General features: G+C 43.8%; 5 protein-coding genes across 6 annotated transcripts in view; 2 read left to right on the top strand and 3 right to left on the bottom strand.

The window, feature by feature from the left end:
* Window positions 1-8,720: 8,720 nt before the first annotated feature.
* LOC124552413 (acidic leucine-rich nuclear phosphoprotein 32 family member A) lies at window positions 8,721-26,910 on the bottom strand. 2 transcript variants are annotated; one of them, XM_047126680.1, is made up of 8 exons: window positions 26,234-26,728; window positions 15,986-16,129; window positions 14,853-14,972; window positions 14,141-14,253; window positions 13,366-13,436; window positions 13,178-13,269; window positions 12,326-12,452; window positions 8,721-9,837 (listed from the first exon to the last, which is right to left on the bottom strand). In XM_047126680.1, the coding sequence occupies exons 1-8, from the start codon at window positions 26,279-26,281 to the stop codon at window positions 9,764-9,766; spliced, it is 789 nt and encodes a 262-aa protein (XP_046982636.1). In that variant the 5' UTR covers window positions 26,282-26,728; the 3' UTR covers window positions 8,721-9,763. The 2 variants fall into 2 exon arrangements, with proteins under 2 accessions (XP_046982636.1, XP_046982637.1); XM_047126681.1 differs by lacking the exon at window positions 15,986-16,129 and having other exon boundaries at window positions 26,234-26,910.
* A 44,241-nt stretch (window positions 26,911-71,151) lies between these two features.
* LOC124552393 (plectin-like) lies at window positions 71,152-301,652 on the bottom strand. The gene is made up of 21 exons (XM_047126654.1): window positions 301,530-301,652; window positions 301,267-301,417; window positions 293,146-293,298; window positions 224,072-224,160; window positions 213,925-213,978; window positions 195,043-195,135; window positions 194,923-194,979; window positions 188,890-189,061; window positions 179,823-179,965; window positions 175,972-176,160; window positions 169,673-169,773; window positions 158,831-159,039; window positions 142,561-142,670; window positions 139,495-139,654; window positions 136,412-136,590; window positions 133,353-133,637; window positions 124,064-124,198; window positions 110,432-110,563; window positions 99,743-99,859; window positions 88,427-88,555; window positions 71,152-71,699 (listed from the first exon to the last, which is right to left on the bottom strand). Exons 1-21 carry the CDS (start codon window positions 301,650-301,652, stop codon window positions 71,679-71,681), a joined length of 2,802 nt encoding a protein of 933 aa, XP_046982610.1. The 3' UTR covers window positions 71,152-71,678.
* Window positions 301,653-314,525: 12,873 nt separating this feature from the next.
* Window positions 314,526-315,277, top strand: LOC124552593 (huntingtin-interacting protein K). Its single transcript, XM_047126918.1, has 3 exons — window positions 314,526-314,710; window positions 314,806-314,913; window positions 314,984-315,277. The coding sequence occupies exons 1-3, from the start codon at window positions 314,546-314,548 to the stop codon at window positions 315,077-315,079; spliced, it is 369 nt and encodes a 122-aa protein (XP_046982874.1). The 5' UTR covers window positions 314,526-314,545; the 3' UTR covers window positions 315,080-315,277.
* Window positions 315,278-347,337: 32,060 nt separating this feature from the next.
* LOC124552395 lies at window positions 347,338-420,528 on the top strand. Its single transcript, XM_047126655.1, has 7 exons — window positions 347,338-347,523; window positions 383,557-383,637; window positions 397,225-397,279; window positions 404,176-404,283; window positions 411,099-411,279; window positions 417,851-417,967; window positions 420,346-420,528. Exons 1-7 carry the CDS (start codon window positions 347,391-347,393, stop codon window positions 420,526-420,528), a joined length of 858 nt encoding a protein of 285 aa, XP_046982611.1. The 5' UTR covers window positions 347,338-347,390.
* Window positions 420,529-449,924: 29,396 nt separating this feature from the next.
* The window catches only part of LOC124552416 (protein roadkill), a 154,863-nt gene continuing 149,169 nt past the window's right edge, over window positions 449,925-455,618 (bottom strand). Inside the window, exons 8-9 of the mRNA XM_047126683.1 lie at window positions 455,544-455,618; window positions 449,925-453,182 (exon numbers count right to left, since the gene is read on the bottom strand). The exon at window positions 455,544-455,618 is cut by the window's right edge and continues 68 nt beyond it. Of these exons, the coding sequence (XP_046982639.1) occupies window positions 453,038-453,182; window positions 455,544-455,618 (220 nt within the window). The 3' untranslated portion in view covers window positions 449,925-453,037. The remainder of the gene's footprint in view (window positions 453,183-455,543) is intronic.

Consider the following 455,618-nt stretch of genomic DNA (forward strand, 5'->3'; position numbering starts at 1 on the left):
AAACTTGTGGCAACCCTGTATATTTACCTGACCATGATGTACTAGTATCAATTAATAAGATATTACCATTGGCAGAATTTTGTGCCTAGGCTAAAGCTTTTGACTGTGTGAAACACGATATCTTGAGCAAAAGTTCCACACTATGGAACAGCTAACACAGCAGGCACTCAATTCTTAATCTTATCTGAACAACAGAGAGCAGTGTGTGTCAGTTCGGTGTTGATCATGCAGCAAAAACCAGACAGAATTTGAGTGCACCAAAACTATTGTGTCCTCTGTCATTTCTGAAGTACATATATGATCTACTTGTAGCAGATTTTGTTGTCTTTCCAGGCAAAACAAGAATAGAAACAAAAATCATAAGTCACCTTTCTGAAAAGGCACCTATCAATGTATCCAGAAACAACTGACGGTTCACGGCAGGTGCATTACCACTGAATTTTGACAATACTTACGTAACTCCCCGAGCTATAAAGGTACAAAGTTTTAAGACTACAGATTGAGCACATCCTTAATTGGAAAACTCACCACCTAGAATTAATGAAGCATATTAGTGCAGCTATATTATCAGTGCAGTTAGCTACTGTTACAGGCAATTTGAAAATTAATGAACTAAGCATATAACTATTCACTAAAAAATTAATCATTTTCTGCAGAAACGCAACTTACAAGTATATTACAGGGCGGTTGATCATTAAACTCTCACTGCTCAAGTGTGGTGGTAGACAATCAAACTTTGTGGAAACATTTGTAAGAACATGTGGAACAGAAAAACTGAACAAACCATTGAAAGAAACGTTTTAGTTTCCACAAGAAAAAGTAACACTTTTCAATTGCGTACCATGTTTACAAACATTGCTCAGTGACAAACATCTGCATCCATGACAGTCTGGAACTGCTTTAGAAATTACTCTTCTGCTGCCCAAAACATCTCAGTTGCTTCTCTCAGCTTCCGATGTGTGTTAGTCACCTAGTGATAAACTCTGTCCTTAGGTAACTTCGCAGACAGAAATTACACTGGTTCAAATCTGGTGATCTCACAGTCTTGTAATGACCAGCTGACTCTTCTCCTAATGTGTTATGGAGTAACCTTGTCAGGATTATTATTTACACTGGTTCAAATTTGATTATAAGCACCCTGTACTTTTAGAAAACAAAAGCATGTTTTAACCACCACCACCACCACCACCACCACCACCACCACCACTACTACTACTACTACTACACATTTATTCATTAATACCCTTGGTCACTACCAGTATTTCTCCTTTTCTGAGAAACAGTGAAATGCACAAATGGAAGACTAGGACTGTGAGTGTAGATTAAGACTTAAGGGGGCGAACATTACCACAGAAACAAGTCGGGCACATGTATTTGACAACCTGACAGGGCCTAACCGCAGAAAATTACAGTTTTGTTAGTGTTGGACATGAAAAGACATCCTGTGTAACACCACTATATGTCCTCTCTGAAAACTACTTACAACTGATGGTTAGGAACCACACTAATGATGGAAATATACTGGATCTCACGGCAACAAATAGACCCGAAGTCTTCGAGGACGTCCACATCGAAACTGGTATAGTTAACATGAAATGGCTGTGGCAACAATGATTACCCAAGTACAACTAAAACAAGCAGAATGATATATAGGTTCAATAAAATAGATTTAAAAAATTCGGCAGTGTTATATCTCAATGAGGAACTTGAAACTTTCAGCATAGGTCAAGAGCACATAGAGGAACTATGGCTCCAAGTTTAAAAGGATAGCTGACCACACACTGGATAGGTATGTATCCAGTAGAGCAGCTCGCAACGGGAGGCAACCTCCGTGGCATACAGTCACTGTAAGGGGCTGACCGAAGACTTATTTGTTCTAATATAATTCTGACACGGTCACTGAACCTTAGCAGCTATGTTCAAAGTTTTTAAAACTTCTAAAGAAACAGACTACTGCATAACAGATGTAAAACAAAGAACAAGGATGTAGATGGAGAGATGCTGAATGAAATACATTGCTATCAGGAGAGCAATGTGTGATGCCTTCAATGACTACTGTAACAGACTTACCAGTTAACATTCCACAAAATCCAAAGAAATTCTGGTCATATGTAAAGGCTGTTAGTGGCACCGAAGTTAGTTAACCTAGTGAATGAGACAGGAACTGGAATTGAAGATAAAGCCAAAGCTGAAATGCTTAAATCCATTTTCAAATGTTCATTTACAAGGGAAAACCCAGGAGAATTGCCTCAGTTTAATCCTTGCACCACAAAAAGATGAATGAAAAAAGTATTACTGAGAAACAATTGCAATCATTAGAATGGAATGAAGTTCCAGTGCCTGACTGAATCCTGTCAGATTCTGTACTGAATGTGTGGCCAAGTTACCCCTCTTCTAACTACAGTCTATCGTAGATCCCTCAAACTAAAAACCGTGCCCAGTTTTTAGAAAAGAAAGGTCACACCCATCTACAAGCAGTGATCCATAAAGTACCGTCCAATAACCTTGACATCAATTTGTTGTAGAATCGATGAATATATTCTGAGCTCAAACAAATGAGGTATCTTGAACAGAATGACCTCAATGCACACGAACACGGATTCCGAAAACATCAATCGTGTGAAACCCAACTCGCACTTTTCTCACATGACATACTGAAAGCTTTGGATCAAGACAGGGAGGTAGGTGCAGCTTTTCTTCACTTCCTGAAAGCATTTGACTCAATACCACAAGTACACTTTCTGTCAAAAGTACAATCATACGCGATATCAAGTGAGATTCGTGACTGGAGTGAGGACCTTCTGATAGGGAGGACACAGCTTGTTACCTGGGATGGAGAGTCATTGTCAGATGTTGAAGTAACTTTAGGTGTGCCGCAGGGAAGTGAGTTGGGACCCTTGCTGATCAATATTCATATTAATGCTGCTGCATATAATATTAATACTAACCTCAGACTTTTGCAGATGGTGCAGTATCTATAAATACCATGTAAAAGTAACAGCATAAATGTTCAGGCAGATCTTGATAAGGTTTCAAACTTGTGCAGAGATTGGCAACTTGCTTTTAATGCTAAGAAATGTAAAACTGTGCACTTCACAACATGAAAAAAACATGGTATCCTATGACTATAATATCAATGAGTCATCTGAATCTGCTGACTCAAATACCTGTGTAAAACTGTCTGGGATACAAAGTGGAATGATCATAAAGGCTCAGTCGCGGTTATAGCAGATGGCACATTTCAGTTCATTGGTAGACTGCTTAGGAAGTGCAATAAGTCTAAAACCACTCGTGTGATTGGTTCTAGAATATTGCACATGTACGTGGGACCCATTCTAGATAGGACTAACATGATATTGAATGTATACAGAGAATGGCAGCACAAACTGTCACAAGCTTGTTTAACCCATAGGATAGTGTTACCTTGATGCTGGGGAAACTGAACAGGTAGATTCTTTAATACAGACGTGAACTTTCCTGAGAAGTCTACTAACATAGTTTCAAGAACCGGCTTTAAGTGATGACTAGGAATATACAACAATCACCTACGAATCGCTCACATAGGGATTGTGAGCACAAAATCAGAGTAATTACTGCACCCACAGAGGCATACAAACAATATTTTCCTCATGCTCCATACTTGAATGGAAAGAGAAGACGCCCTAGTAACTGGTATAGTGCCATGCACTATGGTGGACTTAAAAAGACTGATTTTAGCAAGTTCCTGCGAACAGGTGTGCTTTGTACACAATAGCTGTTTTTATGTTACGAAGGTAAACATGCAAGAGTAAAATCAGGTTAATTAAACAATGATAAAATTAACTTACATAATACATGCTAAAGCACTGTTTAGTTAAACAATAATGAAATAAACTATCATTATATAGCTAGTTGCCATGGACAAGTGTTAGCTCACAGTAATGATCTACTCTAACAAGGGAACCTCCCCATCGCACCCCCCTCAGATTTAATTACAAGTTGGCACAGTGGATAGGCCTTGAGAAACTGAACACAGATCAGTCGAGAAAACAGGAAGAAGTTGTGTGGAACTATGAAAAAAATAAGCAAAATATACAGACTGAGTAGTCCATGTGCAACATCGAGGATAGCGTTAGCCCAGTAGCGCTGTGGTCTCGTGGTTAGCGTGAGCAGCTGCGGAATGAGAGGTCCTTGGTTCAAGTCTTCCCTCGAGTGAAAAATATATTTTTTTCAATTTTCAGACAACTACCAAATTTCAGGCACTCACACATAATAAACTTCTCTCTCCAAAATTCCAGGACATGTTCAGATTTGTTTGGACATACGCAGGATTTGACGGTCTACACACGGAAAAATTTGAAAACGTTAAAGACATATGTTTTGACAGAGCACAGGGAAAACTGTGCGACTGTGAAACTGTTGCATTCATTTGTTGCAGTTTAAGTGACAAACACATAGGTTTTCATCACTTTTTGGGAATGTATCACATCCACAAGAAAACCTAAATCCGGCAAGGTAGAAGAATCCTTTTTCCCGTTCGCCAAGTGTACAAGTTAGGTGGGTCGACAACATTCCTGTCATGAGACGCACATGCCATCACCAGTGTTGTATAGAATATATCAGACGTGTTTTCCTCTGGAGGAATCAGTTGACCTATGACCTTGCCATCAAATGTTTTCAGTTCCCATTGGAGAGGCACGTCCTTTCATGTACTAATCGCACAGTTTTGCGGTGCGGTCGCAAAGCACAGACACTAAACTTATTACAGTGAACAGAGACGTCAATGAACAAACGGACAGATCATAACTTTGCGAAAATAAAGAAAGTAAAATTTTCACTCGAGGGAAGACTTTAACCAAGGACCTCTTGTTCTGGAGCTGCTCACGCTAACCACGGCGCTCCTGAGCTTACACTCTCATCGATGTTGCATATCTTGCGCATAGACTACTCAGTTTGTATATTTTTTCATAGTTCCACACAACTTCTTCCTGTTTTCTCGATTCATCTGTGTTCAGTTTTTCACGGCCTATCCACTGTGCCAACTTATAACTAAATCTGAGGGGGGTGCGATGGGGAGGTTCCATTGTAAGCATTACAACAGCTATCTCAGATCCCACCCAACTGCTTATACAATTACTCATTACCTCGTAGATAACTGCATCACTGTGGGATTGGTATTGTGCTACCACCTTGTAATTTGGGCAATTTTCTTGCAAGAAACGTAATATTTTCTCACCTAGCTCGCTGTCCCTTTTACGAGGGCAGTTCAATAAGTAATGCAACACATTTTTTTTCTGAAACAGGGGTTGTTTTATTCAGCATTGAAATATACCAGGTTATTCCCCAATCTTTTAGCTACATAACACTATTTTTCAACGTAATCTCCATTCAATGCTACAGCCTTACGCCACCTTGAAATGAGGGCCTGTATGCCTGCACGGTACCATTCCACTGGTCGATGTCGGAGCCAACGTCGTACTGCATCAATAACTTCATCATCCGCGTAGTGCCTCCCACGGATTGCGTCCTTCATTGGGCCAAACATATGGAAATCCGACGGTGCGAGATCGGGGCTGTAGGGTGCATGAGGAAGAACAGTCCACTGAAGTTTTGTGAGCTCCTCTCGGGAGCGAAGACTTGTGTGAGGTCTTGCGTTGTCATGAAGAAGGAGAAGTTCGTTCAGATTTTTGTGCCTACGAACACGCTGAAGTCGTTTCTTCAATTTCTGAAGAGTAGCACAATACACTTCAGAGTTGATCGTTTGACCATGGGGGAAGGACATCGAACAGAATAACCCCTTCAGCATCCCAGAAGACTTTAACCATGACTTTACCGGCTGAGGGTATGGCTTTAAACTTTTTCTTGGTAGGGGAGTGGGTGTGGCGCCACTCCACTGATTGCCATTTTGTTTCAGGTTCGAAGTGATGAACCCATGTTTCATCGCCTGTAACAATCTTTGACAAGAAATTGTCACCCTTAGCCACATGACGAGCAAGCAATTCCACACAGATGGTTCTCCTTTGCTCTTTATGGTGTTCGGTTAGACAACGAGGGACCCAGCGGGAACAAACCTTTGAATATCCCAACTGGTGAACAATTGTGACAGCACTACCAACAGAGATGTCAAGTTGAGCACTGAGTTGTTTGATGGCGATCCGTCGATCATCTCGAACGAGTGTGTTCGCACGCTCCGCCATTGTAGGAGTCACAGCTGTGCACGGCCGGCCCGCACGTGGGAGATCAGACAGTCTTGCTTGACCTTGCGGCGATGATGACACACGCTTTGCCCAATGACTCACCGTGCTTTTGTCCACTGCCAGATCACCGTAGACATCCTGCAAGCGCCTATGAATATCTGAGATGCCCTGGTTTTCCGCCAAAAGAAACTCGATCACTGCCCGTTGTTTGCAACGCACATCCGTTACAGACGCCATTTTAACAGCTCCGTACAGCGCTGCCACCTGTCGGAAGTCAATGAAATTATACGAGACGAAGCGGGAATGTTTGAAAATATTCCACAAGAAATTTCCGGTTTTTTCAACCAAAATTGGCCGAGAAAAAAAATGTGTTGCACTACTTATTGAACTGCCCTCGTATATTGCTGCTGCTTCCTTGGGCACATGACGGGACAGTTTTTCCACTATGCTAGGTGAAGCAATAATGAAAAATTAGTTATGGGGTTGTAACTGTGAAACAATGGAACAGTGCAAAACCATTTTATTTGTGACTGGCGCACTTTATATGTAAAAGCGCATCCGCCGAAGTTTAAGAATTTCTTCACCGAAACATTTAAATGTTATTTTATAATAAGAATTAGCACCACAAGTCATTTACAATAAGCCATTCATTATCCTGTATTGAAATTTAGTTTAACTTATTTCGCAGATTTATTTTCACATTCCCGGAGGCCACTCTCCACAGGGTTCACGGACTACAACTTGTGCCGAACATCAGTTTTTTTTTAATTTTTTTTATAGCTATGACCAATTAGTTACTAAAGGCAAGTCCACAGTTGCCAAGTGAGGTCCCTAACGGGAATTGAGGAATCGTTCAGTGGAAACCTCAATGTGAATTTTTACGTTCTTTCAAAGCAGTTTCTTTAAACGCCTCCTATAAACAAATTACTCAGCCATCATTATTTCAACATGAACAAGGTTTAAAAATGGCCATGTAGTATCGTAATGACGTCACCTAGAGGTAATTTGTGTATCTAACTTCATTGTACACAGTGGGCACAACATATGAAAAACTGCTCCACATACTACATTAACTTACAGTGCAGTCCAACCTATTATTTGTCTTTTGTCTGCAGCATTCAGTACACTAAGCACTGACTCATTCCGTAATCCAGTAACTGTTGCTCACATCGAACTTGATATAAATAATGTCTTCAGAAAAAAAAAACTTTTGAGAAAACTGCCATGAATACTAAGATTTTTTCTACTTGTTAAGTGGAAAATTACATTGTGTGTGTGTGTGTGTGTGTGTAAAACGAGCAAATGCTATAATTGTGAGAGTGCGCCTATTTACGACTCAGCACTCTGCTATATGGTAAGGATTTGTGAATACTCATTTATAGAGATGGTAATCTCAAATGTGGTACTTGTATTGCAAGGAACATTAATTTAATACAGGCTGTTGTAACATGACAATTAGAAGAAAAACAACAACCAAAACATTTAGTAAACATGTGTGATCGTGTTTCGAGATCTAAACTTAAGACAATGGGAGAAAAAGGGTTAGCGCACCCAGCAGCTATCTGAGCATTCTTAGGCATTTTCCGTCTATGGGAAGATGCCACCTGAGGAGCTACTCAAGTACTCCAGACCCCTCATGCCGCACCTAACACCACCAGGGTCATCCAGCAGTCGGTCCGAACTGGCCCGTCAGGGACAGAATGAAGAGTTTTATCCATTTCAATGTAAGTACAAGTACTCTTATTACTGAATTAATCATCTTTTTAATTAACACAAAATATGACCAGACAATTAGTGTCAGCCTTGGGCTCACTGAAGGTGGCAGTAACCCAAAACTGAACAGTAACAATAAGTGTTCCAAAATGGTGCGAAGTATCTGAGGTTATCGCCAACAAATTGTGCCCCTACTACAACTAGTCTATTGGAGGCTCTAAACTTATCTATGTACGTTTTCAACTAGTAATAAGATCAGTACATACACGGTCCGAGGTGCCACCTCGCAGTAGTACCTCCTTTTGGGGGGGGGAATTTGAAGAAAACTGATGAATCCAGAAGCAAGATTTTTGCTATTAATTTCTCTCCAGTATAAGACAAGCTCGCAAAATAAAGACTGCTGTGTCATTCATTACACTGTAACGAGTTCACAAGAACTGCTGATGTGAGAGGACATTACTGTAGAAGTAAAGTTTTTCCACATATATTTCCGTAAATGCTACCAAGGAATTCGCCTGATCAGATACAATAATTACAACCTGACGGGATACGAAATTACCATTTGTATTTTATACATAGATTTAAAAAACAAATGTATGACAATGCACTAATCTTTTTAGTTCCTTTGGTAATATTCTCCACAAATTTTACATCTCTTGGTACAGCATTTTTTAGCCTGAGCAGGAAAAAGTTAAAACATTACAGCCGAGATCATACTGTGTCCTATGAAGATAAAATTCCATTTTTCTGAATTATTCAAAGTCGTAAACACCCTGTCGACAGAAAATGTATAAGGAAAATAGGGTAACACGGTGAATTAAATAATACATATACATCTGATAAAAATTCATTTTAACAACAAAACTTACATATTGCTTAATTCAAATAAATTGTGGTGGAAACTCATGTTAACTGTGTCCGATTATCGTACAATCTTTGTTCCTTAAATTCTCATCTCAGCAAAAAATTTAGAATGTTCTGACTCTTAATTACTTTATACAGAGGTCACTAATAAACTAGGCCTTTCACCTCACCACAAATATGGCAATTATATCCTTTATTATAGTTACAAAATAATCATGACAATTTGTACTTTTATTCTTTAGTATCTTTTTACGAGAAACACTGTTGCCGCCATTTGTAGTGAGTTGCAAGGTTAACTATTAAATACAAACAGCAGAAATGGTGCTTCCAGTCTGGTGTCTTGTGAATGTACAGAAGATAAACAGAAAGCTGTTCTTATTACTGTCTATTACACGTAATGAAATAAAAAAAGCGGCAGTTATGATTCAATATACATCAGTGTAACAGAAAAATTACATGACAGTTAAAAATCTTCTATGTTACAGATTAATGGCATACTCCTCATCCTCAGTTCTGCCATGTGTGTGTGTGTGTGTGTGTGTGTGTGTGTGTGTGTGTGTGTGTGTGTGTGTTCCTGTGAGAAGACGAATGTACATATGTACAAACGTACACACGTTACAAGTGCCAGAAGTAGTAATAAGAATAGTAGTAATCTATATATTTTAAAGGGATCATATTTAATTTTGTTTAGCAATCTGTACAAAAAACGAGCTGTCTAGTTCACGCTTGTCAGCGCATACAACTTCCATCTTGTCAGATTCTCTGCTTTCCTCACTTCACCGTTCTCGTTCCCTCTGTTCCGTCGCACGCATTCAGTCCATCAAACAAGCACAGTATTAACACGACACCACACATCCGTATACTCACGCACACCGGACGAGACGACACGGCACGGCACGACACTCTGCAGCACGAGACCTCGCCCAGCACAGATTACCCCCTCCCCAGCAGTGGTAGTTCAGCCCCTGGAGTCCACAAGCTCCTGACCACACTATTTTAGTGTCCCACACCTAGTTTGTGGCTTCGCCATCTGCTGCTGCGTCGTCGTCGTGCTTTCTCTTCTTACCTCTCGGTGTTGCTTCCTCTGTAACATAAACCGGGAAATTCTCAGGTACTGGTACGTTTCTGTAACAGGTGGTATATCACAAAATTCTACATGACGAAGTCCCTGATGTCACCTCTTTGGCAACCTTCTGTACCACTCAGTTAAGGAAGAAAGAAAAGATAAAATTACAACCTCAAGAAATAAAAATGCATTGAATTTTAACATTAAGACAATATTTTTACAATAACATAATTACAACCTTTGAGCTGCTTCACAGAGTTTAAAGAAAAATACTTTGCTGCAGGTAGCCTAGAAGTAACAAATCTCTATAGAGAACTGGAAGGAAGGAAGGAAGGAAGGAAGGAAGGAAGGAAGGAAGGAAGGGGGTGGGGGAGATGATGCAATAATGTCAGTAATTTAAGCTTATACCCCCCCCCCCCGGTTGCCCTACGGAACAGTGACACCACTAAATACAGAGGCGTGCTTCAAGTAAGATCAACATTTTGCATGAACATTGCACAATTAGGATCAGTGCAAGAGAACAAATTTGTATTGTTTCAGTCTTAAATGAATCATGGAAAATCCAGCATGGAATAATGATGACAATATTATGAAGAGGATAGCTTGCTACCTACCATACAGCAGAGACGTAGAGTTGAATACAGACACAGCAAAATGACTGCTGAACAATCTTTCAGTCAGAAGGTCTTCTTATGGACACACACACACACACACACACACACACACACAGCCAGACATAGTGGTGTGTGTGTGTGTGTGTGTGTGTGTGTGTGTGTGAGAGAGCGCGCGCGTGCATGTTTCGCGGTCTTTTTGTTGTGCCTGCCCGCAACTGAACATTTCTGCTATACGTTGAGTAACAATCTATCCTTTTCTTAATACTGTTGACAATGAATTCATGGTTAGATGTAGTAATTCATCCTTTTAGCAGCAGGCCTCAGTCTTATCCAATTAACTTAGACCTCAACCTAACAAAGTGAATGAATTTTATCATGAGGTAAGTCTTTCCAGCACCACTCATTTAATGTTTAAAATAGTTTCTCTTAATCACTTGTTGCTGCATAACCTATGTACCTGGAGTTTGGTAAGGCTCAAGAAAATAATGCTAACGAAAACATACAAGGTGCCTGCAAATAAAATATGAAATTTTTGTATGGACAGTCTGCAGGGAACAGAAACAAGGTCTCCTGCATTGTTCTTGTCTGGTAAGCAGTTTTATTATGAATAAAAAAAGTGAGCCACCCTATTTGAAAATATGGGGCAATTAGTACATTCTGTAGTGAATATGAAATATCTGTGTGAATGTTTCATTTCCTTTCAACACTGTTCAATGCCATAGAACAGACGTTGTCTCTGCATTCCTTTTTCACAGCTGCACAGCTTGCCAAATGCTGGTGTATTCTGACTGATCTGAAATATGAATCTAATTTTTTTTAAACTATTAGGAGAAATTTTTTTTACAAATGTTACAGTCTGCTATCTTCAGTCAATTAAGAACTTAATTTCTTTTCGTTATCCATCATTCTTACTGTGCTGCATCAAATTAAGTACAACATCGAATGAAATTTTAAAGATTTTGCAGAGGTTAAAATACGCTGAGTAAGCTTCGTGTACAATTGATTTAGCCTTGTACACTGCAGATAATGAAGTGAAGATATGATATTTAAATTTTACTTAAATTGGAGCAGAACTATATCTCATTTTGTTCTTTGAGTTATTGGGTTTTCAACCCAAAGAATGCTTGCATGCACCCATTCACATCTTTGTGCATAGCGAATTGTGTGTTCGTAACATTTCTCATAAATGATTCAAGACATTGTTTTGATAGCACACAACGAGGCACGTGTGATGTATAATAATACCCTTAAACTCTTTTATTCACCGAGACTTGGAAGTAATCCGTGCACAGGAGTAAGAAGTTGGCGACTCAAGACACATACAGATATCCATAACACTGTAGGAAAACCTGAGTGCTGCGCGTACACACGTCCACAGTAGCAAATGGGTTAATACCAGCTTTCAACGAAACTGTTTAAGAATCGCACATTTTACACTACTGGAAATATAGAGTTGGTGCACACAAATTCTGTAACGCATCCTCAAATGCTGTGTATATGAAGCTGGGTTCAGCAGTGCTGAAGCAGAAGTTAGATGTATGAATTAATGTTGAAGCGACAATGAGGACCGGAACTGAACTATAATAAAGACACAAACAAATACCAAATGAACATTTAGGAAATGCAATTTGTGTTGATTTAATACCTTGTTGCACCTTAGATAAATGTAGCAAAAAATCAGCATTTTTAAGAACTCTGTTCAATCACTTTGTCATTATGTTCAATTTCTAGTTGTCAAAATTTCACAAATTTTTCAACAAGTAAACAACAGACTTGGCAGCAAGTACGTGATAAACTTCCAGCTGCTGTCCGATGAAGGAATGCACAGTGTATCCTTTAAAAACACTGAAAGTGGAACAACAATAGCTTTTGGAAGTACATGACCACCTTACCTTCTTCTCCGTCTTCTTCATCCTGCCCTTCACCTTCAGCTTCTTCTTCTTCCTCCCCCAATTCATCATCGTCATCTTCATCTTCTTCGTCTTCGACACCATCATAATCATCTCCCTCACTCTCCTCCTATAATCACACATTAATGCCAAATATTTGTTCAGCGGACTATTGAAGACATCTTGCACTGCTGGATACCAAAATTTCACAAAAGTTTTCATAGAACCCTTTAGAGCTGTATCTTCAATGAATCAAATTTAATTTAAACACAAGAAATATTAATCTACATTACACAAGCACTGAATGGTCATTTTGATACTTTTACGTTATTTAAGATAATATGTACATCTATAGGCTGTTCGGAAAGAAAGACGGGGCAACAGTGAAGAATACTGCAAATGCCAGCAACAATTAAAGCTGATTTCAGTTTGTAGGAAGTGAATCACCCCTGTTGTAAACATTTGCCAGAACAATGGAGAAAAAATTTGGAAAAGTGTGCCATGTCCGAGAACAAATTCAATGCAAAACCTTACAAAAAAGTTGAGGGTTCTGATGTTTAGTTCTGGCACATTAAAACCGTGTACCCCTCACAGGCACGTACTCCACCAGCCGAGCGATCTATGCTCGACTCACAAGCCCCTCCTCCCCCCACTCTACTTCTGTGAGCACAGGCCACGACGCACACTCAGATCGCTCAGTCGGCAGAGCACTTGCCTGTGAAAGGTGAAGGTTCTAGTCTGGTACACTGTTTTAACCCACAAGGAAGTTTGTCCACGCCCGACAAAGTACCTATCCTCTCTGTGGAAGGCCAGCACTTACTAGAAACAACTGTTTCAATACATGCACAAACTTACATCCAAATGTTGTTTATACACAGCATTAAGTCCAATCTCTTCTTCCTCCTCCAACTCATCTTCATCAATGCCTTCAATACCCTCTTCATCATCTGTAAACATACGAATAATAGCAAATAGTGAGCATTAGGAAACGGCTAAAGACCGATACTTTAAGAGGGAGTCTTCCCCGTTTGTCTCACACTCACCACTATCATTTCCATTCACTTCATCATCCTCGACATCACTGTCCTCCGCTTCTTTCTCATCCTGATCAAACCTGTAAATTGAAAATATGAAATTACAACTAAATTCACAAAGAGATCTTACAAAATTAACTGCAATTTACAAGATTTCATATGGGAATTCCAAAATAAAATTTATGGGCTTAGGACCTATAGAATTACCTTGTTTTACTGATCTCAGTTTAACGTTTCGAGAGGGGGGGGGGGGGGGCGACGACTCAACCAGTGACCTTTCAAGACAAGGTGAGATGCCTACCATAGAAAACTTAAAAGCATAATCTTTTGAAAACAACATATACTTATTTGAAATGATACTACTCAGTAAGCACAGCTGCAGTTAACTTTTTATCAGCTAATAAACAACCTAAAATCAGTTTTGGATACTTGCTAGCAATACTGAGTGGACTGGTTTTGTTTATAAAGTCTTCTCCCAATTTGTAATGATTGTGTAGTATTTGTCGAATTTAAAACAAATTATGTTTGAATTACTGTTTTGAGGAAGTTTTCGTGACTGACTGGCACGCACTGCACAAAAATATTAACTTCTCGAGTCACCAAATCTGTCGACATATTTACATGCCTGCATACAATGAATATAATCTACAGGATCCTTCATTAAACAATTAGAACTAAATCCGGAGAAGAGGTCTCTTCATTTCCTAACAACTAGGAATCGTGTAAACTATAGCACAACAAAAAGCCTTATTCAATAAAATAAATTTTTTATTTGTAAACTCACCCATCGAGGTACTTTAAGCTTGGAAGTAATTTGAAAACCTTTTCTCTGTAATTTTCAACTGATGTGACCTCATTGTTGAACAAATCCAAGTTCTTCAGGTGTTTGAACTGCTTCTGTGGATAGAAATTTAAGCAGTTTTCAATATTTTTCCTAAAATTAACAATAGCAGGTTTGTCATAATTTGGACAAGCAGGTAAATCACAAAAACCAATGTCGTACAATAAACTCTCACAACATAATTATTACTTGAAAAATTACTTCTGTAGTCAGCTCAATGCTATAATACCTAATGGCAGTACCAACTAAAACCCAAACTGAAAATAAAACAACACAATAGAGAATGCGATGCCAACAAATTTAAGTATGTATGCCAATCCCATTATCACTCAACTATTTCCTCGAGACTTGGAAACTTTTTCTACAACTACTCGAATAGCACACGATCCTATACCCATTGCCGGTAACTTCTAACTGCACCACCATTCTGACAGAACGTACGTCATTTTCGAAGAACTGTCCCCGAATTGATGGCAATGATGTGCGAACATCAATAAAAACCACATTTAAGTTCATATGCGATCACACGCAGGATGAAGTTAAAATGGACAAGAGATACCCACAAGGAACCTGGTCGGCGCAAAGAAAGCGATAATGCAATTACTGATTCACACATTTTGTGAAGGACACTTTCATAACATTGACAAATACTCACCAATGGTTCAAGTGTTTCAATGTCACGTATTTTGTTGCCACTGAGATTCAAGTGAGTGAGCTTTGGACTGTCTTTCAACACATTGAGTCCACCAGAAATTCTGTTGTCGCTGAGTTCAAGCTGGAAATTTTTTCAATACAATTAGTACGCCATTTAAATAATTTCATATACGTATTTCACAACAAATAATTATATTTTATGCCCTGCAAAAATGATGAGTAAATTGCATATTTGGGGAAAAATATAATTTATGCTATTACTACTGTCTGGGATATTCTAGGGACGGTTTCAGCAACGAAAGGTTAATATAGTATAAGTGGGATCAGATCACAGGAAATAGCCTTTTGTACTTTCAAAAAGGAAACAAATAAGTAAAAGGCAGAGATTGTATAAGAAAAATTTTATGTTTTCAATAAAAAGGTCACCGTTAGTAATGCCACTTACCAAAGTGAAATAATGCCATTAGTTTATGGGCAGGCAGTTTCATCATCAAGCAGTTGCTCACATTTCGTATTTCAGGCAAAAACAAAATATGGTGACAGATAAATCACACGTTCTTGATGCCATCACCACTCGAGAAACTTTTGCTATCTACTATTCAGCGTAATTTAAATGAAATTATAAATGTGAACAGCCACAAGATGTTTTTTCGATTTGAAACTAATAACGACAGTATAAGGGCAAATATATAATTTTTTGTTGTACACATCAAAGGCCAAATGATGCAAAATAAAAGAGAAAAACTGCTTCTGACATTTCACTTCGCAATAACTCCAGATGCTCTCGCAACACGAAAGGGGGGAATCAATATTAATACTACTTACAATAGCCTTAATAATAGTTACTTTATTGCAAGGACAAGATGTGAAATTAGAGAAAACCGTAAAAGTCACAGATAGTTATTCTCAACAGTGGGCAGGAAGAGAGAAGCTATACAACAAATATTCATTATTGCTACGTTTCTCTCTCCTTTTTACCTGAAAGCTAAGAGATTCAACCTTGTTGATACACTGTGTGTCTGCCACATTGGTTACTGTTAACTTAGGATTCAGAGAACACCTCAGAAGCACAACAGAGGAGAGGAGGGCCAACGCTGGACCCTAGCACTGCCTCCCTTCAGACCCCAGGCTTACCTTTTTCAAGTTGGGTAATGATGGGAATCCCTTTAAGCTTGTGAGGCCCACATTAATCAGACTCAATGATTCCAAGTTTTTGAAGTCATCTGTGAGGCCAACAATACTTGTACTTCTGCAGTTGTCAAGATTAAGCTCCTTTATCTGTGAACAGCACCAAACATCAAATGAGTTATATTTCTGAAACGCAACATTAACAGCCTACATCAACTGCTTTCAATCCCAGACAGCAAAAATTCTCTGTGGAGCCTCAGTGTATTGTGGTCTCAAAGGTGCTCCTTTGTAATCAAAGGAAAGTGACTTGCATTACAAAAGAAAACCAACTTTTATTGCTTTAAGATACATTGTTGGTTCAAAATGGTTACTGGAAGAGCAAGAGTGAAGATTGAACACAAAAAGCCTGCAAATTGATGCATTTAATATGGCACACTATTCTGAAGCATTACAATAATAGCATTAATTTCATTAAAAAAGCATAATCTTTCAAACCATACGTTCACTTTCCTAAATTAAATTATAATCAGATTAATTTTGGAATAGTTTGAAGTCATCACTGTAAATTGGTAAATTTTAATTATGTCAATTCACGAGAGAAAATGCTCTTCTGTTAGTAACAGGAAATACTCTACTGAAAACCAGTGTGTGTGAATCTAAAATAGAAAAGATAGAGGTAATATAAAAGAGGTCATTTCAAAAACAAAGCAACAACGAGAGGAGTAAAGCTGACAGACACACAGACAAAAACAGACATTGAATCTTTAGCTTTTGCACTTCCAGTTTTAAGAACAGGACAGGCAGATAGTGAGAATTAAAAGTTGTTGTTACTTTCAATCCTTCCCTAAATTGCACTTAGATCAACTGGCGTAATCTTCGTTTCTCCCAAATGCCTTCCAACCTCATCACGTCCCACACTCTCCCTCTTAAAACAAGTAAATTGCTTCAGGAGTTCTGAAAGCCAGAAATCAGAAGCCTGTCTGTGTGTCCATCCAAAACTGCACTACTTCTCATTACTGCTCCACCCGGCTTTCATGTTTAGGATAGAACTCTGGTCACGCATAATATTGCCCTGAAAGCATCTGTCCAAGATTTGGGATTCTGTTCAATGGCTACCTCACATAGTCAAATCAAATTGGGAGGAGTGAAAGCTATACACAAAATAAAAATTACAGCACATTCTCCAACAGTACATTTTTTCAAGGAATTTTGTGATGAAATTTTACCAGCGCCAAAATTAACACTACAATGAGAGAATTAAAGGACACATGTCACTCCTCATCATTCCACCTGTAATTTCCCTCCATATCTGAACGTGATTATTTACCCAAATTTCCCTCCCCCTCTGAATATGATTATTTACCCATATCCCACTCCAATTTTACTGGGCTCAATACGTAAGTATGGAAGCGTTGCCCCCCTCCCCCTAAGTTTTAATGCCATTCACCCCTTTCTTGTTAAGAGAATACACGCCAAATGGTAGTATGAATGGCACACGTGTGTTGTGTACGAGTTATTCTTTGAACCTTTTCCCCAAGATGCTAACCAATTAAACACACACATACAAGGCAGGTACATTTTTATGTCCTGGCCCCCAATCACAAACTCTGCGCAAACACTTAAATAATTGGGTCATTCCACACCAAGTGGTCTAAAACTGAAAAAAGTTCCCACCATCATGGTCTCCAATTTTCGTCAAATTTTAACTGTAGCTTTAGTCAAGTGTTGAAGTAAGTTTCCCAAGATTTCAGGCCTCTAGCTGCAATAGCTGCTGATCTAGACCCCCTTGTCTGAAGTGTACTTAGTCCGTGTGCATGCAACATAAAAAAAATGTCATATTTGGAGTCTAATAAAATCGAAACTAATTCATAAGAATGGTTAGTAAGATGCGACCCTGTACAGTTTTTTTTGCTGATTCCAACGAAATTATGTATAACATTACTCATGCAAACCCCGGTCAAATAACTCGACTCAAAGTATACTTCAAAATTTGTCGTGACACAACGCGACAAATTTTGACCAATATTAAGACTGCAATGATTTCCTTGCAGTTGAAGATATGGACTTGAACTTTTGGCCAAGCTTCATGCTTGTGCTAGACATAATGCAGCCGGATTTGCAATGATCCAGGCCATATGGTCGCCCTGCAGTATCTCTTCAAATTAGGCAGTGTCAGCACAAACGGTAAAATTTACCAAAGTTTCAAGCCAATTACTAAAAAATAGTTGGCCTGAATCTGCTTGTGAATAGTATCACCTAAAAGAGAAACTCTTGCTCTACAAGACTGACATTTGTTTTTTTTGCAACGCGACCATTAAGTACTCATTAACTCACATCAAAGTTGTTATATTTTGTATGCGCGATGCACTAATTTTTCTTCATTTCTAGGAATTTGAATCTTAATAGTCGCTTAGAATTACTGATATAATTGGATATTTCATTCGTGTTTTATTCAGTGATTGGCCAGTGAGAGATGTCAGAAGTTAATGAAGAAGAAGAATCATTGGCCCCCTGTTCAATTGGAAAAGATGCTGCTGCATCGAAGTGCCATGTTATCTTCTATGCTAAGAAGACTGGATTCAAAGCGTTTAGTGATTTCACAGAATGTGACCAGAAATTGCTTGTTTCGCGTTCAGAAGCCAAACTTGACGAAAATTCCATCATTTGCTTCCACCATGAAGCCCTCTTCCTACATGAATATCAAGCGATGCAAAAGAAATGTTGCAATCCATTCAAGAAGAGGAATCACAATGTAAAAGCTGGACTTAGACTGCTTGATAATGAAACAGCTGCCAAACTTTGCCTGTTAAAGAAAAAAGAAGTGATTGATATAAAACCTGGTCAGAAGCTTTGCCCTCGCTGCATGTCGGCACTGAACCAAAAGCTAGAAGATTCATCATCACTATCAACCCAATCTGAACAAGATTTCACAACGGATGAAACTGAACCAGCCATCAACAAAAGTTTATCATTTATTGGTGCTTCACCATTGAAAAGAAGACAACTAAGTAAAAGAGATAAGCAAAGCTATGCAAAAAGAAAGATCTTGGATGCACAAAGTTTAATTGGGAATCAAATTGCTGCTGCTGTAGGAATCAATTACGATGAACAGCCAAGTTCAAGTAAAAGTCGCCCATGCAATAATTGTGCAGATCTTGATAATCTTATAGAAGAGTTGAAAGAAAAATGTAAAGTGTCAAATCGTAGGACAAAAGTTCAAATATTGACCTTGGTTCCAAGAAGCTGGACAATTAAAGATACGACAACAGCATTTAATGTATCAGAAAGAATGGTAAAGCAAGCGAGAAAACTGAAGAATGAGCAAGGTGTTCTAGCTTTTCCAGCAAATCGGCAAGGAAGGAAGCTTTCAGATGAAGTTGTTCAGAAAGTACATGACTTTTTTCAAGATGACGAATTCAGCAGACTTTGTCCAGGGAAGAAAGACTGTGTGCCTGTGAGAATTTCAGGAACAAAGGTGTACAAGCAAAAGCGGTTGTTGCTTTGCAATTTGAAGGAAATGTACGTGTCTTATCAGAAGCAAAATGGACCAGAAATTGGCTTCTCAAAGTTTTGCGAGCTTAGACCAAAATGGTGTGTTACAGTTGGCTCTGCTGGAATGCACTCAGTTTGTGTCTGTACAATACACCAAAATGTCAAGCTTATGCTCACTGGTGCATCAATCAATGAAGACTACAAGGAAATTCTTAGCAAAGCTGTTTGCAGCTTGGAAAACAAGGATTGTATGCTTCATCGTTGTGAAAACTGCCCTGGTCCAGAAGGTGTAGAAGCAGTTATTGCAACATATTTTGAAGATAATGACCCTGAAGAACTGATTGAGTACAAACAATGGATTCATACCGACAGGGATACTTTAGAAACAAAGCAGCTTTCAACAGAAGAGTATGTTGAAGATATTGCAGCAAAAATTTGGAACCTGTCTTGTCATCACTACATTGCCAAGCATCAAAGCCAGCACCTGAAAGCTCTCAAAACTGATTTGAAAGAAGGCGAATTCATAATACTAATGGATTTTGCTGAAAACTATTCATTTATTGTTCAAGATGCAGTGCAAGGCTTTCACTGGGAAAACAGTCAAGCAACAGTTCATCCATTTGTAGTCTACTACTGTGAAAACGAAGAGGTGCAATGTGTGAATCTTTGTGTTATTAGTGACTGCCTTCGACACGATACGATTACTGTCCATGTTTACATTGGAAAAGTAATCAATTACCTGAAGATGCAATTTTCCAAAATAAGCCACATCCACTACTTCAGTGATGGTTCAGCTGCACAATATAAGAATTTCAAGAATTTTCTCAACTTATGCTATCACAAAGAAGATTTTGAAATAACAGCAGAATGGAATTTCTTTGGAACAAGCCATGGAAAGTCGCCTTGTGATGGCATTGGAGGCACAACAAAACGGTTGGCAGCAAGAGCAAGTTTGCAACGTCCATATGAAAACCAGATTCTAACACCCAAAGATCTTTTCAACTTCTGCAATGATAATATCAATGGAATCAAATTCTTTTTCATCAGCAAAGAGGAAGTTGAAGAAGAAAAAGCTTCTCAAGAAGAAAGATTCCTGCAAGGGCACACTCTAGCTGGCACAAGAGAAAACCACCATTTTTTGCCCATTGATATGACGACAATTAAGGTCAGTAGAGTTTCTAATGATGCGACATCTTTTTTGGCCAAAATTAGTGCTGCTGAAGTAGTAGTTCAAGTCATGGATCTTCAGCCTGGGCAGTATGTTGCTTGCATTTATGAAAAGAAATGGTGGATTGGAAACATCGTTGAAATCTCAGTCGAACAGAAAGATGCTTTCATAAGCTTTATGCATCCTCATGGTCCTGCAAGTTCATTTTATTGGCCCTTAAGACGTGATACTTGCTGGATTCCAGAACAACTTATCATTGGTGTTATTCCAGCTCCATCAGTGACATCATCTGGTCGGCAATACAGTTTTCCTGAAAGCATTCTCTTGCAAATCAACGATGCTTCCAGAATGATGAAGTAACTGAGGAAGACAGGCTTGGGAACCTGCATAAAGAAACCCACAATCAGGCTTGGGATCCTGTGGTAAAGACACCCTGTAATCAGGCTTGGGAACCTGCAGTAAAGATACCCACCCGTGGCTGTTACTGCATGGCTATCGGGCGTGGCCCCTATGGCGATGGGGATGCTGGTTTTATTGTGATAACCAGTAATGGCTCAGCCATCATGGACCAACGCAGGGCACTGCGCACACAAAATATAAGATACTTTGACCTGAGTAAATAAGCACTTAATGGAAGCGTTGCAAAAGAAAAATATATCCATCTCGTAGAGCAAGAGTTTCTCTTTCAGATGATACTATTCACAATTAAATCCAGGCTGACTATTTTGTAGTAATGGGCTTTGAACTTTGGTAAATAAAGCCATTTGCGCTGACACTGCCAAATTTGAAGAGATTTTGCAAGGCGACTATAAAGCCTGGGTAGTTGGAAATCCAGCTGTATTATGTCCAGCACAAAGATAAGACTTGGTAAAAAGTTCAAGTCCATATCTTTATCTGCAAGGAAATTATTGCAGTCTGAATATTGGTCAAAATTTGTCGCATTAAGTCACGACAGAATTAGGGGTACACTTTGAGTCGACTTGTTTGACCGGATTTTGCATCAGTAATCTTATAATTAATTTCGTTTGAATCAGCACAAAAAACTGTACAGGGTCTCATCTTACTAACCATTCTTATGAATTGGTTTCAATTTTATGAGACCCCAAAAATGGCATTTTGTCTGATGTCGCGCGCATGCGAACTTACTACCCTTCAGACAAGGGGGTGTAGATCAGCAAGTATTGCAGCTAGAGGCTTGAAATCTTGAGAAACTTAATTTAGCACTTGACTAGTGCTACAGATAAAATTTGAAGAAAATTGGAGACATGATGGTGGGAAGGTTTAGACCACTTGGCATGGAATGACCCAATTCTAATCAGGGTTCTACTTCATTACTACTTTATTATTAACTGTTCATTTATGACCCAGCAGCAGGATGCCAACCCAAGACAAACTAAGTAAATGTGGCAGGTTCAAGAAAGAAGCAATCTCTCACAAGAATGACAAACATGAAAGTATAAAGAATACAGTTTCTGAACCAGCAGAACTCTTTAGGCATGCTGGCAAGCCTATTTCATTGACATTACCCTGTTAGCAACACCAGGAGTTTAGAAATAAAATGTTTAAGCCTAAGCTAAAATGACTTCTTTTAGTGCAAAGGATTAATGTTAAACAATGCTCTGAAAGTATGGTTCTAACATCAAGTATGCATATTCACACATTTCAAAGTCTGATGCAAAGGTAGGTACCTACATGCAACTCAATCGCCACACCAGTCTAAAGTAGGGTTTAGTGTGCACTATTCTTTACAGAACGGTGGGGTAACTCTCCCACCCTCTTACAACCACAAAGGAAGATTCAATTGCTTTCTCTTGACAATGCTGACGTGTGTTCCACACATGGATACCATCCCCCACTCATGTTCCATCACAAATTGTATACAAAAACAAACATAAGCAATGGTGCATCTAGTACCAACAAGGCAAGTTTCATTGCTGCCAATATACAATTAATGGGAGAATACAGTAATCAAGAAAGTGCGATGAAATGAAATTCATAAACATGCGTCCAGTGTTCGACCTACACTGTAAGAACCAGCAGTTTGACACCCTGCTTATCACAATTCTCAATTTTCTGTGCTCTAGTGTCTCACAACTCACAGCAAACTTTCACATGTGCCCATGGCTCCAACAGTTATCACTGTGTGTACTGCAGAATACTCCCAAGGATACCAAACTCAAAAAACTTCATACCATGCATTTCCTTTAATATGGTTTAACTAGGTATGATGTGACTTCTGGGGATTCCACTAATGACTTACATATTTGTATTTGTGTTTTTACTTAGTTCCTTAAAACATTAACTGCCTTTCCAATTTTACTCAGTGCTTCTAAGTGTGCCTATGAATTGCCTTCGACTGAGGATGCTTACAATGGGGCTGGAGGGGGGGAGGGGGGGGGGGGAACATTAGCTGTGAAGATATTCCTTTCAAGAAAATTACACGAGGGCTCCAGTTTTATATACATCAGGTTAGGCATGGCACTGTCAGGTAAACAGGTGGTGTGAAGATTCAATCTGCAACTGCCTTCTTACAGCACGCAAAGTAACATCGTTCCACACCATATGTTTTGGAATATGGTTTCTAAACAAGCTCACATTTTTGAGGAACAACGTGAGTTGTTATCAAAGGAAGCACTGAGTGAAACAGCAGCACCCCAGGCATGTCACAAAACAGGAAACTGATTAAAAATATATTCACATCCCCGGGAAAAAAACAGCAATTCCTGTACAACTAACATGACAATAACAATTCTAAATCTACATTATTACTATTTAATTTACATGTCACTGCTTGGCAGTGTGTTGTTGAAACCACCTTACACCATTTCAGGCTTTCTCAACAACTTCCCTCTCTAATAGTGCATGGGAAATACAAACCCATAAATCTTTCTGCATGAGCTTTGACCTTTATTTTATTACAGTGGTTATTTCTCACCCATTAAGTACAAGTTAACACATTATTCTGGAATTTGAAAGAAAACTGAAAACCCGAAAAAAAAAAAAAAAAAAAAAAAAAAAAAAAAAAAAAAAAAAAAAAAACCACACAACCTGGTCACATTGAAAACTAGGCTACCTTGTTTATAATTACGGTCACCCCAACTCCTATCTCCAGCACCCTCTCCCTTGGATTTAATAATGAAGAACTATAAAAAATCAAGAATATGTTGATAAAACGACCAAAAAACACTTGAATTTTTATATGCATTGCTGCAGAACACACACTAGCCAAGTGTGTCTTATCAGAATTTGAGCAAAGACATTTGAGTTACATTTTTGCTTGAACCTTGCAAGCACCAACAGCATTTCCAAGTCACTACGCAACAATTAACAGCTAGCTCTTTCAACATTAGCCTACTTCCCCAAAGAAAGATAAAAAAGGCAGTAACAAATGCTAGTCTTCAGAAAGTACAAATACTGGGTGAAGTTTACAACACAAGCGACAGTAGGAAGCACACCCTTATCCTAGTCTCTCACAAGCAGCAAAACTAAAGAGCCATTCTGAACATACCATGTCAACAACTCCCAATTTAAACCTGCCACATGAAGAGAGAACAGTGGAATCAGGGCAAGACTAAATGAATGTTTCGAGTGCTCAACTGCAAGAACACCTCAAATAATAGTCCCCAGGTAATGAATTAAGTTTATTAAGAGTTCTGTATACATTAGCTTTCCACTTCCTTTTCTAGCTTAAAGTTTCTTCCAGTGATGTTTCTATTGCTTTGTACTGTATTTTAATTTTCTTCTCAATACTAGTTTGTTTTTGCATATGGATTTAGTATGAACTTTTCGAATAAATATATATCGGGCCACGATACTTTGTGGGCAGCCTGGAAAAGAGGGTTCCATTTTTTCCGATCCGACCATATATGCTATTTTTTTAAGCTGTTAGATTTGTGGCTTCACTAAATTCGGATACAGGGATGTGATCAACAAATACAACAGCGAATTTTTTCGTTCTTGGATTTTGCAATGCACTGTTCCTTCTCACCATACCATTTTTATTTATTACGACAATAATTTACTTTCAACTTTACGTATTTTATATAACTGGTACTATACACATAATCATAAAAATGATAATCCCAATCATAAAAATGATAATCCCGCATTTTTTGTTGCGCGCAGGACAAGGCATGAAATGGATCAGAGGTGACTTCTCTATAAACTGCGCCACAACAAGCACTTATTTACTGTAATGCTTTTATGGCCTTTCATCGAAGCTGAAATTCTTTTGTTTCCACATTCTTAATCATAACGGTGTGGGTACTATTTTATTGATCGTAGCTGCCGGGTCACGAGACTGTGCTCGAAAGCTGCCATATAGAACAGAAGCGGAGTGATGTTTGGTCGTTTGTGAAAGAGGCAGCATTTTCATGTTCGGCCTCCAGGTGTTCGAAGCCCCCTCCTTGGTATGTATAGTTCCTAAGGGAGATGTAAAACCGAATTTCTATTTGCAATGGAATTAAAAGGCGTTACACTACTTCTACACATCGTCTACGAGCAGTGTTCCCATATACTACGCACATTGTATCAGGGTCACCATCATGGCCGCTTAACAACCTGCTACGAATATTGCATTAATTACCAAAAAATTGTATCCATGCCTCAGGCAATTAAATTAGGCATTCCGTCATGGCACAAACGCTATACCTTTCTGATTTATGTTACTACGTTTAGGAACGTCCCCCTTTACAAAACTGATAACCCGTGCCCTCTTAAAAGTACCCTGCGTATGTGGCCGCGTATGACGCCGCCTCCATATTTTGTGTACATAACTCCAAACTGACAGAAACATAACAACGGATCAAGCACAAACATGTTGTATGTAAAACGACTCCCTGGGCTAATAGCACTTTCAAAATACTACTTTTATACTAAAACATCTGCAATTATACCAAAATATTCCAATAATTATTTTCCAATATGGCGTCTAAAAGCATCATAAACTTTACAGGATATAATCAAAACAAACAGCAGTAACAAAAAGTAAATAAAGATAAAACTGAGAATACAAAGCACTTTACTTTATTTCCGAGTATCAGAAACGCGGCAAAAATAATTCAACAACGTTCTGTACCCTAGATTGTTTGGGCGCCCAGCACCATGCTTTAATGCGGTAATCAAGAAATTAAACCCGGCTTTCTTATCCTAAACTTTAATAAACTTTCATGCTCAACTTACACTAAAATTAAAGAGTTTTCCGAACAAATGTGCACATAACATCTGTGACAATTTTCATCACGCGTGGGAGGCCTCAGTACTCATTTAAATAGCTCACACGAAAATTTAATCACAACCTGCGTCTTCGTAAAATTTAGAGCAAATATACGCTTCGTATCTTCATCCATAAAGCAACGAACACAAGTAATGCTTTGCTGGCACTTCGACACGCTAATAATCCAGCACTTACTTGGCTATGGGGCCCGATTATAATTTCGATTAGACTAATGCACGCTGTTTCCGTTTTTCTACTTCACAACAAAATAGGAAGCATGTTAAAAATAAATTTAGAACTCGTTAATTTTAATAACAGCAATTGTTGATGCTAAAATATATCGTCATAATTGTTAGCAACGCATATGTTAAGTACTTACTTTATCGGGAGTTCTCCCCATCTTCTCAAGTTGTATTCTCTTCTCCATGTCGCACTTTATTTTAATACTAACGATTCACAACACACAAAATGCTCTGCGGCACTCGCTCCGTCAGCCTTTACCTTCAAAGCAGGAATGACGGCCGTACCGAGTCGCCACAACGTATTCGCTCGCGATGAGCCAATGGTGGCCTAGAGGGGTCTACACAATAACACAGCGCGCGAGGCGGGAACAGGAATTCGTGCAAGGGACTACTTTCAAAGCAGCCAATCACGTTGCCCGTATCTCGATGTGGGGCAATCCTCCTGCCATCTGTCGGGTAGAACATGAATTTATTGATCTCTCGTTTATTCTTCAGAGGTGCAAAGCAGGTACGAGTCGAAGTTAATTACGCAAATAAACACCATTTGTTAAGCAGCAGCGACGTTGCATACTTAATTGATCTGGAAATGAGATAAGAACCGATACTTAGGTATGTCAGGTCGATATACGGCGCACTTACGACACACGTCCAGTGCGTTGCTAGCCGCTAGTCAATATTACGATATGTACTTAAAAAAATGTTTTCGACAACAGTAAAACGTAATGAGTTACTGTGTTACATGTGGATACATGGCACTATATGTAAGTCAGTCGTACAGTAATGTCCCTACCACGCCTTGAACAAATCGTTATTAAGGTCGACAACGACGTAACTGTGAGTTGAAGGATTCGGGAGGAGGGGAAGACTGGCTCGCTAGCGTCCTGCTGCGCTGGCTAGGGTGCGTGGCGCTTGAAAAACGATGGAGGCTTTGCGGAAGACGCCAGAGAGCGGGGCACGTCGCGAAGGGGGAGCTGCATCTCACCCCACCCCTCAAGTGTACCCATCCTGTCATACGCTCAGGCGGAGGTGGGGTCGATAAAAGGGAAGTATTGATTACGATGCAACGAAGACAGCTTGCGTCTGGTGGTTTTTAAAAATGGTAGACGGAAAAGGTGGGAGGGGCTGTTCAAGTCAATTCAGAAGTGAGCGAAAATCAGTTAAGATAGAATACTCGTATGCACGCTTGTTTAGTGCGTACTAGTATTTGGACAGACAGACAAACAAACAAAAAATTAGAGCGGTGCTGTTCTATTTATTGCTATTGAAATTTCTCTAATCAAACCGTGTGGAAAGTTAAAAAGAAAGATCGCGAAGCCAAATTTACCAGTCTTGTGCCATTATTGCGTCTTCTCCATAGGCTGCATTCGAACTGTTTATTTTGTTGTCTGACTGCTGTCGAATGCTGGATTTACATGCGAAAGAAGGAGATAAGACAACGATAAGAAAACTAATATTGACCGTAATTGATTAAGCTCATGTCAGCAAGAAGTCGTGGCATGACCCAAGAATAAACTGCAGTAGTAGGATACACGGGTACTTAAAGTGTTCCGTCGATAGGGCGCAATTTAGATCGAATGAAGTTCATACACAATTATTGAAATTAGCTTCCCAAAGTCAGCCTTTGGGAAAACAGTGCACTTACAGTACAGGACAAAAATCTGCGCTGGCAAGCATGTATAGATCATTTAGTCAATAAATTAAACAGCCTTGCTTTTGCCTTAACATGCTATCTGGTGTAACAGACATAAACAGCAGGAAAATTGGTGTACCACAGTTACTCTGAATCTATAATTAGATGTATAATCTTTTGGAGGAGCTCAAGCCACTTATCACGAATCCAGCTACTTCAAAAAAGAATTGTTAGAAAAATGCGTGCAGCCCCTCCAAGAACATCATGCTGTCCACCAATCAAGAACTTAAAAATATTTACTATCCCTTCATTGTACATAATTGAGATTATCATGTTTTTACATAGTAATCCTGGGGCTAACTGAATAAAACCACTTCATGCACATCATCACACACACAGAAATTTTCATGCTTCCAGCACAGTGCTTAAAATTACCAATAAACTCGAGGGTATAGATGTACTGAGCACGGAGATAGGTTCACTGCAGCAAAAAGTATATGATCTCCTGGTGGAAAATGCTCCTAATCAATTGAGGAATTTATTAATGATGATATGCACATTTGGACAGAATAACTATTTAATATCGTAGTATTATGATAAAATAATGTCTGGAAAATCTAGACACAAAGACTGCTACATTGTGAGAAAAACAGCTTATTAATATTATTGTGTTCAGCATAAACCTGTGCTGCTAAAATCAGTGTTAGAAAATTATGTAAGTAGGTATATCATAAGCAAAAACTGGCATGTCTTCTGTGCTATAAGTATCAAATGACTTGTAAAACATGTTTTGAGACAAATAAAATACAGTTATATAAAAATATGATGTATAGATGTTGTCACTTATGTTGCGGATGCAGTACATCTGGAACTTTTCTCTCATAATTGAATTGATGAATAATTTCTAACAATTTTTGGTTTTAGATAATTACATATTTAGTACAGCCAAGACCTCTTCCTGCAACACAATTCACATAGGTTTTTGGGAATGTAACCAATCTGAAGTACCTGCCAAAAAGAACACATGAACGAAAACTAATTTGTGAAACCTGTTACGTTTGAAGGCATACCATATTAAATATGCGGTTTTAGTATTACTTTGGCATTATCAGTGAGAATATTATCCATTTACTTTCGAATATTTTTGCTTCTGGTAATGGAAAGATCGTAAGTTGATAGAGAGAGGCACCTTCCAAATGTTTTCAGCTGTATCTCCGGCCTTTCATCACTGGTTGTGATGGCCTTGGAGAAGTACCACCCAGGTTGAATGTTATCACTTCATTGTCCCTCTTCAGCTCTTTTCTTCCCGAGATGTCATTTTTCATTTGGTTCACCTATCATCGGAACACATTACCACATGCCTCATCCACAACCATTTCAGGGACTTATCCTAAGGAAAAATATTTTGTAACTCTGTTACATTGCAACTTCATATTTATGTAACTGAGTAGGCTTCTGGGGCCAGAGTCAGTTGGCATAAAATCTTTTCGAGTATATCCCACGTTGTCAGAGAGCGAGAGAGAGAAAGAGAGAGAGAGAGAGAGAGAGAGAGAGAGAGTGGGAGGGGGGGGGGGTAGGTGGTGTTCTTTGTACAATTCCTAATGACAGCCATTTCTGATAAACAGATATGCTACTTGTACTAATGAGGATAGGACAAAGTCAGTTCTTGGTAGTAACACCGTCATTTATTCCTTAATTTAGGATTGTGAACAGAGAGACTTTGATAATTGTAAAATTATTTAAAGCTCCACTCACATTTGGACTTAACTTCTATCATGATTTCCAGAAATTATTCTATATATTCCAAGATTTTCAGATACCTTAGCTTTTATCCAGAACATCAGCTGATTTCATATATGCACGTTATTTCTTGTGGATATCTTCTTCACCTGCTTTGCCACTGGATTACTAAATTCTGTCGGCATTCTACATTGCTAGGGTTATGCAACGGTTTGTAGTTTTGCTAGATGAGCCGACCAAATAAATTTGTCGAGGGCACCCGACGTAACGTCGGACGTATGCACCTTCTGCTTTTAATGTGGTTGCTGTAGCAGGTTCTCTTTACGTAGAGGTCCTACTAATCGGTGCCTCTGAAATCCCGTGTTTTGCCCGAGAAAAGGCGTGGCTTCTTCACATTCTGCAGCTGTTATTGGAGCAAAAGAAGATAACTTCTACTCGTATAATGAAAAAGCACGTTTACTACTTTATTTTACAAACATTTATATATACCCTGGTATTCGTGTATAGATCATTAGTGTGACTTGTGAATTTGAGTTGATCACAACTTTACATCAAAGGCTCACGTGACATTCCAGGTTACAATGTATTCCATTTGTCACAAAACTGTCTCGTCTCGGACAGTGTGGGTGCTCTCGGACAGTCGTGCCATCACCAAGCCTCGATGCCCGCCCACAGCAGGTGAAAGCATTTATTTGTCACCACTTCTTGCAATTTTCTCATATACCACATTTCCCATTTAATGTCTGCACAAATGAAAACAAAATCTCATTAACATGCAACTGTAAACAACCTGATTACTTAAAAATGCTCGATATTACTTCCTTCTTTAAAAAGGAATAAAACTTCATTTTTAATAACAAGTCTTTTCAGTTTTGTTGTTTCATTTCAGGTAAGTTGTGCTAAACAGTGTTAGTCTAATTTGTGTATCTGTATCTTATTTACTTCACATCCTGTGTGATGCAGGAAATTGTCCTGAAATGAGCAGTGTTTCTATATAGTAAGATATCAGAGAGAGAGATAGAGTGTGTGTGTGTGTGTGTGTGTGTGTGTGTGTGTGTGTGAGAGAGAGAGAGAGAGAGAGAGAGAGAGAGAGAGAGAGAGAGAGAGAGATCACCTTGTACTGTTTCCCACATTATTATTACCCGAGGAGTTGCTTGTTAAGTACATGCCTATTATTCGGTCTCTTGAGTACAATCTCAGTACGGGTGTAGTCAACAAGCGTGGAACATTCCTGCTACAACCATTTGTTCTCTACTATCAGGTAAGTTATTCAATTACAGAACTAATTTGGAGGAAACTTTTGTATCGTGACCACCAGTTATTATACAATGTCATACTTCTGTATTCACTGCACTTACACTCCTTGTAAGGGCAGTCACTGTGTCAAATCTCTATTCCCTAAACGGATTCACCTGACCGAGGAACAGACAATCCCTTCTTTGGGTCTGCCTAACCTTACATCCCTCCTACCTACATTAAATGGCACAGGTCATTCCTCCATTGGATTCACATGACCAAGATATAGGCCACTCCTCCTATGGATCTGCTTGTCCTTTACCTGTTCTACACATCATCTGCTATTTGGGTATGCCCCATCTTAACTTTATTAGTAAACCCAATTACTGTCCCCCTTTTACTACATTTTTTGTTCTAAATGATCTGTTTCCCCCATAACTGCTCTCTTCCGACTTTTCTTTTCTCGTTTATAACACGTATAACATCGCTACATACACGTACTTCTCACACTTGTGTATCTTCCTTCTACTTACTGATACGTGTAGCTTATCCTTCACTTTCTTATAATTACTAGATTTAGCCAATAAAAAAGATTACTAGTTATCAAACCATCTCATTCTCTTGCCAACTGTTAAGGTCGTTCTCGTTATTTGGCTGTGCACGTGAGCACGCCATCAGTTTGTCTTGCCGTTCTTCTCCTGCCTGGACTCTTTCCGCCTACAACGTGAGGCACGACTAACAGGAGTCATTTCTGTGAAGTGTTAATTTATAGCTAAATTTATTAACTAAGCTGATGGCTATCTTCATAAACATACCGATGCAAGTATTATTGATTTACCGTGCATTCAGGTGTTGAAGTCCTATCTATATTAATTCTATTTCTGAAAGAAGGCATAATGTTAATAATAGAATAGTCAAAGAAGATAGAAATTGTCGCAGAGAAAAATAAGATAGAAATATGAAAACAAGTTAACTCGGGTGGCCGGTGGTGACGAATACACCAAATTCACAAACGGTGTGAACTCTTCTGTGGCCTTAAATCTTGTAATCGTATCTATATTGTGTAATCCTTTATTTTGCCCTGTATCAGGGTCTATTAGATATACTGCTTTTGGACGTGGTATATTCTGAATTTTAAAAGGTTTACTTTATGCTGAAAAAAATTTGCTCATTTCCTTCTTTTTCGCGCTATGATGAAAATTGTGTACTGACGGCAATTCATTTTTTTTTTATAGTTTGGTACAATGGCCTGTTCATTAAAACTTTTGTCTTTTTTTTTGTGCCAGTGTAATCAAATTCTCTTGTATCTTCTCTTGCAACTTTTGCAAGTCAGTCACTGGTGAATTATGCTATGTAAACAATTTTAACAAGAATTCTCCTATAAAGGTTTTATTCATCCTGTTGACATATGCAGTAATTCAAAAGGATTACTTGAAGTTCTGGTACTAGTTGTGCCCAGGTAGTGTGCCTTGTAGAACAGCACACTTTACACAATCGTGGTAATTCCTTTATAACATATTCACAAGAATTAGTTTGTGGACTATACTTGGATGTAGTTGTGTGTCTTACTACTTCCCAAGCCAAGAATTCCTTAAAATTATGGCTAATGAATTGGGGCCCATTATCAGTTATATACGTCGTGGTCTACCCACGTCTTGAAAATACTGTTCCTGAAAGAAGGTGTAATGTTAATAAAAGATACTAGAAATGTCAAAGAAGATAAAGCTGCATGACCTCGGGAAAAATTACGGCTGTAGTTTCCCCTCGCTTTCAGCCGTTCACTGTACTGGCACAGTGAGGCCATTTTGGTTAATGTTGCAAGGCCAGATCAGTCAATCATCCAGACTGTTGCCCCTGCAACTACTGAAAAGACTGCTGCCCCTCTTCAGGAACCACACGTTTGTCTGGCCTCTCAACAGATACCCCTCCGTTGTGGTTGCACCTACGGTACGGCTATCTGTATCACTGAGGCACGCGAGCCTCCCCACCGACGGCAAGGTCCGTGGTTTGAGATAGAAATATGAAAACAATTTACCTCGGATGGCCGGTGGTCACGAATACACTGAATTCCCAAAGGGTGCGAACCCTTATGGGGCTTTAAATCTTTTAATCATATCTCATTAGTGTATTGGTGTTTGCTCGTTTAATGGTATAAAGTTTACATACTTTGACCGAGATCAGCATCTTCCTTAGAAAGACTGTTAGTATCGAGCAGTTCTACTTTCTCCTGTACGGTAGAATTTACGAATTCGTGTAATTGTTCTTCCAAATTTGATACCGTTTCAGATGTGTTAACCATTTCTCTAAAATTTTTGCATTTTTCTAAAGCAGTTACACGCTCGTTCGACTCTGAGATTTGCTATTTAACCTGGTTGAACTCTGTAACAGCAAGTTGACCTGTTTTGTTAATTTTACGATCTAATTCTTTGAACTGCTCTTTTACTTGCTGGCGAACTAAATGGCATTCTTTCACAAGCTTTGACACAGTCTCAAATTGGACAGTAACCCGAATATCGAATAAATGTCCTTTACTTCACGTCTACGGTCACAAATTATATGCATTATATATATTTGATGGTGCCGGTGCTGATTTTGTGTTTAGCATTTGACAATGCCACTATGGTTCCAGTATATTAGGACATGTTTTTATTAAACAGGTACGCCTCTTCATATTTGAAGTGCACAAATGCACATATATATCATTAATACTTTTCATCACGGTCTGCTTTATTGTTTTAATCTGTAGACAATCTGCTAGTGTGTGTGTATTTTTCCCATATTTTGCTGCATATCTGAAGAGGTCATTATAGATTGACACCGGTAGCCTGAAGACAGCAGTATCTGCACGTGGCACAACATTATGAAAAACATCTGAGATGTGCATAGGTGCTCTCGAAAGGAGCAAGATCTGGAAAAAAAAACCTCAATTAATAACAAACGGCAGGTTGCACAAAGTTCATGCAAAAAAGTTCTGTGCAGTAATGGAGGAGGAAAATCCAAATGTGGTTAAAGTATGTTTTGATATACAAGAGAACCCGCTAATACCAAAGCTCTCCCTAGGTGAAGTATTCTATTTGAGACAGGTTCGGATATAAAATTTGTGCATTATGATTCACTCCCAAGCACAGACAAAGGAAATGATTGCTTTTTATAGTCGGCTTCAGACAGGACGGAAAGGATGCAACCGAGTAGCTCCTTCTCTTTTGGATTTTCTCAGAAACCTTGAGGTGACACTGCCAGAAAATGAACCAAAACAAATTTTCTTGTTTTCTGATTCCTGTACCACACAGTCATTATTTGGACACTAATGGTCTTCACAGAAGAAAGCAGAAAATTTTATAAGCTGGTACGTTACTTCTATATTTGTGGCCACAGTGATAATCCTGACAGAGCCCACACGAGTGGATAGATAAATATTATTGGAGGAACGTAAATATTCTTTCACCGACTTAATACTAGAAAGTGTCGGATCGACAACGCATTGTAAATATTTTGAATAAGAGTGGAAAGCAAAGGACCTCAAGCCCTGTGTATTAAAAGCCCCACGATCTAAAGTGCTTTCGAAAACAACTGCTCGGAGAGTGACAGCTGACGAAAAGTCTGTCAGTGTCGGACACTTACAATGGAAGTCCTGGAGAGGCTGAAGTACGGAAATCCAGAAACTGCAACTAGAAGGTGAGGAAATCAGCCACTGTGAAACAGAAGAATGTGGTCAGCAAGGAAAAGAAGAAATATGTCTTAAAACTTATGAGGCATTTTAACATACCGTAAGGAGCAGAAGCATTTTATGACATTGTTGAAAGTGATCAGTACATTTCCAGTTCAGTGTTGTTGTAGCCAGTATTTTGTGTTGTATTTCAATAGCATTTGTGGAAATCTCGACATCTGCTTATAGAACATTTACGGAAAAGTGCGATACTGAAGTCTCGTATTGCAGTACATTAATGTATTTCAATGTAAATGAACAAAAAAGCAGCTTTCTTTGTAATTAATGTTAAAGATAAAAAAGAAATGGAAAAAATGAATTTAATGTGTATATTAACAAAACTTTTAACTTCCATCTTTGTACTTATTGACTTCTAAAATACCTGGAAACTTTGTTGCTCTATTCTGAAGTAAAGAATGAAAAGTTTAGAAATGTCAGACACACAGTCAGAACTGTTCCTACAAAAGCTCTGTAAATGTTAAATTTTCTTATTTATGTAATTAGTATTTAATATGATATTTAAAAAATGCATTTTCAAAAAACTTTACTTTTTGGTGTTTTTGTTTTGAAAAAATGCTCCTCGTTTGGGATACAGCACAATAAGAAATATTTTTCGAAAGAACTGCTTGCCTCTCTAAAGTAAGGTACCTGTACATATTGGTTTTGTGTATTAAATTATTCAGCACCAGTGGTAAATTTAATGCCTGTCCTAGAGCTAATAAGGAAGACATAACATTTCATTTGAAACCTTCAGCGATAATCTGAATGTTAAAAGTCCCATTCTCGAACTTCTGAAATGGTCTATTGCAGCCACTTCCGCATTTTGTGTCACTGTAAATCTTCTGCTAACTACTGTTCAGCTGTGTCCTGTGGAGCAGTGTTCCAAAGACAACTTACTCTTAAAATATCACTACCAGGGTGGTGATGTTTGTAACTGATCTCTTAGTCTCAAAGTGAGGCATCCATTTAAGGGATTGAGAAAAGAAAAAAAAAATCAAAATAGTCGTGGATGTAATAAGAGAGGGTCTATTTCATTGGGTATAGAGGCAAAGATCCCAGTTAAGGGAGCTCTTGCCGTGAGGCGCATATTAAGAGAATTTATAGCATGTGGCAGCAACTTGTATCTGACAACATTTCGACACCAAATTTATTGACCGATGCCCAGTGTCGAGGATCTATTCTAATGCAGTTGTTGCTGAGGTTCCGACAGCATGTTCAGATGTTTTTCAGCTCACGAGTGAGTTGATAACAGTTTGAACACCAGAGAAAAGAATGTAGGTAAGGGCACCTGTACGAATAAGACATTTGGCATCTACACACGCCGCTTCATTATACTCAGAAGGCACATAAAATAAATAGTGGCGTCGCGTACAACAAATTAATTTGGCCCACAAGTTACTCGGTAGTTGTACTTCCCGAAGCTAGTCTTTTACACTGTTTATCGTGATGAAGAATAATAATGTTGCCAGTATTAATTACCTGGTGATATTGTATAACTCATCCTTCAGTATGTCAGGTCATATTGCCCAGAGACATTGTGGTACAATTGTGAAACACTTGGACAAGAGAAAGGGTCTACAGTGTACAGGAACTTTTTTTAAATATATTTCTGCTACACCCCTCCCCTGAAAATATTGAGGTAATATGGATTATACACAGATTTTGTCTCTGAGGCAGTCAGTGAAACTTATTTTAAAACACGCTCGATTTTCTAACAAGTATTAACAGTTTTATTTTCAAAAATGCAGACTGACTGGACATTGCAAAGACCTGCTATGAGAATTATGTACAGTGCTCGTAGACAGAAAAAAATTGTGTATTTTTCTGTCCTTGTGGCATTAGAAAGTCTACTGATTAACAATACAAATTAAATCCACTGAAATAACGTATTCATTCACTATATATCCTTTCTGTGGCTCTAACTCGAGAACAGTGACTTCTTCAGAATTTCTCATTGATTGACTGCAGACAAGAGCTGATAATGACACTGGGGGGGGGGGGGGGGGGGGGGGCGGACCACTGTGGTTGCAGGCTTCTGTAAGGGACAGATAGTTTCGTTTGATGATTTCTCCAGCACAGATCAGACAATAGCTACATGCAAAAGAGTAAAAATGTATGATGGTGGGAAATTACAGACAATTATTTTGCTGGTGAATGTGTAGCAGTAATAAAGAAACTGTGAACTCAAAGAAAAGTTTAGAGTTTTAAACATAAATGACAAGATAAAGTATGGCAGATTGATGGTTTAAGCAGGATGGGAAATTGTAGAAAAGCAAAAACAAGACAGTGGGATGAAGGAGTGTTAAAAAACTTAGAAAGAGATGGGCAATACAGGGGGCCAGAACAGGACATACGGTCTAAAATTTCTAGACAGGGAAGAGGAATGAGTTTTTTTGGAGTGTACGGAAAATAAAACTGCGTACGAATACCGAAAGGAATCAAAAAGTTGTATACCATTTTTCGTTCAAACCAATACTTACGTAGCTGTCACCTCTGTTCTGTAGCTAACAAATGACATACATAAAATTATTGGATTATAAGGATTTCACAGAGCTGCTTTGTCCACACAAAGTTCGTCAGTTAAAAAAAACACACAAAGAGTACCTCGAGTAGACTGAGTGAAAGAGGGTCATAACTTTGGAAGCTGCAGACTTCCTCGAGGCTCGGCAAATATCAGCACACTGTTACCCGCAGGTGTCTACCACGTGTTGTCCACTGGGAGCTGGGAGTCTCTGACTCGGGCCTAGCTCCCAGAGTTGGCAGTCACGTGTGCTCGCTTGTGTGAATAAATGGTGGGTATTTCTCTTTTGCTGATAAAGGCTGTAGCCAAAAGCTATGCAAGTGTCTTAATTGTGCCCATCTACAATTTAATGTGTCTTCTTTACGGTAAGTAGCAATCTACCTTTTCCCTCTTCTTTCTTCTTTAAGTGCTCAACCCTGAGGTCGGTTTGCAGCAGAGCACCATTCCTCTCTTCTGTCAGCCTCTCTCTTCATTTCCACGTACGTGTTACATCCGACGCCATTCACGATCTGTCGCACGTACGATATCCTCGGTCGCCCCCGCCATTTCCTTCCCTCAGTAGCTACTTCTGCTATTGTTCCGATGATGACGTCGTGTCGTAGGATGTGCCCTACAAGTTTGTCTCGTCTTGTTTTGATGTGCCTCCACAGAGATCTGGTTTCCTGTACTCTTCTAAGCACCTCTTCATTTGTGACTTGTCTCTCCAGCTGATCATCATCCTTCTATAGCACCACATCTCCAGTGCCTCTAGCTGTCTTCTCTCTTCTCTTCCAATTGTCCGAGTTCCACACCTGTAAAGAGACCCACTCCAAATGAAACCTTTCACGATAGGTTTCCTTATTTTCAGACTGATGTTGCTGGTGAGTAAGTTCCTCCTCCAATTAAACGCAATTTTGGCCTTTTGCATTCTGCTCGCAATTTCTTTCCGGCTTCTACCATCCCTTGTGATTTTGCTTGCCAGGTAAGTAAATTCCTGTATCACTTCCAGCTCCTCTCTTCCAATTCTCATTCTCAGAGGTTCATATTCTACTCCCGTACTGATTGCCTAGAATTTTTTCCATTGTTCTGAGGACTTCCTCTAGATCATCTTTTGTCTCCACGACTATAGCAATATCATCTGCATAACGTAGCATTTCTATCTTCTGCCCATTAATTTTGATCCCCACCTCAGTAGTTTCTCGAACTTGGTCTATAGCTTCCTGGATGCACGTAGAATATAAGAGGAGAGAGAGCACATCCTCGGTCTAATCACTGCCACCTCATTCTTATAGAAACTGAGTATCACACGGATGTCTTTTCCCCCAAGCTTCCCTCCAGTACCAAATTGGTAATCCCTCGATGCCTCAGAATGTCTCCTACCAGCTGACTTCTACTAGTCACGTTGTGCCACAAATTTCTCTTCTCCCCAATTCTATTCAGTACCATCTCATTAGGTGCATGATCTACCAATCTAATCTTGAGCATTCTTCTATAGCACCACTTTTCAAAAGCTTCTTTTCTCTTTTTGTCTAAACTGTTTATCACCCACATTTCACTTCTGTATATGGCTACGCTCCACACAAATACTTTCGTAAAGGACTTCCTGACACTTAAATCTATACTCGATGTTAACAAACTTCTCTTCTTTAGAAATGCTTTTCTTGCCATTGCCGGTCTACATTTTCTATCCTCCCTACTATTTCATTTCTTAATCTAACTCCCTCAACATCACCCGATTTAATTCGACTACATTCCATTATCCTCGTTTGCTTTTGTTGATGTTCATCTTATATCCCCTTTGCAAGGCATTGTCCATTTCGTTCAACTGCTCTTCCAATCCTTTGCTGTGTCTGACAGAATTACAATGTCATCAGCAAACCTCACAGTTTTTATTTCTTCTCATTGGACTTTAATTCCTCCTCCAAATTTTTCTTCTGCTTCCTTTACTGCTTGCTCAATGTACAGACTGAATAACATCAGGGATAGGCTACAACCTTGTCTACTCCCTTCTCAACCACTGCTTCCCTTCCGTGCCCTCTGACTCTTATAACTGCATTTGGTTTCTGTACAAATCGTAAATAGCCTTTTGCTCCCTGTATTTTACCCCGGCCAACTTTAGAATTTGAAAGAGTATTCCAGTCAACATTGTCAAAAGCTTTCTCTCAGTCTATAAATGCTATAAACGTAGTTTTGCCTTTTTTAACTTTTAACTTATCTGCTATGAGAATTCGTAGGGTCAGTATTGCCTTGCATGCTCCTACATTTCCCCTTCTACGAGGTTGGCTTCCACCAGTTTTTCCATTCTTCTGTAAAGGATTCATGTTAGTATTTTGCAGCTGCTACTTATGAAACTGGTAGTTTGGTAATTTTCACATCTGTCAGCACTTGCTTTCTTTGGGATTGCAATTATTATATTCTTCTTGAAGTCTGAGGGTATTTTGCCTGCCTCATACATCTTGTTCACCTCATGGCTGGTTCTCCCAAGGCTATCAGTAGCTCTAACGGAATGTTGTCTACTCCCAGGGCCTTGTTTCGACTTAAGTTTTTTCATTGCTTTGTCAAATTCTTCATGCAGTATCATATCTCCCTGTTCATGTTCCTCTACGTCCTCTTCCATTTGAATAATATTGTCCTCAAGTACACCTCCCTTGTATACACCCTTTAGATACTCATTCCACCTTTCTGCTTTCCCTTCTTTGCGTAGGACTGGTTTTCCATCTGAGCTCTGGATATTCATGCAGGTGGTTCTGTTTTCTCCAAAGGTCTCATTAATTTTCCTGTAGGTGGAATCTATCTTAGCCCTAGTGATATATGCTTCAACAACCTTACATTTCTCATCTGGCCATTCCTGCTTCGCTTGCCACTTTGTACTTTCTGTTGATCTCATTTTTAGACTTCTGTATTCCCTTTTGCTTGCTTAATGTATTGATTTTTTATTATTTTCCTTCCATCAATTAAATTCAATTACCTGAGGATTTCTACTGGCTGTCATCTTTTTACCTAGTTGATTCTCTGCTGCATTCACTATTTCATCTCTCAAAGCTACCCATTCTTCTTCTACTGTATTTCTTTCCCTTGTTCTTGTCAATCACTCCCTAATGCTCTCTCTGAAACTCTCTAAAACCTCTGTTTCTTTCAGTTTATCAAGGTCCTATCACGTTAAGATCCTACCTTTCTTCAGTTTTAATCTGCCATTCTAACAAATAAATTGTGGTCAGAGTCCACATCTGCTCCTGGAACTGTCTTACAATTTAAAACCTGGTTCCGAAATCTGTGTCTTACCATTATATAAACAATCTGAAAACTTCCAGTGTCTCCAGACCTCTTCCACATATACAATCTTCTTTCATGATTCTTAAACCAAGTGGTAGCGATGATTAAATTATGCTTTGTGCAAAATTATGCCAGACATTTTCTCTTTCATTCCTTTCCCCCAGTCCATATTCACCTATGACTTTTTCGTCTCTTCCTACTATCAGATTCTAGTCCCCCATGACTATTAAATTTTCGTCTCCTGTAGCTATCTGAATAATTTCTTTTATCTCATCATACAGTTACTGAATCTCCTCCTCATCTGCGGAGATAGTTGGCATATAAACTTGTCTTATTGTGGTAGGTGCGGGCTACAATAATGCGTTTACTATGCTGTTCATAGTAGCTTATCCTCGTTACCTTTTTTTTTTTTTTTTTTTTTTGTTTTTGTTCATTATTAAAACTACTCCTGTATTATCATTATTTGATTTTCTATTTATAACCCTGTATACACTTTACCACAAGTCCTGTTCCTATCACCACCGAACTACACTAAAGTTCACTAATCTAATTTGAGCCTATCCATTTCGCTTTTTAAATTTTATAACCTACCTGCCCGATTAAGGGATCTGACATTCCATGCTCTGATTCGCAGAACGTCAGTTTTGCTTCTCCTGATAATGACATCCCCCAGACTAGTCCCTGCCTGGAGATCTAAATGGGAGACTACTTTACCTCCAGAATATATTTTACCCAAGAGGATGCCATCATCTTTTAACCATACAGTGGAAAAGCATGCACTTGGGAAAAATTACGGTTGTATTTCCCCTCGCTTTCAGCCGTTCGCAATACCAGCACAAGGCCGTTTTGGTTGATGTTACAAGGTGTGATCAGTCAATTATCCAGACTGTTGCACCTGCAAATGCTGAAAAGGCTGCTGTCCCTCTTCAGGAGCCATACATGGCACAGAAAAATACATGGTACAGACAGAATGATTGGTATAGAAAAAAAGCACCGGTGGGGGAAAAAATAGAGGGACTGAGATTACAAGTCAAAGAAAACATCAGTGATGGCCCCGACCATTCCGACGACGGCAGCTGCTGCAGCCCGTTGCGGGCAAGCGAGCAGAGGGAGCAGGTTGTCGCGCTGTCCCCCCTCTCGTGAGAGGCCACAGGGCAGGGATGGCATCTCCTCAGTGACATCCCAGTCGAGGTCGGCACCACAGGTGTCGGCGGGGGCGTCGGAGACGACGACTGCACGGGACCCGGCGACGGAGACGCATTCGAGGAGTGGAGGTGGAAGCGGGAATCCCAGACGGCGATTTGCCAGGCAGCGACCCCACTTCCACGTAAACCGGACCGTTCACGACACAGGAATAGGCATCGGTGGGAGCGGAGGAGGTAGTGGACTCTCCGGAACGAGCCTGACCGCTCACAGCTGCAGCTGGTCGAAGTGACGGCAGGAGTGCAGGTGCGGCAAAGGCGACCCGCTCGGTGATGTTTAGTGTTGGCAGCAATCTAGTTGGGCCAGTTCTGAAACCGTGAGCCCAGACAGGTGCAACAGGCCAGAACTGTAGAAGAAACAGCAGATGCGCGGTCGGATGCAACGGACGAAGGAGCATCTCTGGATGACATCCACATAGCAGCTCCACCGGGCTCTCGTCCACCACCGGTGCAAAACGGTACGAACTCGAAAAACACTCTCGAGCAGCTTCGAGGGACCTTCCAGATACGTATTTCCACAACTGAGTTTTAAATGTCCGAATCGCACGTTCGTCTCCACCGTTAGATTGAGGATAAATGAGCGAGCTGTGAGATGCCGAACACCACTAGCCTGACAAAAAGATGCAAATTCTCCAGAAACAAACTGGGTGTCGTTATCGGTAACCACGGTATATGTAAGTCCCTCGACTGAAAAAATCTTAGACCCGCTCAAAATAGTGGCCGCCACAGATCTGGACGGACAACACTACAATAAGCCAAGACTGATTTGGTAAGGGCCAATCAAAATCTACATGTAGACATTCCCACAGATGCCACGGCATTGGCCAAAGGGAAGGAAGGCACCCACAGCGCCACGTCTCGCCGAACACAGTGAGTGCAAGCTACGTAATGTCCCCATCTGTACCCCACAGCCAATATACGTGCCGGCAGGCCACAACTTCGGTGCGAGAGCTCCCCCAGTCACCGACACGCAGAAGTCGCAGTACTTTACAGTGTAAGGAAGGGGAATCACAACTCGGGGAGCAGCGTCCTCTTTAGCTAACGAAAGAGCCCTGTCGAATACAGACAGGCGGTGCCAGAAGGAGAAGTTATTATGCGAGGGATCTGAGGCACCGCCCGGGGGAATTTTCAGGGGCAACTGTGCAACACAGAAGAGAGGACCCGAGTAAGTACAGGATCCGCAGCGACGGCCGATGCTTTCTCGGCACTAGTGACGAGAAAACCGTCAACCGTGTTCTCGTTCTCAGTATCTAAATAGAAATGAAGCAACTCGTCCCGGTTGAATGCCGGGTCCAGCCCGATCGGAAGGCGACACGAACCTTCGCCATCGGCATGCCGCACCGTCGGCCGGTAACGGTTCCGATAACAATAATGGGAGACGTAGAGTGTTCGCCACTGCAAACCGTGCGCCGCCTCGTCTGGCACGGAAGCCGAACGGTTAAAAAGAGCAACCGACAGTTCGTGATCTGTGATTAAACGGAACTCGGAACTGTACAAGAAGACGTGAAATTTCTCGAGGGCGAACACAATCACTAAAGCCACCTTTTCAATCCGAGAATACCACTGCCGAGTCGGAGTCGAAGTCTCAGAAGAATAAGCGACGGGTCGTTCAGCATATTTGTGCACCGGCACCGTGCCGAGAGGCATCTGTAGCCAACAAGAGATGCTGACCGGGCTGAAAAGTGGCCAGACTGAAGATTAGATTTAAGGAAAGTGAGCGCCAGGTCACAAGTGGGGGATCAGAAAAAAGGCACATTTTTACACAAAAGCACGTGCAGGGGATGAGCAACAGTGGATGCGTCCAGCAAAAACTGAAGGACGTGCGCAACTTTACCTAGAAACGCCAGCAGTTCCTCAACGGAGGTCAGCCGCGGCAGAGCCGCAATTGCGGCAACGTGTCTACGCGACAGCGTGACCCCCGTGTGAGGAACCTCAAAACGTAGGTATCTGTCGATGGCTAAAAAAATTGAGATTTGGCAAGATTGCACTCGAGACCTGCAGACTGCAAAACAGAAAACGCCGGACGGAGATTGCCGAGGTGGTCTTCGGTGGAAGAATTCGAAACGACAGTACCCTCGAGGTTTGACGCAACCGGCCACAGAGGCTGTCAGCTGCTCTAAAAAATGTAGAAAAATTGCAGGTGCGCCAGTAACGCCAAAAGTCGAGTGCCGAGTTTGGTATAGGCCGAGAGGTCTACTGACGAGAAGGAGCACAGTGGCCCGATCTAAAAGGAGCTGGAGGTACGCCTCCGACAAATCGGTTGCGGAAAAGTAGCGGCCACGCGATAATTTTACGAGCAGCTTGTCAGGGCGGGGCAAAGGGTACGTATCTATCACAGATCGCGCAGTAATCGTGCAGAGGCAAAGCTCACCCTTTAGCTTCTTAACGGTGGTCAGTGGTGTAGCCCACCGACTGGAAGAAATAGGCCGAACGGGAATGAAAACTCGGAGCAGAGGGACTCCAGTTGCCGGTACAGAACTCGATCTGACAATAAATTTGTTTATCGACTATAGGAGCAGAGAACTGACTTAAGATCGGATTGTGCTGTTTGTTACGTCAGTGAAACCTGTGTGAGGGGAGGGGAACTCAATTCCACGTACATTTGTGCGTGTAACTAAAGTCACTGCAGCTCCTGTGTCCACTTGTATTTATAGTGGTTTATTAAACATAAACAAATCAATAAACAGTTTGTTCTCTGAGAGAATCATTGTAGAGATACAGTTTATATCCGTCAGTGCTACTGTGCCCGCCACGTTCGAAGCGGTGTTACACACTGATACAACGTGGCCTTTCTTTTGACACTCGTTTTGATCACCCCGAGGCTTCGGGCACACGGCACGCAGGTGCCAGACCGAGCAGTACGGGCGAGACGGAAGGGAGGCGCGCGGCCGCCGTCGCGATGTGCCACGTCGCCACTGTGGCCGTAACCGGTGCTGCCCCGTGTGACGCCGATCCGAGGTTGTACTGCTGCAGTGGCTTCCCCCTCGTCCCGAACACTCGCTGCGTGCCTAACGGGCGCCGACTCGGCAGCTTCCGATACCTCCCCCTACCCAGAAATCTGATTCGCCTGCGGCCCATGACACTTCAGAGGACTGTGCTACAGCACGTGTGTAAGTGTCAGGTTCTCACATTGAAATGCTTTTCTGCAGACTTTCCTATCAGAGGCCAGACGAGTAACAACATCACACACCCTGTGATCGGTGTAGGAGTTGTGACTGGTGATAGTGACAAATTTACAATGATTGTTCAACCCGTCTAATTCTGCAGACTGGGCTTTGTAAGATTGGTTTGGGCATTTCTAACAACAGTAAAGTTCTGCACGCTTCGCAATGACGTGCATTCTGCCACAGTAATAGGTTGCCAGAATCTTGCACATTTCATCAAATAAGCTGGCCAGTTCTCGCAAAGGCCCAAATTGGCACGACGACCTATAAATGTGTGCGAAAACCGGGAAAGAAAGAAAGCCCTACATCGGTTTGCACTGCCCACACGGAAAACGTGAAAATGTTGCCTTAACTGTGTCTCGTACGAGCCCGAATCTTCAGCAGATTCGTCGTATGCCAGAAAGGGCAAATATTGCACTGACGGGAGAGTAACGTGCAGCGAACGTGCCGATGCCAATCTATCGAGAGTGGCGGTCAGAGTCCTCACTCGCCACCGAGTTTTGTTACGGCGAGAACAAACACAATTTATCGAATGTAGTACTTTACAGAGCAACACGTAAGATACGGGAAAGTATAGGTAGCGTGTAGCACTGAACACGGTGGCCGGACGACAGTAATACAAGTTACAGAACAGGCCGAGCACCCGTTTGCGATGGCTCGAGTGATACCGTTTCTTTGGCGACGCCTAGAGCACACCGGGGGACCGACCCGGGTGGCCTCCGTACGTAGGCCCGTTCACTGTACGGATGCACGCTCTCCGGAATCACACGTGTCACGAGTGGAGGTACGTCAGTAGTGTTGTGCTCGTGAATCACGAGTTCAGTTTAAATTCTCTCTCATATCAAACGCACGTGTAAGTGTGAGAATCTCAGGTTCCTGAAAATGTTTTGGAAAGACGTTCTGTTATCAATTTTACACAATATTATCATTATGTAGAGTAAATAATTTTTTTGAGCGTAGCTGAATTGTACAGGAAGATTGTGTTGTAAAACAGAACTGGGTCAAAGTATGCTACCAGTCCCCTCTGCACGTCGACACGAAGTGAGATTTCCGAGTGTGAAGCAGGCAGGCCCGAACTTGTTCTTTAACTTAAGCACGTGCCACTTGCACCTCCGTCCGGACGCACACGAACTTCTCGTGCCAAGCCTCGTCCAGTGTGTGCTTCCGGTACCTGCAAGTCGTTTTATTTGTTTGGAATTGTGCAATATCGAGTTTTTGGAAGATTATGGGTAAAGGTGTCGACTGTACTCCAGCCCTGTTCCAGCTACCTTTAACAGTACCAGTCTCCCTCTACACAAATCACCTCTTTGCCTTATTCCACAGTTGTATACAGTCCGACTGCAAACACAATTGTACGAAACATCCGGAATTATTTAAATACCCCTAATTTGTACAGTTTATACTACTGTAATATTAGTCATTAGCATAGTGTTATCGAAACAGATTTATTTACACCTTTCAGTAACTTCTGTGCCTCTTTAATTATTAACTAACAAGGACCTACTCTCTTAGAGCTGAAGTGAAGTACCTATATTATATTTTTGTATAAAATATGAAATCTTGGAATTGAAGAGTTTGTACTTTTAAGTCACCACATGTTAACGTCCGACTAAAAGTTTCTTTCCAACCTTCACGTCTTTCTGCCTGCTGCTCCGTTTCTGTCAGGAGTCACAGCCGACGTCCACTATAATGAGCCCTGTGCACATCTGTTGTGGCCACTTTCTAGTTCCAGCACACAACACCGACTGTCGCTTCTAGCAGCCCCTCGTGCCTCAACTGATAAATATGAACTCTCCTTTTTACAGTAAAACTCTTCTCGTATGACTCTAAAAAGGACTTCATCATTTGTGGTGTTAATAGGAATTTGAAAAGTCTCAACTTTAATAATTTTGATACCTCCTGGGCAATGGAAGTCCAAAAGCAAATAGCAAGACTGAGAAGAGGTAATGCCAGAGCAAGTGGAGGAGTTGCAGTTTCCTGTATCTCCATCTCATTGCCCCGGCAGCAATTAGAATCCATTGATGATGAGTCTCAAATCAGTTCTGTGTAATTTATTTAGAATACTTCATGTCTTGGAGATTGTGTGCCTTAATCTGGACATTTCTGTGCACCCCTAACTATATCAAATGAGTTTCTAACCATTGTGCATAATCCATAAAATTTTACTGCACTTATGTTTCACTCAGTTATTAAAATTGTGTCACATTTTTTTACCAATTTTTGATTATTTTTTTTTTCTCTTTTTTCCCCAGATAGCACAGACCACCTGAGCCATTTTTACCGACGTTCCGTGGGATCGTCTGAGCCAAAGCTACTTGGTTGTGGAATGACGTGGGTCACAGGATGGGAAGAAATAAGAGAAAAGAAACAAAACTAACGCGCGCGGCCACACACACACACACACACACACACACACACACACACACACACACACACAGAGAGAGAGAGAGAGAGAGAGAGAGAGAGAGAGAGAGAGAGAGAGTACATATGTATATAGATATCACAGGAAATTGAATAAAAGAAATATGACATTATGAAGATCTGCTGCCATGCCTCAGGGGAGGGCACTGTTCAGGGCTCTCTCAAGTTCTCCTCTAACTTTTGTGTCCAGAGCAGTGCTACTCCTCTAGACAAAACTATTTCTCAATCATCATCTTCAGTGGACGTGCACTTCCTCAATTTCAGATGGAAATCTCTTCTAAGAGGGGAGACATACGGGTGACACGACAGCTGTCATTTCGCTGTGGAGGATGTGATGTAATTTAAATAATCGTCCTAGCATTCGTTAACTGGGATTTGTGGGAAACTTCTTACTACTGTGGCATTTCACTCTGTGACATTCTTGTGGATCTGAACTGTCAATTGTGAACATCGTAACTGTTGTAACCGGAAAGACAGAAGGGCTCACTCTTGAAGCAGTTGCTCGTCTTAAAAGTGCTCCATTCCTGTGTCTTCATAATTAATTTGTAACTTGACTTTTGTAAACTTTTTGTTCCTTTTAATGTCTATCTGTTTTCTCTATTTATGTATATTTATTGACAGCCAAATAAAGATGTACAAAAAGTTGTCTAATCTCAGAAAAGCTGCAAAGGTTTTCAAGAGTTCTAGAAGAAATCTCATACGGTCGAGACAAGAAGAAGAAGAAGAAGAAGCAGCCAACGCCGGCCATTGCTGTGGTTGGGTCTCTCTTGGCCTCAGTTTTCATATATACACATCATATGAGGCCTCTTCAATAAAGAATAATCATAATTTTTTTTGACAACATACTTTTCCTTATCCTCATAATTTTGATGGTCCTTCTCAAAGTAGTCTCCCGTGGATGCTACGCACTTGTCCCATTGTATCTGCCAGTCTTCAAATATATGCCGGAAAATATTTTTCGATAGGTCCTCCAAAATTACCTCCGCAGCCTTCACCACTGCTCGTGATGATTGATAATGCATCTCACGAAGGCGTTTCTTCGTGTTAGGGAATAGAGAAAAAATCACATGGGGCTAAATCCGGACTATAGGGAGGGTGAGGGAAGCACTTCACGTCGATTTTTGCAAAATATTCAGCAACGACACTGGCAATATACGGTCACGCATTACCGCGGTGCAGCATCTGGCCCGCTTCACGGAAATGTGGTCTTTTGCGCCTGATACGGACTTGCAATGTTTTCGGGACATTCCTGTAGTATTATCCAGTTGCTGATGTGTGTGCGGCTACAACATGCTGATAAACCATTCCACGAATATCAAAGAATGAAGTGATCGTAACACTCCCAGCAGAAGCAACCACTTTTGCTCTTTTGGAGGTTGGTAATGAAGGAGATTTCCACACTGAGCTTTGCTGTTTGCAGTTATTTACATTTGAAAGAAACCCCGGATCTTCTTCTAACATCAACTTTAACTGCGTCCAGACCTGCACACAAATGTCCTTTCGTTCGGGAATCGACGGTCTCGGAAGCCGTCGCGCTCAGACACGTGTCGTTAGTAATTTTTCTGTCACCGACATGTGTGTGGCACCCAGTGAAATGTTCAGTATTTCAAAAAGTGATCTCGTGTGATCTGGAGCACTGGTCCACCTTCCTTTGAAATCGATTGTCTCCCCTCTTTCAACATTTTAAACCACCTTCGAGCTGTGCTGTAGGAAAGAACAGACTCTCTATAGGTCTCCTGTAACAAAGTACAGGCCTCAGCTGACGATTTGTCGAGACGAAAGCAGAACTTCAAAGCCGCATATTGTTCCTCGCACGTTACCTCCGTTGTAGCGGTAGGAAATACTGAACGCGTCTGACCTCGCCTGCCTCTCACAGGCGGGAACCAGGTGTCCCTGTGAAACTACTACAGTGTGTTTGTTTCACATTAAACTAACAGAATATCATTAGGTTAAATTTTAGTGCGAGAAATTATGACCGTGATCATTCTCGATTGAACAGCCTCATAGATGTTTGGAAAAGTAGCTGGAACCGTGCAGTTCCATTTGATTACTTTTGTTGAAGTATTTTGAGTGACTTGTGGTACGGTCACATACTTCTTCCACTACTGACTTTGCCTGTGTTTATTTAGTGCAAACACAGCGATGTATTACAGTATTTACAAGTATAATTAATGACATACACATGTAAGCAGAGTAGGGTGACAGAGCTAGATTGGAAAAAGGTAAACAACACGGCTACTGGAGACAGACTTTGAGGTCCACGACAGAGAACACTTTGAAGCTCATGTAACATGGACTTAACCTCTGTAACGGCAGGTGCAGGAAAGGTGGGGGTGAGGGAGGACTCGGGCAAGTCATCATTAATAGTAACACCAGCTTCCTGGTCTTTACAGATATGAAGTATGTGGTTCAGAAAAGGTATTTTAACAATTAACCCCACCACCCCAACTGCGCACGCACTCACACACACACACACACACACACACACACACACACACACACACACACAGCCGAGTAGGAAAGGCTAGTTTTCACAGCCCTAAGTAGGTAAATGGTGCTCCGGTGTGTGTGATCTCACTTGTAGTAGTTCAAAGACGTCTTTCACCAAAAGTATTTTTCCATTAGATTGCAGAGGTGTGACTTTAATCTTTCTTTGCCTTTGCATGACATGTATCTAAACTCTTACAAATATCATCTCGGGAAATATTTTCAGATGTTGGTAAAATGAGATATTTGTAAAAAGAGGAATATACAACTCGTTCAGTGGTTTTCTGTCTACGATTCATTTGTGTTCTGCACAGCCCATCGAGAAGGAAAATATCTGGGGATGTGGAATAATACATTAACACGAGCAAAGGCACTGTACAAATTTAATCACTATGCTGTATTGACAGGAAACCTTCACTATACTGCTTAATGTTATTTGCACTTACGTCATCTAAAGTTAATAAGAATGCTGATGCCTTCCCTGTTTTATTATATAGCTGTTGTCTATCTCCTATTAGCAGCTTAACATACTTTATTGCAATGGGATTATTAGAGTATTACTCGTCACACAGCTTAAAAACAAAAACTGCTATACTTATTATGTAACTAACAATAATTTTCCATCCCAGAATGAGTCATTCCATGTCTAATCGACACGGAAAAGTACAATTTTCAACCTGACCCACTTTGATTTTCGTAAAATTTGGTGTGGTTATTGCACATGTCAAGAGATTGAAAAATACCAAATTACAGAATTTTAGTGCAAGTAAGACAAGAGTAATGGCCACTCCAAGTTCTAAAAGTGAGTGGAAAAATTGACAAACTTTGCTGACAAAAATGACTGTTTGTAAATTCTAAAAAAGATAGAAAAGCGAACCGGGTAATTTTGGAAAGGTCTCAAAACCAGCTATTCAGTGATACCAAATTATGTCACATATGGAGAATGTACACAATTTAGGTCAGTGACCTCAACTTTTGACCTGTAATATCTCTAAACATGTTACGATCAAAACTTAGGAAAAAAATATATTTCCTTCTTCGTGTTAGATTATATGACACAGTAAAAAATCAAGTTGGAAGGACAATGGGATTAGGAGATATAAAATGATATGTGTACCAATGTGTTGCATTAGTGCAAAATAAACTGTATTCAGACTCCAACAGTATGAGACAAAGCAGTGAAAAACATGTTTATTGTTAAGAAGGTGGTGTAATAGCAATGCATAGAAAGGTAACAGCATAGATAGACCAATGTCAAGCTATCAAATATTGGAAGGCAGTGTGGCTGCTACATGTAAACAGATAGTTGCTGCAAAAGTTGTGTGTCGAAATTATACAAATCCACATCGAAGATTAAGTTTGAGGTCATGTATTCCCGTAATTCATTCAGGGAAGAAGGAAACGACAGATACAACAAAAATCTACGTTAAGTGCATATATGGACAGTTGATACAATTGCTGCCACAAAGCAGAAAAAAAATAACTCGTGGAAAAGGGCCTGTGGGTGACCCAACTACAGGGTGTTTATAATTAAAGTTAAACTTCCAAACTGCTGCAGAAATAACACCACTGTTCAGAAGGATGGCAAATTGCAACGGAATATTATCAAAGGAGGAGGAGAACGAACATCTGGCAGAAGAAAAATAAGTAGTTACAAAGTGAAGCAATAGATGGCACTGTAAGCATCACAGTTTAATAGCGGTACTCTACAAATGACAAATGAATCATACAACAATGCCTTAGGTGTATGTTTGACATTAAACAAACTGTATTACTCAGTGTGCACGAGGATACAGGTGTAATACTGCTAGTTATGTAAGCCCATCCACTACTGCAAGTTCATATCACATTGAATGGGAAGATCGGTTTTTAATTGCCCTGAAGCCAAAAATCGCATAAAAAGCATCAATCACATCGGTTGTTAATTGTATGAGGCCAAAAACCGCGTAGAAAGCATCAATCAAAATCAAATCGGATTATTAATTTCTGTGTGACTGGTGCAAAACAGCACGTTCCACCACTGGTCGAAGTTTCTCGGGGGTCACGTTCAGACCGTGTTGCGCAATGTGTGCCTCCAGTCCAGCTAAGTTTGCAATTGGAACACTGAACACAACACCTTTCAGATAGCCCTACAGACAGAAATCACACGGATTAAGATCAGTCGATCGGGACGGCCAGGCTGTAGGGAAATGGCGGCTGGTAATTTTAGCATTTCCAAAATGGTGCTTCAGCAGCTGCTTAACTGGATTTGCAGTGTGCAGAGGTGTGCCATCTCGCATAAAAGTGATCGCATCCACGCTGTCGGAGAGCTGGAATGACGCGGTCGTGCAAGAGACATCTTAGCGCTAACCAGTGGCGGTATAGGTAACAGTACCGGAAGCACCTGTCTCTTCGAAAACATTTGCCCCTGTGATAAATGACACTGTAAACCCGCAGCACACACTCATCTTTTCAGGACGAAGTGGTGCTGGTCGATTTGCACGTGCATTTTCTGTTGCCCATTTTCAACAATTCTGTGCCACGGCCAATCATTGTCCACTTTCATGTGAGCAAGAAATTCTAAATCAAAGGTCTCTCTCGGTGGCAGGTCAACAGGAAGCAACTCGTGCACGAGGGTAATTTTGAATGGGTAGCAAAGAAGGACATTTCGTAGGATTTTATGCACCGTGCTCACAGATGTGTCCAATGTTCGGGCAATTCTCTGTGCACTACATATTTGGACACCACCACTTGTCACGTCCTGCATTGCTGTGACCACTGCTTCCACTGACATCAAATCAATTCGTTTCTTCCCTCTACCAGGTTGCGTACCAAAAGAACCCATCTTTTCGAATTTCTGAATCACTTTCTCCAGACCCACGGCACTCGTCGGACCGATGCCTTTTTTCAAACCCTTCAGTGTCCGGAACTTCAGCAGGGCGACATATGCACAGTCACATTCTTGTTATACAGCTTTACAAGGAGAGCGCGATCCCGCATCGAGGCAGTCACGGCGATCGTCGCAGACGCGAAAGGAGGAAAAGCTGTTTACCCGGCGTTTTTATACCAGCTTCGACGGGTCGTGCACGTGACAGGTGTTTTCATTTATGTCTTCTGACACATACAGCGGCATCTATTGATCAATTTTTACAATTTTTTTATCTTCTGCCATACATTTTCCCCCTTCTCTGATAATATTCCGTTGCAATTTGACATCATTCTGACCGGTGGTGTTATTTCTACATTGTTTTGAAAGTTTAATTATAGACACCCTGTACATTGAAATAAGTGGACATCACAAACCTGGATTGCTCCTCAGAGAAAGAAGAGACTCGGAGAGAAAACATATGCACTGTGTCTGAGGCACTACGAAATAAATGACAACGTAGTGTGGAAGAAAATGCAGATTATGAAACAAATGTCGAATCTGAAATAATAATATTACTGAAAGAAATATCAGTAACAGCACCGCAAGCAGTGAGAAGATCCAAATTCTGACACTTCTTCCGAAAAGTCACAGCATTTGAAGGATTGAAAATGAAATTGTTAAAGTCTTTCGTGGCCACTTGTCGACAAACTGCCTTCGGCTCGTCTCGAGTTCTTCAGTCGACATTCGTCTGACGATTTTGCCGACGTTTCGACAGCACAAGTGGCTGGCATTGTCGAAGCACCACCCTCTATTGCCGGTGGTGAACTGGAGCCGAGCTCACGGCTGCAGACTATACGTACCTGGCGCGCCAACGTCCGAGGGCTTCTCTGCAGTCATTTCCGGTGCGGTTCTCTTCTCGCTACCTGTGACAGTTGTGCTGCAGCATCACAGCACTAATATAGTGTTTGAGCATTACGGGACTGATTTCCAATCAAGCTGCACTAATTTACATTTGGAGCACCCCACCATTCATTATATCAGTTAGAAATTTTTTTCCGAGTCATTTTGTATTCTGCTGCTGCCACACTACAGCTCAGCCCCAGACTGCAATCGTCGAAACCCTGACGGAGAATTTAATTCAGTGTCTCTAGTCCGGGGCGGTACTGAGTTACGAGGGGACTGCTCCTCTGTCGTCGGACTGTGGGACTTTGGGAGTGCCTTATATTTCCAGTCTCCCACCACCTCCCAAAGTCCCACAGTCCGGCCACAGAGGAGTATTCCACTCGTAACTCAATACCGTCCTGGACCGGAGAAACTGAATTTATTAAATTCTCTGTCAGGGTTTCGATTACCTCTCGTCGTGCCCCGAAATGAGAAATGTCCTGCCCACTATCCTTCCTACCCCTCCTACCGTGGTATTCCGCCATCCACCGAACCTACACAATATACTCGTCCGTCCTTACACGACCCCTGCTCCCAATCCCTTTCATCGTGGCTCGTACCCCTGTAATAGACCTGGATGCAAGACCTGTCTCGTGCGCCCTCCCATCACCACCTACTACAGTCCGATCACTAACGTCACCTATCCCATCAGAGGCAGGGCTACCTGTGAAACCAGTCACGTGATTTACAAGCTAAGCTGCAACCACCGTGCCGCATTCTCTGCAGGCACGACAACCGACAAGCTGTCTGTCCGCACGAACGGCCTCTGCCAAACTGCGGCCAAAAACCAACTGGACCACCCTGTTGCTGAGCACGCTGCCAAACGAGATATCCTTCATTTCAGTGACTGCTTCACAGCCTGTGCTATTCAGATCCTTTCCACCGACACCAGCTTCTCTGAATTGTGCAGGTGGGGACTTTCTCTGCATACATCTTATGTTCTCGTAACCCTCCCGGCCTCAACCTTCGTCAGTCACTGTCCTCACCCGTCCGGCCCCCTCCCCGTTCCCATTCCAGCAGTACGCAGCAGTCATTTCACCGCCAAACCCAGTCTTTTAATTTATTTTTATTTCTCTCCTTTCTGCTACTTACCACCTACCCCCTCCACACCTTCTGTCCTGTCCTCCGTCTAAACTGTAACACTTCACTGTCCGCCACTCCCCCCGTACTATCCCTCCCCCTCCCTGCCCCAGCCTCCTCCTTACCCCCACCCAGTCACCACTACTACCGTGGACTGGTGCCGCTGCTCGCAGTGTGGTTTCAGTTCTCTGAGACTGCAGACGTGTGTGTGTGCGTGTGTGTATCTGCATCTACTGCTGACAAAGGCTTTAATGGCCGAAAGCTATAATTGTGTGAATCTTTTTGTTGTGCCTATTGCGACTCAGCATCTACGATTTATAAAAGTCAAAAAAACTTCATTCCACTGCTACTTTAAAAACACAAAATTCCCTGAGATTTTATGAAATTCCTGAGATTTCGCTGCTGAAATTCCCTTTTCTAGGTAAAGGGAAATTCCCTAAGAATTCCAGGTGTCTCAGAAGAATCACCATCCTGGGAGATGTTTTTCCCAGCAAAGTGGGTATGCAGCTACTTCTAGAAGTTGTTGTTACTGGTAACTCTACTACAAGCTGCAAAGATTTATAAACTGTTTCATCTCCGGTCAAGTAGTCTGAGTAATTGGAACGATCTGAATACAAATCAACAACGTAATGAATTGCTTTAAAAACAAACTGGAATCATTTCTACTTGCGAACTCATTTTTCACCACAGGTAAATTTCTGAGTACACAGTAAGGTATGTGGTTGGGATACGTTTGTAGAGTAAGATTAAACCATAAATTTTAGTTATATAAATGGGCACAACCTAGCTACAATTTCAGTGAGGAAATATGTCTTATTTGTAGACTTACTGACACGCCTCACACTAAGCACACAACTGAGATTCTCAGGTCCAGCATTTCTGTATTGCTACGAGCAATACTATATACTGTTATTCTTCTTCCCTGCCAACGTACGAGTGGAATCGATTGCCATTTTGAAGAGAGACTGAGCACAGTTTGTCAGTGCTCCTCTGAGTAAGACTCAGGTGTTTAACTGGGCCCAGAAGTTTCAAAACAATCACGGTACACTGGAATACCAAAGTCATAAATGACGTCTGACATCAATAAAGCCAATATTCTAATCGTGCAAGACCTCGTGGAAACTGATTGCCACTTTACTGTTGCCGAGATTGGATCACAGGTGGGGTTTTGTTTGAAGTACCGTAGGACACATTCGGTTGTGAATCACTTTGAAGAGGGTAAAGCTTTTCTGGACCACATTATGGCTTGTGACAAAATGTGGGTCCGTCATTGTAGTAAAGGGACAACCAAAGTTGGAAGTTTGCGTAAATCGAGTTGTGATAAAAAAACTGACAAAACATTTAAAGTCGTTCTCTCTTCCGTATCTGCGCAGATTACGATTCGGTTCACAAAATATGGCTAAAGTAAACATTCTTAATGTATTGACAAATTAATGTATACTTAGTATATATTAGGAACAGGCTATAAACAATACATTATATGTTACATTCCATAATGATGAGTAGGTACTCACAAGTACATTAACCCAGAATTAAGTTAACAAAAAATGCTAACTTTAAGAGTAAGAACTCTATTGGGCCCTAGTTGACTTCTTCGATCATTACACAAAATACCTTCTCTTCAGAACAGTCTTTTGGACGACATCACAGTCGCCAGTACTTGGATACTGTTGCAGAAGAAGCTGAGTAGCACCGTCACAGTGGTGTAGCGGTTATGATACTAGACTGCTGCTTGGAGGGTCGGGAGTTCAAAATTTTAATTTCTATATTCGGTTTGAGGACATTCTAGAAGTATCCACCAATACCGAGAATCAATGCACTGGAACGTTCTGTAACTGTATATACACCGTACGTGTTCTGGCCGGAGGCAGATCGCTCTGCATGCAAGTGCTGAATAAACCTTAGTTAAGTGGAGTTAGCGTTCGTCATTCATCTAATTACACCTTCTTCTACGTGACATTATTCTGGTGGAGGCGCCAGGTATCGGAACTTGTGACAGCGCGCATTATCGACGACACAGTGGCTCCCATCAGGCCATGACAGAGCCTCTGTTTACGTGTCGAGAAACCCGAGTTCGAGCCATATTCGACAGATCGCAATCTGCCGGAGACAGAAGAAGAAGAGGACATTACGATGACAGTAACTGTGTGCCACCACACGAGACATCCTTCCGGGTTCTCTGGTGACGATGGCCGAGATCCAAACAAGTGGCCGAAGGTATATGAGCGTATAGCCAAATTTAACAAATGGGGTGACACCGCGTGTCTGGCTAACGCATTTTTCTACTTGGACAGCACTGCCAAGGAATGGTACGAGAACAACGAAGTGAAGTTCACAAGCTGGGAAATATTCCAGGCAGAACTGCGCAAGTATTTTGGCAACACACAACGACAATAGTGCAAGGCTGAAGATAGATAAAGTGCAGGGCACAGCATTCAGGAGAAACGTCTTCAGCCTACATTCGAGACGTCTCGGAGCTGTGTAACATAGTGGATCCTAGAATGGAGGAGGAAGATAAGGTTGGACATCTCACAAAGGGTGTTGCTGAGGACATGTATCGAGCCCTACTCCTGAAGGAGGTTTCGACAGCAGACGACTTCATAAAATGGTGCCAGTATATCGAGACAATGCATCAAAAAAGAATTAAACACAAGAAGTTTGAACGGCCTCCAAACCTCATATCAATGTCTGTGATGCAGGAAGGAACTGATTTCACAAGTGTTCGTCAGACAGTGAGAGAGGAAGTTCAGAAGGCACTCGGATTGCACGGTGAGCAAAAAAACAGAGACGCTTCAAGAGGTCATAAGGGAGGAAATGGAGAACAGACATTGAACCCAATGTCTCGTCCTTCATTTCCCTTTAAAATGGTGAAAAAGTCGAGACCCTGGCGAAGCTACATTCCTAAAATGCCACGTGGGGAACCTGTTTGGGCACCAAGGAAGAGTGACGTCTGGAGGAACCATGATAACCAACCAGTATGTTTCCACTACGGATGACCGGGGTGCTACTGCCGAGAAAGGCGGCGAATATTTGATGACGCCTGCGCCAGAAGACAGCAGATCGACCTTAGCTGACACCAACTCCGGAAAGACGAAGATGAACAAGAAAACGTGGGTGAAGGACGACGTAGGTCACCATCGCCGCAAGCTCGCCGCTGGACAGGACGCTCCCCAACACACCGATCAAGGTCTCCGTCATCGTTCAGAAGCTGCGGCCGATCGCCTAGTCACTGCAACCTGGAAAACTAAATGGTGCGACCTTCCTCGGAGGTGAGGCCGCCAAAGAGAAAAATCCTCCACCGTCCATCACTACAAAAATGATAGGAAACTACGTCGATATCCTCCTGGATGGCAGACCAGCCCAAGCTCTTGTGGACTCTGGAGCATCATATTCAGTCATTTCGGAGAAGTACGGTCGCCAGTTGCAGAAAACTGTATTTGTCAACAGCAAAACATCTCTCCTGAAGGTAGCTAATGGGAAATATATAAAACCTGCAGGAAGATGTGTCGTTCGTACGGGTATAAGTGGCCACACACAACCCTTAGAATTCATCGTCTTACAAGAGTGTAGTCATGACGTCATTCTCAGATGGGACTTTTTGAAAGCTTCTCAGGCAATTATAGATTGTGGTCGCTCAAAGAGTATGCTAGACGAGATGAGATACTGTGGACAGGAAGATGCTCATCCTAGTGTGTGGAGACTGTGTGTTCTGCAGTCAGCACTAGAAATGTAACTGTCATGTCTCGTGCCATGCAACGACCCACGGATCTTGTAGTGGAATGTAAGAGAAGCATACCACAGAAAAATCACTTGGTCGTCCCAGCCTCTGTCGTCTCGTTTAAGAATGGATTCGGTGAATTGTGGATAGTTAACTGTTGCCGAAAACCGCAGATCCTTCCGAGACGCATGTGCGTAGCAAATGCTGAGCCATTAATTGCTGAACAGCTGAGCGTCATAGAAACCTCCCGTGCCGAGTCTGTGGGCGAAATTGACGCTACCTGTACGAGACGAGATCTTCTAGCTCAGCTATCGCCAGATCTCACTAAGCAACAACAGAAGAAGCTACTTGCCATTTTTCAAGAGCTCTCTGCATGCTTCAGTCTACAGGTGAAGAGCAAATTAGACAAATCAATGGTGAAGCACCGGATTAGCACTGGAGACCTTGGACATGTTCTCGGGATACTAGCAAACCGAAGTAGATGAGGCTGATCGTGAGAAAACTGCATTCATCACCCCTGAGGGCCTGTATGAGTTTAAGGTAAAAGAAATCAAAATGCTTGGACACCTTGTGTCAAATGAAGGTGTGTGGCCAGACCCAGAAAAGGTGAGATCTATAACGGAACTTCCTATTCCTAAAAGTATTATACATGTGAGAAGCTTCCTTGGATTATGTTCTCATTGCTGTCGTTTTATCAAAGACTTTTGTATCAAAGACAGGCCACTCCAAGAGTTGCTAAATGCTAATGCTAAATTTATCTGGGGTGGTGCTCAACATTCTTTCAACGTGCTGCGAAAATCTCTGACGACTGACCCTGTACTTGGTCTGTACGATAAGAGAGCACCCACAGAACTACACACAGATGCCAGTGGGTATGGGATCGGTGCTGTTCTGGTGCAAATTTCGGATGGAAAAGAGAAGGATATAGCCTATGCTTCTAGGACACTTACAAAAGCTGAGAGAAACTACTCAACTACAGAAAGAGAATGTCTTGCTGTGATCTGGGCCACGTGCAAATTTCGACAGTATCTCTATGGAAGGCGATTCACAGTTGTTACAGACCATCATTCACTTTGTTTGTTGACGGGTCTTAAGTATCCAAGAGGACGACTCACCAGGTGTGTACTACGTCTTCAAGAGTATGACATTACCACAGTGTACAAAAGTGAAAGAAAACGCCAAGATGCTGACTGTCTCTCAAGAAACCCTGTGCAAGACCATCAAGACTTTGATAAAGATAGTGACTAGATTAGATTAGATTAATGCTAGTTCCATGGATCATGAATACGATATTTCGTAATGATGTGGAACGAGTCAAATTTTCCAGTACATGACATAATGAAGTTAATTTAACAACATAAGTTAATATAACAACTTTATTTTTTTGTGTTTTTTTATTTTTTAATATTTTTTTGTTTTTTTTTCTTTTTTTTCCTAATTTATATCTAAAAATTCCTCTATGGAGTAGGAGGAGTTGTCATTCAGAAATTCTTTTAATTTCTTCTTAAATACTTGTTGGTTATCTGTCAGACTTTTGATACTATTTGGTAAGTGACCAAAGACTTTTGTGGCAGTATAATTCACCCCTTTCTGTGCCAAAGTTAGATTTAATCTTGAATAGTGAAGATCATCCTTTCTCCTAGGATTGTAGTTATGCACACTGCTATTACTTTCGAATTGGGTTTGGTTGTTAATAACAAATTTCATAAGAGAGTATATATACTGAGAAGCTACTGTGAATATCCCTAGATCGTTAAATAAACGTCTGCAGGATGATCTTGGGTGGACTCCAGCTATTATTCTGATTACACGCTTTTGTGCAATAAATACTTTATCCCTCAGTGATGAATTACCCCAAAATATGATGCCATATGAAAGCAATGAGTGAAAATAGGCGTAGTAAGCTAATTTACTAAGATGTTTATCACCAAAATTTGCAATTACCCTTATTGCATAAGTAGCTGAACTCAAACATTTCAGCAGATCATCAATGTGTTTCTTCCAATTTAATCTCTCATCAATGGACATACCTAAAAATTTGGATTATTCTACCTTAGCTATATGCTTCTGATTAAGGTCTATATTTATTAATGGCGTCATACCATTCACTGTACGGAACTATATGTACTGTGTCTTATCAAAATTCAGTGAGAGTCCGTTTACAAGGAACCACTTAGTAATTTTCTGAAAGACAGTATTGACAATTTCTTCTGTTAATTCTTGTTTGTCAGGTGTGATTACTATACTTGTATCATCAGCAAAGGGAACTAACTTTGCTTCTTCATGAATATAGAATGGCAAGTCATTAATATATATTAAGAACAACAAAGGACCCAAGACTGACCCTTGTGTAACCCCATTCTTGATAGTTCCCCAGTTTGAGGAATGTGCTGATCTTTGCATTTTATGAGAACTGCTTATTTCAACTTTCTGCACTCTTCCAGTTAGGTACGAATTAAACCATTTGTGCACTGTCCCACTCATGCCACAATACGTGAGCTTGTCTAGCAGAATTTCATGATTTACACAATCAAAAGCCTTTGAGAGATCTCAAAAAATCCCAATGGGTGGTGTTCGGTTATTCAGATCATTCAAAATTTGATTGGCGACAGCATATATGGCATTTTCTGTTGGAAAACCTTTCTGGAAACCAAACTGACATTTTGTTAGTACTTCATTTTTACAGATACGTGAAGCTACTCTTGAATACATTACTTTCTCAAAGATTTTGGATAAAGCTGTTAGAAGGGAGATTGGACGGTAATCGTTGACATCAGATCTATCCCCCTTTTTATGCAAACGTACAACAATAGCATATTTCAGTCTATCAGGGAAAATGCCCTGTTCCAGAGAGCTATTACACAGGTGGCTGAGAATCTTACTTATCTGTTGAGAACAAGCTTTTAGTATTTTGCTGGAAATGCCATCAATTCCATGTGAGTTTTTGCTTTTAAGCAAGTTTATTATTTTCCGAATTTCAGAGGGAGAAGTGGGTGAGATTTCAATTGTATCAAATTGCATAGGTATGGCCTCTTCCATTAACAGCCTAGCATCTTCTAATGAACACCTGGATCCTACTATATCCACAACATTTAGAAAATGATTATTAAGAATATTTTCAACTTCTGACTTTTTTTTCGTAAAGTTTTCATTCAATTTGATGGTAATACTGTCTTCCTGTGCTCTTGGTTGACCTGTTTCTCTTTTAATAATATTCCAAATTGTTTTAATTTTATTATCAGAGTTGCTGATTTCAGACATGATACACATACTTCTGGATTTTTTAATAACTTTTCTTAATATAACACAGTAGTTTTTATAATGTTTGATAGTTTCTGGGTCACTACTCTTTCTTGCTGTCAGATACATTTCCCTTTTCCGGTTACAAGATATTTTTATACCCTTAGTAAGCCATGGTTTGTTACAAGGTTTCTTACGAGTATATTTAACTATTTTCTTGGGGAAGCAGTTTTCAAATGCATTTACAAAAATGTTATGAAATAAATTATATTTTAAATTGGCATCAGGTTCACGGTACACCTCATCCCAGTCTATCTGCTGTAGGCTTTCCCTGAAATTTGCAGTTGTTAAATCGTTGACTGAACGTACTACTTTGGAGGACTGTTTAGTATTGCTGAATGGAGCTATGTCATATATTGTAACTAGCTGTGCACCATGATCAGAAAGACCATTCTCAACATGCTGAGCATTTATCTGGTTAAACTTATCTTGGTCTACAAAGAAGTTATCTATCAGTGAGCTGCTATCCTTTACCACCCGAGTAGGAAAATCAATAACGGGTGTCAAATTGAAAGAACCGAGTAATACTTCAAGGTCATTTTTCCTATTATCCTCTTTCAGAGAATCTACATTGAAGTCCCCACAGATTATAATTTGCTTCCCCCTGTCTGACTGATAGCACAACAAGGAGTCCAAATTTTTCAGAAATAGATGAAAATTTCCTGATGGGGACCTATACACAGTTACAATTATAAATGTGCCTTTATTTAATTTAAGCTCACAGGCACATGCTTTTATATGTTTCTCTACACAAAACTTTTTTGTTTCTATACTTTTTGCACAATGATAACTTTTGACATATATGGCAACTCCTCCTTTCTCCATATTTTCTCTCATTACATGTGCAGAGAGCTTATATCCGCTTACATTTACCTTATCCGTATCAGTAACAATGTGATGCTCAGACAGGCATAGTATACCTATTTCATCCTCAGCTTCAAAATCTTCTAAACAAACCAGAGGCTCATCTATTTTATTCTTTAAACTCCCAATATTTTGATGAAATATACTTACATTATTTTTAATTATACTTTTATGAGAACCTTTACTTATTATAACATTTGCAGTACTCTCCTGTCTGAGTTTCTCATTGTGCTTACCTAGGCCTAGTTCCTATACCAGTGGTCATATTGTGTTCAGAGAGGCAGATGGTGTCAACTGGGTTGGGTGACTAATTCATCAATGCAATTACCTAGGACTGAGATACAACTTGGTGGAGATAAAATTTCTGGTGATTGGTGAAAATTTATAATTGACAGCTGTGATTGGTGATCCAATGTGCTAGAATTGTGCTGTTTAATTTCTTTCCTAAACTGAAGATTTGATTCAATCCTGACCTCTCGTAGAACTTGACATCTTTCTGTCTTACCTATCCTAAAAAAAGTGCTGCTCCAACACCTGTAACCACTGGTATTTTACCATTCATGGCAGTGCCTCCCCCCTTTAAATTTCCTGCTATTACCCCAGCCAATTTCCCCTTCCCTTGCCTGTTGAGATGTAGGCCGTGCCTGTCTCGCTGCACTCCAGGATCTCTCTGCCGAGCAGAAGAAGGACGCCAAGATATCTCAAATTATGCTTGTCTTAAATCTGCCAGAGGATGTGAAAGGACAATTTAAGGTACTTATTGGATTACTCTGCAAGAAAAACTTTGATCCCTTTGGAAAGAGGTGGTTACCAGTGATTCCTAAACACATGCACTTAGATGTTCTACAGAAATTCCATGACACACCTGACGCGGGACATTTAGGATTTATTAAGACATACGACAGGATCCACAAGAGATTTTTTTGGCCAAGTTTATTTAGGAGTGTCTGTCACTACGTGTCCCACTGCCTTTAGAGCATGTTGGGATTGACCTCCTTGGACGATTTCCAACATGTGCTAGTGGCAATAGATGGATTATTGTTTGCACTGTTTATCTGACATGCTATGCCATTACAAAAGCCATGAAAACAGCCGAAGCATTCGAGGTAGCCAAATTCACCGTGGAAGACACTGTACTAAATCACGGTGCCCGAAGGTCGTTAATTATGGATTGAGGGAAAGTTTTTCAATCAAATCTTGTGACAGATAAACCGCCAGTGCAACATTACTCATCACACGGTGGCTGCCTACGATCTGCAAACTACGGGCTTACTGAATGCCTTAATAAGACCTCGGCTGATGTGCTATCAGTGTACGTCAATGTTGAGCAGAGCAACTGGGACGAGGTGCTACCATTCGTGACGTTTGCCTACAACAACGCCAAACAAGACACCACAGGATTTACGCCCTTTTTCCTGGTGCACAGGTGTGAAGTGACTACCACATTGATCACTGTGTTTCCGGTACATCCTGGTGACACGGACGACGACTACATCGGGCAGGTGTTAACCAGAGCTGAGGAAGCTCGGCAGTTAGCTCGACTCCGCACGCTGCAGGCTCAAGAAAACGATTGCCGAAGGTATGACGCGAGCCACTGCCCTGTTGTCTACCAGCCTGGTGACCTCGTCTGGATCTTCACTCCTGTTCGGAAGGTCGGTCTCTCTGAGAAGCTCCTCAGGTGCTACTTTGGACTTTATAAGGTTGTAAGACAGTTGAAGATTTCGACCCCGACGCAAGACGACGAAAGATCAGAGATATGGTCCACGTCCTTCGAATGAAGCCCTAGAAGGATCCTGCAACCCAGGGTAAATTCGAAGCTCCAGCAACAAGCGGAAAGGAGACAAAGAGTGTAGCGGCAAAGGAAGTTCTAAGAAGATCACTGCCAGGGCGAACATCAGTCGTCGGGAGTCGGAGTATGCAGGACCGACGACTCGTTCCCAGACTAGGAGGATGTTGGTGAAGCAATTACAATACTAGACTGTTGCATGGAGGGTTGCGAGTTCAAAACTCACCTGAACTGTAAAATTTTATTTTCTATATTCGGTTCGAGGACATTCTAGAAGTATTCACAAATATCGAGAATCATTGTAGTGGAATGTTCTGTAACTGCATATATACCGTGTGTGTTCTGGACGGAGGCAGTTCGCTCCACTGTCTTGTGTGTGCAAGTGCTGAATAAACCTTCGTTAAGTGAAGTTAGTGTTCATCATTCGTCTAATTACACCTTCTCCAAATGACAATATATTTCTGTACTGTTTTAAATAGTACCAAGAACATGACAATATATTTATGTGCCGTTTTAAATAGTGTCGGAAAGTTTTTCCCCCCCATTTGAGAACTGGAGGGGACGTCGTTTCCTGTCTATATATGGTAATTCAGCATATAGTTTTATAATCACAGTTGCTGTAGGAAATTGGTTGAACTGGACTGTCCAGTGGTCCTTTATATTTTTCTGTCTACAACACTCCGTATTTCGTCTTCAATAGTAGAAGTAAAAGCAATGCCGAAAGCAATAGATGTCGAAGGTCGGTGAAACCGACCTCTCCAATGACAAATAGTCCTTTAGTTCATTTATTACCTACATTTATGCATAGTTACTACTTTTAAAACTGAAAGCTTCTTATATATAAAAAAAGAAGAAAGCACTGATCAAGAAAAGTAGTTTTTGCTGCTGTTCTAGTACACTTGTAACCTTTCTATTACGCTGACAAGATTTCTTAAGAAGTATCTGCCTGTCTCTGTCATTGGAATTATGCTATTTATGGCATTTTGTTGGCCAAATACAAGTGGTACACGGGATGATAAGGACTGATATTTTTCCCCGAATAAAACTGCAGTTACATTGTCAAAAAGACTTACGGAAGTCACAATGTCTTCAGCCAATTAAAGTAGCAGAAAGTGGGATCTTAAGCTTTTGTAGGCAATTTAGTCTCTAAAATGTGCTGATCGAGCAAGTGAGTAGATTTTGCTTTAATTTGATTACATCCAAACTCGTCTGCTTCTACACGGCGACCGAGGCGATGAAGGTTTTATTCTATTTTTAAAATAGGAAACAATGACACAGATTTTACTTAGTTGCAATAAATGATTGTTATTAGCTGTGCCGACTTCTACATCTGGCCTGTCCATTTCTGTACAGCCTTCGAGTGCAAGACAGAGTGTCGATGGCAAATTTTTGTTTGTTTAAAATTTCACTAACAGCTTTTTTCATTGAAACTGCACGGTTTGTACCTATAGTCACTGTTTTTGAGATTACATGGCAATCTTCCAATATTTGTGGAATAACATTTGCTATGTTTCCAGTTGTATGACTATCTCGCATTCCCAAAATTAAAATCACTATCGACTGCAATTTTGTTTCTTGTCACACTAATAAAACGTTTGTTACTTTCTGAAGCCCAAGTATCAGACATTAAAACAATATATTCAACCTTCCACATTTTTTCTGCTTATAAGCTGCTGACTTAATATTATACTTTTTCTCTAACAACTGAGTCAATATTAATTCTTGAAGGCAGTTCACAATCAGGATTTTAATACACCAGTGTGTTCGTGGAGACTTTTATTCTCAACAATTTGCTATCACTGGTAATCCTTAACCATCATCATCATCATCATCATCATCATCATCATCATCATCATCATCATCATCATCTCCAGATTTCACGAAATGTTCGGGGGCACAGACAAACGAGGTTGCCCGGATTGTTTTGCAGCAGGTTCAACATTAACAGATGAAGAAGATGGCAGTGATAGTGATGTCATGTTCAAGGAATGATTAGTGGTACTGGGAGATACTGAAGTATTGTTGTCTAACTCCAAGAGCCCGCAATGTTCACTAGTATGCTTTTTTAAAATATGATTCATAAATGTGCATGTATTTCCAGAATGTCTAAGTGTCCAAACACTTTTTGCATTTCACTTTTCCATCAATAGGCAAATCAAAAATATCCCAAACTAGAGGAGTTTTTTTCAGCCGTTGCATCGTTCAGTCACGCACAATAAAAGTATACAATAAATAAGACTTATCAAGCACTTCACAAACTTGTAACTATGAAAACAATCAATTTTTAACAAAATAATTTAATTGGCCCCCCCCATGAACCATGAACCTTGCCGTTGGTGGGGAGGCTTGCGTGCCTCAGCGATACAGATGACCGTACCGTAGGTGCAACCACAACGGAGGGGTATCTGTTGAGAGGCCAGACAAACGTGTGGTTCCTAAGAGGGGCAGCAGCCTTTTCAGTAGTTGCAGGGGCAACAGTCTGGATGATTGACTGATCTGGCCTTGTAACATTAGCCAAAACGGCCTTGCTGTGCTGGTACTGCGAACGGCTGAAAGCAAGGGGAAACTACAGCCGTAATTTTTCCCAAGGACATGCAGCTTTACTGTATGATTAAATGACGATGGCGTCCTCTTGGGTAAAATATTCCGGAGGTAAAATAGTCCCCCATTCGGATCTCCGGGCGGGGACTACTCAAGAGGATGTCGTTATCAGGAGAAAGAAAACTGGCGTTCTACGGATCGGAGTGTAGAATGTCAGATCCCTTAATCGGGCAGGTAGGTTAGAAAATTTAAAAAGGGAAATGGATAGGATAAAGTTAGATATAGTGGGAATTAGTGAAGTTCGGTGGCAGGAGGAACAACACTTTTGGTCAGGTGATTACAGGGTTATAAATACAAAATCAAATAGGGGTAATGCAGGAGTAGGTTTAATAATGAATAAAAAAAATAGGAGTGCGGGTTAGCTACTACAAACAGCATAGTGAACGCATTATTGTGGCCAAGATAGATACGAAGCCCACACCTACCACAGTATTACAAGTTTATATGCCAACTAGATCTGCAGATGACGAAGAAATTGATGAAATGTATGATGAGATAAAAGAAATTATTCAGGTAGTGAAGGGAGACGAAAATTTAATAGTCATGGGTGACTGGAATTCGTCAGTTGGAAAAGGGAGAGAAGGAAACATAGTAGGTGAATATGGATTGGGGGGAAGAAATGAAAGAGGAAGCCGCCTTGTAGAATTTTGCACAGAGCATAACTTAATCGTGGCTAACACTTGGTTCAAGAATCATAAAAGAAGGTTGTATACCTGGAAGAATCCTGGAGATACTAAAAGGTATCAGATAGATTATATAATGGTAAGACAGAGATTTAGGAACCAGGTTTTAAATTGTAAGACATTTCCAGGGGCAGATGTGGATTCTGACCACAATCTATTGGTTATGAACTGCAGATTGAAACTGAAGAAACTGCAAAAAAGTGGGAATTTAAGGAGATGGGACCTGGATAAACTGAAAGAACCAGAAGTTGTAGAGAGTTTCAGGGAGAGCATAAGGGAACAATTGACAGGAATGGGGGAAAGAAATACAGTAGAAGAAGAATGGGTAGCTCTGAGGGATGAAGTAGTGAAGGCAGCAGACGATCAAGTAGGTAAAAAGACGAGGGCTAATAGAAATCCTTGGGTAACAGAAGAAATATTGAATTTAATTGATGAAAGGAGAAAACATAAAAATGCAGTAAATGAAGCAGGCAAAAAGGAATACAAACGTCTCAAAAATGAGATCGACAGGAAGTGCAAAATGGCTAAGCAGGGATGGCTGGAGGACAAATGTAAGGATGTAGAGGCCTGTCTCACTAGGGGTAAGATAGATACTGCCTACAGGAAAATTAAAGAGACCTTTGGAGAGAAGAGAAGAACTTGTATGAATATCAAGAGTTCAGATGGCAACCCAGTTCTAAGCAAAGAAGGGAAGGCAGAAAGGTGGAAGGAGTATATAGAGGGTTTATACAAGGGCGATGTACTTGAGGACAATATTATGGAAATGGAAGAGGATGTAGATGAAAACGAAATGGGAGATAAGATACTGCATGAAGAGTTTGACAGAGCACTGAAAGACCTGAGTCGAAACAAGGCCCCGGGAGTAGTGCCTACAGGAAAATTAAAGAGACCTTAGGAGAGAAGAGAACAACTTGTATGAATATCAAGAGTTCAGATGGCAACCCAGTTCTAAGCAAAGAAGGGAAGGCAGAAAGGTGGAAGGAGTATATAGAGGGTTTATACAAGGGCGATGTACTTGAGGACAATATTATGGAAATGGAAGAGGATGTAGATGAAGACGAAATGGGAGATAAGATACTGCATGAAGAGTTTGACAGAGCACTGAAAGACCTGAGTCGAAACAAGGCCCCGGGAGTAGACAACATTCCATTAGAACTACTGACGCCCTTGGGAGAGCCAGTCATGACAAAACTCTACCATCTGGTGAGCAAGATGTATGAGACAGGCGAAATACCCTCAGACTTCAAGAAGAATATAATAATTCCAATCCCAAAGAAAGCAGGTGTTGGCAGATGTGAAAATTACCAAACTATCACTTTAATAAGTCACAGCTGCAAAATACTAACGTGAATTCTTTACAGACGAATGGAAAAACTGGTAGAAGCCGATCTCGGGGAAGATCAGTTTGGATTCCGTAGAAATGTTGGCACATGAGGCAATACTAACCTTACGACTTATCTTAGAAGAAAGATTAAGAAAAGGCAAACCTATGTTTCTAGCATTTGTAGACTTAGAGAAAGCTTTTAACAATGTTGACTGGAATACTCTCTTTCAAATTCTGAAGGTGGAAGGGGTAAAATACAGGGAGCGAAAGGCTATTTACAATTTGTACAGAGACCAGATGGCAGTTATAAGAGTCGAGGGGCATGAAAGGGAAGCAGTGGTTGGGAAAGAAGTGAGACAGGGTTGTAGCCTCTCCCCGATGTTATTCAATCTGTATATTGAGCAAGCAGTAAAGGAAACAAAAGAAAAATTCGGAGTAGGTATTAAAATTCATGGAGAGGAAGTAAAAACTTTGAGGTTCGCCGATGACATTGTAATTCTGTCAGAGACAACAAAGGACTAGGGAGAGCAGTTGAACGGAATGGACAGTGTCTTGAAAGGAGGATATAAGATGAACATCAACAAAAGCAAAACGAGGATAATGGAATGCAGTCAAATTAAATCGGGTGATGCTGAGGGAATTAGATTAGGAAATGAGACACTTAAAGTAGTAAAGGAGTTTTGCTATTTAGGGAGTAAAATAACTGATGATGGTCGAAGTAGAGAGGATATAAAATGTAGACTGGCAATGGCAAGGAAATCGTTTCTGAAGAAGAGAAATTTGTTAACATCGAGTATAGATTTAAGTGTCAGGAAGTCGTTTCTGAAAGTATTTGTATGGAGTGTAGCAATGTATGGAAGTGAAACATGGACGATAACTAGTTTGGACAAGAAGAGAATAGAAGCTTTCGAAATGTGGTGCTACAGAAGAATGCTGAAGATAAGGCGGGTAGATCATGTAACTAATGAGGTGGTACTGAATAGGATTGGGGAGAAGAGAAGTTTGTGGCACAACTTGACTAGAAGAAGGAATCAGTTGGTAGGACATGTGTTGAGGCATCAAGGGATCACAAATTTAGCATTGGAGGGCAGTGTGGAGGGTAAAAATCGTAGAGGGAGACCAAGAGATGAATACACTAAGCAGATTCAGAAGGATGTAGGTTGCAGTAGGTACTGGGAGATGAAGAAGCTTGCACAGGATAGAGTAGCATGGAGAGCTGCATCAAACCAGTCTCAGGACTGAAGACCACAACAACAACAACAAATTTAATTGGATAGATAAAAAATCTACTCACTAAGCAGCGCCAGAACACACACACAAAAGAGCAAGTTTTAGGAGCCAGTGCTCCTTCTTCAGGCAGAAGGGTTGCAGGGGAAGGAAGAGGGGTGTAGGAAAAGGACTGGGGAGGTCTGGAAAAAGGGGTAGATTTCACTTTCCTCCTCAACCCATGCGGTAAGTCTCCCCTGACCCGTGGTTCTGGATGACTTTCCCAAAATCTACCCCTTTTTAGATCACTCCAGTCTTTTCCTTCACCCCCCTTCCTTCCCCTTAAATCCTTCTGTCTGAAGAAGGAGCCACTGGATCCGACAGTTCGCCTCATTACAACCCTCTTTTTCGTGTGTGTTCTGCCGCTGCTTGGTGAGTCAGATTTTTTATCTATCCAATTAAATTACTTCACAAGCTTAGATATAATAAAACATCTCATCAAAAGTTACTGCACTTTGAAAACTTACAGTCAGGGACATTCAGTTCACACACATTACTGTACGGTTCAACTTTGGCAGCCACTGCGCACAGGATCCACAACTCGATTTAGTAACAATCTAACTCGGGTCGGCTAGAAATCCTCTCAGCAATCTAACCTAGTCTGGTAACTCGAGGTGACCAACCTCTACCTCACTGTGTCTCCCAGAGAATGAGAGGAAGGGTACAGAGTGGAGAAAATGAAAGTGGGGTCGGGGCAGGGAGGGGGGGGGGGGGAGGGGGAGGGAGAGAGTGAGAGAGAGAGAAATGACTGTGGCCGAGACTTGGCCAGAAAGTTTTGGGAACTGTGTTTTCAAACTCAAAAAGGTGTACTGCCGACCGACTTTCTGCATGAGCGAAGGACGGTGATTGCGAGCTACTGGAAGGGGAGGGTAACCGGGACTACTTACCTTGATGAGTAATGCCGGCAACCGATTCATCTATTGTCCTGCATAACTGTATACAGCAGCTCTCAGTTGTGAAAAATGCACTGAAATAAAATGGCACTTACAGCCCAAACTAATCCCCGTATGAGTAGCATTTATTTGGACTACTGAAGAAGGTATTAGGAGGGGAACATTTTCAAACACGAGTCCATAGTCGAACAGGACGTACGCCACTGGCCACGGGACAGCCAACTTCCTCCTTCTGCGAAGTGATCAGAGAGCTCCTTGTATATTGCAGTAAACATATCCATTGCTGTAATCTGTGTACAAAAATAGGGCGCCCCATTTGTATTACTATGTAACACCAATAAAGCTGCATTCTGATATTCCAGTTTGTATTTGAACGACTCTCATAAATATAACAACCTGTACCAGAATTTTGATTTCAGTATTCTCACAAAATGCAAAAAATTCAATTTCCAAGTGTGGTAGCTAAATTATGGTCCTATTTTGATCACATTTTGCATGTGATCAAAACAGCACTATATTTCAAATAGCGATATATATTTATATATAAAAGATACGTATCAAATCGAGACCAGCTCAAATTCACTGTCAACAGTCTGAAGATCAGCCCCTGTACGGAGTGATTTATAAAACGTCGTCTTATATACAAATATCTGTTTTACAATACTCTCGTGTGTGTACATGTCATTAAAACAGCAGTCAGGCACATATGTCGACGGTCAGTAGGAATGTAAGGCACACGTAGTCGAATTCCTAGGAACTCTAAATTGTGGAGGTCAAATAACAGTAGGGGACAGACTTCTGCAACTTTTTGTCGTGGTCCATCCCCGATGTGGGATGTTTTCCAATGGACAGCAGAGGAGGCACTTCCCTCTGTGCGGAACATCCTTCCCAGTTGAAACGGGGAGAGCATCTGCGGCATTAACTGTTATCCCGAGGTGCCTGAAACAGGAAATGACAAGAATTATCTTAAAAGACTTTATTTCTAGGCTCGGGAAGGTTTCGCTAATTTATAGAACACAGCTTATGGGCTTCAGTAAAGAAAAGTTCCATTTTGAAGAAAATTTGTCATGCAATGTTGGCAAACTTGTACAAATTTGAAGATGTTAGCATAGGTCTTTTCCTATCTGAGACAGTCTTTCATTTGAAATAAGCAATTATTTCATTTGAAATTAGCTACTTTCATCCCCTCGGGCATTATTGAGTCACATATCTGCTAGTGTGCATACCAGCTGAAACTCCAGACTCGCCTGACACGAGCAGGAGGTGATGCAATTACAGCAACTGTTGTGATGTAACAGTATCCCTAATAAGAATGCATCAGAAGTCAGTTGGGCAGTTTGGGGAGTAGAGGGACTAAAGTGCTCAGTTATCAGTCCCTTTTTCTGAGGTCACACAGGTCTCGGACAAAAACCGTACCCCAAAAGTATCCTATCACCTAAAATCTCAAGAAGGAACAAAATGCGTAAAACAAACTGTGTAACCGTACAGAAGGAGAAAACAAAAGAAGCGTGCCACAAGTGAAAATATTAACTAAAAGGAAAATGGTGGCAGAAGGTGTGAAAACAAAGTAGCAGATGGCTTGGGCTGGCTATCACAAGAATAAAAAAGGATGAGCCAGCCATTCTGCAACACACTAAAATCTCCAGCCGAAAAATACGAGGCGAGAGAAACACAGACGGTCAAAAGAGGAACGGGCAGTCGAACAGACGGCACCGGAGGGAGTGAGGAAGAACAAAAGTGGAGGTATGGTGAAAGTCTGGGAGAGAAGGCCAGATGTTCAGGATAACACCCCACTCCTGAACACTGTAGGCTGTGCATCAAGAAGGTTAAAAGACTGCCTCGGAGCAGCTAGATTGGGACGGTCCGACAGAATGTGGACTTTTGCCAATCGAGAGTGCAGTGATACTGTGGTAGGTCCTAGTGACCGTGAATCAGCCGAATACGACCCGTGTGGAGCCGGTGTAGGACAACAGAGCCCCCGCGAGTGGCTAACGTGGACGACTTCCACGCATTCGGTGTCTCCATTATAGCACGAAATTTATTTGGCGTACTCAGGTCGTGCCATTCGGTATTCCAGATCCTGAAAACTTTAAGGCACAAGACCGATCGAAGATCAGTCTCCAGTGAGCCGATCTCCCGAGTCAGCTTACCGGTAGCACGTTCGGTCAGCCTGTCGGCAAGTCGATTTCCGAGGATTCTGATACGTCCCGGGGTCCAGACGAAGGCCACCGAACATCCACGGTTTTCGAGGGCACAAACAGATTCCCACACAATCATTACCGAAGGACGGCGAGGAAACACCGGTCGAGAGCTCGTAGACTGCCGAAGGAGTTACTACAGACGAGCGAGGACTCACCTGCGCAGGAGCAGATACGCTCGAGTGCGTGAGAGATGGCTACTGACTCGCAGGGAAAACACTGCAGCACTATCCGGCAAGGAGTGCCGTCCGGTACGTACGGCACGAGCGTAAGAGAAGCCGAGGCGACTGTCGAGCCATCCTCGTGGACTATTTCTGAGCCACGGAACTCGCCGAGAATAGAGAAAAATTGGCTGCGGAGGGCCTCGGGAGAAAATGAGTCTTTTGAGCCTCGCGAAAGATCCAGACGAAACTGTGGCCAAAGTGTAGACAGTGGAGGTGCACGTGAGTAGACCCGGAGCAAAGGTGGTAGAGGGAACGAGTCGAGTTCACCGAGAAGGGACCGGACACGGACTGCAATTGTAATCCCCAACGTGGGCCGCAGTTGCGGGAGACGGAACGCCGTGTTAGGGAAAGTGAGACGGTAACTCGAATGTCGGGGCGAGCTGCGAACGTGCGGGGTACAATTTGCTAGCAGTTGTCGTCACCCGATCCGCAATGGAAGAATACGAGCTTTCACGAGCAGGCTGTTCACTAAGCTCGTCCGGAAAGCTCCCGTCACGCGTAGAAGTCCGCAGTGACGTACAGCACTCGCACTGCCGAGGGTGCCGCCGAGCCGTACGTCGGGCTCACGTAGTCGAGACAGGACTGTACGAGGTGTTTGTGCGGCTGCAACAGTGTAGGGCAATCTGCACCCCAGGCGGTGTGACTCGGGCATCGGAGAATGGTGAGTTGCCGCCAGCACTTTTGCTTAACTGACGAGACGGGGAAGCCGAGTTAAACGTGTGTCAAAATTCGGTCCCAAAAGGCGATAAGTCTCCACTGCGTCAAGTAGTCGGTCGTCAAGGTAAAGTTTCGGATGCAGGTGGACAGCATGACGACGACAGAAGTGTGTGAGGCGAGTCTTGCCAGCTGAAAACTGAAAGCTGTGAGTGGGGGCCCACAACTGTGACTTTCAGCCACACCAATAGTAGATGAGCAAAAGGAAAGAAAACAAAACTTCAGCATACAAGAAGGGTAATACAGAGCTCCCGACTACCACTGCGAGACCACTAATGGCCACGAGAAAGAGTGGGACACTCGGTACAGAGCACTGCGGGACTCCTTTCCTCGGATGTGGCGGGAGGGGGTGGGGGGAGGGGACGGTGTGAAGCACCGACTCGAACTCCGAAGGTTTGGAGCGACAAAAAGTTCCGTGTAAAAACGAGAAGCGGGCCCGGGAGACCCCACTCGTGCAAAGCAGTGAGAATGCGGTGTTGCCAGGTGTCGTAGGCTTTTGTCAAATAAAACGAGACAGCAATAAGGTGACGACAGCAGGAAAAGGCCGTTCGGACAGCTGAGTCCAGTAATACCGAGTCGAAAGTGGCGGAGCAACCTCGGCGAAAACTGCCCCGGGACAGAGTCGGAAAGCACCGAGACTCGAGGAGCCGACACGAGTGCCAACTCGCCGTACGTTTGAGTAGCTCCCACGACAATTGGCGAGGCTAATTAAAAGACAGTTTTGGAAAGTAAGATTTGGTCGACAGATGCATAAGGAAAATCATCATTATTACACAGATGAATGCAAACTAAATACTTCTGCTGAATTATACTACAAAACTAGAACATTAAATTCTCCACTACTTTGGAAATATTACAGAGATGCAAAGAGGAAGACCAGTTTCTGTTAAGATGACAGACAGGTTTGTGGAATTCAAAGTGAACTCAAGTACGGTTGCCGTCACAATAACATAGATTAAGTACAATTTAATGCACAACAGAAAAAACTTCTTAAGAGGATAAAATTTTATGAAAAGGATAGTTGCTACTCACTATATAGCGGAGATGCTGTTGCAGATAGGCACGACAAAAAGCCTGTCAGAAAGTCAGCTTTCGGCCAACAAGGCGTTTGTCAAAAATAGACAACACACACAGCGCGCGTGCGCGACCGCATGCACGTGCAGCTGCGAGCGCGCGCCCACACACACACACACACACACACACACACACACACACACACACACTATGTGGTGCTGGAGTGGGAACAGGGAAAGGTATCAATGGGTAAGAACAATGACTAACGAAGGTTAAGGCCAAGAGGGTTATGGTATATTGAAGGAAAGAGTTACCAACTGCGCCATTCAGAAAAACTGGTGTTGGTGGGAAGGATCCAGATGACACAGGATGTGAAGCAGTCATTGAAATGAAGAACATTGTGTTGGGTAGCTTACTCAGAGTGGTCAAGTTGTTCCTTGACCACAGTTTGTCAGCAGCCATTCAAACGGACAGGCAGCTTGTTGGCCGTCATGGCCACTGTAACATTACACGAGTGTGTCCTATATAGTCAGATCTACATTGCGTCACTTGAGTGCAGTGGAGTTGAAACCAGTAATGACTTGTGATGTCATGTCAACTTGAGATTTGTTTATACATGTAATTCATTTCTAAATTCTATTCATAATTTACAGAGTAAAGAATTTAATTATTTACAACATTTAGTAGGTAAAGAGTTTTAATGAGAGAGATATAAATATGTTTTGACATGACAAATTACCTCCTTGCATTATGCACGATATGTTTTCTCTTTGTTAGAACAAAAACTTCTGTGTTGCTCGAGTGCGAGATCGAGTAATTGTCGAGTGCGGATCTGCTGTAACTTTCACGAATGGGCATAGAATTGTTAATTTACAACCCACAAGTGATTTAAAAATTACTCTAGGGAAGCACGGCCCAACTTTGGTGCAAACAAATTGCACGCGAATTCTCAAATATCGGCACTGTGTTTAAGGTACGCAGCTGGATATCGGGTGTTATCGTCGCGTGTGTGATTCAGTGACATTAACCGCAATTTACAGATTTTAGCTTGATAATAACTATCGAAGACTTACACGAGCGGCACAGTAATCGTCTCGATGCTTAAAGCAAGCGAGAAGCAATTTACTGTCGGGATACGACAAATATTAATCATTGCACAGTCAGCTTGTTGATACGTTGCTTAGCAACTCATAAATGAACAGTGATAGAATTATTGAAACAATCTTTTAAGTATTAATGACCACTACACACACATCAGAAACTAATTACTCTAACTGTGAGTGACCACCAGGTAAGATGAGCCTTTTTTTATTTCAGCTAATTGGAATTAATAAACTTCTTTCAAGGTTGAAACTCCACCAATGGTGTCGCGCTCATTCAGTTTAGTAGAGCGATAGATAGTACTAGCTACACTACTATTTATAGTCTTAAAAGAAAAGAGAGCACATACCTGTTTTTCTTCTGAGAAATGTTCGAACTTCAGTCGTCAGTACTCTCGAACCAGAGGCACGAGTGACGCTCCCTCACAGCACTACGATATCGTGAACCACCTCACACACACGTTCCCCTTCTCACTACATTTCTGCATTAAAAACCCCGAGATATAGCCGCGGTACGAAGGAGCAAGAAAGAAGAGGAAAGATCAGTGGAAGAAATGGAGCAAAGAGAGAAGGGAAGGTCACATTTGGCGCGCAACGTGGGGCGTGAGTACATTACAGGGCAGGTGACATCTGGCTGCAACGTCTCACTTCACACGGACCGACTGAATCAGTACTTTCCATTGAAATGCGAGACTTGCAGGTATTAGCCGACTAGTGAACCAGAACTCGCTATAGTATTCTTTTGTGTGTGTCGTAACAACGTCAGTAGCAGCAGTGTGTTGGGAGATTTAATTTGTGAAAATGCATACTCGAAGAAAAAGAGAGTTTTATAAGAGTGTGAAAAATATGGACGCAGGGAGTAGTGATGAGGAAACAGAAGCTGGGCCTCAGGGAGAGACATTCCAGGAATTAAGTGTGGGACAGACATTGCATGTGCTAAGGGTGGAGAGCCATGAAATATCACATGCGAAAGAGATACAATCTCAAACACCAGGTTGGGGTGAAAGTGATGTGCACGATACTGAAACAGATACGGAGATAGGTGCCACAGCCGTGGCCCGAGTGAGGTAGAGATTTCCACTAGTGTGATAACGGACAGGGACGCCGAGACATTGGATTTGTTTGTGGTATTAAACACAAACGTGGATTCACTGAACACATATATGAGTTGATTGGAAAAAGAAAAAAAAAAAAAAAAAAAAATGCGTTCACTGAACACAGATATGAGTTCATTGAAAACAGACGTGTGTTCACTGAACACAGATTTAGGTTCATTGAAAACAGAAATGTGTTCTCTGAACTCAGACATAGGTTCATTGAAAAGGGAAATAAGTTCCGTAAATGAGAAATTTGAGAAATTACAACTCAACTGGGAAGAACAATTAAATGTTAAGTTTGAAGATTTGAAACAAAAGTATCTAAGGTTGTAAATGATTTAAATTCTGAACTTAAAGGAAAAATAAATGAAGTAGACAGTAAATGTAATATTATTTCACAAGGGCATACCGATTCATCAAACAGTCAGTAGTTGCAAAAGAAGTTGTCTGAAAACCAGGGTGCAGATTGAAGATCTGTCCGCAAAATGACAGATTTCGAAAAGGATACTTGTAAGGGTATCGATAAGTATTTAAAAGGAACAAACTCCAAAATTGGAGGAAGATCTTAACGAATGGATTGAGGTTAAGAACAAGGAGGGTGAGAGAAATTTAATAATGCTCTCGAAGTGAAATGATCTGAACTTATCGAAAGGAAACAGTCAGAACACGACGAACTTGCCAATTTGTCAACTGATGAATTTCAGGCAATTAAAGAAAGGATAATTGATAAATTCACAAACCCAATCATCCCGGCCGCCCCATTGTAGCTGGTTACCAAGCCCCCACAGAACGTATCTCTGCCTACGTAGATCAACACCTTCAACCCATTACATGCAGTCTCCCATCCTTCATCAAAGACACCAACCACTTTCTCGAAAGCCTGAAATCCTTACCCAATCTATTACGCCCGGAAACCATCCTTGTAACCATTTGATGCCACTTCCTTATACACAAATATTCGGCACGTCCAGGGCCTCGCTGCGATGGAGCACTTCCTTTCACGCCGATCACCTGCCACCCTACCTAAAACCTCTTTCCTCATTACCTTAGCCAGCTTCATCCTGACCCACAACTTCTTCACTTTTGAAGGCCAGACATACCAACAATTAAAGGGAACAGCCATGGGTACCAGGATGCCCCCTCGTACGCCAACCTATTCATGGGTGGCTTAGAGGAAGCCTTCTTGGTTACTGAGGCCTGTCAACCCAAAGTTTGGTACAGATTTATTGATGACATCTTCATGATCTGGACTCACAGTGAAGAAGAACTCCAGAATTTCCTCTCCAACCTCTTTGGTTCCATCAGATTCACCTGGTCCTACTCCAAATCCCATGCCACTTTCCTTGATGTTGACCTCCACCTGTCCAATGGCCAGCTTCACACGTCCGTCCACATCAAACCCACCAACAAGCAACAGTACCTCCATTACGGCAGCTGCCACCCATTCCACATCAAACGGTCCCTTCCCTACAGCCTAGGTCTTCGTGGCAAATGAATCTGCTCCAGTCCGGAATCCCTGAAGCATTACACTGACAACCTGAAAACAGCTTTCGCATCCCGCAACTACCCTCCTGACCTGGTACAGAAGCAAATAACCAGAGCCACTTCCTCATCCTCTCAAACCCAGAACCTCCCACAGAAAAACCACAAAAGTGCCCCACTTGTGACAGGATACTTTCCGGGACTGGATCAGATTCTGAATGTGGCTCTCCAGCAGGGATACGACTTCCTCAAATCCTGCCCTGAAATGAGATCCATCCTTCATGAAATCCTCCCCACTCCACCAAGAGTGGCTTTCCGCCGTCCACCTAACCTTCGTAACCTCTTAGTTCATCCCTACGAAATCCCCAAACCACCTTCCCTACCCTCTGGCTCCTACCCTTGTAACCGCCCCCGGTGTAAAACCTGTCCCATGCACCCTCCCACCACCACCTACTCCAGTCCTGTAACCTGGAAGGTGTACACGATCAAAGGCAGAGCCACGTGTGAAAGCACCCACGTGATTTACCAACTGACCTGCCTACACTGTGACGCATTCTATGTGGGAATGACCAGCAACAAACTGTCCATTCGCATGAATGGACACAGGCAGACAGTGTTTGTTGGTAATGAGGATCACCCTGTGGCTAAACATGCCTTGGTGCACGGCCAGCACATCTTGGCACAGTGTTACACCGTCCGGGTTATCTGGATACTTCCCACTAACACCAGCCTATCCGAACTCCGGAGATGGGAACTTGCTCTTCAATACATCCTCTCTTCCCGTTATCCACCAGGCCTCAATCTCCGCTAATTTCAAGTTCCCGCCACTCGTACCTCACCTGTCATTCAACAACATCTTTGCCTCTGCACTTCTGCCTCGACTGACATCTCTGCCCAAACTGTTTGTCTTTAAATATGTCTGCTTGTGTCTGTATATGTGTGGATGGATATGTGTGTGTGTGGGAGTGTATACGCGTCCTTTTTTCCCCCTAAGGTAAGTCTTTCCGCTCCCGGGATTGGAATGACTCCTTACCCTCTCCCTTAAAACCCACATCCTTTCCTCTTTCCCTCTCCTTCCCTCTTTCCTGACGACGCAACCGGTGGTTGCGAAAGCTTGAATTTTGTGTGTATGTATGTGTGTCTATCGACCTGCCAGCGCTTTCTTTTGGTAGTGTGTGTGTGTGTGTGTGTGTGTGTGTGTGTGTGTGTGTGTTGGTACAATCTAACTTCTGTACCTTTTCAGTGCAGTAATGTGTTCATTGTAAATAAGTATTATAGTAGTTGTATTACATGTTTATTACCTTATAAATAAATAAATAAACTTTTTAATTTTAAATTCAGTGCATTGGTATTTGTGAAATGACTCTTTCATATAGTGTTCATTAAAAAATGACGATCATTCCACTTGGGACCTGTGGAATGGTACATTAGCTTATTTGTTTTAGTTGTAAATATTTGTCATTTATTGTTGTTTTTCTGACATGTTCCACATCCTGGAGGACCTCCTCACTACAGAACAATTGGAATGAAAGTAAATCTAATCTAATCTAATCTGTGGGCTGAAGAAGCTAGGGAGAACTGTAGTACTTTGAGCAGCTTTTACTGTCAAAATACTGGTCTAAGAGCAAACAGGAAGTGTACCATCCTGAATATTATAACAGTAGGCGAAGTTCACTGCTACAGTATTTTGAAAAATACATCAACAAAATGAAATACTGGAGTGAGCCCATCTCATAGCGGGAAGTAATACGCATTCTAAAGGGAAGATTGCCAATTCATATTCACAAAAAACTGATAAATGTACCTGATTAGTATGTGGAACAGTTTTTGTCTGCAGTTGATTCTGTTGTTCTGATTATGGAAGATACCAGAATTTGGAATAATAATCAATGGTCTAATACACAGCGTCATGATGCAGGTATTAATAATCATGGTGGTGGTTGTAATGACAACAGAGATAGGAATGCTAAACCTACACTAACAGAAGGAAAGCAAACGTTGCACTATGACTATCATAAAACTAACAAAGAAAGAGATCAATATAAACGCATTGCTTATTATACATCGGAGAATTCATTGTCAATTAGAGTAAATCTGAACACAAGGTATATTAAAATAACTTTATGACTATTGTCGCAAAAAAATCACGAATAAGGTACGAAATGGGAGGACGAACATCGTGTGAACACGAAAAAGATGGAATCACTGGAATGATTCACCGAAGTAATTTAGAAACAACAGCAGATAGGAAAGGATTTTAATATAAAATGGAAGAGAATTATGGCACAATGTAAAAGTGACTTGCAAGCAAAACCACAATAAATATACTCACTGATACATCAAGGATAAACCAATTCAACATTGAAGAGAACTCACAACAGATTCATAGAATGTATCACACGTTAGTGATGTCTGTATTCAACAATGAACAAATGGATTATAGTAAACAAAATATCTGAACCTCTCGAGTGCTCAAATGACAGCTAAAATCTCTAATTTAGTGGTACAATATGCTCTCTCGCTTTTAGACAATGTTCTGCTTGCAAATCCTGTAATTTTGCGGATCATCTACTTGAAACAATGTGGCACCTAAGCCTGTTTCTGACACATCCTTTGCAATACAAAAGTCTTGTTCCAGATTCAGATGGTGCAGAAGTTGTGCATTAATCAGAGCACGCTGCATTTTACCAAATGCTTGGCTGCATTCCTGGGTCCATTTCCGAGTAACGTTCTTTAGCAATAGTTGTAGTAAACAGTCTTGGCTAATAATTTGGACAGGTAGAAATTGACGGAAGAATGATACGAGCCCCAAAAAGACTTTAATTCTTTTTTCCTCTGAGGAGACAGGCACTTTTTGATAACATTCATCTTCTTGGGGTCGGGCATAATTCCGTTCGGCATAATTATGTATCCGAAAAACTTTGTTTGATACTTAGCGAATTTTGACTTTGTCAGATTCACTGTCACTCCGTACTCTGAGAATTTCATCAATACTTTCTCTAACAAGTCGAGATGCTTCTCCCACGTCACAGTCTCGATCAAAAGGTCGTCTACTTACAAAGTAACTTTGTCGAGGAGATCTCGTCCTAGTATGGTATCTAATGTGGAAATAAGCACTCCTCTGCTGATGTTTAAGCTGAATGGCATAACCGTGAATTGATAGCTTCTCCCAAGAAAGATAGAAGCAGTGTACTTCCGTGATTCAGGTGATATTCTTGCCTGCCAATGGGAACTCCTCATATCCAGGTATGTCAAGAAGTGGGCATCATTAAACTTCTGAATAAGTTCTTCTAAATTCTCAGTTCTCGTTTGTACTGGAATAATAATTTTGTTAATTTTCCTAGTGTCAAGAACTAGTCTTACATCACCATTCGATTTTATGACAGCCGAGAGAGGGCTTGAATATTCAGAATTAGAGGGTTCTATTATTCCCCACTCTATATGAAGTGCAACAAAAGGCTTCATGAGGATAGGTTTGAATATTAAACTCTAACTGTTTGATGATTCCTGGATGTTTACTAAATACTGGTGCATAATTAGTTAACAAACATAGTAAGTCTTCCCTCTGATCTTGTCTCGTATTGTGCCTCGATCTATCTCTTCTACAGAAGATTCGATAAAATACATTTCATTTGCTGTATCCCACTTAACACCGACATAGCTAACCATTAGCTTTATACAACTTTGCTCTGAGACTAGTTGCCACTTCATCACAGGAACTGTCATAATCTCACTTCCAGTGTTCAAAGTACATGTCCTTTCTTTCAAATTAATTACTGCTCTGGCTCTACTCAAAAAACCAAGACACCAAACACAGGGTACGGCCATTTTCGAAACAATCAGGAAGGTACTATCTATAGTAGCCCCCCCGCATTATAATGTCGACTCGTACCTGTTTTGAGATTCTCTGTGCTTTCGCACCAAATGAGCCGGATACAGTGCATCCAGTAACAGAAAACGTTAATACTCTCCCTCCTCTGCTGATCTGCGTCATTACGCTAATGTTTGTGCCTGTGTCGATAAAGATATCAATATCGATACCATTTACTATGGCTCGCATGACAGCTTTTAAGATTCGTCCACATTTATTGGAACTATTCGGCACTTCTTCATTCAACTCTTCCCTTAAGTCCAAATCATTATTATATCTCAATACATCTACTGAAAAATGATGCCTGCCTTCCTTTCCACCCCCGGTCATCCTAGGAAGGCTTTTGGAGACCGTTTTTGGTTTAACCTTTTGGTGGATGTCTTCATCAGTGGTTCATGAACCTCCACTATATGAATATTGTGTTCAGAGTTCGGTATTGGTTTGTCACTCAGTGGTATCAGTCACGACAGTTGTGATGCTGGGGCAGTACCTCGCAGATATTCTACCCACGGTTGTATCCTATCAGGGTCTTCTTCCGGATATCTACCATGTCTGCGTTTTCGATTAGAATGTCCCATCTTGACATAATTTATGCGATTACCATTATTCCCATAAGTTTTATTAGTATAATAAGCTTTGCATTTATATTGATCTCTTTCATTGTTAGTTTTATGATAGTCATAGTGTGTCATTTGCTTTCCTTCTGTTAGTGTAGGTTTAGCATTCCTATCTCTGTTATCGTCATTACAACCACCACCAAGACTGTTAATACCTGCATCAGTACGCTGTGTAATAGACCGTTGATTATTATTCCAAATTCTGGTATCTTCCATAATCAGATCAATAGAATCAGCTGCAGACAAAAACTGTTCCACATCACAGTAAGGTACATTTATCAGTTTTTCTCGAATATGAATTGGCAATGTTCCCTTTAGAATGCGTATTACTTCACGCTGTGAAATGGGCTCGCTCCAGTATTTCGTTTTTTTTAATGTATTTTTCGAAATACTGCCGCAGTGAACTTTGCTTACTGTTATAATATTCAGGTTGGTACACTTCCTTACGCAACAGTTCCTGTTTGTTCTTAGACCAGTATTTTGACAGAAAAAGCTGCTCAAAGTACTACAGTTCTCGCTTGCTTCTTCAGCCCACAGTGCTGCTTCATCAGTAGTTTTGTATACGATGAACTGAAGCTTATCTTGTTCCGACCAACTATGTGGAAAAAAATGCTTTAAGTTATTTATGAAAATGGATGATGTCCTCCTCTGACGAAAATGTCAGAAATTGCCCGCTTTTAAATATGCTAGTTTCAACTTTTAGAGATGATAAATACCCCCTCTGTACAAACGGATCACATTCATTCTCGTAACGTTTGTAAGATTTATCAGCTACTGTGGTACCGTAGTTACATTTACTCTCACTACAGTGTCGACTGTTTTTCAATTTGTCCATTGAAGGATTATTGTCAGACAAAACATTTCGTGATGACATCCAACCTAAATCAGACATTTTAAAATTCGTCTTCCTTTGCCCCTTCAGCAGTTTATCAGTTATCCTTTCTTTAATTGCCTGAAATTCATCAATAATCAATTTGACAAGTTCGTCATGTTCCGACTGTTTCTTTTTGATAAGTTCGGATCGTTTCACTTCGAGAGTGTTATTAAATTTCTTCTCACCCTCCTTGTTCTTAACCTCAATCCATTTGTTAAGATCTTCCTCCAATTTTGGAGTTTGTCCCTTTAAATACTTATCGATGCCCTTACAAGTATCCAAATCTGCCATTTTGCGGACAGATCTTCAATCTGCACCCTGGTTTTCAGACAACTTCTTTCGCAACTACTGACTGTTTGATGGATCGGTATGCCTTTGTGAATTAATATTACATTTACTGTCTACTTCATTTATTTTTCCTTTAATTTCAGAATTTAAATCATTTATATCCTTAGATAATTTTGTTTCAAATTCTTCAAACTTAACATTTAATTGTTCTTCCCAGTTGAGTTGTAATTTCTCAAATTTCTCATTTAGGGAACCCATTTCCATTTTCAATGAACCTATGTCTGTGTTCAGTGAACACATTTCTGTTTTCAATGAACCTACGTCTGTGTTCAGTGAACACATGTCTGTTTTCAATGAACTCATATCTGTGTTCAGTGAACGCTTTTTTTTTTTTTTTTTCTTTTTCCAATCAACTCATATCTGTGTTCAGTGAATCCACGTTTGTGTTTAATACCACAAACAAATCCAATGTCTCGGTGTCCCTGTCCGTTATCACACTAGTGGAAATCTCTACCTCACTCGGGCCACGGCTGTGGCACCTGTCTCCGAATCTGTTTCAGTATCGTGCACATCACTTTCACCCCAACCTGGTGTTTGAGATTCTATCTCTTTCGCATGTGACATTTCATGGCTCTCCACCCTTAGCACATGCAATGTCTGTGTCTGTCCCACACTTAATTCCTGGAATGTCTCTCCCTGAGGCCCAGCTTCTGTTTCCTCATCACTACTCCCTGCGTCCATATTTTTCACACTCTTATAAAACTCTCTTTTTCTTCGAGTATGCATTTTCACAAATTAAATCTCCCAACACACTGCTGCTACTGACGTTGTTACGACACACACAAAAGAATACTATAGCGAGTTCTGGTTCACTAGTCGGCTAATACCTGCAAGTCTCGCATTTCAATGAAAAGTACTGATTCAGTCGGTCCGTGGGAAGTGAGACGTTGCAGCCAGATGTCACCTGTCTCTCATGAGTGCTAGTTCTGCATGGTCCGCAGGAGAGCTTCTGTAAAGTTTGGAAGGTAGGAGGCGAGGTACTGGCAGAAGTAAGGCTGTGAGGACAGGTCGTGAGTCACGCTTGGGTAGCTCAGTTGGCAGAGCACTTGCCCGCGAAAGGCAAAGGTCCCGAGTTCTAGTCTCCGTCCGGTACACAGTTTTAATCTGCCAGGAAGTTTTATGCAATGATTAATATTTGTCGTATCCCGACAGTAAATCGCTTCTCGCTTGCTTTAATCATTGAGACGATTACTACGCCACTCCTGTAAGGCTTTGATAGTAATTATCAAGCTAACGTCCGTAAACTGCGGCTAATGTTACCGAATCACTCACACGACGATAACACCCGATATTCAGCCGCGTATCTTAAACTTTGCGCCGATATTTGAGAATTCGTGTGCAATCTGTTTGCACCAAAGTCGGGCCGTGGTTCCCTAGAATAATTTTTAAATCAACTGCGGGTTGTAAATTAACAATTCTGTGCCCATTCGTGAAAGTTACAGCAGATCCGCACTCGACGGCTACTCGATCGCACACTCGAGCAACACGGAAGTTTTTGTTCTTACAAAGAGAAAACATATCGTGCATAATGCAACGAGGTGATTTGTCATGTCAAAACATATTTATATCTGTCTCACTGAAACTCATTACCTATTAAATATTGTACATAATTAAATTCTTTACTTTGTAAATAATCAATGAAATTTAGAAATAAATGGCACGTATAAAAAAAAATCTCAAGTCGATATGACGTCACGGGTCACTACCGGTTTCAACCCCGCTACACTCGTGTGACGCAAAGTAGACCTGACTATATAGGACATACTCTTGTAATGTTACACCGACCACCCAGGATGCCCCACTGTGGCTGGTTATTGTGTGTCCCCACCGAAAATCTCTGCTCTCGTAGACCGACTCCTTCAGCCTATTGCCCACAACCTACCCTCCTATATACAAGATGCCGACCATTTCCTCCGCAGACTCTCCAGAGTTCCAGTTACTTTACCACACAGTACCCTGCTCGCCAGTATTGATGCCACCTTCCTTTACACAAATATCCACAATGCCAATCGCCTTACTGCTACTGAACATTACTTTTCCCAACGCCCGACGGATTCCAAACCGACTACTTCCTTCGTAGTCACCGTGAGCAACTATATCCTTACCCACAATTACTTTTCCTTTTGAAGGCAATACTTACAAACAAATCCAGGTTACGGCTATGGGCACCTGCACGGCACCATCCTATGCCAACTTATTCACGGGCCATCTAGAGGAATCCCAGACTCCTCACCCGGTTGAGATTCACTGACGACATCTCTGGGATCTGCAATGAGACCGAGGACCACCTATCTACATTCCTCCACATCTCATCTTCTCCCCCACTCACTTCACCTCGCCATTCGCTTCCTACTCCACTCAATAAGCCACCTTCCTCGTGTGGACCTCCACCTCAAAGATGGCGACATCGATGCCTCTGTCTGTACCGAACCTATCGACCGCCAGCAATACCTCCACTTCGACAGCTGCCACCCATTTCGTACAGAGAAGTCCCTTCCACACAGCCTAGTCACCTGTGGTCATCTGACCGAGGCCTGTACGGACCGTAATTACTCCCACAACCTTACAAAAACATACACCCCGTGCCTTATCTTCCCAGTCACCCACCAACTCCCAAAGTCCCACTGTCTGGCCACAGAGGAGCATTCCCCTCAGGACTCGGTACCTCGGAGCAACTGAACTACGTTCTCCGCCGTGTTTCTGACTACCTCTTGTCGTGCCCTGACACGAGAAATGTCCTGCCGACTATCCTTCCCACACCTCTCGCAGTGGTATTCCACCGCTGCCCACCGCAGCTACACAATATCCTCACCCGTCCCTACACGACCCCTGCTTCCGATCTGTTGCCTCGTGGCTCGTGTCCCTGTAAAAGAATGAGATGCAAGACCTATCCCTAACATCCTTCCACATTGCAGTCCGGTCACAAACATCACCTATCCCACGAAAGGCAGGGCTACCTGCGAAACTAGTCACATCGTCTACCAGCTAAGCTGCAACCACTGTAAAGCATTCTACGTAGACACGACAATCGACAAGCTGTCTGTCGGCAGGAACGGCCACCGACAAACTGCGGCCAGTAAACGAGTGGACCGCCCTGTTGCCGAGTGCACTGCTAACGTGGCGTCCTTCATTTCAATGTCTGCTTCACAGCCTGTGCCATACGGATCCTTCCCACCGACATCAGCTTTCCGAATTGCGCAGGTGGAAACTCTGCCTGCAATATATCCTACGTTCCCCTTAACCCCCTCGGCCTTTCCCCTGCCCCCACCCCCCCACCTTCCCCCGCCCACCACCTAGCCTCTCGACTGCAGCTAGCTGATGTATCCTCTCTCCACCTCATGCCTGCACACCCCCACTAGCAATACTTTTTCTGTCCCCCACCCGTACTGTGCTCTCTCCCCCCCTCCCTGTTATGCACAACCAGTTGCCTCTTGTGTGTGTGTGTGTGTGTGTGTGTGTGTGTGTGTGTGTGTGTGTGTGTGTGTGTGTGTGTGGTCTATTTTCGACAAAGGCCTCGTTGACCGAAAGCTTACTTTCTGACAGGCTTTTTGTTGTGCCTGTCTACGACTCAGCATCTCCAGTATATATGAGTAACAACTATCCTTTTGATAATATTGTCTCTCTGTGTATAGTAATGTAATAAAAAATAGAGCGAGCCACCGGGGCAGATTAATTCTGTCACTAAATACATTTTCATACCTCCATCTTTCTAACTTGTGGGGAGTGGCGTATCTCTGAAATTCATTTCGCGTATTTAGACTCCGAGTCTCACTCGAGACACAGAGTCACTGTTGCTGTACGTCGTATAGAATGAAGAGTACTTTTCATTTTTGTGAATGCGAACTAAATACAGTTCGGCTACAGTGCACAGACGAGTCCGGCGTCAGTCGACAGCACCTTTTCCGAGTCACTTAGAAAAAGAACACCGAGCTACGAAGACAGTTTCATCCACAGACACGGAGGCGGGGAACAGACACAGACCGAGTTATAAAACAAGTGAACTTCAAGAGCTGTGATCGACTGCAACAACAAGTCTGTCACATTACCCGATTTGTGGCACTCTATATCGGAGAGGGACGCGGACTCGATACAGACCTCGTGTAGGTGTGTCTCCACTACCGGCTCACCTGCCGCTTCCCCTGGTGGTCGAGCACCCGGTCCATGCGCTGCTGCAGCTCCAGCAGGGAGGCGCGGTAGCCCTCCTCGAGGCGGCGCCACTCCTGCCGACACTGCTCCTCCCGCTTCTGCGCCCACACCTGCGGGCAACCCACACCGCACCGTACACTCGAGGTCTGCCCGAACGCAGTGCGCGTCGAGACACAGAAGCACTCTCTCAGTCGCGAGATGAGAGTGTGTTGGCGTATTTTGCATACTTTTCACTTCCTGTTGTCTTATGGAATTAAATTCTGGGTCAGTGTACTCAAAGCAAAGTAAATAAAATAATAGTAGTAGTCGTAGTAATAGCAGCAGCAGCAGCAGCAGCAGCAGCAGCAGAAGAAGAAGAAGAAGAAGAAGAAGAAGAAGAAGTGAACAGAAAGAATACTGTGTCCAAAATACATCTATCTACAATACTGGCCATTAAACTTGCTACACCAAGAAGAAATGCAGATGATACACGGGTATTCATTGGACAAATATATTATACTAGAACTGACATGTGATTACATTTTCACACAATTTGGGTGCACAGATCCTGAGAAATCAGTGCCCAGAACAACCACCTCCGGCCATAATAACTGCCTCGATACGCCTGGGCATCGAGTCAAACAGAGCTCGGATGGCGTGTACAGGTACAGCTGCCTGTGCAGCTTCTACAGGACACCACAGTTCGTCGAGAGTAGTGACTGGCGTATTGTGATGAGCCAGTTGCTCTGCCACCATTGACCGGACGTTTTCAATCTGTAAGAGATCTCGAGAATGTGCTGGCCAGGGCAGCAGTCGAACATTTTCTCTATCCAGAAAGGCTCATACAGGAGCTGCAACATGAAATGAAGGGTTTCGCAGGGATCGAATGAAGAGTAGAGCCACGGGTCGTAACACATCTGAAATGTAACATTCACTGTTCAAGGTGCCATCAGTGTGAACACGAGGTGATCGAGATGTGTAACCGATGGCACCCCATACCGTCACGCCGGGTGATACGCCAGTATGGCAATGACAAATATATGCTTCCAATGTGCGTTCACTGCAATGTCGCCAAACACGGGTGCGACCATCACGATGCTGTAAACAGAACCTGGATTCGTCCGAAAAAATGACGTCTTGCCATTCGTGCACCCAGGTTCGTCGTTGAGTACACCATCGCAGGCGCTGCTGTATGTTATTCAGCGTCAAGGGTAACCGCAGCTACGGTCTCCGAGCTGATAGTCCACGCTGCTGCAAATGTCATCGAACTGTCCTTGCAGACGGTTGTCGTCTTGCAAACGTCCCCATCTGTCGACTCGGGGATCGAGACGTGGCTACACGATCCGTTACAGCCATGTGGATAAGATGCCTGTCATCTCGACTGCTAGTGATACGAGCCCGTCGGGATCCAGCACGGTGTTCCGTATTACCCTCCTGAAACCACCGATTCCATATTCCGCTGACAGTCATCGGATCTCGACCGACGCCAGCAGCAGTGTCGCGATACGATAAACCGCAATCGTGATAGGCTCCAATCCAACCTTTATCAAAGTCGGAAATGTGACGGTACGCATTTCTCCTCCTTACACGAGGCATCACAACAACGTTTCACCAGGCAGCGCCGGTCAACTGCTGTTTGTGCATGAGAAAGCGGTTGGAAACTTTCCTCATGTCAGCACATTGTAGGTGTCACCACTGGCATCAACCTTATGTGAATGCTCTGAAAAGTTAATCATTTGCATATCACAGCATCTTCTTCCTGTCGGTTAAATTTCGCATCTGTAGCACGTCATCTTCGTGGTGTAGCAACTTTAATGGCCAGTAGTGTATATAAATTACAAATTATTTATTAATAAAGGAGACGACTCACTGGAAGGCAGAAGCCCAGTGTCATCAATAGGTAAAAAAAAAAAGATTCAATACTTGTCTAGCTTTTGGAATGCACTTCCCTTTTTCTAGATGTAGTAAATACACACACACACACACACACACACACACACACACACACACACACACACACTACTGGAGGGGGAGAGGGGAGGAGTCAGAGAGTTAGCCTAGGTCTAGGCCAGAATGCTCACAGGAGCAAATGATGCGCTGTAAGGATAGCTCCCATCTGTGCAGGTGGTGGTGGTGGTGGTGGAGACGATGCAGATGGCACAGACATTGAAATCTCGTCTGCCGCGCCACTAGGTAGTCCACCTCGCTTTCGGGAACAGTTTGCTGGTGGCCATTTATTCTAGTTGACGGCTCGTCGGTTGTCATACTGATGTAAAATGCTTTGCGGTGGTTGCAGCAGAGGTGCTGTATAAAATGGCTGCTTTCACAGGTGGCCTGAACTCTACGGGGTAGGAGAAGCCCGTGAAGGGAATGGAGTGGGGGATGCCGGACCGACAGATCGGTCAGGTCTCGCATCTGTGTCTCCCTCGGTGCTACGATCCCTGCAGCGAGGGATCGGGTCGGGAGTGGCACAGGTACAGACTGGGATATTGTGGAGGTCGGGTGGGTGTGGAATTATCTCGGGTAGGATAAACCACACGTCAGGGCACGACGATAGATAACCGGAGCTCTCACGAAGGTTGTGGTTCGGTCGTTCCAGTTCGAGTCGGTACTGGGCGAAAAGGGGAGCACTTCTCTGTGGTTAATTCTCGGGACGGATGTGAGAATCGTGTCTGTGCGAGAATACGGCACGGGAAATACGTTTGTGAATTAGGTCCGGTGGGTATTGCCTTTTTCGTGAAGGCCTCTGCGAGGCCTCCGGCACGCCGTACGAGGGAGTTCTCTTCACTGCAGACGCACCTACCATGGGTGGCCGGGCTGTACCCGAGGGACTTTCAGTGTGGAAGGGGTGGAAGCTGTCGAACTGTCAGTGGTGACGGGCGAGTCTGATGTGGACCGAGCCGTCCAAGGAGAGGCACAAAGGGTAGGAGAGGCCCAGTTGAAGGATGAGAGAGGTGCTGAGGAATGAAGATAAGGTGTTCTGGCCTCGGGTCCAGATCGTAAAGATGTCATCGATAAGCCTGATGCAGACCAGGAGTTTGGGCTTTTGGAAAGCTACGAATGTTCTCTCTAGGTGGCCCGCGTAAAGGTTGGCACAGGAGGTTACCACAAAGGGGTGCCCACGACTGTCAGATACGTGTATTTCGGGGAGCACATAGAAGGTGAATCTGCGGACTGTTGCCAGCGTGAGTAGGGAGACGGCTCCGAGGGAGAGGTTCTGGGAAGGGGCTGAGGATTTCAGCAGGGACTGGAGGTTACGTCAGACTTCTGGGACGGAGTCACTCCGGTAGAACTCGTAGACGGAGGTGTCGGACAACTGGCCCTCTCCCAGGTAGTCATTCCGGTTCGTCGAAACAGTGGTGGAACTCCTGTCTGCCGAGAGGACGATAGGATCGGGATCCCTTTTTAAGGACGTGTAGGGTAGTCCTTTCTTCCGCGGAACAGTTGTCGTTATTACGGAGGGACTCGGGGAAGGACTGTGAGCACGTGGCAAGTTAGGAATTTCTGGAAAGTGACCAGGGGACGGTCGGTCGGGAGTGTGTGAGGGTCACAACTGGATGGCGGTACAAACTGTGACAGCTCGGTTTGATGTTGGGATTGGATTGGCTTTGGTTAGTGGCAAAGAAGTGTCACCACTGTAGGGAATAAGAGAAGGAGAGTAGGTCTATTACAAGTCCAACACGGTTGAACATGGGAGTAAAGCTGGATGTGAGGCCTTTGGATAGGGCTGAAACTTATGTAGGGCTACGGGTTTTGGTGGAGAGGTTAACAACAGTGCTCTGGCATTGTTTGCGCTCTGGATTTTGTACAGTGTTGTTGAGGAGTTTTGGAGGATGTGGTAGGTTAAAAAGGTCAGCTAGGCAGGGTGTGGGTGCTACTCACCCCAGTACACTCATCGTGGGCCAGTAAATAGCTGGCAGACGACTGAGCTGAGCACAATGTAGGGTCACAGGTTTTTTTTGTGTGTGTGTGTGTGTGTGTGTGTGTGTGTGTGTGTGTGTGTGTGTGTGTGTGGCTAGCAAAGCTTCACACCTTTCATCTGTGTGACTGTCGGTGATGCAGCGCTTCTGCCTTTCAACAAATGGCAAACTTCAAAAGTATTAGAACTGTGGGGTTTCTTACCTCTTCGCTCCAACAGGAGTACGAATACAAGCAAAAATGTATTTTTTCAGCTCCTGTGGTATAGGTTGTCCTGCAAAACAGGCACGTTGTGTCAAAAGACTATCAGCTTACCTCACTGGCCCACTTTGCAAGGCAGCCTATACATCGGGGGCAAAAATGGTTTTCCAGCCGCTAACATGTAGGCTGCCCTGTACGACAGGCGTGTGGTGTCGGAGCAGTACGGCCTGCTTTGTCAACCTTTTTTGCGGGGATACACGTGCAGATGAGCATGGCTGGGGGTAGGTTGAGGTGGACAGAGGAGGGCATGGGCAGAGAGGGGGGAAGACGTGGACACACAGAGGGGGGGAGGGCATGGACACAGAGAGGGGGGGAGGCCATGGACACAGAGAGGGGGGGGGAGGCCATGGACACAGAGAGGGGGGCAGGGTATGGATACAGGGAGGGGGCAGGGTATGGACAGAGAGAGGGGGGAGGGTATGGACACAGAGAGGGGGCAGAGAGGGGGGTATGGACAGAGAGGGTGGTATGGACAGAGACGGAGGGATGGATAGAGGGGGGAGGAATGGATAGAGGGGGGGGATGGATAGAGAGGGGGGGAATGGATAGAGGGGGGGGGGATGGATAGAGAGGGGGGGAATGGATAGAGGGGGGGAATGGATAGAGGGGGGGAATGGATAGAGGGGGGGGATGGATAGAGAGGGGGGGAATGGATAGAGGGGGGGAATGGATAGAGAGGGGGGGATGGATAGAGAGGGGGGATGGATAGAGAGGGGGGGATTGATAGAGAGGGGGGGATGGATAGAGAGGGGGGGATGGATAGAGAGGGGGGGATGGATAGAGAGGGGGGGATGGATAGAGAGGGGGGGATGGATAGAGAGGGGGGATGGATAGAGAGGGGGGGATTGATAGAGAGGGGGGATGGATAGAGAGGGGGGATTGATAGAGAGGGGGGGATTGATAGAGAGGGGGGGAATGGATAGAGAGGGGGAATGGATAGAGGGGGGGGGGATGGATAGAGAGGGGGGATGGATAGAGGGGGGGGGAATGGATAGAGGGGGGGGGAATGGATAGAGAGGGGGGATGGATAGAGAGGGGGGATGGATAGAGAGGGGGGATGGATAGAGAGGGGGGATGGATAGAGAGGGGGGATGGATAGAGAGGGGGGATGGATAGAGAGGGGGGATGGATAGAGAGGGGGGATGGATAGAGAGGGGGGATGGATAGAGAGGGGGGATGGATAGAGAGGGGGGATGGATAGAGAGGGGGGATGGATAGAGAGGGGGGATGGATAGAGAGGGGGGATGGATAGAGAGGGGGGATGGATAGAGGGGGGGAATGGATAAAGAGGGGGGGAATGGATAAAGAGGGGGGGAATGGATAAAGAGGGGGGGTGGATAGAGAGGGGGGTGGATAGAGAGGGGGGTGGATAGAGAGGGGGGTGGATAGAGAGGGGGTGGATAGAGAGGGGGTGGATAGAGAGGGGGTGGATAGAGAGGGGTGGGTGGGTAGAGAGGGGGGGTGGATAGAGAGGGGGTGGATAGAGAGGTGGGGTGGATAGAGAGGGGGCATGGACAGAGAGGGGGAGGGCATGGACAGAGAGGGGTGAGGGCATGGACAGAGAGGGGGGAGGGCATGGACAGAGAGGGGGGAGGGCATGGACAGAGAGGGGGGAGGGCATGGACAGAGAGGGGGGAGGGCATGGACAGAGAGGGGGGACAGAAGGACATGGACAGAGGGAGTGGACAGAGAGAGGAGGGAGTAGGGAGTAGGGGGCAGAAGGAAGATCTGGACAGGGAGAGGTGGCAGGAAGAAATAGTAGGAAAAGGGGAGCAAGAGCAGGTGGATAATGGGGGCTGGAGGAGATGAATAATGAGAAATTGAGAGGAGGAGACGAATAGTGATAAGTGAGAAGGGGGAGATGAACAGAGAGACTGGGCAGGGAGAGATATACAGAAATGGACAGAGGGGGGAGGGAGGAGATGGATAGAGAGAGCTGGGAGGAGGAGGTCAGAGAGGTAGCAGATGCGATGGACAGAGAGCAGTGGGGAGAGTAAAAGAGGGACAGAGAGAGGTGGGGGGATGAGGAGATGGGCTGATAACTGGGGGAGAAGAAAGAGATGGGCCGAGGCAGGAGGGAGAAGGGGTTGTCAGAGATGAGGGAAATGGGCATAGGGAAAGGGGAAGTAGAACATAGTTGGTGGAGGGGCAGACGGACAGGAAGACGGGGGTGGAAGAGAGGGCACAAATGCGATAAGGACAGGGAGACGGAGCAGGAGATGGACAGAGAGGGAGACTGGGGAGGAGACAGACACAGAGGAAGGGAGGGACGAGGAGATGGACAGAGGGAGAGGAGAAGAGAGAATGATGATATGAACAGGGAGATGGGAGGAGGAGATGGAGGCAGTGGTGGGGGATTAATGAGATGGAAAGAGAGAGTGGGGAGAGTCAGATGGAGGGGGGGGGGGGGGGAGGAGGAGGAGGAGGAGGAGGAGGGGGAGGAGGAGGAGGAGGAGGAGGAGGACAAGACAGACACTCTCGTGGTACAATACTTGGCAGGCTCCCATCTGACATAAAGCACTAAATTGGGGATTCCCACTAAATCAAAAGAAAATTAAAAAACACACCCGATCGACCACTATTTCTACAAATTATCGGGCTATCTCGATTCAGAGATTAAAAGGCTATGTGGCAAAGTAACAGTGTGTTATTAAGATGTAAGATCAGTGGTCATGCACTGTAAACAGGGCTCAGTACTTGTAAATGTAAAAATCTGAGGAAATGGTAGCTTTTCTTCAAATAAAAAGCTTTCTTAGTAACTTAAGTTTAGACGGCATACATTTGAATAGCATCAAGCACTACAGAGACCGTATATTATTAATATCTTACACCGATTAAGGTCCTACAGTGGCTTTACGTCAGGTTAACGTATTCTCTGACTCGTTTGGCATCCCCGAAGGCTTCTCGACAGCCTGTACGCAATGTGTGAATGAATGAAGGGTGAATGAATGAGTTCCATTTCCAGCTATAAACACAATCTAAATTCAGGCCTTTCTTTCAAATCGGTACCTGAGTAGAGACCGAACTGCTAGCAGCGTACATACATACTTACATTACCGTGCCTAATACGGTGTCAGAAATCTTCTGACATTCAAAACAATTCCAGTCATTTCGGAACAGATACCTACAGATGGTGCACAGTTTTCGAGGGAATCCTAAACTTCTCTTCCTGCAAAACAGTGGCATATTCAGGTAAAGGTGACGGAGGTGGAAAGCGATCACGTACCCCTCCTTTCCGAGGCTCGACAGTATCGACACGTGGCGAGTCTGGTGACTAGGGGAGATGCGGCAATTCTTCTTCGTGCTCACAAAACCGGTCCCAGACGGTGTGAGCTCTGTGAGCAGCACGCCCGTTATCTCAGAACATGGCATCACGTGGGGGAACAAACACTGTACCACAGTACTGACCCGATCAGCCAAAACGGTCACACAATCCTCGACCGTGATACGACCTCGCAGAGTAACTGCGGGGCCCACGGAATATCGAGACACGGTTCCACAAATCGTCACTGGGGCACAAATTCGGCCAGAAGTCGAAGACGGTGTTAAGCGAGACCGAGTGACTTCCGTCGGTCCGTAGTCCAGGTTTTATAGCTTCTGCAGCACAGTTTTCCGTCAAGGGCACACGCATTACTTACGAGCGGTTTTCGAATTCCAGCTCGCACGGCAGTTCCCCGCTTACGGAGCCCCTCCGTGTCGTTTTGACGCCGACAGGGATCACGAGTTTGACATTCGGTTCTGAAGTCCTTTTGCAGCTGTGGTCCTCTTATTTTTCATCACATTCCTCTTCAATGACCACCTGTCACAATCACTCGACATCAACTCTCGTCCACATTGTCACGTAGTTGATGACGTTTCTCCGCTTCCCCTGTAAGCAGTATAAATGTTCGATACAGTGCCTCTTCGGACACAAAACACTTCAGCTACCTCGGTTACAGAAGCACCACCGTACAAGCACCGAGAATAAGCCCACATCTGACATAATACACTCACGGGTACGCGGAACAGCGTTCCGAGTACGAATGACACTTGCGACAAATTACTGAAATACGACAGTGTAAACCTGCAGCCTCGGCTAGCACCTGCATTTATCTTCGAGCGTGCATTTCTCGCACTTTTTGTCCGACCACTATATAAGTGTGTGTGTCTTCAAAAATTTCCACCTACACGGTTTCATTTTATTACTTTATGATTTCCTTGCTAATTGTGGGTATTAGACATTGATCCACCTATAAAAGAGTCATATGAGGTGTGCTGAAAAACTAACTGGCATTTTTTAACTTTCTGTTTTGTACTAGCCCAACTCGTGCAATTTTTTCAATGTCATTCTTAAATGTGCCTGAAAAGTACACATTCGATGCTGGCCGTATCCAATTTTTATTCAGCTGTCAGTTGCCGAAAAGGGTACACGTGTTTCAGCAATATGTGCTTTGTTTTAAATTTCACTATAATAAAGGAGTAAGTTTTCTAAAAGTTAAATACCAGTTTTGGTGAGTCCGATATGAGGAAAATAAGGATTTACAAGTGGCGTAAGCGTTTCAAAGATGACCGCGAAGGTGTCGACGGTGAAGTGTGTCCCGGAAGCCCTAGATCACTGTCGAATGACAAAATTGTAGCCGAAGTGAAAGGAACGGTTACGAACGATCTCAGAATGACATTCGGATAAGTCACGGATTATGTCGGAATAGCAATTGTCTCGTGTCTTAAAACTGTCTAAATTATTTTGGTACAAAACATATTACAGTGTAATTTGTTCTCAGAATGCTAAATTCGAACAAAAACAGCAGCAACAAAAAGCTGCTCAGGAGTCACTAGAAGTCATTAGCAGTGCAGAACTACTGAAATGTTTCATGACAGGTGACAAAATGTGTGTTATCTGTTATGATATGGAAACTGAGATTCAATCATCCCAGTGTTAGCACTCTGGACTGTCTAGACTGAACGAAGCTCAACGAGTGAAGTCAAGTGTGAAGGTTACACTTACCACGTTCTTCGATTTTAATGGCACAGTGCGTGCCGAGTTCTAGCCACGAGATCAAGGAAGTACTATTTACAGAGTCCAATGCCGCTCATGTCTGCATTTTGGGGAGTAGTACGGGGTGAGGTGGAGGAATACGAATTTTTTGTTTAAATTAATTCCGTAACGACTCCCCAGCCTCTATATTCACCAGACGTGACCCATATGTTGTTTTTTCTGCTTCCCAAAACAAAGGAATTAAAAGGGGCTATTCTCATGTGGAGAACGTTTACACGGGACCTCTGTTACCTGTCTGTTCTCACCTCTCTCTCTTGCCAATTTAAGGCTCAATATGTGTAAATTTGGTGTGGCGACAAGGACACAGAACTCCCATCCCAGTGACCACATCTGGGATTACACTGCATGTATGCTGATGCCAGAGTCAGTCCTACTCGGATGCTAAAAAAAGGCCATACATTTAACGTTGCGTTCATCAAATGCATTTGTCGTCCAAGAGAGCCCCCTTCCACAAAAGTAGATTATGTTACTTCACAGCAGCCAAACAATCACAGGGCCAACTAGACTTGGGGATGCAACACACAAACCAGCAAAACTTGTGAACAATTTGCAAAAGAAATGGTATACTACTTAACTTTAGTATGGTGACACTGTGTGACAGTTTGTTGAAAGTTCATTTGTACGGACGTAACTAAGAAAACTGGTCTAGTTATACATCTACACCTGTACTCTGTGAACCACTGTGTAGCGCACAGCAGAGGGTACGTGAGGTCGTGCCACCGGTCGTCGGAGCTTTTCCCCACTCCGTCGACGTACGGAGTGCGGGGAGAGTGACTGCCCAAATGCCTCCGTGTGCTCTGTAATCACTTTAATCTTCTCTTCGCAGTCTCTACGGCAGTGATACGTCCGGTGTCGTAATATATTCCTAGATTCAGGACTCAATGTCAGTTTCAGGACTCGATGTCAGTTTCAGAAGTTACCTTCGTCAGATCCACTGGAAACTAAATAGTAGCTACACCGATCGACTGTTCGGCGATTAAGGCTCCTCTGACAATTACAGTACGATTGGGTAACTTACGTACGTGCAAATTGAAGTTTCCTTTGAATCTTTTGTTTACATCTGGAGGTGAGTCCAGCGGTCGACAGAAGGATCTAATTATAATTGTATGTCCACCCCTGATTCTGGGCCTTGCCCAGTCTCACAGCCACGTTCAATTTCTATTTTGACAGATACACCACCTCCATTTCTCATTAGCCTAAGATTCCAATATCCACTACATTTTTCCCCGGACATCTCACCACTGTCAATTTCGGGTTTTAAACAACTTTCTATACCTGTTATTACGTAAGTTTACTGCTTTTTAAAATTGCTTCAAACCCTGGAATTTTGTTCTGAATGTTTCAGTAATTAACCTCTAGGACTTTAATGCTTTCACCTGTGGGGAGGCATTTCTTTGGATACTTCTGTGTCTTCTACAGCTGTCATTATCTGTAATGTGTGGAGAATTGCCTATCTAAAAAACCCCGGGTAACAGCCTCCGACGTGTAGTGCACACTCTACTCGTTTACGATGACGCTACAGTTCCGTATCGCGAGAAGAAAGGCTAAATCGACTAGTAAACCGCCCACTACCGGCAATGACGGTAGGTGAGCACCGACGCCATCTCGAGACATTTCCGATAAGCGTACAGTGTGACAGACCGGGTAGATACTACGACACCGACCGAGCGGTGGACGCACATTCACCCGCAAATTATTTGCGTACCATCTGGCAGAACTGTAACGTAGTCCGCACCTCGTACGTCCTCCTCGGTGTCCGACCGTAACTAAATTGTGTCATACTCGAGGCCGGCCTCGCCGTGCGGTGCCCTATGCGAATACACTGTGCCCCACGAGTAGCGGTCAATATTCAGTGATACGACAGGAAAAATCGATCGAAGGAAGAAAGTGCGGTAAATGTGACCCTCCCTACTCCCTTACCTATTGCAACAATACTCACTCGGTCTCCTGATAGGCACACCACTCTACTATTTCCACTCTGATGACACCAGAACGTATATTCTGGAGGAACCTGAAAACCTTACCATACACTAATACGAAGCTACGACAGCAGAGCACAAGCACAAGCAGCTCCCAGCCACCACAGCCACGAGCAACGGCTCACCTTGTAGTCGTGCACTACCTTCTTGGCAGTGCGGTACTTGTTCCTGACGTGCGCGAGGTCGGCCTTCACCTCGCTCAGGGTCTTCTGCACGTGCACCAGGTGTTTCTCTGTCTCCTCCTGCACAGACGAGAGGCAAAACTATTATCTGAGGGCGACGAGAGTCCGCAGTACGTTTCTGCGACACACGGCCCTTTAAAGATGTGCTCGTATTATTACTGCGAGAGCACAGGTAAAACCGAGGGAAAGAAGTTCACAAAATTACCGACGACAAAAGAAAACTTTGTACAAAATGACACAGCCTTACAGTGCGTCACGACACGGTTCTCAAAATTTTTATTCGACGACCTCCGTCGACCCGAATCGAGTGTCACTCCTCGTAACTGTTGCGAGGTTAACTTCCTACCGGACTGTAACAGAGGGCACATTCCGTCGTCACATTCTCGCATCTCGCAACGGAGTGCCCGTACTGTCCGAGGCACGTACCTACGGTACGTCGGCGATCGCAGTCCCGCCGACCCGTGCCGTCGCACGTTCCCTCTCGGTACGGCCCGGTCTCCCGACACACTGCGGACTGCACGACCGTCTCTATTCGCTTCCGTCATCTGCACACCCCCATTCACATTTCACCGACACTGCCACATACTTCGAGACGTGCAGAGCTGACGTGCGAATGGCAATTCTACGTACTTCGTCCTCGAATAGGCCAGGTACTTCCTTGTCGTATTGCTCTCCCGTAACTGGACACTACTTAAACGTCACGGACATGGCATTAACTCGTGCTCTACATAAGCTCCGGGTGTTATCGCAAAATAATAATTTTAGACACCACTCCCATTTCAGAGATCTCGGCAAGTTCACTCTACGAGAAACACTTTGTCGGGACGTAACACGGTCTGCAAACGGAGTGCCCGGTAAAGTTCTGCAAATACAGCACCCGGCCCGTCCGGTGCCACTCGAGCCTACCGTACTCGGCCACGGCTCGCCCGAGTGCGGACGCTCGGAGCGGACGGGCCGTCGCGGGGATGGCGGAGGCCGGAGGCCCGGTGCACTCGCCGCTCTGCGCACCTGCGAGCCGGAGGCACTCCTGACGTACTCCCGGCAGCTGACGGAACTACACGTATTCCCGGGCAGTAGAGCCTAACTGCAGCATCACTGTGACGCAGACAAGAAAATAGTTCGCTTTACTCGACGGTGAAAATTAGGGAACAGTTTAGAATTTCAGAGGAAAACTACACAACTGCAAGCTTCTGTTGGTCTCGTAATGGAAGGGAAAAAAAAACATTTCAATTTTTTTTTCACTTGTATTAATTATTTATTCAAAATACGTGTAGTTCTGGTATTTTAATATGTCATCTTCAGGTGTAAGAAATTACTGTATTTGGTAACACGTAACGTGCAGTCGGACCAGTCAGTGCAAATGCTCCAGTCGATCGACATTGGCAGAAACTGTCCGGACTGGCCAGCTGCACGGCAGGAATGCCAACTACTAAACTCTAAATTATTTACCGCTCCTCTCAGTTGCGATCGTCCCGTGTTCCAAATCTCGAACCGTCCACTTTATCGATTCGAGTGCACGTGTACGAACAGTTGACAGTCTAAGAAATTAGAAGTCTTACAGGACCAAAATTGTCTCCAACTTATTCCCTGTCGGCAAAATTGCAACGAATCATCTCGTTTCGGATAAAGTTTCTTTTTTTCTGTTCGAGATGACATTCTGTATTGCACTGAAATGTTTCTCACGAGTCACATTTGACGCCGGAACACACGACACACTTCTCGCTAAATTAGAGAGTGAGGGAAAGAGATTACGGTTATGCTTTCACCTCTCGAGACAGTCTTATTCATCACCAGTACCCATTCGGGCTAAATAAAAGTCAATCTCATTGGTAGACTGAAAAAAATCTACTCACCAAGCGGCAGCAGGAGAAAACACACACACACACACACACACACACACACACACACACACACACACACACACACACACAAAGGTTTTACTTATGCAAGTGTTCAGAACGGATGGCTGCTCCTTCTAGCAGAAGAGTTGAAGGGGAAGGAAGAGGGGTGAAGGAAGAAGACTGGAGAGGTTTAGGAAAAGAAGTACAGTTAGTACAGTTCAGAGAAATTGGACAGAGCCCCAGGCCAAGGGAGACTTACCAGACAGGATAAGAAGGAAGGAGTGGGTGTTGAGGGCTGCACTGGACAAGATTTGAAAACCTGAGAGCTTAAAGATGGAAAACAGGGTAATTTGCAAGACGAAGATTACCGCCAAAACATTGTGCACGAGTTAAAAGTGAAAATTAAGTGTGTTATACGTAACAGATGTGGAAAGGTGGATGGTGAAAATGAAAGATGTAGAAATCTAAAATGGAGTGAAGAAAAGAGTAGTTACTGTGAAGAAACGCTGAGACGGAAGGAATTATTTAAATTACGGCCAGTCGGCTGGCAAGGACCGAGGACACGTTGTAGCACTAGTTCCCACCTGCGGATTTCTGAGGAATGTTCGACTGTCGTGTTGTAGACCACGTCGTGTGTCGCCAGTATACACCCTCTGCCCGTGCCCATTTGTACCGACCGATAACTGGCCGGTAGTCGTGGCCGACCGGCACTTACTTAATAGCTGGTATACGAGGTGGGCCTCACCACAGGTGGCTCTCTCTCTGATAGTACAGGGCTGCTGTAGGTGGCGGTAACAGGGTGGACAGTGGGGACAGGAGGAGCAGAGGGTCTGACGAGGATATTGCACAGACTGGGAATGCGACAAAAAGCTATTCTACGTGTGGTGGGCAAAATGTCGGACGGAAGGACCTAATTTTAAGGCACGATTTTAGGAAGTAGCCGAGTAATACATTCGAGACCGGGATCGTACCGAGTGACAAATGGTGTACTCTGTAGTTATTTTTTGGTGGGGTCGGCAGTACCGGGATTGGATGTGATGCCCCAGGTAAGCTGTTTCTGAACTAGGCTGGTAGGGTAATTATGTCCGGTGAAGGCTGAGGTGAGAATGGTGGTGTATTGCTGTAAAGAGTCTGCATCCGAACAAAGAGCTTTGCCTCAAATGCCGAGGATGTAAGGAAGGGAATCTTTAACACGGAAAGGATTGCAACTGCCAAAAGGTAAGTACTGTTTGTCAGTAGGTTTAATGTAGACAGAATTGTGTAGCTAGCCTTCTTCGCAGACGAGATCGACATCGAGAAAAGTGGCACGTGATTCGGAATAGGACTGTGTGAATTGGGAGAAGGTATTTAGAGATTCCGGGAATTTTAACAGGTCGACCGCACCACGAGTTTATACGGCAGAGGAGTCGTCGGTGCATCTAAACTGAACTGACAGTCGGAGGCTTACGCATCCCGAGAAACCCTCCTCCGAGTGGCCCACGAAAAGGTCAGGTCGTGTACGAGCCGTCCCGGTCCCCGTAGCCGTAACCCCGATCTCTTTGTATGTCTGCCCCTCGAAGGTGAAGAAATTGTTGGTAAGTATAAGGTTGATTAAGGTGAGCAGGAGGCATGTCACGGGTTTGGAATCAGGTGGGTGCTGACTGAGGAAATGGGGGAGATGTCGGTACAGATGGAAATGGCATCGGTGGTGACGAGCGAGGTGTGTGGTGGGAATGGGACGGGTACAGATTTCGGACGATCTAGGAAATGGTTGTTATCTTCAGTATAAGAGGGAATTCTTGTTCTAGAGGTGCAGGTGTTAATCAACCGAGGCAGACATACATTCAGTGGGTGCTCTGTAGCCAGCAACTATAGCACGGCCAGGGTGATTGGATTTGTGGATCTCAGGAAGAAAGTAAAAGGTGGAGGTTCACGGTAGGGGAAGAAGTTCTCTGGATTGAGGTGTAAGTCCTTGTGAGGAGTCTGATGTTTCTAGGAGGGACTGCAGGTCAGTTTGAATTACAGGGACGGGACCTCGATTGCAGGTGTCTGGCAGCTGGCGTAGATCGTCACTGACGTACTCCTGTCGGTCAATTACCACAGTGGTAGATCCTTTGTCTGCTAGGAGGATAATAATGGAGCCGTCAACTTTAAGGGCACGTAGAGCTCGGATTTAGGTCACATTAGGGTCACATTGTAGCGACCTGTGGAAAGGTTACGAAGCAATGCCGGATGTGAGACAATTTTGAAGGCCTGCGAGTGACAGGTTCTGAGGTAGTGACGGTGCATCAAACTGGGATCGTGGTCAGAACTGTTCGAGGTAGAGTTCAATTTCAGGTTTCCTGTTGGGATTGGGAAGCAAAGTGATATTCCGGTTGACATTATGTGTAAAAGAAAGTAGGTCCTTCACCAAGGCAGCAACATTAAATGCAAGTTTATGGCTGAAAGTGACGCCAGTGGATAATACAGATGATTCAGGAGGAGACAGTGCTTTAGATCAGACGTTCAAAACACTGTACTGTAGTGACCGGTTCTCAGAACTCCACAGGGGAGGACGAGCGCTCCATGTCCTCGGTTCTCACCACCCACCTAGCCTTAATTTATGTTAATTACTTCCATCTCAACATTTCTTCACAGTAACTACTCTATTCTTCACTCCATTTTAGTTTTCTACACGTTTCATTTTCTGACCAGTCCATTTTTTGTTGTTCTCCCTTCCACCTTTGTTACGTACAATGCACTTAGCTTTTCACTCTTATTAACTTGTGCACGATGTTTTAGCAGTAATCTCTGCCTCGCTTATTGCCCTGTCTGCCACCTTTTAATTTCTCACATTTTCAAATCTCATCCGGTGCAGTCCCCAATGATCAGTCTTTCCTTCCGATTCCGTCCAGTAAATCTCCCCTGACCCGGGGTTCTGTCTGACTTTTCTGAACTGTCTCCCTTTTCCTAAACCTGTCCAGTCCTTTTCCTTCATCCCTCTTCCTTCCCCTCCAACTAATCCGCCACAAGAAGGAGTCACTGGCTCCAACAGCTCACATAAGCTAAACCTTGTGTGTGTGTGTGTGTGTGTGTGTGTGTGTGTGTGTGTGTGTGTGTGTGTGTGTGTATTGGGTGAGGCTTACTTTTTCTTGCAGATATCAAAAAGGCAGAGTAAGATATTCCTGCCACATTGTAATTTTGTTTTAGGTTATCAGGAAATGATATTTAAACACAAATTTGATTCCCAGTATTTAATGTCTCATCTCTCTCAGAAACAGACATCGTTTACAGTAATCGGAAAGGTGACTACGGAAATATCACTATTCTGTGCTATGTCCAAATTTTGACTTTCGCATCTGTGAGATGGAACACTTGTGGTATCTACAGTCGATAGATGACAATGCCCTGTACTGCCAAAATACTGGTGCATCGAAACTGGCATTTTGCAACTAAGTGCCATTTTCATTTGCTGGACACACAGTGCTTACTAAACAACAAAACTGGGACTTCAGTAATTTAAATGTACCTCTAAATCTTTGGGTTCTCGTATTACAATGTCTTCTCCATTTGTGCACCCATAACAAAACAAAACAAACTGTTGGAAACTCCCTGCCTTCCAGCATTCCTATTGAATCTTTGAATGGCTCTAAAAATATCACGAGATCTTTTGCATTGTTGTTGTTGTTTGCATAACCAGGAATTTTTTCAGAGGTGTTTCTCTCTGGGAGCATTCCACGATTTTATCGCACTGCCTAACTACAGACTGTAACATTCTAAACAAGCTGTTCCACCGGCCCTCTGACTCTCGCTTCGGGGGCTAGTCTGTATCGAATCCAATTCACCAGTTTTGTTCAGAAAATGGACAGTATGTTGGGGCATAAGACGGGAACAGTCACCCAAACAAGTGTTTCGTGACTGCATTCAAAACGCGCGTATTGCATGCATAATGCTGCAAGAATTGGAGTGCCTCACATATATTAGCACCCTGGCCAGTGACAAAGGAAATTTTATTAAAATGTTGGGCATATTCTCCTAACAATATGAATTTTTCCTCAATGTAGTTATTAATAAATTCCCCAGAGTTGTCACCGACATCATATTTCGACGTGCCTAATCTCAATAAATAAAGTGTGCAGTAATAGAAAGGTGACACATTTTCTGATACGCATCGGTCTGTACGACCGCTGCACGTCCACAGGCTTTCACGACTACGGTCTGCATAATGCGGGGCACAGTTTTCACTCACATTTCGGCAGCTTATCTTTCACTGTTTCCTGCTACTATCACAGCACAATGCAAAATGTTGGAGAGAGATTCTGAACCAACATTCACAAGCTCCTGACATAAATTGTGAAATCCTATGCCTAATGTTAATCTACACAGACAAAGGTCTCCGGCATATATTTCTACGCACCTTTTAATTACAGCACCTTCCACCGAAACTGGTAACGCTTCAGATCTCGCACTTTGTTGCTTTCTAGACAGATGTGCGGTGGCAGACCAGAGAAATCGCCACAGGACACGAAGCCGACGTCCTTATCGGTCGACATTGAAAATCCCTCCCAAACGTCACTACCACCACTGTATTTCGCACTCGGGAGATATTCTTTCGGATCGAGTTTCGCTTTTGCACTCTCGTTTATCTGACCTTCACGTGCCACAATCAGACACCGGGCAGCCGAGCGGCACTCGCGTAACTACTGTAGACGGCCGGGCACTTCGAACATACGACACTCGAACTGATGTCGAGGAAGCTGAGTGCAGCTGCCTCCCCCCCCTCCCCCCTCGTGCCCACAGCAGTTGCACCGACACGTGTCAGACTTAACGCAGCCACGCACACCGAGCAATTCGAGCGAGCCTAAAACTCGAGGCAGACCTCTACTGCCAGATACCTGATGTCACCGCTCTGCTCACAGGGCGAGTGGCACGGGTCAGGGAACATACCCTCGCTGCACCTGACACCGATCGTAGCACGAGCTGAAATTCGTGCTGGGCAGCTGCAATACTCTCGGCACTGCACGAGAGGTGTGCTTTCGTTACACGGGAATGGCATCCGGTTACTGGAAAAACTTCCACTGATACCTATTGTGACTGTATTGTCAAAAAATAAGCACATCTTAACATAGTCCTTCAGGATGTTTTGGCTTGCCCTGTATGATGTAACTGCACAAATATACTTTGTACAATGAAAAAACCAATTTATTTTCAATAGTGTAATGAGTTTAAGTGCTGGAAAGCACACGTCTATAGGCGAGGAGTGTGTTAGACGTACTACCCTTTTAATATAATATTGTTTCACACCGAGATATTTAAATGGTGAATATTGATGAGAAACATTACTAATTTCGCTGTTTCTAACTCAGTCACATACTTCTGGTATAATTTATACTATAAATTTTTAAACTGTGATTTATAGATCATTTTGCATAAAATTCACAAAATATATGGGCATATGCTCCCATACCGTACGACTGATAAAAACGACTGTATATAAAAATAAGTAGACCTGGTATAAAATCATAATTTCAAAACTGAGTATAATTGGAAGTGTAACTGTAGAACATAACTATAGAAAACCAGCAAAATTTGTGAAGTTTAAAATTTTATATTGCTATCAGATCAGTTTTTGTACTGCAATGACATTGTCAGGGCATACAGTACAGGGTGTTTCAAAAAGGACTTTACAACTTTAAAATTCATATAAATTTTTTGAATGAAGGTATAGAGCTGGGTTTAGTTTTATTTTATAGGGAAACACATCAAGTTTTTTTACCTTCGACTAAAAATGTCGTACGTGGCTTCCGTCAGTTATCCTGCACGTATCCCATCAGAAGTCAGTTTCCTCCCAAGCTCGCTGTAGCATTGCAGGTGTAACTCGCTCAGTGGTGGCGTGAATTCTCGCTCTTAAGGTTAGGTAGAGAAGCCGCGCAGGAGGTACGAACATGGTATCCTTGACGAATCCTCATTCAAAAATATCGAGTGGTGTCAGGTCCAGGGGACGTAAGGGCCACGCAATTGGTGCATCACGGCCCATCCACTGACCTGGAAAGCGGTCACTGAGGAAATTCCAGACATCGGCCAGGTAATGGGGTGGTGCACCATCTTGCACAAACGAAAGATTTCATTCTCGGTCATCCTCATCGATCTGTGGCATCAAAAATTGTTTAACATATCCCGGTACACTATCCCAGTGATGGCTGACTAGTGGAAAAAAAAGGGGCTGTACACTTTGTTCTTGCTCAATGCACAATAAACGTTCAGTTTAGGGCTATCACAAACACGTCGAAATGTTTGACGTGGATTTTCACTGCCCCAAATCCTACAGTTATGTGTGTTAACCTTGCCACTTAAGTGAGAAGTCGACTCGTCAAAAAGGATGATTTCGTCCGAGAAATGTTTATTCTCGTGTAATCGATTTAACATACCCGCACAAAAGTTCTTGTGAGCAATTTTATCAGTGTCTTTTATGGCTCGTACAATTGTCAATCTGTACTGTTTCAAATGCAAACATTTTCTCAACACACACCAGTCGTATGTGGGCTTTGCATTTTGCAAGGTGCTCGCCGGTCGATTTCGTAGGGCTACTGACAAAACAATGTCTTACTCGCTCGACGACACCGTCAGATGTGCTCGGGCGACCAGATGATTTCCCACATCTTACCGAGCACACCGTTCGTACAGAACATTTGTGCCACTCACTCATAAATTGTAGGCCTACTAGGAGGATCTCTAGCATACTCAGTACAGAAATTACACCGAACTGTTGTCGCCGACTCTGATTCTCCGAACCGAACCACACAGCCAGCACGCTCGGGTCCAGTGAAGGCAGCCATCTTTAACCCAACTGCCGCTAGCCCTCCTTACAGTGCGATTCGGCACTAGCCAACTACACGAGACAAGACTTGATGCATTTCCCTACAAATTGACACTACAATCACCTCTGTAGGTACTACGAATTAATTTACTCGAATTTTCAAAGTTGTAAAGTCCTTTTTGAAGCACCTCGTACAGTTAGTTAGAGGTAGCCAGCGTTCGACGTCAGAAAAGTTTTGCAAGATGGTGACAGGTGGTCACTCGTATTGAGTAACGAGAACGTAACAGTTACAAAGAAAATAAAAGACATCACACTGAAAACTGTTATAAAGAATTTGTTTATTGTGAAGGTTAAGATCAAAATAAACTTACAACTAAAGAATCTGGATGAAAGAAGGAAAAGTGAGAACACAAAAGACTGATCGCTGTATATAATAAAGATAATTTAATTACAAAGTGGTCCCAACTGTGCTTAGAATTCTCATGTTTTCTTATACCACGTGCCTCAAAACATGGGACATTTGGAACAGGGCACAATTTGACTCCGATACTAGTGACAGCACGGAGAGCGTCGGCCTTACTTGGGGAGGCCGGGGCTTTACGACTGCACTTCCCCCACTGCCACTTTACCCCCCACCCTGCTACTGAGCTCAGCTGCCAATGACAACTCGTCCAGGAAACGACAGGAAAATCTTGTGAACCTGTACTGTACCCCACCTTATATTTCCTCCTCTCTCAGTGACAGCAATGACGGTACGGCACTCCGACAAAAGTTACACAAATACAGTAGTTGGACAAGTATGGAAACACCAAGAACACAACACATTAGCACGCTTAATATGGTGCAGAACAGCTTCCCATCACATCAGAATGAATAAATACGTGCTCAGTGTGGTTTTCACAGAAATCTTAAACGATTCTTCCTCAAAATAGTGGCAAGTTCGGATAACAATGACAGAGGTGGACAGTGACTGTGCACCCTTCTCCCAAACCGGACCACGGAGACTCGGTAATATTTAGAGCCGGTTACTGTGGCGGCCGAGGGAGATGCGACAGTCTATCCTCGCGCTCACAAAACCGGTCGCGGACGCCGCGAGTCGTCCGAACGGGGGCACGTCGTCTCGCAACACGGTGTCACCACTGGCAAACAGTCATTGCCGTACTCCAGTTTTACGACTTCGGCGCCACATTTTCCCGTTACGGGCATTTCCACCACCGACGAGTAGTTTCGGACTTCCAGCTCACCTCCGAATACCCTACGTACGGAGCTCCCGCCGTGTCGTTTCAGTGCCGACACGGTTCGTGAGTGCGACATTCAGTTCCTCAGTAATTTTTGCAGCTCGTCCTCAAACTCAAGTTTAGTCACGACCGTCTCAGACGACCGTCCGTCACGAGCCCTTAACGCCCACTTTCACCCGTGTCGTGACTCGGCGGGTGACGTTATCCCACTTTCCCCGTACGCAGTACAAATCTTCCGTACGGTGCCTCTCGAACAATCTGCCGACTCGTGAACTCAATCGGCTCCGACATAACGCCCTCACCAGACGGAACACTGTTCCGACCACGACTGACACTCGCACCGCACCGAGGAGATCCCACAGGAGCCGCCTGCCGTCAAATACGGTGGCCCGTATTTTTGTCAAATCCCCGTACTCGTCCGACCACTCCTTACTACAGGTTCGGAAACGATACATTACGTGCTTCACGCTCACATAATACGGGTGGGTAGCACCGGCGCGTCTGACGACTCCAGTGAGTGCGGCGGATGACGCGTACGTTCCGTCCGGATAGGGGCCGGAGGGCTAAGAGTAGGCCCGGCCAGAGCTCCGTGTCCGACAGGTATCGGACCGCGTAATCGATTCGGAACCGGCTACCGGTTTACACGCAGCCGGACTCGGGAACGACAGACGTGCAACGTGAAGTGTGGCCTACTGGTAGGTGCAGGCGTCGTGCCCGCGGGGACCCGCACACGCGCTCACCACCCACACGGTACCGGCGCTACTGCCCAACCACCCACCTTGCCGAGCCGCGCCGCGGCGGCCTCCTCGCGCGCCTCCACTGCCGCCAGCCGCGCCGCCTGCAGGCTCTCCGCGTACAGCTGCTCCGCCTTGGCCAGGCTCGCGCAGTGCTGCTCCTGCAGCTGCAGCACCTGCGGGCAAAACACGACAGGTTTAGGGACACACTGCTTTGTTTCACTCGGTCCAAATTAGCCGATTAGTGGCACAGCTCGCTTACTTTGTATTGCAGTCTTATGCTACAAAGAGAAAGGGATCAAATCTATCACTAGTGGAAAACAAATGTTCTTTACTCAAATGTTTTTAAGAACATAAGGAGAGTATACAGACGAGATGCGAGCGCACGCGCTCGGACGTCCACGCGCACCAATTTAACGATACAGTAACAGTTAAAAATGTTCGTACGGAATTGCCACCGTCGGTAACATTATTATTTTATATGTTCTTCGTAGTGGTTAGGTTATACTATTTAATCCTTGATAATTTCAGTGCATAAAAAGGCTACGAAATGTTGTACGTGACGTAACCACGAGAAACTGAGCCTGTGACAACTGCAGACGTCCTTTCATTTATATTTCTGTTCGGCTTTGCAATTAAAGTGTTACCCACGTTCTGCCTCAGCTACTACGTAGTCAGATTAAGAGTGTGAGCTGAAAGAGTACACAAACTGTAATACGGTCACTCGCAATCCCCCTCCACTTCGCCGTGCTTACGTACTGCGCTTATTCTAGTCACCGACTTCATCACTGCGGACCGAAACCTCGACGCTACAATGGAAGTCCGAACTCTCTCTCGAATCCACAAGATAAGAATACAGCTTCTTCACAAAACATTATCTATTACACGAATATTACAGCAGGGAACACTTCTTTTAATACATTTCTGTCATGAAGAATAACATTCGTTACACTAACTGAGCAGTCTTTCCCCTTAACGGGATAGAGACAGGACTAATCTTCCGCCGTCCTCGTGACATTACCGTTTTACTGTCACGAGCACTCTACGGAGCAGTGCACTTCTCAGAGAAAGGGCGCATCTCCGCAAATGACTGAAAGCCCGGAAAGTGTCGTAAGGCGGTAACTGGCAGTCGCAGTTCCACGTCTCGCAAGAACACCGTGCCCCCCCCCTCCCCCCCCCCCCGATTTCTTGCACGCATAAACCAATTCTCACACAATGTGCCTATTCCTATTTATTATCCACTTAAGAAAACTTCTACACGCAGATGACAATTATCGTTTGTCGGTAACAGACACACGTAATAACTTATCACTTTTACGAAGAGATACGTTACGCTTTGAGACGAAAGAGTAACTCTGCTCGTTGCGAGATCCGGTAGAACTGAACGGACTGAGCATATACGGCATCACCTACGTATGTGGCCACCGGTACGTCAGGCAAATGCAGCACCACATTTTGGAACGGGGTGAGGAGCACTTCGGACACACACACTGGGACACACGGAGAAATTGGCAATAGCAGTGCACGGGATGGTGTGAGACTGCACAGTTTTCGACTTTCAGAACACCGAGGCACTGTGTCGAGCAACCGTGTATCGGGAAACTGTTATAAAGAAATCCGTCAAAATAAGGATTCACGACAATCCGGTCGCTGAGAATGACTCGTACCAACCGAGGCACAGAATCCCACACCGGCAGGAATACGAATCGACACCGTAACCGACCGGCACTCGAGATACGTCCGGAACGGCCACACGGCGACAGAAACGGCAGAGTTGCTGCCCTCACCACTGCATCCTCACCTCTGTACCCACCTGCTGCAGGACGGTACCTGGATGCCTGTAGCCGTGTCGAGGGGGGTACACCACAGATATAAATATTACGACTCCCACAACATCTAGATACTTTCCCAAAATACACCGAGTACGACACTATTACAAACATTGCGATATTTTAAAACTGTGATACGGCTGGAAACCCCAGAGCTTTTCACCGACAGCAAGTGCCGGGAGGGCAAACACTCGTATCTGCTGCTACTGTCCGCCTCAACTGCTGACTACTCTGCCCCCACGCACGACTCGACACGCTGCCGCATTTGAGAAAAGCTGAACCACTTCTCTGTGTGAACCTCGTAACTCCTCCTCTCTAAACTAACACACGTGGCCAGCTCCAGCCTCCCCCCCCCCCCCCCCCCCGCCCCCCCCCAATCACAGAGGAAAGCGAATGCTGCCACCTTCTACTAGTTACACTTAACTGTCTCCGTCTGGAATTGTAACCGTGTCGGATTACCGAATATAGGAGACGGCACTATGTAATTTGCACCAAAACTGAGGTCAAAGGAAGGAATACCGAAGTTTGGGGTAAGACAGGTACTGCCTACAGGAAAATTAAACAGACCTATGGAGAAAAGAGAACTACCTATATAAATATCAAGATCTCAGATGGAAAACCAGTCCTAAGCAAAGAAGGGAAAGAGGAAAGGCGGAGGGAGTATATAGAGGGTCTATACAAGGGTGATGTACTTGAGGGCAATATTGTGGAAATGGAGGTGGACAAGGATGAAGATGAAATGGGGGATATGATACTGCGTAAAGTTTGACAGAGCACTGAAAGACCTGAGTCAAAACAAGGCCCCGGGAGTAGACAACATTCCACTAGAACTACTGACAGCCTTGGGAGATACAGCCATGACAAAACTCTACCATCTGGTGAGAGAGATGTATGAGACAGGAGAAATTCCCTCAGACTTCAAAAAGAATATAATAATTCCAGTCCCAAAGAAAACAGGTGTTGGCAGATGTGAAAATTACCCAACTATCAGTTTAATAAGCCACAGCTGCAAAATACTAACATGAATTCTTTACAGACGAATGGAAAAACTGGTAGAAGCCGACCTCGGAGAAGATCGGTTTGGATTCCGTAGTAATGTTGGAACACGTGAAGCAATACTGAGCCTACGACTTATCTTAGATAATAGATTAAGGAAAGGCAAACCTATGATTCTAGCATTTGTAGACTTAGAGAAAGCTTTAGACACTGATGACTGGAACACTCTCTTCCAAATTATGAAGGAGGCAGGGCTAAGATACAGGGAGCGAAAGGGTATTTACAATTTGTACAGAAACCAAATGGCAGTTACAAGAGTCGAGGGGCATGAAAGGGAAGCAGTGGTTGGGAAGGGAGTGAGACAGGGTTGTAGCCTCTCCCTGATGTTATTCAATCTATACATTGAGCAAGCAGTAAAGGAAAGAAAAGAAAAAAATGGAGGAGGAATTACAATCCATGGAGAAGAAATAAAAACTTTGAAGTTTTCTGACAACATTGTAATTCTGTCAGAGATAGCAAGGACCTGGAAGAGCAGCTGAACAGGATGGACAGTGCCTTGAAAGGAGGATATAAGATTAACATCAACAACAGCAGAATGAGGATAATGGAATATAGTCGAATTAAATCAGGTGATTCTGAGGGCATCAGATAAGGAAATGAGACACTTAAAGTATTAAATGAGTTTTGCTAATTGGGGAGCAAACTAACAGATGATGGTCGAAGTAGAGAGGATGTAAAATGTAGACTGGCAGGGTGTATATGCAGACAAGGAAAAAAAATTCCTGGATTTTTCCCGGATTTCTCTGGGTGAAAATACACTTTTTCCACGATAAGTGACAGTGTACTTTCCCTCAAAACTGTAAAAGTTATCAGTTCTTTGAATGGCATCAACTTTATACACTGATGTAGAATTTCTCAGCACTCTATAAAACGAAACTCAGGGGGAAAAAAACATGTTTAGGAAAGATCTTTGATGTGCAGCAGCATGTACACCGTATATTTTCATGTAACTAAAGTGTAACTGTGAATTCCATTATACACCACACGTGACTTTCCGAAGCATCGAACTCTCGATTGCAATGCGCTTTTGTAAGCCAGGCACAGCTCACGTCATGTAATCTCGCCAGCCGATGACAGCGGATATTCACAGCATAGGACACGTGATGTAGTCAGCCAAGAGCAACATTACCTGTTAGACATAGGTTCATTTCAGCAGTTGCCAGAGATCTACGTGTTAAGTAGTGCGAACACACAGATAGAAAAAGTTAATGGTCTAAATTAACATACATAATGTTCCTAGAAGAAAAGCAAAGCTTTCACATATAATATTGATCTCTAAGGTTTGTGGGGACGTAGAACACTGGCTCATCCACCAATAATATCCCTACCCTACCGCAGCGAGGACAATTGTATTTTTGCCAGATCAGTTCTCAGTAGTACGCACTCTCTGCTACACGCATTGTGTATACGCTGTGAGAATAAAAGTATTCAGAGTACGTGAGGGAGTGTGAGTGATCATTTATTGTCCTAATAACGATGCCTGCTCTCCACCACCTATAGATTAATAAGCTGCAAGAGAAGCTCAGCTTTCACATATGATGTTGATCTTTTTTGAGTGTGTTACACTTCAAGATACATTACACAAATGTGCCAGTAAAATGTTTAATAACGACATAAATATCTGATCTTCTGGGCTCGAAATTCTTCTTAACGTCTCGTTCTCAAAGAGTTGATTTTTAAATGAGAGTCATACACACTGTGATTCACAAAATTCATCGTACAGTCTCGCACGTAGTTCATCTTGCATAAAAGGAAATTTACTTTGAAAGTAAAGCCTAGTTTACACGACAACACTAGGATGCAGGCAACTGCACTACCGGCCACCGTGCATTTGCAAACTGTAAATCTTTCAACGTGTTCCAATTTTGGCGACACTAGTTGCACGAGTTTTGAGGCTACGTGTGTTCGCATTGTGTAGACAAACTGAAATATAAAGTGGGGAACAGAGAATAATGTTCGCTTTTTGGATATCTACGCTCTGCGTAGGTGTTTGTGGAATTTCAGTGTTGCCGATTACAAAAACGAGCAACATATTGCTGCTCCTGAGACTGTCATGCACGATCAGAGCACAGATGGTTTGACAGTATCTGAGCTGGAGGGCAAAATTTATTGAATTAGGAGTGTGTATACAACTGAATTAAGAAAAATACAACCGAGTACAATTCTGGCTCTGGAAATGCTCTCATCTATAAGACTAAAATCCCACCGTTTGAGCTGGCCGACTCTTTTCTAAGGAATATTGTTGACAGAAGGGAAGGGTACACAAATCGAGAAACTACATTCTTTATTCAACATTCACCTGTTTAAAACGTCGCATCTGTGCTCCCCGTTCACATGTTTGAATTTTGAAATATTGCCATTGTAGGGATCTATCTTCAAGACAGGAGTTTGCAAACCATTCTCTTCTTAATGTGGCCTGCTTTGAATAATTATTGCAGTTAATGTTAATAATTATTACTGTTAATGTTAATAATTATTGGCACTAATGAAAAACCATTATCACCAACTACTAAAACTGCATCTTCTAGCACGCCACATGTTCTCGATTGTAATGCACGCACTGTGGTATGTAATTTCAGTTCTGGCGACAGTGCTTCGTGCATTACAGTACCTTTATTCCTTATTGCATAACTAACTCTATTTAGAAGAAACGTAAACAGTTCTCGTGACATTCTAAGATAATTAAAAGAACTTCTTGGATCTTCCATCATAAATTATTTCAGCAAGGTTGCTGAGCAACCGAGCTGATGTCTTTTCTTCATCCAGTCAAGAATTGAGACACGTTTCTTTTTTTTTTTTTTTCTTATGCAGCAATTCGACGCAAGACACTTTAACTGCATCAGGCTCGTGCGATGTGCAGCTGTCAAAACTTTTATTTCACACACAACTCGGGAATCCACAAAACAACAAAACTGAAATGTATGCTGGTTTCGCTGTGTATAGAGCTACATACAAAATCATTTGCGTGCAACTCATTCCACGCAACGAGTGGCGCAACCCGATGTCATCCTGTAAACTGGGCTTAACACAATTCGAAACACCGATCGCAATTTTTTCCCCCGACCTGTTAGAAATAGGTTCATTTCAGCAGTTGCCAGAGATCTGTGTGTGAAACATTAAAATATCTTACATTATGTCATAAAGAAACAAGGCATCAGAGGACACTCCGAGAGCATCGGGATATCGTGAACCGTACTAAAATGCATAATTCGGCTTATAGCGCACATCTGCATGTCCAGATTCGCAATGAAGTAGGCCTCGACCTGTGTGGTTTTCCAGATGTAAATTTTCTTGGAGTAACAGTACTGTATTATCTCATGTTTAGTTCTTTATTAGGGCAAAATGCCATACATGATAGAAGATGAAAATGTGCATTCTAAATGCAACAAACAGCTGAAAGTAGCCAACAGCGTGGAATTAAACACTTCATTTCAAATAAATTGACAGCCTCAGTGGAAAAGATCAACAAAAGCCAAATTTCTTTAGCAAACTGACCAAAATAATTTCATTGTTCTGCAAGGTGATTAATGCTTGACTGTCACAAAGGTGGAAATAAAATAATATCTTAAATTAATAACATTTTAGCCCTCCATAATTATGTGAATGTATTTTAATTTACTTGATAGCTCCTGACCACAGAAATCCGTTTTGTTTCCATTTGACGTGAGAGCATTAAACGAAGAGGAAACAGCAAAATCCCTAAACGTAAACACGGATAATATCAACTTTCTAAAAATTTTCATTTTGTAGTGCACATGTTTCTGAACAGTCTAATACATAAAACATACATGTTCAAAGAAATGTAAGACATGTTATTTGGTCTTAGGTGTGCAAAAGTGCAGTGCCACACCTCTTCACACAACATTCTTCTATCGCATGACACTGTATTTCACTCTGTGGAATTCAAACATGTATATTTTGTAATGGATGCCATCAAACTATATTCATGACAGTGGAAATTAAAATGTCCTGTACTGCATCTTCTGATCCCAATCAGCCAGTTTGACATGCTGCCACATTTAATACTGGATGGGATTATTTGTAACTGGGGGAACAACAGTTCTTCAGAAAATTTGCATTCATTATTGCCTATTATTTAATAACTCGCTGTTGTGTGTGACACGAAATTAAATTTAGGATACTTTAAGAAAAGAGACAAGCAGGACCGTACACATTTCTTCATTCCTTAGGTCCTGGCATTTTTTTATCTAACACTAAAAAAGCTGTTAATACAAATCGTACCCATGACTGGTGTGATTTCTCAATCTGATTACATCTAATCTGTCACTGTCTGCTACATGAAATGAAATAGGCCTGACTAATATTGAAGCAATTGTAACACACACCAAATAAACGAGACTGTTTTGGCACAAATGGTCATTTTTATACCATGACCGAATATAATTCTCTAAGTACCAATATTAAATGCCTATTACGCCTACCAAAAGCAAAAAGCTTTATGTTAGCAGATAGTTTCACATTTCATTCATACGCTCCAGCTTCTCAAGCGTGAGATCGTAAAGTAGTAGTACAAAATTTTTATACAAATTTGGAATCGTCATATTCCTCCATAATTTGTGTGATGTTCCCGTTTCTCCTTGTTCCTCATTCTAACAAACAATCATGTCATCACCAATTCTGTTACTATTCCTGCCAGTGTCAAAACTTAGAGGTTAACTTCACTAACCCTGCCACGATCACCGGTTTAGTTATCCCGCTTTTCGTCTATGGTTAGGCATTATTACATGTAAGTACAACGCATTTTGTACACTACTCCCAGAATAGAGCTCTAGCTGCTGCTACCCGGGGACTGTACAACCAACCCTTACTATAACAGCAATACAGCCAAACCTTTTCTGACAAAATTTAGTAATCTTTCTTATCTGTATTCCTGTTTGTCATTTACTTCCACTCTGGTAGTCTGAATCTATAGATTTCACTAGTAATTATAAAAAAATTGATCATTTGCAAACCCAGTCAACCACCTAACAAACAGTGATTGGCATTCAACTGTTCGGCTTCATTCTGCTCAGCTCGTATAGCCCTGTCCCCTTTTGTCTGCAAGAAAGTTTATTTTCTAGATGCGACCAGGATTCCTCTGGCAGAGAGATCACGTACACTATGCACACATTCAAAAGTTAACTTATGTTTCAGTCAGAAATAAACTCAGAATATGTTCAAAAATGTTTAAAAAAATCAAATGCATTTCAAAATCGTATGAATAATCGCCCTCCCCCCCCAAATGAACCATGGAACTTGCCATTGGTGGGGAGGCTTGCGTGCCTCAGTGACACAGATAGCCGTACCGTAGGTGCAACCACAACGGAGGGGTATCTGTTGAGAGGCCAGACAAACGTGTGGTTCCTGAAGAGGGGCAGCAGCTTTTCAGTAGTTGCAGGGGCAACAGTCTAGATGATTGACTGATCTGGCCTTGTAACACTAACCAAAACGGCCTCGCTGTGCTGGTACTGCGAACGGCTGAAAGCAAGGGGAAACCACAGTCGTAATTTTTCCTGAGAGTATGCAGCTTTGCTGTATGGTTAAATGATGATGGAGTCCTCTTGGGTAAAATATTCCGGAGATAAAATATTCCCTCATTCAGATCTCCGGGCGGCGACTACTCAAGAGGACGCCGTTATCAGGAGAAAGAAAACTGGCGTTCTATGGATCGGAGCGTGGAATGTCAGATCCCTTAATCGGGCAGGTAGGTTAGAAAATTTAAAAGGGGAAATGATAGGTTAAAGTTAGATATAGTGAGTTCGGTGGCAGGAGGAACAAGACTTCTGGTCAAGGGAATACAGGGTTACAAAACAAATAGGGGTAAAGCAAGAGTAGATTTAATAATGAATAAAAAAATAGGAGTCCAGGTAAGCTACTACAAACAGCATAGTGAACACATTATTGTGGCCAAGATAGACACGAAGCCCGTGCCTACTACAGTAGTACAAGTTTATATGCCAACTAGCTCCGCAGATGATGAAGAGATTGATGAAATGTATGATGCGATAAAAGAAATTATTCAGATACTGAAGGGAAACGAAAATTTAATAGTCATGGGTGACTGGAACTCGATAGTAGGAAAAGGAAGAGAAGGAAACGTAGTAGGTGAATATGGAATGGGGGTAAGAAATTACAGAAGTAGCCACCTGGTAGAATTTTGCACAGAGCGTAAGTTAACCATAGCTAACACTTGGTTCAAGAATCATGAAAGAAGATTGTATACATGGAAGAAGTCTGGAAACATTGTAAGGTTTCAAAAAGATTATACACTCCTGGAAATGGAAAAAAGAACACATTGACACCGGTGTGTCAGACCCACCATACTTGCTCCGGACACTGCGAGAGGGCTGTACAAGCAATGATCACACGCACGGCACAGCAGACACACCAGGAACCGCGGTGTTGGCCGTCGAATGGCGCTAGCTGCGCAGCATTTGTGCACCGCCGCTGTCAGTGTCAGCCAGTTTGCCGTGGCATACGGAGCTCCATCGCAGTCTTTAACACTGGTAGCATGCCGCGACAGCATGGACGTGAACCGTATGTGCAGTTGATGGACTTTGAGCGAGGCGTATAGTGGGCATGCGGGAGGCCGGGTGGAAGTACCGCCGAATTGCTCAACACGTGGGGCGTGAGGTCTCCACAGTACATTGATGTTGTCGCCAGTGGTCGGCGGAAGGTGCACGTGCCCGTCGACCTGGGACCGGACCGCAGCGACGCACGGATGCACGCCAAGACCGTAGGATCCTACGCAGTGCCGTAGGGGACCGCACCGCCACTTCCCAGCAAATTAGGGACACTGTTGCTCCTGGGGTATCGGCGAGGACCATTCGCAACCGTCTCCATGAAGCTGGGCTACGGTCCCGCACACCGTTAGGCCGTCTTCCGCTCACACCCGAACATCGTGCAGCCCGCCTCCAGTGGTGTCGCGACAGGCGTGAATGGAGGGACTAATGGAGACGTGTCGTCTTCAGCGATGAGAGTCGCTTCTGCCTTGGTGCCAATGATGGTCGTATGCGTGTTTGGCGCCGTGCAGGTGAGCGCCACAATCAGGACTGCATACGACCGAGGCACACAGGGCCAACACCCGGCATCATGGTGTGGGGAGCGATCTCCTACACTGGCCGTACACCACTGGTGATCGTCGAGGGGACACTGAATAGTGCACGGTACATCCAAACCGTCATCGAACCCATCGTTCTACCATTCCTAGAACGGCAAGGGAACTTGCTGTTCCAACAGGACAATGCACGTCCGCATGTATCCCGTGCCACCCAACGTGCTCTAGAATGTGTAAGTCAACTACCCTGGCCAGCAAGATCTCCGGATCTGTCCCCCATTGAGCATGTTTGGGACTGGATGAAGCGTCGTCTCACGCGGTCTGCACGTCCAGCACGAACGCTGGTCCAACTGAGGCGCCAGGTGGAAATGGCATGGCAAGTCGTTCCACAGGACTACATCCAGCATCTCTACGATCGTCTCATGGGAGAATAGCAGCCCGCATTGCTGCGAAAGGTGGATATACACTGTACTAGTGCCGACATTGTGCATGCTCTGTTGCCTGTGTCTATGTGCCTGTGGTTCTGTCAGTGTGATCATGTGATGTATCTGACCCCAGGAATGTGTCAATAAAGTTTCCCCTTCCTGGGACAATGAATTCACGGTGTTCTTATTTCAATTTCCAGGAGTGTATAATGGTAAGACAGAGATTTAGGAACCAGTTTTTAAATTTTAAGACATTTCCAGTGGTGGCAGATATGGACTCTGACCACAATTTATTGGTTATAAACTGTAGATTCACCTGAAGAAACTGCAAAAAAGATGGAAATTTAAAAGAGATGAAACCCTGATACACTGAAAAAAATCAGATTTTTTAGAGAGTTTCAGAAAGAGTACTAGGCAATGACTGGCAAGAACAGGAGGAAGAAATACAGTAGAAGAAGAATGGGAAGCTTTGAGGGATGAAATAGTGAAGGCAGCAGAGGAACAAGTAGGTAAAAAGACGAGGGCTAGTAGAAATCCTTGGGTAACAGAAGAGATACTGCATTTAATTGACAAAAGGAGAAAATACAAAAAACACACTAAACGAAGCAAGCAAAAAGGAATACAAAGACTCAAAAATGATATCGACAGGAAGTGCAAAATGGCTAAGCAGGTATGGATGGAGGACATATATAAGGATGTAGAGGCATATCTCAGTATGGGTAAGATAGATACTGCCTATAGGAAAATTAAAGACACCTTTGGAGAAAAGAGAACCGCTTGTATCTTTAGCACAAGCGGCCAAAGACACTAGTAACTACGGCATAGCCAACTATGGCAAGGTAACATACACCAACATGTGCCAAACGTCGGCAAGCCCCTGCATATCAGCAACGTTGACTGGAAATTACCAGCTGCTATCAGAGCCGACCAACAGCCCACAGCAGGGAAACCAACACGCTTGCTCACTGATGCACAAACAATTCGCCAACAACACCCTACACTGTGCATCCAATTTATGACCTATCGGACACAAAAACGATGATAAACCTAACTGTTGCAGGTTGCTGACGATGATCGAGAGTTTGACACCGGCACGCAGCGGCAGACGTCGAGCAATAGCACCGCACGATGTCAAAGATATTGACATGCACGATACCCACTACTGACAAAGCCTAAACTTGCACGACCTATCGCAGGCAGCAAGACATCCGCTACTGCTCTTACCACACGACCTAACTATTGCAGAGGCTTTTCCCCCTTGTCTCTTGCCTTGGCACCCTTTTTCCTCTTCCCTTCAAACTGCTACCCTTAGTTCCTGCTATGCAATCTATCTCCAGATGAGCACATATTAATGGTTAACCTTAACCCAGACGTACGCAAACATCGCAGTACCCACATCCTGCAACACCTCACTTTAATAAAAACTAACTCTTATCCAGAGATGGCAGTAGACCTGTTGAGTTGGCCATCATGTTGGTGTGGGCATGGAAGAGCTCCACCTCCGTCTAAAAAAACATTGTATGAATATAAAGAGCTAAGATGGAAAACCAGTCCTAAGCAAAGACGGGATAGCAGATAGGTGGAAGGAGTATATAGAGGGTGTATACAAGGGCGATGTACTTGAGGGCAATATTGTGGAAATGGAAGAGGACGTGGGTGAAGAAGAAATGGGAGATATGATACTGCGTGAAGAGTTTGACAGAGCACTGAAACAGCTAAGTTGAAACAAGGCCCTGGGAGTAGACAACATTCCATAGAACTACTGACAGCCTTGGGAGAGCCAGTCCTGAAACTCTACCATCTGGTGAGCAAGATGTATGAGACAGGAGAAATACCCTCAGACATCAAGAAGAATATAATTCCAATCCCAAAGAAAGCAGGTGTTGACAGATGTGAAAATTACCGAACTATCAGTTTCATAAGTCACGGCTGCAAAATACTAACGTGAATTCTTTACAGACAAATGGAAAAACTGGTAGAAGCCGACCTCGGGGAAGATCAGTTTGGATTCCGTAGGAATGTTGGAACACGTGAGGCAATACTGAGCCTACGACTTATCTTAGAAGATAGATTAAGGAAAAGCAAAGCTGCATTTCTAGCATTTGTAGACTTAGAGAAAGCTTTAGATAATGTTGACTGGAATACTCTCTTTCAAATTCTGAAGGTGGCAAGGGTAAAATACAGGGAGCGAAAGGCTATTTACAATTTGTACAGAAACCAGAAGGCAGTTGTAAGAGTCGAGGGGCATGAAAGGGAAGCAATGGTTGGAAAGGGAGTGAGACAGGGTTGTAGCCTCTCCCCGATGTTATTCAATCTGTATATTGAGCAAGCAGTAAAGGAAGCAAATGAAAAATTTGGAGTAGGAATTAAAATCCATGGAGAAGAAATGAAACTTTGAGGTTTGCCGATGATATTGTAATTCTGTCAGAGACGGCAAAGGACCTGGAAGAGCAGCTGAACGGAATTGACAGTGTCTTGAAAGTAGGATATAAGATGAACGTCAACAAAAGCAAAACGAGGATAATGGAATGTAGTCGAATTAACTTGGGTGATGCTGAGGGAATTAGATTAGAAAATGAGACGCTTAAAGTAGTAAATGAGTTTTGCTATTTGGGGAGCAAAATAACTGATGATGGTCGAAGTAGAGAGGATATAAAATGTAGACTGGCAATGGCAAGGAAAGCGTTTCCGAAGAAGAGAAATTTGTTTACATCGAGTATAGATTTAAGTGTCAGGAAGTCTTTTCTTAAAGTATTTCTATGGAGTGTGGCCGTATATGGAAGTGAAACATGGACAATAAACAGTGTAGACAAGAAGAGAATAAAGCTTTCGAAATGTGGTACTACAGATGAATGCCGAGGATTACATGGGTAGATCACGTAATGAATGAGGAGGTACTGAATAGAATTGGGGAGAAGAGGAATTTGTGGCACAACTTGACTAGAAGAAGGGATTGGTTGGTAGGACACGTTCTGAAGCACCAAAGGATCACCAATTTAGTATTGGAGGGAAATATGGAGAGCAAAAAATTGTAGAGGGAGACCAAGAGATGAATACACTAAGCAGAATCAGAAGGATGTAGGTTGCAGTAGTTATTCATAGATGAAGAGGCTTGTACAGGACAGAGTAGCATGGAGAGCTGCATCAAACCAATCTCTGGACTGAACACCACCACCACCACCACCACCACCACCACAACAACAACAACAACAACAACAACCACACACATGATATGAGAGTCCAGATCGGCCCCGTAACTGTTGCCACAAAGGTCACAGCTCGAGCGGGAAATGGTTGATGGAAGAGTACCTGGTTGGCGAAGTAGTCGACAGTCTGGTCCTTTATCCTCTCGATCTCCTCGCGGTGCCTCGCCACCAGCTGTTCCAGGTCAGGATATTCCCATTCTGTGCAAGTCTCCGAGTCTTTCTTATCGACTCTACCTTCCTGCAAATGACATAATGTTTTGCAGACTGTTATTTACAACAACAAAAATTTTGAAGGAAACAGTACTACAGACATCAATAAAAATGTAATTATTATCTGTGAGGTTCGTCGACCTAAAAGCACCTCCTTTAGGAATTAATAATGACAGAGCAACAGATTCTGTGCGACACAAATTTTTAAGTTTCAAATCCAGACTACTTTCATTTACAGCACTTTCCTGAAATATAATGACAAGAAAAACCACTCAATCAGTTCCATTTTTGTCAAGCAAATTACTTATTTGAACTAACTAACTTTGAGCTATATTTTGTCAAGTAAATGGGACAAAGTCTATTCTTATTATTTATTTATTCTTAACAATTATAGCGAATTCATTAGGCAACTTAATTAGGACACACACACACACACACACACACACACACACACACACACAAACACAAACAAACAAACAAACAAACAATCCCTCAAAATAATGCAACTGCTTTTATTTGTGCACTCAGTTGCATACTATTACCAGGAAAGTAGTACAACCAATTGCCACAGTTACCGGTTTTTCCTGTATTTACCCAAATGACAAACTTAGTTTTTAGTCATACAATAACAGGTTACAATTTTTAGCTACAATCACTTGGCCCGCCCGCCCCTCCGTCCATCTGCCTGTCCACACACCCGCCCACCCGTCCGGCTGACTGTCAGCTGGCTCATCCATGCGGCTGTCCGTCCATCCGGATGTCCGTCCGTCGACCCGTCCATCTGTCCGACCGGCCACGCACCCGTCGGGCCGGCCGACCGTCCGTCCAGCTGCCCAACTGTCTGTCTGTCTGTCCGACTGTTGAAAACCCTTTTTCTCGTCATTAGATACATGTATGCACTTGAAATTTATGTCAGACACTGAGGTTTGTGGTGCTTCGGTGGTGTAAAAAGTGAAGCTTTTACGTCACTACAATCCAAAGATATTGCCATTTACGTCACATATTTTGATACTGGAAAACTCACTAATTAAAACCTATAGGATACTTTATGATGACATACAATCATGAAAATTGGCAAGAAGCAAGGTTTCACAGTACAAGTAATAGAAATATCAGGAAAGTTTTACTTTGTAATTATATCACACAAAAAATATTTCTTTTTTCACCTATTATTCAATGTCAAACTTGAAAATAAAACATTCTTGAAAGTCTCAGAATCCCCGAGACCGATATCTTGCCAGTGTTAGTACCAATTCACTGAGACTATCAATTCCCGGAGTGGATGAACTTTCTATATACACAGTAGTTTTGCACGGAACCCTCTGTGTGCAAGTCCTACTTGTACCTGCCCCATTTCTCCCTTCAGTGTTGCAGGTACAGATATCACTGTTCTCAAGCTGTGACGGATTGTTTATGAGGAATTTCAGTAGCAGATATATGGATGGTGACAGTGCAGCTAAAATTCCTGGCTCTTTGAAGAGCTACACTCCTGCTCATCTGTTGCATCAGTTGTTAGTATGACTATCTGTTGCACAAAACTGAAAGTAGAGTGTTTTTTCAAAATTTAGGGAGAGTCCATTTTCAGAGAATCACTTAAGAATTCTTTACAAAATATCATTCATCAACTCTTATGTTATTTATTCTCTAATGGGATTTATTATAACACTATTACCATCTGCAAAAAAAAAAAAGAATACCATTTTGCTTGTTGAATGTTAAATGGAAGGTCATTCGTGTAATTACGGAACAGACGTGAACCTAAAACTAGACCCTATGGGACTCCTTTGTGACTATTTTTCCCCGGCCACTACAATTTTCTAATTTTCCGACATTGTCTGAATTATTCAGTACGTTTTGCATTCTGTTTGCTAAATACAATTTATACCAGCTGGGCATAAAGCCATCAATTCCATAAAATTAGAGTTGTTCTAAGAGAGTAACGTGAGCTACACAATGAAACACCTCGGAAAGACCACAAAAAACACCAGCTGGTGATATATTATTATTTAAGGCTCGTAGTGTTTCACGAGTGAATGTAGGCACGGCACTCTCAGTCGAGCTACCTTTCTAGAATCCAAACTGTGACATCCTAAGTAAATTGTTTCCACTTAAGTGTGCAACTACACTCGAGTACATTACTTTTTCGAGTATTTTGGAAATGAGCGAGTATGATAATTGGTTAAATCTGTCTTGTCACCTTTCTTATGAAGTAGTTTCACAACTACTTATTTTAATGTGTCTGCAAAAATTCCCTGTGGCAGTGAAGCATTGCACATATCACTAAGGACATTACTTATTAAGTTGGATGTAGTGGTTAGTAAAAAAAAGAAAAGAGAAAAGAAAAGAAAAAGAAAAGGGTTGAAAATGTGGGAAGAAATCGTAAGTGAAAGAAAAGAAAAGGTGGTTTTAAAATCGTAAATGACCGTGAAAAAAAGGGAAAGAATGAAAAGCAAATCGGACTTCGTATTACAGAAAAGCTATTGTTGGGGTGGTCCTTGTGGCGTTTTTGAGTAAAAGTTAAACCAATTTCCACTACAAAAATTATTGAAAAGAAACAGAGAATAACAAACTGTAACTGAAAGGGGGAAGTGGCGTAGATAACAGTTCATCCTTTAACAGGTTAAATTGTCTTCTTTCGTGTGGCGTCCAGGTCTTCAAAAATCTCCTCCATTTCTGCGTGAAAAGTCTGCTCTGAAATCTTGCAATCGTCCAGGAATCACTAATTTATGCCAATTAAAATCATCTTGATACTGTATGCAATTTAATTTACTTTGCTACTTCCATCCTCCAAAATTCTTAACAACTTCCACAATATGTCTACACATTAAAATCAGATCAAGACTAGCTAACAAGTTTTATTTTTAACATCTCCATCAGATCACGCCTGCCTTAAGCTTCGGCTATCAAGAGACAATTAAGAAACGAATAGAAAACAAAAAAAGAGTTACAATTTTAGTATATTCTCTGCCGTCGAGCGCTTATACCGCTGCGACGGGATATTTTTTATCTGAGGGAACGAGTGTAGCGTGGTGAAATTCAAAGTCCCGCTACATGGAACAACTTTTAAGAATTCTGTTTGAAATTCCATCAACCTCACATGAGCTTTCATTTTTTAGAATTTTTATAACTGTATTAATTTCAGTGAAGGATGCTGGTGCTACTTTCAGCTGCTTATAGTTTTGTGGATTGACATTTTCAATATATTCTCTCGCTTCTTCAATTGAACCGTTTAATCCTGTATTTGCTTTTACGATCAGAAAGTGATTGTTAAAAGTAGTTGCAACTTGCGAATTATCAGCCTCACCACTGTCATTTAGTTTAATTGTTACGGAATCTTGTACACTGACTGGCTGTCCTGTCTCTCGTTTGACAACGTCCCGTACAGTTTTAACACTAGAAGTACCGGACTTCGCCGTACCCCTAATAGTACCGTGTGGGTCATTTCTGACCCACAGTTGGAAACCACCGTTTTATTCATATTAGGGTGGTATTTTGAGTGCCACCATGCCGACAGTATGTTCAGGAAGATCCTAAAGTGTAAGCAAATGATAATTTGGCCTCTAAAATGAACACTACACTGTCAAATATATATATTCAGATTTTTTTTTTTAATTTTGAATTTTACAGAAGAAATTCCACAGTCTTGCATCAATCATCATTAAACAAGTAAGTAAAACAATTTTACAATGTTTCTCTTTATAAAAAAATTTTGCAACACAATCAAAACACATTGTTTGTGTGAGTACTAATAGTATTTTAACTTTTACATACAAGTTAAGTATCGAGTATATGTGAAAGACTCTAAAACACAGCAGGTGACTAAAATGCTTTGTGGGTTTTCTCACTTATTGTGACTGAGGAATTAAAACGTAAGAAGAAAAAACTTCAGTCTGTAATTATAAATACTTCGAAATATATAGGAACACAGACTTGACAGAGCTGCTCACAGTTCAGACATTCAACAAGAGTTTTTGCTTGGCAGCTTTTGCACACACACTTGTTGCACTTGAAGCTTATGTTTGATGTTTTATTCCCTCTGTTGTTTTGTTGTTTGCAGGAAACCAAATCTGATAACTCCTTCTATTTCCATATTAGCCAGTGCCAGTAACGAGTAGCTGCAAGGGGGAATTGGCTCCTCTTTGCAGTTTGTAGAGGGCAGCAAGCTCATCTGCTATTCTGGGATAAAGTCTCGGTGAGAAACCTTAGAGGTAAGTAATTTAAAAATTGTGCATGTGTTGATCGTGACGAGCTCAAAAATTTAAAAGACATGCCAACCTGGACACTGTAGTGTCTAGCCATTTGGTCAACTACATAGACTCCACTCTTTGTTTCATTACAAAACATCATCGTTTCTGTAGTTTCTTCTCAGTATTCTCAGTCATCTGACATCCAGCACGCACATTGCTCAGACTAAGGTCCCCCCCCCCCCCCCCCCCCCTCGGTATGCCATGAGAAGATTGTCACCCGATTTGTACGTTCGTTGTATTAAATGCATCATTTCCACTTGGTGTTGCAGGAGGGACCTCTCCGAGTGATCTTCAGAGTGTGCCAGCTAAACTTGTTGCTTTTTGTTTCACTTCATCTACCAATTTCACAGAGGTGAAGAAGTTGTCAGTCGTAATGTTCCGTAGGGGCGACATGCCCGATATCTGTTGCCGTGTAAGAGAACTATTAGCAGTGCCCCAGACAGCAATGTAGGAGTGGTGGGGAGGCAGCTTTCCCACTATATAATATGTTACTTTACAGCTTCTCTGTGTCACTCTGTAAGTCTGCATGAAGCCAGTCCGTATAATACGGAAAGCCACACTGATATAAAGTGTAGCCTGACCTCTGAATTCTCTGTATTTTGCATTCTTTTTGGCACAAAGTGTTCTAATACACTCCAACATCTAGTGAGTAATGTCAAGGCACACTCAGAAACTATTTAGTTTCTGAAAATTGGTGTTACTGATATCAAATTGCATTAAACTGTGTACGGGTAAAAAATGACCCACTTGGCACATCTTGTATAACAGATAAATTTTTCATACTTCTAAGAGGGCTAGAGGGATGAAATTTTGGCGAATTGTACAATCCCATATATGATGAAAAGTCACGGGAGAATTTGGTCCTGGAACGATTATGGACGGGGGTAGAACCCTTGGAAAACCTTCGTGCGTCAAAAAAAAATCACACGGTACTTCTAGTGTTCATCTTATTATCCGCATTATTTATTGCTCTCGGGACACGCATACGTCTGGATATTTTAATGGCTTTCCTTAAAATATTAAATATTTTTTGTAGTGTGCAAGTAATATCGGATATTGACTTATTCTGGCCTTTACATAAATTTTCCTCTTCCTCTTACATGAGCTCTGAATTCCCTTAGTTGTCCACAGCTTATTTGTTTTCACTTATGGATGGTTTTTTAGAAAAGAAACTTTCAAATATTGATAGAAATTAACTGTGAATAAACTGAATTTGATGTTAGCATCACTTTCTGCTTATACATCACCCCCTACCACCCCTTGAAGCTTACTGTTGAAACACTGTATCCTGTGCTCATTAATAAGTCTCACTGCTTTGTACGCCTCATGGTTGTGACATGCCATACTGTTTATTTCTCTTAATTGTGCATCATGATCAAATAGTTCATTAGCAATTGAGTACACATTAACTGTTACAGCCTGTGTGCTATACATAAAAATGTTATCAATCGGTGTCCTACTATTTTCTGGACAAAAGCTAGAAAATTTACTACTGAAATTTCATTGAAACACTCAAATAATAATTCTAGTTAATTTTCTTTTGTTTGTATCTTTTAAGAAAGCTCAATAATGCATCTAGATTTCTCTTAAATAACTGGAAGTTTCCTGGAGGGCACATGTAGACAGATACAATTATTAGAGAAGTATTCTGCCGTAACAACTCTCACGCACAAACTTATACGTTTTGATCGACACAAAAACTATTAGTTACAATATTTTTGACTTTGTGTCCAACTTTTACACGTGTTGCAACTCTTCCTTTTTCCGTGTTAACTCTACACAAAAACGATGCAAGTTCTATATTCCCCGATATGTAACTTCTCCGTGCCTGTGGCTACACAGTGTTCAAAGAGGCACGGAACATCTGAAGTGACAGAATTTTTCACATCTTCTGGGCATAGAGAGAGCTGTAGCGGGGCTTTGAATTTCGCCGCGCTACACTCGTTCCCTCAGATAAAAATATCTCGTCGCAGCGGTATGAGCGCTCGACGGCAGAGAAACTACCAAAATTGTTAACTTTTTTGTTTTTTTATTCCGTTTCAATTGTCTCTTGATAGCGGTAGCTTAAGGCAGGCGTGATCGGATGCTGACGTAGATGATTTTAATTGGTATAAATTAGTGATCCCTGGACTATTACAAGATTTCGGAGCAGATTTTTTCACACTGAAATGAAGGAGATTTTTGAAGACGTGGACTCCGCCCGAAAGAAGGTAAGTTAATCTGGTAAAGGATGATCTCTCGTCTACGCCACTTCCCCCTGTCAGTTACATTCTGATATTCTCTGTTTCTTTTCAATAACTTTTGTAGTGAAAATTGGTTTGACTTTTGCTCAAAAACGCCACAAGGACCACCCCAACAATAGCTTTTCCAAATAACGAAGTCCAATAGCTTTTCTGTAATACAAAGTCCGATTTGCTTTTCATTCTTTCCCTTTTTCACGGTCTCTCTTCTCCCATTTTTTTTATTAACCACTAAAGAGCTCACGTATCTTGTTTTCCAACCGTCTAACGTTCTGATGAAACAAATTAATGTTATTTTTCTGCAAACTGTTACACATACTACAGTCTTTTATTGCTCTAATTTCTCGGTACGATGCTATATTATCCCCGCCCTCCTCTGTCGAGCAGAAACTTGGTCAATTAAAGCAGTTTCTGTAAAAAGGCTGGAAGTAACAGAAACGTGGTTCTTGCATCGACCACTAAAAATACCACGGATTGAGAAATTGAGCAATGCTGAAGTGCTACGTAGATCCGGGGTGGATAGAGAACTGACAGGGACAATTAAAATGAGAAAGACATCGTACCTGGGGCACATTATGCCATTAATTCTAGAAGGCAGAATAGAAGGAAAGTGCCCACTAGGTAGAAAGAAGCAATCTTGGTCACAGAATATCGAGACACGAAGTGGCATCAACCACTTTGAAGAACTGGTTCAAGAAGTGAGGGAACGCCACCTGTGAGCAGCCGATGCACTACGACTGTACGTCACCGAGAAGAAAAGAAGAATTTCCTTCAATACTCTCGGTCTTTAACCCGACTCTAACCTACTCACTGTGTCCCTTTGATTCCAGTAATCACACAGACTTTGTCCAGTGTGCTTGTGAACACCTCCCCAAACTATCTGCAACGTGCTCAGCTAACCTTTGCTTCCCCCTCCTTTTTAGATGCAGGCCACGATTAGTGTATCCCCATTTCACAATTGCAGCAACAGGCATGGCTCAGATATGACAGTCAACAGCAATTCTCTCAGCTCTCTGTCCACACGTCTAACAGCTGCATTAGACCACGACTGGCTCAGTCACTGGAAAAACCTTGACAAACTCAACATAAGTGTGTGCTGTTGCGGATTCTATTTCCTCCGGATCACCTCTGATGCTACAGTCTAAGTTGTTAGCCACACTGTTTCCTGCTCCTATTATAAGTGCCTTATCCTCACCGTAAAATTTTCTGCACGTGTCCCCTATCTTCTTTGTCACCCGGCTCAGCTCAGTTCTAGGTTTCACGACACTTGTGGCACGGTATTCTACGCCCAGCTTTTCCCGTAGCAATTGGCCTACACCTCTCCTGTGATTGCTTCCCAGTAACGAGACCCTTTTCTTTCTATGTGAATTTTCTACCATTCCAGCATTAAAGTCGTTCCTACGAGTCTGTTGCACTGTATTAAGCTCAAAAACTGGCTGAGGCTCTTCCCTTATTTTAGACGAGAGGTCAAACTGATTGCTAACTGGAATTTGGAATGTGATTCTGCAGTTTTCTCCTTTTGCCTATTACTTGTCACTTTTTCTCAGCTTCCATTCTCTTCTTCCCCCTTCAACCCACCTAACTCAAAATATGCCATTTATAATTCTATCTGGGTAGCACAAATCTTTCTTTTCAGTTCCACAACTTTCTCGTCTCGACTACGTAACCTACACCGTCCCGGAGAGTCTCGTTTGACACATTTCAGCTTCCCCGCTGCATTCTCCCGAGTGACATATCGAGCCACGGTTCTGATACTTCTCCCGTGCCTCAATCTACAGCAACATCCACATTTGTCGTGCATCACACTACACTTACAGTACACTAAAAAACAGAATGACACACTTAAAGTCTGATAATGTAACCATCAGTAAAAATTTATCTATCGGTGAACCGTGCAGCTAACTTCCACACGGCAGGCAGATGTACAGTAACACAATCACAGTTTGTCAAATGTAGCCAGTACGAGAAACAAAGCGAATGAAAACTATAGAAGCACGATATTTTCTAACACCACTCTTAAACTGACATTACGTACAGTACCGTAATGGATCCAAAACAACACAATTAGATGGCAAGCGTAAGTTAACGTTAGTTTATAAAAACCCCACTGTTATTCACTGAACGTCAGTTTTACACCAAAAAAACAAATAAAGACTCTAAGAAGCACGATATTTATTACATCAGTACTGAAAAGACGCAATCCAGAATTTACAGACAGCACTGCACTGTATTCAAAACAACTCTTAATGCTCTGCCGTTACTGTTGTTTAATAACAAGTGAGAGGGGAGAATAAAAAGAGAGGGACATGGGAGAAAAGAAGGACAGGAAAAGGAAAAGAACACGGACATGATAAGTGAGAAAGGGAGATGAGAGAATGAGAGAAATGGGATGGGTTCAATGGTGTGTTTGTGTGTGTGTGTGTGTGTGTGTGTGTGTGTGTGTGTGTGTGTGTGTGTGTGAGAGAGAGAGAGAGAGAGAGAGAGAGAGAGAGAGAGAGAGAGAGAGAGAAAAGAACCATGTAGTACAGCCCCTTAACAGCAAGGCCCATCCCCATCACTTCTCAGCTGAAAGGAAAGGAATTCTAGTTCTACTGCTGTAAGCAGCCGATGATTTTCGGCTTTTAGATATCCTAGAAAAGTCACATTTTGCATCACAAGCGGTTCAGTAGTGCGTGCAGAAAGCAGCCGCACCCACCTGCAGCCTGTCGGCGAGCTGCTCGCAGAGGCCGCGCGCGGCGGTCAGCTCCGCCGTCAGCTTGACGGAGACCTCTGCGGCGCGCCTCTCGGACTCTGCCGCGTGCCGCTCCGCCTCCTCCAGCCTCTCCCTGAGCCGGGCCGCCTCCTCGGCATCGCGGCCGCTCGCCCCCGCCCCCGCCTCCGCCCGGCACGCCGACAGCTCCCGTTGCAGGGACTCCGCCCGCTGCCGTGCGGCACCGCACTCCGCTACAGCTCGCGCCAACTCTCCCCTCAGCCTCTCCACCTGCACCGTTAAATTTCGAGTTTGTAAATTAATCACATTTACAGTACAAATGGTATCGAAGCTATTTTTCACTGCCAAAAGTTGACAAAAGTAATGCACACTAGTCACAAAGGTGCCATTTCAGGTGCACCGAAATCTTCCAGAATTAATTTTCACTCTACAAACGGGTGCACGGTATTTTAAAATTTCCCGTCAAATTAACTGTGTGTCAAATCGGAACCCGGACCCGAGGCATACGTGTTACAGTATTTTTCCCTGAGAAAATGTACTACAATTGTAAAACTGATCAGTTCCGTATCGCAGTGAGACGACACACTCACGGTTCGTGAAATGTGCCACTACTAGTTAGTAGTCAGCCTAACATTATAACCTACCAGACAGACATACTCGAGTTAAAAGTTTAAACATTCGTGTAATCGTACACTATTAAAATACAGTCGGTGGTGGACCAGACTTTATAATTAAAAAAGAGACACCGAGAATTCGTGTACGGCAAAGTAAAGTTGTACCGGATATCTGGCAGACCTGCTACATTTTAACAGTGTACAGCCAAACAAAAGTTTTAACTGTAGCCCAAATATACTTACGTGATAAGAGATACCATAGAACTGCTGCAGACGTGAAAGTGTGCAGAAAAAAAATAAAATCATATTTTAATTTGAACAATGACAGTCAGGTCAACAGTTTTTTATGGTTCAGAAAATTTGTGTCAGGTGCTAAAGCCACTGCATCTACAAAATTGGAATTTTAGTTTTGAAAATCATATTCATCTTACGTAATGCACGAGGAGGTACTAGGTCAGTGCAGAAGACCTGCATCAGACTGGTTTCGGGGACTTCAAATTGTCGGAAAACCGTAAAATTTACCTTCAATTTTTCCTTTCGTTCATTTCATTTGTTGTGTATATTTTTTTGTTTTTAGCTGTCAGTATAGCACGACTCTGCAGTTTTTTGGAGTACCCCAATACCACGAAATTCAAAAACCGATAAATAAACTCGTTTAATAACTGGAAGGTATACTAGATTCCATCGAGCAATCATTTTAGCACCTTAGAAAATTAACGAGACAACGAAGAGTCGTCAGTTTGCTAATAGAGTAATGCGCGGATGGTAAAAATTGTAGAAAAGCAGCAGAGTTTGACTGAAGGCAGGAGGTGAGAGTGGTGCAGGTTCCAACAGTTACGCAGACGTGAAGAGGCGAGGCTCGCACCGGGTGGTCTGGCACAGAGAGCTGCACCAGACCGGACAACAACGCGACAGACGTCAAAGGGTTAGATATTTGACAACGATAACGGCAAAAAGAAAGATAGGCAGGCAAAATAAACGAAAACCTCATCTCGAACGAGGCAGTGAATAATGTGAACAGAAACAGAGACAGTAAATACTGAATGCAGCAACACTCCAGGAGCGACGAGAAGATCGAACCTCGAACCCTGAACCTCCGGACTCGCGCGGCTTCCCTCGGGGTACTTCTCTGCCGCAGCCTCGCTGCCGGCAAACTGCACCTCACGCTCGCTCTGTGTCTGTTCTCGTAGCCGGCACAGTCGAACACCAGAGTGCCGGAGTGACTTCAGTGAGGCTAGTTTGGGTCCGAGTTTTGGGATGCGTGGCGACAGTCGGGGCGCGAAATGCGAACCGGCTCGGTACCGTGGACCGGCGGGGTTCTTAGCGGGCGGTGACGGTACAGCTCAGATGCACCCATTTCACTGTCTCCGGGCCGTGTCGGTGAGCGGTGAGGTGGCGGCGTAAAAGTGCCTGCAGTCCACTTCTGCACTGGTCACGAGTTCAGACGGCCGAAATGCTCGTTCAAATCGACGTATATACGATCAAATTGTGTATCCGAATCCCCCTGGCGATAAATGCTCACTCGTGTAACCTAGTCGTGCAGCCGATTCTGGAGGGAACTGCACGGAAACATCTGCCGTAGGCCCGAGAGCCGGAGGCCCCAGCTAACTGGCGACCGTCCAGACGACACGCGCCCCTCCTGCAGAGCACAAGTTGTAACGGTACTTTGACTACTGCACCTCCACCAGAGCAAAGATGTGACTTACGATCGCGCACGCAGAAGAGCGCTGCGCCAGCGACAGATTTTCATAAGTAATTTTGATCTTTTTTTTTTTTTTTTTTTTACTTTTGTGTAGGTGCTCGCTTTAACAACTAGTTCATTACTCTCTCGTTATCTTGTCTTCATACGTTTAAGACGTGTATTTTTTTGGCGCCGATATTAAAGAATGATTTTAAGTCGAAATTAAAACTGTATTACGAAACGAACACACAGCGTCTTCAAGTTATTTCAGTAGTGATTCGCAACGGTTATCACCAAATTTGTAAATTAATCCAGACAGTGACAACTTCAAGAAATTTTCATCAGACGGAGAAGAAGAGGGCCAACGAACAATGAAAAAAGGACATCCTACAAGAAAATCGAGAAGTATTCCAGATGCAGCCACAAAGACTATATATAATAGATACTACATTTCTGACAGAATTATAACGTAAATTTCAACTTATGTCTGATGCTATTTCCTTACAGTCGCTTTTTGTAGTGTTGCCGCCCCAGTCTGCCGTGCACGGTCAAATTACAGCACTGTCTCAATCGGTAATACGAAGACCGCCTTATCCGTAACTTATTCCATCAAAATTCAAAACCCAATCAGATTTTCTATTTTGTATTTTCACGGCAGAACCCCGAGGAGAAGAAACACTACAAAGTGTGAGGTAACAGTAAGTGTCCGGCCAGCGGCAGGTGGCCGCAGCCTGCCCGCCCGCCCTCACCTCCGCCTCCAGAGCAGCCGCGCGCCTCCCCGCCTCCTGCCGCTCCTCCGAGCGCACCGACTGCCGCGCCTCGGACGCCGGCTGCCCCTCCTCGAGCTTCGCTTCTTCCTGCGACTGCAACGCGTCCTTCAGTCTCTGCTTGTACTGAACTATTTCCGCTTCCAGGGACTCTCTCTTCTCTGGTAGGGACAAAAATGAATAGAAACAATAATAAAGTAAAGATATTTTGAAAGCAGAAGAAACACAAGTAGTGAGGTGTATTTATCTATACTAATAATATAACTGTAAAAAATCTGTGTGTGTGTGTGTGTGTGTGTGTGTGTGTGTGTGTGTGTGTGTGTCCCGATGACAGAGACAGACACACACACACACACACACACACACACACACACACAGAGAGAGAGAGAGAGAGAGAGAGAGAGAGAGAGAGAGAGAGAGAGAGAGAGAGACTGAACAAACTACTCTAAAAATTACTAAGATGGGTTTCTGTGGGGTTTCCACATGTAACTTGAGAGCAGCTTGAGGCAATGTACAGGCTTCATTTCATCAAAATCTCATCACAGAAAAAATAGATACTGTAAAAAGTGCTACGAATCTGCTCAGCTTAGCACATTAGATGTTTACCAGGTGTACAAGTATGAAACCGTAATTTGGTTGCAATAATCATACATCTGTTGAAACTGATAAACAATATTATATTCAAAATAATCTCCATTGTGATTTATACATTTCTCCCATCTCTCCAGCAGGCTACGAATGCCACACCAAAAACACAGTTCTCCTTTTGAAGCGAACCAGTCAGTGAGCCATTTTGGCACATTTTCGTATGATCTGAAGTGTCGTTCAGTGGGAGCGCGTCCCAGTGGTGCAAACAGACGACAATCTGGTGGAGCCGAGTCTGGAGAACAAGCTGTGTGCCGTAGTATATCCCAACTGACCACCTCGATCCTTCCCCTGGCCCGTTTTGCCGTGTGCGGTGGCGCGTTATCGTGGAGCAATACGACTGTGTGTCACCTTTTTCCATATTCCGGTCATTTTTCACATAATGCAGTATTCAAATCGATCGTCTGCTGTCGGTAGCGATCGGTGTTACCGGTTTCATCGGATTCTGGCAGCTCCTCTATCTCCTTCCCGAAGCGATTCGGTCTCCCAGTGGATGTTGACGGTTTGCCCGGATTCACCCACAATTTACGACACTTAGGAATTTTTAAAAAAATCCATTTTTCGTCACCTGTCACTATTCGACGGAGAAACGACTTTCTGTCCACAAATTTTAGTTTGTACGCACAAAATTCGCCACGTTTACGGGTTCGAAACAGATGCCGAGGTACGGAAGTCGGGTTACCGCGTGTCGACATTTATCGTCTGCCGTTACGGGAAGCAGATGGCACTGCAGATGCGGTCTCACGGGCCTTACACTGATGGCTAGCACAATGTATAGGGAAATTCCAGTTTTACACTTGTACACCTCGTACCTCATTGACGACGTAGTACACTAGAGAACCATTAGACGGCGCTGTCGGGTTTTTTTCCTCGACAGAGATCTTTTTTCGGGAATCTCCACCAGTGACAGAATTGCACACCACAATCTTATCTTTACGAATGCAAACGATCAATGAACTTACTCGGGTAGAATAATACAGATTTATTGATTTTGCATTGTGTATTTAAAACTTTATAAAATTGCTTTCCTTCTTTCAATAGATTTTATTTATAGTTAAGAAAATCATATTTATTGACAAAGTGACCCTACAAGGTTTCCATTTGTTTGTAACGATTCCAGTACAGAACCATAAAATGTGACAGTACGCAAAGGCGCTTCTTTAACTTTCGGTGTAAAGTACCGGTGTACAGCTAGTGCATAACGAACACTATCTGATGTAAACTATCTGGAAACCAGTACATAATGCAGACTCGACTGTTAGATGTAATGAGAGATGGACCTGGCAGTATAAAAGGAGGCAGGGAAGTACTGTATTGACAGAGAAGAAGTAACAGCAGAATGAGTCACTCAGGGAAGGTCAGTGAATTTGAACGTGAACCGGTCATCGGATGTCACCAGAGTAACGAGGGCACCACGGACATTTTGTCGTTCAAAAGCTGCCCCTGTCACTTGTCAGCGATGTGACCGTCTAGTACAAATGTAGAGGTAGGACGCGAGACAGACATCGTCTACTGACATAGAGAACGTGCTGCATTGTGAACAGCAATTGTAAAAAATTGTACAAAATCAGTGGAAAGCACTATTAGTGATTTGCTACGACCTACCGGCAATCCAGCTAGCACAACAACGTCGCGAGTTAAAAAGAATGGGGTCCAGAGCGGCTCCGCACGAGTCGCACACTCCTGCAGTCTGAGGTCAGTGGCACACGGAGCGACACTGCCGCACTGCGGGAAACTGGAAACGAACGGTTCGGGCACCGATGACGGTACGATCTGAAGCAGTTTTGTGGAAGTGTTTGAGTTTGGAAAATCCCTGGAGTTATTTACCTGTCACTGCGTCTAGAGTCAGCAGTGAAGTGGTTAGGGTGGGGTCCCCTTTCTGTACATAAGAGAATGCTACACGTGGAAGGATACGAATAGTGAGAGGAGACGGGAAGACATTTGAAGTAAGATAGGATCGGGAGGAGACGGACGGGAGATGGGGGGAGGGGTGTACACGGACAAAGAGACTGTGAAGCTAAGGTAGTAGCGTACGGATATTCTCCAGCACCGTGTACCATTTACAGTAGAGGAACAGTTCGGAGACGGCAACCGACATACCGGCGTGACGGTACACTCTGTCGTAGAGTAGCATCTACGACAGGTTAGCGGATAGTACCGTTCCCGAAACGGACCGGCAGGTGGGGAGTCCCCACCCGAACTGGATGGAGCACGTTCGAGAAGAGTCGGAATGTCGACTTTGCTCCGGAATCCGGCTTTCGACATCATCACCTTTTCCCGATTCAGCTCTCGAGAAAGATGGCGCCGCCGTTCCTCCGTGGACGTTCGTACACCTCACCAAAAGGCCCGGGCGGAGTTCGAAGTGTGGCAGAGGCGAACGGTCGACGCGGCCAGCGGCCTGCGGCTGCCCGCGCACTCACCTGCCAGCTGCGCGAGCTCCCTCTGCAGCGAGGCGGCGCGCCCGCGGCTCTCCCGCAGCTCCGCCTGCCGCCGGCACAGCTCCTCCGTCAGGCCCTCCGTGCGGCCCTCCAGGAACGACGCCCGCTGCCGCAGGGCCTCGCACGAGGCGCAGCCGTCGCCCTGCGGGACAAAACGTGTACCGCACTCGTCTCATTCCTCCTAATCGAATACGGGTGAGAACACTTCTGAGGTAACGTAATAGAGGTTACGGTGATTTAATTTCTATTCGAGTACTCTCAATTGCTCGGTCTGGGATTACGTAAAAACTGTGCTCGACAGACAGCTTTTTTCCGTTCACGTCTAGGAGATGTGCAAGGTGACATTCTCGAGGGAAAGAGGAGAGGAAAAAAATAAATTTTAGCGATTTAGGATGCGTTACAGCCTGCAGAAAGAATGAAACACAATTTCTGTACGGTAAGCGTATCGGCTGACAGCAAAAAATATTTTTTTTAATGAAGTAGATTGAGAAGAGGCTGAGGAAAATGTTCATCACGTCGATGAGTGTATGTAAAATTTAAGCTCGAACTTTCTGGCCGATTAAAATTGTGTGCCGTACACGGGCAAAAATCCGGAGCCACTTCCCGACCTAGCTACACGGACGGGAGTGACGAGGCCTGCCCTCACGGCTCTGTGTCTGCTACAACTTCTCTCCTACCTCCCGAACCTCAAACGAGTTCTCCTACACACACTTCCAGAATCGCACTCCCAGAAGGAAGGATCCGGGGGAGAAATGACTCGGATGTGAGTACCGGGCACAGATCTCGAGTCACACCCGCACAGCTACGTCGGCAGGACTCGTGGGCTCGAGTTCCCTCATTCTGCTAAGTTTCCACCTGCCGGGAAGTTTACAAACGGCATGTATATTTCGGCACGGTCGACAATTGTCACAGAAAATTGAACTTCTTCCCAGGGTACACCAGCCAATAGGGACTGTCGGACTAGAGAACGCAGTCCGCGCCGGGAGAGGTGTGACTGAGGTGCGAGCGGCATGACCTGAGGACCCGGCCCGAGTGGGCGATTCCGGAACAGCTGATGAGGTTCCGATCATGTGGGGGGGGGGGGGGGGGGGGGGAGGGGGGGGGGGTGGTTGAGCCCTCCATAGGTTGGCCACGGGTCGCACCCACATGCCACAAGAACTGCGAGCGTAGAGGATGGGCGACACCCCCAGGTGTTGTGGTGAAAACTGTTCTGCACCAATATACCACCAAAACTGCATTCACACACACTTCCACCCACATAAGTAATTCTTTTTGTAACATATGTTACTGCAGTGCTTGTGGACTGTTACAAAAATGTTAGCAAATATCATTCATTTTTTACATTGCTGTTAATAATATCTGCAAAATAAAGTGCTCTCCCCCCCCCCCCCCTTTTTTTTGTGAACACTATAAATCTGAATCAGTATTGAAACAGTTTACCGTCGGCCGCTCCACCCGGTGGACAGCTCCCCCTGCACCCCCTCCTCTGCCAATTTCTGTGGCCCCTTTCCTTTTTTTGCATCTGCTGATTATAATTGTAATAATGTACTGTTTTTCTGAGACGTTAATTACACTCACTAAACACATCTATACTACTAAACAACCAATCTTGCGTGCTGTTGCAGCTGCTGGTTTCCTACGTAACGGATCCCGAGGGCAACATCAATGAGATATTTTAATATTTTATATAATTATGGACCTCATACAAAAAATTAATCTGGAGGTAGCATAACTCACAGTACTGACTACAATCGTTCAGCATTTGAGAATCGGAGCACTTAGCAAATACCGACAAACATTGCACAGTAATTTCCAACCTTTTAAAAACTTCTCTCCCGCAACTACAAAAAGATTATCAATTACTAGTTTCGTTGCTCGTGCAGTGAAACTTCACATCGGGAATGACATTTTAATTTATTATTTCTTTACTATTGCCTCTTTTCCAGGAAATTTTGCAGACAGTATCAGTAGGTACTACAGAATGTATCTTAAAAATTATATTACTGTGCGACACACAATTCTTTAAAGAATCGGGGCTTGTGGGTTTACGTGCCAGTGCTACACAGCATCTCCATATCTTTCAAAGGGGCGTGCATCCACACGATGTGCGATAGGCGGCATCTGGCTTATTTTCACAGGAGTCTGGCACCACAATTATGAGGAGTGCTCAGAAAATTTTGACCTCAGTCACCTCAGAAAAACCAGTTACACGACAAATGTTTTGCCCATTTGCTCAGACACCTCTGCAGACCGAGTGCACGACGAAATTCCCGTGCCGCAGTACGCCATTAGAGGATACGGCACAGTGACAAGGTAGAGTACCGTGTGGTGACCAGTTCTCGGCCACGACGGAATTGTGTCACTTGCGCGAGATTACTTGCCAGTTCCCCTAGCGACGTCGTGAAGTACTTCAATGTTTGGCAGAACTGCGAACATGTACCTGTGACTGTGCAAAAAACTGACTGATTAACTAAGTTGCTTTTCAAAGGTGACATTTAAGACTTTACAAATAACCTTCACATATTGGGAAATGCCCGATAAAATTTGTCGCTCGACAAACAGTCGACAGTATCGGTTGTGCGGACTCTTTTGACAGTGATAGAGCTGACAGCAACAGGTCCACTAGAGCAGTTACTCGACACCAGCTAACGTATCCATCTGTCACACAGACACACAGAAGCACACAATACTGACCTCTGCTCTATTTCAAACAGAGACACTCTCGGCAATGGCAATGGAGAACAGAGCACTCAGTTTTCAGTGATAGGGTCCATTTTCAAGGAGAAAACACCAAGAGGTCACGCTAATAGTGTTTGAGGCTACAGATCAAAGAAAAAGCTCCTCAAACAGAGAAAGAATCCCACGCAAAAGAGATACGGAACACTTACGGAGTGGAAGTGGGCCGACACTCGATATGAGACAGACGGTGAGCGGGAACGGCATTCGAAGGTTTTTTTGCCGAGTAATGGGGCCCCTACGTGCTCGGGGTGACGACCGTTTTAGAATATGACAGAAGAATGGGAAGGCCGCAGCTCATATGTTACCCACCCCGGGAACTGGAGACGGCAACGGGCTCGCCGTGGCCTGCACCGACACGGAGCAGGTCTCCGGCTGCTTCCCGTCCTCGGCCGCCACCGCCGCTATTGCAGCTTCCTTGGCTGTAAAAAAGAGAAAAAACACTGTGTTAAGCTAAAAAGTGCCAACCTTCTCTCTCCTCCTCCACTCCCAAACACACACAAAGAAGGAGGGTTAGGGTTGTTTTGCGGGAGGAGACCAAACAGTGAGGTCATCAATCTCATAAAATTAGGGAGGGATGGGGAAGGAAGTTGGCTGTGTCCTTTCCACAGCAACCATCCCGGCAATTGCCTGGAGTGATTTAGGGAAATCAGGGAAAACCTAAATCATGATGGCAGGACACGGGATTGAACCGTTCTCCTCCCGAATGCGAGTCCTGTGTGTTAACCACTGCGCCACATCAGTCGGTCGAAGAGGAAGGCGGAGGCAGAGGGGAAGGCATAGAGGGTGAGGGTGAGGGTGAGGGTGAGGGTGAGGTGAGAGAGTGGGGGATGGGTAGGCGTAGGGGTACGGGGAGAAAAGATGGACGCTGGAGGGGATGGAAAGGGGAGGGGTAATGGGAGGGTGAGAGGTAAGTGAGTGAGTGGCAGTGGGTGAATGGGAGGGGGAGGGGGAGAGGGGGAGCGTGTGAGGCAGGGGGCTGGGGGACAGGAGACCAAGAGCTGGGGTGGGGGTGAGGGAAAAGTGAGGGTGCAGTGGGAAGGAATGGGCATGTGGGGAATGGGGAGGGGATGGGTTGTGAAAGGGCGGGCACCTGAAGGTCGTGGGGTTGTGTGGGGGGCTGAGGGGCCAAGGGCCGGGTGTGTGATGGGTGGTGAAGGCATGGGGACACCAGGCAGCAGGTAGCCAGGCAGGGGACGTGACAGCTGGCAGGTGCGTGAGGCGGTGGGGATGCCAACAGGGGCGCGGCAAGAGAGGGGCGCCAACAGAGGCGCGGCAAGAGAGGCGCGGCAAGAGAGGCGCGGCAAGAGAGGCGCGGCAAGAGAGGCGCGGCAAGAGAGGCGCGGCAAGAGAGGCGCGGCAAGAGAGGCGCGGCAAGAGAGGCGCGGCAAGAGAGGCGCGGCAAGAGAGGCGCGGCAAGAGAGGCGCGGCAAGAGAGGCGCGGCAAGAGAGGCGCGGCAAGAGAGGCGCGGCAAGAGAGGCGCGGCAAGAGAGGCGCGGCAAGAGAGGCGCGGCAAGAGAGGCGCGGAAACAGGGGCGCGCCAAAAGAGGAAGAGAGGAGGCGCGGGAAGAGAGGAGGCGCGGGAAGAGAGGAGGCGCGGGAAGAGAGGAGGCGCGGGAAGAGAGGAGGCGCCGGAAGAGAGGAGGCGCCGGAAGAGAGGAGGCGCCGGAAGAGAGGAGGCGCAGGAAGAGAGGAGGCGCAGGAAGAGAGGAGGCGCAGGAAGAGAGGAGGCGCAGGAAGAGAGGAGGCGCAGGAAGAGAGGAGGCGCAGGAAGAGAGGAGGCGCAGGAAGAGAGGAGGCGCAGGAAGAGAGGAGGCGCAGGAAGAGAGGAGGCGCAGGAAGAGAGGAGGCGCAGGAAGAGAGGAGGCGCAGGAAGAGAGGAGGCGCAGGAAGAGAGGAGGCGCAGGAAGAGAGGAGGCGCAGGAAGAGAGGAGGCGTAGGAAGAGAGGAGGCGCAGGAAGAGAGGAGGCGCAAGTAGAGAGGCGGCGCAGGAAGAGAGGAGGCGCAAGTAGAGAGGCGCAAGTAGAGAGGCGCAAGTAGAGAGGCAGAGTCAGAGGGGGAGGGGGTGGGTGAGGCAGAGTCAGAGGGGGAGGGGGTGGGTGAGGCAGAGTCAGAGGGGGAGGGGGTGGGTGAGGCAGAGGCAGAGGCAGAGTCAGAGGGGGAGGGGGTGGGTGAGGCAGAGGCAGAGGCAGAGGCAGAGTCAGAGGGGGAGGGGGTGGGTGAGGCAGAGGCAGAGTCAGAGGGGGAGGGGGTGGGTGAGGCAGAGGCAGAGTCAGACGGGGAGGGGGTGGGTGAGGCAGAGGGGAGGCAGAGGGGGAGGCAGAGGCCGTGGCAGAGGGGGAGGCAGAGGGGGAGGCAGGGGGGGAGGCAGAAGGGGAGGCAGAAGCTTGAAGCAGATGTTAGGTAGAGGCCGAAGGGGGAGATAGAGGCCGAAGGGGGAGATAGAGGCCGAAGGGGGAGCTAGAGGCCGAAGGGGGAGCTAGAGGCCGAAGGGGGAGCTAGAGGCCGAAGGGGGAGCTAGAGGCCGAAGGGGGAGCTAGAGGCCGAAGGGGGAGCTAGAGGCCGAAGGGGGAGCTAGAGGCCGAAGGGGGAGCTAGAGGCCGAAGGGGGAGCTAGAGGCCGAAGGGGGAGCTAGAGGCCGAAGGGGGAGCTAGAGGCCGAAGGGGGAGCTAGAGGCCGAAGGGGGAGCTAGAGGCCGAAGGGGGAGCTAGAGGCCGAAGGGGGAGCTAGAGGCCGAAGGGGGAGCTAGAGGCCGAAGGGGGAGGTAGAGGCGGAAGGGGGAGGTAGAGGCGGAAGGGGGAGGTAGAGGCCGAAGGGGGAGGTAGAGGCGGAAATGGGAGGTAGAGGCGGAAATGGGAGGTAGAGGCGGAAGGGGGAACTAAGGGCGGAAGGGGGAGGTAGAGGCGGAAGGGGGAACTAAGGGCGGAAGGGGGAGGTAGAGGCGGAAGGGGGAGCTAGAGGCGGAAGGGGGAGCTAGAGGCGGAAGGGGGAGCTAGAGGCGGAAGGGGGAGCTAGAGGCGGAAGGGGGAGCTAGAGGCGGAAGGGGGAGGTAGAGGGGCCGGTGGAGGTAGAGGGGGAATGGGGTGTTAGAGGGGGGGAGGGTTGGGAGGTGGTGAGGAAGCGGTGTGGGGTGGGGAGGAGAAGGGGAGGGAGGGAGGTTGTGGATAGGGGGAGGGGGTGGGGAGGAGTGGGAGAGGGGGATGGAGGGATAAAGAGGGAAGGGAAGGGATGGGAAGGGGGTGGGGAGGGGGGTGGGAGGGAGGGAGGGATTGAGGGAGGGAGAGAGAGAGGGGGGGATGGAGGGGGAGGTGGCGGGCATGGGAGAGGGGGCGTGTGCAGTAGGGACAAGAGGGTAGCGGTGGGAGTTGGGGTGGGGGACGGGGTGGGGGATGGGGTGGGTGCGAATCAAGGGGGAAGGGGAAGCAGGAGGGGAAGGGGGTGGGTGAGCGAGGGGGAGGGGGCGGGGGAGTGGGAGCAAGGGGTGGGGGTGGATGATGGGGAGCAGGAGGCGGTTGGGGAGATGGAGGGCGAGTGGGACGGGGATGGGGATGGGAAAAGTGCCAGGGCATTGGAGTAGAAGCGGGAGGGAGAGGGGGAGGGATAGTGGGCGGGGGGTTCAGGAAGGTGGAATGGGGAGGGATTGGTGGAGGGGACCCCAGGAGGGTGGATTGGGGGTGAGAGGGTGTGGTAGAATGGGGAGGGAGAAGGGGGGGAGGGTGGATTGGGGGTGAGAGGGTGTGGTGGAATGGGGAGGGAGAAGGGGGGGAGGGGGCGTCGTGTTTACACCAAGTGAAACACTACCGAGATGAATATTACAATTTTCTTCATTGCTCTCTGTTCTACGTACGATACATATGGGTAGGAAGGGGTTCGGATAGCAGTGTACGTGTGGGGGTTAGCAGTGCTGTCTGGTGGAGTGTGCAGGGACTAGAATGCCAACAGGTGTGGTGCCAGGAGGCCTCAGGGCAGGGAGGTGGGGAGGCAAAGAAACGGAGCGAAAAGGAGAGGAGCGATGACAGATGGGCAGGTACGATCGGAGACAGGGTGGGAGATGAGAATAAGCAGGCGGTGCAACCATTGCGCAGGTTTTTATATCGGTACGACTACCAACCTGTTGTACACCAGGTCGAACAGCCGATGCTAAACTGTGGCGAAGAGCAAATGATACCTCCCTGTGGCAAAACGTGCATCCAAACACAATTCTGATGGCTGCTCGACCAACCAAGCTGCCCAGATCCTCCACTCTGCCACCAGGTTTTCTGAACTGTGCAGATGCGAGTTATCCTTACAACAGATTCTCCGTTCCTGTAATTATTCCAGCCTCGGACTAAGTTAATCTACTGCCCCACATCCTCCAGACAACAGTTTCCACCCTTTCTGACCTACACCTCCTCCCTGTTCTCATATCCCACCCTCTTGACGTGTGCTGCCCTCTGCCGACGCATTCCGCCAACTTTTCCCCACTGCTCTCCTTTTTTGCTCAGTTTCTCCTCCTGCAGCCTCCTGACACTGCATCTGTTGGCAGTCCAGCCCCTATGCATTCTGCCAGACAGCATTCCTCTATCCCCTGTCCCCTCCAGATCACTGTTTCTATTCCATGTGACAGTTGTATTCTTATCCACACTGCTGGAGATGGCGGTCCCGTGTGTGTGTGTGTGTGTGTGTGTGTGTGTGTGTGTGATTTTCTCTTTCTCTATCTTTTTCTGACGAAGACTGGAACAAAACTAATGTGTAAGTGTGTTTAAATTATGCTTGTCTGCAACTTAACATGTCATCTTTATGTAAAGTAGCAATCTATCTTTCCCTTAATCAGTTTCAGTGTGATTTAGACATCCATGTTTCAGGAATGGGTTGTTCACCCTACAATACACAAAAACCATTTCTGAAAACTATCTTGTTTAGCCAAAAATACAAGTGAATAAATAAAGTTTAATGTTTCAGTAAACTGGTAACACTTTTAAGTAATTTTCAGATAAATATAAACAGTAGGCCAAGGCCAGAGGCAATAAAGGAACAGAGGATACGTCGCAGCAAGGTTTCCCATCTGTGCATCGCAGAAAAATCTGGTGTCAGCAGGAAAGATTGACAGGTGCTTCACTTGGACAACCGGTCTGCTGCCTGTGCCACCCGAAGCCTTCCCACCGACACCGGCTTTACTCGATTACACAGGTGGACAGGTGGGAACACACTAGTCTCTCTCCCCCACCCTGTCTGCACCGTATCCCGGTTCCCAGCACCCAGCCTAGATCGCCACTCACGACACACACGGTCGCAGGATGAGGATTTGCTTGTCAAAAAGCTTAAATGTCGAGTAGTCTTTTCACAGTGCCCGTTTTCGACTCGGAGCTGCTTCTTATTTGGCGAGTAGCAATCGGTCCTCCTCGTATCGTCGTTGCAATTTTACTAGTTTAATGTGCTAGTTTGTGAACTACTGGAGTTTCTAGCAAATCTCGGCACAGTTTCTAATCCCAGGAATATTAGTGTACATCCAAAGTTCTACAACACGAAATAGCACTTATCGTGTATATCAGTATAAAAGATATGTAATCATTTGTTATTTTAATAAACTTTTGTGTGCAATACATACAAATATTCACTACTTTTTCTATATTTTATGTCACTACAGTAAATGTAATGACTGTACAATTTAATGTTTTACGGTGCCACAGACATTTGCCACTCACGATTCGTGTTAGCCAGTCTCGGAGTTACTTTCATTAAGCACGCTCACTTTGCTACTCGATCCACATTCGGCATTCCGAAGATTACAGTTGCTACATTAACCGGTGAATAATTAAGGCTGCTACGTCAATCGGTTGACGTGTGAAGTCCGTACGGACCTACTGTAATATGTATTCGTTTGGTATTTAACAGTATTGGGTATGAATAATGCATTACAGCCATTTGTTTTATTATGTGAGATTCATTGAAGTTTATGTGGTTTACTAGCACACTGTGTTACCAGTACGAAGTTTACTACATACAAGCTGATCACCATCAATTTGAACAGTGAAAAACAGTAAGTATAAAATGGAGAACTATTTCAATGGTGGTGTGCAAAACTTATTAAAAAATAACTCAAACTACCGGTGATCAACAATTGGACTTTGCAAAAGCACCAGTTCGGTAAGGTGAGTAGCCTTACAACAGCCACTGAAATAACAGCTCAGTCAAATGTAGTGGCCACAGGTGACGAATCTGTTCCATTATAAACTGATGTAAAGCAGCCAGCCTCCAGCTGCACTATTAACCATTTTTGAGGACGTTAAATAATTTCTCATTTAGTTCTTTTGGAGCAAATGAAAATTCTTACAGACATATATTACTCTCCGTCATTCGGTTGTCACAGTAGGGTGCACCCGTGTATTCTAGCACTAGGCGATATATTATTACTGTGAAGAGAAGCAGTTATCCTCCTACATATAAATGACACAGTTTTATATAAAGTTTTATTAATTACTTAAAAACATGACAGATCACAACCTAAATGACATTCTTTAGTCCCGAAGTTTCGGTGCCGACAGAGAGCGTAGCCTGCAATGACAGTCAGACCGGAGGTACAGGTTAAATTATTTTCGACTAAAGTCTGACTGTCTACGTGGAGAATCAGAATTCAGAGAGCCCGACAGTGAGGAGAGCGAGACAAACCTCGGGTGGCTTGTAAAATACAACAGAAATACTATAGTAAAAAATGAAGAAAAACATTTTGTGGAACAAAGGAGGTGGATAAACCAAATAACATAATTCCATTCACGTAAGGCTGTCTTAGAATGCTGATGGGCTACGAGGCAAATTAAAACAATTATCATTGTGTAGAGCATTATTTCATATCATACGAGACAGGGTTTCAACAGTTTGCACGCTTCCGTAGATACAGGTGAGGACGAGGGTTGTCAAATGTCGAATTAACAGAAAGAAAAGTGACTCTTGCAGATAATTGTTTTAATTTATCTTGTAGTTCGTGTACGGCTCTCCACAGTCACCACAGAAAACGGAGCACACGAGGTACAAATTAAATTTACCGAGCTGTTAAGTACACACCGAGCACAGTTTGTGTGACGCTCTGTTGCAATGTTAGTGGAACGTATCCAAAGCGTTTTATCTGGTCTTATTTTTATGTACCTCCCTTTTCTGTTTGCTAATGCTTTGCACTTTTAACACGGATCTAATGACGGAGATAAGTAGATGTAGATATCCGAATGTTTTATAAGGTGGAAGTACAATAACATTTGTCAGTAACCGAGGCAAGCTGCAGCCGATCTACAAGTATCTGTCTCGTCAAAATCTATCGAGAATCCTCTTCGACACCAATATTTTGAATGAAACTGGGAGTAAAATTATCTTTTAAATATGAAGGTCACTAAGAAAGAAATGCACTACATTAAAAAAAATAACTAATCGTTTTTCCTTATTTTTGAGATATTTATAGTACGTCGATACATTCTCGATAGGCGAAATGTCATTTTTCTTTTGACAACCTTACAGGACTGCGGAACTGAGGCTCGCATACGTACACAATAGAAAACGAGATCGGCTCGTTCGATCCACCGTTTAGAGGTCTTCACGAGGGAGCCAGTCTCGTTCCACAAAGGGTTCGCTCCAATCGATCGGGCCCGTAGGGTGGGCATTTCGGCGGCGTCCACCGAAGCTTCGAGATCTCGGTGGCGGTTTCGTCACCGACACGTGATCGGACGGTATCGTGCGATGGCACGAGTGACAGTCCATCCGAGTGAAAAAACACCACAGCCGATACTTCCCGTGAGATGTGAAGTTTTCAATTTCTTCTCCTTCGGCAAGTTTCAACAACAGTGCGGTTCCGTCAACTGACTTTTTGTCTCTAGTTCGATGTGAAGCAGTCGTGTTTCATTTCACGCCACAATTCTCGGTAGGAAGTCGTCTGCCAAATCCTCGTACCGATCCAAAAGTTCACTGCACTTGTCTTCCCCATTTCTCTGTGGGCACCAGTTAACTTTCTTGGAACTCACAGGGCACACACCACGTATTATTCTCCGTGTACTCACTTTCCTACTCCCATTAAGACCGACAGTTCATTCATGGTTACGTGTCTGTCGGCCAAAATCAAACTGCAAACACGACACACACTGTAGGGAGTCTGTGCAGTGCTCAGCCTGCTGCCACACGGGAGCTCCCGAGTATCGCTGTGTCTCCTCTTTCACCAGACCGTCTGCTCGCCCGACGGCCGGCTGTACTGAGGTCGATATACCACATCGTATCTACGACACTTAACCGTCGTCAGTGAAAACTCGACGGCCTGACGGAAGTACTAAAGTATGCGAGCAGTGAAAAGATCTGCGGCTCGAGCCCAGTTACTCGGAAGCACTACTCGTTCGAATGTCCCAAATCGGGGCACCCCAGTTCCCGATCGACAGTTGTCGTTCGACTTGGGCACACTAACATTTCACGTCTGCCCACTGCCGACATTAGTGAACCGATAATAAGGAACTTCACGTATACTGCTGTGGTGAACAAATTGTGCCGTGTTACAAATTAACAGGTCTCTCGGTGAGTAGTGAAGCAGTTACTAAACGATTCCAGGCAGCACCAGCTACTCTTTTCAATTTTCACAGAAGGTGAAACAGTACTTCGTGGAGGGGAGATAGAAAAGTAATTAACACAGTGGTAAAAATTGAGAGTGGGAGAGAAAAGGTAAAGAACAGCTCCACCCTCTCTCTCAGCTGAGACAAACAATGACATACACAGGGCAAGTGTCAGCTCTGTCTCAACAAGACATAAATTTCAGTTCAAATTTTTCAGTTAGACACTGCCTCCCACTCTGGCTGAATTACTTTAAAATGACCAATACAAGGAAAAAGACAGATTGGTGTGCACTGTAAAGATGACACATTAGAGTTGTACACAGGCACAACAAAAAGACAGTTACACATTTAGTTTTTGGCCAAAGCATTCTTCAGAAAAGGAAAAACAGATATATAGTCATTCGAACGAACAAGCACACGTCACGCACACGTGACCGCCATCTCTGGCAGCTTGGACCAGAACGTACATTCTGCTTCCACATGTAAAAATACTGTTATTTATTGTAGGAACTCCTGGTGTAGTTTACCTCAGTTGCAAATATAGATTCTGTGTATAACAGCAACCCACTTTCTGATCACATTAACACCTTCAGTTCCTCTTCTTTCTTTGTTGTTGTTTCCTATTTTTCCAGTATTCCCTCATTTTCTCTCCACGAAGTCTCTTCCTTTCTTCTGTCCATGTTGTTTCCAATTTTTTATTTCTTCTGCTTTGAAAACCTTCCAAATTTAGTATTTTATTTTTAAAATGGTTTCTTTCTGCTATTTCTGATTCTTTGGTGTTGTTTCTTTCTAGATCTTCCCCTACTTCTGTAATAAGTGGTATTGTCAATTACTTCTTCCAGAAATATAGGAGTATTTGTTTTGTTAGTCTATTTCCATCCATTCGGTAGAGGTGTCCGAAAAAGGTTAATCTTTGTTTGGCCATTACTTCACATTTCTTTTCTATATTTTTGTAGATCTCCTCATTACTTCTTATTTTCCAATCATCTGCAGTTTTTATTGCACCCATTATTTTTCTAATAATCCTTCTTTCCACTACCCCTAGTCTGTCCATCTTATAGTTCATCGTTAGACATTCAGATCCGTATAAACATTCTGATCGTACCACTGTGGTGTAGTGTTTTAGTTTTGTTTTTCTAGATATACGTTTCTTGTTGTAAATATTTTTGGTCAAACCATATGCTCTTTCCATTTTGTTAATTCTTAAATTTATTGCCGATTTTTCTAGTCTATTCTGTTGTATAGTCTCCCCAAGATATTTAACTTTATTTACTTGCTCTATTTTACCTATTTGTGTTTCTACGAATTTTGGTGCGTTTTTTATATTTGTCATGAATTTTGTTTTTTCAGCTGAAAATCTGAGACCAGTTCTGTTTGCAATTTTTTCCAGAAGGTTCATCTGAATAATTGCTTCTGTCAGATTTTCTGAAAGTATTGCAAAATCTTCCTTAACAGCCAAGTAGTTTACCTCGATTCCATTTGTTTTCCTTCCCAGAGTTATTCGTTCAATTTTGTGATTTTTTTTAGCTCTGAATTCCAGATCCTTACAATTTTTGTAGAATACAATTAAACAGTAAAGGCGATAAGCCTTCACCTTGACATCTTGGGTTATCGGGTGTTCTGCCGGATATCATCGTCGTACTTGTACGATATTTCGGTCACGTAGCTCGTAACCTTCATCAGGTGCGACCTCAGTCTCAGGTCGCGCCTGATGAAGGTTACGAGCTACGTGACCGAAATATCGTGCAAGTACGACGATGATATCCAGCAGAACACCCGACAACCCAAGATGTCATTAGATCGCCGGGAAAGCCTGAAGAGTTACAGCCTTCACCTTGTCTAACACCAGTTTTTATTTCAAATGGCTGAGATACTTCTCCCATAAATTTTCTAATTTCGATTTAACACCAAATTCTCTAATGACCTTATCTATTATTTCTCTGTCTATACAATCAAATGCTTTCTCGAAATCAATAAATGACACTATTATTGGTTTGCCAGTTAACATTCTATGGTGAATTATTGACTTTAAGTTAAAAATTTGTTCTGCACAGTATCTTCCCTTTCGAAAACCTCCCTGATATTCTCCCAGTTGTTTATCTAAAGTGTCTACAACTCTGTTCAGGAGAATTTCTGATAATATTTTGTATGCCACTGGCAGAAGTGACACTCCTCTCTAATTACTGACATTTTGTTTGTCTCTCTTTTAATGTAGCAGGTGAATTAATGCCGTTTTTCATTCAACTGGAATCTTTTCAGTTTTCCTATTATTATTATTATTATTATTATTATTATTATTATTATTATTTTCTTTTCTCAGACGTTATGTCTGGTCAAAAATGGAAAGTGACACAGACCTTGATCAAGCGTGACTTCCTTTTAACTGTACGGTATATGTTATATTGTATTTAAGAACTTTCGGGTAATTGAACATGTATCAATAATTACGGATTTCTGTAGTTGTATATATAAGTTTGGATGTAGCTGTATTGCATTCATGTACTGGTGGATATTGTGTGGTATGACTCCTGTAGTTGATAGTATAATTGGTATAATGTCAACTTTATCCTGATGCCACATGTCCTTGACTTCCTCAGCCAGTTGGATGTATTTTTCAATTTTTTCTCCTGTTTTCTTTTGTATATTTGTTGTATTGGGTATGGATATTTCGATTAGTTGTGTTAATTTCTTCTTTTTATTGGTGAGTATGATGTCAGGTTTGTTATGTGGTGTTGTTTTATCTGTTATAATGGTTCTCTTCAAGTACAATTTGTATTCATCGTTCTACAGTACATTTTGTGGTGCATACTTGTATGTCGGAATGTGTTGTTTTATAAGTGTATGTTGTAAGGCAAGCTGTTGATGTATTATTTTTGCTACATTGTCATGTCTTCTGGGGTATTCTGTATTTGCTAGTATTGTACACCCGCTTGGGATGTGATCTACTGTTTCTATTTGTTGTTTGCAAAGTCTGCATTTATCTGTTGTGGTATTGGGATCTTTAATAATATGCTTGCTGTAATATCTGGTGTTTATTGTTTGATCCTGTATTGCAATCATGAATCCTTCCGTCTCACTGTATATATTGCCTTTTCTTAGTCATGTGTTGGATGCGTCTTGATCGATGTGTGGCTGCGTTAGATGATACGGGTGCTTGCCATGTAGTGTTTTCTTTTTCCAACTTACTTTCTTCGTATCTGTTGAAGTTATGTGATCTAAAGAGTTGTAGAAGTGGTTATGAAATTGCAGTGGTGTAGCCGATGTATTTATATGAGTGATTGCTTTGTGTATTTTGCTAGTTTCTGCTCGTTCTAGAAAGAATTTTCTTAAATTGTCTACGTGTCCATAATGTAGGTTTTTTATGTCGATAAATCCCCTTCCTCCTTCCTTTCTGCTTAATGTGAATCTTTCAGTTGCTGAATGTATGTGATGTATTCTATATTTGTGGCATTGTGATCGTGTAAGTGTATTGAGTGCTTCTAGGTCTGTGTTACTCCATTTCACTACTCCAAATGAGTAGGTCAATATTGGTATCCAAATGAGTAGGTAAATATTGGTATTATTATGATTATGATTATTATTATCATTATTATTATTATTATTATTATTATTATTATTATTTTCTTTCACTTAACCCAAAATATAATTGGAAAATCCAGTCACATGAGTGGGAGAAAAATACTGCAACAATGTTCAACAAGTGAAAGAAGATTACTGGAGATGTTTCAGTGTTGTTGAACTCACAACAGGTAAAATTATAATTAATGACAAAGGACGGTTCAGCGTTGGTATTTGAAGTAGAAATCTTTATTTCTGTTGCAAATCAATTTCAATCACTGCTTGACCACCATCAGTGCTGAAGATAAAACAAGAATAAATTGATCAGACTGCACTACAACATACTACATCTGCCCAACTGTATAAGGAATAGCATACAGATGAGATCATTTGCATCAACGTATCTAGTATGGACTCATAAATACAAGCTGTAAAACTGTAATATCTGCACATGTCACTGTAGAGTATGTGTCAGACCAAAGCCAGCTGCTTACCTGTGCAGCTATGCTCATTGCCAACACCACACACAACTGCGCCCTCTTTAATGATCGTTATTAAAAAACCTGTTATTAATTGAGATGGAAGATTTAATAAATAAAGTATTTAATCCATGCACACGTCATGAACATAAATGCAAAAATCTGTAGAATTAATAGTGAAATCATAAAACTGACAACGCTCACACCTTCTGGCGTATGTTGCAAGAACCACGTCCCAACATATGTTGTATAGCATGAACCCTACTACAAGATAGCATTGCAGCCATTATGTGCATGTAATGCTGAAATAAATCCAGCAAAACCAAAAGAACTAGGTCACACTGTCGTGCCCTTTGACATTAAATTTTTTATACTCGCCCAATTCCAAATGCCTACAGTGTAAAAAATTTTAAGAAACCAAATTACACATGCATCATCATTCATATTTAGGTAGTGTGACTGTACCATACCATCTGGCATTAATTTTGAAACTCATACGTTTTTGAGTGACGTATAAAAACCATGTCGATATAAACATGTGTACAATGCCATCTGCAACTTTTTTTAACCAGCATAGAAAAGTTTCATAATCATATTTAGATAAAGTGACATTAACATCGTATATTGCCATCATGTGCTCCTGGCATCTGAATCTGGAGAATGATTCCTCCTTTTACTGAAATTCAGACTTAGTTTACAATATCACATTACAGTTTGGTGTTATGAAATGTCTCATAAGTAAACATAAAGGGAGCAGAGAGTAACAGTGCACAGCCCTTGCAAACAAATTTTGTTCTCATACGGTCTTCTGCTGTAGTGGTACGATATAAGGGGAACTACGTAAATCTTATTGCCCGTCCACTGCACAGACGGGTCTCATTTTTTGTAGTCGGTACTAGAAGTGATAGAAAGCAATCCCAAAAGTGAGTGATAGTGCTTTTCACTGACATCTGCGCATCGAGCAGCATACACCTGGCCGACTTTCTACTACACTACGTATCTCCACCTCCTCGAGGAGATCGCGACATCTTCCTTTTCATCCCTTGCAACAATTTTAATTATGATGTCACGGGCAGTATTTACTATGTCACGGGCAGTATCAATCAAGTGTGCCACAAAACTATATTCGCCTCCTATGTCACACCTATCCGATGTCGCGCGCTCGTGGAACCTCACTCGGAGCCCCCTTCCAGTCTGCCCGACACTAAAGGCGTGCTGGGCAAGATTTGAAGTAAGGTTCCATAAGCCATTCACCTCCTGATTTGACGTAACAATTGAAATCGTTAAACATGTGTGACAAAGGATAGATAGTGCAGCAACAAGTCAGTCAGACGTACACTGCTCAATACGCAGATGTCACTTTCGGGGGAGAGCTTCGCATCACTTCTGATGCCGACTATAAAAAATGAGACCCGTCTGTACAGTGGATGGGCAATAAGGTTTACTCAATTCCCTTTATATCGTACCACTACAGCAGAAGACCGTATCAGAACAAAATCTGTTTGCAAGGGCTGTGCACTGTTACTCTATGTTTCCTTTATGTTTACTTATGAGACATTTCATAACACCAAACTGTAATGTGATATTGAAGACTAAGTCTGAATTTCAGTAAAAGGAGGAATCATTCTCCAGATTCAGATGCCAGGAGCACATGATGGCAATATATGATGTTAATGTCACTTTATCTAAATATGATTACGAAAATTTTCTATGCTGGTTAAAAAAAGTTGCAGATGGCATTGTATACATGTTTATATCGACACGGTTTTTATACGTCACTCAAAAATGTATGAGTGTCAAAATTAATGCCAGATGGTATGGTACATTCACTCCACCTAAATGTGAATAATGACGAATTTGTAATTTGGTTTTTAAAAAATTTTTACACGGTGTTGCGTATTTTTATACCTAAATTGTATTTTAAACATTGTCTGTCATAAACGCATTTTATGTCAAAGGGCACAACAGTGTAACCTAGTTCTTTTGGTTTTGCTGGAATTATTTCAGCATTACATGCATATAATGGCTGCAATGCTATCTTGTAGTAGGGTTCATGCTATACAACATATGTTGGGACGTGGTTCCTGCAACATACGCCAGTAGGTGTGAGCGTTGTCAGTTTTATGATTTCACTATTAATTCTACAGATTTTTACATTTATGTTCATGACGTGTGCATTAATTAAATACTATATTTCTTATATCTTCCATCTTCATTAATAACAGGTTTTTTAATAACGATCACTAGAGAGGAGCAGCTGGCACAGTTGATTTTGTATCTTTGGTGTGACACGTACTCTTCACTTATATGTGCAGATAGTGCAGCTTTACAGCTTGTATTTATGAGTCCACGGGGCTTTAATACTAGATTTGTTGATGCAAACGATCTATTTTCTTTCTTGTACAGTTGGGTAGATGTAGTATGTTACAGTGCAGTCTGATCAATTTATTCTTGTTTTATCTTCAGCACTGACAATGGTCAAGCAGTGATTCGAACTGATTTGCGACAGAAATAAAGATTTCTACTCCGACGACTAATGCTGAAGCTCTCACTGTTATTAATATCGGTGTGGCGGTCGTGGTGCACGCGGCTCCTGACGGAGTCACCTTTTGAAACAAAATTATAATTAATAATACCGACAGACAGTAGTGACAACGATAAGGAAGTTGCACACGTGGAGAATATAATAAGAGTGATCAGTATACACTTACAATTCAGCATAATATATGTTAATAAATGTTTAAAATTTGAACGATTCTTTCTATTGACACACTGTGTCATTGGCACTGCCTCTTTTTAACCCCTCAACATAAAGTCCCAAGTCTTTATTAATTTAACAGAAACTGAAAATCCCGAGACAACTTATGAACAGACAGTGAAAAAAAAATAAAAATAAAATAAAAGATCACTTATACCCATTCCGGCACCAACAGCTACGCGTTCGGCCGCTAGCGAGTGTTCCGTCCGAAGTTTCTATTTCAACTGCCGTGTTTCAGTCGAGGTAGGTGCCGTGAAATATTGCGTTTACTGTTGCAGCTTCAAAAACTCGATAGCAATACGTGCGTTTTCAGCCACTGTCCCGTATTGTCGGTTAGGCAGTGCTCCGGAAAATGGACGACCGTAGTGATCCTTAGCTGACATCGAACGTAGCAGCCCAGAAACTGGAGAGAAGGACGCAATGACATGTCGTCAGAGACCGAAAGTGATAACCGTTCATCAGACAACTGACGAGTACTCGCCAACAGTAAGAGATAAATACGTCTACTGTGCTCCGGTAGGCTCTTCCGAGATTTCCGTTTGAGGGAAACGAACGCGAAATACGTCGTCTGACTTCGTATCTGTACAAAACTAAAAAAGGCTAAGTGTCAGAATACACGGATCAAAGTCCAGTGCACAAGTATATTCAGGAAATTTGTAATTCATTATTTTGAGCTTTCAAAGTTATCTTTATACGGCTATATGTAGTAATGTCAATCTTTACAGGATGCTTCTTGTTAATAAAAAACAGTATTTTCTGGAACACAAATTGTAAAATCAATACATTACAGGGTTAACACTGAATACTGAATTGTTTAGAGAATCTGGAATGGAATTAGTAGCTACAAACACCTTCATTCGATACAAACCTACCAATTTCGATTTAACAAATCCCGTTAGATTCGTTACACCTCTAAGTCAGTTTTTACTTTCAAAGAGAAGATACAAAGCACAGAGCTCGTGTGTCGTGCCGGCACCTCGCATTCCATTCTCTCCGTACCACCTCTCACCCCCGAGCTGCCGACGTGCCGCGAGTCTGCGGACAGAGCTCGTTTCCTCCGCTCCGCAAATATCTGTTAGAATTAGTCCAGAGTGTCACCTACAAACTGCGGGAAGCAGAGAGCGGCTCCGTCCCACCGTAGATGTGGCACCGAACCGCTTCCGTCTTTTGAGGGACGTAGTGTCCGCCCGGCAGGTACCGGAGTGCGGCAGGCAGTGCCCCGACTCACCCCTGTCGATCTCCCGGGAGACCCTCCCCGCGTAGAGGTCGAGACGCGCCCGCAGCTGGGCGGCCTCCCGCCGCAGCTCCGCCCTCTCCGCCTCCCAGCCGGCGCGCTCCTCCTGCACCCCCTGCAGCAGCAGCTCCTTGGAGCCGCACACCTCCACGTACATCCGCTTCACTCGGTCACACTCCTCGGCAGCCTTCTCCAGCTGACACCTGCAAAACGTACAGACGTCACATGCCGGCCTCCGTGTCTCGTGAACTCACTACGTGTCGTCCGTCTGAGAAATTGTCACCCGACTCTTTAATATTTATTTACTCGACCTGACGAGATCAGAGGCTTCGACATACTGAGGACGTCGAGGTAATACGAATATAAATTCTTGTTTACAGTTTATTTAGATAACAGGAATGGTGAAAATAGTACAGGAAACAGCAGGCAGGACAAGAGGAGAGACGGGAACCGAGTGGGTTGTCAAACTGCGGAAAGACTGACGAGAATTAGGGATCGAGGTGGAAAGATAGAAAAATTGGAAAAGCAAATACGCACCAACCCGTATGCCGTGTGTCGGTGACAGAGATGGGTACAGAAAGAGGATAGAGGATACTGAAGATCTCAGGAAAAGAGCAGGAGAGAAGAAATTTAAGGATGAAGAGGTTCTGGGAGGAGAAGAGGAAATGCAATCCAGTAAGGCACAGCACACGGTCCTACAGACACCGTAACACGTGAAGAAGAAGAAAAAGAAGAAGAAGTTATCCTTTCTTCTATTATTAACATTAAAAACAGCAATAATGATTATGCAGGCTTTTGTGTCTGTCACTGTTGAAAGTAAAATGTTCCCAGTTCTCGTTCCTGTCCAAACTTCTCCGAAACTCGACATTTCGAAACCTCTGTTGTCAACTCTTTCTGGGTTCTTCTGGAGTCAGCAGCTGGATCAACATTTACCACACGCAAGAACATCCCAGGGAAGAAGTTAGAACGTCGAGCCTTGCAAAAGTTTGAGGAGAAATATGTGGCCCCACAACTCTGAATAATTTACATTTGATAATAATAACACTAGTAATGTACATGAATAGATCATTTCCATATACAAACACCATTTGAAATAACAATAGTGATAAAGAACAAAAAGCAGTATTATTATTGTTGTTGCTGTTGTTGTTGTTATTAATACTACTATTACTGATAATAATAATAAAAAGTAGTAACAGCAGAGGACACAAATGTAATCACGGATGCAACAACAGTGCAATATCATGACGGGGGGTTCCAAGACACAGAAATTCAGGTCGACCACACCATCTACAGAGTTTGAGAAAAGAGAAAGGCCAGGTGCGAAAGGATGTTTCTTAGTTTTATTGGGATTATGTGTGTACTGAAAAAGAAGGGACAAAATTATTGTAAGTTTAAGAAATAGGTCATTATCCGTCTTTTAAATCTGCAGGTGCAATTTAGTTGTGCAATGTAGTGGAGGCAATTATGCCAAAGACTCTTTACTCCTACAAGAAAGGACTCGGAGAACCCAGCTACGTAACAGAGTCAGAGAGAAAGGATTTTGCTCCGGTAACGATCGCTTCTGCCACATCTTTCGGAGAAGTGTGACGGTGTCGGAGACGGACGGGTGGATCTTTATAAGCCGAACGGACACTAAAGTCACAGAGTGTGTCACCGTCTCTCTGCCTGTCTCAACATAGCCAAAATAACTGTCCGCACGAGGGTGAAATATAATAAATGTCATACATACATTATACAAACTGGAGTCCAACTTTGGAAACACGCAAGAACATCCCAGGGAAGAAGTTAGAACGTCGAGCCTTGCAAAAGTTTGAAGAGAAATATGTGGCCCCACAACTCTGAATAATTTACATTTGATAATAATAACACTAGTAATGTACATGAATAGATCATTTCCATATACAAACACCATTTGAAATAACAATAGTGATAAAGAACAAAAAGCAGTATTATTATTGTTGTTGCTGTTGTTGTTGTTATTAATACTACTATTACTGATAATAATAATAAAAAGTAGTAACAGCAGAGGACACAAATGTAATCACGGATGCAACAACAGTGCAATATCATGACGGGGGGGTTCCAAGACACAGAAATTCAGGTCGACCACACCATCTACAGAGTTTGAGAAAAGAGAAAGGCCAGGTGCGAAAGGATGTTTCTTAGTTTTATTGGGATTATGTGTGTACTGAAAAAGAAGGGACAAAATTATTGTAAGTTTAAGAAATAGGTCATTATCCGTCTTTTAAATCTGCAGGTGCAATTTAGTTGTGCAATGTAGTGGAGGCAATTATGCCAAAGACTCTTTACTCCTACAAGAAAGGACTCGGAGAACCCAGCTACGTAACAGAGTCAGAGAGAAAGGATTTTGCTCCGGTAACGATCGCTTCTGCCACATCTTTCGGAGAAGTGTGACGGTGTCGGAGACGGACGGGTGGATCTTTATAAGCCGAACGGACACTAAAGTCACAGAGTGTGTCACCGTCTCTCTGCCTGTCTCAACATAGCCAAAATAACTGTCCGCACGAGGGTGAAATATAATAAATGTCATACATACATTATACAAACTGGAGTCCAACTTTGGAAACATAAAAATGTAGCAGGAAACAAGGCCGGAGGTGTAGGTGGACCGGGCAAGGAGAGCCAACCGACGGAGCTGGGCGAGTTTTCTTACACAGTCTGTTCAGATATATGCACAGTTATCACACCATTTAACACAGAGGCAAAAATTTGGAATGCTCGATTCCACTGACATTAAGGGAAAACAACTAAGTACCACTTTGACACACTCCTACAACATTAAAAAAAAAAAAGGGAGGTCACATACGTATTTACCAACGTCTTGTACAAAACAGTTATTGTTACTGTCTCACGATTCATGCCACAGAAAATATGATTCTACACTAAGGATTGAGAATCTATACACAGTTTAAAAATATATTTACATAACAGACACAGAAAGATAATGCATAATTTAGTAGACTAACATCATCACATTTTCCACAAACAAGTAATATTCAGTCAATTAAAGCTTTCCTTCAACTCACTGCACACTGTACATTCTAGAGAATCCTCACGGCACAAACCGACGGATATCCCAAAGCCATTTGCACGCACAGGAACACCAGTTTTCCAAACACGGTTATCACCAGCCGACGTCGAAGGCTTTTCCAGTCGTGGGCTGCCATCGACCCGCTGACAGTGTGTTTCGAATCTGGAGAACCGTTCGGAACACTGCGCCCGATGTAAATTTTTAGAACGTTTCGTTGCCCCGTCGGAATAGAGTTTCGGTCCTTTCCGAACGGACTCGACAAGTAGGAGAGAAGTCGACAGTCAGACGTAAAACTAACATGCAATTCACGGGAAGTTAAGTGGTGGAAATTCTCTACAACCCACAGAACTCAAACTGGCAAAGAGGTCCAGCACTCTCTCAGCTCGAAGATGACAGAAAAGGCAGCCAGCTGTGACTCACTCTGATAACCTGTGCTGGTATTTACCTTAAGTTACTCGGAGAAATTTTCTCAATTACAGTCTCGTTTCACTTTCTCCGACATTCGGTCTACACAGTGTGTGAGCAGTAAAAGAACCTGAGGAGAGTTTTGGAATAGGGAAGTACAGTCTGGCGGGGAGAAAACAAAAACTCAGTTTGCCGAGAACACTTTAATTCCGTCGGGCAGAAAAAGGCTCGCAAAGTTGGTCGAATTTTTTCAAAATGAGGTTGTCACGTACACAGTAGACACAAACTGAAGGAAACTAGTTTATCAAATGGGACACTAAAAGCAGTAGAAAAGTATTACTACTTCGGCAACAAAATAATTTACAATTACAGAAACACAGAGAACATAAACTGACGACTGGAAATAGCGAGAAAAGCTTCCTTAAAAAGAGAGAAATATTTTAAAAAGCATTACACATTTTTTATGGAACATGTTAGAAACTCGAATACATAGTATTTATGTCCCACAATAATATTTACTTAATAGCTCGTTCCGAACTAGCTTTCAACTGACTGTGGGCCCTGAAGCCGAAAGCCAGTTTGTAACGAGCTATTAAATAAATACTATTGTGTGACATAAATACTATGCACTCGAGTTTCTAAAATATAAATTCTGCTTATTTGTTTCAAACGTAACCTTATAAGGAAGAGGAAAGTGGACGACAGATGGTACACACTGGAAGATGACAGAGGCTTTTTTAAATGTGCTGCTACAGAAGAATCTTGGAGATTAGATACGTAGATCAGATAAATGATGTAGTGACACTGAATCACACTGGAGACGAGGGTTCCGTGCCACAACTTGAGTGAAGGAAGGGGTAAGTTGTAACGACACATACCGAGGCATTAAAGGTGACGCAGGGAACTGCGAGGAGCAACGATTAAAGACGATGCAGGGAACTGTGAGGAACAACGAATGTACAGCGAGACGCAGGTAAGGGGCGTCACACAGTCGGGGAGTGCAGGGGTCCTGCAGAGGTCGAAAGGCTCGCACGGCGCAGGCCGGCGAGGAGAGCCTATTCCGGCCGGGCTTCGGGAGGAAGGTAGAGTGACGACGATTACAATGATCCCCAGTTTCACGATTTCTCCAAATGGAGCTACCCTTCTTCAAAGGCACGAATAGATATTCTTTTGCAGGTTCCGAAAACAATGTTATACTATAAGTCTCCTTCAGATACGTGAAAAACCTACTCACCAAGTTGCGGCACAAGAAAACGTGTAAAGGTATCGAAATGTGTGAGCCTTTGGAGCCGTGGCGCCTCCTCCACACAGAAGGGTCGAAGAGAGAGGAAGAATGGCGAAGGTAAAGGATCGGTCAGTTTTAGGAAATGGTGAGAGCTCAGAAAAGTTGCCCAGAAACCCAGGTCGGAACCACAGGTGGGGAGACTTAAGGGACTTCTCTGAACGAGATTTGAAAACCTGAGACCTTAAAGGTAGAAGACAGGGTAATATGCAAGACAGAAATTACTGACAAAATATCATACACAAGTCAATAAGAGAGGATTGTATGTGGTAGAGGTACAAGGTGGGCAAAAACAGACAGGTCAGGAAATAAAAGATAAAGAAAACTAAAGGGAGTGAAGAAAGGAATACTTACTGAGAAGAAATATTCACACCAGAAAAATTCGACAAGACCGACGACCTCGCAGTTCGGTCTCCGCCCCAAAATTGACCCGACCCATTTATCCTAACCGATAATTCGGCAGTAGAGACCACGTTTACGTGACAGCTGCTACACGACGTGTCGTTTCACAGTTCGCTCTCCATAATTATATCTTTTGCCAGCTGCAGGACTAGTACAGGTGGTGGCAGGAGGGTGCACAGGGCAAGCCTCGCAGCTGGGACGGTCACAGGAGTAGGAACCGCAGGGTAGGGAAACCGGCGCAGAAAGGGCAAAGAGTCCGACGAGGATATCGCACAGATCGGGAGGTCGACGAAAAGCTATTCTACGTGCGGCGGGCAATACGTCGAACAGAGTGGACCCCATTTTACGGTACAATTTAAGGAAGTCGTAGCCTTGTCGAAGTAGCCAAATAATAAATTCGAGACCGGAATAGTAGCGAGTGACGAGCGGTTCAGTCCTGAGTCGTCTTTCGGAGGAATCGGCACTACCGGGGTCGGATGTGACGGTCTACTAAGTCTGCTCTCAAACTAGGCTCCACATCCAGTGAAGGCCGAGACGAGAACGGCGGAGTGCCGCCGTAAAGAGTCCGCGTCCGAACAAATACGTACGCCTCGAATGCCGAGGCAGTACGAGAGGCGACATCGACTCAAAAAGTACGGCCAGTGTCGAAACGTAAGTACTGTCATTTGTTAGTACGTTTAATTTAAACTGATGTAGGCAGACGAGCATCTACGAGGACAAGATTGACATCGAGGAAAGTGGCACACGATTTGGAATAGGACCTTGTGAAATTTACTCACGAGTAGTATTTGTAGGTTCCACGAATTTTACGATGTCAGCCTGACCGTGTGTCCGTACGGCAAAGGTATCGTCAGTGTATCTAATCCAAACCGGAGGCTGAAGGCTCACGAATCCCAGGACAGCCGCTACGAGTGACCAATGAAAAGGCTGGCACAGGAAGAGCCATCCCGGTCCCAAAGGCTGTGCCCCTGACCTGTTTCTACATCCGCACCTCAAAGGTAAAGTAGTTGCCGGTAAGTGTAAAGTCGATTAAGGTGAACGGGAAGGGCGCCGTCGGTTTAATCGGGTGGGCACCGACTGAGGAAATGTCCAGGAGCAGGCGGACCACATACGTGGGGAATGTCGGCATAGGAGGAGATCGCACCAGTGGTGACAAGCGAGTTATGTGCTGGGAACGGGAAGGGCACAGGCTTCGGACGATCTAGGAAACTGTCAGCATCTTTAATACAGGAAGCAAGTCTTTGTGCTGTGGGTTGCAAGTGTCGATCAACTAAAGAAAATATACATTCGGTGGGTGCTTCGAAGCCAGCAACAGTGTGATAGCCACGGTGATTGGGTTTGTGGCTGTCAGGAAGAGGGTTAAAACGTGGGGATGCACGGTTCAGGTGGATCGAGGTGTCAGACCCTCGGGAGAGGGTGGGGCGGCCGATGTTTTAACGAGGGACTGCATGACAATGACGGGGACGGAATCTCGGTGGCAGATGCTGTAAATAGAGGTGGCAGACAGCTGGCGTAGACCTTCGCGAACAACTCCTTCGGTCAAGTACCACAGTGGTACATCTGTTGTCTGCAGGGAGGATAATGACGGTGTCATCAGTTTTTCAGTTTTTAGGGAATGTAGAGCCTGGGGTTCTGTTGAGGACAAGCTAGGGTCATATTGTGAGGACCCGAGGAAGGGTTGAGAAGCAATGCCGGATGTGAGGAATACTCTGAAATCCTGTGAGTGTGGCGATTTTGAGGTAGTGACGACGAATCGTGTGCCAACTGTCGGAGGCTGCGTTCGGTGTCACGTCTGCTATCACAAGGGTTTTGCGATAGAGTTCCAAAGTGATATTTCCGATTCACATTAACTGCGAAGGGAAGTACGTCCTTCACCAAAGTTGCTCGACGAAATACAGGTTTGAGGCCGAAAGTGAGATCCTCGGAAAATACGGATACTTCGGACAGAGAGAGAGAGTGCCCAACTCGAGAGGTCGAGAAGGTGACCAGTTCTCATGACAGCGAGTTATCGTCGATCGGGAGGCAGCGGTGGGGGCCGCAGGATGTCCAGGAGGTCGGCCGCGATCGGTTTGCAGAACGGGAATCGTGGCTGTTTAGGGAGCTGGAGCCGGACAGAAAAGGAAACACCACTGTCGAGGTATTTTTGGAGGAGCCGGGACAGATTTCGAGGTGAAGTCCGGCCCGTCATCACAGTTCGCAGTCGGCCCGGCAGACGGTACCGTCCGAGGAAACGTGAGGGGCAGATTACTGCAGGACTTTGTAGAAGGTGAGAAATCTGGTGTAATGGAAATTGACAGGTGAGGCATATAGCTTACAGATTAGGCAGGTAAGTGTAAGGAGCCTCAGTTCCAATACTGCAAAAGCAAGTTTTTGGATGGACCGAACAAAATACGTGACGGGATACATCACGGCAAGAGAGGGGGGTCTAGAAAGTTGCAGATTGTGGGAGTGGCAAAAAAGGAGTAGATGGGGCAAAAAGAGAGGAAAAAGGAAGAAAAGCAAGAAAAAAGATCAGAAAAATGGTAAAAAAATCATATATCTGCATCAGTTAATCAATGCCTGCAACCTGTAGTACAAAGACTTACTTTCTATATTTAAGATACCGTCCATTCCCTAGGTCGGCTCAAATCTGTGCCCATCCCAATCCCACCACCCAACTTGCTTTTCACCACTGATGCCACCTGCCTCTAAACTGACCTTCCCCGTGTTCACTGTCTGCCTGCTGCTGGACATTTCCTCAGTCAGTGCCCACCTGGTTCTAAACCAATTATGTCTGTCCTGCTCACCTTACACTTACCAGCAGCTACTTTACCTTCGAGGGGCATACATAGAAAAAGATCAGGGGCACAGCCGAGCGGACCGAGGCTCCTTCCTACGCCGACCGTTCCCCGGGTGCCTCGGAGGGGGCTCTCCCGATATAATAAACATTCGGCTCCCGGTTCGGTTTAGATACACTGAAACACCTTCACCGTGTTCTAGATCTAGTATCTAGAGGGTCTATACAAGGGCGGTGTACTTGAGGACAATATTATGGAAATGGAAGAGGATGTAGATGAAGATGAAATGGGAGATATGATACTGCGTGAAGAGTTTGACAGAGCACTGAAAGACCTGAGTCGAAACAAGGCCCCCGGAGTAGACAATATTCCATTGGAACTACTGACGGCCATGGGAGAGCCTGTCCTGACAAAACTCTATCATCTGGTGAGCAAGATGTATGAAACAGGCGAAATACCCTCAGATTTCAAGAAGAATATAATAATTCCAATCCCAAAGAAAGCAGGTGTTGACAGATGTGAAAATTACCGAACTATCAGCTTAATAAGTCACAGCTGCAAAATACTAACACGAATTCTTTACAGACGAATGGAAAAACTAGTAGAAGCCAACCTCGGGGAAGATCAGTTTGGATTCCGTAGAAACACTGGAACACGTGAGGCAATACTGACCTTACGACTTATCTTAGAAGAAAGATTAAGGAAAGGCAAACCTACGTTTCTAGCATTTGTAGACTTAGAGAAAGCTTTTGACAATGTTGACTGGAATACTCTCTTTCAAATTCTAAAGGTGGCAGGGGTAAAATACAGGGAGCGAAAGGCTATTTACAATTTGTACAGAAACCAGATGGCAGTTATAAGAGTCGAGGGACATGAAAGGGAAGCAGTGGTTGGGAAGGGAGTAAGACAGGGTTGTAGCCTCTCCCCGATGTTGTTCAATCTGTATATTGAGCAAGCAGTAAAGGAAACAAAAGAAAAATTCGGAGTAGGTATTAAAATTCATGGACAAGAAGTAAAAACTTTGAGGTTCGCCGATGACATTGTAATTCTGTCGGAGACAGCAAAGGACTTGGAAGAGCAGTTGAATGGAATGGACAGTGTCTTGAAAGGAGGATATAAGATGAACATCAATAAAAGCAAAACAAGGATAATGGAATGTAGTCGAATTAAGTCGGGTGATGCTGAGGGAATTAGATTAGGAAATGAGGCACTTAAAGTAGTAAAGGAGTTTTGCTATTTGGGGAGCAAAATAACTGATGATGGTCGAAGTAGAGAGGATATAAAATGTAGGCTGGCAATGGCAAGGAAAGCGTTTCTGAAGAAGAGAAATTTGTTAACATCGAGTATAGATTTAAGTGTCAGGAAGTCATTTCTGAAAGTATTCGTATGGAGTGTAGCCATGTATGGAAGTGAAACATGGACGATAAATAGTTTGGACAAGAAGAGAATAGAAGCTTTCGAAATATGGTGCTACAGAAGAATGCTGAAGATTAGATGGGTAGATCACATAACTAATGAGGAAGTATTGAATAGGATTGGGGAGAAGAGAAGTTTGTGGCACAACTTGACCAGAAGAAGGGATCGGTTGGTAGGACATGTTCTGAGGCATCAAGGGATCACCAATTTAGTATTGGAGGGCAGCGTGGAGGGTAAAAATCGTAGAGGGAGACCAAGAGATGAATACACTAAGCAGATTCAGAAGGATGTAGGTTGCAGTAGGTACTGGGAGATGAAAAAGCTTGCACAGGATAGAGTAGCATGGAGAGCTGCATCAAACCAGTCTCAGGACTGAAGACCACAACAACAACAACCTTCACCGTACCGACTCCCGGTGAGGCCGATCTGTTAAAATTCCCGAAATCTCTTAATACACTCACCCAATTAGATTCCACACGGTCCTATTTCAGATCCCGTGCCACTTTCCTCTACGTCGATCACATCCTCGCCGCAGGCCGGCTACACGATTCTGTCCACGTTAAACCTACTGACATTCCGACAGTTGCCGTACTTCACACGTCAGATGTGCCCTCCCGACAGCCTCGGTAATTGAGGAAAATGTATCTGTTCGGATGCCCTCTCTTTACGGCAGTACGTCACCATTCTCACCTCAGCCTGCACCGGATGTGAAGACCAGTTTAAAGGCAGATTTCCCAGCCCGTCACACTGCAGATATCTTCAAAAAAACAACTACAGAGTACTCCATTTGTCACTCAGTACTATCCCAGTCTCGAATGTATTACTCCAATACTTCTTAAGATCGTGCCCTAAAATGAGGTCTTCCCGTCCGACATTTTGCCCACCACAAGTAGAATAGCTTTTTATCGCATTCCCAGTCTGGACAATATCCTCGTCAGACCCTCTGCTCCTCCTGTCCCCACTGTGCACCCTCCTACCACCACCTACAGCAGCCCCGTACTATCAGAGAGAGAGAGCCACCTGTGGTGAGGCCCACCTCGTATACCAGCTATCAAGTAAATGCCGTTCGGCCACGACTACCGGCCAGTTATCGGTCGGGACAAACGGGCACAGGCAGAGGGCCAGAAGGTGTATGCTAGCGACACGCAATATCTGGTCGCACAGCACGGTCCGTGACACATCGGTCGAGCTCCGCAGGTGAGAACGCGTCCTCGGTTCTCGCCACCCCCCGGGCTTTAACTTACGTCAATTTATTTGATTTCGGCATTTCTTCTCAGTAACTATTCCTTTCTTCATTTACTTTTAGTTTCCAATATTTTTTGTTTTCTGACCCGTCTCTCTGTCCACCCACCCCTCTTCACCACACAGAGTGCACTCAGCTTTCCACTCTCAGTAACTGGTGCACGGCAGGGGTCCTGCCGGTAACAGCAGTTCCTCCCGCGAGGTGTTACGGTCTAAAAGCGAACGCCGACAGGACGGGCGGAGTCGGCGACACATACTGCAGTGCGGCGACCCGCTCGTCGTGCTCCCTCTTCGTCTTCGCGGCTGCCTGCTCGTGGAACCTCAGGAACTCCTCTCTGCCGTTTGCCTCGGCGTGCCCCTGTAACACGGGAGAGGAGGGAAGAAAAATATATGACAGTTTGCGAGACTAGATCTCGGTTACTTATCTAAAAATTTCTCATTGCCCAAGTACAAAAACGGTTGTTCTCAATGGTCAGTTATGCGTAAAAAAAATATGCTTCTACAGCAAGTACTGACAGCTTGTGTGAGTTTTAAGATGACATTTACAATACAGATGAAGAAAGTAATGTAATCTATGGAAAGTCATTGAAATTTACAAATTATTTAAGAACAAAGGAGATGACAGACTGGAAGTCAGAAGCACTGTGTCGTCGATAGGCGCAAGAACGAAAGCTACGGAGCCTTTTGGGATGCACTCCCGTTTTCTAGCTGTAGGAAACACACACACACACACACACACACACACACACACACACAACTGTCCCTTTCTTTACACTGTGACCAGTCGACTGCCAGCTCTTTGTTCTAAGGATAACTTCCATTTGAAGAGCTCAGAAAAGCTTGTGGGTGGTGAGGAGGATCCAGATAGCACAGGTTGTGAAGCATCCATTGGAATCTTGCCTGTTGTGCTCTGCTGAATGTTGTGCCACTGGTCGGTCCACCTCATGTTTGGCAAGTTTGGTGGTGGCCACTCATTCTAGTTGTCGTCTGGTCCGTTGTCGTAGCAAATCAAAATGCTGAGCAGGGATTGTAGCAGTGCCACTATGTAACACGGCTGCCTTCTCAGATAGCCTGCCCTCCGATGGAGTAGGTTTAAGTCTGTGATGGGACAAGAGTAGTTGGTGCTGGGTGGGTAGATGGCAGGCACCACTTTGGTAGGGGCCGGAAGTATTTTGGATAGGATGTCCCGCATTTCAGGGCACAACGACAGATAATCGGAGCCCTGACGAAGGACGTAGTTCAGTTGGAACTGTGAAAGACCCGCTGTCCCCCACCCGTTCCCTACAGTGGAAACACTTCTTTGCCACCGACCCCTCCGACCGAAGCCAATCTGATCCTACTGTCGAACTCTGCCCGTCCCGGTCTGTACCGCCGTCCGACTGTCAACGTCCCACACTCCCGACTAACTGTCCCCCGGTCACCTTCCGAAACTCCTAAGTTCCGACCTGGCCTTAGCATCCTTCCTCACATTCCTCCCTAAGAACAACTACATTTCAACAAGAGAAAGGACTGCCCTACACAACCTGAAAACGGGTACTGACCTCACAATCCTCCCAGCAGACAGAGATTTCGCCACTGTTTTGACGAACTGGAGTGACTACCTAGCAGAGGGCCTCCACCAGTTGTCCGACACCTGCTCCTACGAGCTCTGCCACAGTGATCCCATCCCAGAAGTCCGACGTAACCTCCAATCCCTGCTGTAATCCTTAACCCCTTCCCAGAACCTTTTCTCTGAATCCATCTCCCTACTCACCCCAACACCACTCCACACACACACCCCTTCTATATGCTCCCCAAAATCCACAAACCTAACAATCCCGGGCTCCCCAATGTGGCCGGTTACAGAGCCCCCGTCGAAAGAGTCCGAGCTCCCGTCGATCGACATCTCCGACTAACTGTCCAAAACCTAGTCTCCCGTACTGAAAGTACCAACCACTTCCTGCGCCGGCTCTCCACCAGGTCCACACTCTTACCTCCCAGATCCCTACTTGTCACCGTTTACGCGACCACCGTATACACCGACATCCCCCGTACCCACAAATCGCCGCGATTGGACACTACCTCTCCCGGCGCCCTGCAGGTTCTGAACCCACCTAACCTGTAACAATTTTGCATTTGAAGGGCATGCATAAAGACAAATCCGTGGCACAGCCTTGGGTACCCACACGGCACCCTCCTCTGCCAACCACTTCGTGGGCTCCCTAAAGAAAACATTCTTGTTGTTGTTGTTGTTGTATTCTGGTCTTCAGTTTTGAGACTGGTTTGATGCAGCTCGCCATGCTAATCTATCCTGTGCAAGCTGCTTCATCTCCCAGTACCTACTGCAACCTACATCGTTCTGAATCTGCTTAGTGTATTCATCTCTTGGCCTCCCTCTACGATTTTTACCCTCCACGCTGCCCTCCAATGCTAAATTTGTGATCCCTTGATGCCTCAGGACATGTCCAACCAACCGATCCCTTCTTCTAGTCAAGTTGTGCCACAAACTTCTCTTCTCCCCAATCCTATTCAATACCTCCTCATTAGTTATGTGATCTACCCATCTAATCTTCAACATTCTTCTGTAGCACCACATTTCGAAAGCTTCTATTCTCTTCTTGTCTAAACTATTTATCGTCCATGTTTCACTTCCATACACGGCTACACTCCATACAAATACTTTCAGAAACGACATTCCTAGTTTCCCAAATTACTGACGAGATCTTTATAATTTGGACCCGAGGCAAGGATATCTCATCCTCATTTCTCCAGAACCTCAGCACCTTGTCTCCCATCCATTTCACCTGGTCCTCTTCCGCCCACCGTACCACCTTCACAGATGTCAGCCTCCTCCTGTCAGATGACTCCATCCACATCTCAGTCCACATCAAACCCACCAATCACTAACAGTACTCGCAGTTCAACAGCTGCCACCACTTTCACACCAAAAAATCCCTCCCGTACAGTCTGGCCACCCGTGGTACACACATCTGCAGTAAAGAGAACTCCCTCCCCTAGAAGGCTGAAGGCCTTCACAGACAGGCAATACCCTCGAGGCCTAATTCGCAAACAGATTTCCCGCACAATATCCTCACACGTGCCTGATCGTCACATCCGTAATAAGAACCAACCAAAAAGAAGCACCTCCCGTGTCACGCAATATCACCCCGGCCTTGAACAACTGAACCACGTCCTTCAGAGGCTTTAATTATCTATAATCGTACCACGAAATGACGGTCACGCTATCCGAGATACTTCCGGCCCCTACCAAAGTGGTGTTCTGCCGCCCACCCGAGCTCGACAAAAACCTAATCCGTCTCTGTGCCACTCCCACCCCTAATCCCCTGCCAAAGGGACCGTACTCTCGTGTAAGACTCAGATGCAAGACCCACCCACCCAGCAGTCCCATCACAGGCTTATCCTACCCCACCTGTGAAAGCAGCCACGTTACATAGCAGCCCTGCTGCACAGACAGCATTTTACATTCGTATGGCAACCAACCAGCTGTCAACGAGAATGAGTGGCCACTGCCAAACTGTTGCCAAAAACAGGGCAGATAACCCAGTAGCACAACAGTTAGCAGAGCAGAACTTGCAAGATTTCAATGGCCACTTCACTTCACATCGCGTGCCATTTGCATCCTCCTCCTCACCACCACCACCAGCTTTTCTGAGCTGCGCAGATGGGAATTATCCTTACAGCAAATCCTTTGTTCCCATAGCCTTTCTGGATTAAACTTGCTGCCTCTCCATGCTCCCCACCCACCCAATAGTGTGTGTGTGTGTGTGTGTGTGTGTGTGTGTGTGTGTGTGTGTGTGTGTGCGCGCGCGCACGCGTGCATGCGTGCCCACATGAACACGTGCGCACGCATGCGCAAGTGTGTGTCCACAATCCCCTGCCCCACTACCACCGCCCGATTTTTGTCGTCACATCTGCTAGCTGTGTGCTGTTGCCTCACACCCTACTTTACTGTCTGCCAACTGCCCACTCAACCTGCAGCCCTAGCAAACCCACAGACGGCTCCCCACTCTCCCACGAGCCACCCCAACCCCGTCCTCGCCTCCTGCCTCAGCCGACCCCGACACACACCCCCACCTCGCCCTAGTACACTCACTGTGGGTCAGTTGACTGAGCACAGTGTAGGGAGACAGATGTGCGCACACGAGTGAGTGCGTGTGTGCGTGCACACGTTTTTCCTGCACCTAGAAAGTTAGCCAAGTTTTGTACCTCCTGTCCGTGTGCCCACTGACGACGCAGCGCCTCTGCCATCCCGTGAGTCGTCTACTTTATTCCCGAAGAAAGTAATGTGTCATTTAATACAAAAAACCACTATCACATTTTTGACAAACCATTAATTCTGAGTCAATTAAACAAGGAAGATATTTTGCCCGAACTTAAATTCTTCACAAATGGACTAGATTGTAACCCATTATGCGACTGTCTCTGTTACGAGATGATATATAATGTCAGTTTCCCTTTCACTCCAGTTACTGAGCTGACGAATCTAGTAAATACGACAGCTGAAAAAGTGACGACTAATTTTTTATATTGGGTTTGATAAGACCTTTACCACAATTTAACAAACGGTAGCAGCATCAAATGGGAACGAGGGTCATTTGCGAGAAACTTTGCGAGCTACCTAGAGTAGTTCCCGTAATAGTTTCTTAAAATATTGACCTCGCGAGGAATGGTGGGTGTCTCCCGCACTAGCTTTCGAACCGCATATACAATAGTACTCCGATTATTTAGTTTCCGGTCAAGTTAACGTAAGTTAACATAATATTTTTGTAGCAAAGGAACCCACTGAAACGGTGTGTGAAATCTGGCTGACAACTCAAAAATAAGGCGAGTGCAAGCTCGAAATGCGATACGTCGACAGCGTACGGCAGAGAGAATTTTCACTCGGTAGAGTGTGTGGTAATCTGAAACTAACTGACAGATTAAAACTGCGTGTCAGACCGGACCTCGAGCCCAGGGCTCTCGTCGAGGGCTATACCGCTGGCCCACGGAAGGCAAAGCTCCCGGGTCCGAGTCCCACTCCGCCACACACTTATAACGTGCCGAGACGTTTCAGTCCTCGACACATTCGTAATAGAAAACTTAATTTCCCATATTTTTCTACGATTACAATTTTTTTTTATTTTCAAACTTAAGCCAATTTTGAACAACAAAGGAGTCAGCTAAGAATCATCTGAAATTTGCAGAGACGTCACACTAAAAGACACTCTTAATAGTGTGACTTTGCTGACCAGACAAGATAAAGAGCCCAAACATATCTGTACCAGACACGGGCAGTAGAGTAATGGGACAGGTTTAGAACGTGTTCACTTTTAACAGATAAAACTTCAATATTACAAGGCTCATACCGATAGTACCGAAAGGTAGACTCACACAAAAAACTATAAAATTACAGAGACACAAAATGAACGACAGCCGCTTATTTTCCAGAAGCTACAATGTGGTCCTGCCGATACATGTATTTAAAAATGAAAAAAATATTCTTCACTTTCAAAACTATTAGTTCGTTCTTCAGGGAGAAAAGAGGCACAGGTTGTAGGGTGGGAAGGGGGAGTGGTAGCTCACTCGGACCCCGCCTGTAGTGAAGGTGACGTGACTGTGATGGAGGAGGCATCAGGGAGAGCAGGAAATACCAGACGGCACACCAGCAAGCGGGTGACAACCTCGGTACACAAACAGTGTGAGGACAGAGTGAGAACAGTACGGAGACGGACAGAAGATAAGCCGAGCGAGCAGTACAACCTACACCTACACCCACGCCCTACGAGCCACCCCGCAGCATTCGGCGGAGAGTACCTCGTATCGTTCCAAGTCGTTACCTTTCCCGTTTCCCTCACAAATGGAGTGACGGAGAAACAATGACACAAATGCCTCTGTACGGGCCCCGGCAGCGGTTCCCCGGCTCGGTTCGGATCTGTCCGCCGTGTGTCCGCAGTCTGGACTCGTGGGAAAGAACAGCTCCTCCACTTCCCGCGACAGCTCCTTTTCTAAATCGAAAGCCACATATTTCAGTATCCACATAAACATCACCAAAGCCTAAACTCGAACCACGGTCCTCGTAAAACTGACGTGACGGGTGACGACATATATACTTCGACAGTTGCCACTCCTTCGACACGGCACACTCCCCTCCTAGAGCTTACGTATCTGCGGCAAACGTACCGGCTCGGTCGTCGAATCCCTAGAGACCTACACCGGCGACCCGTCCTACGACCGCGTCCAGATCTATGAGATTACTCTGCATTGCACACTTAGTACTCGACAGAGGATTCGTTGCGCCACCTTTGCACTATTTCTCTAGTGTTCCCTAACACAGAAACACGAGAAAAGTACGGTGTCTCTGCTATAGGATATTTGTTAATTCGTTGCATCTGTAAAGTTCGACAGAGTGTACGACACACTCTCGCAATATTACGCATAGATGAGGCTCTCTCAGTCCTCCCCTCTCCCTCCCCCGGGCTTCAAGTGTTTGTGAAAACGACGCAGTGGCAAACGACACCCAAATTCAAATGTGCCACCTCGCAATCGAATGGCACTACCCTCCCGCAGAGGTACGCACCTGCGCCTCCCGGAGCTCCGCCTCGGCGGCCGCGAGCCGCCCGGCCAGGTCGCGCGCCTCCGCCTTCGCCGCCTCCAGATCCGCTCGCCGAGTCTCCGCGTCCCGGCGCGCCGCCTCGGCGTCGGGGTCCGCGCAGCCGTCGGCGCTGTCGCGGTGGGCAAGCTGGGCGTACAGCTTGTCGACTTCGTCCTGCAGATTAGACGGAGAGTTTGTAATGCCGACAGACTGCGGCACACGTCCACTATTATCTTATACGTAGAATATTTTTTGATTTTTTTTTTTAAATTTTTACGAACAAGAAACATGTAAATCATAATAATGTGAAACTTATGCAAATAAGGTAGACTGCTATTCACCACACAGAACAGCAGTTGTGCAGTAGGTGGGCACAGTTAGAAGAAGTCTAAACTATCGGACAAAGCACTTCATCGTGGAGGGGGGGGGGGGGGGGAACACACACACACACACACACACACACACACACACACACACACACACACACACAAATGCACATCTCACATGCATGTAGCCCCTGGTGTCTCCCAGTCTTGAGGCCACACTCTGTTTGTGTGTGTGTGTGTGTGTGTGTGTGTGTGTGTGTGTGTGTGTACATCTGATGAAGGACTCTGTCTGATAGATCGGCACTCCTCTAAATGGTGAGTAGCAGTCTATCCTAACACGTATTATTGTTATTCCATCCCATCAAAACCATTTGACACAAAATTTCTATGTTGCAAATGGAAAATCACTGACCCACATACAATTCATAGTAAAGGTGTTTTAATGACAGGTACAGAAAAGTAGGTGGCAGGAGAGGGGGCAGGTGGGAGGGAGAGGAGGGGGGGGGGGGGGGGGGGAGGAGGGGGGGGCACCTCTGTGGCAGTTGCAATCTCTCACTACAATACAGAACGACTCAGTTATATGCCTATAGGCCACTCGCTAAGTGGAAAACACTGCAGCACTGATGATTTACATGACTGGCTAAAGCCTCTTTGTTCTCAGACAGCGATTTGTAATCTACTTTGTTCAGTCCCTCTCCTTTAATGTAGTAAGAAGGAACTGTCAAATGGATATAATTTTATGTTAATTTTATAGGCTATCAGATTCTTTGCATAACTGGATAAGTGAACAAAGATTCTTCGACGTTTTTTTCAATCGGACTATTGTCCGCAACAAAATTCGTGTGGTGTTAAACGAACTGTGGGGCAGTTGTCAGAATGTGCAACTGTTTCAACAGCTGTCTACGAGAGGTTCTGCAGTGGACCCGGCAGGCAATATACTTATCACTCACGCCTGTGAAACACGCACTTCTTTCTTCGGTAGGAAAGTGCCCCACAGTACGATGCTGTTAGAGAATTTTCTTTGTTTCCTCGTGCTTTCATCCCACATCTACAAAGGGTCGACATCTTTACAGTGGAATTCGGCACAGTTAATTTAGGGAATGGCCCGATGACCTTTCTGTTGTCACCCCGTAACCCCCAGGACGGAATACACGTACCTCAGTTGTCTGCGTATAGTGTCAGTCACGTGAAAAGTGATGCCAATTTTTAAATGTTTGCAAATCGTGTAACTGAGCGGGGACTCGGGTACCGAACTGGTAACCACCGACCCAGCTGCGAAGAAACCCCTGAGAACCACAACCGGGCCAGCAGCTAGCAGCTAGAGCCCGCACACCGCGGCCCCCACCGTGAATCCGCCACGTCAGTTCGGCAAGGGGCCGGCACGCTGCCCCGAATCCCAGGAGGAGTGCGCTGACACGTGCACAGTAGTGAACGAATACGAGAAAAGTAACTCCATCTTCTGATGTCTTCTTCTCCAAAATTTGCTATTACTCACGATGGCAGAGTTGCAGAGCTCAGATATTTAAAATCTGTCTCCAAACGTGACTGAGGAGGCAGCAAGACGCCGAAGGGAAAGGTGAAGGCGAGGGGTGGGAGGGCAGACGTGTCACACAGAGGCCGCACGGCAGTAAACGTGCCGTCCCGGGGCACGCGTGCGTGCAAATCTGTAACACGGCCGTGTGCTCCGGCACGCCACCCACCTGCGACAAACTATTTGTGGATCATCTGGAGCAAACCTTCCCAGCCTCCAGAAACTCAAACACTTTGTCTTTTAACATTCACCGACGAGATCTTCACGATCTGCATTTTACAATTTCCACTCCTCGTCTCCCACCCGTTTCACCCATTCACCCGGATGTCGACTTCCGGATCTCCGACTGCTCCGACCGCACCTCCGCTCACCCCCTCGTCACCCAGTGTCACGCTGGACTGCAGCAACTGAAACAATTTGTACCACTGAAAAAGACCGACGTGCGAGGTGTGACCTACTCACCCACCGGCGCATCCCACTCCGATCGTGTCGTAGGCTTATCCCGTGCCTTCAGAGGCAGAGCCACTTCCGAAAGTGGGAAAGTCACACAGCGACTCTGTCGCAATTGCCGGACAAGTTTTTATGTCGGCACGACAATGACTGGCTGTCCACCGGAACGAACCACTGCAGGCAAACTGCGGACGAGAACAGAGCGGACCACCCGGCGGCACGACAGGCTGCCGAGCACGACGTGCTCGAGTTCGGAGACCTCTTTACGACCGGTGCCGGCACGAGTGCCGACTCTTCCGAACTACAGGGACGGGAGTCGTCCTCGCGACACGTCCTTCGCTCCCGTAATCCTCCCGGGATCAATTTCTACTGCCCTCTTCCTACAGTTTTCCCCTTCCTCTGTCCTCGTACCGGACCTCCCCGTGCCTACGCCTCCACGTCACCTTTACCGTTCGCCACGCCCCACCACCTCCGACACACTCGTACGACGTGCCTAGCCCGCACAGCTGCCATCCCTCCCCCCTGCATTCCCAGCCGGCACACCTGCCGCTTCCCTTCGAGATACTAGCGTTTCCCTTCCCCGCTTCCTCCCTCGACCTGACGCATACGACGCAGCCCAGCACCCCCCCACCCCAGCCCAGATCCCACGGTACGGAGGCAGCCCGTGTCGAGGACGGGCGAGGAGCACCCGGGAAGGAGGTGGTTTGCAATAAAAGAGAGAACTAAAGTAAAGTTTTGACTACATTCTGACAGTACAGCGTAAACGGCGGCTCGTGTACGCCGGATTGTGGGGAAGACTGCCAGCCCGAGTGTCTGTGAAATACAGGAATATCGAGGGGAGGAAAAGGCGGTTAATATTCGAACTAGATAGCGGACGAACAGAGACGGCAGCGACAGCGGCAGACGGCAGGAGAGACTGCCCGCTCCGTTTCGCAGCAACGGTGCCGTCCTCCGCTCCCCGGGACACGGCCCGTAGCGAACGTGCGAATCTCCCCTCACGCCTCTCCGTCACCGGTACTCCACAGCGCATTCGGCAGACGGCCGAAAGCTTACCCCGTCTTTTACCGGAAAGCACAGTCTACACTCGGGCACTGCGAGAACTCGTGCTGGGAACCTACACCCGCACCTCGGTTGCACGAGAGAAAATTTTAAGTTTCAAGGAATTACTCGTAATAACCCAAACTGGCTGTATGCTCTGTACAGTCATTACAATAAATCACTATCACACAGTATGTAGCGTGTAAATTTTGAGCGTATGAGGATACATCCGATATTAAAGAAAACAATTGATATTAAAAAGCATACTTGTAACAAAAGTACTTTTTACCACTGCGGTGTATACAAATTTATGTACCAATACAATAGGCAACGTATAACCTAACAACTGGCAATTTTGCCGAAACAAATACGAGCACGAGCAGTCGCGATTGTACGAGTGTGTAGGCCTATTAGCTAAAAATAAGTTGGCAGCTTACGGAGACAGAAAATTCAGTGGAGAGAAATACAAAACAGAGGCGGAGAGCACTGACCTTGAACTTGTCGGCCTCCTGTAGGTAGAGCTCCTGCTGGCGCTGGAGTGCCGCCACCTGCCGGTCGCGCTCGCACAGCTGCCGGTCGCGCTCCCTCAGCTGCTCCTGCAGCCGCCGGATCTCCTCCCGCTTCACCTTCTGGCCTGCCCGACACACGGACCGTCTCTACTGCCTGCAATCTCAAGCACTCACGACACTGTCTGACGTACAGCTCGACTACACAGATACGGGGAAGTGTCAAACTGTGATCGGTAACAAAAAAAATTTCAACTGACTGCTACAGCCACCGTCAGTCACAGTTCTCGTCACACGTGTCGGAACGTCACTCTCATAGCCGCACCGGCAGCGGACGAGCCGAACGGTCGCGCTGCTCGAACGGGCGCGATTCGTACCGAAGGGGGGCGCTCCGAGAGCGACCGGTACGACCGTCGTACTGCGCCGACGTGACGGATCGACTTCTGTTCGACCGCTTCCCGTTACCCTAGTGAGAATCTTTCACAAAAAAAGGAACGAAATCGAGTCCCGAGTTCGAGTCTCGGTCGGGCACACAGTTTTAATCTGCCAGGAAGTTTCATATCAGCGCACACTCCGCTGCAGAGTGAAAATCTCATTCTGGAAACATCCCCAAGGCTGTGGCTAAGCCATGTCTCCGCAATATCCTTTCTTTCAGGAGTGCTAGTTCTGCAAGGTTCGCAGGAGAGCTTCTGTAAAGTTTGGAAGGTAGGAGACGAGGTACTGGCAGAAGTAAAGCTGTGAGTACCGGGCGTGAGTCGTGCTTCGGTAGCTCAGTTGGTAGAGCACTTGCCCGCGAAAGGCAAAGGTCCCGAGTTCGAGTCTCGGTCGGGCACACAGTTTTAATCTGCCAGGAAGTTTCAATCAGAAAACGTGTTTGACGTTTGTCACAAAAGAAATGAAACTGTTGTAGCAAGTTAGAGTACTTCACAAACGCATACATTCTGTTGTGGTTCCTAGAACTCATTTGGGTCCATAAACAAATCTCAACTCCATCCCTGCCCCCTCCCCCACTGCACCTCCCCCCCCCCCCCCCCTCTCTCTCTCTCTCTCTCTCTCTCTCTCTCTCTCTCTCTCTCTCTCTCTCTCTCTGCTCACACAGCTCTGAAGCTGGTCTTCTGTGAGGCTGCTCAGAAATTCCGCAATGTTTGCCTTCCAGCAGAATGTGAGGCCACGTCTGTGCTGAACCATTCATTCGCATCTACCAAGTTCATTGATCAAAACCCCTAAATACCATTAGCACACAGAAAAATTTCCAACAGAAAGTCCCTAAAAATTGATCCATATTCACAAGCATCGTATGGAGAAAAAAATGCTAAGCAAACTGAAAGACATCTGCTGAAGACAGAACAGTTGCAGAACTAGCAAAGTCAATTGGTCCAAAAACCTCAAAAATTTACACTGAAATTGCAAAACATTGAGGTAACTGAGAAAGTTCTGGAAAACTGCTGTGATAGACCATTTACAAATGAAGAATGAGGAACTGATATTAACAATTTTTCCTCCTTCTGTCATATAGAAAATTCTATCTCTCAGTCTCCTGGTCTGAGCACAAAAACAAGCTGAACACAAAACTGGCCAATACTGAGTAGATTTGAGTCAAAAATTTATAATAAGAAACTATTTTGCAAATTTGTAGATTTTCAAAAATTTAAGCAACACAGTGGGCTGTAATTGTATTATGAAAAGGAAAGTTGCCACTAATCAGATAGCAGAGATGCTGAGTCGCAGAGAGGCACAACAAAAAGACTCTCACAATTAATGCTTTCGGCCATTGAGGCCTGCATCGACAATACACGCATACGCACTCGCATACGCACACGCACACGCACACAGATTGAACTCACACACACGACTACAGTCTCAGCCAACTGAAACGACACTGCGAGCAGCAGCACCAGTGCAAGATGGGAGTGGCAACTGGGTGGTGGAAAGGAGGAGGCTGGGGCAGAGAGGGGGTGGGGTGGACAGTAAGTGCTGCACGTTAGACGGAGTGCGGAGTGCGCGTCAGAGGTGGGGAGCGGGGCAGGTGAAGTAGTGGAAAATGAGATAAATAAAAAGACTGGGTGTGGCGGTGGAACGACGGCTGCGTACTGCTGCAATGGGAACGGGGAGGGGGCCGGATGGGCAAAGACAGTGACTAACAAAGGTTGAGACCAGGAGGGTTACGGGAACGTAGGATGTATGCAGGGAAAGTCCCCACCTGCACAATAAAGAAAAGCTTGTGTCGGTGTGAAGGATCTGTGTAGCACAGGCTGTGAAGCAGTCACTGAAATGAAGGACATCGTGTTTGGCAGTGTGCTCAGCAACAGGGCGGTCCACTCGTTTCTCGGCCACGGTTTGGCAGTGGCCATTCGTGCGGACAGACGGCACTTCGGTCGTCGTGCCCAAATAGAATACAGCTCAGTGGTTGCAGCTTAGCTTGTCGATCATGTGACCGGTTTCACAGGTAGCCCTGCCTCTGACGGGATGGGCGATGTTTGTGACCGGAGTAGAGTAGTTGGGGGTGGGAAGATGTACGGGGCAGGTCTTGCATCCAGGTCTATTACAGGGGTACGAGCCACGAGGCAAGGGACTGGGAGCAGGGGTCGTGTAAGGACGGACGAGTATACTGTGTAGGTTCAGTGGACGGCGGAATACCACGGTAGGAGGGGTGGGAACGATAGTGGGCAGGACATTTCTCATTTCAGGGCACGACGAGAGGTAATCGAAACAATGGTGGAGAATGTAATTCCGTCGTTCCAGTCCTCGTTCAGTCTTCTTCCTCCAATTCACTTCGACAGCTTCCACCCGTTCCGTACCGAGAAGTCACTTCTGTACAGCATAGCCACCAGTGGTCGTCACATCTGCAGTGAAGAGCAGTCCCACTCGAAATATTCCGAAGGTCTCACTGAAGCCTTCACTGATCGTACTCATCCTCTCGTCCTTGTGCAGAAACAAATCTCCCGTGCCTTATCCTTCCAGTCTCCCAACACCTTCCAAAGTTCCACTGTTCGGTCACAGAGCAACATTGGCTTCATAGCTCGGTACCGTCCAGGCTGCACTGACCGAATTAAATTTTCCGCCAGGGTTTCGATTATCTCTCGTCGTGCGCCGAAATGAGAAATGTCCTGCCCACTATCCTTCCCACCCCTCCTACCGTGGTATTCCGCCGTCCACCGAACCTGCACAATATACTCGTCCGTCCTTACACGACCCCTGCTCCCAATCCCTTACCTCGTGGTTCTTACCCCTGTAATAGACCTGGATGCAAGACCTGTCTCGTGCGCCCTCCCATCACCACCTACTACAGTCCGATCACTAACGTCACCTATCCCATCAGAGGCAGGGCTACCTGTGAAACCAGTCACGTGATTTACAAGCTAAGCTGCAACCACCGTGCCGCATTCTCTGCGGGCACGACAACCGACAAGCTGTCTGTCCGCACGAACGGCCACTGCCAAACTGCGGCCAAAAACCAACTGGACCACCCTGTTGCTGAGAACGCTGCCAAACGAGATATCCTTCATTTCAGTGACTGCTTCACAGCCTGTGCTATTCAGATCCTTTCCACCGACACCAGCTTCTCTGAATTGCGCAGGTGGGAACTTTCCCTGCAATACACCCTACGTTCCCGGTAACCCTCCCGGCCTCAGACTTTGTTAGTCACTGTCCTCACCCATCCAGCTCCTTCCCCGTTCCCATTCCAGCACTACACAGCAGTCGTTCCACCGCCACACCCAGTCTTTTTGTTTCTCTCCTTTTCCACTACTTCCCCCGCCCCCTTCCCCACCTCTGACTTGCCCTCCGTCTAACGTGCAGCCCTTCACTGTCTGCCAACCCCACCATACTATCCCTCCCCCCCTCCCCCCTCCAGCCTCGTCCTTACCCTCACCCACTCCCATGATGCACTGGTGCTGCTGCTCATACCTGGAACTGCACTCATGTGTGTGCGTTTCATTTTTCATTTGTGCGCGAGAGAGAGAGAGAGAGAGAGAGAGAGAGAGAGAGAGAGAGAGAGAGAGAGAGAGTGTGTGTGTGTGTGTGTGTGTGTGTGTGTGTGTGTGCGTGCACGCATGTGCACGTACATGTGTCTATTGTTGACAAAGGCCTTAATGGCTTTAATTGAGAGATTCTTTTGTTGCGTCTATCTGCGACTCAGCATCTCCACTACATTTAGTTGTAACTTTGCTTCTCATAATATTGTTATCTTCCATTCTGGAATTTCTATTGTTTGAATTCTGGACTGTAATTCTATTTCCCCGATTTTAAGAACAAGGTCTTTACCTCAAATCTACTGCAGTTGTTAGTGAAACAGTACACAGTACAAAAACTAATCTAAAGTTTGGGTAGAAACTTTGGAACATTTTGAAACTGAAAAACAGGAGTGAGACAAGGTTACAGTCCACCCCAGTACATTTCAACTGCACCTTAGACAAGGTAAAACAAGAACGGTAAAAATGAAAATCAAAGCTTAAAATTGATGATCCAATCAAATTAAGAAGAACTGACTGCTCAGCCTTGCAGATGACCTGCCGAGCATATGTCACGACATGCAAACAGCACAAAAACAAATAAATTTTTTAAAAGAAAAAGCAGAAAATAATAGGTCTGTAAAAATCACTTGATAAAACAAAATGTGTGCCTAGCAAAAAGTGGCAGCAAAATTCTAAAAATTAATTACGGGAACATCTACAGGACTTCTAAGTTCAAGTATTTAGGCAAAACGACTTGGGGGGACTGAGGGGGAAAAGACTAGTTACAAAATATGTTGCCACAAAATGTAAACTGACATCAGCCTTACGAAAGATACGTAGCGAGACAAAAAATGCATCTCGAAGTACACAAAATTGTGACAAAGCAACAGGTCAGTTCAGAATGTCATTACGGGGCTGAAATTTTCGTTATAAACAGAGACACACTGAAGAAATCCAGACAGATATAAGACAGAGTGGACCCTCCGACACGGACTCCCGTCACGACGACGACCGACAGTGTGGAACACTAGAGGTGCACTGCAAACAGTTCACCACCGACTAACAGTCACGGGGCCACAACAGCAGTGAAATAATGCCGTTCTTCGCAACAAACGGATACTGCACTGGTCAGTCTGTCTCTTCTATACACTATCACCATTCTAGCCCCTTTCAGTCACTGCAGGCAACCGGACACACTTCCGACACGGAACCGGACGGCCTCGCAGCAATACGACTCACGATCCTGGCTGTGACGAGGCACTATAATTCCGTCTGCTTTCGGCACCGTTCCTCGACCGATAGCCGACTGTCATTTCGCTGCCGACTCCGTCCGTATGCGGTCTGCGACACCTGCTCTGACGGCGACGGTTCTCAGTCCGTCGACATTCGAGACGGCATTTCTGCCTCGCATCTGCAGAGTCCAATTTAACCTCCTGACGGCCAGGTTCCACACTGTTTAGCTGCTAACATGTGTCACTACTGAGGATATTATCACATATTTTGTTCTCTATTGCTTCTTTAATTACGCTATCCCAGGAACTGTTAGCTCTCTCGACAAGGCGTCGTCGAATGCAATTTTGTGTCACGTTCCGACGGATATTCCACTACCCTACACGTCTTCGGACGGCACAGTCGCAGACACCTCTAGCGATCAATTCGGTATTATTCTTCTGCGCGTGTCACGTGCTCGACGTAATAACGTCTCCGTTCGTCCGGTAACTGCCGGCAGTTCCGAGGACTGCATCACCTCTCACATTCCTCACTAGCCGGTGGTCTGCGGTACCCGCCGCCACGACGTTACGGTGACTTCGAACGACGGCAGTGTCGTACTGTCGAGAGCCTTACTACACTTTATATGTAAACTGGAGGGGGATCACCGCTGTCGGCTGCAGCGGGACACCGAGAGGAATCGGTGGAGACGAGTGAAAATGTGTACTGGCCCGGGATTCGAACCCGGGATCTCCCGCTTACCGGGCAGGTATCCACCGCGCTACTCGAGACGCAGAGTTATCGCAACTGCACGGACTGTCTCGACACACCTCACGGCCGTTGACACTCCCGCCGACTGCCACCGGTCCGCAGTCTCCGTCCGTTAGGCTCCGGTTCACTACTCGGAGATTCCGACAGGTGGTCGGACATATTTGGGCATTCGCACTGAAGAAGGTGGATCCGTATAAATTATACGAATGCACGGTGTCTGTTTTTATGTGTAAGTCGAAGGGGGATCACCGCTGTCAAATAAAGCAGGACACGTCCGAAAGAACAGATACCACCCATTCGTATAATCGACAAGCCTCGCAGAGCGACGGATCCACCTTCTTCGGTGTGAATGCACAAATACACACGACCTCCTGTGGGAATCTCTGAATAGCAAACGGGAGTATAACGGACGGGGAGTGCAGACAGGCGGTGCTCGGTGGGAGTGTGAATCGTCCGTGCGATGTGCCGACTGCGTTCGAGGAGTCGCAACGGCGCTCTGTCTCCGACTGTGCACCTGCCCATTATGCCGGAGCTCCCGGGTACAAATCCCAGCCCGGTACAGATTTTCACTCGTCGCCGCGGACTCTGCTCCGTGTGCCACTGCAAATGACAGCAGTGGTCACCCTTTGATTCACATATAGCATTTCACAGCTGCAGATTTTGCAAGGTGTCCGTTCTTTCGAACGTGTCCGTAAGAACGGACCCCACGCAATTGTATAATTATTCCTCTTTACTGTGATAATTAAACATAATTGAAATCGAAGGCTTTGTAATTGAGCCTGCAATAGAAGTAACAAATGTGTCTGATGTCAACTGAGAGTCAGTCACCAACAGACTCGATCTGTTCAAACTGTAACGTACAGAATGAAATTTTTCACTCTGCAGTGGAGTGTGCACCGATACGAAACTTCCCAGCACATTGAAACTGCCTGCCGGATCGGAACACGAACTCGGGACTTCTGCCTTTCGTGGGCGAATGCTCTACCGACCGATTACGGGAATGTCCCACGAGCTGTAATATCCTTCCTTCCTCGAGTGCTAGTCCTGCGAGGTCCGCACGAGAGCTCCTGCGAAGTTCGGACGGTAGGAGAGACGAGGTACTGGTAGAACTGAAGCTGTGGGGACGTGTCACAAGTCGTACTCACGTAGCTGTCAGTACGGCACTTGCCAATGAAAGGCCGGGGCCCTGAGTTCGAGCCTCAGTCTGGTACCCAGTTTTAATCTGCCAGGAAATTTAATACTGTGTATTTTTTATACAGCCAAAGAGAAATTTATTAATGGAACAAACATCAAATAAACATCAATGTGACAATATTTAATGAAAAAAATAAGGAAATTCAGTGTTTCTTTACTTCAAAAATCTTAAATGGTCGACACGTTTCAACCTGAAATAATGGGAACTACAGGACGTGAAAATACTAAATACAGGGCATATATGCGGACAAGAATAAAAAAAGTCTTAGAGTTTTCCCAGATTTCCCAGTTGGTTGGTTGGTTGGTTTGGGGAAGACCAGACAGCGTGGTCATCGGTCTCATCGGATTACGGAAGGATGGGGAAGGAAGTCGGCCGTGCCCTTTCAGAGGAACCATCCCGGCATTTGCCTGGAGTAGATTTCCCAGTTAAAAACACACTTTTTCTTTGGTGAAAACACACTTTTTCCCAGTGCAAATACGAATACACTATGCCCCTAGTGAAAACACATTTTTTCTGTATTAAATGACAATATACTATACAATACTCAGAATGTAAAACTTGCCAGCCAATGACAGCAGATATTCAGGACATAGGACATGTGATGTAGTCAGTTAGTAGCAACATCATTCTTAAGTGGCACAAACACACAAATAGAAAAAGTTAATTGTGTAAATTAATATACATGCAGTATAGCAACATGAAAAGCTAATCTTTCACACATAATATTGGTTACCAAAATTTTCTTGTTTTCCTCCCCTCCCCGCTCGTCCTTGAGTGTGTGGTTAGGCACGACCCTAAGTGCACAGCTGCAGCTGTATATTTCTGACAAACACGATTATGAGTTTCACTGCTGTGTAACGAACATTTCGTGGACTACCTGGCCGAATAAATGTTCCGTCGAGCACTCGACTTTTCAGTAGAAAAGTCAATTACGTGTAAAACTGCTCGAGAACTAACTTCACACTTTGTTTTTGAAGCGTAATTATTCTTTTTGCTATCATTATTGCATAATTTGTAATCTATGAAAGAACTAAAATAAATATGAAAAACTAACCTCGAAACTTGTCGGTCTTTCTTAGTGGATGTTACCCAGTAAAGTGTATCGAACACATATCTGCCAGTAAAATTTAAAATAATGGGACAAATGGGTGGTCTCCTGAACCCTCAGCATTAAATTTTGAATGAGAGTCTAATGCCCTGTGATTTAAGAAATTGATCACACATTCTCACACATAACGTAATTTTTCTTGCTTAAAAGAAAATTTAGTTTGAAAGCAATGCTTCTCAAATCACCATTCACAAATTTTCATGTGACCTGTTAGAAATGCAAACATTTGCAATGTCACGTTCATCAAAACGAGGTTCGGGAGAAAGGCACACAGTATGCAGATTATTGTTACGAAGTATCGGACAGTCTTTTTGTCGGCAGATGTTTTTGTGTGCACTGTGTTTTGTTGTTGTAAATGGAAATTTTATTTTGGTATTATTCACTCATTTATATTTTATTGCTGCAGTATTATTTCACAGTAAGTGGGGGTAAAGAAAAGTTCTTTATTAGTGTATCAGTTCTTACCAGTCAAAATTACAAAACTTTAACTGAAAAGCAAAACAATGAAAAATTCCCGGGTTTTTTCCATATTCCTTTTTTTCCCCAGATTTCCCCGTTGTCCCTGGACACACACATCCTGCAAACACATTGACTGCAAATATTATTCACCGATTGCACTGAACACTGAATATATTGGCAACAAATGATAGTCATCTCTGACATAATAATTATGAAGTTTTGTTCAACAAGTGAAAAGCTTTACACTTGAATACAATACCCTGTTCTTTACTTAGAATTGTCAAACTTTCAGCCAAATATACACAGTTACGAGAAAAGTATTTCAAAGTTATAGTAAAAGAGAGAGCCGACACGGACCTGCGAGGCTGCGCTGCAACTCGCGCCGCAGCTCGGCGTGGAAGCCGCCGCCGCCGCCTCTGCTGTCGCGCACCCCCCTGTCGACCGTGGAGTCGCCTCCGGCCGACAGCAGGCCCAGCGAGTCCAGCACCTCGTACTGCTTCAACTCCGACTTCAGCTGCTCCAGCTCTCGCTGCAACCGGCACACGACCGTCTCAATATTCTACGAGTCGGCACGCGGCAGCCGGGCTAAACGGTACCGCAGTTTAACACGCACGAGCGCAGTGCCTCACTGCTGTGAAAGTCACTACCGTACGGCAGCCGGAGTGAGACTAGCGACACGAGCGGTGACGGAGTGGGCCGCCTCCTGCCACTGTGCACACCTCGGGACGTTTAGGAAGTGCCGGGAGGCGAATCGGGCAGGTCTCGCACGTGGGTCTTCCGCGGAGATCCCCGTGGCGAGGCGTCGGGAAGGAAGTGGCGTAGGGACGGACTAGGATGTCGGGTGGGCCGGGTGACTGACCCAACACTGCTTTACGAGGGGGGAGGGGAGGATCTTACGCACAATGTCCATTATTTCAGGGCACGGTGACAAGTAATCGAAGCCGTGACGGAGGATACCATTCAGTTGTAGGCAGTTGTTTGTAAGTGACTGATGGGAGTAGTGGGGGGGGGGGGATTAGGGGTGTGCGAGGACACGGCACGGGAAATCTCTTTACTGAGGAAGTTCGGGGCGTCGTCTGTGAAGGCCTCGAAGAGAGCTGCGGTGTACCGGGTAAGAGCCTGCTCGTCACTGCGGATACACCGTCCCGTCGGCCAGGCTGTACGTGAGGGACGTGTCGGTGTGGAAGGGACGACTGCTTTCGGTGGTCGGTGGGTTTAACGTGGACAGAAGTGTGGGTGCAGCCTTCAGAAAGGGAAGATTACGTGCTGGGTCGAAGAGAACCAGGTAAAGTGAATGGAAGAGATTTTCAGGTTGCGAAGGAATGAAGATCGGGTTTCCTGACCCAGAGTCCACATCGTGAAGATAGAAAGTGAACTATATGGATTAGGAGTTTTAGGAGGCTAGGAAAGTTTCCTCTAGGTGGCTCACAAACAGGTCAGTGTAGTGGGGGTCTGTGGCCGTGTTACGGATTTGTTTATATAACTTCCCATCAAAGGAGATGTAGTTGTGTGTCAGGATATAGTGAGGAATGAGGTATCGAGTTTGGAGCCCGAAGGACTCGGGGGGGAAGTAGGGTTCGATAGCAGCAATACTGTGGGCACGAGCGATGTCAGCGTATAGAGATGTGGCGTCAACAGTGACAAGTAGCGATCCGGGAGGTAAAGGGGTGGGAACGGTGGAGAGTCGGTGAAGGAAACGGTCGGTATCTTTAATGCGAAAGGTTAGGTTTCGGACAGTCGGTCGGAGATGTCGGTCGACAAGGGCAGAAAAACTTTCAGTAGAAGCACAATAACCAGCTACAATGGGGCATCCGTGACTGTTGGGTTTCTGGATATCGTGTTGAAGGTGGGTGTGCCTGTTTTCACTGGGGTGAAGAGGGAGGTAGACTCTGAGGGAGACGTTCAGGAATGGGGCTAAAGATTTCAGTAGGGACTGAGCTTATGTTGGACTTCTGGGACGGTATCAGTATGGCAGACTCTGTAGGTGGAGAGCCTTCTGTAACGTAATCACAGCGGTCCATCACGACAGTAGTGGAGACGTTGCTGGGCTGACGATCGGGTCAGTATCTGTTTTGAGGTTTTCTACTGGAAGTTTAGTGTTCTTAGCAAGGGACTTGGGGAAGGACGGTGAGGCCAAGTAGGAGAAAAGGAATTCCTGGACAGTGACCAGAGGGAAGTGTCACAGCTAGATGGAGGCACAAACTGGCAGAGGCGAGCTTCAATGTAGGGATTAGGTTGTCTTTGAATAGAGGGTTTGGTGGGAAACAAGTGTTTCTACTGTAGGGAAAAGTAGAGTAGGTCTCTGACAATCAAACACGATTAAACTTTGCGTGTGTGGTAACACTGAGGTCTTTGAATACGACTGAAACTTCTGTGCGACTGAGCTTTTTGGTGAAAAAGTTAGCAACTGCATTTTGGGATTGATCAGGCTCTGTATTTTGTGGAGCTTTAAGAGGGAGTTTTGGAGTCACAAATTGGAAAGGTCAGCCAGAAAGGGCCTAGGTGCGACGAGCAGGTTCACCGTGGATACGTGTCGACGGACAGTGGTGACCGAAGGGGGGAGTACGACGTCCGGTGGTTTCGTCAGGTTGTACAGTTCCTGGTTCTTTCTAAGCCCACGTGTTCTCTCCGTGGACTGGTCCAAATGTCTTTCTCGTGATTTTCCGTTTGGAGGTCAACAGGTTCTCTTCATCTTTTTTTGTGTACTGGTTAATGTTTGTGTCCCATATAACAGTACTTACAATACACTGCACTATAACTTTAAGTTTGGTCAAAATGGACAGATTTTTTGAAAACATTATCTGCTCCAGACTGGAAAAAGTTTTAGACCCATTGACAACACATTGATCAATTTCTCATTTAGGTTATTATGCCCGTTGGACCGAGTGCCGAGATATTTAAATTTCTCCACTTTGGTTTTGTTACATCATCCTATCTGTAATGGGCCATTCTTGGGAACTTCTCTGGATACTTCTATCGTTTGAATCTTCTCCGCATTAATCCTCAGTCTAATCTGACTGGGTTTATTTGCTAAATCCCCCATAACTTCTGCCATCTCCTACTATATTACAGCTGCAATGCTGTCTGCATACCCATATAAATGTATTCTTCCATTTAGCTTCATCACTTTGCCTTCTCTTTCCATTTCCCACATTACTTCCTCCGTGACACTGTCTCACACACGTCCTGACGCCCAGTTCTTTGGGCAATCCCCACTCCTCGTTACTTCACGTCGGCTTTTGCCTCCACTGTACACACCTTCACCAAGATTATGACAGCACTTTAAATCTTTATATTTCGTCAATAAACGTGTGAAATATTGAAAACCGATTTTTGTTACCCCTGAAATCTATTAGAAAGGCAACCCGCAACTGCGTCCCGGATTAGTCATTTAGGAGTACAGCCGGTTGTACATCAGCAGTTTTACACTTTTCGTCCCTCGAAAGTAAGTACTAGTAGGCATTCCCGTCTCATAATTTATTAGTTATCTCGGCTGAATACTTATTTGATATAAAAAAACAATCTTCAAATTATAGCAGCGGCAAGCTTATCAGAACCAAAAACCATGAAAGGAGTTAGCTAACAAAGACAATCAAATGAAGTAGGCTACAATACTTTTTTGAAGAAAAACATGTAAATTAGAACATAATCAAAAGTCATCCCGTTGAAATCAACACTAATAATAATAATAATAATAATAATAATAATAATAATAATAATAATAATTATTATTATTATTATTATTATTATTATTATTATTATTATGACAAATTTGCAAATAACAATAAAAAAAGTATGATACTGTACTTTAGTATGCTTCTTACATCAGTCCTCACTTAAATTCACACATTATGTTAATGATTCCATTACTGTTGCCAACTCCTGGAAACACAAGTCAACATCAGAAAATGTTGTACCAGTAGTGAATTCAGCAGTGTGTCAGGCGCACGAACTGAGTGGCTGAGTGAGTGCGCATGCTACCTGACCAGAGGTATCAGTGGGCGGCTCCAGCTCTGCAGGCGAGCGTCCGAACGTCTGTCGAGGAACGGCACCTCGTCCTCCCTCGAGAGCCGGAACCGGAGGAGGAAGTGAAGCCGGGTGCCACATTCTCGAGCCGTGACGACACTCTGCCCCGTCTCCGAGGCGTTCCGTTCGGTTCGGGTCGAGAGTCTGGGCAGGCCACCCCGCATTTCACGAAGTGCAGTACGAGGAAACACGATCGTGACAGAATCATATTAAATAGGTAGTGACCCACAAAATATATATTGCACGCAGGTGTCTCTTTTTGTAGGTACAGACATTAAACGGGAGATGTGGAATACGAGAATGTGGCAAAGTGGCAAGAGAGTGCAACAAATAAACGCTTCAACTGCTGCGGGTGGCTCCTTTCACGTTTCGGTGTCGCGGCTCGGCGGTGGCTCGACCGTCACGGAGCGACTGCACTCTCCGAGAGTCGAAACGAAAGACGATACGATTTTGTGACAGAGGCAATAAACTGTAATCTGCTCAGTGACGTCGATCCTCTGAGGTACGTGTCGTATAAAAGTTGTGTTCTACTCTAATTTGTGAGTTATACTAATTGTCTTTACACCCATTCGAGAAAATACGTGTTTGTAAAGGAAAGTAGTGGGCGTGCTTTCTCGTGATACACACGGATCTTCTTTGGCTCCGACAACAACTGCAGAACGTGAAGAAGTCGAGCCTTTCCACGGATTCAGACAGAATTTCAGAGGCACCATTTGGCGGTACTTCTACTTCGAGAGAATCGATTACGCCAACCGGATTAAGAAAAAGGTAAATACATCAGACGTTACATCGGGTGACAGATTTTGTGAAGTGTTCCGACTCAGTTTTGACGACAAGAAGTGAGCCGGCAACTACACAAAATCCTACACCGACGAGAAGAAAAACATTTCAGAATGTTACTGTCCACAATCCGACCCCTTACAGGTGGTTCTTTACGGTAGCAAGCATTCTAGTGCCAGCACAAACAATCGTCATCTCCGAACTCTACCCGTACCGTGCACAGTACACCGTACCGACATCCGTATCCTCCCCCAGTTGGTACTTTCCCGAGTGCGGTAAGGGGACCATACCCTAACCGCAAAAAGTACCTCCTTATCGTAACACCACCTCCTACGTACTTCGGCATCGCAACTTCTCGTGAGGGCAGGTTACGTCCTCCGGGCTTTCGCGAAACCCGAACCGTCCCGAGAGATTGTCACAGGATACGAGCACCGACTACAGAAGTACGTGGCTCACGAGAAGCTGTTCGACCGTCAAATCTGACCTTTTCCCTCCCTCCGCAGTCACTGTGCTCGCCGGAATGCCGGCAGCTCTTCGGAACTCGGGAGTGATTCCGTCTGACATTTTTGTGCACTTTTTTTACAAATGTCCTCTGCAATGCTCAACCGTCCCTGTCTCTCAGTATACGAGGTCCGCCCGGTCCCGACTTTAGAAGAGTCGAAATATCCCTGACGGAGCTGCGACACAGGTGATATTCGATGACTAGTCCACGATCAGAGTCACCGTGCCCTGCCGGCCGACCCCTCCTGCCGTCACTGCTCCTCTCCAGACCACACGGTACTCCCTGCCTCCTTTTACTCCGTCAGTCCGCCTCTCGTGTCATCTGGTAGTCGATCCCACATTTCTTACAGGTGCTCAGTGCGTAGGGAAACTCGATCCCGTATAACTGACGAGTGTCAGGGTGAGAGGACAGACAGGTACGGAGAAACTGAAGAAAGTAAAACACGTGCAGAGATGCGATCACAGTTACGGATGAAAATATGTGTCGATTCGTTTCGTTCCCAGGGGGTCAGTGACTGGAAAAAGTTGGCACAATCAAAGTGAGATCATATTTGTAATAGAAAAACGTCGAATAAGTAATACAAAATTAATGTCATTAAAGCAAAGTCACTATTACAATCATTGCTCTCGTTGTAACACTGTTAAAAGGCAGCTGTATACAATGGCCAGGATAACACGATTCGCATCACAAGTTCGGCATCTTACCTTTCTTGCTGCAACACTGGATAACATTGCAGACGAGCTAACCACACTTCGAAAATGCCAGAGGGCACCTAGAGGTCTAGTTAGAAAAGTCATTTAAAGGCACACAAATACAGTACATCAGCTAAAATGCAGTGCAGCACTAATACAGTCACGTACAGGTGGAAGATGTGTCCGTAAGACACCCGAGAAAATTACAAATCCACAAATCGCCCAGAAATTATAATTCTAGACAGGAACAATACACACCTCGTTCACACAGTAGTGACAATCTGCACATCTTCAGCACGTGCGAAGGCAAAATGCCAAAAACAATTGAGCTCTGTCCACCTACTTGCCTGCGTAATCGTGTTCCGTGAGTGCGCAGGCGCGGCGACCCACCTGCGCGGCCTCCAGCTGCTGCGAGGCCCTCTGCGCGTCGCGCCGCGCCGCCTCCACCTCTGCGCGCAGCGGCCCGGCCCGCCCCAGCCCGCGCTGCGCCTCCTCCAGCTGCCGCGCCACCGCCGCCACCGCCTCGCCCTTCTCCACCAGCAGGCGCTCCTGCTCGCGGTTCTGCTCCCGCAACCGGCCCTCGCGCTCCGCCGCCTCTTTTTCCTGCGTCACACGTCACCCGTCCTTGCAAATATCTGGCTCTGAACAGACTGTAAAGACTGAATTTTATGAATATGTGGGCAAATCACACAGTCCCGTTACTGACTGTGTTCACAGTTTGTACAGATACACTGAATACAAAATGCTGGTGTTAGTATTAAAGTTTAAATTATACACTCAAAATAAATCAAATTTTATAGTTACTACTTGTTTGTTTCTGCCAATGTGTCTGCTATCCTGCTACACACTGAAACCCAATCAGTCAATTTGTTCACCATTTTGTTTCAGATCCCGTAGCGGCACGCTGCAGTACAGTGAAAGGAATTTCGACTTGTGGTAGGACAGTATCTAGCGTATCGTCCTTCGTCGTCGGCGTTGTCGTCATTGCCGTGAGGCACCGTTATACCGAGTGGAACCGCGCGTCGATCTTAGGGCATCAGATATGGTAACCTTACGTCATTGACAACACACGACGGTCACGGTAGCACCTGATTCCAGAACAGCTGCAGTAGTTAGGATCTAGGAACTACCCCCTCTTGACCAGGTCCCCAAAACTTAACTCGCAACGAGATCCCTTCGAAGCAAATTGTCATAAAGATCGTCTATAAAGGCTTCACACAATGATAAGAAATGTAACAGTTTATGGAATGACAACAGATACGACCAAACTGTCTTGCATCTTCTGTTTTATTTAACGTCACTTTGTTCACAGTTTTATTTCGCATTCACCACTCATTCACACACTGATGTGGAGTATATGCGAGTGCCTGAACCCTAACTCCCAAGTTCCATCGAAACCCTTTGATGAACAGTTTTGGTTGCTCTACACCAACAGTCAATGACAATGATACAGTATTCTGTTATTGACTCTTCTAGTTTAGCCACCGCGCTCCACTAATGTTTGTTAGGCGTAAGACAATTACACACTTTTTTCTCCGATCTGCTATTATTAAGAGTTCGCGCAAAAGTTAACGTTTTTCTCCTTTTCATAAATTGGAGCCCGCTGTCCCCGATATAATAAAAAAAAAATAAAATAAAAAAAATAAAATAAAAATTAAAAAAGAAAAAAAAAGAAAAAAGAAAGGACGGTCTCAATACCGAGTCCCTCGTGACATGTGTGTAGATTTATGCTGGAATTGACCACCCTCTAGGTGTGCTCAATTTAATGACCACACTTCGCTATCTGCGATTTCGTGTAACTAATTGTCCTTTTGTTACTCTGATCGTATACCGTAGTTATTTAAAACTCGCCCCTATATTTTTTCACAACGCACAATTAGCAGTTCTTTACTTGTTTATTTCTAAGAGTAAACGAAAAAATGACGCCGTATCATCGCCTTTGTCGATATAAAGCAAAACATCTCAATACGCCCAATTTTACCTCTTCTTATAGGATCAGCTACCTTACTCATTAATTTACTACACATTATTTCCAATAACACTAAACAGGTATCGCCATTATATTTAAATTGTATTCAAAAGCTTGTCATTATTACTATGACCGACCAAATCGTAACAAATCGCGCGGCGTGTGTTTTTTAATGATAGCTTTACACTCGCCCAGCTTATATTCTTGCAATATTATACATAAATATACAGACAGGACCAAAAGATCGATCTCTCTACCATAACCAATAGAGGCAAATACGCTATTCAAGTTCCATTACATCTATCTTGTCTCGTATTGTTACAAGCAGACATCTTTCTGCAAACAATCAAAAAATTAACTACATAGCTCCTATTGTGTTTTTTCGAGGGAGATGATAAAAACTTTGTGACTTGTTGCTGCTGTTGTCTTCAGCCCAGAGACCACTCACACGGAGCTATCCACGACAGTCTAACTTGTGCAAGCATCTCCACCTCTGTCGCAACCTACACTGACTCGAACCTGAGTACTGTGCTCGACCCTCGCCACCCCTCGGGGGGTAATGTATCGCTCGGAAAAAAGTGTTATTCCCTCCGTCCCGTCTCCGACCGAGGACAGTCGTCATCTCGAGTGAGCATTTATGTTATTTTAGTAAACAAGTGTCTGTTTTCAGCCACATACTGCCCGAGAAATTTTATTTCTTTCGTGGACATCACGAGTGAAAGTGGACACAGCGTACCTACGAGGTGGGGGCGACGTGCACCGTACTCTCGCACACAGAGACACCCTCTCATGGGAACGGTTATTCCACGAAAACGCCGTCCCATCTCCGAGGTTTCCTACAGACCGCGGAATCTAGCCGTGCGAGTCGGTTGTCACGGCACCGACTGTCGAGGGAAACTCGTACGAGACACGTGGAGTCAAATGACTGAGGCTAATGTGTATAGTGAACTCTGTTGAAGTTACACAATATAGAAAAACCTAACGTGAAATATATACAACAGAGGTGAAATAAGTGCGCGATAAAGGACCGACACGTGAATTGGAGTCCGAGGTCTCGGAATCTTCGAGAATGGAGTCCACTGCCCCCTGGATAGAGTAACACGGTTCAGGCAAACAAGTTATAGATATAAGTAACAGCGACTACAAAAACTTGTAGCCTACGTAGTCCACCTCAATACGATGCTCGAAAAGTAGTAAGTGCGTCACATTCCAAAGAATGAAGAAAGGAAGAGCGGGTTTGACGTCCTGTCCACATCGAGGTTATTGGAGATGGAGTACGAGCTCAGACAGTGTCAGGGACGGGGAAGGAAATCAGCCGAACTCTTTCAAATGAACTCTCCCGGCATTTGCCTCGAGTGATTTAGGGAAATTGTGGAAACCTATATCTGGACGGCCGGATGCGGGTTCGAGCTGTCGTCTTCCCGAATATGAGTCCATTTGATTTCACCCTCTATAATTTTTACGCTCCATATTTCCCTCCCTTAGCAAACTGATTATTCCTCCGAGACTCCGGATGTGTCCTATATCAATTGATCACGTCTTTTAGTCAAGTTGTGTAATAAATTTCATTTCTCCCCAGTTCAATGTAATACCTCCTCAGCACTCATTCAATCTAGCAATCTATTCTTCAGCACTCTTCAATGGCACCATATTAAGTTCCTATTCTCTTCTCATGAGAACTGGTTTTCATCCACATCTCTCTTCAATTTGAGGCTACACACCAGATAAATACCTTCAGACTTAGACTTGCTCATTTTAACACATTCCTCTGCTTCAGATACACTTTTCTAGCTGCCTCCGGTTTATTTTGCTGTTCAAACAGCAAAACCCATCTTTCGCTTTTATATTCTCATTTCCTAATTTAATTCCCTCACCACTGCACGATTTAATTTGACAGCACTCAGTTGCCTTCGTTTTACTTTTGTCACTGTTCACCTCATAACCTCTTTTTGAGACACTACTCGTCCTGTTCAACTGCTCCATTGAGTCCTTTGGCATCTGTGGTAGAATTACAATGTCAATAGCAAACCTTGAAGTTTTTATTTCTTCTCCACGAAGTTGAACACCCTTTCCAAAATTCTGCTCGGTTTCCTTGCTCAGGTGATGGAACAATACCTGGGATATATTTTTTTTATTTAATTTCTCAATCACATTGTTTTTTAACAAGATTTTCAGTTTCGCCTACGCAGTAGTTGTCTTTAGAGTCTGTCATACTACTGCACTGCAATACGTCATTATCATGTAAAAATAACACTAATCAGCTTACACGGTTACATGTTCACAATTTGTTGCAGCGCAGCAGAAAGATTCCAAAAATGGCTATTGTGTAGCCAAAATGGTAACCTCATTCAAAAAAGATTTCAATTGAGACAATTAAATTAAAAATTCTGTAAAGCATATGATCAGTACGAAGGAGTAATGTAGGAATAGGTTTAATAATGAATAAAACAATAGAAACACGGGTAAGCTACTACAAAGAGCACAGCGAACGCATTGTTGTGGCAAAGATAGACACGAAGCCCATGCCTACTGTAGCGGGGCTTTGAATTTCGCCGCGCTACACTCGTTCCCTCACATAAAAAATATCTCGTCGCAGCGGTATGAGCGCTCGACGGCAGAGAAACTACCAAAATTGTTAACTTTTTTGTTTTTTTATTCCGTTTCAGTTGTCTCTTGATAGCGGTAGCTTAAGGCAGGCGTGATCGGATGCTGACGTAAAAACTTAATGGCTAATCTTGATCTGATTGTAACGTGTAGATATTGTGGAAGTTATTAAGAAATTCGTTGGATGGAAGTAGCAAAGTGAATTAAATTGCATACAGTATCAAGATGATTTTAATTGGTATAAATTAGTGATCCCTGGACTATTGCAAGATTTCGGAGCAGATTTTTTCACGCTGAAATGAATGAGATTTTTTGAAGACGTGGACGCCGCCCGAAAGAAGACATGTTAACCTGGTAAAGAATGAACTCTAAGCTACGCCATTTCCCCTGTCAGTTACATTCTGTTATTCTCTGTTTCTTTTCAATAACTTTTGTAGTGAAAATTGGTTTAACTTTTGCTCAAAAACGCCACAAGGACCACCCCAACAATAGCTTTTTCGAATAACGAAGTCCGATACCTTTTCCGTAATACAAAGTCCGATCTGCATTACTTTCATTCTCTTCCTTTTTCACGGTCTCTCTTCTCCCATTTTTTTTATTAACCACTACAACTGGCTCCCGCGACTGGACGCAATTTTCGGATGTGTCGTTTTTGAGCAAATTTGAAACTTTAATTTGTATTTTTTCCCAACAGAGAATATCAAAAAATCCTGAACTTTAAATGGTAACTAAAACACCAATTTTATTGTACCTAAGCAAATGATAGCACAATATTGTAAAGAATTTTTGTAACTAATTCAATCTGTTTTTCTTTTCATGGCATATATTGATGCAAAACTGTTATTTTGAGACCTTTTGGTGATTATCCGATGGAGATGTATTAAGAAAATCCATATTTTGACGAATACGATTTACGCAGAAGTGACTGACCAGCCGTTGCAGGACAGAAAATTTAATGGTGAGTCACACAATTATGTTTCATTCAAACATTCAATAGCCAACTGCAGAATCCATTTTTCCTTTTCCACACATCCTGTAGTTTTCTTCTAGATTTTTACAAAATTATCTATCTCTATTGTAGTTTGTCTTAATTATAGTATTGTTGTAGCATATGAAGATCGTGAATTTGACCGCCAAACAGTCATTTGTTACGAAAAATTTTGTCCGCCCTGCTGCATCTTTCTCAACCATTGTTTGCAATAGAGCAATCATTTACATTGACGAGAAAATATTTCAACCTAAATTTGAGTCAAATCTTTATTAATCAGACTTATATTATTCCCTTTTTGACTTACTATTATACATCCTATTACAATGGAACGTGGTAAGGTAGAGATAGTTTCGGCAGATAAGTTAAGTGAAGTAGATTCATCTTTCAACCAACAAGAAAGTCCGCGTTTCCCTCCATGGACGAGTTCACAGATCAATGCAATGATTTTGCCTCAAACTCGCAACATTTGTGATAATACACAGATGGCGACTTTAAATGACGAAATGTGGAATGGACGCGAGGCTAGACCGTCAGCACCATTGTTAACATCAATGTCAGAACCGAATATGAGACAAATTCAGCAATGTGACACAAATCGGACACAGGAAACTGACAAACTGGACCGACTATTAGAGTTATTTGCAGACATGAAACGAGACGTTAGTCAGAAAATTGACATATTAAACCATACTATGACCGAAAATTTTGAACGGACGACAAAACAGATGACAGAATTAAATAACACCACTCAACAGCTCAGCCAGCGATTTGAGACATTGTCCGACCGAGTCACTAAACAGGAAGAAACTTTGGTTACATTCACACACGAAACAAAAAGCAATATCACCCGATGTGAGAATCAGTTAACTCAAATAGTTAATGTGCAGCAGGAAGTGAACACCCGTGTGGAAGAGTTAGCTCAGGCCCACACTTCAGCTAGCTCCACCCAAGAAAAGCTGACTGAAGAAGTGGGAAATATTACCCAACAACTTACAATGGTAGTTCTTGAACAGACCCACCTCAAAGAAAAGATAGAAAAGTTAGAAGATCGAGCGGACCTCGCGTCACTAAACAACGACACCAACATGGCCGAAAGAATTGTGCATGAGTGTAAATTGTGTGACGACTATCTGGACAAAAAACTTGAAACAATTACACAGGACATACTTTCAAAAACAAAGACACACGTTAAAGACGAGACAAAACACATAGAAGACGAAGTGACAAAATTACGAGACAATGTTGTGCCGTGTTTGGCGATAGGTGCAAACGCATCGTCAGGAAACGACAAAACAGCTAAAACCATGGCTAATGACACAGACAGAACACCACCTATTGTGGAATCACCTATTTCAAATCAAAATTACAATGTGCCGCTTTCTTTTCCACCGAACGAGCAATATTACGTTACCGGCATGGTCGATGACACGTTTGTAAGACATGGGTATTTCCAGACATTTTCCAGTGAGGACAAGCACAAAGTCCACCCTATTGTGTTTATTAGATCATTTGACGGTGTTTTTCCACGTAGTTGGTCAGAAGTCGATAAAATCAGATACGTCACCAATCTTATGAGAGGACGAGCAGCTAAGTGGGGTGCCGCTATGAAGCGGCGGTGCCTTACGTTTGAACAGTTCGAACAAGCCTTCTTGGACGAATTCTGGTCCGAGAATGAGCAACAGAGTCTAAGGAGAGAAGTGTGTAACCCCGAGACCTATGACCCTAAAAAAGAGACATTAAGACAATACTTTGAGAGGTACTTAGACAAGACACTGTACTGGTCCAAACCAGCCGACTTGTCAGCGATAATTGACACTTTAAAGAGCCACTTACCCTTTCCATACCGAGACAGATTAATAGGAGTACCGGAGAATGACGTTAAGACTTTCTTAAACTTCTTAGATCAAATGGACGTAGTTTACAGAGGCGATTCACGCCATTCAAATTTTACTCATATTAGTAACCAAAATCAGCACCCACCCCAAAGGAACCGTAGTGACGGTGGTTGGTGGAACCATCCGTCCGCGCCGCGACACAATACGACGCCTGCGCGCGAAACATATTCAAATGGAAACGTGTATGACAGTAGGAACAACCGCAGAAATTCGTGGAATAATAACAATAATTATCACCCATATCAAAATGGTAACTACAAGCAAAATGAAAATTACAGACAGTACAACAACAACAATAGGAGACGTGAGAATAACCGGTACAACCCGGGCTACTTTGACAGGAACATGACATATAACAGACATAATTACCACCAAAACAATACCAATCCCAACAATCACCGACAGAATATGTGGAACACACAAAATTCACGCATGACAAATCATAACCCTCCACGGAAACCGCCGCCGTTCCCCGGTACAGTTATGCACTCCCCGCCACGAAGTAGCAATAACAATTGCGGCGCGCCATCAGCTGACGCGTGGGCGCCAACCGGCCGGAATGTAAACATAGTGGAGCTGGTCAATGAACCCGGCCAAACACAGCAGACGACGGAAAACAGTCGACGACCGAGCTAAGCGCTCGTGCTACGGTCGTGGGGTGTTGTAAGAGCGCAACGGCTGAGACGGTTTGTTTCCTCAGGTACGACGACAAAATGACAGCAGAACAGGAATTAATAAACCTATCAGGTTGATGACCTTGTTCTTTTGCGTTCACGTCCCAAGTCTACAACATTAAAACAACTGAACAGAAAATGACAGCTATTATATTCAGGTCCTTTCAGAATAGCAAGCATACCTCACCCAGGTTGTTACTCCCTAGAATACCCGTTATCTTACAAGCCGAGGGGGCTGCATCCCCACAGACATTTGAAACCCTTTGTGCACTAAAACAACATAATATAATGATAACTAAGTTGAACATGAGCAAGTTGCTGTGAAAACGAGATCATAAATATTTGTATTTAATACACGAACATTAAGTTATACAGCCTAAGAACACAAACATTCATTTATGGAAATTATATACTGCAGTTACACTTGCACACATAATTATGAAGAGAAGGTAAACCCAGGCGAGTACACTTACTAAATGAGAAAAGATATTCATATAGGAATGAGGTCTATGCAGGTTACATTGGTTGTTAATTGTAAATTATAAGGTGAATCAACAACTAGTTAGTTATTTCAAGGCACTATAATGAGAGGAAATAATAGCTATTGACATCAGTAATGACATAGGTATGTAGCAGAATGAATGAGGATGTAAGAATGAATGATCAGTATGAATGAGTTAATATTTAAGTTAATATAAGAAGGTAAGTTACTGTGAAGTGGTTGGAGACAAGAGATTATTTGAGGAAAATATTATTGGAGTTTTATGAGAATGGAAGTGCCAAATGGCCCCACGTATGTGATATATTAATGTTTGATGAGGAATCTGTTTAATGTATATATATATATATAATGATGAATATGTGAGTAAGGAATGAGTGAGAATGTTTTGGTAATATTGTGCTACATGGAGAAGTGAGTAAACAGTTTACATCTTTAAGATTACATAAGAATTTCAGTTTGAAAGAAAACATTTGTGATGAGTTAGAACACGTGAGTACAAGACGTTAAATGTGAATCTATTTTCAGTGCCCTTGAAAAGGAATGAACGCAAGAAAAGCAGAGTGAACATAACGATGATTACAGCTGTGGAAAGAAGTGTAATAAGAATGTAACTTGGAAACACATTAGCTTTAATTTATTTCATAAGTGTAACTTAGTAACCTTTCGTTAAGTTTTGTTACGCCATTGTGTGGAAGAAAACATTTATAGTTCGTGTTCAGACAGGAGAATGATATTTTAAGGAACTTAAGTTGAAATATAGTTTTTACACAGCCCTCATGTGAATGCATTTGTTAAAAAAAAAAAAAAAATACGAAAGTGAAATTTAGTGCCATATTAGCCTTTATTATAATTACATATGACAGAAAACCCTGAGGAAGCAAAAGATAGGAGAGTTATTAAGGCCGTTTTGCGACTCGTACAACACCTCCACTTAAGCGAACAGATGACAAAATTACATCTACGTTGAAGACATTTGACTTTTTAGGCTATGCAAGGTAAGTGCAAAGGAGCAGTGACCATCCGTGCAGCCGACGTCGAGCAACGGACAGTGAGAAAGAGACATTTTGCTGTCAATTATAATAATATGTTCTTTGTTTATAATTTATAGATAGAAATGATATATATATATACTACATACATGATATTTAACCTTCACTAAAGTCGAAGAAAGTTCATGGTTGAACTCTTGAGAGGAAATTTGATATGTTACCATATAATACACATTATGAGAGAGACAATCTCTGAGATACATTTTCCATTTGTATAGACGGTATCCACAAGAAGTGGAGATATTGAGGAAGCACTGAGGGGACATGCGATTCACTCATGCAAGGATTTGTTAAGGTATAATACACTAAGTCATATGAACAGTCAGAACACAAACAGAGAATCTGTCATGATGTTACACTACACAGACTTGACGTAAGGACACTTACACTTACCCATGATTTGGTAAATTGTAAGCACCTCCTTTCACACACCCCTTGAAGGTGATGCAAACGTTACAATGTATTATATTCTTTTTTTTTATGTATTAGCTGTAGGATTTGGTAGTTTATAGGTAGTGAATAGTTCTTCCAGTCTATCTTTCTTTCTTTCTCCATTATCCTACCACATACTGCAGCTGGGTATTGTTTGTTTATGGAATGTAAGAATATATTGTGTGACAGTAAACTTTCAGGTATGAATAAAAAGACATGAAGAAAACTGAATATTGATGGCATTACAAGCCTGGTCAACCACTAGCCAGCCAAGATATGGAATCAAAGAAAAGAAATAAATAATAAATAAAGGAAAGCCCGTGCTTTTAAACATTAAGTCTTATATCCCTTGGCACGTCAAAACCTTAATAAAGAAAATCAAAATGACCATAAACCCCAATAAAAGAAAGCCAATGGGACTTAGTATAATTTTTTTTAGCGTAAATATTTCACGTGTATATTCTTGTAAATTTATATGTATTTGTATATGTGTTAAGACTTTTCATATTGTCAACATTTTGAAACGTGACCACGAAATGTAAGCTTTCATAATTAACGATGTAAACATGCTTGGACAAAGTGAACTGTTAAAATGTAAATGTGGCAAAAAGTGATGCAAACTGTGTTAAACAGTGAACGTTATAAACGACGAATTTTGTGTTGTTTGTGAAACTTATGGCGCATAAACCAAATAACTGTTTATAAATCGATATAAACTGCAGTTTACTTTGACGATAATGAGGATTTTCATACTGCAAATGAACGTTTGTTGGCAAGTGTAAACAATGTGGTGAAACACCTACCTTTGCGAACATCGACGCCGTTGTTCCTGGCCGGCCTTCAGATGCTTGGAGACAATAAACTCTGCACCTGTCGTAGGCGATGTGGAGGCTAAAAACTACATCGACCATATATGCCCCGGGAACAATAGTCATGAAAACGCACAAGGACCTGGAGTGTTGTGTCGTAACAGAAGTCATGGACGTTGCTTCAGATCACGCACACGCTCAATCTTATGGTGTCACCGAACTTAACACGCCATTTATGCTGGAATAACAACTTGTAATGAACACTATGTGAGAGTGAATACTGTTGAAGACTGTCATAACACAGCGATTTTGAAACTGCCGCACGCGAAATTCAGTGATGCTACTGCGCATGCGCAAAGACTACGTGCTGCCAGATGTGCATTGGGAAACCAACGCTGGGAGCACACAACATTAACTGCTCTGGTGAACAGCTTGTTCAAACAAACTGTAATAATTGTATTTAGTATATAGGTTTAGAAAGTAAGTGTTGGTTAAGATTATCCCCTATGGATGCACGTGGCCTTCCCAATGAAAATTACATGTATTGACTTTTAGGTTTGCTAGCCTGCCACGCTAAATGTTTTAGCGTGACAGTCGAGGGGGCGATGTAGCGGGGCTTTGAATTTCGCCGCGCTACACTCGTTCCCTCAGATAAAAAATATCTCGTCGCAGCGGTATGAGCGCTCGACGGCAGAGAAACTACCAAAATTGTTAACTTTTTTGTTTTTTTTATTCCGTTTCAATTGTCTCTTGATAGCGGTAGCTTAAGGCAGGCGTGATCGGATGCTGACGTAAAAACTTAATGGCTAATCTTGATCTGATTGTAATGTGTAGATATTGTGGAAGTTATTAAGAAATTCGTTGGATGGAAGTAGCAAAGTGAATTAAATTGCATACAGTATCAAGATGATTTTAATTGGTATAAATTAGTGGTCCCTGGACTATTGCAAGATTTCGGAGCAGATTTTTTCACGCTGAAATGAATGAGATTTTTTGAAGACGTGGACGCCGCCCGAAAGAAGACATGTTAACCTGGTAAAGAATGAACTCTAAGCTACGCCATTTCCCCTGTCAGTTACATTCTGTTATTCTCTGTTTCTTTTCAATAACTTTTGTAGTGAAAATTGGTTTAACTTTTGCTCAAAAACGCCACAAGGACCACCCCAACAATAGCTTTTTCGAATAACGAAGTCCGATAGCTTTTCCGTAATACAAAGTCCGATCTGCATTACTTTCATTCTCTTCCTTTTTCACGGTCTCTCTTCTCCCATTTTTTTTATTAACCACTACACTACGACAGTACTACAAGTCTATATGCCAACTAGATCTGCAGATGACGAAGAAATGGAAGAAATGTATGATGAAATAAAAGAAATTATTTAGATAGTGAAGGGAGACGAAAATTTAATAGTCATGGGTGACTGCAATTCGGTAGTAGGAAAAGGGAGAGAAGGAAACATAGAAGGTGAATATGGATTGGGGTAAGAAATGAAAGAGGAAGCCACATGGTGGAATTTTGCACAGAGCACAACTTAATCATAGCTAACACTTGGTTCAAGAATCATAAAAAAAGGTTGTATGCATGGAAGAAGCCTGGAGATACTGACAGGTTTCAGATAGATTATATAATGGTAAGACAAAGATTTAGGAACCAGGTTTTAAATTGTAAGACATTTCCAGGGGCAGATGCGGACTCTGACCACAATCTATTGGTTATGAACTGCAGATTAAAATTGAAGAAACTGCAAAAAGGTGGGAATTTAAGGAGGTGGGACCTGGATAAACTGACTAAACCAGAGGTTGTACAGAGTTTCAGGGAGACCATAAGGGGACAATTGACAGGAATGGGGGAAAGAAATACAGTAGAAGAAGAATGGTTAGCTTTGAGGGATGAAATAGTGAAGGCAGCAGAGGGTCAAACTGGTAAAAAGACGAGGGCGAGTAGAAACCCTTGGGTAACAGAAGAAATATTGAATTTAATTGATGAAAGGAGAAAATATAAATATGCAGTAAATGAAGCAGGCAAAAATGAATACAAACGTCTCAAAAATGATATCGACAGGAAGTGCAAAATGGCTAAGCAGGGATGGCTAGAGGACAAATGTAAGGATGTAGAGGCTTATCTCACTAGGGGTAAGATAGATACTACCTACAGGAAAATTAAAGAGACCTTTGGAGAAAAGAGAACCACTTGTATGAATATCAAGAGCTCAGATGCAAACCCAGTTCTAAGCAAAGAAGGGAAAGCAGAAAGGTGGAAGGAGTATATAGAGGGTCTATACAAGGGCAATGTACTTGAGGACAATATTATGGAAATGGAAGAGGGTGTAGTAGAAGATGAAATGGGAGATATGATACTGCGTGAAGAGTTTGATGGAGCACTGAAAGACCTGAGCCGAAACAAGGCCCCGGGAGTAGACAACATTCCATTAGAACTGCTGACAGCCTTGGGAGAGCCAGGCCTGACAAAACTCTACCATCTGGTGAGCAAAATTTATCAGACAGGCAAAATACCCTCAGACTTCAAGAAGAATATAATAATTCCAATCCCAAAGAAAGCAGGCGTTGACACATGTGAAAATTACCGAACTATCAGTTTAATAAGTCACAGCTGCAAAATACTAACAAGAATTCTTTACAGACAAATGGAAAAACTTGTAGAAGCTGACATCGGGAAAGATCGGTTTGGATTCAGTAGAAATATGGGAACACGTGAGGCAATACTGACCCTACGACTTATTTTAGAAGCTAGATTAAGAAAAGGCAAACCTACGTTTCTAGCATTTGAAGACTTAGAGAAAGCTTTTGACAATGTTGACTGGAATACTCTCTTTCAAATTCTGAAGGTGGCAGGGGTAAAATACAGGGAGCGAAAGGCTATTTACAATTTGCCCAAAAACCAGATAGCAGTTACAAGAGTCGAGGGACATGAAAGGGAAGCAGCGGTTGGGAAGGGGGTGAGACAGGGTTGTAGCCTCTCCTCAATGTTGTTCGATCAGTATATTGAGCAAGCAGTAAAGGACACAAAAGAAAAATTTGGAGTAGGAATTAAAATTCGTGGAGAAGAAATAAAAACTTTGAGGTTCGCCGATGACATTATAATACTGACAGAGACAGCAAAGGACCTGGTGGGGCAGCTGAACGGAATGGACAGTGTCTTGAAAGGAGGATATAAGATGAACATCAACAAAAGCAAAACGAGGATAATGGAATGTAGTCGAATTAAGTCGGGTGATGCTGAGGGAATTAGATTAGGAAATGAGACACTTAAGCTAGTAGATGAGTTTTGCTATGTGGGAAGCAAAATAACTGATGATGGTCGAAGTAGAGAGGATATAAAATGTAGACTGGCAATGGCAAGGAAAGCGTTTCTGAAGAAGAGAAATTTGTTAACATCGAGTATTGATTTAAGTGTCAGGAAGTCGTTTCTGAAAGTATTTGTATGGAGTGTAGCCATGTATGGAACCGAAACATGGACGATAAATAGTTTGGACAAGAAGAGAACAGAAGCTTTCAAAATGTGGTGCTACAGAAGAATGCTGAAGATTAGATGGGTAGATCACATAACTAATGAGGAGGTATTGAAAAGAATTGGGGAGAAGAGGAGTTTGTGGCACAACTTGACTAGAAGAAGGGATCGGTTGGTATGACATGTTCTGAGGCATCAAGGGATCACCAATTTAGTATTGGAAAGCAGCTTGGAGGGTAAAAATCGTAGAGGGAGACCAAGAGATGAATACACTAAGCAGATTCAGAGCGATGTAGGTTGCAGTAGGTACTGGGAGATGAAGAAGCTTGCACAGGATAGAGTAGCATGGAGAGCTGCATCAAACCAGTCTCAGGACTGACGACCACAACAACAAAAACAACAACAACAACGATCAATCTACAGAGGGTCAAATTATACTCAGTATAAGCTACAATCTCAATTCACTCCTTTCTGAGTGGTGACTCCGGGCACGTACTGACTCCTACGGACCCTCGGCACGAGCTTCGTAAACGAGACGGGCCAGTTATCGCTTCGAGTCATGTAAGTTGTAAACTTGAGGAGTGGACACTCATCTGCTGGTAGTTTTGAGAGGCTATCCAGACGTGCCACATGACAGAGTGCCGCACGCAGCTGACAGCCGAGTACGGCGTGCGACACGTCCCCGGGCTATCCTCCGCGGTCCAGGCCGCTGTCGCGTACCGTGTAGTACCTCGAGTGACCTCGAGATACGTTGTCAACTGCAGTCAGTGCCAAATCTCGACAGAGGTCCGAACGCGCACTTCTGTACGGCACAAGCGTCGTGTGTGAATAAATATCTTAAACGAAGTCCTAAGTATTTGCGAACATTATCTAAAACCAGAAAATTACCCATATAGAAATGCTGACATTAAGTACCAGTTACGGAAGAGAGATAATCAATTACAAGTCTGGTGCTCGACAAACATTTGTCCTACCGTTCGCAGTTGTACGGGCACAGGTAGCCCACTAGTTACACTTCAGCATTAGATATTCTCGTGGAAAAATTATGGAGAGTACATTAAATAAATATGATGTAATCAGAGCCCTAATGTTGTTGTTGTTGTTGTTGTTGTTGTGGTCTTCAGTCCTGAGACTGGTTTGATGCAGCTCTCCATGCCACTCTATCCTGTGCAAGCTCCTTCATCTCCCAGTACCTACTGCAACCTACATCCTTCTGAATCTGCTTAGTGTAGTCATCTCTTGGTCTCCCTCTACGATTTTTACCCTCCACGCTGCCCTCCAGTGCTAAATTTGTGATCCCTTGATGCCTCAGAACGTGTCCTACCAACTGATCCCTTCTTCTAGTCAAGTTGTGCCACAAACTTCCCTTCTCCCCAATCCTATTCAATACCTCCTCATTAGTTACGTGATCAACCCATCTAATCTTCAGCATTCTTCTGTAGCACCACATTTCAAAAGCTTCTATTCTCTTCTTGTCTAAGCTATTTATTGTCCACGTTCCACTTCCATACATGGCTACGCTCCATACAAATACTTTCAGAAACGACTTCCTGACACTTAAATCTATACTCGATGTTAACAAATTTCTCTTCTTCAGAAACGATTTCCTTGCCATTGCCAGTCTACATTTTATATCCTCTCTACTTCGACCATCATCAGTTATTTTGCTCCCCAAATAGCAAAACTCCTTTACTACTTTAAGTGTCTCATTTCCTAATCTAATTCCCTCAGCATCACCCGACTTAATTCGACTATATTCAATTATCCTCGTTTTGCTTTTGTTGATGTTCATCTTACATCCTCCTTTCAAGACACTGTCCATTCCGTTCAACTGCTCTTCCAAGTCCTTTGCTGTCTCTGACAGAATTAAAATGTCATCGGCAAACCTCAATGTTTTTATTTCTTCTCCACAGATTTTAATTCCTACACCGAATTTATCTTTTGTTTCCTTTACTGCTTGCTCAATACTCAGATTAAATAACATCGGGGAGAGGCTACAACCCTGTCTCACTCTCTTCCCAACCACTGCTTCCCTTTCGTGCCCCTCGACTCTTATAACTGCCATCTGGTTTCTGTACAAATTGTGAATAGTCTTTCGCTCCCTGTATTTTACCCCTGCCACCTTCAGAATTTGAAAGAGAGTATTCCAGTCAACATTGTCAAAAGCTTTCTCTAAGTCTACAAATGCTAGAAACATAGGTTTGCCTATCCTTAATCTATTTTCTAAGATAAGTCGTAGGGTCATTATTGCCTCATGTGTTCCAACATTTCTATGGAATCCCAACTGATCTTCCCCCCGAGGTTGACTTCTACCAGTTTTTCCATTTGTCTGTAAAGAATTCTTGTTAGTATTTTGCAGCCGTGACTTATTAAACTGATAGTTCGGTAATTTTCACATCTGTCAACACCTGCTTTCTTTGGGATTGGAATTATTATATTCTTCTTGAAGTCTGAGGGTATTTTGCCTGTCTCATACATCTTGCTCACCAAATGGTAGAGTTTTGTCAGGACTGGCTCTCCCAAGGCCGTCAGTAGTTCTAATGGAATGTTGTCTACTCCCAGGGCCTTGTTTCGACTCAGGTCTTTCAGTGCTCTGTCAAACTCTTCACGCAGTATCGTATCTCCCATTTCATCTTCATCTACATCGTCTTCCAATTCCCTAATATTGTCCTCAAGTACACTGCCCTTGTATAGACTCTCTATATACTCCTTCCACCTTTCTTCTTTCCCTTCTTTGCTTAGAACTGGGTTTCCCTAATAACGGGCCAAAAAACATTGCAATATTTTGAAAGAATCAAATCATCATTTATTGCCGTATTTAAGTGTAAATCATCTACCATTCACTAATGTCAACTCATTCGTTTATTGTGTTCTGTAGCAGAACTTTCGAGGACATAAAATGAGTCGAGGTAAACATTAAAAACTTAATAAGTCTACTGCATTAACAATAAGCAGCTACTTTACTTCCTGATGCAATTCCTGCCTACGGCAGCTAAATTTAATTAATTAAATTAGGAAGAAATTTGCTGCTACTTCAGTCATAATTGTCCCTTTTCACCTATCAAAACTTAATATTTCTATGATCACACTGATATTTTTAAAATAATATTTATCTACTCCTTTGACATTTCAAAGGTGCGAGGAGCGCAGAAGCTGAAAATACCCCAAAGAGTCTCCGCATTGCTAAGGAGTATGTGCAGCTAAAAGAGTGGCAACAACTTGACTGCAAATAAAGAACCATTAGTTGCCAATTAGAGCAGTGTTGGATAATCATTCCTAACAAAATTTTGGAATGTACACTACTTTTCAATATAGCGAGACATTACTTATCCCAGGAAATAAATGGCAGATCAACTCCTGCAATGAGCTGTCACAGTTTCATTTGCAGTACATTCAGTTACTAATATCTGATCTCAAAATAAACTTCAAATCTTATGACAGCTTTCTACAAGTTGAGAACAAAATCATTGGTGAAATCAGTGATATGCAATTACAAAGTCTACTGATTTACAGTTTACTGCGTAGTATTCCAATAACTGCTTTTTGTTTGAAACATCAACATCTGCAGTTGCTAACTGTAAACCTTACAGAGAAGCACAGACCGAACTCTTTTGAAGTGCAGTGTAGTGCAAATAGGTCGACGGAACACTCTGTGGCAGAATCTATAAAGAGGAAAAACGTCAGGCAAAGTGTTGCAGCTTAAAAGAGTATTGTGTCAAAAACTAGAGGCACTTTATCATTCGCACCAGGCAAACAACCAGTACACGCCACTGACGTTTATTGTTATTTTGGCCATCCCGGTATCAAGCTTATACTATAACATACCACTCCAGTGAAGTGACGTGTCACACGAGCATTTTTTGAACTGACAAATGACAATTGTCACTACGAAAAGTTTATATTCGTACCAACACACACAATTTACTATTTTATTCACAGACACGTATCACGAGACAGACGGATGCAGGACACCTGCGAACCGGGACGACAAAAAATGCCGTACCGTGTTCGCAGTACCTGCCGGTCGAGAAGTTTATTCTGGCAGTGTGTACTGCAGAGGCAGAGCAGCTCCGACAGTGCCCGAGACGTGACGCGGACGAGTGAAAACTCGTTATACGGGTACTTTCAAACAGTAGGACACGGCAGGCTACGTACCAATCTTCAGCGGCTGTGTAATTTATTATTTCGCTTTATTGCTGTAGATTGTTTTGTAGACGTGTGTGAGATACTCCACCAGTTTAGAAATTTCAGTAATTTTCTACGAACATTTCCGACCTATTTCAAAAAGTTGACGTATCTCGATAACAGTCAGCTGGTGCAGTCACAAAACAGTTGACACAGTCACTAACACTTGTACGGCTTACAATGTGACGGGTGATATGAAATTTTATTGAGTTTTGTAATTCAGTATAATATTACGAAGCTCATACCCTTTGTGTTCCGGTGCACTACAATTTTGATACACTCGAATTTATTATCATAAGGTCTGTAGTGTTATTTTCTTTTCCTTGCTTTTAGTTTTGTTTACTTTCAAGTGAATCGGGGAAGTACCACAGCCCTTCGAAATTTGACCTTTACAGCTCGTAAACTGGTCACTACTGTGTCAGCCGTGCCAGGCGAGTACCGTAAGGAGACGAACTTCCGGCTCTCGGGCAGCCACCGCTCTCCGATTCCTACCGATTATCTATTTTCCCACAGAGAAATGTTCGAAGGAAACGAAAATGCGTTTCGTGAAAACAAACGTGCACCGACCGAAATCGAAATGTCGACAGTAGCGTGGCAGTTATTTAAAACTGTTCCGGACAGCAGTACCACAAACCGACCTGACGAGAGAGAGGGAGACGGCTCACGAGACGGCCTACAGACCTGTTCCCGCAGTCGCGCGTCGCACTCGTGGAGCTGGCGCCGCAGGGCGTCGACGTCGGCGCGGTGCCGCGCCTCCAGCTCGCGCAGCGCCTCGCGGCCGTCGCCCAGCCGGCTGCGCTCCAGGAGCAGCACCTTGTGCTGCAGCTCCACCACCGACGCCTGCGCTGCCGCCAGCTGCGTCTCCAGCTGCGGGCACACGTGTCGCTCAGAAGTAGACAGAGCAATGTGTGTGTGTGTGTGTGTGTGTGTGTGTGTGTGTGTGTGTGTGGGTGGGTGTGTGTGTGTTTAAACATATAATTTTGGGAGAGTTGACACCTCTTGCAGACTGTGGAACCAACAAACACCAGGACCTGCAAGAGAAGGTTGAGGTTTTGAAATGTACGACAATGGGAAGGTTCCAATTCCTCCGACACCATTCCTGATATAAATTCTACACTGCCTGAAAAGAAACCTGAAGCAACCAGAAAGGGAAATGAAACTTGACAGGTTCAGAGCATATGTGATGCTACATAAGTGTTTACACAGTTAAATCATACTTACACACAACTCTGGCAGTACGAGCCCATTTACCTGTACGACACTGTGCCCCCTCTGGCACAGAGGCGTGCTCTCGTACGGTCGTAGGAGGTCTCGTAAACCCACCATACCCCCCCACGAGGCGCCCCGACGTACGACTGACCTAGACAGTTAGCGAAGCCCCGGATACTGGCACCGAGACGGAGTTCACGGACGTACCGGACCCACGTGCACTTTCGGGGGCACGTCTCGCGATCTCCGAGGCCGCGGGGCTACCTCGACGTCGTGCGGACAGTTCGCACGGAAATGTGACGCGTGCAGACGAGCACCGACCTGTCGAAAAAACCTCACCGCAGTACTGTCGTATAAGGTATAACACGTGAGAACACGGAACGTCCGTGACGTACCGTTATCCCGGCAGAGTCCCCTCGACCACTACCGTCGCGGTCTGAGCTCTCCACACTGTGACACTACGAGTAACACCGCTGTGCATTTCAAAACGTGAGAAGAATACGGATTTTCCTCCTGCAGCTACCTTACTCGGTGGTGGAGGTCATCCGGGGTAGTGCAGAACGGTGGTCCAAATGCGGTGCGACACCGTTTAGCAGTGGCCCGTGCTTCTCCGTCACAGAACCTATCCGCGATCAGTCGTCCACGTTCTGGCGTTAACAGCAGTCTACAAGGGGGGAAGGCGATTCCCCAGCCCGATTCCGACCGATGTGGCAGGTCGACACGGAACGTCGAGGGAGGCGTCACTCGTACTCTGACGGCACGTGCAGACGGGATCCGATTACGACATGCGCGGAACACCGTACCGTGATTCTCCGTAACGGAGGTCGCCGACCGACAGCTCGACGGCGAGTACGTCCTTCCTCTCGTTCCCCCACAGTCTGACATCGGGCCACTGTTACATCTAAACCCTCCACAAATCTGTATATAGTACAATTCGGCCGTCTCGCCAAACAGACAAAACACAGTACAAACCCCTTTTACAGTGTGTGATACATCAATAGTGCCGCCTCGCACGAGTACACGGCATCCCCACTTCCTTTGTGGCAATCGTTTGACGTCCGACCTCGGTCGTGCCCGTTTAAATGCCCTACAGAGTCCTCTGGCGATAAAAGTCGACACAAACGACATTAATCCACTCCGGTGGCCAGTCCACTTGGCACAGAAAACTTCAAGTAAGGTCAGTTACAAGCTTGTCACAGGGTGCACGTGTACAAAAATTCAGTGGCATTGAACTGTGTCTTCTCGCTGCATCATTTTTTTTTTTTTTTTCAGGCTTATTTTTATTTTTATTCCTTCTGTTGCACAGCTAATACAAAGAAAAAAAATGCACAAAATATCTAAATTATTTTTCAAGCAGTATTTTCTACAAGTTTATTATTCAGAGTATAATTTATGTCTAGCGGATGACACCTGTACAGTTTATTAATAAAATACTCAAAATTTAAGATAAAAAAAACCACTTGCACTTGAAACTCCAACTCTACATATAACTGTTTAAGGACATACTTATCTCATCTGAAACCGTCAATACTCTTCTAAATAGAGAACTGGTTTTCTTTCTAAATTCTGTCATTCAGGAAATATTACAAATCAAAAAATGTTAACGAGTCGTCGTTCAAATTTCAAAACACAAATCTTTACAAAATCCTATATTATTACAATAATCTTGTACTCTTAATATTTCTACATTCTAAAATGTATGTTTTTACTAGAAAAGCACGATTTTTAATAAAAATTTCAAACACAAAAATTGAAATTTGTAGAAAAGTTATGGTTGGCTTTCTTTTTTTAAAAAGGAGGAGAAAATTAGACGTCTAGAACCCCACGCATAGAAACAGAAGGTTTCATTAATCAAACAATAGAAAATTCAGGATGGAATGTAACAATATAACGAAAAGTAAAGTTGCCGCTCACCGCGTAGCAGAGATGCCGAGTTGCAGATAGCCACAACAAAAAGACTGCCAGACACAAAACTTTCGGCCAGAAAGGCCTTCGTCAAAAATAGATACCACACACGCGCGTGCGTACACACTCGTGCAAATGCAGCTGACGCACATGACTGCAGTCTCAGGAACCACACTGCGAGGAGCACCAGTGCACGGCGGGAGTGACGACTGGGCAGGGCTAAGGAGGAGCCTGGGGCGGTGAGGGGGAGGGGGAGGGATAGAGTGGTGGGGGTGGCAGACAGAGAGCTTAGATGGAGGGCAGGGGGTGGGGGTGGAGTAGCAGAAAAGGAGAGAAATAAAAAGACTGAGTGTGACGATTGTGCTTATCTGCGACTCAGCATCTGCGCTATATGGTGAGTGGCAACTTTCCTTCTCAATATTATTAGATTCCATCCTGGCTTTTCCACTGTTTGAGTGGATGGTGGAATGACGGCTGTGTAGTGCTGGAATGAGAACAGGGACAGTAACTAACAAAGGTCGATGCCACGAGGGTTACAGGACGCACTGCACGGAAAGTTCCCACCTGCGCAATTCAGAAAAGCTGGTGTCGGTGGAAGGGATCCGTACGGCACAGGCTGTGAAGCGGTCACTGAAATGAAGGATACCACGATTGGCAGCACGCTCAGTAAGAGGGCGGTCCACTCGTTGCTCGGCCACAGTTTGTCGGTGGCCACTTGCTCGGACAGACGGCACGTCGGTTGTCGTGCGCACGTAGAATGCGGCACAGTGGTTGCAGCTTAGCTTGTAGATCACGTGACCGGTTTCATAGGTAGCTCTGTCTTTGGTGGGATAGGTGATGTTAGTGACCGAACTGGATTAGGTGGTGGTGGGAGGACGTACGGGACAGGTCTCGCATCTCGGTCTATTACTGGGGTACGAGCAACGAGGTAAGGGACTGGCAGCAGAGGTTGTGTAAGGATAGACGAGTATACTGTGTAGGTTCAGTGGGCGGCAGAATACCACTTTGGGAGGGGTAAAAAGGATTGTGGGCAGGACATTTCTCATCTCAGGGCACGACAAGAGGTAGTTGAAACCCTGGTGGAGAATGTGATTAAGTTTCAGTTGCTCGAGTCCCGGGTGGTAACGAGTTGCGAGGGGAATGCCGCTCTGTGGCCGGGCGGTGGGACTTTGGGAAGTTGTGGTAGACTGGAAGGATAAGGCACGAGAGAATTGTTTTTGTACAAGTATAGAAGGATAATAACGGTCAGTGAAGGCTCCAGTGAGACCGTCAGTATATTTCGAGAGGGACCACTCCTCACTGCAGGTGCGACGACCACAGGTGGCTAAGCTGTACGGAAGGGACTTATGGTACGAAACGAGTGGCAGCTATTGAAGTGGAGGTATTGCTGGTGGTTAATAGGTCTGATATGGACAGAGGTACTGCTGTAGCCATCTTTAAGGTGGAGGTCAACACCTAGGAAGGTGGCTTGTTGACTTGTGTAGGGGCACATGAAGCAAATGGGGGAGTAGTAGTTGTGAGGTTCTGGAGGAATACGGATAAGGTGTCCTCACCCTCGATCGTGATTGCAAAGATGTCACAGTGAATCTGAACCAGGTGAGGGGTTTAGGATTCTGGGTGTTTAGGAGGGATTCTTCTAAATCACCCACGAATTGGTTGGCACAGAGTGGAACCGTGTGTGTCCCCACAGCTGTACCCCAGATTTGTTTGCAGGTAATGGCTTCAAACTAGGAGTAATTGCGGGTGAGGATATACGGGGTGTCCGAAAAGTCTTTCCCTGATTACATAAATTGATAACTAGAAGTAAGATAAAAATATGAAACTGGTGTCTAATTGTTTACAAACTATCAAAGTTTTTTTCACACATCAGTAAACTTCCACTTCCACTGTTGCCCAATGACAGTACACGTCGATACGACTTTGCGGTCGAAATGCTATCACGTATTGAGGACGATGATGGTTATCTCAGACGAATTGCCTTTTCCGATGAAGCGACCTTTTTTGTCAGTGGAGTAGTGAATCGCCATAATGTGCACATTTGGGGTTCACAACCCCTGGCGAGGTCACAGAGTGCACCAGAGGCAGTCCAAGGGTGCTATTGCACGATCGAATTGTCGGGCCATTCTTCTTCGCTGAGGCTACCGTCACATCTGAAGTGTATCTCGACATGTTGCAACTGTATGCTGTTGCTCAACTGCTTCAGTATCACCCCGATGTCTCGTTTCAGCAAGATGGTGCACCGCCTCATTGGGGTTTGGACGTCCGTGCCTATCTCGATACGACCTTTCCTGGGCGACGGATTGGTCGTGATGGGCCAACAGTTTGGCCCCCACACTCTCCTGACATAACCTCATTAGACTTATGGAGTTATGTCAAGGACGAGGTCTGCCGAACACGTGTACCAGATCTCGAAACCCTGCGGCAGCGGATAACCACAGTCGTCGAATCTATCCCTCTAGTGATGTCGGCTAATGTGTGGATGGAAATTGAGTATCGCCTAGATGTGCTACGTGCTACTGACGGTGCTCGTGTGGAAGTTTACTGATGTGTGAAAAAAACTTTGATAGTTTGTAAACAATTAGACACCAATTTCATATTTGTATCTTACTTCAGGGAAAGACTTTACGGACACCCTGTAGTTAGTCACGGTGACTAGGAAAGAAGTTTTCGGTTTGGAAACCATCGGACATTGGGAAAGATAGTGTTCAATAGTGGTAAGGCAATGGGAACTAGGAATGTTAGTGTACAAGGAGGTGGCATCAATAGTGACGAGCAGGACACCGTGTGGTAAAGGAACGGGAACTGTGCAGAGTCAGTGGAGGAAATGGTTGGCATCTTTTATATAGGAGTGTAGATTCCGGGTAAAGGTCGAAGGTGTCGGTCTAAGAGACCAGGGGTTCTCTCGGTGGGGGCACAGTAACCGGCCACAGTGAGGCATCGTGTGTGGTTAGGTTTACGGACCTCAGGAAGCACACAAAAGGTAGGAGTGCGAGGCGTGGTGGAGGTGAGTAGCGAGATGGAGTCCGGGGAGAGGTTCTGGGGTGGGCCTAAGGATTTGAGGAATGGCTGGAGCTCCTGATGGATATCTGGAATGGAGTCACTGTGGCAACGTTTGTAGGTGGAAGTATCTGACAGCTGGTAGAGTCCTTCTGCCAGGGAATCCTTGAGGTTCAAAACAACAGTGGTGGAGCCTTTGTCTGCAGGTAGGATTATAAGGTCAGGATCAGTTTTTAGATGGTGGACTGCGGTTCTTTCTGCAGATGTAAGGTTAGTTTGCATGTTGAGGGATTGAGGCCTTTGGAAAAGACTGATATTTCTGTGTGGCTAAGGCTTCTGGAGGAAAGGTTCATGACTGTATAATGGGTCTGTTTAGGTTATGGATTGTGTGTGGTGGTGGGAGGGAGTATTGGAGGGTGGGATAAATGTGGCAGGTCTGCAAGACAGGGTCTGTCAGCTATGAGGGGACACGGGGGACGTCGTCGTACAGGTGGTGGACAGAGGTACTCCGAGGTACGAGTAGGAAGTGAGCAGGATGGAGAGCTTTTTGAGGTGGTAGTGCGCACGTTGCTCAAGTTCCTGCAGCGCGAGAGTTCCAACGTGTTAAGGGTTCCAGGAATTTGGGATTGCATAGCAGAATTTTGCGGATGGAGAGAAGGTACTGCAAGGAGGTTGGGGCTCAGTTGATACGGTTTTGCGGGACTACATCGGTGAGGGCTAAGGATTGGCAGAATCTGAAAAGGTGAAGATCATTGTAGAAGGAGGGGTGGCAGCCAAAGACTGGTAATTTGATGGTACGACCAACTGGGAGGATAGGGCTAGGTTCTGGCTAGAGGTAAGGAAACTTTTCTGTATTGACACAGATGGAAGGAACAAGGATCCACAGTGGTGGAAAAAATGCAAAAAATTACGTAAATAACGTAGAATTACACCCGAAAAATTTCACGAAAGGATGAAATGGATGCAAAAGGGGAAAGAAGATGAAATCTAAGGGAATGGATGATAGTGAATAGTGAAAACTTGCTAAAATTGGTGTGAAGTCACTAGGATCAAAGTAAGAACACAAATAATAAAAAAATAAAAAAATATATATTACTGTGAGTAGCAGGTCCGAGGATGGATAAGTGTAAAGAAAGGGGATGGCAAATGTGATCAGATGAGATGGGGTATAATGGGTACAAATTGGGATAAAACAGAGGGGGGGGGGGGGGGGGGGGGGAGTGGGGTGGAGAGGGGTTCGTACGACGAGATACAAGATCGAGTGGCACCGGAAAGGTGCGGGAAATAACATGCAAAACTACGGCAGAGGGATGCTGTGAGAGTGATCAATTTGAAGGTATAGGATTAATGATATCGGCAGGACTAATGTGGGACATAAGATGCCACACCAACAATCACCGTGGTCTCGTAGCCGTCTGTCGTGTGTGGCCGAGAGAGCTGATGCAGTGTGACTCGTAAGTAGAGTACGCATTGCAGTTTGTAAGGCAACGAGAGAAACACAGGAAAGAAGAGAAACAAGGGCAGACATAGAGAATAGTGATGCATTAGAAAATAGTAATAAAGGAAAACACCACTGGGTTGATCCAAGAAAAACCACCAGGCAAAAATCAAACAATGGAAAATCTAGGATGGAATGTAAGAATATTATGAAAAGGAAAGTTGCTACTCACCATATAGTGGAGATGCCAAACTGCACCGTTCGCTAAAGCTGTTTAAAGAATCTACTGCCACTGGTCAATCAAATTTGCTTTAAGACCTGATGGCTAGCATTCCTGTCTTTTGTGTCATTACTGAATATGTAATTGCTCTCTATTTTAAAATGTCGTGCCGATATCTTTACGTACGTATAGTGAACGATGCCTACCAGTTGGTCAAAAGTACAGTACAATCAAATGCAGTGAAGATGTGTCAGTTGCCTGAATTCAGGTTGTTAGAAATTGTGACTGAGTTGCGCAAGTTACACTTTCTCACGCTTTCGTCTAGCACGTCACAAAATTGCTTTGTAAAAATAATTCTGCAGCAACTCAAATTTAGCTTTAACAGTATTATCTTCTTTATTAAGATAAAAAAAGGTTCCAATACACCTATTACCTCATCCACTGGACTACAAAATAAAAATGCGTGTTCTGTGGCTGTTGCAGTACAGCAGCTCGTTTGTTACACACAGAACGTACGTACCAAACGTGATCGAGGAAATACAAATTACTTACTGAAGCAATTTACTGATAGAAAGTAACTCAAATAAAAAGAACTAGTCATTTATAACACTTTTAATAACGATCTCCACATTCCCTTCACAAGCCTCACAAAGCATTTCATTGCTCTTAAAAATACTACTTGCATTTCAGAGCATACCTCGGTGTATTCAACTGCAAATCTAGAAAAAGGCCCACACTACAAACTGCACAAACCTTATGAAAGCATCAGTAAACACCCTCACTGTCAGGAAATCAATCACAGTATTAAATAGATTCACTTTTGTTTATCAGCAGTAATTACACCGTCTATTAACAATTCCTACCACCGGTTTGGACAATTACTTTCATCACATACAGCCTTTTCTCACTCACTGTTACCCCACAAGCACACCAAAAAACTCACCGTACAAGGAAATAAACAACTCCTATTTGTGGTCAGATCGTACTTTTCACTCGTTCACGTGCCGCAGGGTATAAAAGTAACATTTTATAACACATCAGAGGAATGCAACAGCTAACAGTTCACACTAGGACTTCACATAAGGCAGAAATACAGGATTCTCAGATCGCCGTATGCCGCCGACTGACCGTGACGCGATAGAGCGTCGGAAGGTAGCAAAGAATACGGACAGACGAGCTCGAGAGAAGGAGAAAGAAGTTTCAAAAGTTTTATAAAAGACATATTTACCTCGAAAGCTGTGATACAAACAAACTTTATTTTTAAAAAATATAAAAGTTTAGTATCGAGATGATCACTTCACTGTCTAATGTAAACGTGCAGTACGTAAAACAACAGCATCTACTATAGTTTTCTACAAACGATTTCCATTTTTATTCACTGTACGTATCACTAAATATTGCACATTTTGTATGTGATTAACATCACAGTTGTAATGTCATATCTATTTGAGTATTCAGTTCAATAATGCTTCAGGATTTCTATATATCAACACACTTTAAAGCCTGTCTGAAAGAACCTAGAAGAATGTAAATCCTTTCTGTGCCCCACGACACAGGGATGCTTCTCGGTTCACAACTTTTAGCAATACGCCACAGAAGTGACGTAGCACTACTATCAGAGCTAGTGGACACCGTGCACTGTCATCTGAAGTTTTCCACCCTAGTTGTGGAGGCTGCAGAAATCCAGCACCGAAGAGCTGGCCGATCGGCCGCTCGTCACAGTCACGGCAGGTGACAATGTTGCAGGGGGCAGTTATCACAGATGAGGAGAAAAGTTTTGCCGGTAGCAGAATTACGAGGAAGGTGTCAAAGTGCACGGCAGTAGCGGACACTCGAGTTACGTCAGAGAGCGACGAAGCAGTGCAGCGAGTGCAGTCGTCGTAGACACATTTAACGACACGGCAGCAGGTTGACAGACCATCACGTGACAACAGTATCGGCCCCACCGTCAGATCCTGCCGCGCAATCGAGTTCCGTCATTACGCGCGACTGTGACACGTGTTCGGAATTTTTGAAGATAGTACACTGGCTCCGAAGAAAATCCCTCGTAAGGTCTGTACGTCAGAAAAATTGTGTGGGCTCGAAGAATACTCTGTCAGCTTCAATCTCACCTCTAGAAATTTCACAATGTGCAACAACTGAATACTGACAACCAGCAACAGCACATTTCTAAACGACAGTTTGCTAACGACAGTTAGTACGTGTCAAACTTCGTTCGAGACCGTCGGACGGCCGACGGAGCCACCCTGCTCAGCTTCACCGCTATCCGTTACGCAGTGCCAACGTTACAGTACTGTACGGTGTGCGGTGTCGTGCCGAGGGGATACGGACCTTCACTTTGACGACAAATGCCGTAACATTACGTCGACACCTCGGAGACATTTCCGACTTCGAGTCCCCGCAAGTCTCCACGTCCTCACGTTCGGCATACCCAGTTCGACACGACAGAGCCTCGTCGTACACTGTCCGACAGACTACTGCAGAAGTACGACTGTCAGTCTGGGGACCGCGTAACTTTGCGAATGCTTACGTCGTTTGGCCACTCGCGTCGACAGACCTTTCAATTTTTGACTCCCTTTTGTCGAATACCGGAAAGGGTGTCACCTACTGTACTAAACAGAACACAGTAGCTCGGCCGGAGATGGAGATATAAGAGGAAATCACCAACATTCCGGGAGACGTATTGGGCCGTCGTATACCAAACCTACAGCAACGAGATACCGAATGCGTGGCGAAACGTGCAAATCTGAAGGATGTAATCTATAAAAACTGATGTGTGCCAATCCTAGCCAACGTGTTTTGAATGCCTAATTTTTCCAACAGAAATTAATCTCTCTATATCAGCAGCTATTAAAACAACCGACAAAACAATAGTAGGCGATGAGCGAGAAAAAGAATGATTGTTTAAAAACGTTGCTAAAATGTCTAACACAAACACCAGTCTGTTGCATAAAATAGGATATAATTTCATTACGAAAAGCATTTATAAAATGTGAATGCTTATCATTTTCCATTGCTGAAGGAAAACACGAGGAAGTACAGACACCTGTATAAGAAGCATTCAGTTCTCTCTGCAAACAGAACAAGAATAAGTAACACAACACCGAGAAGTGGAAAGAACTACAGATACTGTATCTAATTTAATTTTAAACTGCTAAAAACTATTTCTTCAAATTTTGTTTTATTTTTACCTGTTTCTTAGAGTTTTCCAAGTTAAAAATATTCCTCTTCATCGTTTCTACCTCATCCTCCAATTCTTGTGTCCTCCCTTTGTGTTCAGCTATTAAAAAAAAAAAAAAAGAAAAAAATTAAAAATCTACAATGATTATAAAGACCGCATAGGTTTCACTGTGGTGTGATTAGGATGTAGGCAAAGGTCACAAACTGTGTCACAGCTTTGATTTTCCAGGTGGAACAAAAGAAGTGACAGCAACGGCAGTTCGATTTGTCTGTGCACACCAGTGCTGCTGGCAGTGCTCCAGACTGGTCTACAAAAAAAGGACAATTATTTATATAAAAAAGTTTAACTTCTTTATTTTTAACATTGCTCCCTCTTCAATTCGTACCAGCAGCCACCATTCTGAACAACAATTCTGATGACATCAATGCTAATCTCTCTTTCTCTAATCTAAATAAATAATTTTAACTTCATAATTATAAATCAAATTTTGTACTTGTCGAGTTTACCATATTTTTATCCACGTGAGCTCCCACGTAATTGTTTAATCTCTCCTCCTTTCGTCACGTTTCACTCCTTCGAATTTTTCGTCTGCTTTCATCGACGTGTAAAAAGTTACTCTGCTGGGAAAGCATGTGTAACTCAGACCATTTATTTTTATAACATTCCACTGGGATCATATTAGGAAACACGAAAATGGAACCTTAAATTTCAATTATGTTCAGAGAATTAATGTAAAACACTTGTAAATAATAGCAATCTATCTTTTTCATAATATTGTCATTATTCAGTCCCGGATTTTCCACAGTAAATAACAAAACGTATAGGTGGCAACATTAGGTACAGCCAGCAACAAAACATACAGTTTTTAGCACTTTATTGGCTACAGAGAATATTTACACCTGCAAATAAGTACACCGTTTCAAGTATTTATTAAAATCCAATCTGAGTGAAGTGATGCTAATTACAAATGCAAAATACAGGGTGAGTTGGAATAAACAGTCATCAGCATTTGGCTGCAATGAAGCAGATGCCACCTCCTCGGCATCAGACGTACACTGCGAAAGCACTTGTTGCGAAATGGTAGTCCTCACGGGGAGACACATTAAGGTTACTTTGTCAAGTGGCAGATGGCATCTACATCTCAGGCTTCCTCCTATTTTTGTCATCACTCTTGTGACTAGTTTGATGCAGTCTGTCACAACCTCATCTCATCACCTCACAGTCACACTTATACCCAATATCCTCCCCATTATTTTCACTTATTTCAATTTCTTCCCTTCCATAGAATCTTTTCCCCTCTACGGCCTTTCCGATACGGTCTCAGCGCGTGTCCTAGCATCCTTTACATTCTCTTGATTAGTGTTTTCTGCATATTCCTCCACTTTCCGATTCTTCCTTCATTTTGGGCATTTTTATTGGGGATCACAGACTCTACGACTCAAAAGTTGCTCTCAGATAGGACAGACAGACGGATCGACGGCGTTAAAGGGAAGAAACTACGGGGTCGTCGGCCCCTCGACCCTACGCTTTTCGAGCCGGGAAAGGCCCCCCGACGGGAAGGTCACAGAACACGAATCCCGACAGACTCGACCGTATCTGAGAATCGAGAAAGTAGAGAGACAAAAACCAATAGAAGTGAGAGAGGGTTAAAAGGGTGAAAGTGTGACAGTTGCCCCACCCTGAAAGCAGCCGGAGACCTCCGGGACAGTCTACACGACCGGGCACACGTCCTCCGCATCTGACCGGCGCTTTACCACGAGAGAACTAGTTACGACGACGAGGTAAAATCTCGGGAAAGGGAACAATAGTGACGAGTCTGTCACCCGACGACACGTGTAAAATGATAAGAAGAATTAAAATGTGGGAAGGGCAGGAGCCAGAGCGGACCGCCGGCGAGGGCAGCCGCAGGCCCCTCGGGTCGGAGCGGGCAACGGGGCACTTCTCCGATCTCGTGAGCGGCCGACGAGGCCGGTGTGCCCTACGTCACAGAGAGGAGTAAAAACCAGTTTCGCAAGTAAAACGAATCGGGTGCTTCGGTGTCGTTCACTAGCACCGGAGACGGCGTGTCCGTAACTCTGAGGTTTCACTGTAAGCTGGTCAAGTTAGGGCATTCCGTTAGGATGTGAGCCACCGCGACACGGGGGACGTGGCCACGAGTCGGCGGAGAGTGGCCGCCAGAGGACAGTAGATTCCCTGTGAGAAGCACGACGGGAAAACTGCCACAATGTTGTGGTCTCGTTTACAGTTCACAATTTATTCGGAAAACCGCATTCCGAGTCTCCGACAACTGTCGGCGAAGAGTCGACCGGAGGTCCAGAAATTCTGGTACCTCCATTTCTTAAGTCGGCATCCCAGTAGCAGACGGGGCTAACACGTGGCTGACAGTTCGAGAAATCGCCACGAATTCTACAGTGAATACACTGCACCCGTTCGGCAGGGAGCACAGTTCACTGCGTCTTACTCGTGTGTAAGCAAAACCTGTACATCTGCCAACTGCAAAGCAGACGGCATACACCATGTCCGAGCCCGAAAATACGTCGAGGACGTCCTGAAATGGACGGTGAAAAACTGTAGGTTCTACAGAGTCTTTCACTCCGAAGGAAAGGTCGACGCAGATTCGAGGACGGGGTACGTACCGTCGGGCCGCACGCTATTTCTCCCCGACAGATTCGACGGTGGCTTACGGCGGAGTTCAGGGCAGAGACTCTGCACGCGGACTGTGATTGTGACTCCAGACCTCGGCCTCCACCGTGCGAGGTAGATCTCTCTACCGGAAGTGCAGACGATGTAGTTCTGGTGCTCAGGGGAGCAGGGAATGCGTGTCGCACAGTCGAGCGGCAGTTGTCGGCATCCGATCTGTAGCGGGAGGACGCCGGCCTCCACAATTGTGCTGTTCGTAGGACCGGTTCGTAAGGCACCAGTCCTAAGTCGAACTGCACAGTGGCGTATCGTATCCACACCCGCAATGCCGTAGGTGACTGTGAGCCGTACGGCGGGCTCCCAACATAGAGACGCGACTCGATCACAGCTCTGTAGAGAAGTAGACGAGCAGAATAGTCTGCATCCAGCTGGTGTAACTGAGACACGAGGTATCAGGTGCAAACAGTTCGTTCGCTACTGTCAGTGAAGACGGGGCAGCTACATCGACCGGGTATCGAAGACCGATCCCAAAAAACCCCACAACCTGAAACATTTGCTCCTCGAGATAGAGCTCCGGTCGAGAACGGACAGTACAGAGGTGAGTCCTCTGTGCGGCAGCCTGTTGTCGGCATTTGGCAGCACCCACGGTCGAAGAGCGACAGTAGACGCACGAGTCGTCGCGATAAATGGAGAGCGAAACTGTAGACCCGTAGCTGCTGCTACACTGTCGACAGCCACTCGATAAAGAACCGTGTGGGACCCCATTCTCTCGTATACGGGGTGTACTGCGGCAAGCACCGATTCGAACCCGTAAAATACACCGAGACGAGAAGTTCCGGATCAAAATTGGGGGTTGGCCCCATATATCCCGCTCAGAGAAAACGAGGACGTGTTGATGCAGTGTGGTGCCTTAAGCCCTGTGCAAGTTAAAGGAGAGAGTGATAAAATGTCTGTGCCAGGCAAAAGCCGAGCGAATAGCACACTCTGAGAAGACCAAATTGTCAGCAGTAGGACAGAGCTGGCAAAAACAGCCCCGGGTCAGACAAAAGACCCCGAGACTCGAGGTACCGACACGACCGTCGGGCCACCGTAACGTTCAAGAAACTTGCAGAGAACATTACTGGCACTAATTGGGTGATTGCCATCCGCCTTCAGGGGCCATTTACTCGGTTACACTACTTGGGACGATCACGCTTTGTCGCCATCGGGACGGGAGCTCACCTTCCCTACAGATACAGTTGAAAATAAGTCTTTGAGCATTTGGCTGCAGATGTGAATGTGGTCTGGCCCTGGAACCGTGTCATGACAAAAGGCCAGAGCACCCAGAAATTTATCTCACATAATGAAGCATTATGAGGTCCCACGTGACCTGTAGTAGCTGGTAAAGGAAGCTGCTCTACCTACTGTCTGAGGGCACAAAATACAGGCTGACAATTCCCAGACACATATGCTCCAGCATAATAGAAAGCAGAATGTTCAGCAACAGCTTCTGGATCAGAGTACACATCACCGTCTGTCTATGAAATCTTCAGGTGTTCTCTTAAGCTGTACACTGTACGGCCCTGTGCAGCAGATATAATTTACCTAACTGTAAAATGGACGTGTGAAAATAAATGTGTGTGTGAGCAGAAGTTTTACTGTGTCCTCAATTTCGATAGTGTGTAGCAACACTGTGGTGCCGAAACCCGGGAATACGTGAAAAGGTGCTACTACACATTAAAGAGGACTCGATGCCAGCAGTGAAGGTTTCGAGTGACTTTGATCTCAAAATCCGGTCACATCACACCACGTTCAGCATTCAGGTAAGTTACGGCATTGCTCTGAACCTGTAACAAAGGACACTACGGGTCGATTACTTGTACATGGTGTTACCCAGTGCACGTCTGTCGGCGGTAGAGCAATCGAGGGCAGTTGGCGTATTATTTGCAAAACACAAAGAGGGCTGCTAAAGTATTAGAGACTGCAGCGCCATCTGTTAGTAACAGCGACCGATTCTAAGGTTTGCCGAAAGTTGAAAACTGCACAGCCGCACCGTCCGTCGAGAACTGCAAACGTCACTAGGTGGCTGCTACCGACTCACACCCCCGGTCAGTGCCGTCCCTCGGTGACAGCATCCGACTGACGGTGGTGTCTCGACCCCGAACGCACTCTCGGACAGAAAGCAATACCACCAACTCGCTACGACAGGAGCGGTAGCTACAAACTCGGGGAGGCTGCGGCGGAAGCAGACGACTCAGCGATCGAACGCGACGCGTTTCGTCAGCCAAATAAATGCCTTTGATGATTCTACAGCAGCAGAAGAAGTCTCACACTTCCAGGATCACCTACAGCATACACTGGAAGAGTTGGCCCGACTCGACGACACAATACAGGACTTGCCGGATGACTCTGAATACGAAGCTGGCACGGAAGCTTCTGACGAATATACCGATAAACGCAAACGCGCCCTCGAAAGGCGAAAGGTCTTCTACAAGCAGTGCACTCAGGGGACAGAAATGCAACATCGGCAGCTCGACAACACGCCTGTTCAAATGGTTCAAACGGCTCTGAGCACTATGGGACTTAACTTCTGAGGTCATCAGTCCCCTAGAACTTAGAACTACTTAAACCTAACTAACCTAAGGACATCACACACATCCACGCCCGAGGCAGGATTCGAACCTGCGACTGTAGCGGTCGCGCGGTTCCAGACTGTAGCTCCCAAAACCGCTCGGACACCCCGGCCGGCAACACGCCTGTACGGAAATAAAATTGCCTACTGTCAAACTGCACCTATTCTCAAGAGACACAGAAGTTTGGCCTCAATTTTTGGAGCAGTTCACAGCTTCCACAGATGAGAATCCGATGCTGTCAGGTACGAACAAGCACGTATTCCTCCGCAGTTATCTCGACGGAGAACCTAAGGACTCTGTTCACGGCATTGCTGTTACAGCAGACTGAGCAAATATTGAAATCCAAATATGGTGATAAGAACAAAATTATCCACAGTGAGCTGGATTTCTCTGAGGATCTTAACACTTCGACCTCAGGCAGTCCAGAGGCTCTCAATTCCACCTACATCGAGTGCCCTAAGCACATCCGAGCACTCCCAGCACTAGGAGAAAAGGTGGACTCTTACGGGAGAGTGCTCGTACCTAAACTTGAAATAAAATTGAAACTATGACTTCTAACTTCACATGCCTCCAGACTGCTTGTGTGAGTATCACGGGACCAACTGGTAAGAGCAAACAGACACGAGCCATCCCGGACACAGGGAGTCAATCGAGTTTCAGTCACCGTTCCTCGATCGAATCTCTCCGACTAAGTGTCATCGGAAGCACTACTCTGGAGATAACAACTTTCGAATCCACTTACAGTTCGTCCCTCTTGAGGAGGAAGGTAAAGTTTAAGACGATGGGGTGTTCCACTAATTCCTGTGTATCAGTGACAGCCTTTGAAAGCACAAATAATTTTTCACAGCAACCAACAGCGCCACAAGATGTAGGAGATACGGCCTCGACGGGTGGCACACCGCTCACAAATCCTGAAGGAGACACTGAAGATCTACCAACTGGGATCCTGATTGCAGCCGATTATTACCGGAGAAGTGTGACTTTGGAACAATCGATCGAGGTATCACTATCGCTGGTTCTTCTCCCGACAATCTTCGGATATGTTCTCGGTGTAAACGGATCTAGTACCACCGTCGGCAGAGCAACCGTCAACTTTATTCAGGGCAGTTGCAGTGATACGTCTGACGAGTCAGAGGAGCCGGAGACAATCGGGATAACGGAACACCGAGAGCGAGCATCGACACCCACGGACCACCCTACTTATCGAGAATTCCGAGAGTCGTACCATGTGGAATATGGCCGCCGAGTCGTACCCCCGTCTCCAAAGAAGGATACGCTTTTCTCCTGCGCACCTTCGCTCCTTACAAAACGAGCTGCGAGGGAACGTAGAGCTGATAGTCACTTACCACGAGACCGTGTCGAAGTATATTAAGAAGGATTGCGTAGAAGTAGCACCTGAGGACTCCACTGCTGGAAGCACATTCTACCTGCCACACCACACCGTGAAGAAAAACAGCAGTGGAAGTGTGAAGTACAGAACAGTCTTCGATGCATCGTCACGTGAGCCCGAGTCTCTATTGCCGAATGATGCTCTCGAAAAGGGACCAAATTTACTTCCGGATATGGTTCAAATGGCTCTGAGCACTATGGGACTTAACTACTGAGGTCATCAGTCTCCTAGAACTTAGAACTACTTAAACCTAACTAACCTAAGGACATCACACACATCCATGCCCGAGGCAGGATTCGAACCTGTGACCGTAGCGGTCACGCGGTTCCAAACTGACGCGCTTAGAACCGCACGGCCACACCGGCCGGCTACTTCCGGATATCCTGGCAGCCTTATTACGGTTCCGCACACTTCGGGTGGGATTAGTGTGTGATGTGGACAGAGCTTTCCTGCAGTTAATGTCGAATGAAGGGAACAGAGAGGTCACAAAGTTCCTCCGGTATCGTGTCGAACGAGCTAAAAATGGTGCCTACGTGACCACAAATGACGCGATTACATATCGCTTCAGACCTTTGCCATTCGGACTTGCACTGAGACCGTTCCATTTGTCAGCTGCGTAAGGGAGCTAGCAGCACTAAATAGTGAAAAATATCCACAAGCTTCAGGACTCGTAAACAACTCAGTATCCACAGACGATTTCGTAGCGAGTGTTAGAGACGGTGACACCGCTGCAACTATTTACCGTAAAGTGATAGAACTCTTGCGGCAAATAAGCCTTCCGTTGTCCAAATGGGCAACTAATGCAAATGATCTGAAGACAGTACGGGATTTCAAAGGACACGAAACAAAGTCCACAACCCAAGTTTTAGGAATTAATTGGAACTCTACTACAAGAAGATAGCTGAAGATCTAATGGACAAACTGGTCACCGAGAGAAATGTTCTTCGAGCAGCTGCTCAGTTTTATGACCCCCTCGGCGTGTTCACTCCTGTCGGGATCGTTTCAAAGCTAATGTTCCGAGACACACGGCTGAGGGGTCTCGCACGGGAGGAAGATTTTCCCACAGGTCTCGCATGTTGTCAGCACTCGTGGGTTTCGAAGCCTCGTCACTCATCATCACTGCATATTCCTAGATGGAGAGGGATGCCAGTCACAAGTGGCTCTGCAGATACACGTGTATTCTGTGATGCCTCTGAAAGTGCCTACGGTGCCGTTTTGTATATAAGGACAGCTACCGAAACTGGATACACTGCGTGCAATGTCTGTAGCGAGAACACACTGGCTCCTATCGAGAAGGTAACTCTACTCGGGCTGGAGTTGCTTGCTGCATAGGTCGGATCACAACTCCTTCATTACTTTTGCCAGGAAACAGGGTTTGATACTGGCAGAGCTACCTCGTGGGGCGAATCCACAGTCACTTTCAAATGGGTACGGAGTGATCCAAACAAATGGAAAACTTTTATTTGTAATTGAGTGACAGAGATATTGACATACACCACATCCAGCCAACGGAAGCACTGTCCGGGAAGCCACAATCCTGCAGATCGTCTCACTCGGGGACTAGAAGCAAATCCGATAGTCACTCTTGATATCTGGCGATGTGGTCCACCGTGGCTTTCAGAAGACGAGCAGTTCTGGCCACTGGACGTCCCAGCCCTGCCTCCGTCAATGCCAGAAGCCGAAACGAGAGCAAATGTCGCTCTGATCACCATCACTGAACCACTACTGGACATACCAAGGTTCAGTTCATACTGGCGAGTACTGCATATAACTGCCTCCGTATTTCGATTTATCAGCACAACAAGAAATAAAAATAGAATCTCTGGCACTTTGAGCACTTTGGAATGACAAAATGGCCGCACCTACTGGATTAGAAGAGGAACTATTCACTGCCAAACTGTCTGCACTTTTTAAGGGAGAACAATTGCCCGAGGAATCGAAGATCGCTCGATACAATCTGACGGCGTCCTTCGACTCGGCCGTACTGTCGCACTCAGAGAAGCGTCCAATTATATAGGATGCACGTCACCATTTCACTGAGCTTCTCGTCAGACACACACACGTAAGACTGCACCGTCTCGGTGTGCAGATCGCGTTAGGGGAACTGCGAGAAGAATTTTGGATTCTAACGCTGACGAGCTGTTCGGAAAATTCTTCTCTCGCCTACCGTGCGTGATAATACACAGTCGTCGGTACGAAGAGACGGAGGCTCCCCTACCACTGGACAGAGTTCAGCCTCCGAGACCATTTGCAGTAACGGGCATCGATTTTTCTGGAGCTTTGTATGTCAAATCTGGACATCAAACAAAGAAGTCCTTACATGGTCCTATTCACGTGTGCAACAACACGGGCCATTCGTACTGAAAATGCCACCAATATGTCCGACGGCAGATTTTTGACGGCCGTGCAATGCTTTGCAGGACGTAGGAGCCTACGAGTCACCGTATACCCAAATAGTGCTACAACATTCCACGTAGCCAACTCAGAACTGTCAGAGCTTTTCAAAACTGTGCGGCATACTCAGAGACAGCTCTACTGCGCCCACCACGGAATCACTCGGAAATTCGTACCGCCACGTGCAGCTCGGTGGGGACGCCAGCGATAACGCACGGTAGGCTCTGTCGAGAACTGCCCGAAGAAAGTTCTCGGTCGCTCCCAGGTGGACGGTGAGAGTCTGAACATCACCTCGATCGGTACAGAAGCCACAATAAACTCACGACCTGTCACTCGAGGAGAGAGTGATACTGCAATGACACCAGCCCACTTTTTAAATGGTGGGAAATTAGTATCAATTCCACGTGGGCCAGAGCCAGCAACTAGAAGGGACCTCGCCGGAGGAGTTCTGACTCAGAGAAAAGGTCAACGAGGACATTTAGCATAGGTGGCAGACCGAATAGCTCCTGCTGCTAAGACAATACTGTGAGGTGAAGGGATACCCTTTGCAAAGGAAACCGAGGATTCGAGAGCTCGTTCTGCTCCTAGAAGACGGCAAACCACAGCACTTGTGGAAGAGGTTTGTGGTCGAAGAAGTGCAGCACGGCAGAGACAGTAAAATACAGTGCACGGGGACGTCTTCACTCAGCCTCCGAAGCTGTGTCGGGTGGCACACGTCTGCCGTACAGAGAGTCCCGAACGTGCGTGCAAACACCGCACGATTTTCTTTCGTAGTCAGTGCCGTTCTTAAAATAGCCGCCACAACCTCGGAAGGTAGGGGTCGACACTGCTCGGAAATGAGTTTTCTGGAGAGTGACGCAAAAAACAGGCGAAGCCCACAAAATATGTCGTAGCTCAGCCGACCGGTGGAAAAAATGCTACAGTCGCACCGGAGGATCGCCGTACCGGTATCCCGCGAGGGCACGTAAGGACCGAAGAGACGGGTCTCGTCTCGACGCAACCTGCTGTCACAGCTGCAAAAATACACTGCCTACACACGTTCCTCCCGAATCGGGCCGCGCGAGGAGGTCCACGGCCACAGGGGCCACCACGGACGCTCGGATACAGAGGCAGATCTCGCGGAATCTGGCGGCACGGGGACCGCCAGAATCTCTCTCTTTTCGGAGGACTCCTTCTCGTCCTTTGACAATTTAGACTTCAGTGAGGGCTTATCTGCTCCAGATTCTGGGACACGGAAGGAACACGAAGTAATACAACCTGCAACCTGTCGCTTCTTCGGCCAGTGGCTGGCACCCGCTCGCAGGTCACAGTGAGGGTCCCGGGAAGGGACCCCTGCCCGGTACGGGGTGCCGGAGGAGGGCACCACTCCTCCAGCTGGGGGTCGGGAACGCTTCCGAAGGCGTGTGGGGGAACGGGTAGGAGAAGGACACCCGACCACCAGGGGAGTGGCTGCAATCGGGAAGCGACGAGGGCCCGGTGCGGAAGACACGCAGGGTGGCGGCACAGTCGCTAAAGTTGGCAGTGTCACCGTAGCGGTAGCATACGTCACTGTCGTACGTGGAAGTGTAACCGATCGTATTCCTTCTCGGCCTCTCAATGTGTGAGGCAGTCGGAGGTCTCGTATTCCCGGTTTTTTTTTTTCGCATCGAAAACTTTGCAGTCTGGTGAACAGGGCAAATGGTATTCCTCACAGTCGACACAGACGGGAGGAGGAGCACGAGGATCGTCCGTGTGCAACTGACGACAACAAGTCCTACGCACCGGACTACCGTCAGTAGGCGAAGACGTGTCCTGTAGTGCACACATTTGTAGCAACACGTCAGAGGAGGAATACGGGGCTCGACATCGTAGCGGTACGTGACCTCGTCTGCTGACTGATAGTAGAGACCGCCGACAGTTGAAGAGTGTCGTAATGTGTAAGGCTGCGTTCACACCGGCGGCCGGGCCGGGCCGGGCTGACGCGTGCTGGCTCGCCTCGTGCCTAGCCAGCTCAGGCCGACGAGTAGTGCATTCACACTGCGCGCCGCGCCGAGCCGGGACGGCGAAATGGGGGAAAATCCACTTCGATTATCATGTTTTAAGAATTCTTAGCGGTATATAAGACTTAGCCACCTCGTTTTATGAACTTATTTTTTCCTTAAAAGCGTTACTTACGTCGTGAAAAAAGAAAAAGTCTACTTTTCGTTTCGCGTGATTTCTTAGTTTCGTAATGCTTCCCAACCGAATTTGAAGAAAGTATGAGGCTAAAGAATCTGATTTTTGTACACGTAGTAGTGAAACATCTTAGTTTCGTATTGAATCATTTATCTTTCCATATTTCTTAACAGTCATTGTGAAATGATGCTATTTGTCAACGTTGTGCACTTGATTCACAAATCTTGTAGTGAAAAAGTTAGGTAGCGGGTAGCTTACTGTTAGATCCGTTTTAGACCATACATTGTTGGGAATGAAATGTAGCTAAAAGTACCAAAAAGTTTTTGAAATGATAATGATACTGATATCTGTCTCTGGTCACAAGTAATGCGAGCTATTCTGTGGCGTCAGTGCCGTGTCCGCAAGCCACGGAGTTCGCGCGGTTACAGCTTGGTTTAGTGTAGTCATATAATGCAGGGCAGAAAAGAACTAATTACTAGTGATCAGCGCAGACCTATTGTCGGTCCCTCGTATTATTTTAATGGTCTTATTGTCTAGATAAAGTGTCTAGATAGAAGTGTCAATGACATAGGTCTGATAAAATTTGATGTAAAAGTAATCACAAAAACAAACCGGAGATTTATGATACGTTGACTGCAGAAACTGAAGCGCAATTCTGTAGTCTCGTTGTCTCCTTTGACAGAAAAAAATAATGGAGAATTAATGAAACTACTGTAGATCGACATAGATGCGCGTTTCATTGTTTTGTTTCCTTCTTGGCGGGCTGCGCTGCACTGTCAAGGTAATCCCCACTCTTTGGCTAAATGGCTGTTAGCTGCGGGAGGCCAAATAAATAAACTTTAAAAAAATCCCCACCCTTCGACAGCTGACAAGCAAGTCAGTAGAAAACGCAGCTGCAGTCAACAGTTGGTCACCTTTAGCTAGTCTGTGCTGACGTGCAGAACAAGGTCTTCACTCTTTTATTGGTATTGTTTTGACTCTGCAGTAACTCGTTGAGTTTTGAAGTACAGAAGAACTAGGTGGTTACGGATTCATCCCATTAATAGCGACAGACATTTAGGAGAGTTTTTTCTTTACATGAAGAACTTAGAAACTATCCTGAAAATTTTTATTCATATTACAGAATGAATCATAATACATTGACAGAGAAGGATGCAATGTTGAAGCTGAAAAGTTTTGTAACAATGCTGATATGCAGACAGCTGGTGCCACATTCAACAGAAATTCCACATTACGTTCGAAAACTATCAGGAACACTTTTGTTGAATATTTCGTTAAAAATGCAACTTAAAATAATTAAAAAACCTTTCAAAAATAAATTTTGGAATTGAAAGTACTTAGCTATTTACTGTATTTTTGTGTATCTCGTTTCATTGTAAATAAAACAAATAAAATTATAAAGGAAAATAATTTATATTTGTGTGTACTATCTGAAACACACTCCTTGGTTACTTCGTTCCATAATCTGGAAACTGCATCATTTCTGTCATACTAGCCGAATTTCTGATACCAAATTGATGGACACAAGTGAATGTCATGTATATGTTATTCTGCATTCATTAAAGTAAGAACATCGCAAAAAGATGTCACAAACAACACCTTATAGTAACGTGCCACAGCATGACTTTAAAATGCATTGTCATCTGGTTCAAAATTGGTTCAAATGGCTCTGAGCACTTAACATCTATGGTCAGCAGTCCCCTAGAACTTAGAACTACTTAAACCTAACTAACCTAAGGACATCACACAACACCCAGTCGTCACGAGGCAGAGAAAATCCCTGACCCCGCCGGGAAACGAACCAGGGAACCCGGGCGCAGGAAGCAAGAACACTACCCCACGACCTCGAGCTGCGGACTGTCATCTGGTAGGGACACTCATATCTGCCTCCGTTTACAAGTAAATGCGAACTATTCAGTGGCGGCAATGCCGCGATCGCTGGCAAGCTATTGTTGTAAATGCATGTAAATACGGTAGATTAAATAAATGAAATAAAAGTAATTTCGCATGTATCATTATAATAAACGTAATTTTTCCTCACTGATTGTGAAATGTGAGGTAACATCTTAAAATAAAAGACGTGTGCAGTCACACTTGTGATGAAAGCAGAAGGGAGACGTGTGATGCGTGTACTGCAGAAGCTGTAGTGCTGCTCCACAGGCTCGCGCCTGCGGTCGGCTCGCGCCGGCAATATTAAACACTCGGGATGTCGCCGGCTCGGCTCCGGGAGGCTCGCGCCGTGTCGGCGCAGCCCAGCCGCCAGTGTGGACACCGCAATTCAAAACCGTGTGTTCGATACCAAAGCGGGCGGCGGCCCGACCAGGCTCGGCTCGGCCCGGCCGGCAGTGTGAACGCAGCCTAATAGGCAGACATCTATCCGAACCGTCACACAGGAATTCCCTACTGCATCGGGATCCACTGCAAGTACTACACCAGTTAGGCGGGAGGTGAGAAAACTCGGATTTCGTGGTTGAGCAGCTGCACGTGACCCACACATCACACCGGTAAATTCCAAATGAAGTCTCGCTCTGTGTAAGGAGCGTAAACATTGGGGTGGAAAAACGTCGTGTGGAGTGACGAATCACGGTGCACAATGTGGCGATCCGATGCCAGGATGTGGATATGGCAAATGCCTGGTGAACGTCATCTGGGAGCGTGTGTAGTGCCAACAGTAAAATTGGGAGGTGGTGGTGTTACGGTGTGGTCATGTTTTTCACGGAGGGGGCTCGCATCCCTCGTTTTGCGTGGCACTACCACAGCACAGGCCTACATTGATGTTTTGAGCACCTTCTCGCTTCCCACTGCTGAAGAGCAATTCGGGGATGCCGATTGCACCTTTCGACACGATCGAGCACCTGTTCCTAATGCACGGCCTGTGGCGGAGTGGTTACACGACAGTAACATCCCTGTAATGGACTGACCTGCACAGCATCCTGACCTAAATCTTATAGAACACATTTGGGATCTTTTGGAATGCCAACTCCGTGCCAGGCCTCACTGACTGACATCGATACCTCTCCTCAGTGCAGCACTCCGTGGAGAATGGGCTGCCATTCCCCAAGAAACCTTCCAGCACCTGATTGAACATTTGACTGTGAGAGTGGAAGCAGTCATGAAGGCTAAGGGTGGGCCAACATCATACTGAATTACAGCATTACCAATGAAGGGTGCAACGAACTTCTAAGTCAGTTTCAGCCAGGTGACCGGATAATTTTGATCACATAGTGTACTTGTGCTAGGCTAATGTAACATGGAAATTGTTCCTACTTTATCTTCTCCAATCAAAATTCCGTCTGAATACACGGATAAATACTAGCATACAAAAATATTATTATTATTATTATATACTTGACAAACAGCTAGGAGAATATAAGGCTGGATTTAGGAAGGGAAGGTCGTTTGCAGAACAAATATTAAACTTAAAGAACATAACAGAAATGAGAAAAAACAGGTACTTAAAATATGTAATTAAATTTGTGGATTTTAAAAAAGCCCATGATTCAATTAACAGAAATACACTGCTCGATATCTTAAAAGAACTGGGACTCGATACTAAAACAACTAGAATAATTAAAGGAACTATGACAAATAGAAAACCAAAAGTAAAATTTAGGGGAGAGCTCTCAAAATCGTTTGAAATAAAGTCAGGTGTTCTACAGGGAGATGGTTTGTCACCTCTGCTTTTCAATTGTGTGTTAAAGAAGATAGTTCGAGAATGGAGGAAGGCCATCAATACTAAAGGAATTCAACTAGGAAGAAATCCAAAGAAGATCATTGTCGACTGCTCAGCCTTCGCAAATGACATGGCATTGATTACAGATTCACTAGATAATGCCCAAGAACAAATAAGAGAACTGCAAAAACAAGCAGCCAAAGTATGACTGCAAATATCCTTCAAAAAATACAAAGTTCATGACAAACATCTGTGATGCTCCTAAAAATATTGCAGTTGACAACAATACAAAACACAAAACAGATTTCTTTAAATACCTAGGAGAGTGGATTACATACAATGCGAAAGAAAAGATAGCTATAGAAACTAGAGTGCACAAAATGGAAAGAGTGTTTCATATGACCAAAAACGTTTATAACAAAAAATCCTTGTCCTTGAACACGAAATTAAGACACTACCAAACAGCGGCCAGACCTGAAGCTCTGTATGTGGCAGAAATACTTGAACTAACAAGAAATGGAGATCTTGAGAAACTAGAGAAGGTCAAAAGAAGAATTTTAAGGAAAATACCGAGAGCTAAAAGAAACGATAACGCTGAATACAGGTTAAGACCAAACAGAGAGCTATACTTGAAAACGGAAAAACTAACTGATGTAATGAGGAAGAGGAGACTACAGTTTTTTGGACATATATTCAGAGTATGATGTCAGGTTTGTTATGTGGTGTTGTTTTATCTGTTATAATGGTTCTGTTCCAGTATAATTTGTATTCATCATTCTCCAGTACATTTTGTGGTGCATACTTGTATGTGGGAACATGTTGTTTTATAAGTTTATGTTGTAAGGCAAGCTGTTGATGTATTATTTTTGCTACATTGTCATGTCTTCTGGGGTATTCTGCATTTGCTAGTATTGTACATCCGCTTGTGATGTGATCTACTGTTTCTATTTGTTGTTTGCAAAGTCTGCTTTTATCTGTTGTGGTATTGGTGTTTATTGTTTGATCCTGTCTTGCAATCATGAATCCTTCCGTCTCACTGTATATACTGCCTTTTCTTAGCCATGTGTTGGATGAGTCTCGATCGATGTGTGGCTGTGTTAGATGATACGGGTGCTTGCCATGTAGTGTTTCCTTTTTCCAATTTACTTTCTTCGTATCTGTTGATGTTATGTCATCTAAAGGGTCGTAGAAGTGGTTATGAAATTGCAGTGGTGTAGCCGATGTATGTATATGAGTGATTGCTTTGTGTATTTTGCTAGTTTCTGCTCGTTCTATAAAGAATTTTCTTAAATTGTCTACCTGTCCATAATGTAGGTTTTTTATGTCGATAAATCCCCTTCCTCCTTCCTTTCTGCTTAATGTGAATCTTTCTGTTGCTGAATGTATGTGATGTATTCTATATTTGTGGCATTGTGATCGTGTAAGTGTATTGAGTGCTTCTAGGTCTGTGTTACTCCATTTCACTACTCCAAATGAGTAGGTCAATATTGGTATAGCATAAGTATTTATAGCTTTTGTCTTGTTTCTTGCTGTCAATTCTGTTTTCAGTATTTTTGTTAGTCTTTGTCTATATTTTTCTTTTAGTTCTTCTTTAATATTTGTATTATCTATTCCTATTTTTTGTCTGTATCCTAGATATTTATAGGCATCTGTTTTTTCCATCGCTTCTACGCAGTCGCTGTGGTTATCCAATATGTAATCTTCTTGTTTAGTGTGTTTTCCCTAATTATTATTATTATTATTATTATTATTATTTATTGAGACATCTCTCCAACATAACAATACACTTGGGACTTATTAGAGCAAGTATTACACAAGTACTCAACGCTCTCTCTTCAAGATGTTCTCCTAGGTATTTCAATCTCAATTATCCTCTCTTTTGGCACAAAATCTTATCATTGTCATCTGTACATTTTGGTTTGTCCTCTCCTTGTTCTTCCCTCAGTTTCCCACCCTAGTATTAGTCTTGGTATTCTTATTTATCCCATTCTCGTTACATGTCTGTATCACTGTAACCCATTCTTGTTACATGTCCATATCACTGAAATTTTCTTCAACCCATCACAATGCATATTCCTTGTTCCACTTCCACTGTCTTTATCACTTTGCTCGAAGAAAGCTCCGTACATATTATAAAGATTGGAAAGTTGCAGAGATCACACCCGTACTCACAAAAATAAACAGGAGCATTCTACAGAATTGCAGATACATATCAGTGACTTCAACTTGCAGTAAGATTTTGTGACACACATTATGAATTAACTCTACGAAAACCATCTATTGGCACAAAGCAGAGATTCAGAAAATACCCCTTTGTGAAATACAAACAGCTCTTTAGTCACAGGAAGTAATGAGTACTATTGACAGGGCTTTGTAAGAGGGTTCTATATTTCTGTATTTTCAGGAGGCTTTCGAAATCATTCCTCACATTCCAAACAAATTGTGCGCCTACGGGGTGTCGTCTCAGTTGTGAGATCGGATTCGTGACTTTCTGTCAGAAAGGTCGCATTTTGCAGTTACCGACAGCAAGATGTTGAGTAAAATATAAGTGATATCTGACATCCTCCGAGGAAGTGTTAGATGCCCTCTGCTGTTCATAATCTGTGTTAATCAGTTAGGCCGGTATTACACTATCAAATTTCTTTGTCCAATATCTTTGTCAAAGATTTTTGATAGTGTAATAGGGACTTTGCCAAATGTCGCCCAATATTTGATCAAATCTAGGGCCTCCCTGTATATCTGATCAAAGAAACCGCTTGTCTTCTGTTCACTGCAATGTGACATGTTACCACATGGAGCGCTAGCATCGCTGCAGCGTTCTGTCGTCTGTAGTGTTTTTATAACCATTGCCGGTAAATACAATTGGTGTGTGCCGACAACTACAAAATTAATAGAGATGTCTGAAGCTGATGAGGCGCTTTACAACATGAGGCACCCTGAATACAAAAATAGATTAAGAAGATTGGAGACCTAACCTGACCTGACCTAACCTGACCTAACCTAACCTAACCTAACCTAACCTAACCTAACATAACCCTCTCCTGTAGCAAGGAATCGGAGTGTTATAGTGAGCCTGTCTTCTGAAGATGTAGCAGTTCTTAAGTGAATATTGTGCTTTGTGATATGAGGATACACTTCATTGAGCAGATACAGAATTGTATGCTCATCCATTCTTAAGTAATTGATGTACGACTTGACGTCTTCCACTGTAAGCTCACGTAACAAGTTTTGTTGAATGCTTTTATCGTGTCGTCGTAAAACCCACGGCTTCACCCAGATTAGATTAGTTTTTCGTTCCATAGATCCGTGCTGAGGAGATCCTCGTGGATGTGGAACATGTCGATTTTTTTTAAGCTGAAATAACAATACTAATAGTATGAATAAATACAATACATCATTTGTTTCTACTAAAAATTTCGCCAATGGTGTAGAAGGAGTTGGCCAGTAGGAAGTCTTTCAGGCTCCTTTTAAACTGATCTTTATTTCTAACTAAATTTTTTATGTTTCCTGGCAAATTATTGAAGATGAGTGTTCCTGAGTAGTGGACCCCATTTTGAACTAAAGTAAGTCCTTTTAAGTCCTTGTGCAGATCATTTTTGTTCCTGGTATTGTATGTATGAACTGAGTTGTTTGTTGGAAAAAGAGATATATTATTTACCACAAATTTCATTAAGAAGTAAATATACTGAGAGGCAGTAGTTAGTATACCTAGTTCTTTGAAGAGGTTTCTGCAGGACGTCCGTGAATTTACTCCACAAATAATACGTATTACACGCTTTTGGACCTTGAAAACTTTTGTTTGACTTCAAGATTTACCCCAAAATATTATCCCATATGACATTATGGAATGAAAGTATGCAAGCTTTTTTATTTTTACGTTGCCTATGTCTGCTAACACTCGAATTGCAAATACAGATTTGTTAAGGCCTTTCTGCAGTTCTGTGGTGTGCTCCTCCCAACTGAATTTATTATCAAGTTGTAATCCCAGGACTTTTAAGACTGTCAACCTCGTATGTATGGTTCCATTTTCTCCCCCCACTTCTTTTCCGCATGTGCACACAATGCAATTGGTGTACGCAGAACTGCTGCGGTTAATAACAAGTTGTTGTCAGCCATCTTGAACTTTGACGAAAAATTTGATGACAGTGTAATACCCCTTGCAGCGCTACGTCAAAGATCTTTGTCAAATGTATTGGACGGAATATTGGATCACATCTTTGATCAAATCTTTGACAAAGGAATTTGATAGTGTAATACCGGCCTTAGGAGACATTTTGAGCAGCACTCTTAGATTATTTGCAGATGATACTATCAATTACCATCTACTAAAGTCATCAGAAGATCAAACCCTGCAAAATGATTTAGACAAGATATCTAAATGGTGCAAAAGTGAATCTAAATAATGACAAGTGGGAGTTCATAAACACAAGCACTAAGGGGGCTAAATTTTGGTTACACGATAAAACACAAACATGTGAAGCGTATTAATTCAACTAAATACTTACAGTTACAGCTACGAACAACTTAAATTAGAACAATCACACAGAAAATGTTGCAGGAAAGGTGAACCGAAGACTGTGTTCTGAGAAGATGTGGCAGGTCTACTAAAGAGACCACGTACAGTACGCTCGTCCGTCCTCTTCTAGACTACAGCTGTGCGGTACAGAATCCGTACCACACGAGATCGAGGAAGAGCAGCGAAGAAGAGCAGTGAAATAGGGGAGAGTGTGTCACGTATACGATACAGGAGATGGGGTTGCAATTATTAAAACAGAGGTGTTTTTCACTGCGGTGAGATCTTTTCACGAAATTTCAATCATTAATTTCCCTTCTGAATGCAGACACACTTTGTCAGTGTCAACTTACGTAAGGAAAAATTACCAATGCAGTAAGATAAAAGAAACCTGAACTCACAATGATAGATTCGAGAGTTTGTTATTTCTGTGTGCAGTTCGAGTGGAACGGAAGAGAAATAGTCCGAAGTGATCCGACGGACCCTATGCCGGGCACATAAGTACGAACTGCAAAGCAGTCTTGTACAGGAGACCACTTTACCGAGCAGGCTCCGTGCGTTGCCGAGCTGCAGCTGCAGGCCGTTCTTGTCGGCCTCGCAGGAGACGATCCGCCGGCGCAGACCGTCCACCTCCGCGGCCGCCTCCGCCCTCGCCGCCTCCACCTCTCGCGACAGCCGCTGCACCTCCCGCGTCCGCACTTCGTACAGCACCCGTAGCTGCTCCGCGCTTTCGTAACCTGAGTGTCGAGAGGCGGAATGGCTCGAACAGATCGTAAAGTAAAGAATTTGTGGACGAGTTATGCGCTCTTTTAACTGTAATGTACTGTAGCTCCTTCAAACAAAAAAATTGTGCCCAGCAGCTGGAAAAAAAGGAAAGCTCACATCCATCCACAAAATTGATAATCAACATCTGATATATTTGGTGTACATTTGTTTTTGAATGAGATAAAGTATTCTGAGCTCAAACATAATGAATTATCTCAAAAAGGACAACCTCTTCTCTGAAAAACCAGCACAAATTCCTGCAACATTAGTAATGTGAAACCCAATTAGTGCATTTCTCCTACAAGATCGCGAAACTGCACCAGATTAACTACATCACCACTTCTTAACAAAAGTGGGATTACGTTGGGTATCAAATGAAATTTGTTACCGGACTGACGATTTCTCAGTACGGAGAAAACTCTTCGACCGAAGTATAAGTCACTTCAGGCGTGCCACAGCGTCCCGTATTTGGACCACTGCCGTTCGTGTCGTATATTAATGACTCGCGAGACAATTTAAACAGTAACTTCAGACTTTTTGCAGATGACACAGTTATCTATAACGAAGAACTGTGTGAAAAAAATGTTGCAGGTCTCGAGCTTTCAAAGTGGTGCAGACATTGGCAACTTGCTTCAGATTTTCACAAATGTAATATTGAGCACTTCACAAAATGAAAAAACATGGTACCCTACAATACCAGTTAGTCAGCTGATGCAAATACCTGGGTGTGACAATTTGTCGGGATACGGAATGGAATCGTGACATAGGCTCAGACTCAGGTAAACCAGGTTGCAGACTTTGATTCATTCACAGATTGCTGAGGGGATGCAATCAGTCTGCAAAGGAGACTGCTTACAAAAAACTAATGTTCTGCGATGTGGAATACTGTTCAAGTGTGGGAACCCTTTCCGAAAACCACTGGCAGAGGGTACTGGAGGGCAGTTTCGTACACAAGGAAGAGTCTCACAGAAATGCCAAATCGTTTTAAGTGGGAGATACTCAGAAACAGACACGATCTGTATTGCAAGAGCCTATTTAAAAGGTTTCGAGATCCCGTATTAAGGGAGGAACGTAAGAATGTACTACAGACACCTACGTACGATTCTCCCAGAAACTGCAAATGAAAGCATTAGATTAATTACTGCACGTACGCAGGAATTCTAGCAGTCTCTATACACAAACAGAATGGTGAGGCTCATTAATCTGTGGCACGTAGGGAAGTACCCTCTGCCGTGCTCTACACAGTGGTTAGCAGAGTACAGGCATATCTATAGGTTCATAGAATGCAAGCTGTCACGATTGGATGACTCGGATGACTTTCAGGACGTGAGGTCGTGGTCCGAGAAACTCTTCTGTTCCTGACATTTTGCCCAGGACTGTGCTGGAGTCGGCAACACTCAGCAGAGGAGCGCCTCTGAGGATGTCCAGTGCAGTCCTGGACAAAACGTCAGGAGCAGAGGAGTTCCTCGGACCACAACCTCACATCCTGGAAGGTTTACCTACAGGTTGCTGGGTCGAATAAAGGAAAGACGAAAATAACCGTCAGTCACAAATCACAGATACAGATTTTTCTGCATTTTAGAGAATTATGTTCCACATACTTGTAGCAAACGACACAGCAAAGAAGTGAGAGTCTAGAATGAACTCTTAATACGTGCGCCTCGTACGCAGTTTCGTCACTCTCCGCCTCCGTCTTCAGTGCTCGTCAACTCGATACCGACTGACATCGTTTACATCTTCCCAAGAAGCAGGTCTTTACATAATATTCTCTCTCCATTTTTCTGTCTTGCAACATTCTTTTCTCAGTACATAACTGTTTACAAGTGTGTTTTTCTCTCTCACTCAGTACCTACACCTATATCCCTTCCATCATTCCTTCAAACGCATTGATGACTTTCGTCTCCAAGCTGTGTCCTAGCCAGTTCTTCTCTCTACTTATCATCTCCTGTGATTTCTGTTTCCTCTCGGCAATTCTTAATATACGAGAGCAATGCCTCCAAATTTTTTATTCTAGTCTCAATGTCACATCACGCATTTTACCGGGGCAACTTTCGCCTTCACTGACACAACTCGCAACCCTCTGCTGCTACAGGGGTTCGTATTGTAGTGTGTAACATTGCAGTGTGTAATGTAGCTGAGAAACAGCTCAGAAAACTCAAACCACGAATTCAAATGTTCGCCCACAGGTACGGCGGCCTCTCCTTCGGCACGACCGACGCCAGACCGCACATGAGCACAGAGACAGCTTCGACGATCCGACACCTGAGAGTCCACCGTCGACTGTCCGTACGGTCCCGACATGCCCCCCCCCCCCCCCCCCCCAATCCGGTTTTTGTCTGTTTTCCAAACCGAAGAACACCTTCGAGGTCTTCACTCCGAGTTCACTCTCTCGTCAGGAGACGCGTGACTGTGTCACAAAACAAATGTGCGTACGTGAAGGATAGAAGTGTAGAATGTTAATAAAATTTTGTTTTCTGGGAAATTTTCAGATTGTAGCTGGATGACATCGACAGCTGGTGACTGTTCGGCCGTCTTCAGGTGAGTGTCTGGCACTGGAGACTGTTAGTTCACATCATTAACTTTACTGAAAAGTAACAATCCGGACGTAATCCGTAAACTTCGCAGAATACTTTTCTTGTTGGGTAAATATTGAGAATCAAAATTCGTTTCATTTAGAAATGTTTAAGAGTTTTCAGATAAAAAGTTCAGAGCTATTACTTTTCAGCACACCCTCGTATTTTCACCTTCTTCCCCTATCGACCACATCTCGGGCCGTACGAGACGACACTTCAAACTTAGTACCTGACCAGTTCTTTACTAGTCCATCTAATTCTGAGCAAAATAGCTCTTTCTTTCTGCTAATAGCAACAACGTTATTGCACAACTGGTTTTGCTTAATAGAATACGTGCCGTGTCCTCCTCAACTACTGGAAACTACATTGTGTGTTTCATCACTTTACATTATCTGAAACTATACTGGCCGTACGGCCACCCTACTTTTTCCAGGACGTACTTCTTTCTCGATAAAATTCTGTGTCGGTAATTGCTGCTCCTGTTAGTGCAGTATAAAATACCAAATAAATTCACTCACTTCATTTCACACAGATGCCGAAGGTAACTATACAAACAATTCAGAGAAGAGCATCCGTTACACGTCAGTGAGAATCGATCGAACGAGCTGCAGTAGATTTCGATACTCGGTCCAGACGTTCACCGATTGCAGCTGTTAATAGACATCTACAGGTACAGTTACATCAACACCGATACCCTACAAGCCACTGTACAGTACGCAGCAGATAGTATATTGCACCGATATTATCGGTCGACTGCCCCCGTTTCGCTGCACTCCCCACAATCTATCTTATCTTACCCTCACGATAGTTATTTGTGGTACACGACAGCAGCAGTATAACGATTGTAAAGTCTTCTTCAAATACAGTGTTCCCTAAATTTTTTTGTGTTTAATTTGTGCCACACAACAACAAGGTGAGAAGCACACTCCCTTTCTTCCCGACATTCCCGTTTGAGCTCCCCTAGAACTGATGTTACGCCTTCGTATAGGCTAAACCCACCTCTTACAATCGTAGCACGGTGTCTCCGATTCGTTCTACGCTCATCAGATGAAGGGTCGGAACACTACTACAGAACTGGTCACTCTGACATCTCGTGAATGGCCTCCTTTAGAGAAGCACTGCATTCTCCCAGAACCAAACCTACTGTGTACTGTGCCGAGCCTTCCATTTGTCCTATCTGATACGGATTTCGTGTGTCGGTCTCATTTTGTGCCATTTTTTACTATTACCTCCAAATACACGGACGACTTGACACTCTCAACATTATCTCTCACAAATGTAAAGCAGCTACTAACCAATAACACAACAGAGCAATGAGTACTAATTAGCAGAATATCTAGGAACAAAAGGATTTGAGACATATTTTGACTTCTAGTTGTTGTTGTCGTCGTCGTTGTTCTTTTCAGCCTGAAGACTGGTCTGCCACAGCTCTAGATGCCAGTGCACCCGGTGTAAGTCTCTCGCCTCTGCACCCGACACCCTTTTACACCTTCTAACTACACACGAGCCTCACTCCACCTCTACAACTTTTATTCCACATACTTCCATCCGTTACCAAACTCATGGCTGCTCGACACTTCACGACGTATCCTAACAACCGATCCATTCTTCTAGTCAAATTGATCACAAATTTCTTTTTCTGCAATTCGATTCAGTATCTCCACATTTATAATTCGATCGACACCTCTACCCTTCAGCATTCTTTGAAAGTTTCTACTCTCTTCCATTTCGAAGTGCTTACTGTCCGCATTTCACTTCTGTACGAGGTGACACTCCGGATAAATACCTTCGGGGAAGACTTCCTGACACTAAAATTATTCTCAGTTTCGGCAATGCTTTTCTCGGTACAGTCAGTCTACATTTTACATCCTCTCGACTTCGACCGTCAATTATTTCACCGCTTTAGAATCTAATTTCCTCGGCACCGACCGATTTACTGCGACTACATTCCGTTAGCCCCAGCAAAATCTCTGCAACAGCAGCAGCAGCTTTCAGAAAAATAAGCACTGATTCATCCCGTGTGGAGATTCCTTACACCAAAACTGTTCTTAACAGCACTAGGGGATATTTCCAGGTGTCTAAAATAGAAAGAAGGAGGAGCATTACATGTTAATGGAAGTAGTCTGAACCAGCTTCACTTTGCAGATGACATTTTACTGTTTGGCCCACCGTGAAGTGTGACAGGGCCGTCGCTATTCTCTGTACACGTAAATGATCTGGCAGACAGGATGGGCAGCAATCTGCAGTCATTCACTGACGGTGCTGTGGCGTGTGCGACAATGTCGAAGTTAAGTGACCAGGAGGATACGGGATGACTCGTGCAAAATTTCTAGTTGCTGTGAACAATGACAGCTGCTCGTAATGTCAAAAAATGTAAGCTAATGTTGGAAAAACAAATCCGTAATTTTCAGATACAGCATTATCAGTATCCCACGTGACACAGTCAAGTCATTCATATATCTGGGCATAACATTGCGAAGCGGTACAAAACGGAACGAGGACTTGACAATAGTGGTAGGGAAGGCGAACAGTCGACTTCGATTTATTGGAAGAATTTTAGAAAAGTGTGGTTCGTGTGTAAAGGAGATTGCATATAGGATGCTAATGTGACCTCCTTTCGAGTACTGCTCGAGTGCTTGAGGTCCACACCAGCTCAGATTGAAAGAAGTAATTCAGAGGCAACCTGCTAGATTTGTTACTGGTAAGTTCAATCAGCATGCAAGTGTTACAGATACGATTTGGGAGCTCAGATGGGAATTCCTAGAGGGAGGAAGACATTCATTTTCACAAAAAGTACTGAGAAAGTTTAGAAAACAGGCATTCGAAGCTGACTGCAGAACGATCCTAGTTCCACCGACGTGCATTTCGTGTAAGGACCACGGAGATAAGATACAAAAAATTAGAGCTCGTACGGAGGAATACACACAGAAGTTGTTCCCTCGCTCTATCTCTGAGCGGAACAGAAAAGGAAATGACTAGTTGTACTACAGGGTACCCACTGCCAGTCACCGTACAGGAGCTTACGGAGTACGTATGTACGTGTACATGTAGAAGATAAGCTTCAAATAGAACAACTAGATATAGCAAGTTTGAAAGTAGACCTGAAAATCAGTTTTAACAAAATTAAAATAAAGTACAATCAACAAAATCGGCTTCTGCTTCATTGTGCACTTCAAAAAAATATTTTTCTCAGCAAAATCATATAAAATTCAAGGAATGTATTAAAATTAGTATTTTGCAAAAAATTGTTATTCAGTATGGAAAATCCAAAGATGAGTTACTCGCTCCAGTGGTGCTACACTGCAATGACTGTGTATAATGTGGAAAGTTGTTGTTGTTGTTTTTGTTGTTGTCTTCAGTCCTGAGACTGGTTTGATGCAGCTCTCCATGCTACTCTATCCTGTGCAAGCTGTTTCATCTCCCAGTACCTGCTGCAACCTACATCCTTCTGAATCTGTTTAGTTTATTCATCTCTTGGTCTCCCTCTATGATTTTTACCCTCCACGCTGCCCTCCAATACTAAATTGGTGATCCCTCGATGTCTCAGAACATGTCCTACCAACCGATCCCTTCTTCTAGTCAAGTTGTGCCACAAGCTCCTCTTCTCCCCAATTCTATTCAATACCTCCTCATTACTTACGTGATCAACCCATCTAATCTTCAGCATTCTTCTGTAGCACCACATTTCGAAAGCTTCTATTCTCTTCTTGTCTAAGCTATTTATTGTCCACGTTCCACTTCCATACATGGCTACACTCCATTCAAATACTTTCAGAAACGACTTCCTGACACTTAAATCAATACTCGATGTTAACAAATTTCTCTTCTTAAGAAAAGCTTTCCTTGCCATTGCCAGTCTACATTTTATATCCTCTCTACTTCGACCATCATCAGTTATTTTGCTCCCCAAATAGCAAAACTCCTTTACTACTTTAAGTGTCTCATTTCCTAATCTAATTCCCTCAGCATCACCCGACGTAATTCGACTACAATCCACTATCCTCATTTTGCTGTTGTTGATGTTCATCTTATATCCTCCTTTCAAGACACTGTCCATTCCGTTCAACTGCTCTTCCAAGTCCTTTGCTGCCTCTGACAGAATTACAATGTCATCGGCAAACCTCAGAGTTTTTATTTCTTCTCCATGGATTTTAATACCTACTCCGAATTTTTCTTTTGTTTCCTTTATTCCTTGCTCAATATACAGATTGAATAACATCAGGGATAGGCTACAACCCTGTCTCACTCCCTTCCCAACCACTGCTTCCCTTTCATACCCCTCGACTCTTATAAGTGCCATCTGGTTTCTGCACAAATTGTAAATAGCCTTTCGCTCTCTGTATTTTATCCCTGCCATCTTTAGAATTTAAAAGAGAGTATTCCAATCAACATTGTCAGAAGCTTTCTCTAAGTCTACAAATGCTGGAAATGTAGGTTTGCCTGTCCTTAATCTTTCTTCTAAGATAAGTCGTAGGCAGTATTGCCTCACCTGTTCCAACATTTCTACGGAATCCAAACTGATCTTCCCCGAGGTCGGCTTCTATCAGTTTTTCCATTCGTCTGTAAATAATTCGTGTTAGTATTTTGCACCTGTGACTTATTAAACTGATAGTTCGGTAATTTTCACATCTGTCAACACCTGCTTTCTTTGGGATTGGAATTATTATATTCTTCTTGAAGTCTGAGGGTATTTTGCCTGTCACATACATCTTGCTCACCAGATGGTAGAGTTTTGTCTGGACTGGCTCTCGCAAGGTTGTCAGTGGTTCTAATGGAATGTTGTCTACTCCGGGGGCCTTGTTTCGACTCAGGTCTTTCAGTGCTCTGTCAAACTCTTCACGCAATACCATATCTCCCATTTCGTCTTCATCTACATCCTCTTCCATTTCCATAATATTGTCTTCAAGTACATCGCCCTTGTATAGGCCCTCTATATACTCCTTCCACCTTTCTGCTTTCCCTTCTTTGCTTAGAACTGGGTTTCCATCAAAGCTCTTGATATTCATGCAAGTGGTTCTCCTTTCTCCAAAGGTCTCTTTAATTTTCCTATAGGCAGTATCCATCTTACCCCTAGTGAGATAAACCTCTACATCCTTACATTTGTCCTCTAGCCATCCCTGCTTAGCCATTTTTGAGACGTCTGTATTCCTTTTTGCCTGCTTCATTTACTGGAATTTTATATTTTCTCCTTTCATCAATCAAATTCAAAATTTCTTCTTTTACCCAAGGGTTTCTACTAGCCCTTGTCTTTTTACCTACTTGATCCTCTGCTGCCTTCACTATTTCATCCCTCAAAGCTACCCATTCTTCTTCTACTGTATTTCTTTCCCCCATTCCTGTTAATTGTTCCCTTATGCTCTCCCTGAAACTCTGTACAATCTCTGGTTCTTTCAGTTTATCCAGGTCCCATCTCCTTAAATTCCCACCTTTTTGCAGTTTCTTCAGTTTTAATCTACAGTTCATAACCAATAGATTGTGGTCAGAGTCCACATCTGCCCCTGGAAGTGTCTTACAATTTAAAACCTGGTTCCTAAATCTCTGTCTTACCATTATATAATCTATCTGATACCTTTTAGTATCTCCAGGGTTCTTCCATGTATACAGCCTTCCTTTTATGATTCTTAAACCAAGTATTAGCTATGACTATGTTATGCTCTGTGCAAAATTCTACAAGGCGGCTTCCTCTTTCATTTCTTCCCCCCAATCCATATTCACCTACTATGTTTCCTCCTCTCCCTTTTGCTACTGAGGAATTCCAGTCACGCATGACTATTAAATTTTCATCTCCCTTCACTACCTGAATAATTTCTTTTATCTCATCATACATTTCATCAATTTCTTCGTCATCTGCAGAGCTAGTTGGCATATAAACTTGTACTACTGTGGTAGGTGTGGGCTTCGTATCTATCTTGGCCACAATAATGCGTTCACTATGCTGTTTGTAGTAGCTTACCTGTACACCTATTTTTTTATTCATTATTAAACCTACTCCTGCATTACCCGTATTTGATTTTGTATTTATATTCATTTGACCAGAAGTCTTGTTCCTCTTGCCACCGAACTTCACTAATTACCAGTATATCTAACTTCAACCTATATATTTCCCTTTTTAAATTTTCTAACCTACCTGCCCGATTAAGGGATCTGATATTCCACGCTCCAATCCATGGAACGCCAGTTTTCTTTCTCCTGATAACGACATCCTCTTGAGTAGTCCCCGCCTGGAGATCCGAATGGGGGACTATTTTACCTCCGGAATATTTTACCCAAGAGGACGCAATCATCATTTCATCATACAGTAAAGCTGCATGCCCTCGGGAAAAATTATGGCTGTAGTTTTCCCTCGCTTTCAGCCGTTCGCAGTACCAGAACAGCAAGGCCATTTTGGTTAGTGTTACAAGGCCAGATCAGTCAATCAACCAGACTGTTGCCCCTGCAACTACTGAAAAGGCTGCTGCCCCTCTTCAGGAACCACACGTTTGTCTGGCCTCTCAACAGATACCCCACCGTTGTGGTCGCACCTACGGTACGGATATCTGTATCGTCGAGGCACGCAAGCCTCCCCACCGACGGCAAGGTCCACGGTTCATGGGGGGGATGTGGAAAGTACAAAGTAAAATATTAATCAAAACTTCAGAAAATGACAGTCTTTCCACAAAGGACTGTCGGTTTACAATAGGTCGTGGTAAAGTAACAAAATAGTATTGACATCACTTAATAGGAAGTATCTATTCAACACACAAAGCCACATTAGGGCAGAAAACATGTAAAGTCCTAAATTACAGCCCTTAAAACACTTAACAGATGTAAATTTCTCTTTTGTTCTACTTAATCAATTTAAACATTGTGTGCCTATGTGTCTTATACATTTTGGCACCACTAAATACAGAGAAAGAAGCTTAAAATTCTGGTCCGATGCAAGAGACAGCCTTACAGTCCTAATCAGATCAGGTTACATAAATAAATAAAACCTCCGTCCCAATACTTGTACCGTAAACACTCCAGCAAAAAGCATAACAGATAAAAAAACTGGTTTATTACAGATGGATGGGAAAAAAAAATATACAGTAGAGTGAAAGTGTCTCAGAGTGCTCGTGGTAAACTACACAGAGTTTTAAAAACATCCGTTCCCTACCAGTTCGTACACCGTTCCAAATTGTGCAGGTGTCAGTTCGTACTTCTCTGAGCCCTGTACACAATGGAGGAGGGGCAGTACTACAAAATATTTGAATGTTTTAACCCAGTTCCCCGACAGAAGGAGAAGGACCGATACACTCCATCTTCAACTCTCCGGCCCACCCCTACTGCATTCAGATTCTCATTCCCGAAATTCGTAATAAAGACTAAGGCACAGATTCGTCCCACTCGACTGGAAAGCTGAAAGCAATTGACACAATTTTCTCTGTGCAGCACACAACTCTGAGTTTCCTTTAAAAATTGTTAACAAACTGCAATTCTCAACTAATTCTTTCCAGTGCAAACACATTTGCTACATTAATTTTTATTTTTGATGACGCAGAAAAATTCTGACAGAATAAAATTATTTCAACCAAACCTGTTCAATTAGATAGCAAGGGTACAGACACGGACCCTATACTTGAATGATCCAATCTGTCCTTACACGTCTCCACTACAGGGCAGCAGAGTCGGTGACAGGCCCCCTGCCCCCTGCCCCCTGCCTCTCGATTCCAGAAGGCGGGGATCGGTGCCCGGAGACCGCGCCGGGTCGTTCGAGACGGAGCGCACCCGTGGGGACGATCCCGAGTGCTCGCACTGCCCACATTCGCACGTGCAAGTAAAGTATTTAGTAGAAAATTATAGAAAGTTGCACTAGAGTCATCACACGAATAAGACAAGTACATGTGTGAGTAAAGTGAGACTTCTGAAGCTCGGGACGAACTCCGAATCGGACGAATTGTTATATAACAAAAAGCAAGGAATCGGCAATGGTAAACTGGCACGAGCTCGTGATAAATGAGTGACTGCAACGGTAGTGCGAGTACCGTCAGACTGAGTAGGAACGTTATACTCCAATTTAAAGTGGAATAAATTATCCGTGTAGTACAAACGTGTGAACGTACTGCAACCAGTTCGTTACTATTAGAATATTTTGGAAGCCGACAAATTGCAGGACAGTGCGGGAGGCTAGTACGGCACGCACTACGGACTCACGGTCACAATTTTAGTTATCAGCACACGTACCGTGGGAGTAAGTTCGTTCTCCGATCCCATTTTGGGCTCACCCTACCCTATCGGAGTACTTTACGGGGACGGGAAAGGTGACCCACCGATAAACCAAACTGGAGGCCACCGCCAGACTGCAGCCGGCCAGCGGTAGGACACTCTACCGTTCGGGACGTGCTCCGTTTCGCTCGCTACCTCACGACCCGAGCCGTCCAGGTACTATCTCCTTGACGTCACTTTCTTCGAATTACGTAAACGGGAGTCGAAGTTGCGACACGTCTGCCGTTCCCGTAATCCTCCCGGCATCCGCCTCCACGGGCCCTCCCCCCACAGGCCCACCGCCGTCCCTCTCCCGCAGCCTCACTTCCCGATCCGACCGCTCCGCGCCCCCGTCCCGTGCGCTCGCCGCTCCTCCCTCCGGGACGTCGGCTGCACTTTCCCGACCCTCCCTCCCCTCGCCCACTCGGTCCGACACGACCCCGCTGTAGCTTCGAAAAGTATTCGTCGGAAAGCTACGAAAGTTCTATCTGTAATTTGTGCGCCTTTCGAAAACTCGACACTTCTACTATTCAATCGGTTATTATTTTTAATCCTTTGACTGTTTAACTGAGAAAGACATATGTTTTTTTTTTCTGGGATATTATTTGTTATATCTTAATCACACCAGTTCGTCAAACAATCTGTTCCCCAGTTTTTAAACTTCCCACATTCCCTTTTTATCTAGTGGTCACCTGCAACTTTACGCTCACAGATCGAGTCTCGGACGTACACAATCTTCCGGGGTCGATAACCGAGCTATACTGTCGTAACTCGGCTTCGACGATAATTGCATTCTTGTCGTAAAATCTTCTTATCGTACTGCAGGCCGGTAAAGTTTTAAGATCCTACGCAATTGCTCCTCGTTCGAGCCCATATAGTAATTTAATTTCTCGACCCATTTCCACAGTCTGTTTTCGTACATTACGGTTAGACAGTCAGTCAGTTTCACATTCCGCAGACCATTTTCGAGATAAAAAGTAATGACGTGGAACGAGTCAATTTAAAGTCACATTGCAAAATAATTTGTACATATGGCTACATTCTGAACATTTATAAGTTTCTTTTAATAAATATACAGATGTGATTATATGAGTTAGTAATCCCTATCTACCACCTTTCAGACATTACAATAATAGAAATGCTTCTATGGAATAGAAGGAGTTGTCAAGGAGAAACTTTTCCAAACTGTTTTCAAATTTTGCTTCACTGTGTCAGCTACACGATCAAAAATTTTTGTTGCAGCACTGTGCACCCGTTTTGTGCTAAAGACAACTTTAACATGGAGTAAATAAACATCATTTTACTTCTGGTACTGCAGTTACTTATGTCATTGTTCCTCTCAAACTGTAGTGAATTATTTACAACAAACTACATGAGGGAATAAATATACTGTGAAGCAGCAGTCAGAATGCTCAACTCCTTACAAAGATGTTTACAAGATGATCAGGGGAGAACACCACATATTGTTAAAAACAATGTGGGAAAAGATACGTTGCTATGTCAAGTTGTAGACAGGCGCAATTAAAATACTCTTAGACGTAACCTCTCAGTCACAGCCTACATAGGAAAATGAAATAGAAACACACACCAGGCATTAACACGAGCGAGCACAGCCCACACACACACGATGCTCGCACCAAATTGTGCTGCGTGCAGCTTCGTGTGTCGTCTTTATGGTAAGTAGCGACATATTTTTCCTACATTGTTCACGTTCCAACCTGGTATGTATAAAAACAATGGAAAATCCGGGATGGAAAAAAAAGTTTATCTAGTCTTCCCACTTCATGTATGAAAATTATGAGGCCTATTATCTTCTCTACTGTGCTGGCACGCAAGAACTCTGTTCACGAAATTCACCATTACTGCACGACAAGCTCGCACGTGAATTTTGCTGACGATTAGTCGTATTTCTTCTTTCGAGTCACAGATGTTTCTGGGTGTATCGGAATATACTGTCGACTCGAGATGACCCTGAAGAAAAAAGTCACGAGGAGTTACGTCGCACGACCTCGCCGGTCGCCGTGCGAAATGAGGTGATCCGAAAAACGCTCGTGGAGGACCGAATTATTTTGCAAGGAGTACGGCAGGTGGCACCGTGCTGCCAAAACTACGACTCTTCGGTGTCCGTTTCATCCGGGCGGGGCCACAAAAACTCCCTCACTGTCATACAGTATCGATCTCTGCCGACTGTCAGACCTCGTCCCGGCTCACCTTCGAAATAATAGAGGCCGACGACAACCCCGACCGAAAGCCGGGCCGAATTTTTACTCGTTGTGGACGCATTTCCCTTTCTCGGAGCGTGCGAAGATTTTCTGACACCCAGATACGGCAGTTCTGCTTGCTCAATAACCATTTAAGTCGACGCGTACTCCATCGACGGAGACGAATTTGTCTGCGAATCTGTCGTCGTCCTGTCGTCCTCTCGAAACCCGGTCGACGAACTGTCGTCTCTTCCGATATTCCGTCACTTTCGGTTGGCGCACTGAGTGTATTTTGTGGGGCCCGTAATGGAGATCGTAGCAGAGAATTCTCTGTACTGGAGAACAGCTTAAGCCCAATCGTTCGAAACGGTGACGAATTACTTTCATCGGGCTAAAGGCAACACTGTCACGAATGACCGTAACGTTCCGCTCTCTTCGGCTATGACGGTGACACCTAGGACTTTTAAGGTTTGCTGTCAAACCCGTCTCGAGGAACTTTTCCTCAGGTCTGTGAAGTGTCGATTCGTCCGGTGCCTCTTTACTCCACAGAACTGTCAGAAGTCGCCTGACAGTTGCTGCGTCACGTTCTCTGTTCTGATAAAATATTTTCACGATTGGCACACAGAGTACACAAGTGAATTGCTCCACAGACTCTGAATGTGAGAAATTTGATAGCCGGAATATAAATACATCGAAACAATGTCACCGACTGACAAACAAAAATTTACCAGCCGTTTCAAACCTGGCGCCCGGTTTTGAACCACCTGAGCTGCTGTCGATTAGCAATCAACATTTCTGAGTTCTGAAACAATGTTGTCACTCTCACAGCAATGCCACCGATAAAGTCCTAACAGTAGACATATTTTCTTCCTACTGGGATCGAGTCTAAACAGACGATCATCTTTTTTCTCGGGTTAGCAGCTTTCTCCATTGCCTAATATCATTTCCCAAAAAAAATTTTAAAAGATGTAGAGGAAATTGTGAATTTCAGTTTTTACATTGTGTTTCTCAGAGTTTTTGTGGAATAAGGTTCCTAGACATTTCAGTCACTCAGAACTCTGTGTATCGAGACACACATTTTCTCGAAGTTGAGAACTGTGGCTCTGTATTTCTGAGCAGGAACCTCTCCACGACCCGGCGCAGAACTCGTCAATCTCCTTATCGAGATGACCGTCAGTTCATTACGGGAATCTTTTAAATCGAATCTCACTCAAAATGCGCAATTGTGATACGTCCCAGTAGCTGTAGACATTTTTCTTATCTCTTCTTTTGTGTAGGGGGCAGACCACTGCTGACTGCCACTCTGACGGAGCTTCGTCAGCTCTCCAAATCTCCTCAAACAATTCAACTGTAGCAATGATAAGTTTATTAAACTGGCAGATATGTGCAGAACTAGTTTTCCATTCTGGACCCTCACCTTTACTGACTGAGCTACGAAACAGAACTGCAGATAGCAAAGAAGTCAACACGGTGTGGGAAGTGTATAATATGGACAGCTGACAAATAACATATTTGCAGACTTATAAAAGTTGAAAGTTTATGCCAAAAGATATAGCAAGTTTCGTGGCCACAACAATGACGTCAACTGCAAGAATTTAACTAATGAGTCTCCACAAGCTGAGATGCAACTATCTCAACAAATTGACTGAACTGAAAAATGCAGAACTGTTCACTAATTTTGAGATGAAATGTCGTTACTAAAATGTTCACGAAATTTACATAACTTATAGATCCTCATTCTCGAAGTGTAGCTTTGCTGCAAATACTGCTGAGCTCTTCTGCTGTGCTGCTGCACATGCAAAACTAATCACGTAATGTACAAAATAATGTGTCTTTTACTTGTGCCCATCTGCAACTTAACGTGTCACCTTTACGGTAAGTAGTGACCTACGAACTACGTTTTCCTACACTGTCGTTTATATCAAATTACTCGTCTCTACTTACTCTACACCACTACAGTACTCGGTAAACAGTTATCATTTCTACGCTCTAGATAAATGTCGAAGTGCGAAAGTGTAGTACCTTTGACTATAGGAGTAGTGAGCCGTAAAGACAATCGGTCTTGTCAAACAAATATTTGAGAATACTAGAAGTGAGTAGACAACTGAAGTGGAAGTTCAGCTATAGACAAGACAATTGGTGATCTACAAATCATTGGCAATCAGAAGTCAGTTCTTCATTACAGTAAGTGCCTTAATACTAATGTAAATTGTATCAAAATTAGGCTTCAATACAACAATAAAATCTTTTTCAAAACTGTACTTGTGGTTATTTGAAACATAAAAATTGCATTTAGTTAAAAAAAAATTCCCTCATATGCTTAAAATACATGCAGTGGGGAAGTTCACAACCAGAAAGTTTTGCCACTTGGACAGCAGTGAGGGGAGTTTTTACGCGTACACACCTGCCTGCCGGTAGACTTCGTTTGGGTCGGAGACGGCAGCGGCGGCGGCTGCGGGTGGCACTGTGACGGCGCCGGCGGCCCGGGCCGCCAGCCTCGGCCGCCTCTCTGGCGAGCTCTCCGGGCTCCCTCGGTGCGGCTCACCTGCGGAGACAGAAGCTTTACTTTACCTTCGCGACAGCCCGCCACTTCGTTTACTGCAACTTACTTAGCCGCTCGCAAGTCACCGTCGTGGCCCATTTAACAGAAAACTTGTGTTGTCGGGTACGAGTAGAGATGACACAGTCACAGAAAGAAGAGCGAATACGAGAATTTGCAATAACAAATGAGGACATGCGGCACTGTCACTCTGCTATCGACTGTCGGGCGTGACAATTATTATATACTGACACGACGAATGGGTGGGTTAGCAGTAAACGTTGTTATGTTTACGTATAAATTTATATACAGGGCATGGCAGAAAAATATACTGTTTTAATTAGTCTCCAAAACTGAAATAATGATATTTGCAAGACCGAACATTTGTAATACATTTCAGGTGGGTACGCCATTCGCCGAGGTGGAACGGCACGGAGTGCCCAAACGTGCTGCGGTTGTGAATGTCCGTCACAAATAGGGTGACCGTGTGGCTTCCGTGAGACGGGAATGCCGTCGTCATCTCGACCCCGGACAGAACAGTCCCGTACTGTCGGTAACTGTAGTAACTGACAATCCGAAGTGTCCTGTGAGTCAATCGTGGCAGTGGCAGTAATGGGAATGTCTGGTCACAATGCGGACAGAATTTTATGGAACGATTTAATGTCGCGACTGCACGAGGTACGGGATGTGCAACTGTTAAATGAAAGTGATTACGAAAAGCGAACGATTCTGTCGAACTGGTCGACTAAAATTGAATCGGTTATTTTGAAAAGGGCACGAGTCACATTTTTTGCTATACTGAGTTATGCTCAGATTCATTATCTATAGAGATAGATTCGTCGTTTCGTATGAAAATGGCATCAGTCCGATACGTAACATAGGCAGGGGAAAGCAATGAGTTTGTCAAATGTTTTGAACATGGTATTAGTCCTGGACTCGTGCCCCTTTCAAAACAACTACACTGCTGCTATCTGGTGACCATTTTAGTAAACTCTTCAAGCAGCTGGTTAAGTGTAGTTTTTATAGTCGATTTGCATGCAGACACGGACAGTGATACTAATGAACCACCTCAAAAACGCAAAAATTGTCAATGAAACCCAGAAGAATATAAACAGAATAAGATTAAAAAGTGTAAAGTAAAGGGAAATGAACACGTCAGCTATTCTGGGAAAGTCACTGGAGCCAGATCTATAGGACCTGACTGAAGATAAGTTTCTAACCTAACTTTTATGTAGGTTACATCTTATTAAAAATATAATGTAATACAAAATAAGCTTTCAACATAATAGTCAGCAGAACAATAAAAATCACATTTACACACAGCAAATATTCACTTCATCTTCACTAATTAAAACCTATAAAATAAATATGTCAAAATTTTAATATAGACTTATTCTATTTACTGGGATCAATCAATGAATTTTACTGTAATTATTAATCTTCAAGCACATAGCATAAAGAAAGTCTCACATGTATTTAAGCGCAAATAAATTAAAAACCTACAGTACAAAATTTATATTTCCACAGATTTATGAAGATAACAATTACAAAATACCAATTACAAAATACTAAAACCAAAACTAGTAGCTTTTGTTTGATTTCAGATGCAGTATGAAGTGCTTTACAAAATTCAGTGACCTAGACAAGTTAACAATTTCAAAAAAATTCCACAAATTTGAAAATAAAACGGAATAAGATATTTTCCTATGAGGCCAGCTGACTTTGTATTACGTTCATCGAGTATCCGAAAAGAGCGTGAGAAGACTTGTTGACTTGCTGGCTGTAGGGGAATTTCCAAAAATCAGAAAACTATAGAAACAAAGCTGTAGCAGGAGCAGTTTGCGAAAAAATAAATGAGCGTATTTCCTCTTTCCCAGGAAATGAAACTCATCATGCAAACAGAAATATCAAGTATTTAAATGCTGAGCAAACTAAAAATGACGCATCCACTCTTTCGCAAAAAGTATCCAGACATTGTATTTGAAGTATTACGAGGACTGGTGGTCTTGCGGTAGCGTTCTGCTTCCTACACACGGGGTCCCATGTTCGATTCCAGCGGGGGTCGGGGTTTTCCCTGCCTCCAGATGACTGGGTGTAGTCGTGTCGTCGTCATCATCATTCATCCCCATTACGGTCGGAGGAAGGCAGTGGCAAACCACCTCCACCTCCACCAGGACCTCGCCTAGTAAGGCGGTGCGGGTCTCCCGCATCGTCCCCCTACGCTCCTCGGAGTATGGGACATCATCATCATCATCATCATCATCACAAGGACAACTTCGGCTATGAATTTGGACGGCCACAAAAAGATGTGTGTGCTACTTGTGTGGAGCTCGGTCAAAATTTAATTTAAGTAATTTTCTAAATGTAATTTTCTAAAGTAATTTTCTAAATGATAACGCTAAGTGTGTTGGCAGCCGCACAGCTGTTGGTACGTAAGTGTAGATCACAAAAGTTCTACAACAAAATAAAGGAAGTAACAGCAAATTGTGGCGAACGAGATTACATCGCACGTATTTGTTTTGATTACATGCAGAATTTGCCCTTGTTGTACATTCCAATGCAAGAGGTGTTTTACACGAGACAACTATGGGTGTGCTTGTTTTGCATCCATCATGTGAAAAAGGGAACCTCAGTACATCATTTATATCGTGAGGGCTCGGGCAGAAAAGGACCCGATGAAGTGTTCTCACTTCTTAATCATTACATATGTAATAACGTACCTGACAGTGCCGAGGAGTTACATCTATTTTCAGATTCCTGTGGTAGTCAAAACCGAAACCACACAGTCACACGTTATATCACGAGTCTGGTTGTAACAGGAAGATTCGACAAAATTGTACAATATTATCCTACACGGGGGCACTCTTTCCTCCCTCGTTACCGTAACTTCGGCGTAATTAAAAGATATATAAAGCGGAGTGATCGTGTGTGCTCGCCTACAGAGTATGCAATGAACGTAGGTGAATCAAGTTCAAAATGTAAATTTACCAGTGTACTGCATGAAAAATTGTTCAGTATTGATTATAAAGGTTGGTAGGCAAAATTTTACAAAAAGACAACCAAGTTGACTGCATCTTTGGGAAATAGTGTGTCAAAAAATGACAAAATTGATTTTGATATATCAAAGTATTTCATGTTGCAGTGTGCAAAACATAGTCTTGGTGTGTTAAAAGTTTATGAATGTATTGATGGGTTAAAAGTACACCACTTTACTCTGGCTAAGGCAGGAAACATTTGCTTACCAACAGAGGAGGCTTACCATAACAAGTGCCCAATCAACCACAAGAAAGTTGAAGATATTAAAAAGTTGGTAAAGTACATTCCACAGGAGCAACTCCCCTTTTACGAAGAAATGTGTGAATGGTCGACACAAGATGAAGAACTTAACGACGACTGAATATGAAAATACAACCTTAAAATGCACATATTTTATTATTTTTTATTGATAATCCAAATAAGTAATGATTTTTGATACAATGTTAATTTATTCAAATTCAACATTAAATAAAAACACATTTTCTTAGAAAGTGCTATTATTCAAATTATTCCTTTGTTTTTGAAATGGGCGTAAGTCCACTTACTTTAAACCTTTTTTTGTGAAAACAAAAAAGATAATCTCTTGAATTTAGGTTCACAATAGAAGTTAAATATATACATTAATGAAAAATTCTTTAAAAAATATAAATCAAAAACTTGGGGGAAATAAAAGCAGTTTTAATCGGTTCCCCAAAAATTGTTTCTTGTGGAATCCTGCCCTTTTCAAAACCACTGATTCAATTAGGGACAATTAAGGCTCCTTAAATTTGCTGTGGACGAGTGACGAGGCTCATTTTCATCTCAACGGTTATGTCGACAAACGAAACTGCCATTCCTGGTGCAAGGAAAATCCTCCTGAACTTCGTCGACGGCCCTTAAACGGCCAGAAAGTCACAGTGTGGTGTTACGTCTCTCCAACGGGCACAATCGGCCCTTTCTTTTTAACAGTAATATCTCAGCGGTACACTTCCACGGTCAACTCATTTCTCGCACATGATCTTTAGCACTTACTGGTTGCATAATGTTGTGGAGTGCTGTGACAGTGCCACGACATTTAAGAGTGCCGCCACGTCAGTACGCGCAAACGGCGATAGAGGCGCTCCGCAACTCGGCTGAGCGCGGGAGCGCCACCTACCTACGAACGGCGCCGGCCGCATGTCACGGCACGGCAGTCGAATGATCGATACGGAATTGGTAGCATGTAACCAGCTATTGTTTCTACGTTTGTATATCCACGCAATTTATTAGTGATTAAAGGTTATAACACTTTTTGGCGACGAGGTCGGATATTTTTGTTCCTGCGTTGTGGATTTGTGCGTTCGTGTCGGGGCAGACATGGAACAGCTTATGCAAGCACTCATTGTACAACAAACACAGCTGACAGCTGCTATTCAGGCGTTGTCGACGTCGCTTACTCATCGTCTGTCTTCCTCTTCTCCGCCTCCGTTCCCTCCTTACGACGAGGCCGCTGAAGACTGGGAGGATTACGAGAAGCGTTTGCAGCAACACTTCTTGGCTTTCGACGTTGTCGACGCTCCTATGTTTAAGGGATCTATCAGCTGCTATCTCAGTTAGCCCCACTTCGGGAACCTGCCTCTCTCTCCTTCCAGGAAATGTGTGACTTATTGTCTACCTATTACCGAAAAAACACCCACGTCGGTGCCGCCCGTGTGGCGTTCTACCGGTGTCGTAAACAGCCCCATCAATCTTACCGGGCTTGGGCGGCGGAACTACGCGGTCTGAGTATGAAATGTCAGTTTGTCACGGACACTCATCATGAGTCTCATGCTGATTCAATGGTTAGGGATGCTATTCTACGGCTTGCTCCTGATAAAGAAGTTCGGCAACGTGCCTTACAACTGCCAAACCCGTCGTTGTCGGAAGTTCTAAGCATCACTCAATCTTTTGAAGTGTCTCACGCTGCTGGTGAGCAAATAGACGCGTGGTGTGATGTAGGCGCTGTACAGACCACTTTCAACACGGACAATTTGTCTGTTTCCCAGGGGACCGACTGTAGCGGGACTTTGAATTTCGCCGCGCTACACTCGTTCCCTCAGATAAAAAATATCCCGTCGCAGCGGTATGAGCGCTCGACGGCAGAGAAAATACTAAAATGGTAACACTTTTTTTGTTTTCTATCCGTTTCATTTGTCTCTTGTTAGCCGAAGCTTAAGGCAGGCGTGATCTGATGCTGACGTAAAAACTTAATGGCTAATCTTGATCTGATTGTAATGTGTAGACATTGTGGAAGTTGTTAAGAAATTCGGAGGATGGAAGTAGCAAAGTAAATTAAATTGCATACAGTATCAAGATGATTTTAATTGGTATAAATTAGTGATTTCTGGACTATTGCAAGATTTCGGAGCAGATTTTTCACGCAGAAATGAAGGAGATTTTTGAAGACCTGGACGCCGCCCGAAAGAAAACATGTTAACCTGGTAAAGAATGAACTCTAAGCTACGCCATTTCCCCCTGTCAGTTACATTTTGTTATTCTCTGTTATTTTTCAAAAAATTTTGTAGTGGAAATTGGTTTAACATTTGCTCAAAAACGCCACAAGGACCACCCCAATAATAGCTTTTCTGAATAACGAAGTCCGATAGCTTTTCTGTAATACAAAGTCCGATTTGCTTTTCATTCTTTCCCTTTTTCACGGTCTCTCTCTTCTCCATTTATTTTTTTATTAACCACTACACGACGATGTGGCGGCAGTTCACTCGCGTCAACAACGTCGCGTTGGGCCGCAACGCTCGCAGCGAAAACAGCAACCACAGGAGCAGGTTCGTTCCGCACTTCCTTCTTGTCCACGTTGTTTCGTAAAGCATGACAGGTCCGCGTGTCCAAAACGTTGGGCCACGTGTAATTCATATAGGAAAAAAGGCCACATTGCTTCTGTGCGTCAGTCCCCTAAAGTTCGTGTCGACGAGGACGAGGCATCGGACACGGATGTTAACTGTGTGCTTTCTCAAACAAATACGTTGTTTGTTACTGTTCGTGTTCTGGATAAAGACATTCGCATGCAAGTGGACACTTGCTCTGCAGTAACTCTCATTAATTCTCACACGTATTTGGAATTGGGTTCCCCTCCCTCGTCTCCAGTTACGCGAAATCTGAGAACTTATAATAACCAGAAAATTCCTATCGTTGGCCAGTTTGATGCTTCCACAGCCTACAAGTCTGTTGTTAGGCCCCTCACGTTTTATGTGGTGGATCATGCGGGCACTGAAAACCTGTCCGGTTATGATGCTTTCCAGTTGTTTGGGTTCTCCATTGATGATGGTGTGCACCCTATATCTGAGGATATTCCGTATCAACAGCTGGATGGATTGTGTTCTGAATTCTCATCCGTGTTCTCTGCTGGTCTGGGTCGTGGCAAGGATTTTGAAGCCCACATTACTCTTAAACCTACAGCTCGCCCTAAGTTTTTCCGGGCACGCCCTATTCCGGTGGCATTCCGTGCACCTGTCAAGGCTGAGATAGACAAGTTAACAGCTTCAGGGATTCTCCTTCCTGTTACCTCCAGCGAATGGGCATCGCCAATCGTGGTGGTTTCTAAACCAAATGGGAGTCTGCGATTGTGTGGTGATTTTAAAGCCACTGTCAACGCTCAGAGCCTCATTGACACTTATCCTCTTCCCCGTCCTGAGGAGTTATTTACCAAGCTTGCTGGGGCCCAGTTCTTTTCCAAACTTATCGGAGGCATACCATCAGTTGCTGTTGGATGCGTCTTCCAAGGAATTTCTCGTCATCAACACTCCTTGTGGGTTGTATCAGTACCAGCGGTTACTGTTTGGTGTCACTAGCGCACCGGCCATTTTTCAGCGGTTTTTGGAACAGCTCACGGCTTCCGTTCCCGGCTGCATCAACTATCTGGATGACATTGTTGTCACGGGGGCCTCCAATGAGGAGCACCTTCGCAATTTGCGTTCACTGTTTTGGGTTCTGCATTCGGCTGGGTTGAAGTGCAATCTGTACTAGTCACAGTTCTTCCAACCCTCCATCGTGTACCTTGGTTTCCACTTGTCCCGTGAGGGTATACGTCCTCTACGTCAGCACGTTGTGGCCATTACCGCTCTACCCCGGCCGTCTACGGTAAAAGAACTTCAGGCGTTTCTAGGCAAGATTGCTTATTATCACAAATTCATTCCATCCGCGGTGGCGGTCGCTCATCCTCTGCATCAGCTGTTACGCTAAAACGTCCCTTTCTGTTGGCCCGACGAGTGTGAGCAGGCTTTTGTCTGCCTGAAGACTCATTTGCAGTCGGCGCCTTGTCTTGCCACATTCCGTCCAGGTCAGCACTTGGTTCTGGCGACAGACGCGTCACAGTATGGCCTAGGGGCTGTTCTCGCCCATCGGTATGAGGATGGGTCGGAACGACCCATCGCCTACGCTTCCAAGACCCTCAATGATGCGCAACGGCATTATTCTCAAATCGAAAAGGAGGCACTCGCTATCATTTATGCTCTAAAAAAGTTCAGCGTTTTTTTGTACGGTACTAAGTTTCACCTCATCACCGACCGCAAGCCGCCGGTCTCTCTGTTCAGCCCCTCGGCGTCGCTTCCGGATAAGGCAGCTCACCGCCTGCAAAGCTGGGCCTTATACTTGTCTCGTTTTCACTATGAGATTCACTATCGCCCCACGGCCCAACACGCCAACGCTGACGCGTTGTCGCGTTTGCCGATGGGCCCCGACCCGGTTTTCGATCGAGATGAACTACTCTGTTTCCACATTGATGAGGCAGAACGTCGTGCGGTCGAGGGTTTTCCGCTTACAGGTTCGCAGGTCACGTCGGCTACTGCGCGGGACCCGGTCCTGCGTCAGGTGATCGGTTTTATTCGACGGGGTTGGCCGGACAGGACCAAGGGCCGGGCATCGGATCCCCTTCGCAACTACAATGCCTTGCGCCTTCGTCTGTCTGTTTGTGATGGTGTTGTTCTTCTGGCCACAGATGGCACATCTCCACGGGTCGTGGTGCCAGCCTCTCTTCGCAAAGATGTTCTCAAACTGCTGCACGTAGGCCACTGGAGGATTTCTCGCAGGCACGTTTATTGGCCCGGTATCGATTCGGACATCGCCCACGTGGTCGCTGCGTGTGGTCAGTGTGCTCAACAACTGGCTGCACCCCGTACAATGCCCTCTCTGTGGCCTGACCCGGCGCATCCGTGGGAACGGGTGCACGCTGACTTTGCCGGCCCCTTCCTCGGCACTTATTGGCTGCTGTCGATTGACGCCTTCTCGAAGTTTCCGTTTGTTGTTCGATGTCCGTCGCCCACCACTGCGGCGACGACGCTGGCTTTGTCCAAAATCTTTGCGCTAGAAGGTCTCCCGTCCACGATAGTCACGGACAATGGCCCTCAGTTCTCTTCGCAGGCCTTCCGTGATTTTTGTATTGGACACGGGATTCATCATGTTACAGCACCGCCCTTCCATCCGCAATCGAATGGGGAGGTCGAGCGCCTTGTCTGCACTTTCAAAAGCCAGACGAAAAAATTCCTTAGTGATTTTTCCACAGATGACGCTCTGCTGCAATTTCTGAGTTCTTATCGCTTCACGCCTCTGGGTGATCGCAGCCCTGCTGAACTCTTGCATGGCCGCCAACCGCGCACTCTACTGCACTTGCTTCACCCTGTCAGGACTTGTACTGTGTCCCCCAGTGCGGGCAAATACTCGGTGGGCGCCGACGTGTGGGCACGAGGGTACGGATCTCGCCCTAAATGGATTCCAGGGATGGTCGAGGCTCTTCGCGGCCGCCGGCTTTGTGAAATACGTACGGACGACGGCACGGTTGTTCGCCATTACGACCAGATGCGCCCACGAGTGGTGGCCACGCCGGTGCCACCGCCTCTTCCTTCACCTCCACCGGCCCGAGAAGCCAGTCCTGTAGCTGCTGCCGATCTCCCGTGCGTGTTGCTGCAGCCGACGTCGCTACCGCTTCCGAGTACGCCGGAACCGGCCCCAGTCACGACGCCGCCTTCTCCGGGACCCATCTCGCTGGAGCACACCCCCAGGTCCACGACACCTATGGGTGCTGCTCCAGAGTTTTCACCCATCATCTCGTCCAGGAGGCACGTTCCATGCGCAAGCTTCCGTCCTGGACATTTTCGACCGTACTCTCGTGTTTCTCTGCGGGATCTTCTCGGGGCCTCCCAAGAGGCCACGGATGTCTCCGCGCTATCCGTGTCTCCCAGCAAGTGAGTGTTTTTTTTTTTTTTTTCAAGGGGGAAAAAGTGTTGTGACAGTGCCACGACATTTAAGAGTGCCGCCACGTCAGTGCGCGCAAACGGCGATAGAGGCGCTCCGCAACTCGGCTGAGCGTGGGAGCACCACCTAGATACGAACGGCGCCGGCCGCATGTCACGGCACGGCAGTCGAATGACCGATACGGAATTGGTAGCATGTAACCAGCTATTGTTTCTACGTTTGTATATCCACGCAATTTATTAGTGATTAAAGGTTATAACATGGAGGTACATTAAAATTGTAGCTATAAAGCACCAATGAAAAATAAAATTCACATTCATATTAGTAAAACTGTACAAAGCACACTGACCATCATTAGTCCTTCACAAACGTAACTAGTAAAATGTCTCTTCGGTTAAGGAAAGTTTCAGAAGTGAGGTGGCACTACTCATGTGCATGTGATGTGTGTGCAAGAGTGAGTAAAATAATAATACTAAAATGGCTTAATACAATTCAAATATCAAAACTGTAACCTTGAAACAAGGGATTTAGTGACCTTATGATAATGCAAAGACCCAACAAAGAGCATTTTGCTAGATTTTCACCCAAAACTTTTCTTTAAATACAAATGAATTACAGAAACTACTGTAAAATATCTTAAAGTACGTCATTTGTGAGAAAGCAAGAGGGAGGAGGTAGGAATAGTTTGGTACAGACGGGGATGGGGGGAGCCAGAGGAAGTAAAACATTAGGGATAATTGTAGTAAAAATACAAAAAAAGTGGCAGTAAGAATTGTAGAATTACGTAATGTGTGGTCTGTACTCAACACCACGGAGTTATTTTATATACAGCAAGAATAAGTAAATATCTACAAACCGAATCACTTACATTACCGATGTGTTACTGGAGCTGGTAGTAGTACCAGAGAAGTAGGTAGAAAGGAAATGACATTTCCACTACGAAAGGCCAGAATTTACAAGATACCGTGCCAATGTGGTATGGCTTATATAGGTCAAACCACACGCACCGTGAAAGAACGCTGCACTGAACATCAATGTTACATCCGCCTTTTGCAGCCAAGCAAGTCTGCTATTGATGAACATTGTATTTCTACTGGACATTCAATGGAGTATGAGAAAACAATGATTTTGTCCACAGCAACGTCTTTCTGGGACTCCATTATTAAAGAATCCGTAGAAATACGACTGGCGGAAAATCTGTTAAACCGTGACAGCGGCTACCAGCTGGACAGTGCACGGAATCCCATCATCTCCACGATTTGCTCAAATCGAAGACGACAGAGTGCGTCGACGGCCGTGCAAACAGCAATGCAGAGGGCGACTGAGTTCCGCTGTTCCACCAGCGAGGGTGCTGCCGGCGTGCAGTGTGATTCAACTATCAAGTTTTCGACGCATGCGCAGAATAGTTACAGTACGCTATATATTGCGAAACAGAGGACGTTTTCGTCAGTCTGCGACGGCTCACCTGAAGATGACTGGCAGGTGCCCAGTTGAAATATCGTGCGAAGTATTGGACGTCGACCGGCTGCAAGCCCGAAATTTGTTTGAACATTTCCATTATCATCTGTATGACTAAAATCCCAACTCCTATGTTGTCAAAAATTAGGGCCTGAAACTACCAAGAAATCTCTGTTTTTAAGTTGCACCTGTTCATTTAAAATACAACCATCTTTATAGATGAAATGCTTAAACATTTCCAGTTCTTACAATAAATCTAATCTGCAGCCTTTAACTTCCTTACGCGAGAACTCTAAATCTTCTAGTTTCCACAGTGCACTCGGAGCAGAAGTGAGTGTTCGGCAAAAGTTGAATTGTACACACTTCCACTTTCCTCAACTAGGAGATGCGGGGAAAATAGGACAAATATTGAGGAAAAGCCGAGCAGGAACTGTCTTTTGTCCACCCAATAAAACACGAGCAGTACCAAAGACGATCTCGGTTTGCGGAAGGCCGGCATATACCAGATTCCGTGTCAGTGCGGGAAGACTTGTATTGGACAGACAGTAAGGACCGTCAAAGATCGTTGCCGAGAACACCAGAGGCACACTCGACTCAGGTGCCCCGACAAGTCGGCGGTCGCAGAGCACTGTTTATCCGAAAATCAGGAAATGGACTACCGACATACCGGGGTCTCGGCACAGACATCTAAATATTGGGACAGTACCATTGGGTAGGCTACCGAAATTCTTACCAGAGACGGACACGTCAACCGAGATTGCGGCTGTAACCTCAGCGAGGCAGGGGAACTGGCACCGAGTCTAATTAAAAAGACACTCGGCAAAGAAAACGAACGGCAACCAGGACGGATGAGGCAATCACACCGACACCACCACAGAGACCGACACCGGCGTATCGGCGACCGCCGATGCGTAGCCGCGGGCGTGAACCGCGGAGAGAAGGCCTCACAGGGGGAGGGGATTTGAGACGGCCGCCTGCCCTCAGGAGCTCAGTTCGTCAGCACACCTGACGACGGCGACACGTCCGATCGCCGAAATATTGTGCCCGTCAGACACTACAGACCGGCAATACATCTGTGGACTGCTCGCACACGAAATACGCCGGGAGAAACCGAAGAACCACATTGTGTCTTCATCTTGTTTCACACACGTAAAACAGGTAAATGCTGTGATGCATAATATGTCAACTGCATCTACATCTACACTCTTACAAAGCACCGTGCAGTACACTGGAGAGGGGACATTCCATTATACCAGTTTTTCAGGTCTCTTCGTGTTCCATTCACACGTGGGGCACAGGAAGAACGATTGTTCGAATGCCTCTGTGCCTGCAGTAATTATTCTAATCTTACCCTCACTATCACCGTGTGAGGGATACGTAGGGGGTCGTAGTATATTCCTAGAGTAATCATTTTAGGTGGTTCTTGTAACTTCGTAAGCAGATGTTCTCGAGATCATTTACGTCTAGCTTCGAGAGTCCTCCAGTTCAGTTCCTTCGGTGTCTCTGACACTCTCCCACAGATTAAACAAATCTGTGACCATTCGTGCTGCCCTTCTCTGTATATGTTCAATATTCCCCTTTAGTCCTATACTCAAGCAATATTCTAGAACCGGTCACACGAGTGATTTGTGAGCAATCTCCTTTGTAGACTGATTTCCCTTCCCCAGTATTCTACCAATAAACCTTATTAAGTCTACCACCCGCTTTACCCACGACTGAACCTACGAGATCATTCTATTTCGTATCCCTACAAAGTGTTACACTCACATATTTGTACAAGTTGGCTGAATCCGACAGTGACTTATTGATGTTATAGTCATAGGATATAACTTTTTTCCATTTTGAGAAATGTACAATTTTACATTTCTGAACAGTTTGAGCAAGTTGCCAATCTCAGCAGTAGTTTGAAATCTTATCGAGATCTGACCGAATATTTATGCAGCTTCTTTCGAATAGTACTTCATTATAGATAACTGCATCATCTGCAAAAAAGCCCAATTTTACTATCGATATTGTCTGCCAGGTAATTAATATACAATATGAACAGCAAGGGTCCCAACGCACTATCTGGAGTTGCTTCTACATCTGACGACGGCTCTCCGAGATACCGTGCTGCACCCTCCCTGCCAAAAAGTCCTCAATCAGTCACAAAGTTCATTTTATACCCCCATACGATCGTATTTTTGACAATAAGCACAGGTGCGATACTGAGTCAATTGCTTTTCGGAAATCGAGATATATTGCACCTACCCGGCTGCCTCGATCTAAAACTTTCGGTACGTCTCGAGAGAAAAGTACGAGTCGGATTTCGAACGAGCGAGGTTTTCGAAATCCGTGCCGATCGGCATTCGGAGGGTCATTCAGTTCGAGATAACTCGTTACGTCTGGGCTCAGAATACGTTCTAAGATTCTACGACAAACCGATATCGACGATGTCGGACAGTGGTTTGTGGATCACTTCTACTACCCTTCTCGTGGACAGGTGTGACGTGTGTCTTTTGCCGAGAACTGGGCACAGTTTTCTCTTTGAGGGATGTACAATAGATTACACTTAGAAGAGGGGCTAACTCAGCCACAAATTCAGTATAGAATCTCACAGGGATCCTATCGGGGCCCGGAGCTCTGTTCAATTTCGACGATTTCAGCTGTTCCTCGACACATCTGACATTAATACTTATTTTGGTCACCTTTTCAGTGGTACGAGGATTAAATTGGGTCAACTCTCCTGGGTTTTCCTTTGTAAAGAAACATCTGAAAACTGAGTTAAGTGTTTCAGCATTCTCTCTGCTACTCTCAATTTCAGCTCCTGTCTCATTCGCTAGGGACCGCACACTGACGTCGATGCCACTAACAGCCTTTACGTACGACCAGAATTTGTTTCGGTTATGTGAAAGACGACTCGACAGTGTTCCGCTACGGTAGTTGCCGAAAGATTCTCGTGCCACTCTCTCGACAGCCGAACACGTATATAGCCAAACACTTTCTGCTCATTTCAGTCGTCCTTTGTATTTCCGTAATCACTGTCGCACAACCGCATCGTGGTCACTGATACCAGTTTTGGTGTGGACATTCTCAAAGCGTTCAGGTCTACTCGTTGCCACTAGATCCGATATATTTCCGTCACGATTCGGGTTCAGAACTAACTGTTCAAAGTACGTATCAGAGAAGCCATTTAGTAAAGTTTCACAGCAGGTCGTATCGTGCCCGCTACTAACAAAACTGTAACTGTTAACTGTTGGACGGTTAAAATCTCCGCCGACAATTACAGTACGATTGGGGAAGGTAAGTACAAGTGAACAGGTTTTCTCTGAAGTTTTCGGTTACATCACGAGACGAGTCTGGTGAGCAATAGAAGGATCGAATGATCATTTTATGCCCACCCTCGATACTGTGTCTTGCCCAACCAATACAACATGTAACTTCAGTTTCTACCTCAGTGGATTTAAGTTTCTTGTCTACTGCGACAAATACATCGTTTCCATTTGCCTATCGTTTCGACACACACTTAAGCTCTTCCCAAAAATCTCACTGCTATCAGCCTCAGGTTTCAACCAGCTTTCGGAACCTAGTATTATGTGAACTTCACTGCTTTTCACTAGTGCTTCAAACTCTGGCACTCTGTTGTGAATGATTCGGCAGGTTGCCATTAGGATTTAAATACTATTACCTGTGGGAGGCCTTTCTTTCCACCATACACTGATGCTTCTGGGTTTCCTAAAGCTATAATTATGCAGATCGGATGGAGAGTCGCCTAATCTAAAACATCCTCGTGTGCATCCCACACACGCAGTCAGCTATCCGAATAGCAGCCTCTGGTGTGTAGTGCACACGTGACCTATTTAAGGGAACCCTACAGTTCTCGACCAAATGGGCAAGTCTGAGAAGTCACAGCCTACCTCGTCACACAATCGACTCAAAACCGAAGGGGTACAATCAGCTCTGGGGACAATGCTGCAAATAAATACCGGGGATATAAACAAAAACCAAGTATGTATAGTAAAGTAGCTTAAAATTGAACCTCACAGTAAAAATATATCCCTATAAAATTGATATAAAATACCTGATGTAATATACAAGGCTCGTTCAAAAAATTCCGGAATAATACATAATTTTGTTCCAGTTATATGTCCGAGTGAAATGCATTTGGCATCCCTGCACACGCCTGTGTTAAATGTGTAACTGCCAGGGTTTCACTGTCATACATCTGTTAGTTACTGTTCGGTGCCGTATCGAGTAGAGCGTCACATTGCACAGATTGCGAATTTAGAAATGTCAGAGTTAGAGGAGCGAAGCGTCTGCATTAAATTTTGCGTGAAACTCGAGAAAGTATTAACAGAGACACACCGAATGATTCAGGAAGCCTACAGTTAAAGTGCTTAAGCCATACCCAGTGTTACAAATGGCTCACACGGTTTAAAAATGGCCAGACGGAAGTTAAAGATTACCCTCATTAGGGAAGCCCTTCGACGTCTACCGACAGTGCTCGTATCGGGAATATTGAAAAAACTGTGTGCCAACTGAAGTCTCTCTGTCGGACCACGTCGTGAAATCCCGACACGGAATCTCGGAACGGATCACGTTGCCGCCGAGTCCGTCCCGCGGCTTACGAGTCGAGACCCGAAAGACATTCAGCTCGAAGTCTCGAAACAGCTTTCGGATCGTAAAAATGAGAACACACGTTTCTTAAGAGAATCGTATCTAGTAACGAGAAGTGGGTCTACGGTGATAATGTTGAGACCGAAGTTCGATCTCCACAATGCGTCACGAAAGGTTCTCCGAGACCGAAAACAGATCGTCAGGTCAAATGTCAGAGCCAAACTGACTAATTTATGCCACACGGACAAAGTGTTAATCGACCGTACTATCGGGACGTGCTGCGATGCCTGCCAGAATATGTGAGGAGGAAATGGTCCAAAATGTGGCAAGATACTTCACAGTTCTCGGATCACGATAACACACCTGCACTGTCACCCCTGTAGGTGCGTGACTACTGCACAAAAAACGAACCACTGTGCCGCTCCATCCTCCGTACTCTCCAGAAGAAGGCCCTGCGGACTCGTTTTACGTCCAAAGCATAAAACCCCATCGAAAGGATGAAGATTTGCAACAGCAGACAAGATAAAAGGAAATTCGCGGACGGCGCTGCGCGCGATCCGTCGACAAGCGCACCGAGACTCCTCCCGGAAGTGGAAATGGCATCCGGAGTGGTGTATCTACTGTGGAGGAGAGTATTTCTAAGGAGACGTTGCACAATAAGTACAAGGTAAGTGCAGAAAAATTTTGCGGACAAAGTTCCAGAATTTTTTGAACAGACCTCGTACATTATATGTGGCTTACGACGATCCACTCACTTCGCCACTTAAGGCAAACTGCAAAACAGATAAGGACTCCCAAAAGCAGTGTGTAGCGTAATAGTGAGCCACTAATAGTGTGATACTGATACAATTTCTGTACCTGTCTAAGAGCCCGACTGCATCACCGAAAACTGTTGTAATTAAATAAAACTAATACGTGCAGTGTTATTGTTGCTACACGGTGACATAACAGCTGAAGATCTCTTGAAGGATCCCAATTAAAACAGAACAGATACATAGCACAAGACCACAGATGGACTAAATTTTATGCATTTCAGTTGTAAAGCCTGGAACCTTCTAAGAAAACTAAGTAGAGAGCCACAAACACCAAGAAGGCAAACACACTAGACTTATAAAAGTTTCAAAAGCAAAAATGGATAAGGCATATAAATGAGATGTGAAGAAACAACAAGGAGAGAGACAATGTTTGGAACCCCACTCTTAATACACACACAACTCTCAGATGTGTTATCTCTTCTTACCTCTGAGCACTCTGAAGAGCAATAAAGTTCCTGGAGTCGGTTCAGCATATTTGGACCCCTGTCGATCACTGAACGAGACGGCTTATAGAATTCTCCGTAAAATACTGCAAGCTGGAAAGCTAACCGAGACGGTTAAGAAACCTAAATTACTTCAAAATAAATCTGACAAATGTGAACAGCGTGGCTTCGGCTGTGGTAAGCACAGATGTAGTATCTATTAGTGCCGTGCGAAAATTTATGCCGGACCGGGAATCGAAACTGGATTTCCTGCTCGAGTCACCGACAGGCAGTACACCGGTACCTAACACAGCTCGACCCACGTTATTCACATTCGGCAAATTTATTTCAAAGTAATTTCGGTTGGATGTCTTTTGTCGGCAGTGTACGTTCGTGCAAACAGGAATGCAAACAGAGCGAAGTAACGGCAGGCTCAAAATTGGGCAAATGAGGAACAGATTTGGGCAACTATCGACCTACCTCTCTACTCTGCAAGACACGTAAATTACTGTAGAGGCTAATTCTCAATTGCATCCGAGAAGCCACCGATAAAATAACGCCATTCGAACAGGGGGTTTCAGAAATAATGGAGTTGTTGCAGTCGAGTGCTAAATCTTACCCGTCTACTGAAACTGTAATTGCAGCTTGTCAGGCCCCAAATGCAGCTCAGGACACGGGGTAGAGGGAAGGACCGATGCTGAAGACTGTCAACGCAATTCCACATCTGAAGCCAGCAAGTTTACTTGACAATGTGCTCTCTGACAGACATATTTCAGTTTCAATTTTTTTTGTAACCTTTATGGGATACAGCAATCTTTTAAACTATGTAAAATCAGAATGAGATTTTCACTCTCCAGCAGAGTGTGCGCTAATCAGTGAAAAAACAATCTAGATCACAATGGTCATTTTATTAAAATGAACGGTTTGGCCTAATCTTACGCCATCTTCAGAACAGCACCGTCAACCGAAGTTGAAGATGTCCACAACTGTCAGTAGACCTCAGTCTCTGAAAGTGTAGCAGTTTCAGCGACTGGGTCCGTTCTGGACGTCGTCAGCTTCAGTTGACGGTGCTGTTCTGAAGATGGCCTAAGACTAGGCTGAAACCATTGCAGTCTAGACTGGAATTTCATTGATTTTATATTTCAGTATTCTGTAATAGAAAAGCCAGCACATGGAACACCGTGAACAAAAGGTTACTTCAAGTACCAGTCCTGGCTCCCCTTCCGTTATAATTTGTAGTCCACAGGTGACACTAAAACTCCAGAATGCATATGACGTGACATCAATATGTCGGAGTAAAGCTATCGAGTACACTCCCTAGTGACGTCGCCACACTGAACGAGTACTTCTGAATGCGAAGATCCTAGCCAAACCAGAGTAAAACAGAGATTACAGCACCTCCATAATGGTTGGTCGGTTGGTTTAAAAGGGGGTGTAGGGAGGGGGGGGGGGCGGGGGGAGACCAAACTGCAAAGTCATCGGTCCCTTGTTCCTGGTAGAACAATTACCTAAGGTAAAGAAAAAAAAAAACAAAGAAGACTTAGGACACAATAAGAGGAGAAAGGAAGAACCAGAAGAAGCCAGCCACTCTGCAGTACATTAAAACCTCCACCCTAAAGCCCTAGGGTGGAGGACACAGAGGGACAAAGGAAATGCGCTACAACTCAGATCAAATGATAAAACCTACCCTCACGAACAAAACGCAAAACTAAAGCTGCCGTCTAGGCACTGTCGCCCGACACAGAAGGTAGGGTGCTGGGAAAGTTAAAAGTCCACCACAGAGTGGCTGAAAGTGGACAGTATAGCAAGAGGTGGACGACTGTCAATTGGGAGCCACAGCGACACCGAGGTGGGCCCACACGACAGCACCGCGTGTGAGCCACGTACGGCCAATGCGGAGCCGACAGAGGACAACCGATTCACTGCAAGAAGCCGCAGGGAAGGCTTCCGCACATTCGCAGTCTCCTTAATGACACGCAGTTTGTTGTGCCTACCGTTACGCCCCTCCGTCTCCCGAAGCCGAAAACCTTGTGGCGTAAGACAGAACGGAGACAGCGGCCGAGGAATGCTGTTCAATATGGGCTCTGTGGACATAGGCAAAGCCAACATCACCGTCAGCCGTCGGGCCACCAGTGCAAATGACTTCAGAGCCCCGGAACACGTCAAGAATATAGAGGAAATGGCAACGGACAGTGGCGGGGTTAACGGAGTCCTCAGGCCACGCAAAAGGTCCGGACGAAGCTTCGGCCGAGGTGTACGTGAACGGACCTCGAGTAGAGGTGGTAAAGGGAAGGACCCAAGTTCGGAGAGAAAGGATCGCACGCATACCGCAATCGTGAGCCCTGACCTGGGTCGCCACAGTCGAGGCGGGACCGAACGAGGGCTCTGTAGCGCTGCAGCAGCGTAGAGCGATCTGCACCCCAGTCGGTTTTGCTCAGGAACCGGAGAGCACCGAGTTGCTGCCAGCACTCCCATTTAAGCTGACGAAGGTGACATAGCCGAGCCAATCGACCGTCAAAAACCAGTCCTAAGAATCGATATGTCACCACTACAGTTAGTGGATCGTCACTACGGTGAAGTTCCAGTTGCGGACGAACGGTACGACGCCGACAGAAGTGCACGGCTTGCGACTTTGCGGCTGAAAACTGCTAGCCGTGGGCTAGAGCCGATCACTGCGCCTCGAGGACGGCTCCCTGCAGGCACCGCTCAGCAACACCAGTACTACAGGGGCAATACGAAATGCAGAAGCCATCTGCGTACAGAGAAGGGGAGACCGACAGCCCTTCAGCTGCTACTAGGCTGTTAATGACTGCCACTAAAAATATAGGTAGACTCAATACGGAGCCCTGTGGAATGCCATTCTCCGGAATACGGGGGGGGGGGGGGGGGGGGGGGGGGGGGGGGGGGGGGGGGGGGGGGGGACTGTGGGAGGCACCTACTTGTACACGGAAAGTACAGTGCGACAGGAGGTTTCGGACAAAAATCGGCAGCAGGCCTCGGAGATCCCACTCGTACAATGTGGCAAGGATACGATGTCGCCAGGTCGTGTCGTACACTTTTCGTAAATAAAAAAAGATGGCAACCACGTGTTGGCATCTGGAAAAGGCTGTTCGGATGGCAGACTCTAGGGACACAAAATTATCAGTGGTAGAGTGACCCTGGTGGAAGCTGCTCTGAAATGGAGCCAGTAGGCCACGTGACTCGAGGACCCAACCCAACCGCCGACACACCGTACGTTCCGGCAGCTTATTGAGAGCACCGGAGAGGCCGACGGGCCGATAGCTATCCACACTGAGCAGGTTTTAGCACTGGAATGACGGTGTTCTCCCGCCATTGCGACGGAAAGACGCCATCGCACCAGGTCCGGCTGAAGATGACGAGGAGATATCGCTCGTAGTCAGACGAGAGATGTTTAATTGTCCGACTGTGGATCCGATCTGGCCCAGGAGGTGTGTCGGGGCAATGTGCAACAAGAGTGCTGCGGAGCTGCCACTCTGTAAATGGGGCGTTATAGTGTTCACTGTGGCGTGTATTAAAGGAGAGGACTTTCCTTTCCGTCCGCCGTTTGAGGGTGCGAAAGGCCGGGGGGTAGTCCTCCGACGAAGAGGCTCGAGCACAGTGCTCGGCGAAGTGCTCGGCAATCGCATTTGCGTCGGTAGAGAGCTCGCCACTGATGTTAATGCCAGGGACACCTGTTGGAGTCTGGTACCCAAAAAGACGTCTGATCTTCGTCCAGACTCGGGACGGTGACGTACGGCACCCAATAGTCGACACGTAACTCTACCGACACTCTCGTTTCCAATGTGTTATAAGTAGGCAAAAGCGGGCACGGAACCGCTTAAAGGCGATTAGGTGCTCTCGGGAAGAGTGCCGCTTACGTCGCCGTAGAGCTCGCCGACACTCTTTAATTGCCTCGGTGACTTCCGGTGACCACCGAGGGACTGTCTTTTGCCGGGGGGCACCATAGAGAACGAGGGATCGCATTTTACGCCGCAGAAATTATCGTCGTAGTGACCTGCTCAATCACAACATCGATGGCACCGCATGGGGGAGATTCAGCAGACGTGAAGGCTACTCAGTCTGCCTCGTTTAAAGCCCGTCTGGGCAGGCGTCCGTGGGCACGATGCCGGGGAGTGACAGGAAGATGGGGAAGTGGCCACTACCACGCAGGTCGTCCTGTGCCCTCCAGTGGACCGATGGGAGAAGTCCGGGGCTGAAAACTGACAAATCGGTGGCCGAGTAACTACTGCGAACCACACTGAAATGTGTGGCGGCCCCAGTATTCGAGAGACAGAGGTCGAGTCGGGACAGTAAACTTTCGACATCTCTGCCACAGCCAGTAAGCACGGTGCTACCCCACGAGGGGATATGGTTGTTAAAAACTACCAAAAGTAGGAAAGGTTTAGAGGTCGATCAATCAGTGCAGGCAATATGTTCAGGGCTACTGCACCATCTGGAGGGAGATATACATTGCAGACAGTTATTTCCTGCGTCATCCGTACCCTGACAGCCACAGCTTCAAGAGTAGTTTGACGGGGCACAGGTTCACAACATACTAAGTTCAGGACATAAACGCAAACCCCACCCGAGACACTATTATATTTGATACGGTTCTCGTAATATCCCCAGGTTTCCCGAAGGGCAATGCAGAAAGCAGGTGTAAAACTTAACAGTTGCCACAGCTCAGCCAGACGGCGGAAAAAACTGCCGCAATTTCACAGGAGGATTACACCGTCACGAGACTGGGAAGGCACGAAACACTCAGTGAGGCACTCTACGCCTCGGGGTCTCCTGCTGTCACCGACTTATTTCCCGAACAGTCTATATCCGTCGCATCTGAGGGTCTGACGAGATCTAGGTCCCCGGTGGACGTCAGAATCTTTGCCGGGTCCCGAGACGCAGAGCTCGTAGGCAGCAGTGGCGTGGGTGCTACCACAATTCCCTCGGTCTCGGGGGTCTCCTTTCTGGATTTCTCTCAACGATGCTGAGGTTTCTCTGGCCGGGAGGGCTTCACCGATTTAGTCTCCGGGAATGATGACGAGTGTGCAGCCCTACGACCGGCTGCTTTTGGGCACTTCGGCCACTGGCGGGTGTCACCCTTCCCACTAACAGAAACCTGGCACGGGTCGACCCGAGAAACCCCTTCCTGGCGAGAGGAGCCGAAGAAGACTTACGCTTATCCGGCTAAGAAGTGGGGACCGGTGTCCCCGCCGGTCGGGGGGCCGGTGCTCGCGAGGTAGGTGGTGCGGGAGCGACAGGGAGGGAAGTGCTCCCCACCGTCAAGGGGGCAGGTGTAGGCTTCCGGTTCTGGGAGGCGACAGGAATGCAGGGAACGGATGGGGCGACAACCGTTCTCGTAGCAGCAGAGTAAGAGAATCTGATTATCCCTCAGATCCTGCCGGACGCGCCATACAAAATGAACTCCTCGTCACTCTATGCCGGCGCGCAGCTCGTCGTCAGAGTGCAAAAGAAGGTCTCTGCGGATTACAATGCCTCAGACCATATTTAAGCTCTTATGAGTTGTGACAGTAACAGAAATATTCCCCAGCCTGTCACAAGCGAGTAATGCCCACGACTCGGCAGAGGATGCCATTTTTATCGAGACTAACCCTGACCACATTTTGGACGAGCCCTCCACCTCCACAAACTTGTCCTTTCAATGCTCAACGTAAAACTGTGGCTTCATATAGACAAAGGAGTCCCCATCAACTCTCGTACATACGAGGTACCGGAGCGAATAAGGTTTGCTGCCACCCTTTGCCTGGCGTGCCTCCCACGGTGTGGACAGGGAGGGGAACGATTCAGGATCGTACTTCCTCGCACTGTACTGAGGCTCGGAACACTTAGAGACTGCTGGAATTTGATCACCATCAAGTGCTGAAGTGGTACGCCTCATCGCACGTAATCTGCCCCGATGTCACCCACTCCGACCAGGGGCCCTCCCCACAGGCGCCACCCAGCTGCAGCAAGGGCCACCTGGCAGGACGGCCACTGCCGGGAGTCCCGATGCCCCAGGGTGACGGGCATCTACTCCTTTGCACACGTGGGGAGTCGATGGTGCAGGCATCAGCAGAACGATCCCCGTGTAGTCAGGGGCTACAACTAACAGGGTACACGGTGGCTCCACCACGGCGGACTGACTACCGTGCCGGATACGAGGTGCAAAGAATTCCACAGTCACCTTCGGCGCAGAAAACGACACTGCACAGAGGGTGGAGCAAAACGCACCTAGGAAGGTGTCCTCACTCGAGAGACGGAGGACGAGCGGGACTGCAACGCCACGACGAGAGATGGGCTAAGATTTCAATGCACGATAGACACGAGGCACCGTGTAAGGTGCCCTCCCCCAATTTGTTCGCTTTTCGGGAAAATTTTGAGAAATGGAGGTCACGGGGCCATCACATAAAGGCCACAAAGTGTAAAGACTTCTTTTAGTCGACTCTTACGACAGGCAGGAATGCCTCGGGCCTATTCTAACCCCCGGGCTCGCAGGGGGTGACACGTCGTCACGTAACGTGCAAGTACGAGGGGCATTTGATCGATAAGGAATGTGACACTTCCTTTTTTTCTCGGGTAGTTTCAGTTGAAAAAATGCAGAATTTGTTGTGGGGCACCACGGAATATCACCGCTTCAGCCGGTACAGTCAAGTGAAGTTCCGATAGGTGGCGGCACTGCGTGTAGCCTTCGACACAGTGTCAGTAACGGAGCTGCATTTCGAGCAGGGAACTGTCATCGAGTTTCTTCTGGCAGAAAATGATAGAGCCGCAAGTATTCGTAGGTGCTCGCAGAATGCCTTAGGGGCTCGATAACAGGCAAAAGCACGGTCAGCCGTCGGGCGAGGCACCTGTGACCACCGGAACACGGTCGCACAAATCTGTCCCATCACTCGTGTGCCGACCGGCCGGTCACGGCGATCGAAACGTGTCAGAACGTGCAGACACACCCATTCGAGACGATCGGCAGATAACAATGTAACACTTCGCTGCACAACTGGCCTCTGTCCGCAGAGGTGCCATACTCTTACACAAGTCGGGATACTCGAAGGAGTGCGCCCGCCGTATTTCCCGTCGCCTAATGGAAGACCGTAAAGAATAACGAATGGGCTACCTGTACGCTGTCGCTTACACATTACGAGGCCAATCGTGACGATTTTTCGTGAAACACCTTCACAGGCGATGCAACACCAGTTCGTCACTTCCGACAGGAAACAGAACAGCAATCTGTGGACTGGTACCACATGATCCCTTCTCTGAGGAACAAATTCAAAGTCGCACCCTCAGCCGGTAAAGTCACGGCGACAATCTTCTGGGACTCCGAAGGGGTTTATTCTATTCGGTGTCATCCCTCACAGTGCGCAGATCACTTTGGAAGTTTATTGTGCTACTGTCGGGAAAACCAAGGAACGACTTCGGCACATTGACTGCCACAAAAATGCGAGCGAAGTCGTCCTCCTCAGTGACGATGCGAGCTGTGACAAACGTCTGTGCATCCGAGAGCAGCTCACAAAACTTCATCGGACTGTCCTCCCTCGTCCGCCTACAGCCCAGATCTCACCTCCTCTTAACTTCCACCCGCCCGGCCAGACGAGGGTCGCACTACGCACAGAGCAGTACGCAGATGACGGGGAACGTACCGACACGGCGAGACTACGACTCTGACATTGGCCAGTAGAGTGATACCCTGCGGGCATATAGGCACTCCCAGTGCGGTGGTGGGAGGCTGCCACATCGAATGGATATTATGTTCAAAAATAAGTATTCACAATCAAAAGAGTGGGGAATAATACAGCACCTCGGGATCCCGAATAAAAACGATCTGCTTTCAGAAAAAAAATGTGTCGCGCTACTTATCGAACACGTACGACACTCTCCCACTTCGTACGGCAGGACAGTCGGTGACCTAGAGCACGGAATACAATGGCTGTTCAAGTACAAGTGTTTCAGAACACACTATCTGCCGCACACTGTCAAACGTGGGATACTGCGTCGAGTATCTGCCATCTGCTTTCTGTTACTGTGTAGACCTGACATCATCATATATTACTAGTGTAACGAGCACTGGGATCATCCAGACCGATCCACGATCCAAAGGAAATGTTTCATCCAGTCAGATGAATCTCACTTCTAATTACACTGCAGCAAATGTCGTATCCGGATACATCCCCATCCGGACAACCGGCCGCTCGAACCACGCACTGCACCTAGGGTGCGTGCCAGTGGGGACAGTATTGTGCTGTGGGGGACAGTCGTCCGGGCTCCCATGGGACCAGAGGTGAGGCAACTGCCGTGGACGGTACAAACACTATTGCGGACAGCCCGTAACCCGTCACGTTAGCCGTCTTTCCCGACCGCGACACCACCTGCAGGGAGGATAGGTGTCCTCGATACGGGGCCAGAATCAAACTACGGAGGTTTGCGGAGCGCGACAGTAAGCTCGAGTAGATTCTCGGCCACCGAGTTCACTCGAAACGAACTCGGTGGGACGTGTCCGGAACGCTATCGTGACAGCTTTGCACCGCTTACGACCGGCCCTCAGTTTACTGGAACACAGATGTCCAGTGCCACACAACCGACACCGCACTCGTCGAGTCTGTGCCGTACAGAAGCCCTGCCTTTCTGAACTCAGGAGGTGGACCGACACGCAACTCAACCGGTACCCACAGCAATTCGACTCGTTACCGGACGTACGGCCAAAGTGTTAAAGTGCGACACCGAAAGGTCGGGTAACGGAAGTAAGCAGACGATTATTTTCCCTCCCAGGGGACACCGCCACACAGTAGGCTCCTCCAGTGCCAGGCGGGAGGTTTTGCGCGCTTCGTCGAAGTCGAGAGCTGTGCCGGCAGTAGCACAGTTACTGGCAGCGTCACCCGAGCCGGACCGGTCTCGACAGAGGAGCCAGACAAAGTGTGTCCCACAACACGGGGCAGGGAGGCCTCTAGAGGCGTAGTGAAGCCAGCTTCCCTAGAGGAGTAAACCTCATACACATCCTGGTCCTCCAGGTTGGGGGTTGGGCACGGGGCTAATAACCCCACAATGTAAAAAAAAAGAATATTACGGAAATTCGACAGAAGCCTCGGAAACCGGACGGAAAGCACGTATCGCGACCCCGGCAAAGGAAACGGATAAAAGATCTGACAGTAGCACCGTGGAATGTGAGGACAGTGCTTCGGCCTGGAAAAATGAAAGAAATAGTCAGTGAAATTTTAAATTTCAAATATGATATCGTAGAGCTACAGGAAATAAGACGGCAAGGGAATGGGCAGATAGATAAATCAGAGTACTCATTGGTATATAGTCGACCAGAAGAAAGAACAGGCCAACTTGGAACAGGGTTTATAATAACTAGGGAAGTTAGGAAAAGCCTTCTAGAATTTGAATCCATAAATGAAAGGATGTGCAGACTCAGACTAAGAGGGAAATTTAGGAATATATCAATAGTTAATGCACACGCACCGACAGAGGAAAAAGAGGATATAATTGAAGAACAGTTCTACGAAGACTCAAAAAAAGTATGCTGTGCAATACCTAAATATAACCTGGTGTTAGTAATAGGCGATTTTAATGGAAAAATGGGAGGAATGTACATCCGTACGGAGTTTCTGGAAAATATTCACTACACGAAGAAAACAACGAGACTGGAGACTTACTGTGCCAATTTGCAGCAAGGAATAATACGATTATTAAAAGTACCTGCTTTCCACACAAAAGGATCCATCTGGGTACTTGGAAGTCTGCAGCCAATAGAGTAGTCAATCAGATTGACCATATTTTAGTGACTGCACGCCACTCCACGTCAGTTACGGATGTACGGAGCTGCAGAGGACCAAACTGTGATTCAGACCACTTTTTGATAAAATCAGTCTTGAGAGAGAAACCGTCACTAACAAAGGGCAACAGAATGGGAAAGATGATGAAATGGAACACAGACAAACTGAAAATCCCTGATGAAGTAAAAAAATGCCAAGTAACACTAAGCAGAAAGTTGAGCAATGAAGAGACCGCAGTAGGAGTAGACAAAAGGTGGAATGGGATTGAAAAAGTCATTATGGATGCTACAGAGGAAATAACAGGCATAAGAAGGAATAGAAGAACCCGGGAATGGTTTGATGAAGATTGCAGGTCAGCAATAGAGGAAAAGAACAGGGCAAGAACAAAAGTGCTACAGAGAGCAACCAGAAATAATGTCGAACAATAAGAGAATTAAGGAGAAGAGCTAACAGACTGTGCAAGAGAAAGAAAAGAGAGTGGAATAAGAAGAAATTTCAAGAACTAGAAGAACTAAAGGAACAGAGTGAAATAAGAAAGTTCTATCATGCCATAGGCAAAATGAAGAATAGATTCCAACCAAAAACAACAGCCCCTTTCCCGTAAAGATGGGAAAATGATAAGGGAGGAAGAACAGATAGTGGGAAGATGGGCAGAATATTTCAAAGATACACTAAGCACCAGCCTAGAAGATGAAGAGACAGCTGCACAGGAGGGAAGAGTGGAGCTGGAAGTAGACAATGAAACCAATGAGGCAAGAAAGCCAACACTACAAGAGGTCTCCCAGGCTGTGCACAAGTCAAAAAACAATCGAGCCCCTGGGGAAGACAGCACAATTGTTGAATTAATAAAAACTGGTGGTGAGGCTGTAATAAAGGGACTACACACAATAATATAAGATATATGGGAAACAGAAACTATGCCAGATAATTGGAAAATTGGAATAATAATCACCATTTATAAGAAAGGGGACAGAACAGCATGTGAAAACTATAGAGGTATAACACTCCTAAGCACAGCTTGTAAGATCTTCACAAGTATACCAAACGAAAGGATACAGAAGTGTGCAGAAGGCATACTAGTGGAATATCAGTGTGGCTTTTGACCAGACAGAGGAACAACTGAGCAAATACTTGTGATAAGACAAATGATGGAAAAGTTCTACGAATACGATATAGATCTGCATTTCCTATTCATCGACTTCAAACAGGCCTCCGACAGCATAAATCGGCAAGAACTCTACAGAGTATTGAAAGCAGTTGGTATATGTGCTAAACTAATAAGACTAATCAGAATGACAATTACAGAGACAAGAGCAAAGTAAAGGTCCTAAGCAGAACAAGTGAAGGCTTTGACTTTAATAAAGGTGTGAAGCAAGTTGATAGTCTCTCCACTGTCCTATTCAATAGAGCCCTGCATAGTGCAGTAAATAAAATCAACAAAAGAGGCACCATATTTATGAAAACTAGCCAGATACGTGCATACGCTGATGACGTTGCTATAGTAGGAAGAAATACCGATACACTCCTAGAAACATACCGGGCAATGAAAACAGAAGCCTTAAAAATTGGCTATACAGGAAAAAAATACAAGCAGGAAACAAAGCTTACTTTGCAAATATGCAACTTTTCAGAAATAGCCTCGTTACAAGAAAAACTAAACTCCTAATATATAATTCCCCAGTCCGCCCAATTATCAAATACGGGTCAGAACACGATAAAAATGCACTAAGAACCATCGAGCGGAAAATACTACGCAAAATCTGTGGGCCAATAAGGGAGGAAGAAGGCTGGAGAATACGCTACAATGCCGAATTACAAGAGTTAATATGAGGCAAGGACATAGTAAAATTTGTGAAATCACAGTGAATATGATAGCTAGGACAGTTTGAGAGAATGGCAGAGGATAGAATTCCAAAGAAAATGATGAAAGGTGTGATCCATTCAGCTAGGCGAAAAGGGAGATCTAGAAGGAGATGAATCGACGAGGTAATAATGGATATCACCAGTATGGGAGTCTGAGGGTGGAAAAAGAGCAGCAAATAACCGAGAAGTGTGGAGGAAGATTGCTGAAGAATCCAAGGCTCACCAAGGGCTATAGCGCTACTGAAGAAGAAGGGAAGACTATTATTTTACACTCTGTAAGATACGAGTATACGTACTGCACTTGCTTTAGTCAGTGTACTGCCGGCTGCCGGCTGAAGGTCAATTACATTTTCTCATACACTACACTGTCACTCGCAAACAACAGTGCACCTAGATTAGTGCGTGTACGTAATTTAATTCCCAGATAACTGGCTAACGGAAAAACGTGTGTGAACTAGATGCACACCTATTTTCTGTCGATAAAGTGATAATACAAAAAAATTAAGGTGTCCTTCAGCTAGCAGTACATTGTATTCTGTACAGACGTGAGACAGCTAGTTTTAAAATCTTATTGCATAAAATGAAAGTTATGTTCTTTGAAGAAAAATATCTGACAAATGTCGTAATTAACAAAAATATTTAAACGCCTGTCACATTATAAATGAGAGGCCACAACATAAATTACAATTATGACAACGGTACGGACAAAATGTTCTGAAAATTTTGAGAAAAATGTGGCACGTGACAGCAAAATACAAACGACACAGATCCTCGAGGAAGGTTAAGGGCTGCACGAGAAGATATACAATTACGAATGGAGCCTATCACGAGTGTAATGCACAATCTAATAATGAAAAAACAGTCTAATAGTGAGATCAGTGAAAAGAATACGAGAATAGACAAACAGGAAAGACTATTCTACAAAATCCCGAACTACAATTCAGAAAGCAGAAGAGATGTAAGTCACACGGACAAATGGTGAATGTTAACTTTGTACGACGGAATCGACACGTGTCCGACACTCGTACACAGAATATGACGAGACACGAACTTGAAATGCACCCGTACAGAATGGAGAGAGCTTTATCGGCTCACTCGCAAACACAGCTCCTCCAGGCAATCTGCTTCCAAGTTTAATGTAAAGGTGACTGTCGCATTCTTACTTACAATATTCCGAACGGTGGACCTCGCCAAGTTCTGCGAGGAGTGATTTTACGTGCACTAGTTTCCTAAACTCGAACTGGGCAGTAATGCTGTTTTGCTGTTGTATTGAACTGAGCCGGACTGGGTACTAAACATGAAGACAATGCATTAGAATGGGAAGAGGAAGAAGATGAAGACGAGATGGGAGATGTGACATTGGGAGACCAATTTGACAGTGTGCTGTAAAGCCCAAGACAAAAGAAGGTTCTTGTAGCACATTCCCCCACAAATATTGACAGAGGTAAAAGGAGAACATTCAATGACAAAACTATTCCACCCGGGTACTTATACGAGACAGGCAAAAACACCCATATTTCGCAAAGAGTGAAAATACTCCAATTTCAAACAAGGCTGATTTGGCTGAAATTGCTCCAGACACTCAAGAGTTATGCTTAAATTTCATTGCTTTCATCCTGTGACCTCACAAATAGGTACGCTACTAGTAAGTAACGACACACAACTTTCTCCTAGCCACAGGTGTACAAATCTCGAGACATAACAGTGTCACGTTTGCACCGTACTCTCGCACTCTCCTCCTCCATTTGCCACCCTAGCCGAGCGGCCGACAGGACGTCCCGTTACGCGGGGGACCCAGTTCGATTCCCGGTACTGCCGGGGATTTTTCTGACTGAGAGGACCAGACTGCGGAGCGCTCACCTTAGTGACGGCGATCGAGGAGCTACCCGTCCGAGAGGTCAGAATGTCGACGACGGCGAGGAGTGCCGTTTGCCGACCCCGTGCCTCTCCGTACGGCGTCCGGTGACGAACGACTGAGGACGACACGGCAGTCGGCCAACTACTGAACGGGCTTTGGGGTCCGACTGCTGGGTTTCCTTTCCCGTACAGCCACATCCACTTGTAGGAGGGCCTGAGGTATCGAAGTAAACAAGTTATTTCCCCTGCCCCCAGAACAGTTTTCGACACTTGTAGCAAGTTTTCTGCAGATGGCCACAGGTATCCCAGAGCTACAAAACACACATATACCATCATTAGCAGCCACCCACATTTCTGCCCCGTAACTCCAGCTCTCCCGTCTACAGCAGTTCAGGTGCTTTTCCCGTAATCCCGTCCTCTTCCTCTGCCATTCCTTCCTCTCTATTCTATCTCTCACTTCTGAGTAACCGACCACCCATTCCCATCAACACTTCACACAGCATTTTGAATGCGACAGAATGCACCTCGTGATTTCTGCTACTGCCCGTTCCCATTCGACGAAGTGGCAGAAATGTCGCATCCGTGTCAGGTCGATCCGGACGGCTCCTTCGGCTGTCCGAGAGCCACGGTCAGGAACCGAGTGTATCACAACGATCCGGAGACAAACGAGCAAATCGAGAAGACAAAATGTGCAAGTTTGCCACCACCTAAAATGGAAGAGACCGTGTTTCGGGACTGCCAAGGTGTGGCACTAAGCGCCACATCCGTAAGGCGTAAATCGTCTCAGGAGTGTAATGCTGAAGTCTCCTGACCAGGTTACAGGAGACTGTCGAGACAAGGAGCTGAAGAAAGTTGCTCCACAGTGACACTGTGTCTCATTCTGCATGGCACAAACTCATGCGTGTAGCTTAAAAAAAAAATAGACCACTAACTAATCTGGAGAAGTCTTAAAAATTATTTTATGACAAAACACATTTACTTTTCGGATAACCGGTTTCAAACATCTAAAACAGCCATCTTCAGACCTACAAATAAAAATTAAAACTTCTGCATCTTTTGAGACTGCTACTACCCCAAGGAGGGGGTGTCAAGATGCAGACAGGCATGACAAAGAGACTGCCCAAACATTACAGCTGTCAAAACATACACACACACACACACACACACACACACACACACACACACACACACAAGAGCGCGCGCGCACGTGCGTGGCCACTGTCTCCCACTGTCTCCATGGTAGTGGGTATGACCAGCAACAAGCTGGCTGTCAACACAAATGACCACCAACAAACTCTGGCCGAGAGACAGCTGGACCACACAATTTTTGAACATGCTGCCCAAAACAACAGGTTTCACTTAAATTACTGCTTCTGAGCCCATTCCCCTCTGGATCCTTCGCAGCTTTTATGAACTGTGCAGGTGGGAGCTTGCCCTGCAATATACCTTACATTCCTCTAACCCCCGCTGACCTCAACCTGCACTAGTTCCTGTCCTTCAGTGACCTATCCCCTGCCCTATTCCCACTCCAGCACTAAACAGTCTTATGTTCATTCCCCCATCCCACCCACAGTCTTTATTCCCCCCTCCTCTAATCACTCCTTTCCACTCCCCCTCTCCCCCAACTGTCTAACCTGCTGACTGCACCTGTAACCACCACTTTCCTGCACACTCCCACAATCAGCACTATCCCCCCTCCCCATGCCAGCCTCCTCCTTATCCCCACCACCCAGATTGCTTCTCCTATTAAGCACAGTTACTCATGATCTGACCTCAGTGGCTAGAGACACATAGTGGGAGAGGGGCAGATGGGGTGCAGCACAGTAAGGGGGGGAAGTGGCAGTGGGGGGGGGGGGGCAGGGCAGCAGCAGTGGACTGGCAGAGGGGGATGGGGAAGGGAATGAGGAGGGGGAAGGGAATGAGGAGGAAGAAGGGAATGAGGAGGAAGAAGGGAAAGAGGTGGAGGAGGGGAAGGGACAGAAGGGAGGGGAGAAGGGAAAGATTGGGTAGTGGAAGGAAATGATTGGGAGGGAGTAAGAGAAGATTGGGAGGGGGAAGAGAAAGATGGATAGGAGGGTGAGAAAGTAGGGGAGGGGAAGATGAGTAGAAAAGAGGGGGAGGGAAAGAGCGGGGAAGGGAGATGGGAGGGTAAAAGGAAAGTGAGGAGGGGGAGGGGAGGGTAAGAAGGGGAGGGGGAACAGGGGGAGAGTAAGAGGGAAAAACGGGGGAGGGTAAGAGAAAGGGGGGAAGCGTGAAGGGAAAGAGGGGTGAGGAAAAGAGAGGGAGGGGTGAGGGAAAGAGAGGGAGGCGTGAGGGAGGATGGAAAGATTGGGGAGGGAAACAGTGGTGAGGGAAAGGGGGGAGGGGAAGGGAGAGATGGGGAGGAGAAGTGGGTTAGGAGGAGGGGAAAGGGAAAGTGGGGGAGGGGGTGAAAGAGAAAAGGAAAGAGGTAGAAGGGTACTGAGAAACAGAAGGAGAAGGGCAGAGGGGAAGAGATGGAGAGAGTAGCAGGCGACAAGAAGTGGGAGAGGGGGAGGAGGGATGGGAAAGAGGGTATGGGGGACCAGGGGATGGGGAGATGGGCAGAGGGGTGAGAGAAAGATGAGTAGGAAAGAGAGGGAGGGAGATGGAAAGATTGGGAGGGGAGTGAAAGAGGGGGGAAGGGAAAGACTGGAGGGAGAGTGGAAAGAGGGGAACGGGAGGGGAGGGTAAGAAGGGTAACTAAAGAGGGGGAGGGGAAGAGTGTGGTTAGGGGGGAGGGGAAGAGGGGTGGCTAGAGGGGGAGGGGGAGGGGAAGAGTGGAGGGAATGGTGAAGAAGGGTAGGGGGACAGAAAGAGGGGGAGGTGAAGGGGAAGGCAAAGTGGGGCAGGGGAAGGCAAAGTGGGGGAGGGAAAGGCAAAGTGGGGGAGGGAAAGGCAAAATCGGGGGAGGGGAAGGCAAAGTGGGGGAGGGGAAGGCAAAGTGGGGGAGGGGAAGGCAAAGTGGGGGAGGGGAAGGCAAAGTGGGGGAGGGGAAGGCAAAGTGGGGGAGGGGATGAAAGAGAAAAGGAAAGACGAAGAAGGGGATTGGGAGACAGGAGGAGAAGGATATAGGGGAAGAGAGTGAGATGGAGAGAGTGGCAGGGGACAAGAAGTGGGAGAGGAGGAACAAGAAAGAGGGCATGGGGGACCAGGGGATGGGGAGATGAGCAGAGGGAGAGAGGGACGAGGGGAGAAGGATAAGAGGGAGAGGGACACCGGGGGACAGGGGGAGAGTGAGGGTGCGAGGGACAATGACTGAGTGGGAGAGAGGCACAGTGGGGAGAGGAGGAACATCTCCGAACGAGTGAATGAAGTCATATTACACTTCCTTGTTTACATTATTCAACTGGAGAACAGCAGTGGACACTTACCAGACTCCTTGCAAATTTTTGGTGGCAGCTCACTGTTAGTAGACGTGTCCCACTGCGGTGTCAGGTGGCCGTTTTCGGGAAACATCACGGAGCCCTCGGTCACAGGTCGGGGTGGCAATATCCGGGATTCCTCCAGAACTGTCTGAGCTAATGCTGCACAGAAAGATTTTTATGTAAATGGCTCTGTGTTAAAATTTGACTTGATACATTCTCAGTCTAATGAAACATGTTGTATTAACATTGGAAGACAACATCTGCAACATACTGTAGAAATTTAAATTTTCACTAAATCACAATAAAACATAAAGAAGGGCACAGCAACATAAGCAAACTGAATCAGGTGATGCTGAAAGAATCAATTAGGAAATAAGACACTAAAAGTAGCAGATGGTTTTGCTGTTTGTGTAGCAAAATAAGTGACAGTGGCAAAAGTGGAGAGGATATAAAATGCAGACTGGCAATGACAAGAAGACTGTTTCTGAAAATGAGAAGTTTGCTAACACCGACTGTAAATACCTTCAGGAAGTCTTTCCCGAAGGTATTTGCACCGAGTGTATACTCGAACAGAAGGAAATGTGTACGATATACAGATAAGACAGGAAGACAATACAAGCTTTATCTACTCTGCTATTCACGCTTACGTGCCCGGCAGAAGGTTCGTCTACACACCTTCGGGCTATTCCCCTAGCTCTCCACTCTAGAACGGCACGTGGGAAATATGAATATCTAAAATCTTCCTTCTGAATTCTGATTTTGCTTTATTTATTACAATGATAATTTCCCCCTATGTAAGTGAGCATCAAAAAAATATTTGGCATTTGGAGGAAAAGTTGGTGTTTGAAATTTCATGAAAAGATCTCACTGAAATGAAAACTGCCTTCGTTTTAATGATTGCCATCCCAATTCGCACAAAATACTTGTGATATCCTCTACCGTATTTCTCAACAGTACAAAATGACGTGACCTCCACAGATCCTACCTGGTACAGACCCCATACTGTGTGTGTGTGTGTGTGTGTGTGTGTGTGTGTGTGTGTGTGTGTGTGTGCACGCGCATGTGGGGGGGAGGGAGGGGGGGGGGCCCTGTGCAGTATAGACTAGCTCGGGGAGCTCCATCAAACCAGTCTTTGGACCGCAGGCCAACACCAGGTAAGTCTCTAACAGTCCCGACCTAAGCCGACGACAGGCCACAGGCGATGGTGAGGAGATGTTCTGTGCTCAGCTAACTTTTACGCCAGTTTTTCTGACAACAGGATCGGACACAGTTATCGACTGGAGAGGAGCAGTTGGGACTGACAGCTTTTACTGAAGAGCCGTTCAGCTGTTGCAACTTGCTCCGCATTACGAGCCTCACCTACCGGGAAGGCCGCCGTTACCCTTATCGCGAGGGGGGAGCGGGTGCAAAAGGGTAGCAGTCCGTCGACTGTCGGCAGTTCGCGGCACCCCTCGGGCCGCGTTCACAGTGGCACCGGCAACTGTCGCCAGACACCGCCGCCCGAGCTCACCCGATAACATCTCCTATAGCTCGGTCTAGGTATGATTTCTAATAAAGCTGCAAGTTCAATCCACAGATTCTGAGCTACATCCTGATTAACATATGTTTCATCCTCAGGAAGCCACAAATTCCTTCTTTCTCAGAGTAAACTTACCAGTTTCTCAAAGTCCAGATGTCATACGTGAAAATGTCGTTCATAAGATACCGATCTCAATTTTACCAACTGTTGTACAAAGACTGTACATTTTCGCCACGAGATCGGCTGCATTCTGACTGCACACGTAACGGTACGGAGATTAGAAGAGACAGGCCGACGTCGGAATCCGCATGTCGTACTACAGTCGACGCGGCCCGAGGGAATTACGAGATGGGACGGAAAGGACCACCACAGGCTCCCAGTATGTTATTCAACAAGTGTAGAGGCCGGGAGCAGGGTGCAACCGACTGCAGACAGTGGTGCACTTCGGAACTGACGGGCTACGAGATCGTACTCAGACTGTTCCGACGACTGGCAGAGGAGGTCGACAAGACCACCTCACCTGTGGAGTTTAGATGGAGTTCACAGTCCGATATCACTGTCGACAGAACTGACTGCAGCCACCCTTTCCGAGTCGGCCGGAAGTCTCGAACCGGAGACTTTGAAACCTGTGTGAAGGGCTGCGAAGTGACTTTGTACAGTTCTGCTGTAGGACTTAGAAACGTGAAGCCTCAGTCGTGTAGGTCAAATGTGCACTACACGTCAGAGGCTGCTACTCAGGTAACTGATTGAATGTGTGACGCACAGAACGGTTTTTCATATTATGCAACTCTACACCCGGCTCATATAAAGATAGCTTTATGAGACCATGAAGTATCTGTGTAAGATCCAAAGAAGTGCTTCCCACAAGCTCCAATATTAAAACCCTTGTGATCGACTGTAGAAGCATTCGGTACAATTTGACAGTTTGAAGCACTCCAGTGGAGTGGAGCAAATCAATGGAGCTCACATAATACTAGGTACAGAAAGTCGGTTGAAAACCAAGACTGATAGCAGTGAGATATTTTGGGAGAAATTAAGTATATATCGAGGGTAATGAAAATGGAAGTACTGTATGTGCCACAGGGGACAAGAAACTCAAAACCACTGAGATGGAAATTGAAGCTGAAGGTGAGATTGTTTGCACAAAACTCAATACTGAGGATTGGAATAAACTTATAACCGCATCTATCTATCGACCACCAGATTTGCCTCTAGATGTACCTAAGAAGTTGAGAGCGACCCTCGAGTTCACTAGAACATAAGTTCTCCAATTGTACTGTCACCACTCGAGAAGATGTACAACAGTAGAGCGGGAAAATTCCACTCGAGAAGATGTACAACAGTAGAGCGGGAAAATTTCAGTTTTCTAAGTGGTGGGTACGGCAAGACATCCTGTAAAACATTACTAAATGTCTTCTTCAAATACTATCTACAACAGACAGCTCAGAATTGCACACCTCTTTGAGGATATCCACAGTGAAACTGGTATCAGTGACTGTGAGGTAACTGTAGCAACAATGATTATGGAAGTACAAAGGGCAGGTAAAATGAGTAGAAAGAAATAGATATTCAGTAAATCAGCTTAACAGGTAGTAGTGTCATATCTCAATGAGCAACTTGAAACATTTAACTCCGGGCAGTTGCATGTAGAACTGTGGCTCAGGTTTAAAAGACTAGCCGAGCATACATTTGACAGATATATACCGAGCATAAAGGGAGAGACCCTCCACAGTATACAGTCACACCAAAAGAAACAGAGACTAATGCATAGTAGGTACAAAACAAAGCATAAGGCTCTGCATGGAAAGATGCTGAATGAAACGTGTTTGACTATCAAAAGAGGGCAATGCTTGAAGTCTTCAATGACTACCATAGCAGCATCTTACGAAAGAACTCTCATAAAACCCAAAGACATTCTGGTCATATGTAAAGTCTGTTGGTGTCAGCAAAATTAGTGTCTAGATACTAGCGGATCACACAGGAACAGAAATTAAATGTAGCACAGCAGGAGGAGGACTCACGAACTCTGTTTTCAAATGTTTTGTTGCTAAGGAAGACACAGATGTACCGCCCCACATTTACTTCTCGTAACACAGCAAACACGTGTGATAAGTACTGGCGTCAGTGGTATTCAGAAGAAAGCGCAGGTCACACCCATCTAGAAGATGGGTAGCAGAAGTAATCTCCATAATTACTGTGCAATCACATTTATGCCCATCCTAGAAGATGGCCCGAGGTATTTTGAACAGAGTTACCGAGAGTGCAATTGTATGGGGCATCAAAGAAAATTAGAGATTTTCTCAGTGGGAAGGATGTAACACGTTTGGGGAGGATGTGACACATTATCTCGTACATACGTAGAGTTGTTGACAGTTGTAGAAGTGATTTCAGATGTGCTCCAGGGAATTCTGATGGAATGCTTCTGCCCACAATTTGTCAAACAATATTAAAAAATAACCTTAGACTTGTTGCAGCTGATGTAGTTATCTGTCAAAAGTACCACCTGAAAAAGTTGCACAAATGTTCAGTTCGGTCTTGTTAAGATTTCAAAGTGGTACAAAGATTGCCAACCTGTTTTAAATGTTCATAAACACAAAATTGTGCATGTCACAGGATGAAAACACACAGTACCCCATAACCACAACATCAGTCAGTTATTGTTGGAATCAGTCAATTTATACAAATACCTGAGTATAATCATTTGCAAACAAAGGTACAAGACTTCAGTTTATCAGTAGAATACTGGAAAAATCCCATCAGCTTATAAAGGAGACTGCTTACAAAACACTCGTCCAACCCATCTGAGAACAGTGCTCAAGTACGTGGGACCCGTGCCAAACAGAAATAACGAGGGATATCAAACATGTACAGAGAAGGGCCTAGCAAATGGTTACAGGATTGCTCGACTAAAGGGAGATAGTCACGGAAATGCTGAAAGAAAGACACTGGAAGATTCTTTCAAAATGTACAAAGAAATATCCTGTGAAAGCCTACTTACAGAGCTTCGAGGAGCGAAAAATCTAGAAGTATTTTTAAGCTCCTATGTATCACTTCTATAGAGCTCGTGAGGACGAAATTAGACTAAGTACAGTGCACACACATGTTTATGTAGTCATTCTCCCACTCTTTACACAATATTGGGAAGCACAAAAACGCTAGCATTTGGTACTGTGTTAAGTATCCTCTGCCACGCACTTCACTAGTTTCCAGTGTACATATGCAGATGTAAACATACTGGCAAGAGACACAATTAGTTCTAACCCTGTAGGCTACACGACTAATGTGTGTGATCGTGAACTGAATAGTGCCAGCTCACTGCTGACTTATTAGTAGGTCCGTGAGTCTGTAAATCAATATTCAAGGGATCTACCTTACAAATAATAGCCCCACAGCTTGTAAGCACAGTGTTAATATCTCCAGTGAATAGTGCAACATAGTCAGTAATTTTAGTTTCACAAAATACTGACCAAATAAATCTCATTAATTACACCCAGTTGCAAATCCTGAAGCACTAGTTTGGTCAGATCATATCAATTTCCGATTACACAAACTGATTCTAAAATAGTAGAGAGCTTACGTTTTGCAATTCTGTGTAAAGCTTCTCGCTTGAAATGGAGCACATTTTACACAGACTAGAGTCCTCGAATACGCGATAATGAGAGCACTTAGTAACTTTTGGCAAACTTTAAGCGTAATTTCAAATGTGTTCTGAAGTTTTCCTCACTGTGTGCTTCATGTCAAATATCTGCCACATTGACTCGTTTGTGAAGTGATAGCTCTACGACAGATTGACATCAGATATATGGGCGTATAATTATCTGCAATGACTTTTCTTTAAGTATATTCAAAAAATTAGTAGATAGTAGCATAATCGAGGAAGAGGTGACTTTTTTCTGTTCAAAGTAACGCATTTGCTCTTAGCTTTAGTATCTAGCTAACTACGAAGGTCACTCTAGAAGATAGGCACACTATTTTTGTACAACTACAGTTTTCATTCTGCATGTGTGAAAGTTTTACAGTGTGTAGGTACACTCTGCCTGCTTGTTTTCAAACTTAGTTCAACCTGTTCCTGTGAGTAGCACCGTCACAGCATGTCTTCAAGATAACAGCTACACTTGATGTTAGTCAGAAGCAACGTGCTGTCACAGAATTCCTGTGCAGTGAAAACGAGACAGTGGGAAACATCCAGAAGAGGCTGAAAAAGATGTACGGAGAGGCTGCTGTCGATCGCAGTACAGTTAGTCGGTGGGCAAGCAGGTTACGTGATGAAAGCGGGCACGGCAATATTGAGGGTTGTCCTCGCAGCGGCAGGCCTCGTACTGCACACACTCCAAACAATGTACAGAGAGTTAACGAATTGGTGACTGCTGACAGACGCATCACAGTGAATTAATTGTCACGCTACGTTGGGATAGTGGAAGGAAGTGTTTGCAGACTACTGAAAGCGTTGGCGCTAAAAAAAGTTTGTGCCAGGTGGGTTCCCAGGATGTTGACAGTGGCTCACAAAGAAACAAGAAAAACAGTATACAGCGAACTTTTGGAACATTACGAGAATGGTGGAGATGAATTTCTTGGAAGAACTGTGACAGGTGATGAAACATGGTTCCATCATTTTTCACCAGAGACCATCAATGGAGTGGCATCATGCAAATTCACTCAAGAAAAAAAAATTTCAAAACTACACCTTCTGCTGGAAAAGTTATGGCTACAGCGTGTTTTGGTTCTGAAGGACTCTTGCTTGTGGATGTCGTGCCAAGTGGAACCACCATAAATTCTGATGCGTATGTGACGACACTGAAGAAACTTCAAGCTCGACTGAGTCGTGTTCGAGCACATTGGCAAAAGCAGGATGATTTGCTGTTGCACGACAATGCACGGCCACATGTCATCAAAAAACCATGGAAGCAATCACAAAACTCGGATGGGCCACACTGAAACACCCGCCTTACAGTCCTCACCTGGCTCCATGTGACTATCATCTCTGGGAAATTGAAAGACTCTCTTTGTGGAACAAGGTTTGAAGATGATGACTCCCTTGTGCATGCTGCCGAACAGTGGCTCCAACAGGTTGGTCCAGAATTTTACCGTGCGGGTATACAGTCGCTGGTTCCAAGATGGCGTAAGGCAGTTGAGAGGGATGGAAATTATGTGGAGAAATGAAAATATTGTCCCTAAAGGATGTATCTACACACTGTAAAACTCTCAAGCATGTAGAATAAAACATGGATTTTTAAAAAAATAGTGTGCATTTCTTTTGGAGTGACCCTCGTATAAATAAAGTTTAGACAAGTAGTTCCTAGCAGCTAATGCTCTTTGTTAATATACACCTTGATTCATTCTACATCACTGAAGTTCACAGAATTTATATAACAAAATAAACATTGGACTGGATTTTGTATGGTGACCTTCATTCACCAGACACTTGTTGCACCTCAAGTGGATAAAGAGTCACAACAAACCATTAACGGAGGTTCTGTAATTTATAACAACGTAATTCACATAGTGATACTTAGCAAATACGATTTTTTGAAAAACCATGAAGTAACATGCGTCACTCATGTCCTATTAGAATGTGTGACAAAAAGAATTTGCACTTCCTGAGTACATAATGTCATCCCACACCATTATATGATTTTCATAACACAACAGATCCTCTAATAAGCAGGCCCACCACAAAGAAGAATATACAAGGCTGTGGACAAAATCGAGAAAGCAATTGTCAAAAACTAAACAGGCACATCAGATTAACAATAAGCAATCTCTAGATTACATTCAAGTTTGTGCCTTTGTTGCTAGTTTCATACCTTCATTTTAGCCTAACACACGGCCAATATGAGTCCCAGGTTGGCGATAGCCAACTGTCAGGACATATTACAGACTTCTTTTGGTAATACAGACTGTAAAAATGCTAATGCTTCATTAGTAATATTTAATATCTGCTGTTAATCTTCAATTAATGTAATTTGAAGGTTTAACTTACAATAATGTAGGTGGTATTTTCAGCATTTGACACGCTTCGTATCTCGAAATCAAAAAGTTATGATGAAAGACTCAATGTCCCCTATATTTGGAATGAAAATTTTGAAACAAAAACCAAATAACTTGTTGATAAAATAAACATTATGCATACATTACACTCGATATATTAAATGCTCAAAACTACAAGTGAGCAGTAACACTGTCACATTACGAACTATTGCACGCTGGGCAGCAAATTTGTTCATCAGCTGTAACAAACAGGACCTGCAAGATCTCTGAAAACACTTCACTGTATTTCAGTTTCTTAACTACCTGTAATTTCTTAACTCACATATTTTCTCCATAGCAGTTTCAAGCGGCCTTTCCATTTAGGTAAAACCAAGTAATTGAAATAAATTGTGTATGCTGACCACTGGGCTGATGAATTCTTTCAAATGTAAGACAATGTCTCTAGGTCACAGTGTATCGAAAAATTTTCAGATGACTTAATACAGTGGGTTCTATGGCAAAATGTGAATAATAAAATGACTTCTCGAAATGATACTACGCCGATAGTCTTCTAAAATATTAGTGACAAAAAAGGTAAATATTATGAAGCTAAACATTTGTTATGTCACCTTGAATTTCACCTTGGTGTTGCCTCTCATTATTTCTACATCTACTATCATCACTGTCACTACTGTCATCATCTGCACCGCTGTCATCCTCGTCGTCATCATCTACTTCGTCGTCGTCATCGAATGACAGGTCGGCAAAAGTTTGTTTCAAAATACTTCGAAGCTGTAGCACAAATAAAAAACAAAACAGTGTTAGACACAACATTAAACCATATTTCCGCAATCTTTCTATCCGCTGTGTCATAATTAACATTTCGAAGCTACCCGTTGCTAACCTCTTCATTTCTTCTACGCTGCTCTTCCGCTGCCTCTTGTTCCAGATGTTCATTGTCCTGTTCTATTTGAATCGTGTCCATTCCTCTAAAAAGACTCAAGCCCACGTCCTCATAGTCCCCCATTTGCATAATCTATCTACGTACTGTTTTTCCTCGCACAGTTACACTACCGGCTTCACAAGATCTCCCGCCCCAAACCAAACATAAACAACAACCAATCCCTGATGCCTCCTGCACTGACGCTAGTCCAGCGATTTAACATTTCGATAGGAAATACACCAAAGATATTCCACAAAACGAAATTGAACCGTTTTAGGGGCCCTCCCATCATAGCTAAAGTAAGCGTTTGGCAGAAGGAGAATACCTTGAAGAATAGAAATGAGCACCACTGTTAGTAACAGACTTTTTATATCTCAGACTGACGTTCTCTTTGACACGGATGGGCCGAGTGTTACCAGTATTACGTAAAAAAATTGAAACAACCGCCTCCCAACCTGAAGTTTTTTATGTGTGATATAGAACAGCTCCAGAGTTTGGAGCTAACAGGGAAGTAATAAATTCGGGGGGAGGTGAAGGCCAGATTTTTTGCATATTCGTACTGACGGATCCAAGGGAGTTGGTTGCAGATATTGTTGCCCTAAGTTGCAGACGGGTAAAAAGTTTTCATTACCACCATCAAGCAATAGTCCTACTTATATTGCAGAAGTAACAGCTGTTAATGAAGCAATTAAGTCTGGAACTGAGAAAGGTAACAAGACACTAATTAATTCTGACTTACTCTAGAACTGCTCTCGAGCAATTAGATATTCTAAAGTGGAAAATGATAACAGTTGTATCTATTATGTAACGCATTAATAATGAAAGCCTACAATGAAAATAAATCTGTAAATGTAATATTGGTGAAAGGAACACTCAGTTATTTGCCATAATGAAGTAGTAGATGGCATTGCAAAAGAAAGCATCATAGAAGAGTACCCATTGTTTACACAGCTACCATATTCTGATTTTCTTCATATTTCAGACAAATAGACATACATTAATTGGAACAGCAGTGGCAAACATCACACCTGAAAAATAACTTTTCGTTAGCTTCAGTCCAGAGCAATATACCAACAAAACCGTGACTGATATATCATTTTAGGATGTTCCATATGCTCCACACAGAATAAACTGTGGAAACCTTCGCAAAAATGAAGATTCCCTTATCAACAAATATTATGACATTAATGAGTGTGAACAACATCAAAATAAATGGTTTTGTAGTACTTTACCTATAAGAAGCAGAGGTGAAGCTCTGATGTGTAAAAGTTCTGAATTTGTATTTTTATACATGAATAAATTAGACATCTAGGTACAGTATAATTGCAGTCGCTAAAATAAGCATTTCCAATGATTGTGTTGTTTGCTACAAAAAGCTTAATTAATTAAATTCACGAGCCCACCGAATTTATGTAGGCATTTTGGCCAGCAGACGACTGTCGCGCTATCAGTTGGCTATGATCACGTGACAGTCCACCCAATAAACTGTGCAGTGTGTATTGCTGTTGTGAGAACCGGCTAACGGAAGTTCGTTTTTTGTCAATGCATACAGAATTAAACCCTGTTCAAATATAGCTAATGGAACACAGTGTAAGGTGGACGAAACTGTCATGACAGAGTTTCTGGAGAAATCTAAAGACGGCAGATGCTTGTGGGACACGTCGTACGGGGAAGCAGTAGAGATGGAAGAAAATAAGACCTTATTTCATTTTTGAACGAATCTGTTTGACCACAATGCCATGTTTCTGAAGTGCATGGAGTATGTCTATCATGCACTTTAGCAGGTTTTGAAAGAAAACAAGATATCTTCCAAAGAGCAAAAACGGAATGAAAATCCTCTCAATAGTGAATCAGTAAATGCTACCAAATCTATGCAGCATTTTTAAACTGATAACGCATATGTACAGATTCGAACAGCCCAAAAGGGGGTAATGGTTGCTGTTTTGGGTATAACTTTAGAAGCCATTGATATCTGGTGGTAGGCCTTCCCACAGTCTGTCACGCTAAACATGTTCACACCTGCCAGAACAAATTAAAAATCTTGCAGGATGGGAATAGTATATATATTCAGTATCACACAGGAGTTAAGTGCTTGATTATCACTACATATCGAGAAGAATTGCCCTTCTTCACCACTACATGGATCGGTGATGCCCACTGGCTCCCGTCTGCAACAGATTCTCTACGATTTGTTGAGCCATACTACGTCTGTCCAGTGCCAGTCTTCGTACTTTGACGTAGACTGGGGGACCGTGTGAAGGTTATGCTGTGTCCCTCGTCTGCCTCCCCCAGATACACTGAGGATGCGACTTTTATTTCCTGCATGTCGCTTCCTGTCTCTCTGTCTGGGTCAACCACTTTCAGCCTTCTCTGCGCCAACTTGTGTGTTCAATGACAGTCGTGACGGTACTCGGCGTCACCGTTGGCCGTGGATGCTGTCTGTGGCGCTTCGAGCTGGCTATCGTCTTGCATATAATATCCAACAGCTCTTGTTAACGATCTATTTTTTGCATAGTTCTGTATTTTCTTATCCTAATAATTCTTTGTGTTGTACAACTTCCTTTGTTTGGTTGTTGGTAGAGGTAATCTTTTGCTTCATGACATATATAAGGCTCAAGATTTTGTCTTTCTTCTCCCTCTGTGCTGCAATGCCTCTGGTGCTACGGTGTCTGTGTTCTTAGATATCTGCACCGATTGCCTCATAACAATAGAGTCCACTCAGGATACGGCGGCCGATGTGAAGTGATCATTTTTCGTCCAAAGTGCTGGGCGAGTTCATTCGTCTGTACAGAAGGTGTAGCCATCATAGATTGCCCACTTACGGCCTGTCAGTAATGATCTCTGATGACAAAATCGATGCACGCACCCTGCAGTCTTTCTCAAATGATTTGACGGAACTATTAGTGAAAAAATTTCATGTTTTTGATATTTGTAGTTTTATATGTCACTTCATAATGACAGGCCCATCATGTCGTTAAAGTCATAGTTTCTGAGATATTTCGTTTAAATAAGACACTACGCAAAATTCAAGAAAGTTTGCAGTGAAAAACACGGATCGCTATTATTTTGCATTTTATGTATATTACATAATAAGTTGCTATGTACGAAATTTAGCTAACATGTTGAAGTTTTCATTAGACTTGTGTGGAGATTTCTATCTGTCACCAATCTGGAGAAAATTGATCTGATGTGGCACAGTCATTTGCAATCAAGTGCCTCTGCAATAAATTCAGAGCAAAATATCCACAACACTCCTCATAGTTCATAAATGGTTTGAGACATCGAAACGAGATTTTTGCAAATGAGAGCATGCAAAGAGGAGAGTATACTGTCACGTGGTAATTATGCAAAACTTCATTATCTACCGCATTATTCCACTGACTTCAGACCTTTTCGTCATAAGAATGTAATTTTTCTAGCCATCGATAGCTGGTAAAACGATAAATGCCTGGGATTATGAAACAACATTAGTGGAGACATTACACGTTAATTTTTGCGTAAAGCATGTGGTTTCTCATAAGCCATTGACCTTACTTTTCCTCAGTTCCTCACTTAACAAAGCACAGTTTTAGAATTTTCTTGCAACGTGTTAGAGAGGCATCTTTGTGTAAACACCACTGTGTTTTGGCGAAAGCAGTAAATTTTAACATGGCAACAAGTCAAATGTAGAAGTTACATAATATTCACCAGTCATGACGCTTTTCTGAAAATTGCAAATGGTTAACTGGCAAGGCAAAAATAAATCGCTGTGGAATGCTTTTTAGATGCTATCCGAAGCAGAGGTGGCAATAGATCGCTTTGAATGGTCACCATGCAGGTGTGAGCCTCAAGGGGCTCCAGTTAAAATTTCCAGCAGTTTAGAAAGGAACTTTCCCTCCAGCGCTCAACATTTCTCCTACAGCACTTTCCCACAACTCCCACCACTACCGCTCTGCCCACGTGCGCCCTACTGATTGCGCACCTAATGACCACGTTATTCTGCGTGCACTTTGCAACTAATCACTCCCATAGCTAAGTCTTGCAACAGTTCGTGATAGCATAGAAAGTCCGCCGCTGTTATTGGCACTAACACATCCGCTACCACAACATTCTGTTTTTATTTGCACTGAACTCGGAAATCCACTTTCATGTGTCTTAGCCCATGATACTGAAAAGATGTGTCACTAATAGTACACAGAAAAGTCTCCGTTTACTCGCTGTCTCAACTAGCTTGTTCCCACAGCACTATGCTACCTGTCAATCCGGAGTCAGCCAGGAACAGGTGGCCTGGCAGCTGATCCTACACGAAAAACCTGGGGTCCATAGGCTGATAGACTCCTATGTCAGGCGGCTGTTGCTAGCATTTTAAACTGCAAGGTGAAATGCACGGTGTTTATAAATTAGTTATGCAAAAGTATCCTTTAATTGTGAAAGAATTAAATAACTTACAGAAATGATTCATACAGCACTGAATGCAGTATATCTCCAAGTTATATTTACATATATTCAGTGTGGTTACCTTTTGTAACACGACACATAGCCCATCTGTAATCAGTTTCCTGCAAAATCCTATTAAATAACTCATGATTTATGGTAGCACCTGCTTATGTTATCTGCTGCTGCCGCTTGTCAGCGTTCCCGGAAGTAGAGGAACAAACACTCTGTCTTTAATTTAAAGCTATACACGAAGGTCCATTGGGATTTAATCAGGCGATCATGGGAACCAGGACATTGTTCCACCAATCAAATCAACTCGTTTTTCTTTGCAACTTTCTGCTAAAGCTTGAGACAGTTCTAGTTTGTAGGATCTGAACCTAAGGCGTGTCCATTATACCTTCACACTGTAACACTACATATATTCAATTCTAAGCTGTCACATCTCGTTGATTCACCCAGACTACGAATGTAGGACCGCCAAACGTGTTCAACTGTGGCATCAGAGCCTGGTGGGCAACATTGACCTGGCGTCTTATCAAATACAGAGCCTGTTTCAGTGAAACGATTGTGCCATTTAATAACAGTTTGTCCTTGTGGTTATGGCTTGCGAAATTTTGTCCTGAAATTTCTCTGAACAACATCGCACACACTCCGAGGCGTTGCATGACTACACATATTAGTGTTACAGCACGAAAATCATGCATATGACTGTGTAAAGAAACGTTCAATTTAATGTGACACTCGAGTACGTGTTAAAACAAAGAATAACGCGGTTCTCCCAACATCACGCAGAAATTACTAATTAAAAAAGAACTGCACACTCTCCAACTCTTGGAATAATTCATTCACACATGCCACTACGAGGGTACGTTGTGAACTATGGGAACTAACAGTGTTAGCCGAGAATAATACTTGTAGTTACTGTATACTGCATTCAGTGCTGTGTCAAACATTTCTGTAAGTTATTTATCCTTTTCACATCTAAAGATTACTTTTGTACAACTAATTTATAAACACCCTGAACATTTGCGCGCCATTACGCCAAATTCCTTGTGACACCAACATATCTCTGGTAGAGATAAGTTGATTGTGAATCGGCTGTGACGCTGACGCACTCCAGCCAGTGTCCTTTATTCATGAGATGTCGGCTGATTCCAGGGTAACTTGGTTAACTGCCGTTTTGCGTCGAGGCTGTGGGCCCGGCGGTCCTTCGCATCTTGCACTGCCAGCATCAAGCGAGTTCATAAGTGCTTGTGTTTCCATGAGGGCGCACCCTTCTTGCTGTACAACGTGGCTGATCGCGTAACATGAAGAAAACATTCATTATGTAGCTAAATGTACTTAATGTAAATTAAATGTACTTTTAGTTCCAGTGCACCCATAAAAAGGAGAGCTTCGAGGATGTAGAGCATCAGAAAATGCACAACAAATATTCATTAAGTGTACTGCATAGATTCTATTGACCAATTCCAGTTTGACAACTAGAGGTTCCTCCCTCTTTGAAATAAGACCGGATGTTAGCACCGATGAAAGTTAAACTACCCACACTGTCCACAAGGTGAATGGCATGCTCTGATGCGAGCAGAAATGCTAGGTTATGTTCCAGCACAGTGGAATCCGGCGAATTTGAGTCTTATGAGACTGTACAATGCCACATGTGACATATTGCAGAAGGTTTGATGACTGAGTTGCTGTTGGCTGCTTGGCTCGCAACTTGGTACTCTAATACCTCCGTAGTCTGTTTAGGTTGTAGGTACTTCCTGCCATGTCTTCCAGTTTTCTTCATCCTATACTGGTGGAATGAAGACGGTGCGCAACTCGCCATTTGAATCTGCGTCCTGAGTGACAATTTCCACTTTTCGCTGCTGCCACAAATTATTGCCTTTGCTACACAACCAAGAGAAATCCTAGTATTTTTTTGTCTGTGTAATGTCAAGAAATATCTCGCAGAACATAACCTCAATGACCGTAAGATAAACATTTCACAACGAGCTATAAGAACAGGGCAGTGCTGTAATCACTGAGGGAAGTCAGTCAGGACATGTGAGGGATGCAACGAGAATAGTCGGTCCGCGAAATGGCTGATAAATTGTTGCATATGCAGCGTCCTTTTTTATGGCTGTCCTAGATAGAATCTTGTCCACGTGAGTTAAGTCTTCTTCTATCAAATAAGATATGTGGGGCTATATACTTGATTGACAGTTTCAAAACTGAGTCACAACTGCATTCTTGCAGAATAGATTGAATGTATTTTTTTGTTCCAGTGGACCCATAGAAAGAAGAGCTTTGAGAAGAGCTTTCAGAAGATGCACAATAAATATTTACAAAAAAAACAGATATGCTAATGTACGTTATTCTGGTCTAAAGCGAAATGGTCCTCATTGATGTGGAATAAGCAAAAATTTCTTAAACATATTTTTATTTAAAAGGTAACTTGTCACAAAACACGTAGAAGTTCAATGCACTGAGGGTGGATATGACACGTCTTTGGTTACTATAGCCATGCATCATCAAACGGAAGAATTATTTTACAGCTCTTATTTATTATGATCAAATTACTGAATTTAATTTGTGCAGAAGGCAGATTGTACTAATACTCGAGGTATATGATATTATTATATAAATGCAATTTAAATGGCAGCTATTGGAACAGCCCACCACACAACACAGTTCCTTGCTACATTTCCTCGCTCTTTCAGTGACTCCCCATTTTCGAACAATTAGTTTCACTGCAGTTTATAACAGATTCTCCTCTACTGACTCATCCTGCCTGGCACGACTGTTACTAGATCACACTTTTTATTTTCAGTCTAATTGTACGATCCTGTGTATTTGTTTACTATTGTGTGTTTATTTCTTTCAAACTTCCTGTATTGCTCTCTTTATAGTACCTACCATTTATTTCCATCATAACACTTCGACTAAAAATTTCCAATTTTTGCAACAAATTTTCAGTTACTGTTTTTGTCTGCCCAACCATCCAATCATGAACTCCTGCTCATCCTATCTTCGCCAATTTCGAATCTGGCCTAATGGGCTTACGCAATTACAACTGGCATCTCATGTTGTCACTCTCCTATCACAAGAACCTTCACCTTTCCCAGTGCCATCAGTCCCTCACCTCCTCAGTCTGGTCCTTCATAGCCGTACAGTCCAAGCTTAAGCTATACTTATCAGCCTCTACTCCTTTCGTAAAACCCTTTTACTGCGTGACCACAGATTACTGAATGCCTCACTGCAATATAAACTCATGCCTTTGAACTTGAACAGCATTCCCAGCACCATCTGAGGAAGCTGTCCCGCCTACTCCTATCTTATGCCCACAAGGGACTACTTGTAGTTAGCCGAGAAAATTCGTACCACTCTAATACAACAACATCCCCATCCTCTCCTATCCCACATCAACTCCTCACAGCACCTCGACCATGCCTCGCGGACATACTCAGCCTTCCACATCCCCAAACACTTCCTTCGCCCTTTATGCAACTTACTAATACTGAACATCCATTGCACAACAGTATGGTCAGTCTTTCTGCCAAGGCTATGAGCCTTGCTGAAAACTCAGTTCTTCCTGGAGGTCTGACCTTTACCACAAAAATAATACTAGCCATGCTCAACTTGTAAAGTGGAAACATTTCTTCACAACACACATAACTGACAACAGCCAACCAAAACTCTATAAGGTACCTTGTTTACAACAGTTGCAAACATCCTCTAGCCATGTTCCTGCTCCCTGTCATCCCACTAATCAGACTGCTGTCTTGACTTATGAAAAAGTAATTATTCATTCATTTCACATGATACATTAGTGACTAAATATTCTAATATCTCCTTCAAAAATCTATGTTGTAAAGATTATCGAAATCTGTCCTTGCCGTCCCCAAAATGTATGGTAATAACTGTGTACAATAGAAACAATATCAATGACAGTTATAAATTACTTGTTATAAGTGAGGTGTCCCCAAACAGAAAAAGTCGTTTTCCTTAATAGTGCTTTTTAATGTATGACAGATTTTTTGTATTCCCTGAAATAAGATTCTTTCAGTCGAGTGCCAAAAAGATACTGTACATGTAGATCACTCAGACGTTTGCTTAAGACACTTTAAAAACAGGCAGTCATAAATTCCTCTGATACTCGAAATAAATAATTGTAACTTCAGTTTGCAAGCCATCACAAGTGAAAATAATCCTTTGATTCAAAAGGGAGAGACAAATACTCGTAAATGCATCAGAGTTTTTTCCAATAATCACATGTATTGTGAAACATTTTATGAGTATTATAAAAATTGTGTGAGAATGGTAAAAAGACACTGCCAGTCCAAGATGTATCATTAAATACTCACTTTTTGCTGCGCTTATTTTATTTTTCAAGGTATCACGAGATGATCGTACTTTCAGCGTTCAAACAGGAAACATAAATTACTCATCCGGATATTTTCTTGCACTGATCAGCACAAACGACAAACAATGCAAATCTATCTATTTTTGTTGCTACTGTTCATCTTATAACTATGTGTTGATGTTTGTCAAAGTTGCATTTTTTATACAGCCCTTTATTTTAAAGACATGCAGTTTGATGATGTGGACTTTGTTGTGCTTGCCACCTTTCTCATATGCGTAAATAGCGTAAATGGGTGACAGTCAGTAGGCTACTGCCAAATGGAGTGCAGCTAATGCACAGTCTGGCTACATTGAAACAGATGGCTCCCACACCACTACTAACTCCCGGCTGTGCAGAAGCCACCAGCCACCTGCTCAGGTACATGGCATGCATTCTAGTACTTCAAATACCTAGCAGGGTATGTTCAGTATAACTTCCTTCAAATGAGGATAATCGGGTAAAACAGGCGAGCAGTGTTATTATAAAAACAGAATCTTTCTCGAGTTCATCATTTCTTTCTTTCATTATGCTTCTTACTTTTCTTCTACTTGGTAAAGCCAGTAACGTTAACCTTTTGTGTCAGTCCTCAGTATGTGTACTAATAGTTGTATTAATTTCATAACTGTTTCTTGTATTATAATGATGTATTAACACCCTAAGATTAAAGATATTAATATCTTACTTAGCAATGATTGGTCAACGATGATACATATGAGCTAGTGACTATCATAATAAATTCCTTAAACTAATGTCTACTTGACTGTCATGTTGCAACCCATAGAATTTACTTGATAGCTTTTTCCCACTGAAACAAAGTTTTCAAGCCAGGCAAGTATTCCTGCTATAGGATTGAGTAACTGGATGGGAATGAATAAAACAAAACAATAACTCAGTCACAGGATTTCAGTAAAGCGTAGCTGCATCACATCACTCACTTGAATTGAAATGTTCCATTCTTGTAACACTTATCATTCAGTTACAAAACTCTAGATATTAAGCACAAATCCTTTTGCAGTTACAGTTATCACAAACCATGAAAAGGGAGTGATAAATCAACGACATAGTCATGTCTAAATAATTTTACGTGTTTTCATTTTGCGAAATTTCAGCTTTTCCAGAAATGATGCTTCTATCCCATAAACCAAACTGGTTAGAAAAGTTGTTTGCAGAGGACCACTTAATAATTTTCTGAAAGATATTATTTACAGTTTCCCCAGCTGATTCTTGCTTCTTGGATGTGATTACTATACTTATATCATCAGCAAAAAGAGCTAACTTTGCATCTTCATGAATACAGAGTGGCAAGTCGGTAATATATGTTAAGAACAATAAGAGACCCAAGACTGAATCCTGTGGGACACCGTTCTTGATACCTCCTCTGTTAGAGAACTCTGCTGGTTTTTGTAGACTATCTGTACTATTAATTTCAACCTTCTGCATTCTTCCAGTTAAGTATGAATTAAACCATTTGTGCACTGTCCCACTCATGCCACAGTACTTATCTTATCTTATCAGTACTAGCTTATCTAGAAGAATTTCATGATTCACACAATCAAAAGCCTTTGAGAGATCACAAAATATCCCAATGGGTGATGTTTGGTTATTCATTGCATTTCATATTCGATCACTGAAAGCATATATAGCATTTTCTGTAGAAAATCCTTTCTGAAAACCAAATTGACATTTTGTTAGTACTTCATTTTTACAAATATGTGATGCTGCTCTTGAATACATTACTTTTTCAAGAATATTGAATAATGCTGTCAGGAGAGAGATTGGGCAGTAGTGGTTAGCATCAGATCTAACCCCTTTTTTATGCAATGGTTTAGCAATAGCACATTTCAGTCTATCTTGAAAAATTCCCTGTTTCACTGAGCTACTGCATATGTGGCTGAGAATCCTACTTATTTGTTGGGAACAAGCGTTTAGTCCAAATGACTCTGAGCACTATGCGACTTCACTTATGAGGTCATCAGTCACCTAGAACTTAGAACTAATTAAACCTAAATAACCTAAGGACATCACACACATCCATGGTCGAGGCAGGATTCAAACCTGTGGCTGTAGCGGTCTCTCGGCTCCAGACTGTAGCGCCTAGAACCGCATGGCCACTCCGGATGGCAAGCTTTTAGTACTCTGTTGATAATGCCATCAATTCCATGTGAGCTTTTACTTTTGAGTGAATTTATTATTTTCCTAATTTCTGTAGGAGAGGTGGGTTGAATTTCAATTTTATCAAATTGCGTAGGTACTGCCTCTTCCGTATACTGCCTTGCATTTTCTAATAATCAGCTGGATTATTAAAAATGTTTTCTACTTCTGACTTCTTGTTAATAAACTTTTCATCGTGTTTGATAGAAATACAGTCTTCCTGGGATCTCGGTAGCCCTGTTTCCCTTTTCACAATATTCCAAATTGTTTTAATTTTATTATCAGATGTGCTAATCTCAGATATAATGCACACACTTCTGGACTTTTTAATAACCTTTCTTAATACAGTGCAGTAGTTTTTATAATGTTCCATGTTTGGGGATCATTACTCCTAGTAGCTATAAGATACATTTCCCTTTTCTGTTTACAAGATATTTTTATCCCTTTAGTTAGCCATTGCTGTTTACATGGTTTCTTAAATTATTATCAATGTTTTCTTAGGGAAACTGTTTTCAAATATACTCACAAAGGTATCATGAAATATGTTAAATTTTAAATTAGCATCATTTTCCCTGAACACCTCATCCCAGTCTAACTGTTGCAAGCTTCCCCTAAAATTTTGAAGTATGGAGCTATATCATATACTGTAAGTAGCTATGCATCATGATCAGATGGACCATTTTTAACAGGAAAAGTTTTTATTTGATTAAATTTATCTTGGTCTATGAAAACGTTATCTATCAGTGTGCTGCTTTCCTGTACCACCCAAGTAGGAAAATCAATAACTGATGTCAAATTGAAAGAACCAAGTAATACATCAAGGTCAAACTTTCTATCTGACTCTTTCAGAAAATCTACGTTGAAATCCCCACAAACACTAATTTGCTTTCCTTTGTCTGCCAGGTAGCACAACAAAGAATCCAAGTTTTTCAAAAGTAGCTGAAAATTTCCCAATGGCGACCTATACACAGCTACAATTATAAAAGTGCCTTTATTTAGTTTAAGCTCACATGCACGTGCTTCTATGTGTTGCTCTACGCAAAATTTTCTAGTTTCCAAATTTTTCACACTATGATTTTAACGTATATGGCAACTCCTTCTCTCTCCATAGTGCCTCTACTTACACGTGCTGAAAGCTTATATCCACCTACATTTACCATTTCTATACCTGTGACTATATGATGTTCAGACAGGCATAGTACATCTATTCCACCCTCAGTTTCTAAATATTCTATACAAACAAGAAGCTCATCTACTTTGTTTTTAATCCCTTGATATTCTGATGCGATATATTAACATTATTTTTTACTGCGCCTTCGTGTGAATCTTGTGACATACTATTATTTTTCAGTGCACTGTTATGAGAATCTTGTGACATTTTCACATCTCTAGTACCTGCCTGTCTGAACTTTTCATTAACCTTAATTTAAATCAATGTACGATGATTTGATACTGATCTTAGCCTAAAAAAGTACTCCCATGAGTTTCAGTGCCCCCCCCCCCCCCCCCCCCACCGTTAAAGATTTTGCTATCATCCCAGCCAGTTTACCCTTCCCTTTCCTGTTGAGATGCAGGCCATGTCTTGTTAAGTCGCACCAACCAATACCATCTACAGGAACTAAACCTATGCTTGACAAAACATTTACCACATATGTTACTGAATTAGAAATTGTTCACTACCGCGTATGTTACGGAATCAGGAATTCTGCACTGGAGTAAATTTTTTATTACATTCAACTCTATGCTTTGATTGGAGTTAAAACTAAACTCAGTCATTCACCAATTGCCGCTTTATGTACGCTGGGAAGCTTTGTAAACTAAACAGGCTGTAGGCAACAGCTCTGAAGACGCCTCTAATTATTAGTTTTTGCAAACTCTTATAAAATTTTATTCACGGCAAGAAAATTATATTGTGCCACAGACATACAATTTGTCTAAGATGTCGGACAACTCGATGTTCAAGAAGTGTTAAGTTTTTGTTGTCTAAGAGCTTTGAGTTTCTTATGCGGTGTTTGATCTTAGTTTAGTCATGGCGGATGAGGAGGTTAATGGAGATGTCGGTGCGGATTCCGATGAAGTCCAACAGGACAAAGAAAAGAAAAAAGTAGCGAAATATGACAGTGGTGCTGCAGACCTAGAGAAAGTAACCGATTATGCGGAAGAAAAGGAAATATGTTCAGCGGATTTCTCCGGGGTACTTTTGTCACACGCAGTGTTCAGCATGTGTGTTTTGCTCGAAGCGTTGCAAGCTTGAGGTTGTTAATGCTGCTATTTTTTCTTTAATTCCAGGCGATGACTATTATAGGAGACAAAAGAAATAAAGAGAAAGCAGAGAAAATGGCAAAAGAACGCGAGTTACTGAAAGTTTCCATAAAGAAAGAGGACGTAGACCTAATAGTAAGTTATCCGAGTTGGGATCCTGTTAAGTACATTGACACACATTTTACTTTCTTTCTTGTGATTGCAGGTACGAGAAATGGAAATATCGAGGACAATAGCGGAGCGAACTTTACGAGAACACCATGGCAATGTTGTGGAAGCACTTGTGGCTCTGACGGATTGAATGTTAGTGAAATTTGCGGTGATTTCTGGAAACAAAATTTGAATCGTGTGAACTGTGTAGAAGTTGGTTATTTTAGAACTGTGTCGTTGAAGCGAGATGGTGCAGAAGCAATAAACTTAATATGCCCAGAGTTTTGATTACATGAAGCATAGTTTGTCATTTGTTTGTTAATAAATGAACAGTTTGTTACCGTTACAATTTGGAGAGCAACATCTTTATTCATCTAGTGCCTTCCCAGATGATACACACTTTATTTGCTCCAGAATTTTATTGTGTGTATTCTGACCTATGTTTATAATCATTTCGTGGAGCAATACAATTTGGGAACATCGATTTGTGTCGTTTATGGTTTCAGTGTGGTAATTGCGTTGGAACTTTGTAATTGAATCTTTGAGTCATGTGTAATCGAACGAATGTCAGCTGATTAAACACGAAAGGTATCTAATGAAGAATTATACTACCCCACATTCATTATTATTGTACTGTTGCGTAAATATTGCGCGAAATGTTGTCAGTGTTTGTGCTTGCCGATTTTGATGTTTATTGCTGGGGCATTTCATTGATTTTTGAAAATCATATTTCTTCAGGTACGCTGCCCCACCAATCAAGCAAGACGCAGAATACAGTATAGAATTTTTGATTTGCATAGCTAATTCCAGAGACAAACCATGCTGGTGAGGAGATTGCTTTGTGTGGAAGAGTTAGTGAGTGGGTAGTTACAAATAAATGTTACATTTTTTTCGTCTGACCAGGTACAAACTGGAGTGCTTATTTAATTGGATAGAGTGACTAAGCTTATTTGATTCAATAACACATACAGCATAACTTTTCAGCATCCTCTTTAAACATTAACTTCTAAATATGGACTCTGTGCTTAATAGGATAGCTTACTTTTTTGATTTCCTTAGTGTACTGCACAAACTGGAAGCTTAAAGACTGGTGCTCTTAAGTCCTTTGAGTCAGTTTGTAAGACAAGTAAGAAATATACATATTAGTGCATTTGTTTCTTCTATCGTACCTCTGTGTAGACTGAAGCTTTACATAATCATCAGAAGTAAATTAGACCAGTAGCAGGAACTAAGGTAATCAGATTAGAGCCTGTTTACATAGCTCAGTGTGTTATCTGAGATGTTCTTTACTAATGAATACTATCTTGAAATAATTTCCTATCAACACAGTTCTTGAAAACTCACATTTGCTTGTAGACTACAGTGAGTCTTATCAATCCACCAATACCAGACTGTTATTAATTTGCTGAATGATTAGTCTGTTTGACATAAATGGTTTCCATTTAGTGAGATGGAGAAGGTTGCCTGTGTGGATACAAGATACATAATTGTGACATTATAGAGTGTATGTTGTTTGGTAACAGGCCTTAGGTTTATTACTGGATCAGTTAGGTCTTATAGTGTGTTTCCAATTTCTTTTCTTTGCTACACATTTTGCACACACTAATGTTCATACATAGATCAAAAATATTTGTATATATTTGGTAGGTGGTGCGTACATCCGCAACATCTCATCTAGTACAGAATTGGGTTTCCCATTATGCCAATATGCTTTTTCCCATATATGTTTCACTGACCATTACTGCCAAACCACCTAAAATTATTCAGCCTCAGAAAAATTGTCAGTCCTTGCCAGGACCTCATTTACCCCTTGTTTTGCTAATATTACTCTTCCCATCAAACTTTTATGATATTCTAGTTCTCCCCCCCCCCCCCCAATCCCCTCCCAAACTCACGCCCTACAGTGAATGCTGAAACAGTACATTGCAAGACCACTGCCTCCTCTTTGGTGCTGTGCTGCAATTACTGTGCAGTATTCTGTGTGGAATGGCAGCGAACTAGCTGTCTACACACACGAGTGACTGTCATGAAAGTGGTGCTAACTGAGAACTTGACCACACATTTCGTGTGTGCACTATGTTCCATACTATCAATTGTTTGTTCAACAGTTCTGTCACATATTCTACCTCAGTGAGACCAGCTGTACACTGTGTACGTTAGAGCTGTCCCCACCATCTTCCTGTCTCTGAATACCCTCGCATGATACCTCCACCTGATCAGTTAAAGACTGCTTTCTGCAACCACTTGTTGACGAGTGTTTTTTTTCCGTAGCAGTCATTCATTGTTGCTGCAGTTCTATACTGTTGTGGTTTTCATTCAGTACTGCCAAGTGTTTTACAGCTGGAGGATGCCAAGAGTAGAGAGTAGTAGCAGTCTAATTCAGTACGTTACCCACCCCTCTTTCCACTTTTCACATCATACGCCTTTCTCATTACCCATTCTCTACTCGTGACTTTTCCAACTTCCCTACCACCACCTTTGTATCCCTCTCTTTCACTCCATTGCCCAGTATACAATTTCTCTTCTGATATATTATAATTGTGCACCTGCTGCTGATAGCCATTCAGTTTCCTCTCTCATTCTTCCCAACTTCCTCCTTTCTCCACACATTCCCCCTTTTTTTTTTTTTTGTTGCTTGGCTGTTCCCCACTTTGCATGCAGTTGGCACAAATTTTTCAACTGGCCACAGAGGCACAATGCTGTTTGCAATCTGTGTGTCACTTCCCTCTAATCTCATCTATTGGTGACACTGTAATAGTGCCTGATGGTTAGGTCTGTCAAGGAATTTAAGCAAGAAGCTAGCGGTAACTGTTCAGCCATTCATTTACTCACTATTTTATGGCTTCATCTACAGGAGATATTTAGCTCGCTATCACAAGATATGGAATTAAGAAACTACGTTGTCTATCATGACAACCAACAAGAATGTTGAGGTGTTTGCACACTGAAGAATTAATGCTAACTTTATCGAAGACGGGAGAGGACAAAATACCGAGCAGCTATCGCAGTTTGGATGAAGGCACCAGATGACAAAGTGAAAGGTAGCTTAGAATGTCTACTTTCGGAAGTTAAGAAACAATCTATTTGTTCACGAGTCTTCTGAATCATTTTCGCACAAGATTGATCGATTACAATTGTACGGGACAAGTCATTTTCACTTAGTGTAGGAAACAGTTTGTGTGTCTGTAAATGTTTCAATGAATGAAAAGTTAGTTACTGGTTTAATTATCAGCATCGCATTGTGGCAGCACGCTGCAAAATTCTGCCTTCTAGGTTATGATAGAGTGGGAATTTAAGACAGGTTAGGGGGAGATAAATGAACGATGCAATTAGGACCGGAGTTCAAGGAAACTGTATGTAGTGGGAGCACTCAAGTACCCCACGCGATGTAGTGAGCATTCGCATTCCTCGAGTTGTACCTTAGAGTACTTTCGACAACTGAGTACTGGGTGTCTCCTGCTTGTACAGTTCTGTGTCCATTGATGAACTACTTGTGGTCACGTGATTAGCACTGCTGACTCTGTCAGTCAGGTCAGGGATGTTCTCCACTCGGGGCTGGATGTTGGTATCACCATGAGTCACCAAAGTGGCACGAAATAAAAAAGACTTTCACGAGGTGAGTCAACTCCCCAGAAGGAGTCTCCTGGGTCAACATTGCCACACACACACACACACATTTCATTTTGTTTCCATTTGTGCACTCACACGTGCTTGGCACGTTTGTGCAATGATCACGAGTCACTTGATAAGCCACAAGCTTGATTTTGCCAGTGGTGGGACTGAAGAGGGTGACAGTGAGTCAGTGCTTACGGACAGCAGGGAGTATTGCGTGGGTAGGGATAACAGTCTGGGGATGCTGTAAGGTTTGGCTAAGGTGCTACAGAGGATAGGAGGCAGTAGCTGGTTTGGGAGAGGAAATCACATTTTGATGTGAGAATGTCATAGTCTCGAAAAAGTAATGAGAGAGACGTTTGAGGCCCAGTTTATGAGGTGGGCGCATCTGAGACTTTACTTCTCACTCTTAAGTGAACCTGGCAGTGCTTAACTTTGCAACATTTGGAACCTCCTCCATCTGGTACCTCCCATTTGCGATTGTCCACCCTCGTCCTCGTTACAGGTGTTGCTATCCTGAATGACCCGCCCTTCATTTTTAACCTACCCCTCTACCCTCTCTGAGGGGTGAACTGTTAGTTCCAAACACTACGGAGTGTATCAACTTCTACATATGCTTGGAGGCAGCACTGCTGAAGTTTAGTAGTGGCCAGCAGTTATGTCTCATGATTTCTTTGCTTTCTCACTTGAATTTTCATTTGTACATTTGCTCTATCACTCAAAACGGAATTTGTTTGAAAGCCAAAAAATTATGTTTACTTGCCTTCTGGTGACACACTATCTATTATTTAGTGTGTTGTCACCATTATTTACATTCCGTCAAAGCTTTCCTCTACTATATTTATAATTAAATGTTGTATTTCTTTAAACACACTTGCATTTTAAGTGACCTGCCCAGATAGCCGTGTGCATTAGCACATCACTTCCAGGAATTGTGGACGTGTACTGGCTCCAGATCAAAATAGCCTATCAGATTAATGATGAGGGCTGGTGTGCTGGCCAGCCTGGATCCAGTTTTTAGACAGTTTTCCACATCCAACTAGGTGTATAATCTCCTCAGTTACACTATTCCGAAAAGCATTCTCTCACTTTCACACGGGATACCTGTACTTACAGATAGGTGGGGTACATAAATTGGTACCCAGAGGGAGAGGGAGCACAGGGTTGATAACAGAAAGGGCATCCGGCCACCCTCTGCCACTATCATTGCCAAACTCAGATTAACGTCCCAACCCCCTGAAGATAAGGGATAAGGCAAGGAAAAAAGATGGCAACGTGTATGGTTTAAGCAAAACATACATTAACAGCTTCTGCATGTGACAATTTCCTGCTAAAATCAACACATGCATAACACAAATGGTACAGGAAAAAAGCAATGATCTTCCAAGGAAAGTGTACTTTTGTGATAAAACAGGGACAGTGGTTTTCTTTGAAAAAGAAAAAAAGTTATGTTAATAGGTAGTTTTATGTTTGAACAACTTTATGGAAAGCAAAGATACGTGCAATGTGAATGCATCTTCAGTTTCCAATTTTGGGTAAATTCATCGTTGTTACTTTTGATAAAGGTAGACAGGAGATGAAATCGATAACTCTCAGAAGAGGGGGTGTTTTGTTGTGTACTCTTCTCTCGTGGATCTCTTGTGATGACTGCCTGAACAAGGGGGACAATTTCTCCAGAAGAAGGTACCATATTACTCAGACTCTGGATCTGAGCACAATACGCATTTCCAACAATCTCTTGGGGTCTGCTTTGTCTACGACTGCACAGGGTGAATTGCATACTTCAATAAGCTAACTGTTAATTTTGGTAATGCATGCATACTATTTGGCACACAGACCTGAAAATGTTCTGATTTGTAAAGTGAAGGTACAATGACTAACTCCTAGACATGTGTGGTAGACTGTCACATCACATGAAGTCTCTCAATTGTAGACTGAGCTGCAGTAGCAGATAAAATGTTTTTGTTTTGTTATTTTACTTAAGTGCCTGATTCCACACATTTCTGTCTCTCAGTATCATACCATTTTTGTGAAGGTATCTGACTTCAGTGTTGTTGTGAACAAGAAACATCTAATGGTGCCATTAAATCAATGCTGATAAATATGGAAAACATCCCTTTCATGTTCTGTTACAAATTAACACACCGGTGCCTCTGGCACTAAAAAGGTGTCCCCACTCATCGAACCAGTCACAAAACTGGTGTTGTAACAGAAATGTACAGCAGGGGGAGAGAGAGATGATTCGGTTGTTCCAAAATTCAGAGTAAAATTAATAGTCACTCGATGATTCTTCCAGTATCAGATTGTGCTTGCTGTGCCACCATAAGTGCTACATAAACCGTGCAGCCTTGTGTAGGACATTTATAATCACTCTACAGAAAATTCCCTAAACTGGATGACCTGTCTATCTCTAACACCACCGCGCTCTACAGTTTCTGATAAAATGTCCTGCTCTGTAGGTGTATATTGTGCATTTAAAATTGTAGATTTTTTGCTGATGGTAGTTATCGTGTGTGAACAGATTGTGAGTCGTGATTTACGTGATGTTTGCCTCTTCCAATTAGATTTCAGATATTAAGTGCCTTCTGTGAACTTAAGGAAAATTTATAATATACATTTTCAGGTTCATCAGGATTCAGTCCTGAGCATAATCCTCCTTGCTATGGCCTGTCTCCCACCGGGCGTCTCTGGCTCCCTTTTTGTTGACGATTTTGCCATCTATTGCAGTTCTCACCAGACTTGTCTCACCGAGTGATGACGTCTCAATCTTTACTCGTAGAGCATCGACAGTGGCTTTTATTTTTCCACTGACAAATCTGTTTGTATGAATTTCTGGTGGTGCAATTGGTTTCTTCCACCATCTTTACGTCTTGGGCCTGTTGCTCTTCCGTTTGTTGAAACTACGAAATTCCTGGGGTTCCTGCTCAATCGGTAACACACTGGGTCCTCCCTGGCAACCTGCTGTACACGGTCCCTACGTGTCCCCAGTGGTACTTCACGGGGCGGAGATCGAACCACCCTCCTCCACTTGTACCAGTCCCTTATCCATTCGAAAGTAGTCCGTGGTTGCGTCATTTATGCATCTGCACGTCCACCTCTCTTATGCTGTCTCAACACTATCCACCACTGTGGTATCCGGTTGGCCACTGGCGCCTTTTATACGAGCCCGATTGAGAGTCTGTATGCCGATGCTGCCGAACTACCGTTGTCTTTCTGCTGTGACAGCCTTCACAGCAGGTACGTGTGCTATTTGTCTGCCGTGCGTAGCCACCCATCCTCTGCCTCCTCCTTTGATCACCAGTACGGGACACATCCCTCTTTGTTACCTCGTGGAGCCCGCTTTCGGTTCTTACTCCAGTGGCTTAACTTGACGCTACCTTCAGCTTTCCCTGTGGGTGTGAACCTTTCACCACCTCAGCTCCGTCAAGCGGCCCGTGTTAACCTCGGCCTTAATTTACTTCCTAAGGACACCACTCCAGCCTCGCTTTATCACCTACAATTTCACGACCTTCGCACAAAACTTCGCAATAGTACCTTCGTGTACACTGGTGGCTCTCGGACTGACGGTGTTATCGGGTGTGCCTTTGTGATTGACATCGACGTTTTTCGGTATCGCTGCTCGGTATTTGCCACAGAGTACATCCAGCGACGCAGACTCTTCAATTGTGTACTCTGCTCAGACACTCTCAGCGCCCTTCAAAGTCTGTGCACTGTACACTGCCCATCTCCTAGTACAACGGGTCCAGGAAAATTGTCACTTTCTCTTTCTCGATGGAGCCTCAGTGATGTTTATGTCGCGTCGGTCTGACAGGCGACGAGGCTGCAGTCCTCGTACCTCAGCCCACTAGTTCCTATATTCCCTCCGACAGTATCTGTGTTGCCGTCTGTCAGAAGCTGCTGTCATTTTGGCATCGCCATTGGTCCTCCCTTAATTGGAATAAGCTCCAGGTTATTAAGCCTCTCCCAGTAGCTTGTACAGCCTCCTATTGGCACTCCGTTTACATTCCCGCTCGGGTTTGCCGCCCGAGTCGTCGGCCGTTTTAGCAAACAGGCTGTCGACTGTGTTTTACTTTTTATCTGTTGCAGCAATATGGCAAAGGCCATTTAATTTATAATTCTGGACCTCTGTTTCTGTATGGTGTTTTTTATAGACCTTTCTCCACGTCCCTGTTTCTAGCTGTCCTCTCTTACTTTGACTGGGATTGACACGTAGTTGTTTTTTTAACTCCTCTCCCTCTCTCTTCGTGTTCTATAGTTTTGACTTGGGCGTGTATGACCCCAGTTGTTTTTGTGGCCTAGAACAAAACAATCCAGCATTCCCAGGCGAATTAGATCTTTATTGCCATTACCTTATCTTTAGGCAAGCAACTGACTCCCCCAAAATCTTTGATTTCCGTTGAACATAACGTCAGCTAAGAAGTTAACTGAAATTAAGGAAACTATTCTGCTCAAAAGTTTCATAGGAACTAATCTGATCACACTAGCCCAATCCGTAAGTCTATCACTTTGTGCAAATGTACGTTTTTCTGGTTTTTTGACAACTGCACAAATTGGCCTTCATGTGGGTGTGACTACATTCGAGGAACTTACTATCAATTACCTCCAAATTAGTACTACAGCGTTTTTCCTCATAAAATATAGACGCGAACGTGATTGAGTAATTAATATTCCTGTTCTGGCAACTGCAGGAGTCACTGAACACACTGACTGCAACCACTTCTTCACGTGATGATAGCATACACTTGTGAATACGAGGCGCTATTTTGTTTTCTTCGGGGCCAGCAGTAATGTCATCTCACGTATGACACGGAGTAGATTTGTGCATAACGGTTACAGAGTACACAGTTAAACTGAGAGCCCACAGCGATCATTTATGGAAAACTATCCCACTGTATAAGGAATACTGGTAAATGCTTTTGCAAATCAAAGCATAAGAAATAAATGCTTCGGTTTTCCCTACATTTCACTTTGTCAATTTTCTTGTGCACGTAGCTAGATTTTACTAAATTAAAATGAACTTAAGCATTAAACCACAGATTTTGTTACAGACAATTGCATCACCCAAAAAATCTAAGGCTTCTATTGGTATACAACATAACAACAAAGGTCCCAACACACATGCTCCTGAGGTATCTCCACCTAAGATAACACGCTGTGTTCCTACCGAGGAATCCTCAGTACAGTCACGTATTTTGTTCGATCCCCCACATAATTGTACGTTTGTCAATAAAAGTCAGTATAGTACTGAATGAAATACCTTTGACAAGTCGATAATTACTGTATTCTCCAGAATGCCTCAATCTGTGGCTTTCAGGATGTTGTGTGAGAAAAGCGCAAGTTGTGTCGAGCATTTCGAGTGTTTTCAGGATTGGTGTTGCTTTCTGACGATCTGTTCACCAGGTGGGGACACTGTGCTCAGTTCCCAGAATGACTCTATTGCCGTGAAGGAGAGCTTACGTGAAGTTTGGAAAGCAGGTGAGAGGTAGTCTGCCGGCTGTGCAGACCGGTCGCGAATCGTGACAGAGTAACTCGGTCGACGAGAGCACTGCCCTAGAAAAGCTGGGTTTCGGGTCGGAGACCCAGTCGTATGTGCCGGAACCAGGGGGGGGGGGGGGGGGGGGGTGGCGGCGCTCTCACCCCTGTGACAGGTGTAGAGACAGAATCCCTTGCTGCAGTGAGCCACCTGTGAGTTGACCGGCTGAATGACCCCTTGCAGACAGCCACAGTGAATATAAAGCATCTGGAGTGCTGTGAGAGGAACTCGGTGTGTGGCTAAAAGAAATAAGGATCTGTAGTTCTCACATCATCTTTCTCCAACCTCAAACTTTATTAATATATTGCTACTGGATCATATAATAGCAGTACATTAATGACATACAATTGATTGCCCTCAAGGTCCCAAGCAGGATGATGAATTGTTCTTAATTTTCCTCCCTCAAAGCGTCAAGCTTAATTAGATCAAATTAACTTGTATTTATTTGATGAGGATGCGAGTACTTACTATCGTTCACTACAGGGCACATTTTTGAGACTGAACAGTAAATAATATCGATGGCATTCTTCCTACCTGGGCAACATTATGCAAATGAGACTATCGAGCGAGGCAGTGCACTGAGATCTGTTTCGGACCAGAAAGGATCAGACCCCGTACAATATACGTTTTCCACAGTTTCGCTAAATCACTCGAGGCAAATGACGGGACAGTTCCTTCGAAAAGGTTATCCCCTTTGTCTGCCTCGTGGAGCTTCTGATATAATTTGCCGGATCATTTATATACACTTCCTTGTAGTACTTGTGAAAATGCCTTTACATCTGCCAGTTCTGTTCATTGCCGTGTGACGCTTCGAGTTCTGTCTGTGAGTAAATCTCGAATCTGGTCACAGATGTGGTCCGGTACTCGGTGAGCTCGTAATTTTCTGTCACTAAATGACAGTGTGGTGTTGTATCGAATGCGTTCCTAATGTCGAGAAAGCCAGCATCGACCTGAGAACCGATGTCTTAGTGCTCTGGATTTCACAGACGAACGGAGTGAGCTGAGTTTTGCAAGCTGTACGTCTGTGGGACCAGTTTGATTTTTATAGAGTGGATTTTCGTACACCAAAAATGTAAAAATATGTGTACATAAAACACGTTCATAGTTCTACGAGAGACTGACGGTTGCCGTACAGGCCTATAACTACGTGGATCTGTTCTACAATCCTTCTCGAAAATGGAGGACGACAGTTGAATCCCGTGTCCGGCCATCCTGATTTAGGTTTTCCGTGCTTTCCCTAAATCGCTCCAGGCAAATGCCGGGATGGTTCCTTTGAAAGGGCATGGTCGACTTCCTTCCCCGTCCTTCCCTAATCCGATGAGACCGCTGACTTTGCTGTTTGGTCTCTCCCCCAAACAACCCAACCCTTCTCGAAAATAGGAATGACCCGCACTTCTTTCCGATCAATAGGTACCCTTCGTATTACAATCTTCCGCAGTGAAACAATGTCAAAACACTGAATTGAGTATTTTCACTTTTTCATCTTCCATTTTTATGCCAATCCAGTCACTGAGTGATTGGATAGATTATTCTGTTTGCTTATTGACTTTACATAAGATCAGATCGGGGTATTTAGTCGGTTAATGGTTATCTTGTTCTCTGCTTACAAACATTTTTGCTATTTTTCTTCCTACTCTCACTCATTCTATGCACTGACCTCAACAGTATTGGCTGATTGTGGATCGTGGGAGTGGTATCTCATCTGTTATCCATTACAGGTGGACTGTGAAAGGGATAATTCTTAGTGGTCACTTACTTTTCCAACTTCTCGTTAGAAATACTGTTGCTTATAATTCGCTAACATTTAGTTAGCCTCAAACTACACGGACACCACAACCATTTGTCAGCAAAGGCTGCTAGTGCACACTCAGAACTTTCGCAATCCAGAATCGTATTGCAAAATTGAAATGCTCTGAGAAATTAGTTTACATATCGACAGTTCAGGTTCTGGCTCTAGATTTAATTACAAAACACTCCCGTTCATTTGTCGACACGTCGGGTCCTGTAAATCCGGTCACAAAGAAGAGTGTCTGAGGCCATGGATAGAGTCCGCAGCAGAGTAGGTGAGCTTTTGACTGTAAAGTGCAAACGGTGACGGGGAGAGAAAAAAAGGGTAGTCGCACGGAGAGCTGATACGACACTGAGACCTCACCACAGAGATGGATACAAAATTGTACATTTCTTTCTCTGACTGCATTCCACACTAACATGTGGAAGGAGATGTGCTGGCTACTTCTTTCAAGTACGTTAGCAATAAAGTAGGAACACATATCTACATCTGAACTATGCAAACCGTTGCGAGGTGTGCAGCAAAGGGTACTTCACCTAGAAGCACATATTCGGTTTTCTTCCTGTTACATTCATTCATGTACAAAGTACAGGAGGATTGACTGCGTACATACTATAATTGGTCTAATCGTATCTTTGCAGTCCACACGGTAGGGATAAGTAAGGAGCTGTAGTGTATTCCAGAAATCCTCACTTGTTATTGGAGCTTCAGAGAGAGAGAGAGAGAGAGAGAGAGAGAGAGAGAGAGAAGCGTGCAAAGCTCTCGGTGGAATATAAATAAGTTAAGGAATGCCTGTCTGGGTCTCAGGGCCTCGACTATCTGGTGAGTTAACATAAAATGTGTTATTAATATTAATTATTAAATTAAAAATGGCACACTACCTTGCTTTCGGAACTGAAGTTCCTCAGACAGGGAGGAGTGTGGGAAATTCAAGTGTTACATGCTGCTTATGGGGATAACATTTCTGACTCCCTATTTATGACGAGGAAAGATGATTGTGACAAAATAGTAAAGTGGTATTATGCAGGGATCAAGTCACAAACTGCATATTGTGCACAGTTGTTTGTGTTTCAAGTCTGTGCAGAGGCGAATGGAGAGCTGTGCTATTCGAGTCTTTGGCAGGGTGCGACGACAAATAGTCTTCACCGACTGTGTGCAGAGCCTTCTACGTTTTGATGTCACAGCTCGGTGGTGTGTCAAGTGTCGAGGAGCGGGTTTCCCCACCGAGAATGAAAACTGTGACGAGCAAAGAAGCTCTGAAATGAAATGTCACACACTTTTTGTCGAGCCTTTGAGGCGGGTGCTGTATTTAATTAATAAATATTGTATCTCCTCCGAGTTACGAAGTAAGCGTGATCTGTACACTCACTGAAACAAATACGAGACAGTCAATGAAGAAATGCTGATGTCATTTCACAATTAGTCTGTAACGTTCTTCCTTGCTGCAAAGAAGAGGAGTTCAAGTCTTTCCGGGGCTACACGCAGTCATACAGAGATACTGCCTTGCAGGCCCTCCACATAAATAATGGCAACTGAGTTACCGTGAAGGTAAATTACCACGTGATACTTCGGGTGACAGATCAAATGTGGGTGGTGTTATTTACCTTGTAACACATAAGAAGTTGGTCACAAGAACATTTCATTTTGTGTAACCTTGACAGGGTACACAGCATTGTTGAGAAGGAAGAAAATAAAGAAGTCGTGAAGTTTAAATTTTCAAGACTTTGAAGATTAAGAAATGATAGATTATGGTGTTGCCAAGAGCTACACAAAATGAACAGACTAAGAAGATATAAGTGGGTGTATAGGGACAAATAATGAAATTTGAAAATAATCCACAGTACTATAGCTGTTGACTAACAAAATATGTCAAGTGAAATCAAATTCATAAGTTCCGATTTAGGTTTTTCCTGATTTAGGTTTTCTGTGATTTCCCCGAATCACTTCAGGCAAATGCTGACATGGCTCCTTTGAAAAAAATGGCACAGCTGATTTCCTTCCCTAATCCGAGGGGACCGATGACCTCGCTATTTCGTCCCAACAGACTGACCAATATTATATGGGCGCAAATAGTTCCAGAATTTCAGATAATCCTAACGCACTACCGCACATGTCGATAGGATTAGCTCTGGTAGAGATTTTTAATAAAACATTTATGAGAGAGCCCTTGTTGAAACTGTTTACCTGGTCATTATCACCAGAGACTGACTTGGAAAAATTGCGAGATAGGGTGCAGGAGAGTCTGTATACACAGGCACAGAAAAGAATCGAGACCTTTAATGATACAGCTGTTACACTTACCTTTCAAATAGACAATCTGGTATTAAGTGCACGATTTTTGTCATAGCTCAAACTTAAAGAGGGAGATGTATAAATTTTTCTCTCATTACAGAGGACCCTTCAAAATACAAGACATACCACATCTGAAAGCAGCATAATTGGTAGACCCAGACACAGGACAAAATAAATGATTGTGCAATATAGATACATTTAAGAGTGTCAAAACCCCAGGACAGTTCATGTCCTCTGTGAATTCAGTGGATTGACAATCACAAGCTATCATAGTTAAATTGTTTCCTTTTAAGATTCCCAGAGAAAATTTCTTTCTTCTTTGACCATCCTGTTATCTTTTAAGAAAATAAAACCTTACACTCTTACTCCTTCCATATAAATAACTTTAAGAAAAGAAAAAGGAACTGAACTCTATACGAAGACGGTCAGGTGGGCCCCTACGTCTACAACAGCTGTACACGGAACATCTAGTGCTTGTTTTGTTACTATTAAACTGCTACATTAAGATAATAGACAATCAATTAATTCGTAAAGTTAACTGTGCCATATTTATTATGAACATATGACAGTTAATATTTCCATGTAATAGTTAACTGCATGTTACCATGTGCATTGGTACACAAAAAACAAAGAATAAGAATGATTTTAATTTTATTCTCATATGATAGTACTAAGAGTTGGAGGAATATGTAGTATTATGGAATGTGTAGAAAAGAGAAATACCCATAACAATGTGGTTTCGATAAACTGTGAGTGAAGCAAAAAGAGTATTTAAAAATTATGAGTAAAATGCTATTGGTTATTTTATAAAACTGAATGAAGAAGAATACCACGGTTGTGTTTATACGTGACATTTTTTAGGGGAGGTCAGTCAGGGGTAGACTATTGATAGACGAATAGACCGACTTTAATGATTATAGTGACAATTTGACGACGACTTACATGACAATACTTCCCTTTCAATTGAATTTCGTGGGGGTTCGTTACGGTCAATTTTCGAGTTTTCTGTGACGGTAAAGCTGTGGCAAAGCCATTCCGTCTGACGTACTGGACACCACCTTCCTCTGGGACCACAGTGAATTACCTTAGCAGATAGGGTGGACGGGAATCTATCTGTGGGGCACTGTCTTCTTTTCTCCTTCGATCCTAACATACCTGTCTCTCTGTTTCCTTTTCTTACTTCTCCCGCAGGAGTAGCAAACTGCCCTCACTCTGTCCGTATGAAAAGTTCCTATTGCAGGATCCCTTCTCTTTACAGTCCACCTAATTGAAGTTACAACCTAAAACAGAAAGATTGTACTGCAGAGTATTTCACATACGACGATGACAGTAGACCGACAGAATTTTACGGAGTGTCAATTACACGGCACACGTCAGTCACACCACGTGTCGTACAGGAGGAGAGTCTGTGGAGGATGTAGAAGGGTGGGGAAATTGACGGGATGCTAATGTGCGCAACAGAACAGGAGACACTACGCTAAAGAGTCAACACGCTAACGATTTGGTGTGCTAAACTTATCTTTGACAAGAAGTATGTTATGCGGGATAGGAGTTAGAATGTAACGTATGTTCACAATGAAGGGTTATATAGAACAGAAGATGAGATGCTAACATTCTCATAGTATTTTAAAAAGAAGTACATCGAATACACTCAGTCAAGTGTTGTCAGGATCTAGTGGATGTAAGAGAGTGAAAGATAATCGTATATGTATGAATAAGCAGAATACATAGGGGTGAGAACTATGTGTACGTGGTGTTGTGATACACAAGAGTAACAAGTTAAAATGCAGAGGTAAGGGCAATCAGGTGAAGTAGTGTAAAATGACTACCAAAAAAACTTCTAATTTAAAGTGAATAAAGATAGCAGAAAAGGGCTAGTAGCCATGTTAACCGATGAAGTTAAGATGGGGCATCCACAAATTTTCAAAGTAGATGTACAAGAAGAGAAGGATAGAGCAATTCGTAGGAAGAATGGCCTACGCTTTGGTCAGGTTTATTTGTGGGAGGAATGATCTGTATCAATTTTTGTAGGTAAGAGAGGTGTTAGTATAGGTGGACTCATGGAAGAGGTGGTCTATACATCAGGTGAATCCTTTGTACCGTGTGTGTGTGTGTGTGTGTGGAGTGAAAAAGGGGTACCCACATCTACAATGGTACAGGGGTTTGACACAGTGTCTGTTCTTAGAAGGAGTGTAAGTACAGTTAGTACATAAGTATGAAGTTGTATAGTAACTGATGGTCACAGTATGGCAGTTTTCTCGAAATAAGTTATAAAATTGAATAGACTTACCCGATTAGCCAAGTCGAGACAAAAGACAGTTTAGAGCAGACGTGTTTCACGCAAGTTGACAAGAGCGTGTACTGAGATTTGACTCTAGAGATCTTATAGTAGACATATACCCGACAGCCAACTCCTCGGTAAAAACAATATAAGAAAGTGTTGGAAAGTATGTCCAAACTTGCAAACACATATATGTACACAAATTTATTTCAAATAAAATAGGAATACAACTCTCAAGTAATAGATAAACGAAAACAAATCTGAGTGGTGTACTAGATTAAAGACAATACAGTGGCTAATAGTATGAATACAGAAAACACAAAATTTTAACAGTTTTTTTAATTTAAATCTTGTCTAGAAGATACATCTACATATTATTCACAGAAAGACTGGACATTACATACAAGTTACTGCATTAGGTAAACAGAATGTGAGATGAATACTCATAAGGTAACACTGCATAGTAGAATCTGCCTGAAGCTAAATAAAATATATCGTTTGATTAAATGGTTAAAATTGAAAGGACAGTATTAAAGACAGTGTTAAGAACTGTAAATGGATGGGGCTATACAAGACTTGTGCCTTGTCATTAAAGGAGTATTTTCTCATTAATTAAAGGTCAGTTAACATTAAGTAATTATGTATGTATAGTTCTATGTGATAAGAAATCATTTGTAACTAGTAAAGAGTTGTCCAGACATTTTTCCTTTAAGTGGGGGGGGGAGGGGGGGTTGTGTTACATGTCATTTAGGCACGCATTTCCCATTCTCTATTTATGAGGAGGAAAGAGGATTGTGATGGTAAAGTAGTATTAGGTAGTAAATAAGTCATAAGTCACGAAACACGTACAGTGCATAGTCATTTAGTGTCACGTCTGTGCAGAGGTGAACGGAGAGGGGTGCGGTTTGACTGATTGGCAAGGCGCAGCAGTGAATAAACATCTTCACCTGCTGTGGTCAGAGCCTTTTACATTTTGACTTCACGGCTCAGCAGTGTGTCGACTGTCGAGGAGCAGACACCCTCTCCGAGGATGAAAACAGCGACGAACAAAAGAAGCTCTAAAATGAAACGTCACTTACTTTTTGTGAAGCCTTCGAGGTGGGCACTTTATTTAATTTGTACTGTGTCTGCTCCAAGTTACAAAGTAATTGTGATCTGCTCACCCACCAAAAAATATATGAGAGAGTCAATGAAGAAATGTCATCAGGTCGTAGTAAGTATATATTGTTTTTCCTTCCACCGACAACAACTGCAAAGTAGAGGAGTTTAAGTCTTTTCAGGGCCATGCAGTTCTATGGAGATACTGCTTTGCAGGACCTCCACATAAAGAATAGCATTCGAGTTGCATTAAAGATGAAGTAACACACTATACTTCAGGTGACAGATCAAATCTGAGTGTTCTCACACAACTTTAAACGCATGAGAAGAGTGTCACAAGAACATTTCAGTAGGATGGGAAATGTGAAAAGGAAGGGCAGGCCACTGGACCAGCAGGATGAGGTCCCGTCACCACACAGTACGAGGCATTTGGATCGTCCCGTGTGATATTAGTTCCCTCAAACTCCAGATGTGGGAATGTGCCCTCCGATACATCTCTGTACGCACCCCGAAACAATCCGTCCGTTAACACTCCCCGCCTGCTCTCTTTTTTCATTATAAATTGTTTGTTATTACTTTATCTGCTCTCCGAAATCTTACCTGTATTATTTGTTTCTGTTCCTCTACACTGCTGGGGGAAAAAATGTGGCACCAAGAAGTTGTGTGACATGAACAAAAGTTAGTAAGCACATTTCTACATCTGAAAGATGAAGTCTATTCAAATTTCATGCCCACCACGTAAGGATGCAAATCAGGTTTGCTCTAAATACGAGCCGGGACATTCGTAGGGATCAGTTACCTTCGAGAACAAACTTACCGAGTTGACGTCGGTCGAGAGTGCCTCCGAGGCGACACAGACACCACTACTGACACCCAACCGAGCTCGAACAGAGCCCCGTAATAGGGCCGCGAGGAGCCGGATGTCCCTCCTGTGATACTGCAGAGAGACTCGGCAGGAACGTGGCAACTTTACGCGACTACCGGGCCCCAGACGGCCACGCGGCACTACCGAGCGGGAAGACCGTCGCGTTCGGCATACGTCTCTTGCACACGGTACTCCATCCGCAGCAGCAATTGACACGACAAACTGTTACAAATCGTTTATTTCAAGGACATCTCAGAGCCCGCCACTCGGTAGCGTACATTCCACCGACCCCAAATCGCCACCATTTGTGACTTCAGTGATGTCGGGGGCAGGGTGCAGATCTGTCGTGTTTTCTGACAAAAGCCCACCTTGCCCCTACGCCAGGGGTGCCGTGCGTCAGGTAGGAGGGCTCGCAACCGACCTGCCTGCACACGCAACTTCTGGGCTGTGACTTTGTATGACAGCAGGAGCCACTCTCGTGGTTGTCCCAGCTGCCCTCACAGTACGGTGGTTCGACACGCTGTGCTACCAGCGTTCCCGGGTTGTTTTTCAAGGGGATAACACAGTGATAGCACAGTAGTTTTTATAATATTTATTACTCTTTCTTGTTGTTAGATACAGTTCCCTTTTGTGGTTACAAGATATTTTTATTTCTTTAGTAAGCCAAGGCTTTTTGCATGCTTTCTTATAATTAGATTTAACTACTTTCTTGGGGAAACAGTTTTCAAATTCTCTTGCAAGTGCATCATGAAATAATTTATATTTTAAATTAGCATCGGGTTCCTTGTACACCTCATCCCAGTCTAACTGCTGAAGATTTTCTCTGAAATTTCTAATTGTTGAATCATTAATTGAACGCACAACTTTGGAGGGTAGTTTTGAATTACTGAATGGAGCTATGTCATATACTGTAACTAGCTGAGCATCATGATCAGAAAGCCCATTCTCAACAGGACAAGAATTTATGTTTTTAAATTTATCTTGGTCTATAAAAGTGTTATCTATCAATGTGCTGCTGTCCTTTACTACCCGAGTAGGAAAATTAATGACAGATGTCAAAGTGAAAGAACCGAGCAAGACTTTCGGGTCATTCTTCCTATTTACACTCTTTCAGTGAATCAACATTGAAATCCCCACAAATAATAATTTGCTTTCCCCTATCTGACACATAGCACAACAAGGCATCCAAGTTTTGCAGGAATAAATGAAAGTTTCCTGAAGGGTACCTATATGCTGTTACAATTATAAAAAGAGCCCTCCATCAGTTTAAGTTGACAGGCACATGCTTCTATATGTTGCTCTAGACAAAACTTTTTTGTATCTAAGCTCTCTACACAGTGATAACTTTTGACAAATATGGCAACTTATTCTCTCTACTCATATGTGCAGCTAGTTTATAACCACTGATATTTACCTTTTCCATATCAGGCAGGATGTGATGCTCAGACAGGCATAGTATATCTTTTACTTCTTATATCAGATTCAATGTCATCTAAACAAACCAGGAGCTCATGTACTTTATTCTTCAATCCCGGAATATTTTGGTGAAAAATGGTAACATTATTTTTTACTTTACTTTTGTGAGAATCTACTTTTTTCTTTAATCCACCAATATTTTGGTTAAATATGGTAACATTATTATTCAGTTTCCTGTTGTGAGAATTTTCTGAGTTTTGGACCTCTTTAGCACCTGCCTGCCTGAACTACTCATTGGACACTGATATTAGTCTGAAAAAGTTGGACATCCGTGAGTACTAGTGTCCCCCCTTACGGATTTCGCTGCCAGTCCTGCCAGTTGACCCTTTCCTATTGAGATGTAGGCCGTGCCTTGTGAAATCCCCCCTATCAATAGCCTCGACAGGAACCAATCCAGTGTCTGACAGTGGCCGCCCTACGCAACTGATCCAACTCCGTATTTACCCTCCTGGGGCCGATCGTGCCGCACAAAAGCGGGCACCGGCCCAACATCGGTACGGGTCATTGCCGAGGCTATTTTCTCTGTGTCGCACTCGATACTGTAGCCCTGAGCCCCGTCAATACTGTTTCCCACTCCACCTACTATCATCACGTGATCCTGCTTTGTGAATCCCTTGCACAAGGAACCTATATCCTCTACCACCTGGCTAAGACTTGCAGTCGGCTTGAAAAAGTTTGTGACCTTTACCACTGTGACCGAGTCAGCCCGACTGCAGAATTACTGCCTCCTGCATGGCTTAACATCACATTTATATTATTGAAATTAAAACATTCTCGAAGATCTCGGAACCCCCGGGACTGCTATCTTGCCAGTACGGATGTCAGTAACAGGGAAAAATGGTCGGGATTATCGATTTCTGGAATGGAAGAACTGTCTGTACACATAATTAACTTTGTACGGAACTCTCAAAACACGAGTCCTCTTTGCACCCGACCAATTTTATTCACCGACCTCTTTGCTCTGTGCGGCATATAGCACATAAAAATGTGTTTGCATACAAAACACCGATTAAATCCTTAGTTCTCCCTGACATTTCACCCAGTCGTTTACCACACAGTCTGCCCGCTGCCTGTAATAGTGGGCTCTACATCACTACTTAATAACTGTAAGTTAATTAATTGCACAGTCGATAAACTGACTGTGCCACTATCGGGCACAAGTTCTCTGGTGTAACGACGAAGAGTGAGGTACCGATTAGTGAAATAAATAGCGTCAGTTCGTTCATTTGTTTGTACGTTGCCACTTTTTATCATTGCAGCTTTTTCCTGCTAGCCCAAAACACGTACGTATGCTATTTCTGTATGTTACCGACAACTACCCTAACTCGTAATACTCCGAACAAACTGAATTGAAATACAATGACAGCATTCGAACAAATAATAATTCAGTATTTATGCAAACAAATTCTTTTATTATAGCAGTTTTCCACTAACGAACTTTACAACGAGGACCACTAAAACGTAATTCTAGAGAGAAGACAATATTTCCAGTAACATTCAGGAGAGGGATTACTTGGAAATTTAGTTCGCAAATGAATCTGTCAGAGTTCATCTCAAAGTTAGCAGGAGGCTTCAGCACTAAATACGACCCTACTGTTTTAAACCAGTACCGGCACATCACTTCACTGGTGATCGGTGCGAACGTGCTCTGTCCAAAATACAATTTCGAAAACCTGCCAGATAACAGTAAGAGTAATCTCACACTTTTTGCCGGTGTGGGGGACTTGGCCCTCTGAGCGACAGCTTACCGCGTACAAACTCGGCACGTAATTACCTCCGTCTTCTAGATTAGCCGTACCTCTGAAGTGTCAGACGAGAGTTCAGTTCGTTCTCGGCTGTTCGACAGTGCGAATGTCTTATACCTGTACTCAACAATTTTACAAATAAATATTGTTAACACTTTACCTGCAGCTGACACGAGTGTGATTCGTGTTATCCGTCTATCTGGAATGTGTACCTACAAATATGCAGTCAAGTAGTGATAAGTTTTTTGAGTAGTGCAAAGGTGAGCACGTTCTTTTAAATTTTCTGAAATGTAAAATTGTGTACATCACAAGATTGAAAAATTGAGTATCTCACGAACATAAATCGGTGCGCAATAACGGGCATCGGTCGACTCGTACAAATAGCCGGTTGTAGCAGTTTGCAGGGATGTGAAATGGAATGAGCACACAGGCTCACTCGTCGGTAAAGTGGGTGGCTGACTTTGGTTAATTGTTAAGATAGTAGGAGAATGTCAGCCTACTACAGAGGCTGCGTACAAAACACCCACAATACTGGTCCAGTGTGCGGGAGCCGGGAGGGGCACTGCACAGCGGAGCGTACGTCTCACTGAGCCGCGTACGGCTTGTGGGGAAGAATGACCGTCAAAAACTTAAGAAATTAGTCCGGTGTTGCCTTTGCAGGCCTTACACCTAAATTACTCACTTAATACTGTTTTTTTTTTTAATTTCGTAAGTGTGGGTTTTCGTAGGATATTGTCGCTATCTAGTTTTCCACAATGCACTTCAACTGGTCAAACAAACCTTTCCGATCAATGAAAGATTTTACTAAATCCATTCAGTACGTAATTGGAAGAGACTTCCTCACTTCAATATAGAAATGGTTGATGCCAGTGGAGATCATCATCATCATCATCATCATCATCATCATCATCATCCACTGAAGTTACAGACACTGATCTGAAAATTATGACCGACGGAACCCCAAAGTGCATTACTGGAATCCTTTCACCATCCACGGTAAAATTTTTGACTGTTAGTGACTTATTCTGGTTGCACATTTATTGTTTCCCAACTTAACTGCTACCAGGTTAGAAGCCACGAGGCTCCAGTTCCACAAAGAAGATGCAGGAATAAACTTGTATCCACATCTGTAACAGACTCCATCCGAATGTGAGGAACCTGCCCATCTATCGATGTCTACGAACAGGTATACGTCGTCGATGCGGGTGTAGGCTACATCGATTCTCACGATCTTGTGCCGTAAGGTGGAGCTGACTGACTTCTAAATTGCGAGCAACTAACTTAAAAATGAGAAACACAGATGAGTGTACAAAGATATAAAACAAGGGAACAAAAAGTTCACATTTCCTCCCCAAAGCTGTCAGCAGTCGACATTGCCACCGTCTGCAGTTTCCCACACTGCCCAGGCTTCCATCTCGGCGAGGTCTAAAAAACGTGACGAGTGAAAGAATAAATGAACCGGTGAACTATAGAAGCTACAAAATTATGACTTTTCTTCTGTAGAATGTTTACGGACGTCCACTCTTACACCTGTGCGATCCGCAGTAATCCGGTCTACCCACCAATACACATTTTTCTGCTCGTTCCGTACCACGCCGACAGCTGACAGTAGACGTCTGGTGGTCTGCTCCGTCCAAGACATCAGAAAGGGTTGTACTGGTTAATAAAAAATAAAAAGAGAAGAGAAGAAAAGAAAAGAAAAGGTTGAAAATGTGGGAAGAAATCATGAGTAAAAAGGGGTTTTTAAAATCGTTAATGACCACGAAAAAGGGAAAGAATGAAATGCAAGTCGGACTGCGTATTGCAGAAAAGTTATCGGACTTCGTGATTCGGAAGAGCTATTGTTGGGGTGGTCCTTGTGGCGTTTCTGAGCAAAAGTCAAACCAATTTCCACTACAAAAATTATTTGGAAAAAAAACAGAGAATAACAAAACGTGATTAACAGGGGGAAATGGCGTAGATAAGAGTTCATCCTTTACCACGTTAATATGTCTTCTTTCGTGCGGCATCCAGGTCTTCAAAAATCTCCTACTTCGGTTCTGCGTGAAAAGTAGTAGCTGCTCCGAAATCTTGCAATTGTCCAGGAATCACTAATTTATACAAATCAAAATTGTCTTGAGATTAAATGCAATGTATTTTATGTTGCTGCTTCCATCCTCTGAATTTCATACAAATTTCCACAATACGTCTGCACATCAATAAGTTGTTTTTCGTCTTAATCAGAACAAGACTAGCTAATAAGTTTTTACATCTGCATTAAGCTTCCGCCCTCAAGAGAGAAAAGATGGATAGAAAACAAAAAGAGTTACATTTTTAGTACTTTCCTTTTCTTATATATTGTCTCTGCCGTCGAGCGCTCATACAGCTGTGACGTTATAATTTATATCTGAGGGAACGAGTGTAGCGCGGTGAAATTCAAAGTCCCGCTACAGGGTGCTGTGGCTCACCATTCCTCAAAACCGCTATTGTGGAACTGCAAGTCTGTACTGTGACACACAACCGAATGGCCCGGCAATTCCTATTTCTCCATCACTTCGAATAAAACGTGGCAACGGCAGTCGTATCTGATTTCTGTGAACACACAGAATCACCTTTGATTAATTTTAGCTGGACTGATGGTGGAACAATAGTGATCAGTTTAGAATTCTTTGTAACAAATGTATTAGTTGAATATTATCTTACAGGTAATGTCATATATAAAGTTATAAATAATACATAAAAAAGCACGGCACGCAGCTCCAGTCGGCTGTTTCTGATATTAATATCTAATTCCTCACGCTTCCTCCGCAGTCCCCACTTAATATGGAAATTTTGCATATAATTGACAAGGACTACAGAATGAATTTTTTAGAAGAGTTTTAAATATATAAAAGTTCCAACCTAAACTCAAAAGACTAGACAAACGACTGGGTGAACGATCAGTTGGCATTGTAAAGTGGACACTATACTGATTGCCAATAATACAATACCGACAGCCGTTACTTTGGTTTTATTTATTAGGCAACCAGTTTTGACATTACATTATGTCACCTTCAGGCCTGCGTATATCGAGTAACCGTCGTGTTACAAACCAATGCAGCACTGTCAACTGATCTCGTGAAGATATTTTTCACACGGGCTGTCCAAGGAGCGCACATGCCCGTGTGAAAAATATCTTCACGAGATCAGTTGACAGTGCTGCATTGGTTTGTAACACGACGGTTACTCGATATACGCAGGCCTGAAGGTGACATAATGTAATGTCAAAACTGGTTGCCTAATAAATAAAACCAAAATAACGGCTGTCGGTGTTGTATTATTGGAAATTGACCAGCCAAAGACGCGCACTCCATACACAGGATGGAGTTACATTTACATTCTATACTGACTGTGTAGAGTCTCTTACAAAATTATGAAAATTAACCGATTCCTTTTAGTTATTAAAGTGAGCAATATCTTATGTGGAAAAATGTGCCAATTTTTTCAAATGTATTATATGTTGCATACATTATGTACCTTAGTTATACTTTTTATACACTTTTATATATGTTCCCCACTGCTAGTGCCGGCCTGAGTGGCCGAGCGGTTCTAGGCGCTACAGTCTGGAACCTCGTGACCGCTACGGTTGCAGGTTCGAATCCTGCCTCGGCCATGGATGTGTGTGATGTCCTTAGGTTAGTAGGTTTAAGTAGTCCTAAGTTCTAGGGGACTTATGACCTCAGCAGTTGAGTCCCATAGTGCTCAGAGCCATTTGAACCATTTTGAACCCACTGCTAGCACAACAACTTGACTATGTACATAAAAATGAATCATTTACCATAAATTATCTATCTGTCAATCTGTGTTTATTAATTGTCACATACGTTACTTACATTTTTGGACACATCGCAGCATTACGCTTTGGCAAAGGAGACACGGTGGCAGACTGTCGACAGATCGAGAAGTAGACACACGACAGTGAGTGCACTGCAGGAACTTTAAGTACGTTTCATTCTGAGACAATTACTTTCTCTACATTTGTTATCTCTCATGAATGAAATAATAAAGTTCTCTAGCTAGTTACTGTTATCTGCAGCTTTCAATTTTGGAAAAAGTTGAGTAACTACAGTGATGACCTTCACATTTTGGAAAATGTTACTTCTGCATTGTATAACAGCACACGCCACTGAGAGAATGGAAGAGCGAGACTACATTCTGTCGAGGAAAAGGACAGTGGCAAACTGGTAGCAAATCCCGGCTAGGCCAACAACTTCACCTCGAATGCATAGTACGACTGCATCTACTTCAGTAAATACACCCACCTTTTGGACAACTCTCCCAGATTTCAACTGAAGCTCTCACTGTGCATTAAGTTTTACGAATCGTGACGGTCCTCGCTTTAAGCTCAGTGTGGAAGTACTTCACTGCTTCGTTTATTGCAAGTAGTTCGTGGTTTGCTGCCGACTGCAAGGTCCGAGCCCGAGTGAGTTTGCGGAAGAAAATGTTGGTGGCTGTCAGATTCCAGATACTCAATGTTACAGTGCTGTGCCCACAGTCGTATTGTAGTCACTTCGAGCAATTCCTGGTGTGAAGATGGGATTGTATAATCCTGAAGCATTACTGTGCATTCTCGGATGACAGACAGCTGGGTTAGTAGACAGTATGCAACCAACACAACACAGCTGGAAGGACACCAGATGGGGTCTCAAAAATATTTAGTATCTCCTTTCTTCATTCTAGTATTTGTTCTCTCATTGCAAATTCCTTTGGTGAAGTGTCACAAACCAGGACAGGATAGCTGACTTATTTTTCTCGATTTTTTACAGCTTGTATTTTAAATGTCCTCATTGTTCGTTTTATATGGGAACATGGTACATGGTTTCAGCACCTTTATAACTTAGTAATTAAAACTTCCCGCTGTTTGTCTACTCATAAAAAAAAATTAGAACAGTAATACCACCTGGGCCATCCTACCCGTCAACAGGGCTAGTAGGCCCATACGATTCTATCTTTTAGTTTATTTCTGACAATGGTTATTTTATTGAAACTATATCAACTTCAATACAAATTCCTACAGCTTTATGATAAAAGCTGCAATTATAAATTGTGTTATCATTGTTAAAATAACAGTTTGGCAGAAAAGATGTCCAAAGTTTTTATCAGTCTTGAGCTGTTCATACATCCACAAAAAGGATCCTTTCACATTATTCTTAGCACATGACAGATGTGCCCACTCCTTACAACTAGTACATTGAATCCATTCGTCGCCTGGACTGCTGTGAGAAAATTGTTTAAGACACCTGAGGCACAGTGCACCCTCATCTTCTTCATCCTGAAGAATTTTCCTGATGGAGACATGCTATTCCCAATTGCACTAACAGCTAAAGCCATAAAGATAAGCAGATGTTACCTGCCCTATACAATGCAATCTACTTCACGTGACTATTTTGTCAGGCCGGTGGATCGTAGTGATTCCAGTTTCATCTGCATTCCAGATGTCGCCACGGGTCAGCTTCGATCTCGTCAATAGAAGAGATAAAAGAAAATTCGCAGACGGCACTTCGTGCGGTCTGGTGAGAGGCGCACCGAAACCACTTCTGGAAGTGGAATCAGCATTGGGAGTGGAGGAGAGTATCTCAAAGGAGAGCATGCACGATAAGCAAAAGGTAAGTGTAGAAAAATTTTGTGGACAAAGTTACGGAATTTTTAGAACAGACCTCGTATAAGTCACTAGCTTTAGTGAAGTACTCTTCAAGCATGTTTTTCTGTTCACGTTGAAACATCTAGAAAAATAAATTTGTGTTAGCTATGTATTTAAAAATCCTTGAATAAATAACGCTTTCAGAAGATGATTAGTGGACTTTGTTTTATATTCTGTATTACTTCAGTTATACTTGGTGTCATTATAAAATAGCAAAAATATTAAGTACAACAGTACAAGACACAGAAATAAGTTATGTGAAATATTTTTACAGAGCCAAATCTATCCCATAGCTTTGTTGGCATTACAGAAGGTTCTAAATCTCTCAATTCATTGCAGTACCTATCTAAAATTTTTCTAGAACTGTTAAATTCTTTCCTCACTTTCCTAACTGATTTTTCACGTCAGTCTACTTCTGTAACTGCTAATCTCATAGTTGCTTCAGAAATATTACCTTGTTCACTTTTCCTTTAATACTTTTGAACCATCCCAAAAACAAAATGGTAGAATAAGGATGAGTTAAAAAAAAAAAAAAAAAAAAAAAAAAAATATTAATAATTTGAAATTTTGGAAGGGAAAAAAAAATCTGACTTTGCATAGCTGCTATCGGTTTAAAGTCAGTGCAAGACACAATTTGATTATGCAAAAATTACTTTGGATCTAATCTGTAGTTTGAATACATTGGACTTACTAAAGTTAATAAGAGGCTTGCAAAAGGACAGCAGGGCAGGTTGGCGACGTGAGACAACATGCCCCTATTCAAGTGGGCCACTGTCGTTTAAGTAAAGATTTTAAACATTTATTGCTGCATACAGTGTCAAAATAATCCTTATCTATGGACGTTAATTTTTATAGTTACTTGTTTGGTAAGACCATTGTCTCGGAGTACACAAAAAAAAAACAAAAAAACCTAAAATGGACACCCTTTCTTATTCGATGCTCTATCTGCGACGACCCGTCTGCGGAAAGACGACGGTACCGTTGCCACAAATCTCCTCTGTCGTCAGTGTATTCTGATGACAGTTCGACGAAATAGTACCGATCGGCCGTCGTGCCGCAGTCTCCCCTGCTCTGAAACTATTGTGAGGTGAACGGCAGAGGGTACTTCCACTGTGCCTCTCATCTGGGCTCCTCACCATTCCATTTGTACGGGGTGCTCGGGAAGAGTAACTATTCGAATGCCTCGGTGTGCACCCTGTAATCGGTCAGGGGTTCTGTGGGTGTAACATGTAGGGTGTTGCTCTGTGGTACATTCGGGGGCTCCACACTCGATGACGGTTCTCAAAACTTTGTAATTAGGCTTTTATCGGACAGTTTGCATGTATATATCTTAGAGAATATGCCACTTTGGGTTTTAAATCATTTCCACGACACTCTCTAGGGGGGGGGGGGGGGGGTCAAACAAATCTGAGACTAGCTGTGTACCTTTCTTTGTATACGCTAAACGTCCTGTGTCAGTACTGCGCAGTGTGGGTCCCGTACACTACAGAGGGACACATGTGTGTTTTCTGAGCTGTGTCCTCTGTATCGTGTCTCTACAAATTGTTAAGACAAGGTACTGGTCTGTGTTTACTGTAGTCGTGGTGTACCACATTGTTGCATTTTGTAAAGTGTGCAACTTTACAATTTTGAGCACTTAAGGCAAGTTCCCAACGTTCACATCTCTCGGAACCATTATCGATACCCGAGATATTTGTGCAGCTCGTTTCAGACATTACTTCGTCATAACACTACCATTTACAAAAAGTCTGAGGTTAGTGTTAATACTGCCTGCCAAGTTGTAAACAAACGAGGTTAACAGCAGGGGTCCCTGTGGCACAGCTCAAGTTTGTTCTACATTGGCCAAAGACTATTTCTTTATTTGGCAGTCTATTTTAGTCTGTTGAGAGAGAGAGAGAGAGAGCTGGGGGTGTGGGCAGGAAGTGTTCTAAGTCTTCTTATTACCCTTTGGCCCTCTGCCACGGTTATATATTGAGCCGGACTCCAGAAAGTGCTACTGTGACACGTCACAGGATTGTAAATTATAATTCTACACTGAACTACTGTACTAAGTAGCAGAAGCTAAATTTGATTTTCGCCTTTTGTTTCGATTATTAGTACAGGGTACACAAAGGCACGTTCGGATCCACAGCGGCTACCGCAGCACCGGCTGAGGTGTGGAGGTGAGGAGAGGCGTCACTGTCAGTCCCTCAGGAAAACTCTCACAGGCTAGTTCTGCGTCCACGAGTGTCTGCAGTATGTCGACAAATATTAACTAATTTTTTATCGCATTATATTCTGCAAACCGTGGACGGAGAGTGACGACCAGATTTTGTATTTCTAGATTTCCGGAAGGTGTTCGACACTGTGTCCCACTGCAGACTGTCGACGGAGGTCTGAGCGTACAGTTTAGATTCCCGGATACGTGAGTGGCTGTGACAGTGCCCATCATGTCACCCGGTGCCCTCGGTGGCGAGTGTTGGTCAGTGACGAGGCTACCGTCGAGAGGGCCCGAGGGAAGTGCGACAGGACTGCTCCCGTTTTTAAACGCGTAAAAGTCACGACGGACAGGGCGAGCGGCAGTTTACGGTCGTCGGCCGACGGCGCCGTGGCGTACGGGAAGGTGTCGCTATCGAGTGACTGTACGAGACTGGAGGTGACTCGGACAGAATTTCTAGTCGGTGTGATGAACGGTAGCTAGCTTTAAATGTAGAAAAGTATAAGTTAATGCAGACGAGTCAGAAAACAATCCCGTAACGGTCATATCAATCGAGTATCTAGGCGTGACACTGCGAAGTGGTATGAAATGGAATGAGCACGTCAGGTCGGTAGTAGGGAAGCTAAATGCTCGACTTCATTTTATTGGGAGAATTTTGGGAAACTGCAGCTCATCCGTAAAGGAGATGACGTATAGAACATTAGTGCAACCCATTTTTGAGGACTGTTCGAGTGTTTGGGATCTCCAGCAGGTCAGATTAAAGGAAGACATCGCAGCAACTCAGCGGTGGGCTACTAGATGTGCTACAGGTAGGTCCGATTGGCACGCGAGTATTACGGAGCTGCATCTCTGCAAGGAAGGAGACACTCTTTCCACGAGCGTTATTGTGGAAATTTAGTGAGCCACAGTTTCAGATTGACGGTAGAACGATTCTACTGCCACCAGAGTACATTCACTTAAGAACCACAAAGATAAGATGTGAGAAGTTAGGGCTTGTACGGAGGCTTTTAGACAATTCTTTTTCCCTCGCTCTATTTGAGAGTGAGAGGAACTGACTGACAGTGTTACGTTGTACCCTCCGCCATGCACCACACTGTGGTTTGCGGAATAAATATATAGATGTACATGTACATGTAAACAGCCGGGATATACACCACATCTCAACAAGCTCCTCGGGCAGCAAAAAGTACGTCGTACAAAATTTTTCTCTTATGTTAGAAAGGAACTGGTAGGTTCTCCTCCCTCTTTCTACCCCGACCCACATTTCTCGTCATTCTCTATTAATGTACGTCTCTATTTATTTCTCGTTCAAATTGGCTGTCATTCCCAGTATTACCGTATGCGCCTCTTTTTGAGCTGATAGTATGCATCGTCTCTCTTACGTTTAGTCCCAGAAGTAGTAACGTAGCATGACTAGGAGTGCCACAGCGGTGCCATTCTGTACACACCTGTCGGACGTGAGAGTACAATTCTCCCAGTATGCCGAACAGCCGGTGCTATCTTATTCTTTCTGCTTCTCTCAGCCCATTCATTTGCCCCACAGTCCAGAACGGCAGTGAGATTGTGTCTCGCTGACTGTCAGTGACACTCTATTGGAGAAATTTTCAATCGGGTCACAGATTTTGTTCGATACTCCATACTGTCGGCCATTTCAGCAGTAGTGCTCACTAATTGACACAGAAGAGAGTGTGCCTCGGGGACAGTGTATACTTGAACGCAGTGCGTGCTCTTTGGCACAACTCTGAGTGCCTGATACAGCTCTGCCATATGGCCTCTTTGGATCCTTACACCCTGTTCTACTTATTGTCATCTGTAGAGACGGTAACTAGCTCTCCGACACGTCTCTGCATCCCGACACCCCCCCCTCCCCCTCGACTTATCGTCTGTTAGTGTGCAGTCTCCCCTCTCTTTTTTAATTCTTATTATTTAAATATTTGCTCAGTTGTTTTCTTTATTGCTTCCTACTTTTTCATCTCCATTATCCCTCTCGCTATTATCGACAAAAAGGGAGCGACAGACGGGGACAGTGTGCCGACAATTCTGTACGATTTGAGACCGAGGCTCTGGCCCCACGAGTTTTCGACTGTCGGACCTCGGGACCACTCGAGGCTTTCTACACTCTGAAAATATGTCCTCCCATTAATCCGGCACCTCCTCAGAAAATTTAATGGGCCAACTGCTTCGGTGCCGAGGTTCGGCGACTGCACGGTCTCGTCAGACGCACACCACGGGTTAAGTGATAACTGGGGAATGTTCATCGCTCTGTGGGGACTTTAATTGTTTTGAAACTTTATAAATAACTGAAAAATAAATCTGGCATAATAATTAAATTTTAATACTAATTTGAGAGTAACATACAATAAAAGTATAAGGACAAAAAAATGTGATCACAAATTTGCTTTACAAAATTCCGAAGAATGCACAGTCACCTTCTCTAGCACTAAAAACTGGCAGGTCACCTTCTGTTTCACCAATAATAACCGGTAATCCTAGTTATCTGGGTTTCTTTCGAAATGCTAAACACAACTAGCGTTGAAACTTCGTGGCAGATTAAAACTGTGTGGCGGACCGAGACTCGAACTCGGGACCTTTGCCTTTCGCGGGCAAGTGCTCTACCAACTGAGCTACCCAAGCGTGCTGGCAGTTTTAAACTGCCAGGAAGTTTCATATTAGTGCACACTCCGCTGCAGAGTGAAAATCTCATTCTGGGCGACTAGCGTTGTTAATGCTTACTTTTCCAATTAAAATTTCTGTGAGACGGTTTTGAAACAACTAGGCTATATTTCATCAATTCTCCCTACTTACATTTGTATGCACAGGGTCTTTTCATACTCACAACTCTTACAATCTTACCTGTACAGTGTACTAAACAGAATTGTGACTTATGTGACTGATTCATAATTTAACGTACAGACTTTTGCAACACCAAACTCCTCACCAGGCTACTACATAAATTTGTAGTTGCAACTACTATGTCACATTCTCGTTGCATTCATTAGATCACATTCTCACCACATTGTGTACGTCTGTTCGTAAAAAAATAAAATGCTCGAGAAAAGGTGGTCAACTTCACTCCAATTCCATCGAGAAATTACAAAGTTTTATTTATGTGTCTATAAATATGTAAGTAAAATGGATTAACTTTTGCCTTCGCTCTAGTTGTCGATTTCAAGGACCAATGCACGACATACGTAAGACCTGGACACATCATTTCTATTATAGCAGCCATACAAAAAAGTTTTAGCTCATTAAAAAAGTTAAAAAAAATCAGCCCTTCTGAAAACGATTAGCATTTAGACAGAAGCTTTGAACACTGTACAATTAGCCATTGCCACAAATTAAGAACTTTTGAACAAAAGTTATGATAACTAAAAGAAAAGAATTTTCATCACCAATGTGGTTTTTATTTAATAAAACATTTTTTGAGCTTTTCGGTCAACTTCACCCCGTTTGACAGTACGAAGTGATTGCCATAATTATCAATTTGAGCAGATTGGTGCTAGTCACATTTTGTTGTCGGTATACTTTTCATAAGTAAACAGCAGTGGCTGCTCCCGCATACTTTTGACTCATTACAAATTCTTAAAGTTTTTCGTTCACAAGGGGATTTACAGAACACAAAGTCCCAAAGAATTAATGTCCGTAACGTATTATCCGTCGAGCGACAGGAAAACGTGACTCGTAAGCTGAAACGAAAGCCACACGCACTGCCATTAATCCCACTACACGGTACACAGTGAAGATAAGGCCGCACCCACGTTATCTCTCCCCGCCTTATCACCTCCCTGCGTCGTCCTGTCACTATCTCGTACGAATCTTATCAGCTGGCCGGACAGGCGTCGACACCTGTTCCAGTGTGTGATGTGCGCCACAGTGGGAGAGGATGTAGGCCCCAGTCAGACACACTCTACAAACATGTACCGCATCCCCGTGCTCCTTTTGTGTCTCCTCAGTGTGACCGCGTCTGCAGGCGACGCTGGTACTCTCACCGGTGCCGACTCCACTCCAGACTCCAGTAATACGACCCATTCTTCCTCCGACGATTTGAGTAAGTTAGAAAAATGGTATAATATATTTTGTAAAAGACTGTGGATATTAATTGTTCACATACCAATTTCTTGCTCTGCATATTTGTAAAATGTTATTTTATCATTTGGCACTAATGTTAGTGAACAGTATGAATACATCTTGTCACATTGCCCAAAAGTAAAGACAATGTAGCTTCTTATAATGAAAGAGTGATAGTCAATGTAACACATTTCTCCCTTTTTTAAAAGAAAATTAGTCTCTGAACCATAATGTTACTGATAAACAATTGCCAGTGAGGAAACATGTATATGTAACCTCCTTCAGCTATCCAGCACTAACACCCCCCCCCCCCCCCCCACTCTCTCTCTCTCTCTCTCTCTCTTTCTCTCTCTCTCTCTCTGACTGACTGAAGAAGAAGAAGAAGAAAAAGAAGCACACACATTTAGCTCTAGGCAGGAACATGTAAAACTGGCTCAAGTTGTTTAGGAGAATAGTTGCCAGTGTGCAGGGTAAATACCTGCCTTGTAGTCGAGGTAATAATGGGGAGGACGCTTCACGGTACTGATCTCTGAAAAAAGACAACTAAAAGTACACACGTAATTGCAAGCTTGACAAGCATGCCCGGTCAAGTGTTTTGTCAAGCATGCACAAATTCCATTCGTCTTCAGACAGTCTGAACATCAGTTTTGTGTTTCGAACTTGGGAGGTAACATTTTATTAATTTTGGTCAGCTTTGCCATTGTAATGAGAGGGAAAAATTGTGATATATGGAGTAAGAATTGGTTTATAAAACAACACACATATTAAAATATAAAGTTGTCAGGGGCTGGAGATACACTGAATGGTTGGTAAACACCCTGACCCTCCTAAAACTTGTAATGCTTTTAATTAAAATCTATAGAAAAGCCGTTAACATGACACACAGAGTTGACAACAATACTGCAATTTTTCCAGTTGTGAAGGTGCTGTGAAGGCTTTTTCTAGGGTAAACACATCTGAAACCCAAAACTGCAGATTAACTATAGTTATAGTTGAAACAGCTAACAGTAAAATAAAATACTGCAGGTCAAACACAGTGACGGATATTAAACAACGTGCACATAGTGTCTTCCGTCGAAACCTCGGAAGCTTTACAAATAAAAAGGATAAACCTCTCATATCCGCACAGGAAAATAAAACGGTGCGTGGACTGCCAACCGTCTGATGTACGTATCAGACTGCTGTTCCCGAGCCCGGATGAGAAAGGAGGGGGCAGGGAGTAGGCATCGCGTTAGCAAACAGACTCCACAAAACATTTTACCGCTACAGAAATAAGGAACAAAATGAACCGAGCCAAACACGACAGATTGCAAATTGAATGTGAATCTAGATCGCGGCACGGAGGTGACAGTGACTTTGACTCGAATAATCTGTGAATAACACAAACGAGTATCCGGCCACCTATGAAACAGAATTCAGTGTTTATTGTAAAAATTATCACCCAGCTCGGAACTCGGAATATGCAATCCTCAAATCAAACGTGCCAGCTCACACGATAAGTCCACAAATTTACCGATCTTTCCTGAAGTTCGACAGACGGGCAGCGACCACGTTGACGATGACAGTAAGACAGTCCTCTACTTGCAGGAGTGACGGTCGATATGAGGACAGCGTCGGACGAGTACTTACGAGGAGCCCTAGAGTGTGAGGTCGCAAAAGGGCGACGGTGTTTTCGGTATTCGACAAGACGACCCGCGTATTATCTGCCGAACGACTGCGGGTGGGACTGGAGCTGGAGCTGGAGGTATCAGACGGTGAGCGAAACACGAGGCTGTGGACGGCAGTCGGACTGCTCAGTCGGCGAGTAACGCGATAGTGCTAGTGGCGTCGATACACGGCAGAGCAATGGCAACAATAAACACAGCATACTTTGCAGTATATCTACGACGACAGATGCCAAAGTTGGCATTTCGTCAGAGAGGAACCCGAGGAATTTTGCAAAGGGAGAAAGAAGTGGCAGATGAAACACGAGCATTTCTGCGAGGTGAGTAAGTGGAGTGTGTGGTGTCACATACATTCGACTCTGAAGGCAATACACGTGAAGAGTACAGTGACGACGATACGTGTTCGACGAGTGAAAGTGATACCGAAACAGGTGTTGAGACACGTAGTTCGTCGTCCTCGTCAGAAGGGGAGCCGCAAATCCTGTGTCCGGTGGAATGTAATAGAGGACAATTGTCGTCTGAGGAGTGGGTAATAAATGTAATTATGTACACGGAAGATCATCTGCAGCGTATTAAAAACACAATTACGAATAGATTTCAAATAAATCCGTAGTAATATGAGCGTTTAGCGCATAAGAAAAAATACGAGTAATCGAGGGGAGAAAAGGTGCACTTGTTACAAAAACTTGTTTTTGCACGTTTCGAGGATGCTCCTTACAATTTACAGAATGTGCACGATAGTGACCTATTACGTTATGCACGTCAAATTGTGTGCGACATAGATTGCAGTGATTTTAAGAGGAGCAGTGGATGGCTGCATAACTTCAAACAGAACTACAAAATCATAAGATATACAGTAAACTGTGGAATCAGTAAGGAATTTGCTTTCAACTCCAGCATATTCGGATTCAAAGCGGAAACACATATGAAAGGTACGGTGGAAATTAGAGGTACCGAGAGAATTGTACCGAGATCAACTAATGTATACAATTATGCTGCCAGTTAATCTTGATGGTAAATTAGCTGGAAGGTTATTTGTTGTGCTTTGAGAAGTTGTAGGTGATTTGTCCCCTACAATTCTTTCTCGTATGTGTGATCTTGCAAAGGGATGTAGGGAATATTTAGGTCACTGCAAGCAGGAGTGGGAAAATGGTTATAATACGACTTCAACTATGGCACGAACATTGCTTTTGGCCAACAGCTGGTCAAAATAACTTGCTCTTGCTCAATTCGTGGTCTGTGTATAAAAGTAGTGCTCCTTTAGAGTAAGCTATCCCTCCCGAAACGTGTGCGACATTACAGTTCGTAGCAGCTGGAAGTCCCGGACAAATTCAACCTGCGGATATTCGTGTTTTTCACACCTACGAAACTTATTATCGCACTATCCGCAACTATCTCTTAAAGGGTAAACAATTTGACAATACACTCTGTGACAGATTGTTTTGCATTCGATTGCACGCCATCACATTTCATACGCTTTTGTAGGTATTCTGTAAGAGTGGATACGTAGCTGAACATCCCACACGGTTTGTGTGAACCCGTGTCATCATTGCGGTGCACCATTTTTCATTCGGTGTTTACGGTGCAAGTCAATAGTCTGTTCTGAACATTTTTCAAATGTTGACGAAGTCCATCTTTGTGAAGTGTAATACGTACATCCTATAGTAGGTCGATCTGTGCACCTCCCGGAGATTAATTTTCTGTTGCCCTCCTGAGGCACACAGTGAGCCATTAGCAGCTAATATTTGTCCTGTCATAATTGTTAACGTGACACTTTCAAATGAGCCTTACTGGGGACTGAACTTGCAACCTAGCACTCGAGAGCTGCCTCATTAGTCAAAAGGCGGCTAATGCTCTTATTAGGTGGAATATAGTTAATGATCGAATCGTCACTGTGTGCTCTCATTATACTCACACCGGTACAGCTGTGTACAGGTCTGAGCACCGACAGAATATTCAAACGATGAAGTCGAGGCTTCTTTTTATGAGCAGCTGCGCAATGTACGTAATGGATACCCAGACATAATCTCACACTTCCTGTAACAGATACGAATGTGTCACTTACCAGTGACGGCAATGGCTGAAGCGTGCTGTCGGTCCCTTAATGACAGCACAGTGCACGAATTATAACGGTCAACATTTCAGATTATTCTGCAGCCTACGTGGACTTTGTAATGACAACAGTTTCTTTTAACATAAAATGATACATAAGAAGATCTGGCATTCGTCTTACTGAAATATTCTAAATCAAATTGATTACATTTGTATAAATTGCTGACAGAAGTCATATTTGTAAGATAAATGAGCATACCATTTTGCGGCTACTGGGTCACACCATTCCTCGGTCCTACTGGACTCAAAAGTGAAGCTCAAATTGCAGCAACACCAATGACGTAAGTAACTGTTTGGTGCGGCAAAGCTAAAAGATGAGAAATAGAAAATTAATTTCGTATTCAGCCTTAAAACTGACTCTAGGCTGAGACTGACTCGATGACACCGAAATACAGTGGTACAAATTAAGGGATTCCATGAGTGCACGTGACGAAGGGAAAACTCGACAGCTGGGAGAGAGAGTTCATACTCGACATCCGATAGAAGACAGACAGAGAGTGGTTCGAATGGAAAGGTAGAGAGGTGCGAAATGCTGCCTCGTGAAATGACACTGGAGACCCCTACTCACATAAGACGAATGATCTGCCCAATTGGTTGAGCACTGCAAAGGAATCTTAAGCCAGCACAATTCATTTAATGCTTAAAACTTTGAAAATGAGCTGATGTTGTTGTTGTTGTTGTTGTGGTCTTCAGTCCTGAGACTGGTTTGATGCATCTCTCCATGCTACTCTATCCTGTGCAAGCTTCTTCATCTCCCAGTACCTACTGCAGCCTACATCCTTCTGAATCTGCTTAGTGTATTCATCTCTTGGTCTCCCTCTACGATTTTTACCCTCCACACTGCCCTCCAGTACTAAATTGGTGATCCGTCGATGCCTCAGAACATGCCCTACCAACCGATCCCTTCTTCTGGTCAAGTTGTGCCACAAACTTCTCTTCTCCCCAATTCTACTCAATACCTCGTCATTAGTTATGTCATCTACCCATCTAATCTTCAGCATTCTTCTGTAGCACCACACTTCGAAAGCTTCTAGTCTCTTCTTAACCAAACTATTTATTGTCCACGTTTCGCTTCCATACATGGCTACACTCCATACAAATACTTTCAGAAACGACTTCTTGACACTTAAATCTATACTCGATGTTAACAAATTTCTCTTCTTGAGAAACACTTTCCTTTCCATTGCCAGTCTACATTTTATATCTTCTCTACTTCGACCATTGTCAGTTATCTTGCTCCCCAAATAGCAAAACTCCTTTACTACTTTAAGTGTCCCATTTCCTAATCTAATTCCCTCAACAACACCCGACTTAATTCGACTACATTCCATTATCCTCATTTTGCTTTTGTTGATATTCATCTTATATCCTCCTTTCAAGACACTGTCCATTCCGTTCAATTGCTCTACCAGGTCCTTTGCTGTCTCTGACAGAATTACAATGTCATTGGCGAACCTCAAAGTTTTTATTTCTTCTCCATGGATTTTAATTCCTACTCCAAATTTTTCTTTTGTTTCCTTTACTGCTTGCTCAATATACAGATTGAATAACGTCGGGGAGAGGCTACAACCCTGTCTCACTCCCTTCCCAACCACTGCTTCCCTTTCGTACCCCTCGACTCTTATAACTGCCATCTGATTTCTGTACAAATTGTAAATAGCCTTTCGCTCCCTGTATTTTACCCCTGCCACCTTAGAATTTTAAAGAGAGTATTCCAATTAACATTGTCAAAGCTTTCTCTAAGTCTACAAATGCTAGAAACGTAGGTTTGCCTTTTCTTAATCTTTCTTCTAAGATAAGTCATAGGGTCAGTATTGCCTCATGTGTTCGAACATTTCTACGGAATCCAAACTGATCTTCCCTGCTAAAAATGCAGAATCTAATCGTATCACAGAAGCAGATGTATGCAATCACAACACTTACAAACAATAAAGCAGATCTTCTTCTTCTTCTGTAGTGGTCAATCCAAGGATTGGTTTGCAACAGCTACAATGGCAGCTTGTCTCCATTCTGTGCGTCTTTCAGCTTTTCTCTTCATTTCTTTATAGGTGTCACATCCCACATCTTTCACGATTTGATCCATGTACCTCAGTCGTGGTCTTCCTCTCGGTCTTTTTCCCTCGACATATCCCTCTATGATTGTGTTCAGGAGTCCTTTATGTCTTAACAGATGGCCTGTAAATTGCCCTCTTCTTTTAACAATGAAACTCCAGAAGCTTCTATTCTCACCTGCTCTTTCCAGAACCACTTCGTTTGTGACCTTGTTGATCCATTTTATTTTGAGCATGTGTCTATAGCACCACATTTCAAAAGAATTTAGCTTCTGCTGTTCCTCTGTCTCGAGAGTCCATGTTTCGCACCCATAGCATGCCACACTCCACACATATGATTTCAAAAATCTTTTCCTGGTTTCAAGGCTGATGCTCTTAGATGTTAATATGTTTTTCTTCTTGTTAAAAGCAGCCTTTGTTTGAGCTATTCTACTTCTCACTTCTGCCTTGCTCCTTCCATCCCTGGTAATATTACTGCTCAGATAAGTAAATTTATCAACTTATTCAAGCAGTTCTTTGTCTACATGAACTTGGACTTTCACTTGATCTTCTTTGTCGCTGCCATTACTTTTGTTTTTGCTTTATTAATTCTCATATTATATTCTTCACCCATAACTTTATCCATTCTATTCAGTAGGACTACAAGATCTTCTTCACTTTCAGCCAGGACAGCTATATCATCGGCATATCTTATCGTATCTATTCATTGGCCATGAATTACTACACCTGTCTGTGAATTTTCCCTTACTTTTTTCAGTGCCTCTTCAATGTATACGTTAAAGATAACAGGGGATAGTGCGCAACCTTGTCGGACACCTTTCCGTATCCGCACCTCTTCTTGTTTTGTCCGTCCACGGATAACTGCTGTCTCGTTTTTGTACAGGTTCCATATCATTTTTCTATCTTTATGGTCTAATCCTACTTTTTTGAGTACCTCAAACATCTTATCCCATTTAACATTATCAAAGCCTTTCTCTACATCTACGAAAGCTATGTATGTTTTCAGGTTCTTATCTAGTCGTTTCTCTATTATTAGTTTTAGAGCAAATATTGCTTCTCTGGTTCCTCTATCTTTCTGGAATCCAAACTGGTCTTTTGAGAGTGTAGCTTTGACTTTTTGTTCTACGCGTTTTAGGATAATTGAGATTAATATTTTAGAGGCGTGAGTAACTAGGCTGAGTGTCCTATAATTTTCACATCTTGTAGCATTTGCCTTCTTTGGAATGGGGATAATAATGTTTTTCTCAAAGTCTGTAGGAATTTTACCCTGCTCGTACATGTTGAAAACAAGATTATACAACTCGTGATTCAGTTTTGCTCCTCCAGATTTCATAAGTTCGGCTGGGATATTGTCTATACCAGGCGATTTGTTGTTTTTCAATTTTTTCAGAGCTAGTTCAAACTCTACCTTTAATATAGGTTCACCTATGTTGTGTGCATCTACTTCTGCTTCTTCTTCCATGATGTTTTCAGACAGGTCTGGTCCGCTGTACAGTTTTCCTATATATTGTTTCCATCTTCTTGCAACTTCATCATCGTCATCCAACATATTGCCATTTTCATCCATCACAGCCCTACACTTGTTTCTTCTGTCTCCAAAGCAATGTCTCACACATTTATAGGCCTTGTCGATATTTCCCTTGCTCGTGTTGTCCTCAACTGAAATACAGAGATCATCAAGGTATTTTTTTCTTGCTTGTTTTGCCTCTCTGTTGATTCTGTTTTTCAGACTCTTGTATTTCTCTTGGTCTTCCTTCTTCACAGAATTTTTTAATTTCCTTTTTTCTTCCATCATATTTAGTAGGTCATTAGTGATCCATTCCTTCCTTTTCTCTGTCCTTTCTTTTCCTATTACTTCTTCTGCTGCTTCTAAAATATCAGTTTTTATTTTTTCCCAGCTGCTTTGGATGTCATTGCAGCCCTGTGTATTTGTTTTCTTGTCTGTTTCTAGTTGATAGTGCTTCAGTGTATTTTCGTTTTTCAGGTTTGTCAAATCCCATTTATATGTACTTCTTCTTTTAATGTTCTTGAATTTTAGTTCAGTTGTCATCATAACAAGTATGTGGTCACTTTCCACATCACAGCCTGGATATGATCTGCTGTCCTTAACTTGGTTTTTAAATCTTTGCTTCACTAATATGAAGTCAATTTGGTATCTGTTAATGTCACCAGGCATTTTCCAAGTATATCTTCTTCTTGGATGATGATTAAAGAAGGTATTTGTAATGCAAAGTTTATTTCTTTGGCAGAATTCTACAAGTTTATCCCCTCTTTCATTTCTTAATCCTAATCCAAAACTCCCTGCCACATCCTCTTCTTTACCTTCCCCAACAACGGCATTCATATCTCCCATGATGACAAGGTTTTCAGCTCCTTTAATTCTGCCAGTTACTTCTTCAAGGTGGTCATACATCATGTCGATTTCATCATCCTCGTGCCTCGTAGTTGGCATGTATACTTGGATTTTGATTGTGTCTCTTGGTTTAGTTTCCAATCGGACATAAATTATCCTCTCGCTATGTTGAACAAATCCTTTTACTCTTAACCCCATCTCTTTATTGAGGATAATTCCCACTCCTGCAATCCCGGGACTGTCTTTTGCTGTTCCAATGTGTATGATTCTGTAATCCCCTGACCAAAAGTCACCAGCGTTTGGCCATCTCATTTCTGAGACTCCCAGTACATCAATATCCATTCGTTTCATTTACATTTTCAAGTTTTCCAGTTTACCACATTTAAGAAGTGAGTTGACGTTCCATGTTGCTATCCTCCTTACATTAATGCTTTTGGATTTTGGTATCTCTTTAGTTGTCCCCGCGCGGAGATCCGAATGGGGGACTATTTTACCTCCAGAGAATTAAACCAAAGAGCTTTCCATCATAAGCTGTTGATACTTGGGATACTCGCCCGGGTTTGTAATGGAGTGGTTTCCCGTTGCCTTCTCCATTCTATGCCATTGGCCACCTTGTGGCAGTTTCCCACCCCAAGGGCAAGAGAGTGCCCTTCCTTCTAGCCGCTCATCCGCCCTCCTAGAAGGCCGTTGGCACTTGATAGAAGGTAATCTCCTTATCCCAGGAGATATTCGGCTCAGTAGAAGTATAGGTTGGAAATGGAAGACCTCTAGCCCTCGAAACCTAATAGCGTCAGGGTCGGAAAAGAACAAGAGTTGGCTGAGGGTGGCCGAATAGGAAAGATAAAAGTGAGGAGCCTGGCATAAGTAAGTGGAAGCAATGCCAGGACTCAGCTCGGGACCCCGTGGTCGCCTGCCACGTACTCACTAGGTGTGAGTCCCTGAAGGTAAAGCAGATAGTCTGGACGAAATCACAACCGAAATTCTGAAATGTGGAGGTCCAGTCCTAATTTGTCAACTTACTAAACTATGCAATGCCTGTTGGCAAATGAGGCACATTCCAGAAGACTGGACATGTGTCACCAATGTTAAACTTCCAAAGAAAGAAAATCTTACGGAGTTTACAAACTGGAGAGGCATCGCACTTGTGTCGCTGCCAGGCAATGTATCTTGCCTCCCTCTTCTAGAAAGGCTACAAACAGCAGCAGATTGTCAACTACGAGTCGAACAGACCGGCTTTTGTTACGGGAGATCCTGCTCCGAACAAATGTTTGTTCTACAAAATAGAATATTGTACAGGTTGCAGCTGTCCATGGCACATAAATCTTGTAAATTTTAAAAAGGGTTTTGATAGTACATACTGATTCTCAGTGTGGAATACTGTAAGTCTACATGGAATTCCTCATCATTTTACTGATGTTTTCAGAAACTGTGTCTAGACTCGAGTTGCTGTAGAAGTGCAGTGGAAGGGAACACTCCTTTCTTTAGCATTCTTTAGCATTTTGCCACCGTTTTTTCTCGTGTCGGTCACAGATTTGTAATGACAAAAACTACAGACAACTCCTACACGGGCATATGCTCCAATGAGCTATCTAGGCTTGCGGATCGGAATTTTGCCGATGTCTCTGTTCTTCTTGCAGAAGCACCACAATCGTTTACAACTAACGACCACCGAGGTGGACATAATGGTCATATCTGCTGGGCTAATAATAATTGTCGATAAGGCAGACAGTGTCGCAATAAGTGGCAACATTTCCATCCGAATTACAATGCGACAGAAGGTTCTACGAGACGTTAAATGACTTCAGTAACTCGGAGGCCCCATATGTAATAATGGTAACATACGTGCAGACGTCGGTAACAGAGCTGAGGGAGCTTCTGCAGGCTTGTGACACCTGTATGGCAATTAGGATCTGTAAGTGCGTGTAGATTTAAGTGTATAGATTTAAGTGTCAGGAAGTCATTTCTGAAAGTATTTGTATGGAGTGTAGCCATGTATGGAAGTGAACCATGGACGATAAATAGTTTGGACAGGAAGAGAATAGAAGCTTTCGAAATGTGGTGCTACAGAAGAATGCTGAAGGTCAGATGGGTTGACCACATAACTAATGAGGAGGTATTGAATAGGATTGGTGAGAAGAGGAGTTTGTGGCACAACTTGACTGGAAGAAGGGATCGGTTGGTAGGACATGTTCTGAGGCATCAAGGGATCACCAATTTAGTATTGGAGGGCAGCGTGGAGGGTAAAAATTGTAGAGCGAGACCGAGAGATGAATACACTAAACAGATTCAGAAGGATGTAGGTTGCGGTAAGTACTGGGAGATGAAGAAGCTTGCACAAGATAGAGGAACATGGAGAGCTGCATCAAACCAGTCTCAGGACTGAAGACCAAAACAACAACAACAACAACAAAGTGCGTGTTTTTCTGTCGTCCTGCCCGTTGCCACATACACATGTGTGATGACGAAAATGTCAGTAAAATTGGATGACGAGTCAAACACTTTCACCGACAATGTTCGAGGCAAATTTTGAAGACCAGTTAACGCGACCACATTTTGACCGAACAAGTGTCGAGAATAAGTGGTCTACACATCATGCGCGAAACTTTCACTGAAAGACTGAAGCTCGATGGGAACATTTTATGTACGAAAGACAGCAGAACTCCAAATCGGCAATGTGGTGGAAATGAATGGGGAGGGGGGGGGGGGGGGTTGGATATGGAGGTAGGGGAAGACTTCGTAAAACGTGAAGATGAAATTTTGTGAAGAACCTCCAATGTGAAGATGTAAACTGGGAGGAATTTGAAAAACTGGCAGCTGATCGAGTTTGCCAGAGGAAATTTGTTGCCCGATGTGTTACTTACCATTGGAGGAACTAAATCTAAATGTACGATGACATTGTCTTACGGAAATGACAGAAACTGAATAGCGTAGTATTGTAGAAGAAGGAGGGGGCAGCTATATATGTGCAAGAAACTGAGTTAAGCTCTGGCCCTTTGGGTTAACAAATGTTGTGGTGAACAGCTTTCTGATAGGTCAGACACAACAGTGAATCAGGAAAGACACAAGCTACTATTACTGACAGTTTGCAACTTTGTAATGCAGCTATAAACAGTTTTCACAGGATTATAGAGGGTCACTGATTCTGGAGGTTTCAGCACAAATTTTCTGTCAGACAGTACCTGCAGAGGACTTCAAGAGTTGTCAGTATCCAGCTCTGGATTATTTTCCACAATAAAGTTCTGGACAAGGATTAACTTGCACAGTGAAATTTGTGTTTTGACCTAATAAATTATAGAAAGCCAATGGTTATCTGACATTATAGTCAAATGTTAAAAATGAAATGTACCATCCACTTAGATAGGGTACAAGTAACACATTGCTGGAAGAAGTTTCCAATGTGTATTATGACACAATAGTCAAAAGAACAATATTTAAAAATTAACTCAGAAAGAATCATCATTTATTGTCATTAAAACCATACTAACAGTTTGTTATAAATCATTAACTTTTCATTATAAATCAGTAAATGAAACTGTTCTTGACAACAGACCAAAGAACATAGATTTTTAAGATTAGGGTATATATTGGGCAGTGCAAAACTTTAAGTCAGTTGCAGTTCGGCCAACGTAATGAAGCGAAGCCTGTAACAGTTGCCGTTCTGTCAGACGTGTCGGTAGAAGATAGTTTACGTGCTTACGGAAAATACACGTGATGTCAAAAGGGTATATCAGTGTGTCAGAAAATATTATATTAATGTCCGAGTTTTCATCACGTCCAAAATTGGGGCAAATCTGCAATATACATCCCCTAATGGACTTTATCGGTGGAGAAGATTTGACGGTTCAAAGCTAAGTGTTCCACTGGAAAAACTATGTAACTCTCATACTACGATGAATCTCTTGTAATGAGAAGTATTTTAGCCAGCACTACAGTTGGGGTAACACTAGATGTAATTACACAAATAAGTCCCTTTTAACTGTATTAACATGTACAAACTTTATTACATTTACTCTTCTAATAAGCTTACATGTCAGCAACGCTGTCTGAAATTTTATTTGCAAAATATAAAATGCATACTTTTGTGTACATTAATAAACACATTTCTGAAAACAGTCCATACACTTGTAATATACAGTTTCAGAGCTAATTTCATCAAGAAGAATTTTTCTTCTGCACTAGAATTTTAACTGTTGCATAATAATTTGACAATTATTTTTATTAAAAGTCTCCGTTTTCAGGACTGTGGTATATGTACTGTTACAAGATGACATAACCAAATGCATCTGGTTACCTTCATGTAGTAAATAAGTTGACTGGGGCAATTACATCACAGCACAGTTCGTGTCCGTGTCAATTACACGCCACTCACACAGGATGTTAAATTTGGCGGTTACGGTACGACTACCAGAAATTGGAGTTTAATTTTAAACGGATACCGACAAAACACCCAAACACAACTCGCATCGCATGTCGTGTTCCCGCTCTGCTCTCGTAATTCCTGGCCAGAGGACTCGCACCTGGCAAATGCGACGCCGGCTGTCAGCTTTGACGGGGCAAACGCAGCAGCGCTACATGCATATGAGACAGTGATGAGGTGTGGGTGTAGGTATGTACCCGCATGGTCCGAGTGGGAAGCTTACCGGGTGAGGTAAATGGCCCTCATATACTGAGGGCTGGTGCAAACTCTTGACGTGAAGGTCTACATGCACATTTTGTTAGTACATGTGGGTACTTACTGGCTCCATGTGTGACATTTATTTTGAATTTGGAGGCAGTATTAAGGAAACTAGCATAACATAGTGAGCAATCTAAGGAGGTTTACCTTCACGGATGGTGCCATTAAAGTAGCTTCAGTCTGGCTGTTTTGAATTGCACCTTAAAAAAGAACTTGGAAAGCCAAGGTACTTTCTGCAATACTGAAAAGTTTTCTGTTGCTCTTCATTACTCCTTTTATCATTTTGTACAGCAAGTTTCATGTTAATTTTGTAAACATCTTCGCTGCTTCACTGCCCTACTGAGTTTGTGTCATCAATGTTTTCTTAGCAGTCTCTTCCTGTTTCACTCAGTGGGAGATGTAATGTTGACAAACACAGTCCCTTGCCCTCGTCCCAATTTCAGAAACTGACAGTATAAAAACTTCAGTAGCCACATTCTTATGCCTATCTTTCTCTTTTTTTACCTCAAATTTTCATTAGCTCCAGGGTCGAGATAAATTTGCACACTCGCATCTATAATTAGCATCTTTCATTAATATCTGTGCTCGGGTCGTGACGAACACCCTACGGGCCGAACACGATCGTTCCTCGTGCTCGGTGGTTAAGTAATGCGGGTTACGACCTACTAATCTTATCCGGGTGTTTTTCTAGATTGTGAATTGGTAGCTATCATCTGGCTGTAGCACCGACATTAATGTGATATGCTGTCGTGCTGTTCTGCAAACTGTAGCCAGAGTCTTTCTGCGCCATTCCCGTATATTGTCATTCTCTCCACAAGTGTATGTGTCTGGTAGGGTTTCGATACGATTACCCTCTCTACATTGTTTCGGACTTCGACAAATGTATTCTGTGAAGTTTTGCTTTCATTGATATTGTGTCATTTACTGTTTTGTACTGGGCCAATTTTGATGTCAGTTCCGAGAGCTTTGTTGTGGATGTCCTTTCGAATTACGTTCCAGTGCTCAGAGGGATACTTTACTTCCGTACAGCTGACTCTTCCACTGTCATTTAATAGCTGGCATAGTCGATTGGTCATTCAATCTCACAGTGTGCCACTTACTACAGAGGCAGTTACTTTCCAGCAGAAACATCCTGATGTGTTTCCCAACCTCGTCATGTATTTCACCCCAAATTTATCAGTAGTCGGATATTGTCCAGCTTATATGTCTAGTGCACTGTCTGTGTATTTGCACTACAGTTGTATTATTCTCTGTATCGAAGGTGGATATTTGTTAGCCAAGGTCCCACCGGGTTTAACATTTAGCCTCACCTAGAAGATTTCACTTCTCCAGATATACCAGCCTCGTGCAGCTACTATTTTCCTAATTACACTTTCTACCACAGGAATTAGTTGTCCAATGTACCATATTTCTGATAGTATTTTGGTGTTCACAAAATCTACCCTCTGTATCAAATTCTATACTCATCTTTTGTTGTGTTGTAGACAGCTTTTTGGCAAACCAAATGTTTCTTTCAGTTTCCAGATGTTGTTTTTAAAGGGCAACTCATTATTATTCCTACCAGTTCTACATTCTCTCATACTCTAAAACGAGTGTTTTTGTCTATTCTGAATCCCGTGTCGATTGACAGAGTAGTTTTTCTGAGGTTTAGCTCGGAGCTAGAACATTTTTCGTACTCGTGTACAGTACTTTCTGAAAGTCTTGCTCCAATCGTATGATGACACTCGTGTTTCACAGGTATCTTGTGCATTTAATTATGCTCAAGTACAGATTTAATCCTTGAATTTTGCAATTTATCATTCTGGCTAGCGACTCAATTGCAACGCTGAAGGGCGGCATCAACACAGGGCAGCCCTGCCGAACCGATCTCTCAAGAGTATTTGTAGGTCAAGTTGTCCATTGGCGATAGTAAAAATTACACAAAATACGAGACAGTTCAGTACTCGGAACAAAGTAGAGGCGGGTAATCCTGTCGAAGGCCTTATACCGATCTAAAGCTAAAATTGTAGCTTCCATTTGTGATATTGTGGTGTAAGACGCAATATCTTTACTGTCAGCTAGACTTTTTAAATATCATTCCCCCTGGTACTGCTCCTGTCTGGATGTTGTGAAAGATCTTCTCTGAGACATTCTGTATTCTAGATGCTATAACACAGGCCACAAACTTGTAATTAGAGTTCGAGACGGAAGTGGGATGAAATTCATTTCAATTCCATGATATATTCACTTAATTCAGCCTAAGCTGTCACATAGTTGCCATCTTCTTTCTTTTTTTAATCCGTTAATTAATTGTTGACTTGGGTGACATTTCTCCTTTCCGAGATGGAATAGTGATTAAATTTCCTCAGAACTACTGTTACTGTCTCTGGGGCAGATTTTAATTCCTTCCACTTGTCTTCATTTAAGTAGTGACAACTTTGACTTAATCATTTTGAATTCTATGAAATTTTCCTCCGTTAGAAGCATTTCAGAGTATAATCCGTAAAAGCATCAAAAATAAAATTCGAAAGTTTCTTTGTGTAACTGATTCCATTAATAACTGTGAGGCTCCGTGCAGCTGATTAACCGAGGTTTGACACAGTTGCTCCACCACTTCATTACCATCAGAAATGAATGCTGTCAGTCACAAATAGCCTCTCATATTTCTTGCACTCATTCAAATAACTTTTGCTCCTCGAGAATTTCAATTTTTAATTTCCACCCAGTTCTGCTGTGGAACATTTTCGGTCTCGTCATTTAAATGAAACAGTGAGCTGAAGAACAATTGCTCATATTCATTACTCTGTCCCCGAGTTTCTTCCCCACACAGATTCTATCGAGAAAGCTGTACAATAGGGAAGGCATTGTTTGTCCCCCTTTGTTATTTCTCAAGTGTCCTCCACTTCTAAATGGCGTGTACTTTCTTAGAGTACTGTGCATTCATTTAAATTTGGCCTTCAGTTTTTCGGTTTAAGACACAATTAAAATTGCCTCCGGTTGCCGCAGGAGATATAGCTCTCATTTTCAGAGAACTGGGTTTGTTCCCCCATTTTGGTTCACAGCGAGGGTGCAGATGTTAATAAATCTAATGCCGCTAATAAGGCACGGCAACCCTCAGCCATTTTTCAGTTGTCACGCGTCCGATACGATCACACCCTCTTTGGTCACGAGACGAGAGCCTACGGAGCTGTCTGGGGTGGTGTTTTTGAGCACTTCACATCCAGGGATGTCAGGTCAAAATGTATCGTCCACCTCTCGTAACATCGCAACATCTGCATCAGAGTTGTATAAATACTCATGAAGGCTCATAGTTTGTGCTCGGAAGTGATTCAGCTTATGTTTAGGGTGACTATCTTGTAATACTGAAAAGGAGGCATTAATGTTCAGTGTCGTCTATTGAACAGTGGTAGGTTTTGCTACCACCGGTCGGTAGATGAGTGTGTTTCTCATTAAGGAATCTGGCCGTTTATTAGGGTGAGTTTTTCAGGCTAGTTTCTGGATTTTGGGGCAGTGCGCAGAGTGGGTAGTGCGTACTGGTAGAGTGATGCTGGCCACAAAAAACAACAGTGGCAGCTAGAATCACTCTACACAGTATTAGTTATTTGAAGTATTATTTACAGGTTTCTTCCGACTGAGTAGTGCCCGTTTAATGAGGTCTGGCACGTTCACCAGCTCTGCCACCCACTGAAAATGTCCGGACACGGGTTGCCGAGAGCAGGTCGCGCTGCCGCTCGCCGGGCACTGCCGTCAGAGAACTCTGGGCCAGAGTTGAGATTCCGCAGAATGACGCACCGCCGTCTGCCGTCCCGACTCGGTGGCTTGCCGGGTTAAAGTCGTCGCTGCTGCCACGGCCCGTATATACCGAAATTGGCTATACAGCTAGTTACGTATTCCACACGCATTCCGTATACGCAGTGAGTAAAATTTTGTTATCTCCTGTTGCAGCTTTAATGGCCAGCAGGTGAGAAACTCTTCAGACAGACTGCCATTCCAATACAATGTCACATTCTCGGTTTCCCACACCTCGTCAGAATCTGAGGTCGAATCTGTCCGTGACCTCACACGGTGTCTCTGATGAAATATTGTCCGCTTCTCGGAATATTCAGTCCTTCGACTCGTTTCCGGTTCTCGGACGATATTGCCGAAAAAATTCGGACGGGAGGTAATCCCGAAGAAAATAGTCTCTAGCCGATAAATGTGACGAACCGAGAGGCCGCCGAATATCACCGTTTCTGTCGACGAGACGGCCGGGAAGTGTGAGTCTCGACAGATTCACCGACACTCGTGGCACCGTCCTGCCGGGAGAGTGTTTGTCTGTCCAGAACGACGGCACCGAGTTCGGGCAGAGAGACTGTTACCGCCATCTCGCTACCAGATTCACAGTTTAGAGTTCTTTTCTTTGTAGTGTTACCAGTGACTCCCGAGTTTGTCATCCGGAGATCGACAGTGTGGGAAGATGGCACAGGAGTCCTCCGTGAAAAGTCGTCCAAGTTTTTGTAATACGCTTTTACAACAGACGTGTGTTACGCACTCGACCTACACCCCGTGATTACTAAAACTTCCACTGTCTACACATCATCATCATCATCATCATCAGTTTTCTGCCATATTAGCAGGTCCTTTGCCTCTCCATTTTCTGCGATGTATTGCCTCCTTCTTAAGCCTGCTGTATGTTGTACTGTCCATCACATCATCCAGTATCTGGAATCTCTTCCTCCCTCGCTTCCTTTTTCCTTCTACATAACCTTCTAAAACTGTTTTTATTAGTCCATCATTCTTTCTTAATATGTGCCCAATCCAATTTCTTTTTCTTCTTTTTATTACATCTAGTAACTGTATTTTCTCTCCCACTCCTCTCAGAACCTCTTCATTTTTTCTTTCTCCATCTGTCTCCATACCCGAGGTCAAATCCCCCAGTCCTCAAATTTGCCTCAATGCACATTTGTGTTGATAACCGAACATCTTGCAGTAGCCTCTTCGGGGCCCTACAAACTCTTCCACCCATATGCCAATACTTGTACACACTAATGATATTTTTAGTTAGTAACACAAACTGTATAACATCCAGTCACAATATCAGAGGCAAAAATAATTTCCATATAGACTTTGGGTTCCTGCTTAGGATTTAGAATAGAGTTTCATATCCTGGTGCAAAATTCTGTAAAAGGTTATTGACAGACATATGAAAGGAAACCAAAAATCTGTGCATCACCGAAAATTGAGTAAAACAACACCTTATTAACCACTCCTTCCACAATTTATCAGAATATTTGGACCGAGGGGTGTAAGTCCCACGTAAGTCTGACGAATGTATCGAGCATATTTCGGCTCGGGCAGGATGCGGTTAGCCGATAGAGGTACGGGTAAAGTTCCGTAACTGCCTCGTTTGTAGTATCAGATAAAAAGCGGAAGGAGAGTAACACGAGAAGAGCAGCAGTGGCTTTAATCAGAGGATGTGTTTTCCTACTAATGTAGATACACTGATATAAGGTAATTTAGAAGTAATCGCCACAATTATCAGTGACAGTAGATCAGCACAAGCCACAATTTGTCACCGACACATTTTGACAAGTAACCCGCAGTGAATGCTCCTGCCCGTCAATGTGTAGCTCCTTTTGTCCGCGTCCACAAAGATTCTCCTCCGTGTCGGGACGCGGTGTGCAAATCGTCATTCACGAGAGTAGCGACCGTAAACTGACGCAGAAAAGTGCCGTAGAGGTAAGGCGCACGTGTCCTCGGCAGCAGCTCTCCGTACGGAGGAACGGAGTAATGCGAATACGGTGAGATCTGTGGGAAGTGCCCGAGGACTCCGAGTATCGAGACCGTCACACTGTGCACGATCGAACATTTTGGACCAGAGCTGACGCCGTGCAGTGCCTCCGGAGAACGAATACCGCCCTTATTGAGGTAGGCCGCAGCAGCACGGGCGACGTGCGGTCCCGTGCCTTATCTCGTCGAACGGTAACGTCGTGGAGATCTCGGAGCCAGGGCCGTCGGCAGCAGTGCGTCGGAAATATGGCGTCTCTACTCGTAGCCCGTACGTGTGGGTACGTCTGTCGGAATGCTCGAGTGCGGAACCGGCTCGAAAAGGATACGCGTCGCCACTCCACTTCTGCCACCACCGTCGGGCACTATTCTCTCTGCCGACACGTCGAGCGGTGCCCCAAAAATGGTGCCGTGCCGACGGAACACAGTACCCTCCACGTCGTCATACCGTCCGGGGGCCCGTTCGTCTCGTCGCGAACGAGACCGTTTCACGACTCGAGTTACGTGGCGCGAGTACGGTCCTACCTCCCGAGCGAACGGTAAGCCCGCCTCTGTAGGCCGCGACCCCGTCACTGTCGAATTCTGACACATGCCGGCGGACGTGTTCCCTCCTTTCACGAGGTGTGACACGATCCTCTCGCGAGCCACTGACGTCCGTACGTAATACCCGAATAAAAAACCCTGCATAATCTTCCCTTATTTACAGAATGTACGTGCCACTACTGCCACCTACTTTCTGTAGTGATGCCAATTAGTAAATTATTTGCGTACCCGATGGTGTATTTTCCTTCGTGCCAGTGCCACATTTGTCACACACTGTCCACGTGGTGCGGCAATTTTGTCACGTAGTAGTGTAATTCAGAGTCACAGTACTGTGCTCTCTTACGTGTCACTGAGAATGAAGCGTAATTCGAAAGTGACTAGCACATTCTGTTGACAGATAATTATAGCTGCTTTAGAAACAAACTGAAGTAATTTCTGCTTGACAGAGTCTGCTGCTACACAAATTAATTCCAGTATGTCTGTTTCAGTAGGTTTCAGTTCCTTAACATAAAGGCCACTTATGTAGACAGTAATGTCTCTGAGATTATGTAAAATATTTGTATGGCTGGTGATACGATCAGCCTATTTTTTTTTTTTGCATGAGAGTTTCTCATTGTTTTGACCTGACAACAGGGATGCTGGTGTATTTTCATCCCCCATTGTCTTTACAGTTTATTCTAGAGCACTATATATAAAGTAGATAGAGTGTTAATTCAGCAGAAGTGAGCAAAAGAGTAGAATACCATACCTCCTGCAGAGGCCTTGGCTTTCTTACACTTAATTCCTAGCAGATTTACTTCCAAATGGTACTTGGTGAAAATTCCCTTTACTTCATGGCTAGTTATAAACATTTACCAATGTGGGTAGCAATTTTTTCTGAAATGAGATGAGGAAGCAACAGCTTTCTTAAAAGCAGTGGTCTTACTTCTGTTTGTTAAGTTAACCATTATTCTGTGCCTTTCCACAGAACACAGAACACATGCTCACTCGTTGCAATCGATAGATACTTTTTATCTGCACAATCAGTTACCAGCCTAATTTCGTACAATTTGTCAGGATCTCGACTCTCGGGGTCTGGTCACTTCGTGCTACCACTGAAGTGGTGTGTGCTCGTTGTATCTCTGACATATTGTCTATCTTACTAGCTTGACACAAATAACATTATTCCAGAGATCACAAGCAGCAGTAGACAGAGCCAAAGAGCTAATAATACACGTGCCTGTAAGTTTATGAATTTCGTGAAAATTGTGGGTAATGTTTTCTCTGGGCTTTTCTGTGTGCTGTAAAGATTAGTTTTATCTACAATTTTTATCATTAATTTAACAATAAAAACATATTCGTAAAGCTGATACAGTGTAGACAACTCTTGCACCAACTGGGGCAGTGCAGTAAGTCCTTTGAATCTCAAAAGGTCATTTACAAATGAACCACTTTGTTCTTTCCCAACAACTCGATTTTTCTATAACGGGTGTTTTTCAGAAGCTTGTAGTACCAGCATATCAGGAACAAGTTCATTATCAGTATCCTGAAAAAAGTACTACTTATGTATTTATTGGCAGAAATACAAGTTGAACTGAATAGTATACTCTCCAAAGCACTATACATTTATTCTACATTCGCGTGTTCTTGCTTGCAACTAGCAACAATCACCATCAAAAGAAAGAAATGTGTACCACACTGACAATGCTATAAAGAGCGACACACACTTCCACATCAGGAGCTCAACAGTGCATTCTTGTGGCAGTTTCTTTGCGGGTACCTTCATAAAGCAACACAGCCCTTGTACTAGGCAGTTTCCAAAGTGCAGCTTCAAGGATAAAGATGACAAGAATTGAAACTTGCTTTGTACATCTACAAAGCAATGCAGTGAAGGGTTAAATTTAGCGGGCATACACGAAAGTGGAACTAAGCAGTGTCGTGACAGTTTGTTAGTGCAGTTTCCAGAATAAAGCCCCCTACACACGCAACAATTTAATGGCCAACCGACTGGCAAAAACTCTTGTCCTCGCCGACTGTACTCGGCAATTACAGTGTTGCCCTGCTCCTGTTGCTGGTAGTGTATTGTTTATAGGAAGTTTGTGAGGCTGTTAATGTATACCTCAGCTCATTCACACACCCTGCTACGGTCCCCTAACTGCATATCCTGTCAAATCTTTGGAGTCTCTTAGTTTGGTGGCTTGGTGAAATAGCTGAAAACTGTTTTCTAGGATTGTCCAAATAATGTGCACTCCACAGTCGTTAGAGTTAAGTGACTCTTTCTACATTTATTAGCACATGACTGATGTGATGGCCAGATACAGTTTTACAGTTAGTCCTTTTATGAAGATAGAGAACTCGCACACTACTCTCCAAACATAAAGTTCATATCATCATCTCACTGACATGGCACAATAATCGACGAACATCGTAACAGCTCGACACAGTGGTACCGTGTCGATAAGAACAGTGTACAGAATAATGTTGTGTGGTTGTTAACATGTCCGGGACTGACTATTTTGGGTGGTGTCCACCTTTTTGAAGTGTAGTGTTCGAGAACCCCCCCCCCCCCCCCCCACAAACTCTGGAGCTTACTGTCGCTGCAGTAGCTTGCGTGCCTCAGTGATACAGATAGCTGTACCGTAGATGTAACCGCAATGGAGGGGTGTCTGTTGAGAGGCCAGACAAATGTGTGGTTCCTGAAGAGGGGCAGCAGCCATTTCAGTAACTACAAGGGCAACAGTATGGACGATTGGCTGATCTGACCTCGTAACATCAAACAAATTGACCTTGCTATGCTGGTACTGCAAACGGCTGAAAACAAGAGGAAAAGCTGTAATTTTTCCTGAGGGCATGCAGCTCTACCGTACGGTTAAATGATGATGACATCCTCTCGGGTAAAATATTCTGAAGGTAACATAGTCCGCCTTTGGATCTCCAGGCAGGGACAACTCAGGAAGATGCCAGATGTCATCATCAGGAGAAACAAAAATGGCATTCTGTGGGACGGAGTGTGGAATGTTAGACCCCTTAATCGGGCAGGTAGGTTACAAAATTTAAAAAGGGAAATGGATAGGAGGGGAGTTAGTGAAGTTCTGTGGTAGGAGGAACAGGTCTTCTCCTCAGGCGAACATGGGGTTATAAATGCAAAATCAAATAGGCATAATGCAGGAGTAGGTTTAATAATGAATTAAAAAAATAGGAATGTGGATAAGCTACTATGAACATCACAGTGAATGCATTATTGTAGCCAAGATAGACACGAAGCCCACACTCAGCCCACTAGTGCAAGTTTATATGCCAGCTAGCTCCGCAGATGATGAAGACATTGAAGAAATGTATGACGAGATAAAATAAATTATTTAGATTGTAAAGGGAGATGAAAATTTAATAGTCTTTGGGGACATAAGAGAACCAACAGTACGGATATCAAGAGTTCGTATGGAAAAGCAGTCCTACACAAACAAGGGAAAGCAGAAAGGTAGAAGGAGTATATAGAGAGTCTGTACAAAGGTGATGTACTTGATGGCAATATCATGGAAATGGAAGAGGACATATTTATGTCTGCTTGTGGCTGTATGTGTGGATGGATATGTGCGTGTGTGCGAGTGTATACCTGTCCTTTTTTCCCCCAAAGGTAAGTCTTTCCGCTCCCGGGATTGGAATGACTCCTTACCCTCTCCCTTAAAACCCACTTCCTTTCGTGTTCCCCTCTCCTTCCCTCTTTCCTGATGAGGCAACAGTTTGTTGCGAAATCTTGAATTTTGTGTGTATGTTTGTGTTTGTTTGTGTGTCTATCGACCTGCCAGCGCTTTCGTTCGGTAAGTCACCTCATCTTTGTTTTTATATATAATTTTTCCCACGTGGAATGTTTCCTTCTATTATATTGACAGGGGGAAGTGGCGTAGATAAGAGTTCATCCTTTACCAGGTTAACTTGTCTTCTTTCGTGCGGCGTCCAGGTCTTCAAAAATCTCCTTCATTTCTGCGTGAAAAGTCTGCTCTGAAATCTTGTAATCGTCCAGGAATCACTAATTTATGCCAATTAAAATCATCTTCATACTGTATGCAATTTAATTTACTTTGCTACTTCCATCCTCCAAAACTCTTAACAACTTCCACAATATGTCTACACATTAAAATCAGATCAAGACTAGCTAACAAGTTTTTTTTTAACATCTCCATCGGATCACGTCTGCCTTAAGCTTCGGCTATCAAGAGACAATCAAGAAATGGATAGAAAACAAAAAAAGAGTTACAATTTTAGTATTTTCTCTGCCGTCGAGCGCTCATACCGCTGCGAAGGGATATTTTTTATCTGAGGGAACGAGTGTAGCGCGGCGAAATTCAAAGTCCCGCTACAGGTGAAATGGAAGATATGACACTGCATGAAGAATTTGACAGAGCATTGAAAGGCCCAAGTTGAAAGAAGGCCCCAGGAGTAGACAAGGTTCCATTAGAACTACTGATAGCCTCGGGAGAACAAGCCGTGACAAAACTCTTCCATCTGGTGAGTAAGGTGTATGAGATAGGTGAAATACCCCCAGACTTCAAGAAGAATCTAACAATTAAAATTCCAAAGAAAGTAGGTGCTGACAGGTTTGAAAATTACCGAACTATTAGTTTAATACGTCATGGTTGAAAAATACTAATAAAAATTCTTTACAGAAAAATGGAAAAGCTGGTAGAAGCTAATGTCGGAGATCAGTTTGGATACCGAGAAATGTAGGAACATGCGAAGCAATACTGAAATACTGACACTATGACTTATCTTAGAGGATAGGTTAAGGAAAGGCAAATATACATTTGTTTTGACAATGTCGACTGGAATACTTTCTTTCAAATTCTGAAGGTGGCAGGGGTAAAATACAGGGGGTGAAAGGCTATTTACAGTTTGTACAGAAACCAGATGGCAGTCATAAGAGCAGAGGCGCACAAAAGGGAAGCAGTGGTTGACAAGGGAGTGAGACGGGGTTGTAGCCTATCCCTGATGTTATTCAATCTGTATATTGAGCATCCAGTAATGGAAAAGAAAAATGTCGAGTAGAAATTAAAGCCCCAGGAGAAGAAATAAAAACTGAGGTTTGCTGATGGCATTGTCATTCTGTCAGAGACAGCAAAGAAATTGGAAGAACAGCTGAATGGAACGTGCTGTGTCTTGAAAGGAAGATATAAGATGAACATCAACAAAATAAAAACGGGGATAATGGAATGTACGTGAATCAAATCGGGTGATGTGAGGGAATTAAATTAGGAAATGAGACAATTAAGCTAGTAGATGAGTTTTGTTATTTCAGCAGCAAAATAACTGATGATGGCCAAAGTAGAGAGGATATAAAATGTAGACTGTCAATGGCAAGAAAAGTGTTTCTGAAGCAAGAATTTTTTAACATTGAGTATAGATTTAAGTGTCAGGAAGACTTTTCTGAAAGTATTTGTATGGAGTGTAGCCATGTATGGAAGTGAAACATGGACAATAAACGATTAGTCAAGAAGAGAGTAGAACATTTTAAAAGGTGGTGCCACAGAAGAATGATGGCGGCTAAATTGATAGATAATGTAACTAATGAGGAGGTACTGAACAGAATTGAGGATACAAGAAATTTTTGACACAACCTGACTAGAAGAAGGGAGCGGTTTTTTGGACACATCCTGAGACATCAAAGGATTACCGGTTTAGTACCGGAGGAAAGTGTGGGACCTAAAAATTATAGAGGGAGACAAAGACATGAATACTATAAGCAGATCCAGAAAGAAGAAGGTTGCAGTAGGTATTCGGAGATGAAGAGGCGCGCACAGGACAGAGAGCCACACCAAACCAGTATTTGGACTGAAGACCACAATAACAAACAACATGAAAAAATTTTAGGTTATGTTATGGTTTAAGAAAATTAGAAAAGTTTATAGAACCATCTTATGCATCTGTATTGAAAATACTGCATTTACGAGTAAGGTTACCATTTTGGAAAATAGTTAACATTGTAACAAACTACATAATAAGTTACACAAAATCTTAATTAGTGACTTAATCTTTTAGTGAAGAATGTCATCTTATTCATAAAAATTATGGCAACAAAAGAATAATGCCGAAGTTCAGAGTCTAACAAGGCCACAAGGAAAATCTACAATGAAAAATTGTGATAGTCTGGAACGTCATCATTAATTATTAAATATTAATTATTAAATATTAATTATTAATTAAGTTAGTTTTAAAAATTAGAATGTGTTACTAAAAAGTCAGATCGTCAGTCTTTCTAATGGTGTATGTTGATTATTCTAAATATGCAGATTAGATCAACAGAAATTTCTCACGATGAACTCTACTATTATTTTCAGTCGAGTCTAACTTTCAATTATCGAGCTCTCACGAAAACTACTCACACTACACAAATAATAACCTGAATGATAAATCTAAATGAAATTCAGCTTAGCTAACATTTTGAAATATTTATGTATATGCCACATATAAATTGTGTAAGTAAATTCAATCTTGTAGATAAAGATTAGAGAAAAAAACAGTTTTTATTAAGAATGGAAGTCATTACAGATGAGTAATTCCAGCTTCCTGTGTCTCAAGCCCTGAAGAATCTCCTCTTTAAAGACCTGCACAGTACACGAAGGATGAATGAACGGGATCTTTGGAGTACGGGATGACTGAACTCTAACGAGGAGAATTGCAGATACTATTCCTCTTGAATTTTTAAGTTATCCTGTCCGGTTCCAATTATCATTTCATATCAGTTTGTGATAACTGGCCCATGAAATTACATTCATTTGCCACTCAAAACTATCTCTTATTCTAAAAGTAGAAAAGAATCAATTAGGCAAGTTAACAGCGTGCCACTCGACAGTAATGCACTGAAATAATTTTACCGTCTCGAAAGATCTCCGTGTCACGTAATGTTCACAGCTATATTCTGTCCTCTGCTGCCCTTTCAGGTGAGCTTATTGCACGAGGCGCAGATGGAGGTAAAGCAGTCCTCCTGCAGACTGTGCTGTCGCCAAGGGCTTCTCGCAACATTACTCCTCCGGTTTCGAAAAATCCGTTGTCGGCACAGAATGTTCTGAGAAAAAATAATACCTGCAGTACAGTTATTATAATTTTTACGAGCTCCATTTTTCCATCAGAGCTTATAACAATACTAGCCTCGCTTTACAAAACATTCTGAAACAATTGTAAGTAACCCGAATGTTAATGACAGACTGACACAATTCAAAACTGGACTGTACTCAACTCTGCCGATACAAATAATCACAGGAACCAGACACAGGGGATAGAGTGAAGAGATACAGACAGAAATGCTTCATTTGCATGTCAGAACTCATTTTCTGCAACTCTTCATAGAAGAGTCATGGTGGGAACAGAATAGGAACACATATACAGCAATAGTGCAGCAAGCTCTTTGTCCCCATACCCCTTAGGGAGAACCTGAAATTAAAAAGTGTGACAAGCATCCATTCTCTACTCTCCAAATCACAGAACAGCCAGTCTGCCTCATTTATTATGAGTCTGTACTACAGACTCTGAAACAATTTTCCTCACTAGGCACTTAGTGGAGGTTTCACTAAGTATTTCGAGCAGATGCCTACGAGAACACGAGAATATTTTGATAAGCTCTGTCGGTCACATTCCAGAGAAGTACAAAACTGCATTACTATTTCAGATTTTCATTGTGCCCTTTTTACTGTATTCATTTACCGTTTTTATAAAACATTTCGCTTTTCTTCAGTAGAACCGTCTGTTATCGGACAGTTAAAAACTCTACAATAACTTTGGGAGCTGCCTTATCTCGTAATATGGAGAATGCCATCTTATTTTTCATAATATGCCTCTAATCAAATGTGTTGTCGTCCACTCGGTAACGGCAGTGCGGATCGGGCATTGTCATTTCATTGTTTTATCAGAATAAAGTGTTTTCCTATTACGTCTTCCCCAGTCCCACTGGGAACTCGTGAGAATTATTTTGCACTGATCCACATTATCTGTACCTAACATCTTAATACTCGCAAATCTATGCCGTACAGATATCTTTCGAGTGTTATCACGATATTGCCTTATCGAAACGAGATCTGTTCTCAGATAAATTTCGACATTACCCGCCCTGCCATTACTTAGTGTCTCAGGCTTTGACGGCGAGGCTATCTGTACCTACACGTGTGCTGTGCAAACTACAGTGAAGTGCACAGCAGAGGATACTAACCACTGTTAGGGTTTTTCTCCTATTCCATTCACGTATAGTGCAGGAAGAATGACTTTTGAAATGCCTCATTGCATAGTGTAGCCTAATCTTGTATCATCAATTCCTACAGTTTCTGTAGTATGCTCCCAGATTCCTGGTACTCTAAGCTTTGTTAGCAGACCCCCACAAAATGTGGATTACTATCTTCAAGCATCCGATCACTCATGTTTTGCAGAATTTCTGTCACACCCTCTTGCAGGTATATATTCAGTACCTCTTGTCACAGATTCTGAAATCAGATACTGGATTTTAAGGCATATCCACGATGAGATATAGACATAGATCAGAATTTAGTAACGATATACAGTAAATTGAAGTGTAAGAGGATCGTACGGAAGATTCAGTGTGGAAGGAAGTGGGATATTAAAGTTCTGAGGACGAGTGTCACGTATTTGAAGTTTGCTCAAGTCATGGTTACTGCGATAAGTAACAACAGAGTCTGCAGTTCGGTTGAAGGGAAGTGTACAGATTGAGAAATGGCGATCACAGAAGTTGCAAAGTAAACATAAGTATCGGGAAGGTAATTGTGAAGAAACCTTGGTTAACAGGAGATACATTTCAATTGATTGACGAAAGAAGGAAGTACAAAAATGTTCAGGAACGGACCGATTACAGAAATATAAATCATTTAGGAATGAAATAAACAGGAAGTGGAGAGATGCCAAGGTGAAATAGGTTCAGGAAAAAGTGAAGAAATAGAAATGATCATCAGAAGGACTGACTCAGCATACAGAAAAGTCAAAAGAACAATCACTGAAATTAAAACCAAGGGTAAGAACACTAAGAGTGCAATGAGAATTCTATTGTGAAACAGAGAGGGGAGAGTGGATAGGTGGGGGGGAGGAACTGTCTGATGATGTCACAAGAAGAAGAAATTGCAGTCAAAATGGAAGGGTAGGAAATCTAGCCAGAGTTTAAAAGAGCTTTGGAAAATTTAAGATCAAATAAGGCAGAAGAGATAGATGGGATTCCATTGGAATTTCTAAAATCATTGGGGAATGTGGCAACCAATTGATTATTCAAGTCTGTATGTAGAATCTCACTACGTTCCATCAGACTTTTGGAAAAACATCATCCACACAATTACAAAGAGAGTAAGCACTGGTAAGTGCAAGAACTGTCACACAATAAGCTTAACAGCTCACGCGTAGAAGTTGCTGACAAGAATAATACACAGAAGAATGGAAAATAAAACTGAGGTTCAGTTAGTCACTTTAGGAAAGACAAAGGCACCAGAGAGGCAGTTTTAACATTGCGCTTCATAACAGAAGCAAGTTTGAACAGAAATCGAGATGCACTCTTAGGATATGTCAACCTGGAAAATGCGTACAGAGTGCTCAGATTAAAAAGGGATGCAGTCTTTTGCTCCCACTGTTCAGTCTTTACACTGAAGAAGCAATGACGGAAATAAGAGAAAGGTTCAAGGTCGGGATTAAAATTGAGAACGGAACTATATTAACGATAAGATTCACTGACGACATTGGTATTCTCGGTGAAAGTGAAGAAGAATTACAGGATCTGTCGATCGGAATGAACAGTCTGATAAGTACAGAACACAGATTGAGAACAAACTGAAGAGTTACACAGGGTCGTCTCACGGCTGCTGCATAACAGAAAGTGTGCTGTCTCGACAGATTTTCGGTACGCTATACCTCCGACACATCTGCGAACAAATTGATACGTTCGCCGAGATACGTTCGGGAAAACCCGGACGACATGTAGACGTGAGGTCTTCCCGCGTAACCAGAGTTCTCTTAAAAACCACCGTCCTTCAAGACTAAAGAGCAGTTAGCACAGGAACAACTGGTCACGAAGAGGTGACTGTTATTTAGCCGGAGGAATTGTTATCGGCTGCAAGAAGAAAATTATGTGAGAAAATTTTGAAGAAGTGCAGCTCAAATGACAGAATAAGATTGTCACTGTAGCCTTAGTTGCACACGCCCTGAAAACTGCAGCCGAGAAGGATTCAGTCGGTCCTCTCATTCCCCTCCAGGAAATTCTACTGTCGTGCAAATCTCACAGTAACTCGAGAGGATTCTTTTAAGTGTGAGCTCACACGCTTTCCAGTGCACACCTCCAACGAATCTACGAGGGCAAAAAGTTGGCATTGCACGAAGTGTTAGCTTTGGTGTAGGAATAAGAGGACCTCGGAATCAGAAACAGAGTTCTATCACCTGATTATGCACATTCATTAACTGTTGATTTAATGTACAATAGCCTCATCAATATAAGAAATATTAACAAACCCAGCAGTGATTCACAGTTGCTAAATATGCACGAGAGCTAGATGTACATCCTAATATCCTTCTCCTCCCACACTCTGTCCATCCTGCCTCTGTCCATCACCTCCTCACCTCCTCCTGCCACCTCTCTCTATCCATTTCCTCCCCCTTCCTGTCCTGTCCATCAACTCCCCCCCCCCTCTCCCTCAACATCACTCAGTCCATCTCCTCCTCCGCCTTCCTCTCTCTGTCCATCTCCTCCTCCTCTCTCCTCTTACTACCCATCACATCCCCTCACCTATCTCCCTCTATCTCCTCCTCCCTCCTCTCTCTTTTAATCTCCCCCTCTCAAATCTCTCCAACTGTCACATCCATCCATCTCTCTCTGCCCACCTCCTCCCACACCTCTCTCTCTCTCTCTCTCTCTCTCTCTCTCTCTCTCTCTCTCTGTGTGTGTGTGTGTGTGTGTGTGTGTGTGTGTGTGTGTGTGTGTGTGTCCTCCTCTTTGCTCCGTCTGTCATCATCTACACCCATCTCTCTCTGTCCATTTCCTCTCCCCCCCCCCCCCCTTAATGTCCACACGCTCTGCCACTCTGTATATCCACCTTCTCCTCCACCGTCTCTCTGACCTCGCGCCTCATTCGTTGGCCTCACAAATGAAACCTCACTTTGGAATGGAAGTCACTTTATACGAATCGCTAAACGATTTACGTGTCATTTCAGCACCGACCGATAGTTGCGCCAAGGTGGGAGATGCCGGAGGTTCTCCGGCCCCGCTGCCGGTCGCGAGAAAAGTTGTCGTCGCCAGGACCGGGGTGGGCCGGATCGCGGTGGCCGAGGTGTGGTCGGTGGGCCGAGAGGCCTGGCTGTGAAGGGGTGACGTGCTCGGTGTCCCGTTCGAGTGGTGTTATTGCGGAAGTACCGACGTTCAATCGGAAGTGTGATAACTGCATTTGTGTAAGCACGATGAGCCGCTGTTCGGACGAGGGTACAATTGTACTTTGCCTCTGCTGAGTACCGAAGAAGCCTCTGGGAACAATTCACTGCTGGACACGGCCTCTCTCTTGCGAAATACGGAGTACCGTTTGTGGTTCAGAAAATAGGTATCGAATTTAGTAGCAATTAATGAAACCAGAGTCTAAGTCCTCAAGTTCGATGTCTGCACTTAACTCCATTAAATGTTGCTTCTCTTTACAAGCAGACACACGAGAGGAGCTCACATTATTGAAGGTGCAACAGCTGACTCGCTTACGATCACCCGTTGCGACAAAAATACTGACACACGAGCACAACTGCACATAACAGCTCACTATACGGGATGGTGCTCAGCCAATTGGTATTTTTCAACTACTAGTGTGTTATATACGAAAGTGAGGAAAATAATAATAAAGGTGTCTATAAATATGATGAAGTATGCCATTTATTTACTACCCATTACAAGGTTATTTTTTTATGACTACATCAGGCAGATGGCCTCTGTTTACATCAGTGCACTGTCGCAAACATTTCTCACTGTCGTCGTACACGCGCCTCCGTAGGTCTCCGCAACCGACGTCTCGCTGCGAGTCTTCGATATATAACTCGTGATATGACCCTGAAACACACGATCTTTCAGGAACGCCGAATGCAAAATAGCCCGGAACACTGAGGTAGGGTGACCGAGCCGTCCGAGCAGTTTCACCAAAATGGAGATAAGAATTCTGAACATTTTACAAACTGCAGCCGTCCTGTTTCGTGTGGCGTGGACTGTCACTCCGTCCTGCTGGAAATATAGGTTTTTAGGGTCAGCGCCGAGTGGTCGTAACTTTTGTTCACACGGCCTTCCGAAATGGCCGCATAACATTTGAAATCGATGGTCACTGTTTGTTCGTTGTCATTTTCAAAGAAATACGGGCTTACAATTTTGAAAATGCTGACTCCACACCAAACTGTCACTTTAGGAGAGTGCAAAGGGTTTTCGTGCAGTTGCTTAGGGTTCACTGGTGACCAGATCACATGCTCTGTTTGTTTTCCCCGTGAGAAATATGAAAATGTGCTTCATCGGATCATTAGCAAATTATTCAGAATGTCCGAGTTTTCCTGTAACAAACAATCGTGGTGGTGCAGAAAGCACGTCTTGCTTTCTTGTCCCTCTGTTAATTTGTTGAGGAACTTGCAGTTTGTAAGAGTGAAATGTTATCACTTTTACATTTAAATCTAAACTACTTCTACTGACACCTAAAATGTGAGGACTGAGTTCAAAAGCTTCCGTCACTGTCTGCAGAGTCTCTGGCATCTGCACTGTAGTCAAGCTCCATTCATCACGCATAACGTGCTCCCAAATTCTTCAAATTAATTCACCTGAGCCACGTACTAAGTAACCGCGTCGACCGATTCTGAACTGTCATATCGTAGTTAAAACTGATTGTAAGAAAGGGAAAAAACTGGCAAATTTTCACAGTACAGCATAGCATTTATTTTTGCAGATTCTGCTGTAACAGAAAGCCTGAACATCGTCATTTATAAAAAAAAAAAATAATAAAAAAAAAGCAGCCTATGGTCATCTGAATGTTTATTAGAGTATTATGAAAAAATTTGGAGGAAATCATGTGGAAATGTCTGTCCAAATGAGTGATGTGCAAAAATTTGAAATAAATTAATCGAGAACCTTTCCGAGATTTTTGGTAACAACATTAAACGACAACTTACAGTGTCATGTAAACATCTGAAGTAAATTAGTCAAGACTTTTTGAGACATATGTCAACAATGTCTCCCCTTTATGTATTATATGTATTTCAAAAATATGCAGCCTATATCCATCCTGACTTTTATTAGGCTATCGCATAAAAATATAAGTAAATCGGTCGAAACCTTTTCGAAACTTTTGATAACAGTGGCTTACCTGGATATATAGTCCAAAAAAAATGTATGCAATGTCCATCTCAGTGTTTAATATTAGAGCATTGTGTAAAAATTTGAAGTAAACCAGTCACGATCATTTCCAAATTTTTGCTAACAATGTTCCCTGATTTTTATACATATTAAGAAGTATACAGCCTACGTCTGTCCAAATGTCTATTAAAATACTGTGTAAAAATTTGAAATAAACCAGTTCTGAACGTTTTGAGATGTTTGCTAACAATTTTTCCTCTGTCCAAACATTTATTAGAGTATTGCGTAAAAATGTGAAGTAAATTGCTTAAGAATTTTCCAGTTGCTAGATTGTACTAATTTTGCTTCTCTTACAAGAACAAGTATATACATCCATTAATATAAAAATTGAAGATCAGATATTAACAGTTTTTTGTTACAAAAACCAACTTATTGCTATATACACCAACAGTTTTACAAGGGAACATTACAATTTGAAACCTTCTATTGAATAACAGCACTCCTTTATTAATAAATGTTTCAGTTCTTTCTTTAAGATATTTGAGTTAGCTATCTTAAGATCAAATGAAAGTCTATTGCAAAAAATTGTTCCTATTGTATGTGGACTGCACTTTGGAGTCTTTTTATTACTAATAATTCTGTGAAAGAGTTCCCTCTGCTGTACACTGTAGTTACGTACGTCACTGTTTGTCACAATACTTCTGGAGTTTAGCCTGCAGGGTACCTGTGGAGCAGGTGGTAGGTGCTTGCTCTACACGGCTCACCCTCGTTCACATTAGCTACCACTTAGTGCCTTCTTTTGTAGCCTCTATACTGCTGGTGCCCCAGCACACATCTCAACACTGTGATCCAGGAATGCTCAGATCCTTTTCAGAAAATACTTATTTATACTACAGATATGATCCGATGCTCGTTCCACGACAGGTTTTCATTGATAACAATACCCAAAAAATTGTATTTATTTGTATAGCTGAACGCTAATGGAGGTGTAAATGGATTAAGATTTATATTTATCTTATAAAGAAGGAATAATTGCATTCTCATTGTATTCGATTTATTTAAAAACAGCTTATTTGCAGTAAGGCAAGTTGACAGAATTACCACTGTAACCGATTTCCTTACTGTAGGCAGCAGTTTGCTAATCACAGTCCCCCAGCTCAGTAACAGATTAAGACTTTGCAAAATTTTGGAGTTCAATTAAGTCATCAACCTAAACAAGGAACAGAAAAGGTCCTAATTTACTTTCCACGTGATGAACATTTTCCACTTTTGTTATAAATTTTCATAGCTGTGTACTGCTTTAATCTATACGATAATTTGAAATTATCTTTGTTTCTCTCTATCAAACACGTGTTAAAGATGGTTTCTCATAAATAAATGTGAGTTGTTATGTGTAAAGATAAACGTTTCTTAAAAATAAATAGGCGGACTGGCAAAATGTTTAGATTCGTAAACCGTAGTTGGCAGGAATCTCTAAGATTAACATAACACACATTTCTAACGGTAGTTTTTTATAGTAATAATATCCTACTCGCATCACTTTTATTCTCCCGAAGGATTATTCTGTAATGTACAACAGATCAGAGTGGCTTTCCTCGTATCTGTATCGATCGTGTGGGATGATACTGTCAGTGCGACTGTGTTTAACTCGATTTCAGAGTAGCTTACGTGAGAAGACCGTGACAAATTTTTCTCTCAAAAAATCTCAGATGGACAGAAAGGGGCACTGCAAAAAAACCTCCGGAAATATTTGGCAGGAAGTGGACTGGCTGCTCGAGTAACCCCAGCCCGGGGAGGAGCCCAGATCTGGACTACTCGGCACAGCGTTTGCCCGGACGTGTAGCGCACCTGTAGCAGCTGAGAGTTGACGAGCTCTGAAACGAGTAACGCTGAAAGCTGACTTGCAAAAAAAGCCAGTCATTCTAGTTGCATCCAGTAGGTGACAGCATCAGTCAATTTATTTCACACAGATACTCTGCAGTGGGAATAAAATAAAATGCTGGGAGCAACAGAATTTTGACAGAAATAAAACTAAAGTAAACGCCGCCTGAACGGGCTACGGAAGCCCGACGGTACCGACCGGCCGCCGTGTAATCCTCGGCCCAGTACACCGCTCTTAGACCGGAGCCACTACTTGTCCGTCGAGTAGCTCCTCAGTTGTCGAGTGCGTCCCGCTCGCCGACAGCACTCGGCAGACCGGCCGGTCACCCGTCCGAGTGCTAGCCCGGCCCGACAGCGCTTAACTTCGGTGATCTGACGGGAACCGGTGTTACCACTGCAGCGAGGCAATTGGCTTCGACAGAAATAAGACTGCAGTTATATGAGTCGAAGGACACGAAAGGGCAGCAGTGGTCGAGAAGGGAGTGAGGCGGGGTCGTAGCCTATCCCTGTGTGATTCAAACTGTACATCAGCAAACGTATAATGAATTTGAGGGAAATTTAGATAGGGAATCATAAAGTTAAATATAACAAAATACAAAATTTGAGATTTGACAATGGTGTCATAATGTTGTCAAAGACGGAACAGGAAGGACGAGGGTGATCGGTCAAACGTAGCAGATGGTGGCTCAGAAAGTACTTATACAGATTACACCGAGACAGGTAAAACGAGGGTAGTCGAGTAGTCAGCTGATGCTGATGGGAATTAGAGTAGGAAATGAGACACTGATAGTAGTGGAGGAGTTTCGTTATTTCGCTAGCAAGTAGAGAGGACATAAAAAAGAGTCTGGCTACAGCAAGAAAACCATTTCAGAAAAAAGGAGATACTTTTAAATATAACATACATTTGAGTATTAGGAAGTCTTTACTAAAGGTATTTAATTGGAATGTAGCCTCATACAGAAGTGAATCGTGGACAACAAACGGTTCAGACGAGAATAGAACCGAAGTTTTGGAAATGTGGTGCTACAAAAGACTGCCGGAGATTAGACAATAGATCAAATAACTAATGATATGGCACTGTAATGGAATTATTGAGAAAAGGAATTTATAGTGCAACTTGACTAAAAGAAGGGGTCAGTTGAAAGTTACATCCCGAGGCACGAAGAAATAGAGGGAAACGTGAGAGAGGCACGGGCAACTGTAAAGGGAGTCCGAGGAATAAATACGAAAGCCTGTGGTGTAACACCCCCCCCCCCCCCCCCTACAACACAGAATCCTTACAGTGAGAGTTTTGTAAATGCAAAATAAGGGTCACTGGTTGCCAAAAAGGTGTGTGCATTTTACTTCGTTACCCGACTGCTCACTGCATGTTACAAAAGAGGTTTCTTTTGCAGTACTCGTTATTCTGGAAATTTATCATTCTTCTTGTTTACTGAAATGGCATAATATTAACTTTTGTAAAATTAATCTGAAATGACAGAGTACAGAAATAAATGAACACTGAAAGAAAGGGACAGAAGAATGCAACTGTTACTTTCAACATTGGTGCTTGTATTGTTACTGAAAACTATGTAAATAAAATATTTTTGTGACAAAAATGTTAGGATCTCATAAAAGAAGTCTCACAAACTGCTCAAAAGGAATAAAGTCTGCTCACACAAATGCATTTTGTTTTTGCAGTACCGTGCGAGAAGAATGCAAACTGCGAGGAACTTCCGGACCCGCACATCTGCTTTAATGGCACGTGCTACAACTGTTACGGTAAGGACTGCCAAGTTCGCTGTTTGTCTCTGCCTCGCATTCAAAGCTGCAGCTGGGAGGCTTCCTGTCCACACACGCCTTTTATTTTCTGTATCACATATGTTTCGTGGCACGAAAGGTGAAAACTTACGAGAGGGCAATTGCAATTTAAGGACGAAAAGCATACTCGTCCACAGTATATCAAAAGTAGTTGCACAAACTATGAGATTAAATTGCCAGTACCAAAACCAGAAAAAAGGCCATACAAAAATATTTGTGACAAAATCCTCAACATTTTATTACTGACATCTAATATTGATTTAAGTGTCCGGATATCCTTTGTGAAAGCATTCTTCTGGAATTTGCCGCACGGTCTGAGGCGCCTCGCCACAGTTCCCGTGGCTCCCCCCGCCCCCCGTCGGAGGTTCGAGTCCTCCCTCCGACACGGGTGTTTGTGTTGTCCCTAGAGTAAGTTAAAGTTAGGTTAAGCAGTGTATAAGACCAGGGACCGATGACCTCAGCAGTTTGGTGGCATAGGAACTTACCTCAAATTTCCAAATTTTCTGGAATGTATTCACAAACAGAAGTCAAATGTGGACAATTAGCAGTAGAAGTAAGATCAGAATACAAATCTCGGGCTTTTCCCAGTGAATCTAATGTCTAAGTAACTTACAGGAAAGAGGCCAGATAGCGTCTTCTGTCGTCAATACACGTGAACACCCGGTCATTTTTGAGGTGCATATAAAAAAAATCTGCCTCCTTCACCCGACGGAAGGAAATTTGTATCTGAGAAACATTTTGAGTCTTTACGACAGTCACAGATGGGTGTTCTGCACAGCTTCCAGAGTAATACTTCGAGGACAGAGTCTTCTCAGTGGGAAAATGTCGAACGACCTGCGCTGACCTAAAAAATGACTGCTTTCGCTGCCAGCTAAAAGCTTGTCACCTTGACATTGTGTTTTAAAGTTGTGGCATCTGCCACATTTGTGACTGAAATGGATTCATTTGTGCAGAGAAGTGCACTCCACTCACACAAATGGACGGAAGGACGCTAGTCTTACTGTTCCGACCCCAGACTTGCGCGAATTAAAGGTGTCTGCACCCATTTACTAACTTGCTACTGGGGCCAATTTCCCGTGTCCCGAGGTAGTCGCTCTGTAATACAGATCTATTCTGTATTCAAATGTAACAGAGTACCTCGAACAAAATCATCTCCCGACAGTATTTCTGAGCTTCCGAAAAGCACTCGATTCGGTACCTCGTCTACATTTATTACCGAGAGTACCGAGTGGAATTTACGGCCAGATCGAGAATTTTACAGCACGATGACACGGCACGTTATCTCGGGTGGAGAGTTGTCGACAGGTGTAGGAGTGACTGCAGGTGTGCCTCACGGTAATGTGTCGGACCCCTCACGCATCGTGTCGTACCTTAGTGACCTCACGGACGATATCGATAGTAACCTCACAATTCTTGCAGATGCTGCACTCGGCTGTAACGAAATGGCTACTGTCTGAAAAAAGGGACAAAACAATCAGTCACACGTCAATTAGATGTCAAAATGGTGGAAAGATCGCCAACTCGCTTTAAATTTTTGTAAAGAACAAAATGTAGTATTATACGACTACAACACGACCGAGTCACAACCGGGATCTGTCAACTCGTACGAGTAGCCGCACGTAACAGTTTCCGAGGATATTAAATGGAATTATCGCGTACACTCAGTCACAGGTAAAGCAGGTGGTAGACCACAGTTCGTCGGTAGAATATCAGGAAAGGAGATCGCTTACGAAACATTACTGTCACCTGTCCCAGAATATAGTGTGGGACTCGTACCGGATGGGACCGAAGGGGGATATCGAATGTGTACAGAGAAGGCCAGCACGAATGGCCACAGAGGTTCCGAATAAACTGAACTGACAGAAGCTCGAACACAAAAGAAAATGATCCCGAGGAAGTCTAATGACGGAGCTTCGATAATTAGCTTTAAATGATGACTCTGTCGATATACGACAACCGTCTACATCTCGTGGTGACGAGATTAGACTATTATCCCAAACACGGATACGTTTAGGCAGTTGTTCTTCCCGTGTCATGTACTGAACGGAACAGTAGGAAGCCCTAGTAACTAGTACAGTGGGAAGTACCCTCTGCCGTGCACTTCACAGTGGTCTGCAGAGTGTGACTGTAGATGTAAAACAACGTACACTGTCCCGGTCACGCCCGAGGCCATTTTGCTGGCGATATAAAGGTTCTGTTAGGAGTCCTGAGGATATAGTAATTAGAAGCATACTGCCTCCAGTTCATTTTTGAGTCAACGTTTTGACTGAATGTTAATAAAGATATGTAGGGAAGCTCAGTTAACTTATGACACTACCTTCATCTGCCGACTGCAGGCTGGGGATACTTTGTACCACTGCTGGTCACTCCCTCACATCTCTTGCTCTCAAATGGAACTAAACAACTCTCCGTGAGATACAGCGTCCCTTACGTTGGGCGAACACTCGAGCAGTCGAATCGTTCTGCAGTCTGTTACAAATGCCGCTCCTCCGAACTTCCTCGACAGCACGTAGTTGCGTAGGACGCAGTCTCTCTCCCACGTCGAGATTGACCGACAACTGGCTTCGGACAGCGGGCGCCGATTAGCAAATTTCCTACAGTGGGCCAAAATCGAATGTCGTGGACATTATGTTCAAATTGTGCAAGAATACTGCTCTTATAATGGAACTGATATAATGCTTGGATTTAGTGATAAAGTTACCTCTTCATCATAGAGAGTTTACAAAATGTTCACAGAAGTTGTGTGTGTGTGTGTGTGTGTGTGTGTGTGTGTGTGAGAGAGAGAGAGAGAGAGAGAGAGAGAGAGAGAGATGCCTCTATCATTTGATGACTTGTCTCCTTTATTCCTAAATTATTTACATTCAACTTTCCACACTATATTTACAGTGGTTTAACAAAATGCGTAAACCTGAATCTAAAATTACAATAGTCATAACGTAAAGTATACGTTTTAAATAGCATATAGGACACTGAATAATATTGCAGTTAAGATGCAGAGAGTGGTCTCAGTAACATAAAAACTTTTTATAATAATGACTAGAATGCTGCATCTTCAACTTTTATAGTCCTGTCTTCCTCAGTTGCGTGTAATATTACGATATATTAATAATTTTTACTTATGGGCCGTCTGACAGCAACTGAATAAAACACAATTTTAGTGCCATACGCGTTTCGCCTTTATTTTCTGCAAGGCATCATCATTAACAACGGGTATGACACACATGTGGTACACAAGCTCAATCAAAAAATAAAAACACAAATAAAAAACAAACACAACAGTTCCACAATACAAAAGAACTCACAAGCTGAAAACTTACAAACACACTCAACAAACACACACAATGACAACACCACACAGAAAAGAACCAGATGGTACACCATCACCTACACACATAAACTAACACACAGAGTTGCAAACATCCTAAAGAGACAGGGCTTCAAAATAGCATATAAGCCTGGGCAAACCCTTCAATCACACCTAAGCCAGCCAGCTACCAAGAGAGACAAATTCCAACAACCGGGAATATATAAACTTGAATGTCAAAGTTGTGATGCAGTATACATAGGCATGACATGCAGGAATTTTGAAACAAGATACAAAGAACATATCAGATGTTGGAAGTATGAAACAAACCATTCCACATTTGCAGAGTATTTAAAACACTACAATCATCATCCTACAAACATGGAACAAGAAATGAAAATAATGAGAATAAGCAACCATGACAAACATCTTATACAAATGCAAGAAAACTTCCACATCCACAAAGCCATAGCAGAAAACAAACATGTGATAAATGAACAAACACACATCAGCACAAGCTCCCTACTACACTTAGTAAAGGAAATGATAACATAAAACAAAAAATAACCAAAAAAAAGAAAACTCTTCCCCACATCATCTGGAGACACACACACACACACACACACACACACACACACACACACACACACACACACAGACCACAGATACTTCAATAGTTACACTCATAAGTTCGGCAATAACATTCGATCTTTGGCAAAAACATTTGACAGTCGGTAACAGAAACCAAAACATTGCTTTAAAACAAGCGTTCAGTGCATAGTGTTGTGGAATGGGGAAAAAACCGCAAAATGGCGTTCATAAGAAGAACACCACCAAAAATGCAACAGGAGCGTAATATGTAGGAAATTGTCCACGCAACCTGTAAGTACAGTTCAAAACATTACTACTTAATAGGAAATACCAACCACCAGAACTGTTTATAACCTATAGGCACAATGACAAAAATGTAAATTAAATAGCAAACATATGTACATATTCCAGGCCACTGATGATGCCTTGCAGAAAATAAAGGCGAAACGCGTATGGCACTAAAATTGTGCACTTTATTTGTAAAAAGCAATTGGCTTCAAGCAGACTACTTGGTAACCAGAAAAAGGAAAATAATCAAAACACATCAGTACAGTAAAATACCACAAATAAAATATAGCCAACATTACTGCAGTAACTTGTCAGTTCACTAAATCTCAACTTACCATACTGAAGGCTGTACAGACTCAGCATATTAATGTTAAGTGCTAACCATCATAACAACTTGGCACTTCTGTCCTATTATATGGCATTCATTCTTTCCGGTTTTATTTTATACGATTTAAAGACCTTGTCGTGAAATCTGCTGTATTAATAGCTGTACCATTTATGTTTGTGTCACCTGTACATTGTTTTATGACTCTGTTCTCTCGCTGTTGATATCAGTGCACTGTTTATAAATGTTTTATCATTAAACGTAACAAGTCTTTTCCTAACAAGTGGTCTAACACCTACTTTAACCATTTGGCCTTTTCCTTTTTTTGAAATTACACGGGAAGGATTTTTAATGTGCCAACGACTGTACGACATGTCGTGTATATTTTACTCTACACAGCATTTTAATGACTGGCTCGATCTAACGGTTTTTCTCTGGAGATGACCACACAGTATATTCAAACCGGTTACCCTTTTATAAAGAAACTGGAGTGATCTATTCATTACAGTAAAAGGTTAAATAAACAAAAAGTAGTCTCAACTGACTTTTATGTACCGGCACCCTCTCCTCGACAACTCGCTATCCCTTAATGTACTCGTTTATTTGACTGCAGAATCCACAGTCGCTCAGAGATTTCACTGCCACACATTTCTCAGTTTCTAACTCGAGAGCTTCTCACGTAACAGTCTTTTCGCGGCACGTGTAATGCGCTCAAAGACTAAATACAATTTTCCATTACAGTACAGCTCAACTGAATGGCAGAATAAAAAGGACTCGTTCTGGGCTCACCGTGCACCATTCAAAGATTTCCCTCTATCTCCCCGAGGGCATCGAGTAATTCACATTCTCCGACTCCGTGCAGAATCTTTCGACTGTTCTCCGTGCCTGCACTGTCGTAGCCGGGGTGCCGTACGTAGGGTTTTCAGGTCGGCGTCCTCCGTATGCTCATCGTATCGTATTCTGAAGCTCCTTCCAGTTTGTTCGACACGTCAATTCGAACACTTCCTACATTTTTTGCTATAAAATGCCGTACGTCGAAACTGATCTTTGTCTCTCTACTTTGCACCATTCCCGACACCTGGAGTGGAAAATCAAACCTTCACACTAAAGTGTGTTCTTTTTCCACTGGTAGTGCTTGCGTATTTATTTCTCTCAGTTTCCACATTTTTCTTCTTCCTACAATACTTTTTTTATCTCTGTTTTTTCTTCACTTTATCTCGTGTTCTGTTTCCTCTGACTTGTTAATTGCACTACTCAGTCCTATCACCTCCAGTGCAATGCCTACTGGCGCAGTGACATTTTCTCCTCCCTCCCTCCCTCCCTCCCTCCCCCAATCCGTGTGACAGACGTGTCCCTCTGAGCAGTCTCTCCCTCCACACTAACCCATCTCTCTTTCCTCTCCGAGGAAGAATAAAACCCGTGCGCGCCCTCTAGATAGTTTTGCCTCCTTTTAAATTGAGTGTCAGCAGTAACAGAATATCACTTCCGGTGAGGTAAGAAATGGACAGCCATTGTTTCTCTTTGCATAACAACAGATAGATTCTTTCTCCCTGTAATGTTTTTCTTCCTCCAAAGCCTTTTTTGTTTTTTTGTTTTTTTTTTGTTTTGCAAGTACCTTCAATAGTGTTACTTTTATAACGTGCACAATACCAAAAAACTTGAGTATTACCTCAAGGCTTAGCCAAGTTAACTTTATTATCTATTACACTCATTTGGTTAATCAGAATCTGTTAGTGTGACTAATTTACCTAAAAACTTTGCTAGTTACAGTCACCAGTCTAGAACTTAATTGTCACTTTTTGTATTATAAATGTATGCGTGACTGTTAATTTCCTGATAAAGTAGATCAAAAGTATATTTAAATAAATCAAGCAATTATACAGCTAATGTTACAAATGTGGTAATAATTTTTTTGCTCATTTTGTTTCAGAGTAATTAGCACTCTTAGTTAAAATGTTGTTACTGGAGTAGAATCCCATATTTTGCCAAACTAGTCAGTAAATTTAATAGAAATTACCATTTTATCTAAAAATTGTCAGTCAAACAAATCTTATTCCACCATTCACTCACTCAGGAATGGAAATTTTTAACTGTAACTTGAAAAACTCGAGCTACCAACAACAGGCACATTTAGTTCTAATTATTATAATATTATAAATGGGAGGTTCTGGAAGCCATTTTAGTCAGCCTGTGGCGGGAAGGTTATAATATTAGCAAGATCTGTGCCCAGAATTACTGCACAATGTACACAGACAAGTTAGCACAAAATGTACCGAATTTTATCTAAATTCTGTGTCCGAGTTTATACGGTGACCGTTTCTCAATGATTGAACAGTGACTGTTTTTCAGTGATTCACGGTGAACTATTTCAATTACTATGACAATAGGACCAGTCTGTGAACTACGTTATTTCCAAATAATACTTACAGTGCACACAGTTTTCGTATTGGCGTGACTGTCATACTCTGAGAACTTTGAGAAATTAGGAGTTAAGGACTCTTGAGAACTTTATTCAGTGACTGTGTCATCAATTTATTTACTACAAGTTAATCATTGTGTTTAATTACTTGAACAATCATATTATAAGACATTAACTGAGCGTAGTATGGGATTAACCGTTTATCTGTCCGCAGACTGTACTAAATGAGACTCGATCTGTGCATAAACTGTAGGTGGTTCGACATCAAAGTGCTATTAAGGTACTCGAATGAGAAGCTTTGTGTGGACCGTATCGCTCGAAATAGTCTACTTCAGACAGTCACTTTCCAGCCCCATCGACAGAGGTGCAATCACCGATTGGTATATTGGCAAAGAAAATAAGAGAATTTGGTTTGGTTTGTTTTGTTTTAGGACACAAAAACAACTGAGGTCATAAGCGTCCATATCATAACCTTAGAATACTAACACGAAAAATAAGTTAAAAGCGACTAAACATTCGGTCCGATCGACGGAAAAAAAGAGAGCTAAGAACGAGGACTTCCTCTCGGAGAAAGGCCCACAAAATATGCTGTAGAGACAGTGGAGGTCCCAAACTAATGATTAAATGTCCTTTGCCATATTGCTACAACGGATAAAAGGTGACACGGTCAATAGCCCACGTGTTGTTCACTAAAACGGCCAATAACTCAGATGGCAAACATACACTAGAATGTGAGTGGTTAAAAAAAGGATATTCGGTCAGGAAACGGCAAACCCTCGAGCAGACAGTGGTGGGGGCCACCACCTAACAGACTGAAACGACAGTTCCCCGTGTGCGACCCAGCTAAAACGGTGTCCTCGTGGCGAGACGGCCGAGAGGAGGTCGGCCGAGCCACTGGGAGAGCTTCAAGTCCCCGGAGCTCGTTCCCGCGAAGAGGAAGCCGGTGGTGACACCATCTGCAAACAGACGGCGATACGGAGATCGTCCGAAGGAACAGAAGAACTAGCAGGCCGACGTAGGAGGACCACACCCTCGGCCGCGGCATCGGCAGCCTAGTTTCCCGTCAGACTGACGTGACCGGGGACCCACGAAACGTCACAGCATCGAGAGCGAGTAAGTCGCAGGTTTCTCAGACCCGTTGCTCTAATGGACGGACTGTGTACAGTGCACAGAGATTGTGAAGGGCGCCGGGAGACTCGGAGTAGGTCACGCGATTCGGAGGCCCGTGTCGCCGGACGTACTGCGTGGCTCTAAATACTGAGCAGTTTTCTGTCGAACGCTCACCCGACACCACGGTCGGCCTTAGAGCTGTCACTGAACACGAAGCTGCTACCGCCAAGTTGTGTGTGAAGGTCGAGAAACTTACAGTGGTAGATCGAATCTGGAGTAGTTTCCTTAGGAAGCGAATGACGTCCGAGATGAACGAACGGCTGCTGCACAGAGCCGAGGTGGTGAAAGATTCACGCCCACTGGGAACGTGGCAGCTAGTGTCGAGTTAAGCTGCTGCAACAATAGCCGAAAGCAAACACCGGGAGCTAAGAGAGAAGGACACGCCCCATGCTGGCAGTCGAGTGAGTCACCAAAAAAGGAGGCATAAGATGGGTGACTAGTACGGCAGACAAAAGGTACGCATATCCGACGAGGAGAAAATCGTGCCCGTACGACAGTGGTATATGGGCAGCTTCTGCATACGAACTGTCGACTGGGTCAGTGGAAAAGGCGACGGTGGCCAAACGAATTCCACGGCGGTGGGTTGTACCGAGATGGCGTGAGATGGACATATGTACAGATGAATAAATGAAACACCCGTAGTCTAGTTTCGAACAGACGAGGAACTGGTACAAATGGAGGAGGGTGGCCCGGTCTGCTACCCAGGAAGTCCTGCGGGAGACACGTGGGACACCGAGGGAGCGGGTACGGCGGATAGCCAGGTAAGACACGTGGGAGGACCGAGAGAGTTTCCTATCTAGCACGAGCCCCAGCAATTTCGTAACTTCAGCGAGTGGAAGAGCAACAGGCCCAAGATGCAAAGATGGTGGAAGCAAAAATGCTTTTCTCAGTGGAAAAGCTCCAGGAGTAAAGACAATTGAGACATCGTCGAATACGCCACTCGAGGAGACGAGTCCTCGGAGAACTGCAGTAGATCACAAAGTGGTCGACGGATAGGGATCCGGAGATGCCCGGCGGGAGAGGCCAAAGGATACAGCAAAGCGAACGGTGCTCAGCAGAGAGCCTCGAGGCACCCTGTTCGCCGGATAGAGGTATCTGACGAGGCCAAACCTGCACGTACTTCGAAAACTCAGTTTTTCTTAAATTTGCTGAAGGGAGCGGGGCAGGTGGTCTCGGAAGCTGCACGTGTATAGAGTACGGAGAATACCAGTCCTCGACCAGGTGTTGTAGGTTTTCTCTAAAACGAAAACACTGCTACAGTCTGGCACTTCTGCAGAAAACTAGTCGCGATACGGGTTGAGAAAGTAAAGATCCCCGGCGCACTCGAAACCCACAGTGTGCAGTGGCTAGTGGACTGCGAGACACGAGTCACAGTACCAACTGGCCGTGAACCGTACATTCCACCACCTTGCAAATACAGCTGGTGAGAGAAATGGGGCGGTAGCTACACAGATGGTATTTGTCCTTACCGGGCCTTCCCGCCAGCAACCCAGGAATGTCCCGTCTGCAGTTCTACATATGAAGGAGAAAGTGATCGTGCATTGGAAAAAGGCGCTGCAAAATATCTGAACGTGGACACCGTTTGGCCCCGGGGCGGAAGATCGGGATGCAGTGAGAGCGCGATGTAGCTCCCTCGTAGTAAGGGCGGCACTGTAGCATTCACGATTCTGAGAGAAGAAGTGTATCGCTCGCGCCTCCTCCACTCGTTTCCGAGGACGGAAGGTGCGGCGATAGGGTGTGGAGCTCACAATCTCGGCAAAATAGCAGCCTGAGGTGTCGGAGATGGCAATAGGGTCCACGATAACAGCGTCTGCTACTGTCAGGCTGGAAATCTGGGAATGGATCTCGTTCCCAGAGGTTGGTCCACACGACAGAAGTGGTGTCGAAACTGTTAAAAGTAGTAGTAAAAGAAATCCAGCTAGTTTTTTTTGCTATCCCAAAGAATACACCAACACTGTGCACGTAACTGTTTGTAAGAGATACAGTTTGCCATCGTAAGATGACGATTAAAAAGGTGGAGAGCACATCTCCGCGTGCGATTCGAGTCGCGGCACGGCACGGCTCTGCCCACCGAGGGACCGGAATATGCTGTGGTAAGGACCGAGTGCGAGGACTGGAAGGTTCTGCGACGGTAAGGATAACGTTTGTAAGGTATTCTACCTGGCATCACAACTGGAGAAATGTTCGTCAAATGTCACCAGGGAGAGTAAAGCCTCCAGTCGGCCTTACAAAGCTGCCAATTGGTTCTATACGTAGGTGGGGTGGGAGTCGGCCAACAGATAGCACAAAGAAAATGGTCACTCGAGTACGTGTCAGAGAGAATGGACCACTCGACACAACAGGCAAGCTGGGCAGTGCAGAGTGAGAGGTCCATGTGAGAATAGGTGTGTGTGTTGAATCTGAAAGGAACACGGGTGCTCCAGTGTTGAGACAAATGAGGCTGAGTTGACTGAGAAGGTCAGTCAAGAAGGCATCTCTCTGACACATTCTGGAAGAGCACCAAAGGGAGTTGTCATATAAGCTGGAGGAAATCTGTCCCGATGACACCAAACGACAGAGGGATGTAGACAATGCAAAGAGAAAAGGTGAAGCGAGGATGGATAATGCCGACTGCAACAGCTTGCAGCTAGGTGTTCAGTGAGGCGGTTTGGCTACGAACGTCATACCGGATGAGCTGCATTACACCCCTACGACATGGAATACCGTGCTCAGGGGGAAGGTCAAAGCGGACCGGACGGAAATGCGAGAGGTCAGATCGGTCGTGAGGGTGCAACTTTGTTTCGCGGAGGCAGAAAATGAGCAGATACTGCGATTCCAGGAGCAGTTGTAATTCCTTCCTGTCGGATCTAATGCCACGAATGTTCCATCGGAGAAGAGTCATTACGGGGGAAAGGGGACGGGGGAGCAAACGGAGGGTGGTCGCCTCGGCAGCTGCCGACTGCCGGCCTTCGGAGACTCACTGCTACGGGGCACAGAGGCCGGACCATCCCGTTCCCCGAGATCTACAGAGGTGTCGGCATTCTCTCTGGGTCAGCCTGTGGGTCCGAGAGCAGAAGAACTGTGGGCAGTGCGCACTGGCGAAACGGGGTCAGCCGGCTGAGGGTATAGCGCGGCGACACCGTCGGAGGGGATCCCCGAGTCAGGGAAGTAGAGGACCGTCTGTCTTTCTTCGATTTCTTATGGTACTTGCGGTTGGCAGATTAAACTCAAATGTTTGTGGGTCGGAGGGGTGTAAAAAGTCTTGATAGGAGAGTTCCTTTTGTCCCCGCGAGCCAGCCAGTTGTGAAGCAGTCGATTTTGCTGCAGGGGGCGAAGATTTGGTGGCTCGTTGCGCAGCTGTAGGAGGAGGAGAGAGGGGTGCTGCTGTGATACTGGGCGGTCTTACAACTGCTGTACTGCATTTGAGGTTACAAGTCTGTGTGGCCACATCCTCCGTGAAGCGGGGTGTAGCGAGAATGGTACGGCAAGCTCCAGATGGTAAAATGCGGGGCTTTCGACTAGCCGGCAACTTGCGAGCAACGAGGTAAGCTACTTTTTCCTTCACCCGGATCCCCTGGGCGGCTCACTCGTCGAAATACACGGCACGGGGGCATACTCTCGGGATGGGGCTACACGGTCGCCATTGCCAGAGGAGACAGTTGGAGACGGAGGTGGCTTATGACCCTCGTGAGCATCCCTACCACAAGCAACACATTCGGCCACGTTTTGACAGGATGTGTGAGTGTGGTCGAAATGTTGACACTGGTAACAACGCATCGGGTTCGGAATGTACAGTCGGACCGTGACGACTTTGTAGCCTGTTCGTTCAAACGCGAGAAAATGAGGGCGTGCAGGCACTCGGCTTGTATCGACCCTTTTCATTACCTGCCGGACTACAGTGATGCTCGATCACAGAGGTAAGTTTGGATTTCTCCCTCGGCGAGACCATCTAGCAGCCGAGTGTAAATAACACCGCGTGACAAATTCAGTGTTCGACGGTGCTCGACACGAGCAGGACAGACGTGGAGGAGCCAAGCTGTGAGCAGTTGTAGGGCACGAAAACCGCAGTCGGGCTCCAGAAGCAAAGTTCTATTACGCAAACGATAGCAGGGTTTGACGGGGTCTGCAATTGCATCAACGTCTTTTTGAATAAGAAACAGAGTAAGTGTAGCGTAGGACTGACATCCTTCAGCATATGATAACATGACGAACTGAGGTGCAGCTGAGAGATTCTTTGAATTTAGAAACTTTAGCCTCATTCCATTTATGTTCACTAGACGTGGACTCAGATGGTGATTGACTGACTGCAACCCCCCCCCCCCCCCCCCCGCAATTGCCAGTGTCTCGCACAGTGCCCTCCTTGCAGCCTGGGTCCCCCCTTCAACCACCACCGACCACGAACCCTACCTGTCGACCCGGGGCTGGGAACCGTCCGGTCACCTGCTGCACGCCAAACGTGTCGGCCGGCCATCAGGAGTGCCCAGGGAGGAATAAGAAACATTGAGGAGCCTCAAATCCCAAAGTGGAGGAAGGCTTAGAGATGAAAAACAAAGAAAAGAAGAAGAAGAGATGACGAGCTGTTCTGATGTCAGACTATTGAAACCTCAGAACACATTCCCAAAAATATCCCAGACATGTTCCCCAAGGAGGGGAAGAAGAATGGCTGAACGACAAACATGCAGCAGGGACAGACAAGAGGTTCTGCAGACAGAGTCTGGGGCCCTGTAGTAGCCAAGCACGATCTCGCCCGAGACTGGTGAGCCCTCTGTGGGGAGGGGGATAAATAAGGTAAAGGTGCATTTGCATTTTATAATTTGCTCTAGTGAACTCTCCTTCTAATACAATTAGTTACTTATCATGCTGTTTACGTGAATCTCTAATGTCTGAATCTGGACTGAAGCTGACAATTTGCAAAACTTACGTTTTCAGTCTTCTATCCATTCATTTCTCCGGTGTTTACTGTACATCTCATCTACTGTTTGTTGACTTTCTTTGTGCCTAAATATTAAAACCCAGACTGGCACCTGGGAACAATATATTAAAGAGGTCTCTACAACCTACGCAATATATGCCCGTAATGTGTGTGTGTGTGTGTGTGTGTGTGTGTGTGTGTGTGTGTGTGTGTGTGTGTGCAGAAATAAGTGAGTGAACATTCTGAACGTGTTCTCTAAGTTGGTGCCATAAAGAAGTAGTGTTACGTGATGCCAGGAGCAAACATTGGGGCGCAATACTGCAATACTACAATGCTGCATCTGCATCTCAGAAATTAAGTATTCTGAGGGAAATGTTAAAAAATTACTGTTATCCTTTTTTGTGGGAGAAGTCTATTCCGTGAAATCTGTCCGTGTGTTGTCGGGTGTCTTTTTTTTCTTCTTTTAAATACGTGCATTACAGGCACGACACTGCGAGGGGAACCGGACTAGACTTGATGCTTGCTGTTAACTAAATGTGTGTGGGCACTGTCTGTTGCAGACTGCTGCGCCCTGAAGAAAGCGCACTGTCCCAGGAGGCGGTGCTACTGTACCTGGTAAGTGACGCGCCAGCCGAGCCGCCACTGCGATCACGTATTTATACGTTATTACTGCATTCGCCAAATACGAGCTGAGCCGTTAATGGACAGGAACTCGGTTGAGAAAAATTACTCCACAGTAGCCGAGCGTAAAAACTGGTCACTACACTTCTTTTTTTTTTTTTTTTTTTTTGTACGGGAGTGGAAGCTCTCTCTGAGAATCTCGCCGACAAAATCTTCCCCAGTTATCGGCCGAGTCGTGGCACATTTGGAAGAGCTTCCCGCTGGTGTATTACTCCACCTGAAGGTGACGAGTGGGAAAGTCGCCGAGACGTCGTGACGGAGCGGTGCCACGACTCGGCCGAGAATCCGACGAGAAGATTTCGTATTTTGTTCTCTAGATAAATTACACAGAAACACCGGCCTTCCAAACTGTGGCTTCGACTGATGCCACTTACCTCCACTCCTCGTCATCGCCACAATCCGGCCACCGGACGAGCTGCAGCTGGGTGGGGTCTGACGAAGTGTGCCAGCCGCTCCCACGTTAGGCTGGCTGGTGTCTTTCTAATGGAGTGCTCGATCCCCTTCTGGAAGACGATCGGTAGTCTCCGAACAGCCGTTTCTGACAATATCGAGAGTCTGTAGCCCGTAAGTCACACATCCAGCTGTAACGACCAGCTCAGAGATTTTTGTTCTTTACTTGATGTGTGAGGTGACCATTAAAGGCACCTGAGACTGCCTTAACTCTTGTTATAAGTAGCTCACGATGTGTGCAATTTCAAAAGTATTCTGACACGATCCAGTCTTTACCTTGGCGTTGAATCCGTAAACCACTCGAGGAAAGTTTCCTCGAATAAGGTTTTATGCTTCACAATAATGTGTTTTTGTGTGTGTACGTGTGTGTGGGGGTAAGGGGGGGGGGAGGAGAGCAGCGACTTTCTTCAATTTGCAGTAACTATTAACATCACATTATTAATAATTTACTTATTTTCCATTTCCAGGTGACCTTAATGACATACATACTTTGCTCCCCTTTACTGACCACCATCTGATCATTCACCGTGTCCTATATCATCGGCATTACCAGTCTGGTGTTGAAGAGTGGATAACAAAGTTGACGTATTTTCTCAAAAAAAAATTTCTGGCAGTCTCTCTGCTGGTGAATCTCTTTGGCGGGTAGCCGAGAGGGAACACAGAGGGAGCGATGCTCCAGTTACTGGGAGCCCCAACGTGAGGCACGAAATGCAGCCCCTCGGAGAAACAGCATTCAGAGCTGGAAAAAAAGAGTGCAACGAAAAAAGGATACACTACATTCTGCAAAGACTCACCGTTTTACACACAAAAGGAACACCATGTAAAAGACAACACAAACAGCTAAGAAGTGTACAAAAAACAAACACACACACACACACACACACACACACACACACACACACACACACACACACACACGTGTACACTCGGCGCAGTGGCTGACGGAAGCTGCTGTAAAGGTATTTCCCATTTTCGGCCACTACCGTCAGCCACTGCTTACACTACTTATAAAAAGGTACGGCCAAACTTTCAGGAAACATTCCTCAAACACAAAGAAAGAAAATATGTTATGTGGACATGTGTCCGGAAACGCTTACTTTCCATGTTACAGCTCATTTTATTACTTCTCTTCAATTCACATTAATCGTGGAATGGAAACACACAGCAACAGAACGTACCAGCGTGACTTCAAACACTTTGTTACAGGAAATGTTCAAAATGTCCTCCGTTAGCGAGGATACATGCGTCCACCCTCCGTCGCATGGAATCCCTGATGCGGTGATGCAGCCCTGGAGAATGGCGTATTGTATCACAGCCGTCCACAATACGAGCACGAAGAGTCTCTACATTTGGTACCGGGGTTGCGTAGACAAGAGCTTTCAAATGCCCCCATAAATGAAAGTCAAGAGGGTTGAGGTCAGGAGAGCGTGGAGGCCACAGAATTGGTCCGCCTCTACCAATCCATCGGTCACCGAATCTGTTGTTGAGAAGCGTACGAACACTTGGACTGAAATGTGCAGGAGCTCCATCGTGCATGAACCACATGTTGTGTCGTACTTACCTTCCTTCAGTTGGGCCGATTGGCGGTGAATCGAGGAAGTACAGTACATACTGACGAAACTAAAATGACCTCTAACATGGAAATTAAGCGTTTCCGGACACATGTCCACATAACATATTTTCTTTATTTGTGTGTGAGGAATGTTTCCTGAAAATTTGGCCGTACCTTTTTGTAACACCCTGTATATCTCTCTCACTACTGAGATGAGAGCCACCATATTGTATTTCAGTTAGAGGCCATACTTGGTGGGTTTTATATAACTAACGTCCTACGAAAATAAGCCATTTAAAATCACTGACGCATTGAGGATCTCTCAAAAACACACAATACTGATATGATTTTTTTTGTACACTAATGACAGGAAACGTGATACTGGTGAACAAAAAATGTTAATATTTACATGATTCACACTATGACTTGCACATTACAGAAGTGTGGCATTTAAAGGCATCAGCACATTGAAGATCCATCGAGATGTGTTGTTCTCGGACGATACGATGTGTTACAACCAATATCCGTTGATACATAGTGATTCAAGTCTTCAGGGTACGACAGGATGTGAGACAGAAACACGTAACTTGGAAATTCAGCATAGTGTAATGAAAAGAGACACGGAATTGCGAAGCTGTGCTTGTGTGATATATAGCTGGTTCGTGCCTCAAGATCACCTTAGCATTTTCTACGAGGTTCTGGGACTTTTCTTATCAATTTAAAAGAAGTATGTTTGTAGTTACATAAATATACGTTTCAAGATAGCTTTTTGAATGTGACAAGTTCTTAAGATTCCAGTACTGAACAGAAACACTGATCGAGTAAGACTGACTTCAGTATTTCACTAAAAAGCGACAATGAAGAAGTAATTTTTATTTTATGTCGAAGGCCACTGTAAAGATATATTACACTAATGGCTTCAAAAATAGTTCAAATGGCTCTGAGCACTATGGGACTTAACATCTTAGGTCATCAGTCCCCTAGAACTTAGAACTACTTGTTGTTGTTGTGGTCTTCAGTCCTGAGACTGGTTTGATGCAGCCCTCCATGCTACTCTATCCTGTGAAAGCCTCTTCATCTCCCAGTACCTACTGCAACCTACATCCTTCTGAATCTGTTTAGTGTATTCATCTCTTGGTCTCCCTCTACGATTTTTACCCTCCACGCTGCCCTCCAATACTAAATTGGTGATCCCTTGATGCCTTAACACATGTCCTACCAACCGATCCCTTCTTCTAGTCAAGTTGTGCCACAAACTTCTCTTCTCCCCAATCCCATTCAATACTTCCTCGTTAGTTACGTGATCTACCCATCTAATCTTCAGCATTCTTCTGTAGCACCACATTTCAAAAGCTTCTATTCTCTTCTTGTCCAAACTAGTTATCGTCCATGTTTCACTTCCATACATGGCTACACTCCATACAAATACTTTCAGAAATGACTTCCTCACACTTAAATCAATACTCGATGTTAACAAATTTCTATTCTTCAGAAACGCTTTCCTTGCCATTGCCAGTCTACGTTTGATATCGTCTCTACTTCGACAATCATCAGTTGTTTACTCCCCAAATAGCAAAATTCCTTTACTACTTTAAGTGTCTCATTTCCTAATCTAATTCCCTCAGCATCACCCGACTTAATTCGACTACATTCCATTATCCTCGTTTTGCTTTTGTTGATGTTCATCTTATACCCTCCTTTCAAGACACTATCCATTCCATTCGACAAGGACATCACACACATCCATGCCCGAGTCAGGATTCGAACCTGCGACCGTAGCAGTCCCACGGTTCCGGACTGCAGCGCCTAGAACCGCTCGGCCACCGCGGCCGGCTATTACACTAATGTAATGGAATTTGTATAAGCCAATGTCCTCGCTGACTGCACACGGAACATCATTTTTGTCTTTTAACGTGTGCACGAATATTTAAATTTTTATTTATACCATTTGAAATTTTTATTTATGTACACTAAATACAGAGCAACACGACTAGCATATGGACATGTGCATTTTAATAGAGCTAACGTAGAAATTTTTTGCTGGCCCTTTTGGTAAACAAAGTGTGTGACCTGCAAGCGAGACAACTGCTGCGGGACAGCACCGGGGTAGCAAATCACTGATGTACGCACATAACACCAACTGGAATGTCCGACAAGATGTGTATGGCGTGTCTCATGCGTGTTCGGTTGTAGCGTCGGTGTCTATGTCGGCCGGTCATCCCGAGTGACGACAGCTTAAAGCCATCACAGCTAGTTTACACTTGTCCGTTTTGAGAATTTGTATTTACAAGGGGAAGTCAATTATTATCCGCAATTTACTTATAGTACTGTTTATTTTGGTAGTACTGTTGTTTTGTTACAGTGAGGTGGTTATTGCCAGGCTGAAGCCTGCAATTCGAAGCGAACACTGAGGATTGCTGCCAAAAGGTGCCGTGTTGCAGCACGACAATGCCCATCCGCATACTGCTGCCCACACTGCTGAAACGCTCCAGAAACTCAAATTTCAAGTACTGGATCATTCTCCGTATTGGTCCCGATCTTGCCCCTTCTGGCTATCACTCGTTTGATCCACTCAAACAGGCATTACGGGGCCGTCGATTTGGCTCGGACGAAGCAGTGAAAGAAGCGGTACATTCCTTGCTCGCAGCTCGACCGAGAACCTTGTTTTATGAGGCCATCAGGAAGCTTGTACGACGACGGACCGAATGCGTTGAAACGCAAGGAGACTGTGTCGAAAAATGATGTTCTTGTAAGTTTCCTATTTGATTACAATAAAATTTTATAACTTCTATGCGGATAATAATTGACTTACCGTCGTACCGCGCAGTTTGCACCCGTCACCTGTAGCCGCCAACTGACTTGCCAGACTGTGCCGTGGTCGTGTACTCGCCACGGCGGCCTCCATTGTGTCCGCCTGAGGTGACCGGGTAGGGGCAGACCTCCGACCGTGGCGCACACCAGTGTGACGGCCGGCCTCATTCGGCAGTAATCTTTCTGAGGTTCCGATCAAAACGAACAGACAAAAACTGTGCGAGTCCTCAGGTCAGAAGATGACATTTGCTAGCAGTTTTCACGTACCACTGTAACTACCTCTGCCATAATTTCTCGGCTTTTATACGGTCTCTTATTTCATAAAAACACGAGACAGAACTGGCGAGTGTGCTTAATGTCAGCGGGGAGGGGGTGGGAGATTATGTCAGTAGTACACTCTCTCTCTCTCTCTCTCTCTCTCTCTCTCTCTCTCTCACTCTCTCTCTCTCTCTCTCTCTCTCACACACACACACACACACACACACACACACACACACACTTGAGAGCACAGGCGGTGTCTTAGCTTTTGAAACTGTTAGTTCGTTCTTCGAGGAGGAGGGGGGGAAGGATAAGTCAGGGAAAGCTGGCAGGCGACTCAGAAGATGGCGGGCAAGTTCTCGTGCCGTACTTTTATGCGCGTCTCGTCGCAGTACTGAAACTCCACCTCCCGGACATAATTGCTGGGGCAGCAGTTTCGTTTCACCGTCTTTTGACGATTCCGTATTTCTTCGTCCCCAATTCTGTACAGAGTCGGTAGCTGATGGATTTGTTTCCACTGTTCCTCTAATGGCACAACTTTACTCTGTGTACTTCCTTCCACTAATGATTTGTACAGTGTTTTATTCTATTTCGTACATTTTTTAAAATTTTCAATGTGGCTTGTAGAGACACTAATTAACATGTCCATTTGTCTCACAAGAATTTATCATAGTATCCAAGCACAACAATACAGGACATTAAATAAAATACAGATACCCCAGTTCTGGGCGGTACATGTAATTTATCGTCTTTTGACGATTCCGTATTTCTTCGTCCCCAATTCTGTACAGAGTCGGTAGCTGATGGATTTGTTTCCACTGTTCCTCTAATGGCACAACTTTACTCTGTGTACTTCCTTCCACTAATGATTTGTACAGTGTTTTATTCTATTTCGTATATTTTTTAAAATTTTCAATGTGGCTTGTAGAGACACTAATTAACATGTCCATTTGTCTCACAAGAATTTATCATAGTATCCAAGCACAACAATACAGGACATTAAATAAAATACAGATACCCCAGTTCTGGGCGGTACATGTAATTTATCAGAAATGGGCTTACTGTTAATGCCAACATTAAACATACATTGGTGTTTCGTAGAAATAAGAGACCTACAGTCTACTTCTATAATTCCGACAACATGTTTATTAGGTAAGTTGTATGTGGAAGACAGTAGTAAGTTTCTCGACTGACTTTGCTACGGATTAAGATAAAATTACTGCCTATCACCTGCAAATTCATTCTGGAACCTCACTAGTTAAGTGACACTCAGAAATAAAAGTTAAGAACACACAGACTGGTGAAGCAAATCAGAGCAAGGGCCGGGCGGCAGTCTGTGCCGGATGTCGGAATCACGCTGCAGGCTTGTAGAATATAAGTTAACTTCCAGTCACGATACTTGCCGGCCGGTCCCGGCATTTCGAAGCTGTCAAAAGACACTTTACTGGACGGTATGCCGGCAGCGCACCGGCGGCACAAACAGTAGCTTTACGAGACTGCGAACCGTGCTCCAGTAGTGGGCTGCCTTCAGACTGCCTCGTGACCCCGGAGTTTGTCTCACATTTACAGGAAGCACAGAACTCCAGGTTGCACGTGTCAGTCCTGTCACCACTGTAGCAATGGAGGCCGGCAGTCGCTTTTCCTTGTGTGTGTGTGTGTGTGTGTGTGTTTTATTGTGTATGTAACAGTCGATTTTAGCAGAGGTCACCAGTAAATTCTAGTACTAATGTGGCTGTTTGCCAAATATGTCTCGTTTCAGGTTTTTAACAGACGAGGAGCTGAAGATCGTAGCCCAAGCAGTTTTAGGAGTTGCCGTCTTTGTCACTTGTGTAGCTCTGCTGAGCTTGCTGTGGAAAATATGTGCAAGGTACAGTACAGAGCATACTCGACCGAAATTTAAATTTAAAACAATAAAATGGGTCATTTCACACATTTCTTGGACACGCACAAAAATATAGCGCATTCCTGGCTGAATATACACTCTAAAAAAAGGGGAAGCAAATTGGTAGATGTGATGCTCGTGTACAGACAAACAAAAGAGTAGGATTTCAGAAAAATTGTACGATTCATCCAACAGAAAGACCTCCACAAATACGCGAGCAGTTATTTGGCTCGCCACCGATTGACAGAGTTGTCGGATGTCCTCCTTAGGGATATCGTGCCAAATTCTGTCCAATTGGCGCCTTAGATCCTCAGAATCCCGAATTGGTTGACGGGCCCTGCACACAGTGCTCCAAATGTTCTGAACTAGGCAGAGACCCGGTGGCCTCGCCGGCCGAGGTGGGGTTCGGCAAGCGCGAAGACGAGCAGTAGAAACTGCTGTCGGTTGCGAGCGTTCAATATGAGCCCGGGATGGCAACGTAACGGCGCACAGAACATCCTCGACATACCACTGTGCTGTTGAGGGCGCCACAGGTGACGACCGAAGGGCTCCTGCAGACCCCGACTCCCGGCTGTCGGGCCACGGCACGGCCGACACTCAGATCGGACTGCCAACGCTGCCCGCGGTATCTCCAGACGCTTCTTTGGCTCAGAATGTCGTTGGCTGGAACGGAATTGTCTTCAGAAATGACTCCCGCAGTGACCGCCAGAGGCGTGTGCACGGGTGCCCTGGTCAGCGGTGGGGGTACCGACCCGCCTGCCGCCTGCCGCCTGCCGCCTGCCGCCTGCCGCCTGCCACTGGGAGTGACGCTCTGGGGCGCCAGGCCAGGCCAGTTCTTCCCACGGCGAGGCCCCTTCGGCCGCCACCCGCGGCGTCCCCACAGCACAGCGGTACGCCGACAGCGTCCTGTGCCCCGTATCGTCGCCCTTACTGGCGTCGCTTCCCGGGCCTGTATTTCGACAAGATAACGCCCGTTCGTACGGGACGAGTTTCTAGTGTTCGCCTTCAGGCTGTCTCGACCGGCAAAGTCACGAGATCCTCCCCGACTGAGAACACTTGGAGTATTATGCGCAGATCTTCCGACCGGCTCGGGATTTTGATGATCTGATGTGCCGATCGGACAAAATTTGGCACGATAACCCTCAGGGGGACATATAACAAGTCTACCGATCCACGCCGACCTGAATAACTGCTCGCATTAGGGTCAGAGGTGGACCGACGCGTTACTGACTTGCCCAACTTGTGAAGCTCTTTCTCTTGACTGAATCGTCCAGTTTTTGTTCAATTGTAACGATTTGTTTTTCTGTATACATCTCCGTTCCACTCGGATAATTTCTTTGTGGTGTACCCTCCCCCCATTAAGAGCGTAAATACACTCCTGGAAATGGAAAAAAGAACACATTGACACCGGCGTGTCAGACCCACCATACTTGCTCCGGACACTGCGAGAGGGCTGTACAAGCAATGATCACACGCACGGCACAGCGGACACACCAGGAACCGCGGTGTTGGCCGTCGAATGGCGCTAGCTGCGCAGCATTTGTGCACCGCCGCCGTCAGTGTCAGCCAGTTTGCCGTGGCATACGGAGCTCCATCGCAGTCTTTAACACTGGTAGCATGCCGCGACAGCGTGGACGTGAACCGTATGTGCAGTTGACGGACTTTGAGCGAGGGCGTATAGTGGGCATGCGGGAGGCCGGGTGGACGTACCGCCGAATTGCTCAACACGTGGGGCGTGAGGTCTCCACAGTACATCGATGTTGTCGCCAGTGGTCGGCGGAAGGTGCACGTGCCCGTCGACCTGGGACCGGACCGCAGCGACGCACGGATGCACGCCAAGACCGTAGGATCCTACGCAGTGCCGTAGGGGACCGCACCGCCACTTCCCAGCAAATTAGGGACACTGTTGCTCCTGGGGTATCGGCGAGGACCATTCGCAACCGTCTCCGTGAAGCTGGGCTACGGTCCCGCACACCGTTAGGCCGTCTTCCGCTCACGCCCCAACATCGTGCAGCCCGCCTCCAGTGGTGTCGCGACAGGCGTGAATGGAGGGACGAATGGAGACGTGTCGTCTTCAGCGATGAGAGTCGCTTCTGCCTTGGTGCCAATGATGGTCGTATGCGTGTTTGGCGCCGTGCAGGTGAGCGCCACAATCAGGACTGCATACGACCGAGGCACACAGGGCCAACACCCGGCATCATGGTGTGGGGAGCGATCTCCTACACTGGCCGTACACCACTGGTGATCGTCGAGGGGACACTGAATAGTGCACGGTACATCCAAACCGTCATCGAACCCATCGTTCTACCATTCCTAGACCGGCAAGGGAACTTGCTGTTCCAACAGGACAATGCACGTCCGCATGTATCCCGTGCCACCCAACGTGCTCTAGAAGGTGTAAGTCAACTACCCTGGCCAGCAAGATCTCCGGATCTGTCCCCCATTGAGCATGTTTGGGACTGGATGAAGCGTCGTCTCAGGCGGTCTGCACGCCCAGCACGAACGCTGGTCCAACTGAGGCGCCAGGTGGAAATGGCATGGCAAGCCGTTCCACAGGACTACATCCAGCATCTCTACGATCGTCTCCATGGGAGAATAGCAGCCTGCATTGCTGCGAAAGGTGGATATACACTGTACTAGTGCCGACATTGTGCATGCTCTGTTGCCTGTATCTATGTGCATGTGGTTCTGTCAGTGTGATCATGTGATGTATCTGACCCCAGGAATGTGTCAATAAAGTTTCCCCTTCCTGGGACAATGAATTCACGGTGTTCTTATTTCAATTTCCAGGAGTGTATATTACCGAAACGACAAATCACATATCGCCATTAAAAAAAAGGCACATAAAAATGTCTTCTTAAACTTCCAGTGGGCATTCGACACTGTGCAACAATGATAACTGAAGTAAACGATACGTGTGTACGGTACGCCTTTGCAAAACTTTGATGGGTCAGAAAAATAGTTGTCTGATATCACCCACCAACTGTCTGTCAAGAAAGAAGATAACGTTCAGAACCCACCAACTGTATACACAGGGTGGGTGAGGAGAACAGGTACGTGTTTTGACGGGTCATAGTGATTCTGAGCAAAAAACTTGACGTGGATATATGCTCTATTCCGAACACTTTTAATGTACATTTTTATTTATTTTCAGCATTACTCATTGTCACTGTTTACAACGTACCACGCTCGTGGTCTATCGAGTCGGAAAACTACCTCAAAGTGGCCTACAGAAAGCACCTAAGTTGCAGCCCACGCGCATCACACGAGATTTTCAATATTCTCGCGATATCTTCGTGCAAACTGTTAGTCCTAGACAAAAAATAAACAGGACTTTTCTTTGTAGCAAACTTAATTTAGCTTAATTGTGTACTAATACATGTTTTCGTCGGAGGGTGCGGTTCTGAAGTTATTCGAGAAGAACTTACAAAAGTGATAATAAATGTGTTCTATTTGAGAAACCATTCGCAATAGTGCATAGGTCAATATGAAGATTTTTTGTTCAAAATCATTAATACTATCACGCCTCAAAGCATGTACCTTTCCTCCTGACTCACCCTGTATATATATCGGACAAAGAGTACAGAGATTAGAGATTTAGATTTACAATGTTTTCCTTCACACGTACCTGTTAATCAATTAGTGAAGTTCAAAACAAGACAGGTGCCACGTAAGTCCACTATACAAGCCTATAAACTTTTCTATTCAATTATTTGATTTAATGCCCCGCCATCTGCCCACCCCCGACTCCCAACAAAAGAAGACAGATGTGGCATGTAATTTATATTATAGAGAAACTACGGTAGTGGGTGACACAAAATAATGGTGAGAACAAATTGGCACTAAACCTGGAGGAGAGACTGCTGTGCATACAGCTGCCGATGAGAAACTCTCATTCGGGCGGATTGTTACCGCCACGACGTTATTATATAATCTGCTGATTCGTATACATTCAGTTCTCCAGACTGAAGATAGGCGGAAAGAATTTTGGATTACTGACATTCAAGATTTCACACAGAAGAGCACTGTAAGAGACACCAAAACACAGACACTTGTCTGCTTTCCATACTTCCACTCTCTTATATCTTACACTCTATACAGCGTGTCACACGTACGGTGCGAGCACCATCTCCGATGTCGTGCAGGAACGTGCATTCAGGAAACATCATTTGTGCGAAATTAAGCTTGCTCGATTTGTACCCAATATCTTGCAAATAGCAGATGCAGGTTAACATATTTTACTTTCTTTTCACGACCCTATCCGTTCTGTTCAACTGCTCTTCCAATCCTTTACTGTCTCTGACAGAATTACAATGTCACTGGCAAACTGTAATTTTTTTTATTTCTTCTCCCAGAACCTTAATATCCGTTCCACGTTTCTCCTGGCTTTCCTTCAATGACTGCTGTATGTACAGACGGAATAACACAGGGAGGGACTGCTACTCCCTAGCCAACCACTACTTCACTTTTGTGTCCTTTGGATATCAGAACTGCAATCTGGTTTCTGCACAAGCTGCAGATAACTTTTCACTCACAGTCCTTTATTCCTGACCTTCATCGTTTCGAGGCGTGTATTCGTGTAAACATTACCAAAAGCTTTCTCCAAGTCTACATACATTATAAGCACAGATTTACTTTTCTTCAACCTACACGGTAAGTTGTAGAGTTAGTATTGCCACGTGTACTCTTTCGGTCTCAGGAACTCGAGCTCACGATCCGCAAGATCAGTTTCTAATAGTTTTTTTGATTCTCGTGTAAATAATTTGTGTCAGTACTATTCACATCTGTCTTCTCTGGAATGGGAATAATTCTTGTTTAAGTCTGAGAGTATTTCATCTGTCTCAGATGTGTCGCACACCGAGTGGAATAGTTTTGTCTCTCGAGGATTTAAATAACTTCGAGGGAATGTCGTCCACTCGAGGGCCATCATTTTCACTAAATTAAGCTTACTCGATTTGTACACGATATCTTGCAAGTGGCAGATGCAGGTCAGCATCGTTTATTTTCTTTTCAAAACACTATCCATTCTGTAGTTTAAACATAGCTGCACAACAGCAACGGTTTCACGTAATAAAATTATAAACAGCCGACCAGTTGCAATGGATAAAGAATTCTTTACCTAGGTTCCAACAAATATAAATTTGTCTTCTGCAGAAGCTGACCTAAGGACAATGAACATCATAGATTACATTAGAAAAGTATGAAACTTAAGTCGAGAATGAATTTTAACACAAATTAGAGAGCTCTTGCATTACACAAATATGAGAACGACGACTGGTACTTACAATTTTACATTAGTAAGGACTAATGTACCATCGCCGTTTTTACAAATGTCGGCATAGATCCATTTTTCAAAATGAAATATAGCCCTAGAATTAGGGTTTGTCACGTAAATATAAAACAGCTCATGGATCTTGCAGAGGTCACAATTGACTGAGTGTAATCGGCGAGCGTAGTTACTCTGCGGCCAGGGCAGGTGGCGCTCATGGCGAGAACCGTGTGCTAATTGGCGTACAAAGGCAACGTGTAAATTATCAGTATTAATAACGTCCTTAGGTAAAGTAACAATAAAAAAGAAGGAAGGCGTTTAACACTCCCGTTATAACAGTTTGGGAGCATTGGTACAAATAATGTAGTAATACATCAAAAAAGCAGGTGGCGCTATCGCCGAGAGAATTACGCCCAGTGGCATATACAGCCAAAATATAAAAATTACATTACTATATTAGCGAAGCCCACAAACGGTATATATGTCAGAACTTTAAAATTGACAATAATGGCTCTTGTCAAGATAGAATTACGAACACTGGTACACAACCCAGTTAATACACATTCACAGGGAACTAAAGTTTTAGAGCCAGACTAAATCACATAAGGGCCGATGTAGTGGCAAACATACATCGTGAGAAATCCACATTACATAAAGGGTAGTGAGCTTAAAGCATTGAAGGTGCATCGTAGCTTCCTGAGGAAATGGACCACTAAGGTTAACCAGCATTAATGTTATACCATAAACATACAGGTTTAAAGCCTTCGAAAAATTGCCTACAAGCAAGGTTCAACTGGTCGTTCAGTATATTACCGTCTTTGAGCTCTAGATGTTTGAAAATTTGTAACTCTGCCCACAGATCTAATCTATGCCCCTTGACTTCTCTGTGTAGGATAACAGTGTCTTCTAAATGTTTAGGCGTATGACCGGCTGTCAAGAGGTGTTCAGCAAAAGTAGAGCTGTGTATATTCGCTCCTTTTTTACCTAATAGGTGTTCTTTATATCTTGTTTTCACAGCTCTGCCTGTTTGACCAATGTAAAATGAGCGACAGTTATTCCAGGTTAGTTTGTAGACCCCTGAATTGGAAAACCAGTCGCCGGCAATCTCTACTGAATGTACAAGATTTCTTTTTAAACTGCTATCTGTAGAGAAGGAGACGTTACAGTTATATTTTTTCATTAGAAGACGTTTTATCCTATACGATATATTACCCAAGAAAGGAATAGAAATAAATTTTTTAGCTTCTTTGCAATCAGTGGGGAGGTTGTTGCTCAAAGTCAAACAGTTTTGGGAAGTTTTCTTACTGAACAAGTAATCAATCATATTCTGATTGTACCCATTATCAACCGCAATCGCTTTGATAACATTCAATTCTTTTTGTTGGTCGGCAGGCGACCTGTTCAACTGCTCTTGCAATCCTTTGCTGTCTCCGACAGAATTACAATAACTGGCAGATTCTTTTCGCCGTCCTATATCTGCCACCTCGCCTCAGAGTAGAGGTACAGCCGTGTAAGTGACCCGTGTGCGCAGACGCCTGCGGCGGCGGCGCGTGGCGGCGGCGGGGGCGGGGGCGGAGCTGCTGGACGACGCGGCCAGCCTCAGCTCGCAGCAGGTGTTCGTGGTGGAGCGGCTGCGCGACAGACCGCCGCGCTACGAAGAGGCCGCCCGGGACTTCGCCGTCGAGAAGCCGCCCCCGTACTCCGAGGCCGTGGTAAGAGCCGATCATCTTCTGCACTGTACCACTCTCATTGTGTTTCCCCTCTCTGACGTTGACTTTGGGAACAGTAACAAGGACTCTCGTAGCAGTTTTGCTAGTTCAGATTTGTCATCAGAAATTTGAAATTCTGTCAGTAATATTAAACAATGGATACTCCAGGCTGGAATATCGACAATGCAGGAAAAGGCAGATCACCACTTACTGTATAGGTGCCACCACGAGCTGCAGACAGGCGCACTTCATCGGGGAAAAGAAAGAGGGAAACACACACACCATTCATCCACACAAGCAAGCAAGTGCCCCCTCCCCCCCCCCACCCACACGACCACCAACTCCGGCAACTCGAACCAGAATCTCCCAGATATGGCAGTCTAGTCTCTGTGTGTGTGTCTGTGTGTGTGTGTGTGTGTGTGTAGGGTGGGTGGGGGGGGGGGGGGGCGCACTTGCTTGCTTGTGTGGATGAATGGTGTGTGTGTTTCCCTGTGACAGTGATTACTGTCCGTCCTCCGCCTCTCGATATTTTACCGGAATCTGTCTACGCGTAACGTTTTGTCGTTAGTCTGCTTCTACGATCACGTAAGAGTGACGACAGAACTGACACAAATCGTGCGCTACAGCATTAAAACTTTCGCTAAGTCGTCCCAAAATAGTCACGGAGGAAGAACTGGTATGACGACGGAAGCGCCATGTGGTGTTAAATTGAAGAAGTCAGCCCTCGTTCACCATGTTCCCGGTACACGGTTGAAGAGAGGGACGTTCTCCCACGAGAATTTTTCTGAGAACTACAGCAGCAACGAGAAGATTGGCGCAGTTACTTACGTGTGGACATAGAAATGCACTGGAAACTGTTAACAGACGTCGCGGCAGTCTCACCGCAAAGTTAAGTTCTTGGCAACTGACAGGAGCTACAAGTGTCTTGAAATACTTGCTAAATTTCTGGCAAATCTTTTATTAGCCGTAACTCCGAAACTAAACATTTGCGGACCTATGTTTATATGAACTTTCTTTAGTTTTACTTGTCGAATAACATATTGAAACATTCGCGTAACTTCGTGAATCAACCTCTATACATGTTTTACTACTAAACAATATGTTAACACTGTGATGCAGAAATGTAAAAGCAGAAAGAACAGAAAAAAGTAATACTAATCAGTAGCAGCAATGTGTCCGCAAATCGATTGCCGGCCACCGTAAAACTAAATGAGATACCGCAGTGGCGAGACACTGGAGAATGGCACATGCAGTCGTGCAGATTAACGTTTCCCGCTGTGTACACAAACACACGATGCAAACGATGGGATGGTCCCTCCTTCCAGATGGACATCCGTGCACGTCTTCCGTATGTAGTAACTAGGGCCCAGGTTTTAATGACAAAAAAAAATATGCAGTCACTTGTGGCGTAAAGAATATATAAATATGAACGTAAAATAAGATTTCATAAAGTTTATTTGAAAACAAAAATATTAGGAAAAGTATACATTACTACTCGCCGTAAAGATGAAACATCGAGTTCCAGACAGTCGCAACGAAAACACTGACACACTTTGCTTTCGGCCAAAGCCTTCTTCAGAAAACAAAACACACATTCACACGAGCAAGCGTACACGACGACTAACTCCAAACCTACCAGCACTTAGTTTTGAAATATCTACAAATGCATGTCCCATCAGTCTTCAGTTTCTGCAGAATTGCACTGGATCACAAGGTGTATTTGCAGGTTTTCCATTTTCAAACACTACGGGTTGTCGGTGAGGATAATTTTGTACCTGGGAATGCTCCTTTCCGTGTCACAGGAGTGTGTTCGAAGGTGGTGAGGTGTCTGCAGGCCGGCTTTGGTTCACTGTCTTTAAATGTCACTATTCTGCACATTGTGGAATATCCAGTATTCTGCTGGAGAGCACTTTGCAGTTTGTTGTTCACTTTGCCAACCAAACAACCACGAGATGGACCCAGCTCACTCTGCAGGTGCTGCATGTCACACAGTTGAGCTCCAGCAGCTTTCAGCTGTGTGGTGGCTCGGATACCACCAATAAGTTGGCATCGATATGTGCCGAGTTCCTGGACAACGTCCCTGCAGTACCTCTGTCACAGTTTTGATTAATTGTTGCCAAGCTCACTGAAGTCTTTATTTTGGTGCAGCAGTACTCTGCAGCATTGAGCCAAGAGCCCCATCGTGTCAGAACAGGCTGAGGGGGGCGGGGGGGGGGGGGGGCACTGGAAATTAATTTGCCCACACCGGGCTAATTTAATTGCAACTCTGTAATTTTGTAACGCGTGTGGAAGGCGAGTGACATACTGGGATACGGAGTCTGGAGCCCCTTGGCTGATTTAGCTGTGTGTTACAAGATAGCAAGACACTGTCTTTGATCACACCATCTGGCCACAGTAGCTTCACAGAGTTGTCACACAAAATGATCACTGTCGAGTCATTTACTCTCTCTAGCGCTTCGTGCATTAGGAGGAACATTTCTCCAGGCCTGTCAACTTTTAGAACACCAAAAGCAGTATTTGCAACATAGTGCCCACCCGTATTGGTTTGTTACACCTGCGGACATCCAAACCTGTAGTTCATATAATACATGTGCTCACCGCGTGGTGGCAGGAAGGGTTGAAGGGCAAAAAAATAAGAGGAGTTAAGTAAAAGGACTGGAGAGGTCTAGGAAAAGGGGTAGATTTTTTATTTATCTAATTATATTTTCAAAAAATGATAATTTTCCTCGATATATTAGACCTTTTGTGAAAAGCGGCACAAATTCATATATCGTGGAGCACCTCCTCTTTGCACACGGATACGTAGTTCTCGTTCAGTATAGATTCATCTACGACTGGATCTGTCGTGCACTTCTCCGAGAACTGTCAGAAGTGTGGATTCGGCAGCTTACATTGCGAGGCACTGTCGTCTCACCAGAGTCCTCGAAGAACGATTGAACAATTCAAGATAGACTTGTGCGCCAAGATAACAGCGTTTGTCTGCTGTCATTTTCAGCACTTCTCTTCACACAGCTGCTGTGTTTGGTGGCCTTCAAGCGTTGTTGCACATTAAAGCACTTTTCTGCACTAACTTCAACTTCACGTAGTTTACAAAATAATATTTCCTAATAAGTGCTGAAAAACTTCTCTCCAAAATCACGAACAAAACTTCGCTACTTTGTGCTGTTGGACCACTTGCTTTCGGCATATTGAACCGAACTGAGTTTGTATTCCAACTGAAGAGCGTTATTACATCGGAAGCAGCCACCGTGGGCGTGTTGTCGACCCTGCGCAAACTGACTACTGTGTTAACGCTTCTTGTCCACTATAGTCCTGACAAATAAAGCTTCGTAGTAATTGTTGTGTTTATTTGAGACAATATCACTTGGCACGTCGTCACATGAGCAACATTTTCGTGCTATATTCTTGTGTCCTTAAAGATATGACAATATATGCATTTCTGGCAAAAGTTGGCCAAAATATGACCTCGTGGTCATGTATGGACAATAAAAACACATTTTTCTACACCAAAAGTACTCGGACTTGTGCATAAATTATTGCAAGATTCGCCCTAAACTTAAGGAAAAATATTTGACTAGTCATTAAAATCTGGGTCGTGCTAATAGCACTGCCATCAGTGGGGCAGACACAGTTTAAACTGTGTAAAGAATTGTCTTGTTGGCCGAGGAAACTATTTATCTTCAAAAATTGAATAGAGTTTAAGAATGGATGACTCACAAACACAGCCGGTAGAACTGTTCTGTTCTTTCTTCAATAGAGAAAAAATTGTGCAATACATAACGATGGAACGAAGAAAATCATAGGACTGAGCTATGCATAATACTTCACTATTATTGTTATCTTTTATCGTCGTATACAGAATCGTACAAAAAACAGATTCACTAAATAATGCTCTCGTATGCTCCCTCTCGCCTCTACCTCGATCGTCTCACAAACTCCGCCAGAGTCAGTCCCTCGAGCCATTTGCGCTGCAGTGCTAGGACGACACACTTCTTGCATGAATGAAAGGTGGTGAGTCGAGTTACTACAAGCATACGTATCATTTGACACTTGCACTAGACAGTCAGTGATTATTTGTCCTCTTTTCTTTGCATACATCCCACACACGAATTTCCAGTATTGTATTACATTTTTATAACAAATGACTACAGACATGTAAGCCTCCAGTCTTGTTCTAAAGACATAATTTCCTGCCTGCCTAGTACATTTGCCCCATCCCATTTAAACTCCTTTCTTTTTTCCACATCATCTTCCCTGTGAACAGGCAAGTGTAATTATATGTCTCAAACACACTACTGAATGGCATTTAGAGCAGAATTTTTCCAAAGTTACTTATTATAATTTTCAGTTTTTCAGAAAACAGCAGCTTCAGAAACATCAGACTACATTTACACTCAAACAGGTGACATAACAATGAACCTCAGATATAATATAAAAAAGGGCAAGAAGAGCCTCATTAACTCAGCTTAAAATACTTCCACTGTCGGCAGCTGTACAGCACAGATTGTAGGTTTACAGTGTCTGGTGGTAAGTATTTGGTGGAACAGTAAATGATGAAAGCGTTAAATGGAATTACATTCACGTGACTAATTTTGTAGTGAGGAGGTAACTGTAATAATGATTCGACAGTACAAGTGCATACCGGCAATCGAGTCTGACTCGAACTGTAACTCATTCGTTCAATCATTCATCCGATCATTCACTCACTCACCCACTCGTGTCCGGTAGATCTCGTCGAGAAGAGAACCTTCAGAGATGAGAAAAGAGTCGGGATATACGCTAACGAAAGACGAGCAGATCACAGGAGCTTAATCTGTACGTTGCAGTAAGGAAAAACCGACACTGTACTTTCACAGTGCAAGGCAATGCAGTTGTTTTATATAAAACCAGATATGGGCTTCAATCAATCGAACTGTGGCGATGATGAAGGTCCTGTACCTATTTTGCAACAGTGTGATCAGGGCAGGCTTCCTCTACTACAAAGCAGGCCAGAGACTTGTCGATCACTTTAGCTGCGGTGTAACCTACAGTCCCCGTAGTTGTGTCGTGTCGCGTCGCTTCTCCGTTTGCCGAGTCTATAGACTGTCGTACGTGGGACCCGTACGGCGAGCCAGAAGTGACCGTCTTTCCGGGGAAATGAGGCACTGCTGTGGCTCAGTCTGCGATGGTGTACGTCACCACACGTGTGTGCCGCAGAGGTTGCCACCGAGTGGAATGTTAACACTAGCTGTCGCGTGCATTCCTGGAATTTGGTAGCGGTACTAATGTTCACATTCTCCAAAATTTGGCTCCACTTCCGACGGGCACGCGTCACTACCGTACGACCTTTCCTCCTGTCACAGATTAGTCTGTCACGTTTGCACCAAGTTGTCATTACTGCATTTACGGTTGAAACCTTCATAGAGAGTGTAGCAAACTTGTAGGGTAGAAATGCTACAGGATCTCACACTCGGTACCCTGGTATACGAAATCAGCTGACAGAACTGAACATTTAGTTTTTTATTGACAGAAACAAGTCATACATTACAGCAACAACCTGAGCTCACGGCAACCACCACTGGCCGTGTACACCTCGCAAGGTACTCCACTAACAGAACTCTACTCAAGCGCTGTGCACTCTGACCTTCCAACTGCTGCCTGGCGCTCCTTGACGTTTCTCGCGCCTCACACTCCACTACCGTCTCGTCGACTCTACTGTGCGAACGACTCTCTGTCGGGAACCCCGGCCCGTTTCCTGTCGCTCAGGTGACGGGTCTTTTTCCTTGTCGAGGTCGTACGTGTCGTGAAACTTCACTCACAGCTGCGTAACTGCCTTCGATGTGGCGGGTGGGTTTTACTCCCCTCCGCGAGCAAATCGCACTCGGTGCTCGTTTGAGACTTCGTATTGGCTGAAATATTTGGTAGTAACCTATCGTCAAAAAATTCTGTTTTGGACATGAAAACGTGAGATCTGCCCGTCCTTTGTGGGAGACTGGTCGCCCGAGTAAATATATTGCAGAGTACACAGTCTCGGGCTGTTTTACTTTATTTGAAGAGAGAATTTATTTCTCATTTACAGCACTCGTCAGATCTGTAATGAGGAAAATGAAGCTACGTCTGAATCAGAAAAACACGAACTGGAACCTGTTACGTACACACAAAAACAAGTCAGCCCATTATCTTACAAAGCAGAGACAAAGAGCACACGTAGCCATTAATTCTACTGATTGACAGTACAAGTGGTACGTGAATAATGGGTCATTACCGTAGAAGGTAATTAGCGTATGTCTCTTCCGCGTGTATTTTATAGGTCGGTATTTCACGTACTTATTTTCCTCTCATAGATATGACAATGGCTGTAACACTGAAAACACTCGTTTGTTCGAATAAAATAAAAAAAAAATTATGACCGAGAATGTGAAATGTACAATTATCTGAGTTTGGGCTCGACTTTTGAACACGAGTGCCACGGTCAACTGGTTCGTTCATTCTACCACAATATGGGGTTCTTTTCTGGAGATGGGCCTTCCCTCGCAGACTATCTGCCGACTTGCTTGCAGAGGTGCTGTTTCAGAGCCGGGAGTCGGCTGTGCAGGTGGAGGAAGTGCAGTGGGCGCCACAGACGGCGCGGCTCGGGGGCGTGCCCGGGGGCCTCACGGCGCGCGACTTCGCGGCCCCGCCCCCCTACAGCCCGCCTCCGCAGAGGGCCGACGCCGACGCCGACGCCGCCTCCCTCGCGCCGCCCCCGCAGCCGCCGACGCCGCCCGCGCAGCGCCTGCGACGCTGCGTCCGCAAGGTCAGTGTCGGCAGCCCAGCCCACTCTCAGCTGTACTGCGCACTCTTCTCCTCGAAGAATGACCACTGTGGCCGCGTGCGAGCTGTAATCGGTGTGGCTCGTCTTAGCTGTCCCGGTAGGAGTCGTGCGTACATGCCGAGTTTCATCACTCGGTACTGTTTCTCGAGACTTTTGTCTGATAGTCGGTGTCTCATCTCGAATCGTCTCCCGTTCGGTTTATCGGCACCTCGGTCATACCCGTGAGCCAAATCTACTCGGTACCGGTCCCACACATTCGAGCAGTATTCTAGGTAAGGTCGCACTACTGTATTGCAAGCAGTCTTCTTTGTGGACTGATTGCAGGACAGGGTGTCCTACCAGTCCACTCGAGTCTCGTCACTCGCCTTGCACGCGACTGAGCCTGCGCGATCGTTTCATTTCCCATCCGTAAAAATCGTTACACCCACATATTTGTGTGAGGTGACCGATACGCCGTGACGTCCGTCGTGTTGTTGTATGTATACCGTGTGCATGTGTGTGCGTGTATGTCGTCGTTGTCGTCTCTTCTTTCCCTCGTCGATATCACAGCACGAGAAATGTTTATGTTAGTGTTTACCTATTTATTGTCGACAACACACAACTACACGGCCACGTTATCACCTGATTCCGGAATAGCTAGCTTAATATAGTATAAAGACAGTGGGTTTCCATGCTGCGTTATTTACGCGTGATATTATTCTTCACTTAACCTCTGAGACTTTAACAACCAGCTACTCTTAATCGGGCCGAAAACTCGACTTCTAACGAGAGCACTTGCGATCAGTCTGCCGCAATATTAATAATACGTAAGGCTGCACATCACTATAAGCAAATAAGAAAATATCACTGTTCGTGAAATAACAAAATATACGAATAAACTTCTTTATGTTTTTCCTTTTTATTTAATCGAATGCTTTCAAATATTTATTTCGCGCCCACAGATCGTCCACACCTCGATGTAGAGAGTAAACGTGTGCATGAAAAATATTACACTGTTTCTGCTGATAACCACGTATGAGCTTTTGGTTTGCTAGGCTACTTCGGTCGACAGGACTTATATTGGATTTTGAAATTGATCTTTCTATCCAAACTCACGTCCACCACAATGGCTCATCAAATATTCTACACTTTCGCGATAATTTAAAAATTCGCGTAAATTGTATTTTCCCGAGTTTAAAGCAAACCATCGGCGGCGCGAAAGCTACACACTCGCGACGCTTACTAGCTGTCACGAAATTGACCTGCGTACATCTGCGACCAATTTCAAGGTCATAATTCGCCCTACACGACTGTGTGCGACTGAACTTCGTTCAATCAATTATTTCTGGAACCGTAATCGCTTATCCCGACACTAACCGTCCATAAACGCACAATTAACATTCCTTTTTTTTCCCCTAAGAGTAAACGAATGACATCACGTCATATACATATTTATTAAAATATTATTTCAAATGATCTCAAACATTTATCGTCATTATATTTTAACGGTAATCAGAAAAAATATGATTTATTATCGGAAAGTAACACATAACAGATCGTAAATCGCACGTAACTGAACGACAGCTTTGCATAGCGTCGGGACTTAATCACGCGAAACTATATAAAGAAATCCCCCAAATCTCAGTTTCTCCATACCAAATGACAGATACAAATAAGATATTCAAGACCTCATAGATCAATCCCGACCTGTAATGTTATACCGATTCCAGTTGTAACTCACTGATATTGCAGTCATAAAAAAACTATATTTTTTCAGTTTGTGAAGTGCACAACGTTAGATTTTTGAACACTCACAGCAAGTTGCTAACCAACCTTTGCACCACTCTGAAATTTTATCGAGATCTTACTGCACATTTGTGCGAGTTATTTCAGGTGTACTTCATTATAGGTAACTACGTTATCTGCCGAAGGTCTGATTTTAAATATTGTCTGCCAGGTTATTAATATATTGGGTCAGTGCATAAGTTTGTAGTATTTTTCTTTAAGTTTAGTAAACGTAACAGATATACATAACCGAGATTACTGAATGATATTTCCACCATTTGATTATACAAACTTCTTTATTTTATATTACCATCACGATTTCGGCCTTAACACATTATCGGGTACAACAGTGTTGCGTATACTCCGACTTTGTTAAGTGAAGTCATTGTCAAGATCTCTCCAGTTGGGTGTTCCAGTGTGTGGATAAATGCAAAGTCGCTTAAATGTACAGCAGACAGGAGGCAAACACTCTTTCCAGCCATAAAACTGTAGTACATATTGTATGTTTTCAGGCCGTGCTCACTGCAAATGTAGCTGCTGTACTGATGTGCATTCCGGGGCTTAATTGTTTAGTGAATACAGAACATGTTTTCCATGTGTCTGCCATTCGTGTCACGAGCGATTTTGTACCAATCTACACACTGGGACACCCAGATCCAGATATCTTGACAATGACATCACTTTATAAAGTCTAATTATACCCAAAAATTGTTGTACTCGATAATGCCTTAAGGCCGAAATCGTGATGGTAATATAAAGTAAAAGAAGTTTGTAAAGTAGAATGTCAGAAATATCATTCAAACATTATTACGTGCCTTCGGCCCAAAAATATGAAATGTTTGTCACATAACAAAGACTTTAGTCATCAATAATATGTTCTTCTTCACTGTTTAGAACAGTCTGCCTTCAAGTTCCTCGAAGGTTGTTCGATAGAGGGTGGAAAAGGTGAAAATCTGGGGGGCGAGTAAGCTGGGTGCGGAATGACTTCCTAACCCGACTCCTGTGCATAATGTTTTTCTCAGTTTAACAGAATGTGGGGGGGTTGTTATCACTTCACGCAGTCTGCCCGGTTGTCGTTCTCGGATTCTGTCTGCAGGATGTCTCAGCTGCTGACAATAAATGTCAGCCGTGACAGCAACACCTCCGGGAAGCAATTTGTCGTACACCACACCGCCGCTGTTGTGTGTAACGCTATCTTTTGCGGAAGCACGCAGGTCTCTGTCGCCGCTTTGTTTGGGCTCGGCCACTCCTTTCTTTCCCTTACGTTAGCCTCGTCACCAGCCACGATGCGGGACAGAAACAGTCAGTGTCGTTCACGAGCCAACTCATGAGGAGCAAGCACAGATGCACACGTGGCCACGGATTCTTGTGACTTTAGGCTTAGAGTATGCGGTACCCGTACACCCGATTTTTGAACCTTCGCCATTGCTCACAAGTGACGCACAATGGTGGAACCATCACAGTTCGTCACATCTGCCAATTCTCGAGTACACTGATGCGGGTCGGTGTGGATTAATGCGTTTAAATGATCTTCGTCAAGCCCCCTAAAGGTCTTCCGGAATGCGAAGCATCAATAATGTCAAAAATGGTCCTCCTTAAAATGAGAAAACTATTTTCTTGTGACACTCTGTCCGATGGCGTTATCCCTATACGAGGCGTACATGTTTCTGGCTGTCTCTGCTGCTGTCACCCATTTATTGAAGTCAAACAGAAGATTATGTCAGAAATGTTCCAATTTCTCTACTTGGCGCTCCATTTCTAGTGTCCACAGCTTCACTCACTATCTCCGTTTGAGAAATAACCATATGAAAACTAAAATAGCAATAATGAACTACAAATAAAACAGTGACAACTTATAAATAAAACTATAGTAACCGGAATACAAACATGCGAAATAGAAACGTTACAAACTGTTGCACCAACCTAACAGAATACGAGTGGCAGGAATCCTGACAGACTTCTGTAGGGCACCCCTGATGTTGCTTCTGCTTCTGTCAGTTACTCGACATCGAGGACGACGTGCTGCATCCTCCCTGCCAACAAATTCTCGGTCCAATCTCAAACTGCATTTGATACCGCATACAGATGTATTTTTGTTTACAATCTTTTCAGAAGACAAGAAATGTAGCAGCCACCTGACGCCACGTGAGAAAAACAGGGTCGACATTATTGCAGTCTGTGCTGGGATCAACGTAACCCTTTACAGTAACTTAGGCAGGGAGACAGACAGTGTATCTGTAAAACAAAATTCTCGAGATAACTGAAAATAAGTAAACAGTTGTACAGTATGCAAATGCATGCTTTCTCAGTGAATTTTCCTGATTTTCATTGTTTGCGTGCTGAGTAATTGCTTTCCACTCTTGCTGTTTACCAAATATCAAATACCAATACAGTTGGAGCATAGCTGTACCAAAAGTCATGTGCAATCCATTGTTTGAAATATTCAATATCGTGTTTTAGGCAAGCTACATACATCATTGTTCTCGACTTTCGAGAATCGCTGTGAAAACTTTATTTCGTGAAATAGGAGCTGAAGACAACAATATTCTGTGTCAAGTTATTGAACATATATGTGTCCGTGTACCTGTAGTCCTGCGAAACCTCGTATAAATTCCTCTGCTATAATCATGTATTTCTTGATTCAGTATAAACGGACGTTAATGACAACCTCGACTCAAAAATTAATATCAAGGGATATGTAACCCATTTGTCTATGCCGTCTCTAAACAAGCTTCCCCCAAAAAATGATACCGTAAGCTATTAGCAAACACACATATGCAGGGTGAAGTGGTTTTCTTTTTCTCTTTTAATCCCCAACTTCTGTAATGTTTCATTGTGGTTGGAGCTGAACTTACCAGGCTCTTATTGTGTTCCGTTTATAATTCCCAAAACTTAATGTTATCTACTTCTCGGATTTTTAGATTGTAGAAGTAAGTCATAGAATTCTGTGAGAAGTGCTCAGCTGTACATAACGTCTTGTCGATGTTGAATTGTAACACACTTGCCTCGAACCGTCTGTAGGCTCTGCGAATGTTCCATTAACTGCTCCATCAATCAGGGGAGTAATTCTCACACTTGTGTCACCTCCAGACAAACACTAAATGTGTGTCTTGTGACAGAGAAAGTGAAAACAGATTACTTTACATTGAATTTAGTTTTTATTTCATAGATCCTTAATGCAGAGAACCTGAAGATTGAAATTTTCACTCTGCAGCGGAGTGTTTGGTTTTTTTTTTTTTTTTTTTTTCTTTAGGGCGCAAAAACAACTGGGATCATACGCGTCTAAGTGGAAACTGGAGAACACGAAGACAGAGAGGAGTTAAAAAACGACTGTACGTCAGTCCCAATTGACATAATAGAAGACAGCTAAAAACAGGCACGTAGAAAAAGGGCTAAAAAGACATCATACAGGAAGGGAGGTCCAAAACTACAAATTAAATAACCTTCGCATTACTGCTTTGGCGGATAAAAAGTAAGATGCGGTGGACAGACCGCGCGTCATTTGCTAGAATGGTCGATGACTCAGACGGCTAACCCAAACGGCAGTGTAAAAGGTTAAAAAATGGGTATCCCGTCAGGAAGTGGTGGGCAGTTAAAACTTGAGCGCAGTGTGTACTACAAAGTAGTGGGGCAGCACCACTTAGCAAATGACGATGACTAAAAAGGCAGCCCCCAGTACGCGGCCGAGTTAAAATAACCTCCTCCCGGCGAGATGGCCGAGAGGAGGTAAGAAGCGGGAGCTTATTCCCGTGAAGGGGGGACCGTTGTCGATGCCAAAGTGAGAGCATCACCTGACAGAGGTCATCAGGGGGAATGTAGGTACTCGCGGCCTGAGGTAAGACGTCTGCAGATTTGGCAGCTGCGTCTGCAGCCTGGTTTCCTGGCAGACCGACGTGACCAGGGACCCACAGAAACATCACACTGGCTCCGCCATGAGTGAGCAAGTGACAGCTTTCCTGGACCGGCTGCAGTAAGGGATGGGGAGTGTACAGTGCACATAGACTTTGAAGGCACTGAGTGAGTCTGAGCAGAGGACACAACTGAAAAGGCTGTGTCGCCGGATTTTCTCCGTGGCCAGATACGAGGCGAAGAGCTCAGCTGTTTACTGAGGAGTGGGCCGGAAGCCGATATCGAAAGACGCGGGTGCCAATGAAGAGGGCACACCCGACCCCGCGGTCAGTCCGAGAGCCGTCAGTGTCTAGAAAGGTACTACCGAGGAGGTCGTGAAACTGGAGGCGATCGACCGAGGCTGGGGTAGTGTCCTTAGGGAGGGAATGAAGGCCGAGGTTAACACGGGCCACTTCACGGAGCCGAGGTGGTGAAGGGTTCACAGTCACCGGAAAAGGCGCAGGAAGCGTGAAGTTAAGCCGCCGTAGCAAGTGGCGAAAGTGGACTCCGAGGGGTAACGGAGAAGAAGGACGAGCGCCGTACTGACAGTCAAAGGAATCATCAAGGAGGAGGCATAGGATGGGTAGCCACGCACGGCAGACAAACGGCAAGCATATCTGCTGAGAAGAAAGTCACGGCGGTAGGACGGGAGTAGGACGGGAGTAGTTCGGCAGCTTCCGCATACAGACTCTGAAACGGGCTGGTGTAGAAGGAGCCCGTGGCCAAACTGATGCTGCCGTGGTGGATAGTGTTGAGACGGTGTAAGAGGGATGGGCGTGCAAACGCATAAACAAAGCATCCGTATGGACGAGGGACCGGTACAAACGGAGCAGGGTGGTTCGATCGGCACCCCAGGAAGTACCATTGAGGACACGTAGGACATTGAGGAACTGCGTACAGTGGTCTGCCAGGTAACATACGTGGGAGGACCGAGAGACTTTCCTATCGGGCACGAGCCCCACGAATTTCGTAGTTTCAACGAACGGAAGGGCAACAGGCCCGAGATGTAAACATGGTGGGAGAAACCACGTGCATCGCTAGAAATCCATACGGACGGTTTTGTCAGCGGAGAAGTGAAAGCCGTTGTCGATGCTCCAGGAGCAAACACAATGGAGACCTCGCCGAAGACGCTGCTTGACGAGACAGGACCGTGGAGAACTGCAACAGACGGCAAAGTCGTCAACAAAAAGGGAGCCGGAGGTGGCCGGCGGAGACAGACCGTGATAGGGTTAATGGCGATAGCAAAGGGGACGACACTCGGGACGGAACTCTGAGGCACACCGTTCTCCTGGATAAAGGCAGAAGCCACGCTCATCTCGAAAACTGCCTGAAGGAAACAGGGCAGGCGGCCACGGAAGCCCCACGTGTGAAGAGTGCGGAGGATACGAGTTCCCCAGAGAAACACGGCCACAGTCTGGGATTTCCACAGGAAACCGTCCGTGACATGGGCGGACAAAGTAGTGAGATGGTCAACTGCCGAACGCCATGCTCGAAATCCACACTGCTCATTCGTCAGTAAATTTCGAGACTGGAGCCACCACTCCAGCCGGGCACGACTCGTACGTTCCGTCACGTTGCTCATGCAGCTGGTAAGAGATACGGGGCGGTAACTGGAAGGAAGGAAGGAAGGAAGGTTTTTGTCCTTACCGGGCTCAGGTGCGAGTACGACGGTGGCCTGGGAATGCGCCCCCTGCCCAGCTGCGGCTGTACGTGTTGAGCAGCGAGTGCCGCACTGAGAGCACGGTCCAGGTCCAGGTCCAGCTCACCCGTAGCGAAGGCGGCACTGCAGCACTCGCGACTCGGAGAAGAGGAGAGGAGAGGAGGGCATCGCCCGAGCCTCTTCTGCTCGTTTCCGGTGGGGCAAGGCAGGGTGATAGTGGGAAGAGCTAGAAACTTCCGCAAAATGGCGGCCCGAGGTGCTGCAGATAGCAGCAGGGTCCACGATGACACCGTCTGCTACTGCCAGGCCGGAAGTCGGGCAATGGATCTCGGTCCCAGAGCGCCATCGGAGGATGGCCTACAATACACAGGAAGGGGAGGAACAGTTGAAAGAACTCGCGAATGAAATCCAGCTAACTCGTTTGCTATCCCAAAGAACGCGACGACACTTTGCACGCATCTTTTTATAATGGCCGGCCGGTATGGGCGAGCGGTTCTAGGCGCTACGGTCGCAGGGTCGAATCCTGCCTCGGGCATGTGTGTGTGATGTCCTTAGGTTAGTTAGGTTTAAGTAGTTCTAATTTCTAGGGGACTGATGGCCTCAGTAGTAAAGTCCCATAGTGCTCAGCGCCATTTGAACCATTTTTTATAATGACTGCAGTTTGCCCTCGTAGGACGACGGTTAAAAATGCGGAGAGCACGTATGTGTGCGCGAATTGTATCGCGGCATGCCTCAGTACACCGAAGGACTGGGACACCACGTGGTAATGAGGAAGTGCGAGGAATTGAACGTTCTACAGCACAAAGGTTAGCGTTGGTGAGATAGTTCACCTGGACATCACAACTGGGGAAATCTTTTTCTTGGCAGGTCGTTAGGGAGGTGTAAAGCTGCCTGTCAGCCTTAGTAAGCTGCCACTTGGGCGTGCACGTGGATGAGGGAGGAGTCAGCAAACGGAGAGCAGACGGGAAGTGGTCACTCGACTAGGTGTCAGAAAGAAGACGATGGGCAAGCTGGGCAGTGCAAAAGGATAGGTCCAAATGGGAATGGCTGTGCGCTGAATCAGAAAGCAAAGTGGGTGCTCGACTGTTAGGGTAGAAGAGGTTAAGTTGTTTAAGAAGGTCAGCCAGGAGGGCACCTATCTGACAGGTCCTGGCAGAGCCCCAAAGGGGATGATGCGCATTAAAGGCACCGAGTAGCAAAAATGGGAGAGGTAGATGCCCAATAAGCTGAAGGAAGTCTTCCCTGGTGACATCAAATGACGGAGGTACATAAATGGTGCGGAGGGAAAAAGTCAGGCGGGGAAGGAAAAGGTGAACTGCGACAGCTTGAAGACAGATTGTGAGGGAGATGGGTTGACTATGAGTGTCATCCTATATGAGCAGCATGACGCCCCTATGAGATGGAATGCCAATCTCAGGGGGAACGTCAAAACGAATCGGTAAGTAATGTGAAAGCTCAAAGCGATCGTCAGGGAGCAATTTCGATTCCTGAAGGCAGAGTACAAGGGGATGCAGTGATGCTAAGATCACCTGTAAATCTTCTTTGTGGGACCGAAGGCCGCGAACGTCTCCTCGTGAGTAAGAGATGTAGGTGTGTCAACTCGGCGGCCGCCAGGTGACAGCCAGTGTAGAGTCGCTACTACAGGGCACAGAATCAGGTGGATCCTGCTACATGGGGTACACAGAAACATCGGCTTCCTTGTGCAATCGGTCCGTGGAATCCAAACTGAAAAACGGTTGGTGGTGCGCACTGGCGAGACAGAGGCCGGGTGGGCTGAGGTACACGTGGCGAGGCCGTCGACCAGGATCTTCGAGTTGGCGAAGGAGAAGACCGTTTGCCTCTGGTGGACTTCTTCGAGCCTTTCCGGTTAGAGGAAGTCTCGAGTGTTTGGCTGGAGGGACGGAGGAAGTCTTCACGGGAGTACTCCTTCTGTCCTTTCCTGCCTGCTGGTTATGTAGCTGGTAGCTTCGCCCCTCGAGGCGAGAGTTTGGTGGTTAGTTGCACAGCAGGACAGGGGGTGCCGATGTCACCTTGACACCGGGCGATTTCTCAGCCTCAGAGCTGAACTGGAGGTCGCACGCCTGCGTGGCCACGTCCTTCACGGAGCGAGGGGTAACAAGAACAGAGCCGTAGGTGCCAAAAGGGAGAACACAGGGTTTGCGACTAGCCAGTAACTTGCGAGCTACTGAGTAAGGCACTTTTTCCTTTTTCCGAATCTCATCGACATACACGGGACAATCCCGAGTGGAGGTGGCACGGCCGCCATTGCAGTTGATACAGCGTTCATAAGGAGGCGGACAGTCGCCCCCGTGTGCGTCCCTGCCACAGGCTACACATTCGGCTGGGTGTCGACAGGACGTTCTAGTGTGGTCGGAACGATGACACTGGTAGCAGCACATCGGGATCGGAATGTACGGCCGGACTGTGATAACTGCATAGCCTGCTTTGATCTTGGATGGCTGCACCACTCTATCAGAGGTGAGGAAAAGAGTGCGGGTGGGCACTGAGGAGGAATCTACCTTTCTCATTACACGAGGGACAGCAGTGACACCCTGATCAGCGAGGTAAAATTGGATTTTGGCCTCGGTTACACCTTCGAGCAGCCCGGTGTAAATTACACCACGGGAAGAATTCAAAGTTCTACGGGCATCGACACGAACAGGGTAGCGAGGCAGCAAGCAGTTGTTGCACTTGAAAATCAGAAGCAGAGTGCCATTCCGTAAATGAGAGCAAGGTTTCACAGGGCCAGCAATTGCATCAACACGTTTCTGAATAATAAACGGATTTACCGTGGCGAATGGCTGACTGACTGACTCTTCAGTACACGAAACCACGAGGAACCTCGGTGCTGCGGGACTGCTCTTTGATTCCTTAGCCTCATTATGTTTACATTTCGTAGACGTCAATGGGGAAGACGATTGACTCATTGCGAGAAAATCCCCCACAATTGCTAGCGTCTCCGGTGGCACGCCCCTCCCAACTGCAGGATTCCTTTACAAGGGGGCGCACCAACCTTAGGTGATTGTTCACACCTCAGGTCACACCTCCTTAACATATAACACAGGGGCCAACTGGCAATTTGGGAAGGTTGCAGCTCAGGCAGTCAGCCCTCCCTGGTCCCGGCCTGTACCAGGGGGTACGTGCGAATCCTACCCGTCGACCCGGGGCTGGCAAATACAGGTTACCCGGTCACCTGTTACGCATCAGGCACACGGGCCGGCCTCCAGGAACACACGGGGAGGAAGAAGAAAACCTCGAACGTCGAAGCGGAGGAATGAGAGAAGGGAAACGAACAAAGGAAAACGGAGCGAAAAACAAAGGTGAGACTGTTCTTACGTCAGCGACAAACAATGCAGAAAATTCCTAATAACATCCTAGACATGTTCTCCGAGGGAGGGGAAAAAGAATAGCAAAAGGATAGATATGCAGCACAGAAGGGGAAAAATGCTGAAAAGGCTGGGTCCCCGTGGTCGCCAACAAAGACTGGCGATCCGTCTGGAGAGGGGGGGGGGGGGGGGGGGGAGGCAGTGGAGTGTGCACCGATACGAAACTTCCTGGCAGATAAAACTGTGCGCCGGACCGAGACTCGAACTCGGGACATTCACCGTTCGTGGACAAGTTCTCTACCGACTGAGCTACCCGAGCACAACTCACGACCTGTCCTCACAGCCTTACTTCCGACAGTACCTCGTGTCTCCCACCTTCCAAACCTCAAAGAAGTTCTCCTGCAAAAACTGCAGTATTAGCATTCCTGGAAGAAAGGATATTGCAGAGATATGGCTTTGCCACAGCCTGGGGATGTTTCCAGAATGAGATTTTCACCCAGCAGCGGAGTGAGCGCCAATACAAAACTTCCTGGCAGATTAAATCTGTGCGCCGGACCGAGACTCGAAATCGGGACCTTCGCGTTTCGCGGGCAAGTGCTCTACCGACTGGAAGGTGGGAGACGAGGTACTGGCGGAAGGAAGGCTGTAAGCTTGGCGCACGAGTCGAGCTCGGCTAGTTCAGTCAGCAGAGTACTTGCCCGCGAAAGGCGAAGGTCCCGAGTTTGAGTCTCGGTGTGGCACGCAGTTTAATCTGCCAGGAAGTTTCAACAACACGAAAGATGAATACTACAAACATATTTACAAGAAAAGAGAAAAGCTAACGTTAGTTTCAAATATTCCAACTAAAATGGTTTTCATGGTAGAGAAACACTCAGAAATGTTAAACATATTTTATTTAAGAGATTAGTGGAGGAGAGGGCTGTGCTACCACACTTGTCACAAAAGAAGTTAATTTATACTACACCCAAGTGTCGAAGGCGACTGTGCTATTGTAGTGACACATGATTACACAGAAATTGAGTTTACAGCACTTATTTACACTCATCATATTTCTGAAATGAAGAAATGGAGATGTGAGTATAGTATCTTGGAAGCTCATTAATCAATACTCGAAAGCACCATCAAACTCAAATACAAAAGAAACAAGCATATTGCATGAGGGAGAATACAGAAGAAGTAAGCATGGGGAAAATTAACAGAAATAAAATGGCAATGGCGTGTGGCTAGGGCCTGCCATCGGGTAGACCGCTCGCCTGGTGAAAGTCTTTCGAGTTGACGCGCTACTTCTGCTCATCTCGTGTCGGTGGGGATGAAATGGTGACGATAAGGACAACACGACACCCAGTCCCTGAGCGGAGAAAATCTCTGACCCAGCTGGCAATCGAACCCGGACCATTACGGACGACATTCCGTCGCGCTGACCACTCGGCTACCAGGAGAGGACAATTAATAGAAGATCCGAGGGCAATTTGTGACATTTTTAGTAAATATCCATGTGGTATCCCAGTTGAATCTGTTGATCAAAACAGTCAGCTAAACATTTGCTCACCCCAAAGTATGAACTTGGGGTTCAGAACTGTCAGTAAATACGAAGTAAGTCGAATAATCGACACATTAAAGACCGAGCGCTCAACTGGTTGGGATGAGATATTTAGTGCCTTGGTTAAGAAGTGTCACAAAGAATTAGTTAAACCTATTACCTATCTCATTAACTGGTGTATTAGTCCAATTTCATCAATCCCCATATTTAGCAAAATCTTTGAATATGTTTTGTTTTCACAACTTAGTGACTATTTCACAAAAATGATAATAATAATAATAATAATAATAATAATAATAATAATAATCTACTTCTGGAAACAACACGATTCCAGGAAAAACCACAGCACTGTCACAGCAATCTCGGAATTTTTATATAGGGTAATAGATGAAGGAAATTTGGCAACAGGCACATTCCTTGATCTTGCTAAAGCATTTGATTCGGTTAAACATGACCTATTAATAAAGAAACTTCAGGCATATAGCTTAAAGATCCAGCAATACTATTGCTGCCAATTTCCTGTCAAACCGGAAGCAGTGCAGAAAGCCAACCTATCAGATTAATGAGCGCTTTGTAATCTCCGAGCCTGCTAGTGAGACAGCGAATTCGTGGCCCCTCTCTCTTCTTAGCCTGTCTCTCTGCTGTCATCCAGCCACAAAAATCCAAAACTGTCAACTTACATCTTCTGCAACAGATGGGGTAATAAATATAATTGGGTATTCTCACAAACAAGATCTGAATGCAAATGTTAACAAATCACAATTATTATCATGTAAGACTGTTAACTCTTAACCGTACCTCTGTAAAGAATGTATGAAGCAACGGGCAGTACTAGTTGTAAATTCTTAGGCCTCTACTTAGATGAAAACTTGTGACGGTCAAATCATATTAGCTACGTATGTGGCATGATTAGCAGTCGATTATATCTACTCAGTCGCATAGCAAAAAATAGTTACAAACTCTACTATCAAAACTGCCTACTGTGGAACAATATATCCTTTACTAAATTACGGTATTGAATTATTGGGCTGTGCTGCAGAAGAAGGCAATTAGAATAATGCACAGTTTAGGTCACCACAATTCTTGTAGAGAGGTTTTTGTGCAATGTTAAATACCTTTCAGTATATATTCCTTATATAAATACAAGGTAATTTTATTTTTGTGCATCATCAAAAAGCTTCTAGAAAATGCAATTACATACATGACCACGATATTAGACATAAAAATAACTACTTTAGGCAAAGAACTTATCAAAAGGAAACTTAAATTATTCTTGACAAAGAAATAGTTATACTCACTTTCTGAATTTTCAATAGAAAACATGTGAGCTCGCCTTTTTTTAATTGGAAATTAGACATTTTTATTGTATACCTACTTTTGTAGCTTTACATCCTCTTTCGTGTGGTTGTATTGCAGTTTTGTTAATTTATATCAACTATCTATTTTGTTTGTATTTTAAAAGAAATTCCCAGAACAATGTAAAACATACTGACATTTGCAAAAGTCGTCATGTTTGTTGAAATCTATGCAAAGAAAGCAATAAATAAATAAATTAATAAATGTCATATTTTACATAACACATTATTTGTTGTAATCAATAATACGTGTATCAGTCAATTCTAGTAAGAAACTTGTCAGTGGAGTAGAATGAATTCACCACCAATAACTCCTTTAGGATCCTCTGAAACCAAGTTTTAACTGCCAAGTTCTGTGACAGTAGTGAACACCTTTCTGGGCCAAAGAAAGATACTTTAAATCTTTATGAAGATTATTCTTACTTCTAGGGCAGTTTCCATGAGTAGAGCTAATGGCTTTTAATGAGAAATTTCATTAAGAAATAAATATATTGGGAAGTAGTAGTTGGTACCCCCAATCCCTCGAACAGACCTCTGCAGGTTGGTTCTTGGTTCACACCACAAATATTTCATGCTACACACCTTTGGAACAGGAAAACTGTACTTAGGCTTGACGAATTACCCCATAAAATGCTCTTATATGACATTAGGGAGTTTTCCTCCCACCTGAATTTGCTATGACGTAATACTCCCAAGAGCATTAATGTACATAGGAGTAAAGGAGACCACTCACAAAACAACAGAGGTGTCAAGCCACCGATAGGAACAAACGAGAGAGAGAGAGAGAGAGAGAGAGAGAGAGAGAGAGAGAGAGAGAGAGAGATTCCTGAAGCTAGCAAGTTTTCTCTCTCTTTCATATGTTCCTCTTTATGACTCAGTGGCTCAAATGGCTGTGAGCACTATGGGACTTAACATCTGTGGTCACCAGTCCCCTAGAACTTAGAACTACTTAAACCTAATTAACCTAAGGACATCACACACATCCATGCCCGAGGCAGGATTCGAACCTGCGACCGTAGCGGTCGTGCGGTTCCAGACTGTAGCGCCTAGAACCGCTCGGCCACCCCGGCCGGCTATGACTCAGTGCTTCTGCTAATCGGAGAGTGGCCTCCTTTACTCTTACAGTTACTTACATTCCATCAGAACTTTCCAATGTATGAGTATAGAGTGAATGTACACTGCTAGATAAGATAAAAACAAAAAATCTACGGGGTCAGCTACTTCGGAGTATTTTAACTTTCATTTGATAATACAAGCTTTGAAGTTTCACATTGTAAAAAGACTTAGTTAGATCATTCACACACGATGTTCCGAGAACTGAATAATCGAGAAGAGCGTCGAGGAAAGTGGAACGAGTCGAGTGATGCGTTAAAAGGCAGGAGTGGCCACTGCAGTCAGAATTTGGAGACTTCTGTCACTTGCCTGTAATACTGTAAAACCTGTTTAAGATGGACATTGATGTTAACCAGAATTTACAATGCAGAGTCCAGATATTCTGAAAAGGTATAGGATAGTTCAGTGAGGTACCAGTTTGCTTTGTTTGTGTATATCTGGGAATATTGTGTTTTGTGCCCGATGTCCACTGGCAACTTATTATAGACTTTTGCATCAGAACATATAATTACATTCTAGGTAGGGTTATAAAGTTACGTGGAAATCATTTTTGCCTTTAGTATATAATTCTGAATTGGACAGTTCATCTAATTTTACCTTAACCACAAAGTACCGTATCAGAATAACTGTGTCGGAATTGAAGTACGAGAATCCTCAGTTCGAACGGTGGATGGGTGTTCCCTCATTAACTTTGGATGATCTATTCTCACTGCAAACTTTTTTCACCACAGTTATTGTGCCCCGTAACTGAGTGAAAATGTGCAAACAACGCCGACTGCAAAGAAGAAGCGAGCAGAACAGAGCTTTGTGTTTAACGTGTCGACTCGCCGGTGCCACCTCGCTCTGTTTTTGCCACAAAAACTCCACACGTCGTGTCTCACCCAGTGCGAGGAGATGGCGAGTGGCAGCCGGCAGCACTAAAAGAAGACCGCTAGACGTGGGACTGGATGGGGGGAGGCGCAGACACGGGCACACACAGAGACTGAGGGCGGGCGGTTACAGGAAGCGTGGAGGGACAGTTTCCACCCACTCGGCTGCTGTCGGCGAACAGCACGAGGCGCGAGGCAGTCGTCCGAGTAAAAGTAAAGTACGTACTGTTTGGTGGCTGGCACCTTTGTCTGTCCCTAGTATTGCTTTCTAGATTTTGCATTCTCTGCAACCTGTGTAAGTCAGTGTTATTTGTTTGGAATTGTGTAATACGAATATTTTGTAAATTGTTAGTGGTGAGCCAGATGTAGGCCCGCTCCACTATTTACGCGTTGCTATGAGGTACGGACACGTTCGGGTGCGTTACCGACATATCCGGATCCTCGGCAAACGCTGGAGTTTTCGAACAGTCCGTCAGTGTTTTGTTGGGCATTTCATACGGACAGTAGTTGTAAGATAGATTCAGGGTCACGCCGTTAGCTGTAGAACAGCAGTGGGCCTGCTACGTTATTCTCCTGGCCGAGTCCGCACTTTCCCTTTGCCAGTAGGGTAGCGTCATCAGTGAACGTAAGTCGTCTCAATTTTCGAAAAGTCCTCAAATGTACGACATTTAAGTAGGTGATGTTTCCTCATTCTAAATTTAATTTTATTCCTGTAGTACAGTTTTTAATGTGACCTGCGTTCTACTGCAATTTCTGATTTATGTACTCTGACCTAAACGCCATTCGTTGACAATCAGATAACGTAGCACTACCGAGGTGCGAGGACGTCCATGTTCCGTACGGCCCCAGACATCTTATTGCACTGTTTAGGGCAGCCGCCGGAGTGCATCGCGATGCCCGTACATCCTGAAACGAGGAACGTACGCCAAAGGCCCTGTGAGCGCCGCTGCCACTGCCCCGGAAGGTGGGAGTGTGTGTGTGTGTGTGTGTGTGTGTGTGTGTGTGTCAGGAATGTGCAGAAGAAAGGGCGAAACCCTGTCACCCGGGAATGTCGAGGTACGCGTCTCGGTCCACAGTACGAAAAATGTTTCCAGTGTGTTACAGAACCACATCTAGCACAAGCTACACCCTCCGTACGAGCTAAACATCTCACAGGGCCGCCAGGGCATTCGACGCTTTACATCGCTCGAACGAGATGCAAAATTGTGACTCGTCAAATCCGACTACTCGCCCACTGTCCAGTGGCAGCTGTGTTCTCCACTGTGGGCTCAGCCGCCTCCCGTGAAGTGTCGGCCTCCGAGTCTCCGTCGCGAGCAGCTCCTTTTGTGAGGTTCTCTCGTAAACCGACTGCGACGAGCCCCAGTCGAGTGACGGAGGCAGTTCCCGTAGTCCAAGGTACGGGCCACTCGTCTCCGGTTCCCCTCACTTACAAACCTTCCGACACCGCCATTCTTATGTCGCACCAGAGGGCCCCGAACGGTAAGCTGAACACGAAATTAGGTCGTTCGTTCACTCTGATGAGATTGTTGACCTTTGTATTGGATTAGATTGTAGAGGTCAGTGTCTGGGTCACATAGTTTTTAAATGATTACCGATTTTGAGTTTGCAGACACTGTCGGATCTAAAGATTAAGCAGCGTAATGTAGGCACGTAGTCCGTGCACGTACTGTCTACGGGCCTACACGACCTTCTAAATTTTTAGATCTGACAGTGGGTGCAAACCTAAAGTCGGTACTGAAATTTAACGAAATATTACGTGACGGAGACGACAATTTTTATAATCTCGTAGACACGGCAGACAGTCTGCGTCGATACGCCGACTCGCCGGCCGCCTCTGTCGACGGTGTGGTGAGGGGGCCGTCTAAACGAGATACTTCCTCTCTCCGCTTCTGTCACATCTTCGCACAGACCCACCTCACTGTAGCAGTTCGGTACAACTGACCGGTACACACCATTTCACTGCCACAACTCACGTCTTCGGTGGGGCGTCACGCGATTGCCGAGTACCGGTTCCACACCGTCCCTAATGACTTCAACGTTGACGGGATGTTAAAACCTATCCTCCCTCCCTGCCTGCCTGCCTGCCTGCCTTCCTTCCTGTTTTTACACCGTCTGCAGAGCTGGTAAGCCACCAGTGTCCTGCATTAAGGAGGTGACTTATTTTTGTCTCTTAAGCTTATCGTTTCTAATATAGGTGACACATACCTCTCGAGAGGGTCAGCAACTGTACGGATATTTAAACTAATTCTCATTTATTGTTCAATCTCAGCTACTCTTATGTAAATGACATTTTGATGACTGAATTGTTTTCAGATCTATGAAGTACTCCGATAGGAAGTTTCGAATAGACGTGTCGGCTGGTACAACTACTTATTTCTGAAGACAATGCAGTGTGATCTAAAAATGTCATCCGACGTAAAAAAAAAGGAAGTGCAACGCAGACCGAATAATAAATTATAATTATTTTAGAAAGCTTATCGCACGTCGAGGCAGACAGACCCGATCGTTGGACAGGTACACGGAGAATAACCCGCATTTTACTTTCGAACCCCCACAGGTGGTCGTGATAGGCAGACTCGTGAGGAGGTCCTCCGCCGAACCCGAGGCGGACTGCGGCAGTCGTCCGCCGAAGGGGCCGCCGCCCCGGCCCGCGCCGGCGCTCCCGCCTGCGTCCGCCTCCGAGCCCGAGGCGGGAGCCGCGGCGGAGCAGCCCGCCGGCGGCAGCGGCAGCGCCAGCGCCGCGTCCACTGCGGCTTAGCCGTCCCTGGGGCAGCGCAGCTCCACGTCACGCACACACCGTGTGCACCTGCTATATAAGGAATGAGACTCGAGCAAATTATGACATACATAAATGACAACCTTTGTATCTCCTAACGTGTTGTTAATCTTACTTTTCGGGAAAATTTCATATCTATTTACTGATGTAAATGTATTATATTGATGCAATAAAAATATGTTACTAAGTGAACAATTTGTTCGAATGTACTTCGGATACATATTGCACAACATTTTCCTTACACGTGTAAGGATGAACCTCGGGGAATTATAGTGTTTAATTCTCGTGTCCCCGTACATCTTAGTTAAATATACTCTAAATGGAACAATAAAAATTTAAGAGGTGGCCTTGGGAAATGTGTGAGAATCAAAATGGCACGTCCCTCGGGTTTGCAGCCGAGTTGTCATTTTCCCTTCGTACCTGCATCTACATCTGTACTCGTCGAGTGGCCTCGCAGGTGGAACTTTCTGTACCGCAGTCAGTTCCCCGTTTCAATCGTGTAAGCATCGCGAGAAGAACGACTGGCGGTAAGCCTCCGTGCGGGTTCAAATCTGATTTTATCTTCCTCGTCTTTTCACGAGATGTATGTCGGAGGAAGCAATATATTCGTCAACTGTTCTCGGAATGTTCCGACAATAAACCACACAGTTACGGGGAATGCCTCTCCCGCGTCACCTGCCACAGGAGGTCGCCCGCCGTCTCTTTGATGCTTTTCTCCTCATTAAGTGAACCTGTAACAAAACGTATCACTTTTCTTTGCATCTTCTATATTTTCCCTATCGGTATTACCATGCCGTACTGACGAGCACTATCCAATTATTGGTCGAACGAGTATTTTTAAACCACTCCCTGACGATTCCTTCAGAGAATCTCAGTCTCATATCTGCCTTACCTGTAGTTAATTTTATGTGATTATTATAGCTCACATCAAAATGGCTCCGAGCACTATGGGACTTAACATCTGAGGTCATCAGTCCCCTAGACATAGAACTACTTAAACCTATCTAACCTAAGGACATCACAGTCATCCGTGCCCGAGGCAGGATTCGAACCTGCGACCGTAGCGGTCGCGTGGCTCCGGACCGAAGTGTCTAGAACAGCTCGGCCACAGCGGCCGACAGCTCAGATCACCCTGTATGCGGCCCTCAGATATTTTATGGAAGTAAGTGCTCCCACCGATTGTCCTGTCACTGTGTAATCGTACAATAATAGGTCTTCAGGTCTACGTATTTGTAGTATGTTACATTTGTTTGTGTCGAGGGTTAGTTGCCTCTCCCTGCGCAAAGTGTCAATCCTGTGCAGGTAGCCCTGCATTTGACTACAGTTTTCCTGACTTCTCTGTATACAACAGCACCATCTGTAAAAACCTCACGGAGCATCCGACATTATCTGCAACTTCCGACATTATCTACTAGGTCATTTATATACACTACGCGATCAAAAGTATCCACAAACCCCGAAAACCAAACGTTTTTCCTATTAGGTGCATTGTGCCACCACGTACTGCCGAGTACTCCATATCAGCGACCTCAGTAGCCATCAGACATGACGAGAGGGCAGAATCGGGCGCTCCGCGGAACTCACAGACCTCTAACATCGTCAGGTGATTGGGTGTCACTTGTGTCATAAGTCTGTACATGAGATTTCCACACTTCTAAACATCCATAGGTCTACTGTTTCCGATATGACAGTGAAGTGGAAACGTGGAGGGACACGTACAGCACAAAAGCGTACAGGCCGACCTCTTCTGTCGACTGACAGAGACCGCCGACAGTTGAAGAGGATCCTAACGTATAATGAGCAGACATCTGTCCTGACCAACACGCGGGAATTCCAAACTGCATCAGGATCCACTGCAAGTACTACGACAGTTAGGCGGGAGGTGAGAAAACTCAGATTTCACAGTCGAGCGGCTGTTCGTAAGCCATACATCTGCCAGCGCGTGTAGCGCCAACAGTAAGATTCGGAGGCGGTGGTGTTTTTCATGGAGGGGGCTTGCACCCCTTGTTGTTTTGCGTGGGACTATCACAGCACAGGCCTACATTGATGTTTTAAGCACCTTTTTGCTTGCCACTGTTGAAGAACAATTCGGGGAAGGCGACTGCATCTTTCGACACGATCGAGCACCTGTTCGTGATGCACGGCCTGTTGCGTAGTGGTTATACGACAATAAAATCCCTGTAATGGACTGGCCTGCACAGCAACTGACCTGAATCCTATACACCACCTTCGGGATATTTTCGAATGCCAACTTCAGGCCGGGCCTCACCGACCGACATCGAAACCTCTCCTCAGCGCAGCACTCCGTAAAGAATGGGCTGCCATTCCCTAAAAAACCTTCCAGCACCTGATCGAACATGTCTGCGAGAGTGGAAGCTGTCATCGAGGCTAAGGGAAGGCCAACACCATACTGAATTCCATTATTAGCGATGGAGGATGCCACGAACGTCTAAGTCATTTTCAGCCAGGTGTCCAGGTACTTTTGATCACATAGTGTATATATCGAGAAAAGTAATGGTCGTACAACACTGCCAGGAGTACGCATAAAGTTATTTTGTGTCTGAAGACTTCTTTCCATTCAAAATATAACGTGCTGAGCTCTGTTTGTTAGAAACCCTTCAATGCAGTTACCAGGTGGTCTGATATTCTGTGCACTCTTACTTTGTTCATCAAGTGACAGTGGTGAACTGTATCGAATTCCTTCCAGTAGTCTAGGAACGAGGCACCTACCTTAGCCCCCATATTTTACTGCTTTCAGGTCTCTTGGACGTACAGAGCGAGCTGGGTTCCACACGATAGTCGTTTTCAGAATCCGTGTTTGTTCCTACAGAGGAGATTTTTGACCTCCAGAAACGTCATAACATGCAAGCATGAAACTTGTTCCAAAATTTTACAACTGACTGACATAAGATATATGGGCCCATAGAACCGTGCGTCTGCTTGACAACCCTTTCTGAAAAAGGGAACGAACTGTGCTTTTTTCCAACCGTCAGGAACACTTTACTCCTCCATGGACATACAGTAAACTGCCAATGGAAGAGGGGGCGAGGGGGCGAGCTCTTACAAGTACTCCACGTGTCGGTACCTCAAAATTTTGACAAGCTCTCACGTGGCGAGCACATATTCTATCGCTCACTGTGGGAGTCCGCACCAATGGCGAGTGACTGAATCCGTCTGTGACGCAAGACTACGACAGCCGGAGAGTTTTGCTATAGCTCGTGTGAGGAGGAAATGACGATCCAGCTACAAACACGGAAACCTGTAAACCACAATATAACACTGCTTTATTAAGCCCTTATAGTCGATTAGATCTCAACAACCCGTCAGAAAAAAATTAAAGGTAGAGTATAACTTTGTCCGTTAAGATGATCGGCAACAGCTGGAGTCGATCACTTGTGTAAAACATCTGAAGCCAATGATTCTAACAACCCAGTACTATTACTAAAACTTTTCTGCACGTCAAGTATTCAGCAAAATTTACGTTACTGTGTGGAGTCAAGTCTACATTAGTCGTTTGAGAATGAAAATTTAGCTCCCAAGTTTGCGCAGTTAACTGCAGAAGCGTCTGTCACCTCTCCACAGTCGTACCTTCTCTTTGTCGTTTCTGCGGTTACGAGCCCTCTGCAGCACGAGAAAGACGTCTGATCACAAATTGTAACCACTTTTACCCAGAAGATTTAAAACTTACTACAATTCTCATATTATTTACACTCTACAGCAAAATGAAACAGAATTCGACCAACTTTCATTCGTTTTGGAAGTAAATAAATAACCACTGCTGCTGTTCTACTTATCTAATCAAACATTTTTGCCCTCCACCACACTTAAGTGTATTTGCCGTACTCGTATATTTCTATCTCGTACATTTGTATTTCTTATATACGTACCTCCAGTGTAGAAAACTCTAGAGCAAACTAGAGTTTCCAGAACTCACCTTTTACTGAAAATTCATTTTTAACAAAACTGTTATACCTCATGAGGAAGGCAGCTGCTGGAACGACAAACGGGACGTGCTCGTAATTAGGCAAATAGTAGGAAGTCGGCAAAATCCGCAACCTGTGCGGGACGGCGTGCACTGGAGGCGACACGGTGCAGCAAACACTGCCACAGACACCCGTGTCGTCACCGGTTTATTTTTCCGTGTCTACACAGACCTCTCGTCGTACGAAAGGGTCACGGAGGCTACTTTTTCTAATGGTAGCTCCTGTTTCTTTTAAAGAGTGCTGTATCCGTCAAAGTACTTACGAACTGCAGAAGTGCATTGTTACAATTTATAGCAGATAATCCCAATTCTGAAACACAAAAAGTGGGTAGATGTGAGATCTTTTCACTAGTTTGTGGACTCGAGACGATAAACTTGCAATATTGACAGTATTGACAGCTGAGGCATCTCTGGTATACGAGACGTATCTTTATACCAAAAGACACTGTGTATCAACCTCGTAACTTTGAAAACACTTGTTCATTGACCCTGGCGTTTCATAGTGGGAATTTAATGTAGGTTTTACAACAGGTCATATCTTTTTTCCTTTCATTCTGGTGGAGGGAGTGCAAAACAGAGCTGTCACAACAGTTGAAAACAGTAAGTTCCTTCAAACTATAATTACCGACATAAAAATATTATACGCAATTTATATCAGAGCTGACAACTGCTCGTACAGCGTAAAGCACGACGTGCTAGATGCCGAGGTAGGGAGCAGTGCCCGTCACATCGTCAGAAGGGGGGCATCTGTCCACAAAGTTGAACTGAAGGTCGATCTGCTACATCCCGAAAAAGTGGACGCTATATCGTACGAGATAAATGCTCGGGAAAAGAAGAACAGAGATATCAAAGCTAATACAATTTTTCAACCACAACTTTCACCCGATTAAGTCTGGATCGGCACTCCGGCAAATCCAGGTGTAAATGGGCACGCAGAAGTATCTGGCAGTACAGTGTATTAGCTTTCAAAGTGTTTGTGATTTTTTTTTTTTACATTAAGAAACACATCTGAAGAAAAGTTACTGTTTACTTATTATCTTCTCTTACACTACAACCCTCTTTCACAAACAGTACGTCACGTCAGTCGGTGCCCAGTTATTCTTTCACATAATGGTACGACAATTTAAACTGAGTGGCTTCTAAGAGGAACTAAAAGTGTGTGGCACAGCACTCGACATGTAGCTGTTAAACTGTACACAATAGCTAAAGTTTTCTGGTAGTTAAATAAATATGCTGATGCACACCAGAAAAACACTACAAACATTAATCTTTTGAAATATGAACAGTTAAATTGTGTATCTGTAACAACATAAACTCTACAAGTATAAAAATTAGAAACAGCAGCTGTCTAGAAGTAGCAGCTCCCACTTACATTTCATTCATACAATTATAAATGCGATACTCGAGGAACCGCGTTCCGACACCTGTTCCAAGACGAGAAGGGAAGACTCGGGTGAAATGTCTGCAGACGCAGAGTCCGTTGCGACGGAAAATGTGTCACGTGTGCGTATCCCCCCTGTGACACAGAGTATGTGTAGCACCGGAAAGCTGTCGTCTTACAGGTCGAGAGTAGCAGTATGGAGGAATGACAGGTACTGGGGAAGCCGGGCGACTAATTTGTGGAATGTTTAATAAGGTTGGAAGTGAAATCAGCCATTCTGTTTCTACTCACGAGGGCAGACTCGTACGAGCCGATTACACTGTGTCAGCTCTTTCTTTTAAAGTACTGAATGCGGCTTTACACCCACTAAAAATTGCCACACAGTTTTGTCTGGTGCGTTGCAAATTTAGCTCTCATTATATACCACAAATTCTGCTTAAGTCAGGAATTAATTTTCAACTGCCTATTTTTTGTAGCAGTTAAGATGCTATGTATGATCTCTGAATAGTGTACACGTATAGTAATATCTAATTCATTGGAAATCCTATCTGAAATCTCGAATGAAATGCTGAAATGTAAGACACGAAAGGTAGAGGTATTTACCAAATCAAATTTGCAACGCAACCGTACTCGGCAGAAACTCATTCTCGAGGTTTAAGGCTACACCGCACACCGCAAAAAAGTCCTTTTCAGTCACGACAGTGCACCAGCTCACACCTCGGCACTTGTGGTCGCAAAATTATTGGAAATAGGATTCCAAGTCTTTTCACATCCCCCTATTCTCCAGACTTTGCTCCCTCTAACTATTATTTGTTCCCCAGTTTGAAGAAATGGCTGGCGGGACAAAGATTTTATCCAAACGAGGTGGTGATTGCAGCAACCATTTTGCACACTCGGACAATTCCTATTATTCAGAAGGGCTCAACAAATTAGAACAGCGTCGGACGAAGTGTGTAAGTCTAAAGGGAGACTGTATCGAAAAATAAAAAAGTTTACCCCAAACAGGTAAGTAGTTTTAATTTTTGCACGGACTTTTCAAACGCCCCTCTTACTAATGAATGACGACTGTCACACTTTGAAATATTTTGTAGAAGTTTATTTGGTACTAAGGTCGGATATATGTGAGTGTGTGTAGGAATTTGTATCTGCCTGTACACACAGTCAAACGCACAGGGACACAGCACTTCTACCAAAAAGGCCGATGCCAGCAGCGACGAGCACTCTGTGCTCCACGAAGTAACGACATTCGTGACAGTCGACCGTTACGTTTTGATAAGATAAGAAGTTAGTCTGCTACAATCTGTCCTCTGACGTACGTACAGCGTGCAGTGTCGAACGGCAGGCACATATTGTGTGGGGTTTTTCCAAGCTATAATGTTTCATAAATATATTCAGATGAATTTTGTTCTATCATTTTGTTCTGTGCTCGCAAGGTGAGAGTATTTGCGGCACAAGAGCAACCGCTTTGGAAATCGAGTCGACGGAAAGACTCCTCACTTTACAGAGGGACGGTAAATTTAGCAGTTTCAAATCTATAATCTCAGACCAATTTGTTATGGCATCCAAATCTGTCTACCCCCCCCCACCCCACATAAAAAAAGAGAAGACGTCAACGGGCGACAACGACCATTTAGTGATGCGACGCAGGTGACGGTCTCACACACCGTGTCGGCAGCCATGCACAGTGCGAGACGTCCGAGCTTTTGCACTCTCGTCAAGGTAAGTTATTTAGACCCTAGTAAGTGTCAGTTTGGTACAAATTACTCATTAAACACAAGTATCCGTACATTTTTTTAAGCTTATTATTAAAGGTATCACTTTCCTTTACATATTAGCCCAGAAAAAACGGAAATATCGTAAGGTCAGGTCGTAATCGTATATTTGTTAACATTTCGGCACGATTAATTTAGAGAATGTCGCATAATTGTTCCGTTTTTCCTTTCCGAGAATTTGAGTGTGTCCATTTACTGTCAAGTTCATATTTCTGGGAAGTAGCGTAAATCTCAATTAGTCCGATTTAGAATCTTTCACACTACTCTGTAGCTCACGCGCAGTTTGCATACAACGAAACAGTGTTTCGCTGCGATTAAGATACTTTAACAGATACTGAAGTCGATCGAGTACTAAGTTCCCGTTGTAAGCGGAAATAACTTTTTACGATCCGTCACTAACCTGTAGGCCTAAATTTTGCTGCTCCCGAGTAATGAAAAGTCATACAGTCTTAAGTGATTTAATTCAATTTCTAAGCGTGTAATCTGTGCGATAAATGTGGATGACATGTAGACTGTGGGCCGGGATTTCACCGGGGTAACCGTATTAGGGAACCGAACGGGGAACTCGACGAGGCTCTCCTGTGGAACTGTAGGCTCTGCAAAAGAGACGAGAATCACCAAAAGGGAGGCAAAGATTTGCGCTCTTCGGGCCGAATTCGATCGCAAGAAATTTTAACTAGATAGGTCGACGGGATAAAAAGATTTCGGGGACCGGGTAAAGGTAACAAGCGACGGGCAATAGGGGAACACATCTTCGACTCCGTTTACGTCCGAGCTAACAGAAGCCAATAAATTTGACTCGTTACCCAGAGAGGTGGCGAAGAGCCTCGTACCACCTGTAGGTCTCAGTAGACTTCTAGCAAAGATACTCAGTAGGTCGGTACCACACAATCTGCTGCTAGGCAGTAGTCACGGGACGGGTGCACGCCAGACAGTACGGGACAAACTGAGGACAGTGTATCAGGTCACAAGTGTTAGCCTCAGCCAGGTGACGAAGGTCATAAGGAATTAGTGCAAAGCTTTTGGCGAAGTCAACCACGGCACTATAGTTGGAGTAGGGAACAACTGGTTGAGAACAATAATTACAGCATTAGGAGAGGCCTAGATGAAACACAAAACACCCCCTTAACATACATAGCAAGATCCTTGTTACTGGTGTTAGAGGCACCTTTTTCAGGGTAGAATCAGGATTAAGGTATCACGTTCTGAAAGACGTGAAAAACAGCCCTACAAAATGCTTAACAATGCACAGAAAAGTAAGGTTAACTCGTTTCACCAAAATATTAGTGAACTCGTAAGGTAGAAGAGGTTCTTGTCTATTTGGAAAATTTAGAGAGCTCTGAAAACAGACATCCTGCACGTGTCTGAGCACCGCACGGCCACAGGGTCACGCAAGTTACTCTGCAACAGCTTACTCGCGCAGAACTAATACGGGAAAACGAGAGCAGTTTTGTACGTAGAGACAAAACCAGAGTTCAAAAAAATTGAGACGAATAGATTTTGTAGTGATCGGCACAAGTAAGTATGTGCTTGTCGATTAATACTGAAAACTAGTACACTCTCAATTGCATCTGTATATAGATCCACACTGGCAAATTTTGAAGAGGAGATGATGAATCAGAATTTCTTAATGTGCTATCGGTCAGACAGCAGTAAGCAGTTAATAGTCCGAGGTCACTTCAGTGTAGACTGTTTAAAGGCTTCCGAAACACAAAATGACACGAAAACCTTATGTGGATCCTACAATTTGATCTCAGTAATTAAAAGTTCATATTGTCATTTGACAATAGCTTTCCAGATAAGCTAACCAGAAAGAACACCCATATAAAAAATTGTGGATCACTAAAGGGATTAGAGAGTCTCGTGGAAAGAAAACGGAAATGTACCTTTCAGGGCGCGAAGAGGTAGGCATCCTGCAGTAATTGCTCACTACAAAAACAAAACTATTAAGAAAGGTTATTAAAAATCAAGGAACACGCACATGTTGGAAATCGGTACTGCCAACAAATGAATGAAGGCTATGTATGACGAGGTACAGGTAGCTAATGTATTTAATAATCATTTCTTAAATATAGTACAAAGCATAGGGTCAAACAGTTCAAGAGCACACACACACCAGTATGTTGAAAATTTAACTTTCACAAAATTCAACCATATGAATGTATCACCAACTTCTGCTTCTGAAATTACAAAGTTATACATTCTCTAAAAAATAAAAGCTTATCTGGCTTCGACCGTGATTGCAATAGAGCACTAAAAATTTGTCCCCGTGTAATAAACCCAGTCTTAGGCAAAATATGCAATGCATTTTTCCAGAGACAGAAATATGCCATTGGTAAACTCCTCATCCGGAAAGGAGATGAGAGATGTCTATAACAACCAATCTGTTTCATTGCTTCCATCATTTTCCAAACTTTGAGAAGGTGATTTTTTTATGGACTAATATCTAATCTTAGCAACCACTAAATCACAGTTCGGGTTTCAGAATGCTTGCTCTACTGAGAATGGCGTTTACACAAACTCACCAGATTTTATAAGCATTAAATAATGGAACAGTGCCAGTTGGTATTTTCTGTGACCTATCTAAGGCATTTGACTGTGTGAATCACAGTATTCTCCAAGATAAACCGATGTTTTAAGGGATTGATGGTGTAGCCAACCAATGTATGTCATATCTAACCATAAAAATGCAGAAGGTTGTAGTCAGTCTTTCAACCAACGTAGAGCAAGGACAAATTCTGACTGGGGAGAAATCACTGTGTGTGTGTGTGTGTGTGTGTGTGTGTGTGTGTGTGTGTGTGTGTGTAAATAACGTTCTTGAAAGTATCATTGATTGGTTTTCTGTGAATGGTCTTGCCCTCAATTTTGAAGACAACATTTGCAGTTCTGCACATCTAGAGGTACTAAACCAATGAAAAGTGTAACACACAGTGAGGAAACAATGGATAAGGTAGAAACTTTGAAATTCTTAGGTGCCCATACTGATGAGAATTTAAATTGGAAAAAGCACATTTTGGGACTCCTAAAACGACTTAGTTCAGCCACATTTGTGCTAGAATCATTGCAAATCTTGCGGGCAGACAGATCACTAAGTTGTCATTTTATGCATATTTTCATTCAATAATATCCTACAAAATAATGTTCTCAGGTACCTCACCTTTAAGAAAGAAAGCCTTCATTGCACAAAAACATGCCGTAAGAGTAATATGTGTCACCTTGTAGACATCTGTTTGAGGAGTCAGGGACTGACTATTGATCCACAGTACATTCATGCCTCGTGAAGTTTGTTGTAAATAGTCCACTACAGTTCAAAAGGAACAATGAGGTACATAATTACAATGCCAGAAGGAAAAAATGACTGATTACTCCACATTACAGTTGTCTTTAGCACAAAAAGGGGGGGCACACAATGCTGTAATAAAAATTTTTCATCACTTACCCAGTGATATAAAAGGTCTGACAGGCAGCAAAATAAAATTTGATAAACTGATAAAGTTTCTCCTTGACAACTACTCCTATTCTGTAGAAGAATTTTTGTATTACAGTAATGTATAAAAGGTGATGGGTAGGAAATGCTAACTCTCCTATGTGTAACACAATTTACAATGTGAATGTAAAGTAACTTGTTCTACATCATTACAATCTATTATGAAAAATGATCCACGGAACAATGAAGCACCGTGTGTAAAATTCCTCGGGGTCCAGTTGTACGAAGTTAAAACTGAGCCAACAAACAGATGAACTAGTCAAGATGATCAGATCAGCACATTTTCCCCTTGGATCATCTCTTATTGTCTGCTCATTTAGCCCACTTTCAGTCCATTTTACGGGGCAGTGTACCTACAGTTACTATACCATTCATCTGTCAAAAACAAGCGATACGAGTACTGTGTGAAGTAGATAACTGTAGCCTTTACTTGACAATCTTTGGATTCTCAATAAGTTTACTCACCAATTTTTGTTACTGATGAAAAAAATCCGTTTTACTTGAACTGAGATTTACACCATCACACAACAAAACATGAAAATTGTTTTCATTTAGACAGTCTCCTTGCCTAGAGTTCAGAATGGAGTTTAGTGCATTGATTTGAAAGAAAGAAACAAGCTATCCCGTAACAAAGGGCAACTGTGAATCCCACAGAGTTCCAAAGAAATTCAAAAACATACTTCAGCAGCCATTCTTTAACAACCTACCTTAATACTGATACTTTAAAAGATGACTGATGTCGGGTAACCATTTTGCCTGAAACATACCAATAGCATCGAACAAGAAGTGTAAGGAGATAAACGGGAGCCATTTAGTAAAACTGTGTGTGTGTGTGTGTGTGTGTGTGTGTGTGTGTGTGTGTGTGCGCGCGCGCGTGCGTGCGCGCACGCACTCGCTCTGTTCCTTATCTATATAAACGATTTGGTAGACAATCTAAGCAGCCGTCTTCTGTTATTGCAGATGACGCTGTCATTTATCGACTAATAAAATCATCAGAAGATCAAAAACCAAAAACGACTTAGAAAAAACATCTGAATGGTGCGAAAAGTGGCAGTTGACCCTAAATAACGGAAAGTGTGAGGTCATCCATATGAGTACTAATACGAACTCATTAAACTTCCGTTACATGATAAATCAGTCTAATCTAAAAGCCGTAAATTCAACTAAATACCTAGCTATTACAATTACGAACAACTTAAATTGGAATGAACACACAGAAAGTGTGGGGAAGGCTAACCGAAGGCTGCGTTTTATTGGCAGGACACTTACAAATGTAACAGACCTACTAAGGAGACTGCCTACACTACACTTGTCCGTCCTCTTTCAGAATACTGCTGCGCGGTATGGGATCCTTACTAGACAGGACAGAGTACATAGAAAACGTTCAAAGAAAGGCAGCACGTTTTGTATTATCGCGAAATATGGGAGAGTGCCACAGAAACCATACAGGATTTGGGCTGGAAATCATTAAAAGAAACACGTTTTTCGTTGCGATGGAAACTTCTCACGAAATTCCAATTGCTAACTTTCTCCTCCAAATGCCAAAATATTTTGTTGACACCGACCTACACAGAGGGGGTGGGGGGGTGGGGGGTGGGAATGATCACCACGATAAAATAAGGGAAGTCAGAGCTCGTTCGTTCTTTCTGTGCGCTATAGGAGATTGGAATAACATAACTGTGAAGGTGGTTTGATGAACCCTCTGCCAGGCACTTAAATGTGATTTGCAGAGTATCCGTGTACGTGTAGATAGCACATTAAGCACCACCCAAAACTAGTGATGGCTATATATTCAACTAATGTCACTCCATACAAATGGAGGCTTTCCTCCTCGACAGGCTGTACTGAACACGATTAATGAACGAATTGCTATATTTCATTTTCAAGCCACCCTTCTCCGTGGCCACGCACAGTACTGTTAACATAAAAACATTAATATTTAAGGATACATTAATGTTAAGTAACCTCTGCTCGTTACGACATAGTACTGTACTTTCACACAGAGCTGTAAAAATCTTTAATCTCTCTCGAGGTATTTCCTATCGTGACGTGTATTTTAGTTCTCAATGCACGACAAACCAGATACAGAGACTGGTGAATGAAAAATTGTAAGATTTACCTTGGAAATGGCAGTTACTCGCTTTCCATAAATATGTGCAGGGACCTATAAACACACGTAATAAACAAGTTCAAAATGTGTCAAATTATTTTGTATACTATGCAACTCTTCAAGACATTTGTATTCTGTTATATACAATGACCTCTGAACCTTTTCATATACACGCTCCAAATTATATTTTCCTCACCACTGGAAAGAGGATGCACCTCTGTCAATCTGTGCCGCGACTTTGTGCGACGTTCCCAGAGAAATTAATCTCCACAAACGGGCACGGGAGAATAATTTTATTCCAAGATTCTTTTCAAAACTTTGTCAGATGTCATCGTGACTTATTAATTACCCCAGCAACCCAGGAAAGTATCAATCTGAAGATCAACTTCACATTTCAACCTTATCATTGCAGGAAGACTGCCACGACAGCTGACCAGCCCATTACGTGTCCTGCAAAACTTGGGACTGGGCCAGAATTTTAGTCAAATTCTCTTACTTGTGTGTGTCATTCCCTTCCCAGTCACCCCGTCAGCAGAGGTGGAAGAACACGACTGTCGGAATCAATCCGGCAGGACTCATACTTACCGACTCAACTCAGATATTATTTCATATTTTATTTTTTTGTGTAGTCATTTCATATGCGCACAAAACATCACGGTGCTCTTCTACAATATTTTCTTCAGACAGCAAAACAAACACACAAATACAATCAACCTGTTTAACATACGCTGGGAAGCATAGCAGTTCAAAAACAACATGTTTCTCACTGTAAGTAATATTACAATTAAACAGGGGTAGAACACATATCTGATAGTAAAGAAAATGCACAACATTCTCCAAAAACTTTCATTTATTCTATACTTAATGAAAATTTAACTCATATGAAGTATGTGCTGTTGGCATCATATTTCCCAATGAATTACACAAATGAAGCTACAATTATGTAAATTTGGTTACAAAGGCAATCAGCACTGGAGCACAAACAGAAATGGGGTCGAGAAGTTCACCTTAACACAAATCCAGTAGCAACATCTGAAGTACCCGAGTACATTTGTACACGTTACAAAGTAAATCTATGAAAAACAATGCAATACACAGATCGGTGCAGTTTCCTAAATGCAAATGCCACAAAAGTAGCTAACCGGACGACCGTCGTCGCTGCATCCACATCAAAACGGGAAGTGCCGGCCGTAATAGTGTACGGACAGACGTATTGCAGAGTTTTACCACTCGTCATAAATGTCGTCACTTACTGCAAAAATCAGAAAGCACTGTGCTTAAATGCAGGTAAAGCCAGCAGGCTTCCCAGGGAGTACGTGACAACTGAATTTACCGAACAAAAGAACAGGACGTCTGCACGTACAACGTATTTTTTAATTTGTCGTTCTATTTCGACACTGCGTGTTGAGGAAACATCCACCACTCTTTTTGGAAGACACGAATTTGAGGTTTCTAACTTGCCTACTGTTAGCAGTAGTACAATATATCTTAATTCGCATCCAAAGTCGGAATCGCAACTTTACTGAGGAAGGTGTACTTTACGAGGAAGTCCGGAGACGGTGGATGCGACCTACAGTGAATTCGGGAAGCTTCACAGTCTACAGCTGTTCCGAGAACAAAGTCGTACATTAATGGAGTATACATTGGGGCAAACAAACATAAAATACTGTTATCAGAATGATATTCTAATGATTTTTAGTGATTAGAACACTAATGAAGTATGATCCACCATGAACAAACTAATGTTTTATCACAGAAAACTCAATATGGCAATGAGGGCATCAACTAATCTGGTAAGATAATAAATGAATATATGGACATGTATATTTCCTTAAGATTACAATATTTGGCAATAACAGTACTGCGGTTCCCACAGAAGTTAACATAAGCGCACACAATTATTCTCCGAACTCAGATATTTGCAATTTTTTCCTCCAATTTGTCAGTTTACACAAGAAATAGCGTAATAAATTGCACTGCAGAGATAAATCAGCTGATAACTTCAAATATCAATGCAAATAATAAAATTAAATTACAGGCTTTTGATGGTTTTCCAAAATATTAAATTATTGTGATAATTTGCTTCAAGGGATATACTACCTAAACTAAAGATATTAACATTTTCTCAAACATTAGAAATCCAGTAACTTACAGCACAAAATCTTTACCGATGTAAAACGATTAAAAATCACGTAACCAGCAGTTTTCATTTTGTGTACAAGAAACAGTTATCACTAATTTGTCCTCTTACACATCACACGAAAACACTGTTTCCGACGCATTTACAAGTTTTCCCAAGTTATTCCTGGTGAATTGAAATACGACGAACCACGGTTTGTAAACATTACCGTATAAAAAATGAAAACATTGGCACGATCAAATCAAAACCGATTCCTCCTCGAAATACGGGCACGACTCGTCCACTGTACTGTACCCAAAAAATTTAACTGAGAACACGGTATCTGGCTCGACATTCACATTTGCTTCCCAGTCGGGTCAATCTGTACACTGCACGCAAATGCACGCATCGGACCCCCGAGAGCCAGACATTTCGTTTCGAAATAGGTTAGCTATCTTTCTGATTCCGAGAACAGATTTAGAAAGATACATTTAAAATTTGTTCATAAAAATACTACTGCAAGTTGCATCTTATTTTCGTTTTTCTTTGGAGAAGTGCAGATCTTAAAGTGCACTTCAATAAGAAGAGATAGTCACGGGAAGGGAACAGGATTGTGTGTGTAAAGGAAATATTCACGAGACATGAAGGTCAAAGCAAAAGGAAAGAATATACTGGGGCAAAGAATACTGCAGGGGGGTGAGGTGGGGAGGTGCACAGGACTGGGAGTCAAGTGTTAGCCGTTAACTATTCCTCATTAATTCCAAGAGTTTCACAGAGGTTGCCGCAAAGACTCAGTGGGCAAAAAACAAAACAGAAAACCCAGTTCAAATTAAAACTATTTCTTAAATTAAAAGAAACTGGAACAACAAGTTTACAATTAACAATAGTAACCACACATTAACATACATAAGCGCACATGCCCAAAGGCACACAAAATAATAAAATGAATTTGGGAGATCATATAAATAAAACTAACTAGATTTTTCACTCCATTAATAAATGAGAAACAAAGTGAAAAGGCTGCTCTTATAGTGTTACCTTTAAAATGAGGTGGAATAAAAATAATATTTTATTAAGGAAATCAATCTTTGTACAGTTTCTGCAACTTTGTTTTCCACAAAAACAAACAATTCTTCGTGTGACTTTTCTTCTGTCTGCGAAGTTCCTCCGAGAGAGAAGTTTTTGGAAATACAAAACGTCTTCAATTTTCAACTAAAGAGAATGTGCAAATAAATCACAATCCTCACAAACGACCCGCTCCCGCAAAACAATTTGGAAGTCACCGAGTGAATCAAAAATGAGCTTCAAATTGAGTAACAGTGTTAAGTGCAATTCCTCTCAATTCTGAACTCCCACTTACACTAGGTTCTAGGTTCCTGTCGTTTCGCATACGAAAGTGTACGAGAAAATGTCTTATCGAATTTGTAAATGTTTCGGGTAACTTATTTCCAAGAAACTCTCTCTCGGGCCACGCTTTCCATCCGACCCGAGCACCGAGCGGGTGAAAAGCTAGGTCCTCGACACACATTTTCCTCAATACGTACGCACGTAACGACGAAAAATAAAAAGTCCGACCAAAAACTGACAGAGGTAAAGGAGGTACGACAAACGGTGCAGGAGAATAGTTCCGAGTTTGTCCGGAAACTGAACACTGCCAGCCAAGCAGTTGACAACATACGGTGACGGAGGAGATTTCAGGGAGACGGTGGGACAGAGGGGGGCGGAGACCCCGCGCCGGAGGCGGCCACGGTGCAGGCGGGGGCGGAGGCGGAGCTCGCGGTCGCGGTCACAGTCGCCACCGCGGGGGCGCCGGAGGGCGGCTGCCTTCAGCTCTGCTTCACGCGCTTGCGGGGTGGTCCGATGGGCGGTATCTGTTGCGTCGCCAGTGCTCGGAATGCTTCTGCGATCAGATGCGGGTGAGACAGGATCATCTGCTTCCAGCCCTGCGTATCCATGACGTCCGTCGCGTGCCTAGGGAGGGGGCAGAGAGAAAATTTTCCCATTACCTGACATTGTCCCAGTTTCTGGGAACTAATACGGACTGTTTAAAAAAAAAAAGATCACATTTTAGCAATTTATACTAACTGATTGGCACCAGAAACCAAAAGGACAAATTGGAAAATGCAAAGCCTTAATGCTCGTAACAACGTAGTTTTCCATTTTAAGCTACCTGCAATTACAGAGTAGATTTCACGAAGCATATTTTTTGTTTGGTTATAAAGCATCTTCTGTGGTCATTCTCGAAATATTATCTACACGTGTCGTCGTCATTTATGAATTGAAAACGCTGTTCATTTATAAAATTGGCACACTGGTTATGACATTGTTGCCTCTAGTTCACATTTACTGAAGACCACTACTTACAGGTATGTCAACATGATGCCGGAACACCATTGGTAAACTGTATACCAATTTTTTAAAGGTATAATGTTTTTAATCTATACATACCAAAATGTACACACACACTTAGACCGTATTTTCTGAATGACCACAGGAGATACTGTAGAAGTTAAATGCGTCTGGTGAAAACTACTATTTGCAGTGAACATAGCATGGAAAAACTAACTGATATACAAAAGCTGTTGTGAAATACAAACTTGTCACACAATTGCTATCTGACCCAAATATGAAGTCTTTCAAATTACCACAATGCACACTCTTGGAAGGTAAGGTGTGTCAATTGAACGAATGTGGGCTCAAGTTCCAGATAAATACTGCCGGGCACCAGTCCGCATCCATTTTGACAGTAACCTCAGTCCGAGGCAGGACGACGGCCCGTCGGCCGACACTCCCGTGTCCGTTGCATTTTTCATTGAGAATTGTGAATTATTCTGTCTGTGGCAGAAAACATTCACTGTCTGTATCACCGGCCGGATTAAGTGGGATGCCCGTGCAGAGGTAAGACTCCGAGACCACCTCGCACTCCCAAGGAGTGGAGAGCACTCGGCAAGTTTCCGAGTGCAGTTAAAGCAGAAAATGTGCAGTTCGTCATACAGCTGTCTGGGTAAGTATTAAAGCTGTGTCTGGCCGACGCACTACAACCGGTGCACACTCCCCGTCAGTGACAAAAGGAATATCTGTTGGCAATTACATTTTACCAAAGTTTTAATTTTCAGAGTTGTACCGACATTTCGTACAAGCAGTGAAGTTAACCAGAATAGTGGGTGCATACAGAGCTCAGCAACTTCAGGAAATCTAGCAAGAGAAATAGTCACCTAATTTGAAAGTGTTTTTGCACCATTTATTACGGAAATTTATACGGTTCATTGTTTTTTGAGGACAACACAGTGACTGGAATGAGCTACCTAAGCAATGGAGAAGTTATTTCTACCGCTTTGAAATATATACGTCGTACCCCCCACACGACAAACAAGAACAAAAAGCAATTTCTGATTGACACACCGTGGAACTTTTCTCGTGGGGATATTTTAACGACTGTTTTCACTACCCATTTAGCACACTATGTAAATGAGCTCAGAAACAGAAAATCAGTAGCACATATTTAGGTCTACAAGTAAATGACTCGTCAAAAGTATCACAAACAAACTGCCGTATAGATGTTTCTCACACAGAAATACTGACGGCATTTTGCAATTTGTTCCGTAGCACATTTCCACTAATAAATGTAAATTGTTAAAACCACATCATTCTTTTTTAAAACACAGAACAGTACGCAGCACACTACTGGGGAGTATTTGACTGAGTAACATTTTAAATGTTTGCACATTCGGCCCAATTGTGCACGTCTACCATCCTCTGGCTATCCCAGAAAGCTGCCCGATGAACCGACAGTTTTAGTTAAACAACAGTGTTTTATTACTAATTTAATTGCTACACTTCCAATCTTGCCAGGGACACACAGAAACAACTGAATCAAAAGAGGAATCATTTCTGAACAATGTTGTATAGTTACAAACAATTACACTGTAATATCTTTAGCTATAAATTTAATCATTGTGGTTCTCTTATGCTCATTTAAAGCACCTAAAACGAAGTTTTATTTATCAGGCTTATTTTATTTCAAGAGACACGTGGCTTTCTTAAAACTGTATTTCAGCACTTGCCAATTATTTTTGATCCAAGACTGGGCGAAACGCATCTACAGGTTTCTAATTTTTTTGTTTCACATTCAAATCAATTTACCTCCGTATCTCCCACACAGGAGACATTCGCAAGGCAAAATACAGGTAACTGCTCGTACAGCACAGGCTATATAAAATCACATGCACACACCCCCCACATACAAAATTAATACTGAAACTTCCTGGCAGATTAAAACTGTGTGCTGCAGAGTGAAAATCTCATTCTGAGAATTAATACTATAATACTAACGTGTTGATGAAGTCGATGGCCTGCGCTTTCAGCTGATCTGCGCTGTGGAGATCTGCCAGTATGAGGATGTCCGCT

This window comes from Schistocerca americana, chromosome 10 (assembly GCF_021461395.2).
Source record: "Schistocerca americana isolate TAMUIC-IGC-003095 chromosome 10, iqSchAmer2.1, whole genome shotgun sequence".
NCBI lineage: Eukaryota > Metazoa > Arthropoda > Insecta > Orthoptera > Acrididae > Schistocerca > Schistocerca americana.

Coding starts and splice junctions, on each gene's coding strand:
- LOC124552393 (XM_047126654.1), bottom strand. CDS start 301,652: ATGGGGGACTATGAGGACGTGGGCTTGAGTCTTTTTAGAGGAATGGAC. Junction 293,299..301,266: donor TAATGAGAGGCAACACCAAG/GTGAAATTCAAG, acceptor CTTTCTGTGCAG/CATTAGCTCAGACAGTTCTG. Junction 71,700..88,426: donor ACCACCAGGGGAAGCGGCAG/GTGAGCCGGTAG, acceptor TTCCTGTTTCAG/GCACCTCGGGATAACAGTTA.
- LOC124552593 (XM_047126918.1), top strand. CDS start 314,546: ATGGCGGATGAGGAGGTTAATGGAGATGTCGGTGCGGATTCCGATGAA. Junction 314,711..314,805: donor GTTCAGCGGATTTCTCCGGG/GTACTTTTGTCA, acceptor CTTTAATTCCAG/GCGATGACTATTATAGGAGA. Junction 314,914..314,983: donor AAGAGGACGTAGACCTAATA/GTAAGTTATCCG, acceptor TTGTGATTGCAG/GTACGAGAAATGGAAATATC.
- LOC124552413 (XM_047126680.1), bottom strand. CDS start 26,281: ATGGAGAAGAGAATACAACTTGAGAAGATGGGGAGAACTCCCGATAAA. Junction 14,254..14,852: donor TTGAAACACTTGAACCATTG/GTGAGTATTTGT, acceptor TTCTATCCACAG/AAGCAGTTCAAACACCTGAA. Junction 12,453..13,177: donor TGTATAAACAACATTTGGAT/GTAAGTTTGTGC, acceptor GTGTGATTATAG/GAGGAGAGTGAGGGAGATGA.
- LOC124552395 (XM_047126655.1), top strand. CDS start 347,391: ATGTACCGCATCCCCGTGCTCCTTTTGTGTCTCCTCAGTGTGACCGCG. Junction 383,638..397,224: donor CACGTGCTACAACTGTTACG/GTAAGGACTGCC, acceptor TGTCTGTTGCAG/ACTGCTGCGCCCTGAAGAAA. Junction 411,280..417,850: donor CCCCGTACTCCGAGGCCGTG/GTAAGAGCCGAT, acceptor TCGGCTGTGCAG/GTGGAGGAAGTGCAGTGGGC.